At 37.2% G+C, this 445,282-nt stretch overlaps 2 protein-coding genes and 1 pseudogene across 11 annotated transcripts; 1 reads left to right on the top strand and 2 right to left on the bottom strand.

Moving 5' to 3' along the window:
- Positions 1–6,580: 6,580 nt before the first annotated feature.
- TPGS2 (tubulin polyglutamylase complex subunit 2) lies at positions 6,581–75,971 on the bottom strand. Of its 5 annotated transcripts, XM_055324151.1 has the most exons (7): positions 75,794–75,971; positions 60,641–60,720; positions 25,114–25,201; positions 23,034–23,162; positions 11,505–11,618; positions 9,662–9,822; positions 6,581–8,523 (listed from the first exon to the last, which is right to left on the bottom strand). In XM_055324151.1, exons 1-7 carry the CDS (start codon positions 75,969–75,971, stop codon positions 8,293–8,295), a joined length of 981 nt encoding a protein of 326 aa, XP_055180126.1. In that variant the 3' UTR covers positions 6,581–8,292. The 5 variants fall into 5 exon arrangements, with proteins under 5 accessions (XP_055180126.1, XP_055180128.1, XP_055180127.1 ...); XM_055324153.1 differs by lacking the exons at positions 6,581–8,523; positions 9,662–9,822; positions 11,505–11,618 and adding exons at positions 12,392–14,678; positions 21,308–21,528; XM_055324152.1 differs by lacking the exons at positions 6,581–8,523; positions 9,662–9,822; positions 11,505–11,618 and adding an exon at positions 12,392–21,528.
- A 59-nt stretch (positions 75,972–76,030) lies between these two features.
- KIAA1328 (KIAA1328 ortholog) lies at positions 76,031–436,162 on the top strand. Of its 6 annotated transcripts, XM_055324149.1 has the most exons (12): positions 76,284–76,331; positions 78,502–78,530; positions 83,520–83,656; positions 84,375–84,514; positions 101,609–101,703; positions 127,966–128,081; positions 214,572–214,699; positions 303,065–303,738; positions 311,259–311,366; positions 365,241–365,428; positions 383,001–383,109; positions 430,650–436,162. In XM_055324149.1, the coding sequence occupies exons 3-12, from the start codon at positions 83,605–83,607 to the stop codon at positions 430,858–430,860; spliced, it is 1,821 nt and encodes a 606-aa protein (XP_055180124.1). In that variant the 5' UTR covers positions 76,284–76,331; positions 78,502–78,530; positions 83,520–83,604; the 3' UTR covers positions 430,861–436,162. The 6 variants fall into 6 exon arrangements, with proteins under 6 accessions (XP_055180119.1, XP_055180121.1, XP_055180122.1 ...); XM_055324144.1 differs by lacking the exon at positions 78,502–78,530 and having other exon boundaries at positions 76,031–76,331; positions 83,621–83,656; XM_055324147.1 differs by lacking the exon at positions 83,520–83,656 and having other exon boundaries at positions 76,129–76,331.
- Positions 325,358–326,189, bottom strand: LOC129508892 (protein SET-like; annotated as a pseudogene).
- Positions 436,163–445,282: the final 9,120 nt, after the last annotated feature.

The following is a 445,282-nucleotide window of genomic DNA, read 5'->3' as shown; positions in this document are numbered from 1 at the left end:
CTAACGTTGAACTTCTGGCCTTTAGAACTGTCAGAGAATAAATTTTAAGCCACCAAGTGTGTGGTAATTTGTTATGGCAGCTCTAGAAAATTAATAACAACCATCAGTAACAAATATGCAGTGAGGGCCTATAATAGAGGGGACTCTGTGCCAGGAGCTAGGAAAACGAGAGTCACGATCCCTCCCCTTAGGGCCATGAGAGGTAGTCATCAAATCAACTAAAATTAAAATTTAGTTTAATCTGCAGCTATTTATACATTTTGTCAGACAGGTAAGTAAAAATAAAAACACCTGACTGCCTAGGAGAAGGGATGAAAGATCTTTGCAGATGCAGTTGAGGTACATGATATTAAAATGCCTCATCAATTTTGTCAACAAAAGGGAGTTTATTTGGTAGAAAAATTCTGTTGCTAGGCAATTCATGGGAGATGGATTTTCCAAATGATTTTTAAAAGAGCTGAAGTATTGATGGCATCTCTGTGTGGGCACTTGTCATGTATTATTTTATGTAATCCATATAGCCATTCTGCATTTTCATTTTACATACAAAGTAAGAATGAGAGATACTGAATGACTTGCCCCAAGGGGCAAAAGATAGGAAGTGATATGTGCTGGCTTGTCACGCCAGTCTTGTTTTTATTCTTTTAAGAACCCTTAAGGAAAGCCTGTTAATAAGCAGTCCACTCTGCTTCTGGGCCCAAACAAGTGGCAGATTGAGCCCCAGGGGTGGGCCTCGTGGGTGGAGAGCCAGTCAGTCCCACATTGACCAAGTACAAACCCTGGAAGCTTGGTTGTGTACAAGATGACAGCACCATCTAGACTCTTGTTGATAAGGGTTCCTAATGCGCAAAATTTATATCAGCAATTGGCAGTCCACTCACCCAGCCACCTGCCTAGCCATCCGTGTACATCTAACATACATAGGAAATGTTCAGAAGCTCAGAAGCATCTTTTGTGATGGAATGATTCCTACTCTGATGGATGAAAGGATATGGTGAGAATTTATTCACATAGCTGATGCTGAAGGGAGGGCCAAAGCCATTTATATTCTTTTAATGAGCACTATTTAATGACTGCATTTAAGAAGAGTATTTGTTTAAGATGATCCACCTGAAAAAGTACAAACTTATGATTTTGTAGTTCAAACACCACTTCAATTGTTGACTTAGTGGAAATTGTTTCTAACTACTGGATTAGCAACAATGATTTGCTTCCAAAATGTCTTATAATTTAGAAGCAGAGCATTGCATGTACAGGAATATTAAATCAGCTGGTTAATTAGAACACCTGACCCACCACTGGGAAATGACTGTGGCACCCAGTTCATCTGGATTATGTAGGATCAGCGTGTGCTGGGCCTGTTGCCCTGCAGGACTGGATGCTGCAGGCTCCTAACTTGTGGCTGGTGGGGCAGGAAGAGGTTTGCATGGACCAGGCGCCATGTCTGCAGAGACTCAGGCACACTCACCTCCTTATCTCCCATTACAGGGATTAGACAGCTGGTGTCTACACATTTTTCTCTATTCATTTTGATATAATCTAGAAGTTATCTGATTTAGGTGGAAACGGGAAGACATGGGTTTTAGTCCAATAGAAAAGAGATTCTGTAGAAGACCTGCACAGCATGTTACAGATACACAACATTAAATCAACCAAGGTAAGTAGTGTCCACAGTGGGTCTTCCTATACTAGGAGCAGTTACTGCAGTACTTGGGACTATGCGGTTGATCCAGCTAAGCAAGGGCCTTGTCTCTTGTACTTTCAGGAAATAAACTAGAAAGCTCATTTTCCTTCAGAATCCCTGCTCCTGAATAGCCTCTGCCTAGAATGCTTTTAAACCTTCACTGCTCTCTGGAAGGGGTTTCCAGTGTTGGACAGACAGAAGCTTCTGGGCAAGGAAGTGGACTAGGAAATAGAGACAGTCACCCTGTCCTGAAAATACTTGAATTGTGTATCCAGTGGAATTATACTTTTGCAAACCTCAACCTTCAAATAAGAATAAAAAATATGGTAGCTATACAGGAAGAGCTAGGTGCTAGGGAAAGCTGTTATAGTTGCTTTATCCAGTCTCTGAAAAAAGCGTCCTAGAAGATAGTGATTTGGACAAGGTCATCTTTACTACAACTCTGTGCACAGCAGCTGGTGGTAGACCTGGCTGTAGGATTGGAGCAACTCAATCCACATCAGGGTCTTTGACTTAGACTAAGGCATAAGATTAGAAATGACAAGGGAGTAGAGTTGATTCCTACCTCAATCCAACCTTAGAAATGTAGTCTCAGTGGAAGGAAATGGGTTCTAATTCAGAATCCCCTTTTAGCAAGTGGTATGAAAAAAATTAATTTGTATCTCTTTGGAAGAAAAACTGTCCTGAAATGGTAAAGGTTGTAGAAATTGACAACTTCCTAAATCAACATATGTATATAGACATTCACTCTTGGGTTAAACTTTATAAGGTGGTTCTTAAGAAGGAATGATGTAAGACAAAATTTTGAATTTGTCTTGTGCTTGACTGAGTTATTCCTACTTCTAATGGATAATACTGAAGGGGATTTCCATTTTTTAAAATGGTCTAAAACATGATTTTTGGAGGCAGTAGTTAAGGCCGCAATAGTCCATTTTGGTATCAAATTTTTAAAGGAAAGTAGTTTTTGTTAAAGTTACTCTAGGGGGGGGGCACCTTGGTGGCTCAGTAGTTGAGTGCCTGCCTTTGGCTCAGGGTATGACCTGGGGTCCTGGGATGGAGTCCCACATCGGGCTCATGAAGAGCCTGCTTCTCCCTCTGTTGGTGTCTCTGCCTCTCTGTTTCTCATGAATAAATAGATAAAAATCTTTAAAAAGTTGCTCAATAGGCTTGTATTCTGGAATCCTACTACTCTGTTCCAGAACCTGTGTGGCCATGGACTAGAGCTGCCTGTGGGATCCTCCAGACATGTAAATGCAGATCCCTCCAGAGCAATCTGTACCTTCACCTCCTCTCTCAAGGATAACCTTACAAATACAGTTTAGAAGCGGACAGCTGGGAACTGGAGCCATAGTAAAGGTAAGAGGTTTTTCCAGAGACTTACTCTTACCCTTAATAGTTGTCCCTCACTTGCAGCTTTTGCTTGAAGGATGAGGGCTCTCCCTTAGTTGGACCTGAACTACCCTGAGAGTTGTGTCCCTGCTCTGGTTGGTCTCTAAGTTATTCTTTGCCAGCCTTTCTGCTGTGGAAAAAAGGTCTCTGATCTCCAGAGGAATGGTAGGTACCTTGAGAGTGTTTATTTCTGAGTTCCAGAGGGTGTTCTCAAAGTCAGGCCCGCCTGTTCCCTGTAAAGGCAGAAGACATGAGCTGCTCAAAGATGCAGAAACTTGCTTTCGTTTCTGTCCGCTTTCCATGCTGGATGCTGTACAGAGGCCAAGAGGCTGAGCTGCCTCATGGCCTTTGACTACCACACGGAACAAAGCCCAGAACCTGCCCAGCCCACAGTGCAGCCAAGACAGACAGTGACCCCGTTTTCCAAGGTGTGGTGGCATGCCTTCTCATCCCCGGCTTTCCCTGTGAACCAGGAATATAAAAATATATAATGTAGGAAAGGATATGGTACCTTAGAAAAAGTGTGTCTTTAGGTAATTTGTTGAGTATGGTATGGCTTTGCAGCAGAATTATTCTGAGAAGTGTAAGGTGAAGACCAGTCCTGCATGGTATAAAGGGTGCTCTGCAGAACTTTCTGTGGTGATGGAAATATTCTACATATGCGCCATTCTGTATGGTAGTCACTAGACTGAACACTTGACGTGGCTAGAGAGACTGAAGAATAGAATTTCAAATTTTATCTAAATAGATGGCACAGGTATGACAGACACCTTTGTGTATGTTGTTAGTGTTACACTCATCTGACCTAAGTTTTTCTTTTTTTGTAAAATTGGCCTATAAACCCGCTTTGGACTACATTTACTCCAAGAAAACAGTTGTCTGCAAAATTATGTTCACTTGCTGCCCATATTGTGTTCCGAGCCTTGGGAATTCTTGTCCTCAAAGGAGAATGCCACAGGATTGGTACTTGGTGTGATCAAATACGCACTTTCCTCTCCTGATGGATCTGCCTAGATGTGCTATCTCTTCTGAATCCACATCAGGACTGTGTGAGTGACCCATCTATGACAGCAACTAAGTCCACCTTGCTATAAAGCTTTATAGAACACCACATCACTTCCTGTGGTGCTGGTTTTTACCATGTCACCCTCCGGTTGGTCCTCACTACTGCACTTCACCCTTTATCATCCAGGAAGCCTGCTCACAACAGATGTTATTCACGTGAAACTAGCTGGTTGGATATCAAAGACAACCAGTTAGATGGTCTTTCCTTCCATGTGCTACATGGACCAAGGGTGGGTAGACTGGAGCTGGACCTTGGAAGAGCAGGGACATTTGACCAGTGCTGGCAGGTAGGACACCATGCTGGTGTTTTGGAAGGAAAGTGAGTGGATCTGGAGGCAGAGCCAGATGGCTCATGTAGAAAGTGAACGGCTGGAAACAAAGGTTGGAGTCACATTATAAAGGGGAAAGGGAGGGACATCTGGGTGGCTCAGTGGTTGAGCGTCTGCCTTTGGCTCAGGGTGTGATCCCGCAGTCCCGAGATTGAGTCCCACACTGGGCTCCCTGCATGGAGCCTGCTTCTCCCTCTGCCTCTGTCTCTTAGTCTCTCTCATGAATAAGTAAATAAAATCCTTAAAAAAAAAAAAAAAAAAGGAAGGGAAAAAGGGACTATTCTGATTTCCCACCTATAAGCTGATTTAATTTTCATAAAGGCTTCATAACCATGGAATCCTTAGCTAGAAAAATAATCCAGTCTGGGTTAGCTTAAACCAAAGAAGAAAACCTATTCCAAGACCCCAAGGGTTAAAGTTGTAGTCAATTTAAATTGGTACCCACCATCCAGTGACCTGCTATCAGGGTGCCAGAGTTCTACTACACAAATATGACTACTTAGGGATGCTATGTGTATGAGTGGGTACTGTACTGAATAGAAAACAGAATATATATATTGTAATCCTTAGAGCAACTGTTAAAAATGTAATGCAAATAACTGTGACTTAAAACCAATAGATAAATTAAAATGGAATTATTTTAAAAATTGGAAGGGTAAAGACCAGATATATAAATAAACTATGCTTGGTCATAACAATTGCTGAAATTGGGTGATGCACACATGGGGATTCATTATTCTACCTATCTTTGTAAATATTTAAAATTCTCCATAATAAAAAGTTAAAAAATACATGTGTGCACCCAGGGTCCCTTGGTTCTTCTGATCCAATCATTGTACATGCTTTTCTTGATTAAAGGCAGATTTGGAGTTCTTTTCCATGCAGTTGTGCAGAAAGCACAACCGCTTAGACCCATTAAGTAGAAAGCTTCAGATTCGGTAAGTATTATTGTCACAATTGCAGTTGATTAACAGTCCTGATATTTCCCTGCAATTCTGATTTAGTGGATCTGGAGTGGGATTTGAATATCTTATTTTCTATCCACAAGTCCAGAGACACTGATGCATGTTCAATTTGGGGAGGCACTGCTTCAAGGGATAGATTCTATGGATTATTATGTGCAAGTAGCCCCGTCATTCCTATCCTTGGCTTGGGTACTTCCCTGCTGTAGAACTCAAGCAGCATGATGATGTGGCACTTTATGCACAATCTTAACTACATCAATGCATCATGAGGCATTCTGGCATTTATTCTCATTTTGTAATTCCAGCATAGTATCTTTTTCTTGTGGAGCTTAGGTAGAGCCTATTGCCACTTAAATTGTTTTACTTTCAAAACAAATCTCATGGGTGAGTTTTTTTCCCCCCATATAGTGCACCCAACTTACATATTTTCTGAGTCTTTCACCAGGAGTGCTCCCTTCTTCCATCACCAGGGCAGCTTCATAGGCATGTGACGGGAGTAGTCACAGAGGGTCCCATACTCATGGGCCTCACACTTGGTTTAACGCTCTCCTGTCACTGTCTAAAGTTCTTAATTTTGTTTTTGAACTTGTGCTTTTTAAGTGAAGTCTGATGAGGCGGAGATCCATGCAATGTGTCCACTCTTCCTCACCATCCCATTCACTTAGAGCCTTGGTGATGCCTGTGTGTGCGCACAGAATTCCAGAAAACCCATGGTATATGGGTTGAGAAGAGATTCAAAGTAAGTATAAGCAAGTTATTCCTGAGTAAGGAGGGGCACAAGGAGCCCCAAGAGGCCATGCTTTCCATTTGATCTGAATGCAAAAAGAAGGTAATGGCATTCTAAGAAGCAGGAATGACTGGAACCTGGTCCTATCCTTTTTCTACTCCTGTTACTTTTATTTCCTCATGCCACTTTCCTTCATTAGCCATCCACTTATGGTGAAAATGACAACTTAAGAAAAAAAGAAAACATAGGGCAGCTCCTAGTTTTTCTTTTAGTCCCTCCTTACTCATTAAGTTGGAAGAGTGTTGACAGAATGTATACATATCAAGAAGTAAAATAATAGTCGAATGAGGTTTTTATGCAGTGTTTCTAGTGTTCTAGGAAGGACAAAGTACATATACATACAATATATATACATAAGCTATGAAATACAAATTGTCTTTATTTTGATGATTCTGGCATGAGTTTGCTACTCTTCTAGTTGCGCTTAAAATTGGAATTGCATATTATAAAGACAACTAAAATTAATGCTAGTAATTTAGAATTTAAATTTTTCATTACTTAGTATTAACTTGTAAGTAAAAACCTATCATAACAAGATGTGAGAGAGACCCTGCAAGAAAGGAAGAACATTATAGTACTTTTAATGGTACTATTTCCTAATTTTTGGACAAGAGACCCCACATCTTCGTTTTGTACTGGGTCCTGAACCTCAGGTAGCTAGCATGGCTCGTCACTGTTCCCCTTTCCTTCTTGGAGCCCCCTTCCTTCTATATTCTATAGCCTTTTGAGAACTTCCACTGATTTGAAGGGCACCATTGTTCTCCTGGTTCCTCTGCTGCTTCACCTGTGAAAACTAGAACAGGATCAGGACTGACTTCAAGGTAACTCAGGGGGATGCCTGGGTGGCTCAGTGGTTTAGCGCCTGCCTTCAGCCCAGGGCGTGATCCTGGAGTCCCGAGATCTAGTCCCACGTTGGGCTCCCTGCATGGAGCCTGCTTCTCCCTCTGCCTGTGTCTCTTTAAAAAACATTCCATAGTAGAGGACGACAGGCCTTCTCAATCTCCTTCTAACTTTGAATTGTCTTGGAGCAGCAGCCACATGGTGCTGTTGGTTCTCCCTTTAATTTTATCAGTTCTAGCAGAAAAATACTTCTAGTAGACTCAACTTTAGCTATTATCCTTGACAGCTTGGTCCCTCTTTGTCCCTTTCTGCCACTTCATGAATTGCTTAAAGCTGTGAATAGGCCGAGCAGGTGGAAAGCTCTCGTTAACAGTGGTTTCATAAAAACTCTTTAGGAAGAATCCTGTAAAACAATGCTTGGGAGTTTGTTTTTTGTTTTTAAATGGTTCAAGTGAAGCAGAATCACCTCCTCTTTAGAAAACAAAACAAATTTTGGCAATGCATAAACATCACACCACAAAACTGGAAACAACAAACTTTATAGGAAACTTAAAAAGGACCAGAGTTGAGAATTAAGAAAAATAAACATATGCAATTGTATCTTCAAGGATTTTCATGGAACATTATGATGCATTAAATTATCTACATTCTCTAACAAAAATGAACTGATCTGAGAAAAAGCAGCATGAAAATATTCTAATGCAGTGTTGCCCAAAAGAACTTTCTGTGATGATGGAAATGTTCCATAATCTCTGTGCTGTCAAATACAGAATTTACTAGCCCCATGAATACTCACAATAGGGCTAATGCACTGAGGAACTGAATTTTTAATATAGTTTAAATAGCCACATGTGGCTAGTGATTACCAATTGAACAGCACAGTTCTAATGCCTCATTGGTCAAAATCAGTGGTTTCTTCGAGGGATTTCTCTAATGACTGCTAAGGGGTGTAGAGGGTTGGGGTGGAAAGAGAGGAAAGCTCTTAACAGCTCTATTTAACTGCTTAAACAAGTTCTGAAACTCTCTACAGCTTTCAGAGGCAGGGGATGAGGAAAGGACTCCGGAAGACCTGAGTATGCCCTTGAACTCCTGGCCAATGCCAATGGGAGTAAAAGGCCTAGGATTTGGCTCGCTCAGACGGAAAGAGGTCTATGGTGCCACTCACAGAATCTGAGGCTTGGGCCACCTGTGTGTGGAAATCTTGGCTGTGAGGCTGGCGGGGAGGTGAAGTGCTCATTTCCGGACAGGGTTGCCAGGGCTAGAAGAGGATTTAGAAGTGGAGGGAGGACCTGAGGGCCCTTTCTGGCCACCTGGAGGCTGGACAGGCCCTTTCTTTTTGGGGATTAATGTCTTATTCTTGCTCTTGAATACTCTGCTGGGATCCAGCTTGTTCACGAAGGAGTTGGTCTCTTCTGCAAGCAGGTTTGTGTTGTAGGTGATGGGTTTATACATGTTGAACCATTGCTGTAAGGGAGGATTGGGAGAGTCACAATTCAAAGGAGAAGTGTGATTGTTTATGCTCTTTAGTGGGGACCCAGCGGTAGAGAGGTGGGCAGATGAGGCAAAGAGAATGAAAGTTTTTTATGAAAAACTGCCTCAAAAATCTCTTAGCACTTCATTTAGATGAAAGTGATGGCACACACATTGCTTTATTAGGTCTCATATTCTTTACTTCCTTCCTTCTGATCTAGTGAGCCCTGTGTGGGATGTTAGGTCTCAGAGCATCAGTATCCTTCTAATTGTTCTGTCCGCACACCAGCCACAGGGAAGGTACAGGACAGGGGCCAGTGGCAGGCCCTGGCTGAGGGAAGCTGCCTATGCTGGTGCTCTCTTCCCCTTCCAGGCAGAGAGCATCACATTTATTGACTTCACGATGTGACTGGATGGAGCTGAGTCCCTAACTCACTGCCACTCAGTCAGAATTCTTCCAGGCACACCTGGTCTCAAACCACACAGCATATGAGCATTATCAGGAAACCGTATGTGTGCCCAGATTTGTAGTATAAATAGGGCACATTCATACAATGGAATATTCTGTATCACTAAAAAGGACAGTTCTGTATGCACTGATAGGGAATGAACCCCAAGATGGAGTGTTAAGTGAAAAGAAGGTGCCCAATGATGTGAGAAGTATAGTGCACCTGTGATTTAGAAAAAAAGGAACCAAAAAACATACGCACACATGCTTTCCATGCAGTCAAGTACCCTGTGAAAAACATGAGAAAAACAGAAACAATGGCTGCCTCAGGGAGAGGCTGGAGAACCTGGGAATCAGATTAACTTTCCACTCTTCCTGTGTGCATGTACTGCCTATCTAAAACCAGCAATCAGACCTCAGCCCCCAATAAAATTTAATTAGGAAGAAAACTCCCAGGTGATTTTGAGTATCAGCCATGTTGGGGAACCATTTAGTTCAGTATAAGGTGAGGCTATCCACTTAACATGCATATTATCATCCTCCTGGCTTAATGAAAATGCAGGTTCCTGGGCCCCATCCCAGGTCATCTGAATCATATGGGGAATCTCAAAGCTGCAATCTGAATGCTTCCTCAGAGATTCTGATACAGTCCACAGTTTGAGATGCTACCTGTTTCTCTCTCACCTTGGCTTGGGGGCTAATGCCATAGCTGGTGAAGGCATACTGCCACTGTGGCAGGCCCAGGTGCGTGATGAGCAGGCGATAGTAAGCGGTAAATGTATCTGTGAGAAAATGCCAGTATAATGCTCTGTCCAGGAACCAGATCTCAGTGTCTTGTGCTAATGCTGAAATAGACAAAAGAAAGGAATGAATAGATGGCATAATATTTTTCTCCTTTTATCTGTAAAGCCAAACTCATGCAGTTAAAAAAAATTCCAATAGTGGAAGGATGTAAAATACAAATAAGAGTTCTCTTTAACCCCTTCCAACCTCCCAGGCCCATTCTCCAGTAGCCACTGTTAGGGATTTCACAGTATTCTGGTACAAATGCCTGATCAGTCAGCCAACTGACCTGTGTGCTGGATGCTGGCCATCTGCGCACTCAGGGTGACCATTCCACAGCCCCTGTCCCAGTGGGGACAGACTCTGAAGGGCTCTGGATTTCTGAAGAGGTCTCCATCAGGAACCTGAAGGGTTGTAAGCAGTTGCTGTGGGGGAACCCAGACCAGCTCCTATCCTGGATCCTACCTGTGGGGACGTCTGGGCTGAATTCCAACAGGCACTGGCACAGCAGCTCCCACCTCGCACTCACTTCTGACCTTCAGGTCTTCCTCCCGCAGGCCTCGACTTCATCTCCTGTCTAATGGCTCTAATGGCTCCCCCCAGTGGTCCCCAGGAAGGGTCCTCCAGACCATTCCTCTTCCAAGACTGCCTGTGGTCACATACATTCCATCTTCATTCTGCTGGTCCTTTTCTGAACAACCTTGACTTCCCACTACCATGTCCAAACTCCTTCTAAGCTCTGCATGGGGGGAACAACTGGCCTTCTGGGTTCATCTCCTCGATGAACCAGGTAGCCCTATGATTTGAAACTGTCATTCCTTCCATATCAGTTGCATTTCCCCATGGCATAAGTTTACCATGTCTCTTTGCCTGGATGCTGCCCTTACTCTACAACCCCTGCCACCCCACCCCTCCATATAACCCAAGATGGGGATGAAAGGCTACTTTGCAAAGTTGGTCCCTTCCCTTTCTCTAGGGGTAAAATCTTGGTGCCTGTATCCTCTCATCTCTTGAGGCTGAGAGCTACTTGGAGAGGGCTGGGCCTTATCCATGTCCCTAGGGTTGGGCCTTACTGCTGGGAGTCCAGGTGATAGCTGCTGCTCCAGGGCCATAGCCTTTTCCTTCTGATTTTTCATCTGAGGTCTTAGACTGGGGTCTACTCATTCAGGTTTTTAGTGTTGTTAACTTGCCTATGTATAAAAGTATACAAGAAAGATAATGCTTTTCCTGGATGCTTTTCTAAAGCATGAGCCTGCTAGAAGAGTTTTAAACATAATGACTATTTCTTTTAGTTTTTACTAATTTTCCTACTCCCATTATTTGTAGTAACTCACAAATGATGACAACTTAAAAAGACTCCAGTGATTGGCCTAGAAGGGAAGCTCAGGGAGGAGCAAAGGGGCTTTCTGCATCTTTACATCTTTTTTTTTTTTTTTTAAAGATTTTATTTATTTATTCACGAGAGACACACACAGAGAGAGGCAGAGACACAGGCAGAGGGAGAAGGAGGCTCCATGCAGGGAGTCTGACGTGGGATTCGATCCTGGGTCTCCAGGATCAGGCCCTGGGCTGAAAGTGGTGCTAAACACTGAGCCACCTGGGCTGCCCTGGGTCTTTACATCTTCAAGACACCTAGCCACGTCTCAGGGGTCCAGAGAGGAGTGTGCCTTTTGTGTGATGGCTGGAAGGCAGGGCCATCCATGCCACACCCAACTGCAGAACCATGCTTATCAATGATTCTTACCTGGTTTCCCTGTTTTGTAGACAAGGCAAACCTTCCCATTCCCATTGCAAGGATCCAGCTCAAATATCACACTGCGAGAATCAAAGTGAGGCTTCTCTGGCTGGTTCTCACTGGCTGCAAACCCAGAAGTTAACAGTTATGTTCAAACATACTCAACTCAAATACTTACTCATCCAGCACTGCTAGGGTGGGGGAAGAAAGGGAAAAATCCTGTCTCAGACATATTCTTTACTATTTCCAATGTGAGCCACATGAATTTCTTTAAAATTTTTTATTTATTTCAGCAAGCGAGTGTGAGTGAAGAGAGGAGGAGAGGAAGAGCATCCTCAAGTCAACTCCCTGCTGAGTGTGGGACCCTGAGATCATGACATGACCTGAGCTGAAACCACGAGTCGGATACTTAACCGACTGAACCACTCAGATGCTCACCAAATGAATTCTATACTCTCAATGCCCAGGATCTTATTCATGGTCTAAGCCTTCTGTCTGGGCTTCTCCATCCCAGACAGACAGCATCATGGAATCTAGTGGAAGGTGACACAAGGAAAACTGAACTTGTTGAGAGTGGGAATACATAAAGGCAAAGTACTCTGGCCTGATTTTGATATAAGTGTTCTCTTTTTCCCAGATAACTGCTTTCCCCTTGTTTATAGCACTTTATGATCTTTTGATTAGAATCTCTTTTCCGGGGATCCCTGGGTGGCGCAGCGGTTTAGCGCCTGCCTTTGGCCCAGGGTGCGATCCTGGAGACCCGGGATCGAATCCCATGTCGGGCTCCCGGTGCATGGAGCCTGCTTCTCCCTCTGCCTGTGTCTCTGCCTCTCTCTCTCTCATTCTATGTGACTATCATAAATAAATAAAAATTAAAAAAAAAATAGAATCTCTTTTCCTTGGTCTAAAATGTATTATTTATAATATTTAATATTAATTACATTATAATTAATGCTTAGCCTAGCTCAATTAGAAATACCTACCTGGCAATCAAATAGAATAATGGAGTACCCAGAAAAAAAGAGACATTTTTAGAAATGTAAGCATCAGAAACCTTTCCTGCTTCTTTCATTACAGCTACTATGTAATAAAGATTAGTATTAGTGACTGAGGGAGAGAGTTTGCAAACCTAGGAGAGGCTAGATAAAACAAAGTATACAAAAAGATATTTTTTACTTTTACATATAGCTATATATATAATCTTATACCAATGCATAAATATTTATATTTCTAACTAAAACTCTTTTGAACATGGATTTCCCTTCCCCGGGAAGTTAAGTTACACTTTAATACTCTTCTTGATCTCATGTGGTCCTCAACTCACAGTGTGCAACAGGTTCTGCCTGGCTTCCCTTCTCTATGCTGTCTGTGAACTGGAAAATTCTCTAGATCTCTTAAGCTGAGGTTCCTCTTCCTTATTTCCATCTCTCAGGCTCACTATTCTTCACTGCCTGATGGTCTATGCCTTGAAATCCATTTTTATATATCTTTTCTGTTGATGGTTGTTTTTTCAGCAAGGCAGATCTAAATCAGGTCTGTTACTCCCATGTTGGGTGAAATCCAAAGTCTAGGATAAGCTGTAGGGTCCCACTAAGTTTCAGCAGCTCTGCCCTGACTGATGCTCACTGTCCACAGATGAAAAGTTATAAAATAGGAAGCTCACTCAGTGTGGCTCCCTTCTGCCATTTGTGGATGCCACTCCAGTTTCTGCAATCATTTTGCAGATGATTTCTGGTTATTCTCCAACCATTTTAGATCATCATTTTTAAAGTTATCCCAGAGTTCTGTGTAGTCTTGATTTGGTGAAAGGGACTCTGCCATTACCAGAAGCAGAGGGTCAATATTTGAATCTTTTGCTTCCTTTTTTGCCAAATATGCAATGTCGCCTATTTTTAGTTTCTCACTGAAATTTTAGTTCAGTTTTATCCCCACGTGTGCATTCGCATATTGTTGCACCTAATAATTTCACTCTTGGGGGTACAGTGGATTGATCTTTCTTGTTACCTGTTTGTCTTGCTTCTTGTTTATAGTATTGTGTTTTTTTCATGTGCCTAGTTATTTTTCAGAAGGAAGTATTTTTTGAAAAATTATTTAGAAAAATAATTTGACATTTGCTTCGACGTGAATGGAACTGGAGGGTATTATGCTGAGTGAAATAAGTTAATCGGAGAAGGACAAACATTATACGGTCTCATTCATTTGGGGAATATAAAAAATAGTGAAAGGGAATAAAGGGGAAAGGAGAAAAAATGAGTGGGAAATATCAGAAAGGGAGACAGACCATGAGAGACTCCTAACTCTGGGAAACGAACAAGGGGTGGTAGAAAGGGAGGTGGGCGGGGGGTGGGGGTGACTGGGTGATGGGCACTGAGGGGGGCACTTGATGGGATGAGCACTGGGTGTTATTCTATATGTTGGCAAATTGAACACCAATAAAAAACAAATTTATAAAAAAAATAATTTGAGGTCTAAGATAATGTTATCATCCTCTGGGGTGGAATTTTCATTTTATACCAGAGCTTTACTGAGATATAATTCACCTACCATACCATTTACTCATTTGAAGTACACAATTTAATGGTTCTTAGTATATTTACAGTAATATAACCATTAAGACAATCCATTTTAGAACATTTCTCTAGAGTGAATTTGTTTGTTTCTGCCAGGCCCTGGAGGGGATTAGTAACCTGGAATCAATTTAGTCCAATTTTCAGATTTAGCATTTTCTGGGCCACATAGATGACTTACACTTGAGCTTCGGTCTATGAGAAAAAGTTACTTCTGGTTTATTCTGTCTCCTAGGGTACTGCTCTTCAATGGTGCCAACCCAAAAAGTAGGTAGTTTTTATAGGTGCTATCTTTTGTAAGGCCTGAACTCTGCTTTATTCCTCTGGTTTCAAAATGGGTTAAATTCACAGCTTTCCAGCATCCTCACAGCCTGTTGTGAAAAGGGCAATGTACCCCAGGCAAAACAACCCCAAGTGCTGAATCTTTTCCCCCCTGATTTGTCTTTGGATGTTGATGATATTACCTCATCTTCTTGTTAAGCTCTTTAATGTTTTTAGGGAGATCGTTTTTATACCTTGCTCTGACTTCTCCATTGTCTTCAGCAGGAAGGCTGCTCTGAATTGCCTGTCTGCTATTACCAGAAGAGGAAGTCTCTTCATCAGTTTAAGTATGCTCCTAAAAATAACATATAGATGAGTTTTGCTTTTTACATCAATCTGTCAGTCTTTGTTTTCCAAAAGGGAAATTTAATCCCAGCACATTTAATATCGTGATGGATCAGTCTTCTTTTATTTCTCCTAATGTTTTATTTCCTAATTTGTTTCTTTTCTCTTATTTTTTCTCCTGTGATTCAATATTTCCTTATCAGGTTGGAGATTTTCATGTAGAGCTTTAGTCCTTTAGTTATCTTCCTTTTTTTTTTTTTTCTGTTTGCATGATTATCCATAGAACTACCATTATTTGAAAACAATAGACCATTATTTCTCCTAAGTGTGGTACCCTGAATTCTAAGGCCCCCAAGATTCCTGCTCCTGGATATATACACCTTACAGGACCTCCTACTCTTGAGTATAGTCAGGACCTGCAAATATGATGCGGTAGCCACTCCCCTGATTATCTCACATGGTAGGAGACTGTTGCAGCAGACTGAAGAGGCATTTCCCTGTTGGCTGAGAAGTAAACTGCCATGTTGAGAGAGGGTCATGTGGCTAGAATCTAAGGGCAGCATAAAGATGCTGAAAGTGAGCCCTGGCTAACAGCCACCAATAAAACAGGGATTTAAGTGCCACAACTGCAAGAAACTGAGTAAGGGCAACTACAGGTTAGTATGGAGGAGGCCTCTGTGCCTTGGAAGAGATCACAGCACCAGGTGACACCTTCATTTTAGCTTGGAAGATCCTACGTATTTGTGGCTGAATTCTTGACTCATTAAGCTTAGATAATAAATTTGTGGTGTTTTAAGCCATTAAAATTGTGGTTATCTATTATACAAAAATAGAAAACTTGGGCAGCCCGGGTGGCTCAGTAGTTTAGTGCCGACTTTAGCCAAAGGCCTGATCCCACAGTCCCGGGATTGAGTCCCACGTCGGGCTCCCTGCATGGAGCCTACTTCTCCCTCTGCCTGTGTGTGTGTGTCTCTCTCTCTACTCTCTTTCATGAACAAATAAATGAAATCTTTACAAACAAAACAGAAAACTCAAATAACAAGACACACTTGTTTTCCCCAAAAAAGGTGTACTATTTCTTTCCTACAGGAAGAGGAGAACTTCCGTTTTCTGCTTCTTTTCCTTTTCCTCCTTTGTCCTACATTTTTTACTATTAAAGACTCTAGGAACATTCTATATATTAGTTGCTGGGGCTGCTGTAACCAAATATCAAAAGTGAGTGGTTTGAACAATAGAAATTTGTACTCTTACGATTCTGGAGGCTGTGAATCTAAGATCAAGGTGTTGGCAGATTGGCAACCCAACTTTGACAGTGTGGGTAAACAATCTGTTCCATGCCTCTCTCCTAGCTTCTGGTAGTTTACTGGCAAATTTTAGCTTTCTGTAATGTATAAAAGTCCTACCCCATCTCTGCCTTCATCTTTAAATGGCATTCTTCCTGTGTCTCCAAATATCTTCAAGGACACCAGTCATATGGTGGATTGGGGTCCACCCCACTCCAGTATGACCTCATCCTAACTAGTTATATCTGCAATGACCGTATTTCCAAATAAGGTCACATTCTGAACTGGGGGTTAGGACTTCATTATATGAATGGGGGGAGGCATAATTTAACCCATAACACTTTTATATTTTCCCCTTTCTTTTAGGTTGAGACAATATACAGTTGATCCTTGAACAACACGGAGTGAACTGCACATGGGTCCATTTATACACACGGATTTTTTACAGTGTTGTAAATGTATTTTTTCTTCCTTATGATTTCCATAACATTTACTTTTCTCTTGCTTATTTTAGGAATACAGTGTATGTTACATATAATATACAAAATATGTGTTGTTTGTTATTGGTAAGGCTTCCAGTCAACAGGATATTAGTAATTAAGTTTTGGGAGAGTCAAAAGTTCTATGGGGATTTTTGACTACATGGAGGGTCAGTGCCCCAACCCTTGCATTGCTCAAGCATCAACTAGAGTAGGTTTCTTACAATATTCCTTGCAATATGTCTCCCTTTCCAAGAGTTTTATTTTTAAGTCTTTATTTTAGAGAGAGGGCACATGCATGCAGGGGGAGAGGCAAAAAGAGGGAGGAGGCAGAGGGAGAGAGTGAAGGAGAGAAGCAGACTCCTTGCTGAGTGTGAAGCCTGACTCGGGGCTTGATCTCATGACCTGAGCCAAAATCAAGAGTTGGTCGCTCAACTGACTGAGCCACCCAGGTGTTCCCTGGGAATTTTATGTAAGAGTTATACAACCGAGGGAGCACCTTGGTGGCTCAGTCAGTTAAGCACCTGATTTCAGCTCAGGTCATGATCCCGGGGTCCTGGAATTGAGCCCTGTGCCACTCCATGCTCAGCGGGGAGTCTGCTTCTCTTTCTTCCTCTGCCCCTACTTATTCTCTTTCTCTCTCAGATAAATAAAGTCTTGAAAAAAAAATAAAGTTACACAACACATTCCTAGATACTAAGATTAAATGCACATATAACTCTTTCATGGGAAGTTCACTGATCCCCTGTTTCCTTTCCTATTATCCACATCTTAGGACCTCCATTCAGTTGTATTTGTCTTCTAGTTAGAGTATTAATGTTCTTAAAGTTTTACATTTTCTTTCTTTTTTCTGTATTTTTCTTTCTTTTCTTTTTCTTTTTAATAAACTGAGAGGTGTGTTTGGTCTATATACATAGGACTCTCAATTTTTTACTCATTGTCTCTCACTAACCTGTATATGTTTTCTATTTCTAGTTTCCACTGCTACAAGTGAGAAGTCTGATTATCAGTCTGATTATTATTTCTTCACAAGTAATTTATTTTTGCTTAGAAGCTTGTAATTCTTTCCCACATTATACAACACCTAGGTGTCTCTTTTCTAATCAGTTCAATCTGGGTCTCATAGAGCCCTTTCAATTTGCAGAGAAATTTTCTTTTATCAGTGTTTCTTGCCTTTCTATCTACTCTTTTTTTTTTTTTTTTTTTTGAGCCACCAGTAATGATAAAAAGTCTTCTGGCTCCATTTTTCTATTTTTCTTACCCTTCCACCTTTTCCCTCATAATTTCCCCCTTTTAAATATATCTTGCACTTGGTTTATCAGGCTACTAACTCAAATCTTATTTATATTCTTCATCAGTTGTTTGAAAATATTTACTTTTGTCCTATAGGAAGCTTTTGTGCTGTCTTAAATGTCTGTTCGGATTCCTGTTTTTCCTTAGGTTTTCATCTGTGTCCTCTAGCAGTTTTGTCTGGTTGTATATCCTAATAGTCCTTTTTCACTGTTGAGTACCCTGAGAAAAGTCAGTATTTTTTTCCAATTAGGTTTAATAAGACTTAGGGTCTAACTACTGGACTATCCTAAAAAGCATGAACTTATTAGCAGGTGCCAAAAGGTCAGGTGGTTTCTGTCTCTATGAGTACACGTAGCACAATGCGGTCTCTTCCCGTTGTGTCCTTTGCTGAGGCTCCTTGAAATCCTCTCTAGTATCTAGTCTGCCTCTATCTTCCAACTTTAAGGGCAGGGAAGGCTCAGTCTATGTATTTAACAACTTCTTTGCTTTTAGGGCTTCAAAGGCCCCAGCACACATACGAAGCAAATGTGACCTTTCCCCTCCCCGAGGAGTCCATACTTCTCTGAGTGTCAGGCTCTTCCAAAGACCCATGATTTTTCAGTCTTTGCTCCTGGATTGCTCTAGTACAAGCATAGCTTATTTTATTGTGTTTTGCCTTATTGTGTCTCAAAAATACTTTTTCTTTCACACATTTAAGTTTTGTGCCAATCCTGTGTTGAGCAAGTCTATTGGCACCATTTTCCCAACAGCATTTGCTCATTTTGTGTCTGTTACATTTTGATAATTCTTGCAATATCTCAACCTTTTGCATTATGTTATGATGATCTCTGATCAGTGGCCTTAAGTTTAAACCCATCCCTTTCCCCCATATTTTAGGTATATAATAGTGCCATATTTTACATAATTTTGTAAATCCCTTGACTGATTTTTACAGATAGTTTTTATTGTTTTTGTTTTTACTTTTCATATTCTTAGTTTTTCTTTTCCACTCAAGGTCCCCTTTAATATTTCTTGCAAGGCTGGTTTAGTGGTCATGAACTCTTTAAGTTTTTATCTGAGGAACTCTATATCTCCTCCTATGCTGAATGACACCCTTACTTACCGGATAGTATTCTCTATCCTTTCAGCACCCTGAATATACCATGCCACTCTCTTCTGGCCTGTAAAGTTTCTGCTGAAAAATCTGATGGCTTTATGGATTTCTCTTGTATGTAACTAACATCTGCTTTTAAAATTTCTTTTTCTTTATCACTACTATGTCTCTTCAGGTTGATTTTTTGGGGGGTGATCTCTGTGCTTCCTATATCTAGATATCTCTTTTCTTCCCCAGATTAGATATTTCAGCTATTATTTCTTCAAATAAATTTTCTGCCTTTTTTCTCCCTTCTGGGATGTTCTTATACTTGATGGAGTCACCTAGTTCCCTACATCTATTCTCTCTTTGCATAATTCTTTTCTCATTTGTTCAGCCTAATTATTTTCTATTACTTTGGACATTAATTCATTCCTCTGCTTCCCCTAGCCTGCTATTTACTCCATCATGTGCATTTTAAAATTAGTTTATTGTGTTCTTCATCTCTGATTCTTTTTTTTTTATTTCTGTGTTAAGGTTCTCCACTCTTAAGTCCAGTATTTTTATGACTATTACTTTAAATTCCCTACCAGGCATATTACTTATATATGTTTTGCTCAGGTCTCTTGCTGTGGTGTTGTGCTGTTCTTTCTTTTGGGACATATTCCTCTGTGTCATTTTGTCTAACTCTGTGTCTGTTTGTGTGTGCTAGGAAAGTAATGGCCTTATGAAGAAGCGATTCTGTAGTTCCCTAGAGCACAGTGTCCCCTGTTCACTGGGATCTGGCACTTCAGGGGTGTTTCCATATTACTGTGTCCTGTCCTCTTTTTCCTTCAGTGCAGTCATCTGCAGAGGCTCTCTTTGCCTACTGTGGGCAGTGTTTGGTCCATAGCCAGGGTAGGAGTATGTTTTAACAAGGTATGTACCAGTCTGCTTGTGAAATGAGACCTGCTGCCAGTGCTGCCAGGTGAGGCTAGCCCAAATAGATCTGTAAAGTATGTGTGGGTGGAGCACTCAACCTTAACAAGCCAACCCTTGGACTTTGCAGGGCCCACCTCAGCTGCTACTGTAGTCGCTGCTACAGAGACTGAGGCCATGCAAAATGTGGGGGTTGGGAGATGCGATGCTGATGAAGTTTGTGCCTATCTTCTTGACCAAAGGTATTTGATGTTTTTATTGTAACCATTTTGAGGGGCCATAAAACACACCTGCAGAGGGCAGCAAACCTGATAAATGTTTGTGTTCTGAATGTACCATTGACTTGCCATTCCATCTCTCTTCTTCTCCTCAGGCTTCTCTATTCCCTGAGATACAGTAATGAAATTAGGCCAATCAATAATCCTAAAATGGGCTTAGAAGGTTCAAGTGAAAGGAAGAATTGCATGTCTCTCACTTTACATCAAAAGCTAGAAATGATTAAGCTTTGTGAAGAAGGCATGTTGAAAGCTGAGACAGGTTGAATGCTAGGCTTCCTGTGCCAAACAGCCAAGTTGTAAATGCAAAGGAAATGTTCTTGAAGGAAATTAAAAATGCTACTCCAGTGAACACATGAATGATAAGGCAGTAAAACAGCCTTATGGTTGATATGGAGAAAGTTTTAGTGATCTGGATAGAAGATCAAACCAGCCACAACATTTCTTTAAACCAAAGCCTAATCCAGAGCAAGGCTGGCTTCAATTCTAAGGCTGACAGGGGAGGAAGCTGCAGAAGAAAAGTCTGAAGCTAGCAGAGGTTGGTTCACGAGGTTTGAGGAAAAAGCTGTCTCTATAACATAAAAGTGCAAGGCAAACTAGTAAGTTATCCAGAAGATCTAACTAAGATAATTAATGAAGGTGGCTATTCAAAATAGCAGATTTCCAATGTAGACACATCATCCTCTATTGGAAGACGCTACCTAGGACTTTTAAAGCAAAAGAAATCAGTGCTTGGCTTCAAAGCCTCAAAGGACAGGCTGACTCCTTTTGTAGGGCTTACTGTAGCTGATGACTTTGTTAAAGCCAATGCTCATTGACCATTCTGAAAATCCTGGGACCTTTAAGAATGGTTAAATCAACTCTGCCTGTGCTCTATAAATGGAACAACAAAGCCCCAATGATAGCACATCTGCTATCAGAGTTTACTGAATATTTTAAGCCCACTGTTGAGACCAACTGTTGAGAAAAAGATTTCTCTCAAAATATTACTGCTTATTGACAATGTACCTGGTCACCTGATAACTCTGATTGGAGACATATAATGAAATGAATGTTGTTCTAATGCCTGCTAACACAACATCCATATTGCAACCCATGGACCAAGAAGTCATTTCAGTTTTCAAGACGTAATAGTTAATAAATATGCTTCATAAGGCTATAGGTGCTATGACTAGTGATTTTCCTGATAGATCTGGGGACAAGTAAACTGAAAACCTTCTGGAAAGGATTCACTATTCTAGATGCCATTAAAAACATTCATGGTTCATGGGTAGATAGTTTTATCAACATTAACAAGACTGGAAGAAGTTGATTCCAACCCTCATGCATGACTTTGAGGAGTCCAAGACTTCAGTGGAAAAAGCAGTTGCAGATGTGGTGGAAATAGTGAAAGAACTAGAATTAGAAGGAGAGACTGAAGATGTGACTGAATTGCTGGCAATCTCCTGATAAAACTTGAATGGATGAGAACTGCTTCTTGTGGAGTGAAGAAAGTAGTTTCTTGAGATAGCTTCTACTCCTGGTGAAGATGCTATGAAGCCTGTTGATATTAACACAAAGGACTTAGAATATTACATTAACTTAATTGGTAAAGCGGTGGCAGGGTCTGAGAAGACAGACATCTATTTTGAAAGAAGTTTTACTGTGGGTAAAATGCTATCAAACAGCACAGCATGCTACAGAGAAATCATTCCTGGAAGGAAGTGTCAATCAATGCAGCAAACCTCATTGTTTTAAGAAACTGCCAAGCCACCCCCATCTTCAGCAACCCACCTCCCTATTAAGCAGCCATCAACATGCAGGCAAGACCATCCATCAGCAAAAAGATTACAACTTATTGAAAGCTGATGGTGGTTAGTATTTGTTAGTAATAAAATATTTTTAAATTAAGGTATGTACATTGTTTTTCTAGACATCATACTTAATAGGCCATGGTATGGTATGAGCTTAACTTTTATATGCACCAGGAAACCAAAAAATTCATTTGTACTTGATTTACTGTGGTGATCGGGAACGGAACCTGCAAAATCTCTAAGGGATACCTGTACTAGTGTCCAACTGCTCTGTGGTTGCTGGAGAAAGCCTTGCATCGGTTCTCCTGCCAGAATTTCAATGTGCCCCAAGGCCTTACCACTGGAGACAGAAGTTGCTTAATCAATATTCATTCTCCTTTTTTAAACCCCAATTCCTGTTTGAGGAGACAATACTGCACAGCTAAATGTATTTCCTCGGTTTCCCCTGCAGCTATGAGTAATCTTTTGACTCTGTTCTGGCTAATGGCTATTGGAAGGCACTTCTGAGAAAACTATTGTTTTCCTGATAAAAAGGGATGGATTTTGCCAAAAGACAGTTTTTTGTCGTCGTTTTGCCTTTTATTCTTCTTTTTCTTCCCTGGAACACAGACTGGAAGCTTGGAGGGACAGCCTGCATTCCTCAGTGATGAGGATGGAAGTGTATCCAAAGGTTGGTGCAAGAGAATTCAGAGGAAGACTTTTATCACTGACCTTCTCAAACAGCCGTGCCAGCCAAGTTCCAGATTTCTTGTTATGAGAAAAATAAACACCTATTTAGTTTAGACGTTGTAACTGGGTCTCTGATACATGCAGCCAAACACAATTCTAATTGACAAAGTCCTCACTTGTGCTCAGTTGCTCATAGCTTTTAGCAGTCATTTGAATCAGAGATGGCAATGTAGATTCCATGTTCCCTGAAAGCTCTTGATACTGAAATGTTGAGTCAAGTTAATCTATAACATTCATTCATTTACTAAGCATTCATGAAGTACCGGCTATGTGCCAGGCATTGAAGTGGGTGCTGGAAACAAAACAAGAATCTCAACCCTCGCATTTCTACATGAAAACTTCCTTTGTTGATACAGGCTTTTTTTTTCACCTTATTCCCATGGTCCTGAGAAGCCACATATGGGGAAGGTTTTGGCTTTGGGAAAGGTACTATATGCCACAATGTCTTCCTATGGTTTTCAACATTATAAAAGGGAAACAAAGAGGCTAATTTCTAACTCAGAGCAGAAGTTCCTTCAGGTACCTTCAAGTGTATCATCCTCCAGGTCTGCCAGAGTTGGTGCATTAGGCAGTGAGTACACGGAAGACTGGTTGAGTTGAGTCAGTTTTGAGATGCTGTTAATTGCCATGCTGCCCAATGGAATGGTGTGCTCTACGGAAACATTAGCAAAGAGAAACAGCCTTATTACCATGATCATAACTGGAATAACTCAAGCCCAGCTATTGTATGATCCCAGAGCTGAGAAATCTGATGGAAAGTTGAAGGAAGAGGAACAATGCACTATATGACCCAGAGCGCCAACCTTTTTTAAGCAATGGTCACAGGTGAAGAGACCTCCTGCATGCATTAGGGTAGAGTATTGAAAATTTAAAAAGGGTATGCTCAAAAAGAACACAGAAATCGGGGCTAGGGACCCTCTTTGAAGAGCAAAGGACCTAAAAATGTTTTTGCTCCCTCTTTTTCTTACATGAAGGCTTATAATTCCCAAAGAAGTAACAGCTTTGATTATATAACTGACCCCATTCTTCTCTTCTTGTAAGCTTTTCATGATTGAAGATTGCTTCCCCTCTATTTTTTTCTTACTCATCACAGAGAACTTGACAGCCTTCTTGCCTGATTCTAGTTTTCTGACATTAGGGTATAAATAAGGAATAGGCAACTGTTATTCTTATTATATAGAATCCTTGTCATATAGGATGCTGGACACCGGATGGCATACAAAGACTTAGAAATCTGACTGCTGAAAAAACCTGAAAATACTAAAACAGCTAGTAAACAGACTACGGGAAGTCCAAGCAGAACAGCCCATTAAAGAGGTAAACATCAGAAACTGCCTCTGCTGTTAAAGTAGCTATCCAGAAAAGGACAGAAAGGGGGATGGAAATGGGAACAGCATAGGAAGACTAGGATTGGAAGGATTAAATGAGAGGAGGTATTAGAATAATGAACCAGAATTCATTCATAAAAACTTTGTGACTTATTTCTTCTCTGAGGGGTGCTTGTGAAGGGGCTAGCCTGTCTTCACAATATGGGCAAGGGAAAATCTGACCTTTGGTCTGGTCATGTCCATTCTCTCTCTCACTCCAGACTCCAAAGGCCCTGGTCATGCTTCAAAGGGCTCTTGTGACAGAAATGGTTTCTAGGCCGATGGAAGAAATAATTCCAAGCTAAAAGTTCATGTTAAATGCTTAGTAATAAGCTATAAAGTGCCTCAGGTCAGCTTTGAGAGAGAGAGACAGAAAGGCTTTGGGAATTATCATCCAAAAAAAAAAAAAAAAAAAGGAAGTCAGAGCAAGAGGGCAGAGGAAATGAAGGGGAGAAGTCAGTTCTGCAGATCTGCTATGCAATAAAAATTGCCAAATTCTTTGTGACAGCTTGGGGAGGTGCTAGGTACTTCCTGAGGACCAAAGTAGATCTGGGGAGGTGGTTGGAATGCAGAGGCAATAAAGGTCTCCTGTGGGCAGGGAAGTCTGTGGCAGAATGAACTGGACTCCAATGGATAGAACAGGGTTTCCTGGCTTATGAATTTTATAGGAGTCTTCACTCAAACACACAGCACCACCTTTCATGTGTACACAGTACCAGCAATTTCTGAACTTACCAAGTTATGAGTTCCCACATCTGCAACACAAATGTCTGTCCTAAATACTTTAATACTAAAGATGACAATTTTAGAAATGAGGTGGGGAGATGTGAGGGAGAGAAGTTAAAGATCTAGTATGTGAGTCATAGCCCTGTGGTCAGTGCCATGCTGGGAATGAAGGAAGCTGCCCCTCTTAAGACGACATCAGTGGCTGTCCTTTCAGCTCACTATGAGGAGAATACTCTGAGGTGGAGTCATCGGAGGCTTTAAGTTTGAGGTGGTACAGGAATTTTGTGTAGTGACCAATGTTTTCTAGGAGCCTATTCCAAAAGGAAGCCTCTAAATTGAGCTTCCAGTTAGGTGCCAGCTAGACTCTGGCATAGTGGGTGGTAGGTGTGGGTGATAGGTGAAATAATGATGGTATCTGGACATTGCACTTAGGAAAACTCAAGAAAACCATCCCTATACCCAAATACTCAGCCAGGGAAATGTTACCTTACAGCAAGAAGGCTGACTCACCATCCAGCTTCACACTCCATGTCATGTGGAAGCCATTGGTCATCAGGTAAAAATTCTTCACATCCTCAGGTAACATGCAGTTATTTTTCTAAAATCACAAAGCAGCTGAGTGTTAGGTCAGGGCTGAGAAAGGGCACAGGGCTATGCCCCAAAGCATAGGGGAACATTCTGGTAATTATCTACAATCTCCATTAGCAAGTTCCACTTCAAGATGGCAATACAGGAGGCCCCTGAACTCGCTTCTTCCCATAGACACACCAAAATGCAAGTCTTTAGACACACCCTCCTAAAGAAATTCAGAAACTGGCTTAGTAACTCCTACACATTGGGTGAATGAGAAAAAAATGCACATTGAAATGGGTAGGAGAGGCTGAGACACAACTCACCACACCCCCCTTCCCTGCCAACTGGGCACAGCAATACAGAATTAGGAAAGCATTCACAAATCCGCTCTTCCCTCTAAGGAGTGAAGGATTTGAGCCTTGTATCTGGCATACCATCTTTTTAAGATGGTATACCATATCAGCTCATCTCTGAGAGATGAGCTTCCCAGATATCTAGCTTTGAAAGCTAAAGGGGCTTGCTCCGTAAGATACATAAGGCTATACAACAAACCGAAAAACAGTTCTCAAAGGGCTCATGCATGCAGATTTACCAAGATAGAGTCTTTTGTAGAAGCAGCCAACTGAAAAGTACCCAGACTTTCTACGAAAGAGGCTTATTTGCTTATCTTGCAGCATCAGCCTGAGTGGCAACTACCTAATTTAATACACATCTAGGGGCTGACAGAAATATTCCCAAGAGAACAGAGAGGCTGGAGGGCACCATCTTCATGCTCTCTGCCTTGCTCCAGGTCAGCAGTATCTCCCAGAAAAGCACTTGTGCAGCCATCTGATGCACTGGCCTTTGCATCTGCTGCTCAAGGGACACACTCCTTTATTCCTTGGCTCTGGTGGCCAAGGGGCTTACATTTCCAGATCCCACATGATTGTAACAAAGAAACAGTTCTTAATTGGCTATCCCACTGATGAAGGACAGTTGGAAGAAAGGCAGGCAGGGACAAGGGGCCCCCTGCCCTATGAAGATACCACACTTAAAAGGGTTTTACGCCACCCTGTAAGAAATAGACATCCCACATCTGTGAAGTCCAGAGTTCCAAATAAGTTGAACCCAGAGCCCCATACCAAGACACATAATTGTCTAAGGAAAAGGAGAATCTTAAAAGCATCAAGAAAAAACTTCTTAATGTACAAGGGAACCCCATAAAAGACTTAAGATTTTGTTTCAGCAAAAACTTTGCAAGACAGAATGGCATGGCACAGTATATTCAAAGTATGGAAAGAAAGGAACTGCTAGCTAAGAATACTCTATTCAACAAAATTATCCTTCAGAATTTAGTGATAGAGTTTTCCAGACAAGCAAAACTAACGGAGTTCATCATCACCATTTCCTTAAATGGAAAGAGAAGCCATAGCATATGAAAACTATAAAAGAAAAAAAAATCTCACTGGTATAGGCAACCATACACCAAAGGTAGTATGTCAACTACTTATAAAGCTAGTATGCTGGTTAAAAGGCAACAGTACTGAAATCAACTGTATCTACAATAATTAGTTAGGAGATAAACAGTAATATAAAATATGACATAAATATAAAAAATGGGGAAGGGTGTAAAAATGCATTGCTTCTAGAATGTTTTCAAACTTAAGCAACCAAACCATCAACTTAAAATAGATGGTTACATACAGAGGGTGTTATACATGAACCTCAGGATAACCACAAACTAAAAACCTCTCATACACTAAAAACGAAGAGAAGGAAATCCAAACATAATACTAAAGAAAGTCACCAAATCATAAGACAACAAAAGAAAGGAACACGAGAGAATTATAAAACAACCAGAAAGCAATTGTGGCAGTAAGTAAATACCTATCAATAATCAATATCATACACATTCAAGTCAATAAACTAGAAAGGGATTCGAAGGCTGGCAGAAGCAGCTCCACAACAAAATATAGTAGTAGCTGAATGTAAAAGGCTAGGAAGGCAAGAAAGGTGGAAGGAGGCTGCCCATGTAGGGAGAGGACAAAGAAATGGGCCTTCATACCAGGGAGCTCATGCAGGGAGGACTAATCCCTATAGTGTGACTGAAAATCAGAGAAGCTGAACTGTGTAAATTTGGAGTGTGGCTCGGAGCCTGGAGATTTAGAAACCTGCTGATTCAGCAATGGGCTGAGCTGGGACAAGCCCAGTAGAACCAGTCCACCTGGGAGGGCAAGGCATAGCTGCATTGCTGCCCTTAAGGAGACAGCAGCTGAACAGACAGGTAATATAGAGATAGCAGTTTACACAACACCAGGGGCAAATGGGAAACAGATAAGTTCATACAGATTTCAGAGCATGTTGGAGTACTTCTCTGAGAATGAGGGAGTTGGCAGGTGGCATCTTCCTCCTCCCACTCCCCAGGTGAACACAGGGCCCTCTGTGGGAGGCAGGCCTGCACAGACACTTGGTATCTAACCTGCGAGCAGTGTGCCATGCCCACAAGTTCTCCTGAGGACTTGAACACTCCAAGCCTGCTAGCCTTGGCCCTGGGCTCAGGACAAAGTTTGCAAAACTTGTGCATCCCTCACTGATCTCTAGTGGATTCACAGCTGCCACCAGGCATCCCACTCAGTTGCCACATATCCCCAGCTACTGTCACTTGCCAGCCTTGGCCATACCCAGCCATCCCTGGGCACTGTACACAGCTTTGGGCACCCAGCTAAGCTGGTAGGCTGCCCCAAGTTGCTATAGTGCTTCTACAAATCTGGCATAGAACTAGTGGCCCAGCACAAATTTTGCTAATGCCACCGCCCTGCCCCCAAGTTCTCTGGTGGGCATGCACCTGCTGAGCTGACCTGCCTGGGTCCCACTAACACCACAGTGAGCAAGCAGAGCCCAGAACAAGCAGAGTCAGCGCAGACAACTGCACTGAAAGTAAAAGTCACTCAGACACAACAGCAGGATATAAACAACATATACAGGATACTCTTCTGAACTTCCAGGTTCAGGTGAACAGAGGAGACTGCATTCTAGGACCTCTTCTTCATAAAGGCATTACTTTCAAAAGGTGAAGACATAGCTGACCTTCCTAAAACAGAGAAACAGATAAAGAGAGGCAGACAAAATGAAGAGAAGAGAAATTTAACCTAAATGAAAGAACAAGACAAGACCATGGCCAATGATCTAAGTGAAACAAATATAAGTAGCATGCCTGATACAGAATTGAAAGCACTGACCATAATGATACTCACTGGATTTGAGAAAAGAGCTGAGGACATCAGTGAGATCCTTAAAACAGAGATAAGGAACAACATAGCAGAGATCAAGGGCTCAATAAATGACATAATAAATGAAACATGCTTGACAGAATGAACAGCAGGCTGGATTAAGCAGAGGAACAAATTAATGACAGAGAAACACAGAGAAATGGAAAGTAATCAAGTTGAACAAAAGAAGAATTATGTAAAAAGAGAACAGACTTAGGGAACTCAGTGACTCCATTAAAAGTAATAACACGAGCATTTCTGGAGTCCTTGAAGAAGACAGAGAAAAGGGGGAAGAGAATTTATTTGACAAAATAATAGCTGAAAACTTCCTTAATATGGGAAAGGAAACAAATATTCAGATCCAGGAGGAAGAGAAAATCCCCATCCAATTCAACAAAAACAGTTCCCCCACAAAGACATGTTATAAGTAGCAAAATGTAGTGATTAAAACAAAAAGGCAGCAAGACAAAAGAAGACAGTAAGGTACAAGGGAAAATGCATAAGGTTAGGAGGGAATTTTTCAGTAGAAACTTTTCAAGAAAGAAGGGAGTGGCATTCAAAGTGCTGAATGGGAAAAAATCTGCAGCCAACAATAGTCTACCCAGTGAGGCATTCATGCAGAATAGAGAGCTTCCCAAACAAAAACTAAAGGAATTCATGATCACTAAACCAGCCCTGCAAGAAATATTAAAGGGGACTCTTTCAGTGGAAAGGAGAGACCAGTGATAATATAAAGGCAGGAAACACAAAAGCTGTAGAAATGAATATTGCTGTGAAAAAGAGGAGTCAAGAAATTCACAAGATAAAAGGATGTAAAAATATGACAATATATACCTAAAACATGGGGAGGAAAAGAGTAAAGAATGGGTTCAAACCTAAACAACCATCAACTTAATATACACTGCTCTATGCAAAATAGGTTATATACAAACCTAATGGTAACCATATATCAAAAACCACTGATAAAAGTCAAAGTACAAAGAGAAAGAAATCCAAGTATATAACTAAAGAAAATGAGCAAGACACAAAAGAAAGACAAGGGTCAGAGAAAGTCTTCAGAAACAACCACAAAACAAGTAATAAAATGACAATAAATACATATATATCAATAATTACTTTGAATGTAAGTGGACAGAGGCAGAGGGTGACTGGTGAAAAAGCAAGACCCATCTATATGCTGTCTACAAGAGACTCATTTTATACCTAAAGATTCAAAGTGAGGGGATGGAGAAACATCATAGAAATGGATGTCAAAAGAAAGCTTTAGTAGCAAACTTTTAATGGGCAAAATTGATTTTAAAATAAAGACTGTAGGGCAGCCTGGGTGGCTCAGCGGTTTAGCGCCGCCTTCGGCCCGGGTCGAGGTCCTGGAGACCTGGGGTTGAGTCCTGCATCGGGCACCCTGCATGGAGCCTACTTCTCCTTTTGCCTGTGTCTCTGCCTCTCTCTCTCTCTGGGTCTCTCATGAATAAATGCAAGTTTAAAAAAATAAAAAATAAAATAAAGGCTGTAACAAGAGACAAAGAAGGACACTATATGATAAAAGAAAAAACCAACAAGAAGATATAACAGTTGTAAATATTTATGCGTCCAACAGAGGAACACCCAACTACATAACAGTAACAAACATAAAGGAACTGACTGATAATAATAATAGTAGGAGACTTTAACACCCCATTTATGTCAATGGACAGATCATCTCAACAAGGAAAAAATGGCTTTTAGTGACACACTGGAACAGATGGATTGAACAAATATATTCAGAACATTCCAACCTAAAACAACAGAATATACATTTTTTTCAAGTGCACATGGAACATTCTCTAGAACAGATCACATATTAGCCCACAAAATAAACCTCAACAAATTCAAGAAGATGGAAATCATACCATACATATTTGCTGAGCACAACTCTATGAAACTAAAAGTCAGCCACAAGAAAAAAATCTGGATATATCTATACAGAGGTTAAACAGCCTGCTACTAAACAATAAATGGGTCAACAGAAATCAAAGAAGAAATTAAAAAGTACAAGGAAACAAATGAGAATGAAAACACAACAGTCCATACAAATTTTAGGATTGTTTTTTCCAGTACTGTGAAAAATGTTGATGGTATTTTAATAGGGACTGAAATGAATGTGTAGATTGCTTTGTATAGTTTAGACATTTTAACAATATTTGTTCTTTTAACCCATGAGCATGGCATGTTTTTCCATTTCTTTGTGTCTTCCTCAATTTCTTTCATAAGTGTTCTACAGTTTTCAGAGTACAGATCTTTTACTTCTTTTGTTAGGTTTATTCCTAGGTATCTTACAGTTTCTGGCACAATTGTAAATGAGATCAATTCCTTGATTTCCCTTTCTTCTGCCTCACTGTCAATGAATAGAAATGCAACTGACTTCTGTGCATTGATTTTATATCCTGCACCCTTGCAGAATTCCTGTATCAGTTCTAGTTATTTTTCAGTGGAGTTTTTCGAGTTTTCTTCATAGAGTATCATGTTGCCTGAAAAGAGTGAAAGTTTGACTTCTTTTCTGCCGATTTGGATGCCTTTTATTTCCTTTTGTTATGTGACGGCTAAGGCTAGGACTTCCAGTACTGTGTTGAACAACAGTGGTGAGAGTGGACATTCCTGTTGTGTTACCGACCTTAGGGAAAAGCTGTCAGTTTTTCCCCATTGAGGATGCCATTTACTGTGGGTTTTTAGTACATGGCCTTTATAATATTGAGGTATATTCCCTCTATACATACACTATGGAGAGTTTTTATAAAGGAAGGATACTGTATTTTGTCAAATGCCTTTCTGCATCTATTGAAAAGATCACAAGGTTCTTGTCTTTTCTATTATTAATGTGGTAGAACCAGAAAACACCCTGAATAGCCAAAGTAATGTTGAAAACGAAAACCAAAGCTGGAGCATCACAATTCTAGACTTCAGGCTGTATTACAAAGCTGTAATCATCAAGACAGTATGGTTCTGGCATGAAAAAAGATACACAAATGAATAGAATAGAAAACCCATAAATAAACCCACAACTATACAGTCAATAAATCTTCAGAAAGCAGGAAATAACCAATGTAAAAAAGACAGTCAACAAATGGTGTTAGCAGAACTGGACAGTGATGTGTGAAAGAAAAAAACTGGACCACTTTCCTACACTAAACACAAAAATTAAAAGTGGACTGAAGACCTAAATGTGAAACCTGAAACCACAAAAATCCTAGAAGAAAACAGAAGCAGTAACCTCTCTGACATAGGCCATAGCAACATTTTTCTAGATATATCTCCTGAAGCAAGGGATAAAACCAAATTAACTATTAGGACTACATCAAAATAAAAAGCTTCCGCACAACAAAGGAAACAATCAACAAAACTAAAGGCAACCTACAGAATGGGAGAAAATATTTGCAAATGACACACTCAATAAAGTGTTAGCATCCCAAATACAGAAAGAACTTATCAACCTCAATACCCAAAAACTAAATAATCCAATTTAAAAATGGGCAGAAGACACGGGGATAAATTTCTCCTAAGAAAATATATAAGTGGCTAAAAGAGACATGAAAAGATGCTCAACATCAGTATCAGAGAAATACAAATCAAAACTACAATGATATCATCTCATGCCTATCAGAATGGCTTAAATCAGTAACAAGAAACAATAGGTGTTATTTGGAGAGGATGTGAGAGAAGGGAACCCTCTTATACTGCTGGTGGGAATGCAAATCAGTGTAGCCACTGTGGAAGACAGTATGGAGGCTCCTCAAAAAGTTAAAAATAGAACTAGCCTACAATCCGGTGATTGCACTACTGGGTATTTGCCCAAAGAACACAAAAACAGTAATTCAAAGAGATACATACATGCACTCCTATGCTTACTGCAGCATTATTTACAAGAACCAAACTATGGAAGCAGCCCAAGTGTCCACTGATTGATGAATGGATGAAGAAGAGGTGGGGTGTGCATGTGTGCACACACACACGTATGTATGAGAATACAGATACTATTCAGCCTACAAAAGAGTGAAATCTTTCCATTTGCAATGACTTGGATGGAACTACAGAGTATCATAACAAACAAAATAAGTGAGTTAGAGAAAGAAAAACACCATATGATTTCATTCATATGTGGAATTTAAGAAACAAAACAAATGCTCAAAGTGGAAGAAAAAGTTAGACAATTTCAAAAACCAGATTCTTAATTCTAGAAAACTGATGGTTACCAGAGGGGAGGTGAGTGGGGGGATGGGTTAAACAGGTGATGTAGATTAAGGAGTGCACCTGTGATGAGCACAGGGCCATGTATGGAAGTGCTGGATCAGTATACTGCACACTTGAAACTAATAAAACAGTGTATGTTAACTGCAATTAAAATACAAACGTAAAAAAATATTTTAAATGTAAATCAACTAAATACTCCAATCAAAAGACATACAGGGGCTGAACAGATTTAGAAAACAAACAAACAAACAGGAAAACAAGACTGATTCATTTGCTGCCTATAGAAAACACATTTCAGACCTAAGGACACACCTAGACTGAATGTGAAGGGAAGGAAAAAGAGATTCTACATAAATGGAAATGAAAATAAAAGCTGGGGAAGCAGTACTTGTAAGGAAAGAAGACTTTAAAACAGACTGAAAAAGAGATAAAGATTACATAATGATAAAGAGGTCAATCCAACAAGAACATATAACAATATCTATGTGCCCAACATGGGAGAACCTAAACATGTAAAGAAATATTAACCTACCTAAAGGGAGAAATGGGTAATAATATAATAATACTATGGGATTTTTAACACCCCACATGCATCAGTGGATATGTCATCCAGACAGACAATCAATAAAACAGTGGCCTTAAATGACACATTAGACCAGATGGACTTAATAGATACATACAGAACATTCCATCTAAAAACAGGAGAATACACATTCTTTTTAAGTGCACATGGAACATTCTTCAGGACAGATCACATGTTAGGCCACAGAACAAATTTCAATAAATCTGGAAGACTGAAATCATATCAAGCATCTTTTCAAACAACTGTGACATGAAATGAGAAATCAATAATAAGAAAAAAAAACTGGAAAAAACCACAAACACATGGGAGGCTAAACAACATGCTACTAAACCACCAATGGGTCAAAGAACTCAAAGAGGAAATCAAAAAATACTTTGTGACTAATAAAAATGAAAACACAACATTCCAAAATACATGAGATGTAGCAAAAACTGCTGTCAGAATGAAGTTTATAGTAATGGAGACCTAACTCAAGAAACAAGAAAAATCTAAATAAAAGTCTAACTTTACACCTAAAGGAACTAGAAAAAGAATAAATGAAGGTAAAAGACAGTAGAAGTAAATAATAGAGATAAAAGCTAAAATTAGGGCAGCTCGGGTGGCTCAGCGGCTTAGCGTCGCCTTTGGGCCAGGGTGTGATCCTGGGGACCTGGGATCGAGTCCCGCATCAGGTTCCCTGCATGGAGCCTGCTTCTCCCTCTGCCTGTGTCTCTGCCTCTCTCTGTCTCTCATGAATAAATGAATATAATCTTTTTTAAAAAAGATCAAAACTAAAATTAATGAAATAGGCTAAAAAATAAAAAAGATAAATGAAACTAAGACAGGATTCTTTGAAAAGATAAACAAAACTGATAAACTCTTAGTTAGGCTCATCAAAAGAGGGCTCAAATAAATAAAAACAAAAATGAAAGACAAATTACAACTGAAACCATAAAAATACAAAGGATTATAAAATACTTCTACAAATAATTATACACCAGCTAATTGGACAATCTAGAAGAAACGGATATACTCCTAGAAGCATACAATTTTCCAAGATTGAATCAGGAAGAAACAGAAAATCTGAACAATTACTAGTAATAAAATGGAATCAGTAATAAAAATATCTCACCACAAACAAAAGTCCAGAACTAGGTGGCAAGGGAATGCTACCAAATATTTAAAGAAGAGTTAATACCTAATATCTATACTTCTGAAACTATTCCAAAAATTGAAGAGGAAAGAACACTTCCTAACGCATTGTACAAGACCCTGATACCCAAATTAGATAAAATTTCTAATGAACATAGATGGAAAAATCCTTAACAAATATTAGCAAACTGAATTCAGTGATACATTTAAAGGATCATATGCCATGATCATGTGGGATTTATTCCAGGAATGAAGGATAGTTTGGTATCCACAAACCAAACCAATGTGTTATGCCACATTAACAAAATGAAGGATAAAACTCATGTGATCATCTCAGTAGTTGCAGAAGAAGAGCTTGACAAAATTCAACATTTATTTATGATAAAAACTCTCAATGAAAAGTGGATATAGAAGTGAACACACCTCAACATAATAATGGCCACGTATAACAAACCAACAGCAAACATCACACTAGCAGTAAAAAGCTGAAAACTATTCCTCTGAGCTCAGGAATGAGAGAATGTCTGTTCTTGCGACTTTCATTCAACACAGTACTTGAAATCCAACAATAAAAGAAATAAAAAGCATCTAAACTGAAAGAAATAAGTAAAACTGAACTATCTGCAGATGACATGAACATAAAGTAACATAAAGAAATGCTGCGTTTCTATACACCACTACCAATCTTTCAGAAAGAGATATTAAGAAAACAATCCCATCTACAATTTCATCAAAAATAATACCTAAAAATAAATTTAATAAGAGTTGTACTCTGAAAACTATGTAACATTGATTTAAAAAATTGAAGATGGCGCAAGTAAACGGAGATATCATGCTAATGGATTAGAAAAATTAATATTGGTAAAATCTTCATACTACCCAAAAAGATATACAGATTCGATGCAATCCTTAAAAAATACCAATGACATTTTTCACAGAACTAAAATAAACAATCCTAAAATTTGTATGGAACCACAAAAGACCCCAAATAGCCAAAGCAATCCTGGGAAATAACAAAATTGGAGGTATCACACTTCCTGACTGCAAACTATACTACAAAGTATAGTAATCAAAACCATATGGTACTGGCACAAAAGCTGACACACAGATCAAGAGAACAGAGAACCCAGAAATAGATCCATAGCTTTATGGTTAATTAATATATAACAAAGGAGGCAAGAATATATAATGGGGAAAAAAGAGCCTCTTCAATGAATGGTGTTGGGAAAACTGGACAGCTGCATGCAAAAGAATGAAACTGAACCACTTTCTTACACTATATACAAAATTTACCTCAGAATAGATTAAAGACTTAAAAGTAAGGCCCGAAACCATAAGACTCATGAAAGAAAACCACTGGACACTGGTCTCAGCCATAATTTTTTAGATCTGTTTCCTCAGGCAAGAGCAATAGAGCAAAAATAAACAAATAGGACTAAATCAAATTAAAACAATTGCATAGCAAAGGAAACATCAACAAAAAGAGAAGGGAAATAACATTTCTAAATGATACATCCAATAAGGGGTCAATATTCAAAATCCATTAAAAAAACCCTCATGCAACTGAACACCATAAAAATCCAAACAATCCAATTAAAAATGAGCAGAGGGCCTGAATAGATATTTCTCCAAAGCAGACATACAGATGGCCTATTGACACATTTTGAAAAGATGCTCAACATCACTAATCATTAGGGTGATGCAAAACAAAACCACAATGAGATATTACCTCACACCTTTCAGAATGGACAGTAAACACACACACACAATAATATCGGTGAGGATGTGGGAAAAAGGAACCCTTGTGCACTGTTGGTGAGAATGCAAACTGGTACTGTTGCTACGGAAAACAGTATGAAAATTCCTTTAAAAATTAAAAATAGAGGGATGCCTGGGTGGCTCAGCAGTTAAGCGTCTGCGTGATCCTGGAGTCCCACGATCAAGTTCCACATCGGGTTCCCTGCATGGAGCGGGCTTCTCCCTCTGCCTGTGTCTCTGCCTCTCTCTCTCTCTCTTTCTGTATCTCTCATGAATAAATAAACAAAATCTTAAAAAAAAATTAAAAATAGAACTACAATTCCAGACAAGTCCATTTCTGGCTATTTATCTGGAGAAAATGAAAACCCTAATTCAAAACCCTTATGTTCACAATAGCATTATTTACAACAGCAAGATATAGAAAAAACCTAAGTGTTCATGGATACATGAATGGATAAAGAAAATGTGGTTTGTGTGTGTGTGTGTGTGTGTGTGTGTGTATGTATATATATAGAATATATACATGGAATACTATTCAGCCTAAGAAAGAATGAAATCTTACCATTTGCAACAAAAAAGACAGACCTAGAGGAAAAGTATACAAAGTGAAATAGATCAGAGAAAAATAAGTATCATATGATTTCACTTATATATGGAATCTAAAAAATAAACAGAATGAACACAGCAAAATAAAACAGACTCATAAATACAGAGAACTGGTAGTTGTTTGGAGAGAGGTGAGTGAGGAATGGACAAAATAGGTAAAGGGGATTAAGAGGTCCAATCCAACTTCCAGGTATAACATAAATAAATCACAGGGATGTAAAGTACACCATGAGAATAACTTCAGTTTTTTTTTTTTAAGAAAAGATTTTATTTATTTATTCATGAGAGATACACACAGAGAGAGGCAGAGACACAGGCAAAGGGAGAAGCTGGCTCCATGCAGGAAGCCTGATGACTCCAGGATCACGCCCTGGGCTGAAGGGAGGCGCTCAACCGCTGTGCCACCTAGGTGTCCCTAACTTCAATTTTAAGGACATGCAGAGACTGAAAGTGGAGGGATGGAAACAGACATTTCACACAAATTGAAACCAAAAAGAGCAGAGGTAGCTTTACCTGTATCAGAAAAAAACACCCTTTAAGACAAAGGCTGTAATAGGGAAAAAAGATCATTATTTAATGATAAAAGGGTCAATCTGAGAAGAGGATACATCAAATTAAATATATAAATCAAATTATTACCAGGCCTAAAGGGAGAAATAGATAGCAATACAATAATAATAGGGTATTTCAATACCCTAGTTCCATCAATGAATAGATTATCCAGGCAGAAAATCAATAGAGGCACTGGACTTAAATGAACATTAGACCAGATGAACTTAATAGACACTTACATCCACAAGCAGAATACACATTTTTCTCAAGCACATATGGAACACTCTTCAAGACAGAAGAGTGGCCCCCAAACAAGTCCTAATAAATTTAAAAGACTGAAATGGGGGATCCCTGGGTGGCTGGGTGTAATCCTGGAGTCCCGGGATCGAGTCCCACATCGGGCTCCCTGCATGGAGCCTGCTTCTCCCCCTGCCTGTGTCTTTGTCTCTCTCTGTCTCTCTCATGAATAAATTAATAAAATCTTTAAAAACATAAAAATAAATAAAAAGACTTAATTCATATCAAGTATCTAATCACAATGGTATGAAACTAGAAATCAATTAAAAGAAAACTGGAAATTTCACAAGTATGTAGAAATGAAACAACTTGCTCAGAATCAATGGCTCAAAAAAGAAATCAAAAGAGAAATAAAAAATGATCTGTGACCAAAGAAAATGGAAATACAACATGCTCAAACTTAGGGAATTAGCAAAAGCAGTTCTATGAGGGAAGTTATGGTGATAAATGCCTACATTAAGAAATCAGAAAAACCTCAAATAAGCAATCTAACTTTACATCTCAAGGAACTAGAAAAAGAACAAACTAAAGAGAAAGAAGGAAATACCACAGATTAGAGCAAAAATAAAGACTAACAAGATAAAACATCAGTGAAACTAAGAGTTAAAAAACAAAGAAAAAGATAAGCCTTTAGCTAGAATCCCCAAGACAAAAAGAGGACTCAAATCGGAAATGAAAAGGAAGGGGCAGCCTGGGTGGCTCAGTGTTTTAGCGCTGCCTTCAGTCCAGGGCCTGGTCCTGAATACCCAGGATCGAGTCCCACGTCGGGCTCCCTGCATGGAGCCTGCTTCTCCCTCTGCCTCTCTCTCTGTGTCTCTTATGGATAAATAAATAAAATCTTAAAAAAAAAAAAAAAGGAAATGAAAAGGAAGACATTACAAGAGATACCACAGAAATACAGAGAATGAGAAAAACCAATGTAGGGATGCTTGGGTGGCTCGGTGGTTGAGTGTCTGACTTTGATTCAGGTTGTGATCCCGGGGTCTTGGGATCAAGTCCTGGCATCCGGCTTCCCCCAGGGAGTCTGCTTCTCTTTCTGCCTAGGTCTCTGTCTCTCTGTGTCTCTCATGAATGAATAAATAAAATCTTTAAAAAATAAAAATAAAAGAGAAAAACTAGTTCAAGTAACTATATACCAAAGAAACTGGAAAACCTAGAACAGGAAAATTCGTAGAAATATTCTATCTCCTAAGACTGAATCATGAGTAGAAAATCTGAACAGGTAAATTACTAGTAAGAACACTGAATCTGTAATTAAAAGCCTCCAAACAAAAATCAAGGACCAGATGGCTGTTACGTATAATTCATAATTGAATTCTACCAAACATTTAAATAATTATTAAAAAATAAAATATTTTTATTTTAATAAAATAAAAAATAATTTTAATAAAATAAAAACATAATTATTAAAATATTTGTCTCAAACACATCCAAAATATATGAGGAAGAAACACTTCCAACCTCATTTTACGAGGCTGGCATTACCTTGAACCAAAACTAACACAGGCACTATAAGAAAATTACAGGCCAATAGCCCTGATGAACATAGATGCAAAAATATACTCAACAAAGTATCAGCAAACCAAAACCAAAAACATATAAAAAAAAGATCATACACCCTGATCAAGTGGGATTATTTCAGAGATGCAAGGATGGTTCAACATTGAGAAATCAACGTGAAACACCACATTACCAAAATGAAGTATAAAAACCACATGATTATCTCAGTAGAATCAGAAAAGGCATTTGACAAAATTCAATACATTCATGACAAAAACTTTCTACAAAGTGGGTTGAGAACATACCTCAATATAATAAAGGCTGTATGTGACAAACCCACAACAAACATCATACTGGGTGAGAAGCTAAAGCTTTTCCTTTAAGATCAAGAACAAGGCAATGATGCCCACTCTTGGTAGAGTCCTGGAAGCCAAGGCCAGAAAAATCAGGCAAGAAATAGCAATGTAAGGCATCCAAATCAGAAAGGAAGAAATAAAAGTCTCTATCTGCAGATGACCTATTATTTAGAGAAAACTCTAAAGACCCCACAAAAAAAACTATTAGAACTAATACCCCAAACCAATAAAATTGCAGGATACAAAATCAACATATGGAAATCAACTACATTTCTATACACTAATAACTATCAGAAAGAGAAATTAAGAAAACAGTGTCATTTACAGCTATATCAAAAAGAATAAAATACCTAGGGATAAATTTAATGAAGGAGGTGAAAGACCTATATACACTGAAAATTCTAAGACACCAATGAAAGAAACAGAAGAAAAATGCAATATATATGAAGACACAATATTCATGGATTGGAAGAAAAGGGATACAATCCCTATCAAAATGACAATGGTGTTTTTCACAGAAATAGAAAAAAAAAAACAGCCCTAAAGTCTGTATGGATTCACAGAAAACCCAAAAAGCCAAAGCAACCTTGAGAAAAAAGAACAAAGCTAAAGGCATTACAGTTTTTTTTTTTAATCTCAAACTGTATTACAAAGCTATTATAATTAAAACTGAGTGGTACTGGCATAAAAGCAAACACATAGATTGGGAGAGCCCAGAAATAAACCCACACATCCATGGTCAATTAATTTCTGACAAAGGAGCCAAGAAAATGCAATGCAGAAAAGATAGTTTCTTCAAGAAATGGTGTTAGGAAAACTGGAAAGCCACAAGTAAAAGAACTAAATTTGTCCACAACCTGACACCATACACAATAATCAACTCAAAATGGATTAAAGAGTTGAATATAAGATCTGAAACCATAAAACTCCTAGAACAAACCATATGGGGTAAACTTAACATTGGTGTTGGGAATGTTTTTCTTTTTGGCACCAGAAGCAAAGGCAATAAAAACAAAGATAAACAAGTGGGATATATCACATCACTTGTTATGTACCACCAAAGGAAACCATCAACACAGTGAAAAAGTAACCTAGTGAATGGCAGAAAATATTTGCAAATCATTTACCTGATATGGGGTCAATATCTAAAATATATAAAGAACTCATAAAACTCAATAGAAAAAACAATCTAATTTACAAACAAATTGAGGAACTAAATAGACATTTTCCCAAATAAGACATACAAATGGCAACAAGTATATGAAAAGGTGTTCAACAGCACTATTTGTCAGGGATATGGAAATCAAAACCACAATGAGGTATCACCACCTCACACCTGTTTTGACTATTATCAAAACGACGAGTGCTGGTGAGGACGCAGGGAAAAAGAGATCCTTACTCACTTCTGGTGGGAATATGAATTGGTACAGTCACTACGGAAAACAGTACAGAGGTTCCTCAAAAAATTAAAAATAGGAACTACTATATGATGCAGCAATTCCACTTCTGGGTATTTATTTAAAGAAAATATAAACACTAATTCAAGAAGATCTATGCATCTCTGTTTCAGTGCAGCACTATTTACAAAAGCCAAGATAGGGAAAAAAACCTGTGTCCACTAATGGCTGAATAAACGAAGAAAGTATGGTCTACACACATATACAACACACACACCGTGGAATATTATTCAGCCACAAAAAAGAATGAAATCTTGCTATTTGTGACAACATGGATGGATCTCTAGGCCATTATGCTAAGTGAAACAAGTCAGATAAATACTATATGATTTCACTTCAAAGTGGAATCTAAACAAACAAGCACATAGCTACAAAGGATAAATTGGTGACTGTCAGAGGCGGGGGTGAGGAATGGGCAAAAATCGGTCAAAAAGTATAAATTTCTAGTTCTAAGTAAGTTGAGATCTAAAATACAGCAAGGTCACTGTAGTTGAAAATATTGTACTGTGTATTTGAATATTTTTTATTTATTTATTTTTATTTATTTATGACAATCACACAGATAGAGAGAGAGAGGCAGAGACACAGGCAGAGGGAGAAGCAGGCTCCATGCACCGGGAGCCTGACGTGGGATTCGATCCCGGGTCTCCAGGATCGCGCCCTGGGCCAAAGGCAGGCGCTAAACCGCTGCGCCACCCAGGGATCCCTGTACTGTGTATTTGAAAGTTGCTAGGCAAGTAAATCTTAAAAGTTCCCATTATAAGAAAAATAAAACTTAAAATTATGTGTGGTGATGAATGTTAAGTAAATATATGGTGGAAATCATTATATATAGATATATCAAATGTTATACATCTAAAACTAATACAATTTACGTCAATTATATCTCAGTAACATTTAAAATAAAAACAACTCCATTAGAGGAGGCACAGTCCGTAGGAAAATCTCCAGCTGGATCTTTTTTTTGCCTCACCAGATAAGGCCGAGTATGCGTCTGCCCTGCAGTTGACAATGGCTCAGCAGAGAGGCGTTAGCTGGAGAAAGGGCTAAGGAAGCAGCTGAGGATGTGGCGGCTTAGGGGAACAATGTCTGAGGGGAGAATCTAGGCAAACTTCTGATGATAGTGGAAGAAAATAATTACTGCCATAAATTCCAGACCCATGCTCACAAATTACTTTTTGAAATAAAGTATTGGATAAATAAGAACATCTTCAAAGTGAAGAGCATATACTTCTCGAGCATTTAATGTAATGAGCCTAAGAGTTCTGAAAGGTTTTAGGAAGTAAAAATGTACAACAGGACATGAACAAGTATTTCATATGGATAGCAAATTATCTAATCTGGGTGGAAAGAATAAAGGAACAGCTTAGCATCCTTTCAGGAAGCCCTAGGAGCATGCCCTAAATTCTACATAACTCACATCAGTGCACATGCCTGATCAGTCTTCTCTAGCCCATCAAGCCCCTGGAGTGTACAGAAAGACGAGTTCTTCACTTCCTTTCCTGGATCCTTCTTGTCAGGGCTATACAGACAGAAGGGCAACATAATAGTAACTCCATTCAAAACTCTTGGCTTATCGGACCCCTTGAGATGAGATACTGACACTGCTCTAGGTCACACTGCTGGTCAGTTCTAGGCTGCCAGTGCATGGGCGAGTTAGAGCCTAGCAGGACAATCTGCGTTTACTTTCCAATTCTGCCACTAGCTGAGTGACCTTGAATGCCACTTAAACCATGTGAATCCAGATTCAAGAATAATCTCTAAGACAATCTAAAAACCACTGGAGACAGGAGGAGGTGGAAGCTTGGCAGGTAATTAAGATTTTAGAACAGTATCTTCAAGAACTATAGGTGAGAAGCAAACTTCCACCTTGCAGATGATTTTAAGCAGTGTTTTTAAATTACTGTATGCACAACAGCTGTCATTTTAATGAAATGGGTTTTTAATTTTCCTGATCTATGAAAGAAAATATGCATTGTGATCAGTTTTGTTTGATCTTTTGCCATCTAGTTCCCAATCTCACAGATGTGTAACCTAAGGGATTCTCTGACTCCTTGGCTAACTTACTTATTTTCCTACTTAGCTCTCTGGAGTTTAGGGCTTAGTGCCTCATGAATGGCACATCCTATGTGCCCTTCAGAGAGGAAAAGTGTGTACACAGATGCTGTTCTCCCATTCCCAGAACCCTAGCAAGGGACGCCTGTTAGTGTTCTGACAAAATTCTCCTTCCTTCTTGTCCCCACCAAAGTCCAGGATCTACTCAGATTTTGGTCACTAGTGCCATCTAGTGGTGGAGATGTGGAAACTACTGTCTACCAGACTTTCTAACCTGGATTCCAGGAAATCCCAGCTGAGAAGGGCTAAGGTAGCATTCATTGTTCATCTTTAAATTAGGCTGGAGAATTTCAGTAGTAAGGATTATATTATATATAATAAATATTATATATACATTATATATCAATATATATTAATATAATTATATTAATAATTAATATTAGTCTCCAGCTAATGCCTCTCTGTGTTAATATATATTATATATATATTAATATATATAATATTATAATTATAATATATTATAATATTCATAATAAATATGATATTTATTGTTTATTTCAGTAAGGGAAGAAATTCTTGTATTATTTTATACTATCACTGAAAAAATTATTCAGGATTCATAAACAACAAAAATCAGTGAAATCAAATTTTAATACACTGAAATACTAATATAAACATACAAAATTTCAAGTAGATCAAGTTCATGAAAATCTTAAGCCTGCACTGTCAGTATTACATACATCACCATGGGCCCTGGCTCTGCTGCTTCCTTGCTGCAGATCTCACCACCAGGCATCCCAGACTGTGGCTGGTCCTGCAGTACATCTGTCCCTTCTTCAGAGTGGGGCTTTGGGTGACTCCTTTACCCTGGCCAGCAACTCAGAGCTACTGACATTTTAATTTCTCTCCTTCCCAATCTGGAAAAAGACTGCTCTTCTGTAGGTAACAATCTGGCAACTTCAGAGGGCTTCTCCCCACCAGGTTCATGCTGTCTTTATTTTGTGGGGCACACAGGAGGAGGATGAATGAGGGGGTATCAGGAATGGAAGGAGTATTTGGGGAGAAAGTCAAGAGAGAATCTCACTGTTACCAGTGTCTGAAATAATAAAGTGGCATCAACATGGTACTGCAATCTCTGTAGCCCACTACTGATTCTGCAGTTTCCAATTTTCATTTTTTTTCTTCTTCCAAGGAGGCTACCTACAATAACTTCTTTAAGTTACACTAGGAAGAGGCCACCAAAAGTGGTATTACTAGTTCATCAAATGAAGGACTTGAGCCACTCTGATATTTTGGAAGCTATCAGCTTTATTTCCAGAAACCTTCCTGAGGACTGCCTAAGCCTGGAGGGAATGGCTAAGCGCGGTCCCCCTCCTCATGTTCATCTTCTCTACTGTAGGAATCCTGTATCCCACTGGTCCCTCCCTCTCAGAGTTCACTGTATGGGGGAAGTGGGCAGGGCAGCAGATACAAGAGCAGGCAGGCAAGGGAGCTAGGGCACAGAAACTAATGGTTCTTTAAGTGCTTGTCCATGCTAGGCAGGCTTTCCGTACACCTGCTGACAAGCACAGTAGAAGAATAGTTGCCCAAGACACCCCTCACACTAAATTCTAACTGGAAACTGAGGCGATGAGGATAACTGCTCTATCAAAACTCTTCTCAGGGAGGGTGTCCTGTCCCATGGAATAAAAGGAAACCTCGATGGGCTGTACAGGTATAGGGCAAGACATCTGGGAAAACTTGCAAATATATCCTCAAATGCTCACCTAAAGAGACGGGGAAGGGCTAGTTAACTGGAACCTTCTGTCTTGGTGGGTGGCACATGAAAGTTTGGGTCTGAGTTGCTTAAGACTCAGAGGAGAGGCAACATACTCTCCCCAAAATCCTTTCTGCATATAACCACCAAGGCTTCCTCTTAAAATGCACAACAAAAAATATATAAATATTGGCCTGGAACACCAATGTCTTGCTGAAACTCTATATATGGCAGACATCACCCAACACAGCCTGCCAACAGCAATGCTGTCAGCTTAACTAGTCACCAGGCTTCTACAACCCGAGGGGAACTCTTGCCCCTGTGGCCTCCTTGCTTCAGAGACACTGGCTACGTTGCCTGATTCTTGGGGTTGAAATTAAAGAATGCTTATGGAAAAGAAGGTGAGTCACCTAGGGAAAATTCTATATTCTTTCTGACCTTTGTATTTTATCTAATTCACTCATTTAGTAAAAGTTAAAAAAAAACCTATTAAAGGAGGTATGGAACAAATACTATGTTGGGCACTAAGAATGGAAAGGAATGGGGCAAGGTAGAGAGGAAGCTGTGGCAGATACACAGATTACTTATTTAAATCCATATTCCTCCTTGACAGAACCCCAATTTTGTCCGAGATGATCATGTGCCCAGTTCAATACTTGTTTTTAGGCTCTCCTCTGCAACTAGTGCAGGACATTAAAGTGTAAACTCAAGTCCAACAAAGGGGGTTCTAGAATAACTTTGGCTCTCCTGTTAAAAGGCAACACACATGGTTAGAACCTTCCTTATTTCTTCTTCCTGCCCTGAGCTTAAAGGTGACAGGTGGGACTGCAGCAATCATTTGGCCCCTTAGGGACAAAACTGAAAGAATTAGTGATTATGGGCTTAACATGTTTGGGCTGATGAACCTACTGCAACTGTCTGCCTCAGGTCTTGTTATGCAAGAAATATTAATTCCTATTTGTTTAAGCTATTCTTAGTTTAATATATTTCCTTGAGCTAAACACATTTCTAATTTCTACAGAGACAAATATGTAATAGGTAAGTATTGTGGAGATATGGGGGTAGACGGTGGGGCCACAGACTCCAAGGAGAGAGCTGGACAGAGAAGGGAGTGGTGGAGAGAAATGGAGCAGGTCATGTGAAGCCACATGAGAGGAAGATGGATTTAGCAATGAAGGAGTCCCTGGTGATTTGTGAGAGTGGTGTCCCCGGAATGATGGTGGAGGAAAAGAGAGGCTATGGAAGGATGAAGACTAATTGGGAAGTGCAGGAAGGGGTTGGTGTTTCAGACTGGGGGTCAGCAAACTGTGGCCCCCTGAATATCTCCACCCTGCCACCTGTTTTTGTAAATGTTTTATGGGGACCCAGTTACACCTGTGCATTTCAGTGCTCCCCCCATGGCTGTTTTAGTGCTACCATGGCAGAGATCACTGGTTGAGGCAAAATACAGCTCAGAACCTAAAATATTTACTAACTGATCCTTAAAAAAGTAAAACATTAAAAAGGGGTGCTGACCCCTGATTTAGACCATTTTTCTAGATGCTTGTCAGTGCAAACAAAGGAACAAATGGCCAAGTAGCTAAAGGAAGACACAAGGTTACAGGTTTTGTTTTTAATTTTAAAGAGGACACAGCTGGCAGTGTAGCAGGAAGAAGCAAGCACTGCAGAGGGAGGGACTAACCCGTGGAGAACACAGAAGGGCTCCCAGATCAAAGCAGGAGCATGAGGTGAGGGGCTCCCTGGTGACAAGCTGTCACAGGCTGCACCTTCCCACTAGGGATGCTTACAACAGATTCATAGCAGGGCATGTGAGGGACAGATCTGCAAGAAGGTTCAGAGCCTACTCTCTGTAGACTGTCGAAAAAGCGAGCCCACAAAAAGGGGAGAGATCCTGCCAAATCATTTGGTCTCTGTGGGCCACAGTTACACCGTCAGTAAACTGAATTTTTATCTGGGGATCGGAAAGTCTAACCAATCAAGAATTGTAAAGCACTCTGCAACTATGCAATGTCACTGAAATACTTAAACATAGAACTCTCCTGCCACCAGGATGCTGCGAGTATGAGGACGCAGATGCTCTCATGGTGCCCGAGAGATGAAAAGCTCAGTACAGACATTAGGTCTTACTAACTACCATCATCACAAAAGGCAGGGAACAGGCACGGTGCACATGAACCATACAACTACACAAACCAGGCAGAATCAAAGTGCTTTTTAAGGAACAAAAACAGGTGAAAGATATAAAAATGGAAAGAGGTGGTTCCCTTATTCCTCTAATCCGAGGAGAGAGCAGCAGGTATATGGTCATTTAAAGTTTTAGTTTTCAGCCTTTCTTCCTGCATTTTCACCAAAGAATCACAAAACATTAGAGCTAAATGAGTCCCTTCAATAACACTATTTCAAACCATTTCTTTTATAGATGATGAACATGAGACCCAGAGAAGGTGTGTTATCCAGCCAAGGGCCTAGAGCTGCCATAACCTACTCCAACCTATTTTCCTCACATCAGTGCCTGCACAGCCTTATTATTATATCTTATCTCATTGGGCTTCCCTGATGGCTGCATTTACCCAAAGGGGCAGGGCAGCAGTAGGCCTCTTCATGGAGGGCCTGTATCACCCTGGTATATTTGTGCAGCTAGGGACAGCAGGTGACCACATGACAATGGGGCACTGGGTGGGGTGTCTCTAAGCAGGTAAGTCCCTAGGGTCAGTCCCTTAGAGAAATGGGAATCATCAGCCCCTGGGGACCCTCCAGTTCCTCTGGTATAGGCACTTTCTAGGGCAGGCACAAGTCAGGGGGCCCTGCCAAGCCTGCTTCTGCGGAAACAGGCTCTTCAGCAACCACTTGGGTAAATAAGTGGGGTGAGGGAGTTTCAGATCAGCTTAAAGCTTCTGCCCTTCACTACTTAAATGACAAAAGTAGGCACCAACAAATAACACAGGAAGTCTTAACCTCTATTTTGAATGAAAAACTTGTTGCATTTATAGATAGGTCTCCTCAGGCAAGGAAACAGAAGCAAAAATAAACTATTAAGACTACAACAACAGAGCAGCCCCAGTGGCCCAGTGGTTTAGCGCTGCCTGCAGCCTGGGGCGTGATCCTGGAGTCCCAGGATCGAGTCCCGCGTCGGGCTCCCTGCATGAAGCCCGCTTCTCCCTCTGACTGTGTCTCTGCCCCTCTCTCTGTGTGTCTCTATGAATAAAGTCTTTATAAAAAAAAAAAAAGACTACAACAACACAAAGTTTTTTCATAGCAAAGGAAACCATCTACAAAATGAAAAGGCAACCTACGGAATGGAAGAACATATTCACAAATGTTATATCAAACAAGGGGTTAATATCCAAAATGTATAAAGTAATTATACAACTCAACACCAAAAAACCTCAAATAATCCAATTAAAAAATGGGCAAAGAACCTGGACAGACGTTTTTCCAAAGACATACATATGGCCAACAGACAAATGAAAAGATGCTCAACATCATTTAACATCAGAGGAATGCAAATCAAAACCATGATGAGATATCACTGCACACCTATCAGAATAGCTTGAATCAAAAAGACAAGATACAAATATTAGTGAGGATGTGGGGAAAAGGAACTCTTGGTGCACTGTTGGTAGAAATGTAAACTGGTGCAGCCACTGTGGAAAACAGTATAGAGATTTCTCAAAAAATTAAAAATAGAACTACCTCATGATCCAGTAATTCCAGAACTGGGTATTTACCTCTCCAAAAATGAAAACACGAATTCAAGAAGTTATAGATTATCCCTGTTTTTGTTGTAGCATTTTTAAAATATCAAGATATAGAAGCCAAGATGAATAAAGAAAATGTAATATACATGGTACAACAGAATACTACCCAGCCATAAAAAAGAATGAAAAAAAGGATGCAATCTTGCCATTTACAACAACATGCATGGACCTAGAGGGTATTATGCCAAGTGAAATAAGTCAGAGAAGGATAAATATCATACATTACACTTATATGGGGAATCTAAAAACCAAAACAAGCAAAGAAAAAGTAGAAACAGACCCAAAAATGCAAAGAACAAACTGATGGTTGCTGGGGGGGCAGGGGATAGGCAAAAGTGGTTAAGGGGAAGGGGACGTACAGGCTTCCAGAAGTATAGAATGTATAAATCACAGGGATAAAAGTCACAGCATAGGGAATACTGTCAATGGTACTGTAAAAGACATTGGATGGTAACAGATGGTAGCTACACGTGTGGTGAGCACAGCATGTATAAGCTTGTCACTACATTGTACACCTGAAACTAATGTACATTGAGCATCAACTATGCTTCAGTTAAAAAAATAAGTTATTATAAAAACCTGCTGTTAAGCTTCTTAGGGTTATGAATCCCTTTCAAAATTGGAAGAAATAACTCTGTAGAAAAAGGTATATATTAGTAAATTTGACATACATTTCAAGAAGTCCATGGACCACTTTCCATTTATGGACTCTTTGTGGGGGTGGTCCCTAGACCACACTACTAATTGCTCACCATCCATCCACCACAAAACTAAAAGTATACTAACAGTGATTACCTCTAAGAGGTAAAGTCCTTCCAAGAGGACTTTTCATTTTTTTTCCTTTTCTGTATTTTCCATGTTTTCTGTACTGACCATGTTTTGTCCAGCATATTTAGAAAAAAAAAGTGTTAAAGACTGAGTCTTAGAACAAAAAGTACACACCCCAAACTCTATTGTCTGCATCCACACATTAGCTTTTAAGTATCCCACAGGCCTTCAAAAAGTTCAGCCAAGGAACTGCACAAATAATTTCCATGTTACTGATCCTAATGCTGTTTATACTTTAATTAAGTCTAGGATATTGCAAGTAAAGGACTCGATGGAAAATTCCAAATCAATTTGTATTATTCTAGATGCTTCCACAGAAATTCCCCCAACTGAGTACGTCTAAAGAAAATGTTCCATTAACTGTTTCAGTTAGCTAAAAATCCCTTTCTCTCATACTTACCCTTTACTTCTTTCAGATCTCCCATGGCGATTTGTCCAGCTCTATAACTACATCCTCCTAAATGTCAGTCTAAGCTGAAGAGAACCCAATAAAGATGCATTGTTCAGGAGGCAGGTTAGATCTAAATGAGATCAGAGGCAAAACACTCCAGCCCTAAACAGCAGCCATGGAAGGCATGCTCCAAATGAATACACTACAGTGTAAGTTCAACTAGGACAAATGAATAAAGTCATCTTAGAGAGTTCTGGGGGAATATCTGGTATAAGACATAAGGAAGAATATGCCTCAGAAATTACTTCATTAAATAAGTAACATAATATGACATAACCTAAATGGTGTTCCAGTCAGGACAAGGCCTTCCTGCGCACTTATCCTCCCATCCAGGTTCTGTGAACCGAGGTTTCCAAGCCAGGAACCTCCTTCTCTCAGGCAGACAGGAAAACACCAGAATCTGGCTTTCCCAAAAGTGGCCTGAAGCAGTTCTCCCTCAAGGGCTGACTTAAGCCTTATAAGGATCAGATAGGGCTGTAACAATGTCAACAGGGCCAGGCTAGCATAGCTACACTGGAAGCAGGCTCTGTCCAATCAGCCAGTAAGAGTATAAGAGATATACAGTGTTCTAGAATTCCCTTTTCTATTATGAACTGTGAGTGGAAACGGGGGTGGGGACTAAGTGAGCCCATGAGAAGCTGGAGTTCTGGCTGAACTAAGGTCCTGGAGAGAAACCTTAACTATCAATTACTGAACTGCCAGAGAAAGTGCTGCTGGCACAGCCCAGGGAAGGTGAGCCCCGCTGGCAGGGACTGAACATGCACACATACTGTGGGATGCCTGGCTGACCAGAGGAAGGCTGCCACAGAGCTGCCTTCCATTACAAGGGCAGTCTGGCAGAGCAAACATGCCACATCCTTAGAGGCAGGTAACTCTGAGTTCAAATTCAGGCTCTGTGACTTGGTAGCTGTGAGCTGGGACAAATTCTTTAACCTCCCTGGGCCTCAGTTTCCTCATCTATAACATGGAGATATCAATACCTACCTTGCAGGGTTATGATGATTAACTAAAATAAATTATATGACATGTGTTAATAAGCACTCATTAAATGGCAGGGTAAATTTTTGCCCCCTAGTCAAATCCATTTGCTACTCCTCAGACACAATGATTTTTCCAAAGCAGAGATCTGACCTTCCCAGTCCCTATTTAAAACGTTTCAATGGCTCGTCTTTGCTCTCATAATAAAGAGCAAACTCCTCCTGGGTGGAAAGGAGAGACCAAAGTAATAGTATGAAGGTAGGAAATACAAAAGGAGTAAAAATGGATACTGCTATAAAAAAATCAAAGAACTCACAAAAAAGATATAAAATGACATATACTAAAAATGTGGGGAAGAGAGAAGAAAAGAATGGGTTCAAACTTAAATGATCATCAACTTCAAACAGACTGCTGTATGTGAAGAGTTTATATGCAAACCCAGTGGCAGTCATATATAAAAAGCCACTGGTAAATATGCAAAGAATAAAGACCAAGAAATCCAAATATATCATTAAAGAAAATCAGCAAAACATCAAAGACAGAGAAGAAAAGATCAAAGAAAATCTTCAGAAAAAAACCACAATTAATAAAAGGGCAATGAACACATATCTATCAATAATTACTCTGAATGTAAATGCACTACATGCTCCCATCAAAAGACAGAGTGACAATAAAAAACCAAGATCTAACTATATGCTGCTACAAGAAACTCATTTTATACCCAAAGACATCTGCAGATTGCCAGTGAGAGAATGGATAAACATCATAGAAGTGGATGTCAAAAGAAAGCCAGAGTAGCAATACTTATATTGGACAAAACTGACCTTAAAACAAAGACTGGGCAGCCCAGGTGGCTCAGTGGTTTAGTGCCGCCTTCAGCCCAGGGCCTGATTTTGGAGACCTGGGATCGAGTCCCACGTCAGGCTCCCTGCATGGAACCTGCTTCTCCCTCTGCCTGTGTCTCTGCCTCTCTCTCTGTGTGTCTCTCATGAATAAATAAATAAAATCTTTAAAAAAAAAACAAACAAAAAACAAAGACTGTAACAAGACACAAAGAAGGATGCTAAAATATTAATAAAGGTGACATTCCAACAAGAAGATATAACAATTGTAAATATTTATGCATCCAACAGAGGAACACTCAACTATATAGCAGTTAGTAACAAACATAAAGGAACTAATCAATAATAACACAATAACACATGGGGACTTTAACACCTCACTCTCATCAATGGACAGATCATCTAAACAGAAAATCAATAAGCAAACAATGGCTTGGAATGACACACTGGAACAGATGGACTTAACAGATATATTCAGAATATTCCATTCTAAAATAGCAGAATATACATTCTTTTCAAGTGCACATAGAACATTCTCCACAGTAGATGACGTATTAGTCCCCAAAACAAATCTCAACAAATTCAAGAAGACTGAAATCGGGGCGCCTGGGTGGCTCAGTTGGTTTAACATCTGCCTTTGTCTCAGGTCATGATCTCAGGGTCCTGGGACTGAGCCCTGCATAGTGACACTCCCTGTTATCAAGGAGTTCGTATCTCCCTCTCCTCTGCCCCTCCCCACCTGCACTTGTGCTCACTTTCTCTTAATAATAAAATCTTAAAAAAAAAAAGATCAAAATCATACCATGCACATCTTTGACCACAATGCTATGAATCTAGAAGTCAACCACAAGAAAAAATCAGGAGGTTAAATAACATGCTATTTAATAGTTTGAGGTTACATAACATGCTATTAAACAATGAATGGGTCAACCAGGAAATCAAATAAGAAATTAAGAAGTACATGGAAACAAAGGAAAATGAAAACACAATGGTCCAAAACCTCCAGGTTGCAACAAAAGTGGTTCTAAGAGGGAGAACAGCCCTACCACAAGAAGCAAGAAAAATCTCAAATAAACAACCTATCATCCTTATATTCAAAGGAGCTAGGAAAAGAACAAAGGAAAAGTCTAAAACCAGAAGGAAGGAAATGATAAAGCGTAGAGCAGAAATAAATGATACAGAAACTAAAAACCAATAAAACAGATCAATGAAACCAGGAGCCAGTTCTTTGAGAAAAAAAAAAAAATCAATAAAATTGACAAGCCTCCAGCCAGACTTGTCAGGAAAAAAAGAAAAAGAAATCAAATAAGCCTATATGAGAGAGAAGAAATAACAACACCACAGAAATATAATCATAAGAGAATATTATGATTGAAAACTATATGCCAACAAAATGGACAACCAAGAATAAATGGATAAATTCCTAGAATACATAAACAACTAAAACTGAAAGAGGGAGAAATGGAAAATCTGAACAGACCAATAACAAGCAAAGAAACTGAATGCTAAAAAACTCCCCAAAATCAGAAGTCCAGGATCACGCAGCTTCACAGGAGAATTCTACCAAACATTTAAAGAAGAGTTAATTCCTATTCTTCTCAAACTATTCCAAAAAATAGAAAAGGAAAATTTCCAAATTCATTCTATGAGGCCAGCATTATCTTGATACCAAAACCAGATAAAGACACCACTAAAAAAAGAGAACTATATCCCTGATGAACATAGATGCAAAAATCCTCAAATACTAGCAAACCAAATCCAACAAAACACTGAAAAAAAAAAAATCCCACAATCAAGTAGAATTTACTCCAGGACTAAAAGGGTAGTTCAATATTCTCAAGTTAATCAATGTGATACATCACATTAATAAAAGAAAGGATAACAAGCATATGATTATTTTAATAGATGCAGAAAAAGCATTTGACAAAGTACAACAACATCCATTCATGATAAAAATCCTCAATAAAATAGGTTATAGAGAATATACCTCTACATAATAAAGGAGATATATGAAAAACCCACAGCTAGCATCATCCTTAATGGGGAAAAAGAGCTTTCCCCTAAGGTCAGGAATAAGACAAGGATGTCCACTCTCTCTCTCTCTCTCTCTTTTTTTTTATGGTCAATAGATCCTTTTTCTTTTTTTTTTTTGTATATATATTTTTAAAATATTTTATTTATTCATGAGAGATACAGAGAGAGAGAGAGAGAGAGAGAGAGAGAGAGAGAGAGAGAGAGAGAGGCAGAGACACAGGCAGAGGGAGCAGCAGGCTCCATGCAGGGAGCCTGACATGGGACTTGATCCCAGGTCTCCAGGATTACAACCTGGACTGAAGGTGGTGCTAAACCAATGAGCTACCAGGGTTGCTCTTTTTTTGTATATATATTTTTTACAGGAGTTCTATTTGCCAACCCAGTGCACATCCGGTCAAGTGGCCCCCTCAGTGCCCGTCATCCAGTTACCCCATCCTCCCACCCACCTCCCCTTCCACTACCCATTGTTCGTTTCCCAGAGTTAGGAGTCACTCATGTTCTGTCACCCTCTCTGATATTTCCCACTCATTTCTCTCCTTTCCCCTTTAATCCCTTTCACTATTTTTATATTCCCCGAATGAATGAAACCATATAGTGTTTGTCCTTCTCCGACTGACTTACTTCACTCAGCATAATACCCTCCAGTTCCATCCATGTTGAAGCAAATGGTGGGTATTCGTCGTTTCTAATAGCTGAGTAATATTCCATTGTATACATAGACCACAGCTTCTTTATCCATTCATCTTTCGATGGACACCGAGGCTCCTTCCACAGTTTGGCTATTGTGGACATTGCTGCTATAAACATCGGGGTGCAGGTGTCCCAGTGTTTCATGGCATCTGTATCTTTGGGGTAAATCCCCAAAAGATTGGGGACCCAATTTGCTGGTCATAGGGCAGATCTATTTTTAACTCTTTAAGGAACCTCCATACAGTTTTCCAGAGTGGCTGCACCAGTTCACATTCCCACCAACAGCGCAAGAGGGTTCCCCTTTCTCCACATCCTCTCCAACATTTGTTGTTTGCTGTCTTGTTAATTTACCCATTCTCACTGGGGTGAGGTGGTATCTCATTGTGGTTTTCATTTGTATTTCCCTGATGGCAAGTGATGCGGAGCATTTTCTCATGTGCTTGTTGGCCATGTCTATGTCTTCCTCTGTGAGATTTCTGTTCATGTCTTTTGGCCATTTCATGATTGGATTGTTTGTTTCTTTGGTGTTGAGTTTAATAAGTTCTTTATAGATCTTGGATACTAGCCTTTTCTCTGATAGGTAATTTGCAAATATCTTCCCCCATTCTGTAGGTTGTCTTTTAGTTTTGTGCTGTGTGCAGAAGTTTTTTATCCTGATTCAAGTCCCAATAGTTCATTTTTGCTTTTGTTTCCCTTGCCTTCATAGATGTATCTTGCAAGAAGTTGCTGTGGCCAAGGTCAAAAAGGGTGTTGCCTGTGTTCTCCTCTAGGATTTTGATGGAATCTTGTCTCACATTTAGATCTTTCATCCATTTTGAGTTTACCTTTGTGTATGGTGTAAGAGAGTGGTCTAGTTTCATTCTTCTGCACATGGCTGTCCAATTTTCCTAGCACCATTTACTGAAGACTGTCCTTTTTCCAGTGGATAGTCTTTCCTGCTTTGTCGAATATTAGTTGACCATAGAGTTGAGGGCCCATTTCTGGGTTCTCTATTCTATTCCATTGATCTATGTGTCTGTTTTTGTGCCAGTATCACACTGTCTTGATGATCACAGCTTTACAGCTTTGTAGTAATAATTTGAAATCCGGCATTGTGATGCCTGTGGCTCTGGTTTTCTTTTTTAATATTTCCCTGGCTGTTCGAGGTCTATTCTGATTACACCCAAATCTTAAGATTTGTTCCAACTCTCTGAAGAAAAGTCCATGGTATTTTGATAGGGATTGCACTGAATGTGTAAACTGCTCTGAGTAGCACTGACATTTTCACAATATTAACTCTTCCAATCCATGAGCATGGAATATTTTTCCATCTCTTTGTTGTCTTCCTCAATTGCTTTCAGATGTGTTCTGTAGTTTTTAGGGTATAGATCCTTTACCTCTTTGGTTAGGTTTATTCCTAGGGTATCTTACGCTTTTGAATGGAATTGTAAATGGGACTGATTCCTTAATTTCTCTTTCTTCAGTCTATTGTTAGTCTATAGAAATGCCACTGATTTTGTATTCTGCCACACTGCCGAACTGCTGTATGAGTTCTAGCAATCTTGGAGTGGGGCCTTTGGGTTTTCTATGTACAGCATCATGTCATCTGTGAAGAGGGAGAGTTTGACTTCTTCTTTGCCAATTTGAAGGCCTTTTATTTCTTTTTGTTGTCTGATTGCTGAGGCTAGGACTTCACTGTTGAATAGCAGTGGTGAGAGTGGACATCCCTGTCGTGTTCCTGATCTTAGAGGAAAGGCTCTCAGTGTTTCCCCATTGAGAATGATATTTGCCATGGGCTTTTCATAGATGGCTTTTAAGATATTGAGGAATGCTCCCTCTATCCCTACACTCTGAAGAGTTTTGATCAGGAATGGATGCTCTATTTTGTCAAATGCTTTCTCTGCATCTATTGAGAGGATCACATGGTTCTTGTTTTTTCTCTTGTTGATATGATCTATCATGTTGATTGCTTTACGAGTGTTGAACCAGTCTTGCATCCTGGGGATAAATCCCACTTGGTCCTGGTGAAAAATTTTCTTAATGTACTGTTGGATCCTATTGGCTAGTATCTTTTTTTAAAAAAATATTTTATTTATTTATTAATGAGAGACAGAGAGAGAGAGAGAGGCAGGGACACAGGCAGAGGGAGAAGCAGGCTCCATGCAGGGAGCCCGATGTGGGAATCGATCCTGGGTCTCCAGGATCGCACCCTGGGCTGAAGGCGGTGCTAAACCGCTGAGCCGCCCGGGCTACCCTATTGGCTAGTATCTTTTTTTTTTTTTTATTGGCTAGTATCTTGTTGAGAATTTTTGCATCTGTGTTTATCAGGGGTATTGGTCTAATTCTCCTTTTTGGTGGGGTCTTTGTCTGGTTTTGGAATTAAGGTGATGCTGGCCTCATAAAATGAGTTTGGAAGTATTCCATCCCTTTCTATCTTTCGGAACAGCTTTAGTAGAATAGGTATTGTTTCTTCTTTAAACGTTTGATAAAATTCCCCTGGGAAGCCATCTGGCCCTGGACTTTTCTGTCTTGGGAGGTTTCTGATGACTGCTTCAATTTCCTCCCTGGTTATTGGCCTGTTCAGGTTTTCTATTTCTTCCTGTTCCAGTTTTGGTAATTTGTGGTTTTCCAGAAATGCATCCATTTCTTCTAGATTGCCTAATTTATTGGTGTATATATTGGCATAATACGTTTTTAAAGGGATGTCCACTCTCCCCACTTTTATTCAACATAGAACTGGAAATACTAGCCACAGCACTCAGACAACAAAAAGAAAAGGCACTCAGATTGGTAAGGAAAAAGTCAAACTTTCACTATATACAGATAACATGACTCTCCATGTAAAATACCTGAAACACTCCACCAAAAACTGCTAGAACTGATACATGAAATTAGTAATGTCATAGGACACAAAATCAATGTAGAGAATTGTTGCATTTCTATACACCATTAATGAACAGCAGAAAAAGAAATTAAGAATGTTTTCTTTCCATTTCCAGTTGCATAAAAAACCTAGGAATAAACCTAGCAAATAAGGTGAAAGACCTGTGCTCTGAAAACTATAAAACACTGATGAAAGAGGGACACCTGGGTGGCTCAGTTAGGTATCTGATTTTTTATTTTAGTCCAGGTCATGATCTCAGGTCCTGGGATTAAGCACTGTGTAGGGCTCTGTGCTCAGTAGGGTATCTGTTTGAGGATTCTCCTTCTCCCTTTTCCCCTTCCCCTGCTTGCACATGCTCTCTCTAAAATACATAAATAAATCTCTTTTTAAAAAAACAAAAACACTGACGAAAGAAATTGAAGACAATGGGGAAGATATTTCTTACCTCCGTATGACTGGAGGAACAAATACTGTTAAAATGTCTATGATGCCCAAAGCAATCTACAGATTGTTATCTCAATCAAAATACCAACAGCATTTTTCACAGAGCTAGAACAAACAATCCTAAAATTTGTATAGCACCGACCCCAAATAGCCAAAGCAGTTTTGGGGGGAAAAAAAAGAAAAAAAAAAAGCAAAGTAGGAGGCATCAGAACTCTGGACTTCAAGTTATTATTACAAAGCTGTAGTAATCAAAACAGTATGGTACTGGCATATAAAAAAGACACACAGGGCAGCCCAGGTGGTGCAGCGGTTTAGCGCCACCTGCAGCCCAGGGTGTGATCCTGGGGACCCAGGATCGAGTCCCACATCAGGCTCCTTGCATGGAGCCTGCTTCTCCCTCTCTCTCTATCGCTCATGAATAAATAAATTAATTAAAAATAAATAAATAAATAAAAAAGACACACAGATCAATAAAACAGAATAGAAAATCCAGAAATAAACCCACACGTATATGGACAATCTTTGACAAAGCAGGAAATAATATCCAATATGAAAAAAATCTCTTCAACAAATGGTGCTAGGAAAGTGGATAGAGATGTGCAAAAGACAAAAAAAAAAAACTGGACAACTCTCTTATACCATACACAAAAATAAATTCAAAATGGGTTAAGGACTAAAATGTGAGACATGAAACTATCAAAATCCTGGACAAGAACACTGGGAGTAACTTCTCTGATATCAGCCAAAGCAAGTTTTTTTTCTAGAGAGGTCTCCTGAGGCAAGAGAAATAAAAGCAAAAATAAACTCTTGGGACTACATAAAAATAAAAAGCTTCTGCACAGCAAAGGAAACAATCAACAAAACTAAAAGGCAACCTACAGAATGGGAGAAAGTATTTGCAAATGACATATCTGAAGGGTTAGTATCCCAAGAACTTATATAAAGAACTTATAAAACTCAACATCCAAAAATCAAATAATACAATTATAAAATGGGCAGAAGACATGAAGAGACATTTTTCCAAGAAAAACATACAGATGTCCAACAGACATGTGAAAAGATGCTCATCATCACTTTGCATCAGGAAAATGCAAATCAAAACTACAATGATATAACATCTTACACTTGTCAGAATAGCTAAAATCAGCAACACAAGAAGCATAGGTGATGCGGTTTGGTGAGAATATGGAGAAAAGGGAACCCTTGGCACTGTTGGTAGAAACGCAAACTGGTACAGCCATTGTGGAAGATAGTATGGAGGTTCTTTGAAAAGTTAAAACTAGAGCTAGCCTAGTTCTAATCCAGCAATCGCACTATTGGGTATTTACCCAAAGAATACAAAAACAGTAATTCAAAGGAATACAAGCACCCCCATGTTCATATAACAGCATTATTTACATTAGCCAAGATATGGAAAGCAGCCCAAGTGTCCATCTACAGATGAACGGATAAAGAAGATGTGGCATGCATATCTGTCTATATACATAAAACATGTAAAATGGAATACTGCTCAGCCATAAAAAAGGACAAAATATTTCCATTTGCAAGGACATGGACGGACCTAGAGGGTATCATGCTAAGTGAAGTAACTCAGAGAAAGACAAATACCATATGATTTCACTTATATGTGGAATTTAAGAAAAAAAATGATCAAGGGGGGGAGAGACAAATCAAGAAACACTCTTAATTATAGAGAAAAAAACCTGATGGCTACCAGAGGGGAAGAGGGAGGATAGGTTAAATGATGGGGATTAAGGCATACTTGTGATGAGCACAGGGCACTGCATGGAAGTGTTTAATCACTGTGTTATTATACACCTGAAACTAATGTAACATTGTATATTAACTCACTGGAATTAAACTAAAAGCTTAGGGGTGCCTGGGTGGCTCAGTTAAGTGTCCAATTCTTTTTTTTTTTTTTTTTAAGATTTATTTATTCATGAGAGACACAGAGAGAACGAGAGGCAGAGACACAGGCAGAGGGAGAAGCAGGCTCCATGCAGGAGGCCCGACGTGGGACTCGATCCCGGGTCTCCAGAATCACGTCCTGGGCCAAAGGCAGGCGCTAAACTGCTGAGCCACCCAGGGATTCCCCCATAAGTGTCCAACTCTTGATCTCAGCTCAAATCATGAACTCAGGGTTGGGAGATTGAGCCCCACGTACTTAGGATTCTCTTTCCCTTACCTCCCCCACCCAAAAAAAATGCTTAAAAAAAAATAAAAAGCAAACCCCTGACCATCTAAGAAGCCTGTATGTGCTGATCCTTGCCAATCTCGTCCTTGGCTCTCCTATTCACCAGCCACAGGGACCTACTTTATGCTCTTGGAAAATTTAATCCTTCCCATTTCAAAACCTTCATACAGGCTAAAAGCCCCTTCTTCCCAGATCCCTCTATCTGGTTAACAACTCCTCCTAACTTCTTTGGGAAAAACCTTTCTTAACTTCCAGACTAGGTCAGGTCTCCTGATCATGCTCCGTTTGCCTCTCACCAAAGAAAAAAAATCTGCTTGGTAATTACACTCATAATGATCTTCACTATGTCTTAGGCAGTAACATTCTGAGGTAAGGAACTGTTTTTTGATTACCACCGAATCCCTGGGAATCAACACCAAGTATAATGCCTGGTTCCATTTTAGGAGCTTAAAACTTGTACTGAATAAATAAATACAAGTTCAGAGGAGGGTTGGGGAAACAGTAGCTATTAATCTAGTTAGTACTTCTCTGTAACACTTAGCACATCCTGCCCAGCATGCTTATTAATATTTAATATTTCCTTTCTTGCTCGATTTTTAGTTCTCTTTTGTACAACTCTGAATGTTCCACTGCCTCCAATGATAGTGGGGTTCAGAGAAGATGCTCCAGGCTGAGGAAATTGTATGAAATTGAAGGGAAGGTTAAGTGGCCTGAATAGAAAGAGAAGGGTGAACTCTACCTGGAGGGCAGCTGTGGCCAGAGGTAAGAACAGGTTTCTTGCCCTAATTTTTCCTTCTTAGGGGCATTGGAGTTGACCTCTCTTTGTGGGGATGGGAGGATTTAAAAGGACAACACTTACTTGTTCCCATGAAGAAATCATATGACGTTCAGCAGGTGGTTTTTCTATGATAGTCACCTCTGTCACACCTGGGGAAGATTCTGGAAGAGAAAAAGAGAACCCGTAGAGTTGCAATGGGCCTGCTCTCACATATTTCAATACTAGAGGCTGTTGATGAGTATCTAGGGAATATCAGTCAGATTCCTCCAAACAGTATTTATGATTCCTGTGATAAAAACAGGAAGAACTGGTCAGTCCTTCACAGACACTCAGTCCCACACCCTAGGACCACACATTCAACCTGGTAGAAAGGGCACTGTAACACCCCCTACACTCAGTCACTGCTCAGCACTTCAGTTGTTGGAAAAAATCAGAGATTCAACATTCCTAGTGATTTTATACTGAACTTCTCACTTATGACATAGTCAAAAAGAAGGAATAGCACCAGAAGCTAGAAAGAGACATGGCAGGTTCTTCTCGTCCAGGTTTCAGAATAAGCATGACACTATCAACCCTTTGGTTTTGGGCTTTTGGCCTCTAAAACTGTGAGAACAAATCTGTTGTTCTGAGTTACACGGTTTGTGGTACATTTTATGGCAGCCCTAGCAAACTAATATAAATCCTATCTACTTTTCTGTGACACTATGCAGATTATTCCCATTGACACCGCTCTGTTTTAGGACATGGTCACTGCAAGTGTAGATGCAAATTAAAGCCACAAACTCTGTGCTTTGATCCATCCTTAGCATACTACCAGAGGGCCCTCTCCATACCTAGGCTTGTTTCCTATCTGATCTATTCGGTTCTCCATGTGATTTCTGGAGGATAAGGCCCTTCTATATCTGTCTGGTCTTATCTTCTTCCACTCAGGAAACTGAAACACCCTTTGTTCCAGGTGTTTCAGCTTCCTCATTGTCTCCACCTGTGTGCCACACCCCTCCAGAACTAAATCTATACTCATCTTTGATTATGCTGTATTCCTTTCCCATTATAATATATACCCAAATGTGTCCACGTGTCTCATCTACCCAAATCCTACCTAGACTTCAAGGCTATGCTAAAGTTCTACCTCCTTCATGAAACCATTTCAGATGACTCTAGTTCACCATGATCTCTGCTCTTCCCGATATCTGAACCCATCACATGCAGGGTTGGGGCCACATATGTTTATACTTAATTATATTCTTTTTTTTTTTTTTTTGGTTTTTGATTTTTTAAGATTTTGTTTCTTTATTCATGAGAGACCAGAGAGAGAGAGAGGGGCAGAGACACAGGCAGAGGCTCCATGCAGGGTGCCTGACATGGGACTGGATCCCGGGTCTCCAGGATCACACCCTGGGCTGAAGGTGGCGCTAAACAGCTGAGCCACCCAGGCTGCCCCTCTATTTTGAACAATATTTTGGTTATTTACCATAAATAAATACTGTAAACAGGGAATGTATTGAAAATACTTTTTTAAATCTCTAAGAATAAAGCAAAGACTTCTAATCTAGTTTAATGTATAAAATGGTTTCTAGACCCAATCCCTCCAACATTTTTGTGGGGAGGCTTCCCCATACCAATAAGCAATTCTCGGATATCATGGTGTCCTACAAGGGGACAGATTATGAGTTCAGTCTCTAAGACTGCTACCCTCCCCACTTCAGACATCAGATACAAGTCTATGTTTTCACATGTGCTTCCTACCAACCTGCTACAGATTGGGGGTTCTCAAGATCCCCTCTCCTTGTACTTCAGATACTAGTCAAAAGCCGAGGCTATCACCTGTAGTTCTGACTGGCTATAAATCAGGAGGTTAAGACTACCTCCTCAGGCTCCATTAATTTGCAGGAGTGGCTCACAGAATTCAGAGAAACAGTTTACTTACTTGATTACTGGTTTATTATAAAAGAATATAACACAGGGATAGCCAGATGGAAGAGATGCTTAGAACAAGGTATGTGGGAAGGGACACAAAGCTTCCATGCCCACTCCAGGCAGGCCACTCTCCCCCACACCAACATAGCATCAACCTGGAAGTTTTTGGGTCTTTATGGAACTTCATTACATAGGCACAACTGATGAAATCATTGACCACTGAGGACTGATTTAACCCTTCAGATCCTTTTCCTTTCCTAAAGATCAGGGGACGGGACTGAAAGTACCAACCCTCTAATCACATAGTTGGACCACTGGCAACCAGCCCTCATCCTTAAGTGCTTTACAAAAGTCACCTCATTAACATAATGGAAGATCTTTACTACTTTCAACACTTGGGAAATTCCAAGGGTTTTGGGAGCTGTGAGCCAGGAACTGTGGACTAAGACAAAATACACAGTTGACCCTTGAACAGTATGGATTTGAACTGCATGGGTCCATTTGAACACCTGTTTTTTTCCCCAATAAATACAGTACTGTAAATGTATTTTCTTTTTCTTATAATTTTCTTAATATTTTTTTCTCTATTTCATTATGGTAATACAGAATACAATACATACAACATATAAAATAATGTGTTAATCAACTTTATGTCATTAGTAAGATTTCTGATCAACAGACTATTAGTTACGTTTTGGGGGAATTAAAAGTCATATACAGATTTTCTACTGCACTGTTGGTGGGGGGCAGTTAGCAGCCCTAATCCTTTGTTCAAGAGTCAGCTGACATCTGAGTGAGCAAATATATATTTCTTATAAGTCAGAATATCACAATGTGGCTCACTGATTCTATAATCATGTTAGTGTCCTTTCTATGCATCATAAAATTTCCTCCAAGTTGTCACAAAGTTCAGATCTTGAGATGTAGCAACAGCTCAAGATAGAAGGCAAAGTATTCTGGATTCCACATATTCTAATCTTGGTTTATACATTCACTAGTTGTGTGACCTGAGATGAGTCTTCACCTTTCTTAGCATTCAGAGACACAATAATTATATTTCCCTGATAAAGGAAGCAGAAGCAGCAAAGGTAAAGGTGCTTTGGAAAAGTAAAAAAGTATACTCATTTTTTTTTTTCTGCCTTCTGTTCAATGTTCTAAGATATTGGGAACCATGGTACTATGGTGGAAAAACACCATGAAGGAATGCCTGGGTGGCTCAGTCGGTAAAGTGTGTGCCTTCTTCTCAGGTCATGATCCCGGGGATTCTGGGATCCAGCCCTGCGTTGGTTGGGCTCCATGCTCAGTGGAGAGGCTGCTTCACCTTTTCTCTCTCTCCCTGCTTGTGCTCTTGGTCTCTCTCTCAAAACAACAAAAATCTTAAAAACAAAAACAAAAACAAAAAAACCCCAAAACCAAACAAACATCATGAGCTTCAAGCTGTTAGACTTGGGCTAAGTCCTTGCTACTCCCTTGACTAGTTAGGATGGAAGATGCTGTCCATGTCTTCAGGGTTCCATGTGGCATTGTTCCACCAAAGCTAAGACAGTGAATAGTAAATGTTATTCACATTTTATAGAAAGGACATTCAGGTTGAGAGGGGCTAGGTCACTCCAAGTAGCTAGGCTGACTCCAAACATGGGTCTACTTAAGAGTTTATGTCTGTCCTTCAGCAAAGCCCTCTAGCAACTATCCTATGCAAATATAGAGCGTAGGTTCAATCAGTCTTAGCTGCCTACTATACCCACTGTTGTAGGACAGAACAATACAGAATTCTTTGTCAATGATCCACCGGTTGCATAATGATGTCATCTGACTACATCCACAGGGCAGTCTAGTATCTAGCGTTGCTGGAGGACACACAATATAAGTACCGGACATTAAGCTTTTGGTTGCCAACCCTTCCATTTCAAATACATCCATCTTAAATAAACAAATTGCCAGTCTGTGACACAGCTACTAGCTAAACAACGAGGAACCAGGTCACTGCATCTGTGAAGTTCTCCTTTTTAAAAGCCCTGAGTAACTTGGGGAACTGTTTGATGGCCTGACTGACCCCTGCTTTTCCCTCTCCTGCACCTGAATTCCCACGTTTAAGTTTTACATTCACCAAAAAAGAGTGGTTCTGTGAAACCCTAGCCACCCCATCCTTGGATACTAATAAAGCAGAGACCCAGGTCTGTTCCTCTTCTCCCTCACGTGGCTGTGGGGCCCTCAGGCATGGCATGCACCCTCTTGGACTTTTGAGTAATATATCCTTTTTTTAAAGTTCCCTGATGGTTGTTACTGAGGTGCATCTTGCAATCACTGTAAGAACCACAAGGGCCAGCCCAGCCCAGCTACAACATTGGCTCCAGTCAGGAATATGTCTGTGGGGGCTCATCACCAACTACATATGCTCAGGTGAGTGCCTCAGGCTTCCAAGCCAATAGCATCACTGTCAATAGGCTGAGATGGAAAAGTGCACAACAGTTCTGTGCATAATAGGCCCATGTGTAGGGGCTACAGGCTCATACAAAACTGTTGTGATGCTACTACAGATAAAGCTGCACAATGGAATAAACGACATTGAGTTTAAAATGGAATCAGGAGGTCAGAAGGGGGAGCCCAAGTGCTGTAGCACTCTATCAATTGCATACCTCAACAGGAAGAGAGTTACCTTGCATTCCCAACAGGTCCAAGCCTGCTTTACCACTTCAGCAGGAGGAAGAAAGAATTTCTCCTTGCCCAGCAACAACTCAGACAAATGAGAAACCACCATCACCCTGCACTCTCACTTTCCTCCAATAGACCTCCTTCAAAGCAACCCCTCCCAACTCCCTCCTTTTTCTCTATAAAGTAACGTGTCTTATCTTTGATTTCTGGACTCACCTATTGTTTGCCAGAGGTTGTGTGTCCAGAATTGCAATTCTCTGTTATCCCCTCCCCCCAAAAAACAACTAAAAAAACAAACACACAAACAAACAAAAAACACAAAAACCACCAACTATTGTGCTGATAAAATAACTGGCTATTTTACTTTTAGGGCTAACAAGGACATATGACACTTTGAACACATTCAAGACAGGTCAACTGGTCAACGTGCTGACTTTAAAAACCTTCCTATAATAAACTGTTTAGGAAGTACTAACTGTAGGGACTTTGTTACCCAAAATAAACAGCAGTGGTGGGGAGGGGGTACTGGGGATGAAGAAGGGGAGATAGAAAATAAGTCTCATTTGTATAATGCTCTATTTCAGGGAATTGGTATAAATTATTTTTTAATCTTTCAATGAAGCAGGTATCATTTTTTTTTTAAAGATAAGAAACTGGTTGAGAGACATTAAATAATTTCATAGAACTGAATCTCTAACCACAACTGCAACACCAAGCCTAATTAGCTTTTTCTACTATATTCTCTTAGTAGTTAATTCTGACAGGGGGATGGGAAGTAGCTTTCCTCACACGAAGCAATTCTTAGACATCAATTCAACCCAATTCTGGCACCATCTATCCAGAGACAGCATCCACAAGCTAAATGCTCAATCCCACAAAACTGCCCTCCACTTAAGATGCTAATTCCAAAGCCAAGTTGTTAATTGTGCTTCTGACTGGCTATAAATAAGAGGGTTCCTCCTTACTGAAACCCTCCTTTGGTTCAATTACTTTGCTAAGGTGACTCACAGAACTTAAGACACCTACTTTCTTAACAGATTACAAAGGATATTATAAATCAATAGTCAGATAAAAAGATGTATTGGGCAAGGTCCCAAACAAAGCAGCTTCTGTCCTCCTGGGTTTGGGGCCCAGCACAGTGACACATGGAAATGTTCTGGTTCATCAACCTAGAAGCTCCCCAGACTTGCTTCTTTTGCATTTTCATGGAGGCTTCATTATAGAGGCACAATTGATTAAGTTATCAACCACTCGCAATTCATTCAACCTCTAGCTCCTCTCCCTTCCTAAGAAATCAGGAAATAGGACTAAAAGTTCCAACTCTCTAATCACAGTGATTGTTCAGGCAACCAATCCGCAACCTGGTTACCTAGGGGGTGTCCAAAGGTACGTCAATAGAACAAAAGACACTTTTTATGACTTATCACTTAGGAACTCCCAAAGATTTTGGAAGGTCTGTGCCAGAACCAGAAAGGAAGACCAAATATGTATTTCTTATTATAAATCACAATATCACAGATAACCAAAAGCATTGTGAAGATGTTTGGAAAACAAGAGCAGGAACAAGTTGTCCTTGGTCTATTAAGATATCACAGGAGAAAAAATAACTGACTAGGCCTAGCCATCCCCACTCTCTTGCCTCTGGGACCAATGACAAGTATTTGTGACCAGCCTGGCTGGAATAATCTGTATGGCAGAGTAGGAAATGAAATATTAAATGAACCTATGAAACTCGGGTCTTTAGTCTCAGCGCGCTGCACTCTACATAATTGTATGACATGCCACAGATGAAAACTCTGTGGTAGCTTACTCCAAAGTTGGGTGCTATCAATTCCTTTCTTCCCTGCCTTCCCAAAACAGTTCTCCATTGAGAGGGGGAGTCTATTTCTCCACCTTCTTGAATTTGAGGTTGGCCTGTGATGGCTTTGAGTAATAAAATATGGCAAGGAGATGCTGTGCCAGTTTTGTACTTAGGAAAACTGAGTTTCCTCTTCCTCTGTGCCCTGAGCCATCATACACTGAATCCAAGCTACCTTTCTGAAGAAAATATTGAGAAACACTGAGAAGCCAGACATGAATGAAAGCCATCTTGGATTTCCAGCCTAGCTGAGGTATCAGATAATTCCAGTCCCAGCTGTATTTAATTGCAACGACTTGAGAAACCCAAAATGAGAACCCTCCCAGCTGAGCCCAGTCAACTGACAGAACTGGGAGAAACAGTAAATTTCTATTTAAATCCACTATGTTTTGGGGTGGTTTGCTACCCAGCAATAGATAACTGGGACATACACCCCAGTAGAAAACAAATCTCTGATGTATTTAATGAGAACCTTCTATGTCCTCAGCTTGGGAGAATTGTGGAGGCCGAGAAAATTAAGGCCATTCCACTTTAAGTTCAGCGTTAGCACAAGTACAGCCATCCCAGGCCCCTGTGAATAAGAGCTGAAATTTACCTTGCTTCAGTTACAGGAAAAAACAGCTTACAGCTCAATGCCCTTTAAAGCCCCATATCAGAATGTAAACAGAACTTGAGAAATTCCTCCACCCCTTCTGGAGGTTCCCTAGACCAGCCCATAAAACTAAGCTGAAACCCACCTCGGGGTCCAAGTCCCTGCTCTGCTGTGTCGGGTATACTTGGACCCAAACTCGAGCTTGTAAATAAACCCTCGTGTGTTTGCATCGGTGTCGGCTCCTTGGTGGTTTCTCGGATTAGCAATCTTGGGCACAACAAAAATCATTGCCAGAGATAAAGAATTTAAGTAGGAGACACAACCTCAAGAAATATTGCACAAACACTACAAACATGAAAAAAAAGTGAAAATTTCAAGATAATATATATATGTGAAACTGAGTAATACAGATCCTAAGGGCCTCAGGAGTTAAAGGTAGAAGGAGGTAGATAAAGACTGAAAAAGTGACAGAAAATGATCAGATTCAGTTGATCTGGGCCTTTAAAGGATAATGGGCCATTCCTGTAGACTGGCTCATTGAAAACCTACTCCTGCTCCCTTCTACTGTGCATTCCTGTATTTTAGAGACTGGACAGATAAAGACTACATTTCCCAGACTCCACTGCAGCGAGGCTCCCTCAGACTAATATTTCTGCATGGAAACTCACTCTCATACAGCTTGGAAGGAGCAGAAGAAAGGGTAAGTGGGGAAGATTAGATCTTCTTACAAGCATAGCTGCAAAGGTGTTTGGATCTCATGGTGTTGAGAGCTGTGACAGAAGCAATGGCATTTCATAAGCCTGCAGCTTCCTTAGCATACCAGCCATAGGTACTTCCCACTCAGCATCTTCTTTCTGCAGTGTGGTCCTCAACCTGCAGGCTGCTCCTTTTAGTGCTGCCAGTGATTTTTGTGGTCTGTTTCTTCATTGATCCATTGCTGCTTTAAGATTTAGAAAAGTCTAGCCTTAAATTAGCTAGTGTACTCTATGGTCTGCAACCAAGAACTTTGACACATACAGTGTGCATTTGTGGGTTCAGAAGTGACTTTTCAGAACAGGCAAATGTGCACAGGTCAGAGAAAGAGGTCATTTACATGACCTAAAAATAGTGGCCATAGAGCTAAAGTACGAGATTCTGGAATCCAAGATGTGACATTAATGGTCTTTAAGAGCCAGAGGGGGAAAAATGGAGATATCTCTGTGATTAGGTAAGAACATTCAGAGAATAATTGAAGAAAACTAATCTATTACATAAATCAAAGAATTAGATAAGGACATACTAGAAACCATAGTTTGAAGGCAGGATAGTGGGGGACTAGGAAGTGGGGTGGGATAAACTGCATAGGAAAGAGTTGACATAGCCAACCTGAGGTAAACATTTTTAGAAGCACCAGCTTGTAGGGTTCAACTTTGGCTGAACCTGGAAATTTGACCTTTGGATGTGTTCTGTATTGACAAAGTGATTTTGCCCATCTTTGGCTATACTACTATGCAACTACAAAGATACATCTGCTATCTTTCTAGGAGTCTAAAATTTCATTAGCTGTGCCTGATGGTTTTACCTATTTGACCAGCCCCCACTTAAGCCCCTGGAATTTGAGTCTTAAGCAGACTTCTCTGAGCGTAAACACTGCATGTATTATTGCTGCATTTCATTGCTTAGGGAAACAGTGTATTGTATGGGACCACTGACATGAGGGAAAACTTCAGAAGCCTATGCATGGATTCCTCTAGACTCCATCTGATACATCTTTATACCTTGCAAATTAATGTAATACAGTATAGCTGGGAGTCCTGTTTCTGAGTCCTTCTAGAGAATCACTGAATGTGCACACGGTTGTGGAACACCAGAAATATGTCTCCCTCTTTTCATTTTTAACATCTATGAACTAGTTTGCTTTAGGCATATTTTTGGCCTAAACAGTTGGTTTTTCAGAGCCAGGTTTAAAATCTTTTCCTATTACTAGGTGACTTAAAGCCCATTCATATTTATTGTTATGGTCTTAACTTTGCATTATGTTATACTTACTATCTTTCCCCCTTTTTTAGACGTATATCATTTGATTTTTAAAATACTTGGGGGAATGTATTAAGTTTTCTATGGCTACATGATAAATTACAATTAATTAGCAGATTCAAACAACCACCATTTTAGGTCATAGTTCTGTAGCTCAGAAATATGGCACAGCCCTAGTAGGATTTTTTCTGGGGCTAAAATTGATTTACATTCCTATCTTTACACGTGGTATGCTGACTGCTTAGGTGTCAGCTGTTGTGTTTTCATGTAGAGCTCCAGGCATTTTCCAAGTTCATTCCTGCATAATTCAATTCCTTGTTGTTGTAGGACTGAAGTCTCCTTCCTTTAGCTTGCTGTTAGCTGGGGTCACTTTCAGTTTCCAGGGGCATTTGCATTCCTTGTCATGTATTCCTATCCATTTTCTTTTCTTTTTTTTTTTTCCTATCCATTTTCAAGCCCGGAATTCATAAGAAATCCTTTTCATGCTTCAAACCTTTTTGACTTCCCCTTTTGTTAATAGCTTGTTTTAAAGGGCTTATGTGATTATATCAGGCTCATTTGGATAATTGCCTGTGTGTAATCTCAGGTGTGATATATCATCAATTTCATAGTCCTGGGCATTAAGGCAGGGTATCTTTGAGGGATGTTTCTAGATTTCCTCCTCAGATTTTTTTTTTTTTTAAGATTTTTATTTTAAGTAATCTCTACACCCAATGTGGGACTTGAACTCACAACACCTAGATTAGGAGTCAGATGCTTCACCAACTGAGCCAGCCAGGCGCCCCTAGCTTTTCTTTTAGTAAAACACCAACGGCAAACCAACAACACCTTTTTTGAGATGTAATTCCCATACCTAAAGCCCACCCTCTTAAAGTGTGTAATTCAGTGGTTTTCAATATATTCAGAGTTGTGCATCCGTACCCCCAAAAAAGTAACTTTGTGTCTTTTAGCAGTCACTCCCCATTCCTCACTCTCACCCTTCTGAGGCAACCACTAATCTACTTTGAGTCTATAGATTTGCCTCTTCTAGACATTTCACATAAATGGAATTACACATATGCCTTTCTAATTGGCTTCTAACACTTAGTTTTCAAAATTCATCCCTATTGCAGCATGTATCAATACTTCATTTTTATGGCTAAATAAATTTCTATTGTATGGATATACCACATCTTACATATCTATTCTTCAGTTGATTGACATTTAAATTGTTTCCTCTTTTGACTATTATAAATAATGTAGCTGAGCATATTACTGTGCAAGTTTTGAGTGTAAATAAGATTTTTCTTGAGTTCACATCTAGAAGTGGAATTGCTAGGACATATGGTAACAGTATGTTTAAATTTTTGAAGAAGTGCCAAACTTTTCCAAAGCAGTAGTGCCATTTTACATTTCCACCAGCAGGGCATGCGGATTCCAATTTTTCCATAACCTTGTAAACACTTATGTCAGTCTTTTTGATTATGGCCACCCAAATGGATGTTAAGTAGTATGTGACTGTGGTTTTGATTTCAATTTCCCCCAAAAATAATAATGATGATCTTTTTATGTGCTTATTGCTCATTTGTATATCTCCTCTGGACAAATTTCCATTGAAATCCTTTAAAGTTGGATTATTTGACTTTCATTGTTGAGTTGTAAGAGTTCTTAATAGTTTCCATCTATAAGTCCCTTCTCATATATGGGATTTGCAAACAGTCTCTCCTATAGGTTTTCTTTTAACTTTCTTAATGATACACTGAAAAGCACAGTGTTTCATATTGAATCCATGTTTATGTAATTTAATTCTCCTTTTCCTTTTTATTTTTAAGCGTTTTATTTATTGATGAGAGACACAGAGATATAGGCAGAGGGAGAAGCAGGCTCCCTATGGGGAGCCTGATGGGAGACTTGATCCCAGGACCCCGGGATCATGACCTGAGCTGAAGACAGACACTTAACCACTGAGCTACTCAGGCACCCTATGTAATTTAATTCTGTCTGGAGTTTAGTTTTAGTTTTCTTCTGCTTCATAATTGTTTTTCAGGAAAAACAGTTGAAACAGAATAGAAAACCCAGAAACAAACCCACAACTATATGGTCAATTAATACAATGGGAAAAAAAGTCTCTTCAACAAATGATGTTGGGAAAACTGGACAGCCACATGCCAAGGACGAAACTGGACCACTTTCTTTCACCATACACAAGAACAAACTCAAAATGGATTAAAGACCTAAATGTGAGACCTGAAGCTATAAAAATCCTTGAGGAGAGTACAGGCAGTAACCTCTCTGACATAGGTCCTAGCAACAATTTTATAGATATGTCTCCTGAGGCAAGGGAAATAAAAGCAAAAGTAAACTATTGGGAAGACATCAAAATTAAATTTTCTGCACAGCAAAAGAATCAACAAAACTAAAAGGCAACCTAAAAAATCGGAGAAAATATTTGCAAATGATGTATCTGATAAGGGGTTAGCATCCCGAATATAGAAAGACCTTACCAAACTCAACACCCAAAAAACCCAAATAATCAAATTATAAAATGAGCAGAAGACATAAAGAGACATTTCTCCAACAAAGACATAGGGATGGCTAACAGACACATGAAAAGATGCTAATCATCACTTATCATCAGGGAAATGCAAATCAAAATTACAATGAGGTATCACCTCACACCTACCCCAATGGCTAAAATAAACACAAGAAACGGCAAGTGTTGGTGAGGATACGAAGAAAAGGAACCTTCCTGCACTGTTGGTGGGAATGAAAACTGGTGTAGACACTGTAGAAAACAGCGTGGAGGCTCCTCAACAAGTTAAAAATAGAACTACTCCACAATCAAGGAATCACACTATTGGATATTTACCCAAGGAATACAAAAACAGTAATTCAAAGGGATATAGGCACTCCTGTGTTTACTGCAGCAGTATTTACTACATAGCCAAACTATGGAAGCAGCCCAAGTGTACACCAATTGATGAATGCATAAAGATGTGGTATACATATACAATGGATTATTATGTAATCATTAAAAATGAAATCCTGCCATTTTCAACAACATGGATAGAGCTAGAGAGTATCATGCTAAGTGAAATCAGTCAGAGAAAGATAAATACCATATGATCTCATTCATATGTGGAATTTAAGAAACAAAACAAATGAGTGGAGAAAAAAAAAAAAAAGGACAAACCAAGAAACAAACTCAACTATAGAGAACTGATGGTTACCAGAAGGGAGGTGGGTCAGGGAATGGAGGAAATAGGGGATGTGAATTAAATACTCTTATCATGATGAAAAAACAAAATGATTTTAAAAAATCACAGAAAAAAATAAGTCTAGGATGGAGAGGACAGATATACAGTTGAACCTTGAATAAGGTTAGGGATTATGAATCCTCATGAAGATGAAAATCCATGTATAACTTTGGACTCTCCAAAAACATTACTAATAGCCTACTATGAGAAACCTTAATGATAACATAAACAGTTGATTAACACGTATTTTGTATATGTATTATATACTGCATTCTTAAAACAAGAAAGAAGATAATGTTAAGAAAATCAGAAGGGTAAATATATGTATACTCTTGTACTGTACAAAATCTATGGATAAATGAACCCACACAGTTCAAACCTGTGTTCAAAGGTCAGCTGAAATTGATCTTGTCGTATCTCAGGTAGATCAGAATATATTTAATCATCCGTTACCAAAAATTAACATTTCCTTACTCATTTCCATTGAGTAGGAAACACTTCATCATCATAAAAAATTTTTCCTCGTTTGTTTAGCATTTCATATCCTGATTTTAGTCTTAGTTCTCTATAGGTTCTGGTACTTGACACCCTTTCCAGTCAGTTGAAGCAAAGTACAGATATTTTAGCAAGTTTTTCAGGTATGGGAGAGAGATGCGAGCTTTCCTTTTTTCTTTGAGCTTTTATTATCAATTGCCAAGACTCTTCCTTCTTTTTTGCACATTTTCTCCTCTGGAATATATACATTTGGAATACTGTCCCTTTCAATTGCATGGCTGATCCTTTAAATAGCACCTACTTTAAAGTCCCTTTCCTGCCCCTCTGCTCAGATTTACCCAGTTGTTATTACTGTTATACTTTCAGATTGGTGGTTTTAAACTTTCTGTTGCTTCAACTAGTCTCTTCGCTGGCATCATTTCTGAGTCTGCTTTTGGCACAGAGCCTTCTAGCAGTGAAGGAGTGGGGCTGGGACAGTGCTGGGAGTTGTCTTTTTTCTCTTTTTACTCATAGTTATTTTGCACTTCTGGCATTCTCTGTCTTTAAGTAGTGTTGGGCTTGGTTTTGGATAGAATTGTCATAGTTATGGAGTTATTTCACACATCATTTAGAGAAATGAGATTTTGGTGTGGTAGTTTGCCTACTACACATCCACCACGGACTTCAGCCACCTTGTTCTTAAAAATTCTCTTAATATATTTTCAAAACAAAAACCAAATGTGAAAAAAATAAAAATATAATGGATTTTTGACTTATGATTATTAGCTTGAAATTATGAAGTTTTGATTAAATCGATATAAAGTATTAGAAGGTTCACGAGGAAACCAGCTTCGCTATAAATTTAATTACCGGAGTTGTTTAATGCCAGACATCTGGAATGGTCAATAACATAAAAATGCTAAATGTATAAATGAAATGTAAAATGTTTAGTTATTTAATTATTTAGGTCTTTAAATTGAACTGACAGCTTAAGGGGAATTTGGCCAGTCTTGAGTAGATTAAACATTAATTAAAAGACAGTATCTTTTTTAATGGGGGGACAGGATATGGTTGGTCTTGATGATTAGATCTTTTCTTGCCCAACTCTATAACTTCATTTCTAAACCTTATTATTTCTCTCAAACATATGATGGTGTTTTGTCCTCATTTACTGCAGCATTTATTGTAGACACTGGGGAATACCAGCAAGAACAAGACAAGGCTCCTAAATTAATGGACTTGTATTACAGAAGAGACAAGTGAATTAAGAAAGCAACACAACAAGCAATTCCAAGCAGTGATCAACCCATAACGATTATTAAATAAATAAATAAATAAATAAATAAATAAGCAAACGATAAGGGAAGACGATGACGGAGAAAGGTATTATTAGAAGTACATTCGGGGAATGCTTCTCTGAGATACTGATATTGAATGAAGTGAGGGAAAGAGAACTGCAGATGGGGAGGGGGAAGGGTCTAGTAAAGGCCTTGAAGCAGGAACAAGCTTGCTAAGTTCATGGTACAAGGAGGCCACTGTGGCCAAAAAACAGAGTCAAAGATAAAGTCAGAGAGACTGAGGAGGGCAGATCATAACGACTGTGGGTCACGGCCCAGAATTTAGATTTCGTTATACACGTGATAAGCAGGCATCGAAGCATGCCACGCAGCCTACTTAGGCTACTGTTTTCTTCTTTGGTTATCTAACTTCAATTCGTCTTTCAAAATCTAGCCTCATCCCAAACTCCCTGACTCCGCAGAGAAGGTGAGTCACCTCCTCCTGTGTGTTATTTCAAAGCCCAGACAGAGGACTAGCGGCCGCCTTTCACACCTCTGGGGGTACCGAGGCTGTTGATTTTCCTCACGGAACCCTTTCGGTCCCCCTCGCCATCTTCGCAGCCCCCGAGTGTAACACAGCAGCGGGTCCTGGATAAAGGCCCAGTAAGGGAAAAACCACCCACTCAGCGGCGCACGCCTGGACCCCCTCCGACCGCCCGGGGTGCGCACCCGGAGGCGCGCGGGAATCGTCACCTCGCACCTGCGCTGCGAGGCTGCGCGCAGCGTTCCCCCGCTCTCTGCTACCTGCCGGAGGAAGAAGGCTCGCGTGTCAGGGATACGCCCCTGGCCAAGAATGCCTCTCGGGAAACCCAACGTGCCCACGGCCAGGTGCCTGCTGTCGCCCCCTTTTGCGCGCCTCAGCTCGACCTTTCCGAGCCCCGGGAAAGGGGGGGGCGGGCCTGGGCTGGAGGTGGTGGTCGTGGTGGCGCGGGGGGGCAACCTCCGGCCTTCCCGGCTCTGCGTCCGAGCACTCCCCGCAAACGCTCCCGGGCCCAGTCACGCACCCGGCTCCGCTCTCCCCCTTAACAACGGAAGTCACAGCGGCGATGCCCACTGGCGCACAGGGGCGCAGGGTCCACGGCGCCGCTCCCGGCTTCTAGCGTACATCCCCTCAACCCGCAGTCGCTTCCCACGGCCCCCCGCTCCACTCACCGAGGATGCGGGTGATCCCCAGGGTCAGCTTCTCCAGATGCGGCTTGCTGCAGCCCGGGGGCGGCGTCTCCTCCATGGCTCGCGTCCCCGCTCCGCGCGCGGCGAGTGCGGGTGCGGGGACCCGGCGGGAGAGCCGGGCGGGCGGGACGGCGCTACGCCGCCCCAGAGGCTCGGACATCAAGTCCAAGGCATGCCGGGAGTTGTAGTCCCCGGCCCTGAGAGCGCGGCGGGGCGGAGATGGGAGGCCCGGGGTGCTCTGGGAGGAGTAGTTCCGCGGCAGCCTCGTTCTCCCCGTCCCGGCGGTCGCTCCACACCAAGCCGCCGAGACAGGGCGACTCGTCCGCAGGGACCCTCCCGCCGCGCCTGGGCCGGCCGCGCAAGCAGGGGCGGGCCTCTGCGCCGTGCGGCCAATGGGGACTGGGCCTGCAGGCCGGGGCGGGGCGGCCCCGGCGCTACGCCCGGAGTGGCGGTTGTTTCAAGATGGCGGACGTGGCGGGCCCCTCCCGCCGGGGCGCGGCGGCGTTCTGGAGCCGGGACTGTATCCTTTGCCCGCCTGGCAGGGGGCGCCGGCGCCCTCCCCGGTGCGGCGAGCGGCGAGCGGCGAGCGGCGAGCGGCCGCCTGGGACTCTGAGCGGAGGGGAGAGGCTCGATGCTGTCCCGGGGGGCGGGGCCGGCCTTTCCGGCCGCCGAGGGGGCGCCGGGCTCTCCGCTGGCGCGGGTGTTAGGGAGCAGAGAGCCTGACTGTGTCTCCAGGCTGGAGCTCTAGGTGTGGGGGCTGAGCGCCGATGCTCCCCGGCCCTCTTCGGCGGTGAGCTTTGAAAAGATGGCCTAGAGTCGTGGCCCGGCGGTGGGGGGGCGGGGGGCGGGGGAGGGCCCTCTCTGACCGCGGCGACCTCAGGCCGGCCGAGTCTCTGCGGAGGAGAGACCTTGGCTTAGGACCGTCCTTGGTCTGCGTTGTCGGGAGCAAGTCAGGAAGGGCCTTGTCCGACTTTGTAGGCCTGTCAGCGATGTAGTTTTTGGTCCTGGCGTTTTTCGGAGAGGTGTGGGGCTGAAGGTGGTCCGGTGATGCTGGTTGCGGAATACAAAAGCGTTGCAAACCATTGCTCCTGGGAGGAGTGTTGATTTTACGTGCGGATCGTGAGTCACCGCTGGCAGGATTGGAGTTCTTGGGTTGTTTTGAGGGTGTGTGTGTGTCTAGAAGCTGTTGGGGTGGTGTACCCGGTTCAAGAACTGGGATGAGGTGTGTGACAGAACTCGTTCGTTCTCTGGTTTAGGTAGACTGGCCCAGCCTGATGGTTGGGTCTTGGCCAGTTACGTCGCTTAAAAAGGTGTGACCTGAAAGGACAGCCCGTGTACTGGGTGCCTGCAGAGAGGCAAATCTCTGTGTCTGTTTGCTGGGATCCATGATAGCAGTGTGTGAGGCATGGCTGTTAACTTGGGCAGAATCGTCCTCTGCTCTTTCTACTTAGCTCCCCGTGAAACTCACAAAATTGTGTTATCAATAGTTTTCCTTATTGAGTGACAATACTAGGATGGCGGTGTCATGTGGAGGGAGGGATATTTTTTGCAATCCTTGCTGCTCAATGTTTAGGGTTAGGCCCTTTCTAAACATAATTACCATTTGTCTCTGATAGGTGGGTGACAATCAAGTAAAATGCACCAGCGCACCGTGCACATTAATTTTTTTTTTTTTTTTCTCCTTACGCATCAGGAAGGACACAGAGAAAATGTACATTGGGAACTGGGCTGAATTAGGAAGTCAGGAAACTGGGATGAGTCTTCTCAGGAAACGCTGTGCTTGCAATGGTAGAATTTTGTGATGGTGGAGATATTTGAAGGTTATCAGCTTCAAATAAAGTGCTTTTTTAGTGTAATCATTTTCATAGCCACCTATGTGGTTTTGGTTATCATTCCTTACCTTAATCAATGACCAATGGAATTGTTCTGATAGGTATAAATGGTGTTGGGGGGGCAGTGTATGGCTGTGGTACTGATTAAGTTAGTAGGTAAATGAACTGAGCACTGTGCTCTTGGTCAAAGCAGCACTGTATGTTCACTTATCATATACTTATATTCCTCCTTATTTCACGTAGAAGTCCTGCATCCTCTCCTTTTTTCTTACATTCTCTCTAACCTTGAAAATTAATGTGAAATACTCATCTTTCCATAGTAAGTGAGGAGTTGAAATTATATGGGCAAAATGGTAGTAATTACATTGATAGAAATCCTGATGTGTGAAGTGACTTGCAAGGTTACTAGTATTACCTGGATCCCTCACCTATTCTGAAAAATGACCAATTACCATCCAGCCTCAGATATGTCAGTAGGACACAAAAGCAATTGTCCAATGTAAATTTACTACTGAATCTTTGCTAAAAAGCATAAGGATAGTTATGACTCATTTAGTTTAATCATGTGTCTTTGGATCTTCATCTCTTTTTCTGTTATATGGACAAATTCCTAGATCACCCCTTAGCCTTTGTATAGAACTTTCAATAGGAAAAGACCAAAAAGTATGTGTGTATAATCAGATATACCTCTCACAGTAATTGAAAGATAGATATTCAGTGCTTTGCCTAAACAATTAGAGAAATGTGATTGAGATATTTTCCAGTCCTAGATGTTTCTGTCATGTGAGGACAGATCATCTGTGACTGAATGTCATCTTTTTTACTGTTGTCCTTATGAGTTATGCATCTCCTGCACAGTATGATTCAACAGTGCTGTTTTGCACAAGGTATGTTTTTATACCTTATGTATAAACAATGAATATGCCATGTTGTCATTTTATGGGTTAAATCTGCAAGTAAAATAAGCCCCTTCAGCCATGAACTGCTTTCCTCCTTTATTATAGCTCCCGGTAATATCAAAAGAAATTAGTATTTCTGCAGTATCTATATTTGATTGGGTAAATGCACTCCAGTGTATTATCATTAACAGTATTTTTAACTTGATATCAACAAATATGAATTGTAAAGGACTTGGTCAAAACATTGAATTAGCTATAATCCATGTAATTGGATATTCAATTCAAAATAGAATCTTTATGTTGATGTTAAAATAATACACTAGTCAGGAATGTCACTGGGATCAGTAATTACATATATATGTGTTGCTGGTAAATAATCAAACCTCAAAAGGTTAGGGGTGCCTGGGTGGTTCAATCAGTTAAGCATCTGCCTTCTGCTCAGGTCATAATCTCAGGGTCCTAGGATGGAACCCCCAGTCCTGCTCTCCCCATGCTCAGTGGGGAGTCTGCTTCTTGTTCTTGCCCTCTGCCCGTCCCCTCACTCGTGGGTGCACACACGTGTGCCGTCTTGCTTCCTGTCAAATAAAATCTTTAAAAAAAAAAAAAAAACAAAAACCTCAGAAGGTTAGAGTGTGCAGTACCAAGTTTATTTTCTTCAGCTTTTGGTGGTCTGGGATAGATGCTGCTTCCTATTACCTCTACCTTGGGTTTCTAATTACTGCTTTAATTCTGGGGATTCGGAGTTTGGTACCAGCATTAAGGATGCTTTATAATTTGCTGTACTTGTCTTCTAAAGAACTTCCAAAGATCCCGAAGTAGAACCGAGGTGGCACATAGAACCCAATGAGAGGTTCAGTATACATTTGGTATATATTGTGTCTCTTTGACTTTCCCATAAAATAGGCTTGTATATTTTTTGGACTTTGTATTTGAAGAAAGTAAATATTTGGGTTCTTCAGATGAGATGATAGATTACAAATGATTAGAAAGGATAGGTTGGATGGAGGCAATTTCAAATATTTTTAGGCTTATTTTTTAAACCCTTGTTAAGGTCAATTTATTTAGCATTTTTATATTTGAAAAGATACCTAGCATGGATGTAGCTAATGGATCTTGCCCTCATATTTTGAAATTTTCCTTTACCCTTCAAGGGACTTCTGGCTGGTCTAAGAATTAAAATGACGTGAGACATTAAGAGGAGAAAAATCAAACTTAATTAGGTACATATGGGGAATCCACATATATCTGAGAGATTCCAAAGACAAGCAAAGTGAGGTATGCTTGTCATTGCTAACTGAGAAGGGAGTAGGGGTCTGGGACTTTGAAGGAAAAGAAAGCAATTCACAGGAAAATGAAAGGAGTAAATGATTAAAAAAAAGTTAAAGTTTTCTGGGCCATATAGAAACAATGGGACATAGAGAGGAATTTTAACAGAATTTGCTAAATTCATCCCTGTCTACCACCCCTTACTTATACTGTATACTGTAGTTATTTACTGTGATATCTTCCTTCTGGGAGCAGGTCCTCTATCTAAATTCTTTTAGGGGATCCCTGGGTGGCGCAACGGTTTGGCGCCTGCCTTTGGCCCGGGGCGTGATCCTGGAGATCCGGGATCGAGTCCCATGTCGGGCTCCCGGTGCATGGAGCCTGCTTCTCCCTCTGCCTGTGTCTCTGCCTCTCTCTCTCTCTCTCTCTGTGACTATCATAAATAAAAAATTTAAAAAAAAAATTCTTTTAGGCCATTTGTGGGAAGGTCAAAGTTTCTTCTTGAGTCTTTTGGGTCTCGATTGTTTTCAACTCAAAATAACCCACATTTCAAAGTGACACATCTTGGGGTGATGGGTTCTGAGCCTCAACAAGATAAAGAGAGACAACACCAAAGAGTTGTTGGACAGTGCCTCATAGAAATAAATATCACTTTCATTCTTTCATAGATGATTTACTATGAGCTGGGCATTTTTTGACATTAGGTGGTAAGGAACACTGAACAAAACCAGAGGGGGGGTGGAAACAGAGGAAAATCCTCATCCATTTAGTGCTTACATTTTTGTAAGATAAAATGAAGCCACAAATAAGTAAAATATGTTGTACATCCAATGAATATCAGTGGTATGAAGAAAAAGCAGAAAAAAGGTAGCTGTCATGGGGGTCTTTGGGTCTGATTTTATGCCAATACCATGCTGTTTTGATTACTGTAGCTTTGTAATATAGTTTGACATTTCAAACTATATTACATTTCAAAGCGTGATGTCTCTGATTCTTTTTTCTCAAGATTGCTTTGGCTGTTTGGGGCCTTTTGTGGTTCCATACAAATATTAGGATTTTCTATCTATTTTTGTAAAAAATTGCATTGGAATTTTGATAAATGTTACACTGACTCTGTAGATTACTTTGAGCAGTACAGACATATTAACAATATTATTTCAAGTTATAAGCATGGAATATCTTTCTATTTGTGACTTCAGTTTCTTTTATCAATATCTTACAGTTTTTAATGTATAGGTCTTTCATCTCGTTGGTTTAGTTTATTCTTAGGTATTCTTTTTTGATGCAGTGATAAATGGGATTTTCTTAATTTCTCTTTTGTTATTCATGTACAGAAACACAACAGATTTTTGTATATTGATTTTGTATCCTGAAGCTTTGCTGAATTCATTTATTCTAATGGTTTTTAGGTAGAGTCTTTAGGATTTTCTATATGTAATATTATGTAATCTGCAAATAAAGCTTATGAAAGGTCTCTACAGTTTGTTTTTCCTAAATAAGAAGCAAAGTTACTAGCTCAAGAGTAAGGATGTGGGAAGTTGTATCAGGTTTGAGAGGAGAAAGTATGGAGTACTTGATGAGCTTCTTGGGGCACCTGGGTGGTGCAGTTGGTTAAGCATCTGACTCTTGGTTTCAGCTCAGGTTGTGTTCTCAGGGTCTTGAGATTGAGCCCCACATTGGGCTCTGCGCTCAGTGTGAAGCCTGCTTGGAGTGTCTCTGCCCTAACCCCTACCCCTCAAATAAATAAATCTTTAAAAAAGTAAAATTCTTGATGAGCTTCCAAATGAAGGTGCAGCTGAGTTGCGTCCTCAGCGGCTGCTCTGTTTCAGCTGGGAGCAGTCAAGTCTTCTTTGTGAATATTGTAGGGAAGTGTAGTATATTTCCCAGAATTCAACTAAGTTGGCCTTTCCTTAGGTCAACTTTGGAGAATATTCTGTAACTTCATCACTAATGTATCTTCTAATTGAAGACAGTGCCAAATGGAGCTTGTCTTGAATCAGCATGAGTTTTTTTCCCTTGGGTACCTTTTCCCATGTGTATATCTCCAACTGCAAATAATTAAATATTAATTGAGCACCTGTGTCTGGTAGTCCCAAGGGATATTAAAAGAAAATGACTTGGTGTTTGCTGTTGAAGAGCCTGCCCAATTTCATTTTATAAAGCTTTTTTTTTAGATTGGGTGCCAGCAAATTTATAAATTCTCTCTCTGCTCTAATGTTACCTACTATCACTTTCCTTGGACTAGTGGGGTCTAATTTTTGTTTCTTGTCTTATGTGCCCCTTAAAATTATCTCAGCTCCATGCCTAATGTCTGAGGAAATTTAAAGTTTAGGGATACTAGTTATTAGCCAAAATCTTGAATCTGTGATAGTATGTGTGTTGCTGCACAGAACTATTAGAAATCATCTGGCAGCTCAGACAGTAGCACCATCTTTGTATTCCTTAAATTCTTATAGAGATTCGAAGCATTTATAATCAGCACTCCTTGAAAAAATTCTATAGCTGGGGTTGGTCCTGAACTGAAATATATTGACTTTTTGAATATGTTATTAAATCTACTGTTTTATAAGGAAGTTTTAAATAATTAATTTGTCTAGAAATCTTGGAAAAGAAAGCATTTTATAAAAGAACAGAAAACTGGAATTTTCTAAGTCATTTGGAAAAAAAATGTTTAGACACTCCCTAAATGTCTAATAGAAGGTTATCAAATTGTGGACATATCTGGATTTAGAATTCTTTTTTTTTTTAAGAAAAATATTTATTTATTCATTCATTCATTCATTTATTTGAAAGCAAGAGCCAGAGAGAGAGCATGAGGGGAAGGGAGGGGCAGGGGCAGAGGCAGAAGCAGAAGCAGACTCTCCATTAAGCAAGGAGGCCAATGTGGGGCTCGATCCCAGGACCCTGGGTTCATGACTTGAGCCAAAGGCAGATGCTTAATCAAATGAGCCACCCAGGTGCCCCAATTTATTAGATAGACTTGTGAACAAAATTTTGCTTCTGAAAAGAAAGCTTTTTTTATTATATTGGTTCTTCTTCTATAGCAGTAGTATGATCTTAGCCTTTCTAAATTTCTTTTGAAATTCAAAATAGTTCTTTTTGTCTTAAATTTCTCCACCTTTGGGGCACCTGAGTGCCTCAACCTGTTAATTGTTGGATTCTTGATTTTGGCTCAAATCCTAATCTCAGGGTTGTGAGATCAAACCACACTTTGGGCTCCACGCTGGGCATGGAGCATGCTTAAGATTCTCTCTCCCTACCCGCCCCCCCCCCCAAAAAAAAAGTTAAATTTCTTCCACTTGTTTAATAGGGTTTCTTGGGACATTTCACAAATGCATAGCAGAAGAATAAAACCTTTGTGTTTGCATGATTGACTTGCCCTCAGTGTTCTTCAAAGCCAAAGCTCATTTTGAAATTTTTTATTCATACATAAAAAACTTGTTGGTTCTCCAATAATAAACTCGAGCATTTAAATCCTTGTCTATGAAAGGAAAGGAAATGAAAGGAACTTAACAGAATTTGTAGGGTAGGGTATCTCACTTGTGATAAGCATGGATAAAAATTTTATGGAATAGGGCTTCCAAAAATTTTACAAAACATATAATTGTGAATATGTAAAGATGAACTTTAAAAGATTATTAATTTTGCTACATTTATTTCACGTGTATTCTTTTCTAGTTTTGTTTTTAAAAGTTTGTTATACATTCCCAGGTCGAAAGAAATTAGGAATTATAACAGAAGTACAGAATAGAGGCAGCGTTTGGATATTGGATGATCTTTTCTAGTATTTTCCTTCATGTCCTTCTTCATAGTTTCTGATGAAGAACAATCAATAGTTTATATTCCAGGTATGATTTTCAGTATAAATTTGGTAAGCTTCCTCTGCCTCTTAAGTGTCAGGAGAAAAGAAAACAGTAGGACCACTTTGCAGGTATAATTAGATGCAGAACAAACCATTGGAAACTAATTTAAAAAAAAGATGTGGTTATACCTTACTGAGGTTTGCCTTATTTTAGGGGCTGGTCAGGCAAGTGAACTTTTGATGAATTATAGAATATTCATCTCTTAAAAAGCAAGAGATTCTTATTTTTTGTATTATGAATAATAGCCTGAATTTGTATTTCAAAGAAAAATGTGGAAACTTCTTGATATAAGGTTTATGTGATAGACTCTTTAAAGCTTACTGGTTATTTTTTTTTTTTTTTAAGCTTACTGGTTATTAATGAATAGTAAAACTGAGCCACTGAAGGTACCCTAATTAAATTAAAAATCAGATTTTTAATTTCCTTTACATTAAGGTATGTATTGTATGTTGTAATTTATTGTTTTTAATGTGACTAATAAATTTTCACATCACCTTTTGAAAATATTTCAATTGAATCTTAAATGTATTCAAAACATAAACTTCTCATGATTCATTATTTACTAAGAGGTTTAAAATGAAGTTTTTAAAGTAAGTTTTCCCCATCAGATCGCATATAGAAGGATGTCAGGGAAGAGCTTCATGTGGGTGAGTTTAAGAGAATGAAGTATAATTTTGATATTTTGTTTGATGTTAATCCTTAGGAATTTCTACAGAAGAAAGTACGAAATCAAGACACAAGTTAAGTCCAAAAGCTGATGTTAAACTTAAGACTTCCAGGGTTACTGCTGCTTCAGTCTCCATGGAGTCTTTAAAAGGTGCAGGAGATTCAGTAAATGACCAGGTCAGTAATTCCCCCCCCCCCCTTTTTTTTTTGTCATTATTCTCCAGTCTTTATAAATGCTGACTAATAAGTGATTTGTCTGTGCTGACCAGTTACCCATAGGTAAGGGTAGAAGAAAGAATGTTAGATAATCTACAAGCAATCTTAAAAGGTACAGAAGATTCTAGGATACTTGAGGTTTTGTTCTAAAATGTCTAGGCTTGCCTTAAACCTTAGTTAAAAAAAATTATTTTCTTAGTATGTCTCAAAAGACCTACATCCTGATCTATGTGAATTTAGTAAATCAAATTGACAACTATTTTTTCTTTTATTAAGTGTGCTTTATGATTTTTGTTCTTGTGAATTTGTTAGATGATGATGGATAAACCTTTATATATAAGAAAGAAACTTCGTTAAAATTTCTCTGCATTATTATTATTATTATTTCCTTCACTTTAAAAGTATCATAAAGACTCTTTATAGCCCAGTCATCAATTTCCTCTTCTTATTTGCCTTTGTATTAGTATCTGTGCATTCCTTTGCTACATGTGCTTTATCTGATAGGTTTGTTTTACTTTACTTTTTGTTAAGGTTAAATCAGGGTTTGGCAATCTATGACCTATAGGCCCAATTTGCTGGCTGCCTGTTTTGTGAATAAAATTTTATTGGAACACAGTCACGCTTATTCTTTTAATAATATTGCTGCTTTTGTATTCTAATGGTAGAGTTGCTACCATAGTGCTATTGGCCCACAAAGCCAAAATATTTACTATTGAACCCCTTTCTAGAAAATGCTTTTCAATCCCTGGTTCATGTTCTTGATGACATTTCCAGTATTTAGTTTGTTAGTGAGTATTATGTTTAGTAGTTTATGGGATTTAACTGTGATTTGCCCAAAAGGCCTAGTTTGTTACTTGTATCCCCATTGTACCCACTTTATACTGGGATATGAATAGTACTTGAATTTGCAAGATCTTATCAAAATTGAAAATGTTTTCTCATAAAAGGTGTATTTTATATTGGGCAATAGCCTTCTTTTGGATTAAGTCCATCATATTTTTTATGAATCTGTTGGCTTGTTAACTATAATTCTTTGTTGGGCTATTTCACTAACTTTGGGAATTATAATATATATCTTTAACTTAACATAGCCTATTTTAAGTTATTTTCCACTTTGCCTATAATTTTGAGGACCTTTCAACAGTCTGTGTCTTTTTTAAAAAATATTTTATTTATTAATTCATGAGGGATAGACAGGGATGTAGGCAGAGAGAAAAGCAGGCTCCATGTGGAGAGCCTGATGCAGGGCTCCATCCCAGGACCCCAGGATAATGACCTGAGCCAAAGGCAGATGCTCAACCACTGAGCCACCCCAGTTCCCCTAATAGTCTGTGTCTTGACTTTTGTGATATTGTCCTATATTTTACTTCTGTAAGTAAACCCCCAATACATTGTTGTTACTTTTGCTTTAATAGTAACTCCTTTTTTCCCCCAGATTTACCTGTAATTGACATATCATAAAATTTACCATCTTAAAATGTACAATTCATTATTTTTTTTTATGTATTCACAGAATTGTGGATCCATCACCACAGTGTAATTCCAGAACATTCTCATCACCCCAGAAAGTAACTCCATATGCATTAGCAGTCACTTCCCATTTTCTATTCATCTTGGCTCCTAGCAACCACTAATTTACTTCAGTCTTTATAGATTGGTCTCTTCTGGACATTTCATGTAAATGGAATCCTATAATATGTGGCCTTTTGTGGCTGTCTTCTTTCATTTAACATAACGATTTCAAAGTTATTTATGTTGTACCCTTTATTATTACTTCATTACTTTTTATGGCTGAATGTATATATTTATCTGTTCACCAGTTGAAGGACTTTTGGGTTGTTAGGTTTTTTTGGCTATATGAATAATGTTGCTATGAACATTCACATACAAGTTTTTGTGTGGATATATATTTTCAATTCTCCTGGTTGTTTGCCTAGAAGTAAAATTGCTGGGTCATATAGTAATTCTGTTTAACCTTCTGATGGACTGCCAAAATGGCCATACCAGTTTATATATTATCAGCAATATATGAATGAGGATTCCAGTTTCTCCACATTTTCACCAACACTTTATAGCTATCTTTTTTATTATAGCCATCTTAGAGAGTATGAATTGGGGTATCTCATTGTGGTTTTGATTTGTATTTTCCTAATGACTTATAATAATCATTTCTTCATGTGCTTCTTGGCCATTTATATATAATGTTCTTTAGAGCTATGTCCATTCAGATCCTTTTCAATTGGTTGTCTTTTTACAGAAGTTAAGAGTTCTTTATACATTCCATTGTCAAATCCTTTATAAGATATATGATCTGCAAATAGTTTCTCCTGTTCTGTGCATTGTCTTTCACTTTCTTATTGGTGTCCTTTGAAGCATGAAAGTTTTAATTTCGAGGTCCAGTTTATCAATTTTTTTTCAGTTGTTGTCTGTGCTTTGTTGTCATATCTAAAAACTCATTGCCTAATCCGAGTTCTTAAACATTTACACCAATATTTTCTTCTATGAGTTTTATAGTTTTAGGTATTACATTTAGTCTTTGATACATCTTGATTTAATTTTTGTATGTAGCTCAATTTGTTCTGTTGCATTTGGATATCCACTTGTCCCAGCATCATTTGTTAAGGTTATTCTTTTCCCTTTGATTGCTCTGGCACCCTTGTTGAAAATCCCTTAACCACGTAAATGTGTAAATGTAAGTGTTTATTTGTAGACTCTCAATTCTATTCCATTGATTAACATTTCTATTTTTATGCCAATACCAAGCTAATTACTGTTTGGGATTATGTTTTGAAATCAGGAAATGTAAGTCCTCCACTTTGGTTTTCTTTTTCTTTTTTTTTTTTTTAAAATTTTATTTATTTATTCAGGAGAGACAGAGAGAGAAAGAGAGGCAGAGACACAGGCAGAGGGAGAAGCAGGCTCCAAGCAGGGAGCCCGATGTGGGACTTGATCCTGAGACTTGATCCCGGGACTCCAGGATCATGCCCTGGGCCGGAAGGCAGGCGCTAAACTGCTGAGCCACCCAGGGATCCCCAACTTTGGTTTTCCTTTTAAAGATTTTGGCTATTCTACATCCTTTCAATTTTCTAAGAGATTGTAGAATCACCTTAGCGATTTCTTCTCAAAGGTCAGACTGAATTTTGATAGCAATTGCAGCAAATATTTAGATAAATTTGGAGAGTACTCTACATAGTACCAATTTTTCCAGTCCTTGAATATGGTGTATGAGATAGCTTTTCATTATGTATTCTTCTTTAATTTCTTTCAGCAGTGTTTTATAGTTTTAAGTGTACATATCTTGTGTTCTTTTTGTTCAGTTTATTTCTAAAGATTAAGTATTTTATATTTTTGATGCCATTATTAATGGAATTGTTTTCTTTATCTTTGGGTTATTTGTTGCTAGTGTATGGAAATATAGTTGATTTTATCTACTGGTTTTGTATCCTACAATGTCTAAATTCACTTTTTAGTTTGAATCTAATAGTTCTTGGTGAATTTCTTATTATTTTTATATATAATTATGCCATCTGTGAATAGAGATATATCTCCCTTTATGATTTGGATTCTTTTTATTTCAGTTGTGTTTTAAAGAGGTTCAATAATTAAACAAAAGTCTTTTATTTATTTTTATTTTTTATTAAAGATTTCTTTATTTTAGAGAGAGAGCATGAGTGGGAAAGGGAGAAAGAATCTCAAGCAGACTTTGCATTGAGCGGGAAACCTGATGTGGGCCTCGATCTCATGACCCTGAGATCATGACCTGAGCCAAAACCAAGAGTGGGTCGCTTAACTGACTATGCCATGTAGGAGCCCTTCAATAAAACCCTTTTTATATTTACCCGTGTGGTTACCTTTTCACTTGTTTTCCATTTGATATCCTTGTTATTTCTCCATCTGCTTAAAGTACTTCTGTAACATTATAGTTCAGGTAAACTGGAAATGGATATTTTGGCTTTTGTATGTCTGACGAAGTCTTTGTTTCACTTTGGTTTTTACTGGCTATAGAGTTTTCAGTTGAGAGCTTTTTTTCCCTTTAGTACTTGAATGATGTCATTGCACTGTTGCCTGGTTTCACTGTTTTTGAGAAGTCTGCTATCCTTTTATTCTTTTATGTTTAGTATGTGAGTTTAAACTATTTTTAGGATTTTCCTTTTATCCCTAGTTTCAAGCAATTTGATTATAGTATGCCTTGAACTAATTTTCTAAATGTGTCTTTAGTTGGAATTTGTTTTGGATTTGAGAGTTTGTAGTTTTCATAAAATTGGGAACATATTTGGCCATAATGTGTTGAAATATTATGTCCCCTCATCTTTTTCTGAGGACATATTTTGAAGCAAATATTAGGCTACTTGCCACAGCTTCTTGCTGTTTTTTTATCCAGTTTTGTTGTTGTTGTTCTGTGTTTATCTATAGATGGTTTATATTGCTTTGTCTTCAATCATTAATCGTCTTCTGCAATGTCTAATCTGCCACAAGATCTGTCTGATCTTGTTCAGTATATTTTTTATATAAGACTATGTTTTTATCTCTAGAAGTTCAACTTTGATCTTTTGTTCTTATTTATATATTTCATGTCTCTACTTAACCTGCTAGTCTTCCAGTTTTTTGAACATATGGAATATAAATAACTATTTTATTGTTCTTATTTATAATTCTATTATCTGAGTTGTTTTTTTAAAAAGCTTTTATTTATTTATTTATTTATTTATTCATTCATTCATTCATTCATTCATTCATGAGACACACAGAGAGAGAGGCAGAGACATAGGCAGAGGGAGAAGCAAGCTCCCTGCCGGAAGCCCGATGTGGGACTTGATCCCAGGACCTGGGACCTCACCTTGAGCTGAAGGCAAACGCTCAACCACTGAGACATCAGGCATCCCTATCATCTGAGTTATTTAGAGAGAGATTTAAATTGAGTAATTTTTCTAATTGAGTAATTTTTCTAATTATATATCGTATTTTTCTGCTTCTTTACCTGCCTGGTTGTTTTTTATTGGATGCCCCCAGGCAGTAAGGATCATGCTTTTTTTTTTTTTTTTTTTTTTTTTTTTTTGAGTTCTCGATATTTTGTATTTTTATAATTAATTGAGCTTTTTTTCTGAGACTAAGTTATTTGGGAGTAGTTTGATCTTATTAAAGTTTGGATTTAAACTTTTAAAGGTAACACCAAGGCATCTTTTAATATGGGGCTAATTTTGCCAACGGTAGGCAGTGCCCTTTTGAGGACTCTTTCTGATGCCCCTTTAAATTATGAGATTTTCCACTTTGGCTGGTTGGAACAGGACTATTCCTGGCACTGCATTAGCTACAGAAACTATTATGTTCTGAGTTGTTCTTTCCCTGGCTTTTGGTGGATTTCCTCATAGACAAATGCTCACCAGTACTTGGTGGTTGATGTGCAGGGAACCATCTGCAGATCCCTAGAGCTCTCATTCCATGCAGCTCTATCCTCTCTATTACTCTGTTCCTCAAACTCTAGACACTTTGGCTGTCCTGGACTCCCAGCTCTATATTCTCAACTTGGGGAGATTGCTGGACTCCCATCTGGGTTTCCCCAAAATGCACCCTGAAAACTCCAGAAGCAGTTTAGCTAGGATAATTACATGGCTCGCCTTATTTGGTTCCCCTCTTTCAGTGATCACTTTCCTGTGTTGCCTGCTGTCCAGCATTTAAGAACTGCTTTATCATATATTTTGCTAGGTTTTTTTTTTTGTTGTTGTTTTAGGCATTGGGGTAAGTGTGGTTCCTATTACTCCTTTTTGCCTGGAGGTGGAATGTAGGGGTTGTGTACGTGTGTATTTATTTTGTTGCAAAACTAGAAATGTGTGTGTTAGGAGGGTATGTGCATATGCATTTTTCTCTCAAAACTAGATGTTGTGTATATTTTTCTTCAGAGAACATAACGTCTTTGTGGTTTTTCTGTGTGTGATCTTTGTAGCCATTGATGTTCAATAGCTAGGTCCTTAATTCATTAAGGTTTTCAGAATGGTAATGATATCAACTCAAGTTTTCTGGGAAATAGGTACTAAGATGAAAGTAAAAATGGAAGAGGTTTAATAGAGGAAAAGCTGACATAGGATAGAGAGTAAAGTGAACAGGAATAGACAAGGAGAGTTTTAGGATTTTATTGCAGGTCTGGCATCTGTGAGAGAAGAAAGAAAGAAGAAAAATTGACTAGGGAAAACTTCACACTTCATACTGTCTTGTGGTCTGAGGTACTGTCTTTCAGGCTAATGGGAAACCCCAGAGTGAATATTGTTCTTTAAGGATGTCATATCAAACAAAATGGCTCAGTTCTAGTACCTCTGGTGTTTCTAGTGATTGGCAGTGGTGTGACCACCACAGTGGACCAAAAGGTATGATAGTAGTTAGGTAGGTGAGGCTATTAGGCAACTACACTCTTTGCAGCAAGTTCTCTCTCTCTTTTAGAAGCCACATTGTTTCACTCCTCACTGTGAAATCCATTATTCATCAGGAATTAGTATGGGTATGGTGTTAAGTTAGTTCAGTTCATTTTTCCATACTGACAGTCTGTTGGTCTGCACTATTTCTAGAGAAGACCATTCTTCTCCCCACTGAATTGCAATGATTTTATCATAAGCCAAGTGGCTGTAGAGGTGTGTCCTTCCCTTACTGTGTCATCTACTTTGGTAATACCTATCCTGAATTTTATGTTTCTTTCTTTTTTTTTTTTTTTTAAATGTTAGGAGTTGACAAACTTTTCCTGTAAAGGGCCAGGTAGTAAATATTTAGCCTTTGTGAACTATATGGTCTCTGTCTCACTTACTCAACTCTGCCACTGTAGTGTGAAGAGTCATATATAAGTTGATGTGTAAATGAATGTACATGGCTGTGTTTTAATAAACCCTTATTTACAAAAATAGTGAGCCAGATTTGGCTTGCAGCTGTAGTTTACCAACCTTTATCCAATATAGTCTAAATACATAATTGGTTTCTAAACAATGTTCGGTGTTATATATATTTGGAATTTTATTTATTTGTTTATTTATTTATTTATTTAAATTTATTTATTTATTCATGAGAGACACAGAGAGAGAGGCAGAGACATAGACAGAGGGAGAAGCAGGCTCAATGCAGGGAGCCTGATGCTGGAACTTTATATAAATAAGCTCCTTCTATGTGTATTGCATCATTTGCTTTTTTTGCTTAACATTATGTTCATGAGATTTACTTAAGTTTTATATAGCTATATGTCATTTCTATTTTCTTTTAAATATTTATTTATTTATTTGAATGAGAAAGAGGTAGGGGAAGAGCAGAGGGAAAAATCTTCAAGCAGACACCCTGCTAACCGTGGAGCCTGACTCAATGCTTGATCTCACTTCACATGAGATCATGACCTGGGCTGAAACCAGGAGTCAGACGCTTAACCAGCTGAGCTCCCAGTCACCCACTATATGTCATTTCATTTCACAGATACTTCAGTCAGAGTTTAGTCATTTTTTTTTAACTGAGAATATTTAATATAAAGACTTGCTAAATTGGTGCTGGAGAACAGAAACCGCAAATAGAACACTAAGATACAACACGCACATGAGAAAATGCTCTGCAACACTTGCCATCAGGGAAATACAAATCAAAACCACAATGAGATACCACCTCACACCAGTGAGAATGGGGAAAATAACAAGGCAGGAAACCACAAATGTTGGAGAGGATGTGGAGAAAAGGGAACCCTCTTACACTGTCGGTGGGAATGTGAACTGGTGCAGCCACTCTGGAAAACTGTGTGGAGGTTCCTCAAAGAGTTAAAAATAGACCTGCCCTACGACCCAGCAATTGCACTGTTGGGGATTTACCCCAAAGATACAGATGCAATGAAACGCCGGGACACCTGCACCCCGATGTTTATAGCAGCAGTGTCCACAATAGCCAAACTGTGGAAGGAGCCTCGGTGCCCATCGAAAGATGAATGGATAAAGAAGATGTGGTTTATGTATACAATGGAATATTACTCAGCCATTAGAAATGACAAATACCCACCATTTGCTTCAACGTGGATGGAACTGGAGGGTATTATGCTGAGTGAAGTAAGTCAATCGGAGAAGGACAAACATTATATGTTCTCATTCATTTGGGGAATATAAATAATAGCGAAAGGGAATATAAGGGAAGGGAGAAGAAATGTGTGGGAAATATCAGAAAGGGAGACAGAACATAAAGACTCCTAACTCTGGGAAACGAACTAGGGGTGGTGGAAAGGGAGGAGGGTGGGAAGTGGGGGTGAATGGGTGACGGGCACTGAGGGGGGCACTTGACAGGATGAGCACTGGGTGTTATTCTGTATGTTGGCAAATTGAACACCAATAAAAAATAAATTTTATTATTAAAAAAAAGAAAGAAAAAGAACACTAAGATATCATGATAGGTGGTAACTTCAAGAAACAACTCCCATCTCTGGGACTAGGAAGACAGCCAGAGCAAATTGGATTTATTAAAACTTAGAAGCTTGGAGGAGAGGCCCTTTACAGCTGGAACTTGGACTGCTGCTGATTGGGAACCAGCCTAACTGATATTGCTGTCCCAAGGAGAGATGCTAAAGCCTGGTTCTGCCAAGGCTGGGAAAATTGCAAACAGGAATCAACTGTCCTTGCCAGGGCACACTCTGGCAGAGGTGACACTAGTGGGAACAAGATGTGAAGAGGAAGGACTGTGTCTTTTCTTTTAAACCTCTGGTCTCCCTCTAGTTCGTCCTATTGGCAGATTTTAACAGAGTCATCTGGCAAAGGAGAAGTTACTTTTCTAGGGTCTGAGCCACAGCACCACACCCGAGGGCTCAGAAGGGTAGGTTTGAAGATGAGAGTCACTAAATAGCATAACAACCAGTTCCTACAGAATTCCATTGTGTAAATATGCTATAGTTTATTCTCTAATTGACAAACATTTGTATTTTCAAGGATGTTCCGTTAAACATAATGCTGCTGAAATTCTTGCTCATGTGCAAGAGTTTCTCTTGTTCTTTTACTCGCTGCACCACCACTCACATGTCTTCTCATGTGTTTTCAGCAACTTTTCCCATTGCCAAATTGAATGACTTCTTTCCACATTCTGTGTAGCTTTTTTGATCATTAACACTGTTAACCCTGTACTCTTTTTGAAAAATTTTTTTCTGCCACAATATTATATCCTTCTGATTCTCTTCTTGTCCTTTCAAATACCAATTTTAATTTATTATCTTGGATTCATAGATGATCTTTAAAAACTAATTTCTTAAAAAAACTAAAACAGAAGTATAAAGAAAATAATAAAAATCTAAATATCATCCATAATACTTTATGGTTGAAGTTTAAATCTTTATGTTTTACTCTGACTTGAGAGCTAGACCCACACTTCCAACTTCCTGCCAGAACATTTCCATATGGCTATCTTTCTGGCATCTTAAGTTGACCATATCCAAAATCAAACTTGTTTTATTTTTTTACCATCTCCTTTTTTCCATTTCCTTTTTCTCCCCTGTCTTTCCCATCTTTGGCTATCAGTATTTGCAGGACTCATTTTAGAGGTCTTGGATTGTCCTTGGCTACCTGAAGAATTTGGACTAACCTATTTTGTGGTTGTACAGATGCCAAGGGTTCTTTCCATTTACATGTTACTTCTAGTTTTCCTGTGACTCCCTGAGTTTCATTGCTTTAAAGACCTTCTTTTTTTTTTTTTTTTTTGTTAAAGATTTTATTTATTTATTCAAGAGACACAGAGAGAGAGACAGGCAGAGGGAGAAGCAGGCTCCCCGCAAGGAGCCCAATGCAGGACTCGATCCTGGAACCTGGGATCACGCCCTGAGCCAAAGGCAGACACTCAACCGCTGAACCACCCAGGCATCTCTTTAAAGACCCTTCTTTTTTTTTTTTTTAAGGTCTTTTCTTTTTTATTTTTTTTATTTTTATTTTATTTTATTTTATTTTATAAATTAATTTTTATTGGTGTTCAATTTACCAACATACAGAATAACACCCAGTGCTTATCCCGTCAAGTGTCCCCCTCCGTGCCCGTCACCCATTCACCCCCACCCCCGCCCTCCTCCCCTTCCACCACCCCTAGTTCATTTCCCAGAGTTAGAAGTCTTTATGTTCTGTGTCCCTTTCTGATATCTCCCACACATTTCTTCTCCCTTCCCTTATATTCCCCTTCACTATTATTCATATTCCCCAAATGAATGAGAACATACACTGTTTGTCCTTCTCCGATTGACTTACTTCACTCAGCATAATACCCTCCAGTTCCATCCACGTTGAAGCAAATGGTGGGTATTTGTCGTTTCTAATGGCTGAGTAATATTCCATTGTATACATAAACCACATCTTCTTTATCCATTCATCTTTCGATGGGCACCGAGGCTCCTTCCACAGTTTGGCTATTGTGGACATGGCTGCTAGAAACATCGGGGTGCAGGTGTCCCGGCGTTTCATTGCATCTGAATCTTTGGGGTAAATCCCTAACAGTGCAATTGCTGGGTCGTAGGGCAGGTCTATTTTTAATTCTTTGAGGAACCTCCACACAGTTTTCCAGAGTGGCTGCACCAGTTCACACTCCCACCAACAGTGTAAGAGGGTTCCCTTTTCTCCGCATCCTCTCCAACATTTGTGGTTTCCTGCCTTGTTAATTTTCCCCATTCTCACTGGTGTGAGGTGGTATCTCATTGTGGTTTTGATTTGTATTTCCCTGATGGCAAGTGATGCAGAGCATTTTCTCATGTGCATGTTGGCCATGTCTATGTCTTCCTCTGTGAGTTTTCTCTTCATGTCTTTTGCACATTTCATGATTGGATTGTTTGTTTCTTTGGTGTTGAGTTTAATAAGTTCTTTATAGATTTTGGAAACTAGCCCTTTATCTGATATGTTATTTGCAAATATCTTCTCCCATTCTGTAGGTTGTCTTTGAGTTTTGTTGACTGTATCCTTTGCTGTGCAAAAGCTTCTTATCTTGATGAAGTCCCAATAGTTCATTTTTGCTTTTGTTTCTTTTGCTTTCGTGGATGTATCTTGCAAGAAGTTACTGTGGCCAAGTTCAAAAAGGGTGTTGCCTGTGTTCTCCTCTAGGATTTTGATGGAGTCTTGTCTCACATTTAAATCTTTCATCCATTTTGAGTTTATCTTTGTGTATGGTGCAAGAGAGTGGTCTAGTTTCATTCTTCTGCATGTGGATGACCAATTTTCCCAGCACCATTTATTGAAGAGACTGTCTTTCTTCCAGTGGATCGTCTTTCCTCCTTTGTCGAATATTAGTTGACCATAAAGTTCAGGGTCCATTTCTGGGTTCTCTATTCTGTTCCATTGGTCTATGTGTCTGTTTTTGTGCCAGTACCACACTGTCTTGATGACCACAGCTTTGTAGTACAACCTGAAATCTGGCATTGTGATGCCCCCAGCTATGGTTTTCTTTTTTAAAATTCCCCTGGCTATTCGGGGTCTTTTCTGATTCCACACAAATCTTAAAATAATTTGTTGTAAGTCTCTGAAGAAAGTCCATGGTATTTTGATAGGGATTGCATTGAACGTGTAAATTGCCCTGGGTAACATTGACATTTTCACAATATTAACTCTGCCAATCCATGAGCATGGAATATTTTTCCATCTCTTTGTGTCTTCCTCAATTTCTTTCAGAAGTGTTCTATAGTTTTTAGGGTATAGATCCTTTACCTCTTTGGTTAGGTTTATTCCTAGGTATCTTATGCTTTTGGGTGAATTGTAAATGGGATTGACTCCTTAATTTCTCTTTCTTCAGTCTCATTGTTAGTGTATAGGAATGCCATTGATTTCTGGGCATTGATTTTGTATCCTGCCACGCTACCAAATTGCTGTATGAGTTCTAGCAATCTTGGGGTGGAGGCTTTTGGGTTTTCTATGTAGAGTATCATGTCATCGGCGAAGAGGGAGAGTTTGACTTCTTCTTTGCCAATTTGAATGCCTTTAATGTCTTTTTGTTGTCTGATTGCTGAGGCTAGGACTTCCAATACTATGTTGAATAGCAGTGGTGAGAGTGGACATCCCTGTCTGGTTCCTGATCTTAGGGGAAAGGCTCCCAGTGCTTCCCCATTGAGAATGATATTTGCTGTGGGCTTTTCGTAGATGGCTTTTAAGATATCGAGGAAAGTTCCCTCTATCCCTACACTCTGAAGAGTTTTGATCAGGAATGGATGCTGTATTTTGTCAAATGCTTTCTCTGCATCTAATGAGAGGATCCTATGGTTCTTGGTTTTTCTCTTGCTGATATGATGAATCACATTGATTGTTTTATGAGTGTTGAACCAGCCTTGTGTCCCCGGGATAAATCCTACTTGGTCATGGTGAATAATTTTCTTAATGTGTTGTTGGATCCTATTGGCTAGTATCTTGTTGAGAATTTTTGCATCCATGTTCATCAGGGATATTGGTCTGTAATTCTCCTTTTTGGTGGGGTCTTTGTCTGGTTTTGGAATTAAGGTGATGCTGGCCTCATAGAATGAATTTGGAAGTACTCCATCTCTTTCTATCTTTCCAAACAGCTTTAGTAGAACAGGTATGATTTCTTCTTTAAACGTTTGATAGAATTCCCCTGGGAAGCCATCTGGCCCTGGACTCTTGTGTCTTGGGAGGTTTTTGATGACTGCTTCAATTTCCTCCCTGGTTATTGGCCTGTTCAGGTTTTCTATTTCTTCCTGCTCCAGTTTTGGTAGTTTGTGGCTTTCCAGGAATGCGTCCATTTCTTCTAGATTGCCTAATTTATTGGCGTAGAGCTGTTCATAATATGTTTTTAAAATCGTTTGTATTTCCTTGGTGTTGGTAGTGATCTCTCCTTTCTCATTCATGATTTTATTAATTTGAGTCTTCTCTCTCTTCTTTTTAATAAGGTTGGCTAATGGTTTATCTATCTTATTAATTCTTTCAAAGAACCAACTCCTGGTTCTATTGATCTGTTCCAGTTCTTCTGGTCTCAATTTCGTTGAGTTCTGCTCGAATTTTAATTAACTCTCTTCTTCTGCTGGGCGTCGGGTCGATTTGCTGCTTCTTCTCTAGCTCCTTTATGTGTAAGGTTAGCTTTTGTATTTGAGTTCTTTCCAGTTTTTGAATGGATGCTTGTATTGCGATGTATTTCCCCCTCAGGACTGCTTTTGCTGCATCCCAAAGATTTTGAACGGTTGTATCTTCATTCTCATTAGTTTCCATGAATCTTTTTAATTCTTCCTTAATTTCCTGGTTGACCCTTTCATCTTTTAGCAGGATGGTCCTTAACCTCCACGTGTTTGAGGTCCTTCCAAACTTCTTCTTGTGATTGAGTTCTAATATCAAGGCGTTATGGTCTGAGAATATGCAGGGGACGATCCCAATCTTTTGGTATCGGTTCAGACCCGATTTGTGACCCAGTATGTGGTCCATTCTGGAAAAATTTCCATGTGCACTTGAGAAGAATGTGTATTCAGTTGAGTTTGGATGTAAAGTTCTGTAGATATCTGTGAAATCTATCTGGTCCAGTGTATCATTTAAAGCTCTCGTTTCTTTGGAGATGTTGTGTTTAGAAGACCTATCAAGGGTAGAGAGAGCTAGATTGAAGTCACCAAGTATAAGTGTATTATTATCTAAGTATTTCTTCACTTTGGTTAATAATTCGTTTAAGTATTTGGCAGCTCCCACATTCGGGGCATATATATTGAGGATTGTTAAGTCCTCTTGTTGTATAGATCCCTTAAGTATGATATAGTGTCCCTCTTCGTCTCTCACTACTGTCTTCGGAGTGAATTTTAGTTTATCTGATATAAGGATGGCTACCCCTGCTTTCTTTTGAGAACCATTTGAATGGTAAATGATTCTCCAACCTTTTATTTTCAGGTTGTAGGTGTCCTTCTGTCTAAAATGAGTCTCTTGTAGACAGCAAATAGATGGGTCCTGCTTTTTTATCCAGTCTGAAGCCCTGCGCCTTTTGATGGGGTCATTAAGCCCGTTCACGTTCAGAGTTACTATTGACAGATATGAGTTTAGTGTCATCATGATATCTATTTAGTCCTTGTTTTTGTGGATTGTTCCACTGAACAACTTCTTAAAGGGGAGTTTTAAGAGTCCCCCTTAAAATTTCTTGCAGAGCTGGTTTGGAGGTCACATATTCTTTCAGTTCCTGCCTGTCTTGGAAGCTCTTTATCTCTCCTTCCATTTTGAATGAGAGCCTTGCTGGATAAAGTATTCTTGGTTGCAGGTTCTTCTCATTTAGGACCCTGAATATATCCTGCCAGCCCTTTCTGGCCTGCCAGGTCTCTGTGGAGAGGTCTGCTGTTACCCTAATATTCCTCCCCATGAAAGTCAGGGACTTCTTGTCTCTTGCTGCTTTAAGGATCTTCTCTTTATCTTTGGAATTTGCAAGCTTCACTATTAGATGTCGAGGTGTTGAACGGTTTTTATTGATTTTAGGGGGGGGGATCTCTCTATTTCCTGGATCTGAATGCCTGTTTCCCTTCCCAGATTGGGGAAGTTTTCAGCTAGGATTTGTTCAAATACATATTCTGGCCCTCTGTCCCTTTCGGCGCCCTCGGGAACCCCAATTAAACGTAGGTTTTTCTTCCTTAGGCTGTCATTTAATTCCCTTAATCTGTCTTCATGGTCCTTTAATTGTTTGTCTCTTTTTTCCTCAGTTTCCCTCTTTGCCATTAACTTGTCTTCTATGTCACTCACTCGTTCTTCCACCTCGTTAACCCTCGTCGTTAGGACTTCTAGTTTGGATTGCATCTCATTCAGTTGATTTTTAATTTCTGCCTGATTGGATCTAAATTCTGCAGTCATGAAGTCTCTTGAGTCCTTAATGCTTTTTTCTAGAGCCACCAGTAGCTGTATAATAGTGCTTCTGAATTGGCTTTCTGACATTGAATTGTAATCCAGATTTTGTAGCTCTGTGGGAGAGAGGGCTGTTTCTGATTCTTTCTTTTGAGGTGAGGTTTTCCTTCTAGTCATTTTGCTCAGTGCGGAGTTGCCAAAAACAAGTTGTATTGGGAAAAGGAGAGAAAGAGAGAGAAGGAAAGAAAAGAGAAAAAGAAAAAAGAAAAGAAAAAGGAAAGAAGAGAAGAAAAAGGGAAAGAAAAAGAAAGAAAGGTGAAAAAAAAGGGGGTGGGGGAAGCAATCAGAAATCAAAAAGAGAAGAAAAAAAGAAAAAAAAACACGGGGGAGTATTTCTGTAGACTTTAAGTCCCTTGACTTCCCCTGGAACTGGTCCGTCCAGCTGGTCTTCTGGGGGAGGGGCCTGTTGCGCTGATTTTCAGGTGTTAGCACTTGGGGGAGCTGCTCTGCCCCTGCCTGCTGCAGGGCTCAGCGGGGGTTGTTTACCCCGTGAGGTCTCAGGAGGAACAGTTGCAGTTGCTATGGCAACTCTGGAAGTCTGGATTCAGCCTCCGCAGGAACTATGGGGCTCGGGGCTCTCGGCTCTCCGTTTGCAGGGCCTGGAGGCTCCGGGGCGGGCTGCTGATCTGCTCAGCTCGGGACAGGAGCGTCCTTGCTGTCCTGGGCCCTCCCGGCCTCTGCCTGTCCCGGGGGGAGGCCGGATCCTGGGCTGTGTCCCGGCGCCCTGTGCTCCGGGGCCTGCACTGTTGGATTTGCGCTCCCGCCCCGCAGCTCCCTCCCTGGAGCCGCTCCCGAGCCCCTCGAGCCCCTCCGAACTGCTCAGGTGTGTGCTGCAGCCCTTAGGGAGCTCGGAGCACTCCCCTGCGCTCGCAGGTGTCTGTTAGTGTCCCAGGGAGCCTGAGGGCATCCCCGCCCTCCTGGGTCCTGCTCTAACTCCCTGCGAGCCCCTTTCCCCCGGGAAGGATGGTGCAGCTCCTGCTCCTCCGGGTCGGGGCTCTCCCGTCCTGGGGACACTCGCCCCGGCCTCAGCCGGGCTCCTCGCGGGGCCCCTCCCCCTCGGAGGCCTTTTGTTTCTTTATTTCTTTTTCCCCGTCTTCCTACCTTGATAGAAGCGCGAACTCCTCTCACTGTAGCATTCCAGCTGGTCTCTCTTTAAATCTCAGGCCGAATTCGTAGATTTTCAGGATGATTTGAAGGTTATCTAGGTAATTTGTTGGGGACAGGTGATTTGGGGACCCTACTCTTCCGCCATCTTGCCCCTCCTCTAAAGACCCTTCTTAATGAAGTTCAAGTAGTAGGAGAACTTTTTATAACACAAGAGATGAGATAGTTCAGTGGTTGAGAGCACATACTCTGAAACTTGTGTTTGAGTCTTGATTCTGCTACTTTAACTGCTGTAATCCCAGGCAAGATGTACCCTCACTGTAAATAGAAATAATACCTACTTAATAGCCTTGTTGTAAAGATGAGATGGGTTAGTAGGTATAAAGTACTTAAAATGTTTCTGACATGCAGTAAACATTAGTCATGTGTTGGCTGATATTACTCTTTCTTTGATCTAGTACCGATTGGAATGAACTTTAGGATATATCAAGAACATAGAAACCAGTGCCTCTCCTGCCAACCTTCATGTACTTTTAAGCACCCTGGGGCCTGTATAGCATAGGAAAAGTTCTTAGTATCTTCTATTAGGTGTTTGTTTGTGATAATCACCAAGGGAGAGTTGTTTCCTTAATATTCTCTTGTATTTAAGTGGGGACATTTCTGCCTTTTGTGTTCTTTATGAAAATTTCTCTATGTGTTTCTCTATGTAAGTTTTATGATGTCTCCTGCTGGACAGACAGTTCCTTAGCCTATTTTGAAATCATGGTAGGGTTTTGAATGAAACAGGTAAAGAGTGTTCCAACAGAGAAAAGATCTCTGAGAAATTTTAACTCCTGTACTAATTTTGTTTTTAAGATTTTATTTATTTATTTGAGAGAGAAAAAGACAGAAAGAGAGAGAGAGAGCACAAGCAGGGAGGAGAGGGAGAAGCAGGTTCCTCGCTGAGCAGGGACCCCAATGCAGGGCTTGATTCCAGGACCCCGGGATCATAACTTGAGCTAAAGGAAGATGCTTAACTGATTGAGCCAACCAGGAGCCCCCCTCCTGTATTAATTTTAAGAGATTTCTCAAAAAGTCTTAAAAAGTTGTTTTTAGCAAAAGTTAACCAAAAGCTTCTTTTGTTTTGTATTAGAATTTCTGCAGAGGAGGAATAAAGAGTGCATCATTGAAGGATTTATGTCTGGAAGACAAAAGACGCATTGCAAATTTAATTAAAGAACTGGCCAGGTGAGATAAAATCTTATATGAAATGTATTATTACATAAGAGATATAACAATTTTTAAAAATAGACGTTACTATGTTTTGATGTCATTGTGTCATTGATCTTCTGGAAGCAGAGACTTTTAGAAAAAAGTATTCTGTGGCCCCAAAAAAAGAAAAGTAGAAAAAAAGAAAGAAACACCAGAACAAACCACTTCCATTTCACATTTTCTTGTTTATTTAATTTCTCCAGTTAATTGGTGCACATATGTGAAGCAGTCCTCTAACGAAAGGGAAAATGTAGAAGCTTAGCTCTGCTGTCAGTGTAGGTTCATATGTTGTAACTATGGTCCTAGCAATTACCTTTGGTTTTGTTGTAGACCCAAACAGAAGGGAACATTCATTTTACTGTAGTCCATCACAAGAATGTCTTTCGTAATTTTGCTAACTGATGCTTTCAGGATTCAAAAGAAGGGATTTTGAATTTTGAGAATGATAAGTTCATAGTTACTTGGTTGTACTGTTCCAGTTTATTAATGATGTATATGAAGCATATATCTTGGAGTAATTTTTTTGTCCATGTTACTTCCAGTTTTAGGGTCTTAAAATACTTAATAGATGAAGATGTCTATAGAGGAATGTATTAATATAAGTTGTAAAAGTCAAAATTAAGGAAAGGCCGTACTTAAAAGTTGATTAAAATAGTACTAGTTTTTGTCATTGAATTGCATATTTAGAGATAGTAGGTCTTTTCTTTATTTTTAATTGAAAATAACTATATGAAGTGTTTCAAAATGTATTTCATGTCAAGACCTTAAAATAATGTTTGTAGAAGCTTTTATAAAAAGATTGAAGTTAAAAAATTGCCTTACTAGGGATCCCTGGGTGGCGCAGCAGTTTGGCGCCTGCCTTTGGCCCAGGGCGTGATCCTGGTGACTCGGGATCGAATCCCACGTCGGGCTCCCGGTGCATGGAGCCTGCTTCTCCCTCTGCCTATGTCTCTGCCTCTCTCTCTCTCTGTGTGACTATCATAAATAAATAAAAATTAAAAAAAAAATTGCCTTACTAAATCATAGAATTTTTTTAAAAGATGACAACAATGATGTTTTGATGGTTAGGATATACGTTATGACTATTTAAAAGTACATGCCTTAGTCTGAATTTGATATGCCACCTGAGAGGAGCAGTAATTTCATTCTCTAGAATTCTTTGGCTGTTCTAGTCTCTGAAGTAGACTTTTCATTCACTTCAAATAGTGTTTTTTGTACTGGGAAAACATTTTACCCTCTGTATTTAAAGATGATTTTCTCACAAGGCTTTTTACCAAGTAGATGGTGTGGATATCCTTACATATGCTTGATGGCATTGAAAAACTATTACCATTGGTTTGACTTTGCCATTGCTGTCCTAACTCATCTATTTTATTTCAGTTACAAGGCTTGGAGGATACCTGAAATACTAGAGCATATTGTTTTGGTTTCAGCAACCTTCTGCTTTCTTAGCAAAATGCTAGTTTCTTGCTGGAGAGTCAGGTTGTTACTATAAGGTTAGTAAGATTAGTATTAGTATAAATTTGCTGATATTGCTAGAAACTCGATTATTACTTTACTATTAATATGCAGATATATGGGAATAATGCATACTTTGTTCGTTTCTTGAGTTTGCTAAGTTTCCTCTGTTGGATATTGGCTATTTCAGTCTACTTTATTGTGCTTCTTCTTACCAAACCCAATTTCTTCCTTCTTTTTTTTTTTTTTAACAAGACTCATTTTTATTGAAGTGGAGAAGTAGAGAACAAAATTCCATATGCCTCAAACAATGGCAACAAAACATTCCTAGCCTTTATGTTTTTTTTACCTCTGGATTTCACCCTGGTTTCAAATAACTGGTTTCCTGTTGTCATTGAATACAGTCATTTCTCTTTTATCTTGAGAAATATTCCTTGGACCACATATTTTTTTCCAGCTACTACTTTGTACACCACAACATAACCTTATTCCTAGAAAGAGTCTGTAGTTTTATTTTCTACTCTGTTGCATTTCATTCTCTCTTCAAGCTTATTTATTTAAAATATATAGAATTACAGTTTACATGCAATAGTTTTATATATGCATATATTTTTAAATATATGTTTGCATTTTAAGTATATACTTCAGTGAGTTTCGGCAAATGTAAGGTCACTTTAAAAAGTTCTGTTGAGATCTTTTACAATCAGTTCCTTCCTCTCTTCTCCATCCTGGACAGCCATTCATGTGATTTCTGTCATTATTTCTTGGTTTACATATTCTGACATGCCATGTAAATGGCCCATAGTACATACTCTCTTCAGTCTGGCTTTTTTCCCTCAGAAAATGATTTTGTGTGTGGTAAAATATATATATAACATAAAATTTACCATCTTAACCATTTTTAAGTATACAGTTCAGTGGTATTAAGTACATTCATATTGTTTTACAAACATTGCCGCAATTCACTTCCAGAACTTTTTCATCATTGAAACTCTATATACACTAAAAATAACTCCTCATTCTCCCTTCCTCCGGAGTCCTTGGTAACCACTATTCTGTGTGTTCCGTGAATTTGACTATTTTAGATCTTTCTTATAAATGAAACAGAATATTTGTCTTTTTGTATCTGACTTCAGGGAGTAATGTTTTTGAGATTTTTTTTTTCAGTTTGTTGTGTGTAGGAGTAGTTCATTTTTTAAATTATTGATTAGTACTCCATTGTTTGCTTGTACTTTAGTTTGTTTCTTCATCTGTTAAATGGATGTTTGGGTTGTTTTAGTTTTTGCCCTTTATGAATAAAGCTTTAATAGTATTCATGTACAAGTATTTGTGTGGATATGATGTATTTTTTCTTCTGCCTAAAGTATAGAATTACTCAGTTCTAAATTAAATCTATACTTAACTTTATAAGAAATTGCCAAACTGTTTCCTGATGTGGTTGTATTATTTCACACTTCCACTAACAACTGATGAAAATTCCATCGTTCAGCATATTCACTAACTGTAGATATTGTCATTTTTAAAAATTTTAGTCATTCTAATCAGCATGGTGATACCTCCTTGTGGAATTAATTTGTGTTTCCCTAAGATGAATGGGATCCTTGGCTATTCTTTTAAGTGTCTGTTAAATTTTTTTGCCTGTTTTTTTTGACCTGTTCCTTTCTCTTCTTGAAATTGAGGTGTTCTTTATATACTCGGGATGCAAGTTGTCAAACATATGGATATTATGGTTTTTTCCCCCCAACCTTACTTTAATTATCTTAATGTTTATTTTGTAAAGCAAGATTTGTTATTTTGCTGAACTTCAATGCATTGATTTTTTTGTTGTTCATGTCTTTGGTGTTCTATCTAAAAAGTCTTGCCTATCCCAAGGTAGCAAATCTATTTTTCCTTTGTTAGAAAAGACTACCGTTAATGCAGAATTACCTCCTTCTCCTTATCAAAAACTGACCATACATGCATCCCTTTCCCTGGGTATTTCATTCCATTACAGTGATCTTTGTGTTGCCCTTTGGCCAATACCAAACTGACTTGATTACTGTAGTTTTACACTAAGTCTTTTGAAATCAGGTAAGCCTCATTTGCTCTTTTTGAAAACTGTTTAGGCTTTTTGAGGTTCTTTACATTTCACTATAAATTTTAGCATCAGCTTGTTAATTTTTAAAGGAAAGTCGCCTCCTAGAATTTTGTTTGGGATGTACTGAATTTGTAAATCAGCTTGAGGAATATTGACATTTCACATTATTGAGTCTTTCAATTGGTGTTATGTCATGTTTCTCCATTTATTTAGATTATCTTAAATTTTTTTTCTGTAATGATTTGTAGTTTTCATGGCACAGGCTATAAAATAGCACATATATTGCCCTTAAGTATTTTATGTTTTTGATACTCTTGTAAGTGGCATAATTTACAATTTTTACTATACATTTAATTTTTTATTTTATTTCATTTTTCATATGATAAAACAGAATTGTTTTTTTAATATTGGCTTGATCTCAAACTTTTTAAATTCACTTACTATAATAGTTTTTTTTGGCTGAATACTCTGGATTTTCAGTATACAGTAATAATCATGTCAACTACAAATAAAATTTTATTTTTCCCTTTCCAATTTGCAGATACTTTGTTCCTTTTTCTTGCCCTTTTGCATTGGCTAGGACTTCTGCTACAAAGTTGAACTAAAGTGGATATCTTTGCCTTCCTGTTCCTGATATTGAGTCTTTCACCATTAAGTATAATGTAAGCTGAAGGTTGTTTGTAGACGTCTTTATCAAGTCAAGGAAATTTATTTTTGTTCCTAGTTTGCTGAGAGTTGTTTATTTAAATCATAAATAGGAGTAGAACTTTGTAAATGATTTTTCTTTATTGTGCTAGTAATATGATTTGGTTTTTTCTCTGTTAATGTAGTAAATTATATTGATTGGTTTTTGAATGTTTAATTTACCTTGTATTCCTAGCTTAACCCCACTTGGGTATGGTGGTTTTGGTTTTTGTTGTTAATACGTTGCTGAGTTTGAGCTAATATGTTTGTCAAAGATTTTGGTTTCATGAAAAATACTTGTGGTATTCATGAACTATCTTTTTGCATCTTTTAGTTTATTTTTTAAATTGTAAAATACATATAACATATAATTTATCATCTTAATCATTTTTTAAAAGCATTTATTTATTCAAGAGAGAGAGACAGAGAGGCAGAGAGGCGGAGAAGCAGGCCTCATACCGGGAGGCAGATGTGGGACTCCATCCCCGGTCTCCAGGATCACACCCTGGGTTGAAGGCGGCGCTAAACCACTTAACCACCCGGGCTGCCCCCATCTTAATCATTTTTAAGTGAATAGATCAGTAGTGTTAAATGCATTCACATTGTTGTTCAGCCAGTCTCCAGAACTCTTCATCGTCCAAAACTAAAACTCTCCGTTCGCTCTCCATCAACCCCTGATAATCACCATTCTCCTTTCTCCATCTGTGAATTTTACTTTTCTAGTACCTCATATAAGAGGAATCATTGCACATTATACCATAATACAATAAAATACCTAGAATATAAAATTGAATACTAATGACATTTCATATACAAGAATGTTGCATATAGTAATGCATTTAGTTCCAGAACATTTTCACCCCAAAGGAAACTACTCATTAAGCAGTTGCTTCCCATTCTCCTTTTACTCCCAGCCCCTGATGATAACTAATTTATTTTTTTCCTGTATCCATTTGCTCACTCTCAGTATTTCATGTAATTGGAATCATATAGTTCATAGCTTCTTCTACCTGGCTTTCACTTAGTATAATATTTTCAAGGTTGGCTGAAAAATATCTTATTGTATGGATAATACGACAGTTTCTTTATCCACTCAGTTTTTTGCATGTGGAAATTCATTTGTCCCAGCATTATTTGTTGAAGAGACTGTTCTTTTCCCATTTAATGGTCTTGGTACCGTTGTCAAAAATTGACCAGAAGTATATGAATTTATTTCAGGAGTCTCAGTACTTTTTTTCATTGATCTGTATGTCTTTTCTAATACCAATACCACATTGTTTTGATTAATGTATCTTTGCAGCAAGCATGAAATACAACACCTTTAACTTTGTTCTTCCTTTTGAAAGATTGTATGAGCTGTTCAGTGTCTCTTGCAATTCCATATGAATTATAAGATCAGCTTTTCTGCCTCTGAAAAAAAAACCAGTTGAGATTTTGATAGATTACATTAAATATGTAGATCACTTTGGGGAATATTGCCATATTAATAGTATTAAGTGTTACGGACCACAAACATGAAATGTCTTTTAGTATTTAGGTCTTTAATTTATTTTAGCTACATTTCAATGTACAAGTCTTTCACTTTTAAATTTTTTCCCAGAATTTTCTTTTTGGTGTTCCTGTAAATAGAATTATTTTCTTTTTTAAGAATTTATTTATTTGTGGGATCCCTGGGTGGTTCAGTGGTTTGGCACCTGCCTTCAGCCCAGGGCATGATCCTAGAGTCCCGGGATTGAGTCCCACGTTGGGCTCCCTGCATGGAGCCTGCTTCTCCCTCTGCCTGTCTCTACCTCTCTCTCTCTCTCATGAATAAATAAATAAAATCTTAAAAAAATAATTTATTTATTTGACAGAGAGGGAGACAGGGAGATTGCACGCATGAGCTGGGGGAGAGGCAGAGGGATGGAGAGAAGCAGAACTCCTCACTGAGCAGGGAACCTGATGCAGGGCTCAACCCCAGGACCCAGGGATCACCTGAGCTAAAGGCAGATGCTTAACCGAATGAACCACCCAGGCACCCCATAGAATTGTTTGTTTCTTTCTTTCAGATTTTATTTATTTATTCATGAGAGACACAGGGAGAGAGAGGCAGAGACACAGCAGAGGGAGAAGCAGGCTCCTCTCAGGCAGCCCAATGTGAGACTCTATCCCAAGTGTCCCAAGAATTGTCTTCTTAATTCTTTTCAGATTATTTATTGCTAGTGTCTAGAAATACGGAATATTTTTGTATATTAATCTTGTACCCTGATACTTTGTTACATTTGTTTATTGGCTCTAATAGTTTTTTGTGGATTCTTCATGGATTTTCTATATATAGAATCATGTCATCTGCAGAGATGGTTCTACTTCTTTTCCAGTTTGGATACCTCTTATTTCTTTTTCCTCTGGCTTGAAGTTCCAGTACATTGCTGAATGAAGTGGTAGAAGCAGGCATCCTTGTCTTGTTCCTGAACTTAGTGGGAAAGCTTTCAGTTTATCAGTAAGATAAGATCTCAGCTGTGAGTTTTTCATAAATTCCTTTACCATGTTAAGCAAGTTTCCTTTTATTCCTAGTTGGAGCATTGGGAATTTTTTCAAAAGCTTTTTCTGTGTTAGTTGATATGATCACATATTTTTGTTGATTTGTTTGCTAAATTTGTGTTGATTGATTTTCTTATGTTAAACCACCCTGACATTTTTGGGATAAATACCAATTGGTCGTGTTTTATAATCCCTTTTAATACATTTTTGAATTGGTTTGCTGGCAATTTTTTTTTGAGGATTTTTGAATCTATATTCATAAGGGATCTTGATCTATAGTTTTATTATTTTTTTTCATAGTTTCTTTGCATGGCTTAAGGCAGGTACTACTGGCCTTATAGGATGAGTTAGGGAGTATTCCCTTTTCTTATGTTCTTTGGAAGAGTTCGCAAATGATTGGTGTTAATTCTTCTTTAAATATTCGGTAGAAAAATAAATATTTGGTAGAATTCATCCATTAAATATCTGGTTCTTAGATTGTCTTTGTAGGGCAGTTCTTGATTACTGTTGAAATATTCTTACTTGTTATAGATCTATTTAGATTTTTCCATTTGTTCTTGAGACAGTGTTGATAATTTTTGTGCTTTTAGGAGTGTTTATTTCATATAGGTTTACCAATGTATAAGACATACAAGTTTTTGTGCTATTCTCTTAAAATCCTTTTTATTTGTGTATAGTTAGTAGTAATGTCCCTACTTTCATTTCCAATTTTATTTACATCATCTTTCATTTATCAGTCGAAGCTAAAGATTTTTAAATTTTGTTGATGTTTTCAACAAGCTAACTTTTGATTTTCTAGATTCTCTATTGTCTTTCTATTGTCTGTTTCATTTATCTTTGCTCCTTATTATTTTCTTCCTTTTGCAAGATTTGGGTTTTAGTTTATAGTCGTTAAGTTGTAAATTTAGTTACTGACTTGAAATCTCTCTTGGTTTCTAATTTTTGCATTTATGCCATAAACATCCCTATGAGTACTGCTTTAGCTGTACCCCATAGGTTTTGATAAGTTGTTTGATCGTAGGTTTGATCTCATTCATTTTTTTTTAATTTTTTATTTATGATAGTCACACAGAGAGAGAGAGAGAGAGAGAGAGAGGCAGAGACACAGCCAGAGGGAGAAGCAGGCCCCATGCACCAGGAGCCTGATGTGGGATTCGATCCCAGGTCTCCAGGATCGGGCCCTGGGCCAAAGGCAGGCGCCAAACTGCTGCGCCACCCAGGGATCCCTGATCTCATTCATCTTAAGTACTTTCTAATTTTCCTTGATTTTTTTCTTTGATCCATTTTTTTGAGTTTGTTGATTTCCATGTATTTATGAATTTTCTACTTTTCTTTCCCGTATTGATTTTGAGCTTTATTCTGTTGCAGTGGAAAAGAGACTTTGCATGCTTTCAGTCTCTTTAAATATATTGAGAATTGTTTTGTGAGTTAATACATGATTTATCCTGGAGAATGTTCCATGTGCACTGGAGAAGAATGTTGATTCAGCTGTTTGGTTCTATATAAGTCTTAAGTCTATAAGGCTTATAATGTTGTTCAAGTCCTTCCTTTTTTATTGGTGATCTTGCATCTAAATGTTCTATTTGTTATTGATAGTTGGTTATTGAAATATATTGAACTATATTTCTTCTCAGTTTGTCAGTGCTTCTTTAGAGACTGTTGTTTGGTGGGTTTATTTTTCTAATTTTAATATATTCTAGAAGAATTAACCCTTTTAACAATATATAACATCTCTTCATCTTGTAACATTTTTGTTTTGAAATCTATTAGTACAACTAACCCAACTCTCTTTTGGTTACTCTTTTATTGATATTTGCATGATATATCTTTTTCTATATTTTAGCTTTCTATCTTTGTGCTTTTTAATTTAAATTGAGTCTCTAAAAGCCAACATATATGCATTATGTGCTTGTCATGTGCTAAATTGTGACCCCACCAAAGTCATATGAAATGCTAACTCCCAGTTCCTCAGAGTGTGACTGTATTTGAGGGTGGGGCCTTTAAAAGTGGTTATTAAGGTAAAAGGGAATCCCTGGGTGGCTCCACGGTTTGGCACCTGCCTTTAGCCCAGGGTGTGATCCTGGAGTCCTGAGATTGAGTCCCACATCGGGTTCCCTGTGTGGGGCCTGCTTCTCCCTCTGCCTGTGTCTCTGCCTCTCTCTTTTTCTCTGTGTCTTATGCATAGATGAATCTATTCATCTAAAAAAAAAAAAAGGTAAAAGGAGGTCATGCTGTGATTGGAAACTTACATATTTTACTTTTAGTCTTGTCATTTTTGTGTTATGTATTTGATGGTGTGGTTATTGGTTGACTATTGCCCTCTTCTCTCTGCTTATATTTCAGCACACCAGTTGAGGCCATACTCTGCTTGAATGTCCTCCTCACTCCACTCTGTTCTCTTTATGTTGAGCTGCCCCCACTACTTGAATATCATGTTTCATCTGCTTAGGCTTTGACACCCACACCAGGCTACCCTTTTGCAGTTATGTTCTCCTCATTCTTCACTGGCTCTGACCTCCACATTGGTCCTCTCCCAAGTGTTGAAACCTTCCTCATTCACCCTCAGGCTCTGGCACTACCAGCCTGCCCCTTCTTGAGAATAACCCTTTTCATTTTGCTTGAGCTCTGATACTCTGAATATATGTCTTCCTCATCTTCTTGGGCCCTGATAACCTGCTAGAGGTTAACTGTTTGTATGTGTTCTCATCACTGTTTGTGGGCTCTTCTATGCTAGCACCTACTCTCAACCTCTGCATAGACCCTTCTTACCCTCACCATACTTGGGCTCTGAATCTCCATGCTGGGTCATTCCTACCCCCTTACAAGAATACCCACCTCCAGTGCTTAGGCTTTAAATCCATCTTAGGCAACTCTTCCACATGGATACTCCTCTCATTTCACTGAGACTGTGACACCCATGCTGGGCTACCTGCCATGTGTTGATGCCCTTTTCATCCTGCTTGGCTACTGACATCTTACTGGGCAAACCTTGTGCATTTGCCCTTCTGATCTCCATCTGATTCTGATTCTACCCCACGTCAAGATTTTAGAACTTAATTGTTCAGGAAGAAGGAAAGTAGAAAATGAAGAAGAAAAAGAAGAGATGAAAGCTCAACTTTCAGTTCAGAAAAGAAAAAAATTTCTCTTTCAGTAAAGGATAGTTAGATATATTTCCTTGTTCATTGGTAAACACACTTTTTAAATTTGTATACTTTGCTTTCCAAAACGTGTAAAATAAAATACTGTTAATTTTGTGTTCTGCCTACTTTGCCTGGTTCATGACTTTTTAAACTAATAGACTTGAATAAGTAGAGAATAATTTTAAAAGTATTAATGGTGGAAAAACAGGCATTAATAGGGGATTATTAGGAGGCTGAAGTTTTAAAACTTGTTTTAATTCAAGGCTTTCCAGTAAAAATTAGGTATAAATAAAGAAAATTGTTTCAGTTTTGATAAAGTTCAAATCAAATGCAGAAAGTTTCAGGATTTTTTTTTTTTTAGATTTTATTTATTTATTCATGAGAGAGAGAGAGCGAGAGAGGCAGAGACACAGGCAGAGGGAGAAGCAGGCTCCATGCAGGGAGCCTGACTCGGGACTTGATCTTGGCACTCCAGGATCATGCCCTGGGCCAAAGGCAGGCGCTAAACCTGCTGAGCCACTCAGGGATCCCCGAAAGTTTCAGATTTTGAAAACCTTATGTAGTCATTTGACTATTTAAGTATATCATACTTCTAAAGAATTTCAGATATGCAGGTCTATTAATATTATTTTAGGGGAGAAGTTACTGAGAGTACTCAGCACCTAAGACTGACCTTTAACAAGTATATTTCAATCATGGTCAATAGCTCTCAGCAAAATATATAAAATAAATAGCATTTTTTTCAATTATAAGGTGACATGCAAATAAAGGTAAAGTGATAACTGTAGCTTCTTTTAAATGGTGCCTTTGAGGTAAAAAGCACCTTTTAAAAAGCATAGGCTTTAAAAAAAAAAGCATAGGCTTTTTTTTTTTTTAATAAAAACATGGATGTGCCTTTAAAAATGTTAGTGGGTGGGGAGGTGGGCGGAGGGTGGGGGTGACTGGGTGACAGGCACTGAAGGGGGCACTTGATGGGATGAGCACTGGGTGTTATTCTATATGTTGGCAAATTGAACACCAATAAAAAAATAAAATAAAATAAAAATGTTAGTGGGAAAACTCTATTTATCTAAATTCCAGGACTGACTTATCTGTATCTTGGAGGGATCCATTACGAATCTAGCTGTGAGGTCCTTTATAGTCAATATCTTTGTTGGTGCTACATATGAAAAAGATTTGTGTATCAAAAAGATGCCTATAAGATTTATTGGTATTTCTAAACAAGAATAAATGTTAATAAAAGATATAAATAAAATTCAGAATTGGCATAATAGGTTGGAAAATGACTTCATTCAGACAGGATAAATGACACTAGTGACAAGCACAGGTTATTATATGCCCAAGGATAAAAATAAATTAGAAATTCATTTTAGAGAAAGACTTACTGGTTAGGCCCAGTACATAAAGAAAAGTGCATGGTTCATAGTTAAATTTAACTTGAACACATGCAAGCAACATTGTACTATTTGGCAAGAAAATAAATAAATTTAAACAAAAACAAGCAAACCTGGTATGAATTTTTAATCTTTAGATTCCTCCTTGATAATCTGTAATGTACAGGAAACTTTTTCACTTGTGTTAAGTACACTGATAAAAGAGTACATATACAAATCAAAATTTACAAGCTAATGGAGAATAGATGCCACAAAGATAAATTACGAGTATTATGAATTATTTAGCTTGTGGAAGAGAGTGTAAGACATGACTTGATATATGGGTTTCAAGTAAATGAAGGGGTTTCCCTGAGGTGTCCAGCATTGATTTACATTTGCAGAAGGATAAGTGGAATATTGATTGATCTTTCTAGGAGGTATCAAGATAGAATTTTTTTGGTTTAATATTGCTGAATTAAGTGACCTCAGAAAGTCTTTTATAGTAAAATTAATGAATTGTTTGCATAGATGGGAAAAGGAGTGTCATTTTGGGGCACTTGAAAAATGAATGGCTTTGCAAAATATTGTAGTTCATGCTGAAAGATGGGGACAGTTCTTTATATATGGATTTGCATTTTTTTACTGAGACTTTTTAAGATGGGAGGGGTACCATAAACTAATGCATGAACTCTACTATAGCTTAGCCTTTGAAGGAAAAAAAAAGTTTAGAAATAATCTTGGCCACAATTGCAGTTTTTGATGTATATGAGCCATGTTCCAAGATGCCTAAAAACACCCCACTATTTCATGTCCTATGCCTTCAGTGTCAAATAATGCATGGTTCCCCAGTGAATACTTGTGCACTAACTCATTTGAGGACAGAGTTCTTTTTTAGGCTCAGATACTTTGATTTTTCCCAGAGGACAGTTTGCTATTTCTACTTGCCATTTCTCAGAAGAAAAATAGAAACTGTAACACCATTAGTTTCCCATTGTAAAATGAGTAGATCATTATTATTTTATATTTATTCTGGTCTTTTTATTTTTTAAACTAATCATAATTTTTTGGTCATAATTAAATGTACATTGCAGTACAATAAGGAAGTTAGACTTTAACTTTTCAGTGACTTATTTTTGCCTTCCCATTTGAAGCCTTGGGTTTTTTTTTTTTTTTGCGTAAATAGTATTTGTAATAGATTATACAATAAATTTCAAGAAAACATAAGGAATTTTTAACTTGCTTTAGGTAGAAAAACATCCTTTGAACTTTAGTGTATCTTGACACTGTAGAACAGTCAGTATGACAGAATTCATTTTCAGGTTGTCTATTCTGAGCTGTACAATTCAAGGAATAATTTTAAGTGATTAGCATGCACTCGACGTCTTTTTTTTTTTTCTGGCTAGATACTGCTTCCTAAAATAGGTTAATTTTTCTATAGCATTTTACCCCCTTATGCATGGCATGATGTAATATGCCTCAGTTTATCTTTTAACATTAATAAATATATGGCTGTGTGAGTTATGATATAAAACTATTGTCATTTAGTTATTAAAATTGTTCTGACTTTGAAAATTGGGAGGGCATGTTAAGAGTGTTAAAATATAAACTGAGGCATATTACATTTTTTAAGACTCAATTTGAGCAAAAATCCATTCAAATCAGGCAACCAAGAACCAGAAGTGATTAGCAACACTCCAAGAGCTAAGGGAGAGACTATTATGGAGAAAAGATGGAAGCAAAGCAAGGAAAGTATTTGTCTGGCTGTAGTGTAAGTCATTACCTTCTATGGGAATGGCTAGGTGGCTCTTGGTGATCGATTGTTCTTAGGTTTTAATTTCTTAATCTTGAGGCATTATAGGTACTAAGTATTGGTTTGCTTCCTTAGGCTGCTAAGGCACTAAAGCCACCTCAGTCTACTTGCCTCCAGTTGAATTAATTAGAATTAATTAATTAGAGAGGCAGAGAGCGAGAGCGAGAGAGAGAGAGAGAGAGAGAGAGAGAGAGAGAATATGCTCCAGAAGAGGGGCAGAAGGGAGAGGGAAAGGGACAGACTCCAAGCTGAGTGTAAAGCTTGATGCCAGCTCAGTCCTATGACTGCTCAGACCATGACCCCAGCAGAAATCAAGTCAGTCACTTAACCAACTGAACTACCCAGGCATCCCTAAATTATTTTAATAAGAGCAAAAACAATGAATTATGTGCAAATAATTATAGGTAAGTCTAAGTGACTGCAGAAGATGTGGCTCCCAACCTTATAAATAAATGAAGGAAGGAAGGTAGAAAAGTGAAACAAACTGCAAGCTCACGACATTCCTTGAAACAATCGGAGTTCAATTCACAAAGTGATCATAACTTGAAATCTTAGGAGAGACATGTACCTGCAGGGAAAGTTGAGGTGTGAGCACTAGCTTACCTGGGGTGGACATAGTTGGAAGTGGGTAAGGACATTTCAGTTGCAAAAGGTAAATAATTGGTGGAGGCCAAATGTGGACAAGAGAGAGTGGGGAGCCCTCTGGAGCAGCAGTTAAAAATGCAGCTCCAACCCTCTTGCAAGCTTTTTCTCCATAAGCCCCACTTCATGAGAGCCCTGCTAAATCATTTCTCTTGCTGTAGGCTTGGAAGAGGGGAACAGTGGTTGCTATGGAAAGGGCACAAATATGACCTGGATCTTTCTCCTGTATCTCTCCTATGTAACAAAAACCATAAGGTCAGGAAGAAAGGGTACCATAAACTGTATTGCCCTTTGGGCACTGGTAAAAACCGCTGAAGCTGGGGTGGGGGGGAGGGGGCAGAAAATAACCTAAGGGAAAGCAGTATTACATCCCAGAAACTGCAGTTCCAGAGCTACAGTATATAGGAGAGAGAGGAGCACTTTAAAATCGAAGCATACAGATTTTTATTAGCACAGATCTAATTAGAACAACGGATAACACCACCCCAACCCAGATTTCCACCCCAGGCTAACCAATGTCTAATAAAAGTAACAGTTGAATACCGGTGAGAAACTCAAAAGAGACAAATAGTCTAGGAGGGAAGATAGAGAGCTGAGGGTACAGAAGAAATTGAGAAAAGCATGTAGTCCCGTATGAAGAGAAGTTATGGCTAGAGGAATTTGAAGCCTCTAGTACACTGAGGGTAGTCATAGCAACAGTAAACATCAGACCTGCCTAACTTCTGAGATAAACACAATTCTGCACTAAAAACCAAAGGAAAGATCTGCCCATTTCCAAGTAGAGAGATTATTTGCCTTGGTCTCTATTGTCCTACCCAGGATATCCAGATATCAATACAATTATGAGCATTTGAAAAGTCAAGGGAAAATATGCAGAGACAAAGCAACAGAAGCAGATACAGTTGGAATTGTATGATGAGGAATTTAAAATAATGAATAGGTTAAAATCTGTATTATCTATGGCTGCCTAATATCACAAAATTTTAGCTATTTAAAATACTAGAGGCCCTGGGTTTTTGTTTTTGTTTTTTACTAGAGGCTGTATTGTTTGAAAGAGAGATTAATGAGACTCACCATTAATCCCTTCACAGTGCCTATTGTAGGACTATGTTGTGGCATCAACTTTGATCTTTCTAAGGTCTTATTAACAAGTTACACCCTTGGCTTTATCTCTAGAGCTTGTTTTTCCTGGTAACGTCCTGGATTTGAAATTTATTCTGAAGACACATCTTACTTTTACCATATTTGCTATGTGGAGAGCTTGAGAATCTTTGGAATTATGGAATCTTGACTCATTTTGGTTTGATAGTCTTGCCTTGAATTTATCCTTCCTTTTTTTTTTTAAGAAATTTTATTTTATTTTATTTTATTTTATTTTATTTTATTTTATTTTAATTTTTATTCATTCATGATAGGCACACAGTGAGAGAGAGAGAGAGAGGCAGAGACACAGGCAGAGGGAGAAGCAGGCTCCATGCTTTGACGGGAGCCCGACGTGGGATTCGATCCCAGGTCTCCAGGATCGCGCCCTGGGCCAAAGGCAGGCGCTAAACCGCTGCGCCACCCAGGGATCCCTATCTTTCCTTCCAATTCATTATATGCACTAGGAAGAAACCAGGCAGCACCTTCAACACTTTACTCAGAAATTTCCTTAAATACATTAGTTACCCACTTCATTAGACACATTCCTACTTCCCACTTTAGTAAAAGATGATACGATGTTGGTGAACTTTCTGCCACCACATACAGTGCTTCCCCTTTCTTCAGTTTCCAGTAATATCTTTCTAAGACTGCTTTTTTCAGTTCTTTACTGGCTGTTGGCTGGAGGCCTCCCTCCATTCCTTGTTTCAAGGGCTTCTCCATATGGCAGCTTACAACTTGGCAACTGGCTCTCATCAGAGTGAGCAAGAGTAATCAAGACAGAAGTCACTACCTTTTGTAATGTAATCATAGAAGGGACATCCAGTCAGTTTTGAGAATCACTAGGTCCATTCAAGGGATTAAACAAGGACATGAATATGAGAAGACAGGGATCACTGGGAGCCATTTTAGAGGCTGGTTACCACAGTAGCAGTATGATTTTCTTAACTTTACCTGTTCTAATATATTTTCTGTAGATTCTTTAATGTTTTCTACATACACAATCATATTATCTACACATAAAATTTTACTTCTTTCTTTCTAGCCAGTATTCATTTTACTTTGTTTTCTTACATTATTGGACTGGCTAGGAACTCCAGTCAGTATTGAACAGAAGTATTAATAGCTGACATTCTTGTTTTATGTTTTAAATTCACAGTTAGGGACAAAGTTTTCTTTTTTTCCATCCTTGTAATACCTATAGGTTTTTATAGATGTTCTTTATTAGTTTGAGGAAGTTCCTTTAGTCCCTAGATTGTAGAGGTTTTTTTATCATAAATTGGTTGAATTTTGACAAGTAATATTCTGTATTTATAGATAAACATATAAGATTTCTCCTTGGGGAGGAGGGCGGGGGGTGGGGGTGACTGGGTGGCGGGCACTGAGATGGGCACTTGACGGGATGAGCACTGGGTGTTATTCTGTGTTGGCAAATTGAACACCAATAAAAAATAAATACATTATTAAAAAAATAAAAATAAAAATAAAAAAGATTTCTCCTTTATTCTATTAACATGGTGAATTACATCAAGTTTCAACTCTTATATAAGTCTTGCTTTCCTGGGATAAACTTATCTCAGATGTGTTATCTTTTGTATCTCTGGATTTGGATTTGTCTTGTCTATAATTGTTTTTGTGGGTTTTTTTTTTTCTTTTTTGGATTTTTTTTCAGCTATGTTTATTAGATTAGACCGTAATTTTTGTTTTCTGTAATGTCCTCTTAAGGTTTTAGTAGTAAGATTATGGCTGCTTCATGAAATGAGTATACACTTGAACTAAAAGAAGCAATCAGTGAGCATTAGAATGGTAACTTTTTGGGGGTGCACATTGAAACATGAATGTAAATGATCAGATAACTCACCTCTTTAAGTATTATATATCGTACTATCTCTTACACTTTTCCTTGGAAAATGTGTTTTATTCTTAGTATTTTAAAAACTATGCATTTTTATCATTTGATCCATTCATTAGTTGATAGACATTTGGGTTGTTTCCACTTTTTAGCTATTATGAATAATACAACTATAAACATTTGTCCGCAAGTTTTATATGAATATATATTTTCAATTCTCGTGGGTATATTAGGAATGGAATTGCTGGGTAATACGTTAACTCTATGTTTAACTTTCTGAGGAACTGCCAGACCATTTTCAAAGCGGCTGCACCATTTTACATTTCTACCTGCACTCTATGAGGGTTCCAATTCTTCCACAACTTTGCCAACATTTGTTACTATGTTTTTTATTATAACTTCCTAGTGGTTTTGAAGTGATATCTAATTGTTTTAACTTAATGGCTAATGATGTTGAGCAACTTTTCATGTGCTTCTTTAGCATTTTGTGTATCTTCTTTGAAGAAGTGTCTATTCTGATGCTTTAAATTCAGTTGTCATTTTAGTGCTGAGTTTTCAGAGTTCTTTATATATTTCATTCAAGTCCATAATCAGATATGTTATTTGTAAAAAATTTTAGACATTCTGTGCATAATTTTTAACTATTTTGATGGGGGTCATTTGAAATATAAAGTTTTTATTTATGGTGAAGCCTAGTTTATCTGTTTTTCTTTTGTAGTTATGTCTGATGTCATACATATCTAAGAAACCATTGCCTAATCCAGTATCACAATGTTGTATGCTTCTGTTTTCTTCTAGGGGTTTATAATTTTAGCTCTTACATTTTGGTCTTTGATTTAGTGTTAATTTTTTTTATATGGTGTGAGGTAGGGCTCCAACTTTATTCTTTTGCGTGTGGATACAAGTTCCAGCACTATTTGTTGAAAAAAAACTATTCTTTCTCTTTGATTTTCTTGGTATACTGCTTGAAAAATCAATATACTGTAAATGTAAATATTTATGTTCTGTTGTTCCCTGCATCTGTCTTCATACAAATACTGCATTGTCATGATTACCATAATTTTGTAGTAAGTTTTAAAATTGAGAAGTATGAGTCCTTCATCTTTTTCTCCCTTTTCAAGAATATTTTAGATATTCTGGGTCCCTTTCATTTCTGTATGACTTTAAGAGTTGGATCAGCTTGTCTTTTTCTGCAAATAAACCAGCTGAGATTTTGGTAGAGACTGAGCTGAATCTGAATGTCAGTCCTAAAAGTGTTAAATCTTCCAATCATGAACATGCAATACTTTTCCATTTATTTAGGTCTGTAATTTCTTTTGACAGTGTTTTTTTAGCTTTCAGTGTACAAGTCTTGCTTCTCTTGTTCAGTTTATTCCTTTGTACTGTATTTTTCTTGATGCAAATATAAATAGAATTGTTTCTTCGATTTCCTTTTGGGGTTATTTACTGCTAATGTATAAATGTACAATTGACTTTTGTACATTGATCTTGTATCCTGTCACCCTGCTGAACTCCTTCATTAGTTTTAATAGTTTTTTAGTGGATTTCTTAGATTTTCTGTATATAAAAGCATGTCATGTGTAATAGAGATAGTTTTACTTCTTTTAGAATCCAGATGCTTCTTTGTTTTTTTCCCCTACTTAATTGCCCTGGTTGTGATCTCTAGTACAATACGAGCTGAAGTAGCAATAGCAGGCATCCTTGTCTTATTGATGATTATAGGGGGAAAGCATTTGATTTTTTTCCTATTAGATATGGCATGTTAGGTGTGGGTTTTTCATACGTAGCCTATTTTTAGGATGAAGAAGTTCCCTTCTCTTTCTATGTTTTTAAGTTTTGTTATGTGTCTTTTTTTTAAATCATGAATCATTATTGGATTTCTGTTTTTACTTTTCCACATTTACTTAGATCATGTGGTTTTTGCCCTTTGTTTTTTATTGATATGGTATATTACATTAATTGATTTTTTGAATGTTAAACTATTCATTCCTGATTTTTGTGGGTTTTTTTTGAGATTTTATTCATGAGAGACAGAGAGAGAGAGAGAGAGAGAAAGAGGCAGAGACACAGGCAGAGGGAGAAGCAGGCTCCATGCAGGGACCCCAACATGGGACTCGATCCCAGGATCCCAGGATTACACCCCAAGCCGAAGGCAGCGCTAAACCGCTGAGCCACCAGGGCTGCCCTCATTCCTGGTTTAAATCCCAATTGGACATGATATATAATCCTTTTGTTATGGTTCTGGATTCTGCTTGTTAGTATTTTGTTGAGGACTTTTGCATCTATGTTCATTTGATATTACTCTAGTTCTTAGAGACCTTTTGACACAGATTTTCGTGTTTCTGATTTCTTAAAGCACCTATATTCTTTTAGACAGTACTTTTAAAATAACAGCCAAATGTTACAGTTTGTAAAGAGGGCATTAAGGTGATTGTACTGAAATATTTTTTAATAATGATAGCTCTTTTATTTTTCACTATGTCTTTACTTTTGGTTGAAAACACTATGTCTCTTTCTCTTTGCCAAATATCCTATGAAATCTATTCTTTCCTTTTCCAAATCTTACCTACAAAATTGATACTCAGAATTTATAAAATGAAACCAGGATACTGAGCTTCCAAACACAAGACATTAAAAAAGGCAAGAAATTTATCTGGTTTACCATGGAGTGAGCTGCAGTTCTCTTTAGAATAGAAGCTTTGCTGTCTTGACCTTATCTTTCACATTAATGTAAAATTGCCCATTCCTGGAGTAGTACCTGGAAGAATATCAGGATTATGCAAAGCTATAAAATAAATCTTTTTCTAGAATGCTAGATTTTCTAGAAAATTAAGAATAGATGAATGTGGGAAAACTTCTTATATTAAAACTGGAAAGATTTTTTTATGTAGAAAAATACAAAATGTGCAAGGATGACTAAGCTAAAACTTAAGACTTCAAAGAAATTCAATACTTTTGACACAATGTTCAGCCCAACCATCCAAGTCTCAAGGATATGAATTCTCTTTTCTTGATAGATAAGAGTACAGTTTGTGGAAGTTTTTGAAAGAATACTCTGAAGCATTAAAGAAATGCTGTAAATGATTTCTTACTTCATGAAAAGGCTATTGTCCTTGTAAATAACAAAACAACACTGGGAATATTATCTTGTCCAGTTTTAACTTAAGGGGCATTTTTTTCAAGTTTTTATTTAGATTATTGCTATTTAACATATAACATAATATTGGTTTCAGGAGTAGAATTCAGTGATTCATCACTTACATATAACACCCAGAGCTCATCACAAGTGCCCTCCTTCATATGCATCACCCTTTAGCCCATCCTCCACCAATTCTCTCTGTATTAACCCTCAGGTTGTTCTGTATCATTAAGAGTCTCTTATGATTTGCTTTCTCCTCTTCTTATTCACCCTACCATATGTTCATCTGTTTTGTTTCTTAAATTCTATTTATGAGTGAAATCATATGCTATTTGTCTTTCTCCAGTTGACTTATTTTTCTTAGCATAATACACGGTAGCTCCATCCACATCATTGCTAATGGCAAGATTTCATTCTTTTTGATGGGTGAGTAATAATCCAGTGTGTGTGTGTGTGTGTGTGTGTGTGTACACATATACCATATTTTCTTTATTCATCAGTTGATGGACACTTTGGGCTGTTTCCATAGTTTGGCTGTTGTTAAATAATGCTGCTATAAACATCGGGATGCATGTGCCCCTTCAAATCAGCATTTTGGTATCTTCTGGATAAATACCTAGTAGTGCAATTGCTGGGTTATAGGGTAGATCTATTTTTAACTTTTCAAGGAACCTCCATATTGTTTTCCAGAGTTGCCACACCAGTTTATAGTCCCACCAACAATGTAAGAGAGTTACCCTTTTTCTGCATCCTCACCAACATCTGTAGTTTCCTGTGTTACTAATCTTAGCCATTCTGACAGATATGAGGTGATATCTTATCATGGTTTTGATTTGTATTTCCCTCATGGTGAGTGATATTGAACATCTTTTCATGTATCTGTTGGCAATCTGGATGTCTTTGGAAAAATGTCTATTCATGTCTTCTGGCTATTACCTTTTTTTAATTTATTTTTAAACTTTTTTTAAACTCAGTTTTGCCAACATATAGTATAACACCCAGTGCTCGTCTCATCATATGCCCTCCTTAATGCCTGTCACTCAGTTACCCCACTCGCCCACCCACCTCCCCTTCTGCAACCCTTTTGTTTGTTTCTCAGGAGTCTCTCATGGTTTGTCTTCCTTTCTAATTTTTCCCTACTCAGTTTCCCTCCTTTCCCTTATGACCCCTTTCACTATTCCTTATATCCCACATATGAGTGAAACCATATGATAATTGTCTTTCTCCAATGGACTGATTTCACTCAGCATAATACCTTCCAGTCCCATCCACACTGATGTAAATGGTAGGTATTCAGCCCTTTTGGTGGCTTAGTAATATTCCATATATTATAGTATATATATATATATATATATATATATATATATATATATACACATACCGATATAGATATAGATATAGTATACACACACACACACACACACACACACACACACACACCTTTTTCTTTATCTATTCATCTGTCGAAGGACATCATAGCTCCTTCCACAGTTTGGCTCTCCTGGATTCTCCCTATTTCTTAACTGGATTATTTCTTTTTTGAGTGTTGAGTTTGATAAGTTGTTTATAGATTTTTGGGTACTAACCTTTTATCAGAAATGTTCTTTGCAAATATCTTCTCCCATTCCTAGGCTGCCTTGGCTGCCTTTTAGTTTTCTTGTTAATTTTTTTAACTTTATTGTTTTCTTTGCTATGCAGATGAAGTCCCTTTCATCTCGAGGAAGTCCCAATAATTCATTTTTGCTTTTGTTTTCCTTGCCTCTGGAGACATGTCTAGTAAGAAGTTGCTCTGGCCAAGGTCAAAGAGGTTGCTGCCTGTGTACTCCTCCAGGATTTTGGTGGTTTCCTATCTCACATTTAGGTCTTTCATCCATTTTTAATGTGTTTTTGTGTGTCACATGTAAGAAAGGGGTCCAGTTTCATTTTTCTGCATGTTACTGTCCAGTTTTTCCACTACCATTTGTTGAAGAAACTGTCTTTTTTTCCATTGGATATTCTTTCCTGCTTTGCTGAAGATTAGTTGACCATACAATTATGGGTCCATTTCTGGGTTTTCTGTTCTGTTCTTTTGATCTGTATGTGTGTTTTTGTGTAGTACTATACTGTCTTGATGACTACAGCTTCAGCAGACAACAAAAAGAAGTAAAAAACATCCAAATTGACAAGAAGGAAGTCAGACTTTCACCATTTGCAGTTGACATGATACTCTATGTAGAAACCCAAAGACCCCACCAAAAAATTATTAGAACTGACACACACATTCAGCAAAGTTGCAGGATACAAAAATCAGTGTACAGAAATCTGTTGCATTTCTATATACCAGTAATGAAGAAGCAGAATGAGAAATCAAGGAATAGATACCATTTACAATTAACCCCAAACCATAAGATACCTAGGATACCTAACGAAGGAGATAAAAGACCTACACTCTAAAAATCATAGAACATTTAGGAAAGAACTTGAGGATGACACAAAGAAATGGAAAAATGTTCCATAATCATGGATTGAAAGAACAAATATTGTTAGAATCTCCATATACCCAAAGCAGTCTACACATTTAATGCAATCCCTAGGCAAATACCACTAGCATTTTTCACAGAGCTACAACAAACAATCCTAAAATTTGTATGGAACCACAAAAGACCCCGAATAGCCAAAACAATCTTGAAAAAGAATAAGCAGGAGGCACTACAATTCTGGACATCAAGTTATATTACAAAGCTATTGTCTAGTTTTAACTTTTTAATCCTGTTAGTCAAATATTTCCCTTTCCTGTGTTTAGATTTTCATTTTCTTAATTAACTTATTGCTGTGCTCCACATGAGATAGAGTATTAGGTCTTACATTACTTGGTGGTCTGAGAATGTTTGATGAAAAATGTAGATCATGATAGCAGATATTTTCTTGGACATATACCTCAAGGGAAATATTACTGAACATAAATTTAAGAAGAAGACAGATTTCAGAGGTGATATCAAATCTGGAGGATGTTTTATTGGCAAGTCCTCTGCATTTAAGGGTTGTATCAGTACATGTGCTCATATTAACTACGCTAATAGGCCACAGAGAAACTATACATATCTTTAGATAGGTCTACAGAAGAAGTGTTGCCTTTTGTGTTTGACACAGCTTAAGTTTATAGCCTTCCAGAACATAATAATTGCTAAAGAGTAGTCTTACCATAGCAGCGTAACAGAAGATTAAAACAAAACAAAACAAAACAAAAGCCCTGTTTAAATAGTATAGCAACAAATTTTTCTTGATAGAGTACCTTAAGTTTTTGGAAAAGCTCATTGTAGACTCTGGCATTACGAGATATATGTATATGCAATTCTGCCCTCAATGATCCTTAGAGATAATCTCTGTGGTTTAGTTTAATGTTAAGGTAAACTTGGCATTCTTCCTTTTTTTAAAAACTATTTTTCTAACCCTGGAACATTGCTTGCTGATGGGCCATTTCTTACACTTACAGAGGCTTTTATGAATAGTCTTGAAATGTTGGAGAGCCATTGCTAATGTTCCTTTTGTTTTTTTTTTAATTTTTATTTATTTATGATAGTCACACAGAGAGAGAGAGAGAGCGAGAGAGGCAGAGACACAGGCAGAGGGAGAAACAGGCTCCATGCATCGGGAGCCTGACGTGGGACTCGATCTCGGGTCTCCAGGATTGCGCCCTGGGCCAAAGGCAGGTGCCAAACTGCTGCACCACCCAGGGATCCCCTAATGTTCCTTTTGGATACCCTGTAACTGACTAAAGTTACTTAATTTTTTTCTATAGTAGGCATTCAGTAAATATTTTTTTAAGATTTTACTTATTTTAGAGAGAGAGAGTGAGCACAGGGGAGAGGGGCAGAGGGAGAGAGAGAAAGAAGCAGACTCCCCACTGAGCAGGGAGCCTGGCACAGGGCTAGATCCAGAACCTGGGATCATGACCTGAGTCCAAGGCAAGACACTGAACTGACTGAGCCACCCAGGGACCCCTTCAGTAAATATTTTTTAATAAGTAAATGAAAATAAATGTTTTCTTATCTAATTACAGATTTTACTCTTTAGTCTTATCATTAAGATTTTACCAATCAAAACGGGGAGAGATTTTGCTACGGATTTTCTTACCTTGACAGTGTTTTTTCTCTCCTTACAATATATAGCATCACTTATTTCATCTTTATCTTTTTTTAATTTTATTTATTTATTCATGACACACACACACACACACACACACACACAGAGGCAGAGACACAGGCAGAGGGAGAAGCAGGCTCCATGCAGGGAGCCTGATGTGGGACTCGATGCCGGGTCTCCAGGATCACACCCCAGGCTGAAGGCAGCGCCAAACTGCTGGGCCACCAGGGCTGCCCCATCTTTATCTTTTTTTAAGTCTATTTATTGTTTTTGGTAATCTGTACACCCAAGGTAGGGCTCAAACCCTGAGATCAAGAGTCACTTGCTCTTCCAACTGAGTCAGCCGGGTGCCCCTCATCTTTATTTTATGCATAATCCTACAGATTCATCATTTTTTATGTTTTATACTGTTCTTATGCCAAATTTTGCATCTTTATACTTTTTAATATTTCTCTTATCATCTACTTGCTCTCTCATCCTATGGCTATAACTTTTGCCTAGGTTGTAATATTGTATGCCTTGTACCTTGACCTAAGTTTGAGAACTTCTTTCTTATTCCTTTACAATTGCTCTCCATATTTATAAAGGACAAATATATACAGTATCAGGATATTTATAGTATAGTGAAAGAAATTATAAAACTTTAGCTAGAGAGAATTTTAAAAATTGTCTAGACTAGCTTTTTTCTTCATGAATGAGAATAATGATGCCTAGAGAAACAAGTACAGTTTTCTAGCATCCCCATGTATATACATGGTTTTCCACTTTGCACTTTGGAGGTTTACTTGATTTGAAATAGTATCTTGGCAAAGGTGTTTCAGAAGCTGACTGATGGATTAAAGATTAGTATGGTAGAAATAATTCATGGTTCACACGTTTGACAATTCTAGAAAAACTGAGAGGCAGTAGGAATTACTGTGAAAGGTAGTGCAAGTATGCTTGAGAGTAATGGCAAAGAGGAAGGCTTTGGAAAGGAATGGCAACAATGGAGGCAGGATAACCTGAGACCGGGGATAAATTGTCGTCATGTGTCTGTCTGTTTAGTTGTCTGGATTCCTTGTATTCGTTATCAGTTTGAGTTTATCCTCTTAGAAGGAAGGACTTGAGTCCCATTCATGGGCCTAACAGTATGCTAAACATGAATAGTAGGGGTTGGAGAAATGGCTTTAAAGTCATTATGAGCAAGAAGACATAAACCTATTTTTTGAATACTACCGTGTGCCATGCACTTTCATGCAAATTATTTCAAAGAAAAGATGTAATCAACTCCAAACATTCAAAAATCTAATTTTCATTCTGTTACCTCATTGATATCAAGTGTCTCCACCAGAAAGCTAGCAACAAAGAAAAGGCTATTGTAGTTCATATTATTCGGAAATTGTTCTGGTAGAGCAGCGGTCTGGAAGGAAGTAAATTTAGGAGCTCAAAGGAGTCCCTGTGGATTTCCTTTACACATATTGCTGTGTGATCTTGATCTTGTTGGATAAGTGTTGTACTCTCTTTGGAGGAATAAGTCCCAATAACAGAAAAATTCAGGGCAGAGTAACATGAAAATTAGGGTTGTCGTTTTAGGATAAGTTTTAATATTGTTCCTATTTAATTTAATTAACCTCTTTCTGATAGGATTGAGTTGGAATACTTTTCAGAGGTAAACATTAAAGATACAGAAGATACAGATTTTTTTGCTGAGTGTGTTTTAACACTTTGTAATTCTTTTTGGACTAAGAATAATTGTAATACAAACCTTTTTTTATGTTTAATGCCATCTTTTTATTCTAGTCTAGCTATGTATGCTACTGAGGAATGTGGGGTGTCAGTACCAAGAAAAAGAGTAAAATAACCTATGTGTATTTAATGAAATATTTAAAAGATATATAAATTGTTTATTTCATTGACAGGATTTAAATAAAAATATGAAAACGATCCAAGTCAAAATACATTGATTGTGCCTTTTTTGATAAGAAATGAAACTGTTTTAAAAGTTGGATATTTTTTCTGTCCTGGATTACCACTGGGAACTTATATTCTTTGTAGGACTTTCCATATTTAAGATACTTCTGATGATTGGGAACACTTTTGATGTAAAAATCATGTTCATATTTTATTACAAAGGTATGCAAGATTGCCTTATGGAAGGTTAATTTTTTAAAAAAAGCGAAGCATAGGTTATCCCTGAAGAAATCAGCACAGCTCTGGAAAAAATCTAGTTTTGGTAAATGACAGCTCTAGGCACATATTTTCTTATTCTCATAGGCATTTTCTTTTCATTTTTGTATTTCAGAGTAAGTGAGGAAAAGGAAGTGACAGAAGAACGATTCCGAGCTGAGCAAGAATCATTTGAGAAGAAGATCAGGCATTTGGAAGAACAGAATGAACTGATCATCAAAGAAAGGGAAGATATCCTTTTTGAAAGTCCTCTTTTTTAATGTGCAGGAAGTTTGGCTCTTTCATGAAGAAAATATACACTCCAGAGAAATAATTGTTCTAATTTATAACAGGGAATAAATCTGCATGGGCTGCCATTTTTAGGCAATCAAAACGACACTTAACAGCATGTGCTGTTGCTTCCTTTGTGCTTGATATGGCCACCCAGCTGTTCTGCTATTGCTATTATACTGCGGAGCACATATTTGTCAACTAAAAAAGACAATAAGAAATTTGGACATTAACATGTAATGTTGGAACTTTACTGAATTCTGTTCCACTGCTCTAATTGAGCCTGAAGCTTCTTTGTATTTGGCATTCTTTCTAGCAAAAGCTTTGACAGCCCTGAGGAATTCTATTCTGAAATCATAAAAATTTTTTAAGAATCCATTGTAATTTGTAGATGTTGTAATTGCTAAGTATTTACACTGCAGCATAATACCACCAAAATTCTCATGGAGGAAAAGACTAGGGATTAAAACTGGAAGTGTGTGTGTGTGTGTGTGTGTGTGTGTGTGTGTGTGTGTGTAATATAGCATTATTTGTAAACTGGCATTTTAACTTAAGAATTGTACTTTAAAGAATATGTGAGTTAAAATAAGCATATTTCTGAAGTTTCTTTTGACTGGGAGGAATTACTTATCTTGGAGTGTTTTTGCAGTGGTGTTGATAGAAAAGAGAAGTAACTGCCCCTAAAGTTTGGGCGATAGATTGACCAACTAAACTAGTCTATGAATACTTCAAGGAACCAGTGCCTTTATTGGCAATATCGCCATTAACTTGATGGTTAATAATCATTTCAAAAGTTCTTCAAGTGTTAAAAATGATCATATCCAGTGGACGGTAACTATACCTTCATGAATACCAGGGAAATAGAAACATAAATATAAATTAATTCACTTGGGAAAACATGAAAAATGTAACTGTAAAAAATGAGTTCTAAACTTTTTTTTTTCAAAAAGTGGAAATACACAATTGGGAATTAATATAATCAGAATTTTTAGATTTGATTTGCTGAGTAGATATTTATAAAGTTTATTTTCCCACAATTCTAAAGGTGTACTTTCTCAATTATTTCTTTTCTGTAACCCTGTAGCATGTGAATAATCATCTTGAGTCTTCTCTTTTCTTTGCCCTCATTGACTTTATTGTATTAGGCTGACAACTGTCATGATAGACCCTTTTTTGTGATATTCTTCCTGCTGCTTTTCTCTCTGGGTGAAAGTAGTGCTGTTTAGTCAGAACTCACAACAGACTGTACTCAGCCACTTCGGGTTCTTCACATCTCACAAGGAATAGTGACTCAGACTTCCAAAAAAGGTAGATTAGGAATATTTTTATTTGTGACAGAAGTTCACTTACAGTGTCTGTTTTTTCCCATGTAACAACTGGAGATAAGTGACCTCTGGCAGTGCTTCAGTGGTTTCAAGTTTTCAGCACTGGAACTCTACAGTTGTCTTAGCTTGTTCTAATGGTTTCAGAATTTCATGTTGCAGAATGGTTGCTCTAATTCCAGATGTCATATTTGCCCTGAGACAGGGAAAAAGGGAGAGTTCTGGCAGTTGTGACTTAGTCTCCTTTTTTGAAAAAAACATGAGATCTTAGGGCACTTCCACCCTGCTCCCCAGCCCTCCCCCAGCTGCCAGCAGTCTTTCATGAGATATTTATTGTCCAGAACTTTACTGCATGGCCATGCTAAGTTTCAAGAACGGCTATTTAACCTTGTCCAATTTATAGGGTGAAAGGCAGCAAGGGAGAAAGGGACTGGGAATGAAGTCAGCCTCCAACTCTATCTGGTAGCAGAAGTAGGGGAAATAGAAACCTCTTTCTTTATATATAGAGAAGGAGGTGATGATGCCTTGGCCTTCCTGAGACAAAAAAAAAAAAAAAATATTATGTCCAGTGGAATTAGGGCAAAGTGGGGAAATAAGGTGAGAAAGGGAGGTAGTAGGCAAGTTTGAAAGCCTGGCCACAGTTAAGGCCTATTTATCTGGTAATATGCTTAACCAAAATGTGTAACTATCTAGAAAAGTTAAATCTGTTTTTTGGGGACTATTCTATTTTAGCACTCTTTGAGTCAAGATTAATGGATTTGGTGCTGAAAATTCAGCATGGCTCTGAATGGTTTCCCTCTGTCAGCCTAAGTCATAAGATATACCAGGTGAATGTATTTGCACTATTTTTCCTATTTTTTCAATGACTTAGCTCAGGGGTCAGTAAACTGCCAAACCCAGTAGGGTGTCAGCTAAATCTAGCCACACCCATTAATTCATGTGTTATCTGTGGCTGTTTTTGTACTGCAGCTGCTAGCTGAGTAGTTGCAACAAAAACCTCCGGCCTACATTGCCTAAAATATTTACTTCTGGCTCTCTACAGAAAAGTTTACTAAACCCTGATCTGTCTTATAAGCTAAGAAGGAAAGGAAAAGGCAAAGGCATGTAAATAAAGTCAGATTTAGGCATATGTCACAGTTGGAACTATTTTACATACAATATGAAAAGATTTGACTTGAGTATTTGTTATTGTGAATGAAGATTGGTGTAAGTGTGAGACCATTATCAAAAATTGAATTGGTCTAGTTAATATAATTGGTTTAAAAATTTTTTTTTAAATATTTATTTTTATTTTTATTTATTTACGATAGTCACACACACACACACACACACACAGAGAGAGAGAGAGAGAGAGAGGCAGAGACATAGGCAGAGGGAGAAGCAGGCTCCATGCACCGGTAGCCCGACGTGGGATTCGATCCCGGGTCTCCAGGATCACGCCCTGAGCCAAAGGCAGGCGCTAAACTGCTGCGCCACCCAGGGATCCCAAAATTTTTTTGAATCACCAAAGGTAGGTGGTATTTATGGAAGTGGAAGAAGGAAGAGAGGAAGTTATGATTTAAAAACAGCGACACTCATGGTTTTTATTTCAAGTAGATTCCTCAGGTGCAAATCTCCTTTACTAGCATAAACCTGTGAAAGGTTAATACAGACGATTTTACAGTACATAAAACCCTATAGAATTTAGAAACCTAAAACAAGGTTATAACTTAAAGCAATATAATTTTAACTACAGATACATTTACCTATCATACATGAATGATTCAGACTCTTTCATATATATGAAAGCAGATAATTTTAGGTCATTTTACAGTCTCTTTCTGTGTAACTGTACGAATTCTGATTTTTGTAATTTTAAAGATGTGTTATACTAAATTTATGGGGTTTTTTGTTTTTAAAAGTTTTAATAACTTGATTTATTGTACTATATGAATACAAACCAGTCCCTTGGTGGAAAAGAGAAAAGATATTTTACTTGTTTGCATTTGGACCAGGCTTTTGAAGATTTGTTCTTAACAGTGAATAGAGAATTTATTACTAAAACATAAAAATTCTTGTAATTTTCAGTCTTTGAATAAAGCTTATTTCCTGGGAACTTAACTATGTGAATGAATATGCCATTCACAAAGTCAAGCAGTCTGATGAACCTAGTAGATTTTTGCCTACTTAAATGAGTATGAAGAGAGAGAGAAAACTAGAAAGAAATATGACCCATAGGAATTGATCTGAAGCATGTTAGCAGGTAATAGTTTAAGATACAAAGAATGTGGCCATTAGAAAAGTTGATTAATATTTGAGCTAATTGGGGACACTTGGGTGGCTCAGTAGTTTAGTGTCTGCCTTGGCCTGGGGGTGTGATCCTCGAGTTCCGGGGATCAAGTCCTGCATTGGACTCCTGCAAGGAGCCTGCCTCTTCCTCTGCCATGTCTCTGCCTCTCTCTCTGTGTCTCTCATGAATAAATAAATAAAATCTTTAAAAAAATTTTTTGAGCTAATCATATTTTCAGAACATATGTTTCAGATCAGGATGATATCAAAAGCTTAACCGAAGGAAAGTTAAATCTGATGTTTGCTCTTTTAACTGGCAGAGCAAGGGAAGTAAGTGATAGAGAAGAAAGTATAGTGGCTTTAGAGACAAAATCCTGTTTTAGTGCTGGTAAGCTGTCTGACCTTGAAAAGCTAATGAACTTAGTTCTGAGTCTCTGTTTTCTTCTACAACAAATGGATAGCTAATAATGCCTTCTCATTTCTTTGCCTTTCTTCACTGCGGCTCTGATGGCTTTCACCAGGTTATACAAATGCCTAGGCTGTTTTGAGGCCTGGTGAGAGAGTGAAAGTGATCTGCTCTCTCTGCTTTATCTTCTAAATTCTATGCAAGATGTAACTTCTCTGTACTGCTTGGGTTGGGTCCTCACTGGGAGGAAACCAGGTCTGACTGTCCTCTCCCAAAAACTGGACTGACAGATCTTTTTCTCTTTCTGATCTGTTCCCATTTTTTGTTCCCATTTTTTTCTCTGGAACTCAGTAAATTGAAGAGAACTTTAGAGGTGCTTATAGCTCAGATACTTGAGCCCATTGGATAGGTGGTCATTTTAGAAACTTGGCTCTGGAAAGAAAGAATTCTAAGGAAACTACCCTTAACCTTTTTGAGGAATGTTTTAAAATGAGCCAAAGGTCTCAGGATGTGTGTGCTGAAAGTAGATTAGAGAAAATTCATAAGAATCTCATCTAATTATGTAAAAAGAAACCACTGATATTGAATAACAGTAATACTTCAGAGGTGTTCAGAGTTTCCTATTTAACTATATATCCATGCTACAGAATCAGATTACCATGATCTGTTGGGCTTTTGCCAAGGATAGGAAGCGCACTGTAGGAAGCTCTATTGTAGATCTGGGTACAGTGCTGTTGAGTGGATAGGGAGGGTGGGGAAAGATAGTTGAAATAGGTTTCATGAGAAAGGAAATAAGTTTCAAAAGGTTAAGTTTTACCTTCCTAGTTAATTTTTCTGGCCCATCATAAGAGAAGGCAGGAGAGTTTCTAGTTTTAGAAGCAGTTTTGGGACAATTAAAATTCAAACCTTCTTAAAATGTAGAAGATTAGCAGAAGAGAGGGTGTTTTGGTGTTTGACAGGGTGGTAGACAAATGCAGCAAAGTATGTTGCCAAGCACTTACCAGCTCTGATGACTCTTGGCATTTTTGTTTTCAATAAATATTAGGTTCTTGTTGTTTATGTTTATAAATTCTGTGGTGACAGAATATATTCCATATACTTGGATAAATTCGGTTTATTCAATTTAATAAGCCCTAGACAATATAGTTCTACTAATCTAATTATTATCTCGAATGCTGTGGAAATTGTACTTCTTGAGGCCATTTTATTTGCTCTGTGATCCTGTACGACTTTAACAGGTTTTGGACCATTATTATTGTATACTACCCTGGAATGTCTGGGTAAATCTTAAATATTAAGATTTAAAATCTTAATAACAGATTAAATAATTCTTTTTTACTTGTATTCTAGAGAAATAAGCCTGCTTAACGAAAAAACTAATTATTACTGGCATTGTTGTTGTCTAAACTTCTCTTAAGGATTATTTTGTTCTCTTAAAAATACTTGGATATTAATGCTAACTACAGGGAGGAATTGAGGAGAAATGTTGGCAGAAAATTTAAAAAGTATAAAATTTTACTCATATACTTAATTTCATTCCAGGAGGCCTTTATGGGATAAGTTACTCTGTGGTAGGGTATTGCATTTATACTTTACCTGTCTGGAACTAATCCAAGAATAAAAATAAAAAGCATTCCTCACCTGCTCTCATCCCCTATGTATGCACATTTGTTGTATGAGAATTCCTGAAGCTGTCATATGGATAATAATAAACTCATTATCTGCTGTCTAGTTTATAAATCTAGTGCAGATTAGAAACAGAAAACTGGAAGTAAGGTTCAGAGCTACAGTGAGAATATTTAAGCTGACAGGGGACTTAACAGGAAAATTATTAAAAATCATGTAGGAACTCATAATGTAAGCAGTCTAGAACTCTGCCCACCTAGATGTATCTCAAGACCTTCATATAATAAATGTAGTGCAGTAGTTAATATTCATAGTCATAATTCTGAGGCATTGAAATAAAGTTAAATTGTTTTTATTCCCTATTACTTTTTAGTTCTTCTAGTACTTCTTTTAGTAAGACGTCTTATATTTAGTAAGACATCTTACGTTTCTATTTACAGAGCACTTTCACGTGTATTTTTTTACTTTATTATTTTAAGATTTTGTTTATTTGAGAGTGTGTGCACAAGCATGGAGGGGGGTGGGCGGTGAGGGACAGGGAGATTTTGTGTTCAGTGCAGAGCCCGAGGTGGGCTTGATCTCACATCACCCTGAGATCATGACCAGCGCCAAAATCAAGAATTGGATGGCCAGCCCAGTGAGCCAGCCAGGCGCCCCACACGTGTACTTTTTAATTTTCACAATAACACAGTTAAGTGATGCAGATACTCTTATTCCCATTTTACAGGTAAAGACACCGGTCTGGAGAGGTGACTGGAACAGCCCACTGGAATTAAGAGTGAAAATTTTTGACACCAAGTGGCTTTCCATTATACCAAATTATTTTTGCAGCAGTAAATTATAACAGATATTAATTGCTTTTCTAGTGTGCTTTATAGTTAACAATTTATGAAAGTTGGTAATATATTTTATGTTGCTTTTTTATTCAAAATTGGTTAAAAATTTTTTGGTGCTCATCCTCAGTTATCCAGAAACCCTGACTTGTAGAATGTTCCTGAGATTTTCTTGTGTTTTGGCTTTTTCATTCAGTCGCCATGCCTTTATCATTTCCCTCTGAAATTCTGAGCGCATTTTTTGCTGTTTTCTTGTACACTTCTCTGTATTCCTCTATTACTCTGTATTATCTTTTTGTCACTGTCTCCTTCTATACTGTCTTTTGACCTGTTTCATTCCATCACTGCTGTCACGTTAATCTTTCTTAAGGACTATTTTTATTTTGCCACTTGGCTTTTTAATCCCTTTCCATGCCTTCTTATGGCCCAAAGTTTCAAATGCATATTCTTAATTTTGACATTTAAATGCTTATTACTGATACCACATAGCATATATAACCTTCATTTTTATGCCTCCCTATTTGGTCCCTACTTATGAAGTAGGAAAAATTCATTGGTTTTTCCTGCTTATTACAGTTTATTTCTATGTCTTTGTCATTGCTCCTTTTACTAGTTTTCTAATTTTCTTCTTTAGGACATATTCTCTGATAATTTTTTTATACTACTTGGCTTTTAGAATTCTTTAAGAATTCATACCTATACTAACTACCCTAACTTGTGTATCTTAATGGTTCTTTGAGCAACTGTGGTATTCTTGCAACTGTACTGGATTTTTAGTTAAGAAAGCTTATATCAGAGTCTTGGATCAGCTACTTTATGCCTTTGTGATTTTATACAAGTCTTTGAATGCAGGAGCATTTCAATGGCATTTTAGGGTAATAAGCCAGTTTGCAATGGCTTTAAGTCTAAGACCCAAGTCCGAGTAGCGGTGGGAAAGTAAAAGCTGTGAAGTAAAGGAGATGTTGTCTAGCCAAAGGGATACCTATATTTGAAAGAATGTTTTTTAGTTTGTTTTGAGGCTGGAAGAGAATTTTGAGTGTACTTACATGTCAAAACAAATGTGCCAGCCAATGATTAAAATTTGTTTTCTATCTTATAGTACCTTTTCTGATTTTTAGTTCTTCTGTGATAATGAAACAAATCTTAAATTCTGATAAATTTATCCAACTGCTAAATTTACATGCTTTGGAGTATTGAAATATGAGATTGTGCTTTTCAATCTCTTTGCCCTCTGTCTGGGTTTAGCAAGGTTCATTTTTCTATTATTTGCTGTGGACTGAATTGTACCCCTCCAACATTCATGTGTTTGAAGTCCCCTCAGTGTGACTGTGTCTGGAGAGAGGTTTTTAGTAGGTAATTAAGTTTAAATGAGGTCATAAGGGTCAGGCCCTAATCCAGTAGAACTGTGCCCCTGTAAGTAGAGGAGGAAAGATCTCTCTCTCTCTCTCTTTCTCCTCCCCATCCCTACCAGCTCTGCACCTTGTGAGGATATGAAGCAAGGTGGCCAGAAAGAGAGCTCTCCCTGGAAACCCAACCCTGCAGGACCTTGTTGGACTTGCTGGACTCCAGAACTGTGAGCAAATAAAGTTCTGTTGTTTAAGCCACTTTGTCTTTGGTACTTTGTCATGGCAGCCCAAGAAGAATTAGATAGTATTTAACATGTACTTAGTTCTTTAGTATTTTTATTCTGTATTCTAAGTTTAAGGTGAAAAGGCTTTGCAGTGTAACTGTACTAGGGTAGTGTTTCTAAACATTATTGTGTTTTCAGGTATTATTTCTAATTTTGTTTTTAATTCTGGTTGAGTGTTAATGTGTTTTGACGATTATTTTTAAAATATTATTTTGTATTTTTTTATGAGATTTGCTTTTAGGGATTTCTCCACCTCCTTATTGTCTGTGATCCTTTTAATAGCTGTGGTGTGTACTCATTTTATAATAAAATGAACGAACTTCCTAAGTTTGATTTTGATAGTGTTTTTATTTCTTTGGCTTGTTGAAGGCTCCAGATGTGGAACCTTAGCACCCACAGAGAGCAACTTCTTTGTTGCTTTATAGTGAGTAACACTGGGATTCAAACAGATGTGTGCTGAGACTTCTAAAATGGCCCTCTTGAGGCTAAGGGATTCATTTGTTTTTGATCCCCACAGGTAAATAAACTCAGCAGACTGAAATGCAAAAAAAAAAAAAAAAAAAAAATTGATTTTGTACATCTCTTTAATTAAAAAAGTTTTTCGAGTGACAGTTCTGCACTGAATAAACAGTACTAAATCTGTTTAAATCATTTAAAATTACTTTGGAAAGTTTCAGTAGTTCTTGCATGAAGAAACAGACTTTCAATAAATCAATTTTGTGATAATTATTATTTAGGAGAGTTCATTATTTTGTTTAGTGTTTTATATTAATGATCTTTAAATGGCTATTTTGACATAATCTCTTAAGCTAAATCCACTTGCTGTACTAGTTTATAATTGCCTTAGATTTGAAGAATGTAATTAATGACTTTATTATTAGGCAGTAGCAAATTTCTTAGTTGTTCTTAACTTTAGCATGGCCTTTAATTGTGAATATTTAAATGATTCAGATGGTAATTTCCTCACTTCAGTTAGAGACATATAATATTTCCTTTTTTATTTTCATAGTTACACCTAAGATTCTGCATTTCCAAGTTCTAAATTTTCAGTAGTACAACTAATTACTGTGTAATCATGTAATGATCAGAAGTTAACTGAGAAAAAAAAAAAAAGTTAACTGAGTATCTGAAATAGATCTCCCTAAAGATAGATGCCAGGTTTGATGCCTTATCTTTTGTTAATACAGAAATCCCAATTTATTGAGCTGTTTTCTTAAATCCTCAGGCTTATGAAGAGCAGAACCAAATGGAGAACTAGTCCTTTGTGTCAGTATAATCATAAGCAGTCCTTGAATTTCTAAATAAATCTAACCAAGAAAATCCAAATATCTAAAGATAATTTTTGTTGTGTTCCTGTTGGTCAGTTTTTCAAATAATTGTTATGATGTGTTTATTTTTGGCCATTCCACACAAAAGCTGATAAACACAGGAAAAGTGGCAAGAGGCAAAAGAGATAAAACAGGAGATGAAACCAACAGAGAAAAGAAGGTTAGAAATAGTAATTGCCCTAGTGAGAAATTTGTACTAGAGAAAGTTTGATGGTAGAGAAGAGAGAGCCTGTATGCTGTAGTGAAGCATAGCTACTACTCTAATGGTAGGGGAAAGTTGCCAAACGCTTCTGTCTCACAATAAACCCCCAAGACATCAGTGATAAAAGCACAGGAACTAGTTAAGCAGTCTAGAGCCAAAGGAAATGAGAGGAAGTTTTAGTCAATGGTAAGTGTAATCATTGAGTAGTATCACAGTATTTATAAGTATATTCTTTGTATAGTATCATATAGTAATTTGAGACAGCAGAGAAGTGCTTTATGCTGCTAAGGCAGCTTCTTTATCCTTAAAAATTTATATGAAAACTCCTTTTTGTAAACTTTCAGTTAATCAGAGACTGGAAGTCTCAAATATGACTTATCTCAATGTGTATATCAAGAACACTTTAGCACTAGAATCATAAAACTTAAAATCCTGACTTAATTTTGCCTTAAACTAGGTGTACGACCTTGGATAAACCCCTGCAAGTCTTAATTTCAACATGTTAATAGTATCTGAACTGTTTACCACATAAGATGATCAGATGAGCTAAAATATGCAAGGTTTTTCAAAACTGTACATGTTCTATAAAAATTTAAGGTCTACAAAAGTATTTCCTTGCCCTGAAAAAGTTTACAACATACCAAAGCCATAGTTGATAAATCTTGCACATATTATCTTTTATTTCAGATGCTATCCATTTGAAGATTTTTTTTTTCCTTTTAGAGTTCTCATTTAGACTTCTTTTGCCCAGAGAGTAACTAGATTTCTAGTTTTTGAAAAGTCTGTATTTTTTTTTGAAGCAAAATGCTTCTGGCTATATGAGGGAACATCCTTTAAAAATTTTAAAGCATTTTTTTAAGAAAGCTTATTGCCAAGAGAAATCAGTTAGGAATTGCTAAGAATCTCCAAGGCGTAGAAGAGATCTCAAGGAAAATAATGTAGGAACAAAGCTGAAAAGGCTAAGAGTGGATAGAGCATACTTATGGGTATTTTATGAATCTGTGTCAGGATTAACCTTTTTTTTGTATATAACAAGAAGTGCCAGAGTAACCATAATCAAAACAAGATACATATTTATTTGTTTTCCATGTAAAAGAACATCTGAATTTTGACAATTTTAGGCAAGTACACTGACTCCATAAGTTTTAGGGAGCCATGCTTTTAAACTTGGCATTCCAAGCTTCAGCACTCATGTGCACATTCTAGTCAGCAGAGGGGAGTCTGCCAATTTTGAAAAGTTTGTTTAATTTAGTTTTAATTTCAATTTATAATTGTTGGATTTAGAAATATAATTGATTTTTGTATACTGATTTTATTTTTTTGACCTTGCTAAATTGTCATTGTTAATTTTAATAGTTGTTTTACTGAGTCCTTAGGATTTTATTGTTACAGAATTACAGCATCTGCAAATAAAAACAATTTTAGTCATTATGCCTTATATTTCTTTTTCTTGCTTTATTGTAGTACCTCCAGTTAGGTACTGAATAGAAATGATGACTGAGAACATCCTTGCCTTGTTTTATATCTTAGTGGGAAATATGTATTTCATCCTTAAGATTGATATTAGGTTTTTTTTAAAGATTATATTTATTTATTCATGAAAGAAACAGAGAGAGGCAGAGACATAGGCAGAGGAAGAAAAGAAACAGGCTTCCTGCAGAGAGCCTGATGTGGGGACTCCATCTCTGGACCCTGGAATCCTGACTTGAGCCAAAGGCAGATGCTTAACCACTGAGCCATGCAGGTGGCCCAACTATAGGTTTTAAATATGTACCTTTTATCACACTGAGGAATTTTTGTTTTCTTCCTAGTTTGCTAAGAGGTTTTTTTTTTTTCTTTTTTTTAGTTGTGAATGGGTGTTGATTATTCATAGCACTTGACAGTCTATTATATATTTATTTATTGTCTGTTTCCCTCCTGGGACATCATTTCTCTTTTGTACACTATAATTCACTGAGAATCTAGTACAGTACCTGATACTCAGTATAAACTCGAAACATAATTGTTACATGAATGAATTGTAATGCCTGAGTCGCTTTGTCAGACTCTTGGGAGAAACTTAGGGATCCCTGGGTGGCGCAGCGGTTTAGCGCCTGCCTTTGGCCCAGGGCACAATCCTGGAGACCCGGGATCGAATCCCACGTCGGGCTCCCGTCAAAGCATGGAGCCTGCTTCTCCCTCTGCCTGTGTCTCTGCCTCTCTCTCTCTTTCTCTATCATAAATAAAAATTAAAAAAAAATTTAAAAAAAAAGAGAAACTTAGACTTTATCACTGAAGCTGCACAATTATAGCACTCTACCACCACCTGGTGATACTATATCTAAATTGTAGTGAAAGCTTCTTGAGAGATGAATAAACACATGAGACCTAAAACTGCAAATGTTTGGACTGATGTGACTTTCAGACTTTTTTTTTTATTTTTTTATTTATTTATGATAGAGAGAGAGAGAGAGGCAGAGACATAGGCAGAGGGAGAAGCAGGCTCCATGCACTGGGAGCCCTACGTGGGATTCGATCCCGGGTCTCCAGGATCGCACCCTGGGCCAAAGGCAGGCGCCAAACCCCTGCACCACCTAGGGATCCCACTTTCAGACTTTTGAAATAAACATATAATCATATATAACAAGTCTGTGTCTGAGATTTAGTAAATGTTTTCACATTTAGTAGGTACTGAGGTGTTTTGTGTTTTTCTGAATGCTAGAAAACAGTGAAGGAGCACTTTAATTACATATGTTAAACAGTAAATTGTGAAAGGTGACATGAATGAGAGCAAAGGCATTTCTATATTTGCATTCCTGCCCTGTCAGCATTTCCTTGCTATTAGGTGCTAGCTAAACTTGAATTTTAAACTACAGGTATTTTCTAGCTTCTTAATTTCTTGTACTAAATATTTAATGTATCACAAGAAAGTCCATCTTGTGGCCAAAAAGGAAATTTTAGGTCTGTTCTTAAAAATCCGGTACCTTAGTTCCACAGAATTCATTGAGACATACAAATGTAGAACTGAATATAGGACTTATTTGTTAGATCAGGGAATAACTTGGAATGAAACCATCTATCCTCTTTACTGGTATGACTGTCTCTGTATATTTTCATTTCTTAGCCTCCCTTTTTTAAAAAAAAAAAAAAAGGGACCAGGTGCCAAAATTCAAGTAGTAAACATTTCTCACTGATGTTAAATGGTCAATCTTGTAAAATATTGATATTTTTACATAAAGGTTAGCCCTTTTTATGATCAAAATACCCTAGGGTGATGATATTGGGAATACTGTTTCAGTAATAAAGATTATAATGTGGATAAGTTCCCTACAAGGCCCCATGATGGTAATACCCCTAGATTTTGTCTTTAAAGAAAACTGCTGAGAGGCAATAATTTTTTTTGTATGTGTCCCATTTTCATTAATGCATGGTAATTGATGGAGTTGCAGTGACTTGTAGCAGTAATGAGTTCTAAACATAATAATGCACTCTTTTCTAATAAGTGAGCACTGCTGGGGTTTAAAAGCATACTAAATCAGTTGCTTTAGTATGAATTTATTAGTTTTTTTCAGCATTAGCTTTAATAGTAGTTATTTACATAAGCGTACATCCCATTAACCGCCATCAGGGCTGGAAAACATGCTGAACTGTTCATATTTTCATATAATTATTGAACATAATGGTTTCATTTGCATTTCTAAACAGTGATGTTTCTGTCAGCCTTGGAAATAGTGTCTTTACGCAGTCCCTATTTCACATCCACTTATTTGACATCGTTAAATTTTATGCTAATGTGCTTCCCTAGAATATCATCAGTAGGACAGATGCTTGTGCTTTAATATACAAATCAGGGATGCTTTTCCATCCCCCAAATGGTGAAGGAAATTAAAAAAAAATCTGCACTTTTAGATATAGTCTGTCTCCATATAAATAGGTTTGTGAAATAAAACTTTCAGGATTAAATGTTATAATCTGGTTTTCTCTTCAAAATGCTTCGTTCATTATGAATAGCTATCTACCTGAGTAGGGTTAGTTTTGTTGTCTTGACTGAAGAGATGAGTTTTAGTAAAGATCTTGTTGCTTATGAATATTTAGAATTCTGCTTCTGCAAGGTTGATCTTGAGATGCACGTTTTTCAGTGCCTTTGAATATATCAGACCACAGTGTTAATTTTGAAAGTATTCTCTATAATTTTGTTGCTTTTTGTTTCTCAACCTGGATTGTAATACCTCATGGGGGAAACTGTTATGTTAATGCTCTTGGGCATCTAAGCTTTTTGTATGCAATTAGGAAGTGTTCAATGTGAAAAAACTGAGTCACTTGGTGGGGGAAGGGTGCAGGAAGGGAGGCCAAGTGCATGTCAGTAAGGTAACAGAACTAATACAGAAAGACAAGTTTTATGAAAAAACTCCTCACCTTTGGACTATGTATACTATCAGCTTTTGTTTCTGCATCATTTGTGGATGCTTTGTGAATGTTGTCAATTAGATGGCTGGAAAATTTTAAATAAAAGCAATAAACCAAAGAATTGTTTTGAGAGTTGATTCAGGTCTTTTTGGTACCCACCAAGAAGATACTGCTACTTTTGGGTCTTTTGAAGCCCCTTCTTTTCTTGTGTTCCAACAACTCACGGCAGCATTTTGCTGTTGACTCTTGGTGGACCTGCTATGCCACAGCTGACTTTGCAAAGTTCAAAACGCAAGGTTGGCAATCTGGCAAGATAGGGTAAACAAGCAGTTTTAAGAGGATTCTTGCCCCAGATTACTTGCTAAAAATATGTTAGAACTCATATGGCATAAAACTGGTACAGCATAAAAGGATTATTTGCATAGAAATGTTTGGCTTAACAGGTCAAGAGGTAACTGAAATTTTGGCAAAGACTTCTGTTCTTTGAGGAATTGTCAGGGAGGAAATATGGGAAGGATTGTGAAGAAACTACGTTAGAGGTGGAGTTTCATAATTGTTTTACCCTTTTTCATAAATTTCTGTATTATCTCTCACATAGTCTGTGATTATTACTTTTCAGTGATGGGGTCTTCTCAGCTATTGTACTGAATACATTAGTCATGGGGCATCTAGGTGGCTCAGGGGTTGAGCATCTGCCTTTGGCTCAGGTCTTGACCCTGGAGTCCTGGGATGGAGTCCTGCATCAGGCTCCCCATAGGGAGCCTACTTCTCCCTCTGCCTTTCGTTCTGTATCTCTCATGAGTAAATAAATAAGATCTTTTTTTTTTTTATTTATTTATGATAGTCAGAGAGAGAGAGAGAGAGAGAGACATAGGCAGAGGGAGAGGGAGAGGGAGAGGGAGAAGCAGGCTCCATGCACCGGGAGCCCGACGCAGGATTCGATCCTGGGTCTCCAGGATCGCGCCCTGGGCCAAAGGCAGGCGCCAAACCGCTGCGCCACCCAGGGATCCCTAAATAAGATCTTTTGGAAAAAAAAAAACATTAGTCATAGGACTCTTGGGTGGCATAGTCAATTAAGCATCTGACTCTTGATTTTGGCTGAGATCATGATCTTGGGGTGGTGAGACTGAGTCTCAAGGTGGACCCTGCACTCAGCACAGAATCTGCTTAAGTTTCTCTCTCCCTCTGCCCCTCCCCACCCTCTCAAATGAATAAATAAATCTTTAAAAAGAAAACATTGATCATACCCTTCTATCCAGGGCAAACATAGCGTTCATTGTTGCTAGACAGACATATGTGAAAATTTTTATTAAAATTCTGAAAATCTAGCCTCACCTATCAGCAAGACGATATTTTCAGCTATTTATAAAAATTATTTGTGATTGCATTCTTCAGCAACAAATTTTTTTTGTTTGAGTGCTGTTTGCCACAAAACTAGATATACATTCCTTGTTGCCAAAACATAACATTTATTTTCTTCTCCTTGTCCACATTTATTCCTTTTCTGGAGTTTAATGTTGAAATGAAAATTTCATCTGCCTCTTCCATATGCCATGGCTGTGCCATGATATTTAATTTGACAACTAGTAGAACTTAATACTTTAAAGACAGCAAAAGAGGCAGGTGTTAAGGGCCATGTGACTGGTTTCTAAGCCCTGACTTAGAGGATAAAATAAATCTAGATTTTGTTGTAGGGTGTTTTTTTTGTAGGTTTCTTGTAAAGTTAAAAATTCAAGAAAAAAAATCAAATATCTTCCATAAAGTGCCAAGAGGTTGAGAGGACATTATGTGTTTGTTTATACTTATTTTATCTTTTGTGGCTAGGGGAACACAATTACCACCTCCCTTTTAGAGATGATGAAAGTACTTAGAAATAAACCTCAAGCACTGTGAGATGCCTGAGCACCACCTGTTCTGCTAAGCTGCAGGGACTCTGGCATTCACTATGTTACACCTGTTCAAGGAGACTTTAATTTAGGGTATTTGATTTTTCACTGCATAGATTTTTCCTTATTTTTTCATCATTAGCTAGGACAGTACTTCAAATTTTCTAGCCTCTGGAAATACTTACAAATATATATCAATCTTTCCTCAACTCTATGACTAATGCTAGTATTTGAGGAAATAGGAAGAATCAGGAGAATACTTGATAACTAATGTTTATTCAGTTACAATTTTTAAGCTACTTTTCCCTGGTTTTAAAAACAATACATGCACATTATAGAATATTTTGGAATAATACAGGATATTGCTTCCTTCTTGAAATCATCCGTGTATGTCTGATTCCTCTTTCCCCAGTTCATCATCATCACTCATGTAGCTACATGGATAGAAGTAGGTCTAACTTGACATCATAGTGAAGATTAGAATTTTTCAGCTCTCTTGCCTTTAATTTTGTATCAATTAATTGTACTTTATTTCAGTTAAAATATTAAACATCCATTTAAAACACAACAGAAAAATGAGCCAAAAGATGTTTAATGCATTTGTTTATAGTAATACTTGCCAGCTTGGTTATCCTAGTGGTATTTGCGACAGTACTCTGCTTCAGTTTTGTGGTTAGGCTTAGGTCTTTCCAGGGAGGTAGAGTAGGAAGGACTCAAAAGAAATAGAAATCTGAAATTGATATGATTTTAGGTGAAATAGTGGGAAAAGAAAATTTCCATGGAGCCCGTTTAGTGCCTCCAACACCTATGCTTTGCTAAGCTGGGTAGTTAGATAGCTCTGGGATATGTGTAAATAACTGACCTCTCGAAATCTCAAGTTCCATCTCTGAAAAATTATAATAATTATAGTATTTACTTCATAGAACAGTTTTAAAGATACAATGAAATCATACATACTGTATGCTTTATACCATGGCTAACCACATTAGATTCACTCAAAAAATGTTACGTTTTTATCTGTCATTGATTTTCTAGAAGTAGGCAAAACTAATGTGACTCCAGCTTCCTCTATTCGCTTTCCTCCCATCTTCTAGTCTCTTACCACTTCAAGGGCAACACACGAGAACTTGTTAGAAATGCAGAATCTTCGGCCTCGTGCCAGGCTTTGTTCTTTCAGAATCTGTACTTTAACAAGAGCTCTGTATATTACAGCACTGTTTGTACTATTGCTTACAACAGGTAGTATTTGTGTAAGAGAAATGGACATTGGAGGTTTTACTCTCTTGTCTAAGTTCTCACATCCAAAAATATAATTTCAGGATGATATGTGTATATGAACAGAGTGCATTCTGTAAACAGGTCTTCTGCTGATTGTAAGGTGATTTTCTTACATGTGTCAGATGTGTGATGCAAACTTCTGTATGCATGTTGATTTTTCATCTACTTGTTCTCTCAGTTATTGAGAAAAGGAAATTGTGGATCTTTCTATCTCTCCTTACAATTCTATTAGTTTTTGCTTCCTGTATTTGGAAGATCTGTTTTTAAGTACATAAAAGAGATTGAGATTGAGATTGCTCTCTCTTTCTGATGACTGGACTCCTTTATCATTATGAAATGACCTTTTTTATTCTCAGTAGTATTCTTTGTTCTAAACTCTACTTTGCCTAATGTTTATTGAGCAACTCCAGTTTGTTTTAATTAGTGTGAGCATGGTATATCTTTCTATGTCTTTTAACTTTTAACCTAATTGTTTCTTTATATTTAAAGTACATTTCTTATAGCCAGAATGAGATGAGTCCTGCTTTTTTTATCCAATTTGAAATCCATATCTTTTCATTGGGATATTTATTTATTTATATTTATTAAAGATGTTATTTATTTGAGAGAGAGAGAGAGCACATGAGTGAAGTGGAGGAAGAGGGGCAGAGGGAGAGGGAAAAGCAGACTCTCTGCTGAGCAGGGGGCCGGCCCCATGTGAGACTCAATCCCAGGACCCCGGGATCATGAACCAGAGCCAAAGGCAGACCTTAACCAACTGAACACCCAAGAACCCTTCATTGGGGGTATTCAGACAGTTTACATTTAGTGTGATTCTTGATACAGTTGAGTTTATCATTTTGCAGTTTGTCCAATTTGATCTTTGCTCCTCTTTTCCTTTTTTCTGCCTTCTTTTTCTTTCTTTTTATTGAATCTTTAAAATTTTTTACGTTATCTCTCTTGTTGGATTATTAGCTATCTTTTTGTTCTTTTTGATATTAATTGGTTGCTGCAAGGTACCTGTATTCATCTTTTTTTAAAAAAAGATTTTATTTATTTATTCACAAGAGACACAGGGAAAGGCAGAGACACAGAGAGAACAGGAACCATGCAGGGACCCTGACATGGGACTCTATCCCAGGACTCCAGTATCACGCTGTGGGCCAAACTCAGACACTCAACTGCTGAGCCACCCAGGTGTCCCAATATATTCATCTTTAATAACAGTCAATCTTCCAGTGATATTTATACCACTTCAGCTATCTTACCATAGTATAGTATCATTTCTTCCTGACAAACATTTGTGCAGTTGTCAAGATACATATTAAGTTTTTACCCACACCTTACTATTTTTGTCAAATAGACAATTATATCTAAGGAGATTTAAATAACAAGAAAAATATCTTATATATTTACCAGGTAGTTACCACTTTCAGTGTTCTCCATGAAGTCTGCATTTCTTTTACCACTTTCTTCTGCCTATCAGACTTCCAGTAATAGTTGTTGTTATGAATTCCTTGTTTTTGAATTTATAAAAAAGTCCATATTTTACCTTCCTTTTTTTCAGTTTTTTTTTTTCCCTTCAGTAATTTACAAATGTTACTGTCATCACCCTGTCATTTCTACCAGTGAGCACTGGTTGTTGCCCTTGGCCTTACCACCCTACTTTTCACCTCCAGGCACAGCTCATTCACTGTATCTCATATCTGTAAACCAATGGATAACGTCTCATCATTGCTGATAAGTACTCATCTGTGTTTTTGCAGGGCTGTATATGCTCCATTACTTTTTATCAGTTAATAGTACTCTATTGTATGGATGTACCACAATTTGTTCATCTACTCATTTATTAAAGGATATCTTGGTTGCAATTATGTAAAAAGCTAATATAGACATTCACATGCAAGTTCTTGTGTGGACATGAGTTTCAAATTAATTAATTAAATACTCAGGAGAATGGATGCAGGGTTGTATGGTAAAACTGTGTTTAGATTTGTAAGGAACTGCCAAATCCTCTTCCAGATTGGCTGCTGATTTTACATTCCTACCAGCAGTGAATGAGAGTCCTTCTTGCTGTGCATTCTCACTATCAGTGATTATTTTCAATTTTTTAAGTTTTAGCCATTCTAATATATATGTAGTGATAGCTTATTGTGGTTTTTAATTTGCCTTTCATTACATTTGATTTTGGTCATGTTTTCTTAGGCTAACTGGCCACCTGTCATATTCTTTGGTGAAACATCTGTTCATATCTTTTGCCAATTTTTTTTAAACATTTTATGTATTTATTCATGAAAGACACAGAGAGAGAGAGAGAGGCAAAGAGATAGGCAGAGGGAGAAGCAGGCTCCATGCAGGTAGCCCAATGTGGGACTCGATCCCGGGACTCCAGGATCATGCCCTGGGCCGAAGGCAGGCGCCAAACCTCTGAGCCACCCAGGGATCCCATTTTTGCCTATTTTTAAATTGGATTATCTATTTTCTTATTGTTGAGTTTTAAAAATTTTATATATATTCTGCATACCAGTCCTTTACCAGATACGTGATTTGCAAATATTTTCTGTGACTCTCTTTTCATTCCCTTACAAGTAGTGTCTTAAAAGAGCAAATGCTTTTTAATTATGATAAAATCCATTGTTACCAATTTCTTTTCTTTCTTGGTTCATGCTGTTGAATCATCTAGAAATTCACCATGGAGTCCATGGTTATATTTTCTCTTATGTTTTATTTGAAAAGTTTTGTCACTGTGTTTTAGTTAGGTTTGTAATACCTTTTGAATTAACTTTTTAAGATTTAAAATCTATCTTGGTTCAGTTTTGATTTATCTAGAAATTCATCATCAATGCTATGGTTATGCATATTTTCTCTTATGTTTATTTGGTAAGTTTTGTCACTATGTTTTACAGTTAGGTTTTTAATCCCTTTTGAATTAACCTTTTAAGGTTTAATATCTTAGGTCAGTTTTGGTTTTTGTCTGTAACCTTTTTTTTTTTTTTTTTGCACATCAATGTTCACTTGTTTTAGTACCATTTGTTGAGGAAGTTGTCTTTTTACTAGTGAGTTATCTTTGACTTCTTGTTAAAAATTAGTTGACTATATTTGTATCAGTCTGTTTCTAGGCTCTCTTTCTCCTCTGTTAATTTATGGGTCTGTTCTTTCATCAATTCACCCTGTTTTGATGACTACAGCTTTATAGTAAGCATTAAAATCCTATAATATGAATCCTCCAACTTTGTTCTTTTTCAGAATTATTTTGACTGTTCTAGTTCCTTTTTCCTTACCAGTTTGGGATCATCTTGTTGATACCTACAAAGAAGCTTACTGGGATTTTGATGGGGTTGTGTTAAATGTATATATCAGACTGGAAAGAATATGCATCTTAATATTGAATCTTCCAATTTATGAACACTGTACATCTTTCAATTCATTTAGATCCTTTTATTTATGAGTGTTTTGTAGTTTTCACCTATAGATCTTGCACATGTTTTGTTAGATTTGTATAGATTTTGTTAGATTTTAAGTAATGTTTTTGGTACTAATTTGTATTAACTTTTAAAATATTTTCAGATTTTAAATTTTCATTGCTGGTATAAAGGGATGCATTTGACTTCAGTATGTTGATCTTGTATCTTATGATTACTAAACTTACTAGTCTTAATAGGGTTTTTTGTAGATTCTTTGGAATTTTTTGCATAGACTATCGTGTTGTCTAAAAAGAAGGATAGGTTTATTTCTTCCTTTCCACTGTTTTTTTTTAATTTCTCCTGTTTTATTGCATTAATTAATTCTAATTAATGTATTAATACCTGATATGATGTTAATAAAAGTGGTACTCGAGGACATAATTGCCTGTTCCAGATCTTAGTAGGAAAACATTTTTTCTTTTTAATTGAAGTGTGGTTGACAGATAATGTTACATTAGTTTTGGATGTACAACATAATGATTTAACAAATCTATGTATTATGCTATGTTCACCATAAGTGTAGCTATCCTCTCTCAGCATACAATACTATTACAATACCATTAACTAAATTCCATATGCTATATACCTTTTATCCCATGACTTCCCTTCTATCCCATAATGGGAAGCCTTTATCCTCTGTTCCTCCTCACCCTTTTTGCCCCACTCCCTCTGTTTCTCTCCGCTCTGGCAACCATCAGTTTTTTGTATTTATGAATCTGTTTCTGCTTTTTGTTTGGTTGGTTTGTTTTGTTTTTTAGATTCCATGTATAAGTGAGATCATATGGTATTTTTCTTTGTCTGACTTATTTCACTTAGCATAACACCTTCTAGGATTATCCATTTTGTTGCAAATGGCAAGATCTCATCCTTTTTTATGGCTGAGTAGTGCTGTGTATGTGCGTGTGCTTGTGTATTTACCACGTCTTTTCTATCCATTCATCCATTGGTGGACACTTGGGTTGCTTCCATATCATGGCTATTTTATATAATGCTACAAAAAACATAAGAGTCCATAAATCTTTTCAAATTAGTGCTTTTGTTCTCATTGGGCAAATACCCAGTAGTGGAATTACTGGATCATGTCATATATCTGTTTTTAGTTTTTGAGGAACCTCCATACTATTTTCCAGAGTGGCTGCACCAATTTACATCCCACCAACAGTGTACAAAGTTCCTTTTTCTCCCTATATTCACCAACATTTGTTATTTCTTGTCTTTTTTGAGTCTAGGCATTCTGACAGATGTGAGGTGATACTTCATCCTGATTTTGATTTGTATTTCACTGATGATTAGTGATGTTGAACATCTCTTCATATGTGTTTTGGCCATCTGTAGGTCTTCTTTGGAGAAATGTCTATTCAAGTTCTCTTCTCATTTTTAAATTGGATTATTTGGGGGGTTTTGGTATTATGTAAGTTCTTTGTATATTTTGGATATTAAACCCTTATTGTATATGCAATTGTGAGTATGTTCCCCCATTCACTAGATGGTATTTTTCTTTTGATGGTTTCCTTTGTTGTAGTCTCAATAGTTTACTTTTGTCTTTGTTTCCCTTGCCTGAGGAGACGTATCTAGAAAAATGTTGTAAAGGCCACTGTCCAAGAAATTACTGCCTGTGTTTTTTTCTAGGATTTTTCTGATTTCAGGTCTTATATTTAGATCCTTAATCCATTTTGAGTTTATTCTTGTGTGTGGTATATAAGAAAGTGGTCCAGTTTCGTTCTTCTGTGTGTAGCTATCCCATTTTCCCAGGTTTGTTTATTGAAAAGACTGTCTTTTCCCCAATGTATGTTCTTGCCTCCTTTGTTGTAGAATTAATTGACCATATAAACATTGGTTTACTTGTGACCTCCTTATCCTGTTCTACTGATCTATATATCTGTTTTTATGCCAGTACCATACTGTTTTGATTACTATGGCTTGTAGTATATCTTGAAATCTGGGACTGTGATACCTCTAGCTTTGTTCTTCTTTCTTAAGATTTCTTTGGCTATTTGAGGTCATTGTGGTTTCATACAAACTTTAGGATTATTTTTTCTAGTTCTGTGAAAAATGCTGTTGGAATTTTGACAAAGATTGCATCGAGTCTGTAGATTGCTTTGGGTAGTGTTGACATTTAAACAATATTCTTCCAATCCATGAGCATGGAATTCTTTTCCATTTTTTCCATTTTCCATTTGTTTGTATGGTCATCAGTTTCTTTCATTATAGCCTTTATTAAGTTGAAGCAGTTTCCTTCTATTCCTAGTTTGCAGATAGTTCTTATCACAAAGGGATATTGAATTTTGTAGGAGGTTTTTTCTATGACAATTGATATGATCTTATGGTGTTGCTTATTTATTATATGGTGAGTTACTTTGGTTTTTTGAATGCTGAAGCAGCCTTGCATTCTTGCTTGGATTAAACCCCACTTAAAACAAAAACCTGCTTGATGTGATGTATTGTACTTTTATATGTTGCTGGATTTTGGTAGTTAATATTTTGTTAAAGATTTTTATTTGTAAGAGACACTGGTCTATAATTTCTTTTTTCTTTGTAATGTCTTTAGGTTAGTATCAGTGTGATATTGGCCTCAAAGAATGAGTTGGAAGCATTCCTCTTCCTTACTTTATTTCTTGCACTGGTATTGTAGGATGGGTTTTAATTTTTTCTCCCTTAAATTTGTGTTAGAATTCACTGATTAAGCCATCTGAGGTTGGAATCGTTTGTGTTACCCTTTCTGATAGCAACATTTTAAACTACAAATTCAAGTTTAATCACTGTAAGGCCATTCAGATTATCTATTTCCTTTTGAGTAAGCTTTGGTAGTTTGTGCCTTTCAAGGATTTTGTCCATCTCATGCATGTTTTCAAATTTGTATGCATAAATTTGGAGTATTACAGTAATTTGGGTATAAATTAATCAGTTCTTTTTAAAGATTTTATTTATTTGAGATGGAAAGAGAAAACATGAGTGAGGAAGGGGTAAAGGGAACGGGACAAATTGAGCAGGGACTCCCAACAGGGGGCTCTGTCGCAGGACCCTGGGATCACAACCTGAGCCAAAGGGAGATGCTTAACGGGACCAAGCCATGGAGGGGCCCCATATCAGTTTTCTGAATTTTTTATGTTCTTTTCAAGTAATAAGTTAAATAAAGTCAACAAGTTTCTTTCCTCCTTTTTGGAATATACTTAAAAAGGAATGTATAAAAACATGGTTGTTTTCTCATTATAGAAAAATTGCTATTTATCATTTCTTGAGCTTGAGCCTGATAGCTTACTAAGAGAGACAAGTTCTTAAGACAGCAAAGTAATTTATTTTCATTTATTTTTATCAATTTACAGACATTTGTCTGGAACCCATAATAGCTAATTCTGACCATATGTTTGCAGACTTGGGAGACTGTGTATCAGGTGTGCATATATTTACATGGTATACAAGACAGAATTTGCAACTATGTGAATTCAGAATGTGTGTTAATAATTTATATATTTTTTTAAATTGCCCATTATTTATAATAATGTATCACATGTAAATTGAGCAGCTTTCCCCCTTTTTTTTTCTTTTTCTTTTTTTTTTAAGTTGGCTCCATGCCCAGGGTGGAGCCCAACAAGGGGCTTGAACACAGGACCCTGAGATCAAGATCTGAGCTGAGATCAAGAGTCAGACACTTAACTGAACCACTCAGGCACTCCTCCACCTTTTTATAATACACAGTATTGTGAAATTAACTTTATTTATTGCCAGTGCAAGTTCAAAAAAGTATCCCTATTTCTAAGGCCAAATTGAAGTAGGCTTTATTATCCACATAGGCTTACTTAGTAGAACTGAACCAGAGTCTGTTTGTGTGGTAGACTTGGCGTCAGTTCTGTACCCATTCCTAAATCTACTTTCCATGTGACTTTACAGTTGCATATGTTTATCTTCCTGTTGATTTGGAGTATAATCATATTATTTTGACGAAATAGAATGAGACAAGTGAAAGATAATATGCCATTTTCAAACGTGGTCATTAAAAAAAGAGCCTTGAATATTTCCTCTTGTTTTACTGCATTTCTGTCATTGTTGTGAGAAACATGCTCAGGAGGATGAAAAGTCTGGAACCAGTCCACGCTTTATTGCCCAGGGTGAATGTGTCACATTATCAGCACCCCAGAAGCTTCCCCTTCTGGATCTTTCCAATCACTACCAACTCCCAGTGGTGTCTCTTATAAGCCATAGGTTACTTTTTACCCTCTTGCCTTGCACATCCCCAGTTATTTGGCAGAAATCCTGAGGGAAAATCAGCAATGTGTTTGAGGCTCCCCAACTCTACCAAGAACTCTCCTGGTTTTGTATTCTTATATTCAAAAAACACTTTATGTAACAGTTTAGCTTTAAAAAATTGCTAGAGTCAATTTACAGTGTAATTCCTAAGATCTTGGCATTTTTAGCCTGTTATTCTACCTCCTTCATGACATTATTATAATTAAGAATTAGAATTGTGGCTATGATTTCTTGTTAGCCATTAAGTGGACATGACATTCTTCTTTCAAAATGCTTAGCTTACTAAGGCAGGAGAGAAGACTTGGACTTTCTATTAAAACTAGTAATGTATGTTTAAACCAAAAATGGCTTTGGTCATTTGTCAATCCGAATTCCTGTTTTCTCTTAATTTTCTGTTACTTCATTGTGACCTTGTACAAAAACATTACACATATTTTATCTACTTTTAAAAATTGGTTTATTTTCTTGCAAAGCAAGCCTTCTGCACTTAAATCATGTTGGCAAGAAACCGACCCAAACAAGGAAATTGCACAAAGCTGTGTGGTACAGTGGTTGAAAAAAATCTAAGACCTATTTGGATTCAATACAAGGATATGTTCTATTTAAGCTGCATGAATTTGGTCATATAATTTTTAAGCTTCATACTCCTCCTATGTAGTATGTGTATACATATATAACAGATTCTACCTCATGTCATTATTGAGAAGGTAATATCTGATGAAAAATGCATGTAAAGCCTTAACATAGTATGTGGTGCATATTAAACACAAAGAGCTCCTTGTTGATATTATTAATGTTAATTACTACTAGTATTGTAAAATATTTCACTAAGGTCTTATAAAAATATTCTTTTTTCTATGCTTTATGCACTATAGGATTTAATAACAGATTACTGTTGAGACCTTGAAACACATTTTTCCCTTCAAATCTGTTAATCCTTTAGTTAAATATATCTGTTTATATGAATTTTTTAAAGTATTCACATTCATTTTCTATAGCTACTATAACAAATTATCATAGACTTAGAGATGTAACACAACACATATTTATTATCTTACAGTTCTGTTCAACTATAGGTCAGTTCAAAAATTAGTCTCAGGCTAAAATTATGATGTCAACAGTACTGAAATTCTTCTGGAGGCTTTTGTCCCCACCTTCCTCAGCCTCTAGAGTTTGCCAGTATTCTTTGGCTTCTGGCCTTGTGTTAATCCAACCTCTTTTTCTGTCATCATAGCTTGTTCTCCGACTCTGCCTCCTTTTCCTCCTTATGAGGAACCCTGTGATTATATTGGGCATTTCCAGGTAATCTAGGATAGTTTTCCTATCTCAAGATCCTTAATTTAGTCATATGTGCAAAGTCACTTTGACTAGGCAATGTCTAGGTCATTTGGGATGAGGACATGGAAATCTTTGGGTGCACCACTATTCTACCTACCACAGTCTCTCCTCTGGCCCCCAGAGAGTCATGTCTGTCCCACATGTAAAATACATTCACCTCATCCCAACATTCCCAAAGTCTCAACCCATTACAGTTTCAACTAAAGTTTAAAAATCTCTTCAAAATCCTAACAGCTCAAAAGTTCAAATTTCATTATCTAAATCATCTAAATTAGGCATGGATGAGGTTCTGAGTATAATTTATCTTAAAGCACAAATCCTGTCTATGTGAACTTGTGAAATTGAAGAAACAAGTTATCTGCTCCCAAAAGACAATGGTGGGACAGGCATAAGATAGAAATTATATACATTCTCATCAAAAAAGGAGGAAGTAGATGGAAAATGGAGTTATCAGTTTCTGGCAGTTTTGAAATCCAGCCTTGGAAAATCCATTAGGCTTCAATACCTGGGAAAAATTCTCTTTGATTTAAGGTTCTACTTTTGTGGACTCATGGCACATGAAGCCATCCTTTGAAGCCATCTTTGATGCAGCCTTCCCTTTTCATGAAGACTAGTTCATGTTTGCAGCTGAGTATTTTCATCAGCCTGATTCCAGCTTACGGTATTTGGGGAGTCCTATACCTTCTTTTATTTTGTCATCTCTCTGTCCCTAGTTAGGACAGAGCTAACAGTGTTTTGCTTTTTAAACATTCTCGAGAACCTTGTGGATTTCCCATGTCTGTCTTGGGGATTCCTTCTATTATCAATGGACTCCTCTGTAAGCATTTCCTGCATTATCTCATCTCTGAGTTCTGCCTCAATGGCTGAAGGATTCTGTGGGTCACATGACTAATCTATTCTAAGGTCCTTCTGGGTGTTTGAGTACTCTGACTTTTTTTTTTTTTTTTTTTTAAGGATTTTATGAAAGGCAGGGAGCCTTTTGATGTGGGACTCGATCCTGAGACCGAGGATCACACCCTGAGCCAGGGGCAGGTGCTCAACCACTGAGCCACCCAAGCATCCCAAGTACTCTGACTTTTTGATCTTCCCAAGGCTGCCTACCATGTCTTTGGGCAAAGTCCCCTTTTGCTATTTAATGTAACATAGTCAAAAGGGAACAGGGGGTGGGGCAGAGGGAGAGGGAGAGAATCTTAAGCAGGCTCCATGCTCAGTGCAGATGCCCTTGCAGAGCTGGATCTCACAACCCTGAGATCATAACCTGAGCCAAAATCAGGAGTTAGACGCTTAACTGACTGAACCACCCAGGCACCCTAAGAATTTATTCTTTTAATTCCAGATACATCTCTAATAATACACTTCTCTCCCATACACATATTATGTATATATCTGCATTTGCAACCAAATTGCAGTAACTGTTATTCATTAGGGTGATATACGTATTTAGAATATATCATCTTGGGCTTCTGACCAATTATAATTTGTTTTTAACACAATAAAAATGATTTCCTGTCTAGCCATCTGTACTTCTAAATTAAATGGTATATTTCTCATTTCCTCTGGCATTTATGCATGGATTCGCATTATCTGATTTTAAAATATTTTTCTAAATTACATAAGGTATATGTGATTTATTTAAGTACTCTTCAGTTTAAAATGTCATTTCAACATGTCTCAATTAAACTTTTCTTTTTGTTTTATCTGGTACTGCACTGAGTAGAATAAATTGTCAATGATAGACACACACTTTTATATTTTGTTTGAAATCTGTTTTGATTAATCTACATCTAAGGATTAGATATAGATATATATTTTTATATATATTTATATATAAATATATAAATATATCTATATATTTAATATAGATATTATATATTTTTTTGTCAAATGTTGTCATTGTTCTGACAAAATATTGTCAAATGTTCTGAAGTTCCTATTGGTCTCTTCAAATCAGTTTTATTTTGTAAATATCTGGAAGGATTTTATTTTCCTTTTGTATTTTTGTGCTTTAGCATTGGTTATTCTAAGAACTTTATAAATATTTTATGAAGTTGTTTTCATTGTTGATTATCAGCACTGAAATACATTTTTAACACTCAATATCTTTTTAGCATCTAGTATATTTTTTTAAAAAAAAAGATTTATTTTTATTTATTTATAATAGACATAGAAAGAGAGAGAGAGAGAGAGAGAGAGAGAAAGAGAGAGAGAGAGAAGCAGGCTCCATGCCGGGAGCCTGACGCGGGACTCAATCCCGGGACTCCAGGATTGCGCCCTGGGCCAAAGGCAGGCGCGAAACTGCTGAGCCACCCAGGGATCCCCGCATCTAGTACATTTTCATTCTTTAATCTTATTTTGCAGTTAAAAGTTGTTATATAGTACTGGATGTTCACTGCAATGATTTTAGGGAGAATTGTGGCAATTCTTTTTTTTTTTTCCGTATCATTATTTTTAATGTCCAATGTTTATAATATGAGGGCCGGGGCTTTCTCCTCAACTCAAGTTTATAAATTTTCAATTGGCTTGTGAGGGTTGGTTTCTGGGAAGACTTCATTCAGGTCCTCAATGGTCATCTGATCAAATGGAATTATGTTCTTCATCTTCTCCAGCTCTTTTTCATATTCTTCAATCCTGGCCTTTGAGAGGGACAAAAACTCAGCACAGCTTTTCACATCTTCTTTTTCCTCAGCATCCACCTGGACAGTGTATTTATCCTCTGGCACAGGAACCTTCAGGGCGTTAAACTTCTCAAAGTGATCTACCAAGCCAGCCTTTGCCACATTGGCCTTGTAGTAAGCCCAGTCGATAGCAGGTGGTTTCTCAGGAAGAGTAGCCAACCTGGAGGTAAGCATCTCATTCCAGGATTTCAGGGAGTTGGCAATGGCCTTCTGGTTTCGGGGTATGATCTCCCCAAAAGCTACCCAGTCAATGGTTTTTAGAGCAAGTTTTCGCCCAGCCATCTTGAGATCCTTCACCGACCCCCAAATTGTGGCAATTCTTAAGGAGCACAACAAAGTTGTATCTCATCATTATTTATTATTTTTATTTTTTAATTATTAATTTTTAGAAACATGTTAATGTACAAGCTTTAAGAACATTTTCTTAGTTTTATATGCACTGAGTTGGGAAATAATTTGTTATTTTTATAATTGTAAACACTGTTGACCCAGAGAGATAATATCTAAAATATTTAATTATATCTATTATCTATTATTTATATCTATGATGTGCTTTTGAGAAAAGAAGAAATAATAATAACATTCTCTCAATAGTTTGTATCAAGATTACCTGAAGTGATAACAAATAATGATGAGGTAGAAAAGAATAGTGGCTTATATTCATGCTTACAGCTCAGAAACTGAAATTCACAGATGTTGTGTAACTCAGCCAATTAGTACGTAGTCCAGCAGTTTGGATATAACTCTTGGTATACTTTTAACTTCTAACTCTTTTCAATTACCAGTGACACTTTTATGCTAGAGTAGTAGTTGGTTTTGAGATGAAAACTAAAATGGATTACATATTTTATGTACTGTATTGAAATAGGTGGTCTAAATGATTATAAATACATCTAGTTTCTCATACCTCAAATAATTTGCTTCTATACTTAAGTTTCCTCAAATTTCCAGATTATTATTGCAGGGATTGTTTAAGTGACAGTCTTTGTCATATTGACAGCAAAATGTATAATCTTGCCATTTTATACAACTAATCACTTCATACATTTCAGGGTTTAAAAGTCAGTTGAAACAGTTTCAAATACTTTATTGTCTTATTTTTATTTATGCCCAGCCTGGCAATTTGTCTTTGCATTAGCTACTCCATATTATATAGCTGTCTTATCCTAAAACAGGTCTTCTCTTTAGTTCAATCATTTCCTTTCCTTTTATTTATTCATGTTGTTGTCTATTTTCTGTGCTACAACATTGTCTGTTCTATATCAAGCTAAGTCTTTCCAATGCTAGCTAAGGAAATTAATCTTTTGTAACTCACCCATTTGGAAGGTGTTCTGCCCTTATTTTAAAATTCTTTTTTAATTACTTATAAATATTTTTACCACATGTGTGCACTTTTAAATAGTTTTCCCCAAGAAGAGTTCTCTACTTTGTTTTGTTTTTTTAAAAGATTTTATTTATTCATTCATGAGAGACACAGAGAGAGAGAGAGAGGCAGAGACATAGGCAGAGGGAGAAGTAGGCTCCATGCAGGGAGCCCGATGCGGAACTTGATCCCAGGACTCCAGGGTCATGCCCTGAGCTGAAGGCAGGCGTCAAACTGCTAAGCCACCCAGGCATCCCTCTCTACTTCGTTTTATATACTTCATATACACACACACATACACACACAAACACTTTTGAATGGTTGCTCACTAAATTTTCATATACATATTTAGTTTACCAAAAGTCTTAATATCTTTATTCTTCACACATAGAACACATTAATTCTCTTAACTGCATTCCAATTTATGTGTTGCCATTATTACGTATTTGAGTTATAGAGTTTTTTTTTTTAAAGGCTTTTTGAGGGCGGGGGGTGGGGGTGACTGGGTGGCAGGCACTGAGGGGGGCACTTGATGGGATGAGCACTGGGTGTTGTTCTGTACGTTGGCAAATTGAACACCAATAAAAAATAAATTTATTATTTAAGTAAAAAGACTTTTTGAGTTATAGCTTAAAAAAAGAAACCACCACAAATTATTTCTTGCATCTCAGACTTTCTACCTGGCATCAGTTACCTTCTGTTTCAAGTATATTATTTAGTGCTTTTTTAAAAAAAATTTTTGGTGAGGATTTCCTGGTGTTGGTCTCTACTTTTGTTTGCCTAAAAATGTTCCTGTTTCAGCTTCATTCTTAAAATTCTAAGTCGATGGTTACATTTTGCCAGCTCATTGAAGATCTCATCCACTATCTTCTGGCTTCCATTTTTGTTCCCCAGTGCCATCTGTTTGCATAATTCTCAGTCTTATTCTATGTGTGTGTTTTGTTCTGTGGCTTTACTGTGACAATTCTAGGTATGAATTTCTTTCTAGTTACACTGCTTAGGAGTCATCTGTTATCTTGAATCTGTTGATTTATGTCTTATTGCTAGTGAAACATTTTTAGTTATTATTCTTTATATATTGCTGTTGGCCTTTTCTTTCATTCTTTGCCTTCAGGAGACTGAGTAGATATATTTTTGATCACTTTGTTTTATCCTTTATATCTTGTCATCTCTCTTCATATTATCTTTGTTTCTCTATGCAACATTCTGGCTAATTTTTTCAAATCTCTTTTCAGATATATTTCTCCTTTCATTTCTGTCTAAGCTACTGTATTAAATGCTTCTATTGAAATTTTAAATTTCAGCCATATTTTTATATAGCTAAAGAGTTATAGTTGAGTCTTAAGATCTGTTTGGGCATTATTATTTTCTGTCCTCTGTTCATGTTTTCATTTTTCCGTTTTCTTTTATTAGGCATATTAAATATAATTATATGAAGCCTTAGTAAGTCTGTACCTGCTGTCTGTTGTTTTGCTAATTCTCATGGTGTTGTGTGTAGTTACTGTGTTGCTGTTGCTGTGTAGTTACTGATTATTTTTTTGCTGTGTAGTTACTGATTATTTTTTTTGCTCTGAATCTTTGGGAATTCTATGAGGTTTGTGATAAAAGTAGGTTTTTCTAAAGTAGATTTGAGTTTCGTTTTGTTTTATTCTCCCAAAGTGCTGTCATATAGTGATCTTTGTAATCCATACTGGGTAGTATAAATTTTAGCTGAAAATATATGTAAAGGCAGTTTCATGGTAGCAGATTCTTAGGATGATTTGTGTAGTCACCTGAGCTTTTCATTTTCCTACCATAACATATAATACAGAGATGTAGGAAAGGAATGTAAGAAACAAAGACTGCTCAGTTGAGTCTATTTCTTGTGTGTGTGCACCAAAGCACATAAACATGTGTTCTACAGGGGAAGACCTTTGGATGAGACAGCAAAAATCCTGGACATGGTGGTAGAAGAGAAGATTATATATTAGCTCTAAGCACTCATACTTTATCTCCATAAAAACCCAAAGGAATCTTAAAAACACACACAAAAAAACAACCTCCTAGAACTATTAAATGAGTTTAAAATGCTTTGAAATAGAAGATAAGGGTACGAAAAAAAAAATCAATGCGCAAATATCTATCACAATGAAGAGTTGGAAACTGAAATTTTAAAAATTGCCATTTACAATATCTCCCCTACAAATGAAACAATTTGATATTAAATACATACAAAATCTGAAGGCTATAAAAGCTAGTGTTGAAAAAGAAATTAGAGAAAACCTAAATAAATGAATAGACCAACCATGTTTATGGAGTGGAAAATTCAGCAAAGTGAAAATGTTGATTATCTTAGAATTGTAGATCCCTATCACAGTCCCAGCAAGATTCTTTAAAGATAAAATCAAGGCCATTCTAAAGTTTACATGGAAAGATAAGGAAACTGGAATATCTAAAACAGTTTTTTAAAAGAAATAAAAAATTGGAGGACTCTCACTACTCAATTTAGCTAGAGTAATCCAATGCAATACTGGCAAAAAGAACAGATCTATAGATTCATGGAACAGAATACAGACTCCAGAACTGGAGCCACAGAAGTTTGGCTACTGGTTTTTGACAACAGCGCAGTAGTGACCTTGGTTAGGGAAAGAGTTCTTTAATGGGACACTAAAGTTATGATCCATAAAAGAAAAAATAATGATTAATTAGACTTTATCAAAATAAAAAGTTTTTTTATCTGTGCAAGACACTGTTAAAGACATTGAAAAAAAAATACCACAGACTGAAAATAAACATTTGCAAATCATGCATTCAACAAAGGAAATACACTCAGCATATGAAGAAGACTCAAAACAAGAAAACATCTTCATTTTTAAAAAGGGAAAATATTAGAACTGACATGTAAGAGAGGACAAATATCTTCTTCTACCTTTCTGAAATCTCAGCTGCGACCCCAACAGCAAAGCATACAAATTTATTTAGTATAATTTTTAGGTAATCCAGGAGACTGCATAAGAAATGAAGACCTGAAGGAATAGTTAAACCTGAATGTTTGTGTGCTAGGTGTGATGAAGAGTGGAAAGTTAATGGAAAGGTGTAATAGGACAAATGTGAGTAAAATAAAGCATGGGAAATTTATAGCAAAGCCTTTTTGTTGAGATTCTACTGTGTCCCTTCATCTTTGAAGATAGAGATGTTCTTTTCCTCTGGGTACAGGAAAGGTACCTCTCACATAAAGATGTTATAACCTGCTTCAGGGGAAGTCCAGAAAGTCCTTTCTGTACATTCCGTATTTCAAATTCCTTCAGCTTGAAATATTCAGTATGCCAAGGTGCCAGCTATATTTTGGGGTAGTGTGTCCTGAACCCTGATAGACACTTCACCAAAGGCAACATAGAAATGGCAAGTAAACCATGAAAAGATGCTTAACATTTTTACTCATTAGGAAATGCAAATTAAGGGATCCCTGGGTGGCGCAGCGGTTTGACGCCTGCCTTTGGCCCAGGGCGCGATCCTGGAGACCCAGGATCGAATCCCACATCGGGCTCCTGGTGCATGGAGCCTGCTTCTCCCTCTGCCTGTGTCTCTGCGCCTCTCTCTCTCCCTCTGTGACTATCATAAATAAATAAAAATTAAAATTAAAAAAAAAAGGAAATGCAAATTAAAACCGCAGTGCGATACTATTTCGCATGTGTGGTGGATAAAATCTTTAAAAATACAATAGTGTTGTGAGTGATACAGAATAACTGGAATTCTCATACATTTCCTGTGCTTTGCATATGACATAGCCATGTTAGAAAAAAACTGGCAGTTTCTTATAAAGTTAAGCATAAATTTATTGTATGACTCAGTAGTCCCAGCTCTAGGCATTTATGAGAAATGAAGTGAGAGACATGAAAACTTATCACACAAAAAACCCTGAATGTAAATGAATATAGCAATATTGTGCATCATTGTCAAAAATCAGAAACAACCCACATCATCTTTCAGTGAGTGAATGAACATACAAACTGGTAAATCCATTTGATATAATACTACTCTGCAGTAAAAAGGATCAAAGCAGTTTTACACAACATGGTTAAGTCTCAAATGCAGGGTTAGTTCATGATGTTTTCATGATCCAAAGTTCAAGAACATGCAGTTTTGCATAACAAATAACATTAATGTACTGAATGAAGTTTTTCCCACTCCTAGGTGAGGTGTTAAGATATATCTTCAGGTGAGTATGGAATTCCTCAATCCTGTCACTCTAGCAAAGGACAAAAAAAAAAAAGAAAAGAAAGAAAAGAAAAGGACTTTAGGGAGCTCTGGACTTTAAATGCTTGAATATATAAATATATATGTTCTGTGAATATAGTTTATAACAATTATATTAGGCAACTTCAGGCATCACATTTCTATTACTATTTCTTATTTTTCATTTACTATATTGAAAATTTACATTTTTAGTAGTATCTCTTGAATATAGGGATCACAAATTGATCTTTAAAAATTTTCAAAAAAAATTTTTTCATGAATTGGGCAACCCTATGTGAACAAAGAATTATGGATTTTAAATTTTACTTAATCTTGTTATATAGTCAGGCTGCATCTTTTGGTTTGTTGTTTCAATTGGGAGACTTAATATATCCTTTTGTTTTGTGGACCCTGTGAGATATATAGGATGAGGCATACTTGCTATTGATGTGGAACCTAGGATCTGTGTAAAGAAATGTTTACCTAACTTTGGTCATGGAAATATTCTCCTATGTTTTCTCTTAAAAGTTTTAAAGCTTTGGCTTTTATGTTTTTTTGTTTTTTAACTTGATTTAAAATTATATATGCTGTGAGGTAGGGGTTGAAATAGTTTTTTTCCATATAGCTAGCTATTCATTTGTTTCAAGACCATTTGTTTTGTCTTAAAGATTTTACTTATTGAGAGCAAGAGAGAGAGAGAGAGTGCACAAGTGGAAGTAAAGGGCAGAGGGATAAGCAGATTCCCCACTGAGCAGGGAGCCCAGCAGGGGCTTCCTCCCAGGACTCTGGGATCATTACCGGAGCTGAAGGCAGATGCTTAACCAACTGAGCCACCCAGGCGCCTCTCAGCACCATTTGTTGACAGACTTATTTCTCAACTTTTATGCCAATACAATACTGTGTTGTCTTGACTACTGTGGCTTCTTCTTTTTTTTTTTTCTTTTTTTTTACTGTGGCTTTATAGTAAATGTCTAATTCAGGTGAATCCTCGATCATTGTTCATAATTTGTCGAGATTATTTTGGCTATTCTAGTTATTGGCATTTCAATATAAATCTCAGAAATAGATGTCAATTTCTATTAAAAAAAAACTTGCTGAGATTATGATTAGGAGGCTTTTGAATCCATAGATTAATCTACAGAAAATTGACATCTTAATAATATTGTCTCTTCTGGTCCCTGAAAATGTTGCATCTCTCCATTCATTTAGTTATTGTTTAATTTTTATTAGCAATGTTTTAAAGTTTTCAGTATAGAGGTTTTGCCTACTTTTTGTTAAATATATTCATATTTTGTTTTTTGACATTACATGGAGTTTTCTGGGTTTTGACATTGTTTTACACGGAGATTTTTTTAAATTTCATTTTCCAATTTGCTGCTAGCATATAACAACATAATTAATATTTGTTCACTAATTTTGTACACTGAAATGTTCCTCAGCTCAATCAAGAGTTCTCACAGATTTGTTCTTGTTGATTCCTTGGTGTTTTCTACCTAAACAATCATGTAATTTGCAAATAGGAGCAGTTCTTTTTTTTTTTAAGATTTTATTTATTTATTCATGAGAGACAGAGAGAGAGAGAGAGAGAGAGAAGGGCGAGACATAGGCAGAGGGAGAAGCAGGCTCCATGCAGGGACACCAATGCGGAACTCGATCCCGGGACTCCAGGATCATGCCCTGGGCCAAAGGCAGGCGCTAAACCGCTGAGCCACCCAGGGATCCCGGAGCAGTTCTTCTTTACCCATCTGGATACCTTTACATTTTCTTGTAATTTATTTTCCTGGCAGGACCTTCCGTACAATGTTGAACATAGCAGACTTCTTGCCTTTTTCTTGATCTTGAGGAAACCATTCAGTCTTTCATATTGTATATGATGTTAGCTTTAAGCTTTTTATAGATTTCCCCATCAAGTTAAGTTTCCTTCTAGTCCTAGTTTTCTGAATATTTTTATTGGAAATAGATGTTGAAACATGTCAAATACATTTTTTGCCTTTATTATTTTTTTTATTAAATTAATTTTTATTATTGGTGTTCAATTTACCCGCCGTGGGCGCTGCAGCCCTTAGGGAGCTCGGAGCACTCTCCTGCGCTCGCAGGTGTCTGTTAGTGTCCCAGGGAGCCCGAGGGCATCCCCGCCCTCCTGGGTCCTGCTCCAACTCCCTGCGAGCCCCTTTCCGCTGGGAAGGTTGGTGCAGCTCCTGACTCTCTGGGACGGGGCTCTCCTGTCCTGGGGACACTCGCCCCGGCCTCACCCCGGCTCCTCGCGGGGCCCCTCCCCCTCGGAGGCCTTTTGTTTCTTTATTTCTTTTTCCCCCCGTCTTCCTACCTTGATAGAAACAGGAACTCTTCTCACTGTAGCATTCCAGCTGGTCTCTCTTTAAATCTCAGGCCGAATTCGCAGATTTTCAGGAAGATTTGAAGGTTATCTGCGCGCTGGGGGCCGCGCCTTCCATTTTTTGCTTTTATTTGAAAATATCATACAGTCTTCCTTATTTAGTTAAAATGGTGGATTTGATTGACTTTCAAATACTAACCTTTTATTCCTGGGAAGATCCTTTCTGATTGTGATGTATTATTTTTTTTATATATTGCTGGATTCAGTTTACCTAGGCTTTTTATTACTATTTATGATGTATATTGTTCTACAATTTTCTTAGGGTTATGGAGGTCCAATAAAATGGGTAGGGAAGGTTTCTTCATCCTGTTTCCCCAAGATATTTGTATAAGACTTGTTTTATTTATTCTTTCCATCACTGATAGAATTCACCAGTGAAGCTTTCTAGCCTGTGGTTGGCTTTGTTAAAATTTTTTTTTAAGATTTTATTTATTCATTCATGAGAGACACAGAGAGAGAGAGAGAGAGAGAGAGGAAGAGACACAGGCAGAGGGAGAAGCAGGCTCCATACAGGGAGCCCAACGTGGGTCTCGATCTCAGGTCTCCAGGATCCTGCCCTGGGCCGAAGGTGGTGCTAAACCGCTGAGCCACTTGGGCTGCCCGGTTAAATTTAATAACAAATTTATATTTTCTAATTCGTCATTTCAATTTTTGTCCATTATGTTTTTCACAGAGTTTCCTTTTTATCTATGTTGTTAAATTTTTTGGCATAAGTAGTTCATAATAATACATTATTCTTTTGTTTTGGTACTTTGAAGATATTCTACTTTCTTCTGACCTACATTGTTTCTGATAAGAAGTAACTTATAATTCATATAATTTGTTACTTGCATGTAATAAGTCATTTTTCTTTCTCTTTTCAAAGTAATTTTATTATAGTGTATCTTGGTGTGGTTTTCTTTCCATCCTGGGGTTCACTAAGGTATTTGAACATTTATATTTATATCCTTCAACTATATGGGAAAATTTCAGCCATCATTTTTTCAAATATGTTTTCTAAACTTTTCTTATCCTGAGGTTACACTTGCATGTATGTTATACCTCCTAATATTGTCCCAGATTTCACTGAATCTGTTTAAGATCTTTTATCTTTCTGTTTCTCAAATGATACATACTGATCAGTCTTGAAACTCACCGACTCATCCTTCTGATACCTCCACTTTGCTTTTTAAAGCTCATTTAGTAAAACTTTCATGTACTGAATTTTTAAATTATGAAATATTTATTTTGTAATTCTTATAGTTTCTCTGTGTAGATTTTCTTATCTATTTATGCATTATGAGTGTAGTTATATATTTTAAGTCTGTGTTGGATAACTCTAGTTTCTGGGTCATTTTATTTTTTTTTATTAATAAATTAATTTTTATTGGTGTTCAATTTACCAACATACAGAATAACACCCAGTGCTCATCCCGACCAGTGTCCCCCAGTGCCCGTCACCCATTCACCCCCACCCCCTGCCCTCCTCCCCTCCACCACCCCTAGTTCATTTCCCAGAGTTAGAAGTCTTTATGTTCTGTGTCCCTTTCTGATATTTCCCACACATTTCCTCTCCCTTCCCTTATATTCCCTCTCACTATTATTCATATTCCCCAAATGAATGAGAACATACACTGTTTGTCCTTCTCCGATTGACTTACTTCACTCAGCATTATACCCTCCAGTTCCATCCACGTTGAAGCAAATGGTGGGTATTTGTCGTTTCTAATGGCTGAGTAATATTCCATTGTATACATAGACCACATCTTCTTTATCCATTCATCTTTCGATGGGCACCGAGGCTCCTTCCACAGTTTGGCTATTGTGGACATGGCTGCTAGAAACATCGGGGTGCAGGTGTCCCGGCGTTTCATTGCATCTGAATCTTTGGGGTAAATCCCTAACAGTGCAATTGCTGGGTCGTAGGGCAGGTCTATTTTTAACTCTTTGAGGAACCTCCACACAGTTTTCCAGAGTGGCTGCACCAGTTCACACTCCCACCAACAGTGTAAGAGGGTTCCCTTTTCTCCGCATCCTCTCCAACATTTGTGGTTTCCTGCCTTGTTAATGTTCCCCATTCTCACTGGTGTGAGGTGGTATCTCATTGTGGTTTTGATTTGTACTTCCCTGATGGCAAGTGATGCAGAGCATTTTCTCATGTGCTTGTTGGCCATGTCTATGTCTTCCTCTGTGAGATTTCTGTTCATGTCTTTTGCACATTTCATGATTGGATTGTTTGTTTCTTTGGTGTTGAGTTTAATAAGTTCTTTATAGATTTTGGAAACTAGCCCTTTATCTGATATGTTATTTGCAAATATCTTCTCCCATTCTGTAGGTTGTCTTTGAGTTTTGTTGACTGTATCCTTTGCTGTGCAAAAGCTTCTTATCTTGATGAAGTCCCAATAGTTCATTTTTGCTTTTGTTTCTTTTGCTTTCGTGGATGTATCTTGCAAGAAGTTACACAGAAGTTACTGTGGCCAAGTTCAAAAAGGGTGTTGCCTGTGTTCTCCTCTAGGATTTTGATGGAATCTTGTCTCACATTTAGATCTTTCATCCATTTTGAGTTTATCTTTGTGAATGGTGCAAGAGAGTGGTCTAGTTTCATTCTTCTGCATGTGGATGTCCAATTTTCCCAGCACCATTTATTGAAGAGACTGTCTTTCTTCCAGTGGATCGTCTTTCCTCCTTTGTCGAATATTAGTTGACCATAAAGTTCAGGGTCCACTTCTGGGTTCTCTATTCTGTTCCATTGGTCTATGTGTCTGTTTTTGTGCCAGTACCACACTGTCTTGATGACCACAGCTTTGTAGTACAACCTGAAATCTGGCATTGTGATGCCCCCAGCTATGGTTTTCTTTTTTAAAATTCCCCTGGCTATTCGGGGTCTTTTCTGATTCCACACAAATCTTAAAATAATTTGTTCTAAGTCTCTGAAGAAAGTCCATGGTATTTTGATAGGGATTGCATTGAACGTGTAAATTGCCCTGGGTAACATTGACATTTTCACAATATTAATTCTGCCAATCCATGAGCATGGAATATTTTTCCATCTCTTTGTGTCTTCCTCAATTTCTTTCAGAAGTGTTCTATAGTTTTTAGGGTATAGATCCTTTACCTCTTTGGTTAGGTTGATTCCTAGGTATCTTATGCTTTTGGGTGCAATTGTAAATGGGATTGACTCCATAATTTCTCTTTCTTCAGTCTCATTGTTAGTGTATAGAAATGCCATTGATTTCTGGGCATTGATTTTGTATCCTGCCACGCTACCAAATTGCTGTATGAGTTCTAGCAATCTTGGGGTGGAGGCTTTTGGGTTTTCTATGTAGAGTATCATGTCATCGGCGAAGAGGGAGAGTTTGACTTCTTCTTTGCCAATTTGAATGCCTTTAATGTCTTTTTGTTGCCTGATTGCTGAGGCTAGGACTTCCAATACTATGTTGAATAGCAGTGGTGAGAGTGGACATCTCTGTCTGGTTCCTGATCTTAGGGGAAAGGCTCCCAGTGCTTCCCCATTGAGAATGATATTTGCTGTGGGCTTTTCGTAGATGGCTTTTAAGATGTCGAGGAAAGTTCCCTCTATCCCTACACTCTGAAGAGTTTTGATCAGGAATGGATGCTGTATTTTGTCAAATGCTTTCTCTGCATCTAATGAGAGGATCCTATGGTTCTTGGTTTTTCTCTTGCTGATATGATGAATCACATTGATTGTTTTACGAGTGTTGAACCAGCCTTGTGTCCCGGGGATAAATCCTACTTGGTCAGGGTGAATAATTTTCTTAATGTGTTGTTGGATCCTATTGGCTAGTATCTTGTTGAGAATTTTTGCATCCATGTTCATCAGGGATATTGGTCTGTAATTCTCCTTTTTGGTGGGGTCTTTGTCTGGTTTTGGAATTAAGGTGATGCTGGCCTCATAGAATGAATTTGGAAGTACTCCATCTCTTTCTATCTTTCCAAACAGCTTTAGTAGAACAGGTATGATTTCTTCTTTAAACGTTTGATAGAATTCCCCTGGGAAGCCATCTGGCCCTGGACTCTTGTGTCTTGGGAGGTTTTTGATGACTGCTTCAATTTCCTCCCTGGTTATTGGCCTGTTCAGGTTTTCTATTTCTTCCTGCTCCAGTTTTGGTAGTTTGTGGCTTTCCAGGAATGCGTCCATTTCTTCTAGATTGCCTAATTTATTGGCGTAGAGCTGTTCATAATATGTTTTTAAAATCGTTTGTATTTCCTTGGTGTTGGTAGTGATCTCTCCTTTCTCATTCATGATTTTATTAATTTGAGTCTTCTCTCTCTTCTTTTTAATAAGGTTGGCTAATGGTTTATCTATCTTATTAATTCTTTCAAAGAACCAACTCCTGGTTCTATTGATCTGTTCCACAGTTCTTCTGGTCTCAATTTCGTTGAGTTCTGCTCGAATTTTAATTAACTCTCTTCTTCTGCTGGGCGTCGGGTCGATTTGCTGCTTCTTCTCTAGCTCCTTTATGTGTAAGGTTAGCTTTTGTATTTGAGTTCTTTCCAGTTTTTGAATGGATGCTTGTATTGCGATGTATTTCCCCCTCAGGACTGCTTTTGCTGCATCCCAAAGATTTTGAACGGTTGTATCTTCATTCTCATTAGTTTCCATGAATCTTTTTAATTCTTCCTTAATTTCCTGGTTGACCCTTTCATCTTTTAGCAGGATGGTCCTTAACCTCCACGTGTTTGAGGTCCTTCCAAACTTCTTCTTGTGATTGAGTTCTAATTTCAAGGCGTTATGGTCTGAGAATATGCAGGGGACGATCCCAATCTTTTGGTATCGGTTCAGACCCGATTTGTGACCCAGTATGTGGTCTATTCCGGAGAAAGTTCCATGTGCGCTTGAGAAGAATGTGTATTCAGTTGAGTTTGGATGTAAAGTTCTGTAGATATCTGTGAAATCTATCTGGTCCAGTGTATCATTTAAAGCTCTCGTTTCTTTGGAGATGTTGTGCTTAGAAGACCTATCGAGGATAGAAAGAGGTAGATTGAAGTCACCAAGTATAAGTGTATTATTATCTAAGTATTTCTTCACTTTGGTTAATAATTCGTATAAGTATTTGGCAGCTCCCACATTCGGGGCATATATATTGAGGATTGTTAAATCCTCTTGCTGGATAGATCCTTTAAGTATGATATAGTGTCCCTCTTCGTCTCTCACTACTGTCTTCGGGGTAAATTTTAGTTTATCTGATAGAAGGATGGCTACCCCTGCTTTCTTTTGAGAACCATTTGAATGGTAAATGGTTCTCCAACCTTTTATTTTCAGGTTGTAGGTGTCCTTCTGTCTAAAATGAGTCTCTTGTAGACAGCAAATAGATGGGTCCTGCTCTTTTATCCAGTCTGAAACTCTGGGTCATTTTAGAGTCAGTTTTCATTGCTTGGCTTTATGGGTCATTGATTGACTTTTGGGATTACCTTCTTCATATCATGAGTGATGCATTGTAGACAGTTTGTATTCTGTTATATTCCTCTAAGAGTTTTGAATTTTGTTTTATTTTGCTTTCCCTGGATTCAGATACCAAACTATTTTTTCCAAGATTGGGCAGTAGCTGATATCTTTCCTCAGTTCATTTAATGTCCTACCTGGACTGCTTGGAGGCTGTGTATGTGTAGTTTCTTCAAGTGTCAGCCCAGAGATTTAAACAGAGTTTAATATATAGGATTTGTGCACTTCCTTTATCCTTGCTGGAATATTTCTCCTTAATTTCCATCTGTGCCATTGTCATCCTTTATTCTCATCTCTGATTCAGTGACTATAGATAAGGCTTTTTCCAAAATGTAGCCATTCTGCTCAGTGTCAAGTGGAACCTGGACTTACATAAAAAGCATTAAGAAAAGGAAGCTCACACAGTGTTCTCGTCTTTCAGTTCCCAACTCCCTTCACGGTTTTCCTGTTTCTGTTTAACCTCTGGTGCTTTGAGTTAGTTGTTTTTTTATATCTTGAGTTTTTGTGTCTAGAGCTTTATATTGTTACCTGTGAAAGAGTTGGTTCAAAACAAACTACTTCACATTACAGAAGGTGGGATTCCCTTTATTCTCCTTTTGATTTGTGTAACGTGTATGATATTTTTTATATTGGTAATTAGTGTTTTCCCCCTTTTCACTTTGCAAAGGTTCTATCAATTTTATTAATGTTTAAAAAGTTGTTTTTGATATTTTTAATTTTTCATGTCTGTTTTCTATTTTCTTCATTTCTGCTTTTATATTTATTCTTTCCTTACACTTACTTTGGGCTTAATTTACTAACCATTTTCTGTCATCTAAAGATGGAAACTGAAATCATTGTTTTTAAGATCTTCTTCATTTTTAACATAAGTGTTTAAAGATGTAAATTTCCATCTAAGCCCTGACTCAGCTGCATTCCACAAATTGTGAAATACTGTATTCACATTGTTACTCAGTTTGAAATATTTTTGAATTTTTTAGATCTCTTTGACACATGAGCTATTTAAAACTATATAGCTATTGATTTCTAATTTAATTCCTTTATACTTATAGAACATACTCTGTATAACTTTACCCTTTAAAATTTAATAAGAGTTGTATTACAGCCCAGTGTGTGTTATATATTAATGAACATTCTGTGTGCACTTGAAAAACATGTGTATTTTACAATTTGAGGGGTAATATTTTCTAAATTTCAGTGTTAATTGGATTAAGGTGCTTGATGGTATCATTTGAAATAGTGTTAATAAGTATATATGCCTTTATTATTATTATTATATGTCGGTGATGTGCTAATTACCCTTTTACTGTTATGAAGTGTACTTCTATATCTGTGATAACATTTTTTATCTCAAAGTCTATTTTATTTTGTATAATAGGGTCACAACAACTCTCTTATGCTTACTGTTTGTATGATATGCCTCATTTGTTCTTTATACTTACCACCTGTTACTCTTACTTCCAATGCATCTCTTATAGATAGCGTATGGTTGGGTATTTTTTAAATTTCATCTGACAGTATCTGTATTTTAATCATGAGTGCTTTGTCTGTTATATTTAATTATTGATATGGTTGAATTTAGGTATTCCATTGTGCTTTTGGTTTACTGTTTGTCATATTTGTCTTTTTATCTCTGAAACTCCTTTCCTGCCTTATTTTGTGGTAGTTAAATATTCAATATATTCTATTGATTCCTTTTTTTTTAATTTTAGATTTTGTTTATTTATTCATGAGAGACACACACACACAGAGAGAGAGAGAGGCAGAGACACAGGCAGAGGGAGAAGCAGGCTCCATGCAAGGAGCCCAGTGTGGGACTCGAACCCGGGACTCCAGGATCATGCCCTGACTCAAAGGCAAACGTTCAACTGCTGAGCCACCTAGGCATCCCTATTCTATTGATTTCTTTTGGAATTTTAGCTCTACTACTTTACTGTTGAGCGATTGCTCTGGGAATGAAGGTATGCACTTTAAATTACCAAAATCCACTTAGGATTCATATTGTACTCCTTGTTAAAGGAATCTTGTAAACGTGGAAAAGCATTTACCTAGGAACCTTCATTTGTTTACTTCTTCATAGATTATAAAAAGTTCTGGTCTTTGTTCAGACACAACAGGTTATCTGGAACCAGTTTGCAGCTTTTGAATCTTGCTTTTAAGCTTTAGCAGATTGTGTCTTTTATTGTACGGCTAAGTTAGCCCCATTATTAAGGTGTGACCTCTCTGAGGACCCTATCAAATGCCCAATGCACATATTGTGTAGTGTCTCTCCTCTGATAGGAATACTATTTTCATCTGTGTGCAAGCTCTGCCTTTGACTTTCCAGTGGTTCTTTCTCTGATTTCATGGTGTTTTACTCAATGAGTATGCACACTAGTACTCAGCCAAAGACTACATCCTTCTGCAGCTCTACAGAACATTCAGTCCGTGCAGCACTCTCTTATGTGGTACTGGCCTCGAAAAGACTGGCATCTTTGGCCTCACTATATGTCAGTCTACACCTGCATAACTCAGCAAGCCTACCAGGTTCTACTCGGATTGCCTCTCACTGTGCTATAGCCTAGCAACTTCCTCAAGCAATAAGCTGGGGTGATTGTACAGCTTATCTGACTTTTTCTTTCCTCTGGCAGCTTAATCTTACGTTGTCCTTCTCCAGTATCTGAACACAGTTGTATCATGTGTTTTGTCCATTTTTCTAATTACGAAGGACAGGAGGGCAGTTTTTGTCCCAATTCATCCCTTGTGGGTGAAAGCAGAAGGTTTTGAAAAGACAATTTTTATGATAATGATTATAAGAGGATTTTTTGGTGGTTCAGCTTGAATGGAATTTTAGAGTTTTACTTTAGGTCATCTGTGCTCTTAAGTTTAACAGATATCCAACTTAAAAGTTTAGTATGACTTGGGTGCCTCAGTGGTTGAGGGCGTGATCCTGGGGTCCTGGGATTGAGTCCCATATCAGGCTCCCCGCAGGGAGCCTGCTTCTCCTTCTGCCTATGTTTCTGCCTCATTATGTGTCTCTCATGAATAAATAAATAAAATCTTAAAAAAAAAGTTTAGTATGACTTGCCCTGGTCCATTCTTATCACTATCAGAATCTTCCAAAATTACTGGATTTTGACAAGCTCCTAATTAGGCTGCATCACTATTCTAAGAACCCATTCCTAGTACTCATTTTTCCTTATTCACATTTTTGTCAAAGTACTTTTTTCACAAGTGAAAATGACAACCTGTATCATATAGCCCTCCCTCCTTTCTTTTTTTTTGTAAGATTACATAGATATCAGCAAAATAGAGATTGCATTTAACACCATTATTAGGTTTTTCTGGGTATTAACACCATTATTTTCATTTGCTACATCTTGAATATAATTGTCACCTTACCTTCTGATCATACAGTACTTAAGGAGACAGGATCTGTTTTCTCTTACTTTTGTCCTATGTGTGGTACCATACCATACTATGATTTGGTTCAAAAATGTTTGTCCACCTCTACTGATCCCATCTCTCAGTTGGCAACATGACATGCCTCTTTAAGTGTGGAATTGATTTGCTTTTTTTTTTTCAGTAATTGAAACTTTTATATTTATGATCAACATCATCATGGAAAACCAGTCATGAAAAATACATCTTATTATAGATTCCTTGTGACTCAAGTATTGAGAAGTTTGTATTTTGCCACACTGGTTATGTGTAGTTCTATGTTGAGACTTAGTAAGCTGCTTTTGGATTGATTCAGATTTAGTAGACTGGCCCGTGAATGACTTTTTGACTTGGGTACATCTAAAAATGTTTACATTTGGGCCTTTAGAGGTAATATTTTTTTTCCATTTATGAGTGCATTTGTAAAAGAGAAAAATTTCTTTTTACCTCAACATAAGTCTAAACCAGGTAAAGTGATATTTATGGAGAATAAAAATGTTGAGGTAATGAACATATGAGTATCCTCAGATTTCATCCTTCCAAGTTACGTAAGTTGGGAATGTTTTTCTCGTAATAGATATAATTTGGGAGACGTTTTACATATTGCCCTTGGTAGTACTTTTGATTTGCTATTATACTTAATGTTGCCTAGTATTGCAATATACTGTTATACTTTAATATATTTAACAAACCTATTGTTGGACATTTAGCTTACTCCCATTTTTATTCTTTTTTAAAAAAATTTTTTTTGTTTGTTTATTTATGATAGTCACAGAGAGAGAGAGAGAGGCAGAGACACAGGCAGAGGGAGAAGCAGGCTCCATGCACCGGGAGCCCGACGTGGGATTCGATCCTGGGTCTCCAGGATCGCGCCCTGGGCCAAAGGCAGGCGCCAAACCGCTGCACCACCCAGGGATCCCCCATTTTTATTTTTATATATAACTTATTTTGGAAGAATATCCTTTTGTCCTATCCCCTCTCTTACTCCTCTGCATGGTGGGATAAACTCCTCATCCAATTTTTTTGTACTCTTCCTTTATCTCTTTCTTTTAGTCTTCAATGTTACCTGCTCAAACCATTTGACCTCTATTAAAGATCATTTACTTTTAAAGTGTTACTTAGCACAGGTGCTTTTGATCATGCTTGATTTAAAGCATTTGTATAACATTTGGATGTAGAAGTTTTGTTAGACTGAAAGAAACTATACCAAGTCTTGGAACGTGATTCTTAGGCTTGTTTTTTTAGGAGAAATAGTGTTTTCTCCATGTAAAAAAGTAATGACATTTATAACTGAGTTCTTTTTTTTTCCTTTTATCTTGCTTTCCACTTTGAAGTACCCAGGTGTCAGAGAAGAATATCCAATGGATATTAGAAAGTATTTTTAACTTAATGAAAATGAAAACACGATATATTAAAATTACTTGGAAGCAGCTAAAGCAGTACTTAGAAGTTTTTAGAACTGAACACCTACATTAGAAAAGAAGAAAAGTTTCAAGTTGATAAACTCAGCTTTCACCTTGAGAAAGTAGAAAAAGAAAAACCAATAATGAAATCTGGTGTTGAGGAGAAAAAATATAGTAAGATCAGGGAGGAAATCAGTGAAACAGAAAAACAACAGAGAAAAATTCACAAAGCCAATGTGGTTCTTTGAAAATATAATAAAATTGATAAAACTAGTCATTCTGATGATCAGGCAAAAAGAAGTTACCAAATCAGGAATGAGACAGATCTCATTTTACAGATTATACAGATGCTAAAAGAGTAATAAGAACAACTTTATGCATATAAATCTGACTACTTAAATGAAAGGGATAGATTTCTTGGAAGACACAGGCTACCAAAGCTCACTCTGGAAGAAATAGATACTTGAGTAGTTCTATATGTATTTTTAAAATTGAACTGGTAGTTAAAAGCAACTATAGAACATCCTACTAAAAGTCCTACTAATGCAATAAAACAAAACAAAACAAAAAAAGGAAATTTAAGACACATCTCAAGAAAGAAGAAATAAAGCTGTCTTTGTTCACAGCTGATGCGATTGTCTCTGTGAAAATCCTAAAGAATAACCAAAAAGCTCCTGGAACCTAATAAGTAATTCTGTCAAGGTTGTAGGATACAAAGTTAATATACAGAAGTCAGTTGCTTTCCTCTATACTAACAATGAATAATTGAATTTGAAATTAAAGGTAGTATCATTTTCATTCACAGCATGAGAGGGAGGGAGAAAGGGGGAGAGAGAGCGATACAGACCTAGATATAAGTCTAACAAAGTATGTACAAGATCTATATGAGGAAAACTACAAAACTCTGAGGAATGAAATCAAAGAAGATCTAAATAAAAAGAGAGAGAGTCTGTGTTTATGGCTATGAAAACTTAATATTTTAAAATTGTCAGTTCTTCTCAGTTTGATCTGTAGATTCAGTGCAATCCCAGCCAGAACCCCAGCAAGTTACTTTGTGGTTATTGGTAAACTGATTCTAAACTAAGGTTTATATGAAAAGGTAAAAGAACCAGAATAGCCAACACAATATTGAAGAAGAACAAAGTGGGAGGAATGATGCTACCCAACATCAAGGCTTACTATAAAGCTACAGTAATAAAGACAGTGTTATTAGCAAAAAGAGAAATCTATCAAAACTTGATTAGGGAGCCCAGAAACAGGCCCACACCAGTATAGTGAACTCATCTTTGAGAGAGGAGCAAATATAATTTAATGGAGAAAGGAGGATGGCTTGATGGTTGAATATCTGCCTTCGGCTCAGGTAGTGATCCTAGGGTCCTGGGATCGAATGCCGCATCGGACTCCCCATGGGGATCCTGCTTCTCCCTCTGCCTATGTCTCTGCCTCTCTTGTCTGTCTCTCATAAATAAATAAATAAATAAATAAATAAATAAATAAATAAATAAATAAATATTAAAAAGAGGGATAGCCTTTTCAACAAATGGTGCTGGAATAACTGGACATCCACATGCAAAGAAATGAATGGACCTTAAACCTTTCATAAAAATTAACTGCAAATGGATCATAGATCTAAATATAAAATGCAAAACTATAAAACTTCTAGAAGATAGGAGAAAGTGTCAGTAACCTTGGATTTGGTAGTGAGGTTTGAGACAGAACACCAAAAGCACGATCCATGAAAGAAAAACTAATAACTAGGATTTTATTAAAGTTGAAAACTTCTCTATGAAAAACACTGTTAAGAGAAATGAGAGAAGTGATAGACTGGGAGAAAATATTTGCAAACACTTATATCCAGAATATACAAAGAACTCTTAAAACTCAAGAACACTAACAACCCAATTTTTATTTTTATTTTTATTTATTAATTTTTTTTACATGCAAAAATGGTCATCGCACTTTTATTTTCAGTGGCAAAAAAAAGGGAAATCTGATGTCTGCCCTGAATTGCCTGGTTAAATAGATTGTGGTATATTCTTCTTTTTTCTTTTTTTTCTTTTATTTTTTTATTGGAGTTCAATTTGCCAACATATAGGATAACACCCAGTGCTCATCCCATCAAGTGCCCCCATCAGTGCCCGTCACCCAGTCACCCCCAATCCCCACGCACCTCCCTTTCCACCACCTCTTGTTCATTTCCCAGGGTTAGGAGTCTCTCATGTTCTGTCTCCCTTTCTGATATTTCCCACTCATTTTCTCTCCTTTCCCCTTTGTTCCCTTTCACTATTTTCATATTCCCCAAATGAATGAGACCATATAATGTTTGTCCTTCTCCGATTGACTTACTTCACTCAGCATAATACCCTCCAGTTCCATCCACGTCGAAGCAAATGGTGGGTATTTGTCGTTTCTAATGGCTGAGTAATATTCTATGTATATTGTATACATAGACCACAGCTTCTTTATCCATTCATCTTTCGATGGACACCGAGGCTCCTTCCACAGTTTGGCTATTGTGGACATGGCTGCTATAAACATCGGGGTGCAGGTGTCCCAGTGTTTCATGGCATCTGTATCTTTGGGGTAAATCCCCAAAAGATTGGGGACCCAATTTGCTGGTCATAGGGCAGATCTATTTTTAACTCTTTAAGGAACCTCCATACAGTTTTCCAGAGTGGCTGCACCAGTTCACATTCCCACCAACAGCGCAAGAGGGTTCCCCTATCTCCACATCCTCTCCAACATTTGTGGTTTCCTGCCTTGTTAATTTACCCCATTCTCACTGGTGTGAGGTGGTATCTCATTGTGGTTTTGATTTGTATTTCCCTGATGGCAAGTGATGCAGAGCATTTTCTCATGTGCTTGTTGGCCATGTCTATGTCTTCCTCTGTGAGATTTCTGTTCATGTCTTTTGCCCATTTCATGATTGGATTGTTTGTTTCTTTGCTCTTGAGTTTAATAAGTTCTTTATAGATCTTGGATACTAGCCCTTTCTCTGATAGGTCATTTGCAAATATCTTCTCCCATTCTGTAGGTTGTCTTTTAGTTTTGTTCACTGTTTCTTTTGCTGTGCAAAAGCTTCTTATCTTGATGAAGTCCCAATAGTTCATTTTTGCTTTTGTTTCTCTTGCCTTCATGGAGGTATCTTGCAAGAAGTTGCTGTGGCCAAGTTCAAAAAGGGTGTTGCCTGTGTTGTCCTCTAGGATTTTGACGGAATCTTGTCTCACATTAAGATCTTCCATCCATTTTGAGTTTATCTTTGCATATGGTATAAGAGAATGGTCTAGTTTGATTCTTCTGCATGTGAGTGTCCAATTTTCCCAGCACCATTTATTGAAGAGACTGTCTTTTTTCCAGTGGATAGTCTCCTCCTTTGTCGAATATTAGTTGACCATTACGTTGAGGGTCCACTTCTGGATTCTCTATTCTGTTCCATTGATCTATGTGTCTATTTTTGTGCCAGTAACACACTGTCTTGATGACCACAGCTTTGTAGTACAACCTGAAATCGGGCATTGTGATGCCCCCAGCTAGCTATGGTTTTCTTTTCTTTCTTTTCTTTTCTTTTCTTTCCTTTTTTTTGGGGGGGGTTCTTTTTTAATATTCCCCTGGCTATTCGGGGTCTTTTCTGATTCCACACAAATCTTAAGATAATTTGTTCCAACTCTCTGAAGAAAGTCCATGGTATTTTGATAGGGATTGCATTAAACGTGTAAATTGCCCTGGGTACAACCCAATTTTTAAAAAAATAAGCAAAAAATACGCCAGATACCTCACCAAAGAAGACAGTACTGATGGCAAATACACATATGAAAAGACACTCAGTATAATATGTCACTAGGGAATTGCAGATTTAAACAATGAGATGCTACTATACGCCTAATAGAATGACTAAAATCAAGAACACTGACAAATGTCTTGTGCTGATGAGGATGTTCAGAGCAACAGGAACTCTCATTTTGCTGGTGGAATTGCAAAATGGTATAGCCACTTTGGAAGACCGTTTAATAGTTTCTTACAAAGCTACACAGTCCTAAAATATGATTCAACAATCCTATGCCTTGCTGTTTATTAAAATCAGTTGAAAACATATCTATACAAAAACCTGCACCAAAATGTTTATAACAATTTTATCATAACTGCCACAACTTGAAAGCAATGAAAATGTCCTTCAGTAGGTGAAAGAATAAACAAATTGTCATATATTCATACTATGGAATATTATTCAGTGATATTCTTTATCAGTGATAAAAGAAATGAGCTATCAGCCTTCAGAAAGACATTGAGGAACTTTAAATAAATACAGTTAAGTGAGAAAGCTACTCTCAAAAGGCTACATACTGTATGATTACAAGTATATGAGTTCTGGAAAAGACAAAACTATAGAGACAGTGAAAAGATTAGTGGTTGCCAGAGACTTGGACTGAGGGAAGGAGGGGAGGATGAATAGGTAGCAGGGGGGATTTTTAGGGCAGGGAAACAATTCTGTATGATATTGTAATGGTGGGTACATCACAGTATGCATTTGTCCAAAACACATAGAACTGTACACCACATAGAGTGAACCTGAATATAAACTATCAGCCGTAGTAATAATGTATCAAGATTCATTCATTAATTGTAAAAATGTGCTAGCCACACTAATTTATAGTATTAAAAAGAGGGACAACTGTTGGGGACAGTGCTATATAGGAGCTCTCTGTACTTTTTGCTGAAATTTTCTATAAACCTAAAATTGCTCTAATAAATACAATCAATTAAGGGGGAACAAAAACTTTCTAGAAAGAAAATTTCAAGCCCAGATGGCTCTACTGGTGAATGACGCCAAGCATTTAAGTAAAAAGTAATACTAGTCTTCATTGATGGTCCCCAGTGTCACAATGAGTTAGGGCTCCCCAGGACCACCTCCAGGGATCGTGATTTGCTGGCAAGAGCCACAGGACTCAGAAATCATTTTACTGATAGCTACATTTTTTTTTTTAACAGCAAAAGGTTATGCAGCAAAATCAACAAAGGAAAAAGTCCATTAGGCAAAGTGTGGAAAAAACAAGTACCAAGCTTCCAAGAGTCCTCACCCAGTGGTGTCCCACAGGATGTACTTAATTCTACCAGCAGTGAATTATAGCAATATATATAAGTATTGTCTAACAAGGAAACTTTCTTGAGCCTAATAATCTAGGATTTTCACTGGGGATCAGTCACACTGCCTGCATGACCAATTGTAGTTACCAAAAGCGAGTATTCACCATAAATCACATTGTCTGCACAAACTATGTAGACAGATGGACAAATTGATAAGTGTGGTTCAAATGAGCAAAACAGTTTTTATCAGGACATTTTAAGAATACAGTTCCCAAGAGCCAGCCAAGGGCCAGTCATAAAATCAGGCCTTTCTGGAAATGTAAGAGATTTAAGTGAATCAGGCCTCTTTCTTGCACATAATCCTATACAAACTGTTTCTGAAAACTGAAAAGGAGCAGATAACTCATTACCTGCATTATCCTGATAGCAAAACCTGACAAAGATTGTGCAAGAAAAATAAAATTGCAATCCAGTATCCCTTGTTAATAAAGATGCAGTAATTCTCAACATAATATTGGCAAATCAAGTCCAACAGTATAAAAGTCCATCATAGATCATGACCACAATTTTTCTAAAATGCAAGGTTGGTTTAACATTTCAAAAATCATTCAGTATAATTCACCAAATTTACTGAAACCAAAAATCTGTATGATTTTCTTAACAGATATAGAAAAAAATCACAAAATCTAATATTTTAACCTTATAAGTTTCTTTGCCAACTAGAAATAGAATTTCATCAGTCTGTTCTAGGGTATTTACAGAAAATTTACCCCATGCTTAAATGGGAAGAATATACTTTTCCACTTAACATTAAAGCAAGACTGGAAGTTGGAAGTAGAACACTAAATCATTTTTTTTTTAAGATTCTATTTATCTATTCATGAGAGATAGAGAAAGGCAGAGACGTAGGCAGAGGGAGAAGCAGGCTCCATGCAGGAAGCCCGATGTGGAACTCGATCCCAGGACTCTGGGATCACACCCGTAGCCAAAGGCAGACAGACACTCAACCACTGAGCCACCCAGGTGTCCCTAATATTTTAAGCTGACTTATGATTCTTTACTTTCACACGTATAGAACTTTAATAGTAGCTCAGTACAACAAATACTTTTGTGGTAGAGGGAGCCTTCTATTACCTGTGTGGGTTTTTTTTTTCTGTTGTTGTCATTTACTTTATTTAACGGCCATTGCATAATTCTTAGGTTGGTTAGTTTGATTTAAGAAGAAAGGTAGTGCATGATTAAAATTGTGATGGGTGATTGTAGTGTTTTGAGTAAAAGCGAACCATGTATAATATTTATTAAACTTGGTTTCAAAATGCTTAAAACCTTTTTTTTCTTTGTAGGTATTGGTACCCTGAAGGGACTCAGGACAAGGCTCAGGTAGTTTCTTGGATAAGTTAAATAAACTTTTTCATTTTGACTTGCATGTAGGTCTTTCAGAATATGAATTTGCTAATAAGGGCTAGATGAAAGGTTACAGTTGTATGAATGTTATTGGCAGAAGTTGAAGAATAATATTAATTGCTAGTATCTCTCTTGTTTTTTATGTAGATACATATTTTGTAAACTTTTTGAGTGCTAGCTATATGCTAGGCACTATCTTTTACATTGTATGGGGAAAACAAATCAGATATTCGTAATGTAGAATGCTAAGTCTACGATAGAGATAGTTACAGGGTAAGATTTCAGAGCACAGAGAAGAGACTAACTAGGGATCAATGGAGACTCCCCAGAGGAAGAGACTTTAGCTCTGAATCTTAAAACACAAAGGAATTAATCAAGTAGAGAAGGAAAACAAGGGAATTCCAGACAAAAAGAAAAGAATGTGACAAAGCATCAAGATATACATGAGCATAGCATTGTTTGGAGAACAGTATAGGTAGATACTTCTCACACAGTTTTGTGGTTGTCCTAATAAGTAATAAATTTCTTATTATAAAATTGTGACTTACTCTTTTTGAATCAGTGGCTTGTACAACATTTAATACATAACAGGCATTCAGTAAATATTTCTTGAAAGAATGACCACAGTATGATAAAGGGTACCTTGTGTGTGTGTGTGTGTGTGTGTGTGTGTGTGTGTGTGTGTGCGTGCATGTGTGTGTAAACTCTTGTGGGAGTTGATGTGGGCAAAGGCTTTTTTTTTTTTTTTTTTTTTAGGGGGCAAAGACTATAAACAGTGATTGAGTTGAGACTTGAAAGATGAATAGAAGTTACCATCCCAGCAAGTAGAGTCCAAAAAAAGAAACATTCTGGACAGGGCGACATATCCCAAGATATATAGAACACAGAGCTGCATTGTTTAATATGGTAGCCACTAGCTACACATGACACTTTAACTAAAATTGAATAAAATAAAAAAATTAATACCTTAGTGTTACACTTGCCACATTTTTAAAAAAAGATTTTATTTATTTATTCATGAGAGACACACACATACACACACACACAGGGAGAGAGAGGCAGAGACACAGGCAGAGGGAGAAGCAGGCTCCATGCAAGGAGCCCGATGTGGGACTCGATCCCAGGTCCCCAGGATCATGTCCTGGACTGAAGGCGGCGCTAAACTGCTGAGCCACCGGGGCTGCCCCACTTGCCACATTTTAAGTTCCCAGTTACCCACCTATGACTGGTACTATATAGAATGGACATAGAACATTTACATTATCATAGAAAATTCTATTGGGCGATACTGTCATAATGTGTTTAGGAAACTTCAGGAATTTGATTTACTGAAAGTATAGGTGGCAATGGCATGATGGAAATTGCAAAGACAAGGTGGAAGGAAATGAGGCAGCAATAGTAAGCTTAGTCCAAATCATGGAGTGTTTTCAATGGCAAAAGGGGTTGGACTTACCCTGTGAGATATTGGCTGGGTGGGAGTGTTTGGTTTTAACTGGTGAAGGTAGGGCCTGGTGAATTGATGTGATTGGTGTTTGTAAAGAATCTTTGTGGCAGCAAGACAAAAGGTAGATTGAAAGGGTGAAATTAGTGTTCAGAAGCTTATTGTACACAGATGAGAAAGATGCTAAAGACTAAGCTAAATCAGAGGTAATGAGAATGGAAAAGAGGCAGACTTGATGGCTATTTAGAGATAGAAGAGGTCTGAGGATTTCCTGTGGGAGCCACAGCATCTGGATGACTCTCATTTCTGGATTGGTAATATAAGTAGATGATATAGGACATAAATATAGGAAAACAGTTTTTAAAAAGAGAGAATGGTTATGACTGATTTTGGCCACATTACCTTTAAAGATAGGCTCAATTTAATTAAGAATCTGGAGTTGAGAATAAAATTCAGAACCAGATAAGAGCTTCTGGGAGTCACCAGAGTATAATTGGCTTGTGAAGCTTAGAGTTTGGATGAGATTGCCCAGGAAAAATATGTAGCATGGAGAAAGAACAGCCACAGACAGACTCTAGCACTTATTAAGTGTGAAAGGATAGGGCCTTAGAAAGAAAAGGAAAAGGACTAGGTAGAGAAAAAGGTATAGTATTAATAAAGAGTTGTGCCAAAAGAGCTGAAGGAAGATAGTACTTCAAGAGAGTTAATGATCCAGAGAAGTCCTATAAGAGAACCAAAAAGTATATATTGGATTTGTTGAACAGGAAGTCATTGGGAACCTTTAGGAACTGCAGTTTGCTGAACTACCAAGTGAATTCAGACCTTCATTTGTGGTGAATTTGTAAAGGGTCCTTGGGACCAGAACTGATATGGCCTTCAGTCATGTAAGTTGCCCTTGCTTTATTTGTAAAGTGATAGCACACCATGGTGTTTTTGTTATTATAAAGATCATGTGAGCGACTAAGAGAAAAGTATTTTTTTAATTCTAAATTTTTCTAGTTTACAGAATTATGATTAATTTTTGGTGAAATGGCAATTTAAGGTAAGCAATTGCGGGGGGCGGGTGAGGGTTAAAGACAGAGGACACAAAGACCTATCTTGGTGTAGAATATTGGGATTCTAAAGGACCTGTTGGAATTGGATGAGCAGTGGTGGTATGAGCCAAGAAAGAGAAGGGGCTGGGCTGAGTGAAGAAAAAGAATAGAATACTGTGTTTTGCAGACCACTGGTTGAATACCTCCTTCCCGGGCAGATCTTGTACATTAAATAAGTTTGGAGCCTTTTTTGTACTGTACAAATAGATCACTATTCCTTAGATGTGTTCAAACTAATTAATGAGGTGAGCTTCTTGCTCAAGGGGTTCAGTTTCATGAGAGCTGATTGGATGAGAGACAGATTATCTGGGAAATGAGAAATTATTTGTAGCCTAGCCAAGAATAACTGGATAGTCTTTTAACATATCTGGTTATCATGCCTTCCATGGCCTCTAGAGATGTAATTTCTAATTACAGATGGCAGCACCAGACATTTTTGTGTTACTAATAGAAAGGAGAACACTAATTTTACTCATTTCGTTTTCTTCCTTCCATCCTACTGAACCTCCACCTCAGAGGAAAGAGAGAGAGAGGGAGACACTTGGTTGCACATGTGAAGATCAGTTCCTGCTCCACATTCCTTCATTTGTAGCATACGTTGCATGAACTTTGCTTGTTTCCTAAGGTTAATTTTACACAGATGCATTGGGTGCAATTGTTTACTCAACTAACATGCTTTAAATTTGTTTTCAGTAGAGTTGGGCTTGGAAGTGGGCTAGGATCTTGTTTGTTGGCTTTGAGAGAGTGAAATCTCAGCCAAAAACATTTACTTTATATGACCCTTTTATGCCCACCTCATATGAAACAATAGCTTTAACATAAAGTAGTCAAATCAGGGAAAAGACAACTTTCTCATAGAAGAATTTCAAATAATAAACACAGCTACTCCTCCTTTCAGAAGATGGAGTCTGACTCTCAACCTCTGCTCCTGAGAGTGGGCTAATTTAGTGACTTACACCACAAGAATAGAGTCAGGAAGGGGGAAAAAAATAACTTTACAGTGGAGAAACCTGGCAAACACCACCTTCACCAAGTGATCAGGGTCCACGTCACCAGTGTCTCAGGGCTATCACATGCCCCTGCTATGATGAGATGACAGTGGAATCTCTATGGTATTCTCTTTAAAAACCCATAACCCTACTCTAGCCCTGAGAAAAACAACAGGCAAGCTCAAATGCGGAAACATTCTACAAAAATACTGGAAAGTATTCTTCAAAATTATCAAAATCATGAAAAACAAGGAAAGACTGAGAAACTTCCACAGGCTAGAGGACACTGACATTTCAATTAAATGTGCTGCCAACTAGATTGTGGAACAGAAAAATGATAGTAAAGGAAAGTTGGTGAAATCAGAATCAAGACTGGAATTTAGTTAGTAGCAATACAACAATGTTGGTTTCTGGGTGTGACAAATGTACTGTGGTAGTATAAAGTATTAACAATAGGGAAAACTGGATGAGAGGTATATGAGAACTCTCTCTAGTACCTTTGCAACTTTTCTGTAAATCTAAGTTTATTCTAAATTAAAAGACCTTATTAAAATTAATTAATCATAACACATTGTGACAAAACTGTCGCTTAGAGACTACCTGCTGTGAGCAGAGACCATTTAGTAATAGCTTTTTTTCCCAATTAACATTTTTTTCTTTTCCTTTTTTTAAAAATTCAATTAGCCAACATATAGTACATCATTAGTTCCAGATGTAGAGTTCAACAATTTATCAGTTACATAGAACACTCAGTGCTCATTACATCATTTGCCCCCTCCCTTAATGCCCATCACTTAATTACCCCATGCCCCTACCCACCTCCCCTCTTGCAACCCTCAGTTTGTTTCCTATAGTTAAAAGTCTCTCAGGTTTTTCTTCTCTGATGACTTCCCATTCAATTTTCCCTCCCTTTCCCTATGATCCTCTATGCTATTTCTTATATTCCACATATGAGTGAAACCATATGATAATTGTCTTTCTCTGATTGACTTAATTCTCTCGATATAATGCCTTCCAGTTCCATCTACATCAATGTAAATAGTAAGTATTCATCCTTTCTGATGGCTGAGTAGTATTCCATTGTGTGTGTGTGTGAGTGTGTGGTTGTGTGTACCACATTTTCTTTATCCATTCATCTGTTGATGGACATCTTGCTCTTTCCACAGTTTGGCTATTGTGGACATTGCTGCTATGAACGTTGGGGTGCATGTGCCCCTTTGAATCACTACATTTGTATCTTTGGGGTAAATACCTAGTGATGCAATTGCTGGGTCATAGGGTAGCTCTATTTTTATCTTCTTGAGGAACCTGCACACTTTTCCAGAGTGGTTGTACCTGCTTGCTTTCCCACCAACAATGCAAGATATTCCCCTTTCAAGTGACCAACAGACACATGAAAAAATGCTCCATATCACTTGGCATCAGGGAAATATAAATCAAAACCACAATGAGATACCACATCATACCAGTCAGAATGGCTAAAATGAATGTCATACCTTTTTCTGTGATGTGATTCTGTTCACTGTGCTTGAAAGGAGAGAAGTGGTTCTCAGCGGGAGTGCCCTTATAAGAACAAGTGGCTATAACTCAGCACAAAAATATAGTCACATAATGCAGTTAAAGTCCAGATTTTTTAATGCTTAGAAGTGTTTATCTAATAGTAAAAACTATGCTAACATTCACTGCCAACTAGTGATGAAGTTGTGTACTTCCTTACATCTTGTTGCTTTCTCGTTTAGAAGCACAGATGGGGCAGGGTGTGTATGGTTGTGGTGTAGCATGTTATTTATTATTGTCTGTGGTACCCTAATAGAGTGGAGATGAAGATCTTGACCAAAACAAAGAGTATAGTGATTAGGAGTATGGACGCTGGTGCCACATTACTGGGATTTGAACCCTGATTCCACAGATTCTAACTGTGTGATCCTAAGCAATATATTTAATCTCTTCGTATCTCAGCTGCTTCATCCATAAAATAAAATGTTAATTGTACTTCATAGGGTTTTTGTGACAGAACAGTGTCTGACATGTAACAAGTATTCAGTAGGTGTTCATTATGCCTTTTTTTTATTATTTGTAATTATCAAGTCACTAATGTGGAATGATTGCAATTCTGATATGCTTTTGTTTCAGTACTTTAAACAATGTTTTTGGTTTTTTTTTCCTACTGTCTTCAAGATTTTCTTTTGACTTTGGTTTTCAGCAGTGTAAGTTTGGTATGTCTAGGAGTGTGTGTGTGTGTGTGTGTGTGTGTGTGAGAGAGAGAGAGAGAGAGAGTATGTGTGTCTTGCTTGGAGTTATTTGAGCTGTTTTGACTGCAGTTTGTTGTGTTTCATTAATTTTGCAAAATCCTTGACCATTCGTTCTCAGATATTCCTTCCACCTTTCTTCTCTCTCTACTGTCTCTCTGATGATACATGTTTGATATGCTACCACAGATCTGGGATGCTTTGTTCTTTTTATCTTCTTTGTGTTTCATTTTGGATCATTTCTGCTCCCTTATTTTCAGTTGATTGTTTCCTGGGCTATATCCAGTCGGCTGATAAGGCCATCAAAAGGAATTCTTTATTTCTTATTTAATACCTGACATTTTGTGTTAAAAAACAGCAGAGACTGAAGTAAATAGTAGTTTTACTCAGAAATGGACGTCTCTCTGTCAGGCAGGCAGTTAACGTGCACTTTGAGTCATTCTAGTCAGTGGTTGAATTGGATGTGGGTTTTATTGTTACTATAGTTATCCTCACTATACCAGACTCCAAATTTCCCTAGAGGTGGGCTTCAGCTACCTTCTACTTAGTATGGGTTCTAGAGTACTGGCAGTTTTTACGAGCATTCCTAGTGCCCAGAAGTGTTTCCTGACCTTCTTTCTCATAGAAGCTTCTAGGAAAGCTTTCCATGACAGAAGAATCCAAGAAATGAGCAGCTTTGTAACATTTATGGGATTCTCCTAAGTCTCTTGCTCTGTTATTATTTCTTGTAAGCCCCTGTGAAGGATCTGATGAGTGAGTGCATACCCTTCTTGTGTCTGATGCTCCCAGGAATGTGTAAGCTGTCACACTAGCCCACATGCGGTCTTCAATAATTTGTTTCAATTTTCAGGTGTTTTCTTCTCTGCTTTATATGATGACTACTCCTTCCTTTGGGTTATGTGTCCTGTGTCTCCTTAGAGAGGCTTGTCACCTTTTGGAATTCAGTTCATCCAGTTGTCTTGGACCTAAACTCTGATGGCCCTGAAAAAAAGTTACAACCTACAGATTGTCTGGCTCTTCCTCAGTGTGGAAGCAACATTCTCTAGAGACTTTCTACATTCTAAACGGCATGGACCTCCCTTCTAATCATGACATATTTTTTACACATGAGTTAAATAGTTCTAAGACAAAAGTAATTCACCTGTAGAACTGCCTTTTCTAATTTTGAATCTAATAGTATTAGTCTAAAAATAATAAAGTAGTAGTAATTTAAAAATTAATGTAAACTAGTAGTTTTAAAAATAATTTTAAAAATAATAGTAGCAATAAATGTTACAAAGCTCCTCATTCCTTGGGCTCTTCTGTCATGGAGAGATGGTATAAAGTGTGCTGTGTAATGAAGTTAGTTGTGCATCAAGATTCTTTGATTCTGTAGTGCTAGAAAATGGACGTCCTGCCGTGCTCTACACCTAGTTATAGAATCTACTTTATAATTAGTGTTCTACTTTTGGATTAAATCTGATCAAAGCAATGACGACTCATTTTTGCCTTAATTCTTTTTCAATTTTATTTTTATTTTTTTTTCTTTTTCAATTTTAAATACAGGATGAATATACCACTCAAAGTGATTCTGAATATTATGGTATAGCTTAAATGCTGTAACATTTCCATATAATTCCATAGCAACTAGCAGTAATTGTGAGTGTTAAAGTAAAAAGTAATGTCCAGGTGTAGGGCCCTACAGTTTGCCACAGCTACCAGTTTTGTGATATAATAACATCTTTGTGTTTTGGCTATTTAGTATATTTCTCCATTGGTTGCATATATTCCCAATCACTAAGAATGGTGCCATGGCTTTCTCTTCCAACATCAATTGGAATCAATTTGTTGGCTTAACAAACCCAACATCAATCCAGTGAAAAGGCAAAAGAAGAAAAAACAAATGGGAAAAATCTCCAAACAATAAAGAAGTCTTTGACTAGGGCTTGGATTTATAAAGACAGTTCAAGGCATCCGGACCGTTTGCTTTCCAAGTAGTGAGAGAATTTCTGGTATTAGTGGCCTCATTCTTGAGGTCCCTTTGCTCTGTAACATATTTGAAGATTTGTGTTTCTCTTAACTTTTAGAATTGTGAAATATTAATTTATTTTCCAGCTTTTATTTTAAGCCAGAAACAAAGTGGTCAGCAATTTGCTTGCTATTTTGTGATGTTTTTTGCTGTTCTTAGCTGTAGGGAATATATGCTGCAGTGTAAATTTTTGACAATTACCAAAATAGCTTAGCTATTTTATTTTCTAAAATGTTACTTTTGTTTTAACACTTTATTTATACTTTTTTATGTATTCTCCATAAGAATGTTTTTTTGCTCCATCAAATTCCATCTTGCATTTTATATTATACAGAAAGTATGATGTATAATTTAACAAAATCAGTTATAAAAGATTTAAACCATATGCACTTAAATGTAATGGCATTTTTCCTACTTTCTCTCTGTGATCCAACCTTTTCTATCCATTTATTTTAAACCTGCAAGGGAGTGTAGAGGAAAAAATGTATAATATGAACAGAAGAATTAGAATCTTATTGAAAGTAAGCTTGTGATGTTGCTTATTGTTTTTATGACACAGACCACCTCAGTGACCATGAACATTTGTAATAATCCTTTGATTTGCATTAGAAGTTTGATATTTTATTCAAGTATTTCTATAACTGACATTTACAATAATTACCAAAAGCCCTAAAAGAGAAATGAAATCCAGCAGTAGATGTGGGCAAGTCACTCCATAGCACATTCTGAGGCATATGCTCTGAGATAAGAAACACAACTGAGGTTCTCCATATTATGTGCTTTCTGCGTGCAGAATCAGAAGATAAAACCTTACTTTGAGATCGGAACTGGTTTCAAATTCCATTTTTAATCAGTGTATAAAAATGAATATGGGGCACCTGGGTGGTTCAGCGTCTAACTCTTCATTTCGACTCAGGTCATGATCTCAGGGTTGTGAGATTGAGACCTGCGGCAGGCTCTTTGCTGGGCGTGGAGCCTGCTTGAGATTATCTGTCTCCCTCCCCTCTTTCCTTCCCCCATAAAAAAAAAATGGTGAGTGTATATTCACACGTGAATATGTGTTTATCTGCAGTAGGTGTATTTAGTGCTTTTTACCTGCAGAAGGTCAGGCTTCTAGACTTCAATAGTAGAGCAGCATAAACTCAGTCAAAAATTGAGGGTGCAAGAATAAGAAAAATAAGGGGAATTTCTTTAGCCAGTTTTGTTTATTTTCAAGAGTGGAGATGAGGTGAAAGGATAAATTGGCTCTTTTCCTTGTTTCTAGTTTTTGCAACATTTCTTAATCTCTTTTTCAGTCATTTCGGTTTGCTCTAACGTGTGATTAGAGTCCCATCATTACCCTCCCTGCCACTGATAGTCCTGTTTCTGCCCACAAACAAAGGATCGTTTTATTGCCATGATGATTGATGGTATTGAGTACTGTTTCATATATCTGGTGGCCATTTATATATCTTTTTTGGAAAAAGAAAGTCCTTTGCCACTTGTTAAAATTGGGTTATTTAGGGTTTTTTTTTTGCTCTTGAGTTATATGAGTTTCTTGTATAGTTTGGATGTTAATTAACCCTTTAAGGAGTATGTGATTTGCAAATATTTTCTTTCATTCCATAGATTACCTTTTTATTTTGCGGATGGTTTCCTTTGCTGTGCAGAAGCTTTTTAGTTTGACGTAGCCCCACTTGTTTGTTTTTTGCATTTATTACCATTGCTTTTAATGTTCAATCCAAAACATCATCACCACGAACAGTTGTCAAGTCACTCACCAACTATATTTTCTTCTAGGAGGTTTATGGTTTCAGGTCTTCAAGTTTTTAATCCATCGTGAGTTGATTTCTGTGTAAGGTATGAGATGGTGGTCCAGTTTCATTCTTTTGCATGTGGCTGCCCAGTTTTCCCAGTGCCATTTATTGAAAAGACTGTCCTTTACCCATTGTATATCTTTGATTCCTGTGTCATAAATTAATTGACCATGTTTTTGGGATTATTTCTGGGCTCTCTCTTCTGTTTCCTAGACCTACGTGTTTGTTTTTATTCCAATACCATACTGTCTTGATTACTATATCCTTGTAATACAGTTTAAGATTCGGGAATATTATGCTTCTAGCTTTGTTCTTTTTTTTAATTTTTATTTATTTATGATAGTCACACACAGAGAGAGAGAGAGAGGCAGAGACATAGGCAGAGGGAGAAGCAGGCTCCATGCACTGGGAGCCCGACGTGGGATTCGATCCCAGGTCTCCAGGATAGCGCCCTGGGCCAAAGGCAGGCGCTAAACCGCTGCGCCACCCAGGGATCCCTAGCTTTGTTCTTTTTTAAGGTTATTTTGGCTATTTGGGGTCTTTTGTGGTTCCAAACAAATTTTAGGATTTTTTTTTTTTATTTCTGTGAAAACTGCCATTGGAGTTTTGCTAGAGATTGCACTGAACCTGTAGATCATTTTGGGTAGTATAAACATTTTAACAATATCTGTATATTTGTGTTCTCTTCAGTTTCTTTCATCAATGTCTTACAGTTTTTAGTGTAGAGATTTTTTTACCTTCTTGGTTAAATTTATTTCTAAGCATTCTTTTTGGTCCTATAGTAAATGAGATTGTTTTATTTCTCTCTGATAGTTTCTTGTTGGTGTTTAGAAACATGACTGTTTTTTTTTTAACAAGATTTTTTATTTATTTATGAGAGACACAGAAAGAGAGGCAGAGACATAGGCAGAGGGAGAAGCAGGCTTCTCGCAGGGAGCCCAGTGTGGGACTCGATCCCTGGACCCTGGGATCGTGCCCTGAGCTAAAGGCAGACACTCAAACTGCTGAGCCACCCAGGCATCCCAAAAACATGACTGATTTTGATATATTATGTTTTTTATTCTTCAACTTTACTGAATTAGTTTATTCTAACCATTTCAGTGGAATCTTTAGGTCTTTTTATATATGTAATATCACGTTACCTGCAAATAGAGACAGTTTTATTTCTTCCTTTCTGATTTGGATGCCTTTTATTTCTTTTTCTTGCCTAATTGCTCTGGGTAGCACTTCCAGTGGGGAATTATTTCTTTATAAAAATCAATGAAAGTAACAAGGATGAAGCTTAGGGAAAGGAAAATTATATGTCATTGCAATACAATGAAATAAGCTCTGTAATATAATAATCTTTTATTTAAAAAATTAGTCCAAGCTGGTTTTCAAAGAGCTAATCACTCTTAAAACCAGTCAAAGTCATCTAGAGGCAACCTTCTTTCTGAAGGTCAAGTGATTCTCACTCATCATTCTTCAAATCTATTTTTCATAAAAATCTAAGGGAAGGGACAGCAATAGTCTTTCTAGTTCTCTAGCAGAGGTTGCAAACTACAGCCTACTAATCCAAGATACTGCCTATTTTTGTAAACAAAGTTTTATTGGAACACAGGCATGCTTATTGTAAAAAAGCAGTTGTTTTTCTTATCTTGCTGATTGTGATCTTTAATACTTATGTTCAGAATTCCAACATTTCACTTTAAGATATTATATCTTTCTCTTTCTGAGTAAAGCAAAATCAGTGAAGTAAGAAGAAATTTATTTTTGCATTTTTGTTTCTAACTTTTTTCAGCTTGTTAACCTGAGTATACATATTTTCTTCCTTGCTGTATTTTTCTTTACTCTCCTGTTCCCTTTTTCCCTTTCCCCATTTACCCAGACCTGAAGTCATTTAATAAAACAGCAGATTTGGAGTTCTTTTGGTAAGGCTTCTCAGTTTATATTTTAAGGCAAAGGACTTTTTCCCCTTTCATAAAAAGCTGCCCAGATAGTGCCATCTTTACCATCCCAGATAGCATATGGCGATCTAATACCTGATGGTATCTGGAACCATGTAGTTGGTTAGTGGGAATTTGGGTTTGGTTTAGTTTGGATTGGGTTGTTGTTAGTCTTTGTTTCATTGCTTTTGTTGTTATTGTTGGGTTACGATTAGGATTGTCATCCTTTCTAAAGATTCTGCATCATACACAGGATGGACTTGTAAAACACAGACCAAGGAGATAGGAAACCTTACAAATAATGCACAGTGAGTATAGACAACAGTATGGTATTATAATCGCCACACTTGCTAAGAGACTAGATCTTAATTATTCTCACAGCAAAATGAAATGATAATTATTTGATGTGATAGGGGTGCTGTCACCATAGTGGTGATCATATTACAATATATAAAGGTATCAAGTTAACATGTTGTACACCTTAAATTGACACAGCATAAGATGTCAAATATATTGCAATAAAAATGTACAAAGTGTTATATATCAAATATATTTTAATTATAAAAAGTGTACCCACAAAATGAGAGTAGAAGATGTACCTTCAGCACTTTGAAGCTTCTTGTTCTAATAAAGCAGCAGGACTAGTCTTTTAAGTATATACTCTATGTATGTGCATGGTAAGAGGTCAGGGAAGATAGCTTGTGAGAATAGGGGTCATTTTACTAGAGACTTTCTGGGTGCTTGGCATTTAAAATTTTATGACAATATGCATGTTCTAATGAGATGTTATAATGGTTTTCAGTAAAACTCTGTGATAGTCCTGTCTGGCCAAATCTTATAAAACAATCATTACTAACTTTTTCTTCCATAGTTTTTAATTCTTTGTAACCAGAATCCTTGGGTCCTTTTATATCCAATTAAAGAAAAAAACATTAACTCTCTCTAGTTTTTTAAAATGTTTATCAAATTGATGAAATATGTCCTGGACATGTAACATAAGCATGAATTGCTAAGGTTTCTATTGCACAAATGTTGGCTGCTTTGCATCTATATGTAAGAAAAACATTTTGAAAGAAAAAAAAACATTTTGTATTTTATACATACTTATATATGAAACTGTTTTTTTTACGCTTTTTTTTCCTTTCCGAAGGAAATTTATTTAAATTCAATTTGCCAACACATAGTGAAACTGCCTTTTTAAGAACTAATATTTAGTCATATTTAATCAATTTTATCCCAGATATCATTTGTGATCCATTTATCCATCCTTATTTATTGGGGCCCAAACAAAATAGCAAATTTAAAAAAAAACAATAACATTTTAGTGAGTTTGCTATAAAAGAGCTATGACTTTGGTGGCAGGGAAAACTGCCTAACTGTAAAAGTGCAACATAGACAGGAATGGAGCCTCGAACTTCGCCATAGAAGTTTAGATCAGTGGTCCTCAGACTTTAATATGTACATTCATCACCTGGGCAGCTTAATAAAATGTAGATTCTGATCCATATCTGGAAAGGGACCCAGGATTTTGCATTTCTTACAAGGTCCCAGGTGATACTGATGCTGTCCATGAACCACACTCTTAGATTTCTGCCTAACAGCAAAAGTTTTCTCCATATACAACATGTCAATAATGTTGAAAAGTTAAACCCACGTAGACAAACTGTTAATGTTGAGGTATACTCTGATAAAGAAGACATGCACTTGCTTAAGCTTGCTGTGATTGTGAAATATTAGTTGTAAACAGAGTGATAACTAAGTGAAGGATTATGAATTCCTGAAGGTTTTATCCTGGCTTCCCTTTTATCTAAATGTAATGGTGGTATTTTTCAGACAACTGGAAAGCCTGTAAGAAAACTCTATTTATCTTTTGTGAGAAAATCTCTTTGGGCTGTTTGTGTTCCCTTGAACCCTGGTCTCCTTAACAGATTGCTTATTTTTCTTATGTAACTTTTTGGCTGATTGAAGTTTTGAACACAAAACAAGGTGTTTTTTTGAGCCATTTGGACCTTTTCCCACCAGACTTCTGGAAAGCATTTGGTTGTCAAATTAGACCAGGGGCACAAATTATTTGGTATGATTAATAGCTTGAATGGGAAAAGTGGCAGTATGTCTGTATGTGTGTATAAATTTTTTTCCCTTCTGAATTTTTATAAAGTTCTATAACTGAGGATGAAGCTTTCTAAAAAATAGAAAGTGTCAATAATACTCCCATGGAAATAGACACATAAAGCACAGTGTTTTAACTTATAAAATTTAGATAATTATTTGTAATTGCTCTTGCCCTATTCACAAATATAGTAAAGAATTTAAATTTTACTATTTATTATACAGTTAGTTATACTATAAGGAGTAATAGGCATTATTAAAAGTCAACACACTGCAAAATCATGCCCCCAAAACCCCACAGGGCTTATGGGAAAAATGAGTTTAGGGGCACAGCAACACTCAAAAACTTCATCAAGGAAAATTTTTTTTTAAAAAAAGAGAACCTAATAAAAATGATACCATGGTTTTATACATATTGAGATATGAAGATATGCATAAATACTACAATAAATACAGTACTTTCCTTGAAAATACATGCAAAATGCTCATGGAAGTAGACACGGAAAGAGTTGCAGCTTGCGAGTTGCTGTAAAATGTAGAAAGGTTGAGGAGATTGGATGGGAAGTTGTAACACTAGCTGTGGGTAGGTGTGGCTCCTAACACTGGATGAGGTATCCTAGCTGGTCTGTAGATGTCTGAGGTGTGAAGCTGGCAGGCATATGTTTGTGTATTTGTACTGGGTTTGGGTCACCTGGGTGCTGTTTTCTGCCTGCGTCTAGGGTTTCTCATGGGTGATATTCACAATATGTTCATAGTATTTCCAAATACACCAAAAGCACTTCTTTATGTTTTCAAAACAAGTGTTACAGCAGAACTGACATTTTGTGAAATCTCCCACTTGGAGAAATCACTTTTTATTTTATTGCAATTCAGTTGCACAGGCACCAGGGGGAGTAGTAAGTTCACATTTCGCAACAGCGCTGACCAGTGCTTTTCTTAGTTTTGCAGCTGCACATATGGTAGATTATTATCATTTTATGGTTACAGTTATAAGCAATTTGGTAGAAAACGACAGCTAAATTATGCAGTGTTACTTTTATTTGTTTTAATTTTGCAATCTAAATATATTTTTTTAAATGGGAAAACAAAAGGCAAAATAATTTTTAGTAGTAAGTAACTCTTCTGTAGCTTAGTCTTGTGCCACCCAGTGGAGCTTGCATTTCATTTTTAATCGATCTCTTGTGTATGATAGAAATTGGAGCATATAGCTGGTAGATTATGTCTATATTCTGGGGAGTGAATATTTTCAGCCACATTATCATGACTCCTACTACTTATTAAAAGGGAGATTTCAATGGCAGTTGGATTGACAAATACATGAAAATTTAAAAATCCTCTATCATTTCCTAGACACAGAACGTTCCTAAATTTTATTCCAGGAGGCATCCCTAGAAAGACTGCCAAAACAAATTTACTTCCTTAAGCCCTATCAGGATTTGGTACAGTGCTACACAGTGCTACTGGGTACAGGCATCATGGCCTGTTGGCATCTTTACATTAAACCCTTTTTTGAGTTGAAGGAACTAATAATGTGCCAGGGCAAAGATGTGCAAAATACCTGTCTTATTTGTTTGGGACTGGTATATTGAAAGAGAGTCTTAGATAATTGGTACCTAACACATGTATGAAGGTCACTGTAATTCAACTTTGAATACATATCTAGTATAAAAGAATATATTTGCTTGAGTAAAGGGACTAAAAAAATTTTTGCAGTATTTATTTAATTACATAGCTACTTTCATTATTAAACCTTTCTTAGGTATTCCCGTTGACTTGTTCAGCATTAAAACCTGTTGATGCCTGTATGGTGTTCTGTATATCTTCTATGCAGTCTCGTTTCTACATGGTCTATATATTTCAGAGACATTACCTGAATTAGGGGAAGGACATATCTATCTATATATCTATTGAACATTGAAAATATTAAATCCAGTAAAGTAATATAGTACTTATAATCTTTATTCTATTAATATAAACAGATCATGTCAGTGATTTTACTAGCATGAGGGGTTATTTAGCACTTTTCATTGCTTTTAAGTTTTTTTACAGTTTTAAAAATATTTTATTTATTTACCTGAGAGAGAGAGCCACACCGGGGTGGATGGGGGTGGGGTGAGGTGGGGGAGAATGGAAGTGGGAGGAAGGACAGAGGCAAAGAATCTCAAGCAGACTCCACACTGAACATGGAGGCAGATGCGGGGCTTAATCTCACAACCCTGAGATCATGACTTGAGCTGAAACTAAGAGTCACTTAACCAATTGCACCACTCAGGCATCCACGTTTAGGTGTTTTTTGAACAGTTACACCAGTAATACTAGAAAAGAACTTGTCTGTTAGAAAATCAAATATTACTGTAATCTTTTTGATGCCAGTTGGTAAAAAAAGAATTTTTTTTGATGAATAACATAGCCTTTAATTTATTCAGTATGATTTCTTTTTTCTTGTACATAGGTAACCCTAACTTAATTCATTTGTATTATACCATATGTCACACTGGATTCACTTCAAAGGGTAATCAAGTCAGGAGCTAATTGTTAAATGTTATTCTCTATTAAAGTAAATTTTATGTTTCCTTCAAATGAAATGAGTATGTATTAGCACTTTCTTTATATTAAAGTAATATCATCTAACAATATTATTATGATGCTCCAAACAGTAGTAAGATGTTAAAACTTTTTTGGAGTGGTAAACTTTTGTTATTTAAAATATAAAAATCCAACAATATGATTTGAAGATACTGAGAACAATTTGAGAAGTTAGAGCTTTAGCAACTATCTTATTTATGTTTTATAAACCATTCAAGTGTCGAATATGCACATGTATGCTTCTGGGTAATAATCATGTCTGTAACCTGGGACTGCAACAGAACCTCACATTACACTGCTTTTCTTCAATATAAGGTTATGGGAAGAGGTAGTGAAAACAGTAAGTTGCAGGACATTATTTTAGGGAATATCTGCATTTAATTGTGAGTATAGGAAGAGGAAAGTCAGTGAAAGAGATTTAAAAAGGAGCAATCAGTAAGGAGAAAGTAGATTGAGTCAGTAACTCAGAAACCAGGAGAGGAGATCCTTTGGAGAGGGAGAAAATGCTCAGCAAAGAAGATGAAACCCCAAATCAGGTTGTTATATTTAGCAATTAATAGGATAGAGGATATTTGTCATGAATACAATGTAAAAATGTGACAGGACAGGAAAACATTATATCAGGCCAAAGATTGAATTGGAAATGAAGTTGAGATGGTAAGTACAGATTAATCTTTTAGAGTTTTGGTAATAATGCGGAGGAGAGAGAGATTGGAAGCTTATGAAGAAAGTATTATTTAAGGAGAGATATTTCTTAGAGTGCACTTAGTTGAAGGCTTATGGCAAGGAACCTTGCCAAAGCTGTTGAGAGCATGAAAAAGATAAAATAATTTATAGGACAGTATCCAGATGACACAGAAGAAAGTGAAGTCGGAAACACAGATGAAAGAAAAGTTTGCCTTAGAAAGTATCCATTCAGTCATTCATTCAACATTCATTGAATGCTGAGACTTGAGGGAATGATGTATTGAAATGAGAGTTGTGAAGAAGTTGGGGATATCTAACAAAGTCATGTTGGTCATCTGCCTTTTCAGTGAAACATTTATGAAATACTTGTTTTAGAGAAACACTTTTAGGTTGTACTTAAAAATGAGTAAAATTTTTCTTTCAGATGTAGTTGCTGAAGCTATTATTCCATAGTTATTCCATTATAAGTTTCTTCTTTATCCTCATCAGACATTGTTATAATTCAACTGTCAAACATAATTTGGAAAATTTAAGAGGGGAAGAAAGAAAGCCTATTTATCCATTTTCTATTCTTTCTGTTCTTTCTTCCTTCTTAATGTTCCAAAATTCCTTCCTTCGTTTCTATCCTTTATCATTCTCTTTTAGAATAGATCTAAATATAGATCTAAATTCTATTAGATGTCCTTCCTTGGAGAATTTCTTGATTTTTTCTGCACTTTTGAAGGATATTTTTGCTGGATATAGAATTCTAGGTTGATCATTCTTTTAGCACTTGAGAAATGTGCCACTTCCTTTTGGCTCCCGTGTTTTGTGATGAAAATACACCGTCATTCAATTTTCCCCCTTTAAATAAGCACAGCTTCTCTCTGTCAAGATTTCTCTTCACCCTTGGTTTTCAGAAGTTTGGTTATGATGTATCTTGACATGAATTTCTTTGGGTTTTTCCTGTTTGAAGTTTGCTCAACTTCTTGACTCTTGTCAAATTTGGGAAATTATCAGGCATTAGTTCTTAATATCTTTTTCCCACTCTTCCCTCTTTATGTTCTCCTACAACTACAATGACATAAATGTTGTATCTTTTATTATACTCCCACATGTTCCAGAGGCTCTGTTCATTTTCTTTTTCAGCCTGTTTTCTCTCTTTTGTTCTGATTGGATAATGTATATTGTTCTCTCTTCAACTTCACCAATTCTTTCCTATGTTCCCTCCATTCTGTTGTTGAGCCCATCCAGTAAGTTATCCTGTTATTGTGTTTTTTCAGCTCTAAAATTCCCATTTGATCATTCTTTATATTTTCTATTTCCTAGCTGAGACTGTTTTCATTTGATTCAAGCATGTCTGTAATTGTTTATTGAATCATTTCATGATGGCTGCTTTAAATTCCTTGTCAGATAATTCCAACATCTATGTCATTTCAGTATTGGCATCTGTTGATTGTCTTTTCTCATTCAAGTTGAGATTATCCTGGATCTTGGTATGGCAAGTGACTTTTAATTGCATTCTAGACATTTGGGTGTTATGACATCTTTTCTGACATCACACCATGAAGGAAAGAGCAGGCTTCCCCACTTTAATTTTAGATGGAGGATGAAAATTCAGCTCTTCTGTAGACCTCTGCTGTTACTACCCTGGCTGAGAAGGGCAGAGGCTCCCCAAATGGCCTCCACTGTCACCTCTGGTAATGTAGTGAAAGTCTTGGCTTTCTACTCAGCTTCCTCTTATATCACCCCACCAAGGAAGGACATCTCATTAAAGCTCGATGGGAGTTGGAATCCAGGCTCCCTGTGAAGCCTCTATTAATACTAATGAGGCTGAACAAGGTGGAGGAGAGAGACAATACTTCCAGATAGGGATTAAAATCCTGGCTCCCCACTTAGTCTTCTCTGATAACACCCCAGCAGAAAGGAAGTGTGGAGTAGAGGAACACCTAGAAGTCCAGGTTTCTCACTTAGCCTTTGCTGATGGAGGTAGAGGTGGGGTTGCAGTGTTTTCTGTGCAACTTGACTAGAGTAAGTCAGGTCTTGCCTAAAAGTTTTCCATTTTGCTAGGCATCCTTTCCCCCTTTCTTTTGGGTAGTAGAATAGGCTTTTCTTAGATATTTTGAGTGTGTTTGTGTCCATTGGTATTTCTGAGTTGTTGACTTACCAACACCTAGTATAAGATATTTAAAGCAAAAACAAAACAAGGCAACACACCACTGTGTTGTTCTCCAGGGTCTGAGGTCCCTAGCCTCTACCATCTTCTTTCTGTCTCTCTCAGTGTTCTTATGTTTGTCTTATATGTGATGTCCAGGGTTTTAACTGTACTTAGTGAGAGAATAGGAAAAATTATGTTTACTCCATCCTGAAAGGGGAACCCTCTTGCACTGTTGGTGGGAATGTGAACTGGTGCAGCCACTCTGGAAAACTGTGTGGAGGTTCCTCAAAGAGTTAAAAATAGATCTGCCCTACGACCCAGCAATTGCACTCCTGGGGATTTACCCCAAAGATACAGATGCAGTGAAACGCTGGGACACCTGCACCCTGATGTTTCTAGCAGCAATGTCCACAATAGCCAAACTGTGGAAGGAGCCTCGGTGTCCACTGAAAGATGAATGGATAAAGAAGATGTGGTTTATGTATACAATGGAATATTACTCAGCCATTAGAAACGATACCACCATTTGCTTCAATGTGGATGGAACTGGAATTATGCTGAGTGAAATAAGTCAATCGGAGAAGGACAAACATTATATGGTCTCATTCATTTGGGGAATTTAAATAATAGTGAAAGGGAATAAAGGGGAAAAGAGAAAAAATGATAGGAAATATCAGAAAGGGAGACAGACCATGAGAGACTCCTAACTCTGGGAAATGAACTAGGGGTGGTAGAAAGGGAGGTGGGCGGGGGGTGGGGGTGACTGGGTGACGGGCACTGATGGGGCCACTTGATGGGATGATCACTGGGTGTTATCCTATATGTTGGCAAATTGAACACCAATAAAAAAATAAATTTATATATAAAAAAAAATGTTTACTCCATCTTATGTAGAACCAGGAATCCCACTGTACTAATCTCACTTTTCTCTTAATTTTTTTTTGCCAGGGTATCTGCATGGTTTGGTCAGTTAAGCATCCATCTGACTTTTAATTTCAGCTCAGGTCTTGATCTTGGGGTCATGAGTTTGAGCCCTGTGTTGGCTCAAACAGGCCCAGCATGGAGCCCACTTAAAATTTTTTAATTTAATTTAATTTATTCATTTATTTATTTTTTTGTTATTGACATTGGCTCAATTTTCTGAACATATCCTATTATAGTTAGATGTCTTTAGTCCAAAAGTTCCCTCTTCCCAGTGCAGTTTTGGGTGAATTGTTTTAGTAGGCGGAGACTAACTATATAAAGTTTTTGCCTCCTCATGGAACTGCTTAAAACAGTCAAAAAATATAGTACAATTCACTGGCTTTAACTCTTCTGTTCATTACTTTTGAATTTTATGATAGGTTCAAGTCTCTATTGTTGAGCATATGTAGATTAAAAGAAAACCCTAGATCTCAGGAATAATTTTTTAAATTATTTTTATTTCCATAAATTAATAAATTAATTTATTTAGCAGTCAATAATGTTAAAATAGTTAAATCAAAAACCTAACTCCATGATTTTAATGACACTGTAAAACTTTTCCCCTTGAATGTTTTGAGCTGTTTTTTTGTAACATTTCTTGAGTGGAGGGTCAAGCAAATAATCTGGTTCTTTACCAGTTTTTAAAATATCATTGTGCTAAACAGTCCACATAAGCTCAATTATATTAGGAACCAGTGAAGTGAAGTTGTTCATAAAATGCTTTATTACCTTCAGTCTTTGCAGCATTTGCTGAGTTTAGATAATAAACCTGCACATAGAAGTTACTTAATTTTTCTCTGAGCAATAATTTACATTCGTGAGCAGTAGACTCTGTCATTTTCAAAGAGGCAAGAAATGATATATTCCTATTTCTTTTTCCAGTTTAACCTTAAAATGTTAGGTGTGATTCCATTCTATAAAAAAATATCCTTTTTTACTCTAGCTATGAATTCTGTTTTATGGACATCGTTTGATTTTTACTTAGAATTATTATACTGGGTCATATTTTCATACTTCATGAAAAAGTGCATGCAACTCTGGCAAGAGTGCTGTCCCCCAAGGCCATAGCTAATGGTCTGGTAACGTTAGACTGAATTCAGAAATCCTACTGCAAACATAGGCTTAACAATGTGCTTGGGCAAGTGGATACTGGATATCTGTTTGAAAGTAGAAGAGAAAAAATGTGGTTGCTTTTGTTTCCCATGGACTCTTCCCCAGTATAAATTCTCAAGCCCTACAGGTAATGTTTGGTAATTGTTTTTACTTCAGCAGCCAGTCACAATTGAAATGTTATAGTGCTCTGAAAATCCAGAATATTGCTTCCTTCTAAAGAAGAGAACTGGTTGTTTGACATCTCCTATTTTATTTCCTATATGCTTCTTTCCAAAACAAAAGAGATTGGTCAAAAGAGAAAAAAAAGTCCATCATACTCTAAAGATGGGTGAAAGGGAAGAAACAAAGGAATCTGATAGTGTGTTACATACTTTGGTGTACAGGAAGAGAACAGGCTTTCTCTCACAGATACGGAGGGTACTTAGAAAGACATGCACATTCAGAGTGCGGTGCCTACAACAGCCATCAAGATCACTGAGAAGGAAGCTTGTTAAATACATAGAACATTGGGCCCTACCTCAGATCTGCTGAATCAGTATCTGCTATCTAACAAGAATCACAGGTGATTCCTATGTACATTACTTTTTTTTTTCATATGTACATTACTTTTTTTTTTTCCTATGTACATTACTTAATAAGAAACACTGAGCTAGTGGTTCTAGGACTTTACTCCAAATCCTGGCTCCCTGGCAGGTAACCTTAGGTAATTTGTTAACCATTCTGTGCAGCAAATTTATTTGTAAAAGAAGACTAATAATAGCACTTAATGTTTTTTTTTCTTTTAGTGAGAATTAAGTATATAATAATGTCTCTAAAACACTCAGAAGTATCCTGCCACCAGTAAAGCCAGCCACAGATGCTCTAATTCATGTACCTATTCCTGGTAATAAGCATTTAATTTTGTGCTAAGTAGTGGTGGTATCCAAATCTTATAAGAGAACTCTACTGGGAAATCTGAAGAAGAGAGATGATAAACCCAAAAATTATAAGAGCTAGAAGATGAACTGTATGAGGAAAATATAGTACCACTGGATTACTTTGTTTGAAAAAGAAGAATAAGGGATCTCTTAAACTCAGTTTATATTTCCACCTGGAAATGAATGGTCTTACATAGCATAAATATTTCAAGTAGACAAGAGAATATGAAGAAAGTATTATGTGTATTATTATTGATAGTTCAGGGAAGGTTTTAATGTAATGACAAGAATGAAACTCTCCTGCTTGAAGATAGGAAACAGAGTGAAATGAGATAAGTTCTTTCTAAGGAGCTTTTAGTCTATTCCTCATGGCTGAGCTAGTCGGCCCCACCCAGCTTGGCATGTTTAGCTCTGCTGTACAAAGCATCATACACGCAGCTTCACTTATTGTCCTTTCAGAGTCTAGAAAACTTAGTGTGTAGACAGTTTTCATTGGTCCTAATTGTCAAGAATATACCCTTTCTGAAATTGGAAATTTTCAAGTGTTAATCATTGTTACCACATTTCACCTTATAATAGTTGGGCAAGGGGTGAGATATTATTAGCATTTCTAGATTAGTTCCTGTAACTCAAAAAAGGCTGAATGATTTAAAGCAACCTTCCAAATGGAGAAAATATTTCTCCTTTGGGTCTAACTGAAACGTAGAACCTTTAAAAAAAAAAAGGTTAATTTTTAAGTAAATTAGAAGAGAAAATGCATGGCTTTCAGTTGAAAAGCCATATCTTTAATATCTACCATGAATGCTTGTATATGTATGTCATTAGAGTGTTATGTGAAAGGGAAACTCTGAAGAAAAAATTCTTTGTCAATCTGGCACATTAATTGCCTGCTTTTTAAGATATCTACATATAAACTTTTAATTGTGACTGTCCTTCCGTTTAAGATTGAAGAGTTAAACCTCCAGTCTCCATTATGTTATTGATTTCCTGAAAATCTCAGGGTCTGATGATCTAAGCAAAGACGGATTCTCAAATATTTCAGTTCTGAGTCTGTTTCAGCCCCATTCTTTTTTGCAACTGTACCAAAAGTAAGGTAGAAACTATGACATCTGTCATCTGTCGTAGTTTCTACCTTACTTTTGGTACAGTTGCAAAAACTAAAAAAGCAGGGTGCCTGGATGGCTCATTCATGATCCCAGAGTTCTGGGATGGAGCCCAGCTTCCATTCCCTGCTCAGCAGGGAGTCTGCTTCTCCCCCATACTGTGCTCTCTCTCACTCTCTTCCTCAAGTAAATAAATTTAATCTTAAAAAAGCCAACTAAAAAAGCTAGTTAATTTCTCTAATTAGATATCTTTCTGTGGCTCCTGTTTTTGTTGCTGTTGTTCAAACAGAACAACTAGAATCCTTAAGAAACTGGGTGAGGTTGGGACACCTGGGTGGCTCAGCAGTTTAGCACCTGCCTTTGGTCCAGGATGTGATCCTGGAGTCCTAGTATCAAGTCCCACATCAGGCTCCCTGCATGGAGCCTGCTTCTCCCTCTGCCTGTGTCTCTGCCTCTCTCTCTCTCTCTCTCTGCGTCTCTCATGAATAAATAAATAAAATCTTTAAAAAAAAAAAAAAGAAAGAAACTTGGTGAGGCATTTCTCTTCTTTTGTAAATGTCCAGAATATTGAGTTTTCCCGTTTGTTTTGGCAATTTGTTCCTCCCCCCCCAACAGATTACTATTATCAGGAAATTGAAAAACACTGTGGCTTTGCACTGAATTTGCCATACATTTAATTAAAGGGAAAATTTCAAACTTGTATCAGTGGGTTGTACTCCAGCACAGATCACAACTTAATAAAAGGGTGTAAACATTTATGTGAAATTCTTGTTTAGCTCTGCTAGTCAATTCATCTTGGTATCACTTCCTCTTTTACCAATAATCCATTTTTAGTTGCATATATTGTCATTGAGTACCAAACTAGTTATATAATTTGGGCCTCTGTTTATCTTAAACAATGTATATTGTTTTTTTGTAGGGAGGGAAGAGGAAATGATTGTAAAGTGAGAAATATGACATGATCAGAAGACACATTTGCTTCAAGATGGGAAAATCTTATGAGTTTAGGACAATTTAAAACTTTTAATGAATCTGTATTTTTTTTAAAGTATTCTCTTGGCTAGTTTAAAGAATATGTGGTTTGGTTCAGTTCCCAACCCAAAATGAATATGAGATTCAGTAGACACCCCTTTACTTTATTTCACTACCAAACATTTTTAAAGTTCCTCCTGTATACTATTGAGATACTAAAATTAAGATACTCTGATTTCCAGGAGCATGCAGTCCCCTTCAGGTGGTAGTAATATCAAATAATTTTTGCTGTATTCTATTTACTACAATAAAAGTGTTTAACTCGGCCTGGGAGTTCAGAGATGGTGGAAGAGATGGCATGGGTCAATTTGAAAGGATAGACTGGAATTTTGTAGGTATAAGGATAGGCGAAACATTCTAAGTAGAATACACAGTATATGCTATCTTAGTATTTTATGTCAGGTATATATATTCAGAGTGAAGGAAGTTCCTGTCATAGTGAAAATCTTTGAGTTCTTTATATTCCCTGGGAGTCTTGTGACTAATGGACTGTATTAGAGTTGGACCCTCATGGTCACCTGTTTTTATCTCAAGGTGACCCTGAGTAAAACATCTCTTTTTGTCCAGAAGCTTCTCTCTTTGATGTGAAAAATAGCCTAACTGCCACCTATCAAAGCAGTGGGGGAGATAGTGAATGGCTAAGTAATGTCAAACCTGTGTTCTGGCAAGGATCACCAGTAGCTTACTCAGCTCTCCATCTTTAGCTGGTATGGCCTCTGCTGTTTTGGAAATACTTGACAACATCTTTATTGATTCCTTTTCCTTTGCCTGCCCTTTATATGTTACTGTTATATTAGCCCCCTTATCTTTTCTCATTTGGAAGATTTCTTTCTCCAGGTGGCTTTCCCTTGCTCCCCAGTCACTCATCTCCTTGGGGAGTGCTAGTATAGCACGACATAACATTCTTGCCATTATTTCCATCATTCATTATTGTAAGTATGTGTTTGATTACCTGCCTTCCTCCTGGATGATAAGCTCCCTGCAGGAGACAGTGTTGCTCTTCTTCATCACTATATGTCTAGTATCTGGCACAGTCTCAAATGTTAATGTACTCAGTAAATATGTTTATTCAATAAATATTTATTGAGTACCTATTATGTAGGCTAAAGGATTTAGTAAAAAACAAAACATGAATATTCCTGCTCTATGAAGCTTATTTGTTGAGTTAAAAAAATGAACAGATGAATGAATGAAACCACACGTTCCTTGGACACTCATGCATTCATTTGGTCAGCCACCACCAAAAGTGGCTGTGATTCCACCAAAGTGGAAAGTGATTAACTCCCAAATTCTCTGTTTCTATTGAGACCTCTTTTCTGAATTCCAAGCCTAGGGATCCAGAGATCCTGCATTGGCCATCTCAAGTGAATGCTCCCCAAGCATCTCTAACTCATTGTGTCTAACGCTTATTGCCCCTTTACCCAAACATTTTCTTTATTGTGTATTCTGTCCTGGTAAAGGTAACTGTGCACCTAATCATACATCTTGTTGCCCAGTTCATAAGCTGGAAGTGTCTTAAATTTCCCTTTAAAACTCCAACCTCCCTACTTTCTACCACTGTTCAATTTAGGTCCCTTGCATCTCTCACTTAGACTGTTGTAACAAGTTTCTAACTGATTGCTTTGATTCTGGTCTTAAGCTTTCCAGTCTACCCTTCACATGCCCACCAAAGGTATCTTTATAAAATACAAATTGGTTGTAAAACAATGAGTTATATGGAAATAAAATTCAATAACTTAGTGTAACATTGCAGATCTGACCCCTCTTTGCCTCTGCAGTCTCTTCACACATCTCCCTACTTATGACCAGTTAACCATCCATGCTGTGCTACTTGCACTTCCATTAGTGTGCTTATCAGTTTCATTTCTCCATGCCTTTAATCCTGATGATCTTTCAGCAGAGAGACTGCCCCTATCCTGCCCACCCAGTGCATCAGTATACTCCTTTTCCAAGATTTATTTCTGGGTTCACATCTACTCTGTTGTGGAGTCTTTCCTCCTGCCTCCCTGCAATGTTGTCAAAGTGACCACTTACCCCCACTTTTTGAAAAAAAATCTCCACTGTATCCTGTTTAAATGCCTCTCCTAGAACATGATCTTTATTTGTTTTAATCTTTCAGCTCCTTGATATCATTTTTATCTACCTTTATTGAGATATATTTGACATATAACATTGTGAAATTTAGGGTGTACATGTGATGATTTCATATATATTTTTTCAGATTGCAGAATGATTACCATAATAAGGTTAGTTTGTACATCCATTACCTCCCTTATTTGTGTGTGTGTATGTGTGTGTGTGCTGAGAACAGTATCATTTAGCAACTTTCAAGTATACAATACAGTGCCTATTGTTAACTAGAGTTACCATGCTGCACCTTAGATGCCCCAGAATTTATTCATCTTAAAACTGGAAGTTTGTATCCTTTCACCACCATCACTCATTTCTCTCAACCCCCACCCATTAGCAACCACCACTGTTTTTTATGAGTTCAGCTTTTTAGATTCCACATATAAGTAAGATCATACTGTATTTGTCTTTCTCAGTCCAACTTATTTCACTTAGCATCATATCCTCAAGGTTCATCCATATTGTTACAAATAGACTTCTTTCTCTTTTAAAGCTGAATAATATTCCTCTGTGTGTGTGTGTGTGTGTGTGTGTGTGTGTGTGTGTGTGTTTCACATTTTTAACTTTGTTGACAGATGTGTAGGTTGCTTCCATGTCTTGGCTATTGTAAATAATGCTCCAGTGAACATAAGGATGTAGATATCTCTTTAAGATAGTGACTTATTTCCTTCAGAAATAGGATTGATAAATCATATACAGTACTTCAATTTTTAATTTTGGGGGGACTTCCATACTGCTAGTGGCTGTATCAATTTACATTCACACCAGCAGCACACCAGGGTTCCGTTTTCTCTACATCCTTGCCAACACTTATCTCTTGTGCCCTTGATCCGTTTTCACAAAATCTATTGAATGTATGCTTTGTGCTCTGTGCTATGCTAAGTTCTTTTTGTTTATTAGCTTATTTATATTCATAATTGCCCTGTTAGGTGAGGTAGGTATTATAACCTCCAGATGAGGATGTCAGAGAAGTTACTTATCCAAAGTTACATTATTACTGAGCACCAGAATGAAAGATTTGAGCCGAGAATGTTGGGTGACACTTAAGCCCATGCTCTGGTCACTCTGCATTACTACCTTTGTTAAACAACTGGAAGAAACGACAGGCTTTTTAAAAATGATCTTTTCTACCCTGGATATGCCTATCTTTGGCACAAAGGTAGATTTCTGTTGGTATATCATCAGATCATACTAACAGTTTGTCACCTGTCTCTGGAGTTGTGTAGAGAGTTCCTGGGAGTCTAACCTGATGCTTAGATTTTGCTTATCACCTCCAGAAGGAAGACAGGAGGAAACTGAATAATAGTAGAAAGAAGAAAACAACAACAAAAATGTAATAAAAGTAAGTTTTTTGCAATGATTTATTATGGCAATTTTCAAAAGTTGACAGACTAGTACAATGAACCACCATATATATGCTACCTCGATTTCACACTTAGTGACGTTTTGCAATATTTGCTTCACGTCCTCTCATATATTTGCTTTTATTTTTATTATAAATTTATATAAATATACATACATCTATATAAACTTATACAGATATAAATAAATTTATTTCCTTACATATATAAAAACTTACTTGCTTACTTTTTTCTGTCCAAGTGTTATATGTCACCCTAAATGCTTTACATTCATCTCATAAGATTAAGAACATTTCTCTTTATAAACCACATTATGATACTTAACAAAATTAGCAGTAATTCCATAATATCAGCTATTGAGTCAATATTCCAATTTCCCTGGTTGTCCCAAGAATGTCTTTTAGAGCTATTTTTCCCCGGAGCTAGGGTCCAGTCATGGGCTAGAGGTTACATTTGGTTGCATCTTCAACCTGTAGGATAGCCTCCAACCCCCACTGTTTCCCCCCATGGCATGGACTTTTTGAAGAGTTCAAAGAGTTTAAAGACTACTTTGCAAAATTTCCCATATTCTGGATTTGTCTGATTGTTTCTTCTTGCTATAATTTAACTTGTTCTGTTTTTCTCATTTCTTTGACCTGAAGTTAAGTTTATAGATTTGATTAAATCAAAATAAAGACATTTGGCAAGAATATTTCATTGGCAGTATTGCCTACCTTATACATTAGGAGGTATGTAATTTTTTGTTTTTTTTTTCACTATTAGTGATCTTAAATTAATTCACTTTGAATAATGACTGCCAGATTTCACCATTTAAAAGCACATTCTCTACTTTAAGTAACTACTCTTGACACCTTATATCTTATTTATTAATCTTTCATCTACTGGTTTCAGTCCCCATTAATGATCCTTGTCTGAATGAATGATTACATTGGAGGGTGATTTTTTAAATTTCACCATTCCTTCCAAGTAAGTAGCTAGGATTCTTCTGTAAAGAAGATCTTTACATATTTCCCCTTTCATGCCTTTCTGGTTTTTTGAAGTATGGTGATACTTTGGAAGTATGGTGAACTGGTAAATATTTATTTATTCAATTTGCTATTAAAGTCACTCCTTCCAATGCTCAAATTGTCCCAAATTTAACTAATGAGAGTCTCCTTCAGAATTTCTTCCATTCTGTTTGACAAGCTCCCATCTATTTCTCTTTGCACACTTTTTTTTTTTTTTTTGCAATATAGCATAGCAACATGTTTCAACTTACTTTGTACTTTCCATACTCCAGAATGGGAATTAGCCATTTTCCCAAGGAGTCATGGTTCCAAAAAAGGAGAATTGTTGTGTTTTTTATTTGTTGTTGTTTTTAGTTTAATGATTCTGTTTTCCCCTCCCATATAGACCTTCCCTCATTGAGTTCTGTATTAAATCAGAATCACTAAGTACCAGATCCCAGTATCCCAAATATCCAAGACAAGGGTAGGTTGGGGTAAAAGAGTGGTCTTTGCTATGCCAGAGGAAATCTTTCAGCTTAAGGCAATCATTTTCTACTTTGGCAGCCTACTAGTAATGTATCCTGTCTCTGGTCCTTTTCCCTTTACCTCTGATTTTTCTCTCACATGACTTTTTTTTTCTCCCTATCTCCCTATTCATTCTACTTTGACCTTTACTTGTATTTTTCTACATAATGCATTTTGGAGTTAAGGCTTTCAGCTTTGCAAAATGACCATTTCCATCAGCCATTTCAGCTAATTAATTTGATATTTAGGTTTTGATATGATCTTAATTTATACTTATGTTTTTATGAAGATTTCTTTCTTTGATGAGATTGTGATGACTGCTATTTCTTTCAGTTCTTGAATAGCCGTTGGACAGATTGCCTGTATGTTTTCTTGTCAGTCACGGTTTGGTGTACACCTTCTCTTAGATTGGATGTTCTATATCTGTTGCATTCTTTTCTGTCATTTGGCCAGGATTGAGTTAAATATATCTTTTCTATTCTCAGAATACTCTCTCCCCTGTATCAGTGAAGAAAGCATTTTACCCACAATTTCCTTATGTAAATCTCTCTCTCTCCAGATGGAAGGGTGAAGTCTCATTGTGTTAGGAAAATAACTATATTGCCTGGACATATATTTTGGATTTTCCAGGAAAAGGAGAGCATTTCAAAATCTGGTGAAACAAGACAGATATAAAAAACTGATTAAGGATAGGACTGCCTGTTTTTATATTCTGCCGCATACATAGCATTTTTAAATGAATTTGCCTATAATTTGTCTTTAAATGCTGACATTTAACTCTTAGGCTGTATAATTGTGCTGGCTTTTTCCAGAGGAAAATTCCTATTCTGCATCCAAGCTAATATGTTCATCTACTATAAACATTACTGCCTATGGTAACAGCCAGACTAAAAAATTCTTTTTATATACATCATAGCTGGCAGGAACTCTTGGGACCACTGCACATCATTCTCGTCTTTTGAAGCTTACTGACAAAAAGCATGGCAATGGAAAACCAGCCTGGTCTGACATACATTGACTGTGAAATCCTATTAGCTTATTTAGAACACTTTTCATTCTATTGTTACTGTTTTTATGATTCTGAGTATTTAGCAAGCTCTTCTAATTAATGTATTCTTTAAACTTAGTAACCTGTCCTTTTATTAAAAGCGCTGCTCTTCTACGAGCCATCTCTGGCTCCTTTTTTTTTGTTAAAGGTTAATAATAAGAATAATGAAGCAATTGGTTATTTATGCAGTCATGATTGGCAAAAGTTATTAGAACAGGAACCTGCCCAGAGGCGATGATTAGGTTATAAAAATGTTAAGGAATACTGAAACCAGTCACCATTTTTGACATTTACAAAATACTATTCCCACCCTTAATCATGATGAGCTGTTGTAAAAGTATTTATACAGAATAATCTCATTGGACAGTAAGTTTTATACCAACAGCATACATAATAAGTGTAAGGGGGGAGAGTTAGAAATTATCTGAGAGAAAAATGGGCCTGTGGAGGAAATTATCACAAGAGAAGGAATAAAAATCTCTCTTGGATGGAACTGTCACCCACCCCTGATCTGCACAGTTAGGTGACCTTTCCAATTTAGCATCTTCATCTTGAGCACTTTGCAAGTGTGAGGAACTGTAGGAGAGAGTATACCCAATTAGGTTGCTGTGTTCTTCATGTTAGACTCCGAAAAATGTAGAGAGGTATATTGGCCAGGAAATTTCCTGATTATGGGTTTATTAATGAAACATTGACTTAATTGACATTATATAAAAACAAAACAAGGAGCGCTTGGGTGGGTCAGTGGATTGAATCCCACATCAGGCTCCCTGTTGGGAGCCTGCTTCTCCCTCTGCCTGTCTCTGCTTCTGTCTGTGTGTCTCTCATGAATAAATAAATAAAATCTTAAAAAAAATCTAATTATAATCCCTTTGTGTTTAATATAGGTAGAACTTTCTTTGTAAATTAAGCAGTAATTATTTTCACCAAAATAGTATTATCACTTCTACTCTGCATCTTTTGTAGCAGTTTTATTGAGATATAATTCACATTTAATAAAATTTACCCTTCTGAAGTGTTCAGTCTACAGCCATGCCACCCTGAATGAACCCAGTGTGGTCTAAAGTGTGAAATTCAGTTGTTTGACAATATTCCCAAAGCTATGCAAACACAACCATCTAATTCCAGAGTATGTTCATTACCCCACCCACCCAGAACCAGTACCCTTTAACAGTTGTTCCTTATTCCCTTACCCCACCCTAGCTGCTGGCAAACACTAATGTACTTTCTGTCTGTGGATTTGCCTATTCTGGGCATTTTGTTTCCTTCAGCTCTTCTCATATAATATGTACTTCAGAAAATTGGAGAAGAGAAAGTGAACATGGATGAATATAACTTTTATTTGTGATCTTGTATACTTAGAACTGAATATTGTTTCCCCTAGTTCGTTAGAATAGATATTTAAAACAATAACAACAAAAAAACCCATCTTTATATTAATAAAATCGTACAATATGTGATCTTTTATATCTGACTTTGTTTGCATAATATATTCAAAATTCATCTATATTGTAGCACGTAGCAATACTTTGTTTCCTTTTATGGCTGAAGAGTGTTCTGTGTTAAAAAAAAAAAAGAGTGTTCTGTGTTGTATATACGCATTTAGTTTATCCATTTATCACTTGATGACATTTGGGTTGTTTTCACTTTTTCACTATTATGAAGAATGCTACCCTGAATATTCATGTACAAGTTTTTGTGTAGATATATATTTTTTATTCTCTTGGGCTTATATCTAAATGTGTAATTGCTGAGTCATGTAACTCAGTGCCTAACTTTTGAGGGCACTGCTAAATTGTTTTCCAAAGCAACAGTGCCATGTTACATTCCCATTAGCTATATATATAGGAGAGTTGTAATTTTTCCATATCCTTGTCAAAGTTTTATATTGTCAGTCTTTTTAATTATAGCCATCCTAGTAGCTGCAAAGTATTATCTCATATTGTGTTCTTGATTTGCATTTTCCTAACATTTAATGATATTGGGCATATTTTCTTGTGCTGCTTGGACATTTGTGTATTTTCCTTTGGGAAATGTCTATTCAAGTTCATTGTTTTTAATTAGATTAAGTAGTTTTTATTGTTGTAGAATCGTACAAGGTCTTTATATATTATGAATACCAGTTCTTTATCATCTATATAATTTGCAAATATTTTCTCTCATTCTGAAGGTTGTTTTTGCAATTTTTTAATGGTGTTCTTTGAAGCAAAAGGGTTTTTTAAATTTTGAAGTCCAATTTATTCATTTATTCTTTGCCTTCTGTGCTTTCAGGTGACTATTGCCTAATTCAAGGTTATGAAGATTTACTTTTGAGTTTCCTACAGTTTTAGCTCTTGTATTTAGGTCAATGATCCATTTTCAGTTAGTTTTCATGTGTGAGAGAGGAGTCTAACTTCATTCTTTTGCATGTTTATTTTTATTTATTTACATGTAAAGGCTTAAGAGGAATTTCTCCTCAAATGAGATGACTATTGCTACTCTCTTTATGAATTATTGTTTTCATTATTTTTTTGGTGGAGATATGTACTGTATTCATCTACTTGCACTCATCAAATGTGGTTGCATTTTTTTCTCTCTTGTTTATTGGAATCTAAAAAGCAACGCTGATAGATGCAGTTTGAATCAGTTTATTCGTTTTTTTCCCTTAATTTGCAATCTTACCTCTTCAGCTACAGTATAGAGAATGCCAAGAACTTCTAAGTCTCTATCAGAAATATCTATCAGAACAGCAAGAGAAACTCACCATATCTCTCTCAGAACTTGGTGCTGCTAGAATGCAAGAACAACAGGTAAGCATCTTTATTCTTACCTTTTCTTGACTTTTATGGATCAGCAAGATGTCAGAAGAATCATTTGCTTTACCTTGAGTCACAGAATATAACACTGTCTTAAAGTGTGTAAATACAGCATGTGATTGAGTTAGTGTCATTTACGTCCTTTTTTTCATCTCCCTGTTCCTGGGGCCCAGAGGTCAGGGATGATTGCTTGAAGCAGGGTATGGGTCAGTGGGAGACTTCCTAGTTGTATGAAAGCACAGCAGGAATGGTAAAGAAAACTCACTGCTCTGTTGCTTACAGAAAATCAGGTGGCCTGTTTGTTACTCACTGTCCTTATGGAAAACACTAATGAGCCTATCCTAACTCATGGTTAAATTTTTACAATAATAAAAGTGACTTGGTCACTTATAAAATCTTTAATCGGAGAAAATTCTGGATGATTTTATGTTTGTGTGTATATATTAATCACATAAGTATATATGAGAATCTTTGTATATAAACACATACGTATCATTAAATGGCACATATTGTATAATTAAATGACAGTTCAGAACCCTGCCAGTTGTGATATGAAATAAGCTCTAAAACTTGCCCTCTAACAAGTGATACTTGGTATCTTTTGCATATCCAAATGAGTTTAAATCTTCAAATAGATGAGAACAGAAAGTCTTATATACTAAAACATTGTAGAAAAACTGTGAAGTGGGGGCCAAGCCATTCATATTAAGTATTAAAGCATACCTAATGTGCTAAGGTGTTATCTTCCCCTTTTGAATAATATCAGATCCTGTGAATGGTTCTTTGCAACCCTTCTAAAGAACATAATTGCTGTTCAGCCTAGAGACAACTATCTCAGATATGTTAAGAGCCTGGGCCAAGAAAACTTCACTTTTGAACTTAAAGTTTAGGTACACCTTTAGATAGAAAGATTAAAGTAATAGGTAATAATTTTCCTGGAATGTTCTGTAGCTCAGATTTAGAACATATCCTTGTTTTGAATAAATGGCCTCACCTGGCTGGCTCAGTCAATAGAGCATACAGCTCTTGATCTCAGAGTCGTGAGTTTGAGCCCCATGTTGGGCGTAGAGATTACTAAGAAAAATAAATAAAGTTTAAAAAAAAAAGAAAGAAATGGCCAAAGAATGAATGGGTTATTTGTATTCTAATTAGAAATAGTTTCTTTTGTTCTGATTTCTGAAAAACCTAAGCTATAAAATGAGGCAGAGAAAGGTGACAGCTAATCTTGATGCTTTAGCTGGATGTTCCCCCAGCACTTTGAAAGCAGGGCAGGCGGTTTTGTTTTGTTTTGTTTTGATTTCCTATTTATTCAGTGAGAGAGAGGCAGAGGGAGAAGCAGGCTCCATGCAGGGAGCCCGACGTGGGACTTGATTCCGGGTCTCCAGGATCAAGCCCCAGGCTGCAGGCAGCGCTAAACCGCTGCAACACCGGGGCTGCCCTAGGGCAGGCAGTTTTGAAGGTGGTTCTTGCCTCTTGCTCTCGAGTGGGCAATTTTGAAGAGAAAATTGTACATAAAGATCATATTTCTGACCTTTGCTTTTGTAGTTCCACTCCTTCCCTCTGTATGACATAAGTGTGTTGGGAGGCACAAAAATGAAGGGCAACCCATTTGGCAGGGTTATTGGAAGGGAGGCAGAGGGGTTTTCATTTGCCGGTGTAGAGTCTTAGGACCTTAAGGGTATAGACTGAGAGTCAAGAAATAATCACTAGAGGCCTCTAAAGATATCAAGGGGGCTCTGAAGACTTCCTAAATAAAGAGACCTCACTCTTTTTATCAACTTATGAAATTGGGGGAAAATAAAACTTTCTCAGGTATTAATGTTTTATGTTTAAGCTAGTGATTCTTGGTGATTTCACTAGAGATCCATCATAATGAGCACTGACTCTCTAACCTAAACTTTGAGGAATAAAACTAAAAAGATCACTAATAGTAAAATGAAGATTTTGGCCAAGTACATGGAGAGAACACCATTGAAAACAAAACAAAACAAGAAAGATACTTTTAAATTTCCATTTTAACTTAGTCATGAGAAAATTTTAAAACCATGTTTTCAGGAAATGCCTGGTAGTCAAGTCATTATGTCTTACATGCAATGAAAATGAAATTGAAGCCACTTATAGGCTCTGCCATTTGCATTTAGAGAAGGAAAATAAGTTTCTTTTTGAATGCCAAGTGGAGATTGTCATCTTGTTCCCTGTGTCATCTGCTTTGTTCTTCATGACAAGCTTTTCTTACCTAAACAAAAGTATAAACACCTTCTCATTCCTTTTCATGGGAATTGGGTAAATTTGGTCAATGAGTTTGTTTTCTGTCAGGAAGGGCATCACATCGTGAGGACTCTGATCCTGAATGAGGATATCAGGTAAACATTAAATATTATTTGTTCTCAAAATAAGGTGTTTTTTTTTTAAATTTAACCAATTTCTAGATTTTGTGATAGAGATGGTAGCAGTTCATTTTTCATGAGGCATTTATTTTACTTTAAGAGATGTTTTCTGTTTCTTCTTTGCATTGGTGGCATCTGCTTCAAATTGTATAAGTTTTGCTTATAGTTTTATTAAATCCACAGTTCTCCAGAAGAATGCTCTACCTTATGATTTTATTCTTTGACTTCTATCATTTCCTTAAAAATAAATTATTCTATTTACAAGGTGAATTTTTTCCTCATTTCTCCTTCATTCTCTTTCTTGTTATGCCTCAAAGGTGAATTTTCTAATTTATTCAGCATGGATTCATTGTGGTGTCTAGAAATGTTTTTCACTTGTTCTACTTAGATTAAAATATTTCATTGATATGTATCTGTTACTTCATTCCCCTCTTAAGAAATAGTTCTTACCCACGTATAACCTTGATCTTGGATGTGGAAGGATCTAGTAACCACAGTTTTAGCCAATGTACATTTTAGAGTATACCTTTTTTTACCACGATTGAGTGTTATTTCCTCTTTTGTGAATCTGAACTTAATGTCACCTCAAGCTATCATGCTTATAGCTTCTATTTTAGTCTTATTTGATAGGCTGTACCATTTTAGAAATGTTACAGTATTTCTGAAGTATTCTTTATTTTAAGAAAAGACCTAGGTAGCATTTTGAGTAGCTTCTCCCACTGTCATTCAAAAATGTTGGTATAGAAGCCTACCTTAGTATTTTTCTTACCTCTTCATTTTTTTTTTTTTTTGGTCAAGAAGATAAAAAGAGATTTGGTATCTTTTTGAGATTTCCCCTTTTCTATAAATTGAACAAAATCATCATTGCTTTTCAGCCATAGGCAATAGATATTAATGAATCTCTGCTGTTCTGACCTGGTAAAAGACCTTTTATAGAAACTTTTCCATTTTGTTCATGATTATGTGTTCCATGTTCCTTAATTTGGGTCTGGGTCATGGACTGAACAGAATTTGAAATATACTAAAGATAAATCATTGCTGAGTACATGTTAAATGTTTCTTGGTGGTTTCTACTACCATGGTCTCTATTGTTTTGTCAAAAGAGTTTTTGTTGTCCTTCAGTCCAAAGTGCCTTAGGACTACTTCCTGTTCTATGATTATTTCCTTGTATTGTTTTGATTAAATTTTTGTTGTTGTTTAACTACTGTATGTAGTCATGTGGTAATTGAGTTCCTTACCATTTTAATTCTATCTAATTTTAATGTGTATTTAATGTGTAATATTTATTTTAATTCCATCTAGTTCTAAGCTATCTTTGAGTTTGCTATAAGAAACCTAGATTTTGGGATCCCTGGGTGGCTCAGCGGTTTAGCACCTGCCTTTGGCCCAGGCCATGATCCTGGAGTCCTGGGATTGAGTCCCACATCAGGCTCCCTGCTTGGAGACTGTTTCTCTCTCTGCCTGTGTCTCTGCCTCTCTCTCTGTCTCTGTTTCTCATGATTAAATAAATAAAATCTTAAAAAAAAAAAAAAGCCTAGATTTTATTGGCAGTCCAGAAGTCTCACCATACTTCTCTGACAAACCAAACCAAAGAAAAAGTTATGTTCTTTGGATATCTCTAATAGAATGTCTGGCTCAAATGTACTAAATTCCTCACAGAATAAGAGATCTGTAGATATAAAAAGAATATGATTAACAGCTGACTTCCCATCAGAAACAATGGCATAAAGAGGCAGTAGGATGCATAGTCAATGAGATAAAGAAAAAAACAAAAACCTGGCAATCAAGGAAAGCTATCCTTCAAAAATAAAGGTGACATAAAGACATTCCTAAATAAATAAAAACTGAGAGTTGGTTGCTAGCTTACCTGCTTTACAATAAATACTAATAGAAGTTTGTTCACATGAAATGACATAAGACAGTAATTCAAATTCACTGAGAAATAGAGCACTGGTAAAAGTAATTCTGCATCCTTTTTTATATAACTTAAAAGACACCTGGATAAAACAATAATTATGCAGTTGTATCATTGAGATACAAAGATACAAAGATGGTGTGTGTGTATTTGCACAAACGGAGGAGAATAGAAGAGCTATTTTGGAGAAAGTTTTCTGTTAGTGAGATAAAACTGTCTTTGTTCATAAACAATGTGATCTCTATGTAGAAAATCTTAGGTAATAAAAAAAAACCTGATAGAACTAATAAATGAGTTCAACAAGGTTACAGGATACAAGATCAATAGGCAAAAATCCATTTTATTTCTGTTTGTTACCAATGAACAACTTAAAATGATATATTTAATAAAAGCAGAGTAAGACTTGTACACTGAAAGTAACAAACCATTGCTGAGAGAAATTAAAGATCTAAATAAATGGAAAGTATTCCATGTTTATGGATTGTAAGACTCAATGTTGTTAAAGTGGCAGTTCTTTTCAAGTTAATCAAGATATGTTGCAATTTCTATCAGATTTCCCGTGGTTTTGATAATCTGTTTTTTGCAGAAATTGATAAAGTGTATTTATATGGAATCTCAATAAAAACAGCCAAAAATAATTTTGAGAAAGAAGAGCAAATTTGAAGATTATTCTTTCTGATTTCAGAATTTACTCTAAAGCTACAGTATAATAAAATTCTAACATGGCTCACATGACTTTTTCCCCTTAGCAAAATCATACAAACACAAGGAATGTATTCTGTCAATGACCTGAATGAGTTTGGAAGTAGGTTCTTCCTCAGATATTCTGGATTAGAGCCCAGTCCAGCTGACATCTTTCAGTCTTGTGAGAAACCAAGCAGAGAACCTAACCAAGCCGGCCTGGACCTCTGACCTACAGAACTATGAACTAATGAATTTGTGTTATTTTAAACCACTGCATTTATGGAAATTAGTTATGCAGAAATAGAAAACAAGACATAACGGTATTCACAACAGTATAGTACTGCTATAATGATGGACATGTAGATGACTGGAACAGAACTATGAATTGAGAAATCAACTCTAGCAATTATGGTAAATTGATTTTCAACAAAGATGCTAATGCAATTTATTGGGGTAAATAATCTTTTCAACAGGCATTGATAGGACAATTGGACAGTTACAGAAAAGATAAATTTAGAACCTTCATATCATCCACAAATTTTTTTTTATCATCCACAAAATTTAACTTGAACATTATTCCAAAATTAAGGACACCTTTTTTGAAATCTAGCTTTAGATACTGATTTTTCTCAGCACCGGTTTATGTTTTCTTTAGGTGCAGTGTTCTCTATGCATATTACTGTAACCATCTGAACTTGAACACTGATCACAATATATCTTTTAGTCTTATGTAATTAATACTAACCAGAACTATTACCTTTAAATAAGGATAAAAGTTTTATTTTAATGTACATAAAATCCTTAATAAAAAAGAAAAAATATAGTGGGTGTTCTGACATTCCAGTAAATACAGAAATAAAGAGATCACAGCATAATGCCTGGCTTTGCTTTTCAGAACCATATTAAGACTATTTCAAAATGTCTGGGTCTCTTGCTGGCAAATTCAGTGTACTTGTAGGTCTGTTTCCCAAATGCACTCTAACAACTATAACCTTAAATCATGAAATAATACTAATCAATAAAATACATACTTTAGTAGTCAACGAAAAAGAATAAGAGATGCTACCCTTGACAGATGGGTGAACCTAATATATCTGTTATTATATCAGGCATGTTGCAAAGATTCTCTCTTCAAGATTCTCTCTTCAAGATTCTCTCTTCAATATTAAAGTGTGGTCCAAAAAAAATTAAAAAAAAAAGTCTGGTCCAGTGGTATGAATCATAATGATAATGAAGGTCGTCAAGTCCTAGCAAACTTTGTTGACTACATATGGGATACTGTGCATGAATTTTGAATCCTAAGATGACTGTGCCTATTGAATTTCTGTGCCATCGTGAATTCTGATGATTGGGCTAAGGCCAACAATTAGAAGGATAGTTATGTGTCTACCACCACCACCAGTCACATACTTTCTTAATCCAAAAGCAAAATACATATTTTCGCTTGCGTGCAATTCTAATATCCTTTACCCCAAAAATAAAGTTAAAATGTGACAGAATTTAAAATACTATTATAAGAAAATAGTTAATATAAAGAATGTACCTGAGATAAGAGGAAGAGACAGAGACCAGAGAAAGTAATGCTTTATCAAAATGCAGAATATGCTGAAATTTCCTAAGTAAGGAAAACTCCAGTAAAGAACATGGGAAGCCTAAATGTTTGGTCACATTTACTAACTCTGACTCACTGCATGTAACTGGTCTTTTAAAGAGTAAGTTAGGGATACCTAGGTGGCTCAGTAGTTGAGCATCTGCCTTTGGCTCAGGGCGTGATCCCACGGTCAGGGACCGAGTCCCACATCGGGCTCCCTGCATGGAGCCTGTTTCTCTCCTTCCCTACATCTCTGCCTCTCTCTCTGTGTCACATAGGAATAAATAAATAAAATATTTTAAAAAATAAAGAGTAAGTTATATTACTGTAGGAAACTACAATTGTAAAAGCATAGGGTAGAAGCAAACATATAAAGACAGTAAAAAGATCAATGACTGCCTGGGGTCAGTGGGAGGGGAGAAATAAATAGGTAGAGCATTTCTCAAAGCCCAGGGAACTGTATAACACAAGGACACAAAGAGTAACCCTAATGTAAACTATGGATTTTATGGACTTCAGGTAATAATAATGTATCAATATTGGTTAGTCAGTGGTAACAAATATATTACATTAATGGAATATGTTAAATATCAGGGAAACTATGAGATAAAGAGAAGTATATCTTAAGTCTTTAAAAATTTCTAAATCTATTTTTAAATTTAAAACTGCTCTAAAAAAGTCTATAATGTAAAAAAGTACAATGAAAATAAAGTTCAGGGTATAAGTTACTCTCAAGTTGTTACCAAATATGTTTTATATTCTTGGTGAATTATGTTCTTCTGGCCTTTGGCTGAAATGTCACAAGTTACTTAACTGGAGAACAAGCATAGGCATCTAGTTAACTGTATGTTAAGCTAAATTTAATTTTTCATATTTAATACTTATCATTTAATTCATGCAGTAACACTGTGAGATATCCCTTCTTTGAAGATGGTGTATTAGTAATCTCTCTTTGGAACAAATATCCAAAAAAATTAGTGGCTTAAAACACATTTATTTTCCCACAATTTCTGTGTATCAGAAATTTAGTCAAGTCTTAGCTAGTTCCTGTGCTTGAAGGTCTCTTGCAAGCTGCCGTGAAGGTGTTGACAGAAGCTATATTCTCATGTGAAGATTTGACCAAGGAAGAGTAGAAGCTGCTTCCATGCTCATCACATGGTGGTTGGCAGAAATAAGTTTCTCATGGATTTTTGGATTGTGGGCTTCCTAGCTGGCTAATGGCTGGAGGCCACTCTCAGTTCCTTGCTATGTAGGCCTCTCCAGAGTGTCTGCTTGTTTCATCAAAATGTACAAGCCAGAAAGGTAATAGAGTCTACTAGCAAGACAGAAGTTATCGTTTTATGTAACCTAATTGAAAGAGTGATCTTTTATCACATTTGCTATAGCAGGAGCAAGTCATAGGTTCTGGTACACACCAAGGGAGATGATCATATACAAGGGCAGGAGATATGGGTCATTGGGGTCATCTAAGAAGCTCCTTGCCATAGGCAGAGAAGTTAAGCAAGTTGTACACCACAGAGGTATTTGAATATATGGAAATTTATGAAATTCTTGGGGCATATTTCTCTAGGTAAGATTCTACTTTGTCTTGTGAAAATTTATATCTTTATTTTCAGTTGTCTAAATTCTTGATTTTTCTGGTATTTAAATACATGAATTTTGTGCTAGAAATATGGTGGCTGTCCAGTCTGCAGAATGGATTATTCTTACTAGTTCTTAAATATTTTACTTTTCAGTATATTTTACCCACTATCTTTCTTATTATGAGCTTTTTATTATTTATTCAGACAGCTATACAAATTATCATAGACCATTTCCTATCAATTTGAGAGAAGAGATCAGTCTCTATACACTCCAGTGAAAGTCATGTATACTTAATTCATATTTTCAGATCAGGCTAAATTGAGTAATAATAAATAATTATTTGGTGACATACTGTAAGTCTCATAATCACTGAAAACCAAATCAACATGAAAGATATATATTTACTATTGTCTTAATGTTAATATTTTCATTTCAAATTTTTTTGTGTACTGAGTGCACAGTCTTTCACGTACTTGGATATTCTGCAAGTATTTTTCAAACCAGAAAGTCTATTTTTCAGTGCAAGCTAGACACTAATACTTGGCTACTGACTTGAAGAAATATGCTTTCTACTGGTAGGTTACGGATTCAAAATTAAATCTGAAAAGTATTTAAACTGATAATATAGTATTAATAGCATTGAATTTTGTGTGTTCTCTACATTAGATAAGATTGGGATACATGGTCAAAATATGTTGAATCACTTAGATTCATGGGCACTCTCTTTGGAGTCAGTGTTTGCCATTGTATATAACTATTCTGACACTTTTTCTCAACCCTACATCTCAGAAGGTTTATTTATTTCAAGTGGCTTTAGGACTGTGTCACCTAGGGCATCATGTAATAGGAAGGAGAATCTAATATTAAATAGATTGTCTCAATATTACATGATTCCACTTAAATTTGAAATATCTAAAATAGTTGAGTTCTTGTAAATAGGAAGTAGAATGGTGGATGTGCTGGGGGAGAAGGGGAAAGGGAAGTTAGTTTTCAATAGATATATAGAGTTTTCATTTTGCAAGATGAAAAAGTTCTAGAGTTCTGTTATACAGCAATGTATATGACTAAAACTAGTGTATTGTATCTTTAGAAATGGTTACGATGGTTACATTTTGTTTGTAGTTTTGACCACAATTAAAAATAAATAGATTGGGCAGCCTGGGTGGCTCAGCGGTTTGGTTCTGCCTTCAGCTCAGGTTGTGATGCTGAGGTCCTGGGATCGAGTCCCGTGTCAGGCTCCCTGCATGGAGCCTGCTTCTCCCTCTGCCTGTGTCTCTGCCTCTCTCTCTCTCTCTGTCTCTCTCTCTCTCTGTCTCTCATGAATAAATAAATAAAATCTTTAAAATAAATAAATAAATAGATTGTCTTAGCCCAGGAATGAATGACTTTTTACTCATGGAACAGAAAGTCTTGATCTGGAACCAGTTCTATTGACTGTAGTATATAAGGTAGTCATACTTGATTTTACAGAGTTAGCATCAACAGGCTCAGATAAGATGTCTAAGTGCAGAAGAGAGAAGTGGGTCACTTTTTATTATTGCTTTGATGTAAGTCCATCTGCACTCTTTCAAAATGAGGCTTTTGACCATAGGTACTAGCTGGAAGAAATCCCAAACACCTTTTTCCCCATTTTGGTTGGGAATACTGAACATTCATATATCAAGTATTACTGACAAAGATATTTGACAGCACCCTCCAGGTAAACAGATAATATCTCAGAAAATACAATATTTGTCCTATTTACGGATTTGAACCTTCTCATCATAACTTTTCTTCAAGTACCTGTTAACTAAGTTAAACTTCAAACACTCTTGCTGCCAGAGTTTTATAGTCTTTCTTATTCAGTGAACATTAAGTTATTTCTTCCCTTGTTTTTATTTAAATCCTTGCTAGCCTGTTTGCTGCTTCTTTCGAATTAATGTGATTTTTGAGCCTTTGTATATTATTTGATTGGTTAATCCTGTCATTATAGTAATAACACTCATTATCTGATTGAAATTTTAGAGTTCATGTCAAAGTGTAAAGATTAATTTTCTCATACAGGAGAAAGATAAGTGGAACAGATATGCAAAGATGGAATTATTTATTTGGCAAATGTCTATTGAGCACCTACTATGTGTTCCCTGTTTTGAGTGTTCTAGATACAGATCCATTCCTCATGGACCATATAATTTCAAAAGACAATTTAATAGGGAAAAAGATAAAAGATAAAATCCATCAAAACCAATAAAAAATGACAGATTATAGAATAGACAAAGACACGTTATTTTAACTTATTGCATTATGTATTTTCAAGAAGTTAGAGGAAAGATGAACCTGTTAACTAGAAACAATATATATTTTTAAAGTTTCAAATCAGACTTCTAAAGACTAAACTGCAATGAGAAAAAAAACACTAGAAGGAATTAACACCAATTTTAACAAGGCAGAGGAAAAGATTAGTAAAATGAAGAAACAGCAATGGGAACTAGTGAAAACTAAACAGACAAAAAATGACTGAAAGAAAAGGGACAGAACCTAAGTCAGCCTACTGTAGAATAACTTTAGGCAGCCAAATATATGTGGAATTGGAGTTCCTAGAACTGAGCATTGCAGGGAGCATTGCAGAAAGAGAATAGAAAAATATTTGAAGAAATAATGGCCTATGGATTTTCCAGTATTATGAAATCTATAAACCCGTTAAACCTAAGAGGATCAGTAAATTAAAAACACAGAAAAATGACAAAAACTCTGAGAAATAACATTAAAATTGAATTACTTAAAACCAAACCAGTGATAAAGAAAAATTCTTAAAAGCAGCCAAAGGTAAAACCATGGCACATAAAGAGAAATAAAGATGAGGATGCAAGCAAACCTTTTTTTTTTTTTTAGTCCAATAATAAAAGTAAGAAGACAGTGGAATGATGTCTTTAAATTACTGAAAGAAAAAAATTTCAAATTAGAATTCTATACTGAACAAAAAATATCTTTCAAAAGTGAAGGTGAAATAAAGACTTTTTTGGACTCTAAAAGCTCAAAAAAAAATTCATCCACTAACCTGCATTATAAGAAATGTTAAAAGAAGTCTTTCATACCAAAAGAAATAATACTAGATAGAAATATGGATTTACTCAAAATAATACTAGAAATTCTAATTATGAGTAAATATAATATTCTTTTTACTATTAAAGTCTGTATAAGAGTAAGATAATTTTTTAAGAAAGATAATGGGTTTATAATATTTAGAAGCAAAATACGTAACAGTAGTACGAAGACTAGGTGAGGATACACATACTGTTGTAAGGTTTCTTATATCATATCTATAACGGCATATTCTCCTGAAAGTAGATTATGATAAGATATATGCTATCAACTCTAACTCAATTCCAAAAACAATATGACAAAAGATTATCGCTATTAGATTGATTGGAATCATTAAAAAAAATAATCCAAAAGAAGGCAGAAAAAGAGAGAAAAGGGAACAAAAAAGGGAAGGACAACTTGAAAACAAATAGCAGATTTAAAAGTAAAAGGTTGAAAAAAAAAAACAAAAAAAAAATAAATAAAAGTAAAAGGTTGGAGAAAAAAGGTGTACCATATTAACATTAATGAAAAGGTTGGACTCTCTAAGTTAATATCAGATGATGTATATTTCAAAGCAAAGAATATTTCAGAAAAAGGTCATTTTGTAATGATAAAGTGTTCAATTCATCAAGACAATGTAATAATACTAAATGTTCATGCACTTAACAGTTTCAAAATAATGTGAAGCAAAAAATGATAAAACTGCAAAGAGAAATGGATACATTGACAATTTTAGTCAAATATTTTAATATCCTTTCAATAATTGATAGAACAATTAAGCAGAAAATTATTAAAGGATGTAAAAAATGAATTACATTAGCTAATTTGATGGGACTTTTAAAGAAAACACCCGATAGTCTAGTGCAATCTTTTCTAGTGAACACAGAGCATTTGATAAAACAGTTTATATTCTGCACTTGAAAAGAAGTCAAATAAGTTTAAAATAATTCTAGTTACTCAAAGTACTTCTCTCACTAAAATGGGATTAAATACGAAATCCACAACAGAAAGTTGTCTCTGAAATCACCAAATATTTGTAAACCAAATAATAAATGTCTAAACAACCCATGAGTCATAGAAAAAAATCAAAGGGGAATTATAATGTATATTGAATCAAATGAAGTTGAAAGCACAAATATCAATATTTGTGTGGTTCATATAAAGTAGTACCTAGAAGCATTTAAGGCTGTCTATATCAGAAAAGAAAGATTTCAAATAAATGATTGCAGCTTCTGCCTTAAGAAAGTACAAGTAGAGAAATTAAATCCAAAATGAGCACTAAATAAGAAAAAAATTGGAGCAGAAATCAATGAAATAGACAACTAAAAAACAGTCATTGAAACAAAAATGTGCTTCTTTGAGAAGATCTGTAAAGTTGATAAACCTCTAGGAATACTGGTCAAAAAAAATAATTATCAGTATCAAGAAAGGGATATATAACATTACTACTGTTTCTGCAGATGTTAAAAGGAAAACAAGGATGCTTAAAGAACATCTTTATGTTGATAAATTTGACAACTTATATAAAGGACAAATTCCCTAGAAAACACAACCTACCAAAGCTTACTTAGAAAGAAATCGATAACCTGAATAGCCCTATAATAGTAATTAAGTTTGTAGCTAAAAGGCTTCCCACAAATAAAACATTAGGATCAGATGTCTTCACTGGTAAATGCTACTAAATGTTATTATTTATTTAAGAAATAAATAGTACTAAAAAGAAAACTACAGGCCAATATCCGTGATGAGCATAGATGCAAAAATCCTCAACAAAATATTAGCAAACTGAATCCACCAGTACATTAAAATGATCGTTTATTACAATCAAGTAGGATTTATTCGAGATATGCAAAGGTAGTTCAGATTTGCAAATCAATCAGTGTAATACAACACATTAAAAAAAAGGGAAGGGTAAAAACCATATAATCATCCCAACAGATGCAGAGAAAGCATTTGACAAAATACAACATCCATACATTGTAAAAACTCAACAAAGTGGATATATAGTAAACATACCTCAACATAATAAAGGCTATATATTAAAAAAAAAACAGGTAACATCATAGTCAATGGCAAAAAAAACTGAAAGCTTTCCTCTAAGATAAAAACAATACAAGGATGTCCACCCTTATCACTTTTACTCAACATAGTACTGGAAGTCCTAACTGCAACAATCAGACAAGAAAAAGAAAAGGCATCCAAATTGATAAGAAAGAAGTAAAATTTTAACTATTTCCAGATCACATGATACTATATAGAAAATCCTAGACTCCACCAAAAAAAAAAAAAACTATTAGAACCGATAAATGACTTCAGTAAAATTGCAGGATTCAAAGTTAATATATAGAACTCTGTTGTGTTTCTATGCATTAAATACAAAGTATGAGAAAGAAAAATTAAGAAAACAATCTCATTAACAATTGCACCAAAAAGAATAAAATACTTAGGGATACATGTTACCCACGAGATGAAACCCCTCTACTCTGAAAACTATAAGACTTTGATGAAAGAGGGATCCCTGGGTGGCGCAGCGGTTTAGCGCCTGCCTTTGGCCCAGGGCGCGATCCTGGAGACGCGGGATCGAATCCCACGTCGGGCTCCCGGTGCGTGGAGCCTGCTTCTCCCTCTGCCTATGTCTCTGCCTCTCTCTCTCTGTGTGTGTGTGACTATCATAAATAAATAAAAAATTAAAAAAAATAAAATAAAAAAAAAGACTTTGATGAAAGAAATTGAAGATAGCACAAATGGAGAGAAAGACCATGCTCATGGAGTGGAAGAATTAATATTATTAAAATGTCTATACTACCAAAAACAATCTACAGATTCAATGTCCCATGAAAATTTCAACAGTATTTTTCACAGTACTAAAATTTGTATGAAACCACAAAAGACCTTAAATAGCTAAAGTAATCTTGAAAAAGAAGAGCAAAGCTGGAGATACTATAATGTCAGATTTCAAGATAGGCTACAAAGCTACCATAATCAAAAACAGCATGATAGTGGCACAAAAATGACACATAGATCAATGGAACAGGATAGGGAAATAAACCCTTATGATCAGCTAATGTATGACAAAGAAAGCAAGAATATACAATGGAAAAGTCTTTTAAATAAATGATTGAAAAAACTGGACAGCTACAGGAAAAAGAATGAATCTTGACGACTTTCTTACACCATACACAAAAACAAACTCAATGTGAATCAAAGACCTATGTGAGACTAAAACCACAGAACTACTAAAAGAAAACATAGGCAATAATTTCTTGGATAGTGGTCTCAGCAATGTATGTATGGATATGTCTTCTCAGGCAAGTGAAACAAAAGCAAAAATAAACTGTTGGGACAACACCAAAATAAAAAGCTTTTGCATAGAAAAGGTAACTATCAGCCAAAAAAGGCTGCTTACTGAGTGGGAGAAGAAAAGTACAATCATCTCCATAGATGCAAAAAATAAAAATTGAGAAAACCCACTTCCATTCATGATAAAACTCCCAAAACTAAGAATAGAAGAGAATGCCTTTAACCCAATAAGGGCATCTCACAAAAACTTATAGATTGGATTGTACTTTTAATGGTCAAAGATCAGGAATAAGGCAAAGTAATTTTCTCCCACCTCTATTTAACATTGTATGGGAGGTTCTAGCCAATGCAAAAAGAAATAAAAGACATACAGATTGGAAAAGCACTAAAACTACCTTTATGTGAAGAAAACATGATCAAAATTTAAGTCTACATAAAGTGTAAATGTACACACAGACTTTTTATTAATTACCAAAAAAAAGTTCTATGAATTTAGGAAGATTGCAAGGTACAAGATCAATTTACAAAAATTAATTGTATAACACTTGTGTGAGATACTTAGAGTAATTAAAATCAGAGAAAGTAAAATTGTCAGTAGCTGCAGGGTGGGGAATGAGGGCTATTTTTTAATGGGTACAAAGTTTCAGTTCTACAAAATTAAAAGAATTATGAAAATGGATGGTGGTGATAGTTGCATGTTAGTATTTAATACCACTGGCCTGCATACTTAAAAATGGTTGAGATGGTAGATCTTATGTGTATTTTACCACAGTAAAAATTTTTATGTTCAGCTGTATATCTTTATACTGGTGAACTGGTGAACAAAGTGTCATATTGAAACTCTAAAACATTTTAAATTGTTAAATTTTTTAAATGCCATTTTGTAATAGCATCAAAATATATGAAGTACTCAGAGATAAATGTGACCTATACTCTGACAACTACTTTGCAAAAGAATTTAAAGAACACCTAAATACATGGAAGATACCCCACGCTCATGGATAAGAAAATTAAAATTAATATATCGATTCTCCCCCAAATCTATGGATTCAACACAATACCAGCTGAAAGTCCAGCAGGATTTTTTTTATAAAGTAATTCTGAAATTTATGTTGAAATGTGAAGGATCTTATTTCTAAAGTATAGTGATGAAGACATTGTAGTAATGTAAAGATAACCAAATAGATTGATGGAACAGAATACAGAATCCAGAATTATTAGACTTAGTATATAATACGTTGAACCTAAACTTAAATATAAAACATAAAGCTATGAAACTTCTAGAAGAAAACATTAAAAAGAAAAACCTTTTCACCTTAAGAAAAAATTTCTTGGATTCAATACCACAAGGATGATTCATAAAAGGAAAATTGATAAATTGCACTTCATCAAAATTGAGAACCACTTTTTAAAGACACTGATGTGAAAATAAAAATTCAAATCACAAACTGGGAAAATATTCATGAATTGCATATCTGATAAAATTGTACCTAAAATATATGAAAAACCCTCAAAATTCCTCGTTAAGTGGAGAAAAAGAGTCTAGCCCCTTCCAGACTTTTGTTGTTGGTTTCAGACTCTGGAGCGGAAAGAACAGGGAAGATAATGCAAATGTATTTTTTCTATATATTCTGTTTATACCCTCAGTATTATTTGAAATTTTATCCCTTATGTAAAATGAGGTAATAAGTTCTCTCTGATTTCTATATGTCTCACCACTTACATTTCAGAATCTACTTTAGGGACCTCTTAACATTGACTTAAAGCTGTTAGTGCTAATCTAGTCTCTACTCACAGAAATCTGTTTACTGATTTTCTTAAACTGCTGGTGAATTTCTTTCAAAGTATTCATAAGATGCCCTGACTTGCCCAAGCCGACTGAAGGAGCCAGTTGTAGTAAAAATTCAAACCCAGACTTTGTGATCTCAAGGTCAGTACTCTTGCTGTTTTCCTCAGCTGCTTGGTTGAAAATGAGTTTAGGGTTCTAATTTTTGCTCTTTCTATAATTCATTTATGTTCACTTGCATAAATCACTTAACTATTTTGATCTTTCATTTTCTTTGATAGAAGATGAGAAAGTAGAGGAAAAAAGAGAAATCTCTAAGGTCTTTTCCAGTCTAACTGCTATTATTTTTTTATTCCTCATTTCTCCTTCACTTTTCTGCCCTCTTGTGCAACCTTCCCCTCCAGTTTTTTTTTTCTTTTTACTGCCAGTGAACTCCCCTTATGTGTCAGGGTGTCTTCTATAAAAGTTGTCTCTATAGAGTGACATGTGTACCTCACAAACTCTCAGAAGACTTCCTTGTAAGATTTCCTTGCTGACTGCAGCTGTTTTCCTGTCTTCCAACCAATGGGACTGTCACTCTGATTCTACTTCTTCTGTCTTTAAAGCATAGCATACTCTGAAACTGAAATTAATTTCCATGAGTGTCATCTTGAATATACCTACCTGGAAAGTTTTACTTCTAAATTTTCACATGCAGAAACAAGTCTTTTACTTCATGAGATATCTCCATAGTTATTTAATGACAAGTCTGCTCTGAAGTAACTGTTGAAAAAGGATCACATTTCTTGAGGCCTGATTGAATTGGGTAGTGGCAGGGAAAATAAGTAGTAACTGTGGGGTTGCTGCACTCCTATGACATCTTTGTATTTAACTGTAGTTCTGAGTTTATTCGTACTCAACTAATGCTGCCACTTTTGCCATTCTTTTACACGTATTTTAGGTCCATTTTGCTGTGTATCATAATTTCTCAGGAATTTTCTTGCACAGAAGCTTAACTCATTAACCATATGTGGTCCCTTAAATAGAAGCCAGTTTTCAAAACATAAAATAGGGCATTTTCATTTGTGGCTAACAGCTATAGCTGCAAAGCCTGTGCCTGCTTTTATTCCAGGTCCTTTCTTTTCATGAGTCTGATGTTCATGTGAGAACACTTCCATACCATCCAGCCTTCTACATTCCCCCCACCTTCTCTGCCTGTCCCTTTCTGATCATCAGGGACTAGGCCTTACCTTTCCAGCCAGTTTGGGATTATGTTAATAACTCAGTCATCACTTCATTTTTAAGTAATATCACCTAATACAGGAACTATATGACATTAAGAACTTAAATAAGAACAGAAACGAATTACTATTGGGGAAAATAGACATTCATGGGTCTAAACCAGTGATACAAAAATACATACATACATGGATGGAGGAAGAAGGAGGGTTTTTATGTACAATATAATGCTAAAGGTCAACTGGTAAACGTGGGATGCTAAAGTTGAAAATTTATTATTTTGAAGCCATCATGAAAAAACTTGAATTAAGAGTCATCAATGGCTGCTCAGTCTAGGGGAAAATGAGAAAGAAGATCAGGATATTTGCTTGGTCTTTAAGTGTCTCCCCTTAACACTGCTTATTAATTGTAAGGGAGAAAAAAACAGTAATTATACAGTATGGAAAAACTGTCCAGGTGATAAAAATTAACATCTCTCAAAAAAGACTGGTGAACTCTAAAAATCTCCAGATGTTAAACCATAAGAATACATCATCTATTCAGTATTCTCACTGAGCCTGAATCTAAATCTCAAGGAGACATGAAACACAAAATGATGGCCTTCTACTAAATGAGGGAGGGGGCTATATACTTCAAAAATGGAAATATCATAAAAGACAGAAACTGTGGACATATTCCATATTAAAAGAGAATTAAGAGATATGACAATTCAGTGCAGTATCTGACCCTAGACTATATCCCATAATATTGGCAGGAATATACTATAGAGGACATTATTAGGTCAGCTGATAAAATCAGAATGTTGATGGTAGATTAGGTAAAATTTGTGGAATTGATAGCTTTACTGTGATTATATAAGGGAATATTTCTATTTATAAAAAATGGCCACTGAAGTATTTAAGGGATTAAGAGTCATGATGTATATAAGTTACTCTCAAGTGCTTCAAAAATGAAGGAGGGGCAAGATGGCGAAAGAGCAGGGTCCCCAAGTCACCTGTCCCCACCAAATTACCTAGATAACCTTCAAACCATCCTGAAAATCTACGAATTCGGCCTGAGATTTAAAGAGAGACCAGCTGGAACGCTACAGTGAGAAGAGTTCGCGCTTCTATCAAGGTAGGAAGACGGGGAAAAGGAAATAAAGAAACAAAAGGCCTCCGAGGGGGAGGGGCCCCGCGAGGAGCCGGGCTGAGGCCGGGGCGAGTGTCCCCAGGACAGGAGAGCCCCGTCCCGGAGGAGCAGGAGCTGCACCAACCTTCCCGGGCGGAAAGGGGCTCGCAGGGAGTTGGAGCAGGACCCAGGAGGGCGGGGATGCCCTCGGGCTCCCGGGGACACTAACAGACACCTGCGAGCGCAGGAGAGTGCGCCGAGCTCCCTAAGGGCTGCAGCGCCCACGGCGGGGCCGGAGCAGCTCGGAGGGGTTCCAGCGGCTCCGCAGAGCGGCGGCTGCGCGACCGGGAGCGCGAATCCAACAGCGCAGGCCCCGGAGCACAGAGCGCCGGGACACAGCCCAGGATCCGGCCTCCCCGGGACAGGCAGAGGCCGGGAGGGCCCAGGACAGCGAGGACGCTCCTGCCCCGAGCTGAGCAGATCAGCGGCCCCGCCCCGGAGCCTCCAGGCCCTGCGGACGGAGAACCGAGAGCCCCGAGCCCCGTAGTTCCTGCCGAGGCTAAATCCAGGCTTCCAGAGTTGCCATAGCAACTGCTGCTGTTCCTCCTGGGGCCTGACGGGGTAAACAACCCCCGCTGAGCCCGGCAGCAGGCAGGGGCAGAGCACCTCCCCCAAGTGCTAACACCTGAAAATCAGCACAGCAGGCCCCTCCCCCAGAAGACCAGCTAGACGGACCAGTGATACTCCCCCGTGTTCCAATACAACTTGTTTTTGGCCACTCTGCACTGAGCAAAATGACTAGAAGGAAAACCTCACCTCAAAAGAAAGAATCAGAAACAGTCCTCTCTCCCACAGAGCTACAAAATCTGGATTACAATTCAATGTCAGAAAGCCAATTCAGAAGCACTATTATACAGCTACTGGTGGCTCTAGAAAAAAGCATTAAGGACTCACAAGACTTCATGACTGCAGAATTTAGATCCAATCAGGCAGAAATTAAAAATCAATTGAATGAGATGCAATCCAAATTAGAAGTCCTAACGACGAGGGTTAACGAGGTGGAAGAACGAGTGAGTGACATAGAAGACAAGTTAATTAATGGCAAAGAGGGAAACTGAGGAAAAAAGAGACAGACAATTAAAAGACCATGAAGACAGATTAAGGGAAATAAATGACAGCCTAAGGAAGAAAAACCTACGTTTAATTGGGGTTCCCGAGGGCGCCGAAAGGGACAGAGGGCCAGAATATGTATTTGAACAAATCCTAGCTGAAAACTTTCCCAATCTGGGAAGGGAAACAGGCATTCAGATCTAGGAAATAGAAAGATCCTCCCCTAAAATCAATAAAAACCGTTCAACACCTCGACATTTAATAGTTAAGCTTGCAAATTCCAAAAATAAAGAGAAGATCCTTAAAGCAGCAAGAGACAAGAAGTCCCTGACTTTCATGGGGAGGAATATTAGGGTAACAGCAGACCTCTCCACAGAGACGTGGCAGGCCAGAAAGGGCTGGCAGGATATATTCAGGGTCCTAAATGAGAAGAACATGCAACCAAGAATACTTTATCCAGCAAGGCTCTCATTCAAAATGGAAGGAGAGATAAAGAGCTTCCAAGACAGGCAGGAACTGAAAGGATATGTGACCTCCAAACCAGCTCTGCAAGAAATTTTAAGGGGGACTCTTAAAACTCCCCTTTAAGAAGAAGTTCAGTGGAACAATCCACAAAAACAAGGACTAAATAGATATCATGATGACACTAAACTCATATCTGTCAATAGTAACTCTGAATGTGAACGGGCTTAATGACCCCATCAAAAGGCGCAGGGTTTCAGACTGGATAAAAAAGCAGGACCCATCTATTTGCTGTCTACAAGAGACTCATTTTAGACAGAAGGACACCTACAACCTGAAAATAAAAGGTTGGAGAACCATTTACCATTCAAATGGTTCTCAAAAAAAAGCAGGGGTAGCCATCCTTCTATCAGATAAACTAAAATTCACTCCGAAGACAGTAGTGAGAGACGAAGAGGGACACTATATCATACTTAAAGGATCTATCCAGCAAGAGGACTTAACAATCCTCAATATATATGCCCCGAATGTGGGAGCTGCCAAATACTTAAACGAATTATTAACCAAAGTGAAGAAATACTTAGATAATAATACACTTATACTTGGTGACTTCAATCTAGCTCTCTCTATCCTCGATAGGTCTTCTAAGCACAACATCTCCAAAGAAACGAGAGCTTTAAATGATACACTGGACCAGATAGATTTCACAGATATCTACAGAACTTTACATCCAAACTCAACTGAATACACATTCTTCTCAAGTGCACATGGAACTTTCTCCAGAATAGACCACATACTGGGTCACAAATCGGGTCTGAACCGATACCAAAAGATTGGGATCGTCCCCTGCATATTCTCAGACCATAACGCCTTGAAATTAGAACTCAATCACAAGAAGAAGTTTGGAAGGACCTCAAACACGTGGAGGTTAAGGACCATCCTGCTAAAAGATGAAAGGGTCAACCAGGAAATTAAGGAAGAATTAAAAAGATTCATGGAAACTAATGAGAATGAAGATACAACCGTTCAAAATCTTTGGGATGCAGCAAAAGCAGTCCTGAGGGGGAAATACATCGCAATACAAGCATCCATTCAAAAACTGGAAAGAACTCAAATACAAAAGCTAACCTTACACATAAAGGAGCTAGAGAAGAAGCAGCAAATCGACCCGACGCCCAGCAGAAGAAGAGAGTTAATTAAAATTCGAGCAGAACTCAACGAAATTGAGACCAGAAGAACTGTGGAACAGATCAATAGAACCAGGAGTTGGTTCTTTGAAAGAATTAATAAGATAGATAAACCATTAGCCAACCTTATTAAAAAGAAGAGAGAGAAGACTCAAATTAATAAAATCATGAATGAGAAAGGAGAGATCACTACCAACACCAAGGAAATACAAACGATTTTAAAAACATATTATGAACAGCTCTACGCCAATAAATTAGGCAATCTAGAAGAAATGGACGCATTCCTGGAAAGCCACAAACTACCAAAACTGGAGCAGGAAGAAATAGAAAACCTGAACAGGCCAATAACCAGGGAGGAAATTGAAGCAGTCATCAAAAACCTCCCAAGACACAAGAGTCCAGGGCCAGATGGCTTCCCAGGGGAATTCTATCAAACGTTTAAAGAAGAAATCATACCTGTTCTACTAAAGCTGTTTGGAAAGATAGAAAGAGATGGAGTACTTCCAAATTCATTCTATGAGGCCAGCATCACCTTAATTCCAAAACCAGACAAAGACCCCACCAAAAAGGAGAATTACAGACCAATATCCCTGATGAACATGGATGCAAAAATTCTCAACAAGATACTAGCCAATAGGATCCAACAACACATTAAGAAAATTATTCACCCTGACCAAGTAGGATTTATCCCCGGGACACAAGGCTGGTTCAACACTCGTAAAACAATCAATGTGATTCATCATATCAGCAAGAGAAAAACCAAGAACCATAGGATCCTCTCATTAGATGCAGAGAAAGCATTTGACAAAATACAGCATCCATTCCTGATCAAAACTCTTCAGAGTGTAGGGATAGAGGGAACTTTCCTCGACATCTTAAAAGCCATCTACGAAAAGCCCACAGCAAATATCATTCTCAATGGGGAAGCACTGGGAGCCTTTCCCCTAAGATCAGGAACCAGACAGAGATGTCCACTCTCACCACTGCTATTCAACATAGTATTGGAAGTCCTAGCCTCAGCAATCAGGCAACAAAAAGACATTAAAGGCATTCAAATTGGCAAAGAAGAAGTCAAACTCTCCCTCTTCGCCGATGACATGATACTCTACATAGAAAACCCAAAAGCCTCCACCCCAAGATTGCTAGAACTCATACAGCAATTTGGTAGCGTGGCAGGATACAAAATCAATGCCCAGAAATCAATGGCATTTCTATACACTAACAATGAGACTGAAGAAAGAGAAATTATGGAGTCAATCCCATTTACAATTGCACCCAAAAGCATAAGATACCTAGGAATCAACCTAACCAAAGAGGTAAAGGATCTATACCCTAAAAACTATAGAACACTTCTGAAAGAAATTGAGGAAGACACAAAGAGATGGAAAAATATTCCATGCTCATGGATTGGCAGAATTAATATTGTGAAAATGTCAATGTTACCCAGGGCAATTTACACGTTCAATGCAATCCCTATCAAAATACCATGGACTTTCTTCAGAGACTTAGAACAAATTATTTTAAGATTTGTGTGGAATCAGAAAAGACCCCGAATAGCCAGGGGAATTTTAAAAAAGAAAACCATAGCTGGGGGCATCACAATGCCAGATTTCAGGTTGTACTACAAAGCTGTGGTCATCAAGACAGTGTGGTACTGGCACAAAAACAGACACATAGATCAATGGAACAGAATAGAGAACCCAGAAGTGGACCCTGAACTTTATGGTCAACTAATATTCGACAAAGGAGGAAAGACGATCCACTGGAAGAAAGACAGTCTCTTCAATAAATGGTGCTGGGAAAATTGGACATCCACATGCAGAAGAATGAAACTAGACCACTCTCTTGCACCATTCACAAAGATAAACTCAAAATGGATGAAAGATCTAAATGTGAGACAAGATTCCATCAAAATCCTAGAGGAGAACACAGGCAACACCCTTTTTGAACTTGGCCACAGTAACTTCTGTGTAACTTCTTGCAAGATACATCCACGAAAGCAAAAGAAACAAAAGCAAAAATGAACTATTGGGACTTCATCAAGATAAGAAGCTTTTGCACAGCAAAGGATACAGTCAACAAAACTCAAAGACAACCTACAGAATGGGAGAAGATATTTGCAAATAACATATCAGATAAAGGGCTAGTTTCCAAAATCTATAAAGAACTTATTAAACTCAACACCAAAGAAACAAACAATCCAATCATGAAATGGGCAAAAGACATGAACAGAAATCTCACAGAGGAAGACATAGACATGGCCAACAAGCACATGAGAAAATGCTCTGCATCACTTGCCATCAGGGAAGTACAAATCAAAACCACAATGAGATACCACCTCACACCAGTGAGAATGGGGAACATTAACAAGGCAGGAAACCACAAATGTTGGAGAGGATGCGGAGAAAAGGGAACCCTCTTACACTGTTGGTGGGAGTGTGAACTGGTGCAGCCACTCTGGAAAACTGTTTGGAGGTTCCTCAAAGAGTTAAAAATAGACCTGCCCTACGACTCAGCAATTGCACTGTTAGGGATTTACCCCAAAGATTCAGATGCAATGAAACGCCGGGACACCTGCACCCCGATGTTTCTAGCAGCCATGTCCACAATAGCCAAACTGTGGAAGGAGCCTCGGTGCCCATCGAAAGATGAATGGATAAAGAAGATGTGGTTTATGTATACAATGGAATATTACTCAGCCATTAGAAACGACAAATACCCACCATTTGCTTCAACGTGGATGGAACTGGAGGGTATTATGCTGAGTGAAGTAAGTCAATCGGAGAAGGACAAACAGTGTATGTTCTCATTCATTTGGGGAATATGAATAATAGTGAAGGGGAATATAAGGGAAGGGAGAAGAAATGTGTGGGAGATATCAGAAAGGGACACAGAACATAAAGACTTCTAACTCTGGGAAATGAACTAGGTGTGGTGGAAGGGGAGGAGGGCGGGGGGTGGGGTGAATGGGTGACGGGCACGGAGGGGGACACTTGACGGGATGAGCACTGGGTTTTATTCTGTATGTTGGTAAATTGAACACCAATAAAAATTAATTTATTAAAAAAATAAAATAAAAGACGAAAAAAAGTGCTTCAAAAATATAACGTGTGCAAATGTCTATGCAATTGGTGAAGAAAATGGGGGTATAATGTAATATATGTCTGCATAAAGGATATATGAGTTTTGATGTACTTATTTTTTTACAACTCTTACTGTTTGATATTCTTTTCTTTTACTCTTTTTTTTTCACTTAGATTCTTCTCTTTCTGTAATTGACATATAACATTAAGTTATTGTGTATCACCTCACATAGTTACAAATGTGTTTTTCTTTGGGATGAAAACTTTTAGGATCTCTTCTCTTAGCAACCTTCAAACATGTGATAACAGTATTGGTAAACTATAGTCATCATTTTGTATTTTTTATCTTCAGAACTTAATTTTCTTATAACTGGTAGTTGTACCTTTTGACCATCTTTACCCAATTGATACTGTTCCTAAATAACTTTTTTTTAAATTTTTATTTATTTATGATAGCCACACACAGAGAGAGAGAGAGAGGCAGAGACACAAGCAGAGGGAGAAGCAGGCTCCATGCACCGGGAGCCCGACGTGGGATTCAATCCCGGGTCTCCAGGATCGTGCCCTGGGCCAAAGGCAGGCGCCAAACCAATGCGCCACCCAGGGATCCCCTAAATAACTTTTTAAAAAAAAATTTTAAAAAGTTAAAGCTTTTTCCCCCTTCAATTAGAATTAATGGCCAAACCTATGTCTTTTAAAGAAATAATAATTTTAAAGCTCTACTACGGGGATCCCTGGGTCGGGCTCCCGGTGCATGGAGCCTGCTTCTCCCTCTGCTTGTGTCTCTGCCTCTCTCTCTCTCTCTCTCTCTGTGTGTGTGGCTATCATAAATATATATATATTTATGATAAATATATATATATATAAAGCCCTACTACATGGTTACTTTTAAAACTCTGTTGTTTATTTTTTGTACCTATAATTTTGTGTGTGTGTCTTGGATATATACTTACTATTAGTCATGATAGCCTCTGGATGAGGTACATGATGGAATATAAGCAAAACAAAGAACATAGAGAAATTATTTGTGAATCCAAGTACCTGTTAGAACATCTAGAACAGTGCTGTTCAGTAAAACTGTCTGTGATTATGGAACTGGTCTTTGTGTGCACTGTCCAATATGGTAACACTTGGGCACTTGAAATGGGGCTAATGAGAGTGAATTTTTAATTTAGTTGTAATTAATTTTAATAGCCATATATGGCTTTTGACTACCTCGAGTAGTGACTAATGCCTAGATAGGAGGAGTCTATAAGTTCCCATAATCAGTAAGTTTACTACTTAAAGAGACAAATTAGTCACAGCTGGACTTGTTAGCTTGAGTGAGGTCTGTTCTTTTCATAAAGAATCTGCGATATGTTGCATATGTTTTTACCTTTCTACTGGTACCTGATTTTATTGCTGAATAATAGTGAATCAAACTCAATGAAAATTTAAACATCACAAATATAATCATTGCTAGACTGATTTTTACAGGTTACAACATTAGCTACCAAAACCCTGAATTAGATGCAGGACTTCCCTTTTAATGACTTACTCTGATTAAAGAGACAGAATGGATCTAATAAGGACAGAAGGAGGAGGAAAGAAGGGAAGGAAGGATGTATAGTTGGATAGATAGATAGAAAACAATGCAAGATATTCTTTTTTAAATGCCATGGGAAGAGAACAGTAAATTTCTTTTGTCAAAAATCGGAATAGACTTGATGTTACCTAAGGTGCCTTCCAGCTTTAAATCTTGCGATGCTGAATGTTAAGAATACTGAACTGAAGGAAATCTATGAGAATGGAGCAGTCAGGTTAATTTAGGAATTGGAGTTCAATGTTTGACTTATGTTGTTATATGATCTTAATCTCCTAGGCCATACGAGTGATTTCTGCCTTGCTAAGTCCATTTATTTCATTTCAAATAGAATATTGATTAAAGGAAAGCCCTGATAAACAGTCCCTAGAATACTGTATCTTCCTGGTTACTTGTTAGTATTTTTTAAGAGTGAGAGTCATGCTTTTTAATCAGTCAGATATAAATATACTACTTGGGAGGCAACATTTTAAGAGAATAGACTAGAGGAAGTATAAACATAAAAGGTAACTTTATGTCTCTCTGAACACAGCACTGCTAGCACTGAGGCCTCAGTCCAGTGTTCCTCCATCTTTCACTGTGTATCAATGAAGCCTTTCATTGACAATAGGAGTTAACACTATTCTCATTGGTTAGCTAACCATGTTGATAACTTCAGTTCTTCCAGATTGAGTCAAGGCACTAACTCTTTCAGTTTAATGCTCTGTTGATTCATAAATCTATTGCTTTCTTTGGCTTATGCCTTCGTGCAGTGTTCAGAGTTCTCAAAAGATGTTTAGGCTTAAGCATTTTGCTTTATTTTGGGGATGAAATAAGTGCTTGATAAAAGCGTGCATGCTGTTTTTTTCTATACCCTCACTCTGCTGTATTAATTAATCTTAAGCTTGCTTGCTTGGTACTCTTTTTTCAAAGTATTTGCCTGAGTACTGAGAGCACCTTCTCAAAGAGGAGAACTGAAACTGAGTGCCACTTGCACTTTACATCTTTTTAAGCAAGGGACCATACTAATCTAATAAATCCAGAAATTGGGGGTATCAGGGTTTCCATGACCACCCCACTAGGGAATGTTGGTGATTCACTAGGAGGACCCATGAGACTCAACATAAAGTTATATTCATAGCTGTTTCTTTTTTTTTTAATAGTAAAAAATTATAAAGCAAAATCAACAAAGGAAATAATAGGTGCATGGGGTGAAATTTGGAGGAAATCAGTTACAATCTTATAAGAATATTGTCCAAGTGGAGTCACACAAAATACACTTTATTTCTCTAACATCTAGCATATATGAAGTGCTCTCTACCATGGAAGTTCATTAGAGACTCAGTGCTGATGTTTTATTGAGGGCTGGTCATATAGGTACTCTTTGCCTAGCATGTGCTGATTTCCAGACTTGTAGAAGGAAAACAGATGTTCAGCATAAACTATATTGTTTCTACAAACCATTTGGGCATGGTAAAATACCATTATCAGTTAGGGAATGATGAAAATCCTTCCAAAATCCAAGCTCTCGTGCTCGCTTCGGCAGCACATATACCAAAATCCAAGCTCTCATGCTGGCTGCCAAGAGTCAGCCTTGCAAACAGGGTTTTCTAAAGATAGCAGTTTCAGGCCTGCTGTGTTAACTCTTTTCTGCATCTGGATATGCCTCAATCAACATTCAGACTTGGAACTTTTAACCTATTTTTAACTTTCCTTTTGTCCAGTCTCTTTACTCTCTTTTTGTTGAACATTAGTGTTCCTTAGAGATTAATAAAAAGTATTATACTACACACCTACTGTTTTACCTCGTGGGGCTATTTCAACTTCTTTTTGTTTTTTGAGATTTTATTTATTTATCTGAGAGAGAGCGCAAGAGAATGAGCACAAGCAGAACTGGAGAAGAGAGGCAAAGGAAGAGGGAGAAGTAGACTCCCCACTGAACAGGTCCCCCTGATGCAGGGCTCAATCCCAGAACCCTGGGATCATGATGTGAGCCAAAGGCAGACCTTTAATCAACTGAGCCACTCTGGCATCCCTATTTCAACTTCTTGTAGGCTACAGCAGCAGCCAGTCTTTCCTCTTAATCCTTGCCACTGCTGTTTTCTTTTATCAAGTAGTCAGCAATGAGTATTCTCCTTATTACAGGTCTAACCTTGCCACTGTTTTTTATTTTGGGATTTACTTTCCTCAGTTCTCCAAAAGTATGTTATCATAGTTGTCTCTGAGCCTTAAACCACAGATTTCTTTCTCCCTCAGCTCCAGGCTAGTATTGCCTTGAAAGAAGATAGCGTGAATGCTTATCAGTATGCTTGTGAAAACTCAGAAACCTTAGGGGTGAACTGTAGCACTTTAGAGAAGCTCTTATGTCTATCACAGATGTAAACTATGGACATTATAGAAGCAGGATGAGAAATAAATAAGGCCTTTAAATCAGTTCTAAATCAGTGTCAACTTACAGTTAACAATTGATTTAAGAATTTAAGAATGAAGAAACCGGAATCACAGTTAAAAGCATTTGGGTAAAAACAATAGGAAAGAAATATAGAAGTGATGTAATTGTGAGAGTCTACAGGATAGGAAGTAGATGATGCTATCCTAAAACCAAGTAAATTTTGCCTTGGAAATAAGATGGTAATAGGGACTTCAAATATGTAATATTAGGTATATGCTAGAAGACTTACTGTTCTAAGTTCGGAATATGGTGTTTGGCCTAAATGATGACGAAGAGGTAGTAAAAAAATAAAAAGTACTAGTATTTTGGAGTTAGTTCCAACTAATGAGGAAAACCTAATTGGTGAGCAAGGGATGGAAACTTTTCAAAGAAAGTGATTGTTTCATTTCAGAATTAATATAAGTAAAATAACAACTGGGAATATTGCCTGTTCCTATCAATCCGAGGAATAAAATTAATAATTCATGGGGTATTAGATAGAGTATTCCAGTTAGATCTTCTCTTATGGATCATAGACATAAGTGTAAAACCAAAAACTATAAAACTTCCAGGGGAAAATCTTTGCAACCTTGGATTAGTCACAGATTCATTAGCTATAATACCAGAAACACAATCCAGAAAAGAACCAATTGAGAAATTAGGCTTCATCAAAATTTTCAGAAAGTTCTGTTAAAAGAACGTGATCAGGTCGTGATCCCAGGGTCCCAGGACCGAGTCCTGCATCAGGCTCCTGCTACCTATGTTTCTGCCTCTCTCTGTGTGTCTCTCATGAATAAATAAATAAATTTTTAAAATTAAAACAGGCTAGAGATTAAGACAGATGCTTCACAAGAGAAGATGTATAGATGGCAAGTAAACACCTGAGAAGATGCTCAATATCATTAACAATTAGGGAAATGAACAGTCAAATCACAGTAATGTACCACTACACTGCTATAAGTAATTTGGCTATTGGCCAGAATTTTAAAGACTTACCCTGTCAAAAATGTGGAGGAACTGGAACTCTCGTGCACTGCTGATACAAACGTAAGAATTGTATAACAACTTCACAGAAGTCTGTTTAAGTGCAAAACATACATCTACTATATGATCCATCCATTTTACTAGGTATTTACCCAAGAGAAATAAAAGCACACATCCACATACTGTTGTTCACAGCAGCTTTAATTTTAATAGCCTCAAACTTGAAACAACTCACATGTTATTAGCAGATGCACTGATAAACAAATTGGGCTATATCCACATAATGGAATACTACACAGCAATAAAAAGGAACTACTAATACATGAAAAAACATGGATAGGGATCCCTGGGTGGCGCAGCGGTTTAGCGCCTGCCTTTGGACCAGGGCGCGATCCTGGAGGCCTGGGATCGAATCCCGCGTCGGACTCCCGGTGCATGGAGCCTGCTTCTCCCTCTGCCTGTGTCTCTGCCTCTTTCTCTCTCTCTCTCTCTGTGTGACTATCATAAATAAATAAAAATTAAAAAAAAGAAAAAACATGGATAAAAGTCAAAATAATTAAACTAAAGAATCCAGACTTAAAAAAAAAAAAGAATCCAGACTTAAAAGATTACAAACTATATAATTCCATCAACTTAAAACCAGAAAAAGCCAAATAATCTCTAATGACAGTAGATTAGTGTTCACCTAGTTCATCAGGTACAAGAGTGAGTGAGTACAAGGTTACAAAGAGACACAGAAAGACTTTTAGAGGTGATGGAGTTTGTTATCTTGGCTGTGGTGATGGTTCCTAGGTATATACATATGCTAATACCAATCAAATTGTGCAATATAAATATATGTAGTTTGCATATCAATTATACTTCAATAAAACTATTTTAAAAAAAGAAAGAACTGCATGATTTTCCTTTAAAGTTTTAGTTGCCTGGCCTTATTGTGATCCAAGTAAATTTAAATTCTCCAACCCTGGTTCAGCTTTATCTTTTCCCCTTTAATATATTTAACAGTTCATGATATATTTAATCCTCATAAAGGAAACTTATAAACAGTTACTATAGCTGTTGTCCTAACAAACTGTGTATTCTTGACAAGTTAGAAATGTTCCCATTTTAATGTCTTTTTAATGATACATTACACAGGCTTTAAATGTCAGTCTTTGTATTTTCAAACCTGCAGAAACTTGAATGAAGTTTACATATATAAGAGCAATCAACTGATGGCAATCAGTTGAATATCAGTTTCTGAAAATAAATTTTATATGAATCTTTTCTGCAGATAACTTGACCTTTATATGTTTTTCACTATGACTCTTTATATAAGTGAATATATATTGAATAAGTAGCTATAAAACCTGAGATTTCCATTAAAAAAATTTTTTGCTATGCCTGTTAACAGGATATAGCTAGATATTATGCACACTTCATCAGTTTACTCTGCAATAAATTATTGCTCTCCTGACCAGTAAATGGACAGCCATCACCGTTGAGTTAGAAACCATAGGCATTTCGTTATATCCTAGATTGCGATTCATGGTTTTAAAATACTATGTATATGAGAGATTTTATAGGTGATCATTTGACAAGGTACCGCATTCTGGTTCCTCAAGCAATATTTGGGGTACTGATTTATATTTATAGTTTTGCTTTAGGGCTTACATTTTGGTGGACAAGATGTTTTTCTGCTCATTCCTCAAGGATTCCTTCTAAATGCTATCTAAGAGCATGAACTTTGGGCCAGAATATTTAGGTTTTTATATAGTAAGCTCTTCCACCTACTGTGACCTTGGGGGAAGTTACTTAACATGAGCAAGTGTCAACTTCTTCATCTGCAAAATGCAGAAGAAAAAGAGAATATAACTTACAGAGTATCTGCCAGGATCTAATGAATTAATAAATGTAAAACAAACACATTTTTACTTACAATAGTACATGCTGTACAACAAACACCTTCCCAACTGTTATCATTGTTACTGTTAGAATTGATTTTTTTTTATTGTGGAGTAGACTCTGGTGAAAACCAAAAATATCATCTGTTTGGGAATGTCCTTGTGTTTAGTTATTCATCGTTTGCACTTACAACATTCAGCCTGAATTATGATGTCAATTTAGGGATTGATTACCACACCTGGCTTTCATTTCTGTCAGTCCTGGTGTATTATATTCACCAGCACCAAGTGCTTTGAGAATGAAATAAAGGGTGAATAAAGGGTTTTTCCCTCCTCTAAGAATAAAATTTTTGTAAACCCCGGTGTTCCTTTGGTTTAAAGCACAAAGAAAAGTGGCACTTGATAAAATGATTTGCTGAGTCCACCTGTTAACTTGGGAATTGCTACCTAAACTTCGACCTGTGGTCCATCCAATCTAGCCTTTGCTCCCGAATAGGGCATAAGGAGTCCATGTGAGTAAATCTAGAGGGACTGACAGAAACCCCCACTCAGTTTTTCCCCCAATTTTTTTCTGCTTTTATTCCTATCTAAACATGGCTTTTTGATTTCTTTAAATCATTTAGAAGAGAGATTCAGCCACAGGAACTCAAGAAAAAGGTAAGGAATGAGAAATTGAACACAAACCAGAAAAGGCAGTTTCTTTTAAGATAGCTTATTTTTTCTTTGTTACTGTTATGCTGACACATTTTGGTCTTAGAATATTCAAGCAAGGGATCCCTGGGTGGCGCAGAGATTTAGCGCCTGCCTTTGGCCCAGGGCGCGGTCCTGGAGACCCGGGATCGAATCCCACGTCAGGCTCCCGGTGCATGGAGCCTGCTTCTCCCTCTGCCTATGTCTCTGCCTCTCTCTCTCTCTCTCTCTCTCTCTCTCTCTCTCTCTCTCTCTGTGACTAACATAAATAAATAAAAATAAAAAAAAGAATATTCAAGCAATTCAAAAATATATGGTATGTTAATTCCAAGTCCTCTGCACTCTCTATTCTCACAAATAACTACTATTAATTTTAATGTATACTGCTCCAGATTTTTTTCTCTGCAGATCTAATACTATAATTTTAGACAAGTAGGTTAATCCTATACAAGTTATTTTTATAATTTTATTTTCTTAATAATGTCTCATATACCTTCCAGGGGAGTACATACACATATTCATGGCATCCTTTTTAAAGCCCATTCAGTATTTTGGTGTATAGATGTATCATAATTTATTTAATGAATCTTGATGATATATGATTCTAATTTGCTCCTATTACAAAGAATGCTGCAGTGAATATTCTTTTACATATAGTTTTTTGTTTTGTCTTGTATGTATAGTTTTGAATATGTTTGCAAGTGTTTCTCTGGGTAAACTTCCTGACGTGGAGATACATGTTCAAAGAATATAAAAATGTTTTGAAATGGTAGATATTGACAAATTATAGGTGCTTGTTGATAGAAGAGAGTGACATATATTAATAGTAGATACTGCTGATGGAATGGTAGTCTGCTTTGCCTTCAGTTGAGGTAGCTCTTTGGGTTAACAGTTAATAATGATTTCTAGATTTTCAAAAAATTAATAGCTCCCTTTACTCTTCATTTTTATCTGTTCTATCTATTCATTCATTGGTACTTAATTTATTTAAAAATATTTTAAATTGTAAAAGTAATATTAACTAATAGATAACTGGAAATTTAGTTAGCTAACCACAATGCCAGTAGTATATGTGGTCACAAAAAAGTCTTACGACTTTACTGAGTAGGTTTTTTTTTTTTCCCTCAGTATATTTGACAGCTTTTACCTCCAGGCTTTTGGAAGACAAAAACAGTAAAAAAAAAAAAAAAAAAAAAAATTAGTTTCAATTATCTATTACCACGTAACCAACCATCCCCAAACAAGCAACTACTTTCTGCAGTTTCAGCTAGCTTCAACTGCGTGCTTGTTCTACTGATCCTCCCTGTGGTCACCCATGAAGCTCTTGGAATTGGCTGTTAACTATGACACTGGCAAGGCTGGGCCTTTCCTTCTCTCTCCAGGTAGGCTCTCATCTCCCTGTGGTTCATCTAGCAAAGTAGCTAGACTTTTCACCTGCAGGTTCAGGGCCTCCTGCAAGAATGGAAGTTGCCAAGTCTTTTTCCAGATTTGGCACAACTGGCAAAGGGTCAATTGGTTAAAGTGAGTAACTGGGCCAGAGTAGAGTCAGCAGGAAGGGACTCCTGGGGGGTGTGGTTTTTCTGGGGCCAAAAAGGCATTTGATAGTCAATTACATTTCTATTTCTCAGACTCCCAGGGGAGTCCAGCCCTTTTTCCATATGTATATTGTTGTTTTCCTTTTCTGTGAAATGCCTTGTCAGATTTTGCCCACTTTTCTTTTGGGTAGTTTGTCATTTCATATTGATTTGTAAAAGTTCTTCATATAATCTGGATGTTTTCCTCTGTTAGTTGTATGTGTTACAAACATCTTTGGCCAGTTTATGGCTTATCTTTCACTCTTTATGGTGTTTTTGATAAATAGAAGTTCTTAATTTTAAGATAGTTGAATTTATTATCTTTTATGATTTGTGCCTTTTGGATCCTTTTCTCCTCCAGGACATAGAATACTCTTTCATGTACATCATCTTCTAAATGTTTTATAGTTTTGTCTTTGATATGCAGGTTTATAATTCACCTGGAATTGATTTTGGGGACTGGTGTGAGGCAAGGGTCCAATTGCATTATTTTCCCACATGTGGCCTTTTCTTATGCTTTACTTTTGGGTTAGTTCCAGTGTTTCTTAAATGCTGTACATTCATCTTTCCTGGATCCTTTTTTTTTTTTTTCATATTGCTGGAGCACAGCCATGCAGCAGTTCTGGAAAGAAGCTACTTAAGAGCAAATCAGTATTTAATTGAGCACTTTTACAAATAATATGATGAAACAACTGCAATCTTTTGGTGAGGAGGTATCACTGGAGCTGAAACCTCAAGTATTAAAGGGCAATATATGAAGAGCCTAGAAAGCATGTTCTGAGCCAAGGGAACAGCAAGTATTCTTACCAACTGGGAGAAGAAGGTACTTAGAAATGTAGTAAAAATGAAAAGCTGAACAAGAAAGTAATGGTTAAAAATGAAGTAAACCAAAATGAGATATGATTCTGAGGAGTTAAATATTAGAAAGATGATGCCATTGATCTCTATATTTAGAACACTCCTTTTCAGGTGTCTGGTTTAGTGACTACATGCTGACATCTTACTGTCCATTAATCTAACCATATGTCCTGTGTCCACTCTAACAAGTATTCACCTATTTTATGTGTTTATAGACTTTGTTTTCATAATAAGTCTGCACACAAAGCGTAGAAGACCCAATCATTGTTTCTGAAAAGAATACAAATGTTAAAACCTTGATGATTTGAAAGAGATAGCATGGCATTAGAAGTTGGAATATGATGCAGAGGCATAGAGGTGGAAGGAAGTTTGGATACTGATTTTCTTATTTTACAGAATGAGGAGTCAGGACATATAGTCTGAAGTAGTGGATCAAGTAGAGCTCATAATTATTCCAAGTTAGAAAGGTAACATATAGGGAAGCCTGGGTGGCTCAGTGGTTGAGTGTCTGTCTTCGGCTCCAAGCATGATCCAGGGTCCTAGGAATGAGTCCTGCATTGGGTTCCCTGCAGGGAACCTGCTTCTCCTTCTGCCTATGTCTCTGCCTCTCTCTGTGTGTCTCTTATGAATAAATAAAATCTTAAAAAAAAAAGTTAATGTATAGAACTGAAGATAAAAATATAAGAAAAATTTAAAGGATATAGTAGTGTAAGTGAGCTAAATTCTTCATCTTTTGTAATGAGAAAATTGCTGGATTTCCTCAATAAATATATAAATATAATTGAAGAAATAGAGGTCTACACATAGTAAAGTTGGGGAAGTATTACAGGAATAATTAATGTCAGAGATGGAGAAGAGGGTCCACAGCTGTCAGTGGGACAGATGTGCTTTTGCTTTTCATTTTATTTCCTCCTAATAATTGTAATTTTACTTCTGTGCTTATTTATTACTTCTCAAATAATACAAAAAGAAGAATACAAAAAAAGAAACGGTAAGGCTGAGATTCTGTGACAGAAGAATTGAAGCAATTGTTGGAAACAGCAACATTAAAGTCAGCTGGACATCTAGGATAGACTTATGAGTATTAGTTATATAGTTTATGAATCCATTTATAAACTTTCAGTATCGAGGTTTGTTTGTTATAGTAGTCTATTGGAAATAAACATATTTAATTTGAGATATAAAATTGAATCATGACAGTACTACCGTGGATATATTCATTTATTTGACAAACGTTCATTAGTGGAGTAAATTCATATTGTTACACTTCTATGCCTGTTCCTGGTGTCCTTCAGGATGGTTTAAAGGAAATCTCAGTTTCTATTGAGTGAGCTTTGCTATTTGAGGTGTAAAGCATGTTGGAATTAGAAATGGCTTTTTGAGATCACCTTCTTCAGTGATGGGGAACTTTTTCTATAATACATATAACCAGGAACCCTGGATAAGAACCACTCATCTGATCCACTCCTTCATTCACAGAAGTGGAAACTTGGGCACTGTAGTCACATAGCTAATTAGGGGCACAGCATAGATTGACCCCTAGTATCACGTGAATTTTTAATGCTCTAGTTTTTTTTTTTCAAGCTCTATGCTTTTTTTTTAATTTTTATTTATTTATGATAGTCACACAGAGAAAGAGAGAGAGAGGCAGAGACATAGGCAGAGGGAGAAGCAGGCTCCATGCACCGGGAGCCCGACATGGGATTCGATCCCAGGTCTCCAGGATCGCACTCTGGGCCAAAGGCAGGCGCCAAACTGCTGCACCACCCAGGGATCCCTTAATGCTCTAGTTTTGAAAATTTTTTCCTTCTCTTCTGCTGCTGCATATGGCTTCCATAGTCTCTTTCTTGAGTTCTTATTTTACATACCTCATACCTTCTTTTTTAAAAAAAAAAAACTAATCTTCTTCCAAAACAAATCTTCTTTTTAAAGAGACTTTCAATCAACACTCCTCTTAAAAAAAAAAAAAAAAAGACTTTGTTTGTTTATTTATTTGACAGAGCGTACAAGTAGAGTGGTAGGCAGAAGGAGAGGGAGTAGCAGACTCTGAGCAAAGAGCCTAATGTGGGACTTGATCCCAAGACCCTGGGATCATGACCTGAGCTAAAGGCAGATGCTTAATTGACTGAGCCACCTAGGCACCCCAGCACTCCTCTTTTCAGCCTCATTTCTACCCTCATTTTTAGAAATATCCAGTGCTTCCCACTTCTGAGCTAATACCAATCAGCCTACTTCTGAATTAGAATTCTGCTTTGTTCAGGTGAATTCAGTTACCAATTTATCCATGTACTTTCCAACATTCAAAGTTTTGTTGTTATATTTTCTAATTTTTTTTACCCTTGTGTGTCTGTACCTTTTTATATTCCTTTCCTGCCATTCCTTTACTATTCAATGCACCAACTTTAATCAGAGCTGTGATTTTATTTTTACAGGCCTCAAATCAAAAACATTTTTTAGTACAGACAAATCACTGATACATCAGTAAAGCAACAAGGTGAAGTGATTGCTCTTAAAATAAATAGTACATACATGATGAAACTGCCTTGTTAATGTGTTCTTACTTAGACCTCTAACAGGACAACCACTCCATGTACTTTTATCAGAGGATTGGATTTGGCAAACTTAGATAAAGACACCTTCCTCCTGTTTTTCTCTTCCTGAGATACAGGAAAATTCTTCTTTGGCTAGTGTTATGCAGCAAACTTAAATTTGCATTTTTGTGATTTCTTTCAAGGAACTCAAAGTAAAATGCATGACTTCTTCAGAGGACAGACGAATTCCTTATTGTTTGGAAAGAAGCTGGGTGATAGTGATGATAATAATCACTGTTATTTATTATTTATTGATCACTTCTCTGTGTGTAATTTGTTTTATGAACACTATATTTTATTAATCCTCAAAATGCTATAAGTAGATATTATTGTCTCCTTTTCACAAATGATGAAATAGCTTTTCTAAAGCTGAGGTACTTGTCCAAGGTTACATGGTTAGTGTCAGGCACACTACCAAACCTTCTGTCTGACTCTACAATCTATTATTTTCCCACTTGTCTAACTTGTTAGACTTATACCTATTTTAATAATAACAGCAGCAACAATGATAAGTGATATTTACATAATACTCATCAGATACTATTTTAAATTCTTCATATATATTGACATATTTAATTTTTACCCTTTAACCTTCTGAGGTAAAATAGCATAAAAGGTATCCTCTTTTACGGACGTAAGGAAGATTATGTAAGTTGCTCGAAGTCAATTTAAGGCTAAAATGAGTAGAGCCAGGATCCTAACACAGTTTAGTTGTAGATAGAGTAGATGAGAATGTTTGTGGAGTAGATGAGAATGTTTATGTGTTCTCATTGATTACTGAGTCTCTTGGAAAGGGCTCTAAACTGTAAAAACAGAAAGCAAATACATACTTGGGAAGCTATCAGAATATAATATAAAAAATAATAATCTTACTACCCTTAATATACCAGTCCTTACCGAAAAGTGACCACATGCAAGGAAGGGGGCAGGCAGGAGGAGTCCTCTGCGTTTTTGTATTAGAGTTCTGATGTTAGCATTTGCAGTTTGTGAAAAGCTAAAGAATTTTCTCTGAAGTACCCTCTTTATTTTGCTGTACTCTTTAATGTTTCTAATTCCAAGAGAGATCATAATACGTATTTCATCTAGCCTTCACTGTATCAGGAGGCTGAAGATCAGATGCACTACCTTGGCAAGGTTTTAGGAGAAAATTTGTTATGTGTAGAGCTAGACATTTGGATCTGTCAGAGCACTGCCTGTGTCTCACTTGGACATACACGTTGGATTTGCTTTCCTGTCTGTGTCTGTGACACTGCGAGATGTTCAAATGGAAGGAAACTACCCTGAGGCACCTGGTTGATGCTTTGACTTTGCAATATTAAACCCCTTGCTTCTTCTTATGCTTGTCCTCTTCTCCCTTCACTCCTCACTTAAAATGTTACCTTTAAAAAAAGAATAGTAGAAAATTCTTCAGGAATTATTTTGGTCAGTTTCTTTGTAACCAGCATGACCAGCTGGCAGTCTGACTTCATTAGTTCAGATATTTAGCTATGAAAAATTCCTTTTTCATCTTGATGATTGTTTTATATTAACACTTATGATTTAGGATTTTTTGTATTTTGCTTATTAAGATTTTGTGGTTTGATTCATGCAGCTAGTATCTATGATTTCCATAGAAGTTTATAGTTCCATGACTTTCGTTAAAGGTATTTTAGAAAGTTTATACTCCTGCTATCATGTGGTAAACCCTTATAAAGCTTACCTTTTCTGCTGATTAGAATTAACAGCTCTGGACAAAATGCAAAAGCAGCTATGTAAGTAAACAAAAGCAGGCAGACAGTGGAAAGAAGTCAAAACTTGGAGAAGCAGTTTGGGGGTAAGTTTCCTACTCTTTGGTTTTTGGTTTGTTTGTTTTCTCTCATGGCTTGGTGCTGGCAACTAAAACTGTGGTAGAAACTTCATTTTTCTGGCCAGAAGAACCAGGAAAATGGGTTCAGCAGTCTAAGGAGCATAAAGGGAATCCCCTTGTTTTTTTTCCTTTCTCCCTTTTCTCCCAGTTTTGCCCCCAAAGACAGGCCCAGTAGCCGAGCTGCATCTGCCCTGCCTTTGTTGCCAGAGGAAGTAGAAAGAAGGGGCTCCTGTGAGCCAAAGAACTTGAGGGGACATCTCAGAAAAGAGAGATCAGGGCAAGGGTGTCTCTTCCTTATGTATATGACCAACATAAGAACTAAGCTGTGAATGCATAAGACACACCCATAGCAGCATACCAAAGGCTCTGAGAACTGAAATTAAATTAGAACCACTGATCAGAAAAGGTCAGAAAGAATTTGTGGTCTGAACCTCACTGATTTGCCTACTAAAACAAATGCTCAAGCAGATTATAGCAGGTCATAGGACTCAGAGTCAACACATAACATTTAAAATGTCCATGATATAACTCAAAATAATGCTACCTACAAAAAAAAGAAGAAAATTACAACCATTTCTCAAGGGAGAAGACAGTCAACAAATGTCAATCCCAAGGTCACCCAGATATTGGAATTACCAGGTGAAGACTTTAATGCAGCTATTATAGCAATTCTCCAGAGCATAAAGATAAACATGCCTGAAATGAATGGATAGGAGGTCTCAGTGGAGAAATAAAAATTATTAAACAAATAGAAATTTTAGAGCCTAAAAGTATAATACCTAAAATAAAAAATTTGCTGGGTGGACTCATCAGCATAATGCAGTGACAGGAGAAATCAGTAAACTTGAAGATAGATCGATAGAAATTATTCAGTTTAAGAAGAGAAAGAAAAAACAGATTGGGGGAAAAATGAACAGAGCCTTAAGGACTTAACTTTTATATCATTAGAGTCCCAGAAGGAAGAAAAAGAGATTACAGACAAAGAACCAGGAAAGAATAACAAATTCATAAGGGAAAAAGCAGCCTCTACCAGAAAAAGTCTTTCAAAAGATACAAATCAGGGTAAAAGTTCTTTTTTAAAACTTTCAGAGCCTTTGCAAGGATGTATTCAAGAATGTTAGTTTAAAGAGCAAGTCTTAGGGGGGCCCTGGCTGGCTCAGTCTGTAGAGCATGTGACTCTTGATCTTGGGGTTATGAGTTCGGGCCCCACATTGGGTGTAGAGATTACTTAAAAATAAAATCCTAAAAAGAAAAAGAGCAAGGTTTAGTCATTGAAAAGAACAAGGGAAAACCATGTTATATCTGGGCAAAGAGGCATTTTAAAGAAAATATAGTTGGTGGGTAGCGGAGTATATAATCTGGCAAGTAGCAGAATTGCTGGGCTACTCTCATACATTGGCCTATTTTAAAATACTAAAGATATCTTAAAGGCAGTTGAAAACATTGTGTGAGTTTCTTTAATGAAGCACTTTTCAGCTGCTTCTATAATGTATTTCATTCTGGCACCAAGATTTGGCATATTAATTTCCTCTAGTTCTGCAGTTACCTTGGGTCACATAGGGATTTAACTGCTTTAGTCCCCATTACCTGGAGTTGCAGACCCATGAAAGAGAAAGTGATGGAGGTAAGCAATGCACACACACTGTGGAAGAATAAGAGGTAATGTTGATGGGGCTCCTTGTGATCCTTTTCTGATTATGAGGCAACATCAAAGCTAAAACACTATGTCCAGCCTTAGGACTCATTTCAAATGATGCTGTCATTAGAGATTATGCTACACGAAGAGCTCAGTATCTAAAACTGTTGTTCTGACCTAAAAGGGGAAAGGCATAGCAGTAATTGATGGAAGCAAAAAAATGGAAAATTCAATACAAAGAATTCCCTAATCATGAAATTGCCTCTTGCTCTCACAGAAGTGGTATTTCTTTGCTGTATATGCTGAATCAAGCTGTCACAGAGCAATGCCATATTCACCTAAATTATGTGGACCCTACAAGTAGCCTCTTGTGAAATATAAGAAGCTTTGTACACCTGTGACAGCCTGATTCTCACTCCAGAATTTTAGAGGTGAAGAATACCCCTAAATCTTCTAATCTGTTACATTATAATTATAGATCATGTATTAGTAAAAGATATAGATTCTGCCTTAAATATTTCCAGTCTAATGAAGCTAACAGTAAACATATACTTGATCTGTCCACTAACATCTAAAATTTAGCATGACTACAATCAAGAACTCTTGATTTCTTTTCTTTTCTTTTCTTTTCTTTTCTTTTCTTTTCTTTAAGATTTTATTTATTCATGAGAGACACACACACACACACACAGAGGCAGAGACACAGGCAGAGGGAGAAGTAGGCTCTATGCAGGGAGCCCGATGTTGGACTTGATCCTGGAACTCCAGGATCACACCTTGAGCCAAAGGCAGACGCTCAACTGCTAAGCCACCCAGGCGTCCCTCTTGATTCCTTTTCTAAATTTTAATATCCTCATCTATCCAGTTCAGTAAATGGCACTCCCATTCTTTCTGTTTCTCTGGAATATATCTTTGAAATACTAATTGAAATCTCTCTTCCTCTCACCCCCAGATCCAATCCACCACCAAATCCAGCCCATTCTTATTCCTGAGGATATCCCAACTCCTACCATTTCTTTTCACCTTCACTGCTTTCACCCTAGGCCAGGTCCATACTTCACCTGGATTGCCTTCTAGATTTTTACCCCAGAGAAACATAAATCTGTATTCACATGGAAGCCTATATGTGAATGCTTACAGTGGCCTTATTCATATTCCCTAAAAAAACAGAAACAATCCAAATAAGCTTACTTGGCAAAAAACAAAAACAAAAAACAAAAAGAAGACTATTGATGTACACAATATCCACATGAATCCCAAGTGCATTATGGTAAGCAAGACAACCCAGACTCAAGAGTTTACATACTGAATTGGGACACCTGGATGACTCAGATGGTTAAGTGTCTTCCCTCAGCTTCGGTCATGAGCCCAGGGTCCTGGGATCAAGTGTTGCATCGGGCTCCTTCCTGGGCAGGGAGCCTACTTCTCCCTCTGCCTGCCACTCTCCCCGCATGCGTTCACTCACTCTCTCTCTCTCTCACAAATAAATAAAATCTTAAAAAAACCCCTACATATTATATGAGTCCATTTCTATGACATTCTAGGAAATGAAAAATAGAGACAGAAATAAATCAGAGTCTGAAGTTGGAGGGAAAGCTTGACTGCAAATCATTTGGAATTTTGTGTATGATAGAACTATCTTGATTATTATGATGATTACCCAACTGCATTCATTTCTCAAAACTTGAAGAGCTATGTACTTAAGAAGGGTGATTCTTATGGTGTGTAAATTGTAGTGATTTTTAAAAAAGAAAAATGAATTCATTGTTAGTGTAGTTGACTCTTAAACAACGTGAGTGGGGATTAGGGTGCCAACACCCTGCACAGTTGGAAATATGCGGATATAACTTTAGACTCCCCAAAAACTTAACTACTAATATCCTGTTGACCAGAAGTATTACCAGTAACATAAACACTTAGTTAACAGCCAGTTAACACTACTTTGTATATGTATTTTTACTGTATTCTTAAAATAAAGGAAGCTAGAGAGAAGAAAATGTTATTAAGAAAATCATAGAGAAAATACATTTATAATACTGAACTGTATTTATTGAACAAAAATCCATGTGTAAGTGGACCCACACAGTTCAAAACCATGTTGTTCTAGGGTCAGCTGTAGTAGCAATAAACTGGCCATCAGGGCTGGAGAACAGAAACCACTCTAGGTATTTTAAGCACGAAGAAATTTAATACTAGGAATAAAAGCTTTGAAAGGGCTGAAGAAGCAGATTTTATGTTGCACTTCCAGCGGTGACTTCAAAACAATATAGAATTAATATACGTGAGTGGTAATGCTCTGAGACCTCTGCTGGAGCTATGCTTCAGAGGTCTGTGGGCACCCAGAAAACTACAGAGTAGACCCCCCCACCAGTGAGATCTAGGAGTTAGGAAGCTAGATCAAGTCATTGGTGCTTCTGCTACTGCCACAACTGCTGCTTCTTACCCAGAAAACTGAAAATTATCCCCTGAGCTACTATTGCTGGAGAGAATTCTCATGTTCTCATCATTGTCCTTATCAGCAAAGACAAACAAAAGGAGACCTCCAAAATCATGTGAAGGAGGCAGAACCTAATAGCCAACCAGAGCCCTGGCTGCAAGGGAGTCTGGAATATGTGATTTGTAGCTTCCCAAATCCTACAATTAAATGCAGGGTGGAATGAGCCATGCCTCATTAATCAACACAATACCCAAATTTCCACCAACAAGAGACCACTGAATAAATTAGGGTTTGTTATACAGTAGTAGGTGAAAGATTTATGCAGGTAGTAGGTATTTGGTAAACTGGGATATAATTGTAGTCTTAAGTGTTGGTTAATAAATTCAGCTTATTGGGGATTCCTGGGTGGCTCAGAGATTTAGCACCTGCCTTTGCCCAAGGGCGTGATCTTGGGGTCCCGGGATAAAGTCCTGCATTGGGCTCCCTGCATGGAGCCTGCTTCTCCCTCTGCCTGTGTCTCTGCCACTCTCTCTGTGTCTCATATGAATAAATAAATAAAATATTTTTAAAAATAAATAAATTCATCTTATTTAAATGTTGAACTCATAAATCTAGTTTATACCAAAGCTAATATCTGTATTACAGTTTCTCTAATACTGCTTTTAAACTTGTGCTAAAATCATTACTATTTCTTGAAAATAGTTAAATAGCCTTTCTTTTGCAAAATTAGCCTGAAAGATTACAGCACTAGACTTTCCCATATCCAGAATGCTATACATAAATTTAGAAAAGAATGTTTCTGACTGGTAAATACTATAAAAGAGATCTTTAACAGCTTTCTCTGTCAGAGAAACCAGCTACAGAAAAACGACCAAGTTTATATAGAACCACTGGCAAATATATAGTGGAACATAATCTTGGCCTCTTGGCTGAGAAGTCTAAACATTCCCTTCCAAATGGTATTTGGATCACTTTCTAGAAGGAATGACCTTATGGGCATCCTTTCACATATCATCTGCTGGAAATAGTAGGTGTATTTCCATGCTCCTGTGTGTTCATACTCACATAAGAATGGGTTTGAGTAAAACTGAAACTACAAGAAGTATTGTAGTTTGTGAACACAAGTCTTGTATTAAGTTCTGTCCTCTCTCACCTCCACCAAATAAAGTTCAACTTAAAAGTATCTTTAAGTAAAAAATAAATATTTTAAAGTGTACCAACAATGAGACTAGAGTGATTGCCTGAGCAGCTAAATGGCCAGACTTCCTCTAATTATTTTTATAGTTTTCCCAAATGAAGACTCACAATAGCCATTTTAAGTAACTACAGCAGCTCTTCCATCTTCATTTCAAGCTTCAGACCCTAAACAAAGCATGAAGCTGAGCAGTGCACTGTTTAATTTTCAAATTGGATTTTTCATTATGTTTTATGATAACTTTTTATTTTTATCAAGTTGCATCTCAGCCTTCTGTTTAGACTCAAGAAGATTTATGGCAAATGATCTGGGTGCTTATTTGGACAAACAAATGCAATAAATCAGTTTACTGTTTCAATAAAATGTTATTAATAGAACACATTATTCTGTTCAATATTATGTTATCTTTAAAATTAAGCAGAACATTAGTGGCAATGAAACTAGTTTCAATCAATACATTCCTGTAATGAAACCTATTGTATAAAAACTTTTCTTTTTAAGGAGGAAAAATGTCTTAGCACAAGTACCAACTTCTGACTCTTGAGATGGCATCTCACAACCTCTAAAATTTATTGGTAGGATTTCTTTGTGTTTGTTTTGGTGTTAAGAAGATAGTTTTCTGAAAGTTACCTTGTATCAGTTAGAGCATGAATGTTCCTTAAATGATTTTTTTTTAATGAAGAATTTAGTTGGCACTTGACCTGGCAGAGACCCAAGCATGTACCTCAATGAAATTGAGGTCAGAGAGGATTTTAAGAAAGGCAGAGCTGCTGGTGACACCCACCAGTATTAGAATTGACAATTTCTTTTGTGATCGTATAGAATTTCTAATCGTATAGAATGAAAAATGTGTAATGGATGAAAAAATGAGTAATATTCAGAGAAGAAGGATATAGATTTTAATGTTTCAAAACTCATGTTGTATTGAGAGTTTTCTGGGATTAGAGCCCTGATGCAGACCCTCAATTACCCACTATACACCCAATTGAAATTTTAGAATGATGGTTTTAAAATTAAAGGTGGCTGAAGTCTCAGGATAGTATTGCAGTCCTAGAGACCTACACTGAACAGGAAGGCAGGTTGTTTCAGTAGCTGTTTTCATAGCAGTGTGCCTTTAGAGAAGGCTGCTATTTAATAATACAACGTGGAAATTAAAGACTTTGGGATGTTAAATTGCACGGTGTCTCCGGTGAAAAACTCTTAAAAAATACTCTGTGGATACTTTTGCTTGGTACATTGTTTTGTCACATGGCAGTTTAAGGAATCTGGAGATTTGTCAGAGTCCTAAATTTACTCCTTTATCTCTACCATTTCATATTTTTAATCTGAATGTAAGAAATAGAGATGTTATCTTGTGTGGTTTTTTCTCATTAAATTGTTAATAAATTATTGCTTTGGGAAATGAGAGTTATGTTAAGATAAATGTTTATGAAAATCTAAACCATCATATATATATATATATATATATATATATATATATATATATATATATTCTGTTGACTTAGGATAAAGTTTCCATAGCCCATCAGGCAAATAATTTGAGTATATTGTTGTGCAATTCCAATCGGAAGCAAGTAAGCTCTGCACTCAATACTACAGCTAAATTTTATAGTCACACTTTCCTCCTATAGTTTAAATGAAGATGACTGCGGTATTTTTTTCACATCAGTGGGAGACTGCTTAAAATCTGCATTGAGTGAAACATAAGCTAGCAGCAGACTTGATTCTAGTTTTTTTTTCTCCTTTTAAATGTTACATTTTTGAAGGAAGATTCATTTTTCTGTTATGTCTATGAACACCAATGCAGCATTGTGTGTAACTGGCCTACAGTTGATGATGATTATATGTGGACACTTTGGCAGCAGGTAGCAAGGAGCAGCTGACCACTTTGTTATTATTCAATTTTTTTTCTTTTTTCATTTTTCCCCAATATCTTAACATTCTCCATGTTTATAAGGCATATTTGTATGTAGTTTTCTTTTCTAGTAATAGTTCTGTCTGGTGTTAGAGTAATTCTGGTTTCATTAAATGCATTGAAAGTTGTTTCTTTTTCTTTTTTCTATCTTTGCATTGTTGTTGTTTAGTGACTCAAAGAATTCACCACTGATGTCATCAGGGACAGGGTTTTCTTGGTGGTGATGTTTTTAATTTACTTCAATTTCTTTGATTGACATGGAGGTACTAAGATTTTCTCCTTTGCCTTCAGTAAGTTTTGGTAATTTCTGTATTTCAAGGAATGTGTCCATTTCATTTAAGTTGTCATCTATATAGCATAAAGTTGTTTATAATATTACTTTATCAACTTGCTGATGTCTGTGGCATCTGTATCTGTCTGCCTTTTCCATTTTCTATTTTGATGATTGTATCCTAATGATCAGTCTTAATTGATTTCTTTAACAAAGCAACTTTTATCACGCTGTCTTTATTGTTTCTTAATATTATTTATTTTTGGCCTTATGTTTAGTTTTCATTCCTACTAGTAGATTTTAGCTTTAATTTGCATTTTTTCCTAACTTTCTAGGATGGGTATTTAGCTCATTTGTTTGAAATTTTATTCTTTTCTAATATAACTATTTAAAGTGATAAATTTCCCTCTGAGAACTCCTTTATCTTCATCCTGTAAGTTTTTATGTTGTTTTTGTTTTCATTCATTTCAAAATATCTTTAATTTGTGAGTTCCTCTTTGAACACTTTATAAAAATTTATAAGATTCCTAATTTCAAATATTTTATAGATTTCTGAGATCACTATCACTCATTTCTAATTTAATACCCTTGTGTCAGAAAATGTACTCTTCAGGCAACTGGGTGGCTCAGTTAGTTGGACATGGGACTCTTGGTTTCAGCTCAGGTCATGATCTCATGGGTAGTGGAATTGAGCCCCACTTTGGGTTCTGCACTCAGGGGAATCTGCTTGGGGATTCTCTCCCTCTGTCCCCCCCCCCCCCCGCCCCAATTCTCTCTCTCTCTCTCAAATAAATGGATAAATCTTAAAAAAAAAAAAAGTTAAAAGCTCAGTAGGATTGTGGGTTTATTTTTCCCTTCTTTTCTGTCCATCTTTTCTTCATATATTTTGAACTTCAATTATTAGATACTTTTACAATTGGGATTGTAATGTCTTCTTGGTGCACTAATGTCATTCATTTTGAAATATGCTTCTTTATCCCTGCTACTTTTACTTATTCTGAAGTATACAAGTATGATATTAATATAGCTACTCCAGCTTTCTTGTAATTTGTATTTTTAGATTATATCCTATTTTTATTCTTCTCCTTTTACTCTTTGTCTTTATAATTTAAATATAGTTCTTAAAAATAGCATATATTTGGAGTTTTGTTTATAATCCTAACAGTCTCTGGCATTTTATTGGACTGTTTGGATCCTTTACACTTGGTGCAGTTATCAACATGGTTGGATTTAACCAGCCATCTTGTCATTTTTTTTTCTATTTTTCAACGAGTTTTTCATTTTTTCCTGCTGTATGATTAAACAGTTTTAGTGTTATCTCTTTTTTGGGCTCTTTGTTTTATTTTTTATTAGTTTCTCTAGGGCTTATTTTATACATTTTACAAGTGTATTTTCAAATAATGTACCATATACAATGTACAATGTATAATCTTACAACAGAGTGCTTCCATTTCCCCCTTCCTTCCTTTCTGCTATTGCTGTCATATATTTACATATGTTAGAAACTCCATATTTGCTATTATTGCACTAAACACTTTATTATCATTTAAGTAAATTTTAAATATGAAAGAAATATTGCTTATATTACTGTTTCTGGAAGTGTACAATTGTTTGTATAAACCCAAGTTTCCATCTAGTATCATTTTATTTATCCCTGTAAATTGTTTGTTTATGGTCATGAGGGTTTTCTGGCAATAAATTAATTTTTTGTTTGCCTGAAAATATCTATCTCACTTTCCATTTTTAAATTTAAAAATTTATCTCAGTTATTTTATTAAACATTTCACAGGACACCTGGGTGGCTCAGTGAATGAGTGTCTCCCTTTGGGTCAGATCGTAATCCTGGGGACCTGGGGTCAAGTCCCACATCAGACTCCCTGCGGGGAGCCTGCTTCTCCCCCTGCCTATGTCCCTGCTTCTCTCTGTGTGTCTCTCATGAATAAATAAATAAAATCTTAAAAAAATTTTTCACTGTTTTTCTTCATAGTTCTTTCTTCTCTGAGACTGTTCTGCAACTTCTGGCTACCTCAACCTCTCTGAACTCTGATTTCTGTCTCTATAATTCACCAAAACTTTTGTATTCTCCTTAGGATGACTTCCTTTGAAAATTTGTCCAAATAGGACGTAGGGCCAATTTAGGTTCAGTTTTTTGCCTTATTTGTGTACCTGAACCACCTTATTTGTCCAGTGTCTGAAAATAGTTGTTATATATATTTGTCCAGTTTTCAAGCCTACGGTAGGTATATGTATTCCTCGTTACTCCAAAATACCCCCAAATGGAAATGCTTATTGAAACTATATTTTAAATGTAGTTGTTAGGTTTTATCATACAAATTTAGTGATATTCTTAGGAAAACAAAGAGGCTTTGTGGAGGGATACAGTGTATCAAGAGCTTATTAAATGCAGAGTAACAAAAACGTGTAGTAGAAGATACAGCAATAAATGTTTTTCTGCTCTTCTAAATAAGGTAAAATAGGGACGCCTGGGTGGCTCAGCGGTTTAGCACCTGCCTTTGGCCCAGGGCATGATCCTGGAGTCCTGGGATCGAGTCCCACATCAGGCTCACTGCATGGAGCCTGCTTCTCCCTCTGCCTCTATCTCTGGCTCTCTGTCTCTCATGAATAAATAAATAAAATCTTTAATAAATAAATAAGGTAAAATATAATCTCATGGACCAAAAAAAAACTTAAATGAAAAAATTTAAGGAAAGAGAAGTTACATTTTTGTCAGACTTATTGTAACTTATAATTAAAGAAAGCCCAAATTGATATTGTAAAGAACACTTATCTTGAGGGCCCAAAGTAATAAAAGGGAAATAAAGATTTAGATAAAAACCACAGAAATAGAGATATTTCCTGTCATCTTGACTTTTAGGCTGAGGGGCAAACTCCATAGTTTCGTTGGTTGAGTGTCTGCCTTCCACCCTAGTCACGGTCTCTGGAGCCCTGCATAAGACTCTATGCTGAGTGGGGAGTCCGCTTCTCCCTCTGCCTCTTCTCCCCAACTCGCGTTCACTCACGCATGGATGCACTATCTCCCTCTTCCTCTCTCTCAAATATAATCCTTAAAAAGGCCGGGGGGACCTTTGGGCAAGTCTTTTAGGTTCATTCACATTTCCTTATATGAATTAGACTTAACTCTTAAATAAACCTTTATTCCATCCAACAAAAGGTACTCTCCTCAGGTATATCTTGTGTTCCTTCTTTATGATGCAGTGCTTTGTAAAAATCTGTTTATACCCTGAAAAGAGAAATGAAAAGTAGTTATTCATAGATTAATAATCCACAGTATCCCAAAGGTTTGCGTGTGTGCTCTTGTCATAAATACATTTGGTTTTAAAATAAAAGCAAGTTCACATAAACTAGGAAGCAGAAAATTTAATCAACATTGTTGAACAAAATTGCTGAATGAGGTACATGGTACTGTGCAGGACTGAAAGATGCTTTGAAAGTAATGGATATAAAATGTAAACAGGAAAGCAAAGAAATAAAAACTCTTAAGTTTACTTTTCATTTTATTAGTTACATATAGACCCACCATCAGAGACCTTTAAGGAAAACATAACTGATGGACAGGAGGTACTTACTGTAATGGGAAAGAATTATTTGTTCCAAAAAGACCATCCAGTGGTATTTAGATATAGACCTAACATAAAGGAGGAGGCCAGAGAGGTAAAGGGAATTGTATGCAGTCCATCATGCAAGATAAGGAAATGAAAACATCAGAACTGAACACTCACCAAAGCCAGACAGAATCCATCTGTGAAGTCCGGAGGCATTTTGCTAATGCAGTGGTTCTCAAATGTATTCCCCAGATCAGTAGCAGCAGCAGCAGCAGCATCACCAAGCACTTTTTTAAAAGTGCACGTCCTCAGGCCCCAGGACCCACGCCCAAGGATCCCTGGGTGGCGCAGCGGTTTGGCGCCTGCCTTTGGCCCAGGGCGTGATCCTGGAGACCTGGGATCGAATCCCACATCAGGCTCCCGGTGCATGGAGCCTGCTTCTCCCTCTGCCTGTGTCTCTGCCTCTCTCTCTCTCTCTCTCTCTCTCTCGCTATCATAAATAAATAAATTAAAAAAAAAAAGAATTTATAAAAAAAAAAAAAAGGACCCACGCCTACTGAATGTCAGAACCTCTAACATTGGGGCCCAGAAATCTATATTTTAACAAGTCCTGCAGGTGATTCCTATGGACACTAATGTTATAGAACCTTTGTGCTACAGTAATGGAAATAAATGTCATCTGTTGATTAAACTGCTGGTAAGTCCTATCACATGCAGAGTTTTGTGAATACATCTCCACCAATTATCTTCTTGGTGCTGATAGGTTACCCATATTTTCTATATGAAGAAATGATCAGGAGGGAGGGGCAAGATGGCGGAAGAGCAGGGTCCCCAGATCGCCTGTCCCCACCAAATTACCTAGATAACCTTCAAACAATCCTGAAAATTTACGAATTCGGCCTGAGATGTAAAGAGAGACCAGCTGGAATGCTACAGTGAGAAGAGTTCGCGCTTCTATCAAGGTAGGAAGACGGGGAAAAAGAAATAAAGGAACAAAAGGCCTCCGAGGGGGAGGGGCCCCGCGAGGAGCCGGGCTGAGGCCGGGGCGAGTGTCCCCAGGACAGGAGAGCCCCGTCCCGGAGGAGCAGGAGCTGCACCAACCTTCCCGGGCGGGCGGAAAGGGGCTCGCAGGGAGTTGGAGCAGGACCCAGGAGGGCGGGGATGCCCTCGGGCTCCCTGGGACACTAACAGACACCTGCGAGCGCAGGAGAGTGCGCCGAGCTCCCTAAGGGCTGCAGCGCGCACGGCGGGGCCGGAGCAGCTCGGAGGGGCTCGGGCGGCGGCTCCGCGGAGGGGGCTGCGGGGCGGGAGCGCGAATCCACCAGCGCAGGCCCCGGAGCACAGGGCGCCGGGACACAGCCCAGGATCCGGCCTCCCCCGGGACAGGCATTCCTGCGGAGGCTAAATCCAGGCTTCCAGAGTTGCCATAGCAACTGCGGCTGTTCCTCCTGGGACCTCACGGGGTAAACAACCCCCGCTGAGCCCTGCAGCAGGCAGGGGCAGAGCAGCTCCCCCAAGTGCTAACACCTGAAAATCAGCACAGCAGGCCCCTCCCCCAGAAGACCAGCTGGACGGACCAGTGATACTCCCCCGTGTTCCAATACAACTTGTTTTTGGCCACTCTGCACTGAGCAAAATGACTAGAAGGAAAACCTCACCTCAAAAGAAAGAATCAGAAACAGCCCTCTCTCCCACAGAGTTACAAAATCTGGATTACACTTCAATGTCAGAAAGCCAATTCAGAAGCACTATTCTACAGCTACTGGTGGCTCTAGAAAAAAGCATTAAAGACTCACGAGACTTCATGACTGCAGAATTTAGATCCAATCAGGCAGAAATTAAAAATCAATTGAATGAGATGCAATCCAAACTAGAAGTCCTAACGACGAGGGTTAACGAGGTGGAAGAACGAGTGAGTGACATAGAAGACAAGTTAATGGCAAACAGGGAAACTGAGGAAAAAAGAGACAATCAATTAAGGGACCATGAAGACAGATTAAGGCAAATAAATGACACTCTAAGGAAGAAAAATCTACGTTTAATTGGGGTTCCCGAGGGCGCCGAAAGGGACAGAGGGCCAGAATATGTATTTGAACAAATCCTAGCTGAAAACTTTCCCAATCTGGGAAGGGAAACAGGCATTCAGATCCAGGAAATAGAGAGATCCCCCCCTAAAATCAATAAAAACCGTTCAACACCTCGACATTTAATAGTGAAGCTTGCAAATTCCAAAAATAAAGAGAAGATCCTTAAAGCAGCAAGAGACAAGAAGTCCCTGGCTTTTATGGGGAGGAATATTAGGGTAACAGCAGACCTCTCCACAGAGACCTGGCAGGCCAGAAAGGGCTGGCAGGATATATTCAGGGTCCTAAATGAGAAGAACATGCAACCAAGAATACTTTATCCAGCAAGGCTCTCATTCAAAATGGAAGGAGAGATAAAGAGCTTCCAAGACAGGCAGGAACTGAAAGAATATGTGACCTCCAAACCAGCTCTGCAAGAAATTTTAAGGGGGACTCTTAAAACTCCCCTTTAAGAAGAAGTTCAGTGGAACAATCCACAAAAACAAGGACTAAATAGATATCATGATGACACTAAACTCATATCTGTCAATAGTAACTCTGAACGTGAATGGGCTTAATGACCCCATCAAAAGGCGCAGGGTTTCAGACTGGATAAAAAAGCAGGACCCATCTATTTGCTGTCTACAAGAGACTCATTTTAGACAGAAGGACACCTACAACCTGAAAATAAAAGGTTGGAGAACCATTTACCATTCAAATGGTTCTCAAAATATACCCTAAAAACTATAGAACACTTCTGAAAGAAATTGAGGAAGACACAAAGAGATGGAAAAATATTCCATGCTCATGGATTGGCAGAATTAATATTGTGAAAATGTCAATGTTACCCAGGGCAATTTACACGTATAATGCAATACCTATCAAAATACCATGGACTTTCTTCAGAGACTTAGAACAAATTATTTTAAGATTTGTGTGGAATCAGAAAAGACCCCAAACAGCCAGGGGAATTTTAAAAAAAGAAAACCATATCTGGGGGCATCACAATGCCAGATTTCAGGTTGTACTACAAAGCTGTGTTCATCAAGACAGTGTGGTACTGGCACAAAAACAGACATATAGATCAATGGAACAGAACAGAGAACCCATAAGTGGACCCTGAACTTTATGGTCAACTAATATACGATAAAGGAGGAAAGACGATCCACTGGAAGAAAGACACTCTCTTCAATAAATGGTGCTGGGAAAATTGGACATCCACATGCAGAAGAATGAAACTGGACCACTCTCTTGCACCATACACAAAGATAAACTCAAAATAGATGAAAGATCTAAATGTGAGACAAGATTCCATCAAAATCCCAGAGGAGAACTCAGGCAACACCCTTTTTGAACTTGGCCATAGTAACCGGAGAAGGACAAACAGTGTATGTTCTCATTCATTTGGGGAATATGAATAATAGTGAAAGGGAATATAAGGGAAGGGAGAAGAAATGTGTGAGAAATATCAGAAAGGGAGACAGAACATAAAGACTTCTAACTCTGGGAAATGAACTAGGGGTGGTGGAGGGGGAGGAGGGCGGGGGGTGGGGGTGAATGGGTGACAGGCACTGAGGGGTACACTTGACGGGATGAGCACTGGGTGTTATTCTGTATGTTGGTAAATTGAACACCAATAAAAATTAATTTATAAAATAAAAAAAAAAAAGAAATGATCAGTGTGCTCAATCACATAAGTGCTAGAAAACAAAGAGTCTCTGAGATAGAAAATGAACAAAATCCATCCTCAGGTTTATGTCTCTTCCTTTGTCATCAGTTTCATCCATTCTTATGTGCTACGCTTTTCTGCAATTTTTCTGTTGATAAAGGAATTTAAATTATTTTTGGCTTAGAGATAAATATGCTATTTTTAGCACAAAAAAATGACTCCAATAAGCTTAAACTTGTTTTTAAAAACAAGTTTGAAGGGTATGAAGTGATTTTCTTGTAATATAACTTTTCCTGAAATGCTGCTCTTTTTTTCCCTCCTTCATTACTCGTCCCCATTCCCCTGTGTTCCTCTCTGCTTCTCTGTGACACCTCAGCTCTTTCCCCATGCCTTTTCCTCAAAGTGTGCCTTCAGAGAAGATAGATTCTGTGTTCCGAGTCAGATTTGGGCTTACGAATGTTAGGAAGATCTTATGTTCATGGCTGCTTCTGTTTTCCCAATAGTGCCAAAAACATTGTGACCCTGTTTTGTAAGCATTTGATGACAGATGTGCTTGGCACTGCCTAGTAAACTGCCTAGAAAGCTGCTCTGTGAAGGAAACGACATGGCCAAAATGGCTTCTGGAGAGCACTGGAAGATAACACTATTTGTGACCACTAGGTAAAATGCCATTCTTGGTGCTGAAGTAAGCTGATTTAGCAGACTTTCATAGCTAAGTCAATAAGCATATATAATTGCTTATTTATATTTCTGAGAAGTGTAGTAATTCTCTTATGGATTTGGAACCATAGTGTACACTGGACACTCTCTACCAACCGGAAATAGTATTACCTGGGAAAGGAATTCTAACAATGATTATAGGATTAATACTATATTTGTAAGGCAAGATTTCCAATACTTCCTGGGAAGAAGCACATTGCCCTGTCCTCTCTATAAGAGAAAATTTTTGCTCACAGATTAATCAAAAGCATGCTGATTATGGTATCATTTAAATCACTAGATGATGAGGATTTAGTTAATAAGCCTGACAGACCCTGAATGCTGTCTATGCCTATTGAAGTTGTGCCAGTCTTTCTAGGTGAGACTGATTGGTGGAAGCAGTTTATGTACAATTCATTTGGACACATCGACTATGTTGAACAGATGCTGACATCTTGGCATGCACAGATATTCCATACAATTTGAGTTGATTAATTCTTGTTGAAACATGCAGAAATATGAAGACTGTTGCCAGTATGCCAGTCCATGCTCACAGGCACCTGCTTTTTCTGTTTAGAGTTGTTGCCTGGGCTGGTCTCCAGTTTCAGTGCCTGAGTCCACCCTCCTTCCCACATGAAAACTGTCATCACAATTCAGGTTTATGCTGCTGTTTCCATATTTCCCTCTTTCTCTTCCCCACAGGAGTGTTTAAAACAATCTTCTGTGAGCAGGGCTTCTCCTACTTTCTAGATTTAGTCTGGATTAAAGAGCCAATACATTTTTGGGTGCTCTTTAAGTCATTGCAAGTAATAAAAAGCTTAAATAATCATCCTCATTGTGACCTCAGCAAAATGTCTAAAAATTATACAATATATAATACCTCATAATGATTTCCAGACCCTAGTGAAACCATGTAGTATAAATATTGTTGCAGTAATTTTTCATTTGAATTTTCCTGTTGGGGGATCCCTGGGTGGCTCAGTGGTTTAGCACCTGCCTTCAGCCCAGGGCGTGATCCTGGAGTCCCGAGATCGAGTCCTACATTGGGCTCCCTGCATGGAGTCTGCTTCTCCCTCTGCCTGTGTCTCTGTCTCTCTCTCTCTCTGTCTCTGTCTCTCTCTGTCTCTCATGAATAAATAAAATCTATTTTTTTTAAAAAAGTATTTTCATCTTGAATCCCTCTTAGCAGTGAAGAAAGCAATAATTTCTGGCCCGCTATTTGAAATGTTGATATTTTCTCTGGTCATTGTAGTTAACTTTACCTCTTTCCACCTGTTTTCTAACTGACCATTTTGTTCAATGTTTTATATTGTTATAAGTATATAGGTTTTGTGCAATAAATCTCTCCCAAATCAAATTGCTTTTCAGCCAGTGCAACTCTAAAGGCCCATCTGAAGCAAGATAAAGTCAAAGTGGTGACTCTCCCATTGTAAAAATAAATAGCCAATCATAACAGAAATCTTAAGGCAAGTAAGAGATAGAAGGGATTCATTTAGTCTATCATTTATCCCAATTATTAGTCAATAAATAGCCCTATTTTTAATGTCTTTATTTGACTTACAAATGACTTTATAATTTGTTTACTTGTTTTTCTCTTTCTACTAGAATATGGATTTTCATTACAGCAGACTTAAAAATATTTTTTATTTTTTAAATTTCAGTATTATTAAAGTAGTCTTATATTAGTTTTGGTTGTACAATATAGCGGTTCAGTAATTGTGTACATTACTCAGTACTCATCATGATAAATATATTCTTAATCCTCTTCACCTATTTCACCCATTCTCTCTACCCACCTTTCCTCTGGTGACCACCAGTCTGTTCTCTGTATCTAAAAGTCTGGTTTTTTGTTTGTCTTGTGTTTCCTTGTTCATTTGTTTTGTTTTTTAAATTCCACATATGAGTGAAATCATATGATATTTCTCTTTCTCTAACTGACTTACTTTGCTTAGCATAATACCCTCCTGTTCCATCCATGTTGTTGCAGATGGTAAAATTTCATTCATTTTATGGCTAAGTAATATTCCATATATATGTGTGTGTGTATACATATATATATGTTCATATATATATATAATCTTATTTATGCATTCATCTATTGATGGATACTTAGGTTCTTTCCATAATTAGGCTATTGTAAATAATGCTGCAGTAAGCATACAGGTACATATATCTATTCAAATTAGTATTTTTATATTCTTTGGGGTAAATAAAATACCTAGTAGTAGAATGACTGTATCGTAGGGTAATTCTATTTGTAACATATTGAGGAACGTCCGTACTGTTTTCCACAGTGGCTGCACCAGTTTGCTCTACCATCACCAGTGAATGAAGGTTCCTTTTTTCCATATCCTCCCCATTCAGTATATCATCTTTTTGTTTTGTTAATTGTTTCCTTTGCTACGTACGTAGAAGCTTCTTATTTTGATATAGTCTGAAGAGTTTGTTTTTGCTTTGGTTTCCCTTGCCTTAGAAGACATACCTAGAAAAATGTTGTTATGGCTGATGTCAGAGAAATTACTGCCTGTGCTCTCTTGGAATTGTGTGGTTTCAGGTCTCACATTTAGATATTTAATCCATTTTGAGTTTATTTTTGTGTATGGTATAAAAATGATCCAGTTTTATTCTTTTGCATATTGCTGTCCAGTTTTCCCAGCACCATGTGTTGGAGAAACTGTCTTTTTCCCATTGGATATTCTTTCCTATAGTGTTGATTTGCCAGCCATATAGTTGTGGGTTTCTGGGTTTTCTATTCTGTTCTTTGTTCTGCGTGTCTATTTTTGTGCCAGTATCATACTCATTTGGTCTGGACAGCTTTGTAATATAACTTGAAGTCTAGAATTGCAATCCTTCCAGCTTTACTTTGCTTTTTTCTTTTAAAGATTTTATTTATTTATTCCTGAGAGAGACACAGAGAGAGGCAGAGACATAGGCAGAGGGAAAAGCAGGCTTCCTGTAGGGAACCCAATATGGGACTCGATCCCAGACCCCACCATCATGACCTGATCCAAAGGCAGACACTCAACCACTGAGCCACCCGGGTGCTTCTGCTTTGCTTTTTTCAAGACTGCTTTGGCTATTCTGAATCATTTGTTTCCATAAAAATTTTAGTATTGTTTGTTCTACTTTGTGAAAAATTCTTTTGGTATTTTGATAGGGATTGCATTAATCTGTAGATTTCTTTGTGTAGGATGGACATTTTAATATTTGTTCTCCTGATCCATGATGATGAAATATCTTTCCATTTGTTTGTATCATCTTCAATTTCTTTCATCAGTGTCTTAGAGTTTTTAGAGTACAAGTATTTCACTTCTTTGGTTAAGTTTATTCCTAGGTATTTTATTATTTTTGGTGCAATTGTATATGGAATTGTTTTCTTAATTCCTCCTTCTGTTACTTCATTATTAGTGTATAGAAACAGATTTATGTATGTTGATTTTGTATCCTTTAACCTTACTAAATTCATTGATCAATTCTAACAGTTTTTTTTTAGTGGAGTCTTCAGATTTTCTATATATATTATCATGTTGTCTGCAAATAGTGAAAAGTTTTACTTCTTCCTTACCAATTTGGATGTCTTTTATTTCTTTTTCCTTTTTTTTTTGTCTGATTACAGTGGTTACAACTTGCAGTAATATGTTGAATAAAAATTAGAGTGTATATCTGTCTTCTTCCTGATCTTAGGAGAAAAGCTTTTACTTTTTCACTACTGAGTATGATATTAGCTGTGATACTAGCCATATATGATTTCCATATATGGTCTTTATAATGTTGAGGTATGTTCCCTTCAAACCTACTTGTAGAGGGTTTTTTTCTTTAATGGGTGTTGTACTTGTTGAATGCATTTTCTGAACCTGTTGAAATGCTCATGTAGTTTTTATCCTTTCTCTTATTGATGTTTATATGTGAATATTGAACAACGTTTGCATCCCAGAAATATATCCCATTTGATCATGGTGAATGATTTTTTAAGGTATTGCTGGATTCAGTTTGCTAGTATTTTGTTCAGTATTTTTGTATCATGTTCATCAGAGATGCTCTCCACCCCCCACCCCCCCTTGGTGGTGTCTTTATCTAGTTTTGGTATCAGGGTAATCCTGGCCTCAGATTGAATTCAGAAGCTTTCCTTCCTCTTCTATTTTTTTTGAAGAAAAAAATACTTTGAGAAGAATATGTATTAACTCTTCAAATGTTTGGTAGAATTCACCTGTGATACCTTCTAGTCCTGGGATTTTGTTGGGAGTTTTTTGATTTCTGATTCAACTTTATTTCTGGTAAGCAGTCTATAAAAATGTTCTATTTCTTACTGGTTCAGTTGTGGGAGGCTATATGTTTCTAGGAATTTATGCATAGGTTGTCTAATTTGTTGGCATATAATTTTTCATAATATTCTCTTATAATCCTTTATATTTCTGGGATGTCCATTGTTATTTTTCCTCTTTCATTTCTAGTTTTGTTTACTTGAGTCTGAATTTTTTTTCTTCTTTTTTTGATGAGTCTGGCTAAAGGTTTATCAATTTTGTTGATCTTTTCAAAGAACCAGTTCCTGGTTTCATCTATCTGTTCTATTGGTTTTTTTTCGTTTCTATTTTATTTATTTCTGCTCTGATCTTTATTATTTTCTTCCTTCTATTGGTTTTGGGTTTTTTTGTGTTCTTCTCCTTCTAGCTCCTTTAGGTGTAAGGTTAGGGTGCTCATTTGACATTTTTCTTTCTTCTTGGGATAGGCCTCTATTGCTATAAACTTCCCTCTTAGAACAGCTCTTACTGCATCCAAAGATTGTGGACCATTTTGTTTTCATTTTCATTTATCTCCATGTAATTTTTGTTTCTTGTTTGATTTCTTGATTGGCCCATTAATTGCTTAGTAGCATATAAGCCTCCATATGTTTGTGTTCTTTCCAGATTTTTCTTGTGGTTGATTTCTAGTTTCATAGTCTTGTGGACAAAAAAGATGCATAATATAACTTCAGTCATTTTGAATTTGTTTCCTCATATGTGATTTATTTTGGAGAATGTTCTATGTGTATTCCACTGTTTTAGAATGTGTATCCTACTGTTGTAGGATGGAATGTTCTGAATATATCTGTTATGTCCACCTGGTCCAATATGTCTTTCAAAGCCACTGTTTCCTTGTTGATTTTTTATTTGGATGCTGTATCCATTGAAAAAAGTGGAATGTTAAAGTATCCTACAATTAATGCATTACTAGTACTTTATGTTTGTTAATTGCTTCTTTATGTATATGGGTGCTCCCATATTGGGTGCATAAATATTTACAGTTGTTGTGCCTTGTTGGATTATTCCCTCTATGGTTATGTAGTGTCCTTCTTTTTCTCTTGTTAAAGCCTTTGTTTTAAAGTCTATTTTGTTCCATATAAATATTGCTACCCTGGGTTTCCTTTCATTGCCATTTGCATGATAAATTATTTTCCATCCCTTCACTTCCGGTCTGAATGTGTCTTTAGGTCTGAAATAAGGCTCTTGTAGGCAGCATATGGATGTGTCTTCATTTTTATCCATTGTGTCACCCTGTGTCATTAGATTGAAGCATTTTGTCCATTTACATTCAAAGTGATTATTGATAGATGTGTACGTATTGCCATTTTGTTACTTGTTTTGTAGTTCTCTGTTCCTTCTCTTGCTTTCTTCTCTCAGAGTTTGCTGGCTTACTTTAGTAATATGCTTGGATTCCCTTCTCTTTATATTTTACCTTTTACTGGTTTTTTATTTGTTATCATTAGGTTTATGTATAACATCTTATGCATATAGCAGTCTGTATTAAATTAATGGTTTTTTTAAGTGTGAGCCCATTCTAAAAGCACTAAATTTTTACTCCCCTTCTACATTTCAGGTATATGGTGTTGTACTTTACATTCTTTTATTTTGTGAATCCCTTCACTAATTTTTACAGATATACTTGATTCTACTGCTTTTGTGCTTCCGTTTTTTGTTTGTTTTTTTGTTTTGTTTTGTTTTGTTTTGTTTTACTCTTGGTTGCGGTCTTTCTTTTCCACTTGAAGAATCCCCTATAACTTTACATTTAGAGTTGTCTTAGTCATCATGAATTCTTTTAACATTTGTTTGTGGGAAACCCTTTATCTCTCATCTCCTGAATGATAGCCTGGCTAGATTGAGTATTCTCAATTACTGGGTTGGTATTTTTTATTTTGTTTGTCTGGTTGTTTGTTTGTTTTGTTTTGTTTTGTTTTTTGCAGTACTTTGAATGTATTATGCCACTCACTTCTGGCCTGCAAAGTTTCTGTTGAAAAATCAGCTGATAGCCTTGTATGTAACTGTTTTCTTTGCTCTTACTGCATTTCAGGTTCTCTCTTTATCATCACTTTTTGCCATTTTACTTAGTATATGTCTTCTTGTGGACTTCTTGGATTTATTTTGATGGGAGCTCTCTGTGCCTCTTTGATCTGGATTTCTGTTTCCTTCCCCAGATTCAGGAAATTTTCGACTATTCTTTCTTCAAATATATTTCCTACCCCCTTTTCTCTCTCTTCTGCTTTTAGTATTCTTATAATGTGAATATTATTATGCTTGATGGTATCACTGAATTCCCTTAATCTTTCCCTTAATCATTTTTTAATTATTATTTTTTTCTTTTTCCTGTTCCACTTGATTATTTTCCATTATTCTATCCTGCAGGTCACTAATCTATTCTTCTGCTTTCTCTAATGTACTATTTATTTCTTTTAGTGTATTTATAATTTCAATCATTGAGTTCATCATTTCTTTTTTTTTTTTTTGCATGTGTTTTCTATCTCTTTGGTGAATTCTTTTCTCAAGTTCAGTGGATGTCTTTATGACCATTACTTCATTTATTTATTTATTTTTATTTTTTAAAAGATTGATTTATAAGTACCCAAATCAGCATCCAATGTACTATCTAGTATAAATGCTTTGTCTTCAATAGTGTTATTTATTTTTTAAAATATTTTATTTAAATTCTGTTTGCCAACATATAACACCCAGTGCTCCTCCCATCAAGTGCCCTCCTTAGTGCTCATCACCCAGTTACCCCATACCCCCACTCTCCTCCCCTTATGAAACCCTTTGTTTGTTTCTCAGAGTTAGGAGTCTCTCATGGTTTGTCTTCCTCTCTAATTTTTCCCCACTCAATTTCTCTCCTTTCCCTTATGGTCCCTCTCACTATTTCTAATATTCCACATATGAGTGAAATCATATAGATAACTGGCTTTCTCCAATGGACTTACTTCACTCAGCATAATATCCTCCAGTTCCATCCATGCTGAAGCAAATTGTAGGTATTCAACCTTTTTGATGGCTGAGTAATATTCCATTATATGTTTTATATATATATAAAACATATTATATATATATGCTGTTATGAATGTTGGGGTGCAGATGTCCCATCATTTCACTACATCTGTATCTTTGGGGTAAATACCCAGTAGTGCAATTGCTGAGCCGTAGGATAGCTCTATTTTTAACTTCTTGAGAAACTACCATGTTGTTTTCTAGAGTGGTTGCATCAGCTTACATTCCCACCAACAGTGCAAGAGGGTTCCCCTTTCTCCACATCTTCATCAACATTTGTTGCTTCTTGTCTTGTTAATTTTAGCCATTCTCACCAGTGTAAGGTCATATCTCACTGTGGTTTTGTTTGTATTTCCCTGATGGCAAGTTGTGTAGAGCATTTTTTCATGTGCTTGTTGGTCATCTGTGTGTCTTCTTTGGAGAAATTTCTCTTCATGTCTTCTGCCTATTTCTTGACTGGATTGTTTGTTTCTTGGGTATTGAGTTTGATAAGTTCTTTATAGATCTTGGATACTACCCATTTATCTGATATGTCATTTGCAAATATCTTCTCCCATTCTATAGGTTGCCTTTTAGTTTTGTTAACTGTTTCCTTTGCTGTGCAGCAGCTTTCTATCTTGATGAAGTCCCAATAGTTCATTTTTGCTTTTGTTCTAATCATACATGTGTCTTGCAAGAAGTTGCTGTGGCTAATGACCATTAAATTCTCTTATCAGGCATATTACTTATCTCCATTTCATTTAGTGCTTTTGCTATGATTTTGTCCTATTTTTCCATTTGAGACATATTCCTCCATCTCCTCATTTTGACTAATTCTCTATGTCTGTTTCTGTGTGTTAGGGAAGTCAGCTACACATTCATTTTGATCTTGTTATTTTATCTACTTTGACAATCTTTGCCTTTGGGTTAGAAGGATTAATATGGTTTCATTAAATATAACTGATGTGGTTGGATTTGGGTTCCATTTTGCTTTTTAACTTTTTTGTTTATCTCTCTCTTTTTTTGTTTTGTCTTATGCTCTTTCTGTACTGTCTTTTTTTGGGTTAAATAAATATCTTCTAGTGTAATGTGTAATTCCTTGGATTTTTTCCACTGTTTTTTTTTAATCATTGCTTTAGGAATTGCATTATATGTTTTAACTTACCACAGTATCCTTAAGATGCATACTAACATTATTCTATTAAAATATGAACTTTGCTCTAGTATAACATTTCCTTCCATTCAACTGTGTTATTGTTGTCATATATATAATCTTTTTATGTTATAAGCCCAGCAACATTGTTCCATAATTATGACTTACATAATTATCTTACAAAGAGTTTATGAATCCACACACGTGCATATACACACACAAGTTCTTTCACATTTATCTAAAATTATCTTTCTGCTGTTGTTTATTTCCGTAGATTTGTAACTGGTTTAATTTCTTTTTAGCCTAAAGATTTCTTTAAGATTACTTAAAAGTCAAGTCACCAACAACTATTCTTTCAGTCTTTTTGTTTTGATTTTAAGTCTTTTCATAATTTGGTTCTCTCTCTCCTATTTCTTTACACTTGTAATTTTTACTGAGAAATGAACATTTTATATAATATATTGTAGCAGCTCTGGCTTCTCATCTCTTCTCTTGAAGGTTATTGGTGTTGCTGTCTTTTGTTTGTTTAATGGCTCGCCTAGATTAATTGTGTAGAATATATCCCCCCTGCAATGTGTGTCTACAGATGAACTCTACTCAACATTTTTTGTTTGTTTTTTTATTTTTTGTTTTTAAGTCTAGCTTCATAGGGGACATCTCTCAGTCAGCATAACTTTTTTTTTTCCAATCAGCATAACTTAATTAGCAAACAGCTAACAGGTTGTACTCAAACACTTTGAGTTTTCTATGGCTTCCATCCTTTACCAATGGATCTGAGTTGAGGAATGCTGTTACTTTCTGCCATGCTTTCTCATGTCTTCTCTACATGTGTACAAAATGTCATGTACAGATAGGATCAGTAAATTGTTAATGGTCTGTCTAGTCTTTGTTGAGTGTGCACACAACTACTTACTACTTAGTATATAAGGAGCTTACCAAGGTTCTCTGTTGCTGTTTCATTCCCCTGTCTTGTTAAATTTATGACTGCTCTACCAGTTAGTTGCTTACCCCAACCAGGAGTGTAGCCTCAGGCTAGCCAACATATAGGTTATCTTCCTCGCCACAGTGATCAGTATATCAGTATTGTTTCAACTCTCAGAGGCATGTTGAGTTTCCACACCACTTCAAATCAAGTCAGCAACCTGCATCACCTTGCTAGTTTTCAGGGCTTGCCTTACCCTTACAGATTACCTTTCCTACCTAGCAGGGAACTGGCATGGGAGCACAGCCTCAGGCTAAAATATCACAGTTTTTCTCTATTTTTATTCAAAGCTAAATTTAATAAATGCTTCTTAATTTGTTGTATGCCTTTTTTCAGGTCCCCCTGTCCTGAAATGATTTGGGTTTGTTGTTATTTTCACAGTTTAGTGTGGTTTTCTTTTTGTTTTTAGGTAGAGGATTTATTGAACTCTGCACTCTGCCATTCCAAAATTCCTACCCTCAGGTCTTGAGTTTTTTATTATTTTCCTACATCAGAAGCTAAATGTTTTTTTCCAGGAATGTATATTAATAAAATAATCAAGAATTACCACAGTTATTATAAAGTAGAGGGGAAAGGAAGTTATTGTATTGCTAGACTATTATATTTAGGGGCTCCTGGGTGCCTCAGCAGTTGAGTGTCTGACTTTGGCTCAGGGTCCTGGGATCAAGTCCCACATCAGGCTCCTGCAGGGAGCCTGCTTCTCCCTCTGCCTACACTTCTACCTTTTTCTCTGTGTCTTTCATGAACAAATGAACGAATGAATGAATGAATGAATGAATGAATAAATAAATAAATAAATAAATAAATAAATAAATAAATAAATAAATAAATAAAATGTATTTTCAGACCAAGCTAGTTTGCTGAAATGATACCATGGCTATTGTTCTTTTAACTCTTTTTTTAAAAAACTCTTTTAAAAACATCTCTTGCTTTTTAACTTATTTCTTTATTGTGTATGTAAATGTCATTTATGTGTGATAAGTTTATTGCTTCTTTATCCATAATATCCAAGTAAATAACACACACTGGCTTTGGCACTCTGCCATCATTCATGAACATAAAACTGAACTCAGTTATGTGAGGGATCACACTTTCAAGTAAAACTAGTATGAAATGAAGCTAGTAGGAACCGTTGTCCTTTATTTCTCAGGATCACTTCCATTATCATCATTTGGCTCATAGTAATAAACTATTTCTGTGTTGCAAAAAGGGGTGTCTCTTCTTAACTAAACATCTAGTAAAGCTTGTTTCACCACATGTAAATGGAGATGTAAATAAATAAAATATTACTAAGCAATATACTTAATATTAAATCATAAATTTAAAATAGGCTTAAGAATCTAAAGTGTTAGTACAGTAACAGAATTATTACATGTGAAAATCATGTAATTTATAAAAACATTTTCTCAGATTTTAATAGAATTTTAGGATACAAATGACAAGCTATCCTTAAAATATCACACATTGTATAAGGGTTCCAATATAAGACTAGTCTGCAGCTCATGGACTGACTATATGATTTCAACATCACCTGTTGATGTTGAGTAGTCTATATATTTAACCAGTCAAATCCACTGATGAATTTTTAAAAATATTAGTATGTCCTATGAAATATTTAGGACATATTTATGCCAAAAAGTAATTCATTGTTTATCTGAATATTAAATTTAACTGGAATCTTGCATTTTTATTTGCTAAATATGGAAACTGTACTTTGCCTACCATACAGTTGCAAAAATGGTCTCTTATTTTCTTCTAAAATTTTATAGTTTTAATTTTCATGTTTAGATCTATAATTCCTTTTGAGCTAAGTTTTTTATGTAGTGACATAGTGGTTTTTTTCCTCATGCTTATGCAGTTGTCCAAGATCATTTGTTGAATAGACTTTTTCTTCCATTGAATTACCTTTCTACCTGTAGCAGACACACACTAAGGTGGACCTCCAATATGTCATGCCCTTGTATAAGTCCCTCCCCTTAAATGGGAGCAGAAGTTGTGAGTTGCATCTAGCCAATCATATATCAAAGGTAAAGGAATTCTACAGATATAATTAAAGTTCCAAGTCAGTTGATATCGAGTTAATTAAAAAGGAGATCCTAAAAATGAACTATTGGGACTTCATCAAGATAAAAAGCTTTTGCACCACCAAGGAAGCAGTTGACAAAATCAAAAAACAACCAACAGAATGGGAGAAGATATTTGCAAATGTCTTATCAGATAAAGGGCTAGTATCCAAAATCTATAAAGAACTTATCAAACTAAACACCCAAAGAACAAATAATCCAATCAAGATATGGGCAGAAGGGGTGCCTGAGTGACTCAGTAGTTGAGGATCTGCCTTTGGCTCAGGGTGTGATCCTGTGTCCTGGCATTGAGTCCCACATCGAGCTCTCCCCCGCAGGGAGCCTGCTTCTCCCTGTGTCTCTGCCTTTTTCTCTGTGTCTCTTATGAATAAATACATAAAATCTTTTTTAAAAGAAATGGGCAGAAGACACGAACAGACATTTCTCCAAAAAAGATGTATAAATGGCCAATAGACACATGAAAAAATGCTCAACATCACTCGGCATCAGAGAAGTACAAATCAAAACCACAATGAGATACTACCATCTCACACCAGTCAGAATGGCTAAAATTAACCACTCAGGAAATAACAGATGTTGGCGAGGTTGTAGAGAAAGGGGAACCCTCTTACACTGCTGGTGGGAATACAAGCTGGTGCAACCACTCTGGAAGACAGTTTAGAGGTTCCTCAAAAATTTGAAAATAGAGCTACCTATGACCCAGTAATTGCACTACTAGGTATTTATCCCAAAGATACAAATGTGGTGGTCCAGGGATCCCTGGGTGGCGCAGCGGTTTAGCGCCTGCCTTTGGCCCAGGGCGTGATCCTGGAGACCCGGGATCGAATCCCACGTCGGGCTCCCGGTGCATGGAGCCTGCTTCTCCCTCTGCCTATGTCTCTGCCTCTCTTTCTCTCTCACTGTGTGCCTATCATAAATAAATAAAATAAAATAAAATAATTAAAAAAAAAACAAATGTGGTGGTCCAAAGGGGCACCTGCACACCCAGCAGTGTCCACAATAGCCAAACTATGGAAAGAGCCCACATGTCCATTGACAGATGAATGGATAAAGAAGAAGCGGTATATATACACAATGGAATATTAGCCATCCAAAAAAATGAAATCTTGCCATTTGCAATGATGTGGATGGAACTAGAAGGTATTATGCTAAGCAAAATATGTCCATCAGAGAAAGACAATTATATGATCTCACTCATATGTAGAATTTAAGAAACAAAACAGAGAAGCATAGAGGAAGTGAGGGAAAAAGTAGATGAAATCAGAGAGGAAGATAAACCATAAGAGACTCTTAATCATAGGAAACAAACTGAGGGGAGGGGGATGTGGGGATAGGGTAACTAGATTATGGACATTAAGAATGGCATGTGATATAATGAACACTGGGTATTATATAAGATTGGTAAGTCACTGAACTCTACCTCTGAAACTAATAATACATTATATGTTAATTGAATTAAAATTTTTAAAAAGGGGGAAAATAAAGGGAAATCCTGAGTAAACCTGATTTAATCAGTTAAAGTCATTACAATAAGAGCAGATAGGGCCCCCTGTAGAGAGAGAGATCTTACTGGACTTGAGGAAACAAGCCTTCATGAGTTCTACAACTGCAAGGAAGTGAATTCTGCCAGAGAGGACCCCAAGCCTCAGATTTCATGGTGGCCAACGCTTTGATTTCAGCCTTGTAAGATCCTGAGAAAAGGACCCAGTTACAGAAACTGAGATAGTAAATTTATCTTGTTTTAAGTTTCTAAGTTTGTGGTTTGTTGCATATCATTAGAAAACTAATGTTACCTTTGTCAAGAGACTATTTTTTTTTTAAATTTTATTTATTTATCCATGAAAGACACAGAGGAGAGAGAGAGAGGCAGAGACATAGGCAGAGGAAGAAGCAGGCTCTATACAGGGAGCCTGATGTGGGACTTGATCCTGGGCCTCCAGGGTCACGCCCTGGGCTGAAGGCAGGTGCTAAACCACTGAGCCACCCAGGGATCCCCATCAAGAGATTATTGATCACATATATGTGTGAGTCAACTTTTGGATTCTATCCTTTTCCATTTCTCTCTTTCTCTAATCCTAATTCAGGGAAATAATGTCTTCATTATACAGCTTTATAATATTCTCAAATTAGGCAATGTTAAGTCCTTTAACTGTATTCTTTGTTTTCAAAATTATTTTGCTATTCTAGTTCCCTTGAATTTTCATATAGATTTCAGATTAAGCTTGTCAACTTCTACAAAAGAATATAATGGGATTTCATTGAAATTATAAATCAATTTGGTGGAAACTGACATCTTAACTATATTGCATCCTTTGATCCATGGGCACAATCTCTCTCTCTGTATAGTCAGGTGATCTCCAATTTCTCTCAGTAGTATTTTTTAATTTTCATTGTACAATTATGCACATATCTTGTGGAATTTCTCTCTAAAGTATTTCTTGTTTGGGGATGCTATTGTAAATAGTATTTTTGTTCCATTTTCTAACTGTTCTTTACTAATATAAGAATATTCCTTATTTGTATAGGTCTTCTGGAACTTGTGATTGGCTTATGTCTCAATAAACTCATCATAAATTTAAAATACCATAAGTCCAAAATGCATTTGACACACCTAACCTACCAAGCATCCTGTTTTAGTCAAGCCTACCTTAAATGAACTCAGAACACTTAAATTAGCCTACAGTTAGGCAGAATTATCTAACACGAGACCTATTTTATAATCAAGTGTTGAGTATTTCATATAGTTGATTGAATACTGTGCTGAAAGTGACAGACACAATGGTTGTATGGGTACAGAATGACTGTAAGCATAAGCATATCGGTTGTTTTTCCTCATTGTCATGTGGTGGACTAGGAGTTGTGGCTTGCTGCTGCTGCCCAGCATTATAAGACAATATTGTACTGCATATTATTCTTTCCAGGAAAAGATCAGAATTCAAGATTTGAAGTATAGTCTGTACTGACTGTGTATCACTTTTGCACCATCATAAGTCCAAAGAATCATAGGTTGAACTGTCAAAGTCAGGAACTGTCTGGATTGTCCTTATATCCTGTGACCTTGCTAAACTTAGTAATTTTGATATTCTGAATTCCTTATGATTTCTACATATACGATCATGTTGTCTGTATAGAATGGCAGTTTTATATCTGTTTCCAAATTTTGTGCCATTTATTTTATTTTCCTTATTGTACTGGTTAGGACCTCTAATATACAGCTAAAGAGATGTGCTGAGCATGGACATCTGTGTCTTTTTTCCAATTTCATGTAGAATGCATTGTGTCTTTCACCATGAAGTCTGATGGTGGTTATAGATTTTGTATCAATACCTTTTATCTAATTGAGGAATCTTCTTCCTATTTATAATTTTCTGACTTAAATTCTTTTTTTTATTTTATTTTATTTATTTATTTATTTATTTATTTATTTATTTATTTATTTATTTATTATTTTATTTTATTTTTTACGAATGAGGCAATTTATTAACCCAGCATTTGTTCTGATGCTTCTTGTTGGCAGCTGCCCCCTGTCCGGCGATTCTGTCCAGATCCCGCTGTCCCTGAGGCGTCAGTTTGCGGCCCCCATCTTGGTCCTTTTCCACCATTTTCAGCCCCTCTAGGGCTTGGAGGACCCTGCGGGCCACGCTCTTGGAGCCTCTGCTGAAGTGGCTGGGCATGACCCCGTTTCTCTGACGTCCCCAGTAGATCTTAGTCATGGAGCCGACCCCAGCGCCGCCCCGGAGGTACAGGTGCTGTGCTGTGGAAGCAGCTCGTGTGTAGAGCCAGTTCTCATCGTAGGGAGCAGGCTCTTTATGCTTGGCCAGCTTGACAGTGTCCACCCATTCAGGGACTTTCAGCTTCCCAGACTTTTTGAGGAAGGCAGCCAGAGCTCTGACGAACTCCTGCTGGTTCACGTCTTCTACAGCAACTCCAGGCATCCTGCGGCCTCCGCGCTGCCAGCCAGGGGAAAAGGGGTTTTTTTTTGGTTTTGGTTTTGGTTTTGGTTTTGGTTTTGGTTTTGTTTTGTTTTGTTTGCCAAATGCTTATTTTGCTTCTATCAATGTAACCATAGAATTGTATTTTATTCTGGTAAGAGAGTGCATTACACGGATTGATTTTCAACTTACCCTTTCAGGGATAAACCCCATTTGGTCATTTTATATTTTTATAAATTTTTATAGAAATTTTTATTTATTGCTGTACTTAACTCTAATTTTATAAAGAATTTTTGCATCCATGTTTATGAAGAATATTGATTTGTAGTTTTCTTATAATGTCTGGTTTTTATATCAGGGTGATGCTAACATTTTATTACACATAAAATAAGTTGCAGGTATTCCACTTTCCTCTCATGAAAAAAATTGTGTTTGAGAGAATTCATCATTAAGGCCATCTGAGTCTTCAGTTATCTTCATGAGAAATTTTTAATTAAAAATTTAATTTGTTTAGTTGATATAGAGTATTAATGTGTTCTGTTTTATCTTGATCCATCTTGATAATTTGCATTTTTCAAGAAATTTGTTCATTTTATCTAGATTATTAAATTTATTAACTTGAAGTTATTTGCAATATTTCTTTATTATCTTTTAATGACTAGATTAAGTAATGGTATCTCTCTTTTGTTCCTGAGATTGACTTTTTTTTCCTCTTGATTGGTCTATATAAAGTTTAATATTTTCAAAGAATCTGCTTTTGTTTTCATTATTTCTCTACTTGTTATGCTTTGTTCATTTCTGTCCTAATCTTTTATTGTTTCTGTTTTGATTCCTCTGGGTTTGTTGTGCTTTTTTTTCTTCTGGTTTTTTAATATGGAAGTGCACATTGTCAACCAAAATCTTTCTTCTTTTCTAACATAGGTGTTTAAAGCTATAAATTTCCCTTATAACTGCTTTAACTGCATCCCCTAAATTTTGATATGTTATGTGTTCCTTTTTATTCAGTCCAAAACATTTTCTAATCTCTGTTGCAATTTCTTTTTTGATCCATAGGAATGTGTTCCTGAATTTTAAAATAATTGATGAATTTCCAGATAGGTTTCTGTTACTGATTTCTTATTTACTTTGTCTTAATGTCAATTATTTTTAATTTGTTGAAGTTTGTTTTATGACTCTGCATATGATTTATGTTGGTGGTTGTTTCATATGCACTTAAAATGAATGTGAATTAGGTCAAATTGGTTGATAGTGTTTTATGTCTTTCATAACACTTATTTTCTGTTTACTTCTTCTACACTTATCAAGAGAAGAGTGTTGAAATTTGTGACTTTCATTGTTACTTACTCTATTTTTCATTTTCCTACTGTCACTTTTATTTCATATATTTAAACTCCATTATTATGTATACAGCCATTTAAAATTATTTTGATGCTTCGAACCGTTTATCATTATGAAATATTTCTGTTTTTCCCAGGCAATTTTATTATTCTAAAATCTACTTTGTCTAGGGGTGCCTGGGTGGTTCACTTGGGGGCACCTGGGTAGCTCAGTCAGCTAAGCGTCTGACACTTGATTTTGGATCAGGTTATGATCTCAGGGTTGTGAGATTGAACTCTGCATCAGGCTCTGTGCTGGACATGGAACCTGCTTAAGATTCTCTCTCTTCCTCTACCTCTGCCCCTCCCTACTCTGCTCAAGCATATGTGCCCATGTTCTCTCTCTCTCTAAAAAAATTATAATAATAAAATAAAATCTACTTTGTCTAAATTAACATAACGATTCCAGTTATTTTATTAGTGTTTGAATGATACATGCTTTCTACTCAGTTTTCTTCTAATCTGTCTTTGTCTTTACATTTCTTATTAGTTTCTGTAGAAAGCATGTAACTGAGTCTTGCTTTTTATCCAACCTGAGAATCTTAGCCTTAAATTTGGAGTGTTTATTTACATTCCCTATAATTATTGGTATATTTGGATCTCAATCTACCATGTTGCTGTTTAATTTCACTCTGTTCCATCTGTACTTCTTTTTGTCCTCTTCTTTTAGGTTAATTGATTATATTTTGGGATTTCTTTATTTCCACTATTGAGTTATTAGCGATGACTCTGTTTTGATTTTTAGTAGTTCTAAGTTTTATAATATTAACTTTTAACTTCTCCCAATCTACCTTCAAATAATATTATTCTGTGTTATATAGAATATATGAACCTTCTATCTGTATACTTCTGTCCTTTGTGCTATTGTTGTCAAACATTTTGCTTCCACACATACTTAATATACTTTATTATTACTGTATTAGGTAAGCAGTTACCTTTCAAAAAGATTAATTAATAAGTAAAAAAAGCCTTTTATGTTTACCTGTTTTATTATTATATATAACTAAATTACCATTTGTAATATTTTAATTTATTTCAGTAGGTTCAGGTTCCCATCTGTTGTCCTTTCTTTGTTCCTCAAAAACTTGTTTGACCTTTCTTGTACTGCAGGCTTGCTATTACTGAATTACCTTAATTTTTGTTTTTCTGAGAAAAAAATCATCTCCTCTTCATTTCTAAGTCTGTTTTCATTGGATATAGAATTCTAGGCTGACAGTTCTTTAAGTTCTTTAAAACTGTCGTGTCATCATCTTTTGGCTTGCATAGTTTATGATGAGAGGTCTGCCATAGTTCTTTGTTTTATGTATGTAATGTTTCTTTTCTCTCTGATTGCTATTAAAATTGTTTATTACCAATTTTCTACTATTTTATTATGATATGCATTGATATGGGTTCTTGTGTTTTTCTCACACAGACTTTATTGATGTTCTTCAAGAAAGTTGAGGGACACCTCGGTGGCTCAGTGGTTGAGCATCTGCCTTTGGGTCAGATCGTGATCCCAGAGTCCTGGGATTGAGTCCCATATCAGGATCCCCACAGGGAGCCTGCTTCTCCCTCTGCCTATGTCTCTGCCTCTCTCTGTGTCTCTCATGAATAAATAAATAAGATACTAAAAAAAAAAGAAATTTGAAAAAATTTATACCATTATTTAAAACATTTTTCCTATTGTTCTCCTACCCCCATTGTTTTCTTCTGTGTTTATATGTGTGTGTATATTTGTGCATGTGCATGTATGTATACATATATGCATATAGGTAGATACATATATACATAAATGTGTTAGATTGTTTGATATTATCCAAGGATTACAAATATTGTTTTTCCCTTTATCTTTTTTTTCATCTTTTTTTTTTCTTTTTTCATCTTTTCTGTCTGCTTCACTTTGGATAATTTTTCATTCTTTATCTTCATAAAAACTGGTCTTTTCTTTTTTAGTTATCTAATGTGTTATTGATCTCATAAAGTGAAATTTTCATTTCAGATACTGTATTTCTCTTCCCTAGAAATGCTGTGTTTAAAAATATATATATTTGCATCTATCTCCTCATCATGTTTTACATGTTGTCTTTGAACATACTTGTAATAGCTCATTTCAGGTTTCTGTCTTATAAATCCATCATTTCTGTTACTTTTTATGTTTCTGCTGATTGATTTTTCTCCTGGTTATTGGTAACATTTTGTTTTTTTTGTCTGGTAAGTAAATGCCATACATTATGAATTTTCCATTGTTGAGTACTAGATTTTGTTGTGTTTCTTTATGAAGTGTCAGGGTTTGTTTGGCTAGCAGTAAAATTGCTTTTGGATTAGTTTGATACATTCAAGGCCTTTTTTTTAAAGATTTTATTTATTTATTTGAGAGAGAGAGAGTGCATGCATGTGAGCAGGGGGAGGAGCAGAAGGAGAGGGAAAAGAATCTCAAGCAGACTCCACTCTGAGCACAGAGGCTGATATGAGGCTAGTTCTCACCACCCTAAGATCATGACCTCAGCCGAAACCAAGAGTGGGATACTTAACTAAGCCACCCAGGTGCCCCTCAAGGTCTATGTCTAAACTGTTTTAGAGTGATTCTAGTTTGACCTTTACTCTAGGAGTAATATTGCCACATACCTAAAGTGTGGCCCTTTTATGATCTATCTTGATTGCTCTTTTTTTTGAAACCTCTATTCTATGGGTGATATGACCTTCCTGTCTTGAACTTTGGGAATTGTTCCTTTTGGAGCTTCCTTGTAATTGTTTCTACCCTGGAGTTCCTCATGATTTTTCATCCTATATATGGACAGATTGGTATTTAGTCAAAGAATCAAGGAGACCCTTTTGCTCCCTTCCGTTGGGTACATAGTCCTTAAAATTCTACCCATTTCAGCCTCCTCCAACTCTAATCTCTGACTTCTCAACTCATTTGAGAATCTTGGACTCTATTTGTGTTCTTCCTAATTCAAGAGTTACCTTCAGACAGAAAGCTTGTGTTATTATAGGATTTACTGGATTTTCTTCTTTTCTTTCAGACATCATAATCTCTGCTACCTGTCTCCTATGTTCTGAAATAGGTTTTTCCTACATTTTGTCAGCTTTTATTGGTAAAGATTGGGGGTTAATTTTTGACCCACTTACTCCTCAGGACTGGAAGCAAAATCTATTACATTTATTTATTTATTTATTTATTTATTTATTTATTTATTTATTTATTTTTAAATTTTTATTTATTTATGATAGTCACACACAGGGAGAGAGAGAGAGAGAGAAGTAGAGACACAGGCAGAGGGAGAAGCAGGCTCCATGCACCGGGAGCCTGATGTGGGATTCGATCCCGGGTCTCCAGGATCGCGCCCTGGGCCAAAGACAGGCGCCAAACCGCTGCGCCACCCAGGGATCCCTACATTTATTTTTAATAAATATTTACTTTCAATTACTTTCAATTGAAAGTCTTATTATTGTCTCCTTGAAGGGAAGATGCTTGTTTTTTCTGTAACTGTTGAGCATGTTTTGTCCTGGTTTTTAACCGTCATACTATTTTGTGTTCTAGATGTGGATTTCTTTATATTTAATCTCCTTTGGATTCATGCTTTTTAAATTTGTGATTTGATAATAATTTTGAAAAATTCTTTATCTCTTCAAATATTACTTCTTCCTCATTCCCTCTTTTCCCTTCTTCTACTATTGTATTTATTTTAGGCTTTTCATCATATTGCATACATTCTTTTATGTATTTCCATCCTTTTACATATATGTTTTCATGTTGGTCTAGATATTTTCTTTTTTTTAAAGATTTTATTTATTTATTCATGAGAGACAGAGAGAGAGAAGAGAGAGAGAGAGAGAGAGAGGCAGAGACACAGGTAGAGGGAGAAGCAGGCTCCATGCAGGGAGCCTGACGTGGGACTCGATCCCAGGTCTCCAGGATCGGGCCCTGGGCTGAAGGTAGTTCTAAACCTCTGAGCCACCCGGGCTGCCCTAGATATTTTCTTCTGACTTTTATTCCAATTCACTAATTGTCTCCTCAGATATACCTAACCTGCAATTATGTTTTTAACTATATGTATTGTATTTTCAGTCCTAAAATTTCCATTTCATTTTTCTTCTAATTTATATTTCTCTGCAGTATTCTCCATGATATTCTTTGATTTCTTAGTTGTAAGTAACAATTATTTTAAAGTCCATATTTGATCATGCCAACACATAAATCTCTTGTGCTTCCATTGACTTTTTTTCTCTTGTAAGTTTATTATTTTTATCTTTTTGTATGCTTCCTTATTTTTTTATTGAATGTCAGGCAGTGTCTCTGAAAATATTATTTATTATATGTCTCTGATGTTATCTTTCTCCAGAGAAAATTTGCTTCTTCTCTAATCTCAGAAATTTTCTTCTTGCAGGCAGTTAGCTTTGATTCAAATTACCTCAACACAGTCTGGGACTGAGTGGATTTTGAAATTCAACTTCAGTGTGTCCATGGGCTCTTCTATTTCTGTTTTATTTTTCCTACTAGCTTTTCAGGGGTCTCAATGGAAAGCCTGGATTTTTTGACAGGACCTCTTTCTTGGCAGGCTCTGAAATCCAAATTTTGTTTTCAGCCCTGTGAGACTGCTTACAGCTCTTCTCAGCTTCTCAGCTAGCATCCCAATTTAGAACATCTTGAACCAAAAAGTGACAACTAATGTCAAACTATCTTTTCTTGTTTACCTTCAATCTGGGATCCTGGCCTCTTCATGTCCTCACTACCTTGATAACATACCAGTGCCTTCAAACAGATTTTTAAAAACAGTTTGTCCTCATAGTTATTCATGAAGGGAAGTTGACTGAAATAAACTTATCCACGATGGATTTTGCTCAACCTTTTTGAGAATTTGGAGGCATTAGACCCTAAGGAAATTCTATAGAGTTCTTAATCAACAAATTGTAGTAAGTTTGTTAGTGCCTTCCTTTTAATGTAGTTCCTTTTTTTAAGATTTTTTTATTTATTTATTCGAGAGAGAGAGAGAGAGGCAGAGACACAGGCAGAGGGAGAAGCAGGCTTCATGCAAGGAGCCTGACGTGGGACTCGATCCTGGGTCTCCAGGATCATGCCCTGGCCTGAAGGTGGTGCTAACCGCTGAGCCACCCAGGCTGTCCTAATGTAGTTCCTTTTTATGCCTTAGCTAGCATCATCCTTTACCTAGTTCCCTTACTCTCTAAAGATCATCCAATACAATGTGTAGATCTGAACACTTTATGTTTAAATTCTCATCTCAGAAGCATACAGCTCCCTTAAAATTTACTGTTTTGCAGATCCAAACGAAATAGGCATTGAGACCCCTCAAAGATATAGTTGGAATTTTTCCTGAATTTGTGGAATTTTTTACTAACCTTTAAACACTCTGAGAAAATGTACTTGTAAGAAAAAATAAGTGGCTCATGAAAAAAATAAAGTACATTTTGCCATAAATTACTATCGGTTCCTTATAATTCAAATTAAGCCATTTAGCTGATGATACTCCTGCTTTTTGTTTATTGGTTCATTCAACAAATGTTCATTACTTTAAGTATCTTTTATTTATAAAGATCGGTGTCATTCAAATATGAAGTTAAAAGTAACATTGCCCCTCTCCTGAAGTTCTACATAGTATGCACTGGAGTGGGACCAAATTATATGCAAAAAACATTACTTATTATGCGCCTACTATCTCTTGCTGAGGTACAACAATAAACAAAAGTAATGGTATCTTTTGAAATCTCCACCCTCAAAAGAGTTTGTACTTTTTTAAAGAAGTGTAAATACTTACACATCACAGGGAAACTTAGATTTATGAAAACAGCTTACAGGTGACTATTATAATAGGAGCAGGATGAAATAAATACAACAATAAAGGAATGAGCAGAATACTCCTGGGGTGCTTCCTGGGGAAAGCACAACCAAGCTGAGCTGGGAATGGGGAAACCACAATGGAAGGAGTGGTGCTAAGCCAGCCTTGAAGCAGGAGTAGTATATCAAAGGCCAGCAAAGAAGGAAGGGCATTTGAGCACAAGGAAATTGCCTACCTTATTTCTTACTAATTTCTAAATAAAGTCTCATTTCTTGGTTTTTTACAGTACACTAAACTAATAAGCAGTGTCCTGAAGTTTTTTAAAACCTATGTATTATTTGAGAGTGGGAGAGAGACACAGAGAACGCAAGTGGGTGGGGCAGAGGGAAAAGGAGAGAGAATCTCAAGCCAACTCCACATTCAGTGATGCACTCAACATGGGGCTCGATCTCACGATCCTGAGATCATGACCTGAGCCAAAACCAAGTCGAAGGCATAACTGATTGTACCAGGCAGGCACCTGGCAATGTCCTAAATTTTTAAAAGTCAGTACTTAAGCTCTATACATTTAAAGGACTAAGATTTCTAAAAGCTCTTGAGTCCCCAAGGACAGGCTAGCCCTTTAAGGGTGACCACCTTAAATCTCTTTGGTTTAGCAGTTCCCTGTGCTTTCAGAAATGCTTCTCATTAGGTCTCTTCACTACCCTGGTCAGCAACCATATAGGGCGGGAAAGGATATAAACTAATCTTTAGTAAAAGGGCTGTGATTCATTTCAAGAAATGTTGGTATAACAGCCTGGTTTTCCCTCCCTCCTGTTTCCTACAAGTACACCATAGGTTATATTTCATAGTATTTCTTAAATACCCTTCTTCAGAAGAGTTTATTTTTAGTTTCTAGTTTCAAAAATACGATACAGATACTTTTTCCACCTCAGCCAACAACATAAATGCATTCTTGGTTATGTTCAAATGGTGTTAACTTTGTTTTCTAGAAAGTCTACTAAGAATTCTTTGTTAAGAATTTCCTTCATTTGACACAAACTAATCTTGTTTCCTTTAAAAAGAACTACATTGAAACATCTGTCTACACTCACTTCTTGTTTCCATTCTTGAGGCTTACAGTCACTGGAGCTAGAGAAGAGAGAGCAGCGAACAGACCAGGGGGAGCTGTGTCTGGAGCTCCAGGATATACTCTATAAACACAGGATACATTCTACAAACATAAAGCCAAAAAGGGGTGTGAGAATGTTGGTGTAAGCTATTAAGGATCATTTTCTTGTGCTGCCTCCCTAACAATCTAAATACAGTTGACTTTATTACCCAATGTTTTGATTTCATTTTTATGCCTATGAAGCTTGTCCTCGCCACTTCTAATTTGTCTTTATTTCATTTTCCCTATAAGATTATTTCACCTTCTTTTTGATCTTCAGTAAATTAAAATTAGCCTTGTACATCTGTTTCCTTTGGTAGATGTAGAACTCAGTATAAAGCTGCTTTTTTTTTCTTTTGGCAATGACAATCATATATGTAAAAGCAATTTGAATCAGTACCACTGTTGTGTATTTGTGTGGCAGATAGTTGTGCCATCGCATCAAAATATTTCAATCCCATTGAAGTGTTTGGGATTGTTCTCAAACCATGCATTTGCCATATTCAATCTTCATTTGTATCTCTTTCAGATTTAATGATCAGATAAATTAAGATACTTATTTAAGATTTTTAGTGTGCAAATTACATAAAGCAGTAATTTTGTTTAAAAAAAAACAATTTGCTAGGGGAAATAGAGCCAAGGAACATTCAGTAATTGTGCAATAAGACTGTTAGTTGATAGCTGAACATTTATTGATTTCTATAATTTTTCACGTAACCCTTTTCTTTCCCTTCATCTTCTTGGGGTAGAACAATCCAATCTCTGTATTGGTAACTCTTAAAAATAGCTTAAGCTCTAATGATCATCAAACCCAACCCCCATTTTACAAATATCTAAACTGCCTAAGAGATGTAAAGTAACTTGCCAAAAAAACCCCACCACCAACAACAACAATAATCCAGAATTCCTAAGTGGCAGAACTAGAATTCTAATCAAGGTCTTTTGACCTCAACTCAAGTGCACTGTCAATTATTCTACACTCTCATTCATTCTTACAGCAAATCAACACACTCCAACTTTCAAGAAATGTAGTAATGATTAAAGATTATGAGGTTTAACCTTTTCTAAGTCTGGTAGTAACCGTTAGAAATGTTGGCACACTTACAATATACATATCCTAAAAGCTGGTATGGCACATAGTTTCTCTTGCTAGTGTTCTGTCATCTGTACATTATCATGTGTCTATATTCTTTTAAATCTCATAATTACTGGCTTTAATGTCTTCTAGATTCAATAATCCTAGGTTGTGCCACCAGCCCTGTGGGAACTAGAATAAGTTATTAGAGCCTTGCAAATGCATTTGACTGCTGCATTCTGTTATTTTTCTCTTCCATTGATAGCCTACAGCTTTAGCTGCTGAGCAGCAGAAAGGCTTAAACCTCTAGGGCCCATTAGATTTAACTTGTTTACTGCATTAATATCTATATGTTAAATGACAAGAGAGTTCAGGTTATTGAATAATTTAAAATTCAGCTCTAATTGGTGTCATATGACCTGGAAAAGGCCATGGATGATGCCAGGAGCATGCTGTGAATTTCTTATAAATAATTCATAAATTAGATGATTCATTTGCCTGGATGTCTTCCTAAATGCAAAAGTTTGTAAGTTATAACTGATGATATAACACCTGTAAGTATTTAGTTCATAATGCTAGAAGGTAATCTACCTTGATGATCTTTTAGCAAAATCTGCCAGTATAGGAAAGTTAATTGCACTGGGGAGAATGAACATTTATTTGGGATGAGACTTTGGCAAACCATACAGTGCAGCTGTTGCATTGCATAGCTTCTGTCAGCTTGACAACTGGTCCGTGTACGTCTGACTTTAAAAATGCAGCATGTCGTTCTATGCCTTATTTCACATCAATTCCAAATGTTCTGGGTAATGCAATGACCTGTCCCATACACAGTAATTTAGGTTTAGAAATATTTAATATAGGTCTGGATTTTCTGACTTTTCAATGAAGGGCACAGGGGGGAATTTTGAAGTTACAAAATTGAGACTTCCATTCTTATAAGACTGTGGGAATGTGAGGATTGTTAATAGGGTACTTGCCAATAGTAAATTAGTATTTGCCATCAGAGACATGAATATCATGAATAGATCAATAATATTTATTGATATTGTTAACTACTAATTCTGTGGTTAACAATTTACAAATGCATTATAAATAATCAATTCCTAATCATGCAGAGCAAGTAACTACCTGTTGCAAGAAATAATTACTGCAGTTTAATTCACCTCTTTTCTTATGGCTTCATAGCAGAGAGATTGACCAGGCCTGTAAAAATGATTTATAGAAACTTAACAAAATATTACTGTTTACTTGTTGATCATATTTCACAAGCAATACTGCAGGTGTTATTATTTTTTTAACTTGTGAGAATGTAGGAAAGCATGTATCACCATAGGAATAGTATGTGATTGTGCATGGCCATATATATGCTTGCACACCTACGTGCACATGCATACATGTATACAGGATCATATCATACTGTGTTTAGAAACATCTTTTTTTCCTATGAAGTCTGTTTTAAAATGTCATATAAAAAATTAGTAAAACAAAATGTCATATATTAAGAAGGTGTCCTAAACATTCAGAAAACTCTCTTCCAACGCAGAAATTTACTAATTTCCACTCCCAAAATGTTCTTCATTGTGTCCAACCTAAGTCTCTCACATTTTTTTAAACTTATACTTTTCTCACATTGTGCTTGTCTCATGTTCTGTGTGTTCTTTTTCTGTGTCACTAGCACATATCCACCCAAGTTAAAAGACATGATATTTCAACTATGTCATAAGTCAAAAATGCCTGCAATTTCTCCTCATCTTTTTTTTGTGTGTGTGTGTTGTGGATCCCATAGCATATCACATCAAAGACTTTAGTGGCTATATTTTTGCCACTTGTAGAGTCTCAACATGTAGTCAGGGTTTGTGGTAGCTTGTATATAATGCAAACCCTAACATGCTACCATTTTGAATTCAACTTTTTTATTTGTTGTGATCTACAGATCATTTTCCTGTGTAAACTTATTTTTTCATTTATACAGTTTGGTTTTCCTACCTGAGTATGTTCTTCTGCATTCTTTTCTGCTAAATATCATTCTGTTCATCTCTGATTAAGCACTCCATTTAACTTATTTTCATCACACAGATAATGTGTGATAGCCCATCACAAGTCATATTGGTCAGTTTGCTTGTTGAATTTTAAGCATATCTTAGCATGTCCATAGAGTCTTTTAATTGGAGGAGCACTCAATCTAATCATTAGTTAAGAATAGTTTTTAACTTTTTTAATGATTAGAGGAAAAAATAATATTTCATGAAATGGAAAAGTTACTTTGAAATTCAAATTTCAGTGTCCACAAATAAGGTTTTACTGGACCATTAATTTATGTATTATATCTTGCTTTCACACTACAAAAGTGGAACTGAGTAGTTATGGCAAAGACCATACAGTCTACAAAGTCTAAAATGTTTGTCTTCTGGCCCTTTACAGAAGAAGTTTGCTAACCTTTTCTGTAGAACTATGAAAATGAACAAATTATAGCCACATGCCATATCATGTATAAACTTTACAGTTATAATGTTGGGTAAAGAAGTCAGACACAAAAAAATGTATTTCATATTATTCCATTTATACTTTTTAAAAAAAACAGGTAAAATCAAAATCTGGTATGGACTTTAAAGCAGGTAAGTATTAAACAGGGAAGTTATTCCCATAAAAGTCAAGATAGTCATTCCCTTGGACAGGAGAGGTAGAGAGTAGTGATTGTACTGCACCATCAAGGATCTTCTGCATACAGGCAACATTCTGTCTCTCAGAAGGTGGTTCACATTGGTGGACATTGTCTTGTGATTATTCACTGAGATGTTTATATTTGTTTTGTGCACTTTTCTGTGTCGTATTTCATATTAAAGAAAAAAATGTTTTAAGAAAGAAACAAAAAATTAGTGTTTTAAAAAGCTACATCATGGAGGGATACCTGGGTGGTTCAGTTGGTTGGGCATTGGGCTCTTGGTTTTGGCTCCAGTCATGATCTTAGGGTCATGGGATCAAGACCCTTGGTAGGGGTCTATGCTCAGTGGGACGTCTGCTTGTCGTTCTCACTCTCCCTGTGCTCCTCACACTCTGCCCCTCCCCTCTAGCTCTCTCTCAAATAAGTAAATAAAAATCTAAAAAAAATATCTATATAGGCTACATCATGGAGTAATGGAAGACTAAAGATTTGGAACGAGACACATTCCCATTTATTACATATAGTGTTGGTGTGATCTTGGGAAAGTTGTGTTGATTCATTGAACTTCATTTTCTCTTCAGTGAATTGGTAACTATAATAACTAGCTTACAGAGTTGTTATTAAGTTACAAGTTGAATATGCTTGTAACTATGCTATTTTTAGCATAGTACACAGTAAACTGAGTTAAGAATGGCCAAAATGACAAGGTTTTCTGGGAGTATGTTATGCCTTCATGGTCAATGAAGGTAAACATTTAGAGCCAAGTTCTCTCATCAGAAAGAATTTGCATAAAGTTGTCTTCCCTGACCTTCATTTTTCATTTCTTATCTCAGTTCTTTAAAAATTATTTTGAATTATAGGGGCACCTCAATGGCAGTCCATTGAGCATCTGCCTTTGGCTCAGGTCATGATCTCAGGGTCCTGGAATCAAGCCCTGCATCGGGCTCCATGCTCAGAGGGCAGTCTGCTTCTCCTCGTCCCTCTGCCTCCTCCCCTCTGCTTGTGCTCTCTGTCTCTCTCAGATAAATCAATAAAATCTTTTTTTTTTTTTTAAGTAAAAAGATGGGATGCCTGGGTGGCTCAGCAGTTGAGTGTCTGCCTTTGACTCAGGATGTGATCCCGGGGTCCCAGGATCGAGTCCCACATCGGGCTCCCTGCATGGAGCCTGCTTCTCCCTCTGCCTATGTCTCTGCCTCTCTCTGTGTGTCTCTCATGAATAAATAAATAAAATCTTTTTTTAAGTAAAAAAATAAAAATTATTTTGAATTATTTAAAAGTATTGGTTTCACCAAGCACATAACAAAACAAGATATCCAAATGGCTAATAAGCCTATGTCAGCTACTGTCACTACATATCAGGGAAATGCAAAATAAAATCATAGCAAGATTTCAGTACACACCAGATTGGCTTAAAGTAAAAACATACTATCAAGTGTTAGTGTGGGCAGCTCTTTCTGCCCACAGGTCCTGTCCTTGTGCTTTAATAAAACCACCTTTTTTGTACCATCCTCCCCAAAGAAGTGTTAGTGTGAATATGAAGCACCTAAGACTCTTTTACTGTGCTGGTGGAGATGTAAAATAGAACGACCTCTCTGGAAAACTTTTATTGGCTGTTTCTGTGTCAAACATATGCCTGCCCTGTGCCTGAGAGAAATAAATACATAATCTAAAAAACGACTCATATAAAGGGGCTTCTGGGTGGCTCAGTCAATTAAGCGTATGACTTGATTTCAGCTCAGATTATGATCCCAGGATTGTGAGATTGAGCCCAGGGTTGGGCTCCGTGCTGGGCTTGGAGCCTGCTTAAGATTCTTCCTCATTCTCTCCCTCTGCCCCACCCCCTCTTAAAAAAAAGACATAAGAATATTGCTAGCAGCTTTGTTCATAGTAGCTCTAAACTAGAAACAACCTAATCCAATAAAAGAATGAATAAACAAATGTTGCTATATTCATACAATGAAATTCCTTGAAGCAATAAAAAAAGAATTAACTATCAGTACAGGCAACAACATAAAAGAAGCTCAAAATTATGTTGAGCTTAAGAAGCCAGCAGCAACAGGGACACCTGAGTGATTCAGTCAGTTGAGTGTCCAACTCTTGATTTCAACTTGGGTCTTGATCCCATGGGTGGTGAGATGGAGCCCAATTTTGGGCTGTGTGCTCACTTGCACAGTGTCCTTGAGATTCTCTCTCTCATCTTCCCCTGCCCTCTCCTCACCTCTCCGTCTTAAATAAATAAATAAAATCTTTAAAAAAAGATTTCTAGCTTTAAAAAAAGAAGAAGCCAGCCACAAAAGAGTAGCATACTTTATGATTCCAGTTGTATGAAGCTAAACATGGGCAAAACTAATCTGTGGTCATAGAACTGAGATTAATGGTTACCTCTGGGAGTGTGACAATGTTGGTTTGACTAGAAGGGGCGCAAGGAACTTTCTGGGGTAATGATGATTACATGGGTATATGCAAATGTAAAATTTCATCAAGCTGTACACTTAAGACCTGTGCATTTTAGTATATGTAAATTGTGCCTCCGTTAAAAAAAATCTATTGGTTCCTAAATTAGTGTTATATATCTGAAAAATTCATAGCAAACCCATATGCCAGAGATTGCAGTTTGGGATTTGTTAGTTTAAGCCTTAGTTAAAAGAGGTTACATTTGTAAACATCTCATAGAAAGGATGGAGCATCAGCTCCAGAAAGAAAAACACATCTGTTTCATTCAGGCCCATTGTGACTTCCCAGTGTCCCAAAGGCAATATTTGTTTCAAGCTCACTATAAAATAACTTAATTTCTTATATTCAGATTCTAACAGACAGTTACTCTATTTCTTCTCTCTTCCTTTTCTTAGTAGTACGCAATTCAGCCTAATCATGGATTCTGATTTTTGTTTCTAGTTTTCTTGGTCCATAACCCAACTTGACTTTTTCTACTTATCTAATACAATCAGTCCCTAGTTACAATGTGCAAGCCCCAGTGCCGTACACCCAGAGAAGTAAATATAACTCCTGACCTCAAGGATTATTGAGGCAGAGAAGTTAATGATAACAACAGTAGTAATAATTCTAATAGGAAACATGGTTTGAATACTGACTTTAGCTAAGGCACTGTCCAAAGCTCTTTATGTGAATTATCTCATCCAGTACAACAACCCTAAGAGGCAGTGCAAGATGTCAGGATAAGACTGACATCTTTTGTATGAGGACAAAGATGAAGAACCTCTCTATTATCTGAAGCATATCAACTCTGGCCCAACCTACAAACCTCACTGCAGCAAAATAAAGCTAGATAACTGAACTCATTCTCTTTAGAAGTAATCTGTTGTAACCGCATGTCTCTTGGAGATCTTACCTTCCCCGCACATACCCCCTATAATATTCTTTTTGAAAAAAGTTTGGGTAAGCATAAGGGGTTTTTTTCCATTTTGTAAATTAGTACCCTTATCAGTTGACACCCTTGATAACTGCCCATCCGACCACCATTGAGGTCATTGAGGTCACTGATGAGAAAACTGAGAGTCAGGAAAGTTGAGTAATGTGCTTTGTTTTGTATTGTTGTGTAAGAAATAACTATAAATTTATTAGTTTAATACACACATTTATTATCTCACAGTTTCTGTGGGTGATGAGTTCAACATAGGTTAATTGGGTCCTCTGCTCAGAGTCTTAGAAAATTTGCAGTCAAGGTGACAGCTGGGCTGCATTCTAATCTGGAGCTCTGGATCCCCTTCCAAACTCACATGTATGTTGGCAGAATTTAGTTTCTTGCATCTATATGATAGATACCTCATTGTTAGCTGGAAACTGCCTTCTGCTCCAGACATCATTACTGATTGACCTCCTTCATTGGTCCTCCCACATCATGTTAGCTTATTTCTTCAAGGCCAATCTCTAACATTAGGGAGGGTACTATACCCTTTTTTAAAGAACTTACTGGGATCCCTGGGTGGCGCAGCGGTTTGGCGCCTGCCTTTGGCCCAGGGCACGATCCTGGAGACCCAGGATCAAATCCCACGTCGGGCTCCCAGTGCATGGAGTCTGCTTCTCCCTCTGCCTATGTCTCTGCCTCTCTCTCTCTCTATCATAATAAATAAAAATTAAAAAATTAAAAAAAATTATTTAAAAAAAGAACTTACTTAAATAGTAACATCCCTTTGGCCATATAGTGTAGCATAATGATGGGATTCATATCTTGTCATGTTCCCAAAGACTACCCACACTCCGTGGGAGGAGATAATACAAGGTGGGCACGCTAAGAAGACAGGAATCTTGGGGACCATCTTAGAATCCTGCCTACCAATATGCCCAGTCACCTATCAGGTAATTGGGAATTGCTGGTAATTGCTCTCTTTGAGCAAAGTATGCATCAAAATCATTAAGTTGAGCTGCCTCTCAAAAACAGAAAAAGTTAACTACCAAAAATTTTTTAATATTCCGAATACATAATTTAACAATTAGTACCATTAACATAAGTATCAGCTGTATCAATACCTAAAAATGCACATATGTAAATAATCTTAAGGAACAAAAATAAGACTATAAAATAATACATGCTATTGCTGTGTTACTAATACATGGGTTAGGGAGGAAATATAAATAGTTGATTTAAGTTTCCAGACCTTTAAAAAATTTACCTGTAATTTTTTAAGTATAATAATTCTATAAAAAGATAGCTTGCCATACAAAGTAGCAGATGATAAATGTTAAATATTTGTTTTGACAGTGCTACAGAAGTTCAGTGTAGGGCAGCCCTGGTGGCTCAGTGGTTTAGCGCCACCTTCAGCCCAGGGCATGGTCCTGGAAACCCAGGATCAAATCCCGCATTGGGCTCCCTGCATGGAGCCTGCTTCTCCCTCTGCCTGTGTCTCTGCCATTCTCCCTCTCTCACTCTTTCTCTCTCTCTCTCTCATAAATAAATAAATAAATAAATAAATAAAATATTTTTTAAAAAGTTCAGTGTAGGGGAGACTGATGTAGACTAGAGTTTTCCTTCAGTTGTAAAATAAAGTTAATTTTTATGAGGTAGTTTATCATGAATTTTATCATAAGTTTCTTTTCTGTAGCATGCAACCTATTCAGTGTCATTTGCTCAGTATAAAGGATTGGATGTCCTCTTCCCAAATGGGGCTCCTCATTAGAATAGAACTCCTTTAGTATTACTGTATTAATTCAAAATCTTAAGAGTGCTAGAAGAAACATGGTGTTGCTGTATATCTGCTGACACTTTTTACCAATCAGTTCATCATTTGCAACTATTGCAAAGTAAATTGGCAGGATTTTTTTCTCCTTTATGTTAAGGATCTCAATTATTCATTTATTCCATGTCCCTAGAATAAGATAAACATCTGAACTGTTTATGAGTTCTAATTTAAAAAGAAGTTGTGGTAGACTGAATAATGGCCCCCAAACATGCCCATGTCCTAATCCCTAGAACCTGTGAATGTCTTTTTATATGACACAAAGGATTTTGTATGACAAGAAACTTTATAGACATGATTAAGTTAACAATCTTGACATGAGAAAATTATCCAGGATTACCTGGGTAAGCCCATGTTATCAAAACACTACCTATAATAGGGACACGGGAGGAGTCAGATGTCCCATGATACAGACAAGTGGTTGTCAAAGTGTGGTCCCAGATGAGGAGCATCAGTATCATCTGACAACTTCCTAAAAATGAGCTTCTCCAACCCTGCTGCAGAATTCCTGAATTCCTCTGGGGATGAAGCCCAGCAATTCACATTTAACAGTTCCTCCAGGTGATTCTGATATATGCTAAAGTTTGAGAATCACTGATAATAAACTAAGTTTTGCTCCCCTTAATAGAATAGGCTTGAGGCTAAAATACTGGGAAAGCTCACTCTATTGGCCTGCCAAAGGTGATTTGCAACTACTTCCTTTCTGTGTGAGTTGTATCAGGCTATAATCACTTGAACAGCTTAATTGAAAAATCACTTATATTTATAGCTGAAATTAAATATGTTTTGTATTTAAATAACTGCTTTTGATTAGAATCATATTTTTTGGAAAGTACTTGGTTTTATCTGTGTGCTGTAAAGATATTTATAAAAATTCATCAAATCTCTAGCAGTAACTAACATCCTATTCAGTTTAGGATGAAATGTTTTACATCAAATCCTGTTGTGTGTAATGTGTAATGAACAATCAAAGGGTATTACAAAGGGCGGCTGAATGGATTTCTTGCTTAGTATTTAGAAGTAAACATTTTGAGACATTACCTTTTAATGCTTTTGCCTCTTCTCAAAGTTGATTTTATATAACCTTTATTATTTGCTACTCTTGTCATCTTGCTTAGCAGCAAATAGCAACATTTTCTTTTTCTCATCCTTATGGATAGACTGAAATGTAGATTGTTTCAAAATGGTTTTAGCTTTGTGGCACATGTCTGTTTAGCTCTGTGAATACTATCATTTATTATTTGAGAAGGCAAAACAACTTTGTTTTGGTACAAATATATCATTGATTTCTGAAAAGCCAAAAGAACTCATTTCAGTGTGCTCTTACTTGACAAATGATCTTGTGGTTCCTTCTAGGTATCCAATAGGAAAAGCACTCTTCAGTCTTCAGCTATGGAACTGGATGGTTCCTACTTGAGTGTAGCCAAATCACAAACCTGTTATCAAAACAAGGAGAGGCCTAGGTGTGCAAACCAGGACTCAGCTTCAGAATCCCTTGTGGAGTTCAAGAATAATTCTTTGAAACCAGCAGACTTTCATTATTCCAAAGAGGATCTAGACAGGATGCCATCAGAGACCAGAACATGTGATTATGGATCCCTAGGGAGAAGATTAGTAGATGCGGTCCCTATAGAGAAGGCTCCACCAGTGGAACTAAAGATGAAAGAATGCCACACCCTGAAGCCTACTCTATCCAGTCAGTGTTGTGGTCATAGACTTTCTGAAAATGCAGATCCTGTTCATGAAAGCCATCCTACATGCATGGCCCCTCAATATTCCAGAACACATCTGGAATCATGCAGTTATTGTGGGCTTTCCTGGGATTCCCTGATGCATGGTCAAGGGACACAGAAGTCTACTGAAACCGATATCAAAAAGCAACTCTCAGAAAACAGAAGGCAGCAACTTATGCTTCAGAAAATGGAGCTGGAAATTGAAAAAGAGCGCCTTCAGCATCTGCTGACCCAGCAGGAAACAAAGCTTCTCCTAAAACAGCAGCAGCTTCATCAGTCTCGACTGGATTACAATTGGTGAGTCTTAGTTGTTCTTTCAGCAATGTCTGTAGCTTGGAGAGCACAATGTTAATAAAATAATTGTGCTACTATAACATTTGCAAAGGAACAGAGGTTCCTCAGAGTCTTGGCTTGCTCAAGATGCATACTTCACCAGGACAACTAAGTAAATTCCACTATCTTCTTTGGAAGACTTGGAAGATTACCTTGTTCTTCCAAAATGTTAGCTTGATGTATCTACTTCTGAACAATCCATTGTAACTTTCTCAGGATTCCAAAAAGAATATTTTTAAAAGATATTATTATAAAAAATCCTTTGCTATTTGAGATCATTGTAGAGAATTTTGGGCATTAGGTAAAAATTTGAGACTTCAGAATGTGGAATCAGATTGTGAAGAAGAGTGATTAACTGTCACCATTCCATATTTGTCTATCCCCCGTAATATAAAATATAACAGATGATAGCCTTTCCAGTTCAACCTTTTCTCATCATGAAGCAGAACCTATTCAAAAACCAATTCTTATAAATGTACCCGCATTTAAACTTTTCCTCCCTTAACAATTCTTCCCTAAGAACAGTGCTTCAAAAACTATATTGGTATTTTGAGATTACATAGCAGCATCAAAAAAGTTTGCTATCTTAATTTATTCAAGCAAAATTAGTAATAAATCAGACTAAATTATATTTTAAACATAATATGACATTTATGTCCTTTTTTCAATTATGTCTTTAAAAAATAAATTACAAGTTTTCATAAGGAGGTTCTTGTATATATCCCTGCCATTTCCTTCTTAAACTTAGATTTCCTCCTTTGTACTCATTCATATATCCTATACAGACACATACATCCTATACATATCTAGTATGAATGTCATTTACTTTTACTTTTTCATTTTCTCTCAAAGATTCCACCCAATATTTTTTAGATTGTAATTTCCTTGAGAGTTCCACCTTGACATTTTTCTGTTACTGTAATACTTTTCTTGGAACCAGAAATGCTCCTCCTCTTTCTCTTCATTCATAGTCAGACAGTTACATTTTTCATTGTTGAAAATTGGAGGCTTTTAACGTAACTGAAAATGAAGGTTCTTGTAACAAGATTATCACCAAACACCAAAAGGTTGCTTCAGTTTTATGACCCCAGTCTCTAATCCTCCAGTTAATGTGTAGACTCTCCTGACAATATATTTAACAAACACTTATGGAATGCCTGTGATAGGTGAGAAATGGTTCTAGGCCCTTAGGATAAAAAAAATGAATCAAATGTGGTCTTTAAAGGGGGCACAGTCCAGCAGGGGAAAATGGATAATTTTGGGATAAGTTTCGGGTTCATTTGAACAGCACTGTTTATTGAAATAATGCTACATAATGACTGCAAATAGACATTGTGTTCATTTGAACAGCACTATTTATTAAAATAATGCCACATAATGACAATAAAGTCTTTATTGTTCTCTTGATCATCTAGCTGAGAACTATGAAACAGTTTTTGAGCAAGTTTTGTTTTATGTATAAATTGGAAACGTTTATACATACTTATAAAACTTTTATAAACTTTTTTATTGGGGGGGATCCCAGGGTGGCTCAGTGGTTTGGCACCTGTCTTCAGCCCAGGGCGTGATCCTGGAGTACCAGGATCGAGTCCCACGTGAGGCTCCCTACCTGCATGGACCCTGCTTCTCCCTCTGCCTGTGTCTCTGCCTCTGTCTCTCTCTCTCTCTCTCTCTCTCATAAATAAATAAAATCTTATTTAAAAATAAAATAAACTTTTTATTTTAAAATAATTATAGATTGACAGGAAGTTGCAAAAATACTATGGAGAGCCCCACCTTGTTTTTCCCAGTGGCTATGTCTTACATACCTCTAATGCGATATCAAAATAAGCAAATTAACATTGGTACAATGTGTGTGTCTAGCTCTATGCCATTTTTTCACGTGTGTATACTTGCATTACTACCACAGCGATCAAAATACAGAACTATTTCATCACAATCAAGATTTACTTTTTACTACCCCATCTGAGTTGCCCACCCTCTTCTACCTCCATTATCCCTAACCCTTGGAAACCAATAATTTCTTGTCTATAACTTTGGCATTTTGAGAATGTTTTATAAATGGATTTATACAGTGTGTGAACTTTTGATATTGGCCTTTTTTTACTCAGTATGATGCTCTTGAGATACATCTAGGTTGTTACATATATTGTGCCTTTTGATTGCTGAGTAGTTGTCCATGATATGGTTATACTATGATGTGTTTAACCATGTATCTATTGAAGGACAACTTGGTTTTTTGTCTGTTACAAAGAGAGCTACTATGTACATTTTTATACAAGTTTTTGTGTGGACTACGGTTTTAATTCCTACAAATAAAAACTAGGACTGTGACTGGTAAATCACATGGTAAGCATATATTTAATTTAAAAAAATTAAATGTACATTTAGGTTATACTACATTTAGTATAAAATACTTCACCAGCAATGTATAAGAGACTGTTTCTCTATATCCTTACCAGTATTTGGAATTGTTACAAATTTTTATGTTGCCTGTTCTACTCCATGTATAATGATATTTTGTTGTGGTCTTAATTTGCATTTCTCAAAAGGCTAATGATGTTGAAAATCTTTTTATTTGCTTATTTTCCCTTCTTCCATCTTTTTGGGTAAATTGTCTCTTTAATAACTTTTGTCTATATTCGTATCAGATTGCTTAAGGTTTTTTTAGTGTTGAATTTTGAGAGCTTTTTCATATATTCTGGATACGTCCTTTCTCAGATATGTGGATTGCAAATATTTCCTCCTATTCTGTAGCTTATCCTTTTAATCTCTTAACAGGATCTTTCACAGAGCAAAAGATTTTAATTTAATGAAGTTTAATTTATCAATTTTTTCTTATACATTCTATAGAGTTTTTATCATGAATGTTTGTTGAATTTTCTCAACTCTTGTTTATGCATAAATTGATGTGATCATGTGACTTTTTAAAATTTAACCTGCTAATATAGTAGATTACATTTATTTATTTTTGAATATTGACCTAGTGTTGCATCCCTGGAAAATAAACCCCATTTGGTTATAGTGTAAATACTTTTTATTTATTACCAAATTTCATTTACTATTATTTTGTTAAGAGCATTTGCATCAATATTGGTGAGGAATTTTGGAATGTATTTTTTTTATGCTGTCTTTGTCTAATTATGGTATCAAGGTAATACTGGTCTCATTTATTTATTTTATTCATTTCTTTATTATTTTCTTCCTTTTGCTTGCTTTGGACTTATCTTGCCCTCTTATTTTTAAATTCCTTAAGGTGGGAGCTTAGATTATTGGTTAGAGACTTTTCTTCTTTTCTGGTGGAAGCTTTTAGTGCTATACATTTCCATCTCAGCACTGTTTTAAGTATGTCTCACAAGTTTTGGTATGTTCATGTATTCACTTAGTATAATGTTCCTCTGGGTTCATCCATGGTATTGCAAATGACAGAATTTCCTTCCTTCTTATAACTGAATATATATATATATATATATTATATGTCTTTTTCTATCCATTTATTTGTTGACAGACACTTAGGTTATTTCCATTACAAGTAACACTGAGAGGAACCTGGGAGTACAGATATTTCTTCAAGATACTCACTTCATTTCCTTTAAATAGATACCCAGAAGTAGCATTGCTGGATCATTTGGTAGTTCTGTTTTTCATTTTCTTGAGAAATCTCTGTACTGTTTTTCATAATGGCTGTACCAACTTACATAAATACCAACAGCATATAGGGATTCTCTTTTCTCCATATCCTGCCCAATATTTGTTACCTTTTTTTTTCCTTTTGATCAAAGCCAACCTACAGGTGTGAGGCAATATCTCACTATAGTTTTGATTTGTGTTTCTGTAACAATTAGTGATACCAAGCGTCTTTTCATGTACCTATTAGTTACTCATGTGTCTTCTTTGAAAAAATGTCTTTTAAGTGCCTTGGCCAATTTTTTAATTGGGTTATTTGGTTTTTTGCTGATGAGTTGTGTAAGTTCTGTGTATATTTAGAATGTTAACCCCTTATCACCCTTGTCATATATATATATATAATTAACCCCATGCCATATATATAATTTGCAAATATTTTCTCTTATTCCATGGGTTGCCTTTTCATTTTTATAATTTATTTCTTTTGCTATGCAGAAGCCTTTTATCTTGATGTGGTCCCACTTATTTTATTATTGTTGCCTGAGCTTTTTCCCTATGTTTTCTTCTAGTAGTTTTACAGTTTCAGGTCTTATATTTAATTCTTTAATCCAGTTCAGGTTAATTTTTCATTCTAAGTGTTTTTTTGATTCAATTGTAAATAGGATTGATTTCTTAATTTCTTTTTTAAATAGTTCATTGTTAGTGTATAGAGATGCAACTGATTTTTGCATGTTGATTTTGTATCCTATAATTATAGTGAATTTGTTCATTAGTTCTAACAGTTGTTTGGTAGCATCTTCATTGTTTTTTATATATAAGATTGTGTCATCTACAAAGAGAGACAATTTTACTTTTCTTTCTGATTGGAGTATCTTTTATTTCTTTTTCTTACCTAATTACCCAGGCTGGCACTTCCAGTATTACATTGAATAAAAGTGGCAAGAATGATATCCTTGTCTTGTTCCTGACCTTAAAGGGAAAGTTTTCAACCTTTCATCATTGAATATGATGTTAGTAGTGGGCTTATGGTATATGGCCCTTGATCATGTTGAGTTATATAGTCTTTCTATACTCAATTTCCTGAGAGCTTTTATCAAAAAAGGATGTTGAATTGTGCCAAAGGCTTTTCCTGCATTTATTGAGATAATCATATGATTTTTATCTCTTATTTTATTAATGTGGTAAATTCTTTTCGATAGTATTTTGTTGAGAATTTTTTTCATCTATATTCATTAGAGATATTGACTTTTTATTTTTCTCATAGTGTCCTTAACTGGCTTTAGTATCAGGCTAATGCTGCCTTATAGAATGAGTTTGGGAGTGCTCCTTACTATTAAATTTTTTGAAAGAATTTTATTTCATTTTATTTTTAAAGATTTATGTATTTTATTTGAGAGAAAGAGAGAGCGTGAGCACAGGTTGATGGGACAGAGAGAGGGAGAATCTTTAGACTCTGTTCTACACTCGGAGCCCCACACAGGACTCATCTTATGACCCTAAGTTCATGACCTGAGCCAAAACCTTAGTCAGATACTTAACCAACTGCACCACCCAGTGCCTCTGGAAAAATTTTAGAAGGATTTGCATTAATTCTTTTTAAAATGTTTAGTAGATGGGATCCCTGGGTGGCGCAGTGATTTAGCGCCTGCCTTTGGCCCGGGGCGCGATCCTGGAGATCGGGCTCCCGGTGCATGGAGCCTGCTTCTCCCCCTGCCTGTGTCTCTGCCTCTCTCTCTCTCTCTCTGTGACTATCATAAATAAATAAATAAAAATTAAAAAAAAATAAAATGTTTAGTAGAATTCACCATGAAACCCTCCAATCCTGGATTTTTCTTTGTTGGAAGGTTCTTGGTCACTAATTTAATCTCCTTAGTCACTTTTGGTCTGAAGATTTTCTGTTTCATCATATTTAAGTCTTGGTAGTTTGTATATTCCTAGGAATTTATCATAGATTCTTCTAAGTTATCCAATATTTTGACATATAATTATTTATAGTAGACTCTTATGATCCTTTGTAATTCTGTGGTATTAGTTATAATGTCTTCTCTTTCATTTCTCATTTTATTTCAGTCTTTGCTCTTTTTCTCTTCTTAGTCTAAGTTTGTTAATTTTGTTTATCCTTTAAAAAAACAGCTTTTAGTTTCAATAACCCTTTCTATTATTTTTCTGGTCTCTATTTCTGCTCTGGTCATTGTTATTATCTTCCTTCAGCTAACTTTTGCCTTTGTTTTTCTTTTGGGGGTGTTTTGAGGTGTAAGTGTAGGTTGTTTAAGATCTTTCTTTTTTCTTTAATGTAGACATCACTATAAACTTCCCTCTTAGAACTGTCTTTGCTGCATTCCATAAGTTTTGGTATGTTATGTTTCTATTTTCATTTGTTTCAAGATTTTTAATTTCCCTGTTGACTTCTTCTTTGACTCATGATTGTTCAGAGGAGTATGTTGTTTAATTTCCACTTATTTGTGAATTTTCCAGTTTTCATCCTGTTACTGACTTCTATTTTTATACCACTGTGTTTGGAAAAGGTATGATTTCAGTCTTCTTGAATTTGTTGAGTTTTTTTGTGACCTAGCATGATCTATACTGGAAAATGTTTACACCTGAAAAAAAAAATACATATTCTGCTGCTGTTGAATGAAATGTTCTACATATGTCTATTAGGTCTGTTTTATATAAAGTATATTCAAGTCAAATGTTTCTGGACACCAAGTCAAATGGTGTCCAGATGATCTATCCATTGTTGAAAGTGAAGTTTTGAAGTCATCTATTGTTATTATATTGTTGCCTATTTCTCCTTTAAAATATGTAAATATTTGCTTAATAAATTTTGGTGCCACAGTGTTAGGTACATATATATTTATAATTGCTAATATTCACTTGATTAATCAACCTTTTTATTATTAAACAGTGATTTTGTCTCTTTTTACAATTTTTACTATTGATTTTGTCTAAGTGTAGTTACCCCTCCTCTCTGCATTTACATACCTTACCTATATGTCACCAACAAATATTATTAAATTTTAAGTTCCTAGAGGGTAACTAGTCTACATATTTTTCTTTGTATATTACTGTGCAGTTAGTTGCAGTTATAAGAATGTCTTTGACAATGATGGAAATGATACTGTTTTAATAGTATTTTTACCTCTTCATAGTTTTATTTCATAAATAATATATTTCTACAGATTTCATTTCTAAAAATGAACCAGAGAATATTTCTAAAAGACTTATAAAAATAGGTAGAAAAGGAAAAGGTCACATTGAAGATGGAACTAAGTTAGCATTGTTGGATAGAATTTCTTACAGTTTTGGCAGAGGAAGGGCTTTTTTTTTTTTTTTTTTTTTTTTGATCCTGAGAAAACACATTGTCCAATGAGACATAGCCCCCGTCTTTTGAATTGTCAAGATGGGAAGTAGTTGCCTCCTATGGATGGATATATTGGGCAGGATCAGCGTTACTTGGTGTTACTAGAATTGCCATTAAGACTCTGGTGATCAAAATATACTTGCTTAGAAGTGAATGGAGAGAAACTTAAAATTTTTAGAGAAGAAATTTAAAATACTCCTAAAACATCTATAATGTTGAATGTTTTAAATGATATTCTGACCAACTCAGTCTTCCCCAATTCCTCTTAAATAAAGAAAATTTAAGTTCCTGTAAAACTGATTTGGTTTATTTTATTTTATTTACATCATCTGTGTATTTAGGAAGTATCCATTTATTTATTTATTTTGATAGATTGAGTTTTAATTTGAAAATGATTGCTGGAGGTCTAGCTAAAAGAATATGGTCTTCCAAGGGTTACCATTCAGTTATTAGGTTCTACAGGATTAGAAATTTTCTAAATTTACTTTTTCAGGTTAAGAACTCAAGCTGCATTTAAATCAAGAGAACTCCTTGCTGCTAAAGAGTTTACTAAACCCCAGGAACTCAATCTGGATATGAATGGGGATGACTCTGGACCAAGGTAAACCTGACTGGTGGGTGGAAAGCAAGAACATGTAGGACATAGATATTAAGGATATGTTTGGCATGTATTTATAGCTTTATATAGGTCCAGTTTTCTGATAATATGAATAAATGCATTCTCATTATAAAATTTTGAAAAATATGGGAAAGTGTAAGGAAGAAAATAAAAATCATTCAGGATCCTACCATTCAGAGATGATCCTTTGAGCCCTCTCCCCCTTTCTTTCTTTTATAATAATATATATTCTATATTGAGTAATAGGATTATGCTTATGCATAATGTTTTTTTCACTGGATCCTATTTTCTAATACAATAATTTATTTTATGAAAACTTGATATTAATTCATTCAACAAATATTTATTGTATAACATGTATTTCTTCTCTTTTAGCATATTATTGAATAGTACAGGCTTTTGCGATTATAAATTATGCCTTGAAGAACATTTCTATGAATATTTTTTTTTACTTTATCTATGTCTTTGGTATAGATTCCTATAAATGGAACTACATACTCAAAGTATATATGAATCCTTTTAAGATTCTTTTTTTTTTTAATATTTTTTTCTTTATTTATTTATGATAGTCACACAGAGAGAGAGAGAGAGGCAGAGACACAGGCAGAGGGAGAAGCAGGCTCCATGCACCGGGAGCCCGACGTGGGATTCGATCCCGGGTCTCCAGGATCACGCCCTGGGCCAAAGGCAGGCGCCAAACCGCTGCGCCACCCAGGGATCCCCCCTTTTAAGATTCTTGATTCACATTGCCCAGTTGCTTTCCATGAAAGTTAAATAGTGTTCATCCCAAAACTGTTTGAGAATTCTCTTTTCATGAAATTTGAAGAATTTTTGGCCATTATTTTTTCGAAAAAATTTTCACCCATTCCCTTTCTTCTTTCCTTTTGAATTTCATTCATAGATATATTAGACTGTTAGTGAAGTCCCTGACTCTCTGGTAATTTTTTAGAATTTTTTTCTTTACTCTTCATAGTGGATAATATCTATTGTTCTGTTCTCAAATTCATCAACTCTTCTGTTATTTCTAATCTGCTGTTAAGCCCATAGAATGCTTTACTTTTATTGGATATTGGATTTTTCAGTTTCAGAATTTCCATTCAGATCTTTGTTAAAATTTCTGTTTTTCTGCTCAACTTTTCTATTTTATTCATTGCAAATGTATTTTTCCTTTAAAGTGCTTACCTCCAGTTCCAACATTTGGATCACCGTGGGGTTTGTCTCCATTGATCAGCTTTTCTCTTGAGTATTGGTCATGTTTTCCTTTGTACATTTAGCAATTTTTTTGTTTCCTGGGATTGTGAATGACTCTGGAATTCAGTTATAGTACTCTAAACAATGTTAATTTTTATGCTAGCAAACAGTTAACTTGATAGAATTCAAATTCCAAGCTCTGGTTCCCTTGAATAAGAGTGAAAATCACTGCTGAACTCTTAACTTCTTGGGATGGATGTTTGAGCCCGCTTCATTTGCATGTAGTTCAAGGGTCAGCCAGAACTGGCAGGGTTGTTACACAGAATTTGAGGCTTTCACTCTTTCTCTCTGACCTCTCCAGGATTTCCCCTTTCAGGTGTTCAGACTCTGTCCTCTGCTTCTTTAAGATTGACCTTCAGCTGAAAGCCATTAAAAAAATTAAGAAAACTCCAATGCCACTGTCTTCTCAAGTGCTAATCCTCTTCCAGTTTCTGCTTATTTTCAGTGACTCTTCAGTGCTTCAGGTTTGGTTGTTTTTTGTTGTTGTTATCGTTGTTTTTGTTTTTGTTTTTGTGCCTCCCAGACTTTATATTGTTAATTATGGGAGTTTGGTCCTATGGAAACCACTCATCAGTCACTGCCAGAAGCAGAACCCAAGAATTCTCAGTTCAAACAGTTCTACTATCTTCTAATTTTCATAAAATACACATAATATAAAATTTACCATCTCAACCATTTTTTAGTTCACAGTTCAGTAATATTAAGTATATTCACATTGTTATGTGACCCATCTCCAGAACTTTTTTATCTTGCAAAACTGAACCTCCGTACCCGTCAAACTACTCCACATTTCCTCTCTCTGTGAGCACCTGGCATCCACCTTTCAACTGTCCATTTCTATAAGTTTGATTACTCTAGTTACCTCAAATAAGTAGAATCAGTATTTGTCTTTTCATGACTTGCCATAATTATTTTTTATTTAACTTTTATTACAGTTGGTATCAAGCTTATGAATAGTTTAAAAACTCAATTAGTTCAATAAGGTTTATGCAAAATAGCAGCCTCCTCTACACTGGAGCAGCAGTACTCTGTAGATGTTTCTTTTATCTATTTCTTCTACATTTATATCCATATTTCTGAACAACGGATTTATGTAGGCATTAAGTATTAGCTTTCTGCTATGAAAGATGATGACTTAGCTCTCACAGATAACCATGTATTTGCTTTCTGCCTTTTTTCTCACTTTTCCCTCCATATCTTTCTTCTCCTTCTCTCCCTTTTCACTTCCCTCCTACACACATGCTTTTCCCTTCCTTCTGTCTTCTCAACATAGTTGTATCAGAAGATGGTTACATTAAGACTGTATCTATTTTTTACACAGCTGGGCCATATATTATATGATTATTAAATTCAGTTTTTATGTAATTGTTTTCTCTAGAGCTTAGAAATGCCTTATTTAATTTTCTGTGTACTCATTCATTTGTTAATTCATTCAAATATCTACAAAGTTTCCCACCAGGTGTTAGACACATTCTAAACTTTGGGGGATATAGCAGTGCACAAAACAATAATTTCTGACCTTCTGCAACTTACATTCTCATGTCTTATCATTCCCAAACTCACCCAAAAAGTTTAATTCTCAGAATATATTTAGGCACATTAGTTATTCTATCATATCTTCATTGCATTCTTTTGTTTCAATATTCCCTTCTTTCTTCTCTCTTTTTTGTTTTTTTAAGATAGCCATTCTGAAGCCCTCTGGAATCCTGCTTATATATTTACTTGCTTGCTTATGGTAGAAAAAAATATATAAAATGCTGATAAGCCAAAAGAAGAAATTAGCACATACCTATAATCTCATCATCTAAAGAAAACTTTATTACATAACTTCTAGATCTTAGTTCTTTATGATATATAATATATATCTTGTTTCATATTCCATTTTTTAAAATTCAAGTGTAATTAACATACAGTGTTATATTTGTTTCAGGTGTACAGTATAATAATTCAACAATTTTGTACATCACTCAGTGCTCATCAGTATAAGCATACTCTTGATCCTCTTGATCTGTTTCACCCATCCCCCTACCCACCTCCCCTCTGGTAACCATTAGCTTTTTCTGTATATTTAAGAGTCTGTTTTTTGTTAGTCTCTTTTTTCTTTGGTTTATTCCTTAAATTTCACATATGAGTGAAATCATAATGGTATTTGTCTTTCTCTGTCTTACTTATTTCATTTAGCATTATATAATACCATCTAGGTTAATTTATGTTGTTGCAAATGGTAAGATCTCATTCTTTTTTATGGCTAAGTAATATTCCTGTGTGTGTGTGTGTGTGTGTGTGTGTGTGTGGAGTAGGAGGAGGGGGCTGGCCGAGGGCTCTTCTGGGGGGCACCTTGGCCCTCCTAAAGCCTCAGCATCTCCCCAGTACATCTAAGCATCCGGGTGGCTTTGGGAGTTCTGCGCTGTCAGCCGGGCAGTCTGATGGACCGCCTCGGGGTCCTGGGCTGCCAGTGCTGATGGTAGAGCTGAGATGATGTTTATTTATTCCTCTGTCCCAAACCCACAGGTCATGCTGCCTGCACCCCAGTACGGGGAAGGTTTTGTCTGAGCAGCATTCTCAGTGACTTTGATGTTGCCTTTAGACAAGGGTGGGTTTGCCTCTGGCGTATGGGCTTTTTCAGAATCATTTATGAGCAGAAAAGAAACGTTGAAATAAAACTTTGCTAAAACTAAAAAAAAAAAAGTGTGTGTGTATGTATGTACCACGTCTTTTTGGGTTTTTTTAAGATTTTATTTATTTATTCATGAGAGACACACAGAGAGAAAGGCAGAGGGAGAAGCACCTCCATGAAGGGAGTCTGATGTGGGACTCAATCCTGGGACTCAGGGATCACGCTCTGGGCCAAAGGTAGGCACTCAACTGCTGAGCCACCCAGGCATCCCAACACATCTTTTTTTGTTGTTTTAATTCTAATACAGTTAACATACAGTATTGTATTAGTTTCAGATGTACAATATAATGACTCAACAATTCTATACACTAGTCCGTGTTTGTCAAGATAAGTGTATTCTTAATCCCCTTCACCTATTTCACCTACTCACATACACAGCCACCTCCCCTCTGGTAACCCTGTCTTTGTTCTCTATAGTTAAGAGTCTGTTTTGGTGCTTATCTCCTTATTTTTCCTTTTCATTTGTTTTGTTTCTTAAATTCCACATATGAGTGAAATCACATGGTATTTCTCTTTCTCTGATGGACTTAGATCACTTAGCATAACACTCTCTAGATCCATCCATGTTGTTGCAATGGCAAGATTTCATTCTTTTTATGGCTGAGTAATACTCCATTATATAATGTGTACCACATCTTTATCCATTCATCTATAAATGGACAAGATTGCTTCCTTATCTTGGCTATTGTAAATAATGCTGCAATAAACACAGGAGTACATGTGTCTTTTTGAATAGGTGTTTTTATTTTCTTGGGGTAAATGCCCAATAGTGGAATTACTGAATTATTTGGTAATTCTAATTTTAATACTTTGAAGAAACTCCATGCTTTTTTTACAGTGGCTCCACCAATTTTCATTCCCACTGATGGTGCATGGGGTCCTTTTTCTCTGTGTCTTAGCCAGTACATGTTATTTCTTATATTTTTTATTTGAGCCATTCTGACAGGTGTGAGGTGATATCACATTGGTTTTGATTTCCATTTCCCTGATTAGTGTTGTTGAACATCTTTTCATGTATCTGTTGGCCATATGTATGTCTTCTTTGAAAAAATGTCTATTCAAGTTTATCCAAGTTTTAATCAGATTATTCAGATTTTTGGCATCAATTTCTGTAAGTTCTTTATATATTTTGGATAATGATAATATATTTTGGATTTATACATTATATGTGGATTTATATATATTATGTATTATATATGGATTTTTAAATATATCTGTATATTATATATGGGTTAATTAGATTTTTATATATTATATTATATATATGGATTTATATATATTTATACATATGAATTTATACATTTTGGATAATGGAATGCTTATATGGTTTTCTTTCTTTTGTTAATGATATATCACATTGGTTGACTTGTGACTTTGAATCATTCTTACATCCTGGAATAAAGCCTGCTTTATAGTGGTAAATGATTTTTTAATGTAATGTTGGATTTGGTTTACTAATATTTTGTTGAGGATTTTTCCATCTATATTTATCTATATTGACCTATATTGACCTTTGGCTTTAGTTTTTGGGTTTGGGGGGGGCTTGGGGGTTTTTTGTTTTTTGTTTTTTTGGGTTTTTTGGTTTCTTAGAGCATCTTTATCTGGTTTGGGTATCAGGGTAATGCTGGCCCATGAATATGGAAGCTTTCCTTCCTCTTCTGTTTCTTGGAATGGTTTGAGAAGAACAAATATTAACTTTTCTTTAAATGTTTGGTAGAATTCATCTGTGAAGCCATTTGGTCCTGGACTTTTGTTTGTTTGGAGTTTTTTGATTACTGACTCAATTTCATTGCTAGTAATTACTCTGCTCAACTTTTCTAGTTCTGATTCAGTTTTGAAAGGTTATATGTTTCTAGGAATGTATCTATTTCTTCTAGATGTCCAGTTTGTTAGCATATAGTTTTTTCATTATATGCTTTTATAAATCCTTTGTATTTCTGTGATTTGGGTTGTTATTTTCTCTTCCTTCATTTCTGATTTTACTCACAGCTCCTAGTTTCATTCATCTGGTCTGTTGTTTCTTTAGTCTCTATTTCATTTATTTCTGTTATAATCTTTACCATTTCCTTCCTTCTACTGGCTTTGGGTTTTGTTTGATCTTATTTTTCTAGCTCCTTTAGATGTAAGGTTCAGTTATGTGAGTTGTTTCTTGAGATTGGCCTGTATTTAATCTTCCCTCTTAGAGCAGCTTTAGCTATATCCCAAAGATTTTGGGCTGCTGTGCTTTCATTTTCATTTGTCCTCATGTATTTTTGATTTCCTCTTTGATTTCCTGGTTCACCCATTCACTGTTTAGTAGCATGTTATTTTTCCTCCATGTATTTGTGTTCTTTTTTATTTTTGCTTATGACTGATTTCTAGTTTCATGTTGTTGTGGTCAAAAAAGATGCGAGATATGATTTCAGGTTTTTTTTAATATATTGAGACTTGTTTTATGGAGTAATGTAATCTATTCTGGAGAATGTTCCATACATACTTGAAAAGAATGTATATTCTCTGTTTAGGGATGGAATAGTCTTTTTTTTTTTTTTTTTTTTAGGATTTTAGCTTATTTATTTGAGAGAGCATGAGCGAAGTGGGGAGAGGGAGATAGAAGGAGAGGGAGCTGCAGTCTCCCCACTGAGCAGTAGCTGACACGAGGCTCAATGCCAGAACCCTGAGATCATGACCTGATCCAAAGGCACTTAACTAACTGAGCCACCCAGGCGCCCCCCAATGATATGTGTTAGCACACTGATGTGTATCCTTTATTAAAGAAATAAACCTTTATTTTTACGTATATATACAACATCCAGAAATATTTGAGAAAAAACTGAATACATTACTTGTTTATTCCCCCCCCCCACACTTAACGGTACTTAATAGCCATCTATCAGATTTTTAGATATAGAACTGTGGTAGGTAGAATAATTGCTCTCCAAAGATGTCTGTGCTCTAATCACTGGAACTTCTCTATATGTTACCTTACATGGCAAAAGGACTTTACAGGTATGCCCAAGAGAACAGATTTTGAGACAAGGAGATTATCCTGGATTATCTGGGTGGGCTCAGTCTAATTACAAGTCCTAAAAAGTGAAGAACCTTTTCTTGCTGGGTCTGAGAGATGAGAGGGAAGGAGGAGCAAAAATTCCAAGAATGAAAGTGACTTAACCTGTCATTGCTAGCTTTGAAAATGGAGGAAGGAGGTCATAAGCCAAGGAAAGCAAGTAGCTTCTAGAAGCTTAAGACAGTCCTCAGCTGACAGCCAGCAAGGAAATGGGTAGTCCTCTGACTACCAGGGACTGAATTCTGCCAACAATCCAAATGAACAAGGAAACATCCTCTCCTAGAGCTTCCGGAAAGGAACTAGTCCTGACCACATCTCACTGTTAGCCCAGTGAAGCCTTTGTCAGACTTCTGACCTACACAACTGTAGAATAATAGGTTTGTGTTGTTGACGCCACTTAATTTGTGATAACTCATTATAGCAGCAATAGAAAACTAATACAAATACTAACTTGTTTTTTTATAAAAGCATATTAGACTGTTTTTGTATATACTGTGACTTATCTAGCACTTCTTTTGTTGGACATTTAAGTTGTGTCAAGTTCTTTTTTTAAAGATTGTATTTATTTATTCATGAGAGACAGAGACATAGGCAGAGGGAGAAGCAGACTCCTCACAGGGAGCCCGATGTGGGACTCAATCCCAGAACGCTGAGATCATGCCCTGAGCCAAAGACAGACGCTCAACTATTGAGCCACCCGGGCGTCCCTCAAGTTCTTTACTACATGCACAAGGCTATAACAAGCATGACTGTACTTATATTCTTACATTCTAGTAATTGTATTTTTTTTAGAATAAATTCCCCAAAATGATTGTCAAAGGCTATTTTTCCATACAAATATTTTGATATAAATTATAGTTACAAATTAAAAAGTCCATGCCAATTTTCTGTTCCAAAAGGTTGTAGCATTTCATAGTCCAGCTTGCATTTATGAGTTTTCATCCCTCCTGTTCAGGTAAGCATAGAGAACGCTTTACAAACTAGCACTCCAATCTGACATGGAGGTGGTTTAAAAGTTTAGGTGCAGGACACCTGGGTGGCTCAGTGGTTGAGTGTCTGCCTCCGGCTCAGGGCATGGTCCCGGAGTCCCAGGATCAAGTTCCAGGATTGAGTCCCGCATGGAGCTCCCCACAGGGAGCATGTTTCTCCCTCAGCCTATGTCTCTGCCTCTCTCTGTGTGTCTCTCATGAAAAAATAAATAAAATCTTTAAAAAAGAAGAAAAAGTTTAGGTGCATCTGGGCATGCATGTCCTACATTCCAATTATGATGAAAATAATAAGACTATACACTGCTTCCAAAAGAGTATTTCCTAATATGCCTTTTATCATAACATAGACCTTTTAAGATGTTAATCTACATTGTTAAGAGTTTGAATAAACTCTGGCAACTGCTTCCAAAATCTGACAATCTTTGGAAAGCCAAGAATTTTTACTCCATAGCACTTAAATTATTTAATCTAATGTGAGATTCAAAGAAGTAAAGGCAATAAACTCATCTGTCCTCTTGATTCAGTTGGCTAGGAAAATGATATTGTCTCCACTAACCCCAAAAAGAGGTAGAGATGGGTCAAGGGAGAATAATATAATTTGAGCAGCCTTTGCAGAATGATTTAAATAAAAATGTCTGTTGATTTCAGAAAATTTAATCAAAAATTTTTATGGGAAATGACCTTCTTTCTACCTTGCAGGCTTTGATTTTGCCTGTAGAACTCTCTAGATAAAATTTAACTTTAAGCTAAATTTTGTTTATTTGGAAATTTAAATTATCTTAGCATTAAAAATGTGTATTTAAAATATTAAACTTACTCAAGTGAGGCATTAAGAATTTGGAACTAAAATAAATGAGATAATGAGGAAGTGAAAAACATATTTTTTATAATTAACAGCTCATTTTGAGTTAATTATATACAATTACCAAAATCTAATTGCAATTTATTTTCTATTATCTGTGGGAAGAATCACAGGCAAGGGAGCTTACATTGCTGCCTTCCTGCATAAATGCTATAGAATGAAAATAAATAATATGCGAGGCCTTAATGACAAATAAGAGCAAATAGTAGAGCACAGCTGAGCCAAACCATTGGAAGATAATTATCACATGAAAGATGATAATAACCTAAAAAAATCACAAGAACTCTGATTACTTACAGGTTTTCTGGTTTGTTTCTTAGTTAGTTTGATATCTGTTTGTTGTCTGTACACAGATGACCTTTATAAATTAACATTAGTTCTATAATCCTACAGATTTCAAAAAATCTGACCATTTTTGTATTTTATATAATACTGAGCAACAAAAATTTTTATTAAACATTTATTATTATTTTTAAAAAACTGGCTCGCCAAGTACTACAGGAAATATACAGAATCCCCTACCATCAAGTACTCTAATAGTAGAGTAAGGCAAGTATCCCAATATTTATCATCTATTGGATAATATATGAAATACAAAGAAATGAAGAAAAGGTTTTTGGAAGTTGTAATATCTGAAATAAGCCCTAAAAGATAGGATAGAATTTGATGGTTTAGAGGTATCTAGGAGTGAGTCTGTGTGTATGTGTGTTTCATGGGGGTGAAGCCATGTGGAATCTGAGTAAAGGAAGAAAATCACATAGTATGTGAAGGACACAGCAGGAAGTATTCTTTAGTTTTACCAGAAGTATAAGGGAAAATGAAACTAAAGATTAAAATCATAAATTAGGTTAGGTTATGAATGGATTTAAATATCAGGGCAAAGGTTTTAGACCTGTGTGATTGGAAGAATAAAAAAATTAGGAAAAAGAACTGATTTTGTGATAAAGATGATTAATTTTATTTTAAAGACCATTGAAATGAGGGTCAAGAATACCAGGTTTTAGTCTTTCCAAAAATTAGCCATGTGACTTTAAAGATAATACTATGTTCCTCAGTCTCCTTGCCTATAAATGAGAGAGTTCAACTAGATTTTTTATTGAGTTTCTTCCATCTCTAACATGATTATCTAATTATTAAACAGGTTTATTTCCAAGCCAAGGTACCTAGTATATATGTAGAAATTTGAATCTAAATCTCCAAGAGAAATTGAAATTAGAGGTTTCGATTTGGGAGTCATCTAGACTGGTGTTGCCAATGGGTGTTAATTTCTGAGAAAACAATGGTATTAACAGATGGGTATTAATTTCTGAGAAAAAATTCAGAGATGAAAACAGTACCTTAGAAAATGCCTAGATGCGGGAGTCTAAAAAAACAAGAGTGGCAATCTAAAAAGTTGTCAAAGAAGCAGGCTGGTGCTGTGTCATGGAAACAAAAGAGGAAAAGCAGAAATTTGGTTGGGAGAGTATGATTTTGGAGAGAGGAAGGACCTAAAATGTCAGTAATCCTGAGAAGTGACTGGTGAAGGAAAAGATTGCAGGAAATGAATAATTGATGGAGCCCAGTCCTAAAAAAGGTAGGAAGATCAATTTTTGTCACTGGTCAACTTCTCACTTATTTGTTACAGGCTTCTCTTTCTCTGCTTGTACCTCTACCCACCCCTTCTTCCTTTTTTCTACACATTGTCCCTATATAACCTTATCTAGGCACTTGGCTTTAAATATTATCTATATGCTGATGACTCCCAAATTTATTTCTACAGGACTGACCTTTCCCCATAATCATTACACCACATACATCACATGGATCTTGTCTATACAAGATGTCCATTGAACTCTCTGCTAGACATTTCACAGATACAAAGCTAAAACAGAAATCTTATTTCCCTTCTGTAACCCCCACTCCATATACACCCCATCCCAGTCTTCATTTCAATAAATACTAGCTAGTCAGTCAAAACCTGCCTTTCACTTCTCTTCTTTCTTCTCTCTCCCCTTGCAAGCAATCTATAAGCATATTCTTTTATTTCTATTCTACTTCTAAAATGGAAGTTTTAGTTCAAACCTGGGCTTCTGTAGAGAGTTGTACCCCCATAAAATTCATTTTCCACAGCAGATTGAAAGATCATTCAAAAATAGCAGTCTACCCTGGCCTAAAATTCTTCAAAGACTCCTCAATAATGTAGAATGAAATCTGAAATCTTAGATTATTCTGTCTTAGAGTATTCTACATGATCTGGCTTCTGCTTACCCCATTTCATACCACTCTGTTCTCCTTCGGAAACATTTAATGGCTCTTACTTAAAATTTAAACTTCTTACCATGACCATTAGGGCCCTTTATGTTTTTTTTTCCTTGAATCATGTGTTCCAACTACATTGGCCTTGGTCTTCTTTCAGTTTCTGGTACTTGCTGTATCATACCTATAGCTGTTTTTAGTGCTCTTAATCCTGTTCTTCCTTGTGTTGACTCTTTTAGATGAGAGTTTAAATACTACCTCCTTGAAAGGATACTGTCCTAATCACCTATGTAAATCATGTGTCTCTCGTTGTTCCCTGCTTCCATATTCTGAAGTCTAATATACCACTTCCCAACTCTAAGCTTCCTGAAGGCAAAGATACAACTGTCTTGTTATATATGTGTCATAACATATCTTCTAAATGTTATAAAGATTATATATTCGGCATATAGTATGTGCTCATAAGATATTGGTACAGTGGAGGTTTTAAAATCTCAATCTTCTCAGTAAAGAACGAAGTGAGCTAATTTACTAAGAAAGGTGGCAGTATGGACAGTATTTGGGAGGAGGAAAGATATTTGGAATAATCTCAGGGGAAGGTATAATAAGTCCTAAAAAGGGATGATTAAGAACTGTTATATCCATATTATAAAAATTCCTTCAAATTAATAAGGTAAACTATCCTAAGAAGCAACTCTCAGAAGAGTAACCCAAACAGCCAACACATATATAAAACCTTACAACTAATCTTGGGAAAATAAAATTTTAAAGCAATGAAAACAGATGAAAGACCAAATGTGATACAAGAATCCATCAAAATCCTAGAAGAGAACACAGGCAGCAAGCTCTTTGACCTTGACCGCAACAACTTCCGGCTAGACATGTCTCCAAAGGCAAGGGGAACAAAGGCAAAAATGAGATATTGTGACTTCATCAAGATAAAAACTTTTGCACAACAAAGGAAACAATGTACAAAACCAAAAGACAAGCTACAGAATGAGAGAAGATATTTGCAAATGACATATCAGATAAAGGGTTAATATCCAAAATCTATAAAGAACTTATCAAATTCAACACCCAAAGAACAAATAATCCAGTTAAGAAATGGGCAGAAGACGTGAACAGACATTTCTCTAAGGAAGACATGCATACAAATGGCCAGTAGACACATGAAAAATGCTTAACATCATTGGCATCAGGAAGACACCAATCAAAACCTCAGTAACATACCACCCCACACCAGTCAGAATGGCTAAAATTAACAAGTCAGGAAATGACAAATGTTGGCGAGGATATGGAGAAAGGGGAACCCTCTTACACTGCTGGTGGGAATGCAAGCTGGTACAACCACTCTGGAAGACAGTATAGAGGTTCCTCAAGAAGTTGAAAATAGAAGCTACCCTGTGACCCAGCAATTGCACTACTAGGTATTTATCCCAAAAATACAAATCCCAGCAATGTCTACAATAGCCAAACTATGGAAAGAGCCCACATACCATTGACAGATGAATGGATAAAGAAGTGATATATATATATATATATATATATATATATATATAATATATATATATATATATATAAAACGAAGTGAGAATGGAATGGAATGTATATATTCCATTATATATGCTTGTATATATGCAATAAATAATATATATATATATATATATATATTAGAATGGAATATTACTCAGCCATCCAGAAAAATGAAATCTTGCCATTTGCAATGATGTGAAGAGAACTAGAAAGTATTACACTAAGCAAAATAAGTCAATCAGAGAAAGACAATTATAAGATTTCACTCATGTGGAATTTAAGAAACAAAACAGAGGAACATAGAGGAAGGGATGGAAAAATAAAATAAGACAAAATCAAAGAGGGAAACAAACCATAAGAGACTCTTAATCATAGGAGACAAACTCAGAGTTGCTGGAGGGGAAGAGAGTAGGGGGTAGAGTAACTGGGTGATGGGCATTAAGGAAGGCACATGATGTAATGAGCATTGGGTATTATACATAATTGATGAATCACTGAACTCTACTTCTGAAATTTTTTTTGTGTGTGTACACACTTAGTTTTATTGTAACAAAGCAACTTGTACACTTTTAACGTTTAAAACTGAGCATCTTTCCTTTCCAGTGAAACAAAAAGAAAATTTAAAAATAAACAGGAACAAAATTACAATAGAGAATGTCAATTCCAAATAAGATCCTACAGGTTCTGCTGATTCTCCCATCGAGTGGCAGGACTCAAGTCATCATTAGGAGAGTTTTATTTTAAAAGTGTCATCTTAAACTGCAAGGATGTCCGTTAAACATCGCAATTAAACATGCCAGAGGAGAAGCCATGTTGTCAAAATGGCCACTTAACCCACCCAAACATCTCAAACCCACCCTTTGCTGACCTTCTATAACCCCATTTTTTAAGTTTTTTTTCTTTTTTTAAACAAGAGAAAGTAGACAGGTACATGTTGGTAAATGCTAACTATCCATATTCACATAGAGACACAGTGTAATCTCTGAGCCCAATATACAGAGAAAGGAGGAAAAAAGCTAGAATTCTATGCACTACTACACAGGGGCCTAGCACCCTCCAGCTTCCAGCAGAGCTAAGGGAGCAGAAGGTTTTTCTTTTTTCCCACAGAGCACGGTGGTGTTGATTCCATAAAGTTTTTGTTGAGACAGGAAGGAATAAAAATGAATTTGGAACAGAAAGGGGTAGAGATTATTTTCCCGCTGTATTCTGCTCAAAGTATTTCCCCCCAAAATAAGTTGAGAACAATGGTATAAAGGGAGAGAAAAGAGACTTCAAAAAACAGGGCGAATGAGCACAAGAGGGGGAGGGGGGGAAGATGCAACTTGCTCCCAGGGACTGGAGAAAATTAAAAAAGGAAGGTTGGAATCCATCAGTGTTCCATTAGTCATCTTCTCCTTCTTTCTCCTCTCCTTCCTCCCCCTCATCATCATCTTCATCTTCTTCACCTTCATCTTCATCTCCTTCTTCATCAATATCTTCCAATCCTTCTTCTTCATCATCCATATCAGGAACCAAGTAGTACTGTAATGGATTTGGCCAAATATCATCTTTGATGACCTCTCCTAACTCATCTACACCTGCATCAGAATGGTCAGTAAACCAGGTGAAGAAGCTCTCTGGTTCCTCGTGCTGTCTCTTCCTGCTGGCTTTATTCTGTGTTTGACTTGAACGTTTCGTCAAATCCTTTCCAGATTTCCATTTTTTTATTTCAGTGGACTTTGACGATGGATCATCACTCTCATTCAGATGAAATTCTTTGGAGAGAATTTTATTTTCGAAGTAAGGGTTTTCATCAAAATAAAAATCTATTCTGTAACCTGATTTAATATCTTCAAATTCTATCACTTGGACTCTTGTCAAATAATGCAGCGCCTCTTCATCCTCCTCCCCAAGCAGTGCAGACTCTTGTGGATGGTTGACTAATGTTGTTACCCAAAAATTGGGGATTTTGGCAATCAATTCCGACCTCTTCTGAAAAAATGGTTGGTGGAGTTTGTTATATTTGTTCTACTTTCAAAATCTCCTCACTGGCTTGTTCATTAAGTCTGTCTATTTCATTTTGTACTTCATCAATATGTTCAATTGCCTCTTGCTGTTCTTTTTCTCCCTTCGGCAAGTGCTGAGAGATCGACGTCTCCTCCGGCTTGGGGGCCGGAGGCAGCCTCGGTTTCTTCGTTTGAGGTGCGAGCGAGGACTGGCGCTTGGGGGCCATGCTGTGAGGAAACTTCACGAAAGTGGGAGAGGGGCACATCAGGAAGAAATAATAATACATAATATGTTAATTGAGTTTAAATAACAAAATTTTTTAAAAAGCAATGAAAATAAAAAGGTAACAATTTTTAAAGTAATAAATAGGCAGAATTGAAGGAGTTAATAATATCAAGAGTTAAAGAGAGTGTGGGAAAACAGATACTCTAATACACTACTGTTAGGAATTGTGGGCCCCTGGGTACTCAGTCAGTTAAGCGCCTTCAGCCCAGGTCATGATCTCAGGGTTCTGGGGTCAAGCCCCACATCTGGCTGCCTGCTCAGTGGGGAGCCTGCTTCTCCCTCTCCCTCAGTTAACTCCTGCTGTTCTCTCTCTCTCTCTCTCTCTCTCTCTGTCAAATAAATGAATAAATCTTTTTAAAAAAAAAGAAATTAAAATTCCTGGAATCACTTTGGTGTCCAATTTGGCAATATCATTTTATAATTATTTTCAGTTATCTATGATAATTGGCACAAAAACATCCCTTCTAATCATCTACCCCTACCTTCTAATATCACTTATTTCCTTTTTTTTAAAGATTTTTATTTATTTTTAGAGAGAGAGTGAGAGGAGGGGCAAAGGGGGAGAGAGAATCCCAAGCAGACTCCCTGCTGAGTAGGGAGCCTGACACGGGTCTCCATCTCACACACCAAGATCATGACCTGAGCCAGAACCAAGAGTCAAGACACACAACTGACTGAGCCACCCAGGCACCCCTCTTTCCTCTTTTTAACTCACAACCTTTTGGCCTAAAGAATTGTTCATGTAAAAAGAGAACATTTCTCTAGTATTTCAGAATTCTTTAACAACGTGACTGATTAACATGCATGGGGATCTCTGCTGTCTATCTTAGACATGCTAGAAATCATCTATAAAATTGTAAAATTGGGCTCAAAGACATCCCATTATAAAGCATAACTAAAGTAAAATGAGAAAAAAATGTTTGCTTTTAATTGAATGTCACATAGCTTCAGTAATAGAGAAATTTTCAGGGATTAGATAGTGATCTTCCTATCATTTCTCAAATTCTTTTGAGCCATAAAAAAAAGAAAAACAAAATCTGTTTCCTTTTACTTTCTTCTAGTTTCACATTTCATTCTTTTAATCATTTACCTTTTTGATAAATACAAAAATCATCACGTAAACATAGAATTACCATATGACCCAGCAATTCCACTCCTCGGTAACATTCATCTACACAAAGACTTCTATGTGAAGGCTCACAGGAGTATTATTCGTAACAGCCAAAAAGTGGAAATAACCCAAATGTCTAGCAACTGATGAATGGATAAACAAAATATCATATATCCATACAATGGAATATTTGATGATGAAAAGGAACAAAGTACTAATACATTCTACAATGTGGATGAACTTAGAAAACAAGCTAACTGAAAAAAGGCCTCATGAAGGATTGTGAATTATATCTTCCATTTATATGAAATGTCCAAAAATGGCAAGTCTATAGTTAAAGGATATAAATTCCTGATCACCTAGTGCAGGGAGTGGAGAATAAGGAGCACCTGCAAATGAGCATGAGCTTTCTTTTGGAGATGTTAGAATTATTCTAAAATTAGTATGTGGTGTACAACCTTAAAGTTGCTGAGAATTACTGTAAATGGGTAAATTTATGGTATATAAATTTATCTCACTATAACTTTAAATTTTTTCTCTATTTTTAATATTGTTCCATATTGAAAATAAATAGAACTAAGAACAAAAGAAATGTTACAAAGCTTTGCATGCTCACAGACCATACCAGCCTTCTTCCTCAAGATTTTTCTGCCCACATACCCCTTCCTCAAGTTGGTAATTGCTTTTTTAAACTTAATTCTCCCAGATGACATCCTATTCTATATTCATGATAGATATAATACTAAGACAAGTAGTAGCAAATACTCAAATCCTATTTATGAGACTTATATCCTGGTGAATGATAATTTGATTTTTAAAAGCTGTATAAAACCAACAATTTTAAAAAGATAAATTGGTGATAAATATAATTTATGAAACCAACTTTTCTGTTTTCTTCATTTTAAGCAATAAAGGAGATGGCAGGACTTCACCAGTCTGGTGCCTCTTCTGTCCATGCCTGAGCTTGATCTTGTATAGTTTTCGGAGCAAAGTTTCTTCTTACATTCCATACTGCAGCAACTTCCTTCTCTACCCTTGCCACAAACACTGTTTTCTTTTTTAAAAGATTTTATGTATGTATATATGAATGTATGTGTGTATGTATGTATGTATTTCAGAGAGAGAGGGCAGTGGGAGGACCAGAGGGAGAGGGACAAGCAGACTCCAAGCTGAGCATAGAGCCTGACACAGCGCTTGATACCATGGTCTTGAGATCATGACCTAAGCCGAAGTCCAGAGTCAGACACTCAACTAACACCCCCACAAACACTGGTTTTTAAATGATGACGAATAGACTAAAACATAAGGCTACTTAAGGTTTTCTCAAGCTATTGTCTACACATGCTCTGTTACTTTGCATATTGATGGCACTTAAATAGGAAAAGACAAGCCACTGTCCCCTTTTATGTGATATGGCATATCCTTAGAATTAGCTTCTTCATGTAAAATCTACATGTTCTGACTCTGGATAATTTTTTAATTATATTTGTCATCTTAGTATGTAGTGGGTTTGTGGGAAAAATATTTTCTAAGATGGCAATTCATAGATTTTTCAGGCTATTAGATTATTTGGCTACATATCATTTTCCTAGGGTCTGATTTATATGTATATGGGACAGGGGGTAGAGAGCATCATCTACAGAAATTAGAGTAATTGGCTAAAGAATACTGCTGCTACCACTGGTTAAATACAAGGAACTGGATAATAAATTGTGTAATCAGTTACATTTTATATGCTTTACACAAATAGAGTTGTGGTGGTTTTTAGCCTTCACTTTAACAAACACACAAATCTTTGTAAAAGTAATTTTCTTCCCAGACAACATTAGTGGGATTGGGGAATTGGAAGTTTCATTGCCACTTGAGTCAGCTTACTTTGATAACCTCATTCCCAGATTTATTTGGAATAAGAGCAGTTTGATTTCTATTTAGACAGTGACTACCTATCCTGTTTCCAATCTGAAACATAAGGTTTTTTGTCCCAATTTGGAACAAGGGTGGCACCTTACATAGTGAACATTGCTTCCCAGGAGATAGAGAAAAACACTAGTCTCTGAGGTTCAGCTGGTTAAAAAGTATCATTTATTTGTTAACATCTGTTTTACAAGCCCCAATAAATAGAGACCAATGTAAGGCCTACAACTGCAGATTTAGGTGTCATATCAAATCTTTGGTAGTATCCAAAGGACTGTTTCTGGACTTCATTGATATGTACAAGTCTTGATTCCTTTTTTCTTTCTGCAAGTATGTAAGATTTTTATTTGAAAGGAATTTGTAAGCATTTCTATATACATTTATACAACTAAAGTATTTGTACATACAATTATTTTGCAGGGGCAAGAAGGAGTAAGACAAAATGGATGCTAGCCAAAAACATTTTCCAAAAATGCCATATTGTCATATAAGATTTTTATATGCCTATAAAAGGGTGGTGGCAGCAAAGTTAGGTCAATTTTTTATTTTTGTTTTCAGGAGTCCTAAAAGTTATCTCTGAAAGGATATACAATTTTTCATTGCCATAAACAATTTTTATTTTTAATTAGCAATAGCTTCAAATGCCTTTTCTGACTTCCTGGATATAGTTTAAAAATTGATTTTTTGGTTTCAAGACAATGGAATACACGAAGGATAATCACAAAAAAACACAAAGGTTTTACAAAGAAGTTCATTCTTTTATTTGTAGAAGTATGTATGTAGGGACTTCCTGGGTAGATAGAGTAACTAGAGCTTTGTTTGAAGATAAGATGAAAAGAAACAATGACTGTGTTTCTGAGCATACATTTTGATCATAAAGCGTCTGAGGATATGGTTGTGATCTTGATTAGCCCATGGTTTGTTACAGGTAGTTGCCTGTCTCAGAAGGACTGGCTATTACATATGAAACAGTGCTAATTTTTGATAATCCTACAGAGAAAATTTCATATTAAACTCAACTCATTTGTTTTTCACATTGCTCCTGTGGTGAAAAGGATTGATTTCTGTGTTGCTTTTGCTATTTGGCATTTTCTCCTTTGGTAAACAGTGTGTGCCAGCTTTAATCGTTTAACCTTGAATCTGAGCCCTGGGCTATTTGTTGGAAAGAGAATCTTTCTTTGTTATATCATGTGACATGGTGAAGGACTGCATTAGTTAGGGTCAACCAGAGAATAGAATCAGTAGGAGATATGTATTATGAGATGTACTGCAAGGAATAGGCTTATGCTAAGCAAGTGTGAAGTCCATAAGGCAGGCTGTCAGGAAGATCAGGTTGAAACTCAGGTACAGGCAGAAGCTGCTGTCCACAGAAGGGATTTCTTCTTTTTCAGGGTAGCCTCAGCTCTGCCTCTAAGACTTTTCAAGAAATTGAATCAGGCCCATCCAAATTCCCTAAGATATTATGGATTTTAAGCAATCTGTGAAATACCTTCACAGCAATCCCTGGATTAGTGTTTGACTGGTTAACTGGGTAATGTAGCCTGGCCAGGTTGACACATTAAAAAAGACCATCAAAGGACACCTGGGTGGCTCAGTGGTTGAGCATCTGCCTTCAGCCCAGAGCTGATCCCAGGGTCCTGGGATGGAGTCCCACATCAGGCTCCCTGCATGGAGCCTGTTCTCCCTCTGCCTATGTCTCTGCCTCCCTGTGTGTATCTCTCATGAATAAATAAATAAAATCTTAAAAAAAAAAAAAGACCATCACAGTGCACCTGGCGTCAGCTTGGCACCCATACATGTCTCCTTAAACCATACTTAATCTCCAAATAAAGATAAGCGAGGCATACTTCCATCTAACGTGATAGTTATCTCACAAAGAGCTGAAAACAGGGATCCCTGGGTGGCGCAGCGGTTTGGCGCCTGCCTTTGGCCCAGGGCGTGATCCTGGAGACCCAGGATCGAATCCCACATCGGGCTCCCGGTGCATAGAGCCTGCTTCTCCCTCTGCCTGTGTCTCTGCCTCTCTCTCTCTCTCTGTGACTATCATAAAAAAAAAAAAAAAAAGAGCTGAAAACATACGAACATACGAACCCATCCCCAGAGGAGGAAGTGAAGTCTTTGGGTGATGATCATTGTTCTTGATATCCTATAGTTTTAATGCTGTGATGTAACATAAAGTATTATAAATGCATCTTATGTTAGATAATAAAGGATGAGAGGAAAGAAAACAAATTTAGTTAATATACATATACAAACATACTCTAACAAAGTAAGGAAGAAATAGTAGTCTTCATCTCTGCACCTGACTACATGGCTATACCTGGTATTTATAACTACTTTTTTTCTGGTACCTACTCCGTATTCCTTTTGCCGTCAGGAAACGTTTCAGCTGGTCATGGATCTTTGTCCAGTAAGGTGACCCAAGACTTCATTTCTGAGAGGGCAGGCCTTTAGCATCATGACTGAAATGTATCGTCGGAGCTTCCCATTGACTTTAATCAGAGGACACAATACTAAGAGATACCCTAAGGGATTTCTTACATTCCTGACACCCTCTTCCTTATCTCCATTGCATAGTAGCAACCCATTTCCCTCTCAGATCAATAACCTAGTATATATAGTTACCTTCTTATTTGGTTGTTGATTTAGAACCATAAAGAGCCCAAAGTAACAACATGGCATGTAAACGTCCAGTTCAGTGGAATCACTGTTAAATCTCCTGGTAGAAAGATTCCTCCTTTGGAATGACTCCTAAGCCAACAAATTCTAAGATCCTGGGGAATGGAAGCAAAAATTTGCTAATAGGTCACTCAAGGAAATAGTGAGTAGAGCCAATCCCATCTCCAACCTTTCTTTTTTGGATTTATGAAGCCTAGCTATGGAGAAATAGTACCATATATTGGGCACTGATTCAGAGTGGATTTAGAGCATCCTGGAGGACCTTTCCTGAACCCTACAAGGTATTCCTTCCTAGCTGGCACTACTGCTGAGCTTTTAAAGGTTATTTCACAAAAAAAATAAAAATAAAGAATAAAGGCTATTTTGCTGTACTATCAATGATTGCAGATATGAATGGATTCCATTAGTATGGTCCTATTGCAGTACTTCATAGCAAGTAAGTTCCTTGATCAGAGGCAATGCTGTGTAAAATACCATGGCAGTGGGTAAGGCATTCTGTAGGTCCATGGGTAGAAGCATTGTGCACACAGAAGGAAAATCCATATACAGAGTAAATTTCTATTCCAGGAAGATATATGACAGCTACTAATACCATCACAGCTACTAATAGCAGATACCTACAGTCTGTCAAGTGAAAAAATAATATATGGCTAGAATGAATGCTATGGTAGTAGCTTAGAGTTGGAGACATTAGTATATATTCATGTTTTTCTGTTGTCTTATTCTGCTCAGGCTACCATAACCAAATGTCAAAAACTAGAAGGCTTAAACAACAGAAATTTATTTTCTCACAGTTCTGAAGCCTGGAAGTGTAAAATCAGAGTGCCAGCATATTCAGCTTATGTTGAAGGCTCTGTTGGCTTGTAGATGGCCACCTTCTTACTGGGTCCTTACATGGTGGAGACAGAGAACCAGCAAGCTCTCTGGTGTCTCCTAAGTAGACTATTCCCAACATTACGGCCTCACTCTCATGACTCATCTAAACATAATTACCTCCTAAAGGCCCCATCTCCAAATACGATACCATCACAATTGGGAGTTAGAGCTTTAACATATGAATAGGGTTCATAATACAGTCCATAGCATGCAGCACACAGATCGTAGTTTCTAAATACCATTCTCCAATAAAAGAAACCAGGACTCCTGAGAGAAATGGCTAATTAGACAGATGACAAAAAAGAAAAAGAGAGATGAGCCTGGATCCAGAAAGCAAGGAAATGCTCAAAAATCAAAAGAATAAAGGCATATGAAAGGGACAAAGAAGTGAACCCAAAAGAGCTTCCAATGGCCAAAGCTACAACAATTTGAGCAACAAAACAAATAGTGTAATCCATTATAACCTGAAGTATAAAATAAGTACAAATGAGTCCAAATTGATATAAATAAATGATTGAATAAATAAACAAATAGAAGAAAAGAGAAAAATCTTCCTTCAGAAAAATTCCAAGTAAATATTTCTCCCTCCGGGAGGTAGACCTTAACATCCACTCCACTTGAGTGTGAGCTAGACTTAGTAACTCACATCCAAGGAATAGGATATGGAAAAGGAAAATCCTGCTTTATAGTGGAGAAATATGGTGAGCAGTACGTTAATCAATCAACCAAGTTTAACACTGCCAATGATTATCAAGTTGCTATCATATGATGTGATAAGGAGGGAACTTTACCACCACAGTATTCTTCCCAAACACTATGATATTGTACTGGGGAATCATGGGGAAATGAACATTGTACAAAATACCTAACCAGTCTTCAAACTGGTCAGGTATAATCACGAAAGAAAAAAGACTGAGCAACTGTCACAGACATGAGGAAACTAAGAAGACATAGTGACTAAATGCAGTGTGATACCCTGGAACATATCCTGGTATAACAAAAGCAAAGGCATAAGTATACAAACAGATGAAATCTTGGGCAGCCCGGGTGGCTCAGTGGTTTAGCGCCTGCCTTCAGCCCAGGGCCTGATCCTGGAGACCCCAGATCGAGTCCCACGTTGGGCTCCCTGCATGGAGCCTGCTTCTCCCTCTGCCTGTGTCTCTGCCTCTCTCTCTCTCTCTCTCTCTTTCTGTTTCTCATGAATAAATAAATATTTTTTTAAAAAAACAAAAAAAACAGATGAAATCCTAGTAGTCTAGAGTTTAATTAATAGTAATTAATGTGTTGTTAGTTTTGACAAATATATCATGCTGTTGTAAAATGTTAACTTTAGGGGAAGCTTGGTGAAGGGTTTGGGGAAGGTCTCTGTAATATGTTTGCAACTTTCCTGGAAATCTAAAATTATCCCAAAATAAAAATTTTGTTTTTCAAAAACAGGAAAGTATAAAGGTAGAGTACTATGCAAATGAATCAGAGAAAGCATAGTTTTTTAAAATAATACTGTGATTTTACAATGTACTAATCAAAATCCACTTAGTGTGATCTAACAGTAGCTGTACTACTTTAGCAATAAAATGGGATTATAAACAGAATTTAGTTGCACTGAATCCCAGTGACACTTACCAAAATGCCCTCCACAAGCATAGTAATGGCAGGTGTTTTGGTTTTTATTTGCTTATTTCTTTCCTTATAAAATGATGCACGGGTTTATTATCAGGTAGTTGAAGGTGTTCCCGTGTGGTATTTTCAATTTTCCATGTGAAGCAAGAGGTTAGATGATCTACTTAAGTGTGATAGAGGTGGTGAGGAAGGTACAGGGCTGTATGAGGGTGGAAATGAAGGTCTGAAGAGTAAAAGAGGCTTGAAAATACTGCTATGAAGAGCTTAAGAGTGGTAAAGAAAGCTGACCAGGAAAACCCAAAAGATGTTTGGTGGCACTGCATGTTCAACTGATTTTAGAAATATAAAATTCAGCTTAGGATTGTTTTTACTTTACTATGGGGTTAAAGCTATATGAATTAAGTAAAAAATGTACTTTGAATTTTGATTTTGGATCTTTTTCCAGGCTAGTGATATACCCTACAATCTTCCCTCATGATACTGGGCAAGGGCAGCAAGCTACAGCTCCCAGTCAACCATGCAATCAAGAGGATAATAACTGATACACTTAACAATCATTTTGTGTCCATACAACTATTCTGTTTTTGACTTTCAGTACAGTAATCAATAAATTACATGAGATATTCAAGACTTTATTATAGAATAGGATTTGTGTTAGATAATTTGGCCCTACTCTAGGCTACTATAATATTCTAGGCTAAGCTGTGATAAGGTGTATTAAATGCATTTTTGACTTATGATAGTTTCAACTTATGATGGGTTTATCAAGACATAACCCCATCATTAGTTGAGGAAGATCTGTATTGAGTTTATACTGCCTCTTTTGAAAAGTAAAGTCTCTTAGGACGTCGAAGTGGTCATATATAGCAGGAAAACATACACAAGTATAGAATTTTATAATCCAGGACCATTACAAGGCAGTGTAGTACAATGATTTCATATCTCTAGCTCTGCCACTTACTAGTTGTATGAACTTCGGTAAATTATTTAACCTTGCAAAGCTTTGGTTTCCCCAGTCTTTCCTAAGAAAACATGGAGTGGTTGTCAAACTTAAGAAAGAAAGCATTCTCACCTGTTATTACTATATGTAGAGCATTTGGATAAAATCAGAGAGAAAGGAAAACTGGAAATCTTATTCCACTCTTAAAAATTCTTGACTGCTTTTTGTTAGCACTTCATATCCTAAAAGGAGATGAAGGCAACCAGTAGAGTTGTCATGTTCAGCCTAGTTCATGACAGATGAAAAATCTGTCGTAATTAAATGCATAAACAAAACTTAAGATAAGGCAGAGAAAGAAGTGTGATTTTCTGATCTGAGACCCAAAAAGGTAAGAGTCCAAAGAGCTAGGAAACTACCTAAAGTATAATTCTGATTGTATGAACATAATTGAAGAATTAAAAGATTTTTTTTAATTGTGGTACAGAAATAGGAAGATAACAGTTCAGGGTAGGTATAAGATAATTTCAAAGGACAGTCTATCAAATACACTAAGTTCTAATAAATAAGTTTAAAATTTTAAAATATGCCATGCATGACTAAAGTAGCTTGTCTAATTTTTTTTGAAGGATTAAGGGCAAACCAAGCGTAGGTTTACTGTTTAGAACCTGTGTTATATTAACACATGGCAAAGAGAATGAAACACTGCCTATTTCTTCCTTCCAAGATAAATTATCTTTGGTCTAGAAAGAGTGGAACAACCATTGGTACAAGAAAACTGAAGCAGAAGATAGGTGGATTTTATTTAAAATATACATATATACCCATGTATGTACATAGATAGATAGATAGATAGATAGATAGATAGATAGATAACCTCAATTCTTCTACCTTAATTTATTCACATCTCAGGGCAGTAAAGGTTCATGTAGACTGCTAAACATTTATTGATTGAGGATTTGTGGAAAACTGTGGAGGTACCAGGAAGCTAAAGATGAATAAATTGCATTTAATTTTTTTAAAAAATAGAATTTGAGGTGCCTGAGTGGCATAGTTGGTTAAGCGTCTGACTTTTGGTTTCAGTTCAGATCACGATCACGGGATCATGAGATCAAACCCTGTGACCAACTCCATGCTCAGGGCAGGCAGAGTCTGCTTAAGATTTTCTCTCTGACCCCACCACCTGTGCACATGTTCTGTCTCTCTAATAAATAAGTAAATCTTTAAAAATAAAAAGGAATTCATCATATTATATGCCAATGAGCTAGACATTAATTCTGGAAATGATTATTAATTATAAGAGGACTTATGGTCTAAGAAAGCAGAATGAACATGTGATTACCACTGTTTCCTACAAAATACCACTAATATGTCACAAAAAGATATTTGGAAAGCCCAAATGTATACCCTTCTTTTACCCATTTCAAATATATTTGTATCTTATTACTCAAGTCAAAAACTGTATTTTTACTTATTTCCTTCCTTCACCCTTAATATCCAGTTCATTATTGACTATTTATAAAAGTATCCTTTATGTCATCTTCCTTCCATATTCATTGCTTCCATCTAATTCAAACCACTGCCATCCACCTAGATGATTGCAGATGCCTACTAATCTATGTTCTTATTTCTTCATCAGAGTAACATGATTTTAAATCATGTGCAGAATCATGTTTGTCCTCTGCTTAAGACCCTCTGATGGCTTCAAATCATACCTAAACACAAATTTCCGCTCTACCCCAATTTACAAGACCCTACCTGCTGTGGTCCATGAATACCTCAAATATGCTAAGCTTATTTCATTCCAGTCTGTTTGTGCTTGCCGTTTGTTTTGCATGGGATGGTCTATTCCTGCATTCTTATATGATGAACTTCTTACTCAAAACAATCTACTATCACTTCTCATTCTTCATATTGGCAAAAAGTAAAGAGTGATAACACCCATTCTTAAAGGGCTGCAGGGAAAATAATAAAATGCAGTATCTAGTGAAATATAAACTATTTTGTAGAGCAAGCTGATTCTACAGTTAAAATTTAAAATATAGAGCTGAATCAAGGTAAAAACACAACAGAAAGCTCCCAGGTGATTCTAATACTGTCTAGTTTGGGGACCAAACAGACAAGATCCCTTCTATGCTCAGGTTGTGCATGTTGTGTTAATTAATTTACAAGTCTTTTTTTAAAAAAAAAAAGATTTTATTTATTTATTCATGAGAGACACACAGAGAGAGAGAGAGAGGCAGAGACACAGGGAGAGGGAGAAGCAGGCTCCATGCAGGGAGCCCGAAGAGGGACTCGATCCTGGGACTCCAGGATCACACCCCGGGCCGAAGGCAGGTGCTAAACCACTGAGCCACCCAGGGATCCCCTTAATTTACAAGTCTTACATGTCCTACTATAATGTAACTGAAGTTTGGGGAACATTTTATTATAATATCATTATTACTATCTTTAGCAAATAGTTTTTGCATATTCTTATGGTCACTGGAGGTTCAAAGTAGTACCAAAATCACCATTGCTTTCCAGAGCTGGTATGTACCAAAGGTAGCTGAAGAATACTATCCAAAATCAATCTTCTCTGAACTATGGTTTCTGATCCCTTACTTCTGTGTTTACAGAACCTTTGAGCAATGTAAGAGGAGCTTCCATCTCTAAATGAATGAGCTAATAGCCATAATATACTGTCGTGTTTTTCATGCCCAAGTGGTTATTATGTCCTTAGTAACTCTCTGTTCCTACCTCTCACTTTTCTCCAAGAAGCAATCCAGCATGACACCTAAGAAACACACAGTTACTACACGGAAGCCTTTTTGCAAAACAGCGCAATTCAACAGAAACCAATTTTAAATTGCAGAATTTAAAAACTATGGTTCATTTGGTGACTATACAGTAATGTCAATAGCAACAAATGCTATATGAGAAAAATATGCAAAGGACTATCTTTGTGTAAATTATATAGAACTATTAACAGTGAGGTAACATGATTGATTTCCTTTCAGCTACTCACACTGGGGTAATTAAAGGCTTTCATTTTATCCTTATGCTCTGGGACTTTTCATTCTTTGAAGGTTCTGGGTCAAATAGGTCCCAGAGCATGGCCCTTACAAACTGTAAGAAATCCACAGTTTTATACCTCAAAGCTGGCTGCTTTAATTATGGGTCCTTTTAAGTGTTTTTCTTTGAATCCCTCTAACATGTTTTATTTTCTTTTTGCCCAGCTTTCTATTACATTCTCATTTACTTCAGGGATGATCATTTTTATGAATAGGACCTATTGGCAAGGGAAAAAAAAAGATTTCAAAATTGCTATTGATTTTTCCAAAGCTGCCTGTTCTCAATGGCTGTGAACCAGTTCTAAGACCCCTGTGGTAGAGAATGGGGTGTGTGTGTGTGTGTGTGTGTGTATGGTCATATTGAGTATATGAAAACATGAAAGACCTTATAGCATGCTGGTGTCCTGAGGATTTTTATAGAGGTTCATTGATTCTAAGTTTCATGTTACCAACTTGTTCCATATATATAGTCAAAGCCCTAAAGAGAGACTCTTTTCTCTTTTTGGCCCAAGACGACAAGGAAGTTTCTTGATAGCCTCTTTTTATTTTATTTTTTTAGGTTTTTATTTAAATTCCAGTTACTCAATTAACAGTGTAATAGTAGTTTAAGGTGTACAATATAGTGATTCAAGACTTCCATACAATAACACTCAGTGCTTACCACAACAAGTGCACTCCTTAATCCCCATCACCCATCCTCCCAACTGCCTCCCCTCTGGTAACTATCAGTTTGTTGTCTATAGTTAAGAGTCTGTTTCTTGGTTTGCCTCTATCCTTTTTCCCCCTTTGCTCATTAGCTTTGTTTCTTAAATTCCACATATGAATGAAATTTTATGGTATTTGTCTTTGACTTATTTCAGTTAGCATAATACTGTAGTTCTATCCGTATCATTGCAAATGACAAGATTTCATTCTTTTTGATGGCTTAGTGATATCCCATTTTGTGTGTGTGTGTGTGTGTGTGTGTGTGTGTGTGTCTCACATCATTTTTATCCTTCATCTATAGTTAGACAGTGGAGCCATTTCCATTATTTGGCTATTTTAGATAATGCTGCTATAATTTGTTTTTCCTTTAGAGAAAGAGAGAACACCCACATAGGGTGGGGGAAAGGGCAGGGGGAGAGAATCTTAAGCAGACTCCCTGCTAAGCATGAAGCCCAATGTGGGGCTTTACCTCACAATCTCAAGACCATGAGCTGAGCTAAGATCAAGAGTCAGATGCCTAACTGAGCCACCCAGGCACCCCAATAATGCTGCAATAAATATAAACATGAGGATGCATGCATCCCTTTGAATTAGTATTTTTGTATTCTTAAGGTAAACACCTAGTAGCACAATTGCTGGATTGTAGGGTAGTTCTATTTTTAACTTTTTAAGGAAACTCCATACTGTTTTCCAGAATGGTTGTACCAGTTTGCATTCCCACCAACAGTGCAAGAAGATTCCCCTTTCTCCACATCCTCCCTAACACCTGTGTTTCTTCTGTTGTTGATTTTAGCCATCCTGACAGCTGTGAGATGATACCTCATTGTAGTTTTGATTTGCGTTTCCCTGATGATCAGTGATGTTGAGCTTCTTTGCATGTGTCTGTTAGCCATCTGTAGGTCTTTGAGAAAATGTCTGTCTATTCATGTCTTCTGCGAATTCTTTAATTAGATTATTTGGCTGAGTTTTATAAGTTCTTTATATATTTTAGATACTAACCCTTTATCAATTATGTTGTTTAAAAATATATATCCTCCCATTTTGTAGGTTGCCTTTTAGTTTTGTTGATTGTTTCCTTCAATGTGCAAGAGCTTTTTATTTTTTATTTTTTTTATATAGTCCCAATAATTTATTTTTGCTTTTATTTTTCTTGCCTCAGGAGACGTATGTAGAAAGTAGTTGCTATGGCCAGTGTCAAAGAGATTACTGCCTGTGTTCTTCTCTAGGATTTTTGTGGTTTCAGGTCTCACATTTAGTTTTTTAATTCATTTTGCATTTATTTTTGTGTTTGGTGTGAGAAAGTGGTCCAGTTGCATTCTTTTGATGTTGCTGTCCCGTCTTCCCAACCCCATTTGTTGAAGAGACTATCTTTTCTCCATTGAATATTCTTTCCTGCTTTGTTGAAGGTTAGTTGACCACATAATTGTGGGTTCATTTCTGGGTTTCCTGTTCTGTTCTGTTGATCTGTGTGTCTATTTTTGTGCCAGGATTATACTATTTTGATCACTGCTGCTTTGTAATATAGCTTGAAGTCCAGAATTGTGATGCCTTCAGCTTTGTTTTTCTTTTTCAAGATTGTTTTGGCTATTCGGGGTCTTTTGTGTTCCATACAAATTTTAGAATTGTTTATTCTAGCTCTGTTAAAAATGCTGTTGATATTTTGATAGGGGTTGTATTAAGTATGTAGATTGCTTTGGGTAGTATTAACATTTTAACATTTGTTCTTCCAATCCTTGAGCATGGAATATCTTTCTATTTCTCTGTGTCATCTTCAATTTCTTTCATCAGTGTTTTATATAGTTTTGTGAATACAGGACTTTCACCTCTTTGCTGCAGTTTATTCATAGATATCTTACTGGTTTGGGCACAATTATAAGTAGGATTATTTTCTTAATTTCTCTTTCTGGTGCTTTATTATTAGTGTATAGAAATGCAACACATTTCTGTACTTTCATTTTGTATCCTACAACTTTACTGAATTTATCAGTTCTAGCATTTTTTTTTTTTGGTGGAGTCTAGGATTTTCTATATCAGAGTATCATATCATCTGCAAATAGTGAAAGTTTCACTTCTTCCTTGCCAGTCCGGGTGCCCTTTATTTCTTTTTGTTGTCTGATTGCTGTGGCTGGGACTTCTAGTACTACGTTAAATAACAATGGTGAGAGTGAATATCCCTGTCTTATTCCTGACTATAGAGGAAAACCTGTTTTTCCCTATTGACTGTGGGTTTTTCATGTATGGCCTTTGTTATGTTAGGTATGTTCCCTCTAACCTACTTCATTGAGGGTTTTTATCATGAATGGATGTGGTACTTTATCAAATTTTTTTTTCATCTACTGAAATGATTATATAGTTTTTAACCTTTCTTTTATTAATGTGGTATCACATTGATTGGTTCATGAATATTGAACCACCCTTGCAATTGATGGCCTCTTGCTAGTTGTTTTACTCAGCAATCAGATCCCAAAACACATGACTGTGAATGCCAGAAAATAGATTATTTTTGTGATATTTGTTGATTACATGAGGTTATTACATCTCTTAGATGGGCATGAGGAGAAAAGTGAATTGGAATTATAACTCCTTATAAATTCTCATGAGTTTATTTGAAGGTTAGACTTTTCTTCAATAAATGGGAAAAAGCATTCCTTTAATGTATATGATACTGTGTGAGTTGAAGAACTTTTGATGATATTTTTAAAGTTTATCACAGGGTAGCCTCGGTGGCGCTGTGGTTTAGCGCCGCCTGCAGCCCAGGTGTGATCCTGGAGACCCTGGATGGAGTTCCATGTCAGGCTCCCTGCATGGAGCCTGCTTCTCCCTCTGCCTGTATCTCTGCCTCTCTCTCTCTGTCTCTCATGAATAAATAAATAAAATCTTTAAAAAAAAATAAAGTTTATCACAAAACTTTTCTTGAGAATAAAGGAACAAAAAAGCTCTTTTTGATACATGCTATTATCAGTTTTAAGAGCCAGAAGACTTCCAACTGTATACCCTTACTGAAATTTAGGAGCTTCCTTTATTTACTGAAGGTTCATAGTAACTTCATTTGAAATAGCCAAAACCTGGAAACCACACAAGTAATCTTCAGTGAGTGAATGGATAAATAAACTGTGGTAAATCCATATAGTGGAATACTATTCAGAAATTAAAAGGAATGAACTATTGATACATGATACAACTTAGATGATTCTCAAAGACATTGTGCTAAAAGAAACCAGTCTCAAAAAAAAAAAAAAGAATGCTGTTTGAATCCATTTACATAGCATTCAGAAAAAGACAGTAATAGATTAGTTTACTAATTCAGAGTTGTGTTTTAATTCCACAAATGCCTCCTAAATTATAATCATTTCTTCAGTAGATGTATGTTAGGCCTCTTCTCTATGTACATCCCCATGGAAGGCAATTCTGTGGATTCAGAAAGGAGCAGGGCATGATATCTGCTCTTAGGAAGCTGATTGTGTGGTGGAAAATATTCATACTTTATTCATACCTATATTTCTTAGTTTATGTTAAACTAACATTTTCTTTTTTTTAAGATTTTATTTAGTTATTTATTTATGCATGAGAGAGAGAGAGAGAGGCAGAGACACAGGCAGAGAGAGAAGCAGGCTCCATGCAGGGCGCCTGATGTTGGACTCGATCTTGGGTCTTCAGGATCACACCCTGGGTCGAAGGCAGCACTAAACCACTGAGCCACCCGGGCTGCCCTGAGCTAACATTTTCATCTTCCCACCTATAAACCTTCTTTTATGTACTTTTAAAAAGTTTTAAAAAGGGCAGCCCCGGGTGGCTCAGCAGTTTAGTGCCTGCCTTCATCCCAGGGCGTGACCCTGGAGACCCTGGATCGAGTCCCACGCCGGGCTCCCTGCTTGGAGCCTGCTTCTCCCTCTGCCTTTCTCTCTGTCTCCTCTCCGTGTATTCTCATGAATAAATAATAAAATTTTTAAAAAAGTTTAAAAAGTACTCCTTCTACATTAAAATATGCATTAACTGACTTAAAGAACCATCTTCCTTATTGAAGACCATAGAGAAATTGTGAAGGCATTTCTGGAATCAGAGAAACAGAACCCAAATTTGTCATTTGGTTACAGCTGCAGTGCCATGTCTTATTCATTACCATCCTCTTTTTCTTAACTCTTCTTCACTTGTTTATTCTTCTGGGAATAATTAAAATCAAAACATTATAATTAATGAAATTCCTGCAAAATTTCCTTTTATGAGGGAGCAAGTAAGATCTACTGACACCTTCAAGTATAAAATTTACCTACACTAAAATGAAGTCTGCACTAATCTCTAATTACCAGGGGAGGGTCACATGTATGTATGAAGCACTGACTTCTCTCTAGAGTTTATATTTTAAAGTGTCTATCAGCACAGAAATAGACATAATGATCAATGGAACAGGATAGAGAACCCAGAAATAAACCCACACTTATTTGGTCAATTAATATACAACAAAGGAGCCAAGCATATACAATGGGTAGAAGGCCATCTCTTCAATAAATGATGTTGGGAAAACTGAACAGCTACCTGCGAAAGAATGAAATAACACTCACTTACACCATTCACACCATACACAAAATAAACTCAAAGTAGATCAAAGATGTAAATGTGAAACCTGAAATCTAGAACTCCTAAAAGAAAACAGGCAGCAATCTCTTGGATATCAGCCTTAGCAAACATATTTATGGATATGTCTCCTCAGGCAAGGAAAGGGCAAAAATAAACTATTGAGACCACATCAAATTAAAAAGATTTTTTTTACTTTTTTTTTAAGATTTTATTTATTTATTCATGACAGAGAGAGGCAGAGACACAGGCAGAGGGAGAAGCAGGCTCCATGCAGGGAGCCTGACGTGGAACTTGATCCTAGGTCGCCAGGATCACACTCCAGGCTGCAGGCAACGCTAAACCGCTGCGCCACCGGGGATGCCCCAAATTAAAAAGATTTTGCACAGCAAACCATCAACAAAACAAAAAGGCAACCTACTGAGTGGGAGAAGGTAATGGAAAATAATATATCCAATAAGGGAATAATAGGCAAAATATGAGAACATTATAACTCAACAACAAGAAAAGCACAAATAATCTGATTAAAAGTAGGCAGAGGACCTGAATAAACATTTTCCAGAGAAGACATAGCAATGGCCAGTACACATGTGAAAAGGTGACCGATATCACTAAGCATCAGGGAAATGCAAAACAAAACCATGTGAAATATCACCTCACACCTGTCAGGATGGCTAAAATCAAAAAGACAAGAAATAACAAGTGTTAGCAAGAATGTAGAGAAAAGGGAACCCTCATGCGCTGTTGGAGGTAATGTAGATTGGTACAGCCACTGTGGAAAACAGTATGGAGGTTTCTCAGAAAATTTTTTCCCCCTCAGGAAATTAAAATTAAAAATAGAACTACCATATGTAAGTCCACTATTGGGTATTTACTGTCAAGGAAGAATAATGTTTTCTGCCTTTCAGTGGCCTAGTTGGTCTAAGAATCAAATTGACATGTAACAGATTAACAGGAAAATCAAATATAATATTGTAAATACAGGGATTCCACATAGTCATGGAAATCCCAAAGACAGTGAGGCAGCATGATGCTTTTATGAGCTAAAGAGGGGGTGGGATTGAGGAAACAAAGGGGGAAATGACCAATGAGCAGGAAGGTGAAAGATATTTAGAAAGCAAGGGTTGCCTTATTATGCAAATGTGTTTCTTAGATAAAGAGGGCTCTCTGTTAATAACTCTCTTCCTGGTACAGGCAGGGGAAGGTAAAGAGATTCACCTGAATCTTCTGTGTTTTGATCATTTTTTAACTGAAAATAATCTTGATGCCAACGTGGCCCATCTTGGGGCAGCCTGCCCTTGGCCCCTACATTATCCAAAGAAAGCCAAAATATGATTCAAAAAGATACATACACTCCTATGTTTGTTGCAGTGTTATTTACAATAGCCAAGATATGGAAGCCAAGATGAATGAAGAAGATGTGATTGATATATAGAGAGAGAAAGAGAGATACTGATACACACAATGGAATATTACTCAGCTATAAAAAATAATGAAATTGTCATTTGTGGGAACATGTATGGATCTAGAAGGCATTATGCTAAATGAAATAAATCAGAGAAAGACAAATACCATATGATCTCTCTTATACATGGACTCTAAACAACAGAACAAATGATCAAGCAAATAAAGAACAGAAATGTTCATGCTCCAAAAAAAAACAAACAAACAAACAAACAAACCAGAAACCTATTCATCAATACAGAGGACAGGTTGGTGGTTATCAGAGGGAAAAGTGAAATAAGTCAAGGGGATTAAGAGATACAAACTTCCAGATATAAAATGAATAAGTGATGGTGGCTATCAGTACAGTATAGGGAAGGAATATTATAATAATGTTTTAAGATGATTGAATATACTTGCAATGGTGAGCATTGAGTAATGTATAATATTGTCAAATCACTGTATTATATACCTGAAACTAATATATGTCAACTATACTTCAATAATAAATATACTTCAATAATAAATATAAAAAATTTAAATATCAAGTACCTGTCAGGCATTATTACTGCCTGGAGGTCCCGTAAAAGTCTCAAATCCAAACATCTCCTCTATCAGTACCTTGTTCATATTCCCTATTTTCCCAACAATTTATCTGTATCAGTACCTCTTCTCCTGCATCTTCAGGCTCTTTCTCTACATACTTAAAGATCCTTCTCCTTAAAACCAACAACAAGAAGCACCTGGGTGGCTCAGTGTGTTAAGCATCTGACTTGATTTTTGGCTTAGGTCGTGATTTCAGGGTCCCAAGATCAAGCCCCACATTGGGCTCCATGCTGAGTGCAGTGCCTGCTTGAGATTCTTTCTCTCCCTTTCCCCCTGCCCTTCCTTACTCTATGCATGCTCTCGCTCTCTCTCTCTCTCCCTCTCTCTAAACAAACAAAAACCAAAAAACTCCTCTTTGCCTTGCATAGACTCATTGCCCTTTCTTTTCTTTTTCCCAAACTTCAGAGCATAATGTATGCTCTCTGCTTCCACTCCCCTGTCTTCCATTTGTTCCTCATAAACTGTGTCACTCAACTAAAACCATACTACCTATGGTCACAAGTATCCTCCTAACTCCTAAATCTTTCTCTTTCTTTTCATTATTCATCTTACCTGACTTCTCAAATTATACAGCTAACTTTTATAATACCTCTTTCATTTCCTTGTTTTGTTGACAATATTCTTTCTTCTTTCTCTGCTTATTTTCTGTTGGAGATTCTCTTCCTGTTGGTTTTTCCTTCCCCTTCCTCAAAGTATTTTACTGCTTACTTTGCTTCTGCCTACTGTTTATATATTTAAAATTCCATTCTTTTCTCTCTTCTCAATAGACTTCTCTCTATGGGAAATTTAACTCATTCATATTGGTTTAGATCATATCTCTATTCTCATTACCCTAAAATCTTTATCTCAGGTCTCAGCATTTCCCTTAAGTCCAAACTTGTCCTTATAACTGCATGATAATATTATCTGGCCCAAATGATGTACAGGTTCCTCAATTCAGGGTTTTCAGATCCATTCCAGTTATTTCCCCGAAGCCTGTGCCAATGACCTACTCTTTTTCTATAATTTGCAGAAATTATGCCATCTATCTATTCAGCTAGTCTATAATAACTTACTGACAACCTACCATGTATTGCATATTGTTCTGTCTTTTAAATGTTGCCTCACTTAATGTGATAAAAATAATGATAATAATAGAAGCTAACATTTTGGTAGTATTTATGTGCTGGACACTTTTACATATCTTACATATGTTAATTCATTTATTTCTCACACCAGCCCTATGAGTTACATGTTATTATTAACCTCACTTTAGAAGTGAAGAAATGAGGCCCAGAGAGGTTAAGTGACTTGCTTAAGAAATCATATCAAGGAGGCACCTGAGTGGCTCAGTGGTTGAGCTTTTGCCTTTTGCTCAGGGCATGATCTCAGGATCCTGGGATCAAGTCCCTCATCGGGCTCCCCACAGGGAGCCTGCTTCTCCCTCTGCCTATGTCTTTGCCTCTCTGTCTGTGTCTCTCATGAATAAATAAATAAAATCTTTTTAAAAATCATATCGATGAGGACTTATAAATAGCTATACAGAGCCCAGTTCTGTCTGACACTAAAGCTAATATTCTAAACTACTACATTACCCTAACTACCCCACAGGTTTAGAGTCCTTTCTTTCTTATGTCATGTACATCTAAGTTATGTCCTTTCTGCCTCCAAAGTATCTATTGTCTTCCAGAGACCATTATTCTAGCCAGCATACTTAAGTGGTTTGGGATACTCCCGTAAGTAAATTTTTCACTAGGATGCCCACATCTTTTGGAGCCAGAAACCATGCCAGTGCCCTTTGCATAGTATATGCTAGCAAATTATTGTTCCTTTTTACTGAACTTCCTTACCTCATCTCCTTCAAAATCTTCCATTCCCTTCTTACAAGCTTCCTGTTGCAATTATCAGTTCCCAATAACATTTTGCATATACTGACTGTCATCATAACACCTACCACATTATGTATTCATTGTTGGGCTGGCTATCTCTTCTGGTTTACCTATAAATATCCAAAGACAGTCACTTATTCGTCTGTGTACTCTTATAACCAAACACAGAATTGAAACATGGTAGGCTCTCAAAATCATCTTTATGTGATATGGAAATAAAACTTGCACTCATGATTTTGGAGTGGGAAAATAGATCTAACAGCATATGAAATATTTTCATTTTTGAAATTTAACTCTTTAAAGTCTTTTTTAGAATATTTTGTTTACTAACAGGTCCATCTCTGGAAAATATAAAAATCTAGTTGGACACCTAAGAAAATTATTTTTAAGAGTTCTAAGCAGAAAGATTATATGCCATATAGCTTTACATTTATTGGTAGCCACGTATGCACAGAAATGGCAACTAGAAACTCTCACAAGAAACCATGAATCCTTTCCAAGTAGCAGGTGGAAAATAAATACTAGCTCATTGTACCTCCTTTTGCTACTTGAATTACTTAGCACATCAGTGGATCCATAATATTCCATTTACAGACCAAGCAGACCATTTTTGCTAGATTGATTCATTGAGATGAACAGCTAAGACAAGTTAAAATCCATCATCATATCCCTGCATTAATTTCAAAATGAATTTATTTGGTGTTAAATGGACATTTGTTTTTATTGTCTCAAAGATTGGGCTTTTCCTCCGGTAAAGCAGAATAATGTATCTATATGGTGTTCTAACTTGAACAGTACATAAAGATTAGTAAATAAGACCCCATTAAAAATACTTATAATGTAAGTAACATGAGTCCCAGTAGCATTTCTAATGTCCATTAATGCTTATTCTGAGGATCAGAGCTCATTTTACTGAGCCATTTAGTCAAACCGTGTGATTATTTAGAAAGTTAATTCATGCATACTAAAATCTAGCTTAAGTAATGCAGAGGGTAGGAGGTAAAACTCTATGGAGACGGTAGTCCTTTTTGTTATTTAATGATCAGCCATAATTAACTTGCAAATTTGAAATAATTAGAACAAATTAAAGGTATTTAACTTTGCCTCCCTAAAGAAAAATTCAAATTGCACCAAATGCAGCTTTAAATTATTCAAATCTCAGAGGTCTGGACTAGATTTTTTTTTATAATGCCTTTTCTATGATGAGAATACCAATCTGCTTTTTGTCAGAAGGCATCCTATCAAGTAATTGTTCTTTGTGTTTAATAAATGACAGCTATTCTTCTTTGTAAAAGTATTCCAGTCTCCTAAGACTACATCAGCATTTCCGTGGCATTTTAATTCAATAAAACAAAAGGTTAATGTTTTTCTACTTTTTAAGGAATGCAAATACAAGTGGTATTCAGTTGGTCCTGAGTGACATTTAATATTTGCCATTCAAACCCAGACAGACTATCGCGATATGAGATTTGGGCAAAATAGCAAGAACAGTTCAGGGAGTTTTGGATTATTAGGATTTTATTGAACTTGAAAAACTGAAAATGTTTTTCATTTCCCCTTCCTAAGTCAGGGCTACTCAGTTTCCCATCTACTATGTTATAATATTAAAATATGGATAAAATGTTAATAACTCAAGAGTGACACAATGCAGCAGTTCTAAATGCCACGAGTTTAACCTCTTTTCTGCTACTGTCTTGAATTCGATCATTTTACCATCACTTCAACAGCTCCAACAGATGCTAAATAAGAATAACAGAAAAACTATTCTTAATAATTTCATCATATCAGTGAATAATGTTGTCCTATGTCAGTTAGTCGTAGCCCCCAATGAATTTTGTACACATTTCATCTGAACTATATGAAGTGATAAGAAATACCAATCATCTGACAATTAGGCTTTTACTTTATGATGCCTCACATATTTAATAAGTGGTAGAAAGTACATGGTCAGTGAATCTTTCTTCTTTTAATAGGTCTCTGTAGTTTTGTGAATAGCATATAGTTATTAATTTTGATACATCTCAGTATATCTAAAAGTTTTTTGGTAAAATTTTCTCTGCTGTTTTATTTCAACGTTATTTTTTTTATCAACTTTACTGAAATATACTTTACAGGGCAGTCCCGGTGGCGCAGCGGTTTAGCGCCGCCTGCAGCCCGGGGTGTGATCCTGGATACCCGGGATCGTGTGCCACGTCGGGCTTCCTGCATGGAGCCTGCTTCTCCCTCTGCCTATGTCTCTGCCTCTCTCTTCGCTCTCTCTGAATAAATAAATAAATAAATCTTAAAAAAAAAACAGAAATATAATTTACATTTAGTAAAATGCACACAAGTTTGGTGTGTTTTAACAAGTAGATATACTTGTATAACTAACATCCCAATATAGAAGTATACATCACCCAGAAAGTACTTCGTGCCACTTTGCAGTAAGTCCCCAGACAACCAGTAATCTTCCCCAGGCAACCAGTAATCTGATTTCTGTCACTTAAGATAGTTTTGCATGTTCTAAATCTTCATATAAATGAAATCATACTGAATGCGTGTATTTGACATCTTTTGCTCACCATATGTTTTATGTATTTTTGCATGTTGCTGCATATTACATTTGTTCATTATTGTTTTATTCCTAAGTAGTAGTTCATTGTATAAATATACCACAACTTGTTTATCAATTCATTTGTTGATGGACATTTAGATGATTTCCAGATTTGAGAGGGAGGGGAAAACTGAGCTGCTATAAACATTTGTGCAGAAGTCTCTTAATAGGTATGTTTTCTTTCTCTTAAGTAAATATCTAGAATTACTATGTCATATTGAGGTGTGTGTTGTTGGTGGGGGGGTTGGGAGTGGGGGAACACGCACACACACAAGTGGTGGAGAAAGGACAAAGGGAAAGGGAAAGAGAGACCTCAAACAGGCTCCATGCTGGGCATGGAACCTGACTTGGGGCTCCACACAGGGCTTGTCTCAGGGCTCAATCTCATGACCCTGAGATTATGACCTGAGCCCAAATCAAGCATCAGCTGCTTAGCTGACTGAGTCACCCAGCCACTCCTTATTTAGTTTTAACTATACCTGATACTGCGGAATTCTTTTCCAAAGTAATCTAACTTTACAGTCCCACCAGAAACATATCACAGTTTTATTTGCTCCTCATTATTGCCGAGGCTTGGTAGAGTCAAACTTTTTCACTTTAACTATTTTAGTGGGTGTGAAATGGTATCTCATTATGATTTTTGTATACTGATAACTAATGATAATGTGCATCTTTTAATGTTGCTTATTGGCCATTCATTCAAAAGTATCTGTTCACATCTTTTGACCATTTTTAATTGGGTTAACAACCCAAGTATTGAATATACAATTATTTTGTATATTTGTATACATATCCTTTCTCAATATATATATTGTGATTATTTTCTCCCAGTTTATGACTTGCCTTTTTATTTCCTTAATAGTGTTTTTGAAGAACAGAACCTTTTATTGATGAAGGTTAAAAAGGTATTCTCTTGTGTTTTCTTATGGGAGTTGTAAACTTTTAACTTTTATATTTAAGTCTTGATTTATTTCAAATTACTGTCATGTGTAGTGTGATGTAGGGCTCACGGCTCATTTTTTTTTTAGACCAATACCCAGTTTTTCTAGCACCATTTGTAAAGAAAAAAAACTTTTTTTTTCTCATTGAATTATCTGATGCCTTTTCAAAAGTCAGTTTACACACATACACACACACATTGTCTATCATCCCATTGATAAGAATGTCCATTCTCATGTCAATGTCACACAGTCCGTAGTTAGCTTTATAGTAAATTAATGAATCTTGAAATCAGATAGTATATGTCTTCAACTTTGCATTTATTGTTAAAAACCCTTTTGGCTACTCTAGGTTCTTTTGTTTACATTTTAGATTCATTTTACCGATTTTTATTAAGGAAGTAGAATTATGGTGGAGAACTGCATCCTAAAAACATTGAATTTTCTAACCCATGAATATGGGGTATCTCTTCATTTATTTAGGTCTTTTTAAATTTAATTCAGTAATACTATATAGTTTTCAGTGTCACAGTCTTGCACACTTTTCATTGAAATTATTGGTGGTATGTAGAAAGAGTATTGATTTTTGAATATTCACCTTTATACTACAGTCCTGCTAAATGCACATATTCCACCAGGGTTTTTGTTTTGTTTTGTTTTGGGTTTTGTTTTGTTTTGTTTTGGTAGATTCCTTAGGATTTTCAAGTTCACAGTCACATTGTCTGAATAATAGTAGATTTATGTATGCCTTCCCGGGCTCTATTTTCTTATTCTTGCCATATTGCATAGGCTTGAACTTCCAATAAAATATTGAATGGAAGTGGTTAAAAAAGACATTCTTGCTTTCTAAAGGAAAAGACATTCAGTAATTCATCAATAAATATTATGTTAAATATAGATTTTTGGTAGATGCTCTTTATCAGATTGAAATAAGTTCCCCTTCCTAGTTTGCTGAGAGTTCTTATCAGAATTTTAGCAAGTGCTTTTTCTGCAATTATTGATATAATTGTATGGTTTTGCTGCTTTATTCTTTTAATGTGAGTATTTACATGGATTTTTTAAAGACTTTATTTATTTATTCATGAGACATATAGAGAAAGAGGCAGAGACATAGGCAGGGGGACAGGCTCCCTGTGAGGGCCCAATGTGGGACCTCCAGGATAATGCCCTGAGCGGAAGGCAGATGCTCAACCACTGAGCCACCCAGGCGTTCCAACATGGATTTATTTTTGTATATTAAGCCAGCATTGCATTTTGGAAAAAACTCATTTAGCCATGATACATCATGGCCATGATACACTTTTTTATATATTGCTGGATTTTATTTGCTAATATTTTATTGATGATTCTTATGTCTGTGTTCCTGAGGGATACTGGTTTATAATATTCCTTTATTTTAATAACTTAATCAGCTTTTGGTATCACACAGTAACATAAAATGTGCTGAGTATTACCTCCTATTTACCAAAAGCTTGTGTAAGATTAGTAATATTTCTTCATTAAATATGATCAAATTTACAAGTGAAGCTATCTGGTCAGTTTTCTTTGTGGGAATGTTTGATTTTGAATTCCATTTCTTTGATAAATATAGGGCTATTCATATTTTCTGTTTCTTCTTGAGTCAGTTTTAACAAGTTACATTTTTCAAGAAATGTGTGTATTTGGGGCAGAAATCATGAATAGACATTTTTCCAAAGAAGATATCCAGATAGCTAACAGACACATGAAAAGTTCTTCAACATCACTCATCATCAGGGAAATACAAATCAAAACCATGATGAGATACCACTTCACATCTGTCAGAATGACTAAAATTAACAGTATGGATGTTCCTTAAAAAGTTAAAAATAGAATACCTTACAACCCAGAAATTGCACTACCAATATCCTTTGGATATTTGCCCAAAGGATACAAAAATACAGATTCAAAGGGGTACATTTCACCCTGATGTTTATAGCAGCATTATCAACAATAGCCAAACTATGGAAAGAGCCCAAGTGTCCATCGACTGACTAATGGTTAAAGAAGATGTAGTGTGTGTGTGTGTGTGTGTGTGTGTGTGTACAATGGAATATTACTCAGCCATTGAAAAGAATGCAGTCTTGCCATTTGCAACAACATGGGTGGAGCTAAAGTGTATTATGCAAAGCACAACAAATCAGTCAGAGAAAGATAAATACCATATGACTTCACTCATATGTGAACTATAGGAAACAAAACAGATGAACATATAAGAAGGAGGGAAGAAGAGAGAGAGAGAAGGAAATAAACCATAAGAGACTTTTAATGATAAAGAACGAACTGAGGGTTGATGGAGGGAGGTGGGTAAGAGTGGGCTAAATGGGTAATGGCCATTAAGGAGGGTACTTGTTATGATGAGCACTAGATGTTATATGCAAGTGATGAATCACTAAATTCTACTCCCAAAACCAATATTACACTATATCTAAGGAAGTAGAATTTAAATAAAAATTTTGAGGGGAAAAAAAGAACTGTATGCATTTTAATCACATTTCAATTTTGAATATAGTGGCATAAAGTTGCTCATGAATATCCTTAATATTCTTTTACTACCTGTAGAGTCTATAGTGATATCCGTTCTCTGATCCCTAATATCCATAAATCTAGTTTTCTCTTTTTCATAGTTTGTCTTGGTAGAAATTTATCAATTTTATTACTATTTACAAAGGCCCGACTTTTGGTTCTATTTGTCTATCTCACGAACTTCTACTCTATTGTTTCCTTTCTTCTGCTTACTTTATATCTAGTTTGCTCTTCTTTTTCTAGCTTTATAAAATGGCTTATTTTATATCCTTGATTTTAAACTTTTCTAACCTAATATAAGCATTTAAAAAAATTATTTATCTATTCATGAGAGACACAGAAGAGAGAGGCAGAGACATAGAGCGAGAAGCAAGCTCCCTGTGGGGAGCCCGATGTGGAACTCAATCCCAAGACCCCAGGATCATGACCTGAGCCAAAGGAAGATGCTCAGCCACTGAGCCACCCTGGTGTCCCCTAATATAAACATTTAAGTTATTTTCCCTCTAAGCACTGCTTCTGTATCCTTCAAATCTTGATAAGTTATATTTTCATTCTCAGTCATTTCAAAATATCTATTAATTTCATTTGTGATTTTCTTAACCTATGGATTATTTAGAACCATGTTACATAACTCAAATACTTGAGATTTTTCTAGATATCTTGGTTTTTATTTTTAATTTAACTCCATTGTGGTCAAATTACATACTCTATAAGCTTTCATTGTCTTGAAATATATTGAAATTTATTTTATGGTTCAACATGTCTATCATGGTCAATATTTCATGTGTACTTTTTAAAAATGTATATTCTAGGGGTGCCTACATGGCTCAGTTGGTTAAGCATCCAACTCTTGATATCAGCTCAAGTCTTGATCTCAGGGTCATGAGTTCAAGACCTGCATTGGGCTTGGTGCCTACTTTTAAAAAATATGCATTCTGCTGTGGAGTATAATATTCTATACATGTCAGTTCAGTCAAATTGATTAACAATGTTCAATGCTTCTTTAGCCTACTGAATTTTTATCTTTTTTTCACAATAATTGATAACAAGAGGATGTTAAAGTCTTCAAATATGATTGTGATTTTCTCTACTTTTTCCTTTAGTCTTATCAAATTTGCTATATGTATTTTGAAACTATTTTAGATATATATGTATTTAGGATAGTTATGTGTGTCTGGTGATTTTCCACTTTAATCACAATGGCATATTTCTCTATTTCTGGTAGTACTTTTTTTCTTAACATCTATTCTATTTGATGTTATATAACCACTTCAATTTTCCATGTGTACTATTTACATGGCACATCCTTCCATCTAACCTTTTATGTCAATATATTTATTCTTTCATATTTAAATTGTGACTCTTGTACACAACATACAGTTTACATTCTGCATTTTTCTCTCTTTAATCTGACAATTTCTTCTATTTGACTTTGAGTGTTCAATTCATTTAAATTTAATTTAAGGACACCTGGGTGGCTCAGTTGGTTAAGCATTTGGCTCAGGTCATGATCCCAGAGCCCTGGGATTGAGTCCTGCATTGGGCTCTATGCTCACCGGGGAATCTGCTTCTCCCTCTCCCTCTCCCCCTCCCCCCTGCCCCTGTTTTCTCTCTCAAATAAACAATTAAATCATTAAAAATAAATTTAATAATACTATCAGATTAAGATCTAACATTTTGCATTTTGTTTTTCCTTTCTATTAATTCTATCCATTCTTTGTTCCTCTGTTTCTTCTTTTCTGCTTTTTGAGGGGATTTGTGGGGAGAATAATAAAATTTTTCTCCATTTTCTTTTTTAATTCCTCTATTATTTTATTTGCTATCCGTTTTTGCATTTTTGTTAGTGATTCCTGTAGGGACTGCTGTATGTTTCCTTAACTTACTAAAGTCTACAAGGTACTAATACTGTGACATTTTATGGAAAACATAAGAACTCATTATTGCATAACTTATTTACTTTCTTATTCTTTGTGATATTATTGTCATATACATTACAGCTTAGTGCATTATAAATTCCATAATACAGTGTTACATTTTTTGCTTTAAACATTTATATATCTTTTAATGACATTAAGAGAAATGTAAGAATATATACGCTTTTAGGAACACTTGGGTAGCTCAGTCAGTTAAGCATTTTACTCTTGCTTTCAACTCAGGTCATGATCTTTTTGGTCATGGGATCCAGCTTGTCATTGGGCACTGCACTCAGTGTGGAGTCTGCTTTAGTTTCTCTCTCCCTTCCCATCTACCCTTCACTCCTGTTTATGCTCTCTCTGTCTCCCAAAAATACATAAAAATAAAATCTTGTTTAAAAAAAAGAATATATATGGGCACCTGGGTGGCTCAGCAGTTGAACATCTGCCTTTGGCCCAGAGCATGATCTCGGGATCCTGGGATCAAGTCCAACATCACACTCCCCTTCAAGAGCCTGCTTCTCCCTCTACCTATGTCTCTGCCTCTCTCTCTTTGTCTCTTATGAATAAATAAATAAAATCTTTTTTAAAAAAAGAATATATAGACTTTTATATTTATTCATTTATGTACTATTTCTGATGCTTGTCATTTCTTTCCATCCATCCAGGTTTCTATCTAATGTCATTTTTCTCCAACTTGAAAAACATTTTAATATTTCTTATAGTGCAAGTCTAATGACAACAAATGTTCTGTTTTTGCTTATCTGAAAATGTTATTTCTCCTTCATTTTGTTTGTTTTTGAGAGGGGTGGGGAGGGACAGAGGGAGAGGTGAAAGAGAATCCCAAGCAGGCTCCATACTCAGCACAATGTTTTTTATTCTTTCAGTACTTTAAAAGAATACTGTTCTACTTCCTCTTGCCTTCCTTGTTCTGATAAGAAGTTACTGTCAATATCACTATTCTTTTTTATGTAATTGACATGTTTATCTAGTTGCTTTAAAGGTTGTCTTTATCTTTGGTCTTCAACAGTTTGACTATAATCTGTAGGTCAAGTTTGTCATCAAATTTGGGAAATATTCTGTATTATTTCCTTAAAACATTTTTTCAAACAATTTTTTCATCTCACTCTCGGTCTCTTTTTCTGCAACTTTAGTTATATTTGTTAGACAGCTTAATACTGTCTATAAGATTCCTAAGACTCTGATTATCTTTAACAATTTTCTTCTCTGTGTTCTTCAAATTGGATCATTTCTATTAATTCTTGGATCTTTTATCTCCTTTTTTTCAATTTTTATTTTAATCACTGTGATTTTCAGCTCACCTGGTTCTTTTCTAGAATTTCTCTCTCTTTCTCTCCTGTAACTGTCCATCTGTTCACTCATTAAAACTGTGCTTTCCTTTATGTCCACCAACATATAAATCTAATAGCTAATTTAAATGGAATTTTAATCTGCCCAAGTCCAACATCTGGGCCTTCTTTTGGTTTATTTTCATTGATTTTTTTTTCCCCTTTAACTGTGGGTTACACTTTTTTTCTTTTTTGTGTTTGGCAATTTGTATTTAATCCTGGATATTATGGATGATGCAGTTAGAGATGTGGATTTTATTATTCTCTGATAAGTGTTGATTTTTGTTCTTCTCAGCAACTTAATCACTAGCTAGTCACCTTGAACTTGGCTAGGCTTGGTTATTTATATGCTTTGTGAGGCAAATCTCTGGAAAGTCCAAGGTGTTTTCCAAGCTCTTCTACATTGGTAAGACTCAATCTCAAGATTCTTTCCTCCCTATGTATTTTGTCATAGCTAGTTTATAGGATTTGTTAGAGGTTTATAATAAAAAATTTGTCTAGAATGTGAACCTTTTGGTTTCTCAGCTGAAGTCCATGACATTAACAGTACCTTTTCATTCTTTGCCAGACCTTCGGATTTCTCCCAACATTATCCAATTCATAATAATTCCATATTTCTGTTCTGTTTTCAACCTTCTAGCATCCACTCTGTGGTGGGTCTTGCAGTCAAAAAGAAAACAAGCAATAGAGAAATCTACAAGCTAAAAGTTGATGCTTTGAAAATATAAATAAAATTTGCAAGCCTTTTCAAGATGATCAACCTATTATAGAAAGAGAAATTACAGCATCAGGAATGAAAAAGATATCACCATAGATTCTAACAATATTTTTTAAAGTAATTAAGGAATATTATGAATGATTTCTTGCAAGCACATTTGATAACCTAAATGATACAAATTCCTTGAAATTGATAATATACCAAAATTGTTACAAAAAAACCCCAGAAAATCTGAATAATCTTATACCTGTTGAGGAATTTAATTTTTAATCAAGAAATCTCCTACAAATAAAACTAGACTTGTCAGATGCCTGGGTGGCTCAGCGGTTAAGCATCTGCCTTTGGCCCAGGGCGTGATCCTGGAGTCCCAGGATTGAGTCGCGTGTCAGGCTTCCTGCATGGAGCCTGCTTCTCTCTCTGCCTATGTCTCTGCCCTTCTCGCTCTGTGTCTCTCATGAATAAATAAATAAAATCTTAAAAAGAAAAAAAAAACTAGACTTGTGAATTCTACTCAACCTCTAAAGAAGAAATAATATCAATCTTAACGCAGATTCTTTCAGAGACTAGAGTGGGTTTTTCAGCCTTGGCCCTATTGACATTTCAGATCACACAGTAATTTTTTGTCGAGACCATTCTGTGCTTTGCAGGTTGTTTAATAACATCCCTGTCTTCTACACAGTGGGTGCCAATAGCATCCCACCTCCACTTTGTGACAGTCAAAAACCTCTGCAGACATTGGTAAATAGCCTCTGTGTAGCAAAATTCTCACTTCTACCCCTCTTGAGAACTATTGGACTAGAGGAACAAAGAATTTTCCCAACTCCTTTTGTGAGACCTAAGACAGCTAAAAGCATTAGAAGAAAAGAAAATGACAAGGTAATCTTCCTCATGAACATAAATGCAAAACAAAAAAAGTTTCTTAATAAAATATTAGCAAATTAAGTCCAGGAATATATGAAAAGGATAATCCAGTTTAACCAAATACAGTTTATCCCAGGAATGCAAAATTGGTTTAACATTTGAAAATCAATGGGATCTGCCATATTAACATAATAAAGAAAAAATCCAGTGCCTCAAATAGATGCAGAAAAAGCATTTAACATAGCTCTTCCAATGTTCATACATTATAGGGAGAAAAAAATGGCCTGTCATTAAACTAGAAATCTGATAGAGGGGATGGACAAAGATACATCTCTTTAGTGATGAGCACTTTGAGGAATAAGGGAAGAATATCCACGCTTAGCACTTCTATTTACATTGTTCTGGAGTTCCTAGTTAGTGTGATCAGGCCATAAAAAATACTGGAAAGAAATAAGTAAAACAGTCTTTATTCTCAAATAGCATGACTATCCACGTAGAAATATCCTAAAGAACCTACAGAAACAAGCTCTAGAATTAAGTGGATTTAGCACAGTCACAGAATTTGAGTTCAAGATCAACATAAAAATCAATTTTATTTCTGTATAATGCAATTAGCTGTCATATAAGAATACATATAAAACAACAATTGAATATAAAATTAAAAGAAGCAATTACAGCAACATAAAAAGCCATTAAGTACCTAGGAATAACAAAAATATATACAAAATCTCTAAACTGATTGCTATAAAATACTACTAAGATAAATTCAAGAAAACTTAAATAAATGTACAGAATGATATACCATGTTCTTGAATTGGAACATTCCATATAGTTAAGATACAAATTTTTTCCAAATTAAAGATTAGATTCAATGTAATTTTAGTCAAAATACCAGCTACTGTTATAGAAATTGACAAACATTCTAAAATTTATATGGAAATATGAAGGACCTAGAATAACAAAAACAGTCTGCTATTTTAGAAGACTAAATTGAAAGACTTGTGAACCTAATTTTAGGTATGTTAATTAAGGTTATATAATCAATACAGTTTCATATTCACATTAAGATAAACAGGTCAGTGGAACAGAATGGAGTCCAGAGATAGACCCACACAGTTATATGTTCAGTTGTTTTTTGACAAAGGTATCAAGCAAGTCTGTGTAGAAGGGAGTCTTCAAAACTAATATTGGATATAGATATGGAAAAAAATAAACATTGATTCCTACTTCACATCATATCCCAAAACTAATTTGAGCATACAGTGTTAGAGCCTAATCCACAGAGGGAACAGCTTGGCACAGAATACAGAGCTTGTGCAGGGTGGGGACTGTACTGGTGTTGGAGCTTGAAACTTGATCTTCAGTTTGCTGAACTCTCCCAATAAAATCCTAAACCTAGATCAAGTTCTCAGGCTGCTTTCTGTGCTTTTACATCTGTGCACCTGAGCCTTGACACAAATTTATGATTTCTAATTGTTAGGCCTTCAATATTTGTTTTAAAGATTTTATTTATTTATATATTGGTTTATTTATTTATTAGAGAGAGAGAGGCAGAGACACAGGCAAAGGGAGAAGCAGGCTCCATGCAGGGAGCCCAATGTGGGACTCAATCCAGGGACTCCAGGATCACCCTGAGCCGATGGCAGGCGCTAAACCGCTAAGACACCCAGGGATCCCCTAGGCCTTCAATATTGCAGGAATTTTTTTCCTTGTTGTTGGTCGGTTTTATCTTGAATTCCCTCAATACATACTCCAAATCTTCACTTCATTCCTCAATACCCATTTCTTTCATTTACAAGAATGAATTTACCTCCTCCTTCACTGAGAACTTTGACAGTGAAGCATATACTTCCTCAACTCTGTCTCAACATCACTCTAAATCAGCCAGCCGACTAGCCAAACATATGGAGTTATTAATCCAATTGCTTTCTTGAAATGTCTTCCCAGATGTTTCATAAGTACTTCAGGCTACATTAATTTCTCCCACCTTCCCAGTCCTTCCTTTCTGTATTGCTTATACCCCCAAAATTCTGCCAATCATTCTCACTACCTTTTCCCTTCACTTTTCACATTCATACACTCATTGAATTCTACCAATTTTCAATACTAAATATGTTTTTTAAACCATTTATCTTCATTTTCTACAACTCCTCCTCTCTCCCAGACCCTCATCATGTCTCATCAGAGCTATTTCAGCAGCCTTCAGACTCATCCAACTTCTTGTAGTCCCTCTTTTAAGTGGCCCTGTCCAGGATAATTTTTTATGAATTCAAGTTGGATAATTCCACTTTTCCCCTTGGAGCCTTCCAGTGACTCTCCCTTGCCTATGAAATAGAGCTCAAGCTCCTTCATATGAAGGCAAACCTTTTATTATCTGACCTATCTCTGTCTCTCCTGCTTCACCTTCACTTATCCTCAAAATATATTTTACTTGTTTACTTGTTGGTATATTTATTCAAAGTGTTTTCTTTTTTCTGCTTAGAACATTCTTCTATCCTTCCTTATCACCTGCTTATCCTCCTCCAAGATTTAGTTTGAATGCTTCCAGAATTTACCCTCAGTAAGAGATAGGTCCTCTGCTGAGGACCTATGTGCTCCCATTGACACCCTGTATATCCTGAATCATTGCATGTTTCATATAGTATTAAAAATGATCTGTTTCAGAGGCACCTGGATGGCTCAGTTAAGCGGCCAACTCTTGATTTTGGCTCAGGTCATGATCTCATGGTCATGAGATGGAGCCTGGCGTTGAGCTCCATGATCAGAGCAGATTCTGCCTGAGGATTCTCTTTGCCTCTTCCTCTACCCATCCCTCCTCCCACTCTCTTACTCCCTCTCTCTATAAAAGAAATAAATAAACCTTTTTTAAAAATGATCTATTTCAGTGTCTCTTTCCACTACTAAAATCATTTTGAGAACAGGAACCAGGTCTTGCTTGTGTTTGTATACTTATCACCTAGCATACAATGTACTCAATAAATATTTATTTTTCATGTTTGCCCACTCTAGACCCATAACACATTATCAGGCCTTAGAGAGTATGTCCTCAATAAATATCTGATGAATATATAAAGGAATTGTTAATTTAGTAATTTATTGGATAGGCACAAGGAAAACAGAATTTGAGATGACTGATACTTTTCATATAAGTGACTAAGAGAATGGTGATGTCATTAAATGAAAATGGAAGCATGGAGAAACTAGTTTCAATATAAATATAATGCCATTGCTTTCACATGAATTGCTTTGGGAAGTTATGACAAGACATCTCTTCACAGCTTTCTGGCAAATAGTGGATCAGATCAGCAGTTTTAGAGAGCACTAGGGGCTAGATGAATCTATTTAGAAATCATAATTAAAAATACAGCGATGTGGCAAGAATCACTAGAAAGTGCTAAGTGGGGGGAGAAGAAAGAAAAAGCACAGACTCTTGAGGAATGTCTGCACTTTTAAGGGGAAGGAAGTAAAAGTGTTCCCAGTAAAAGAATCTGAGTAGAAGCCTCCTAAAACTGGAAGACCAGTCTTGATAACATACTATGATGTCCAAGGTAAAAAGTTGTAAGAAAGGAGTCAATTGAAGTGAAGTGATCTAGTAAAAAAGACTGCTGAAAGAGAAAAGGCCACCAGATTTGTTCTTTAAAAAATAGTTTTAGTAGGTATGTCTTTTAAAATTGATTACTATTTTCTAGAAGTTTGGCAGAGAAGGGAAAGAGAGAGGAGATGATAATGTAAAGGAGATGGTAAAGGTTTTGTTTTTTAGTTTAAAAAATACATCCCTATTAGAAGAAATGAAAACATTCAGAAGCATATAAATTAAATTATAAAAGCTATTCCCTCAGTCACTCTATTTCTGCCTCTCAGGTTTGGTGTATATTCATGAAGAACTTTAAAAATATTTTTATGTATTTTTTTTACAAAAATGAGGTCATATTGTATATTCCATTATTGCAAATTGCTTGCTTATTTGCTTTGTTTGTTTCCTTTTATGTCATGAAGTTTATTTGTATGTCATGAAGTTTCTCCACAATAGTATAGAGAGATCCCTCATTCTTTTTAGTGACTGAATAGTGTTCCTTATAATGGGTGTACCAAGTTTATGGGGTTTTTTTTACTCATTCTTCTATTGAATGATATTTGCTTCAGTTTTCCCCTATTACAAGTAGTTCTGTAATGACCATCCTTGAACAGATATTCTCATGCTGTTGTTTATCTAATTCTATAGGATGACTTCTTAAAAGCAGAATTGTTAGAAGGTAGATGCATTTTTGTTTTGTGTTGACAAATCACTCACCAAAGGCTATACCAATTTGCAGTTTGTCCAATAATGTATTACAATGCTCTTGTCCCTGGACCCTCACTGACACTGAGTATTATACTTTCCCACCTAAGAGAAGAGTTTCTGGTTTTAGGTTTAGGTTTTAATTTTTAATGGAAAGTCTGATTTTCTTTGTAATCCTAGGAAAGAATCCAATTGAGAGGAGGAGTTTGTAAATTATAAGAAAAGGAAATAATTGACAGGCCATAGTCACAAAGGGCATAGGTCAGTTATATCAAGAGTATAAATAAAAGGTAAGATTTTCTTCTGAGACATTAAAAGAAGAATAGTAGATAAATAAAGATGGAAATGAATGCAAGGAAAGAAGGAGTTTTTATGTAGTCATCTATGTTTTAGAGAAATTAGAAGCCAAGTTCCTTATTGTGATAGAGGATTGGGCTTGGAATAAAGATCTAGAAAGGCTTCTATGTAAAATTGGGTAAAGAAGCAGGTAGCAATCAGTATTGGCAGTGATCAGTATTGGCTAGTATTGGGAGCTTAGCTGAGCTGAAAATGAATGAATTTAGGGGAATCAATAGTCTGGGTCACCATTAACTTTTGTATAAGAACAAACAGATCCCTGTTCAGCAGGGAGTCTGCTTCTGCCTCTCCCTCTGTTCCTCCCCCAGCTTGTGCAGGTGCCTCCACTCACATGCTCACGCTCTCTCTCTCTCTCTCTCTCTCTCAAATAAATAAAGTATTAAAAAAAAAAAAAAAGAACAAGGCTCTGGGGGCCTCTGGGTGGCTCAGTCAGTTAAGCGTCCGACTCTTAACTTCCACTCAGGTTAGGATCTCAGAGTTGTGGGATTGAACCCCACTATGGGCTCCATGCTCAGTCGGTAAGGAGTCTTCTTGGGATTCTTTCTCTCCCTCTCCCTTTGTCCCTCCCTGCCTCCATTACTCTCTCTCAAAACAAAAAAAAAAAAAAAAAGAACAAGCGGAGATAGAATCCCTGGATTTACCTGCATTTGGAGCTTCTAGGTTAAGGTAAATTTATCTTACATTCACAGTGAGTAGTTTTATTCTCTTCCTTTTCCTGTCCCATGAATACAAGTTATATGAGCTAACGCACACATCCACTGGTGAGTCCCTATGGGAAAGTGATCCCTGAGATCTGGTAAAAAATTGTAAAGCATGTAAATTTAATACACTGTATTATGCCCATATAAAGCCATACTGCTAATAGTTTTTGTTTCTTTATAACATTCTGAACATAAAGCCAATTCATTTCTTGATTTTTATTAATAAATTATGATATGAGCAAGCATTATTAAAAATTCTGATCAATATAAACCAATATAAACCCAATGACTTTGATGGGTGTACATGATTTGAATCCTAGTCAAGAACCACCTGAGATTAGTAATGGATCCAGTAATACTCTGTCAGCTTATTCTTATTCTCATTTATTTCTACAGATATTCTGGTTCTTATTCTTATCTGTCAGCTTATCACCTCTGCTTCTGGAGAGTTTAAATGTCTTAATATTTAGACTCTGAGTAAACATCTTCTCTCTCTCTCTCTCTCTTATTTTTCTATTTACTTTACCTCTCACATTGTTTTTGGACATGGAAAAGACAAAACCAAAGTGTCCTGAGTCCGTGGTGAATTAAAATGTAAAGGAAGAAGCTGGGATATGTCATTGAACATTTGTCCCTAAAAAACAAAATGTTAAAAAAAAATAAAAATAAATTTAAAAAATAAAAAATAAAAAAATAAAAAACAAAATGTTATAAGAGGAAATGTGTTAATGGTGGGAACACAGTTTATTAGAGAGAAAAACATATGTACATGTGTTTATTTTCATTAAAATTCCTTTTATTCCATATTTGCCTTGCTGACTTTATAATGAAATTATGTGAGGACAGGGACCAATTATTCCACATGCACCATTGTACTGCTCCTTACGTATTCTAGGCACATAATAAATACTGTAACAATTGAAAATGAGAAACACAAATGCATTTTGAAGCAAATTGGTGATATTTTAATCCCTAATGTTCAATTTTAGTACTTGGAAACATTTTAGCTATGCAAGTCTTGTTTTAGCATACTTTTTATTTCTACAGATATTCTGGTTCTTAGTCATACTCTGTGGCTTTATTAGCAGTTTCATGGGTCTGAGTCTCATTTCCCAAACTCCAAATATAAGCTTTTTGAGGATAAAGACCATTTCTTCTCCAAAATTATTGTGAAAAGATACAAAATAGACCTTTGGTAACTTATTCAAATTATTCTTCAATAAAAAGTAAGAAGAAAAGGAAAGTTCTTACTGCCATGAATTACATTTCAACTCATGCTGAATTTATATGCCTTCATATAATCATGCACCTCCCATCTATGCTCTCTATAGCTCATTCATATTTATTCTTTTTAGTTTATTGAAGTCAAAATGTGATGGCTGGCTGCTGGGACCATCATCATCCATCAAAAAATACCAAGAGTCCACAAGCAGTGTTGAGAATAGAAGGGAAAAGAAGACAGTTGGGTTTCAACCACATGCAGAAGATGATACAGACATGATATGGACGTGTCAAAAGAAAGATACATATCAACCCCTAAGAGGTAAACTTAACATCTCTAAGTAGCAAAAGGAGAAGCTCTTCTGGGGCCGGTGGTTGCTGGTGGGTGCTAGCCATGAACTCCAGGTGATTTCTACAACCTTAACAAGAGTTAAGTTTATTACCAATTGACATGTGCATGCAAGGCCGCAGGTGGCACATCTGCTAGATCACTGAATCACATCAGCCTTTCTCTTAATATACTGTTATAAGAAACTGTCCAATTTGTCCCTCTTTGCAAGCAGCAAACTGTAAGGATGATTCAATCATAAACGTAGTTATAGACACAAAATAATGTTCAAATTGAGTAAAGAAGACAGGAAATTGAATATAAATTTCTGCTAAGAGAGTAAACTCCAACAACTACAGTTAATTCTCAAATAACTAGAAATATGGGAAGGGTGGAGGAGAGGACATAGACAATTCTACATTGTGGCTAAAATAGAACTTCATAAGTCTGAAATATATATTGCCTAGCAGTCTTTTAAGTGCCAGTGATTCTTCCTATTTTAGATGTCACAGATTTTTTTTTTAAAGATTTTAAGTAATCTCCACACCCATTGTGGGGCCCAGACACAAGCTTAAGATCAAGAGTCACATGCTCCACCAACTGAGCCAGCCAGGTGCCCCAGAGGCCACAGATATTTTAAAAGAAGTCAATTATAAAATAACTGTGAAACATTGAGCTAAGTGGTCAAATTTAATTGTGCTTCCTGATTGTTTCTGGAGTGGCTTATGGCTTAACCTCTCCTGAAATTATCAAGGGAAGGACTTCACAGAATGTAGCAAGTCTGAGCTTCATTGTCCAGAGAGATGTACAGAAGAAAGAGCCACAAAAAATCTTGGAGCACTGTCTGCTCACACTTCTTTCCAAGGTATCTCTCTTATTTGCTCACAACCATTAACCCTGACATCCTTCTTTTTTTTTTTTATTTTTTTTTTAATTTAAGTTTTAGGTAGTTAACATACAGTGCAGTATAGTATTGGTTTCTAGAGTTTCTACTAGTGATGAAACTAGTGATTCATCACTAGTAGAAACAGTGATGAACTAGATGAAACTAGATGAAACATCAGGGATTCATCACTTACGTACAACACCCAGTGCTCATCACAGTGCCTTCCTTAATGCCCATCACTGATCTAAACCATTCCCTACCCACCTCCCCCAGTTGGCATTCTCTGCCTAAGAGTCACTTATGGTTTATCTCCCTGTCTCCTTCCTCCCTGCCTTTCCCATATATTCATCTGTTTTCATTCTTAAATTCCACATATGAGTGAAATCATATGGTATTTGTTTTTCTCTGACTGACTTATTTCATTTAGCATAATACACTCTAGCTCCATCCACGTATTTACCTGTTTTTTTTACTGGGCTCACACCTGCCCACCTCTGGAGTTAAGGAACCAAGTTTTCATGATCTCTCTAGGCACTCTTCCATTTATTTGTGTGAAAAATGGGCAATGCCTTATTAGAAGATCTTGTATACAACTGTCTCATCACCTGCTATCTTTGTCATGATTTTTGGTTTTAATTATGGTTAATCTAGAAATTGTTTAATCTTCTCCCAAATAATTGAGAGATGCTAATTAGTCCAAGCCTCAGAAGAGAAACTATCCACATTTTGAAACAAAAACAAGTACATTTTATTTGACATGAGGTAGAAGTTCTGCAGACCTCCAGTGCATTAGGACAACTTAGAACTTTTGTCTTTATACACTTTGCTACCGGAAACAAAAATGAGATTGAGGAGACTTCATATCTTTTTTTTTAATAATAAATTTATTTTTTATTGGTGTTCAATTTGTCAACATACAGAATAACACCCAGTGCTCATCCTGTCAAGTGCCCCCCTCAGTGCCCGCCAACCGGTCACCCCCACCCACCGCCCTCCTCCCCTTCCACCACCCCTAGTTCATTTCCCAGAGTTAGGAATCTTCCATGTTCCGAAGGAGACTTCATATCTGAGATACAATCTTCTTTACATTCTCTGTTAGTCCTTGAGAGATGGGAAACTCGTACTCTCTTCATAGTCATTGCACTTTGGAGAATAGAGAACCAATCAAAATGGTGTGGTGGTTACACTGCAAGTCTTAACATAGTTTTCTGTTAACTTGTCAACAAATTTGTGTTGTGTGCCAACACTAAAATAAAATGGCAAAATGAGAAAAATATAGTATAATAGCAAAGGGACAAATGACTTGTGTTATTGGTTAAGACCACAGCCACATTAGAAGCCTGCAGTTGAAAAGGCACTTTGAGTAGGTACCATCAGGCCAGCCCTTACAGTGGTGAAAGTTAATCTGTCCCGGGTCCAGCTACGGAAGCTATAAGCCTGGAAAGGGCTTGTGTCCAAAAAAAAAAATCAATTTCTAATTTGAAACAAAATCATTTTTGACTAACAGGGGTTCAGAACCCATTACTTTTTGCTGTATAGTCTGCTGACATTTCAGCACTTTCTGTTGTGCACAATGAATCCTAATAGTCATTTTATAATGTTGCTATACCAATCAATTTAACCAAGACAAAGCTGTTATAATTCTACAATTCTGCAAAGTTTTCAGGAACAGTTTTCACTCATGGTTTTATTTTTTTCATTAGCTTTTATCCTTTTTTTTTTTTTTGTGGGGAAAGATTGAGTGTTGCAGTGAAAAAAAATAGAAACTCTCTCATCTTTTTAAGAGAGTTTTGTTTTAAGGTGTTCACAAGAATAACTTTTTTTTTCTACTTATAAGAAAACCTGTCATGTAAGGAGTGCCTGGGTGGCTCAATAGGTTAAGCATCCAGCTATTGATGTCAGCTCAGGTCATGATCTCAGGATCACAAGTTCAAGCCCCACATCGAGCTCTGAGATGAGCATGGAGCCTTCTTAAGATTCCCTCTGCCCCTCTCTGCCCTGTTAACACACTCACATTTTCTCTCTCTCTTTTTCTCTCTCTCCCTCTCTCCCCTTCTTTCTCTTTATTTAAAGAAAAAGAAAAAAAAAGGACTGTCATGTATTTTTCTCTTCTTTTATGCTAATATGGAGCCATTGGCAAAATTACAGTATACCTGATCAACGAGGAGCTGAAGTTGCCCCTTGAAGTCATTCTGCCCATTATAGAGCTGGTATGCAGATTACAGGACAGGGCAGTTACTGCATTGGCATTTACGGTGGCACCCAACCAGATGGGAGTCAGGCTTTTCAAGGTGTGCTGCAAAGGGTTTGGACACCCTGTTTATCATAAGGCCAGTGACCTAGCCCTAATAACCTCAGTCACACTGTTTGGTTTGCGTCTCCTTAATTGCTTTCTTTTCTTTAGTGTGTCTAAATTTTTTAACATACTTTTCTTCTTTGTTTCTTGTGTTGTCTTTAATCATGAAGTACCACATAGGATATTTACTGCAGGACCATTAATCTTTATTATCAGTCTCTTCATCTACCTTTATCTATCCTCCTCATCATTCTGCCAACTTTATTGATACTAAATGTATTAAAAAAAAAGATCTGACTCTTGTCTCAAGGAGGAACCTTGAGATCATACAGTATTGCCAGAATTACACTTAAAATATTACACTGAAAATATTGTTTTTCAATCATCAATGCTTGTAATAGTCTATTTTAGTTGCCTTTATTGAGCTATGTGGAACAAGGAGACATTACTTAGGAAAATATAAACTTGAGTCAAGAACTTTTAAGCCAAACGCACAAATCTGGAAACACTGTTCATTCCTTTTTTCCTCCCTACTCAGCAGTGTTTTTTTTTCTCTCCCAGCTTGCCTTGAACCACCCTTTTCTTATCAATCACTGATTCCCTTTCATGAGAGCCCTTGAAGCTGAGGGCATTTTTTTCTGTGTTGCTGACAGGCTAACAGAGGCCATGAGGCCACTGAGCAGACATGTTTCAGAATCGAAATGTTAGACCTCAGGTCTTGGCATTGCCCACTTCTAAGTGAGGCTGTAAAGCCATGCCAAAGCCTCCTACTATGCTTAGAGCGATGCCTGTTTATTCCTTTTTCACAGATCTCTGGATCTTCTTAAAACTTTCAAGGGAGGCTGAACCTAAAGTAATTTGGATTTAACTGATGGTATTGACTACGCCCTCCATTTTGTCTTTGGGCTTTTTTAGACTATATAATATACAGCAGCTCTCACTGGTTGATGATCCCTCAGGGGCTCCCAAACACATTTTTCCTTTACTGGAAGTAGATTATTATAGACTCATCTAAAATGAGAAATAATCTTTGAAGTTCCTAGTTTTTCCTCTAGGTAAACCTGTGCTTGCAGTGATATCAGTGTTCTGTGTAGTACATAATAGACTAATATAGGTGATGTGATTAAAGAAATAAACAAGTTGGAGTATCCAAAGTATAGAAGCCATTTCCATTTTGCCTCTAAGAACACTTATTTATGTTTCTTTTGTTATTAACATCACCATCATTAATGTATGTTTAATCATTAGAAAAGGTATCACAAAATATCACCTCTGATTCCCAGAAGTCTGAGCTAAAAGATTTGTTAAAAGTTGATGTCTTTATCAACAAAACACAGAAGATAAACATAATATAGGGCTATGAATAAATCCAGATGTGTAGGTTAAATTGTCCTGCTTAGTCCCCTTTAAAAAGGAATTCAAATGCAAGAGGCCAGCGTTAAGAGTTGAAGTTACTGTATGAAATATTGTGACTTAAACCAGAAACTCTACATTTCCCATCCTCTATAACAGAAATATCTCAAAATAGTATATAATTTACTTATTTTTTATATTTTGTATCTTCTCCCACTAGGATATGACCACTCCATAATTTTACTCTTGTATCCCCATAAAAACATTGCCTAACATGTAGTAAGTACTCATTATATGTTTCTTAAATGAATTAGTATATATAGATACATTTATAGAGAGAGAAATAGATTTTTCTTTCTGTGTCTTTGCCCCATTTCCCAGCCATAAAGGTCTAATCAGTTAGACCTTTTGACCTCAGTACCTACTGTGATTAAGAAATACATATGCTGTCCCTTCAAAGTCCTTATTGTGATTGATTGGCAATGTCAAAGAGATGTCAGTCGAGTGTGGTCTTAAAAACAGCACTGAATCAGAATCAAGAAACCTGTAGGGTTTTTTAATTTTTCTTTTATTCTGATTGAGATTTAATTTATATATGGTAAAATTAAATAGGTCTCAACGTATAGTTTGATAAACTTTGCAATTGTATATACCCATACAATTAAGATATAGTACATTTCCATTCTTCATGAAAGCTCATTCATGTTCCTTTCTAGTCATTACCCCCTAAGGCATCTCTCCTAGGTTTGTACATGGGTGCCTTCTGTATCCTCATGTGGCCTTTTCCTATGAGCATACATTCCTAGTGTGTCTCTTTTTTTAAGGACAAAGGGTCATAATAGATTATTAAAGGTCAACTTTATGACTTCATTTAGCCTTAATTACATCTTTCAAGGTCCTATCTCCAAATGCAGTCACATTCTGAGGTATACTGAGGGTTAGGACTTCAACACTTGAATTTGGACGGGGTAGGGGAGCACAATTAAGTCTGTAACAACTACTTTTTTTTCTAATCCTTATGCTTTTTATTTCTTTTTCTTATTTTATTATACTGCCTAGGACTTCTATTACAATGTAGAATAAAATGGTAAAAGTGAACTTCCATAAGGAAGTCCTGATCATGGGAAAGCAATCTCTACCATTTAGTATGATTTTAGCAGTAGGTTTCTTTGTAAATGCTCTTTATCAGGTTAAGAAAGTTCCCTCCTCATTTGCTGAGAGTCTTTATCATAATGTGTTGAATTTCATAGTCTTTTTGATATACCTATTGAGATGACCATGAATTTTCTTTATTCTGCAATTTGATGGATTACACTAATCTGGAAATATTGGTATATAATACTTTTCTTTGTAATGCCCTTGTTAAGGGTTGGTATCAGAGTTATCCTGTGTCATAAATAAGTCAAGAGGATGTCAGCAAAAATGGTAGAGTGGGGATTTCCAGAGGCACCCCCCTCGGTTCCCAGAAATAGTGAAAATACTGGCAAAACTGCCAGAATCAGCCTTAACAGAACTCTGAAAGGCAGTGAAAAATTAATAAAAATCAAGCAAATGCTTAGCCAGCAAAAAAACTGAAACATGGTAGGAGAACTCTGTGGAATTTTAATTTAGCTCTATCCCATTCCCATCCCCAGCATGACAGCATTCTTGAAGTTGGAATCCTATGTTCCAAGTATGAGCATCTGTGCCAGAGGAAACAAAACAGATCTTGTTCTCAAGGAATTGTATTTGTGTCTTTCACGTGTCTATTTCCTAAAGGATTAACACAAGGTTTTTCCTAAGCCTGAACTTTCTCAGAACAGAGAGGCAACCACATGTGGGATATTCCTTGCAAACATTAAAAACCAAATGAACCCACCACTGTTGCCTGAAGTAAAAAAGTAATAGTTGAAACAAAAACAATAGACACATCAAAAGCCAACAACCAAAGAACCAAAGGTGAAATGGACAAATTCCTAAAAACACACAAACTACCAAAATTGATTCAAGAGCAATAGGAAATCTGAATAAACCCAAACAAGTAAAGTGATTAAGTCAGCAATCAAAAACTTCCCAAAAAAGACAAGCCCAGGACCAGATGGCTTCACTGGTGAAATCTACCAAATATTTAAAGAATTAAAATGAATCCTTCTGGAACTCTTCCAAAAAAAATAGAAGAAGGAGGAACACTTCTTCACCCAAGCATTACTTTGATGCCAAAGACATCACAAGAAAACTACACACCAATATCACTCATGAATATAGATGAAAACTCCTCAATAAAATACTAACAAAACTGAATGCAGCAGCATATTAAAAGAACTACATACCATAACCAAGTGAGGTTTAGCCCAAGAATGCAAAGGTAATTCAACATACAAAAATCAATCAGTGCAATATAATGTATTAATAGACAGAAGGCCAACTCACTTGGTAGAGCATGCAGCTCTACCACATTGGGCTTGGAGCCTACTTTTAAAAAAATAGAATAAAGGGGGAAAAAGCATCTACCCAACACAGAAAAACCACTTGACAAAATCCAATACTCTTTCATGATAAAAATAATAAAGTGGAAATAGAAGGAAACTTCCTCAACATGTTAAAGAGCATATATAAAAATTCACAGCTAGAGGACACATGGGTAGCTCAGTGGTTGAGCATCTGCCTTTGGCTCAGGGCATGATTCCAGGGTCCTGAGATCAAGTCTCGCATCAGGCTGCCCGCAGGGAACCTGCTTCTCCCTCTGCCTGTGTCTCTGCCTCTCTATCTGTGTCTCTCTGTCTGTATCTACTAAATAAATGTTAAATATATATATATATATATATATATATAAATTCACAGCTAATATCATATTAAATTGTAAAAGACTGAAAGTTTACCCCCTAAGATCAGGAACAAGACAAATATCCCTGCTTTTGCCACTTCTATTCAACTTTGTGCAGGAAGTTCTAGCCAGAGCAGTTAGACAAGAAAAAGAAATAAAACATATCCACATTGGAAAAGAAAAAGTTAAACTGTTTTAGCAGACAATATGATTTTATATATAGAAAATCCTAGAGGATGCACAAAAATCTCTTAGAGCTAACAAATGAATTCAGCAAAGTGGCAGGATAAAATTCAGTACTCAAATTGCTTGTATTTCTACACACTAGTAATGAACTACTGAAAAGGAAATTTTTTTAAAATTCCACTTATAATAGCATCAAAACAATAAAATATCTAGCAATAATTTTTTAAGATTATATTTATTTGTGGGAGGGTTGGGGGAAAGCTGACTCCCCAATGAACTAAGAACCCAATGGGGGGCTCAATCATAGAACCCGGAGATCATGACCTGAGCCAAAGACAGACGCTTAACCAACTGAGCTACCCAGGCACCCGCCATAGCAAGAGTGTAAGACTTGTACACTGAACAGTTCAAAACATTGCTGAAACAAATTAAAGAAGACCTAAATAAGCAGAAAGACATTTTGTGCTTATGAATTTAAGGACTTAATATTAAGATGTCAGTACTCCCCAACGTGATATACAGATTGAATGCAGTCCCTGTCAAACTTCCAATATAATTTTTGCAGAAATGAAAAAACCAATTCCAGAATTCATACAGAATTACAAGGGTCCCCAAATAGTCAACATAATCTTGAAAAAGAGGATCAAAGTTGAAGTACTCATATTTCCTATCTTGAAAATTTACTACAGAGATATAGTAAACAAAACCATCCTATACTAAGGTTATACCCATACATGGCATGAGGGTATAAGAGATCAACAGAATAGAATTGAGAATCCAGGAATAAACCCATACATCTCTGGCCAATTATTTTCAGCAGAGATACCAAGACAGTTCAGCAAATGAATAGGCTTTTCAACAAATGGTGCTGAGACAACTGGATGTCTACATGCAAAAAAATGAAGTTGGAGTCTTCATTTACATACCTCATGCCATACACAAAAATTAACTCAAAATTAATCAAAGAACTAAAAATAAGGGGCACCTAGGTGGCTCAGCAGTTGAGCATCTCCCTTTGACTCAAGTTGTGATCCCAGAGTCCTAGGATCCAGTCCCACATCAGGCTCACTGCAGGGAGCCTGTTTCTGCTTCTGCCTATGTCTCTACCTCTCTCTGTGTGTCTCTCATGACTGAATAAAATCTTTTTAAAAAAAACTAAAAGTAAGAATGAAAACTATAAAAATCTTAAGTGAAAACATTAGTGTAAATCTTCATGCTTATAGATTAGTCAGTGGCTTCTTAGATATGACACCAAGAGCACAAGCAACCAAAGAAAAAAATAGATAAATTTAGACTTAATGAAAAATTTTTTTGGGCAACCTGGGCGGCTCAGCGGTTTAGCACGGCCTTCAGCCCAGAGCATGATCCTGGAGACCCGGGATCGAGTCCCACATCAGGCTCCCTGCATGGAGCCTGCTTCTCCCTCTGCCTGTGCCTCTGCCTCTCTGTCTCTCTCTCTATCTCTATCTCTCTCTATCTCTATCTCTATCTCTCATGAATAAATAAATAATCTTTAAAAAAAATTTTTTTAATTCTGTCAAAAGAAAACTATCTGTAGAATGTAAAGATAGCCCACAAAATGGGATAAAAATTTGCAAATCCTATATCTCCTATAGGTCTAGTATCTAGGATATATAAAGAACTTTTACAACTCAATAACGGGACAAACAACTCAATTAAAAACTGGGCCAAAGACTTGAATAGATTTTTCTCTTAAGAAGATATTCTAATGGCTAACAACCATATGAAAAAATGTGCAACATCACTAATTACTAGGGAAATCCAAATCAAAACCACAGTGAGACACTGCTTCATACACACTATGATTATTATAATTTTTAAAATAGAAAATATCAAGGTTGAGAGGATATGGAGAAATCAGAACCTTCATACATTGCTGGTAGGGAATTTGAAATAATAGAGCCACTATGGAAAACAGTTTGATAAGTCTTCAATAAGTTAAACATAGAATTACCATATGACTCAGAGGTGTATATACAAAATAATTGACAACAGATGTTTAAACAAATTTTGTATGTAAATGTTCATACCAGCTCTATTCACAATACCCAAAAGGTGCAAACAACCCAAATGCCCAACAGCAGATGAATGGATAAACAAAATGCAATATATCCATACAATGGAATATAATTTAACCTTAAGAAGGAATGAAGTTCTGATATGTGCTAACATCAATGACCTTTGAAAACATTATGCTGGGGCACCTGGGCAGCTCAGTCAGTGAACATCTGACTCTTGATCTCAACTTAGGTCTTGATCTCAGAGTCATGAGTTTAAGCCCTCATTGGACTCCATGCTAGACATGGAGTCTACTTAAAATTAAAAAAAAAAAGAAGAAAGAAAGAAGAAAGAAAGAAAGAAAAAGAAGAAAGAAAGAAAGAAAGAAAGAAAGAAAGAAAAGAAAAATTATGCTAACTGAAAGAAGCCAGGCACAAAAGGCCACACATTGTATGATTCTATTCATATAAAATATCCAGAATAGACAAAGCAGATTTATGGCCACTAGGGACTTAGGAGGAGGGGAAAATGGAAAATGACTGCTTAATTGTTTCAGAGTTTTTGTTTGAAGTGATGAAAAAAGTCTGGAACTAGATAGTGTGATGGTTGCACAACATTGCAAATGTACCTAATACCAGCAACTTATACACACTAAAATGATTAAAATGGCAAATGTGTATTTTACTACAATTTTTAAAAAAATAAAGTAGTATTTTTTTTTCTCCTCTCTTTTCTGAAAGAGTTCGTGTTAAGATTGGTATCATTTGTTCCTTACATGTTTTATAGAATCCACCATTGAAACATCTGGCTTGGAGTTGTTGCTTTTGTTTTTAGTGTTGATGGTGATGGTATGTGTGTGTAGATGGGTTTTCTTATTTTGGATTTTATTTTTCTTTAACAGATACTGGAGTATTCAGACTTGTCATTTCTTTTTGTGTTCAATTTTGCTGACTTTTGCTTTTTGTGGGATTGGCTCATTTCATCTAAGTTGTTGACTTTATTGGCATAAAATTGTTCATTACATGCCTTTTCTTTAATGGCCTTAACATCCATAGTGATGTCCCTCTTTCATTCCTGATATGGGTAATTTTTAATTTTCTCTCTTGATCAGTCTTGCTAGGAGGTAATCAATATTACTGTTTCTTTGAAAGAAAAAAAACAGCCTTTGCATTTTGTTGATTTTTGTCTAATACGTGCTTGTTTTCTATTCCATTGATTCTTGTTCTTATTTTTATTATTTACTTTGTACTAATTTGGGCTTAATTAACTCTTTTTTCCCTAGCTTCTTAAATTGAAAACTGAGATCTATAATTTTAAATCTTTTTTCTTTTCTAATATAAGTATGTAAACTAGAAGTTTCTCTCTAAGCATTACTTTAGCTGCCTCCCACAAATTATGATAGATTGTGTTTTCATTATCATTCTTGTGTTAGCAAGACTAGAACACCAGGAATGCTCGTCTGCTGATCAGAGTATAAATATATACAACCACTTTGAAAAACAGTTTTGCATTATTTATTGAAGATAAAGAACAAATACCCCATATCCAAGAGATTCCATTTTATATATGCTAGAGAGAATCTCATACACATAATTAACTTACAAATATGTTCAAAGCAGCTATGTTTAGTTGGGTAGGCTAAACTACAATAACAAATAGAAAAAATATCAATGGCTTAAGGAACAAGAAGTTTCTTGCAAAATCACCTTGAGTATTACAATAGCACAGGGGTTAGCAAACTTTTTTTTTTTTTTATGATAGTCATACAGAGAGAGAGAGAGAGAGGCAGAGACATAGGCAGAGGGAGAAGCAGGCTCCATGTACCGGGAGCCTGATGTGGGATTCGATCCTGGGTCTCCAGGATCGCGCCTGGGCCAAAGGCAGGCGCCAAACCGCTGCGCCCCCCAGGGATCCCGGGGGTTAGCAAACTTTGTTCATGGCCAAATCTGTTCTGCTGCTTGTTTTCATAAATAAAGTTTTATTAGAATACATGACTTCCATTTTTTAAAATGTTTTATTTATTTATTCATAGAGAGAGAGAGAGGCAGAGACACAGCCAGAGGGAGAAGCGGGCATCATACAGATAGCCTGACGTGGGACTCGATCCAGGGTCCCCAGGATCACGCCCTGGGCCGCAGGCAGCGCTAAACCGCTGCACCACGGGGGCTGCTCTGATTTCCATTTTTTATGCATTGTCTGTGGATCCTTTCTTGCTATAACACAGAGTTGAATAGTTGCAACAGAAGCTCAATGACCCACAAAGCCTAGTATATTTACTATGTGGCCCTTTACAGGAAGCTGTTGGCCCTGCCATAACAGGTCAATAAGAAGGAGGAAGGGTATAAAGAGCACATATGAAAGGTTTTATAGGATAGGCCTGAAATGGCACATATAACATCCACTAGTTTTCTACTCGACTATACATAATCATAAGGGGGATTGGGAAATATAATTTAGCTGGTGCTCTGGATGAAGATCATTTGATGAATAACTGGCAGCCTCTGCCACAGCAAGCATTCTTCATAATAGAAAATAAGAAATACTCTAAATATCCATCAATAGAATGGATAAAAAGTCATAAATGCATGCATTGGAATACTATGTAGCAAAGAAAACAAACTGCAGCTATATAAATTATCAACATAGATAAACATCATGGACATAATATTGAGCAAAAGAAGTCTTCAAAAGAATATATATATTTATATTTGTATAAAGTTAAAAGCAGCAAAACTATATCACATTTTTTGGGGATGCATTCATAAATGGTAAAACTATAAAGAATAAAAAGGGAATAATTATGAGAATAGTAACTGGTTCTGGGAGACAAGAAGAGGTTGCAATTAGGGATGGACATTAGTAATGTTTCCAGTGACATTCCCGCCAGTACTTCATTTCTTGATCTGCAAAAGTGTTATACTGATATTTTCTTTATCATTTATTCTTTTTTTAAGATTTTATTTATTTATTCATGATAAACACAGAGAGGCAGAGAGACAGGCAGAGTGAGAAGCAGGCTCTATGCAAGGAGCTCAATGTGGAACTCAATCCCGGGGACCCCAGGATCCCGACCTGAGTCAAAGTCAGATGCTTAACCACTGAGCCACCCAGGTGTCCCTATCATTTATTCTTGAAACTGAATGTATGATATAACTGAGTAACATTTATTTATTCATTTATTTATTTATTTATTTATTTATTTATTTATTTATTCAGAGAGAGAGAGAGGCAGAGACACAGACAGAGGGAGAAGCAGGTTCCATGCAGGAAGCCTGAGGTGGGACTCGATCCCAGGTCTCCAGGATCACACCCCGGGCTGCAGGCAGCGCTAAACCGCTGCGCCACCAGGGTTGCCCACTGAGTGACTTTTAAAATACAAAATAAAACAAAGGGCACAGAAACAGAGTTTTCCTAAACGTTGAACTCTAAAAAGCTATATTATCATGAGATATTGACTGATGGATGGGCATAGACCCAACTATCTGTGGATAGACTATGCTCCATTATGTTCAATTTCATCTATGTATGCAAAAATATATGTATGTGTTTATTTACATACATTCAAACATTTATGAAACTTACCACCCGGGCCAGCCCGGTGGCTCAGTGGTTTAGTGCCGCCTTCAGTCCAGGTGTGATCCTGGAGACCCAGGATGGAGTCCCATGTCAGGCTTCCTGCATGGAGCCTGCTTCTCCCTCTGCCTGTTCCTCTGCCTCTCTCTCTCACTCTCTCTCTCTCTCTCTCTCTCCCTCTCATGAATGAATTTAAAAAAAAAAACAAAAAAACAAAACTTACCACCCTAATGGATAATATCCTTATCAGCACTTTTATTTTTATTTTTTAAAGATTTTTAAAAAGATTTTATTTATTTATTCATGAGAGACACAGAGAGAGAGAGGCAGAGACTTAAGCAGAGAGAGAAGCAGGCTCCATGCAAGGAGCCGGATGTGGGACCCCATCCCAAGACTTCAGGATCACGCCTTGAGCCAAGGGCAGATGCTCAACCGCTGAGCCACCTAGGTGTCCCAAGATTTATTTATCTTTTTGAGAGAGAGAATCCATGAGTAGGGGGAGAGCAGGAGGAGGGGGAGAGAGAGAATCTTGAGCAGATTCCCCTCTGAGCGTGGAGCCCAATGCAGGACTCAGCCCCACAACCCTAAGATCATTAACTGAGCCAAAACCAAGAGTCAGATGCTTAACCAACTGAGCCACCTAGTTGCCCCATGCACTTTTTCTTTAATGTGTATATTGTCTTTGTGTATGTGTGTATGTGGGTGTGTATGTGTAAATATATATGTAGTTTTATGATATGCATAATCATGTAATTGTTAGTGTATTTAATATGAAATCAAATTTTGTAGAAGAAATGAATATAATTAAAAGCTGATATATACCTTTCCAGAAACTTAATAAGGAATAGAACTTAGAAACTAAGAAAAAGGAATAAACTTGTCCTATGTCTTAGACCAATCATTCTTAATTTTGGGGAAGTCTCAAACTCTTAGAATTTGATGAAAGTTATGATACCTTTCCTTAAAGAGTGAATGAGCATATATACACTCATTACTGGCCTGCAGTTATGAGGGAATCACACATTCATGAAGTATATCCATGAATTCCAAAGAAGTCCCTGGACCCACACTAAAATTTCTTCTTTAAATTGTCCCCATCAAAACAAAGGGTTGTGAAAGAGGAGGTGGGCGGGACATGGGGTAGCTGCATGATGGGCACTGAGGAGGGCACTTGATGAGATGAGCTCTGGGTGTTATAGTATATGTTAGCAAATTGAATTTAAATTTTAAAATGTGAAAATAAATAAATAAATAAATAAATAAATAAATAAATAAATAAAGTTTCCATCAAATGTCAATCGTCTAGACTATTGATAGAAGTATCAAAACAGAATAAATAAGACTGATGTTTGGGTCTTCTATAATAGTGTTTGCAGATGATTATATTCTTTCACTACCAGACATTACTTCTTCCCTCACCTTAGCCACAAATCCCTCTTAGCTGTATCTACTCCTGTAGATACAGGAGTAGATTTCCCATTTTAATTTTAATTTCCCCTCACACCACCCAGAATTCTACCCACACAGTTGTAGTTGTGGTGAGCTGCTTTACCTGCTCCCATTCTCTCTGTCCCACTCTATTCCAAATCCTGCCACAGAAGTAATCTCTCCAAAGACCGGTTGTTTTTTTTTTATTGTGCTTGTTATTGCTGTGTTTTATTCATGTGGCCAACTAGCACAATGCTTAAGATTAGTTTGCAATATAAAGTCAAAACCCCAGCCTTGTTCTTACTAGCTGTGTGATATTGGGCATTCTGCTTGACCTTTCACAGTTTTCACTTCCTTATCCATAAAAATAGGACAATAATATAATTTAAGCACTGTTGGAAAAAATAATGAGATAATGCATGTAAAGTGATTTAAAGTGATTAGCAAGGTACAAGGACATAATGATGTTCAATAAATATTTCCTGAATACATTAAATATTTAGCCTCAAGGTTTTTAATTTAATGCTTTTGCTAATTCCATGCTCCTCATTCCTTCCTATCAAAATACCACCTCCTGCATCAAATCTTCTTTAATCCTACAGCCATATGTGATCTCTCCCACTTCCTAATTCCTCATACTTTTCATACTATATATTACAGAGGAATAACCTAATGGTAAAACTCTGGGATCGGATTATCTGGACATGAATATTGGCTCCATCACTTACTAGTTTTGTGGCCATGGACAGGTCATGGAAGTCTCCTATGGCTTATTTTGACTATCTCTAAATGAGATATTTAAAAAAAAATAGTACCTATTGCAAAGGGCTTTTATGAGGAGAGGATAACTATAAGTAATTTCTAGAAATGGCAAAACTATAGAGAGAGAGCTAAAGAAGGGATAGAAACAAAACAGACAGGGGAGAGGGGGCTGGCCACAAATGAGCATGAGGGAGCTTTTGGGAGTGAGGAAATATTCTAAAACTGGATTGTAAAAATAAGTCAATCCCATGACAAATATTTTTTTAAGATGATTTGAGAGAGAGAGAGAGAGCACATGTGGGAGGAGAGGCAAGGGGAGAGGGTGAGGGAAAGGATCTCAAGCAGACTCCTCACTGAGTGCAGAACCCTACTTAGGCTCCATCTCACAACCCTGAGAGCATGACCTGAACCTAAACCAAAAGTCAGATGCTCAGTTGATTGAGCCACCCAGGCACCCCATCCATGACAGAGTTTTTAAAAACTGGCTTGTGGCCATGCTTTCCTAAGTTACATAAATTTACTAATATTTATCAAACTGTAGCTTGAGATTGTTAAATTTTATGGTATTGGAATTATAATTAAACTGTTTTAAAAAAAGATAAATGGTATGTGGCAAGGGCCTAGAACAGTACTAGGTACATAAAAAGCATACCATATCTGTTAGCTATTATTATCTTATACTGACTTAGGCTATTTATGATTCTTTACTGTATTGTTAAGAGTATCTCATATTCTTACTCTCCCATCTTCTTTACTCTCCCCTAAACTAACTCTGAGCTTAATTGTGGCACCAGGCCTTATCCATCATTAGGTACTTGGTAAATATTTACCAACTGATGCACTGTATATATGATGGAGTTTATGTCTAGTTTGAAAATGTACTGGTTTGGCTTGAGGGTCACACAGGTTTGTGTATACAAAGAAGACTGAATTGTGCATTTAGGTGGCTCATCTTTTACATCTATACATAATAAAGAACAGGCAGTATTGAGTATAGTTTTTGAATACTAAGGATCATGGTGACTGTTTTGATGCTAATATCTCTATATATATCCAAAGACTCTTGCATTTTCTGGGCCTGATTTTCTCTGGTCACACCAAAAAAGGGGTGCCATTCCCAGAATTGGCATACTATATTTTTGGCATTTGAAGGTCTGAGATTCCCAACACACCAAAGCTGTAATATTATTTAAATAGTTAAACTTTCCTCAAAGAAAGAGTAAATTTTCCCAAATAATTTCTTTTTTTGTTTAAGATTTTATTTATTTATTCATGAGAGACAGAGATAGAGAGAAAGAAAGAGAGAGAGAGAGAGAGAGAGGCAGAGACACAGGCAGAGGGAGAAGCAGGCTCCCTCAGGGATTCTGACGTGGGACTCGATCCTGGGTCTCCAGGATCACGCCCTGGGCTGAAGGCGGCGCTAAACCATTGAGCCACCCGGACTGCCCCCAAATAATTTCTTTAAGCAGCCTGGGCAATAGTTTCCCAGGTACCAGAAGAAAATTATGAATGAGATTATTACAGTCTTCTGAGAAAAAGACAGGGATGTTTTGTGTTGTTTGGGAAATAATATTAAGAAGGAAAAGGGAAAGGAAAAAATTATTGTTAGAAATAATAAAAATTAGAGAACAAGAAACTTTGTCCATGCCATTGTATTTAGCACTCCAGAGGAGAAAAATAATTATTAACTGAACATTGCTTGTTAGGAAGGAACAGAGACCAAATCAACCCTAAAATGGTTAGGTGAGCGTCTCTTCCAATCAAACATTTGTTTTAGCCCAGTGTACAGTTCTTTGAAAGAAATTCAAGATTTATATCTACCTTAAAAGTTTTAGGGGTAAGAGCAATTTAACTTGGGGAGTTTGGAGGTACAAAGTGCTAGACTCAAAGAGAAGAAATATCTTTTCTTAGAATTGTTAAAGGGAACAAAATAAGCAAACTACCTTCTTGGGCATTTTCACAGTAAACTCAAATCAGCAGGAAGATGACAGGCTATCAGGTTTAAAAACAAAATCACTAGCCAGCCTGTTATTGCACAGAGGTACTTTTTTTAAACAACATACTGTGGATCTCTGATTTTTACAAAATCAAAACAACCCACTGAGTTTTCTATCTGCCGTTGTTTCCTTTCAGAGGGAAAAAAAATAGCTGACTTTTAAAGCTTTAGGGATTTTTGAAATGTCTAATATATTACTCAGAATGGACTTTTCCATTTCTTTTTATTGAATGCCTAAATTAATTGCTTTTATTGTTCATACAGGAACAGGGGCAGGAGTTAGAAAAGATGCTTCCACATCTCCTATGACAAAAGGAAGCCAAAAGGAGCTTGCAATCACAACGACATCGGCACTGCAGCTTGACACTTCCCGGTAAGCCTCAGAGACTCTTTAGTTTAACATTCTTTAGATAAGAGAGTTTGGGGAAAGGGGGAGTCATTTAATAAGGAGTTGAAAAGTCTTGACAATTCTTAAAAGCTGTCACTCATGAGAGGGGCCTTATTTGGAAGCATCTAGATTTGGCCAGCTTGAACTCATAGAGCCCTTTCCTTTACACGTGCCCTGTCTTAATTGAAACTGGTAATTGGCAAGGATTTTTCCAGAGAAACACAAGACCAATCCTGTCTTTCATCCGAAAATGTGCTTAGCAGCAGGTCTTTCCCAGTTTGTCACAGAATGGTTACACACTTGGACTTTAACTAATTTAATTAATTGATACTGAAAATTATAGTGGGTTTTGTATTACAGTTTTAAAAGACTGTCAGCCTTTACTGATACTAGAGACATTTGAAGAGTTAAGAATTTGATCAGCCTTTTCTGGAGTCAGGAAAAGAAATACATTATTAAAATTGTTTCACGTGCAATAAGCCACCCCCCTGTTATGCATTTTAGGCTGAATATATAAACATCAACACCAAATGGGCTTATTTTCGGCTTCCTTGGAAACATGATTGTTTGAGCACTTAAATTCCCAGCATCTTATCAGATGAATATAGATTTTAAGACTTAATTTTAATTATAAACAACTTTTGGGAAATAACTGTAACACAGAGGACAATAGTATCTACCATCTATTAGGACCTACTATGTGTCCACCATTTGTATGAACTGTCTGATTTAATCTTCCTCACAGCCATATGAAGTGGTATACTACTATCATTCTCATTTCCAAAATTAGGAAACTAAGAGATTGAGTGACTTGCCTAAGGTCACTTTGCAGAACCAGCGTTTCAGACTCCAAAGCCCATTATTTTAAATATTATAGTAGTTGACAATAACAACCTCTATTTTGAAGGTGACCCACAATCAAAAGAAAATTTAACTAGTTTACCACATTCTTTGTGCATTGCTCCTTTCTTTTATTTTTAATGCTGTCCTTATTAGCATTTCCCAAGTACCCACATTGAGCTGTTCTGAAATGTTGAGGGGGGCTTCCTCCTTGGGCCACTTAGCATTGTGGCTGAATGCTTCTGCTCAAAGAGGATGCATCCCAGTCACCTTGAGGGCTTCCTCTGGAGGAGAAATGATCTGGATTTTCAATCTTAGTGAATTTTCCTATTGAAGATAAAAGTGAGATCTTTAACACTAATGTGTTTTTGATGATTGCATTTCAGTTTAGAGAGAAGCATGAAAAAGAATAAAATGTTTCCCCAGTAGGAGTTTTGTAGAACATTCTCAGCACACATTTTCTGAATGGACCATATCAACTTTGTACAGTTTTACAAGGCCAGGTTAAAATTGCTGTGAAGACTCATATTTACAGACCTTAAAAAAAGGATTCTGTATCTGTTAGTTCCTAACACTGCAAATCAGCTAAATACACATTCTCAGAGGTTTCTTAAATAATGAGTACTTGGCTAAATAAAACAATGTGTAACACACTGGATTTCATCCTTAGAAGTGCATGATGGCATATTATAGATCTTTTATACAAAGTGCAGATTTGAAAAAAAAGATTCAGTACTCTGAAAATCAGTTACCAGGAGGGTACAGTGGTTGCTTTCCAGATTTCAGAATCAGGATTATTAGAATTATTTTTATTTCAAAGTGTAGAAAAGGCATTTTTTGTAGACTTCTTTTCAGTTGCATGTAAACTCTTAATGCAAGATAAAACTCTGTTCTTCATCCCAACAAACCTATGAAGGTACTGAGAATAAGAGTAAAACCCTATCTACCCTAAATTCCAAGAATTTTCCAAATTTGGGAAAGAAGATGGGGATGGGACAGATACTGGTGGGAAACAGGTTCTCCTTTGTTCTCTGAACGGCACTAACACCTAGAAGAGTCCCATATTGTTGCATGATGTGCAGGTGATAAAACCAGGCTTGGCAAAGCCATCTTTCTCATTCACAATGTGGATTGTTAATTGTTCTCTCTGCTGCCTGTCAATATAATGTGAAATTTTCATTCCCCATTCAAGATAGAAAAAGTTGTGGCTGAAAATGTTAACATTTGCATTTTTATTTGTTGATTTATTTAAAGGACAGCCTCTCCTGCAGCAATCCATCACTTGGTGACACCCCAAATATGAATAATGTATTGTAGACTTGCGGTTACAATGTGTAATAAGTGCTAGAGACAGTAAAGGAATGTTAACTATGTTGCAAATGTAATATTTATTGACTCATAAAGTTTATTGCTTTGGAGGTTCAATAATACTGACCATAGGACATTAATATCACTTATCCTGATTTTAGCTGGACACCTTTATATGTAGAAATATTCATCTATCTCATGCTAACAAAATAAATATGTAATTTATAGCACAAGCAAAGGTGGCTTTATAGTTTCCTGTGCTGAGAGCTGCGGTGCTTCTTTCTCTTCATTCACTCCTGGCCCCCAACATTGATCACACACCCCCGGGCTGCCCAAAAGAGTCAGCACAATGGTCATGCTGGCAGCACAAGAGGGTGGTACTGCTGAACCAAATAGTGCCAGGCATTTCTGCTTGGCTGGAACAGGCAACACCTCACAAACCCACTTCACCTGGGGCTTTTTTCCCTGTCATCCTGAACACCTAGTGGGTAGGTGCAGCTTTGATCAGAAAGTTCAACAAATACTTCTGCCATGATGCTGAGTCAGAGTTTACAAATTCTACTTGATTCTCCGGTCTCCAAGGTGAAGCCAGAGCTGGTCAGGTTCACAATTAATTTGTTATAAGCATAATTATTACTGATAATTAACCCTTTTGTGCCTTCCAGAATTAGGTATGTCCATTGCCAGCAATAGAGATCATATAGGAACTGACACCCAAAGCAAAAGAAGTAATGTTAATTAGCAACCATCAGCCATAATTGTCATCCCCATTAAGATGCAGAATTATGTATTTCTTCGTTATAAATAACCTTTCTAATTGTACTTGATGTATGCCAATTTAATCAAAAAGTATACTTGCAACAGACAGATATTTGCATTAATGTAGCTTGGATCTTCAAATATTTTATTTCAAATTTGGGGAGAAAAAGCATATTACAGCTATATATCCTTTATATGTGGGTATCTTTTTCTATCCGGGTATGGAGATCTAATATATTTTATATTAAACTGAAGACAGTATCTTCTGGGATTGTTCAGTGAAACAGAAATCTTGTCCCTTTTTAAAATACCAGTGAAGTTTCTATTTCCCGGTCATATGACAGCTCAGTGGTAATTGTTCCAAACTGATAAACAGAGGCAAATAACAGGCCTGCAGCAGCAGGATTATGTTCTCAGTCCTTGAGTAAAGGGTTACTAAGAATTCTTCTCTCTGTTGTCCCCCAATTCATAAGAGTTAAGGCTGGTGCTCTTGCCCTCGTGTGTGTGTGTTGTGTGTGTGATACGAAAAGAGAAAAGCATATCTCACCAAAGCATGCCCAATTACTGAATTTGGGGAACTGAAGCTATAGTTAGCCTGTTTCTAAGAAGTACTGCTCACCTCTCTACTCTAGCTCTTTCAAAAAAAATGCTTATTTTTTTACGACAACACAGAGTTGAAAGTTTTGCTCTTTTTTTTTTAAGGTTTATTTACCTATTTTTAGAGATAGAGAGGGCACGTGTGTACAAATGGGGTCAGGGCAAAGGGAGAGAATTTCAAGCAGACTCACCCCTGAGCACAGAGCCCGACATGGGGCTGGATCTCATGACCCAGGCAGAAACCAAGAGTCAGACGCTTAACCAGCTGAGTCACCCAGGCGCTCCGAGAGTTGGAAGTTTAGTTTTATTTTGTTTGGTGTGGTTTTTAGATATGTTGGAGAGGGGAGATTTTTGTTTCTTTTGTTGTTGTTGTTGAACGAGGTAAAAAAAATATTTGGGTATGTATTTTCAAAGATGTAATAGCTTACTTGGGGGCTTTTTGAAAAATAGTTTTAAAATAGTTTAACATGTTCTTTTTTAAGACTGTGTTCCTTTGCTGTCAAACCATATGCTTAATTGTCCTAAAAAAAAAATTGCTGTAAGTTTTCAGCTTGATGAGCTCTCTATAGAGCACTTGCTTGTGCATAGTCATGCTCCCATGCAAGTATTTGTGTACAGCTGATGGGAAGCTTGTGAGACTTTGTGTCCATTGAGGTTGAGGCTGAGGGACTCAGCTCAGAATATTGGAGAACTGGGACTACATTACACTGAGCCCAGGCTGGAAGGATCCAAGTACCCTGCAGTCTAGAACTTAAACTTTTCTCTGTCTTAAAAACTATATTTTTCTGTGTCTTTAGAAGAATGCCTGTCTATTCAGGTCCTCTGCCCATTGTTTTTTTTTTTCATATCAGCTTATTTATTTTTTATTTTTTTATTTTTTTAATAAATTAATTTTTATTGGTGTTCAATTTACCAACATACAGAATAACACCCAGTGCTCATCCCGTCAAGTGTCCCCCTCAGTGCCCATCACCCATTCACCCCCACCCCCCGCCCTCCTCCCCCTCCACCACCCCTAGTTCGTTTCCCAGAGTTATGAGTCTTTATGTTCTGTCTCCCTTTCTGATATTTCCCACACATTTCTTCTCCCTTCCCTTATATTCCCTTTCACTATTATTCATATTCCCCAAATGAATGAGAACATACACTGTTTGTCCTTCTCCGATTGACTTACTTCACTCAGCATAATACCCTCCAGTTCCATCCACGTTGAAGCAAATGGTGGGTATTTGTCGTTTCTAATGGCTGAGTAATATTCCATTGTATACATAAACCACATCTTCTTTATCCATTTATCTTTCGATGGACACCGAGGCTCCTTCCACAATTTGGCTATTGTGGACATGGCTACTAGAAACATCGGGGTGCAGGTGTCCCGGTGTTTCATTGCATCTGAATCTTTGGGGTAAATCCCTAACAGTGCAATTGCTGGGTCGTAGGGCAGGTCTATTTTTAACTCTTTGAGGAACCTCCACACAGTTTTCCAGAGTGGCTGCACCAGTTCACATTCCCACCAACAGTGTAAGAGTGTTCCCTTTTCTCCGCATCCTCTCCAACATTTGTGGCTTCCTGCCTTGTTAATTTTCCCCATTCTCACTGGTGTGAGGTGGTATCTCATTGTGGTTTTGATTTGTATTTCCCTGATGGCAAGTGATGCAGAGCATTTTCTCATGTGCATGTTGTCCTCTGCCCATTTGTTATTGAGACTGGTTATTTTGTTTGCTTTTGTTTTTGCTTGAGTTGTATGAGTTCTTTATATATTTTGGATATTAACCTCTTATCAGATATTTAGTCTATAAATATTTTCTTCCAGTTTGTGATCATTTCCTTTACAGTTCGAGGCAGTCCCATTTGCTTACTTTTGCATTTGTTGCTTGAGCTTTTGGCATCGTATCCAAAAAAAATCATTTCAAGGACTAGTGTCAAGGAGCTTTTTCCTGTTTTCTGCTAGGAATTTTGCAATTCCAGATCTTATATTTAAGTCTTTAATCCACTCTCAGTTTTTTTTTTTTTAAGTTTATTTATTTATGATAGGCACACAGTGAGAGAGAGAGAGAGGCAGAGACATAGGCAGAGGGAGAAGCAGGCTCCATGCACCGAGAGCCCGACGTGGGATTCGATCCCGGGTCTCCAGGATCGCGCCCTGGGCCAAAGGCAGGCGCTAAACCGCTGCGCCACCCAGGGATCCCTCAGTTTTTTTTTAATATCATGAAAGATGAGAGTCCAGTTTCATTCTTTTGCATGTGAATATCCAGCACCATTTATTGATAAGATTACCCCTTCCCAATGTATATTCTTGGCACCCTTGTTGAAAATTCATAGACCATTTATTAAAGATTTGGTTTATTTTGGGTTCTTGATTATGTCCCATGGGTTTGTGTGTCTGTTTTTATGCCAGTACCATACTGTTTCTTTTTTTATAAGATTTTATTTATTTTTTCATGAGAGACACAAAAAGGAGAGGCAGAGACATAGAGGGAGAAGCTTGTTGTAGTACTCAATCCCAGGACTCCAGGATCACGCCCTGAGCAGATGCATTTAACTACTAAGCCACCCAGGCGTCCCTACCATACTGTTTCTATTACTAAAGCTTTATAATATAATTTGAAATCCAGAGGTGTGATGCCTCCAACCGTATTCTTTTTTCTCAAAGTTTTAGCTATTTAGAGTCTCTTGTCATTCCATATGAATTTTTAGATTTTTTTCTATTTCTGTGAAAAATGACATTGGAATTTTGGTAGGGATTGCATTGAATGCATACATCACTTGGTAGCAGGATATTTTAACAATATTAATTATTCCAATCCATGGAGATGGGATAACTTTCCATTTATTTTTGTCTTCAATTATTTTCATCAATGTTTCCTAGTTTTCAGTGTCCAAATCTTTCACTGCCTTAATTAAACTTATTTCCAAGTATTTTATTCTTTTTGATGCTATTATAAATGGAAGTTTTTCTTAATTTACTTTTTTCTTAGATCATTGTTGGTTTAGAGACTCAACTGATTTTTGTATATTGATTTCATATCTGAGAACGTTAGTGAATTTGTTTATTAGTCCTAAAGGGTTGTTGTTGTTGTTGTTGTTTTGTATATGGAGTCTGTAGGGTTGGCTACATATGGAATCATGTCACTTGCAGAGATAATTTTACTTCTTCCTTAACTATTTGAATGGCTTTTATTTCTTTTTCTTGACTCACTGCTATTGCTTGCCCTTCTAGTACTTTATGTAATAGAAGTGACAAGAGTGAGGTTCCTTGCCCTGTACGAGATCGCATAGGAAAAGCGTTCAATTTTTCCCCCATTGATTATGACATTAGCTGTGTCTTTTTTTAAATGGCCTTCATTGTGCTGAGGAAATTTTCTTCTATATTTTGTTAAGAGTTTTTGTCATGAATGGTTGTTGAACTTGTCAAAGAAGACACACAGATTGCCAACAGGTATATGAAAAGATGCTCGACATCATTAATCATTGGGGAAATGCACATCAAAACCACAATGAGATATTACCTCTACCTGTTGGGATGGCTATTTTCAACTATATAGAAGACAACAAGTATATAATGGTGAGGATGTGGAGAAAAGGGAACCTTGTACACTGTTGGTGGGAATGTAAATTGGTACAGCTATTGTGGAAAACAGTATGGAGGTCCCTCAAAAAATTAAAAATAGAACTACTATATGATCCAGTAACCCCTTTTTGGAAATAAACTTGAAGGAAATAAGATCAATACCACAAAGAGATGTCTGTGCTCCCATGTCCATTGCAACCTAAATGTCCCATCAGTAGATGAATGAACCTTGGAATAGTATTCAGCCTTTAAAAAGGAGCTCTGGGCAGCCCTGGTGGCACAGCAGTTTAGTGCCACCTGCAGCCTAGGGTGTGATCCTGGAGACCCTGGATCAAGTCCCACGTCAAGGCTCTCTGCATGGTGCCTGCTTCTCCCTCTGCCTGTGTCTCTGCCTCTCTCTCTCTCTCTCTCTCTCTCTCTCTCTCTCTGTCTCTCTGAATAAATAAATAATCTTTAAAATAAATAAATAAAATAAAAAGGAGCTCTGCCATTGTAACAATACGGATTAACCTGGAGGACATTACACTAAATGAAATAAGCCAGACCCAGAAATACTGCATGATTTCATGCATATGTGGAACCTAAAACGTTTGAAGCATAGAAGCAGAAGGGAGAATGGTGGTAACCAAGAGTGGGAAGGTGGAAATGAGGAGATATTAGTCAAAGGGTACAAAGTTGAAATGTGTTCGGATGAATAAGTGTGGAAATCTAATGTATAGCATAATGGCTATAGTTAATAATACTATATTAAATGTTGGAAATTTGCTAAAAGAATAGGTTTCAACGTATTCTCACCACACACACACACACACACACACAAATTGCAAGCATATGAAGAGATGAATATATTTGATTGTAGTAATCATTTTACTGTGTATATGTGTATCATTAATAATTTCCTAATATTAAATAACTCTTCTAAAAAATCATGTTGTATACTTTAAATATATACAATTTTAATTTTTTTAAAGTGAGGTTTTTTCACCATTATTTTCACCTTTAAGTAACTTGACATGAAAATCTAGTTGCTTCCAGCTCCAAATATTATGATATAACCTTTAAAGTGCTTGAACAACTGGCATTTTGGCCCTTTACTGTGCCAGGAAGAGGGACAAACATTTCTGCATTTGTCCCTCTTCATTCTTTTTGGGTCATTGTTTATTGGGCTTTTCAAGCATTGTTTATTTTCTCATCTCAATTTGCCAGTAACCACTTAGATTGCATAGAAGGAAAAATTGTGTAAATATGCTGTTCCTGATTGTAGAAGTGATCTGTTTTGTCTCTGGTAACAAAGTTCTGGATTGGCAGCAGCCAGGGGATTCAAAACCTACGTAAGCAACATATATATCTATCATACTTGTAACAAAAATACAATGCTGAAAATAGTAATTATCTGTTCACAATGCCTGGCATAGTACCTAAGAATTGACAGAATTCTTTGAACCTGCATTTTTCTTATTTAAATTGCACCCAACCCTGTGAAATAAGTAGTAATAGTAGTACCTCATTTTACAGTGAGGAAATGGGAACTGAACAAGACTGGAACTGTCCATGGTCACACAGTAATAAAGCAGAAAAGAGGACCTGAATGTAGTTTTCTGATCCCAAATTTTAGTGTTTTTTTCATTCTTCCACACTGCCTGAAACTTGAACTTATTCAAGGTGTAGGCACTAAGCTGATAAAAATCTGGTTTAGAGTGGGAATCAGAGAAACTTGCTTTAAGAGTTACACTTTATTTTTGTAACTTGATAGGAAGAAGCAGCCATTCAAGAGAAAGAGAAATGTTGTGTTTCCATTACACACAACAGCAAAATTGCAACATTTTCTTGCACTTGTGCCTGGAATCCTAACTATAACAAATTTTTTTTAAAATCAGAATTTTTCTCACCTGTATGTTCACACAAATATTATATGTACTCAGCTAGATTTCCCCCGTACACCTAGCTCATGATAATGTGTTATTCTTCCAGGGTGGAGAGAGGAGAGCTACACTAAAATCCCAAACCCCAAACTAAAGCCCACAGGTACTACTTGAGTTTATGTAGTAGGTTTGAATAGCAGACCTCACTGCCTCTATATAGTTGAGTATATGACCGATGACCATATGTGACAATACTGGCCACTATTCATTGAATGTCAGGTAATGTGTTATATATCAGGTAATGTATTGGGCATATATAGATATGTCCATTTATAATATGTGTTCATATAAATTACATGTCATTGTAAAGCTATCTTTAATGACTACTAAAACTCAACTGCAAAATAGTAGATAAAATTCCTTTTTATGTTTTTCAAAATGACTTCCTAAAATGTGGGCTACTAGGCCAAGAGCTATCATTTTAGCTTTATGTGCTCTCAGAGTAAGTTTGCACACCACACACAGAGTAGCATTTACTATAACTTTTCCATCTTAAGTGGAAATTTACATATTGTAAATAAAAACAAAGCCTAATGAAATGATGCACATAAAATGATGACAGTAAAAAGGAATACTATTAAAACTTCAGAAAAGAATGTGTTGAATATGTAAAAAAAAACATGAAGTATAATGTGCCTCTCTGTCCTCCATCTTTAATCAGAAGGATGAAAAGCCCCGCCATTCAAAAGGGGTTTTGTTTAAGTTGAGTTGATAATTTGAAATTCCCTGCCAGCAGGTGCATTACTACCAAGAACAGTTGAACTTATGGAAACTCTTATGTGTTTGATAAAAAGATGTTGCTTTTAATTAAGCCATGATACTGTGTTGTTACTGTAATTCCCACTGTTAAAAGCCATTAATATAATCATCCATTCCTCTGGCACACACTGTTATACAGCATATAAGCTTAAAAATAGAAATAAATAGACTAAGTTGAAATAATAAAGAGATAGCATAATTCCAAGAAATGAATTTGTCTTGAGGATGCTTGTCAAGACTTTCTTAGCGTAGAAAAAAACATACTGCACAGAGAAAATATATATTAAAACGCCTGATATTTACTTGTCACTTAGAATTCTAATCCTTGGCTTCAGGAATTCTAAATTCTGGGTGAAGGGATTATGAGAGCTCCTTCACTGTTCACAGTTTTCTGCATTTTCCAGATGTTTACAGTGATATATTACTTACATAATGTTTAAAACAATATTTAGAAAGAAAACAAAAGGGCACATATTATTAGGAGGTAAACCCATTTCAAAGTTTTTTTACTCTGGGGCAGCCTGGGTGGCTCAGTGGTTTGGCACCTGCCTTCAGCCCAGGGCATGATCCTGGAGACTCGGGAACGAGTCCCATGTCGGACTCCCTGCATGGAGCCTGCTTCTCCCTCTGCCTGTGTCTCTGCCTCTCTGTCTCTCTCTGTGTCTCTCATGAATAAATAAATAAAATCTTTAAAAAAAATTTTTTTACTCTGTAATTCCAAGAGTACTCAAGAACTCTAAGGTTCACCTTGGAACATATGACATACATTGCTATTTCTTTGTGGAGCCAGCAATAAAATTATGCACCTTTGTGTATCTTCTCCAGGGTCCTGAACACTGAAAAAATGGTACGATTAGTGGCATCTGTTCAGCATTGCCAGTTCCTGTTATCATTTCACAGTTTTTAGCCTCATGGACTGCTGTTTTAGAGTCATTCATTTGGTCCAATGTCACCAGATTCCCTGAATTCAATGTTAAGAAACATTTGTTGAGTGTCACTTAGTGTTCTAGGCAGTTCAATGCTTTTCTAAAATTATATATGTTGCCTAACGTAATCCTCACAATCATGAGAAAGTAAAGCTCAACGAGGCAATTATAGAACAGTCAAGAGCCCAGGTGTAATAATTATAACACCTGGATTTATAGGCCTAGGTTTGAATGCTAGCTATATGGTTTTGAACAAATCCTTTAATCTATAAAATGGGGATAATAATATCTCCTCATCGGCCTGTCATGATGATTAAGCAGGATGGTTTCCATAAAGTAGTTAGCACAGTCTTGGTATATAGCTAAATAGTAGTTGTCATTGTAGAACTTCCCAAGTCACACAAGCAATGAGGAGCTAGGATTTGGACTTTGCTACTCTAATTCCAAACTCTATGTGTTTTCCCTGACAAAAGATTAGGAATAGGGTCAGGTTCATCTCAGAAGTTGGCAACAGGGGTATATTTTTTCATATTTACCATGCAAACATGTTTGCAAACATGTCTTTTACTTTACCTCTCTAAATGTGATTCCTCAGGTTAAAATAAGACTATTAATACCATCTTAAAAATTTGCTCAGAGTATTAACATTAGGTATTCAAAGCCCTTAATTTGGTGCTGGGCCATAGTGTATGTTTAGTGTTCACTTCTTTCCCTGTGCTCTGCACAACAAGACTTGTTTAGGCACCCAGAACAATATATATAAATATTAGCCCCTCTACCAAATACACTGACAGTGAGTGCTCTGCAGAAATGTGGCTTTAACAGCAAATGTGAATGACCCTGCAAAGTATTTTCCCTATGCACCATTGGCACATTCTTTTAATGTCTTGAGATATGTCCTCCATTTGTTTTTCCTCTAAATACAGGAGGGTAGGGAGTAAAATTCTTGGATAGTGCTTGAGTTAGGATTTAATGTTGTGTTCCTAGAACTAATGTTTCTAAGGTCACTTAAGGCCTCAATGGTGTTACTGATCATGGATTTCTTCCCACAATTAACCCTTTGTAAAAACCTTCTGGAAGAGTTTATTTAATTCCCTTCAGAGCAGTGGTTGTAAATCTATCTGCACATTGGAATCACTTCAGAAGCTCTTTAAAAGTATATAGTTCTATGTCACTTGGTCTAAAAACACCATTTGGAAGCTCCTGCTCTGGAGCTGCACATCCTCTAACTACCTAGAGTCTGGTACACTGACATTCTCTTAGTCTCTCTCTCTCTCTCCCTTCCACCCCCGGTACCCCACCCAACCCTACCCCGGTACTCTCCTTGCCCTTAGCAATTTTCTTTAGCTATTGTCATCCTCTCTCCAGGGCATTACCAGAACCCACCAATAAGCTTACACTGACAAAAATTGTTAAGAAGGCCTCAGAGTTCCTCTTATTGATCTAAATTGTTGAAGTTGGGTCTAACCACTAAGACATAGAATTGATGGCAGTCTTCTCTATGAAATGCCTATATGGCACCATCATCCTCTGAGTAAAAGGGAAAGACTCCTAAGGAAATCATTCTTAATGTTTTTCTACCTTTCTCTTCCTTCTCTGCTTTCTTCTTCTTCACCTCTGCTTTATCACCTTCTAATACACTGTAAAATTTCCGAATGTTTTATTTATTGTCTGCTTCTTCCCCTCTCCTCTACCACCTGGAATATAAACTTCATGAGGGCAAGGATTTTTTTAAAGCTTGCTTTATTTATTTATTTACTTACTTACTTACTTACTTACTTACTTACTTACTTGAGAGAGAGGGAGCAGGGAGAAGGGCAGAGAGAGTAGAAGGAGAGAAGCGACTCCCCGCTGAGCAGGGGAGCTGGAGGCAGAGCTCAAACTCACAACCCTGAGACCATGACCTAAGCCAAAATCAAGAGTCAAATGCTCAATGGACTGATCCACCCAGGTACCCCACGGCACAAGGACTTCTTTTATTATATTCATTGCTATATCCCTGTCCTAGAGCAGGACCTGGCACATAACAGACATTCAATAAGAATGAATGAATGATCACAAAGCAACTGTTTACTTTTCAATTTACCAGTTTCTGGCATTCCTATAGACAATTATTTTCCATTAGGTCTTCTTCACATGTACAAAAGAACCATACGCTTGTGCCCTGCTTATACATTTAATTGTGCTTTTTACTTCTCAGAACTTACTTACATTTTCATCTACTTTCAGATGTTCCCGTTTAATAAGAATTGAAAGATATCTAGGCTTTCAGGAAGTTTTCAAGGAGCAGATTCTCAATTGTGAGCAGTTTCAGCATGTTCTTTACCTTAGGATTTGATTGCTTGGACAGTGACTCACAGTTCTCTTCACTTAGCTATTCCTTTCCTTATGTTCTGCCAAAGTATACAACTTCCTCTAAGCCTCTGCTTTGGACCATGGCTACTTTGTTATTCTGGTTTTGTCAGGTTAACATCCTGCATGCAGACAGGCAGCATGGCTTCAAGGAAAGGGCAATAATATGAAAGGCCAAAGACCGGGGTTCATCTGTCTGTACAGCTAATCAGCAGCAAAACCTTGACAGTCCCTTGACCACGTGGAACTTTAGTTCAGCCTTCCATCCTACACCTGAGCCTTACCCTTTGTTTAGAGATGAAATCATGTGCATCTTCCTCTTGATTTTAAAGTAGTGAGAATAAAATGAGAAGTGAACATTTTCAAAAACAAATAATTGATTTCAGAATAACGTGTTTTAAACTGTCCTTCAAAATCTTTGGATTTTGTGCTGGCCAGTAGTTTGGAAACATTAAGTAGATAAACATGGTACCCATCATTCATAGCACGGTGCAGAGCAATTATGTGGGTATCTCTGACCTTCCCAGTTGATAGGGGACTGGGTGCACTTTACATTCCCAGAGATTGTGCTATGTGAACATGTGTTTACTGGGGTTTTTCTTTTTTAATGTTTGAGTGAAACCATGTCTGGTAAACATCAGATCTTACTTTAGAGAGGATGCCCAGAGAAAAATAGAAAAAAAAAGTTAACACCCTTGTCTTAACATGCATGAAAAATTCATCCTTTCTAATTTTTGATAGTTTAAAAGTATTCTGGATAAATGTTTATGTTTAATAATAGTAATACCTAAGGAAGATGTGATAAAATGCATGCCTAGCCAGTGAAATTGTTTTTCAGTGGGATTATTTTGTAAATGCTATGCATTAGTAAATAAAAAGATGCTAAGAGTTATACCTTGGGGATTTTCTTCTTTCTGGGGCTCTGAGTAACCCTGAGGAGGTACTTTTGAAGAGTCAGAATGAAACCCAGATCTGGAATACCATGCCAGTCCATGCTGAGGGAGAGGATAAGAAACTTATTTCTTATTGAAGGCTGTATCTTCCCTACAGCCTAGAAGTTTGCTCATTAGAAGTCACCACAGTCATATACTTAGCTCTTGGTATAACTTGATGAAGGCTAGAAGTATCTTGCCTTGGGATACCTCCCCTACCAGATGCAGATTGAGCTATTTACCACAAATGGCATTCTGTGTGGACTTTCATTAGGATGCTTCTGTGTGTTTTCCTTCAATGAAGTGGTTCCCTCCTACATGGGTAGTTGGAAGTACTGTGCCACCTAGCTCAGAGGAGAATCCTCAGTTAGTGACTTTTCATACCATTCAGCTCTACATCTGCTGTCTTCACAATCTCAGCTCACGACTGAGAAATGTGCTGTTCCTAAAATAAAACTTCTCTGTAGACCAGTAGATACATGCCACTGCCAACTTCTGTCTTCTGGATTTGGGGAAGAAATGGACTGGCAGAAGAAGAACCAGATTCTGGTAGAAGCCTAGGTGTGGCATCATCTGAGATAACTGTAACATAAATCACTGATTTGCAAAGTAGCAAGCTAAGTGGTGGCAGAACTAAGACTGGAACTGGCATTGAAATCCCTGGACCCCTGACCACTCTGGACCCTAGGAGAGTTAGGAGCCAGTAGGATTGCTGTGGTACTTGCCCATGAGCCACCCTCTGCCAGAATTGCATGTTCTCTTCACTCCTCCTTCAGGGGCTGCTGGAACTGAGCAGCTTTTCCAGAACTGTCCCCTTCTGGAAGTTGATACTTCACCACAGCTTGCCCCAATTATTTTATCTTTTCCCTTTGGATATACATATTTTTGTGAGCAGTAAAATGTTGTTATTGATATTCAGCTGTAGGTCACATGGCAATGACTTTTATTCAGACCAGAAGGTCTCATGCTAAGATTGTAGCATTATATCATGACCTCAGTGGATTGGGTGTCTTTATATCAATGTGAAAATTTTAATTTCATGCCCTGCAGACTTCATAGTCTTGGGTGCTTTCTCTGGTCCTGTTGTTGCACAAAGGGTAAATCCCTGGGTCACATTCATTTTAGGCTGAAAAAAAAGTAAAGTTGATCCATTTGAGATCTCCAAACAAAGATAAAAATCTATTGTCCGAAAGCTCTTCTGTGAGAGGGGAGGAAGAGTGGGAGAAGAATTCTTTTCAGCCAATATGGCTTTCCATCTGGGTGGGTATGACCTCAAGTCACAAAAAAGGGGGGAACCTCTCTGTTAACATTGGCTACTGGTACAGATATCCTCAAGGGACGTCTGGGTGGCTTAGTGGTTGAGCATCTGCCTTCCGCTCAGAGCGTGATCCTGGATTTGGGGATCCAGTCCCACATCGGGCTCCCTGTGAAGAGCCTGCTTCTCCCTCTTTCTGTGTCTCTGCCTCTCTCAGTATGTCTCTCATGAATGAATGAATGAATGAATGAATCTTTAAAAAAAAGATATCCTCAAATGGGTATAAAAACCAATCAAACTGGGGCCAACATCTTTTTTAATCAGTTATTGCTCGCAAAAAAGAACAATATTTCTCCTCCACACAACTGTTTATTTGAAAGAGAGAAGGAAACATTGTAGTAAAGAAAATTGTCAGTGGAAAGTCTGGAATAGGTTAAAGCAAATATGATGGAAACAAATCAGAACTTAATATTTAAATTTGGTATTTAATATTATTTTTAATGAAATAAAAAGCTTATATAGACAAGTTTTCATATCAGAGGTTTAAGATTTAAAAATACCACAGACTAGTATTATAATTTAATATCATAAACTATTTAAAATTAATTTCTGAGAAATATATTAATTAGCCTTTACAAAAACCATGAAATAGTATGTGGCTTTTAATGAGCTATTTCAAATTTCCTTTCTTGCCACCACCTTCAGCCCTAAAGTCAGGTGTAGACTGCTAAATAAGATCAATTGCTTATGACATAGGCACCAGCTTTCACCTCCTGATAATATCAACTGTAATCCTTCTTAGTGGGCTGTGTATAGGACTTAGCAGAGTTAGCAAGGATCCATTCAAGAATCTGTTTGCTAACAAGTGTTTAAAGAAACTAATACCAGTGATTTGACAGCAATTACTTAAGCACTTATACTTATTTGGGACAATTGCAGCAGTGATACAGATTTTTTTAAAGTAACATTTATATCACCTGTAATCCTACCATCCATTGTGTGTACTCTAAACACTGTATATAACACTGTTAATATTTTAGTAGTTAGTGAATTTCCTTCCAATCTTTTCTCTTTTGCTTTATTTATACACTTTCTTTAGACTGAGTTTTTCTAAATTGTGAAATATCTGGGAGTTTAAATAGCAGAAAAATGTTTTTGTGTTAACCATTCCATGCATAAATAAGAAAGAGATAAGTGAGAATTAGCCGTGCTAAATGAAACTGCCTAGATTGACCTATTAGCAAGGTTGATTGTTGGAGTGACAATGCACATGTTTTTCTTCTAAGTTTACCTTAGGGATGCTACAATGTGATTGTGTTTCCAATAAAACTTCTCTCTTTTTTCTTCTTTATTAGATCTATACACAAATTTAATCTGTAGCATAAATCACTCCTATAAAGTGTATGCTATATTCTGTGACTCCTACATCTGTCTTCAAGATAAGAAAAATATGTACTAAAGTTAAGTCACATAATTAGAATGTATTTCTTTGTAGAGGAAAAAATGATAAAATGGAATTTTCCTGGTTAGGAATAATGCAGGACAATGGCATTTACTGGAGAATGCCACTCAAATTTGCTGGTTGCCATTCTACTTTGTCAGTTTTCAGAAACAGAGGTAGCTGAAAACCAAGCCATATTGTTTTAACTTTTAGGCAGACTTGCAGTCTGTGCTAAGAAATAATACTATTCTCTTGCTCAGAGCCTCTCGTAAGACACCAATGTTGTTGTGTTTCACCTTAGCATACCCCATTTATTTATTCTTTTACCCCCTTCCTTCCACTTATCATTGATCTTGACCCAAACAAGGGACATCAGATTCAATTACTATGCTGGCCTAGTGCCAACTACAATGAGCCAGAAGGAGATTCTGGCCTTCCTGTCAGTTTTCATCAGATTCAGTCTTTCTTATTGACACTTCTTGTATTTCAGCATCAAATTCATTGGGCTTTTCCTTGTCATCCAGTTTTCTAAGTTCTTTCAAACTGGGATATATAGTTGATCTGTATGGGTCTTTTTACTACCAGAGCACTCGGAGAAACCTCCATGGATTCCCCAGTCTTGGTTATGCTCTATTAAAAGTCTGGTTTCTTTCTCATCAATTTCTGCTTTTTCTATCCATTTATTTATGGTTGAAATATTTTCACCCTATTTGTTATCCTTGTCTTCTTGACTCCCTTTCTGTCCTACCTTTCTACCAAATTGTTCTGATTTTCCTAGCATCAGTAAAGCCTAATAAAGGAAGTTGGAACAGTAAATGAGATACAGTTTCTTGAACTATTTCTTACACTCCTACCCGCCCCCCACCCCTGCAACAGAGTAACATGGAAGGAACATTAGGTGCACTCTAATCATGTCTTTTTAACGTGGTCCAGGTCAGAGGTATATTCATTGGGAGAACATCCTGGTTACCATAAGGGCAATCAAAGATGGCTTGCATTGACAGCTTATCAATTGCTTCATCCGTGGTGTTCCATTTTGCATTTAATAGAGGAGTTGGGCCATTGCCTTTTTTGGGGACACTGTGTTTGGTTGTACTTATTATCTATCCCAAAAGGTTGGATATTCTCTCATACATAATTTTCATCCACAGTTAATGGGCAGGTGGAGGGCATATATTAACCCAAACATGCCTCCCTCCCCATGCAGCCATATCCAGAATTAGGGAAACGGTCTTTGGTCTTTGAGTTCACAGTCCCAATGAATCATTTAAAGTGATGACTCTTCTGGAGCTATCTATACCTATCAACAAATTGGGTGACCTCTTTAACCTAATATTCACGGGTTTCTATTATTTCATGATTTTGCCCTCAGCCAACCTATAACATCTTTGTGACCAGAGGATAGAGGGGTATAATCTGCTATCTAAAATTAGAAGAATCTCAGGTCTCCAACTTACAATGAATCCCTGTTTGAGCTTGCTCACAGTCAGTTCTGGTCTCCCAGCTTCAACTGTGGCCCTGAAAGCAAGGAGAACACCTTCGTTTCCAGTTCATTCTGTCCCCTCTAAAGCAACCCTGAACACCTATTTTTTTCTTAAGCTAGAGAGAACAGCCTGTGGCACACACACAGAGAAATTGCGTGGGGTGTGTGTGTGTGTGTGTGTGTGTGTGTGTATGTATGTATAAGAGGAGGGAGTTATTTCTTTTCTGCTAGGTTGTTGTCCTCAATAGGTTCATATAAAGGTTATAAAGTCCATCAATTCATATTGCCTTTCTCTTTGAAGGTGCACATGGTCATAGAACACTATCATTCAGTTTTGTAATCTTTAAACTTCAAACAATGCACTGATGAATTATTTATGTTACAGAATGTGTTTTCAATAATGTGTAGCAGAAAATGGAATGAATGCATCCATATGTGCCCTGAACTTTCTAAAGTGCATTCTAATAAACAGGGTAAGCTAGCATCACTTTGGCCTGGTAGAATTTATAAGCAAGCACTTCTCCTCTTGCTTTGGGGTTTCTACATTATGTTCTCTGACAAGCAGTTTACTGCTTTTCCTCCTGGAGCCTAACAGGTAACATTTTCCGACTCCAAGATAACAATGCTTTTCTCTCAAGATAACAAAGGTTGAGGTCTATAAATTTCACTTGTCATTTTGGCTTCCAGTCATACTAAATTAGGCTTTAATTCATAATTAGTAGTACGTTACAGATCCATAGAAAAGAGAATATTTTATATTAAGTGGAACTATCTAATCTCATGATTTCATGAAACAATTAAGATATTTTTTAAGTTTTTCAGTACTTAAAAGTACAGGCATGGATATCAGGGGTGGTAATTATTTTTAATCTGTATTTATTTCCTGCAACAATGACAGAAAGAAAAGTAATTCTGCTTAATATTTGACGAGATACAGCATCCTTTCCTGATTAAAACTTTTCAAAGTATAGTAATAGAGGGAACATATCACAATATCATAAAAGCCATCTATAAAAAGCCCACAGCAAATATCATTCTCAATGGGGAAGAACTGACAGCTTTTCCCCTAAGGTCAAAAACATGACAGGGATGCCCACTCTCACCACTGTTATTCAATATAGTACTAGAAGTTCTAGCCTCAGCAGTCAGACAACAAAAAGAAACAAAAGACATTCATAATGGCAAAAAAGAAGTCAAACGTTCGCTCTTTGCAGATGACATGATACTGTATATGGAGAACCCAAAAGACTCCACCCAAAATGCTAGAACTCATACAGCATTTTGGCAATGTGGCAGGATACAAAATGAATGCACAGAAATCAGTTAATTGCATTTCTATAGACTAACAATGAGACTGAAGAAAGAGAAATTAAGGAATCGATCCCATTTATAATTGCACAAAAAACCATAAGATACCGAGGAATAAACCTAACCAAAGAGGTAAAGGATCTGTACTCTAATAACTACAGAAAACTTATGAAACAAATTGAGGAAGACACAATTCCATGCTTATGGATTGGAAGAATAAATATTGTGAAAATGTCATGCTACCCAGGGCAATTTACACGTTCAATGCAATCCCTATCAAAATACCATGGACTTTCTTCACAGAATTGGAACAAATAATCCTAAGATTTGTTTGGACCCAGAAAAGACCCCAAATAGCCAGAGGAATGTTGAAAAAAAAAGAAAACCAAAGCCTGACTTCAAGCTGTATTACAAAGCTATGATCATCAAGATAATATGATACTGGCACAAATACAGACACATAAATCAATGGAACAGAATAGAGAACCTAGAAATGGATCCTAAAGTCTATAGTCAACTCATCTTCAACAAAGCAGGAAAGAATATCCCAAGGAAAAAAAGACAGTCTCTTCAATAAATGGCATTGGGAAAATTGGCCAGCCACATGCAAAAGAATGAAACTAGACCACTCTCTTGCACCATACACAAAGATAAACTCAAAATGGATGAAAGATCTAAATGTGAGACAAGATTCCATCAAAATCCTAGAGGAGAACACAGGCAACAGCCTTTTTGAACTTGGCCACAGTAACTTCTTGCAAGATACATCCATGAAGGCAAGAGAAACAAAAGCAAAAATGAACTATTAGGACTTCATCAAGATAAGAAGCTTCTGCACAGCAAAAGAAACAGTCAACAAAACTAAAAGACAACCTACAGAATGGGAGAAGATATTTGCAAATGACATATCAGAGAAAAGGTTAGTATCCAAGATCTATAAAGAACTTATTAAACTCAACAACAAAGAAACAAACAATCCAATCATGAAATGGGCAAAAGACATGAACAGAAATCTCACAGAGGAAGACATAGACATGGCCAACAAGCACTTGAGAAAATGCTCCACATCACTTGCCATCAGGGAAATACAAATCAAAACCACAATGAGATACCACCTCACACCAGTGAGAATGGGGAAAATTAACAAGGCAGGAAACCACAAATGTTGGAGAGGATGTGGAGAAAGGGGAACCCTCTTGCACTGTTGGTGGGAATGTGAACTGGTGCAGCCACTCTGGAAAACTGTGTGGAGATTCCTCAAAGAGTTAAAAATAGATCTGCCCTACAACCCAGCAATTGCACTCCTGGGGATTTACCCCAAAGATACAGATGCAGTGAAATGCCGGGACACCTGCACCCCGATGTTTATAGCAGCAGTGTCCACAATAGCCAAACTGTGGAAGGAGCCTCGGTGCCCATCGAAAGATGAATGGATAAAGAAGATGTGGTTTATGTATACAATGGAATATTACTCAGCCATTAGAAACGACAAATACCCACCATTTGCTTCGACATGGATGGAACTGGAGGGTATTATGCTGAGTGAAGTAAGTCAATCGGAGAAGGACAAACATTATATGGTCTCATTCATTTCGGGAATATAAAAAATAGTGAAAGGGAATAAAGGGGAAAGGAGAAAAAATGAGTGGGAAATATCAGAAAGGGAGACAGAACATGAGACTCCTAACTCTGGGAAACGAACTAGGGGTGGTAGAAAGGGAGGTGGGCGGGGGGTGGGGGTAACTGGGTGACCGGCATTGAGGGGGGCACTTGATAGGATGAGCACTGGATGTTATTCTCTATGTTGACAAATTGAACACCAATAAAAAATAAATTTATAAAAAAAAATCTGAGAGAAGAACACAGGCAGCAACCTTTTTTACCTCAGCCACAGCAATTTTTTGCAAGACACGTCTATAAAGGCAAGGGCAAACAAAAACAATAATGAACTATTGGGACTTCATCAAGATAAAAAGCTTCTGCACAGCAAAGGAAACAGTCAACAAAACTAAAAGGCAACCTGCAGAATGAGAGAATATATTTACAAAATGACATACCAGATAAAGGGCTAATATCCAAGATCTATAAAGAACTTGGCAAACACAACACCCCAAAATCAAAAATCTAATCAAGAAATAGGCAGAAGACATGAACAGACATTTCTCCAAAGCAGATCACAACAAAATGCTCCACATCACTTGTCATCAGGGAAATACAAATCAAAACCACAATGAGATGCCACTTTACACCAGTGAGAATAGCTAAAATCACAAGATAGGAACCAACAAATGTTGGTGAGGATGTGGAGAAAGGGGAACCCTCTAGACACTGTTGGTGGGAATGCAAGCTGGTACAGCCACTCTGGAAAACAATGTGGAGGTTCCTCAAGAAGTTAAAAATAGAGCTACCCTACGGCCCAGCAATTTCACTACTGGGTATTTACCCCAAAGATACAGATGTAGTGAAACGATGGGACACCTGCACCCCAATGTTCATAGCAGCAATGTCCACAATAGCCAAACTGTGGAAGGAGCCACGAAATCTTTCGATAGATGAATGAATAAAGAAGATGTGGTATACATATACAACGGAATAGTACTCAGCCATCAGAAAGGACGAGTATCTACCATTTATATCAATATGGATGGATCTGGAGGGTATTATGCTGAATGAATTAAGTCAATTGGAGAAAGACAATTATTATGTGGTTTCAATCATATATGAAATATAAGAATAGTGAAAGGGACCATAAAGGAAAAGAGGGGAAATGAGTGGGAAAAAATTAGAGAGGAAGACAAACCATGAGAGATTCCTAACTCTATGAAACAAAGGGTCGCAGAAGGGGAGGAAAACAAAGGTGGGAAGGGTGAGGTAACTGGGTGATGGTCATTAAAGGAGGGCGTGATGAGATAAGCACTGGGTGGTATACTATATGTTGGCAAACTGAATTTGATTTTTAAAAACTTAAAAAAGAAGAAGAAGAAATAGTGAAAGGGACCATGAGGGAGGAAGGGGGAAGTGAATCGGGAAAAATTAGAGAGGAAGACAAACCATGAGAGACTCCACTCTGGGAAACAAACTGAAGGTTGCTGAAGCAGAGGTAAGTGGGAGAATGAGATAACTGGATGACGAGCCTTAAGGAGGGAATGTGATGTGATGAGCCCTGGGTTTTATACTATATGTTGGCAAATTTAATTTAAATTTAAGAAAAAGAAATTTTTAAAAAAAGGAAAACCAAAAAAAATTCTGCTTAAATAATTTCATTTTTATATTTGCACAAGTTGTCAGATCTGCCCAAATTTGCTTTCCATATCAAAATCTGAGATCAAGCACATTGCTTGCATAGTGATAGTCTTTTACCAAAACTCCCAAAAAACAAAAACAAAAAGCCAAGAGTAGGCATCTCAAGAATCTTGCATGATGGGCATTGTTGAAGAAGATTTGGAAACTTTCAGGAGGCTGTTGCTATTTATAATAATATCCTTGTGTGAAGACTTAACTCAGGACTGACAGCCAGGAGAGAAATGATACAGATCCATAGTACCTCTTATACAACTATTGGAGCCAAATGTATTTAAGAATTCACAAATTTTTAAGGTAACGTGGTGCACATACCATGTGAGGTGTAGCAAAATTTAGGATTATTCACATCAAATGGAATAAATGACAAGTATAAATAGTCTCATATCAGCTCAAATTGGATTTTGCAACCAAATAAGTTTGGCGTAGGTCAGATGTTGCTACCAAAAAGGTTATGAAAAACTTAGAGTTTTTAGTACTCTTAAGATTTCAAAATTACAGATAATGATTGTGAACCTATATTACCACTCTTGGACATTTTATTTATTCCTAATCCAGGAATCTCCATAAAAGGCAATGTCTGTGCCTTCCTCTAAATCATTTCCTCATACTGTTCTCAATAAAATGTGAGGCTACACAAATTATAGGAGGAATTCATTAAGATATTTCAGATCCAGATGGGTCACATATCAGTTTTCAGAGACAGATAACTGAACTAAACTGTTTTTATAATTATTCTCTTCTTCAAGAAGTACAAATTCATGGGGATATTGTTTGAATAAGGCTTTCTCACACCTTAGTCTCCCAGCCAGCCAAGTGCCCTCTTTTGATGTAACCACTACCAGTTTCTTGTGTGTCCTTTTAGGGATAATTATACATGTACAGTTTTGACTATGTATACAAACATGTGTACTGTAGAACTGCCTCATTCTTTTAAATCTATACATTGTTCCACTATATGTATGTATCATAATGCATTTAACCAGCCCACTGGCAAATGGACATTTGGGTTATTTGTGGTCTTTTATGATTGCAAACAAGGCTGCTATGAATATTCTTACGTATGTCATTCATACATGTATAAGGATATCTATGGGACAAACTCCTGGAAATGCAATTATTGGTCACACATAAGTTCCTGATGAATTTTTAAAGATACCACTAAATTGCTTCAATAGATATTGTACAACTTACATTCCCACTTTCAATATTTGAAAGTGTGTATGCTATTACACCTTCAAGAGCATAAAAAAAGTTTAGTTCTTTGCCAGATTGAGATGTGAACATGATTACTTATAGGTATAAAAAGTTATAACTAGCATTTCTCTTATTATGAATGAAGCTTTATATTTGAAAAATAGTTAGATGGCTGATATTCAGCTTTATATTTGAAAAACAGATAGATGGTTGATATTCATTAACTATTCATAAATGCTACATACTCTCTTCTGTAATAAAAAATAAAAAGGGGAGATAGAAAGGGAGAGAAATTGAGAGAGGAAAAATATTCTAACACATACAATAGTAAATAGGAAAGTCTTGATGCAGGAAACAACTTGTTCATTCCTGAAATAGAAGACCACTGTACACTGGAACATAATGAATGAAGCAGAGAATCATGTGAAATAAGAAAGGTGAAGCAGGTGAGGACATAAAATTCAGGGTCTTGTTGCCTACATCAGTCAGGATTTTCCAAAGAAACAGAACCAATGAGAGATGTGTAGATGGGAGGGCAGGAGAAGGGAAGAGAGGGTGGGAGGGACTGTATTTTAAGCAATTGGCTCATTAAGTTGTGAGGCCTGGCAAGACTGAAATTCATAGGGTAAGTCAGCAGGATGGAAATATGAGGTAAAAGTTGATGTTTACAGTCTTGACTGAAATCCATAGGGCAGGCCAGTAATCTAGAAACTCAGGCAGAATACCTGTTGCAATCTTAGGGCAGAGTTCCTTCTTCTTTAGGAAACCTTAGTCATTGCTTATAAGGCCTTCAACTAATTGGATGAGGCCCACCTACGTTCTGGAGGATAATCTGCTTTACTTAAAGTCAATTGATTGTAAATGTTAATCGTATCTAAAAATATTTTCAGAGGGACGCCTGGGTGGCTCGGTAGTTGAGCGTCTGCCTTCGGCTCAGGGTGTGATCCCGGGGTCTTGGGATCAAGGCCCACGTCCAGCTCCCTGTAGGGAGCCTGCTTCTCCCTCTGCCTGTGTTTCTGCCTCTCTCTGTGTCTCTCATGAATAAATAAATAAAATCTTTTAAAAATTAAAATTAAAAATAAAATACTTTCACAACAGCAGACTAGACTAGTGATTGACCAAAAAACTGGGCACCATATCCTAGCCAAGTTGACACATAAAATTAACTGTCACACTGTTTTGTACTTTAAGTACAAGGGGATGACCCTGAAGGGAATTGACAGGATATATTTTGAATTTGTTAAAACATTCTCTGGTTGCTATATGGAGGGGAACAGGAGTAAAATGGGAAACCATTGAGGCTGCTGCAGTAATACAGATGAGTGATGATAATAACTACGACCCAGGGGTTAAAAGGAATAGAAATAATCAAAACCATAATATATTTAGGAAGTAGCATCAACAGTATCTTATAGGGAAGAGGGCAGTAAAGTGTCAAGGATGACTCAAGATCTTTGGCTTTGGGACTGGAGTGGATGAGAGAGCTTTTTTTGAGTGAGAAAACTGGGAGAAGAGGGAACAGATTTACCATGGGAGAAGGGACAGAGATAGGACAAAAATGAAGATTTTAAGTTTGAGATGCATCAAGATATCCAAGTGGAGAAATCAAATAGATGATTAGATTTTAGAGCTTGGACTAAAGATAATAAATTTGAGAATTGACACAGAGATCACCTCAAGAGAAAAAGTACGAGGAAAAAAGCTGAAAGGAAAAGACTACTGACCTAAACATAAAGAATGCCAATATTTTGAAGTTGGATAGAAAAAAATTTTTAAAGCTAGAAATGAGGGGACCTGGGTGTCTTAGTGGTTGAGCATCTGCTTTTGGTTCATGTTGTGATCCCTGGATTCTGGGATTGAATCCTGCATCAGGCCTGCTTCTCCCAGTGCATTTGTCTCTGCTTGTCTCTGTGTGTCTCTCATGAATAAATAAAATCTTCAAAAAAAAAAAAAAGAAAGAAAGAAATTTGATCCACAACCTGCAGCCCAGGTAACCAATGCCTTATTTATGATAACCACTGAGTTACTTCAACAAATAGTCTTTTGTCTATAACAGATTTCCTTTCTTTTGTAATGTCATTTATTTGTTGAAGTAACTAAGTCATTTGTCTTGTAGAATTTCACGCATTCTGGGACGTGTATGGTTGTGTCCTATGATGTCATTTACTATTCCTCCATACTTTGTATTTCATGTGAATTGACAGATCTAGAGGTTTGAATAGGCTAAAATTTAATTGTTCTATAGTAAGAACACTTCATAGATGATGCTGTGTACTTTCTACTGTAATAGGTAAGTAAAAAAATAATTACTGGTTGTCCTACTTTTCATGATTATAAGATGGGTAAATGGACTTAGATGATGTCATCCTGATTTATTGATTATAAAGGTCTCTGTCAACCTTTCCCTTAAGGTTTTAGCAGCCATTGATGATTGCTGAATAGATTAGGGGCTGCAAAATGATAAATTTTCTATTGTTATTCTTCACTTATTAGTTGTGATTTTTCTGGAAAGAAGAACTATCAGGATTTTTTTAAATATTGGGAGATACTAGAGCTTGTTTGAATGCTGATGGTAGTGATTCAATTGAGAGAGAAAAAGTAATATTGAAGAGAGAGGAAATGATCAAACAATGGAGGTCCCCAAGAAGGTGACAGAGGATGGAATTCAGAGCAGATAAGGAACAGTTGGCCTTTTTTTTAGGAGACATTCACTCCTTTCATTGTAACAGAGCGAAGAAAGAAATTGAATGCAGATGCAAGGAACTTGGTAGTTTGGTGCTCAGAATAATATATATATGGTTTTTTGTTTTTTGTTTTTTTTTTTTTGAGAACAGTACTTTCTTTCTTTTAAATACTTTATTTAAATTCAATTTTCCAACATATAGTATAACACCCACTGCCCATCTCATCATGTTTTTAATGAACTATACGAGAAGGTCACTGACGAGGTTGGGGAAACTGAAGGAAGAAAGTAGAAGAGCAAAACTTTTAATTCTGCTTTTATGTTTAATGAGAGCTTAAAAAAAATAACTGAAAATTCCTGCAATACCAATGGCTTTGTTGGAGCCTCTGAAACTAAAATTTTTTCTTAGAAATCTTATCTTTTCAAAGGGATTCCTCAAAGCTGTCTAATCTCTTTGATGGAAATATAAATCAATAATTTGTTCCACTTTATTTTACCGTATTTTCTCTCTTTCTTCCTGAGATCTCAACTTGATTCTCAACAAAGAAGGATTCTCTTTCCAACGTGGTGTGTTGGGTAACCATGCCCTTTTTGCTCTGTTCTTTTTTTTTAGCGGGGAGGGGCAGAGGGAAGGAGAAAGAATCCTAAGCAGGCTCCATACCCAGTGTGGAGCCAATATGGGGCTCAGTCTCACAGTGCTGAGATCAAGAGTCACCCAAAATCAAGAGTCTGACACTTAACTGACTGAGCCACCCAGGTGCCCCGCTCTGTTCTTCTTACCTTTTATTTACAAGTTTGCCATGGAGATCTCTCTTAAGAAGACAGTATGAATCAAACATGAAGGTAGAATTTGATCTAAAATTTGTACTTACTTCTCTGATGTATAAGGACAGAACAGGATGACTGACAGCTACTTCACTTCTGAGTACTGTGTCTTATACAACTGATATCTGTTATCCTTCTTGTTAGTTAATCCTTGATGTAGATTTCAATCACATTATTAAACTTTTTGAAAAATTTGATTACTTGATCTAAAAGAAAAGCTAAAATACATCAGATGAAGGATTGGAAAAGGATAAATTAAATTATCCCTATTCACAGGCAGAATGATTGCCTACATAAAAAATGCCATAGACTCTAGAGAAATTTCCTAAAACTAAATAAGTTTAAAGGACTACTATAAAAGGCAACACACAACATCCAATACTACTTATGTACACTAACAATGAACAATTAGAAACTGAAGTTAGTTCACAGTAGTTCCAAATAACTGGGACAGTCTACCTTTAAATAATATTAATGCATGCACCTGTGTGGTATAAGACCCATACAACAGTATACTTCTACTCTCTGCCTTGGTGTTATTCTTATCATACATTTTACTCCTACATATTTTATATTCCACTTTAAGTTTGTTGAAGTATAATTTATCAATATTTTTCTTGTATTTGCTATGCTCTTGATGGCATATCTAAAAATTCTTTGCCTAACTCCAGGTCACAGAGGTCTTTTCCCTGTATTTTCTTCTAAAAGTTTTACAATTTATGTTTCATAAATTAAAATAATGTTCCATAAATTAAATCTCATAGTCTATGATCCATTTAGAGTTAAATTTCTTTAAAGACAATTTTTTAGAGTAATTTTAGGTTCACAGCAAAATTAAGAAGAAGATACAGAAATTTCTCATATACCACCTATGCTCACCTGCATAATCTTCCTCATTATCAACACACCCCGCCAGAGAGTTACATTTTATTACAGTTGATAAACCTACACTGACACATCATAATCAGCTGAAGTCCATAGTGTACATGGTACACTCATGGTATTGTACATTCTGTGAGTTTTGACAAATTTATAATGACATGTATTCACCATTTATAGAATCATGCAGTATCAGAGTGTTTGCACTGCCCCCCTGCCCAACCCCTGGCAACTAATGATCATTTTTTGTCTCCATAGTTTTGCCTTTTCCAGAATGTCATATAGTTGGAATCATACAGTATGAAGTCTTTGCAGCTTGGCCTTTTTATATTAGTAATATACATTTAAAGTTCTTCCATGTCTTTTTATGCCTTGATAGTTTTTTTTTAAATGCTGAATAATATTCCATTGTTTTTTTGTACCACTATTTATCCATTCACCTACTAAAAGACATCATGGTTGCTTTCAAGTTTTGGCTATTGCAAATAAAGCAGCTATAAGCATCCATGTGCAGGCTTTTGTGTAGACATATTTTTAACTCTTTTGGGTAAATACCAAGGAGGACAATTAACAGATCATGTGTTAAGAATATGTTTAGTCTTGTAACAAATTGCCAAACTGTTTTCCAAAGTGTCTGTAGTGTTTTGCATTCCACCAGCAATGTATGAGAGTTCCTGTGTTCCATATCTACCAGCATTTAGTGTTGTCAGCGTTCCAGTTATTGGCCTTTCTAATAAATGTGTTGTGGTATCTCATCATTGTTTTAATTTGAATTTCCCTCATGACATAAGATGTGGAGCATCTTTTCATATGCTTACTTGCCATCTATATTTCTTCATTGGTAAGGTATCTGTTCAGGTCTTTGGTCCATTTTTTAATTGGGTTGGGTTTTTTTTCTTATTATTGGGTTTAAATGTTCTTTAAATATTCTGAATAATAGTCCTTTATCAGATGTATCCTTTGCAAATATTTTCTCCCAGTCTGTGACTTGCTTTCTCGTTCTCTTGACACTTTCTTTTGCAAAGCTGAAGTTTTTAATTTTCAAAATTTTTTTATTTAAATTCAATTTAGTTGGGGCACTTGGGCAGCTCAGTGGTTGAGCATCTGCCTTTGGCTCAGGTCACAGTCCCAGAGTCCTGGAATCAAGTCCTGCATTGGGTTCGCCACAGGGAGTCTGCTTCTCCCTCTGCCTGTCTCTGCCTCTCTCTCTGTGTGTCTCTCATGAAAAAATTTTGAAAATCTTTTTTAAAAAATAAATAAATTCAATTTAGTTAATATATGGTATATTATTAGTTTCAAGGGTAGAATTTAGTGATTCATCAGTTGCATATAACACCCAGTGCTCATTACATCAACTGTCCTCCTTAATGTTCATCACCCAATTACCCCATACTCCACCCAACTCCCCTCCAGCAACCCTCAGTTTGTTTCCCAGAGTTCAGTGTCTCTCGTAGTTTACCTCCCTCTCTGTTTTTATCTTATTTTCTTTTTTCTTCCCTTCCCCCGTGTTCATCTGTTTTGTTTCTTTTTTTTTTAAACAACTCTTTTTTTTTAAGATTTTATTTATTTATTCATGATAGTCACACACACACAGAGAGAGAGAGGCAGAGACACAGGCAGAGGGAAAAGCAGGCTCCATGCAGGGAGCCCGACGTGGGATCCGATCCCAGGTCTCCAGGATCGCGCCCTGGGCCAAAGGCAGGCACTAAACCGCTGCGCCACCCAGGGATCCCTGTTTTGTTTCTTAAATTCCACATATGAGTGAAATTATATGGTATTTGTCTTTCTCTGACTGACTTATTCACTTATAATATTCTCTAGTTGCATCCATGCCGTTGCAAATAGCACGATTTCATTTCTTTCGATGGCTGAGTAATACTCCATTGTTGTATATATACCACTTCTTTATTCATTTATTGATGGACATCTGGGTACTTTCCATATTCAGGCAATTGTGGACATTGTTGCTATAAACATTGGGGCGCATGTGTCCCTTTGAATCACTATGTTTGTATCCTTTGGATAAATACCTAGTAGTGCAATTTCTGGGTCATAGGGTAGATCTCTTTTTAACTTTTTTTTTAATTTTTATTTATTTATGATAGTCACAGAGAGAGAAAGAGAGAGAGGCAGAAGCAGGCTCCATGCACCGGGAGCCCGATGTGGGATTCGATCCCGGGTCTCCAGGATCGCGCCCTGGGCCAAAGGCAGGCGCCAAACCGCTGCGCCACCCAGGTATCCCTCTTTTTAACTTTTTGAGGAACCTCCATACTGTTTTCCAGAGTGACTGCGCCAGTTTGTATTCCCACCAGCATTGTAAGAGGGTTTCCCTTTCTCTGTATCCTCACCAACATCTGTGGTTTCCTGAGTTGTTAATTTCAGCCATTCTGGCAGGTGTGATTGTGGTTTTGATTTCTATTTCCCTGATGACAAGTGATGTGTGGAGCATTTTTTCATTTTTCATGTGTAGGTCTTCTTTGGAGAAATGTCTGTTCATGTCTTCTGCCCATATCTTGACTGGATTTTTTGGTTTTGGAGTATTGAGTTTGTTAATAAGTTCAGTACGGTTTTGGAATTAAGGTGATGCTAGCCTCATAGAATGAATTTGGAAGTACTCCATCTCTTTCTATCTTTCCAAACAGCTTTAGTAGAATAGGTATGATTTCTTCTTTAAACGTTTGATAGAATTCCCCTGGGAAGCCATCTGGCCCTGGACTCTTGTGTCTTGGGAGGTTTTTGATGACTTCTTCAATTTCCTCCCTGTTTATTGGCCTGTTCAGGTTTTCTATTTCTTCCTGCTCCAGTTTTGGTAGTTTGTGGCTTTCCAGGAATGCGTCCATTTCTTCTAGATTGCCTAATTTATTGACGTAGAGCTGTTCATAATATGTTTTTAAAATCGTTTGTATTTCCTTGGTGTTGGTAGTGATCTCTCCTTTCTCATTCATGATTTTATTAATTTGAGTCTTCTCTCTCTTCTTTTTAATAAGGTTGGCTAATGGTTTATCTATCTTATTAATTCTTTCAAAGAACCAACTCCTGGTTCTATTGATCTGTTCCACAGTTCTTCTGGTCTCAATTTCGTTGAGTTCTGCTCGAATTTTAATTAACTCTCTTCTTCTGCTGGGCGTCGGGTCGATTTGCTGCTTCTTCTCTAGCTCCTTTATGTGTAAGGTTAGCTTTTGTATTTGAGTTCTTTCCAGTTTTTGAATGGATGCTTGTATTGCGATGTATTTCCCCCTCAGGACTGCTTTTGCTGCATCCCAAAGATTTTGAACAGTTGTATCTTCATTGTCATTAGTTTCCATGAATCTTTTTAATTCTTCCTTAATTTCCTGGTTGACCCTTTTATCTTTTAGCAGGATGGTCCTTAACCTCCACGTGTTTGAGGTCCTTCCAAACTTCTTCTTGTGATTGAGTTCTAATTTCAAGGCGTTATGGTCTGAGAATATGCAGGGGACGATCCCAATCTTTTGGTATCGGTTCAGACCCGATTTGTGACCCATTCGACAAAGGAGGAAAGACGATCCACTGGAAGAAAGACAGTCTCTTCAATAAATGGTGCTGGGAAAACTGGACATCCACATGCAGAAGAATGAAACTAGACCACTCTCTTGCACCATACACAAAGATAAACTCAAAATGGATGAAAGATTTAAATGTGAGACAAGACTCCATCAAAATCCTAGAGGAGAACACAGGCAACACCCTTTTTGAACTTGGCCACAGTAACTTCTTGCAAGATACATCCACGAAAACAAAAGAAACAAAAGCAAAAATGAACTATTGGGACTTCATCAAGATAAGAAGCTTTTGCACAGCAAAGGATACAGTCAACAAAACTCAAAGACAACCTACAGAATGGGAGAAGATATTTGCAAATAACATATCAGATAAAGGGCTAGTTTCCAAAATCTATAAAGAACTTATTAAACTCAACACCAAAGAAACAAACAATCCAATCATGAAATGGGCAAAAGACATGAAGAGAAATCTCACAGAGGAAGACATAGACATGGCCAACATGCACATGAGAAAATGCTCTGCATCACTTGCCATCAGGGAAATACAAATCAAAACCACAATGAGATACCACCTCACACCAGTGAGAATGGGGAAAATTAATAAGGCAGGAAACAACAAATGTTGGAGAGGATGTGGAGAAAGGGGAACCCTCTTGCACTGTTGGTGGGAATGTGAACTGGTGCAGCCACTCTGGAAAACTGTGTGGAGGTTCCTCAAAAAGTTAAGAATAGACCTGCCCTACGACCCAGCAATTGCACTGTTAGGGATTTACCCCGAAGATTCAGATGCAATGAAACGCCGGGGCACCTGCACCCCGATGTTTCTAGCAGCAATGTCCACAATAGCCAAACTGTGGAAGGAGCCTCGGTGTCCATCGAAAGATGAATGGATAAAGAAGATGTGGTTTATGTATACAATGGAATATTACTCAGCCATTAGAAACAACAAATACCCACCATTTGCTTCAACGTGGATGGAACTGGAGGGTATTATGCTGAGTGAAGTAAGTCAATCGGAGAAGGACAAACAGTGTATGTTCTCACTCATTTGGGGAATATGAATAATAGTGAAGGGGAATATAAGGGAAGGGAGAAGAAATGTGTGGGAGATATCAGAAAGGGACACAGAACATAAAGACTCCTAACTCTGGGAAACGAACTAGGGGTGGTGGAAGGGGAGGAGGGCGGGGGGTGGGGGTGAATGGGTGACGGGCACGGAGGGGGACACTTGACGGGATGAGCACTGGGTGTTATTCTGTATGTTGGTAAATTGAACACCAATAAAAATTAATTTATAAAAAAAAAAAAAGTTCAGTACGGATTTTTGGATATTAGCCTTTTATCTGATAAGACATTTGCAAATATATTCTCCCATTCTGTAGGCTGCCTTTTAGTTTGTTAACTATTTTATTTGCTTTGCAAAAGCTTTTTATCTTGATGAAGTCCAAATAGTTCATTTTTGGTTTTGTTTCCCTTGCCTTTGGAGACGTGTCAAGCAAGAAGTTGCTGCAAAAGTTTTTAATTCTAATGAAGTCCATCATATCAATTATTTCTTTCATGGCTAGTACCTTTGGTATTACATCTAAGAAGTAATCACCATACACAAGGTCATTTAGCTTTTCTTCTGTCTTCTGGGATTTTCTAGTTTTGCATTTCACATTTAGGTCTATGGTCCATTTTAGTTAATTTGTGTGAAAGGTGTGTCCAGAATGATTTTCTTACATATGGTTGTTCATTTGTCCCAGGATATCTTTGAACATTTGTTGAAAAGCCTATCTTTACTCCAGTGTATTGCCTTTGTTCTTTGGTCAAAATATCAGTTGATTATACTTATGTGAATCTATTTCTGGGCTCTCTGTTGTATTCTGTTGATCTATTTGTCTCTTATTTTACCAATTCCACACTGTCTTGACTACTGTAGCTTTATTAGTAAGTCTTGAAGTCAGTTCTTCAACTTTGTTCTTCAGTATTGTGTTGCATTATTCTTCATCTTTTTCTCTCTCCATATAAACTTTAGAATTAGTCTGTCAGTATCCACAAAATAACATGCCGGGATTTTCATTGGGATTGATTGCATTGAATCTATAGATCAAGCTGCAAAGAACTAACATCTTGACAATATTGCATCTTCCTATCTGTGAATGTGGAATATCTCTCCGTTTATTTAGCTTTTTGAAATCTAACTAAGTTAGATTTCTAACTAAGTATTTCATTTTGGGAGATGCTAGTGTAAATAGTATTGTATTTTTTATTTCAAATTGTACTTGTTCATTGCTGGTATATAGTGATTGTCTTTTATATATAAACCTTGTATCCTGTAACCTTGGCTATAATCACTTTTAAGTTCCAGGAGTTTTTGTTGATTCTTTTAGATTCTCTACATAGACCAGCATGTCCTCTGTGAATAAGAACAATTTTATTTCCTTCTTCCTGCCTTTTGTTTCCTCTTTTTATCTTATTACAGTAGCTAGTTTTTCCAATATGATGTTGAAAAAAAATGGAAAAAGGATATCTTTGTCTCATACCTGATCTTAGTGGGAAAGCTGCAAGTTTCTCAGTTTATTAAGTGTGATATTAGCTCCAGATTTTTGTAGATATTCTTTATCAAGTTGAGGAAGTACCTTTATTACTATTACTATGTCAAAACTTTTCCTACAGCTATTGAAATGATCATGTATTTTTCTTTTTCAGCCTGTGGATGTGATGGATTTTGTTAATTGATTTTTCCAATGTTGAATCAACCTTGCATATCTGGGATAAATACCACTTGGTTGAGAATTTTTGCATCCATGTTTATGGAAGATATTGGTCTGTAGTTTTCTTGTAGTGTCTTTGTCTAGTTTTAGTGTTAGCGTGATGCTGACCTCATAGAATGTTAGGAAGAATTCCCTCTGCTTTCATCCTCTGAAAGAGAATTGGTATAATTTCTTCCTTAAATGTTTGGTGGAATTTACCAGTCAACCCATCTGGGCCTGGAGCTTTCCATTTTGGAATGTTATTAATTATCAATTCAATTTCTTTAATATATATAGGCCTATTCAAATTATCTATTTTTCTTGTGCAGTTTTTGTCAGATTATGTCTTTCAAGGAATTCGTTCATCTGTGTCATCACATTTGTGGGCAGAGTTGTTCATAGTATGCTTTATCCTTTTAATGTTCATAGGCTCTGTAGTGATATCTCCTCTTGTATTTCTAATATTAGTAATATCTGTCATCTGTTTTTTTTTTTCTTAGCCTGGCTAAAGGCTTATCAATTTTATCAATCTTTTTTAAAGAACTAGCTTTTGGTTTCATTGATTCTCTGTTGACTTCTTGTTTTCAATTACATTGATTTCTTCTCTGCTTATTGTTTATTTTCTTCTGCTTCCTTTAGATTTAATTTGCTTTTCCTCTTCTAGTTTCATAAGGTGGACAGCCAGGTGATTGATTTTAGATTTCTTTTTTTCTAATATATGTATTTAGTGCTATAAATTTCCCTCTAAGCACTGTTTTTGCTGTATGTCACAAATTTTATTAAGTTGTGTTTTCATTTTTATTCAGTTAATAATTTTTAGTTTATCTTGAGATTTATCTTTTGATTTACATTTTATTTAGAAGTATATTGTTTAATCTCCATGTACTTTGGGATTTTTCAATTATCTTTCCATTATTGATTTCTACTTTAACTCCACTGTGATCTGAGAGTAAACATTGTATGATTTTTTTATTCTTTTCAACTTGTTAAGGTATGTTTTATAGCTCAGAATATGGTCTATCTTGGTGAATGTAAAGTTAATTTTTGAATAAAGTGTGAGGTTTGTGCTGAAGTAATAATCCTTCTCCTCCTCCTTCTTCCTCTTGTCCAATTGTTACAACATTATTTGTTGAAAAGGTTATTTTTCTCCACTAATTGACTTTTCATATCTATAAAAGCTTCAGTTGATCATATTTGTGTTGATATACTTCTGGACTATTATTTTTTCTGTTGAACTGTCTGTCCTTTACTAATAGCACATTGTCTTGATTAATGTAGCTTTACAGTGAGTCTTAAAACCATGTTATTGAGCCTTCCAACTTTGTTTTCTTCTTCATAATTATGACTATTTTAGTTCCTTTTCCTTCTCATATAAGAAACTGAGTCTTAGGTTAAAAGGTAAAGGGTACAGAAAAATAAATTATAATAACATGAATAAGAGATTTTACTGTTAGCTGTGTCTTTTAATATATTATCTTAAAATTGTTCTTGGGGTGCCTGTGTGGCTCAGTCACTTAAACGTCTGCCTTCAGCTCAGGTCATGATCCCCAGGTCCTGGGATCAAGACCCACATCAGGATCCCTGCTCAGTGGGGAGCCTGCCTCTCCCTTTCCCTCTGCCTGCTGCTCTGCCTACTTGTGCTCTCTCTCTGTCTGTCAAATAAATAAAATCTTAAAAATAAAATGTTTTTTAAAAATTGTTCTTTAGGGGAGTTGTCCCTCTCCCTCTGCCCCTCCCTCCACTCATGTGCTCACATGCATGTGCTCTCTCTCTCTCTTTTAAATAAATCAGTAAAATCTATAATATATATATTCTTGATTTAAGGATTTTTCTATATACCCATTAACTTTCTGGTAAATTCTTTAGCCTACTTTCAAGGTGAACTGACTTTGCATAATATTCATTCTGTGGCTTATAAGCCCTTCAAGAAGAAATATGTTAAATTAAACTTAGCGAAGTCCTCTGTTGAATAGAAAACAAGAGACAGAGATAAGGTTCTGAGTGGTACCTTCAGTCCTGTGTCTGCACACATCTGATTTTCTCTCTGTCTATATGAGTAGTTCTTCTGTGAGGTCTGCAATTTCATAATCAGGTTCAAGACCACCCTGTTATTCTTACTAGCCTTTTTGGCTGATTCTTGACAAGTAATTGTGAAGCATTTATAAAATATGCCATATTTTCTGTAAGTACTTCAGAAACCTGAATAGCAGCCTAGATTTGCTTTAGTAATTCGAGAACTTTTGAGAAGAACTATTTTAGGATTCCTGAGAAGACCTGTGTGAGGACTCCTGGCCCAGTATGGTAATTGGTTATCCTTTACTTTCTTTATAAGGCAGGTTTTTAAACCCTTAAGTAATTGTAAGGAATCTAATTTAATAGGATATATAAAGAATACTATATAACCAAGTAGAATATATTCTAGGACCCTGAATGTAGTTCCTATTTCAGAAGCCAAAACAGAATATTCCTTACCAGTGTATCAAAGAAGAAAAAGTTTATTATCATCTCAATATATACAAAAAGTTACTTGGTAAAATTAATTTTTCATTCTTGATTTTAGTAAGCCAAAAGAGGAAATACTTAACATAATAAAGAATATCTGGATGACAAATACTTAATAGTGAAACACTAGATAATTCCTTTTGGATCAGCATTATACAAAAGTGCCTATAAAACCTATAGTTTTAGGAGCACTAAGGTTGCTCAGTGCTTGAGCATCTGCCTTTGGCTCAGGTCATGATCCCGGGGTCCTGGGATCAAGTCCCGCATCAGACTCCCCACAGGGAGCCTGCTTCTGCCTCTCTGTCTCAAATAAATAAATAAATAAATAAATAAATAAATAAATAAATAAATAAATAAATAAAATATTTATTTTAAAAAAAAACCTATAGTTTTAGCATTTCCCTGAAGGTGTTAGCCAATACTATAATATAAGAAAAAATAATACAAATAATATAAAGCATATAAACTATCATCATTATTTATATTCAGTGTAATTGCTCACCCATAAAACCCATAAGAACCAATTGAAAAAATAATCGAAAGAAATTAATAAAGTTCAATACTGTATAAAATTTAATTACTATAAATCTCTATACCAGCATTAGCTATTTAATTTTTTTTTATTTATTTATGATAGTCACAGAGAGAGAGAGAGAGAGAGAGAGAGAGAGGCAGAGACACAGGCAGAGGGAGAAGCAGGCTCCATGCACCGGGAGCCCAACGTGGGACTCGATCCCGGGTCTCCAGGATCGCGCCCTGGGCCAAAGGCAGGCGCCAAACCGCTGCACCACCCAGGGATCCCCAGCATTAGCTATTTAAAAGATATCGTGGAGGGATCCCTGGGTGGCTCAGCAGTTTAGTGTGCCTGCCTTTGGCCCGGGGTGTGATCCTGGAGCTCCAGGATTGAATCCCACATCAGGCTCCCTGCATGGAGCCTGCTTCTCCTTCTGCCTGTGCTTCTGCCTCTCTCTCTCTCTCTCTCTCTTTCTCTTTCTCTCTCTCTCTCTCTCTCTCATAAATAAATAAAATCTTAAAAAACAAACAAACAAAAGATATCGTGGGGCAGCCCCGGTGGCACAGCGGTTTAGCGCCGCCTGCAGCCCAGGCCGTGATCCTGAAGACCCTGAATCGAGTCCCATGTCGGGCTCTCCTTGGAGCCTGCTTCTCCCTCTGCTTGTGTCTCTGCCTCTCTCTCTCTCTGCATCTCTATGAATAAATAAATAAAATCTTTAAAAATAAAAAATAAAAAAATGTATCGTGGACTTCTTTAAAAAATAATAAAAAAATAAAAGATATCGTGGAGAAGGAGGATTCATTCATACAAGCTAGAAAAAAGGGGATTCCTAATGATAAACCTAAAAGAAAATTTTTTAAGTAAATAAACAAACAACCTAAAAGAAATTTATGTAACCTCTCTGAAAATACATTTCCTAGCTAAGATAATTAATTGAGAACTTATCTATTTCCTGAGACACCAACAAGATTACAGTAAGAATTTTTATTTAAAGGTATAAATTCACAAAAATAAGTACATCAGAAGACTCCTCAATATACCAGGGATTTTTTAAAAATATTTTATTTATTTATTTATTCATAGAGATGCAGAGAGAGAGAGAGGCAGAGACACAGGCAGAGGGAGAAGCAGGCTCCATGCAGGGAGTCTGACGTGGGACTCAATCCAGGGTCTCCAGATCACGCCCTGGGCTGCAGGCGGCGCTAAACCGCTACGCCACCGGGACTGCCCTATACCAGGGATTTATGTACATTTTTGGTAAATGGAAAATGAATGGAGGATTAGTAACTTACTAAATAGAACAGAGGAATCTAACACATAGAAAGCGCTAAAAGGTATTCACACAAAAAAGAGATGAATATCACAAACTTTGGGTAGTTTAGGGAATTAGAAGCAACAAGAACAATGGAAAGTAGTGATGTGGAGTGGAACTAAAAATTTATGGAATAGACATGTGAAGTAAGAATTAAAAAACAGTTCTCTGCCACAGCACCATATGTGGCGTATTAGTCCCAAGCAGAAGGCTGGAGATTAACTCCATCTAGAAAATTCAACAGAGAAAAGACATTAAGGAATGTCACACTTTGGAAGATGAGATGAGTCAGATAGGGCTGAAAATAAGATCAATTCAAAGACTACAAATGGCAAAGGTGGCTTCCTTCCCTGACCCAGAAGTAGACCACATCTCCTTACCATGTAGAATATGGAAGATTCTTCTCTGAAGTTTAACAGTCTCAGAAAAAAAGACCTCGACATACTGATGTGGAGTGGTACATCCAGGCTGGGGAACAGTCTGACAATTCCTTAAAAGGTTAAACATAGAATTTGCAGTCCCACTCCTTATGTATCTACCCAAGAGAAACAAAAATTTGTACATGACTATTCATTGAGGCACTGTTCACACTAACCAAAAGGTGGAAACAGCCCAATGTATCATGTGAGGGATGGGTAAACAAAATGTGTTATATCCAAACTGTGGGATATTATTTGGCAACAAAGAGGAATGAAGTAATGATACATGATATAACGTGGTTGAACCTTAAAAACAATTGCTAAATGAAAAAGCCAATTACCAAAGGCCATTATATTGTATGATTTTATTTATATGAAATGTCCAGGCAAATTTATGGAGATAGATAGTGGTTGTCTAGGGCTGGGTAAGAGGGTGGAAATAGAGAATGATTGCTAATAGGAACAGGGTTTCTGTAGTGGGGAGGGAGCAATGAAAATGTTCTCAAATTAAATGATTATAATAGTTGCCTAATTCTTAATAAACTAGAAACCACTGAGCTGTATGCTTTAAATAAGTGTAATGTGTTTCTGTGTGTATTTTTATTTCAATAAAAGAGTTTGAAGTCAGCCACATTTGATGCTGCAGAGATATTATGTAAGATAAATGCCACAAAAAGTCCATTTGATTTAACAACATAGAGGTCATTGGGGAATTTGGTGGTTTCAATTTTAGTAAATTCAATTTATTGCAATAAATTTTAAAAAATGGTTTGGTAATGAAAGGAGAGGTCTTTAGGGCTCCTGATTAACCAGTAAGCAGACTGAAGGTTCTAGAGTAGATAGTCAATACAAAATGTTCCTAAGAAACATAAATAGGGGATCCCTGGGTGGCTCAGCGGTTTGGCAACTGCCTTCAGCCCAGGGCGTGATCCTGGAGTCCCAGGATCGAGTCCCATGTCGGGCTTTTTGCATGGAGCCTGCTTCTCCCTCTGCCTCTCTGCCTCTCTCTCCCTCTCTCTGTGTATCTCATGAATAAATAAATAAATTTAAAAAAAAACACAAATAGAGTGGATGGTCTTGTCTAGAAGAAGGATAAGGTACCTGGGTGGCTCAGTCAGTTAAGTGGCTGCCTTTGGCTCAGGTCATGATTCCAGGGTCCTGGGATCAAGTCCCACATTAGGCTCCCTGCTCAGCGGGGAGTCTTCTTCTCCCTCTGCCCTCTCCCCCTGCTTATTACCTCTCTCTCTCTCTCTCTCTCTCTCTCTCTCTGTCTCTCTCATGCTGTCTCTCTCTCAAATAAATAAAATCTTTAAAATAATAATGTGGTAAAAAATTGATAAGGAAAAAATAGTCCCAATATAGCAAATGAAAAAGTAGTTTATACAAACCATATGTGGTATCCTTTTTTATAAAACGAGACCAAGAAGAATATGTGGACGGGTAAGACTTTTCAGAATATGTGAAATATATTGTGATTTTTTTTTTGGTAGAGCCATCATTTGAAAATTTATTTATTAATTTGAAGGAGAGAGAGAGTAGGGAGACAGGGAGAGGGAGAGAGAGAATCGCAAGCAGACTCCTCACCAAGTGTTGAGCCTGACATGGAGTTCTATCCCAGGACTCTGAGATCACGAGCCAAAACCAGGAGCTGGCCACTTAACCAACTGAGCCATCCAGGTGCTCCATATTGTGATTTTTTAAAAGACTACCTGTCTTAAAATTTTAAAAAGCTGCTTATGGAGGAATACTAAAACTTAAGCCATCAGACCATTCATTTTTTTTTCAACAAATATTTAGCTCCTACCTTGTGTCAGATACCATTCTTGGCACTGGAGATAATATCAATGAACAGAATAATGACCCCACCCTCATGGAGCTCATTACTATTGAAAGAGCTAGACAATAAATAATGTATTTTAGGTAGTATTGAGTGATACAAAGAAAAAAAACACCGCAATGAGACAAAGTGACTGTGGTATGATGGCGATTTCAGATAGAGCGTTTAGGAAAGACCTCTTTGAGGAGGTGACATTGATGACTAGAGGGAGCAAACAAGGTCTGACAGCAGAGCCTCCTAAGCAGACGATACAGCATGTGTTCAGGCCCGGAGGTAGCTGGGTTGATAGAGAGGAGCAGGATTTAAAGGGGGAAAAAATTAGTTCTTTTTAGGATAGTTTGAAATGGCTAATATGCATCCAGGTGGAGAAATCAGGCAGCAGTTGGGGATGTGAGTCTGGAACTTGGGAGCAAGCTTCACGTTGGAGCTGTACGTTTAGGACATATTGATATTATTAAAAATCACATGAACGAATGGAATCACCTGAGATATGAGAGCTGAGGATTGAGCCCTGGGACATGCTATCATTTAAAAGATGAGAGAAGAGGAGGGTAATCAGGAGAGATCTGAAATCACAAAAGATGAGAAAAGGGAATGTGAGGACAAGCTCCGGAGACTGCATCCTCCCCTGGGTTTTGTCTCAGTGTCTTGCTCGGTCAAAGGCAACCAAAACTGGAACAAGAGTTCTAGGAGGACAGAATTAATGCCCTACAACCAAGTCCACATTGCTTCCTGAATGGACCTAGCAGAATAAACCAAATAAACCTGCATATCACCTCTCCATAAGGAAGCTTGTAAATCAGCCTGGATGCCCAGAGACCTTGTGAGTACTGATTTTGTGAGGTACACAGGCAAGAAAGCCAACACAGTCGATGCCTGTGGCTCAGAGAGAGTATGAGTGTTTCCAGGAATGCTATTTTATGGATGTGAATAAGTTGCCTATCCCGCTAAATTATATAAATACCAAACTCCCATCAGGGTCAGGCCAAGTTAATTCACTTTATAACCTCCTGTCATGTGTCACATCAGCAAACTAAGACACACTGCTCACAGAACACAATTTGATAAACACTGCTCTTTGCTGGTATTTAGTATAAAATGCCAGAGGAATAATTTTTTTTATTTTGCTTTATTGCATATATAGTTCTGATGTAAAATTGGGCAATTTTTTTTAAGCTTTGGTTTTTTAAAGCAATCTTTGCTATTTTGTTGCTTTTTAGTCTGCCAAAGTATTTGGTCTTTCCTGATACCAAAAGTGTTGTTAGAACACTTGTTGAATGAAATTAGCTATGAGGTGCCCCTGAAATCTAAGGCCCTTGTCTACCACAGACTTTCAGATTCTTCTGCCACAGTGTAAACCATGATTGAATATGGTTTCTAGAGAAAGAGAATTTTTATGATAACAATAGAACCATGCAGATAAGTATTTGTTCTTTAGGTAATTAAATTGTTGGCAAAAGATAGCCCAGTTGATTAGGAATATGGATATGTTCACACAGAGTTACAACTAATCATACTACACTTTTAAAATAAAATCTAGTGGGCCTGGGTGGCTCATTTAGTTAAGTGTCCTACTCTTGATTTTGACTCGTCATGATATCATTGTTGTGAGATCCAGCCCCAAGTCTGGCTCTGCACTGAACCTGCTTAATTCTTTTTCACCTTCTTTTCTGTCCCTCCCGCACTCGTGCATGCATGTGCACTCTCTCTAAAAAATAAAAATAAAATAAAATGCAGTGGAAAGAGGAACCATTTTCTTCTTTCACTTTTCCTATAGTTACACATCTTATCTATCTTGTTGGAAAGACTGAAGATACACAAGTCTAGGGAAGCCAAGGTGCCTGAAGTAAAAACCACTTGGCTCTGCCACTCACTTGCTGTATGACCCTAATCAGTTCACTTCTAGCCCTCTGGACCTCAGGTTCCTCATCAGTAAAATAAGTGAATTATTTCAAATTATGAAAGCCGAGGCCGAGTCCTCCATGACTAAGCATTACCAAGTGTTTGCCAGTATCTGGTTCTTCTCCTCTTCTGGAGCCACATGACTAGTTCTGGCCAATCACATATAAGAAGTATTGTGTCACTTCCAGGCTGTGGAAACCTATATATAATTTTGGAGTTTCTCTGCCCTGCCAAAACAATAGAGAAGCTTACATGTTCCAGATAATGTAGCCAAAAGATAGTGGAGCCGCTCTATTTGGACCTACTATGAACCTGTAACATAAACGTGAAATATATTTGACTTCTATAAAGCCATTGGAATTTTTTATTTAAGATTTTATTTATTTATTCATGAGAGGCACAGAGAGAGAGAGAGGCAGAGACACAGGCAGAAGGAGAAGCAGGCTCTATGCAGGGAGCCCGATGCGGGACTCGTTCCCAGATCTCCAGGATCATGCCCTGGGCCGAAGGCAGGTGCTAAACCACTGGGCCATGAGGGCTGCCCAAGCCATTGGAATTTTGACGTTAATTTGTTCTGTTCCGTAATCTAACTTATACTAATACATTAGATCTAACTCTCCATGGTTTTGTGGGTCACTCCCTATTATAAAGATTTTTTCTACAATATTATATGTGAATAAGAGTACTATGAAGGAGTTTGAAGCCCACATTTTTCTCAAATAATCAAATAAGTTGGTACCTATTAAATCAGTCTTTAAACACAAATCCCTATCATTACTCTCTATTTCAGTCTGTGTCTCTGAAAGATTGATTGCTGACATACTTTCTGATCCCCAATTATCTTGGCTCTATTTTTTAATAGAGAAAGCAGCTGGTTTATTCCCTCATTCAGAATACCTTTCCTAGCTGTTTTAAGCATGAAATTGTATAGAAAAGTACAGCTTTCCATTGTTTCTAACTTATAAAAATGTTTTGACTATATGAAGAGATGAATATTACCACAAGACTGCCACATGTCTCTAAGGAAGGTTCAAACAAACTCTATTCCTTGAGCATGAAGTAGGCTTGTCTTTCTGATAAAGAAACTTTCTTGGAAACAGTACCCAACCCATAGGCTTACACCTCAAGCTAAGATGTTTTGGTTGAACACAGAAACCATTGTCCTTAATGCTGTGAGAATAATCTGAAAAAAAAAATCTGCTCAAAAGATTCTCAATTTACAGTTTTTCATACCATATAAAATATGATATTTCCACACCTGAGATGTTATTCTGATCTTGGCGGGGACTTGAGAGCAGGGCCAGTGACATAACTTACAAGACCAATATAAATAAAAATGTAGGACCCCTTGCTCAAAAAGTAGTATGAAAATGTGCTAAGGTACTAAAATACAAAGCTTTTTCCTTTTTTTAAAGAATTTATTTATTCATTCATTCATGTATTATTCATGAAAGACACAGAGAGAGGGGGCGGGGCAGAGACTTAGGCAGAGGGAGAAGCAGGGTCCATGCAGGGAGCCTGATGTGGGACTTGATCTTGGGACTGCGGGATCACACCCTGCGCCAAAGGCAGATGCTCAACCACTGAGCCACCTAGGCATCCCAGCTTTTTTCTTTAAAAAGAAATGTATAAAGCATAATCAATAAGGGTGATACATGATTATTAGCATAAACCTACAGATAGCAAAAATTTTTTATATTTTTGAGGTCACAATTTTATATAATAAGTAATACTTTATTAATGTGATACCTTGACTGATCATAAGATTTTTCTGGCTCATTTTTCTTTAAATTCATTTATTAGATCATCAAAAGTGATACACTTAACAACTTTTATTTTAAATGATACAATTAAAAGCAAATCAGTCACTTTGGCAAATGAAACATCACACATAATTTTTGGTAATTTTTAATTTTGAGAAGAATCTGCTGATAAACTGACAGTGGAGCTTTTAGGAATATTTTATAGACTGTGACAACACTAGGATAGATTTCTGATAAATTATTTCAAAATATAAATTCTATCTCTTGAGCTTATGACACAGAACAACTTTTCTTAAAAGATATAGCTCCTTACCTTAGTTTTATGTATGTCAGAAAGTCTAATTTTAAATATAAGTTTGTTCAGTGTTGGTTTTCTCTGGTATATCCCATAACTTGTAGAGGTCATACAAGAAACCAAAAGTCACTTTTGGCTTGTATATAATGATTTGTTTATAGTTTGTATATAATGATTTGTATATAATTCAAAACTCCTACTTATGCCTTCTATTGCCGTATCTTCCATGACAAAGAAAAATTAATTTTAAAATTATCTTCCTCGGGGCACCTGGGTGGCTCAGCAGTTGAGTGTCTGCCTTTGGCTCAGGTCGTGATCCTAGGGTCCTAGGATCAAGTCCTGCATCAGGCTTCAGGTAGGGAGCCTGCTTCTCCCTCTGCCTATGTCTCTGCTTCTCTCTGTGTCTTTCATGAATAAATAAATAAAATCTTAAAAGTAAATAAATAAAATTGTTTTCTTCATTAACTGATTCATTTGAAGCTGCATATGAAAATAGTGTTATTTTCTATGAGATGCAACAATCTTTACATTTAATTTCTAAACCCGTGGATATTTAGTTTGCAATGGTGCAGCTGGTTTGGGGCTTTTGTTTTGTTTTGTTTTGTTTTTTAGAGAGAGAGAGAGAGAGCACACCTGTGAGTTGGGGGAAAGAGGAGAGGAAGAGAGAGAATCCTAAACAGGCTCCATGTCCAGCACAGAGCCTGATGCGGAGCTCGATCTCACGACCTGAGATTATGACCTGAGCCAAAATGAAGAGTCAGATGCTTAACCAACTGAGCCATCCAGAAGCCCCGGGTGCAGCAGATTTTAAAACCTGATTCTAAACTCTTTGAAGAATTCCTGTATCTCCTCAATGTGCTTTATTGCAATGTCCATGTGTATGCTTTTATTTTATATCTATTTTACTGGATGTATATTGCCTAAATGCTACCATTCTCATCTCAGTGTTCAGGCGAGAAAGCTAATATTTTGCTTCAGGGATGGGTTCTGGGAAAAGACAGGCAAGGCAGCCTCTCAGCACCGCTACCACCACTGCTGCTTCTCCTGCTGCTGCCATCACCGTCATCGATAAGGGCCCAGGCCCTAGCCCCAGCCACACCCTCAAAGCCCTGTGGTGCCCCAGGCTGCGTCTGGATGAGTGTGCACACCAGGCAGGCAGGCCAACTGTTTGGCACACACACTGTCCATTGCCCACTATGCCTGTGGCCTGAACCCGCATATGCATTCCCAGCATATCTCCTCTGTTCACACACCTGCTGTCTTGTCTCATCAGACTTCATTTGTAAAACACAAGGTCAAAGATAAAATCAAGAGTTTCAAGACCACAACAGAAGAGCAGTAAGCCATGTCCAGGGCCCTGTGCACCTGCACAGGTCACACACGCCCTGCTCAAGGCTTCATGATATATCTGTAGAAATTACTTGGCCCCTTGTATGAATGACTATGGAGACATACATTTATGCCTTTGGCTTTCCATCCTGGGAATACATACAGATGAGCCATGGATGAGGGTGTTATTGACCACTATTAGTTTCTCTGCCTCTCTGCTGATCTAAGCTTATCCCTTTCTGATGAAAATGCTGGATACCAAGGCAGTCTTTCTTTGGAGGAAGCTCTTCATAGATTCAGATGAGAGTTTCTTTTCCCAAGATTCTAGAGAGAATGGGAGTAAGCCAGCAGGACGGGACTAGCATTGAGTATTTACTATGTTAATTTATACCAACTGATTCATTTAACCCTAATAGAAGTTCTGTTAACTCCTTATGCATGAGAATCTGAATTGAATGGTTGAAGGGCTTTCCCAAGATTACACAGCCTGCAAATGGTAGAGCAGAGATTTAAACCAGGTCTGTCTGGCTGCAAAGACTTTGAGAAGCTGCTTTACTGTCCTGAATGTGAGCACTGGAGACAAACTACCTGGGTCCAAATCCTGACTGTGCCACATGATGGCTACATGTTGGATGAGTTACTTCCTAGAGCCTCTGTTTCCTCGTATGCACAATAGAGATCAGACTAGTATAGTACCTACTTCACAGAGTTGATTAGAAGGTTAAGTATGTAAAGCATCAAGAACAGTGCCTGATACTTAGTAAGCCTACAATAAATGTTACTACTACCGTCATTACTGTTGTCACCATTCCTTTTCCCACTCCACAGTCTCTCTTCACAGCTCAGAAAAGAATGTCAGTGATCAACAGAAGAGAAGAGCTTTCAGACAACAGGGGGCTTCTGCTGTTCGACTTCCAGAAAGTTCCCCTAGAAGGCCTTCTTGCACATGATGTGATCACTGATCCAATTCTTGCTACTGGCAGCCCATTTTTGTAGGCCTCTTGGATTCTGATATTCCACTGGTCTGATCAGTTTCTGTCTGGGTTGTGTGTGTTGCAGGTATGAAACATCTCTATTGGATTTGGTTCAATCTCTGAGTCCAAAGTCTGCTCCCAAACCTCAGCCCCATCCCTCTAGAGAAGCTGGGGCCTGGAATCACAGTACTCGCCGACTCAGTCCTCGAAAATCAACATGGAACAAGATGGGGGCAGGCAGAACCCCTGAAGACCTGGAGGAGAATCAAATTCTGGAAGATATCTTTTTCATTTGACGTTGAAACACATGCTACAAGATTCCCATACGACATGTGTGGGCTTCTTTATATACTGATCTAGGATTTAATTATTTTATTGCAAAGTAACCGTGTCTCTCCTTTCACAATGGCCTCTCTCACTAACATCCTGTTATGTGTTGAACTAATCATGCTACAAACCCAGGGTGGTTTTGATCAGACCAATCAGTAGGTAACATATTAAGGGGGCATGGGAGTGGAGGGCCATATCTTTCCCGTGCCAAGCAGAGATTAGAAAATTAACATAGAATACCTTCTACATGCAAAGCCCTTTGCATATTCAGCCTCATTTCCAGTGTTTCCTTCGCAATGCCTTATTGGAAAACGTTGGCTTTCTTTTGTACACAAGGAAAACCTTTTCATGGAAAGATCCCTCTGATTGAAATGGAGCCCTTTTGTAGCATAAGCAGTTTCAGAAAGAAAGAACCTTTACCTCTCTAGCTCTCCTTCACCTCTGTATACGGGTAGTCATTTAATTCTGAAGTTGGGCTTAGTGCCCCTCCCCGTTGCTTGTGACGTCACCAGGACCAGTCTTGAGTCATTTCCAGGAGTCATCAGCCCTTAACCACAGGGCACAGTGGGCCGGAGGGAGGGACCCAACCAACCCTTGGAAACCAGCATTAAGTAATGCACCTGGAACAACTGCCCTCTGGAAATAAAATGGAGGCACAGGCCTGACATGCTTTTCCTGCCATCCACTCCTTTCCCAGGATAAATAAGAGCAATAACTCAGTACTTTTTATTGACTCAAGTGTCTATATTTGTGAGCTGTTCATGGCTGTGTCTGGGGAAGATGCCACTAGAGAGAAAGGAGCATCAGATACCATAGGCTGATCGGCTTTCCCTGGTCATCCCTCTTACGTCTTAAGGATCAAAGGCCCAAGGTTGACCAGGCCTTTTATGTGCTCTGCTCTGTGTTACTGTCCCATGACCCCAAAGAGCCCTCTCTACTTGCCAGATTTCCATCTGCCCCTCCAAGCAGCATCTACCAATCTTTCCCACTGGGCCTCCATTTAACCCAGAGAAGGCTTGTGGAAGAAGTACACTTGAGACCTCATTCTCTGTTCTCCTATTTGGCAGAGCTCTTGAGATGGGTCCTTCAGCTTACAGGGGCTCTAGTGGGCTCTTGTGCTGATGGGTAGCATGATAAGCCTGCTAGAGCCAGTGAGTTGACAACTTCCCAGTCATTGGAAGCAAGGGAGATGTGTCCCCAGAAGTGAGTAGTGGATGACTTTATTTCATCTGGAGGGTATCACTTTCTTTCTCTCTCCCTTCCACCCAACTCCAGACTTGAAGTGGGACCAAGAGTCTTTATCAGTGAGCATTGGTAGCCACAGTCAGACCACCCAGGGTAAACTGCTGTTGGTGAGCCTGCATGGCTTCCCTGAATTCTTTATCAAAACTAGATTATGTCAGCCTACAAAAGCCTTGTTAAATAGATTCTTTATCTAGATAGATCTAAATCTCATTGTCTCTTCTGGCTGAGGCCCTGTCACCTCTACTTAGCCTTCCCTCCCTTTGGTGTTCTTGCTGTTTGGGGAAGAGAAAAATGAGATCTACCAACACCAGTCCTTAATCTGAGGTCAAGATTAACAAATTTTAGGCATTCAATTACAAAGTTGAAAAAACACTGCAGATTATAGTGTCCTTTTAAAGTTCACCTCATGACAGGAACTGAGTCAATTTCATCCCATTTCAGAAAGCATTTGGAAAATTGAGTTTCCTTTGGTATAGCAAAATAGGGAGCAAAAAACTGAGAGCCCTTAGCCATTTTCTCAATTAAATTTAGATTTCCAGAACTCTCTCTTCCTTGCCCCATAAGTGTCAAGAGCACCATAAGTACATCCATCTCCCTTGGATCAGCCATAACTACACTCCCTCATTTGGAGACCAGTGTCTTTACAGCTTTCTAGAATAAGAGGATGCCAGAAAGACCAAGAAAAGGATTATTTCTTTAAGAAGCTTGTTTGCCTTTAGAAGAATCATAAATGAGAGATATAAGCTAAGGATTTTTGGCTGGGGGCAGGAGTGGTCACGTGCCACAGATTGGAGTTTAACTGCTTCTTTACCTCCCCCTGCATGAGCATTTTGGAAGAGCAAAGATGGATGTTCAGCAGAGCGTCAATCAACTTATTTTTTATATGCTACATTCCCCCACCAGTTGCCTTTATCCTGTAGGCATTTCCTGTGTGTCAGGGCAATGGGATGTGAATATGTGCCTAATCCATTGGCTTCCTTGTGAATTGAACAGCGTATGTTAGCATCTTCATCTGTCTGACTTTGAGATATGTGTATGTTATATATATGAGAAGTTTGTTGTAGAGCCTGTAAGTTTGGCCTAATTGCAGATTTCCTACAGAGAGAGGGCCTGACACAGAGGAGTCTGCTTTCTTACTGGTAAAGGGTTCCCAACAGTGACTGGATGCCTCCAGCTGCTTCCTCAGAGCAAGACTAGACACATACTAGGGGTATTGCAGATAATGCCACAACATCGCCCACCCTGCTGCCCATCACTCTGTGAGAGAGAAACCAATCAATGTTTGCACCATGGGACTGGACAAAGTATGTCCATTCAAGCTCCTACAGGGGCACAACATGCTTGATTTAGGAAACTAAGGTCAATCAAGGAAAAGCTTTTGCTGACGGTCATCCTTCCTGGAGGCACACTAGAGTTCTTCCAAAGCTGACCCCCACAGTGAGGACTTATCTAAAAAATCCCAAATGTCCTGGGGAAGGGAGGAGCTCTCTCCTCAGTCAGAGCCTCTCTTTCCACCCGGCCCTGCTCCCAGCACCATGGCCAGAGACTCTGGAAAGGGATAGGCCTAAAGGAGCCCAGCTAGATGAAGTCTGTCGTCACTAGTGAGGTGGACGGAGGTTTTGGCAGACCCCTCCCAGCTCAGGCTTTATCCTCACTTCAGAGAGTATTGTTTATATACATATGAGATTTTAAGTTAATAAATTATCTCCATGGCTATTTTCCCCATGTGGTTTTGATATCGAATGGTCCCTTCAACACCCCTCATCAGATCAGTGGGGCAGAGGTCCAAAGCAAGAGCAACACTCCAGGTTATCAAAATGTTATTCTTTTCAGTATGTGTTAAAACAGCAGGAGCTTGGGTCAACCAAAAGAAAGGAAACGATTTGTCACATACTGATAGGTTTTCCTGGTTGACTCCCACTCGCTCCCATCACGTGGACACCAAGCCGCCTCTAGGTTGTGTGGTTGCTGGAATGGAACTTTCAATCTGTGTGCACCTCTGAGTCCCTTCCATTTGCCTGTCCCCCAAACTACCCAGCAAGGAAGAACTATCACAGCACTTGGAGGCAGGAAAAATGGCCCTATCTAGTTGACTTTAGTTGCTAAGAGATGTTAGGCGAGGGCATGTGTGCCAGAAATGCCCAATTTGGGGATCATACCAGTGGATTCAATTAATGGCCAGAGACCCTATCTCGCCTCTTGTTCCCCAGGTCAACCTGGCACCTCCACCTGACCAAGGAGACTACAAATGCCCCTCAGGTGGAGGTGGCGAGAACACAATTGTCAGTCAGCTCCAAGCCCTGTGCCATCTTATTCAATGCTTATGAAAGTCATACTTTTAAGAAATCATTTTTATATGTGTTTCTTGTAAGCCACCTGTAGTCCTTTATGGAATGAGGGCAAGGGTATGTCTGTGCACACCTAAGGTTCTCAAAGTGTTATCTTGTGCACCACAAGCCCTAACTAAGGTCATCAGCGAGTAAAGAATAGAATTCCAACTTGGAATCTGGGGTTGGAAGAGTCATTATTCCCTTCTTCCTGTCTCCTCCTTCCTGTCAAACTTGCAAGTAATGGCAAGTCCACCTCCTATTTCTTAACACGACCCCTTACCTCTATCTCTGCTGGTACTTCTCTAGCACAACAGTTTCTGCATTTGTCTTCCTACCAGATGGCCTTGAACAAGTGACTTTACCCTTTGCCTCACTCTTATCTGTAAATGGGGATCATAACAGAACCTACCTCAAGGGGTTATTGGGGGGTGCAGTGAGCTAATGCATCGAGTGCTCAGCACAAATAAATAAGTACTCATAAGGTTACCTGTTACTGTCCTCCAGGAAGCAACCAGGTCATCTTGCCATGTCGCATCCTGGCTTAAAAGTGTTGGATAGTCCCAGTACTTAGTTTCCTGTTGTGTTTAAGAGAGAGCTTGGCCTTCTGAGCATAATGCATGAGGATCTTCATGATTTGGCCCACTGCGCAGCTCTGGCCCCACTGTTTTTTTCTCTTGACTTCTGTGCTCCAACCACTATGAACTTCCATAGTTCCTGAAGGCACTATGATATCCTTCTCCTGACCTTGTGAGCTTTCTTAGTCCTTTGTATGTCCCTTATCACAACACTTGCTATGCTAGAAATGCCTGTTTATCTGATTCCTCCTTCAGCCTTACTACTTGTGAGTTGTACACATTTAGACACGTTATACTCTATACATTTAAAATATGTTGTAAAGTTAAGCTTCATAAATTATAACTCTAAGCCTCAGTTATGATCATTTATAAAATTACTTGCAAAAAGGGGATGGTAATTCCTACCTTACAAATTGATGCCTGGATCACTGGCCCAGAGGCCCAGAGGAAAGCCAGAATAAGGCAAAACTTGTTCCTGCAAGTCAGCCTAGGCAGGGTGTCCAGCAGAGCCAGAGGGGGCTGCGTGGAAGGTGGAGGGACCAGAAGACCCAGGAGTAAAGAACATTGTTGGGGTTTGTGAGAGAAGAGGAGATGTCTGGCTGGAAGACGAGGGCCCAGACAGGGCATGGGCACCAGCTTCACCCTCCCCTTCCACTGCTCTCCAGAGCTGGGTGGCCTTGGCAGGCACCTCACTGGCACCACTGCACAGACAGGCCCTGGCCTGACCACTGCCAGGCTGTCCAGGGTCCACTGTCCTCTTGTGCTGCCCTTATAAGCTGGGATGTCCCCACTCTTTGTCCTTCTCTTCCCCAGTGCTGAGCTGAGAAGCTTGGAGGAAGAGAAGGCCAGCTGTCCTGCTGCTTGTCGCTGCCAGCTGAGACAGTATGAACTCTGCAGCCCCGATTTTCAGCCTCTTCCTCCTGGCAGGAGGTGATTTAAGCTTGTTGGATTTATATAACATTGGGAAAACGGTAAACTGTGTAAATTTGCTATGTTTTCCAGGGACAGTTATTTATGGAGAGGCATTTTTAACTCAAGTGCAGAAGTGTTAAATCATTATAATAAATTCATGCTATTCAGACTTTCTTACATTGTAATAAATTTTTTCTAAGCATGAATGAGGAGATCCATGATTCCTCTAATATACCATTATGTATTTCTTCTCAAAATGACACAACTTACTATATCAACTTGGAGAATAATAGAAGGAGATTTACTGTGCTAGAGGAACAAAAGTCGAGTAGGAGTGAGTGTGAGAAGGGACCCAAGAGCAGTGACCCCCCAGCAGAACTTCTCCCCACCTCTCTGCTTGCTTTTGCCCTGCTAGGAGGAGCGGCAGGTACAGCCGCAGCACGGGAGGGTCTGGCGAGGGGGCCACCCCCACATCTTGCAGGTGAGCTTGGGAAAAGAGCAGAGAAGTGGGCCAGGAGCCCAGGGGCTTCTGTCCCCTACTATATGTGTTGGGGGGGTGCGGGGAGTACGCTGTCTCAAAAGGGAAATGTCCCCTGGCCTTCCCAAACCATCAGTCTAGGTAGAGAGCTGCCTTCTTGTCACCCATCTCCCATCTCACTCTTCACCTGGATGCTCACCTGGACTGGAGGATTCACAGCTTTCATCAGATTCAAAAAGTTCAGGACCATAAACTCTGACACATTTTTTTTTGATTGCCCACCGTGCACTAGGCACAGTCCCCTGACCTGGTGCCTGACCCCGCACTGCATGCAAGAGCTACGTCGAACTACAGTACAGCTCCCACAAGCCAGTCATCACAGAGGCCTGAACAGGGGCTCCTGGGAAGGGGAGGTTCTTCACTCAGAACCTTTTTTGCTGGGCAAAGGGACATTTTTGCTGGGCAAAGGCAGGGAAAGACGGGTTCCCGGCAAGAAGCCATGTCTCAAAGGCATGAGAACAGAGAACCCCCAAAGTCAGGAAGTTCCTGGTCAGCCTTAAATACTGGACCTGGTGTTTTGGATCTTTTAAAAAGATTTTATTTATTTATTTGACAGAGCATACGCAGGCAGAGGGAGAAGCAGGCTCCTCACTGAGCAAGGAGCCTGATGCAGGGCTCCATCCCAGGACCCTAGGATCATGACCTGAGCCAAACCGACAGAGCCACCCAGTTACCTCTAGGCCTGCCACAGGAGCAGCAGGGTCTGGTGGAAAGACACCTGCATAGGTTCCCAACCATGGCTGCTTCCCTGCTGCATGTCTCCTCCCCACTTGGGGCTCCCGGTTCCCTCAATGGATGGTGGGTGGGGAGCCGGTCCCTGCAATGCCCAGTCTAAGAGGCTGACAGCTCTCTTCAGGCTGACCCAGCAAATTTCAAACTGGACACTTTTTCTTCATTCTCTTTTGAAGTCAGACTTACAGAAAAGTTTTGGAAACAATACAAAGAATTCCTGTAAACCCTTCACCCATATTTCCCAAGTGCTAACATTTTAAAACCATTTGCTTTATCATTCACTCTTTCTCACACGTATATAAATACATATATTATTATCTTTTTCCTGAAATACTCAGCAGTAAATTACAGACATAATACTCTTCTTTCTCCTAATAGTTTACCATGGATTTCCTAAAAACAGGCCATTCTTCTGCATGACCACAGTACCATGATCACAGGAGGTTAACATCAACACAATGCCATTATCTCATCTGCGACCTTACCTGAAGTTCTGCCCAATTTCCTTCCTAGCTTAGCTTCCTTTCCTCAAATTTCCTTTTTAACAAAAGAAAAAACAATTCTGTCCTGGGTTCGTAAGCTACATTTAACTCTGAGATGAGTACAAGCCACCTGTTTTGTAAAATGTTCCCCAATTTGGGCCTGTCTGTTGTTTTCATAGGATTGCATTCAGGTTCTGCATTTTCAGCAGGAGTAAGTGGTCCTGAGTCCTCGGTACATCACACCAGGAGGCCCATGATACCTCTTGCCTTCAGTCAAGGGGATATTAACTTTAATCACCTGACTAAGGTACAATTGTACAATTATTAACTTTTCCTTTGTAATTTGTTAGTGTGGAAAGTGGGGGATACTTGGAGACTATGTAAATATTGTTTATTTTCTTCCTTATACCTACAAGTTTCAGCATCCTCTGATGATTCAGCACATTCCATGTAAATCCTTAGTCTTCTACTAGGTTCTGACTACCGTCTTTGACCAGCCCAGAGTTAGACAGGAGATTGGAAAAGGAGACAGCTCATTTCTTTTCCTCAAGGACTTCAGCTAGGGAAGGGACCACATATACAGAGCAGTACAGAACAGTGTGGAAGGAAAGCCCAGTGGAGCAGTCCTCACTCTGAGGCCAATAGGAGGTCAGAAAAGAGGTGCTCAGCTGGACCTAGAGCTCTCTGGAGCAATGGACCCTGAACCAAGGGGAGGGAGAATGTGAATGGTCAGAAATCTGGAACGACAGGAGAATCTGTGTCCATAAGCCATCTATGAGGGCCCCAGGGACCTTTTCCCAAATGCCTGTCATCTCACCAGCTCCCCGGGTAATGAGAAGACCGGAACCACCAGGCTTTCTTCTAATCCTTGTGCAAAGTTGGGGCAAGAGGAGGCAGAGGGGCCTTGTCCATAGTGTACCAGATATGGGGTATTCAGAAGGGGTCCAAAGGCGGCAATCCCCCCATGCCACACCTTTCTCACTCATTTGGCAAACACTGCAGAGCACCTAATAGGTGCCAGGCATTGAGTGCCATGCTTGAGGCACAAAATACTCTCGAGTAGTTCTCGATTAAAGGATACCTGGAACCCAGAGGCCTCTTAAGTTTGCCCAGCATTCAGGGCAAGGCAGCAAGTGTCAAGACTTGCTTCTGCTTCTGCCCAGAATCAAGAGCAGAATAAAGTGGTGGGTAAAACAGCTGCGTTCTCTCACTCAGATGGCTCTTCTCTCCAGAGTTAGGCTGAGGGCATTCACAGGCTCCCTCCTCTGCCCTCTCTGTTCTCCATGGCCCTTCCCAACACTTAGCAGGGAGCTGGGCCAAACTCCTGAGACCCAGGACACCTGCTTGCTTGGCAAAGGAGAAAACTGGCAGGGGCAGAGGTCTGAGTCTGGGACAATCCTGCTTCCATTCACTCCATCCCGTGGTCAGGTTGTGTGTCTTGGTATGAGGCCAGGGAATACAGTCAGCGAAGAAGCTTCTGAGGGAAGAGTTGTTAGGCCAGTGCCTCAGGTAGGGAGTCTCTCCCACAGCAATAATGATCACAAGGGCAGCATCTGCCAGCAGGGGACCTGGGCTCAAACTCCAGCCCTGCCCAACCATGGGACTGAGCACAAGCTTACACTCTGTAAAACAGAGTCTGTAAAACAGGCTCCAGGGTTATGGGAAAGGTAACTGGCATGGCATCGGTGAAATAGGCAGGACGGTGTCCGGATCATCAGTAGGTGGATTGCTTTTAAGCCAGGCCCCGTGTCATCCCCAGCATATTCCCCACCCATGTACACATCTTGCAGTTCTTCAGCAGCGCCAGGGTCCTTTGGTCCTCCAGGGCCCCTCTCTGGGGATCCAGTTAACCCTTGCTCACTTTCCAACACTCAGCCCAAGTGTCCCCCCCCAGACAAGGTTACCTACCTTCCCTCCTCAGGGCTCCCCCATGCCCTGCACCACACTACCCTGCAGTCAATTGTCTTTGCTTGGCAAGGAGCCTCCTACGGAGGGATGAGTGCAGCTGATTTTGAATCTGGGCTCTGTTACTTTCTTGCATTGTGATTTTGGGCAAGTTATTTACCTTCCCCAAGCCTCTGATGGTTCATTGGCCAAGTAAGGTGATAGCACCTTGCAGAGTCGCTTGCAGGGTTAGAAAGAATACCCATAACACACTCAGCATTGTGCTCGGAGGGTGGCAATGTGTGTGCTGTCATCATCATGTCTCCCCTGATCCTCAGCACAGTGCTGGTATGTAGGGAACCAGTGTACCCCGCCTTCCACGAAGATTTTCATTTAAAGACTAGGCAAAATGAGGCCCAAGTCTGACCCAAAGAAAAAGGCCTCACTGTGGGATCTGAGGCCCTGAGCAGTACTGGGGTATAACAGGGCAGGTGTATTGGATCTACCTGGTGGCCCTCATGGTAGTTCCCGTTGAGTCCATTCCCTGCCCACGCAGGCTAAAAATGAACCACAATTGCCTGGCTTCTGAAACCCCTCTTGGGACCCCAGGGAAAGGTAGATGGGAGACAAAGTTGGCAGCATATGGGTCCAGCGATTTCCTGCCACCTCAGTGCCCCCAGCCTGGGCCCCAGAGCTGGGCCCCAGGAGGAGGTAAAGAGGGAGGGGCAGTAGCCAAGATTATTCACATGGAGACTCTGGAGATGAGAGGAATCCTCATACTTTAATTAGTGGAGTATGGGACCCCCAGAAATGGTCAAATCTTCCCCTTGATTTGGAGTGATGGAGAGCCAGTTTGCATTGATCTTCAGAATTTGCTTATAGTTTTCTCCAGAGTTCAGTGTACTGGGGAAAACAGAGTGGACAAAAGCACAAAAGGTTTTGAACCTCAGGTGGCTGCATAAACTGTTAATAAATATTCCATTTATTTCCACTGAACTTCCTCTCCTTGCTAAGAATAAAAGCTAATTGGGTCTTTGGGTTTTTCTGTTTCCCTCCATGCTCCCCCTCTGTCCCTACTGCCAGCAAGTACTACTAGGGTGGGAGGACTTTGGACTCCTTAGCAGCATGCTAAGTACCATGTCATTCACTCAAGCCTGAGAAGCCAACTCCAGCCCAGCTGATGAAGGGGAGGAGGACAGGACCTTTCCTGGCACCTGAGCCGACATAGATGATGCATTTCCCAAAGGTGAGATTGGGTGGTTGAAAGACCCGTGAGCAGGAGCCAGGAGCTAGGAGGCTGGACACAGCATAGGAGGAAGCTGCTGTGGAGAGGGTCCACAGCCCGGGGAGCTGAGGTATGGAGATTCAGAGCACCCACCGTTCTGCACACAGCCCTGGGCTCAGACCCTGACTTGGGTCATCTGGGTAAGGGACTGCACCTCTCTGAGTCTGTTTCCTCATTCGTATAATAGGGACGAAAACACCCACCTTGGAGCATTAAGTGGGGTTGTAACGAGACAGCTCAACACAAGGTCTAGCTCAGAGCCAGCGCCCCTAAGTGGTAGCTACACCCACGGCTCAGAAAGAAGAGCCCAAACATGAGTGTGAGGGCCCCGATTCCTCTCCCCAGCCGTCAGGGTCCTGAGCATCCTTGGGGCCTGGGCTTATCTGCTGGGACCCCCACAGGCCAGCTGTTGGAGCCTGGCGCTGTCAACTGCCCAGCTCTGGGTCTCCCCACTGAAAATGAGAATAAGGGCTGAGTTCCTCATGCCAGTGACCCCCATGTACACACGTGTAAATAGGGTAATAGAAATAACTGAGCACACTGGCTGGAAGACTTTTCACCGTATACTTCTTCATACTTTTTGAATTTTGAAATATATGAATATGTTGCCTTTAAAAAAAAACAAGGAACATTTTTAAAATGCAAAGACCAAATTAATATGTAGCCTGAGGCCATGTGACCCCAGAGGAGGCTTGTAGACAAGAACAGCCACAGTGTTGCCAGGAATGCTCTTGGGATAAAGGGCAAGGAGAGGAAAGGGCATGGGAGCAGCAGCTAATTGGGGTCCCTGGGAAAGAGTGTGAGCAGCAAGAAACAGAGGTGTGTGCACCTCAAGATGACAGGAATTCTCTGGGAGAGTCACAGGGCTGACTGGACTGGGAAAAGGTGGCTTACAGTGGTCTGATGTCAACTTCAAGCTTGCTTCAATTAGGACGTGAAGTGTCGATCCAATGGAACTAAGGAAAGAGACAAAAGGGATCGAAGCCGGAACTATTCATTCTCAGTATCTATTCTCTCCCATCATTTACAACTCAGAATCCTTGGGGCAGCAGGAGGTAGCCGTGCATGGCTGTCTCATGTACTCCTCGCAACCCTTGGGGTGGTAGTACTATTATCCCCATTTTAGGGAGGAGACTGGGGCTCAGAGAGGTTAAGTAGCTTTTTCAAAGTGACACAGAAGATATTTGAAAGAACTGGGTTTGCATATAGTCAGACGTCAAAGCTTATGCTTTCTTCACTCCCATACTCTAGTCTCTGAGCCTCCTCCTGGTCTAGGCAAATCATGGTTAGACCCCCCCACAGAAGGTGGAAGCCCAGAGGGGGATGTTCGGAGCTCCTGAAAGGGATGAGGAGTTAGGCTAGCATGAAGGAAAAGGAGTTTGGCTGATAGGAGGGGCCTGGGGTGCTGGGGCAGGCCTGAAGACCAGACACCAAGGGCATGGGGGAGACAGCAGGGAACCAAAGGGAGGACTCGCAGGGAGGAGGGCAGCTTAGAGAAGCAGGATGGAGGGGCAGAGAGGCAACTCTCAAGTCAAAAGCCTATACTTGCAAATACTCAGCTGAGGGGAAAGAGAGCTGGCTACACACTGACTCCAAGTGTGCTATTATTATTTAAAAAGCATGTTCAGAACACCCACCCCTCTGGAACATGTCTTCAGTGGTCTGCAGGCAGTGCTTTCCTTCCTTCCTTCCCTCCCTCATTCATGCAGGCAGTGAATCAACAGTGACGAACGTCCACCCGCCAGGAGTGAATCGTCTACTAGAGGTGGGGAACCAATGGTAGCTAATACTTTTTACTCGAGGGTGGATTCAATTTTGTGAGAGAGACGCATAGTATTCTCCGCCAAGTCTGATACGTTCCCTTGGGCAGGGCTGGTCCCTGAGCTCACGGGCCCAATGTCCCTTGACCCCCTTACCCGTATGGTGGGGTTCTCATTGTGGTTGGTGGCCCAGTAGACCTCATGCCAGAGGGAGCTGCAGGTTTGCCCAGCTCTCTGGCAGTAGAGCTTGACGGGCAGGAGGCCGGAGGACCTGGAAACACTGGTGTGGGTGGGGAGGCTCTGATCCGTCTGTATCTCACTACGCTCCGTGTGCGGGAGTGCGTGGGATCCAGCTCAGAATAGGAAAAAGGTCAGATCTCTATAAAAACCCAGAAAGAGACGGGAGCTATTAACTAAAAGTTCTAACTAAACACATTCTTTTCATATTAGCATCACACAGAAAGGGAGAAGGGAGAGAAAAGTGAGTACAGAGTGAATGGAGAGCTGAAGGCCTTTGAAAATCCTTGGGGGATCGGGGGGCAGGAGCTGGAAGGAGCCCTGGGATCTAACCAGGAGCCAGCACCTGCCGCAGGATAAGGCTGGGGGAGGCCACCAGTTCCCCCAGCAGCTGCCCCACAGGCCACACCAGCCTCTAGACAGCAACAATGCATCAAAAATGTTGAGGGCTGGGACGCCTGGGTGGCTCAGTGGTTGAGCATCTGCCTTTGGCTCAGGGTGTGATCCTAGGATCCGGGATCGGGTCCCACATCGGGCTCCCTGCGTGGAGCCTGCTTCTCCCTCTGCCTGTGTCTCTGCCTCTCTCTCTCTCTCTCTCTCTCTCTCTCATGAATAAATAAATAAAATCTTTTTTAAAAAATGTTGAGGGCAAACCAAGATACTTATCAATGAAACTACTTGATATTTAGGATTTGCTGCAAAAATAATTCATGAGTTGACATATGTTAAAGCTGGGTGGGGAGCACCTGGGTGGCTCTGAGCATCTGACTCTTGGTTTCAGCTCAGGTCATGGTCTCAGGGTCCTCGGACTGAGCCTGTGGCTGGCTCAGAGTTCAGTGGAGAGTCTGCTGGAAATTCTCTCCCTCTGCCTCTCCCCACTTCACATGCATGTGCACTGGTGTGCTCTCTCTAAAATAAATAAAGTTTTTAAAGGAAAAAAAGCTAGGTGGTAGTTTTTTAGTTTTTTTTTTCCTTTAAACACATGGAGGTTCTTCATGTGGGTATCTCTACTTTTCATCATGCTTGAAATAAAAAATGTATGATAAGCAAAAAGTCTTTCAAATGGGGAAGCTATGAAGAAATAAAAAACTGCAGGTAGAAGACTAGCAGAGGAATATAAGCCATAGGATATAGGCAGAAATTAATGAGAATTGGGTCTTGGGTTTTCTTAAATAACACTGCAAATCGGGGGTTCTTGGCTAGGGGATGATGGGTGAGCTGTGGTCCCTGAGCTCCCTGTAATCGTGTGCAAAGTGACCCGATAGTCTTCAGCAAGTTTTCAAAGAAGCTGTGACTTTCCCCCAGAGGTTAATAAATTGTACTTTCTCTTAAACATGCTATGCATTCACTAGTCACTGGGTATGTGGTTTTTAAGTAGAGCGTTTATTTTACAGAACTGGCATGTTCACATCTGGTTCCCGTGTTTTCAACTCTCAGTCAGTGGTACCTGGAACTGAACAAAATTGGCCAACCCCCTTCACAGCCCAGCTCCCAGGGGGCAGCCCCCAGGGGTCCTGCAGCCCCTGAGCCTCATCAGTGGAGGTAGCAGTGAGCTGTGCCAGAGAGAAGGACACCCAGTGGGGAGGGGAGGCCCTGGGCTCTGAGAGTGGAAGCCAGAAGTGGTGTGGAGGCTGTCATCCTCTGGTTTCCAGCTGGGAATGTCCAACAGAAACCATGGTTTTGAAGAGTCTGAGGCGTAAAACCCAGAGAATCCCTTAGAAAACACCTACCCATTCCTACAGGAGAGCCTAACGCCTGACATGATGTCATGCCCTTTGCAATAAATTCTTTCAAGAAGGCCAGCTCCCTACAAGCTCCCCCGAATGGGCAGAGCAGGCTGTCACTGGGGTCACAGCCTGGTAGGGGAAGTGGGGCTAGTTTTAGGGGACCTTGAGGATCTCATCTCGGAATCATCTCCACACTTAAGTCAAGGCTTGAAGGCCTGCCCCACCTCCTAATGCATTAGGGCTAACATTTCACAGGCTAGTGTGAGAAACAAGGACTTGGCCCTTGGCCTTGGGAACAGAGGTGGAAAGAGAGGACTGAACACTAGGTCCAGGTATTACTTGGGAGCTGGGGCTCTGACTTCTGCTCTCTATCACCCTGCAACAGAGAAGACATCTGAGAGCGGAAGCCATTCCCCACTCTTCCACAGGAGGGCACAGACAGACCCACAAGGACTCTTGTCTCCCAGCACTCCTGTCTCCTCCCTGACCAGGCACCTGAAACCGGGAAGCCTGCCTGCCCCCTCACATGGAAAGGGAAGGAGACTCTTGGTGGGCTCTGCTCGTTCTTAGAGGAGACCATGGGGCTGAAGGGAATGAGACAAACTGGAGAAGAGATCCGTCCCAGGACAGGGGCTGATGAAGGCTTGTGACTGAGGTGCCTCTGGGCTCTCACTTCAGAAG

The sequence above is a fragment of the Nyctereutes procyonoides genome, unplaced genomic scaffold (assembly GCF_905146905.1).
Source record: "Nyctereutes procyonoides isolate TBG_1078 unplaced genomic scaffold, NYPRO_anot_genome, whole genome shotgun sequence".
Classification (NCBI taxonomy): Eukaryota; Metazoa; Chordata; class Mammalia; order Carnivora; family Canidae; genus Nyctereutes; species Nyctereutes procyonoides.
This window is presented reverse-complemented; position numbering and strand designations above follow the sequence as displayed.

Bases quoted from the DNA above. Each gene is read 5' to 3' on its own strand.
- TPGS2 (XM_055324151.1), bottom strand. From the start codon at position 75,971: ATGTCCGAGCCTCTGGGGCGGCGTAGCGCCGTCCCGCCCGCCCGGCTC. The intron at 60,721-75,793 runs GTGAGTGGAGCG...TTTCTCTTCCAG, and splicing joins GGGGATCACCCGCATCCTCG to AATCTTCCCCAGGTGTGACA. The intron at 11,619-23,033 runs GTACCTGAAGGA...CTGGGTTTGCAG, and splicing joins GGAGGATGATACACTTGAAG to CCAGTGAGAACCAGCCAGAG.
- KIAA1328 (XM_055324144.1), top strand. From the start codon at position 76,031: ATGGGAGGCCCGGGGTGCTCTGGGAGGAGTAGTTCCGCGGCAGCCTCG. The intron at 128,082-214,571 runs ATATCCTTTTTG...TTGCAATCTTAC, and splicing joins GATCATCAAAGAAAGGGAAG to CTCTTCAGCTACAGTATAGA. The intron at 383,110-430,649 runs GTAAGCCTCAGA...TGTGTGTTGCAG, and splicing joins CTGCAGCTTGACACTTCCCG to GTATGAAACATCTCTATTGG.